At 36.5% G+C, this 472,986-nt stretch overlaps 1 protein-coding gene across 6 annotated transcripts; it reads left to right on the forward strand.

Annotated features, from left to right (window-relative positions):
* The first annotated feature begins 11,379 nt into the window (after positions 1 to 11,379).
* Positions 11,380 to 326,821, forward strand: BANK1 (B cell scaffold protein with ankyrin repeats 1). 6 transcript variants are annotated; one of them, XM_045392698.3, is made up of 18 exons: positions 11,380 to 11,600; positions 17,220 to 17,269; positions 50,021 to 50,419; positions 73,849 to 74,003; positions 81,226 to 81,364; positions 91,215 to 91,354; positions 115,919 to 116,024; positions 136,379 to 136,575; positions 261,497 to 261,575; positions 265,212 to 265,520; positions 270,248 to 270,556; positions 289,659 to 289,727; positions 312,370 to 312,548; positions 315,390 to 315,453; positions 323,410 to 323,439; positions 324,479 to 324,534; positions 325,799 to 325,863; positions 326,119 to 326,821. In XM_045392698.3, exons 3-17 carry the CDS (start codon positions 50,041 to 50,043, stop codon positions 325,856 to 325,858), a joined length of 2,271 nt encoding a protein of 756 aa, XP_045248633.2. In that variant the 5' UTR covers positions 11,380 to 11,600; positions 17,220 to 17,269; positions 50,021 to 50,040; the 3' UTR covers positions 325,859 to 325,863; positions 326,119 to 326,821. The 6 variants fall into 6 exon arrangements, with proteins under 6 accessions (XP_045248633.2, XP_073897066.1, XP_005555604.3 ...); XM_074040965.1 differs by lacking the exon at positions 270,248 to 270,556; XM_005555547.5 differs by lacking the exon at positions 17,220 to 17,269.
* The last annotated feature ends 146,165 nt before the right edge of the window (positions 326,822 to 472,986 follow it).

The raw sequence follows: 472,986 nt of genomic DNA on the forward strand, positions 1-472,986 counted from the left end.
CCTACTCAAAACTAGCAGCTTTTTGAGTCACTAGGTAGGTGGGCAGGAGTAACAAACTGAAATGGGGAATGTGTTGCCTAAAAAAAAAAAATCTAAATTGTCCTGCTGGGCATTGTGCCTCTTTCTTGGTTGTAGGAGATGTCTGATGCAACTTACCTTCTACCTTAGATGGGATAACTCAACATGTGCCACACCATTGGACCACTAGAAATTTCACTGAGGCAGGAAACCTATACATTTTAGTTGGATTTATACTCCAACTAAACACAGAAATGTCACCAGTAAGTCCAGAGTAGTTGCTACTTCGTGCTCACTGGGCCCAATCAGCATAATGTCATCAATGCAATGGACCAGTGTGATATCTGTGAAAGGGGAAGGCAATCAGGATCCCTGCAAACTAAATTGTGATTTAGGACTGGAGAGTTGATATACTCCTAAGGTAGGACAGCGAAGGTATATTTCTGGCCCTGACAACTGAAAGCAAATTGTTTCTGGTGGGCCTTATGGACAAGCATGGGGAAAAGGGCATTTGCCTGACCAATAGCTGCGTTCCATGCACCAGGAGATGTGTTAATTTGCTCAGGCAAAGAAACCACATCTGGTACAGCTGCAACTGAAGTCACCACTGATTAAGCTTATGAAAAACCACTGTCATTCTCCAGGATCCATCTTTCTTCTGCACAAGACAAATAGGATAGTTTAACGGGGATGTGGTTTGATCACCAACCCTGCATATTTCAGCTTTCTGACGGTGGCACAATTCTCTGCCATCCATCCAGGGACAGGGTATCATTTTTGATTTGCTGCTTTCCTAGGTAGAGACAGCTATAATGTCTTCCATTTGGCCTTTTTCAGAATAATAGCCCTCACCAAACTGGTCAGAGAATCAATGCAGGGATTCTGCCAGCTGCTAAGTGTGTCTATTTCAGTTATGCATCTGGAACTAGGGAAATAACCATAGGATGGGTTTGGGGACCCACTGTGAGATGAAGCTGAGCTAAAACTCCACTGATCACCTGACCTCCATATATCCCTACTTTAACTAGAAGGCCACAGTGACATGTCAGTTCTGAATCAATGTCAATTCAGAGCCAGTAGTCCTCAAAACGTCTGATTATTTTCATTTCCCCAATGCAGTTACCATGGTAAAAGGCTGTAGGTCCCTCTGGGGAAGGGTAGAAGAAAGATTAACAATATCAAATTTTGGTAATTACTGGGTCCTTCCTGGAGGTGACCTGGCCTCCTCCAAAGGGTTCAAAGGGTTTGGGGTCAGTAAACTGGCTCGATTCTTGGAACAGATTGAGGGGCTGTAATTCTCTGTTTTTATGATTCAAGTTTGCCTTGTGTTCACTTGACCTGAAAGTTTTCTGCTCAGACAGATTAAGCAAAAATTTAGTAGGCTTTCTATCTATTTCACTTCTAGGAGCACCATGGCTAACTAGCCAACGCCACAGTGAGAGTCAGACTAATTGTTGCTTTGCCTCTGCTTTCCATTATGGTAACAACACCCACTTTGCCTTTGGGTTGAGTATTACTATTTGGCCCCTGCCACTCTGGGATTCAATTACTAAGTTTTTCAATTGAGTGACTGTGGTTCCCACTGTAAGATCTGGCTTACAGAGAAGAGCAATCACAGAGCTCTTCATGGATACTGTGGTTCCCCTCACAAATCTATTTCTCCAAGTACTGTTGAAAGGACTCTCCCACATGTAAGTGACATGTCCACTCTAGCATTACAATCTTCCTAAGACTTTGAATCCTTTCGTGTACATTAAATCAAGAGAGATTGGACATTTTCAACTAGTGCACGGTGGGCCATCTTGATCCATGTCTTAGCCAACCAAACAAACTGTTAGCACCTTTCATAATTTCCCAAGCTGCAACATTGAATGCAAATTCTGTGCTTAGTGGGCCCACATTAACAAATTTGGCCTGATTCAACTTTATGTTCCTTCCACTATTACTCCGTGACTTTATTATACACACATATTCCCTGGATTTCTGTTTGTATAAATTGAAAAACTCAGGTACCTCTTTTGGAGTGTAGTGCAGCTCCTCATGAGCCACACTTTGTACCTCACCTTAGGGTCCTGCTAGGACTTGACTCCAGTTACAAGTCTAGAAGCAAAGAAGGGTGGTGGGGGTGGATCCTGAGGAGAATCAGCATTGTCTTGTGTGGCAACTGACTCAGGGGAGGCATTACTGTTTCCTCAGGCAATGCAGGGTTAACCCTTCAGAGGTGGAATGGCCAATACCACTGTGGGTAGATGTGCTGCTGGCACTTGAAGTAGGGAGGACACTTCTGCTGGCAAAATAGACTTACCAGAATATAGGAGCTCAATGCCCTCAGTCTCATCAAGGTCTTCCCACACATCCTCACCCCAGCATACAGGATCCCATTCTTCCCCAAGGAATGCCCTCACATTAACAGTAGACACTGAGAAGTGAGAGCCCATCTTTCATTTTAATTCAGCCAGTCAAAATGACAAGGGCTTGCATTTGACTTTCAGCAATTTTGGCCCTATGACTACAGGAGAGAAGATTCTGGATCAGGGCACACTTAATAAGCTCTTAGGCTATTTATGTGGGACTTGAGCCAGAAATTTGAATACCTGAGCTCATCTTTTTCTTCCATCATTTTTTCCAGTAACATTAGAATCAACCAACCAAAATCATTGTATTCCTTGGTTTTCTACAAATATTCGAAAGTATCATATATAGTTACCAAGTCCTTGCCTCTTATGAGTGACTGACTAGGAGTATCAAAGGCAGATATTTTATATTTCCATAAACAGTTCATACCATGGGCTATGAGTGCTCTCTGTACTGTTAACAGTAGAGTCCTTAGCATTTTTAGGTCTAATCAGACTACAGAGCCAACTCCAGAAACCCTGAAACCAATAAAGGAAACTCATTCTTAAATTCTGTTCCTCTAGATCACTTTTGGTACCAAAATCTGTATTAGCCAGGGTTCTTCAGAGAGATAGAACAAACAAAATATAGATAGATAGATAGATAGATAGATAGATAGATAGATAGATAGATAGATAGAGATAGATGGATGGATAGATAGATAGATAGATAGATAGATAGATAGATAGATAGATAGATAGATAGAGAGAGAGAGATAGAAAGAAAAATGAGAGGAGATTTATTCGGGGAATAGGTTCTTGTGATCATAAAAGCTGAGAAGTCCCACAACGGACTATCTGTAAGCTACAGAACCAGGAATTCTGGTAACATGACTCAGTCCAAGTCTGAAAGTCTCAGAACCAGAGAAGCTGAAGAAGCTGATGGTGTACTTCTCAGTCTGAGACCAAAGCCCTGAGAACCTGGTGGGGGAAGGGGCTGCTGGTGTAAGTCCTGGAGTCCTAGGGCCAGAGAGCCTGCGGCTCTGATGTCCAAGGGCAGGAGGAGGAGAGTGTCCCAGGTCCAAGAGAGGGAAAGGAAAAGCCCTTTATTTCTCCTTTACTTTTCTTTTTTTCTTTTCTTTTTGGTTCTATCTGGGTACCCAGTTGAATGAATGGTGCCTGTCCACATTGAAAGTAGACCTTCCCCACTCAGTCCATGGACTCACATGCCAATCTCCTCTGGAAATACCCTCACACACATACCTAGAAGTAATGCTTTACAAGTTATCTAGGTACTCCTTAATCCAGTCAAGTTGACCTCTGAAATCAACCATCACAAAGGGCTTACAGTTTATTACAAGAAGAGTATATTAAACAAGTAAAAATAAACTACATAAGTGGTGCTACTATAAAAACATTAATAATTACAGGGGACAGGAAAGTCACCAGAATAGGGGGTCAGTTCATAGAATCTTGAATTTAAAGGCAAATCCACTGTTAAACCCATGGAGGTAATCCTTTAAGTTTCTGACAAACGTAATGTAATAAAAATACAATGCTTAAATCAGGGTTAATCTGACTAGTTCATTTCAGATTCACAGTGTCCACGAGTCTCAAACTTATCTACACTATCATTCTAGTTAATCTGGACACCTATCAGAGAGTGAGATCACTTTTGTGTCTGTATGAGAATCAGGTAGCTAGGCCTCCTCCTGGGAAGAGGAGGCTCACTGGTTATATTTGTGTAGGAGGAATTACCCTGATCCTTGAGTAATAGTTACTTATGCAAAGGGTAAAAAAATGACAAGCTTATCTCATATGTCAGTTCTTCCTGTCTCCTTTAAAGTACTATTTCTGATTATTTTAAAAAGTGGCGGACAAGACAGAAATTGCAATCTATCAGTGACCGAAAACAGACCTGTTTTTACAAAGCACGAAAGATGTAAAAGAAGAAAACTCCCAACATAGTTGGTATTTGTCCATTCTACTTCAGAGTTTGAAGAGAAGAAGGCTGAAGAAATAATTACCCCTTGCTAATAGTACTACCATATTGACAAAATATAGCAAATATTTTAAAAATAATGTGCCATAAAAGTGTTCTATACAATATATTTACCGATTTATCACACACACATTCACACACACACACAAACACACACACACACTAATGTAGGTTAAAGTTCACTTGTAAAAAGAGTTTTGATGCATGAAGGGGCACTTGTCTTTTCCTGAATTGAGACTATTTGAGTGACTATATTTTCATTAGATTAAATTGTATCCCGGTAAGGAACAGGGAACATTTCTCTCATTCTAAGACCGGGCTAACTTCCATTTGTCCTGCCATAACCTGCAAAGTATTCTATATAATCCAGTGCTTTCTCTATTATATTATCCCGTCTCTATTATAATATTGTAATACTCTATTACAATTACTTTATTACAATTGCTCTTTTTGTCTTATTTTTAAAACGCTAAGGATAAAAACCATGGCACATAGTAAATAATATTTAATTCCAGAATGGCTACATAATAAACTCTCATAATTGTTTTAAATATTTACTTTTTAAAAATATTGTAGTGCAATTTCATGGCAGGTATTCATTGAGTCTAATTTATTTTTAAGTGGAATTTTTATTGTGTCTAATGATTATACTGTTAAGGTTTCATTATAAATTATGTCTTTTGGTGCATAAAATGTCCATCTTTTATATGCCATTATTAGCATATTATACACATAGAAGATGCTTGGTAAATATTTACAGAGTAAAAACTTTTGTTCTTAATCTTACATTTCTAAATTACTTTTCTATTACTTTTAAGTATTATTTTTAGTTTGTTCCAACATTTTTCAACAGGAAGCAAATGTAACACAATTTATACAAGATATTTTCAATAGCATTCATGAAATTAAATACATTTTCTAGATCCCTCAGCAGAATTTTTCAAAATGCTCTTCCACTCACATTTCTGCCATTAGCCAAATTCACCATACCGCTCAATTTCTCTGTATTTTTACCAATTCAAGCTACCACCTGAGAGGTAGCTAGACTTATAAGTTAAACTCTTATTTATCCTTCAATGTAATTTTAAACATCCTTCTCCTATGCACATTTGACCTAGACTCAGAAAGACACCACCCGTAAGTAATGTCTTCTCTTTCCTTCAAGCACATACATGATGTTTCTAGTACCAAGATCTTTGCAAAGAAGTACTTTTCATTGGTCCCAATAAAGATGGCCTGAGATTTCCTTTAGCATTCCTCAGTGGCTCAGCATCCATGAACTCTACGTAATGTCGTGCAACAGGGTGTAGAGCCTGAGCCACTGAGAGCCCTCTATCCTGAAATCTTATGATGGCTTACTAGGGCAGCAGGAGTTTTCCATAGGTGTCCTTCTCAAAATACTAATTGCTACCACACAGCTGGTCCCTCAGAGGGTGGGGAATGCACTCTAAACTAGCCACAAGAAAGGAGCAAGAGAAGCATTCAGAAGATCTGCAGGAGATGCTATTTTCTTGGCATTGGTTTTTTGTTTCAAACATTTCTGTAATTTGTTTTCAGTGAGAATTTTCACCATAAAAATGTCACTTTCTGCTTGTAGTTCCTTTCTTAGTGCTTTGGAAAAGCATTCATTATGCTAACTGCGTTTTCTTCTCTGAATGGGTGTTTCAGATAGTGACTGCAATAGCTTTTGTTTTTCACTATGATTTGAAAAGAAACTAACTTCACTTGCCTCAAATAAATGTCTGCATTTTTTTTCTTCTAAACTATTAACAGGCTACTCACTACCCTATGAAATTATGAGGTAGATATTCTATATTCTCTTCCAATTCTTAGATCATGTCAAGAGGTACAGTTCTTGGAACCTGCCCTAAGCACAATAGTAGCTAGTTACATCATTGACTGAAACACATTATCTTTGTTTCTCTTCCTGTTGAAATTTTTCTCCAACCACTTCCTGTTGCTATCTTCTGGTTCCAAACACTCCCAATTTCAATGTTTCTTCAGTATGAATTATTTATAATGGAACCTGCCCTAACAATCACATTACTTACAAGAATATTCTTGATCCTTCTAATGGTCCAAAAGTATTTTTCATTTATCATGGAACTATTTAGTATTATTTTACCCTACACAATTTTCCACAAAAACTGAAGCAGAATTTCTGGAAGGAAGATATTTTTGGAAGCAAGGGCTATATCTTATTATCATTGTATGCTCAGTGCCCAACATATAGTAGGTATTTACTAAACTCTTTTTGAATGAATTAATGAATAATAAAAATATAAAGAGCAATGCTGTTTTATCAATCCTGTTGACAAATGAAGCTAATAAGTTTGGAAGGGAGAGCCCTGTGTTATTATATGTTAGGTAAAGAGTGGGGCTGAAACGCTAATAAAATCAATAATTATAGGGTAAAAATGGAAGCAACTTACCATAGTTTACAAAAAACAACTAAAAAGAGAAATGGAGATTTTAGCTTTCTTGACATTCAAGTGTTTTATAGTATTGTCTGTTAAAAGTCAGATCTAGGCCAGGCATAGTGGCTCACGCCTGTAATCCCAGCACTTTGGTAGGCTGAGGCGGGCGGAGCACAAGGTCAGGAGATCGAGACCATCTTGGCTAACATGGTGAAACCCTGTCTCTACTAAATATACAAAAAATTAGCCGGGCGTGGTGGTGGGTGCCTGTAGTCCCAGCTGCTTGGGAGGCTGAAGCAGGAGAATGGCCTGAACCCAGGAGGCGGAGCTTGCAGTGAGCCGAGATTGCACCACTGCCCTCCAGCCTGGGCGACAGTGCAAGACTCCGCCTCAAAAACAAAACAAAACAAAACAAAACAAAAGTCATATCTACAGAGCAAGGTTCCTTCCAGCAAACTCACTTTTGCTTGTTAGTACAGGCAGGGGTCTGACTGGAGGAGCAGTGGTGGTGGTGTGTGCTATGGTATAAGCAGAAAACCTGCTTACTTCTACAAGTCAGACTCAATATAATTGAAAAGAGAAGAATCAGCACATTTATGCAACTACTAGAGAACAAAAGCAAGTACATAATGCAAACAACCATGCAGGAAGGAATATCAAATAACTACCACAATCACCAATTAACAATGAGATATTGCTCCATGGGGACTTAGCACATTAGTGGTGAAGGGAATTAAATGTTTTTTAACATATGTTTAGTTAGAAGAATGCACAAAGATTCACCCTATTAATGAATCTTCCCCCAAACTCATCACCGTGAATTGTGTGTTAGCTTCCTATCACCATAAATTGATGTGTTAGCTAGCTGCTGCTGCAACACATTACTACAATTTAGTGGCTTAAAACAACCTAAATTTATTATCTTAGAATTACAGAGATAATAAGTCCAAAATCAGTCTCATTAGGTTAAAAGCCAAGATATCAACAGGAGTGGTTCCTTCTGTGAGCTCTGCAGGAGAATTCATTTCTTTGCCCTTAGGCTACCTGTATTCCTTGGCTTGTGGCCCCTTCCTCCATATTCTAAGCATATTACTCCAATCTCTGTTTTCTCATCACACCTCCTCTCTAACTTTCACTTTTCTGCCCCCATCTTATAAGGACTCTTATGATTACACTAGGCCCACCTGGATAATCCAAAATAATCTTCCCATCTCAAGATCCTTAATTTAATTCCACCTTCCAGGTAAATAAATATATACACAGGTTCTGCAGATGAGAATGTGGACCTCTTTGGGGGTTTGCTAAACAGATTAGTATTAAAGAATTCAATTAAATGTGAGGAAGCAAAAGAAAATAAAGCCTCCCAGTAATGACAAAAAGAATTATTGCTAAAAATTCCTTCAGACATTCCTGCTATTTGTTTTAGTTTTGAGGGAGTAAATAAGAAGTGTAGTAACACCCTGGGGGAATGATATAATTCAGTGTCTAAAAATCCAGACATGACTGTCAAGAGGAAAATTCCCCAATTAACAAATAGCCATGAAGAAGCAACTATTTCACTTTTACAATAGATTATTGCTTTAGAAAATAAGCAGTTTTGTTCTTTAAACATATCCAGAATCTAAAGGCAGAAATAAAGCCAATAGCATGCACAACAGCATCTAGTCTGCAAAGGACACAAGAAATCAGCCATGGCAACTGCAGGGCACACCAAACAGCTTTAGATGTCCATTTATTGAAACACACGGCCAGCATGAGGCTCTTATAATCTTCACAGAGTGGGGTAATAATATTGAGGCTGTCAATATGCTGCTAGAAAAAATAATGCAAGGGAAGAAGTCAATGGATCCAAGAGTTTGATATATTGAGAAACAAGAAACCTACTGTGGCTAGCATTTTTTTGATACTCTGTAACAGAGGTAAAATCAGAAACCTGTGATTACACACTGCTGGTGGCATTCTGCCTGAAAAAGCTTCTCGGTGTGAGAATTGCTAAGTGCCTCTTCCCTGAGAACAAGTATGAACCAAGAGATAACCCAACATTCCAGATGGTATCATCTCCTTAAGGGAGAAAGCAGGGGAAAAATAAAGTCAACTGTGATTAAAGATGTGTTTGACACAGAAACAAGACCAAAATGAGTAAAAAAACTTTTAAAATATATTTTTATAAATGCACCAGCAAAGTATGAAAACATGTAGACTTAGGTTATCACGTATATGTGTGTGTGTGTATGTGTATGCGTGCACGCATGTGTGAACATCTATATATCCTCAACCAAATAGCACCAAAATTGTAATAAACTATAAGTACAGTTCACACCTATTTTTCAGGCTATTAGTATTTAATTGTATGGGCTTATAGCTCTGTGGAAAAGTGGATAGGGAAACAAAAAAATGTTTTCAACACTTACATATGTATAACCTATCCTATGATGTTCATGTAATCTTTAGCAAGGGCCTTATGTGACCTTAAAAGGGAACGGGGGGAGGGGGACAGTTATAATTAAGAGGGCAGGCTATGAAATCAGATCTAGGATTGAATTTCAGTTCTGCCACCTACAGTTTTCAACTCCCAGATTCTTCATTTGTAAAATATGGTTAAAGATTCCTTGTTTTGAGAACCAAATGACATGAATATTGTGAAATTCTTACGTAGAACATAGCATATAGAATACTTAAAAAAAAAAAAGAGTGTTGACTGCAAACAGTAAAACAAAAGAATAAATAAGTCAGTCAATCGGGTAGTCAATGGCTATTTTCTTATTCAAAACAAAAATGAAGCTAGAATAATTTTAACGGAAGATTTTAAATATTTTCTAACACAATCTTATTTTTTTAAAAAAAGAAAAAAGTCTTCTTTTAAAAAAAAAACAGCCCATAATTTTCAACAGTTTTTCCTTTCTTTTCTCTATTTACTAGCATCATTTGACATAAGTAATGGAAATGAGCATCTGAAAATATAGTGAATTTTCATATTATAAATCTTATTTTCTATAGTTTTGTTAGGAGACAGTATAACATTTTATATCTAGCAAAAACTCGAATACAGTAATTTTAATTTATTCATTAATAATGATATAATTTTAATTTATTCATTAATAATGAATAAATTAGATGAGATATGCAAGGCTCAGAAATATTAAGAATTTCTCCAAACACCCAGATGTTGAGGAGCAGAGTCAGGATGGCAGCCACAACCTTCTGACTTCCAATCCAGGGCTCTTCATACAAGAAGACTGTCCTGTATATGTGACAGATGTCCTGTATATGTGACAGATGTAAGTTCCTATCTGAACGCTGTCTTTATTAACAAGTTTTTGTGTGAATAAATGGGTGCCTTTGAAGATCTGGACACTTAACTGGGGAGCATCATCCTGAGTGTTCATGTTGGCTAAAGTAGCTCTTGTCAGCAGATGCATCAGTTAGAATATTCTTTTCTCCAGTGGGTTTGTTTAAGACATACTTTCCTAAGAATTGAGTTTCTGAAAACTGACCACCACCCAAACCCTGCAATCCAAATTTCTGTTTTTGCCCATTATGCTGAAGTCTCTCTGTTAACAGGCCTATATAGAAGACAACCATTTTTTCAATATAATAGTATTTCATAAGTCAGAATAAATCTTTTGTTCCATTATATAAAGTTCAGAAAATCAACATAATATTAATAATGATGTTAAAGAAACTACTGGAAATCAGATAAATACAATACAACCTATAATTGTTTTCAAGGTTTTTGGACATTTCACATACTTCTCCAAGTTTTCTACATTGTTAGAAAGTTCTAATAAGTTCATTTATGTGAAAAAATTAACGTTTTCTTTGATACTTGATATTTATACTATTCCTAAAAACCACTTCATCCGAGAGAAAGTTTCAAAGAAAGCCTTCCTTTCATAAGAAAAGGAGAGGAACATTTAAACTATGTATTATTACCAAATTGATAGTCAAAAAATATCTTCAACTTCAAAAGGCAAATGACTAGTTTAGACGTGCTTGAGGGAAGAGACATTCACTTTAAGGTTCTGGGACAACTGCTTTGATGTATCACCATCTTTAAAACAAGCAAACAAACTTTTGTTTGGAGGGGCTATTTAGAGCCATAAATAAGTTTTTACTGGGTCTATTTCTGAGTTGGAGCAGGAGTAAGAAATACATTTTATATGGGATTTTTAAATCACTTTTCAATTTATGAATCTAGCCTAGAAAGTCTGTGTAAAATGAAATATTTTAAAAATTACAGTATCTGTAGCTTCATTTCCATATCTATCTATGTATCTATCATCCATGTATCTACTCATCTATTTATCTAATCATTCTGTCTTTCCAGCAAATGTTCACTTCTGGTTTCCTTACGTCTGCCTGGAAGTGGGGGTAGTATGGCAGTGTGGAAGACCTAGAAAGGGACAAGGAGAGCTACAGGAACAGAGGCCTAAATATATCCTAGGTGAAAAGGTGAGGAAGGAAATAAGAGCAGAAGTGTTATAAGAAACCAAAGCGGCCTTTTGAGAAGGGATGCAAGAGCAGGCCCCTGAGCAGTTTCACTTCCTCTGGGCGCCCAGCAGAGCGGAGCCCTGGCCTTGCGGGCATGAGCCCTGGGGCTGCGTTTCCTGAGACCTGGCCGCAGCCGCCCCGGGTGGCAAGCGGGCTGGGGAGAGCCGAGGGCTAAAGGAAAAGAAAATCGCGAGGAGTCTCTGGCCGGGAGAGTTCAGGCAGCGCTCGGCGGGCAGCAGTGCGCAGGCCCCTCGGCTTCGGCCGCCACAATGCTGCCTGCAGCGCCGGGCAAGGGGCTTGGAAGCCCGGACCCGGCCGCCTGCGGCCCAGCGCCCCCAGGTGGGTAGTTGCGCATTCGGAGGGGCTTGACGCGGAGGCCAGGCTACGGGGCTCTGCGGAGACCAAGGGCCATCGTTAGACAGCAACTGCACTCGGGCACTGAGGCAAGGGCGTTCCTGAGATAGGGCTTTCCCTTTTATCCTTTTATCCTGCCGCCGGGCAGACCAGAGAGTTCTTCTGTTCCTAACTTCTCTGAGGGGCATCTGCACGCCACGAGGAGGGAGCGCGCTGGGAGTTCTGGCCAGCGGGCCACCCTCAGTGTCTGCAACTTCTGAGGAGCTGGAACGTTCCCCAGCACCCGGGTCAGGGTCCTGTAGTTTCTAAAGTCACTTTGGAACCTGTTTTAAAGAAATGCGCGTTTTAAAATTATACGTAATCATTTTCAACAGTCGGTAAACACAGCAAAACCGCTCATTTGTAGCGTCACCCATTTACCTGCCCGGCCTGACAAAGCCCAGCCTGGTGAATTGGTAGCGCGCACTGTAAGTGCCTTGCTTCTTGGGCAGGCAGCTTTGCAGAGAAGCTCTACCAACACCACCTCCCTAATCCACTGGCTTTACTAACTTGGTCAAAGGAAAACAGTCAACTTGGTTGAATGCTTAGATTTACATTTTCAAATGGACGTTAAGGAAGTTTTATTTAGTTCTTTTTGAAGCATTTCAAACGCATTTGCAAATTATTTGATATGAAAATGTTTTTTAAATTAAAACTTCACTTAGGTATTAATATTACTGGAGTGTTCTTGGTGAGAAATGCAACAAGAAAGTATATTCTGAGTAAAATTCTCTTAATTTGCTGAATAGAAATAAATTTCTCATACCTTTCTAGAACTTTTTAGGTAATGTAATTTTGGTTTTAGCTATTTCTGTTGGCTAGTGCATTTTTACATAAATAAACTTTAGGGATTGCTTTAAGTTAAATAAGAAGTATATTTGTGTCAATGAAAAATGACAAGAAAGGACTTAGAGCCCATGATGTCTTAATATATTAGTATTTTAACTATTGCATATTGACATTCTTGGAAACTGTGACTCTGATGGTCTGCAGCAGAGCAGCCTTTGCTAGCATCTGCAGATAAAACCAACCATGTGTTTCGAACTTTGAGCAGATTACCTCTTTTGTAATTTCAGTTTAACAATTCTGTTAGAGAATGGGGTACAGTTTGTTTCAAACTTCTAGATTAAGCAGTTTAGACAGAAAATGGCTTTTATTTCACTTGATACTAAGCAACACTTTGAGGCACTTGCTATTGTGAATAATGCAAGAGTAATGTGAATCAGTATTTATAGCATTCCAGTTTTTCTTGTTCCTCCCATGCATTCCCCCCCTCCCCATCTCCTTGGGTCCTCCATACAGTATTTATCACTTGCTTCAGTTGCTTCCTTTTCTGGCCAACATAATGAAATGTTTCTAACAACGAATTGTCTTTTGACATTATCCCATGTCCATATTCTTGATATGAGTAATATTCTAATCTTCTAGCTTTTATAAATCCAGTGGTTTTTTTGTTTGTTTTTAATGGAGCGCTCCCTCTCTCTCCAATAACTATCTTAATATGGCACATTGGGGGTCAGTTGGTCCAACTGCTTCATTTAGAGAAGAGAGCACTGAGATCCACAGTGTGAGTTGCTCATGGTTTTATAACTAGTAACTATTTGAAGGTCACCCATTCATTAACTTAACAATAAACTTTTGTTCCGCCACAAGAGTCATGTAGTAATAAGAAGAGTGTAAAATGGTAAACACAGTTTCATGCCTAGGAAGATATATTTCTAGCAGGAGGTAGAATGTGCTGCTAGACAACATTAGTGTATCCTGCCATCAGAGATTTATTAACTGTTGAGTTTCCAATTAGTTCTTTAATGGAAGCAAGAAAAATAGAATACCCAGTTCTCAAACAAGGTAAGAATGATGCATGATGGGTGAAAATTCCACTTAGAATGTATTTTCTGGTTTGTATTTAACTAGATATTGCTGTCAGTGTCCAAAAGAGAGATTCTTCCTGTTTTATTCCAAAACTAATGATTTGAAAAACTTATTAACTGCTATTTTAATTAGGGAGTGATTATTTATTAAATCACAGATTTTTCTCCACCCCATAGTTTTTTTTAAAATTTTTATTGATATGATTTGATGCATCTGATGAAATTTTAATAAATGATTTGCTTAAGAACAGAAAGCATGAAAGGGTGGAACTAGCATTTAGACTGTTTCACCTTATGCTGGATGCTTATACATAACTTGTGAGAAACATGGTTTGTCTAGGTCTCTGTCCTCTAGCTTGAAGTTCTTAAAGATTGAAGCTTTTTGCTTTGACTGCAATCTTCCAACATAGCCAACGTCCTACATTTGTTCCACGAAGGAAATAACCTGGTTCCATGCTGGTGGCTGGAAAAACTTGCTTTCTTCAGACCAGTCTGGAAATGTTCTGATAAGGTCACTTTTGCTAGGATTTTAAAGACAAGGAGTGCTTTTAGAATATCTTCACCATAATAAGGAATAATTCTGAAAAATGCAGTTGCTGAAGATTTCAGGGTTAAATATCAGCATATTCAACGTTACACCTGGGACAGTAGAGGAACCTTTTCTGCAATATCTATCGTATTGTAGGTGGTTATGCCCTATTTATGATGGTCTTTTGACTCATACTGCCTCAGATCTAGTCCCAGTTTAATTGCCTGCCTTACCTATGACCTTGAATAAATAATGAAATCTGTCACTATCTCAGTTTTATTTTGTTTATTAAAAAACAAAATCCGAGAGAAGAAAACCTTTATATGAAAGTTGTTTGGGGGTTTGAACGGGAAAATGCAGGTGAAGTCCTTTTCAGGGTCTCGTAACAAATAGTAACTGCTTTATACATGCTAGTTGTTATATTAATTCTTAGGTCATTGATCAATAGTGTCATATTTGCTTGTATAAGAGTGAGAGTTCTTATCGAAAAACTGCCTCATACTGATTGCCTCATACTGACTTGAGGGACAACTTAATGGGTGAAGCAATCAAGCTCCCATACCAAAAATATTAGGAGGTATGGCCTCTTGTATAAAGACACTGCTGTATCCTTGGGGAGATATTGTGGTTAATAGTTCTGAGAGGAGAAAAAAAGAAATTCATAATGAGAAGAACTAAGGATAGGCTGATTAAAAGGGCATTAAACTAGAGCAGTTGCAGGAAAGAATAAAGGAATTTAATAGGACAAAATGAGAGCATGCTCTGTTTTCTCATATCTGAGTACCAGTTGTGTGACTCAGTTTACATAATATATAAATATATTTGAAAAAAATAAGCATCAAACAGAAAAACTGTGGAATACTTCAACTTATAAGAAGATGAAGAATCTATTTTACCAAAATATTTACTGCTGGGTTAAAACAAAATTCCAAACTAAAATGAGGAACATCATTCCTGACAAAAATAAATCACGTTTTAAGAGTTTAAATGGTTGTTGCTTTGTCACCTAAGTTACACTTACTAATTTACTGCTTTCTTCATAGAATATAGAGTATCTTGCATTAATTTTGGAGACAGCTATGAAATAAGAATAGAAGGGGCAAACATTTCATAAGTTATTATTTAAAAATTAAGTTATTATTTGGCCTTGTAATTCTTTCCTGTTTTAAATATAAAGAATGGTATCTAAGCTTTAGTGCAGACATTGAAATTAGTACTGGTGGTGAAAATATCAGATATCATATGGAATTATACCCCTCCAGTAATTAGTTTTTAGTCAGGGAAAAATAATGAGCCTTTTAGACATTTACCCCTGAATTGAAATCTCTTTGTTGTTTCTAAGTGTTCTGCACTGAAATGATCCAGAAAGATGACTTCCCTCTGTAATCATGAAGAGTAATTAATCAATGCTTTGTGATCTTTTACAAGATTTCCTTTCTATCTAGTTCATTAAAATATGTTGTTATGTTTCATCATGCTATGTGTCATATCTTTGTTTCTTCTAAGTGTCTCTGCCATTTTCCCATATTATTAATTCCCATTGCTTTGTTTTTATATAGAGACACACTGAAAAGTATAAGAACAGTCTCTGACTTGGAATTCCATTTACTATATGCCTCATTTTTTTTTTATCTGATACATGCTGAGAACAATTCCTCCTTTGGTCGGGAGCAATATTCTCATTCCTTTTTAGTTGTAGGATCATGTCTAATTTTCAGAGGAATAATGTGGTATCAAGACCACTTGAAATTTTAACCATCTTATAATAGCTTCTGTTTATTGTGTTTCTACTTTGAATTCATATGAAATGGGAATCATACTAGTTGATAAGTGAGGGTGTCAGAAGAGTAGTGTCTACTCTGGACAAGAAGTCGTATTGTTCAGTATAGTCATATGAAAATATTTAATAATTCACTGTGTTCTTTCATCTATGGAAGCTTTTCTAAACTGTTAAAGGTGAACTTTTAATTCACCATGATTTTTATGTTTTTTTTTCTAGGATTGGGGGTGGAGAAACACACAAGGGCATGATTCTATAAAATCATTGAAATGGCAGTTGTAGAATATTTATTGTTACTGTCCGAAGAATCTCTAAGATTACACATTTTCTATTGATTACATTTTATTTAGATTTAATATATTGATACAGTTCAAAATATTGGGAGATGAATGGGTTTTTAGTACAGTTAGTAAATTATTAGGTCGCTATTGTAAAAAAAAGTAAGTGAGATAAAATTGAGGCAAAATCTACCCTGGTTTCAATTAATGGGATAATTTCTTTAATTCTCTCCTAATTTCTTAGTAAAAGCTTAGAACTTTCACTACTTTAAGTACTTATTTGTAGGTCAGAGACCTTTCCTTTATCACGTCCTATAGATCCACAGCCATGTAAATAAAGTAAAATGAGGACAATTATTCAGATTCCCAGAAACAGTCACTTGGGCCAAAAATAGGCACATGATGCAAGCCAGCCAACTGGTTGCTTAATGGCCAGTGCTGCGTGTTGTCAGGCTTATATAGATTTGTTGAATCTGTGTAAGTATAAGCCACATATATAATCTGTATAAGCCACAAAGTCCTTTTGTCTTATTAAACAAAAGAATAAAGATTCTTGTCAGTAGAAGATTGAGAAAAGATGAGATTATTGTCAGTGGAAGATTCAGTATACAGTATAAGATGACAGTTAGTTACCTCATGTTTAAGATGGCTAAACAGAAAGAAGTTGTGATGAGAGAACTGAGGAGACCGAAAGACAAAGGGAGTAGTCTCGATTTCTGATTTCTAGTGACAGAGCAGCTGCACTTGTTTTTATGATCTTATCTGTCCATGAAATTGCTTATAATATCCTTACATGAACTTCTCCTTACATGAACTACTTTGAGTGAATTTCTCTTTTTGGGAGGAAAAAAAAGTTTGGGCCAGCATACCTTTATTTCTCAAAAACTGCCAGCTATCAGCTTCTCTTTTCAAAAGTTGTTGTTATTGTTAAAATGATGTCTTCTATGTATCTTCCATTGAAAATTAAACAATCTGATAATTAAGTCTGTTCCTTTCATGCACTATGAATAGAGTGTGAGTAAGTCTGGTGGTCCTGCAGATGAGCATATTTCGGGTGCCCTGCCTTTATTAGTGAAATTTGAAGAATGTCCATGCATTTATTTTTAGGTTTTCAAACTGAAATCCTTAGAACTGGAGAGAAAATAATTCATTCAAAGGTTAGTAATATAAGAATTAAGCACTATTAAAAGGTTTAGAGCTTTGAATTATGTAGCTATAAATTTATAGCAACTTTTTCCCATGTTTTGTTAACAGGATATTTTTATTTATCCGAAAATTTTATAGCATACTGTTTCTGGCAAGTTTTAAAAATATATTTAAATTGAGGCATACATTAGTGAGAGAATGGTTGGGGCATTTATCTTAGTAAATGCCACAAAGTGTGTTTACTTAGTAAAAGAGGAAGACGAGATATAAAACTAGGGATTATCTTCAACCCCCCCAGTATATGAAAAAATACGGCACCATGAACAGGCCATTGTGAAAACTTTATATACAATCTCAGTGGATTAATATCAGTATGAAGCAATACAAGTACTGTGTTTTAGAGATTAGTCTTTTACCAACCCATTTGTCTGCAATGGAGTAGAAAGTATAGTATCTCCATTAAGTTATACATAGTGTGTTATTAATGTTCACCTTAGAAAATAAGAATTCAGTGTGTTCTTGCTAAACTTCAGAGACAGGAACAAATTAATGAAGTTCAGGTGTGATCAATTAAGTCCAATGATGTCAGTGAAGAAATGAGACACAGAAAGACAAAATTTTTTCAAGATGCGACAAGGTTACGCTCACAATGTTATTATAATGAGTGAGGAGAAGAATCTGAAAAGTAAACCAAAACCTAATTGCATAAATTTGTGTAAAAAATTCTCCAAGTATAATGAGGAGCTCTTGAAGAGTTTTTAATGAGGGATGGCATGATTAGATTTTGTGTTAGAAGATCACATGAGCTGCTGTTGATAAAATTAATTGGAAAAGGGCAACGATGGAAGTTGTAAAACAATTAGGGGTTTGCAAGGAGTAAAAATACAGGGAGAAGTGGACAGATGTATTAAGAACTATTACTTACATACTTATAATAGATTTGGAGTCTGAGGGGGACAGAAATGTGAAGAATGACACCTAGGGTTGTGGTCTGTAAACTTAGGAGAATCCAGAATGTGTCATTTACTCCATTGGAAAGGAATGAAGGAACAAGAGGACACCGGGAGGACATGAGAGAATGTCATTTCAATTTCAAACCCGTTACATTTGAGGAGCATGAGAAATAGTCATGTTAAGATGTCAAGTAAGCAGTTTGATTTTAGGATCTGGATGTCAGAAAGGCAGCTCAGACTGGAGATATAAAATTAAGAAAAACATTGTGTTTAAAACTATAACAATGAATAGGATAACATAGATAAGATGACCCAGGATAGAGACCTGTGGAAAGCAAACATTTCAGTGTTCGTACAGAAGGAGGAGTTGCTCAATATGACTGAGGGGAGGCTAAAAAAAAAAAGAAGGAAAAGAAAAATATAGTGATAAGAATTAAAACATAGAATGTTTCAGGAAGGTACAATGGTGAACTGGCCTAAATTCTTTTGATAGGTCAGGCAAATTGAAGCCTGAAATTTAGCCAATGGATTTAGTATCATGAAACTTACAGATGACCTTAGAGAGAGAAGTAAGTAGCTTTAGTAAAGGGGATGAGAGCTGAATGGGAATGAGTGGAGGAAGGTAAGGTGATGGAGGCCATGGAGACGCCCTTTAGAAATACGGCTGTCTGATAAGCAGCTGAAGATGTGCCATCAAGGAAAGCATTTTACTTTCATTGTTGCTTTAAGATCAGTGTCACTACAACAATTGTTCTCAAAAGCTGATGGCATCACACCAAAGGGGGGGTTTCTGCTATGAAAACTTTTAGAGAATAGCTCTATGAATTCCATTAGTAATACACTTTAATGTGTAGATTTTCTTATGTGTTTAAGAATTTCTGTCTCTTCAAATAGTACTTCTAGTTCTAGATCCTTGAGGAATCACCACACTGTTTTCCACAATGGTTGAACTAGTTTACAGTTGCACTAACAGTGTAAAAGTGTTCCTATTTCTCCACATCCTCTCCAGCACCTGTTGTTTCCTGACTTTTTAATGATCACCATTGTAACTGGTGTGAGATGGTATCTCGTTGTAGTTTTGATTTGTATTTCTCTGATGGCCAGTGATGAGCATTTTTTCATGTGTCTGTTGGCTGCACAAATGTGTTCTTTTGCGAAGTGCCTGTTCATATCCTTTGCCCATTTTTTGATGGGGTTGTTTGACTTTTTTCTTGTAAATTTGTTTAAGTTCTTTGTAGATTCTGGATATTAGCCCTTTGTCAGATGGGTAGATTGCAAACATTTTCTCCCATTCTGTAGGTTGCCTGTTCACTCTGATGGTAGTTTCTTTTGCTGTGCAGAAGCTCTTTAGTTTAATTAGATCCCATTTGTCAATTTTGGCTTTTGTTGCCATTGCTTTTGGTGTTTTAGTCATGAAGTCCGTGCCCATGCCTGTGTCCTGAATGGTATTGCCTAGGTTTTCTTCTAGGGTTTTTATGGTTTTAGGTCAACCTTTAAGTCTTTAATCCATCTTGAATTAGTTTTTGTATAAGGTATAAGGAAGGGACCCAGTTTCAGCTTTCCACATATAGCTAGCCAGTTTTCCCAGCACCATTTATTAAATAGGGAATCCTTTCCCCATTTCTTGTTTTTGTCAGGTTGGTCAAAGATCAGATGGTTGTAGATGTGTGGTATTATTTCTGAGGGCTCTCTTCTATTTTGATGTCTCTGTTTTGGTACCAGTACCATGCTGTTTTGGTTCCTGTAGCCTTGTAGTATAGTTTGAAGTCAGGTAGCATGATGCCTCCAGCTTTGTTCTTTTGGCTTAGGATTTTCTTGGCAATGCGGGCTCTGGGTATATACCCAAAAGATTATAAATTATGCTGCTATAAAGACACATGCACACATATGTTTATTGTGGCACTATCACAATGGCAAAGACTTGGAACCAACCCAAATGTCCCTTAATGATAGAGCAGATTAAGAAAATGTGGTGGCCGGGTGCAGTGACTCATGTCTGTAATCCCAGCACTTTGGGAGGCCAAGGTGGGCGGATCACAAGGTCAGGAGATTGAGACCATCCTGGCTAACATGGTGAAATCCCATCTCTACTAAACACAAAAAATTAGCCGGCTGTGGTGGTGGGCACCTGTAGTCCCAGCTGCTTGGGAGGCTGAGGTAGGAGAATGGCATGAACCTGGGAGGCAGAGCTTGTAGTGAGCCGAGATTGTGCCACTGCACTCCAGCCTGGGTGACAGAGCAAGACTGTGTCTCAAAAAAATAAATAAATAAAATAAAATAAAATAAAATAAAATAAAGAAAATGTGGCACATATACACCATGGAATACTATGCAGCCATAAAAAAGGATGAGTTCATGTCCTTTGTAGGGATATGGATGAAGCTGGAAACCATCATTCTGAGCAAACTATCGCAAGGAAAGAAAACCAAATACTGCATGTTCTCACTTATAGGCGGGAATTGAGAAATGAGAACACTTGGACACAGAATGGGGAACATCATGGAGTGGGTGAGGAGGGAGGGATAGCATTAGGAGATATACCTAATGTAAATGATGAGTTAATGGGTGCAGCACATCAACATGACACATGTATACATATGTAACAAACCTGCACGTTGTGCACATGTACCCTAGAACTTAAAGTATAATTTAAAAAAAAAAAGAAAAGAAAAGGAAAACAGAAAAGAATTTCTGTCTTGTTTTTTTTTTTTTTTTCATTCCTTCTTCTATGTTTCTAGAGCTCCTCCTTCTCTTCTTCCCATTCCTCTCCTCTTTCCTTTTTTCCTTTTCTTTTTGGTATTGATCTTAATGGAGAATAAATAGCTGATACTTCTTTCTGTGAAAACCTTGGTACAGTGTTGAATTATTCCCTAGCTTTACTTTCTATATATCATCCCTTCCTTTTTATCTATATTGGAATCCATTCATCCTCATTAAAATCCTGTCTTTGCATTTGCTTTGACTCCTTGATCCATCTATTTTACTGTCACAACTACTTGATAAAGCTCTGCTCCTGAATAAGTCTTTCTAGCTCTATTCTTCCTGTCTGAATCCAAGAGACTGACTATTGCTAGATAAAAACACATTAAAACAGGTTGGTAATATAACTTCAGGCAATTCTTGTTACATCATAGTTGTTTCATATAAGATTTGTTTTTAAATTTTTAAATTTATTTGAGATAGTTTCTCGCTGTTGTCACCCAGCCTGGAGTACAATGGTGCGATCTCAGCTCACTGCAACCTCCACCTCCTGGGTTCAAGCAGTTCTCCTGCTTCAGCCTCTCAGATAGCTGGGATTACAGGCACCTGCCAACACACCTGGCTAACTTTTGTATTTTTAGTAGAGACGGGGTTTCACCACTTTGACCAGGCTGGTCTTGAACTCCTGACTTCAGCTGATCTGCCCGCCTTGGCCTCCCAAGGTGCAGATATTTCTGTCAAGTCAGATTGCTATGATCTTACATGTTTTCTATATTCTGATGGGCAGAAAACTGTATGCTCTGCTACCTAACACTGTAGCCTCTAGACACGTGGCTGTTGAGGACTTAAAATATGTCTGGTTCAGATTGTAATGTGCTGTAAATGTAAAATACACACCAGTTTTCAAAGACTGAGCACAAAAAATAGAATGTAAAATCTCAATAATTTTTATATTAATTACATGTTAAGATTATACCATTTTGAATTTATTTCATGAAATAAAATCAGTATTATTGTAATTAATTTACTTTTTATTTGTTGCAATATGGTTGCTAAAAACATTAAAATAACATATGTGCCATGCATTTGTGATTTGAATTAAATTTTCTGTTGGATAGCAATGCTCTCAGCTTTCAGAAAAAAAAATTCCAATTAAATAAATTAGAAATTTTATTTCTCTCTCATGAGATATTGTTGAATATGTATTATGAGATTACTCTCATAAAAATGTGAGCAAAATTCACAGTTCCTCCAGCAGTTTAGAGGAACCTCTGTCTATTCATGCTCATCACACAAAGCATTTTCATAGTGATATTTTGCTATTATTTTAATTAGCATTTTTCTGTTGAAATTGAGTGCTTTTCATATATTTCTTTGGCATTTTGATTTCTTCTGTGTGTTATATATTCATGTCATTCATTCATATTTCTCTTGTGCTTTTTGTCTTAAAAACTTGTAAGACCACATTACATATTTAAAATGTAAACTTTGTCTTACGCATCACAAATATTTTTCTTTTATCACTTATTTGTTAAATAATTTTGATTGTAATATTTGCTGCTGTTGAACACTTTTTAACACTCATTGTGTCAAATATACTTTTCTTTCATAGCTTCTGTTTCTTGTCTTGACTGAAGACACCAGCGCGTTCCTCTCGAAGTCCAGCCACCTACCTGCTAGGGTCTAAGGATCTTTTATAGGCACAGGATGGGGGTGTGGCAAGCCAGGGTGGTCTTGGAAAATGCAGTATTTGGGCAGGAAAACAAAAATGCCTGTCCTTACTTAGGTCCGTGGGCACAGGCCTGTGAATAGAGCCCTAGCCAGGGACCACACCCTCCTCTACCCAGTACTTCCCTTCCCACTTTCAGTATCATTTAAAGGGACCACACCCTTCCCAGTACTTCCCTTCTGTATCAGTGTCTTAATGATTTTTGTGATGAAGCCATTTCTAATATCATCATACAGGTAAAAGAGTAATAGTTGATATAGTTCTATGAATAAAGCTTTAGTGACATATTCAGAATTGCCTAAATGATTTCTGAAGTAATTTAGTCCCTATAGGGTATAAATATATACAATGTCTCACCTAGATCTGTGAAGGTCAACATAATAATAGAAAGCTTCCATTAAGCAAATTTCTATTTCTGAGCAACATATGGGTAATTAGGAAGCATTTATAATTATGGAAAGAAAACAGGGGCTGCTTATCTATATCTTTTATGAGGACTAGTCTGCTAAGAAGTTAGCAGTTAGCACACATTACATTTCTGCTTTCAGTAAGGATGTATTTTGTGTTTGCATGTAGTAATGACCTCTTAGAATCATATTCTGATCTGTTGCAGAAATGATCTAATGGCTGCTTCACTTAGTGGTTGTAAGGCCCTATGTAGCTTCATTATAAGACCTCTCTATACCTCACGTTTTTTCTTCTGGAAAAGATGAAAAAAACAAATAGTATACTTGGAACAAAATTGGTGCTCTGTGATTGACAATTATGGCTGTTGCTGGGTGAGTAGGTGAGTTGCCATGTGGGACATTATGAAAGTTGACTTATACTTTTCTTACCTGATAGTCAATTCCTGAAATATATGGACACAGACTTCCAAGGCTTTATTCCTTTAGTACTCTGTTGCCCAAACCGTGTTCTGTAGCATACGCTATATGTCCTTTGGAGAAAAAATTCTGTGGGGAAATGTTCTGAATATGCATATTAGGATATTTAAATGTGTGAGAGATTCTGCAACACTGTCTCTTCAATTTCCTCTTAGACATTGTTTAACAAATATTTATTTAACTATGGGATGCATTGTTGTCTCAACATTGATAGAGAAATAAGTTCTTTTGAACAAATTTGTCATCTCTGTTAAATGGCAACTAGTTCTTGAGAGAATGATTCTTTCAGCCAGAAATAGGTAGTACTGCTTTTAGTTATATTTTCTTTAGTATTATGCATACCATAGTGTAAATAAAGTTATGATCCAGTCTTGGTGGCCATATTTTCATTGAGTGAGAGGGAGGGAATTAATAGGAACAGAAAATTAAGGGGCTATAGTATAGGGAAAATGGCATTGGGAGTTGACTAGAGCACACACAATTTGCTTATTTCTTTAATTCCTTTAGATTAATTCCATCTATTCAGTTGGGGTGAGTTAGGGTTGTGCTAGTGAAAATGAGAGGAAAATGAGAAAGTGGTTATCTATTAGGGAAAGTAAAGTGTGTGTGAATGAAATGGAAGTAGGAAAGTGCATAGAGAATTGTAAATACAGTTGACTCTTGAAAACACAGATTTGAACTTCATGGGTCTACTTATGTGTGGATTTTTTTCAATAAATATATTGGAAATTTTTTGGATATTTGCAACAATTTGAAAAAACTCACTGATGAACTGGGTAGCCTAGAAATATAAAAACATAAGGAAGTTAGGTATGTCATGAATGCATAAAATTATGTCGATACTAGTCTGTTTTATTATTTGCTACCTTAAAATATATACAAATCTATTATAAAACCTTAAAATTTATTAAAACATAGTTACCCAAACACTTACAGACCATACATGTTGTTATACACATTTAAGAAGAATGTAAACAAATATAAAGATGCAGTATTAAATCATAACTTCATACAATTAACTGTAGTGCATAGCGTCCTGCTGTAATAATCTTATGGCCACCTCCTGCTGCTATTGCAGTGAGATCAAGTGTTGGGAGTATCTGCTAAAATGGTGTGTGATGACAGTCAAATCTGAGTGAGTAGTTTGTCTAATAAATTGCATATCACAGTACAAAGAGATGTCTCGTGGTTCTTGTATGTTTTTCATCTTGTAAACCTTGAATAATGCCATGGGACTCATAGGAAGTACCAATAGTGATGCTGGTAGTACTCCCAAGAAGAAGAGAAAAGTCATGACATTACAAGCAAAAGGTGATTTGCCTGATACATATTGTAGAATGAGGTCTGCAGCTGCAGTTGCCCACCATTTGAAATGGTGGGCAATTCATCCTATAAATAGATGATGTAAACTTACAGTATTGATAAATACAGTACAGTTTTGTAAACGTATTTTATCTTCCTTATGATTTTCTTAATACACTTTCTTTTCTCTAGCTTACTTTACTGTAAGAATATAGTATATCATACATATAAGGTACAAAATATGTGTTGATAGATTGTTTATGTTATTGGTAAAGCTTCTAGTCAGCAGTAGTTGAGTTTTTGAGGAATCAAAGTTATATGGGGATTTTCAACTGCTCAGGGGTCATTGCCCCAACCCCTGCATTGTTCAAGCATCAATTGTATAAGAATATTTTGAATGTGTGTGTTTGTGCAGTTAAATAGCATGTGTGCATCTCAACTAATCATATTATTTTGAAGGTATTTCACATGTTAGACTATATAAATCTGCCACTATGCCAATAATCATGTAAACTATGTAAGTGACATCTCATTTAAATATTGGAATTTCATACATCAAAATGTTCCAAGATCAAGAGCTATTTGACTACTGTGGCTACAAACAGATTTTTTTTTCATGTTAGAACTGTTTGTCAATGAAACATGTTTAAAGCAAGCATATGGGCTGTTAAGAATCATCCAAGTAAATTATTGTTGAAATATTTTTCTACCTAAAATGACATTAACTTATATAAATGCAAGTAATTTAGACAAGAATGAATTGTATGTCTTTTAGGTTGACTAGCTTAACAGGACATGTAGAAAACAACATTAATATGATAGTAGCTTTAGTACTCAGATGGAATGCTCTTTAAAGAAAAGGGTAACTTCTAGCATCAGTTTAGTAGACATAAGCACATTAATAGATGCTGGCTGACTAGTTAGTACCAAGAGTGACATTAGAGTAGCTAATTAAGTATATGAAAAAGGACAAATAATGTTGTAGCCATTTCTGAATGCCACATGTCTGAACAGCCTCAGAATTCTTATATCCAATCTTAAACTAACACTCTGGTTTTGGCAATCTTTTTCAAACTCTTTGGTTTGCAGAAGAGCTTCATTTGATTATGAAAAAGATCTTTAAAATTCATGAAGGCTTTTACACCTAAAGAAATCTTAAGGTGTTTTCCAATATGAAATTAACTTTTAATCTGATAACAAGTAGTATAGTTATTTTGGCTAAGATTCCTACAACCTTTTAATATAACTTTGAATATTTAGTGAACTATAATATCTTCAATATCTTCTAGGGCAAGTAGAGAGAAAAAGTGTGATTAGGGTCTAAAAGCAAATAAAATTTAATATCCTCTATGTGTGCCTAGAATATTAATATCTTTTGTTTTATTTTTCTTTTTCTAAAATAATACATGAACATAATTGAAAATATGTCATAAAGACAAAAAAACTAGAAAAAAACTGTCATATATGTACTTCTAGGTTTTTTATACATTACTTTTTTTAGTTTTACTTCAGTTTTGTAGCTTTAATATATTTAATATTTGTACATGCTTTAAAAATGTTACATTTTCATGGCTATTTGTTGAGGTGTCATTTTTCAATATTTTAGTTTTGCCCTTGCCCCATATAAATCTATTATACAATGTTTAAAAACAAAATACAAAATAAAAATCCTCAATGATTTTGTTGAATAATAGGATAGATCATCCTCCATATAAGCCTATTAATTAATCTACAGAAAGACTGAGTAGTTCTTAATAACGTAGAAATATGTTGCACTGGATTTGAAGTTGAATAAGTACAGGATGAAGCCTTGGCTCTGTCACTAACAGAACTTCACCTTTTGCCAGCTATGCAACCTCTCTGATGCCTAGGAGAGGCAATATTATGTATATTGATACTCACATTAATTATCCATGAGATTAGTTGGTTCATAATACATGATGCATAATAGTAATGCAATTAATATCTCTGATCTGAACAAAAGCACTGCAAAGATGAAAATAGCTTTTGTTCAGCATTTGGAATTTAGGATCTTCGTTGAGGAAGAGTAAAGGCCCCATAATCTTATGGAGGGATAATTATCCGTCATTCATTTATTCTTCAACCATTTATTCGTGCACTCCTGTGCTCAATTCAGGGGATACACAAAAGGTGGATACTACCATCAGGGATTATATTTAAGTGAAATAGGAACAGAACAAGTTGAACAGCTCTATTTCATTTTATCTTTACCCTAACCCAATATCAAATGACTCAAAAATGCTAAGTTTACAAAAGTCTGAATAATTCAGCCATGAGAACTAGTTAGCAAGGACAAGCAACAGTTAAGAGTGTTTTCTTTAGCTACCGGGGGTGACTCCTGATGCATAACTGCTGTTCCAGAAAATCACCAGTCATTTCAGAAGGCAGTCATGAGTACAGTCCCCTGGGACACTGCTTTGCAAATTTCAGTTATTCTCATAAGACCTTCCTCAATTTTTGGTTATTCTACCTGTCCTCTTGTACAGGAAAAATATTTCTTAGACTGACTCCTTTTTTAGCTTAAATGTCATATATTTTAAAGGAGCACTTTATATCACTACCATAAGAAAATCATTACTGCCATAAATAGAAGGTAAACATACAAACATACAGATTGAAAATAAAATGGTGTTGAAAAAAATTATAGCTAAGGACAGGCTCTGGGCATAAAGTTTACTCTCTTTGATAGTGTTGGGATTCACGAGGAACCAGGAGCTCCAAACCAAGACATTGTCCTGGAAGTCATCAGGATTGGATAAGTATTCTAAAAGAAACTGACTTTCTCCCTCTGTGACTCCCTGCCATTGTGTCTCCGGGAGATTAGATCCCTCCCACTGTTCTCCAAAATGAGATTTCATTTTCCAGAAAGTTGAAACAAAGTTTTGTTAGCAGCAGGTGTCAGGCACTATGATAAATGCTCTACATAATTTATCTTACTTAATTCTCACAACACTGATTCCATAGGTGATGTTATCCATGTGTCACAAGCGGGAAATCTAGGCACAACGAGGTTCATTGTTTGCTTCAGGCCATATAGTTAGTCAGTGATAGAAATGGATTTTTAAAATTCAGGGTTGGGCATGGTAGCTCATGCCTGTAATCTCCCAGCACCTTGGGAGGCTTAGGTGGGTGGATCACCTGAGGTCAGGAGTTCAAGACCAGCCTGGCCAACATGGCGAAACCCTGTCTCTACTAAAAATACACACACCAAAAAAAAAAAAAAATTAGCTGGCTGTGGTGGCGCACACCTGTAGTCCCAGCTACTCGAGAGAGTGAGGCAGGAAAATTGCTTGAACCTGGAATGCGGAGGTTGCAGTGAGTGGAGATCACACCACTGCACTCCAGCCTGGATAACAGAGCAAGACTTTCAAAAAAATAATTAAAATTTTAAAAAATAAAAAATAAAATCCTAGACAGCCTGTCTTGAAACCCTGGCCCCTTAACCCCTATATGTTTATCTGAAATAAACTCATTTAATTCTTTTGCAAATATATATTTGTGCCCATACCAGAAAGGTTTTCCTCCCATGTAGACATTTCCGTTTTCTAAATAAATAAGGTTCTAGTTTTTTAACAGAAAAATATACAACATAAAATATGATATTATCACCTACTAATAAATCAACATGGAGACATTCTTTCCAAGGGATACAACAGACTAGCACAATTTCCAATTGATAAAAGTAAAAATTTATAGAGTTTTGCTACTTTCGAGGTCCTTGGAGGTGAATAAAGTAAAAGAAAGCAAAATATCTACAATGTAAGCTAGAAAAGTTGTGTCTTTAATGATCAACATTAGGGTATTTAAAATCATCAAAGTTGTAATACACTTGTGATTAATCAGCAGAGTAAACAGATAAGCCACAGAGTGGGAGAAAATATTTGCAAACTGTGCATCTGACAAAGGACTAATATCCAGAATCTACAAGGAACTCAAACAAATCAGCAAGAAAAAAAACAATCCCATCAAAAAGTGGGCAAATGACATGAATAGACAATTCTCAAAAGAAGATATACAAATAGCCAATAAACATATGAAAAAATGCTCAACATCACTATCAGGGAAATGCAAATTAAAACCACAATGAGATACTACTTTACTCCTTCAAGAATGGCCATAATTAAAAAGTTAAAAAAAATAGATATCGGTATCCATGTGAAAAGTGAACACTTTTACACTGCTAGTGGGAATGTAAACTAGTATAACCACTATGGAAACCAGTATGGAGATTCCTTAAAGAACTAAAAGTAGATCTACCATTTGATCCAGCAATCCCACTACTGGGTATCTACTCAAAGGAAAAGAAGTCATTATATGAAAAAGACACATGGACACATATGTTTATAGCAGCACAATTTGCAATTGCAAAAATATGTAACCAACATAAATGCCCGTCAGTCAATGAGTGGATAAATAAAACGTGGTATGTATGCACCATGGAATACTACTCGCTCATAAAACGGAATGAAATAATGGCCTTTCCAGCAACCTCGATGGAGCTGGAGGCCATTATTCTGAGTGAAGTAACTCAGGAATGGAACAACAAATATTGTATGTTCTCACTTATAAATGGGAGCTAAGCTATGAGGATGCAAAGGCATAAGAATGATATGATGGAATTTTGGGACTCAGGCAGAAGGGTTGGAGGGGAATGAGGAATGAAAGACTACATATTAGGTACAGTGTACACTACTTAGGTGGTGGATGCACCAAAACCACTAAAGAACTTCTCCATGTAACAAAAAACTACCTGTTTTCCCCAAAACTACTGAAATAAAAATATCTAAAAAATAAAAAAATGGATACTGTTAAAATATATATATTATAAAATACCAATAATAAAGAGTACTTTAAAAATGGAAAGATTATAATTTGCATTTCCCTAATTCTTTGCATTCTCAAAGGAACTTTCAAGCTCCCACTAATTGACTCCTAGAAAATTTTTCTAATGTGTCATTTGCTTTGAATCATGGAGAAATCTAAACAATGATCATATAAGCTACTTAATCAAGGCTATTCTACAAATACTGTGTGAAGAGAAGGAGAAAGTATAGTGTACATATATCCATTTTACTTCAAAAGGCTTTAGGAAAGGAAGAGAAGGAACTAGAGCTGAAAGCAGTGTTCAGATGGTGTGGTAGGCAGAACAATGGTACCTCAAAAGTGTATGTGTCCTAAGCCCCAGGCCTGTGAATATGTTATGTTATATGGTACAGAAGAATTAAGATTGCAGATAGAATTAAGATTGCTAATCAGCTGACTTTGAGATGGGGAGATTATCATGGATTGTCCAGTTGGGCCCAATTTAATCACAATGATCCTTATGAGTGAAAAGGGAAGCAGAAGAGTGAGTACCAGAGAAATGGCAGCATGAGAAGGATTTGGCCCAATATCACTGGTTTGAAGCTGGAGGAATGGGACCATTGGTCAAGAACTGTGGGTAGCCTTCAGAAGCTGAAAAATGCAAGTAAATATATTTCTTCCTGAGGCCTATAGAAAGAATGTAGCCCTGCAAATATCTGATTTTGTCAAATTGAGACCCATTTCAAACTCCTAAATTTCAGAACTGCAAGATAATAGCTTGTGTTGCTTTAAACCCACTAAATTTGTGATTGATTTTTTTATAGGAGTGTTAGGAAACATACAGATATCTAAACACATGTGGGCTATGCAAAGACAAAGAGTACCATAAATACTGCAGATAGGACCCCCTCATCAGGCATTTATATACCATCCATCTAGTTAAAAAAAAAAAAAAAAAACTAGGTGTAACCATGAAGAAATAACCTTTATAAAGTATGAAGAACATATCAATGTTACCCTTAGGTAGTCATCTTTGGCAAGATATATATTTATACATTATTGGAACATCTTTCGGGAATTCACTGTTATATTTTATTGGCCAAACAAAATAAAAAAGAATGTCCCATTATTGTTTATTTACAATGAGTGACTTTATCAATTTAATTATTCTTGTCAATAATACTGTTGGCTACTGCTGCTATTATGATTCTTACTAGTACAAATACGTATTTATTTTATCAGTGGTTCATTTTCCACAAGTGCCAAAGAGGATACAGAGAGCACAGGATTGTTATGAAGTTAAAGTACATTAATGCTTATAAAGCATCAGAACATTCATTCGCATATATTAGGCATTTACTGCATTTTGGTAGCCTTTATTATAGGTATCATCATCATTATCTTCATTATTACTGCTGTACATCTCAGTGATTGCTGGTCACCAGGTCTTAAACCAGGCATGTGGGCTTCATATTTTATCTCTAGGAATGAGGGATCAGAATCTACATTTCTTCAGGTCAAGCAACTGAAGCTCAGAGTATAGGAAGTCACCTAACTAAAGTTGAAGAACTTTTAAATGACAGGGTCAGGACTGTTCCTGAAATGTTTTGTGAAACTTCTGTGAGTCTTTGTGTCAGGTGCTGTGTGCTTCCATTAAATAAGGCCCCCTTCCAGCCTAAGCCCCCAAACAAAATATTCTGAGAGAGACAACTTGTTAGATGTACAAGTATTATTCTAATCTTTTTTAAAGGCCAGTAATATTATTTTATGGCCTCATTTTACTTTAATATCTTAGAACATGAACCATTTTTAATCCTGGTAGGGAATTTTTTTGAAACCATTTTCTCCTAGTGATAAAATTTCAGTTGGAATAGGATCATATGGAACCATATGGCATAATTTAAAAGCTACTCTCTTATAAAAATAATATATACACATTCTAGAATATTTAAGGAATAAACAACGTAAGAATAATATTATAATATACTGCAGCCCTCAGAAATAAATATTGATAATATTTGTCTTGAATTATATGAGTTTTTGTGTATATACATAAAGAAGCTCATATTGTGTTTATGGTTTTGTAATTCCCAACATTGTGTAACCCATTCATTTATGATGATACATTTTAAAAATGCCAAACCATGAAAAATCAGGGCCATTTGTCAGACAGGGACATTTTATAAAATTCAGATCTTTTTGATTTCTAAATTTTTCATTTCTGCACTTTGTGATACTTAAAGATTTATTGACACTTCCCTTGCAAGACAATACTTTTACACTAACCCTAGGATATATAAGATTAGAAGATTCCTTCACTACAGGTCTTAATGAGATATTAGAATAAACTACTTTGTGTTAAAGTAATTTATAGAAGTCCATTTCCTTTTTATAATATGCAAGTTTTTTTAAGGGCAGGAATTGGGCTTTATAATCTTTTGTCTCTTAAAGTCTGAAAATTTGTTCTTTATAATAATCATTAAATAACTATTACATAAACATATAAACAAAGGTTTAAGTGATTAGAGAATTAATATTGAGGTATTTTTATCAACATTGTAATACTTATGAATGATTATGGTAAATTATCTTGTTGAATTTTAAAATACCTGGTCTGGAAATTCCAGTGATGAGTGAGAACTAAAAAATGTTAAGGTAATGAATATTAGAGTCATAGAATGGCAAAGAAGATTATTCTGTGAAATATGACTAGAATTAGTAAGAAGTTCCAAAGAATAAACTGTATCTTTAATTATATATATTTTTAAGTGTCTCTTGCTGATTTTCAACTTTGATTACAATTATAAAGTACATTAACATAAAGGAATATCTTCAAGTTCAAGTGGTAAAATGTTAAAATCATAATAATATCTTATTTTTACAAACTCAGATTAAAAAGTGTATATCTAGGGTAACATTTAATATTTGGATTGCTGTTTCTCTACACTATATTTAAAGGTAAATAATTAAGCAATGAGATTCATTAAATAAAATAAATTACTAAAATTTAAGGATAAATGTAAAACATTCATTTTTATATATTCTTGACATAGCTCTATCTTTACAACATTTATATGATGTAGAGCTTCAGTTTTTGATGATACTGTTCTATACATTTTAATAGGAGAGAAGAAAATATAAACAATTGGAATATTTCTTCCCGTTCTTCATATTCTAAAATCATTTTTAGAGGTTCACATTTTTTATTAAAATTATGCCTAGATATTATTATATTGCATACTTCTAAGTGTCAAATATTAATCAAAGCAACCCCACCAAGAATTTCCAATGCTTCATTATTTCAGTTCAGAAAAGAGTTTGGTGTTCAATCTTGTACAAAATGTCAGCCAGGGACAAAAATAATTGAGCATTATTTTTTTTTAACTTTGACTTTTGTAAACAGGTTATTGCCTAAATTCTGAACTGTGAATTTTCCTAATATGACACCTGGAATGTGGAAATTAATAAAAGTAAAAAAGTAATCTTGGTTAAAGTTAGTATGAATTTAAATACTGTTTAAAAATTGCTTTTATTTAATCACATATTGTATTATAAACACTCCCCCAAATCACCATCTATATTATTTTTTATAGTTTTAGATAAACATCATATTTGTATTTATATACAATATTCACTTCAGAATTGCAATCTAAGTTTTAGATACATAATGTTAAATATTGTGTTCTTTGTCCATACATATATGATTTGGCCCTCATCTAACAAAAATCACTTTGGTGAATTAAGGTAGATTTGGGGCAAGTTAATGATTTTAGTGAATTTAATAAATCACATGTGTTTGGTTCCTTAATAAATAACATTTGAGCTATTTCAATGTATTTTCCTCAAAGAAAAAAAACCTAAAATCTTTATTTTCTTTTTTCACATTAGCAAAACGTGAGAGAGAAAAAAAATGTGACTGTAATCATCTACTGTGGTACTGGAAATATTGTCAGTATAAAAAAGACATTATGGTGATTCTCAAACTTGAGTGGACTTAAGAATTACCAAAATGCTTAGTTACTTGATAATCCTTTCCTGAACCCCAATTCTGGAAATTCTGATTTGACCAAGTGTCTAAAAGTGGCTCTGATGGGTGTGCGTCCTTGACCACATTATGAAAAGACATTGTCACTCTAGGAGAAATGTAGTTGTGACCAAGTGCTGCAGCATAACTGAGGATTGTTTTAGAGTTACCTAGAATTTTTAGCACTTGCTATCTTGTAAACTCCATGCAGAAGTTACGTTTACTGTGAACATAGACCACAGGAGGCCTTGGGGAGCTTCTGCGGGTGATAGGAGACACACTTTGCTAGGTCTGCGATTTCCCTTCTGGCCAAGAATGGCTGCAGAGGATGCACACATCAGGAAGAGGGTGGGGGACTCCTTGCTTGCTGGTTTTGCTTGCATCCAATGAGTAGAAATTCAACCTATTCTTTGTTTTGGTATGTACATATCTTCTAGTATATAGCTATTTCTAAGATATTTTACAATTACTACGTATGATACAAATTTTGAGATGAAATTTATTTAGAGGGGTTTGCTTATGTTTCAATCAGTTATGTTTCCAAAGTGTGACGTCCTATGTAATTCTGTACATAACAAAGCCCTTGAAAGATATTAGTGTCACTGTACACAAACACTTGCCAATATAATTAATTGCAAGATCTCATTGCAATTAGTTAGGAGTGTACTTATTACATCCCTAACTTATATACTTTAGTAATACAGGCTAAAAAGCATTCATTGTTCAGTTAGATCTGCCTTTAGCCCATGAAAAGAATTCAGGCAGGTAAAACAAATTTTAAATATTTTAAGTACTCTGTTTGGGTCATTGCTCTCAAAGCATGATTATGCATACTGTCTTTTTTCCACCACTGCCACCGTCTTGTGTTCTGGAAAGAAGAGGGTGAATTAAGGAGAGAGAAAGAACAAGGAAACAAGGGAAATGCCAACACAGTTTTCTTTTTCTCGGAACTAGGACAGCAAAATTAGATTTGCTGGTGAAACTAAAGTTACTTTCTTTTTAATCTGATCGACTGGTCGTATGCTTTTATCCATTGGGAACCTCAAGAAACGGACTGGAGTTTTATTTCATTTTGTCAATAATATTGCCTGTGGTATGGTTTGATACTTGAAGTAGAGCTGGCAGTAGATGATGTGAATTTAAGTTCAGCTTAATGACTTACTATTAGTGTGACCTTGGGCAAGTCTCCTAAACTTTCTAGCTGTGGCTTTTCAAGTTTAACATTTTTGTTTTTTCATTAACTTGAGTTAAAATTCTTTCCTTAAAACTGTAATACTAAGAATGGTATAAAAACACACCATAATAAAAACACACCATAATATTCATGTGAATGTACTTTGTATATTATTACTATTGAATGGAATTCAGTGTACTTTGAAATGTGCCACATTTATTATATAATAGAATGTAAAGCCACTTTTCAGCATAAGAGTTCAGGGACATGTATTGGGTGTAGGGGTGAGGATTGAACAATAAATAACCCTCTTCAGTGTTTGAGTTGTTAAGCAGTATTAAGAAATATGACAAAGAATAAGGGAAGGGGGAAATCAAATATTGCCTTTATTACTGATGAAGTTGATAATTGGCTCACATGGCTTATATCTGTGAGAAAGTGGAGTTTATAATGTGAAATCCTAGAATTAGAGAGATATACCCACCCAGCCACAGGAGACCCTGGACCATAGGTCAGGGGCTGTCAGAACATATGCCTTCATGCTACAGAAGCTTAACAAAACAATTACAGGTAGAAACTAGGACACTGACTACACGCATATTCTGAATCCTGGCCCTCCAGGATATTTGCCGTCTTTTATATGGATATAATAAAACTGGAAATATAAAAATTGAGGAGTAAGTAGAAACTACTACTAATTTATCACAAAATAAAAGTGTAAGTATTACACCTGGGATTTTTAAACATATGTCGTTTTGAGGTCTGAGTACTATAATCTGCATTTATTATTGGTTAAAATGTCAATTATTTCTTTAAGAAATAACTTTAATTTTTAAATTACACCAACATTTACTAAGTAATTGAAAGAAGATTCTATTTTCAAATCAGAGATGTACTGAAATTATTATTGATAGATGTAAAAGACATGGATCAAGTTCTGACTTTATACATTTTTAGGGTTAAAAAAAGATATTTAAAAATTATTGGAGTTTAAAATATATTTTAAATGTTTTAAATACTCTGTTAAGGAGTTGCTACCAGAGCTCTAGAAATGTTTTTTTTAATCAAATTTTATGATTTTTACTAATTTTTGTCACACTTTTTTTTATAGTCAAGAATATTAAGGTATAATCTACATAAATAAAATTTACTTTTAAAAGTGTACTTCTGAAGGATTTTTAGAAATTTATATACTTTACAGACCATTACAAGTATTTAAATTTAGTCCTTTAGCACAATAATAATGTCTCTGTTCCATGCATTCAAAATATCTACCCTAACTACCCTAACTTTTATGTAATTATATGTTTTTCCTTGAAATGAACTTTATGTGTTTGTGGAAAGTGCTTTGCCACAAGACAAAGAATTTCCAAGATGAGTTTTCCTACAACATATAAAACCTACAAAACTTTGATCCTATTGCAGCCTCATTTGTATCTCTAAAAGTTTTCAATGGGCATTCGTTGATCACTGATGTGGTCAAAGGCTTGTTATGCAGGTATAATTACTCACAAAGGAAAACTGAGAAACATGAATTCAAGTCTAATTTTCCTTTGTGTGTAACAAAAGACATAGGCTCATGTTTCCTAGCTATTTTTTCTTGTTTAGTAATTTAGTTTGTATATTTAATTCCAAAATGAAATGAATATATCCTTTCCCATTTCTTCTTATTTTGTTCAATGTAGATTCATCCATAGCTCAAGCCATCTTTTCTCTAAATCAAAGTGGACTCTCAAATATATTACATGAACTTACATCAACTGGAAGAATTTCCTTTCACCATGAGTGGGGCTGTAATGTAGAAATGGATGTAATATTCACTTTGGACTGCTGCTGGCATATTTTTCAGAATGATCTGGAAACTAACGCCATGCTTCTTCTTTTTTTTTTTTTTTTTCTCGGTTAACAGGTTTAGTCATTCCTCATGAGGCTACAGATGTATGTTGAGGGAGGAGTGGTAAAGTGGTAAGATTTGGTGTCATAGAAGCTTAAGCTACAGGCTCATGGCATTTACTTCTCCCATCCAGAATTGCCTGAGTCTGGTTTTATATATATCATACTCATTTTCAAATAGAATATTATTTCTCACAACCAAATTATAATTTGGTAGATCATATAACACCCAGTTTATGAATGGTCAGTTAGACTACATAAACACTTGGTGTCATATAAGCAGACATTATTCTCAATTAGGATCCAATAATAACTCACAAGTTAATTTTCAAATAGAAAGGAGTCATTGGAAGAATAAGGAATGGTATTCCTCCAAAATCTCAGGGGTATGTGTTGTGGATCTCCTATTGAGAGTTGCCAGAAACTTAATAAAGCTTTGTTATAAAGCTCAAAGGACAGTGTAGTGTGCACTGCAGCCTGACTGTATAGTAGAGCCCTTTTTTGCTCCTACTTAAAACTGGTATTATTGCTGGCTACCTGGTAAATGGGCCCAAATATGTTTGTTTCCTTCAAAATGCAAAGAGGCCCATCAAAAGGTGAGATTCAATAATTTATATACCCAAAGGAGTGTCAATTATTCTATTATAAAGACACATGCATATTTTATGTTCATTGCAGCACTGTTCACAATAGTAAATTTATGAAATAAACCCAAATGCCCATCAATGATAGACTGGATAAAGAAAATGATAGACTGGATAAAGAAAATTCCATATACACCATGGAATTCTGTGCAGCCATAAAAAGTAATGAGATTATGTGCTTTGCAGGGATGTGAATGGCACTGAAGGCCATCATCCTTAGCAAACTAATGCATGAACAGAAAACCAAATACCGAATGTTCTCACTTATAAGTGGGAGCTAAATGATGAGAAAACATGGACACATAGAGGGGAACAACACACACCAGGCCTGTTGGAGGGTTAGGGGTGGGAGGAGGGAGAGGATCAGGAAGAATAACTGATGAATGCTGGGTGATTAATACCTGGGTGATTGGATGATCTATGCAGCAAACCACCATGGCACACATTTACCTGTGTAACAAAGCTGCACATCCTGCACACATACCCCTGAACTTAAAAGTTGGAAATAAAAAAAATTGTCTTTCAGTATATAGGGCTATCCTGATACGCCTTAAAGGAAGCTTGTCCAACCTGACCAGGATGGCTTTGAATGTAGCCCAACACAGATTCGTAAACTTTCCTAAAACATTATGAGATCTTTTTTCTTGCAATTTTTTTTAGCTCATCAGCTGTCATTAGTGTTAGTGTATTTTATGTGTGGCCCAAGACAATTCTTCTTCCAGTGTGGCCCAGGAAAGCCAAAAGATTGGACACCCCTGCTACACCAATGGCTGTCTAGAAGGATTGATGACATTTTAGGTTCCTGAACTTCAACATGGTTTATCCTTCACACTCTGACACAAATGTATCATATTATGACAACTAGAACATTTGCTCTTTTGCTATGAGCAAGTTTATTTCATCAATTTTATATTTTACATATAAAATTATGTACTGTATGGCATATATATATGGTCAGTATTTATACAGATGTTATTATGACATGGGGCATAGCCTTGAGGTAAGTCAGTGAAAGGTTGCTGCTGTTTCTACCAAGTGACTGCCAACTGATTATTATCTTTATTCATTGCAATTATAAAGAAAATGACTTGATAAATATCTGTTTATAGTTTACATAGGCTAGTTGATTTGCTGCAGTGAATATATCATCTGTGGAATAGCAGTTAATATCAATACTTGGTTATGTTTATGAAAATCAGCAGTTATTTTACAAGACCCTTTGGCTTTTGTACTGGCAAACTAGAGAGTAAAGCAGAGTTGTGAAGAAATAACCACCATTGTATCTTCATCTCCCAAGTCTTTGTTGGTGGCAATAATCTGTAATTCCTTCAGGAATGTAGTACAATAGTCCCCCTTCTCTGTGGTTTTGCTTCCTGTGGTTTTAGTTATCCATGGTCAACCATGGTCCAAAAATAGTAACATATTTTGAAAGGAAGATAAAGAGAAACCACATTCACATAACTTTTACTATAATATACTGTTACAGTTGTTCTATTTTTTAAATAATTTTTGTTGCTATGCTCTTACCATGCCTAATTTATAAATTAAATTTTATCATAGACATACATGTATAGCAAAAAAGCTTAGTATATATAGAGTTCTATGCTATCTGTAGTTTTGGGATCCGCTGGGGGTCTTGGAAGGTATTCTCCATGGATCAAGAAAGATTACTGTATTTTTGGGTTTTTTTTTAGTTTACTGTGAGGATGGGATTTGACAGTTTCAGATACATGTATTTTGCGTTTCCTACCATAATAGTCCTCATTCTCTGTTAGGATTCTGACATTTGCTATATATACGCATTTTCACCAAACATTTCTGGCTTAAAAAATACCCACAGGGATACCTCTGTGGTACTCACATGGGCCCATTGGAATCATTATCATATACTCAAGGCAAAATGTCATTTACTATTACACCTGACTTCTATAAATTCCCAAAAAATGCCATGGTGGTATTTTCAGTCTTTGGGAATTTTTTTATCAGTTAAGACCAGTAACTAATAATTGCTAGAAGATATTCCTGAGTATTCTGAGTATTATTTTTTCCCTAGTACACGTGCCTTCAGGTCACTCTGACGAAGGCTTGGAGGAAGATTTATGATATCCATGTTTAGCATCATAGAAAATCCCTTTTTCAGAGGGACCTGAGTTCCCTTCAGTCAAAGTCATCTAAGTCTATAAACTAGGGAGCAGTCTGTGAATTTCCATTATAGCAACTTAAGTACGTTTTTGCACCCCAAATGAGAATTGTTTTGTTTATAAAGATGATATAGAACCTTCATAGGCTATATATTTTAGGTTTACATTACATTTGTAATCTGTATTACAAATATGTACACTATATATTTCATTCCTAAGGACCGTCAGATGAATTAGATACCACCAGAATACCTGCAGTGAAAAACACTTTTATTATTTATATTGTCTCTAATGATTGAGTGTTACCATTTGTTCTCTACCAACTCAGACTTCATTATTCTCCATTGACATCAAAAGTTCAGTTCAAAGGTCTAAACCTAATCATTGTGTCTATGCTACAGAAGACAGACATCACAGCACTTTTCATGAATATATTTCTTAATGCTAGCAAAGGGAACATCAGAACACTCTAGAGTAGAGGTCAGCAAATGATAGTCAGTAGACGAAATCCAGCTGGTGTCCTGTTTGTGTATCACCTGTGAGCTAAGAATGGTTTTTACACGTTTAAAGTTATAGAAAAGAAGAGGAGAAGGATAAGGAGGAGAAGAAGGAAAAGGAGATTCCAAGTGTGCCGCAAAGGCTAAAGTATTTACTATCTAGCCGTTTACAGAAAGTTTGTCTACTGACCCCTCCTCTATGTCACAGCAGGGAAATTCTGGCATTGCAGCCTCATTGACTGTAGGCCACCATGGAATCCAAGTTTTAATTAACCATTCTAATAGGCTGTTAATACTACCACAGGTACTTGAGATAATACATTAAATCCTGAATGCTGTTAAAATACAACCATATTGATACATTCAGTCAGATCCAATCTTCTGATTCATCTTTCTCAGTCTAATAACCCTTAAAATTCATTCCGTACATACTTTCCAAACTCATGCTGATATATATTGGCAATATCCACGAACAATTTCTGAATATTAAATCGTTTTTTTGTGGAATTTTCTCCCCTTCCCTTTTTGTGGGCTCTAACTCTAGTTACTGATTCAAGAGGCAAGCAGTGAGGGATGTTGGCGTCTGTACTAGGAAAAGTTGACATTACTTGTAAGGCAATTGTCTCAAGTGAAGTTTTAAAAAATGTTCTTTTTTTTAACTTTTATTTTAGGTTAGAGGCTACATATGATGGTTTGTTACATAGGTAAACTCATGTCACGGGGGTCTGTTGTACAGATTATTTCATCACGCAGAAATTAAGCCCAGTACCCAATAGTTACCTTTTCTGCTCCTCTCCCTCCTCCCACCCTCCACCTTCAAGCATACCCCAGTGGCTGTTGTTTCCTTTTTTGTGTTCATAAATTCTTATCATTTAGCTCCCACTTATAAGTGAGAACATGTGGTATTTGGTTTTCTGTTCCTGCATTAGTTTGCTGAGAATAATAGCCTCCAGCTTCATTCACGTTCCCACAAGACATTATCTCATTCTTTTTATGGTTGCATGGTATTCCATGGTGTATATGTACCACATTCTCTTTAGCCAATCCATCATTGATGGGCACTTAAGTTGACTCCATCTCTTTGCTATTGTGAATTGTGCTGCAGTGAACATTCATGTGCATGTGTCTTTATGGTAAAGTGACTTATATTCCTCTGGGTGGGTCAAATGGTATTTCTGTCTTTAGGTCTTTGAGGAATTGCCATACTGCATTCTACAATGGTTGAACTAATTTACACTCCCACCAACAGTGCATAAGTTTTCTATTTTCTCCATAACCTCACCAGCATCTGTTATTTTTTGGCTTTTTATTAATAGCCCTTCTAACTGACATGAGATGGTATCTCATTGGGCTTTTGATTTGCATTTCTCTAATGATCAGTGATATTGAGCTTTTTTTCATGTGATTGTTGGCCACATGTATGCCTTCTTTTGAAAGTGTCTGTTCATGTCCTTTGCCCACTTTTTAATGGGGTTGTTTGCTTTTTTCTCTTGGAAATGTGTTTAAGTTCCTTATAGGTGCTCGATATTTGACCTTTGTCAGATGCGTAGTTGGCAAAATTTTTCTCCCATTCTGTAGGTTGTCTGTTCACTGTTGATACTTTCTTTTGCTGTTCAGAAGCTCTTGTTTAATTAGATTCCATTTGTCAATTTTCACTTTTGTTGCGATTGCTTTTGCTGTCTTTGTCATGAAGTCTTTGCCCATTTCTATGTCTAGGATGGAATTGCCTAGGTTGTCTTCCAGGGTTTTTTTTTAGCTTTGGGTTTTACATTTAAGTCTTTAATCCATCATGAGCTGACTTTTGTATATGGTGTATGTCTGGTTTGGGGTTTTTTGTTTGTTTGTTTGTTTGCTTGATTTTTTGAATTGAGGAGGGATAGTGAAGCATTCAAACTAACAGCAAAAATTTACTACACTAATGAGATAAGGGAAAGGAAGATGGTTATTGGAATTGCATGAAAACTGGATCCATGAAAAAAAAGTCATAGAAAAATGGCCACACAAGAAAGCAGCCACTGTCCAAACTAAAATGGAGGAGTGGGTGGAAGGCCAATAAAAAACCCTATTATTCTTTCTTCTCATCTGATATTCTGATGGTGCTTTCAATCAAGGTAGGCATGGAAGCCTGGATGATGTAATCCATAAGGGCCAGCCTCCAGGAAAGAAATCAGTCTGGGGGAATCATAGAAAATAATAAGATTCTGAGGAGATCATTCTTGATGTTGAATTGGAGAAATGAGAAGCACTTGGCAAGGCGTGGTGGCTCATGCCTGTAATCCCAGCACTTTGGGAGGCCTAGGTGGGTTGTTCACTTGAGCCCAGAAGTTCGAGACCAGTCTGATCAACATGGTGAAACCTTGTCTCCACCATTAAAAAAATACAAAAAAAATTTAACCTGGCATGATGGTGAGTAGGTCCCAGCTACTCAGGAGGCTGAGGTGGGAGGATCGCTTGAGCCTGGGAGGTGGAAGTTGCAGTGAGCCCCAAGATGATGCCACTGCACTCCAGCCTTAGTGAGACCTCGTCAACAACAACAACAACAACAAAAAGGCACTTAAGAGACTGTATGAGATAGTAATGTTACCATATTTCACTGCTTCTAACAATTTATTTTATTATTCAAATTCTCTAAAGTTACCATATTTTATTGATTCTGACAATTTGTTATTCAAATGCTCTAAAGTTAAAATTTATCTTTAAATTTGTGGTACATTATAGTTTTTGATCACAGCATTCTCTTCTTAAAGAAACAAAATAATGGGTGGTCTTATGGTCAGTGCTGTCTTGGAATGAATACTTTTTTTTTTTTTTTTTTTTTTTGAGACAGAGTCCCGCTCTGTCGCCCAGGCTGGAGTGCAGTGGCGCAATCTCCCCTCACTTCAAGCTCTGCCTCCCAGGTTCATGTCATTCTCCTGCCTCAGCCTCCTGAGTAGATGGGACTACAGGCGCCCGCCACCACGCCCCGCTAATTTTTTGTATTTTTAGTAGAGGCGGGGTTTCACCATGTTAGCCAGGCTGGTCTCAATCTCCTGACCTCGTGATCTGCCCGCCTCGGCCTCCCAAAGTTCTGGGATTACAGACATGAGCCACCGCATCTGGCCACCACATTTTCTTTATCCAGTCTATCATTGATGGTATTTAGGTTGATTCCATGTCTTTGCTATTATAAATTGTGCTGTGGGGAACATTTATGTGCATGTGTCTTTATGGTTGTGTTTGTACTCTGTTGTTAGTTTCTTTTGTGGTGCAGAAGCTGTTTAGTTTAATTAGACCCTATTTGTCATTTTTTTGTATTTGCTGCAATTGCTTCCTAAAAGCCATTTCTAACACAGTAACTTTCCCAAATCGTCACTCACATTTTCTCTTCTTTTAATACAAATTATCAAAAGGTGCAAGATGTTCTCAACCATGATATCTATATCTTGATAAAAAATATATTTTCAAAAAATTTTCTTTTAATTCCCATTCCAATGTATATAAATAATATAGACAATATAGAAACTTAGGAAATAATCACTTATTTTATGCATATATATATATTTACCTTTGTAAACCTTATTATTGTGGTTTTTGGGAAACTTTTGAGTATGGCCTTCCTGCTTTCAGAGGTAGACAGTCTTACTGGTAAGATCTAATATTTCCTGACTTCTATTGTCCTTGCCATGTGATAAGCACATTGTATGATTTTTTTCAGTTAGTACTTTCAACAACCCTATTAGGTACTTGTGTTTTATTCAATTTTATGAATGGCCCAACTAGACATAAAAAGTGATTAGAGATGGGGTTAGAACATTTTCAGTTTATATATCCAGGGTTAGGAAGACTTCACAAAATAATACTGTAACAATTAGTGCCATGCTTTTTTATATAGAAAAAAAAACCCCTTCCATGGTTGCTGTATGAGACATAAAAGTATCTGTTTGCATCTTAGAAGAAGAAAGTGGAAAATTCTGAATTTGCATAAAATTTTTTGCTGGTTGTTCTTCACCATAGCTGAAAAGCATGATCTTAAAATTATGTATTAGTACCTTCCTGCATTTGAAAGAACGAACTAAATTCAATAATGTAAGTGTATAGAAGAAGACTCCTGTAGAAGATTTGGAAAAATGGACTTGAGTACAGGTATTTGATGATGAGCCCATGAAGCTCTAGTGAGAGAATGGAGAAAGATAAGAAACGGAGAAAAGACAATGTGTGTATTAATAAGCAGAATAACACAGTGAGGAGTTACAATTCAATACCATGGGGACTTTCTGATTACTGTGTAAAACAAACCTCAGAATTGCCCCATTGCAGGTTGGATAAGCTGAGTTATTTACACATTTACTTCTGATCCTCACTGCCTGAGGTTGTCCCCCTATTTTTGGTGCACTAAATCCCTGGAACTAATGAGCTGCTAGGCAGGTGCACAAACTGAGGAAGTACTCTTAGCAGCAGAGAAAGTCCTCAGGCAGTAAAGCAGAGGTCAGAAGTGGTCAATATGCTTAATAACTGACCACTAAGCAGTAGCTGGTGGTCCAGGAAGATATGAGATGTGCATTCACAGCGCCCACTACACAGATTTATACAGATTATACAGGAAACGCTTCATATGTGAATGTCCCACTATGAATAAGTGGAATTAGCCACTTTCCCAGAGGAGAAATATTAGTTATGGTGTGTTTCACTACATTCAAACCTTTGAAAAATCCCCAGTTTTGTTCCCATGTTGTACTAGAAATAACAGTACAAAGTTGGAATGTAAACTCAATTGAGTTATACTTACTGTGTAATTTAAGTAATGATATATGTTGTGTGTGTGATTATATTAAGATTAATGTTCTTGTTGTTACTGCTGAATCCATTATGGCTGAAACTCATTTTTGTTTTTGTAATTTTCTGCTTTCTTTTATTCTGCCGTTTGGTTACCAGTTAGAAAAATGTAATATTGAAAGGATGCATTATGCAATCTTTTTCCATTATGCACAATCAAAACATGGGTATGAGATTGGCTCTTATTCAAAAAGAAGAAAATCTGCCATTTGAAGCTGTGCATATGGAATAAGAAGAATTTTAATATATGTTTAGTCTCATTCTTTTGGTAATATGTAATGTAACCTGGTTTTGGTGGAAAAGCAATTATTGATATAAATTATTGATAAATATTTCTTTCAGGTTTGAACATTTGTTATAGAATATTTAAGATAAATAAGGCATTATTGAATCTGAAAGAATATGGTAAATTTATAAAAATTAATATGGCTGTATTTTGTTCCTACTGAACCATTATATAATGCTGTCACTTTATGATGCAAGACTGTAAGATGTACATTTAAAATAATTTATTTGCAGATCTTGATTCCATCTTCAATAGTATTGTCTTTTTATTATGATGAAGCTTTCCAGGAATGGAAATTATATATTTCTGTGTTTCAAGTTTATCATCTATTGTTTCATTGCAAAGCCTATAAAAGTTGACCAATCTTAATGACAGTAACCCTCCTTAAATGGGGAGAATTACTTAGGGTTGATTTAATTCAAGTGTATAAAATGAAGTACAGTGCAAGGCCACTGGGCTACTTTTGAGAATTTATAAAGAACTATTTTGGGGTCTGTGGGCCTAGATATTATTCAGGTACAAACTTTTTTTCTAGAAAAAGGGAAAGAAAACCATGGCTTATTAAAAGAGTTTTTATTAACTTTTATATTTCAACACAACTTAGTTTCGCATGAAAAGAAAGAAAGTCAGCATAAAGATCAACAACTATCTTTGTGGCTCTGATAAATAACTTAGGCCCTCTGAGCCTCAATGAGAACATCAGTAAAATAAGACTAACAGGACCAACTCCGTGCAGTTCAGTGAGGATTAAATGAGGTTATACATGTTAACTGCTTAGCAACATGCCTGGTACATAGAAAGCCTCAGTGAATAATAATTGAGAAAACCAAAGATTGAAATACTGAAATGACTTCATCTGTAGAGAAGAAAGGAATGATATTTGATGTCAAATGAGGATATTGAGAAAATATACGTCAAATAAAAAGGCTCAATTTTCAACATAAGTAAAAATGCATCTAGAGTATTGAGAAAGACTACCTGTGCCATTTTCTTGGGCTTTGAAAGACAGGTTATGATTGTTTCTAGTTTTGATTTCATATAGCTGTCTGCCAATTGTGATACCCAGCCAAATAACATGGGAGTATTAATTCTTTACGTTAACATATACTCATAGCTCATTCTACAATTTTCTTGATTTAAATTATAGAGTCAAAAAGTCAATTCTGTAAATTCTTCATAGATTACTCTACTCTTGGAGTGCATGATATGTTCTGTTTCCTCTTTCTCCTTGGTAGGAAACCAGACTCCCAGTAAGCCTTCACATACTGTGCATAGTTAAGAATACCCCACAGGCTGCTTGATATTGACTAATCTAACTCATATCCCTGCAAATAATCTACCGTAATCTTTTAAATAATATTATTGTGTCCTTTGCTGTTAGAAGTTAAAAGTATAGGGGATAGGGCAGGGCAGACTGCCCGCATTGGAGTCCTGATTCTAATACCACTTCAGTTTTCCCATCTGTAAAATGAGGATAACATTAATACTTAACTTAGTAGTGTAATTGTGAGAATTAAATGAAACAGCATATGTGAAACACATAGAGACCTAATTTATTTTAAGTGCTTGATAATTTTAATTATTATTAATTTTATTTATACTCCTATTATTTTTATAACTGTAGAACAACTTATTCTGGCTATATGCAATATGAAGAAAACCCTCCTTCTACCATTCCTCAAACATAAAAATACTGAATTATGGCATATTATTCCTGTTAAACTATTTATTTATTTAGCATGCAGGCTGGGTGAGATACTACACTACTACACACAGAATTACAGAACTATATTGATGATTCATATACAACTTACACGTGATTCCCATATGTTTTCTGTCAGATTTTTTCTCACTTGCATACATAAATATGTAAAAAAATTGTTGAATATCTGTTCAAGAAATTGTGCGTGGCATTGTGTAGGAATTGGATTGCAAAATAGCTTTATTTATCTGCCCTCAGAGATAATATTTATATCATGAGAAAAGACAGAAATACATAAACTCAATAATTTAATAAAATACAAAAGATCTCAGAATCATTATGGTTTTCATTGCCACATCAGTGGTATAGAAAATACATGCTCTGTTTTCAGAGGAAGAAGATGACAAGAGTTTGGTGTTTCATTCTTTGTACTCTTGATAATACTGTAAAAACTGATATTTAAAAATGATTGTATTTTGTAAAATAAGGTTATTATAAAAATATAAGCAATATGGAAGAGTGAAGAAAAAGAAAGTCATGTATCTCTCAAAGTCCTCTCTCTCTTAAACAATTGTTGCTAATGATAGAATTATTTTAGGTAAATAGTCATGGAGGTACTATTTTATTAAAAATGAGATTAGACTTTACATGCTATCTTTAAATATAAAGTTAATTTAAAGTAAAACTAATGATATATTAATTTTAAGATAAAAATTTCTTTGAGTGCTTTTTAGATTATTTATTATTGTCTAGGGAAAAATGATGATACAGAAATATTGAATGAAGTCATTATTTTAAATTAATGTTTCAAATTTAGGCAGTGTTAAAGGATTACATTCTATTGAAGATGAGGTATGTTTTACTTTCTCCTCTCCAAATGCTCAGTTTTTCCTGCTGTGTAATCACTTTTATTTCATGAAGTTAACATGTGCATTTTGTAGTGCAATCATAATGCCCTCAGCATTTAGTTGTTGTTCTATATGTACATGTATTCAACTCACCCTATTCTTTTTCCAAACTTGCTTTCATTTCCTTTTACTTTACTTTAGTTCTGCTATTTTTTGGCTGGATTTTCCTCTATTATTTAAATTTCGATTACAGTTACACTTTCATGTAAAACAATGATAAAACATAGTGAAAATAGACAGTGCTTTACTTTCTCTTTCCCCAAATACCATTCCACCCTTCTAAGAACCTTAAAAGCCATAATTTTTTCAAAGTTTCTTTTTTTATTCTTTTGCATATTTCAAAAAGATACATTTATATTACGATTTCTTGATTTACTAATTTTAGCTATTATCTATTGTCTTCCTGTAGATAAAAAAAATAAGATAGATATTTTTATACTTTTGTTTGTCTTACTCTTCCCTTATTCTCCATAATATTTAAATCTCAACTTGTCATTAATTAGTTTTTACATTATTATAACTATAAACACATGCACACTATTGATCCAAATAGTCTATAATTATCCTGCTTACTTTTGTAAATTTTGGGGCTTTTTTCTGGAGTTAATATTTACTTCATTTTTTTGTTTTTTGTGCAAAATATTGAAATGTACCTCTCTTTAATTCTTTTTGTAAATGCCCTATAAGACCTGTCAAACCTCCATTATTAGCATATTTTCTCTAATTTTTCAAATACATGTGATAATGTTACAAATGCTTTACTTATTTCCTATAGCTTTCCCTCCCCAAGTCATCTAGCTTTTACAGGTTTATTGCAGTATAACTTATATCTAAGATATGTAGATGAGTGAATTTACATATATATATGTTACATGTATGTATATCTCCATAAATCTCTACCACCTAGATCAAAATATAGACCATATCCAGAACTCCAGTAGGCTCTCTCATGCCTACTTTAATTTGTTAATTCTGCCCTAAAATATTCGGATCTGTATCACCGTGAATCAAGTTTTCTGCTTTGGAACTTTATATAAATACAATTATGCAATATATACCCTTTCTTATTTCACTCAATGTTATGTCTCTAGATTCATCCATGTTGCATGTGGCATTGTTACATTCTTTTTCATTGTTATGCAATATTTTATAGTATGAATATACTGTAAAAATTAGTTTTATAAAAATTTTCCTATAATTTATCTGGAAATTGCTCTGAAGAAATCAACACCAACCTCACATTTTTCTTATCGTGGTGACTTGGTTTTCCTTCCTGGATATGTGAAGAAATTTTATAATTATCATTAAGTCAAGGACAATGTAATCAAGATTTCTTTTCTTTTCTTTTTTTTTTTTTCTTGAGACAGAGTCTAGCTCTGTTGCCTAGGCTGGAGTGCAGTGTCACGATCTCCGCTCACTGCAAGCTCCACCTCCCGGGTTCAAGCCATTCTCCTGTCTCAGCCTCCCAAGTAGTTGGGACTACAGGTGCCCACCACCACGCTCGGCTAATTTTTTGTCTTTTTAGTAGAGAAGGGGTTTCACTGTGTTAGCCAGGATAGTCTCGATATCCTGACCTCATGATCCGCCCGCCTCAGCCTCCCAAAATGCTGGGATTACAGTTGTGAGCCACCGCGCCCAGCAAGATCTGTTTTCTTTAACAGTTTTAGTTGGAGCCTGATTGTTTCACACTGATCCATAAAACTGGCTCCTTTATCTTTCTTATTACAAGGATTTTCTAAATTATTAAAAATTATATGTTTTGCAACATTTTAATGTGTATATTATTCTCTTCTACTTCAGGTTTTTGGATCATCCTTATACTGAATCTTTTCTGTTTTTAACTCTCAACTAAATGTATCGTATTTTCTACAGTTGTGTTAGCCTTGTTCTCCTCCTTTATTTATTTATTTTTTTGAATTACTATGAAAATATCAAGCTTTTCTTTTGGGCCAGAAGTTAAAATATTATCTATAACATTATCTATGTCTAATCTACTCATTTCTTTTTCTAATTTATTTATTATCTGGGTAATGGTACTGTTTTGACTCTCAACTTCTTTTCTTATTTATTATACTTTTTCTTATCATTCTTTTTAAAATTTAAATCAACTTATCTTTGAATTCTAGTTTTCTTTAATCTATGGTTTTTTAATACTATGAAGGACTTTCATATAGTTTTTCTCTGGTATCAGCAACTTAATATATTGCCTAGTAAGCATATTAAAATTTTTGAAAAATAATAACCTGCTGATAGCATTGCAAATATAAGAAAATATTTTTTCTTTTTCAGGAAATACAAAAGACATCATAATGATATATGAAGAGGATGCTGAGGAATGGGCTCTGTACTTGACAGAAGTATTTTTACATGTTGTGCAAAGGGAAGCGATCCTATTATATCGCTTGGAGAATTTCTCTTTTCGGCATTTGGAGTTGCTGAACTTAACCTCTTACAAATGTAAACTTTTGATATTATCAAATAGCCTCCTTAAAGACCTAAATCCAAAGAAATGTCAGTTTCTGGAAAAGATACTTCATTCACCAGAAAGTGTAGTTACTTTGCTTTGTGGAGTGATGAGTTCACATCAGCTTTATGAATTATTAAATATCTCTCAAAGCAGATGGGAGATCTCAACTGAGCAGGAGCCTGAAGACTACATCTCTGTAATCCAGAGTATCATATTCAAAGGTAATGTTGCCAAATCTTTGTTTAATTTTTTTTTGTTTTTTGTAATTAAACAATTGCAAGTTTTTTAGAACCAATAACTGATGTTATGATAAAAATAAGAAAAATGAGAGCTGCTTTTATTCAACAGTATATTGTACTGTCCACAAAATAGATTAAGGTTCTTAATTTTTAGCTCCATTCCAATCAAGGCTTATTCGTTGTTCTAAAAATGCTTATAAATATATTCTTCAGGGCAGCCTGGATGAGACCATGGCAGAACAAGTATGGTATGCTCAGCCATATGACAGTTTGGTTCTGGAAACTGGTTTCTTATATAACTGGTGAGGCATGAGTTAATATACTGTAGTAGTGTTACCAGTCAGTAACAGTTCAAGGTTTGAAGGTCTGGGTTACAATTACAGAGCTTTTAAAATTTTAAGCTTGTAACCTTTAGATAAAATACAAGGTCCCATTAATTAATTAATTACGTTTCCATGTAATAATCAAAATGCTGCAACTTACTAATGTTAAAGCTTTTCCCTTCCATAGTTTTATTCTGCTTGGTGTGAAAGGAGTGCTGTGGTCAGCTGCTTCCCTGGGTTTCTTAGTCTGTACTTTGCTCTCAACTCCCAGTCTTCCAACTATGGTTTCATGGCTTAAAGGGAAGGAGTGAAGCTATTATTTTATCTTGGCAACATCAGATTAAAAGTTGCCTCTTTTTCTTGGAGTAAATTTCTGAGTTTTTGGAAATCCCTTATTCGCTGGGAATGTCTCTCCTGCAGTTTCTTAATGAGTCAAATATTCTCTCTTCTCTAAGATCATAGCTGTGGTTATCTAATGCATGTAGATTCTTACTGTCGAGTTCTATGGCTCATTCATATGTCTCTCATGATGAAAATGGCACTGAGATATCTCCTGGCTGGGTGTTTCTCCTACCTTGTCCACATCTATCTGACGATAAACCTTTTATCTCCATTTATCTTTTTCCGGACAAACTCTGGGCATATAAGCCATTCCCAGAGTTGCTATCACCATCCTGCCCTCAGAGCAGCAGTACAGCAACAGTCTCTTGCGTTTAGTAATTTCCAAACCTGGATCCAGCACAAGTGTTGGGAATTCTGGAAATCCAGGGAACCTATATCAACCCCAAATGGTTCGCTAGAAGCTCTTCTCACTACACTTCTCACTATGCTTCTTTCCTGGTGGAAAACAACTTTCTTCTCCCTGTGTCGCCCAGGCTGGAGTGCAGTGGCTGGATCTCGGCTCACTGCAAGCTCCGTCTCCCGGGTTTATGCCATTCTCCTGCCTCAGCCTCCGGAGCAGCTGGGACTACAGGCATCCGCCACCTGATCCGGCTAGTTTTTTGTTTGTTTATTTGTTTGTTTTGTATTGTTTAGTTTGTTTGTTTGTTTTGTATTTCACCTTGTTAGCCAGGATGGTCTCGATCTCCTGACATCGTGATCCGCCTGTCTCGGCCTCCCAAAGTGCTGGGATTACAGGCTTGAGCCACCGCGCCCAGCCTGTTTTGTTTTGTTTTGAGACAGAGTCTCACTCTATCACCCAGGCTGGAGTGCAGTGGCATGAACTTGGCTCATGGCAACCTCTGCCTCCCAGGCTAAAGCAATTCTTGTGCCTCAGCCTCTGGAGCAGCTGGTATTACAGACATGCACCATCATGCCTGGCTAATTTTTGTACTTTTAATGGAGACGGGGTTTTACCATGTTGGCCAGGCTGGTCTCGATAACCTCAAGTGATCAGACCACTTTGGCCTCCCAAAGTGCTGGGATTACAGGCGTGAGCCACCACACCCGGCCCAAATCCAATAGTTTTTAAAAGCATTGTCTTAGTTGTCTATTGTTGCACAGCAAGTTTCTCTAACTTTTGGCAACTTAATAAATAATGGTTATATCAGTTTCTATGATTTAGGAATCTAGGAGAGGTTTAGCTGGGAGGTTCTGGAGCAGGCTTTGTCATGAGGATGCAGTCAAGCTGTCCGGAACTGAGATCCTCTGAAGGCTCCACTGGGTGAGGATCTACTAACAGGGCTTACATTGTTGACAGTTTCCTTTGTTGTTGTGATTTTAATAATCCCTTGGTTGGCTGAAGGTCATTTCTAATCATTCCTGAGGAAGGTTCCTTGGAAGCAATGTTTCTGAATTCCTGCATGTTTAAAAGAGTTTGTCTCTTGTCTTACACTGAAGGTAGAGTTTGTCTGAGGAGAGTATTGCTATTGCCCTTCTGTCTCTAGCATTGCAGAATTTACAGAATTTGTATTTGCCTAGCTGACTAAAGGATTCTTCATTTATAGTTGAAGTTTAGTGACTTTACTAGACTATTTTAGTGCTGACTATTCTGGATTATTTTTCCCAGGGACATGCTTTCTTATTTTTGTTTTTATCTTTTTCCCAAAATGTAGATTCAACTCTTCTTTTATTTCATGAAGAATTTCTTAACTTATATGTAAGTTTACGGTTTATTTTTCAGGGATTCCTTTTTTATGTATTTTGGATATCTTTAGTCTGAAGTGCACTCTACAATTTCTCTCTAATCCCTTTTGAGTCTATTAATATCTAATTAACTTAGTTTGCATTTTCACTTTAACTTTTGCTACCATTTTGTGCTTCCAGGAGTCTCTCTTCCTCTGTATTACTTCCAATCTCTTTCATTTTCATAGTACTTTGACTTTTTCTCATTGTACCATTTGGTTGAGCACTTGTAATTTAAAATTCATCTCCTGTTCTTAATTCACTCACCTCTCTCTAACTTCTTGCATATCTGCACTATATAATTGCTTTCAAAAAGTGATTTCTATTCATTACATTAAAAATTCACGGTGAAATGTTTGGTTACAATTTTCAACTTTGTTTATGGTAATATGTTTTTAGTTTTTGCTCCCCATCTCCTTTGGTTTTCTCCTTTCCTCTTTTCCTCCCTCCCTTCCTTGCTTTCTTCCTCCCTCCCTTCCTTTCTTCCTCCCTCCCTTCCTCCCTTCCTTCCCTCCCTCTCTCCTTCCCTTTCTCCCTTTTCCCTTTTAGTATCTTTATACAGATTATGTGCTTGTTCAGGTTTTCCTCCTCTCCTCTCCTCTCCTCTCCTCTCCTCTCCTCTCCTCACCTGTCCTCTCCTTTCAAGACAGAGTTTCACTCTTGTTGCCCAGGCTGGAGTGCAATGGTGCGATCTCCGCTCACTGCAACCTCCGCCTCCCAGGTTCAAGCAATTCTCCTGCCTCAGCCTCCTGAGTAGCTGGGATTACAAGCGTGTGCTACCACACCCAGCTAATTTTGTATTTTTAGTAGAGATGAGGTTTCTCCACGTTGGTCGGGCTGGGCTCGAACTCCCGACCGCAGGTGATCCGCCTGCCTCAGCCTCCCAAAATGCTGGGACTACAGGCATGAGACACCACGCCCGGCCTCAGGTTTTCTTATGTGTCGCTGAGAAAAGAGAATTTTTTCAGTCCAGCCAGTGGAAATAGACAGAGTGGGTTTTGTTGTTTGTTCTGTTTTGCTATTGTTGTTGTTATTTTACCATGAAAGACTGTACTTCTCTGCTTCCACAGATGTAGACTGCTTTCTGTAATATGATTTTTCTGTATAGTTCTTCATTTAACCTCACTTTGTCTACTTTTTAGAACCAAACTGCTTCCATAGATGCTTCTCCCTCAAATTGATGCCTCATATCTATAATGTGCCCTTAGCCTTAGAGGAAGTATGTTTGCTGGCTCAAATCTGCAGCTTCTGGACTGTTTCTTCAAAGTGTCTTTTCTCTGTTTCCTCCTGTACACCCTTACGCTCTATTATCACTGTTTTAGGAAACAGTTCATTGAATTTGGGTCTAGAATTTCACTGTTTCCTATTTCCTCTAAATAGGATATTTGCATAATATTTCCTCATTGTCTGTGTGTTGGGATGATTTCCAAGAATAAAAAGGGGAAATATTCACAATACACCATAATGTTTAAACGGGAAGTTTTCAAGTTTCTTACGATCTCTTTTGCTCTCTTGTTAGTATTCCTCAAGTACATTAAACTTTTTTGAGTGAAAAGAAAAAAGTGTTACAATAGGAAAATTATTTTTTTAAATCACAATAAAGCACAAGTAAGCATATGCTACTTTTCTCCCTGAAGATTGTTAGTAAAATTTTAGATGGCTCCTCACACCCATAATTTCTGTTTATTCAAAGAACTCATGTTATTTTGGCCACTTGAGCTATAATGTCACTGTTATGTAAAAATATTTGATATATATCTTTTTATTGCTTCAGTTGTTTTGTTTTATAATGAGTATTTTTGAGTGGATATGAAAGTGGTATTCTGCTATGTCTTCAAATTATATTTCTATTCATACTTGATGAGAGAAAAACTCACACCTTGTAGACAACACAGTACTATTTTGGAGACACTATTATTTCTCATCTGCCCACATTGATTTTGGACTCTGATTTCTTAGAGTAACTTAGATATGCCAATTGGAGAATATAACCATCTTATCTGGAAAAGGGTGTTCAAATATAGTGTATTTTTGTCTGAATGCAACAAGAATGCAACCAGAAGCATATAGTTGTATTTCTAAGTCTACAAAATGGTAGCAATTTCCAAACTACATAAAATAACTTTTATATGTGGGTTGTGTCCTTTGAAAAAATTGGTTCTATTTGCTGTAGTCTATGCAGTGATAAATTTGCTTAAGTGCTCTGCTAAATTATTTTATGTTTATGTTGCCATTCATGTTGAAGACATAAAGTCTCGTATTTAAATTGAGATCGGTCAAAAAAAAAATTGGTGAAATAGGACAAAGAATGTGGAATGCAGTTTTTACTGTCCCTTTTCTACTTTTCCTCATTCCATAAATAAATTATACAAAGAATAAGGGGAACTTATTATTCAGAAACATGCTATGAAAAAGAGAATAATAACAATGCCAAGAAAGTCATGTAAATAATTAAATGTTCTAATATATTAATATAAGACAAAGAAAAATCAGAGGAAATTTTAAGAGAAAGCTATTTTATAATTAATCAAGGCTCCAGAGAAAAGTTTTTAACATTAAAAAAGTTTTTTTAAAAGATACAATAATTTATGTTTTCTCCATGTATTTTATTTCCTTTAAAGGAATTAAGGAAACCAAATTTCCTGTCTTCTTAATTCCCAAATTGGGAATAACACAAATCCAGATGTATTTCCTCTTTTCTGTGTGTTTTATAACCGTTTGTGTGACACTTCTTCCTTTTTCTGTCCTGTATTTGTTAGTTTTGGTTTGTTACCTAATTTGCTTCTCTAGTCTTTCCACATTTATAGGTGATATAAATAATCTGATCTGAAATTGTTATAAAATCAACGACCATTTCTGAGTATCACGAACATGTACTTGAATCCTTCTGGTTTTCAGGATCCTGGCACCTCTCCAAGACCTCTGACCTCCCTTGTTCTTTGTTCTTGACTCTGCCCCTATCACTTCTGGACCAGGTACCCTGGTTTGCTTGCAACCCCTGAGCTACCCTTTACCAACAGCTCTCTCCATGGCTTATTTTCTCATATTTTCTTATTGTCCATTAACAGGAAAAAAACTTCTAACTCTTTCTTGAAGAACCTTAGCATTTCCATTTTGTTTTTCTATTACCAAACCAAAGATTTCAAATTTTTAGCTTTATTACACTCTTTAAAAGAAGGACAAAATGAAGAGTAGTAAGGTAACAGTAGAATTATTGGAAAGACAAAACAAAACAAACAACACAACAGAAACAAACTATGCAGAAGCATTGTTCTCCTTTCTGTCTGTGCTGTGTATTGCTTAAGAACTCTGACTCACTGGACCTTCCTACAACTGGTCAATGAGATGTTGTAGCCTTTCAAATGAAGTCCTTCCTTTTTGCATGGTCTTTCAGCCCTTTGAAGATATGGCTCCAGCATGGGTGTCCAGGACATTTCTGTCACCAGCATATACTGTATAGTAGGGTAATTGCATCATTCACCATTGAACAAACACAGCCTTTCCATTTTTGCCTTCACTCCATTGTTCTTTCATTTTTCTCTTCATCTGGAGTATCCTTCCACATATTTTCAGTTGAAATCTCAACCATCCTTCAAAGTCAGCTGAAGAGTTGCTTTATTAATAAATTCATCTCAGATCATTTCTGCTTGAAAAATATTTTCCTTATCTAATTTTATTAATTTTGATTATTGCTTACTTAGGACTTTCGTTACATTCTATATTCTCTGTAACTATTTTTTACCATTTTTTTCTTCTCCTTTTTGATGCTTTAAAAATGGAATGTTGTTAACTTTCTTTTACGCCTGTTGCGGTGGCTGACGCCTGTAATCCAAGCACTTTGGAAGGCTGAAGCAGGCAGATCGCTTGAAGCCAGGAGTCGAGACCAGCCTCACCAACATGGTGAAACCCAGTCTCTACTGAAAATACAAAAATTAGCTGGGCGTGGTGGTGCACACCTGTAATCCCAGCTACTTGGGAGGCTGAGGTAGGTGAATCACTTGAATCTGGGAGGCAGAGGCTGCAGTGAGCCCAGATGGTGCCACTGCACTCCAGCCTGGGCAACAGAGCGAGACTCTGGCTCCAATAAAACAAACAAATAAACAAACAAAAACAAAAAAACTTCATTTAAAAAAATGTCAGCATTCTCAACATCAAAAAACCCCCACAAACCCAGAAAGCACAAATTGTGTTTCTAAGTGCAAATTTATAAATGTTTATGGTACAGTTTAGTTTTTCTCTTTGTTGAAACCTCTTGATGAAAGGTTTACTGTAGGATTCTTGTCAAGAATATATAACCTCAATCTAATCATGAGGAAATATAAGACAAATCAAACTGGGAAATTTTTGTGGAATCAAGGAAGATTCTATAAAATAATTGCTCTGTACTCTTCAACACTATTAAAATCAAGAGGTTAAAAGAAAGGCTGAATTATTATTTCAAAATAAAGTAATCCAAAGCCATCAGCTCAGCACTATCCCAGAGCTTTCCCCATCTTCTACATTCAATTAATTTCTGTGGGAACTGTATTTTCGTTCCCATTTCTCATCCATTGGCCTAGATCTTCATTTTCCATTTCACAGTCTACTACTAGAACCTCCCAGCTGGTGGCCTTTTCCCTCCCTATTTTTCTAAAACACACACTATATTATGGGCTCTATGTCACCTATGGAATAAAGTCAAAATACCTTAAAGTAGCAGACAAGACCTCTCATAATAAAATATTATGTAAAAACTGTTTTAATTAGCAGGATTTAAAACACTTACTTTGATTGTTCACAAATTTAGACAATAATCAATTCTATCAGTAAATGTGTAATGATAATTTAGAATATTTAGGACTAAGACTGGTACAACTGTTTTTGTGCTTCTAGAATTTATTAAGGTTTGAAAAATTATTAGCTGCCAACTTTAAGACTCAGGGATTGAATACTTACTTTTTTTTCTTTCTCTAAGAAACTAATAGTTCATTATAACTTCAGAGTTCCAATTAAAGTGATGGATTGTTTGAAAAGAATATTATTCAAAAAGTCTGAATTATAAATTGAGTTCAGGTATCTGATACTTTACACAAGGGTTTTATTGTGTCCCAAAGAGTTTCTCTGGCTTGCATGATTTAATAAAGTCATTCAAATTATTTCTAAAACTGTAAGGACTAAGGTTTCAAGGATTTTTCCCTCAATGTATGGTACATATTCAATTTCTCTTTGAAGAAATTTTTTATGTATTAATAAATCCATCTTTTTAAATTCTATTTTTAATTCTTCTTTTTTTAAATGTCATGTTTGGTCATTCTCATATATATTGAAGAATGAAACTCAAACAACAAAATGATTAGTAAAAATTTATTAGTCCTAGACACCAGAATGTAATTACAATTTGTTTATTGCTAATAAAATAAGATAAAGGCATTTGATCAGGATATTTTTAGCATGTTGGTAATGGCATTTTGTATATGACTGGGGAGCTTTTCTCCTCTCCCTCTCCCTCTCTCCTTTACCTATCCTCTCTCCTTCTCCTCTCTCCCCCTGTCCCTCTCCTCTCTCTTCTTTTTCTTTTCTTTTTTGAGATAGGGTCTTGCTGTGTCACCCAGACTGGAGTGCAGTGGTGGGACCCGGGCTCACTGCAGCGTCCACCTCCAGATTTCAAGTGATTCTCGTGCCTCAGCCTCCTGAGTAGCTAGGATTACAGCTGTGCACTACCACGCCCAGCTAATTTTTTTTTTTTTTTTTTTTTTTTGTAATTTTAGTAGAGATGGGGTTTCACCATGTTGGACAGGCTGGTTTCGAACTCCTGGCTTCAAGAGATCCACCCACCTTGGCCTCCCAAAATGGTGGGATTACAGGCAGGAACCAACATGCCTGGCCTCTGGGTAGCTTTTAACCATATTCATATTATGAATGTATGCACCCTATTTCTGAGTTCTACTGCCTCCCTTTTTGAACTAAAAACTAAGGTACACTATTTCATATTACTCAGGATCATTGTGTTATTAACAACTTAGAAGTTAGCTTATGTTATTCTTTGCTTTCCAAAAGTCTTACCTTACTTTAGATGATTTCCTCTTTATCTTTGCTAAAAGCTGATTTTTTTTCACATTTCAATGCCACATGGGAAATGATCGTCTGCTGCATAAACAGCACGATTCCAAGGCTTTTCTGAAAATTAACTCTAGTGTTAAAGGGAAGAAACTATGTACAGAGTCCATGAAAAAAACAAAATTTTACTGTCTCTTATTATAAATTATCTTGTTCTGAAATCTATGCCAAGACAGTTGGTATCCTGAAGTCTACCTTTAATCCAAGGCCCAAAAATATCTACACTTACGTGATAATTGAGCCATCCATTGGAGGGAGAGTACACCTTTGAGCTGTGTTTGACTTGAACATGCCCTCCCTTAGCTGGTGACCAGCCACTTGGTAACCTCAATAATTATTTTTCAAGACAGACACTTTAAACTTTATTTTCTTAACATCAGTAACATTTTCTTGTTCACACACATTTATGCTGGAAATTAAGGTATAGGATCATATGAGATTAGTTAACAGCTTGATACAAGATGATGTATCTGACACTGTTTTGCCATATTTTTGTATTTCACACAGGGAATAGAGTGAGAAACTCGTACATTTTAACTTTATTCTTGACTGAGAAACGCAATAGGTAGTTTAAACTAAATTAAGAAATTACGATTTTAAAAGTCAGACATTTTATGATATCACCAAATGAGAATTCACTTACACTCATTTATCGAGGATATGTATTTTTAACCTTAAGTTTTCACGACTGATTTCAAATTACTTTTACTAGTGTCTTAATATTCTCATATATTGAGAGAGTTGAAAATTTTAATATCCCATTTTATAAGTTGCCTAACAGAAGGGTTGAAATTACATGGTTTTCTTCAGGAACTATATTCATTAAATGTTTATGGTTGTGCTCTTTATGAGGCAATTATGATTTCCTTTTGATTGTAAGAGAAATATTAAGATATATGGAAATCATCACAAGTGCGCCTCTAAAGCTCATCTCATATCTGAATTTTTTGACTATTAATAGTATCATAATGCTACAAAATGTATTTCTAGGGAGGTGAGTAATGCTCGTCAATCCATTTAATAGCTTCCCATAAAAGGAAGCTTAACTGTTATTCAACATTACTTTCTATTCAAGTACTTTTGTAGGAATTCAATTTGACTAACATTATGGAAATTGAGAACCTGTATTTTTCAGCCCCATTATGCTACCCTATCCCCTAATAAATGCTTTATCATCCCTTCAATTCTTAAGCAGGGAGGATTTGTCTGAATCATTGCTTCATTATTCACAATGACCAGCACCATATGCAATAATTATTTTTTTGTTCAACTGGCCAAGTTCATTACAACTCATTGAACTTATTTTGGAATATGAGAAAGTGTGATTTATATCTAATGTGTAATTGTTTCTTAGGTTTTCATAACTTTTTAGAAACTAGGACAAAGGAGATACACAATTGCTTTCTTCCCATATTCGTTCCAAGATAGCTACTATATAATTTCAAATATTTAATTTTATAGCATATTTAATCTCAATAAATATATGACACCTGACTTTGAATTATGGACAATAATTTTTAAATTTAAAGAAAAAATATGTATTTTGGGAGAAGGTCTCACTCTAGAGTGCAGTGGTGAGATCTCAGCTCACTCCAACTTCTACCTTGCAGGTTCAAGCAGTTCTTACATCTCAGCCTCCCAAGTAGCTAGGGCTACAAGCATGCACCACCATGCCCAGCTAATGTTTGTATTTTTAGTAAAGAAAGGGTTTCACCATATTGGCCAGGCTGGCCTCAAACTCCTGGCCTACGTGATCCACCTGCCTCAACCTCCCAAAGTGCTGGGATTACAGTCATGAGCCACCGTGCCCAGCCTAAAATTAAATTATGTGTATATTTAAAAGCTTTTTATTTTTCTAATTATAAGAATAATACACATTCATTGTAAAAAAAATCTGAATAGTACAGAGAACATAAAAGAAGCAGGAAGAAAATGTCACTTAGAATGACAATACCCAGAGGCAATCACTGTTAACATTTTGGCATATTTCATTCCATATATAATTCTGATTGTGCAGAATATAAACTGTTTAAAAGTTGAGAGAGTACTTGCCAAATATGTACATACAAACGTTTTAAAACAAAATCATAATATGTTAGAGGAAAAAGCAAGGTATAAATTATAAGACTAAACTTAAATGAATATGTGAATAATCTTTTTTTAAATTAAACAAAATCTGAAATGATAGGCCAGGATTTCAAATTTTGCCTTTGGCTCCGAAATGATGTATTGACAACTGTTCCACGAGAAATGAAAATCTCACTGAAATCAAAGTTGAACTCCAATGAAAGATTCCAGTTTGGAATGAATAATTCAAAATAATGAAAGCATAGATTCAAATGGTAATAATCTTAATTACACAGAGTTGTTCAATATGTTGATGTAGGGAGGAGCAAAAATTTTATAGATAAGCAACTCACAGATGAATTATTATGATAAATAGAAGTTATAAATGTATATGAAGAATTTTCTGGTACTTCATATGAAAGATTTTTTAAAAATCTTTCTTATAAATCTTAAACCAGTTCTAGCATTAAACGTGGTCTCAGATAATATCTCCTCAAACATTGCTATTTGACAGATTGTGAAATTGAAATTCTGACACCTTGCATTCTTTGTGCAAGACCCATGGTCTAGAAGTGGGGAAGAATCTGGTAGAACCCATGTTGAGTCAGAACACTGGTTTCTCCTTTCCAAAGTTCTAAGCCAAAATGGCAGTAGCACTTAGACAAGAGAGTATGTGATTTCTCTTCCCTTATTTGTTCATGATTGATCAATTCCTTTATTCCTTCCATTTAAAAATTAATTTATAACATTCATTAATAAATTTCTATGAGCCAAGCACCAATATAAGAACTTCCTACACATTTTAAAGTTTAATTGTCACAAAAACATTAGGTGCAGTCACTAGTACTATTCTCCTTTTTAAGTAAATACACGAACAGAGGACAAAATAACAGAGCTGGAATGTGGACCAAATACTTCCAGCATCCCCATTTCAAACAACTACACTCTTGAACAAATTTTGGTTTGACTTTGAAAAAATAATTTTTAGGCTACTCGGAGAGAACTAGATCACTTCTAATTTCTTAGATATATACGTACTCAAGTCTAATCTATGTGTTCGAGTTTTTATATTTCAGAGTCTAGGATGAAATCTGAGGTCACAATATTGTCATCTTGAAATATAAAAACCTGGACACATGGACAGCTGAGCTAATCCTGTCACAGGTGGTGAATTTTCCCTTTCTTCATCACCTTTATTTTCAGTCATGAGAGATTCTCAGCTTTTATTTGGCACCTCTGCATTCTAGGTTTAACAAGAGTGTCGCAATTTAACATATTTAATATCTTAGACATCATTTCTTGATTTACACATATAAAGTTGCAATTTATTTTATTTGAATCCAATTTCCGTTATCTTCCCATGCTAAATGAGCTTTAGAAAGTTCTTCTGTCTGGAACAGTATAGTAATACTTAGAAAATTTAAAACTTTTAAAGTAAATGATTTTCTGAATTTTTTATTGGAAATATTTTCTTTTTCATACAAAAATGTATTTCCTTTCATTTTAGGCTTTACATTTCAAAATTTCAAACAAAAAATAGTGTCCACTTTTTTAATGTACCATCTTCTTAGTACACCAACTTTCCTCTTTGGTCTTATTATAGTAAGGTTTAGTTTTATTTTCGTTATCAATATTACTTCCCTATTTTGTACTTTTTTGCTAAATATTCTACTATATTAATCTTGATTCAATGATGTAAAATGGTGCCCCATAGTGCCTTCTTCAAGAGCATATTAATCATACCAAATTACTCTGATCATAATGCATTCAGACACTTTCTTTATATTATCCTTTTGATCTCTGGGCTGTATTTTCACATTGTTAATTGAAACATTAGTATTACATATTTTATCTTTTTTTCCTTTATTATTTATATTCAAATGTTAGGAATGCTTTCCCATAACCCTGGAAACCACTTAGATATTCGTGATGCTTTTTCCATAAACCAGAAAATTCATATTTTCTGTGTCTAGTATATTGTCTTTGCATAATTTTCTTTTAAATATATGACTATGGCAGGCCATGGTGGCTCATGCCTGTAATCCCAGCACTTTGGGAGGCCGAGGCAGGTAGATCACAAGGTCAGGAGTTCGAGACCAGCCTGGCCGACAAGGGGAAACCCTGTCTCTACTAGAGACACACATACAAAAAAAGATTAGCTGGGCATGGTGGCTCACACCTGTAATCCCAGTTACTCAGGAGGCTAAAGCAGGAGAATCGCTAGAATCTTGGAGGCAGAGGTTGAAGGGAGCTGAGATCGCGCCATTGCACTCCGGCCTGGGTGACAGGGCAAGACTCGGTCTCAAAAAATAACAATGATAATATTAATAAATAAATAAATATATGGCTACAAGAGAAATTGCATTCTTTTGGAATACATGTATTTCCCATTGGCTTGGCTGCTTATCCACTAAATAATGGTTTTAGCCAAATCGGTGGACTTTTATTGAGCTTCTACTATGTGGCAGGCCTTTAATCCTGTGACGTTTAGGTGGATCCAAAGATGATTGATTATGGACCTCCAGATATCACTATCTAATGAAAGGGACAGGAAAGTAAATAATATGTAAATAATGTAATGCAATGTGACAATAGTTCTGATGAGGTGCAGTGCATCCAAAGAGCTATTGCCATGTGAAAAAGGATCTTCCACTAGAAGCAACATTGATATGAGTGTTGAAAAGTAATTAGAGGGAAAAATGGGGTTAGGCACAACAGGCAAAACAGAAGAGCATACATGGAAGAATACAAGAAAGATTGTGGTTATATTCCGGAACTGGTGAGAAGTTTGGAATGGCTGGAATGGGAGAGCATGGTCACACATGAAGCAAACCACGTGGGTCATGAGGGCCCTTCCTATCTCAGAGCACAAGCAAGTCTGCTGACAAGGCCCACTTGCTAGAACTTCTCTTGTGTGAGGCTGAGGAAGGACAAGATGTAGGTGGATCTACCAAAGGTCTTTTACCCTCAGTGCAAAGTATGACTTTGTGACCAAGAGCAGAGGGTTTGGAGTCAGACAGACCTGGGTTTAAGTGAAGCTTTGTGACTTATGACAATTTATTTAACTTTTTAAAAACTCAATTCTCAGTAAAATCGTAATTCTTCTCAGAAAATAATGGTTGCATCCCTTGGGATGAGTGTGAGGATTAAATATGATTATGGATTTAAATTTCTATATAGGGCATTTGAGACATAGTCAAAACTCAGTACCCATTACCTTACTTTTACACCAACCCCAAACAAGCTTCTTTTAGGGCTTTATCTATCAATACAGTGATACTGAAGGAAAATGTTCCTAGACCTAACTGGAAAAGGTCCTTTTTAAATTTAACATATCCTACTGAATAAATGAGGGGATAAACAAAACTTATATCTGTCTCAAAGGTGAGTAAACTCAGTTTCTACAATTTTTTTAAGCTGAGGATCAGACATACTTATATATAATATTTCTGAGAAAGTGAAAGGAAATTAAAATACTTTTTAGAAGATTGCTTTATATGGAAGCAAGCAGTTTCAAAATCATTTTACCTAGTCACATGAAAATATGAAACTAAATACTATTCCATTCCTTGATGTGATTATTATGCACTGCATGCTTGTACCAAAACAGCTCACATACCCCGTCAATATATATACCTACTATGTAACAACAAAAGTTAAAAATTAAAAAATTAAAAAAGATACCACATCACCAAGTTATTTATGTACATATAGCAGTGAGATATTTTAAATTTACAAGTTAAAATAAAATCCTCAGGTATAGCATCCCTGAACTTTTATGAAAATATTCCTAAATATGTCAGATTAACATGTTGATTAATATTCTGAAAAACATGCCAAAAAAAAAAAAAGCCTGCTGTCAAAATTCAGGTACCTCTTAGATAATTGTAAAGAATTTGAAGCTACTTGAGGGAAAACAACTGAGAGAGTTACCTGTCTTTTTCAAACTCATTTTAGAGCAAGAAGAATCATTATTACCTATTGGTAAGGATTACACATTTGACACAATAAAAATAATTATTTTCTCTAGCAGTGAAAACCAATTGACAACATATAACTGCCTCTGGGAATTCTTTGTAAAGTAAATCATCCTTGTGAGATAATTCAGTGAGAAACAAGAACTGATAAACATACTGACTTACTCATTATTGCCACTTCTTTGTAAATTAGCAATCCTAACTAAAACATCAATGCATATCAAATAGGTATAATCTTATGCTATGGTAAGAATTAATGCCTTAGACATTTTTGCTAGAGATTTGGGCCATATGTTGTTTTTAACAGCTGTGAAAATTTTGCATTTTTGATTCCATCAGATAATTCCTGTGATAAAATGGCTCTGTATGCATGGATAAAACCGTGGGTTGGGAAACAGTATAGGGTAGTGTATTAGTCTGTTTTCACACTGCTATAAAGAACACTCAAGATGAGGTAATTTTTAAGAAAAGAGGTTAAGTGACTCACAGTTCTGCATGGCCAAAAAGGCTTCAGAAAACTTAAAATCATGGTGCAAGGTGAAGGGGAAGCAAGGAATATCTTACATGGCAGCAGGAGATAAAGAGGGCATGGAAAGTGCTACGCTTTTAAACAAGCGGATCTTATGAGAACTGACTCACTTTCATGAGAATAGCATGGGGGAACCACCCCCATGATCTGATCACCTCCCACCAGATTCCTCCCTCAACACCTGGGGATTACAATTCGAGATGAGAGTTGTGTAGGAACACAGAGCCAAACCATACCTAGTAGTGATCAAGGTTCTCTGAAGTCTGACTAGCTAAGTATTCTCCTGACTTCAACAATAACTAGCCATGTGGCCTTGAAAGAGTTCATTTATTGCTCAGAACCTTATTTTCCTTATTAAAAATGGCAACCCCCATCCCTTTTCCTCACACTCCTTGTCAGCATCTGCTGCGCTCCAGATTTTACTCATATATTGTTTGCCTCCCCCTATCAGATTGCAAGTCCTATGAAGGAAGGTTTACCACCATGTCCTCTGCATCCTGAATAGCACCTGGTACATAGTTGGCTAGTAAATATTTGTTCAAAGAAATCCATAAAATGAGGATAATATTGTTGCCTGACTCTTGGGTTGGCAGAGTGTGTGTGTGTGTGTGTGTGTGTGTGTGTATGTGTGTGTGTATAGTGAGTTATTATATGCAGGGCACTAAGAATAGTACTGGCACATAGTCAATGTTCAATAGTTGTTAGTTGTTATTCATATTTACAAGAAGTTTGGGGTCTTTATTTTAATTTTTTATAGTCTTTTTTGTTTTTGTTTTTTACTATTGTTATTTTTAATTTTTCCATAAGTTATTGGGGTACAGGTGGTATTTGGTTACATGTGTAAGTTCTTTAGTGGTGATCTGTGAGATTTTGGTGCACCTATCACCCAAGCAATATACACGGCACCGTATTTGTAGTCTTCTATCCCTCACCACCACAAGTCCCCCAAATCCATTGCATCATTCCTATGCTTTGTCTCCTCACAGCTTAGTTCCCAGTATCATTGAGAACATAAGATGTTTGGTTTTCCATTCTTGATTTACTTCACTTAGAATAAAAGTCTCCAATCTCATCCAGGTCACTGCAAATCCTGTTAATTCATTCATTTTTATGGCTGTGTGGTATTCTATCATATATATCTCACGCAGTTTCTTTATCCGCTTGTTGATTGATGGGCATTTGGGTTGGTTCCAGGATTTTGCCGGATTTGCTCCCTCCCCTGAGTTCTGGCCAGGAGACTTCTTGCCCTGTTCAAATTGTTACAAAGTTCAGCTAGAGAATTCCTTCTCCCAATGGAGTTTTACCCCCGATCCTCTGGCCATCTTCCTGATGGATTCCCTTGGCGCCAGCGAGGAATGGCTGCTTGGGGACCCAGTGAGCTCCCAGGGCCTTTCTGCTGCCTCCTCTACCTTTGTGTTTCGCTCTGCTCTCCAAATTGACTCAGTCAGGGAAAGTTGGACGTTTCTCCCGCAAACAGATCTTCAGCTTCTCCAGTGGGGGTGTGTGTTAGGGAGAGGAGAGTCTCCCTTTCCCACTTCTGCAGTTGGGGCACTCACAGTTTTTGGGGGGGTCTCCTGGGTCCTGTAGGAGCAGTCTGCTTCCTTCAGAGGGTCTGTGGGTCCTCTCGGGATTGCTGGTTTGTTCTTGCAGTTAATCTGGAGCTAAAATTCACAATGTGAGCCCCCGCTTGCTGCTCTGTTTGGAGTTGCAGTCTAGTCCTGCCTCCTGTCCGCCATGGTCTCTGGTATTCATTTTAGATCAAATCCATATTTTAATTTTTTTTCTTTTAGGCAATAAATTAATTATGGCTTCCATTTCACTTGCTAGGTAGAAGTCATCACTAAAAACACTCCAGTTTCTACACAGTAACTTAAGGTTTACCTTGCTACATTGGGAAAGGAAAGATTAGGCACTAGATCCATTTTCTTAGATAATACAGTCATGCACTTGAGATATAAGAGAAATACAATCCAGCATCAAGGGCATGCAGTTTAAAGTGAAGAGTAATATTCTTTTATTAATTGCTTCATGCTTTATTATTTAATTTAGCTATTCAATCGTGATAGTAAAAACAAAACAGAACAAAACAATTCTATTGTTTCTTAAACATAGGTAATTTTAATGTACAGCCTCTTTTTCATACTCTTTGCAAAGGCAAGTGTCTCTAACTTTTAGGCATTAGAGATGGATGTCCCTTCATTCTCTTCCTAGTCTCTCTTTCCAGGATCTTGTTCAGGCCCTTCTAGCATCCTCCCACCTCTCCCTTTCAGCCATACAATCACTCCCCAAGTTCTAGCTGCTTCATAGGCTTATCCCCTTATCTGCTGAGCCACGAAGACAACTGGGGCTGGATATACATGCCTTGCTCTTACTTCCCTGCACTTAGCCCCTTGTACTTTACTTAAGCCTATCACACTAGGTTCCACAGTTACATGTAAAAACCTGTAGTATACTGAAGGCAATACCAGAAATGGAAACATTAAAGTTGTTATTACTTCCCTGAGTCTCATGACAACTGCAGGTAGGCCTTTCTCAAAGAGAGGTTTGGTACTTTTGTACTCTTAATCCGCTTCTTTCAACCTCATCTCCTTGAAGTATGTCCAGTTGAAATACAATAATGCATTTATTTTACCAATAGTTATTAAGTGCTAGTCACTTCCTCAATCTCATGGAGACTGGAGAAAGGAGTTATGAGAATATAGGTCCAATGGCTAGAATGTTCTCTCTCTTCTCTTCACCATTTTAAGTTTAAGACCCACTTCTGAGGAGGCCAACCACCTGAATGCCTAATATATGTCTTTAGCTTAACAATGAACATACAGTGGTGGTGGTGTTTTTAGTTAGGACATGAAGATACACACACACATACACACACAAATATATAAGCATATGTATACAAACACTCATATTCTTAGGACGTGGAGATATAGATAATGTATGTATTAACATACTATATATTAAAAATTTGTGTGTGTGTATATATACACAATAACATTTGTGTGTGTGTGTGTATATATGATTATGTCTATCTAATTACCTTCTAAACTATTTAAAACTTATAGAAAAGAAAATTAACTCAAATTGTTATCTAAACAACAGTGAAGTTTCATTTTCTGGCCAGAAAACGTTGTCATTTATTTACTTTGGGAAATTTGGATTTTTCTGTTGAATTTACTACTTATGGCTCTGTCACTTTATTCCTAGGTTAATTCTATCTGCTTTTTAGTTTTCTATGTCTGTTTAATGCAAAACACTGTATTCTCTGCACATTTTAGAAAAGTGTTAGAAGAGGAGAGAAAGATTCTATTTGACTTCACATTTTATTGGGGAGGAACAGTTTCTGAGCCACAGAGTTTAAGAACTGTCTACAAATAGTTTTAAATGTTTGACAGAAATTCAGTAATCCATCACTGGACAGGGATTATATTTTTAAGTGTGTGTTCAGAATTAAATACAGTGTTGGTAAAAGTCTTGATAAACTGTAAAAACTCATTAGAATATAAAATATTTTTATTATTGCACTTAATATGAGTATACCTTGATTTGTTCTGCTTTGCGTTCGCGTTTGGGTGTCTTTTGGTTTGTTTGTTTGGTTGGGGTTTTTTTTGAGAGGGAGTCTTGCTCTGTCACCCAGGCTGGAGTGCAGTGGTATGATATAGGCTCACCACAACCTCTGCTTCCTGGGCCCAAGCAATTCTCCTGTCTCAGCCTCGCAAGTAGCTAGGATAACGGGTGTGTGCCATGCACTCAACTAATTTTTTTTTTTCTTTTTTTGTATTTTTTGGTAGAGATGGCGTTTCACCATGTTGGCCAGGCTGGTCTTGAACTCCTGATCTCAAGTAATCTGCCTGCCTTGGCCTCCCAAAGTGCTGGTATTACAGGCATGAGCCACCGCGCCCGGCCTGTGCTTTGCTTTTTTGTGCTACACAGACACTGCATTTTTTACAAATTGAAGGTTTGTGGCAACCTTTTGTTGAGCAAGTCTATTGGCACCATTTTTCCAACAGTATGCACTTGCCTCACGTTTCTGTGTCACATTTTGGTGATTCTTGCACTATTTCAAAGTTTTTTCATTATCATTATGTCTGTTGTAGTGATCTGTGACAAATGATCTTTGGTGTTACCATTGGAATTGTTTTGGGTGCCGTGGACTGCACCCATACAAGACAGTGAGCTTAAGCAATAGATATTTTGTGTATTCTGACTGCTCCACTGACTGGGTGTTCTCCCATCTCTTTCCCTCTGTTTGGGCCTCCCTATTCCCTGAGACAAAACACTATTGAAATTAGGCCAATTAATAAGTCTACAATGGCCTCCAAGTGTTCAGGTGAAAGGAGGAGTCACACATCTCTCACTTAAAATCAAAAGCTAGAAATGATTAAGCTTAGTGAGAAAGGCATGTTGAAAGCCAATATAGGCAGAAAGCTAGGATTGTTTCTCCAAACAGTTAGCCAAGTTGTGAATGCAAAGGAAAAGTTCTTGAAGAAAATTAAAAGTGCTACTCCAGTGAACACACAAATGATAAGAAAGCAAAATAACTTTATTGCTGATGTGGGGAAAGTTTGAATGATCTGGATAGAACATCGAAACAGCCATAATATGTCCTTAAGCCTTTTTCAGAGCAAGGCATGTGGTAGATAGAATAAGTTACTGTCCTTGAAACATAAGTCATTTATGGAAACCTAACTAGGCATGGATTTATTTGCTTATTAAAGCAGGCAACAAGTATTTATTAAGTCTCTACTATGTGCCAGGCACAATTGTATGCACTAGAGATATAGAGGTGTGAAGTTCGACTAGGGTGTTGCTAAGAAAAGGTGCCTCAGAGGAAGAGTGAGTGAATTTGGGTGAGCGATAGCGTAGAAGGAGAGCAGAAGGATAATCTCGGGTGGCGGTTTAAATTTTTAGTTGAGGATCACTGTCAGTTAATAGTTGTTGCTCCTATGAATCTCCTGGTCAAAACACCTGTAAAGTAGAGAGCCAAGCTTACAAATTTAACCCTTGGGAAAAAATGCTGGAGTTACCCCTTCTCTTATCAGTTTTTCTTTCTCTGTTGTCTTTGGGAAGGGTGGTAAGTACATCAGGTTCCATTCTGTTCCCTTATCTAGTCCCAGTACTAGCTAATTTTGTTTTAAAATAGTCTAGTTTTATTTTTAGGGCAAAAGCAAAACTTCCTTTTGCTCAGTAGAAGTAGCAGCTAGGAAAGACAGTTATCTCTGTTCCAAAAAAAACAGTTATCTCTGTTCCAAATTAGGTTTTAACTTATTAACATTATCTTTGTCCCAGGACCTTCTTCTGCTCTTTGAATTTTAAGTTTGTGGTTTATTTAGTTTTGGAAAATAATTAGTTTTGGAAAACGAATTTTCTATCTGAAGTTGTCTTTTCCAAACGTGTTTTGGGCTCCGTTTTCTCTGTTGTGATGTCTCTGTTCATTTAGTTCCAGATTAACTTTTATCTTTGAGAAACTCCTCAAAATTTGTTCTTATGTAATTGCACCATTTATGAATTTCTAGTGCTTTAATACATTCATTATCTTAAAAACAATCTTTTCTATTATTGCATTTATATGTTGTAGAATAGGATAATAGATACATGTTCTCAGTCTGCAATCTTCATCATTTCATTCCTTTCTTGAATTAAATGGACATACATAATTTAAACCTGTAAAATAAATACATTTTCAGTGTAGAAAAATCAGAATGTATATTACATATGCCATATTATTAGATGGTATTAATATTATATATTTATACCTATTTAGTAAATTACACATGACCCACAAGCCAGAAATAATCACTCAATATTTTTGGGTTATATATATATACACACATTTATGGCCAGTCTATTCTCATTCATTCAAGTCTATGTCTTTAATTCCCTCCACACAGCTCTGTATATGTACAATTTTTATTTTACTAGAATGGAAACCTACTAAATTGACAATTTTTTAACTTGAATTTTTTTCAGTTATAGCATAAACTTGTTGCTTGTTAAATACTCCTTGATAGAATTATTAGTGACAACTTTTATCACGTTTTTATTTTATTCATTATTTCTTAGATTGTTTCCAATTTTCTCCATTACAAACATGACTTCTGTGAATATTCATAGAGATAAGTCTTTTTGTACATTTGTTGTTATGTACCCAGGGTAAATAAAATAACTTTTTTTTTTTTACCTAATATCAGAAGAATTAGCAGAAAATCCTGGATACTGCCATGGTGGAATGACTTCTCCTTTTAAGGTGTATTAAATAAAATCCATTTCTTAGTTTTTCTACAAACTCACAAAAGTATTGAGCCAGTTTTATACAACCTTTCACTATTTTGATTTGTGTATGTCTATGTGTGTGGCTATAAGACAGGAGGGAGGGGAAGAGAGAGAGAGAGAGAGAGAGAGAGAGAGAGAGGGAGAGAGAGAAAAATTGCTTATGAAAGTGTTTTAAATTGTTAGTGAAATAAGGACTGTTTTTCATTTCAAACAAGACTAGTACTGAGAGCAAGCTGGAAATCCTAGGTGCTTTTGTGCCCTAGTTCTGCAGCTTTCATAAGACAGAAGAAAACAAGAAAACTTTCCTTTTCAGACACAGCGTGGGGACAGCTCCTCCCTCTCAAGGGAGGCTCTCTTTTGTTACTCTGCTTTGCTGATAGAATTACCTATGTGAAGCTGGTGACTTCTCTTACTGCCTTTGACTCTATCTTTTTACCCTGTCAATGCTGCTTAGCCAAAGACCACCAGGAAGGTACCTGCACTTGAAGTGTTTGGATGTTTTTTCTTGTTGCAATAAAGAGAAGGCACATCAGGGAGAACCATGGGGTATCTCAGGAAAAGGGCGTTAGAAAGGACTTGGAAGATTTAGACTTGTGTTAAGTGATTTGAGGGAGGGTTCAAGGAAGTAGAGCTTGGATATAGTTTGCCTGCTATCAAGAAGCAGGCGTAATTTTATGATTTGACATATTAATGGAATATTAATGACTCTACTTGGAAGTGAGGGACCAACTTTTCTGGTCTGCTTGAGAGTGAGGGGTATCCTAGGGCAAGGCATTTTCAGAGCCCAAACCAGGAAATTCTCAGACAAACTAGGAGGAGTGGATCACACCATGTAGAGGGCAGGAGAAATGAGATGAGGCCAGAATTGCTAAAGAAACAGTCATTCGTACTAGCCAGGACTTGGTCATTTTTGTGGTTTGGGCAGTGTCTAGATTCTGACATGATTACAATGTGGTCTTGTCCCTCTCTTGGTTCATCATGGTGACAGAGTGGCCTTGTCTAATTTTGATGTTGCTGGTGCTCAGTAGAAAACCAGATTCTGCCTCTGAGTGCCAGGATGCCTTCCAGAAAACCAAGGCATTCTCGTGGTGCCAGGTTAGTTTCCAACTGTCAGGAGCTGCTTTTCTTTATTCCAGTTCCCTTCTTGAGGGGTTTGAGGGCTGCTTTTGGGTGGTCATGAGTTTATAGATGTGACCTTCTCATTTCAAGAGTCTTAATTTTAGCCGCATTGGTTCTGTGCCCTAGTGAAACATTTTGGGCTTTGAGACACTGAATAATAATAAAACATTATCTATTTCTCTTAACACATTTTTCCCGAATAGAGAACAATGTTTTAATGATTAAAACTAAATGCTAAATTACTGTTAAAATTTTTAAAATCAGGTACTATACTCCTTCTTTGAGATTTGAAATTTACATTAGCATATTTCAGTGTTCTTAGTAATACTGATATAAGGAAACCCAATTTATTTGATATAGACACTTATTTCCATAGAATGCATTAACATTTTGATGAGTACTAGTATTTCACTATTAAACTAGTATATCCTAGAAATAAATACTAGTTTAATTTATTTAGTGATTGTCCCATAATTGTGCTTTCTGTTTTTTAAAATTAGAAATATGTAAGGGGCAAATAACTATTCTGATTTAAATTGTTCCGACTTAAATGTCCTTAATAACCATCATGGAAAACAAATGGTTTTATGTTTTACAGATCTACTGTTTTAATATTAAGAGAAAATATAAATGGTGACTGGATTCTATTTTTTGGAAAACACTTAACTAGTAGATGAACAGAGTATTACATAATTGATTTAGTTTAGTCATAATGATTATAAAACTAGTTAAATTGTAAAGCATTATTTTAATTATTAATATTGGTTCAATTATTTCAGCTATCTTAAACTCAGTTCGGTTTTCCCATATATTAAATTTGTTGTTCAGCAATTAGTCTTTATAACAATGGAGGAAATACTGTGGCTTTAGTTATATGATAATCTACATTCATAAAATTTTCTCTAGATTCTGAAGACTACCTTGAGGTCAACATTCCAACAGACCTACAAGTAAAACATTCTGGGGAAATAAGTGAGAGAAAAGAAATTGAAGAACTGCCAGAAGCTTCAAGAAACACCATACCACTAGCAGTGGTGCTTCCTGCTGAAATTCCATGTGAGGTCAGTAAAGATAACTTGTTATTTTAGTGACCCCATTGTGTTGTTGTTGTTGTTGTTGTTTGTAGAGACAGGATCTCATTATGTTGCCCAGGCTGGTCTTTAACTCCTGGCCTCGAGCAATCCTCCTGCCTCAGCCTCCCAAAACGTTGGGATTACAAGTCATGAGCCACCGCATCCAGCCCACCTGTTATTTTTTAATAGATATTGTATTTCACAAGAATGCAAACTCCAACATAGCTGTCATTTTTGTCTACTTTGTTCATGGCTATCCTCTGAACTTAGGCAATTAGTAGGCATTTGATACACACTGGATGATAATTGAATTAATAGGCATTTGTTACATAACTGTTGAAAAATTAAATAGTGAAGGTTATATGGAAGCTTAATTTTATCAACTGTTACTTCACATTTTGCAAATAGATGTACAATTGCCATAGCTATCAAGCTAATTAAAATAAATTTAGATTCACATTAAATAGGTTAAGGATCTATTTTCCTAAAGGGAAACATACCCTTGGATAGAATTTTAAAACACCAATTTTTCAATGATGAAACATGTATTAAAGGCTGACATTAAGTGGAAATACCATAAAAGTTAGATGAGATGGTCCTTCAGGAAGTAAGAGTATAATGAGGGGGGATGATTTCTGGGCAGGTGACTGTGGGAATGTATGTTCCCAGCATGTCTTCCTCCTAAATCTTGCTTGGAATGAACCACTAAAATAAACCTTTCCAAATCTCTGACTACATAATCTTAGGACAAGAAAAAGATGCTGGGCCTCAGTTTGTGGCATCCTTGAGTATAAAGAGGCAGATATACAGGAGAGCCTTATGGGAGTTGCCTGAAGGAGTCTTTCTGATAGAAGCCAGTGACAGGGGCTCACTGACCTTTGGGTGGGTCTCCTGATCCTACTGGTATCAGTGGTCCTGATGGAAGTGGAATATCCTGTGTAGAGGGGTAAAGTTTAGTTTCCTCACCCTCACTCTCTAGACCCTTACCCCATGCCTGAGCAGAAGAATTGCTGTTTTAAGCTATTTGTTCTCAGTTCCAGAGGAACAAGAAAATGCTTTGACACTACCTTAGAGACCCCAGGAGACTGAACTATCCAGGTGTGAGAAACTGACACAGATGATCAGGCAAAGAAAAATTACAAGGACTCAGAACTTAAAGGAAGGAGATCAGGCTAAACAGTCAGAACTCGTGGCTCCTACTGAGTCAGAAACAATGGAAAAGACAGAAAAGAAGTGTAATTTAAAAATGGCCACTACTCTCAAGTAGATGAAATCAAAGCAGAAAAAAGAAAACCCTCTGAAACTAAAAGTAGCTCAACAGGAGTTATACAACGAGTCTAAGTAGCTGCTTTTAAAAATATTTGCAACAGTAAAATTCGAGCACTATAAGACCCTTCTCTTACTAAATTTTCAAAGAAATCAGTCGCAAAATCAAACCTCACTGCTATCTAAGCAAAGATGTATTATGTAGATAGCAAGTTAGATAAGGGTTTTTTCAGTAGGAGAATCATGGACTGTTTTTTTTTTATTGACATTGATATAATTCTTTCAGACTCTTCGATTTAAATTATTTCAATATAAAATTTCTTTTAGGTTCCCCACTTTTTAAAGAATCCTAAACATTTAAAAGGCTATACAAAGTTATTTTATTGCCAGCCCCACATTCTCATCAAAGTAAGCTAATCATTGGACCAAAAATAGTTATCCCAGACAAGATTTTGTTGTTTTCAGAACCTAGATTTTAGTACAGTCTGAATCCATAAGACTATTGCCAACCACCATAGAAAAGACCACTTTTACCCACTGAGTGAAAATCATGTTTCAGACTTGCCACGACAACTTTCAGCCTATGGCAACTGTCTGAAAGCACAACCTTTGAACTCCAATTCATTTCTGAGAAGTATTCCAAGTAATCCATGAATAGAGACCACTTAAGACTACTGCCTTAAGGAAATGATAGTTGAGGTTTCCCTATCATCCTAAAAAATCTAGGAATTTTACAATACTAACTCAGTCAGTCACCAGGTCTTCTTTAACATGTACCTGATTTACACCCAGTATATTCAAACCCTGTTAATTTCTCTTTTTAGTTTCGTGTTTCCAGCATGCTAACACTGGGTTGACTGTGAGTTCTTTATAGTTGCATAATTTTCATTATCCCTGATGAAAAGGGAGTTAGTTTAAATTATTCCTGCTGCTGGCTCTTGCTGTGGAATTGCTGAGGTTTATGGACCTGCCTTCTAGAGAAATTCTCTTCTCTGTGCCCTCATCTGCTCTGGAGCATTAACTTTAGTCTATCGTTAATTAAGGCAATGGGTGCTGTTGCTACTGCCTGTGACCCTTGGAGCTTGAGAATATTGATTCCTCTGCCTTGTCACTCTTCCTAGCACTGCTCTTTTTCACAAATTTAGATTTCCTAGACCTTGAAAATTTTGTGCCACTTCTCAAACAGCAGAAAAATATTCTACTTTATTTCTTTAACTTTTTTTCCCCATGCACTAATGAGATATCCCTCCATTGTCCTATTTATGTAAGTTAATTATCTGTGTCTTTGAGAAATACCTAGGCAAGTTTTAGCAGTTCCAATCTGCTTCTTAATTTGACCTCTTCTTTTACTTTCTGTATGACTGGCACACTTTTCTTGTTTTAGTATTTTTTTTTAACTTTTCTTTGTTTATGGGCCAAGACATTTGTTTTTCTGGCATATGCCTCTTGATTTTTTTGTGTGGGTTAATTGACCATGAGAGATGTGAGTTCTAGGTCTCCCCAATGCATCCACTGTTCAAATGAATCTCACCCAATTTTATCTCCCTGATGAAAAATCCATGTGTGAGGTACTCTTCCATTGAAATTACACCAAAACCAGAACGAGACCTGGTCTATTTTTTAGTAACTTCTCTTCCCTGTGCAGTCCTTTACTCTGGCAAACACCCCCAACGCAGTGGCTCTCCAATGCAGGTGACTTTGACCCTCTCTACCCAGGAGATATTTGGCAAAGCTTGCAGACATTTTTGATTGTCATAACCGGGGGATTGCTACTAGCATTTAGTGGGTAGAACTCTGAAAGCTGCTCAACTTCCTGTAATGCACACAACAACTCCCACAACAATTACACATTTGGTCAAAAAATATCAACAGTGTCAAGGTTAAATCTTATTTTTGTGATCTCTAGCCACAGATTCAGAAATGACTTCTATATTTTCTCAGCAGTAGCTCCATCCTAAAGAACAATTAAGAGTGAGCTTATTTTCTTTAAACCCAGATCTTTAAATGTATCATTTTCCCTTCCTTTTGGTAGAATCTGCCCGCTGCAATCTCAACTTTCCTTCTCCCCAAATCTCTTACTTCCTTTAGTATAATCAACCTTAATTCTTTTATTTTTATTTTATTTTCCCACTGCTGCTATTCTGATGTTAAGATAGAGACATTTTAAAAACCAGTTGAGTCACTTATTGATTTCTTGAGAAAATTTAATTCTGAAAGTCATCGTGCAACCACAAAAGACCTTTAAAGTGGCTTTATCAGCATTTGGATCTATATTAATTTTATTGAATGTTTTTAAAATCAGAATCCTACCACACACCATATTCCCTAATAAAGGTCTTTATTTTATATGACCTGTTCATTGACACACTCTTAAGGCTAAAACCCTAATATGAGTCTTCAAGCCCATAGGACAGACCATGGATTATGTAATAAACAAATACAGAGATAAATTGAGATGCCATGAAAGAATGTGAGTCTTAAGGGCTAGAAGAATCTCAGAGATTACCTTTTTACCAGTTCATCCATTGACTCTGAATACAATTTAAAACAGTGTACAAAAGTTAATAGCACTACCCACTTACTTCTGATACCAAATCACAAACTAGTCCTTGGTAACCAACCTTAACTTAAAGCCCAGTCCTGTGATTTAATTGAATACAGTAAAAGCAGCAAAAATGATTGTGTGCATTAATGCCTGAAATGTCTGTATTGTGAAGTGATGCCTTCTCAGAGGTGAAGTTTTACGGTGACCAAAAGATGTGTCTTTCTTTTAAGTAAGTGGGTATCAAAAACTAAACTACATACAGGGACTACTAGGGGAGTTTTCACACACACAAGATAATGCCTGTGTCCTACCTCAGAGACTCGGATATAAATGCAACATTGCAGACCAAATTTTACCTCTTGTGTTAGGTCTCAAGGCTTATGACCAATGTAGCCAAGCTTTAAAGTTTGGAAGTGATCATTGTCACAACCCATTGTTTCCCTGAATGCTCTGACCCAAATAAGGGATTCACAGAGGAGTCAGAAAGATTGGGAGCAAAACAATAGCTTCATAAGTGGTAAAACTAATTTATGACCATTTGGGGTTCCTAATATTTTCTCCACTGAATTAAATGTACTCATATAATTAAGAGCCAGTGCTTACTCCCAGGAGTAGAGGAAGCTTTGAGTACTGAGAGAAGTATGGCACAGAGCTGAGCATACTCAGTTTAAAAATGTCATCTTTTTACAGACTGACTCCATCTTAATTTAAAAATTTATATACAGAATGTTTTTATGTGCATAATTTTTGAAAGGTACTACAATAATATAAGAAAACAGAAACACCCTTAGGATGTTTAAAATCTAGCTAGAAAGGCAAGATACAGACATGAAAAACTAATCAGGAGTAGAGAGCATGACTCTTAGTAACAGTCAAATGATGGTTATGGATATTCAGTGCTCTAGTGTTCCTTTGAAAGTTCTAAATCTTGTGAGCTGAAGTTGCAGGAGGATTTTGTGGAGCTGGTGAGATCTGAGTTGGACATTGTTGGAGAGGATAAATATGGGGATATAGAAGGAGAAAAGGAATTAAATATCATGCCAACATTATGTTCAAGCAGGCCCGGCTGCCTAGTTTACAGTGCAAAATGAAAATACAAAGTACCATGTTCAAATTATTATAATGTCAAAGTAATTACAGAATATTAAACCAAATACAGGGCCTTCTAAGTGTGGGGCCCTGTGTGACTGTAAGGTCATGGGCCCATGAAGCTGGCCTTAGGTACAAATGAAGATGTGAGTGCCTCATTTGGGGTGGTCAGTGTGCTTGTCTTTTGTTTAGAGCTTTTCTCTGGAAATGGTTGAAAGGTGGAGTCCTGCCTTTTTTTTTTTTTTTTTTTTGAGACAGAGTCTTGCTCTGTCGCCCAGGCTGGAGTGCTGTGGTGTGATCTCGGCTCACTGCAACTTCTGCCTCCCGAACTCAAGCAATTTTCTTGCCTCAGCCTCCTGAGTAGCTGGGATTACAGGCATGCACCACCATGCCCAGGTAATTTTCATATGTTTAGTAGAAACAGGGTTTCACCATGTTGGCCAAGCTGGTCTTGAACTCCTGACCTCAGGTGATCCACCTGCCTCGGCCTCCCAAAGTACTGGGATTACAGGCATGAGCCACTGCGCCTGACCCTGAATGGGGAATCTGATGTGTCAGAAGCAGTCATGAGTGGGGAGTCGGTTGGGTGGATAAAACACTGGGAGAGTACATGTGCACTGGCCAGATGTGGAAAGGCATAAGTCAAAGTTAAACAAGGAATGATGCACACACAGGAAATATCTCTGAACTTTAAAGCAGAGGATCTTGAGTAACTGAGCCCAAGTGAAATGGAAAGACATTATTTGGCTCTTAAAGATATAAGAAACAAAAGGAACAAAAGAACTGCCAGAAGCGAGGCCTGTGAGGAGGAGGCTGCAGATGTGAGGAATAGGAGGGCTTACACTCCCGCTTTTCTGGCATGTTGCATGTGTGGGGCAAGAGCAACAGGTGGAATAGTGGGAGTTCCTTTGAAATAGGATACTTTCCCGATGAGCACTGTAAATTCTGAGGAGAAATTTAGTTCAAAATAACCTGCGGACAAATATTTGGGAGTATTAGACTCTGGTGGAAAATGCCTGAAGTAGATTTTTGTGTGAGCTGAAGTGATTCTGTAACGTCAACATAGTTAGAAGCTCTTTGGGATAAAGCATAAAGATGTAAGTTTTATTGGTGAGTAATTTATACTTAGGGGCATTTAAGAGAATCTTGAAATTAGTAACTTTTTGATAAACATGATTTTATAAGAGCATATAAGTGCGATCCTTATTTATTTTAGCATGGAATTGAAACTTAGTATGACTTGAAGAAAGCTTTTGAAAGGTGATATCTAAGATAATCATAAAAAGAATGTTTTATTTTAGCTTTTTCATGGGGTTTGACAGCATGATATAAGGAGTAGTGTGGATTAGACTTCGGAATGTAATTCTATATATTAGTTGTCCTTTTCTTAAAAGAGAAAAAGAAATAGCCTTATCTGTTTATTTTGGGGTGTGTGTGTGTGTGTGTGTGTGTGTGTGTGTGTTTGTCTTTCTATATGTATGCCTTTGTGTTTATCTGTTTCAGTTAGGATTAGAGGAAATATATTTATATAAAAAGTGCTGAGTATAATTTCTAATATAAAATAGATAATAAATGTTTATGCCTTTCTTTTTTCTGTATTAACCCCAATCTTTCATTCCTAGTATTGTTTCTCAATATTTTTTCACAAAGAGTTATTCAATAACCTTTTTCACCTTATAGATTTGGCTCTTCCATGTTAATTAAATCTAGAAACTTTAGATCTATAACCTTTAGTCAGCTCAAAAACCATCGCAGACACTTGTCATAAATAAAGAGTAGCCACTGAACTTCTACTACATAAAACATAAAACTATTAGACTTCTTAAAAGAAAAGTCATTATATTTAAATTGTAAGAGATCTTAAACTTTTTCAATTCCATCATTTATAGATAAAGAAACCAAGTTATACAAAGGAGTAAAAAAGGGATTTGGAAAAATGATTTGGTTAACAACTGAATTATAGTCTTCTGCTGGTCTGTGAAATGATGCGTATACCCTGGTACAGAGAGCCATATTTAGGAAGAGGCAAGAGGAAAAGGAAGAGGCCATATTCACACTGTTTCTTTAAGTTGCAAAACATGGCATTAGAGGGAAAAAAAGAACATCCAATAAAAAGAAATTTGATAATATTTAAAATGTAGTGAGAATCACATTTATGTATTTTATTTCCAGATACAGTTGAAAATACAAACACCATAGAAGACTTATTCAATGATAGTGTATTACCTTAATTATAAAGAAATGTAATGGGTTCTTTGACTAATGTAAACTTTTTCAAATGCTTAAATGGGTTACATTTTCAACTTACAGAATCCTGGTGAAATATTCATAATTTTGAGAGATGAAGTAATTGGTGATACTGTGGAGGTTGAATTTACATCAAATAATAAGCGTATTAGAACACGGCCAGCCCTTTGGAGTAAGAAAGTCTGGTGCATGAAAGCTTTAGGTAAGAATGTTTATGAGTTAATAAGTATGAAACATCATCCTGAGTTCCTTCCAATAAATTTATGATAAATGGTTTCACTTCCCTACAAAAACTAATATTGTTCTGCAGGTGTTTCCTGTGTTTAGTTTTCACATACCCAAGGTTGTTATTATTAATCTGGATTTGCAAAAGTAAGAACATGTAAATTATGAGAAATTAGTTTGTATACTGTGTAATGAAATGACATCCAGTAACATCATACATTTTTAAATATGTCAGCAGACAGCATTTAAATATATGGCATTTACTAAACATATAACTAAAATTGTGTGCTTTGTTGTGACATTTGGATTAGCAATTTATTTTGAGTTTTATTAATAAACTCTATTTTCTTCCCTTTCTGTGTTTTTCCCCCCAAGTCTCTGGTATATTTTTGTGTCTCTGAAAAGCATTTTTCCCCTTTATTTTATCAGTATGGTGCAATTTGTACGTATAATCTTCTCATCTTTTCCTTATCTCACTTACAAAGCTAATCATTTGATTATCCAGCTTTGCTTATAGCATGATAAATTGTATCAGATTTAAAATTCCAGATGGAATAACCATACTTGCAACAATAATTGTGCTAAAATCAAACTCTAATATTAATCTAATACTAATTTCCAGATATCTTAATATAAATGTAAGACTACTTGGTTTGTACATTTATGATGTCTTTTCATGATCAGAGAATAAAATCATCTTACAAAACCTCATAAATGTGAACTTTATAAAATATTTGGAAATAAAAATATGCTCAATCTTGTTATGAATTTGGAAATGGCAAAAATATTTTAAATTAAAGATCATGTCAAACACATTTTGAACATGTATTCCTTTTAAAATATAGTGATTATGCAGTCTATTTACAAAGCATTTACAGACTTCTCTTTGTGTGGAAAGCGTGTGTATGGATTTCCTTGCACAGCTTAGACTGAAGTTGGATTATAAGAAGGAAAAACTCCATACCAAACATTTATAAACATTTCAGACACTGCTTTCTGTCATGGATAAGCATATGTAGAAGTGAAATGAGAAAAACTCTGTCTCTTTCCTTTTGTTTCTTTCTTGTCTCAATGCCCCCTACTTCATTATGTCACATTCTTAAGTGGTTTAATGAATAAAATTTTCTAACTAATTAGTTTCAGAATTTAAATGTAGTTAGACTAAAGTCACCATAGAAACATCAATATTGCAGATTCAGAAGCACTTAAATAATATTTCCTGAATAGCAGATCAAGATGTCAAATATAATTATTCACATTACTTAAAAATTTTTGCTCAGTATACCTACTGGCTAGGACAGTATAAAGAATAAAACATGTCAAAGTTCAAATTAATTATAAGAAAAGCAGAAAATGAATACGTCATGCTTTCCAAGATATACCAAGACATAATATTGTCTCCATGGTTAAACAACAAATCTGTAATAAATAGATAAATAAACCACTATTTACCAACTATCATAATTAAACTTATTTAAGTATTTGTTTCAACTGTTATATTCTGTAAATTGATGAGAAATTTTCTCCCAAAACGTTGACTGCTTTGTATCAATATTCAAGATGGTTACCTGAACCTGTTTGGGAGTATGGATGGAAAATGCCTCAGCAGAAATAGTCCCAGAGCCTTATTTTCTCTGCTTCATGTCACTGTATTTTGAAATGTTTTGGACCCTACTAAGAACAACTAGTAAGAACTACATTTTACATCATGACCCAGTACATGTGCACAGATATATAAGGAAAACAAAAGTTTTACAAGTAATATTTAGACTAATCGTTTTAGCCCCAACAGTAAAGAGCCCATTTTTACAAGAAAAAGCTGAACAACTACAAATCGACCACGTTTCTTGAACCCATTAGAGAATTAAAGTTGGAAGGTGTTAGTTGCAGGTATTAGTTTCTCACCATCATAAGGGTCACAGCTGTCACTCCTATAATAAAAGACAGACTTTTTTTTCTTTATTTTATTTTATTTTATTTTTTATTATTATTATACTTTAAGTTCTAGGGTACATGTGCATAACGTGCAGGTTTGTTACATATGTATACTTGTGCCATGTTGCTGTGCTGCACCCATCAACTCGTCAGCACCTATCAACTCGTCATTTACATCAGGTATAACTCCCAATGCAATCCCTCCCCCCCCCCTCCCCCCTTCCCCCTCCCCTCTTCCCCCTCCCCCCTCCCCCCTTCCCCCTCCCCATGATAGGCCCCGGTGTGTGATGTTCCCCTTCCCGAGTCCAAGTGATCTCACTGTTCAGTTCCCACCTATGAGTGAGAACATGTGGTGTTTGGTTTTCTGTTCTTGTGATAGTTTGCTAAGAATGATGGTTTCCAGCTGCATCCATGTCCCTACAAAGGACACAAACTCATCCTTTTTTATGGCTGCATAGTATTCCATGGTGTATATGTGCCACATTTTCTTAATCCAGTCTGTCACTGATGGACATTTGGGTTGATTCCAAGTCTTTGCTATTGTGAATAGTGCCGCAATAAACATACGTGTGCATGTGTAAAAGACAGATTAACAAGAGAAAAGCGTAACAAATTTATTTTATCAAAGATTTGTAGGAGCCTTCAGAAATGAAGACCCAAGGACCCAGGGGAAACTGTCTATTTTTATGGTTAGGTTCAACGAAGAATAAACAGCCATGTAGAACAGTGACTGAACAAAAGAGTATGAACTAGTGGTAACAAGCTTGAGGGGAGGAGGACCCAGTAAGGCCTGTCTGTTCGGATTTTTGTTGGCTTCTCTATGTGACATTCTTTCCTCCCATGTATGGAGCAGGCTTTCTCTGAAATGAGGATCTTTAAGGGAGAAGAGAGAAAGGAGACCTTTTTTGGTTTTGTGGTTTTCTTTGGGAAAGAGGAGTTCTAGTTTCTATGATCTGCCTTGGGGAAGAGGAATTCTTGCTTCTATGACTGGATCAGGGGCAGGAAGAAGGGTGGGAGACATGAAGATGGAAGGTCAGAAAGACCTTGCTTCTGAGGCCCTTTTGTCTTCTTTAGTTCAAAGTATGCAGCACACCCAGATGTCATACTGTGGGGTATTGTCTTCTGAGCTCTGACAAGGGCAATCCACTATTCCAAAAGCTGGAGAAAACGATGAATTAAGAGAGTGTCACTTGAAATCTACTTACCTAGAGCAGAAGCCACTGGAGCCACAAACTAGTAGGAGCACTTAAGTGTTAATTTTGACGGAAGTCTGAAAGCTGAGAATGGATTAGTTTGAGAGTGAGAAACTCCTGGAGGCAGTAGTTTTAGGAGGTCCCCACACTTTTGTAGGATTTACCTCCATGAATCCCACCAGGTTTGTACAATGAATATCTGAGAAAGATCCCATGGAACCCTGGTGGGGTCAGAGGAAGAATAATCATGGTGAAATACTTCCAGCATGTTCTCCATAGCACAGGCCTACTCTCCAGAAGAAAACACTTTACCAGAGCCTCATTCCAGCTTGGAAAGGACATCATTACACTGTGGCTCCCTCTGGCCTTCCTGTCTCACTTAAGGGGGATTAAGGGAAGCTATGCCACAGCAAAAACACTTGTAAAGTCACAGTGAAGAGTCACTAAAAGACTAAGACTTAATCATAAGAATATAGAATGCTTTCCTTCCTTACCACCTTATGGTTACCACAGCAGGATTCCAGCATGACAGTGGATTACTGTTTAAAAAGCGCAACTAACCAGCCGAAAAATCCCAGCAAGATCCAGACTCTCTCTAGGTAAAGTACTTAGAAAAGTACATAATCAAAAAGAGAGACAGAAACAAAAATGGTAGAGGAATTTAAAGCCGCTAGCACCGATAGCTACAACAAACATTAAATACAGTCCAACTCCTAAACAGATTCCTATAAATTCTTTCACTACAGGACTATTTACCTTATATCTAGTCATAAACCAAAACCAAACATTGCAAAGCATTCCTAAAGCAAGATAAACACAATTTAAAGAGACAAAGCATGCATTAGACTAGAATTAGATACGACACAGTTGATGAAATTTTCGGAGAGGGATTTTAAAAGTGATTAAGATATGAAAGGATCTTATGGAAAATGTAGACAACATGAAAGAACATATTGATTATGTAAACTGAGATAAATTTTGAGAATCAACAGGAAATGCTAGAAATCAGAACCACTGTATCAGAAATTAAAAAGTAACTTTAATAGGTTCATTAGTAGACTTGACAAAGGTCAGAAAAGAATCATTGAACTTGAAGACAGGTCAATGAAAACTTCCCAAGCATAAACGGTAAAGAGAAAAAAGTTTTTGTTTGTTTGTTTGTCTTTTAAAGAAAGGACAAAACATCTAAGAAATGTGAGACAATTTCAAAAGGTCTAACATACATGTAATTGGAATACAAGAAGAATGAGAAAATGAAGAACAATAAATGTTTACATATTAATGGCAGCGATCAAAACAGATATAGGAAGCTCAAGTAACACAAAGAAAGATAAATATAAAATATTGACACCTATTCATATTACATTTGAACTGTAGAAAACTGAAAACAAAAGAGAAAATCTTGTCAGAAGTCAGAGAAAACAAATAACTTACCTGTAGAGAAACGAGTATAAGAATTATGTTGAATTTCTCTTCAGAAACCACACAAGCAAGAAAATAGTGAAGTAAAATATTTTAAGTATTGTGAAAAAAAGGAACCCACCAATCTAAAATTCTGTATTCAGTGAAATTATCCTGAATATGGAACAAAGGAGAAATAAGGACTTTTTCAGACAGAAAAATGAAGGAGTTTATTACCAGCAGACCTGCGCAGCAAGAAATTTTAAAAGAAGTTATTTGGGAAAGAAAGGAAATAATATAGGTGAGAAACTTAAATCTACATGAAGAAAGAGCATCAGAGAATAAATGAATGAAGGTAAAAACAAAATCCTTCATTTTTCTTATTTTTAATTGATCTAAAAGATAAATGTGTGTCTGAAGTAAACACTATCAATGTGTTGCGTGATTACAGCATAAGGATAAGTGAAAGTAATGACAGCAATATCATAAGGGACAGGAGGGACTTAAATTTGTTAAAAATGTATATTTCAGACTCTAGGACAGTTACTAAAAATTTTTTAAAAACTATAAATAGTAGGCTAAGAAGAGAGAAAATGGAATCCTACAAAATTCTCAAATAATTTTGAGAGAGAGCAGAAAAGGTTGGGGTAGAGAGGGAGAACAAAGAAAAATGTAGGGGAAAAAAATTACAAGTATGGTAGATATAACCCAACCACGTTACTGAAGCCAAGTAATCACTACTTAAGTTTAGTGAATAGTCTAAGAACGTCAGTTAAAAGACAGAGATTGCCAGAATGGATAACAAACAAGACCCAATAATATGTTGTCTATAAGAAACTCAATTTAAATATTAAGACATGGGTAAATCAAAAGTGAAAAGTGAAAGGGTTGGAGCAAGGTAGGTTGGAGGTTGGTGCAAAAGTAATTGCAGTTTTGCAAATGGCATTGAAAATAATGTAATGAAATTGGAATATAAGAAGAATGAGAAAATGAAGCAGAGATCAAAACGCAGATACACCAACCTAATACCGTGATAACGCTAATCAAAGTAGATCTGGAAAGTTGTACTAATTTCAGACAAAGAAGACTTTAGAAAAAGAAAAATTATCATGAATAAACAGAAGCATTATATAATGATAAAGACATATTCTCCAAGAAAACAGAAAACTCTTAAACATGTATGCACTTAACAACAGTGTCAAAATATGTAAAGCAAAAGCTGCTAGAATTGAAAAGAGCAATAGACACTATTATATAAGATTTGAACACTGTCTTTCAGTAATTAATAGACTCAGCAGACAGAATATCAATAAGTATATAAATGAACTGAACACTATTGTTAATCAACTTGATTTAATTGACATTTATAGAATACTCCATCCAACAACAGTAGAATGCACATTTTTCTGAAACTCATTTGGAACATTCACCAAGATAAGCCATCTGCTGCATCTTTAAAAAATAAACTCTATTCAATATAAAAGAATAGAAATCATACAAATTGTGTTATCAGACCACAATAGAATTGAAATAGAAATCAACAGCAGAAAGATAGTTGGAAAATCCCCCAAATTCAGAGATTGAGTAACACACTTCTAAGGTAAAATTCAAATAATTTGAAATAAATTAAAATGCAACTTAACAAAGTTTGTGGAATGCAGATAAAAAGTATGGACAGGGAAATTTTTATCATTAAAAACTTATAATAGAAAAGAAGAAACATATATAATAAATAACCATGCTTCCACTTAAGAAACTATAGAAAGATGAGCAATTTAAGTGTAAAGCAAGCAGAATAACATAAATCATAAAAATTAGAGCAGAAAACAATGAAATGGAAAATAAGAGAGAAATTCAACAAAATCCAAAGCTGGTTCTTTGAAAGGATCAACCAAATTGATACACTTTTAGCCTGGCTAACCAAAAAAGAAAGAGAGAAGACACAAATTACTAATATCAAGAATAAGATAGGGGTAATTACTACTGACCGAGGAACGTTAAAAGGATAATAGTGAGTATGGATACAAATTTGGTAATTTAGACAAATGGACAAATTTCTTGAAAGACATAAACCACCAAAAGTCACACAAGGAGAAATGGATAATCTGAAGAAGTCTATGTCTCTAAAAAATTGAATCATTAATTATTGGTCTTCCATAAAAAACAGCAGCAGTGCCAGATATTTTCAGTTGGTAACAATGTAGAGATAAACAAAAATTATTTTAAAGTACAATTATGGTGATAGGTGGTGAAATCTTAAGATGTTCTTTTACTAAGTAGCATCTTTCCGTTTTGACACATGGAAACATCTTAACCTGATGTTTTTATTTGAGAAAATGTCTTCTAATTTTGCCATCTCCCCTTTCCCTTCAGCTCAATAACTTGCCACACCTATAATTAATTTATTTTCTAGAAACCACACCCTCCTAATGGTAACCATAGGTTTGTCACTGACAGGGACTGTTTTGTACTAAAGCAATTTGAGTTACTAAAATCTCAGCTTATGTCAAAACTTATAATAAATATATGTGAAACCATTAAACTGTAAATACTAACTAATTTTTAATTTTTACAAAGAACATAGAGAGTATTCTTCTGGTACTTATAGTACTGTGAGAAAAAAATTTAATGCAGCAGGAAGATGACCAATTAAAATTTGAAAGGAGTGCATAATGTATCCACAAAGATTTAGAATCTCTTTATTTAGAAACTCTGCTCTGGATAATGTAAATTATAACTTTATATTTCATTAGAAGAGCATGAAAAATACTTCAGGATATGCCAAATATTATGCTCAACCTGCTTAAGAAAATAACCATTGATAATATATTTTTATAAATATCGTAATTCAGGGAAACAATTTTAACATATTTTAAATTGATATTAATTTTTAGGCATGACCCAGGTTTTGAAGCCACCTATATTTATTTAATGATAATATTAGAATCCAAATAGAGCCATGTTTATTTCATTTTCATGGAAACAGTAGTGGGTTCATTTAACGTTTACCATATGGGAAAAGTCTAAAATGGGATCATAAAGGAACACAGCTTCTCAGACAATAGACATACGCAGACAAAAGAGCTCTGAAATTAATAGATTTGTGAAATATCCACTTTTATAGAATTAGTGAAATATTTTAACTACTCAGAAATCCCTTTGGATTATAGTTCTCATAAATTACTTCAATTTGTACCTCATCAAGGACAGACCACTTAAGTATAGAGAAGGGGAAGGTTGACAAAGACATTTGAATGTAACAGAATTTGAGATTTGAAATGATGGGAGCAAGGAGTTCCATTTTTCCCTTCCATTCTGTGCCTGTTTTCCTCTTCACGGCCGACTCAGTAATATCCTTGCTTGGTTTGGAGATCTTGACCCGTATTTGTGTGCACTTACAGGGTTAGGTGTTGCTTGACTACTTTCGTCCAGACGGTAAACAACATTTAATTTTACACTCTTCTATTTGAGTCCTTACGTTAATTGGTTTTTAGTTTTACTGAGAAACTGTAAAATACAGTCATCATAGTGAACCAAAATTAAAGTAAAATAATGTTCAAGCAGTACAGGATACTGCTCATGTAAAGGTCAGTTCAATAATATATTACTGAGGAGGCCTCCCAACCAGATGAATCTATAAGGCCTTCTCTGTGCCATATAGTTGGGACCAGTAATTAGGTATTGATTTAATAACTGCCATTTAACAAATATGAGAATGTATACAGCAAACACAACACTTTAAAAGGCATCTCCTTGGAGGATTACTCTAAAATCGACATCATTATCAGTAGATGCACTGGTAAAATTTTGAGTTAACTAAGGACTCAAGAATAAATCAGTTCAGTTTCATGTTAGATTAAAAAAATATAGAATATTTATCTACTCTGTATCAAAAAACTACCAAGCAAATCTCACCATATACCTCTCATGATTCATTACCTGATTTTCTTTCAAAAGGTTAACTCTCCACGGTAAAACTCCAAATCTCTTTTGTGATAAACAAAATTAATATCTTCTTTCAAAATAATTTTTATGACTTATCATAACATTTACATTGAAATTTATCTTTATTAAATCTGCTGAAATTGATTTCATTTGACTCCAATAACTCTAGAACCCCCTTTACCATATGCATACTGCTTTAGCTGATGAGATGTGCTTTAAAACTTTCATTTTTGTTTGTTGTAGTTTCCCTTACATTCTCTATTGGATGAATGCTTCTTTGGGAAGAGAGAGCTCCTATTTTTCTACATATATCATTATAATACAGGCAAGGCATCTAGTCAAGAAATATGAGAGGAAGAAATTTCAGCTCCTTGACCTAGTTAAGCTTAAGATTGCTTTCGTTGCATTTAAATTTCCTTCAGCAATATTATAAGAAGTCCTTTAACAGCTTCATGAGATAAAGTGAAATTAATACTTAAAGCTTAAAAATTTTAAATATTCAAAGCTCTTATATTTAATGACTTATTCCTAACCCTAGATATTTGACAGTTTTCTGGGAGAACTTGGGAAGTATCTCAATGACAGATTAAAAACTCTTAAAATTTGTTCCATAAATGAATTTAAAGAATTACATTTTGTTTACTTTTCTTACACTAAAACATAATAACTTTTTATTGATTGCTTTTTGGTATTCTTTCATAGACAGTCCTAAATTCTTATATAACTTTAATGCTGCTCATATATTACAGCACAGTTCACAATGTAGTGTATCATTCATTTTGAACAATTTGTTCTCAAAAAGGCTTTAGATGAATGTATGATGTAAATACTACTTTAGTATCTGGGCATTAAACCTTGCCTTTCCCAGGGTTTTTCATTGTAGTCAACTGAATACGAGTTGTATAATTTAAATCAGCTCTACTCTTTCAAATTACAATTTTGAGAAACTTGCCTGTAATTAATTAGTTTTCATAAGATAAATAATAAATACCTAACTTTTGATAAATGGCTATACTTTTCCAAATTCTAAAGAATTTTGTCAAGATTATAGAATGTTACGAAGAAAAGTTATATTAGTAAGTAAGTAGGGACAAATAATTTAGTGCTTTACTTTTATTGTTATTTTAACATACGTTTTGTATTTTAAGTTTTTTTTAAGCAATTAAGTCTAAAATTGTACATTTCATTTTGTGGTTTCCAACTACCAAGAATTTTAAAAATGATTTTAAGTGCTAGAGATTAGTAAAAGTGTTATGAATTTTTAAAGACTTCTTTTATATTCTCTAAAAGATGTAATAGTATGAATATGCATTAAATACTCTGCCCCTAATTCTTGTTTATTATTTTCATAAGAGTTTCCTGCTGGTTCAGTCCATGTCAATGTCTACTGTGATGGAATCATTAAAGCCACAACCAAAATTAAGTACTACCCAACAGCAAAGGCAAAGGAATGCCTATTCAGAATGGCAGATTCAGGAGAGAGTTTGTGCCAGGTAAGTTGATCTTTCCATGAAGTTAATCATAATGCAAGCTGAAGAGCTAATGAAGGATAAGAGGATTCATGCTTTGGTATAAGTTTGAATGTTGATTGAATAAGAGTGAATTACTACCGGTCGATAGGAAGGGAAGAAGCAACCTCTGTTGTGCCAAAATGTGGACAAATTACTTTGCCTAGGTCAAAAAAATTCCAGATAATGTCAATGGAAAACAGCTTATTCATTACAAGGTAGCCGTTGTGATGGGCTCATTTTAAAGCTGTTACAAGCAGATGGAGAGAGCAATTAGAAAGAACCCCTAAGAAATGAATTCCTTCTTTATTCAGACCTGCATAACATAAAGTAAAATGAAAGTCAAATCATCTGTCTCATGCTTTGAGATTAAGGAGTTAGACAAACCAAAATGTCACCAAAAAGGGAACATGTGGTGTCAACCTAGAAATTGTTACTTTCATGTGGACACTTCTAAGCTCAGTGTATGTTTTCCTTAGTTTCATTTATTATTGTTATCTGTTTGTGAAAATTATTTTTTGTTTGTGATGTTTATTAGGAATATGTGCTTATTCCATCAAATTTTCAGAGTGAAATAAAGGCCATTTCTAACGACTTGATAATTAGAATTATAACTTTGCTTAATTGCCTCAGTTTTTCGTGTGGGTGAGAGGGAGAAGGGGGTAGAGAAAGGAAGTCTAAGTATCTTCAAATTTACCATAAAATTTACCATAAAAACTTATAGGATTTTTAACAAAACTATCAATGATAATGTAGCTGACAAGTTGTCATGAAGCTTTATGTGTTTGAACTAGATTAGAATTGGAGGATTTGTTATTATTTCATGTGACACATTTTTCTATTAGAGTTTTATTTTTGTATTATATGAACAACATATTTTAGAACAAAGGAAAAGGTAAACATGTCTTAGAAAAGGACAGGGAGTGAAATAACATTTGTCAAACTGGAGACTCTGAGGACATTTGACAAAATGTCTATATTATAATTCCAAAGCAAGTACAAAAGTAATAGCTTGAAAAACGGACTGTTTCATTTCCTTGTGACAAGTCCACCTTATCCTCTACTTAAAAATTATGTTCATAACAAAAAAAGATTAATAAAGGTAATATATTGCATTGTGACTATTCAGTCAGTGTAGAAGTAAAGTAGTCCCCAAACATATTTTCTGTTGGTCTTTCTGTTGTGGGTGGGGATCTTTGAATATAGTAAAAAATAAACGTAATTTATGACTTCTGGACAATTTTTCAGGATGCTATAAATATGCAACTCATGATTTCTTTCACAGCTTGAAGTGGAAAAAAAAGTGAGTTTGCTAGTTTTTAGATAAGTAGGAAAATGCTGTTTCTTTTTTACCCTCTGTATTGGAAATGAGGGGAAAGAAAGAGTCACGGCTTTTCTCAAGGATTTTTCTCTACCACCAAGCTCTGGTGGCCTGTAGAAGGGAGGATGTTGGGCAGGCACAGGATGATTCAGGTTTTACCATCAGGAAAGAGCCGTTTCAAGTCAGAGGTCTGAGTAATGACAGACAGAATTACTCTAACTTGGTGGCAGCAAACCATGGCATGGCAAGGAGAGACAATAAGAGACTGTTTAATTTATGTAATTTAAGGGAGGTTTAGAGGTTTTGCAACTGTCGTGAGGGCACCTAGAAGTATTGTGGGATTGGATAAAACAAAATCTGAGACTGAGATCTCAGACCAGATCAAGCTGTACTGTAACAGGCTGGATAGAAGGAAAGGCTGCACTTCAGTGAGTCTCCCAAGCATCTTGGACTAAGTATGACATGGGATTTGTCTAAATCTTCTGGTGTCTGGACCACACAGGGTATCTGTGAACTCACTGAGGAGGTGAAAAGCACTTTCTACCCCTGAAGAAGCAACTGCAGAGGCATTGCCACAGTGTATTTTAGGTTTGTTTGACCTCGAAGGATTTGTCCCAGCCCACACTGTGCTTCTCCTTCAGGGCATTTGGTTTTCCTTTCTATATTTGCTTTTGCTCCCACATAGATTATGTATTTAACGAATTTTGTGGTCGGGCATGGTAACTCACGCCTGTAATCTCCGTACTTTGGGAGTTCAAGGCAGGTGGATCACTTGAGTCCAGGAGTTCAAGACCAGCATGGCTGACAATGGCAAAACTCTATCTCTACTAAAAATACAAAAATTAGCCAAGCATGGTGATGTATGCCTGTAATCCCATCTACTCAGGTGACTGAGGCAAAATAATCGCTTGAACCCAGGAGGCAGAGGTTGCGATGAGCTGAGATCACACCACAGCACTCCAGCCTGGGTGACAGAATAAGTCTCTGTCTCAAAAAATAAAGACCAAAAAAGAGGAAAGTAAAAAGAAACAAAACAAAACAAAACAAAACAGCATTTTGTGGAAAGCTGTACCTTTCTTTTCCAGATTAAACATTTCAGTAATTGTTTCTTTCATGGGCTACTCTGCCATTTTATTAACAAAATGTGAATATTTTGCCCATGGTTCACTTTGAACATCTGTATTGAAAACACAATGTACATTGTAATTTTATTTAGCATAGTTACTCTTTATAAGTCGGAATATATGCCAGAAGATTTGAATTTTTAAAATAACTTACCTACTTAGCTGAAATGGTATATTGTAAGAACTTTCCTGAGTTTTTTAGTAAATTTTAATGGCAGATGTGATTTCAGTAATCCTAAAACTTAGCAATAAGATCTTTCTCATGAACATTTAAAAGCTATTGGGCATGTAATAACATGAACATTGTGTGAATTTGAGGAAAGAATTACTAATGAGAAAACTGTGGGGTTTATGTTTTAGCAATTGTTGAGTTTGTAATAAGAGACTTTGTATTATCATTTAAAAGAAACCATGCATATAGCCAAATGAGCATTCTGTGAATTTGAAAAAAGAAATAATAATGAGAAATCTGGCTTTCTAATTTAATTTTTAATGACGTCTATTAGGTTTTAGAACACCTAACCTGAATAGTTTAATTATCTATCTGCTTCTTTAATCATTTCTTCTTTGTTGGATAAATACTAAATCCCAGAACACAGCCTCATAAAGGTGAAATTTCCAGAGCATCACTTAAAACAGTAAATATAAGAGAGATTCAAATGAAAGAAATCCAAAGCCCAGTTTCGGATGATAATTAGAATTGAAGTGCTAGTGTTAGAAATACTAGTAACTCCTGTTGAACTAAGGTAATTAAAACCTTTGAGACTTTCATCCTATTTACAAAAATGTCTTGGGGAAATAATAACGTTAACTTTGTAACTAGGTAACAACATAAAAGCAAAATAATATCGAAAGTCTAAAAGAACACACTAATTATTAATTTAAGTAGTAGGACCCTTTTAGTAAAAGATTTTTTTTTTTTTTAATTATACTTTAAGTTCTAGGGTACATGTGCACAACGTGCAGGATTGTTACATATGTATACATGTGCCATGTTGGTGTGCTGCACCCATTAACTGATCATTTATACTAAGCATATCTCCTAATGCTATCCCTCCCCTCTACCACCTCCCCAGAATAGGACCTGGTGTGTGATGTTCCCCTTCCTGAGTCCAAGTGATCTCATTGTTCAGTTCCCACCTATGAGTGAGAACATGTGGTGTTTGGTTTTCTGTTCTTGTGATAGTTTGCTGAGAATGATGGTTTCCAGCTGCATCCATGTCCCTATAAAGGACACAAACTCATCCTTTTTTATGGCTGCATAGTATTCCATGGTGTATATGTGCCACATGTTCTTAATCCAATCTGTCACTGATGGACATTTGGGTTGATTCCACATCTGCTATTGTGAATAATGCCGCAATAAATATACGTGTACAGGTGTTTTACAGCAGTATGACTTATAATCCTTTGGGTATATCCCCAGTAATGGGATGGCTGGGTCAAATGGTATTTCTAGTTCTAGATCCTTGAGGAATCGCCACACGGTTTTCCACAATGGTTGAACTAGTTTACAGTCCCACCAACAGTGTAAAAGTGTTTCTATTTCTCCACATCCTCTCCGGCACCTGTTGTTTCCTGATTTTTTAATGATTGCCATTCTAACTGGTGTGAGATGGTATCTAATTGTGGTTTTGATTTGCATTTCTCTGATGGCCAGTGATGATGAGCATTTTTTCATGTGTCTGATGGCTGTATGAATGTCTTCATTTCAGAAGTGTCTGTTCATGTCCTTTGCCCACTTTTTCATGGGGTTGTTCATTTTTTTCTTGTAAATTTGTTTGAGTTCTTTGTAGGTTCTGGATATTAGCCCTTTGTAACATGAGTAGACTGCAAAAATTTTCTCCCATTCTATAGGTTGCCTGTTCACTCTGATGGTAATTTCTTTTGCTGTGCAGAGCTCTTTAATTTAATTAGATCCCATTTGCAATTTTGGCTTTTGTTGCCATTGCTTTTGGTGTTTTAGACATGAAGTCCTTGCCCATGCCTATGTCCCAAATGGTATTACCTAGGTTTTCTTCTAGGGATTTTATGGTTTTAGATCTAACATTTAAGTCTCTAATCCATCCTGAATTAATTTTCGTATAAGGAATAAGGAAAGGATCCAGTTTCAGTTTTCTACTTATGGCTAGCCAATTTTCCCAGCACCATTTATTAAATAGGGAATCCTTTCCCCATTTCTTGTTTCTCTCAGGTTTGTCAAAGATCAGATGGCTGTAGATGTGTGATATTATTTCTGAGGGCTCTGCTCTGTTCCATTGGTCTATATCTTTGTTTTGGTACCAGTACCATGCTGTTTTGGTTACTGTAGCCATGTAGTATAGTTTGAAGTCAGGTAGTGTGATGCTTCCAGCTTTGTTCTTTTGGCTTAGAATTATCTTGGCAAAGCAGGCTCTTTTTTGGTTCCATATGAACCTTAAAGCAGTTTTGTCCAACTCTGTGAAGAAAGTCATTGGTAGCTTAATGGGGATGGCATTGAATCTATAAATTACCTTGGGCAGTATGGCCATTTTCACGATATTGATTCTTCCTCTCCATGAGCATGGTATGTTCTTCCATTTGTTTGTGTCCTCTTTTATTTCACTGAGCAGTGGTTTGTAGTTCTCCTTGAAGAGGTCCTTTACGTCCCTTGTAAGTTGGATTCCTAGGTATTTTATTCTCTTTGAAGCGACCGTGAATGGGAGTTCATTCATGATTTGGCTCTCTGTTTGTCTGTTGTTGGTGTGTAAGAATGCTTGTGATTTTTGCACATTGATTTTGTATCCTGAGACTTTGCTGAATTTGCTTATCAGCTTAAGGAGATTTTGGGCTGAGACAATGGGGTTTCCTAACTATACAATCATGTCATCTGCAAAGAGGGACAATTTGACTTCTTCTTTTCCTAACTGAATACCCTTTATTTCTTTTTCTTGCCTGATTGCCCTAGCCAGAACTTCCAACACTATGTTGAATAGGAGTGGTGAGAGAGGGCATCCCTGACTTGTGCCGGTTTTCAAAGAAAATGCTTCCACTTGTTGCCCATTCAATATGATATTGACTATGGGTTTATCATAAATAGCTCTTATCATTTTGAGGTACGTTCCATCAATACTGAATTTATTGAGAGTTTTTAGCATGAAGTGCTGTTGAATTTTGTCAAAGGCCTTTTCTGCAACTATTGAGATAATCATGTGGTTTTTGCCTTTGGTTCTGTTTATATGCTGGATTATGTTTATTGATTTGCGTATGTTGAACCAGCCTTGCATCCCAGGGATGAAGCTCACTTGATCATGGTGGATAAGCTTTTTGATGTGCTGCTGGATTCGGTTGGCTAGTATTTTATTGAGGGTTTTTGCATCAATCTTCATCAGGCATATTGGTCTAAAATTCCCTTTTTTTTGTATCTCTGTCAGGCTTTGGTATCAGAACGATGTTGGCCTCATAAAATGAGTTAGGGAGGATTCCCTCTTTTTCTATTGATTGGAATAGTTTCTGAAGGAATGGTACCAGCTTCTCCTTGTACCTCTGGTAGAATTTGGCTGTGAATCCATCTTTTCCTGGATTTTTTTTGGTTGGCAGGCTATTAATTATTGCCTCAATTTCAGAGCCTGCTATTGGTCTATTCAGGGATTCAACTTCTTCCTGGTTTAGTCTTGGGAGAGTGTATGTGTCCTGGAGTTTATTCATTTCTTCCAGGTTTTCTAGTTTATTTGCATACAGGTGTTTTAAGTATTCTCTGATGGTAGTTTGTATTTCTGTGGGGTCGGTGGTGATATCCCCTTTATCTTTTTTTATTGCGTCTATTTAATTCTTCTCTCTTTTCTTCTTTATTAGTCATGCTAGTGGTCTATCAATTTTGTTGATCTTTTCAAAAAACCAACTCCTGGATTCATTGATTTTTTGGAGGGTTTTTTTTTGTGTCTCTATCTCCTTCAGTTCTGCTGTGATCTTAGTTATTTCTTGCCTTCTGCTAGCTTTTGAGTGTGTTTGCTCTTGCTTCTCTAGTTCTTTTAATTGTGATGTTAGGGTGTCAATTTTAGATCTTTCCTGATTTCTCTTGTGAGCATTTAGTGCTATAAATTTCTGTCTACACACTGCTTTAAATGTGTCCCAGAGATTCTGGTATGTTGTATGTTTGTTCTCATTGGTTTCAAAGAACATCTTTCTTTCTGCCTTCATTTTGTTATGTACCCAGTATTCTATCATGAGCAGGTTGTTCAATTTCCATGTAGTTGAGTGGTTTTGAGTGAGTTTCTTAGTCCTAAGTTCTAGTTTAATTGCACTGTGGTCTGAGAGACAGTTTGTTATAACTTCTGTTCTTTTACATTTGCTGAGAAGTCATTTACTTCCAACTATGTGGTCAATTTTGCAATAAGTGTGATGTGGTGCTGAGAAGAATGTATATTCTGTTGATTTGGGGTGGAGAGTTCTGTAGATCTCTATTAGGTCTGCTTGGTGCAGAGATGAGTTCAATTCCTGGATATCCTTGTTAACTTTCTGTCTCGATCTGTCTAATGTGGACAGTGGGGTGTTAAAAGTCTCTCAATATTATTGTATGGTAGTCTAAGTCTCTTTGTAGGTCTCTAAGGACTTACTTCATGAATCTGGGCCTTTGTTCATTTCTTTTTACTCTTTTTTCTCTACACTTCTCTTCTCGCTTAATTTCATTCATTTGATCTTCAATCATTGATACTCTTTCTTCCATTTGATCGAGTCAGTTACTGAAGCTTGTGCAGTTGTCACATAGTTTTCATGTCATGGTTTTCATCTCTATCAGTTCGTTTATGGACTTCTCTGCATTGGTTTTTCTAGTTATCCATTCTTCCATTCTTGTTTCAAGGTTTTTACTTCCTTTGCACTGGGTACGGAGTTCCTCCTTTAGCTCTGAGAAGTTTGATCGACTGAAGCCTTGTTCTGTCAACTCGTCAAAGTCATTCCTGTCCAGCTTTGTTCCGTTACAGGTAATGAGCTGTGTTCCTTTGGAAGGGGAGATGCGCTCTTATTTTTTGAATTTCCGGGTTTTCTGCACTGCTTTTTCCCCATCTTTGTGGTTTTATCTGCCTTTGGTGTTTGATGATGGTGACATACTGATGGGGTTTTGGTGTGGGTGTCCTTCTGTTTGTTAGTCTTCCTTCTAACAGTCAGGACCCTCAGCTGCAGGTCTGTTGGAGTTTGCTTGAGGTCCATTCCAGACTCTGTTTGCCTGGGTATCAGCAGCAGAGGCTGCTGAAGATAGAATATTGCTGAACAGCAAGTGTTGCTGTCTGATTCTTGCTCTGGAAGCTTCGTCTCAGAGGTGTACCCAGCCATGTGAGGTGTGAGGTGTCGGTCTGCACCTAGTGGGGCATGTCTCCCAGTTAGGCTACTCAGGGGTCAGGGACCTGCTTGAGCAGGCGGTCTGTCCGTTCTCAGATCTCAACCTCTGTGCTGCGAAAACCACTGCTCTCTTCAAATATGTCAGACAGGGACATTTACATCTTCAGAGGTTTCTGCTGCTTTTTTTTTAGCTATGCCCTGTCCCCAGAGATGGAGTCCACAGAGGCAGGCAGGCCTCCTTGAGCTGTGGTGGGCTCCACCCAGTACGAGCTTCCGGGTGGCTTTGTTTACCTACTTAACCTCAGCAATGGCGGGTGCCCTCCCCCAGACTGGCTGCTGCCTTGCAGTAAGATCTCAGACTGCTGTACTAGCAATGAGGGAGGCTCTATGGGCGTGGGACCCTCTGGGCCAGGCATGGGATATAATCCCCTGGTGTGTGGTTTCCTAAGACCCTTGGTAAAGCACAGTATTAGGGTGGGAGTTACCACATTTTCCAGGTGTTATGTGTCTCAGTTTCCCTTGCCTAGGAAAAGGAATTCCCTTCCCCCTTGCGCTTCCCAGGTGACACGATGTCTCGCCCTGCTTCAGCTCTCACTGGTCGGGTGCACCCAAGGGCCAGCATCAACTGTCCAACATGCCCCAGTGAGATGAACCCGACACCTCAGTTGAAAATGAAGCAATCACCCATCTTCTGTGTCACTCACGCTGGGAGCTGGAAGCTGGAGCTGTTCCTATTTGGCCATCTTGGGTGCACCCATCAGTAAAAGATTTTTGAAATGATACCAAATAATTCTTGGTTATATTGCTTATTAGTAAAAAGGTATCTTTGTTTTGCATGTATTTATCCTTTTGCATATTTTACTTTACATATATTGAAATATTACTTTCATCTTCATGTCAGGTACACTTCTGTTTTTATTAAATTGCATGTATTATTCAATCTTTGATTTGCTGCCTGCAAATATTTGATACAACGTAAAGCCAGAAGGGTTTCAAATGAGGAAAGGTACACTTACGGAACTCTCATTGTGAGGAATTTCTCCCTGTGCTTCTCTGTTAATAGTTGCCTGAAAGGTTAATTTCTTCATTGAATTAAAGCTTAGATGTTAGCAGTTGTCTCCCTTAAGGAATTCTTCAGGCGATTCTTCCCACTGAGAGATACTGGGAAGTCTCCTGAACGTCAAAGAACGACTTTGACGAGTTGACAGAACAAGGCTTCGGTTGATCAAACACCTCAGAGCTAAAGGAGGAACTACGTACCCAGCACAAAGAAACTAAAAACTTTGAAATAAGATTTGACGAATGGCTAACTAGAATACCTAATGTAGAGAAGTCCTTAAAAGAACTGATAGAGATGAAAACCATAACACTGATAGAGATGAAAACCATAACATGAGAGCTACATGACAAATGCACAAGCTTCAGTAACCAACTCAATCAACTGGAAGAAAGAGTATCAGTGATTGAAGATCAAATGAATGAAATGAAGTGAGAAGAGTAGAGAAAAAAGAGTAAAAAGAAATGAACAAGCCACCAAGAAATAAGTGATTATGTGAAAAGACCAAATCTACGTCTGATTGGTGTGCCTGAAAGTGACAGCGAAAATGGAACCAAGCTGGAAAACACTTTGCAGGATATCATCCAGGAGAACTTCCCCAACCTAGTAAGTCAGGCCCACATTCAAATTCAGGAAATACAGAGAACGCCACAAAGATACTCCTTGAGAAAAGCAACTCAGAGACACATAATTGTCAGATTCACCAAAGTTGAAATGAAGGAAAAAATGTTAAGGGCAGCCAGAGAGAAAGGTCGGGTTACCCACAAAAGAAAGCCCATCAGACTAACAGCAGATCTCTTGGCAGAAACTCTCCAAGCCAGAAGAGAGTGGCGGCCAATATTCAAGATTCTTCAAGAAAAGAATTTTCAACCCAGAATTTCATATCCAGACAAACTAAGTTTCATAAGTGAAGGAAAAATAAAATCCTTTACAGACAAGCAAATGCTTAGAGATTTTGTCACCACCAGGCCTGCCCTACAAGAGATCCTGAAGGAAGCACTAAACATGGAAAGGAACAACTGGTACCAGCCATTGCAAAAACATGCCAACATGTAAAGTCCATCGATGCTAGGAAGAAACTGCATCAACTAACGAGCACAATAACCAAGTAATATCACAATGACAGGATCAAGTTCACACATAACAATATTAACCTTAAATGTAAATGGACTAAATGGTTCAATTAAAAGACACAGACTGGCAAACTGGATAAAGAGTCAAGACCCATCAGTTTGCTGTATTCAGGAGACCCATCTCACATGCAGAGATACACGTAGGCTCAAAATAAAGGGATGGAGGAAGATCTACCAAGGAAATGGAAAACAAACAAACAAAAAAAAGCAGGGGTTGCAATCCTAGTCTCTGATAAAACAGACTTTAAACCATCAAAGATCAAAAGAGACAAAGAAGGCCATTACATAATGGTAAAGGGATCAATTCTTCAGGAAGAGTTAACTATCCTAAATATATATGCACCCAATACAGGAGCACCCACCACGAAAGATTCAGAATAGTCAAAGCAACTCTAAGCAAAAGAAATTGGATAAATAACATTACCTGAATTCAAATATACTACAGAGCTATAGTAAATAACAAAAACAGCATGATACTGGCATTAAAACAGGTACATAGACCAAAGCAACAGAATAGAGAACCCATAACAAATCCAAACACCTACAGTGAACTCATTTTTGACAAAGGTGCCAAAAAAGACCTCATACTCTGAAACTACTGAAAGAAAACATTGGAACAACTCTCCAGGACATTGGTTTGTGCAAAAATTTCTTGACAAATATCTGACAAGCACAGGCAACCAAAGCAAAAATGGACAAATACAATAATATTGAGTTAAAAAGTTTCTGCACAGCAAAGAAAACAATCAACAAGGTGAAGAGACTACTCACAGTATGGGAGAAAATATTTGCAAACAACCTATCTAACAAGGGATTAATAACCAGGATATATAAGGAGCTCAAACAACTCTATAGAAAAAAAAATCTAGTTATCCAATTTTTTTAAAAAAAAGGGCAAAAAATCTAAATAGACATTTCTCAAAAGAAGATATACAAATGGCAAACAGGCATACAGAAAAGTGCTTAACATCATTAATCATTAGAGAAGTGCAAATCAAATATCATCTCACCCCAGTTAAAATAGCTTATATCCAAAAGACAGGCAATAACAAATGCTGGTGAGGATGTGAAGAAACCTGTTTGTTGGAAGGGAAATTAGTACAATCACTATGGAGTTTGGAGGTTCCTTAAGAAACTAAAAGTTAAGCCATCATGTGATCCAGTAATCACACTGCTGGGTATACACCCAAAAGAAAGGAAATCAGTATATCAAAGAGATATCTGCACTCCCATGTTTGTTGCAACACTGTTCAAAATAGCCAAAATTTGGAAGAAACCTAAGTGTCCATCAGTAAATGAATGGATAAAGAAAATGTTGTACTTATACACAAGGGAGTACTATTCAGCCACAGAATAGAATGAGATCCTCTCATTTGCAACAAAATGGATAGAACTGGAGGACAGTATGCTTAGTGAATTAAATCAGGCACAGAAAGACAAACATCACATGTTCTCATTTATATATATTGATTTAATATTCAAAACAATTGAACTCTTGGAGCTTCAGAATAGCAGGATGGTTACCAGAGGCTGGAATGGTTAGTGGGGGTTTGGGTGCGGGAGGTGGGGATGGTTAATGCGTCCAAGAAAAAAAAAGAAGAATGAATAAGACCTAATATTTGATAACACAACAGAGTGATTATAGTCAATAGTAATTTTGTTGTACATTTTAAAGTAACTAAAAAAGTATCATTGGATTGTTTGTAACACAAAGGATAAATGCTTGAGGGGATGGATACCCCATTTTACATGATGTGATTATTACACATTGTCTACCTGTATCAAAACATCTCATGTACCCCATAAATATATATACCTACTATGTACCCACAGATATCAAAGTTTAAAAGTTGAAAAACAAAACAAAAAATAAAAATAGAAAGTGAAATGAAAGTTACCCCCTCTTAAAATACTGTTTTTTATTTATGAAATTGAATAAATGATCTGATGCTTAAGAAAGTGTTGAACTCTAATAAGTGTCAGATACTAGAAAAATTAAGAACTTATTCTGTAAGCTTTTCTTCATTTTCTACCTCAGTAATACACCATGTTAATACATTTCTTTACTGACTTTTAACAGCATACAATTCCAGTCCTACCTTTAAGGAAATACTTGCTATTCAAAAAGGCCTGAGATAGTACCACTCTTTCAAAAGACTGCATATTGTTTTTCCTTTCCCTTTAATGGAAAGTGGCTGCATGGCATAGGTGCATTAGTTCTGAATGAGGCAGGAGCAAGAATTAGATTATTTTACAAAATCAGCAGTCACTTACTTCATGGAAGCTCTGTTTCCTTAGGGCTAAAGGAATGTCCTTATGTGTACAATGAAGACGCTAGAATATATTATCACCCAGATCACTTTCAACTCAAGTATTCCATAATTCTATGCCAAGAAAATTCTTAGATTGGGAATTACAACCACTCTCTATTCTGGAAGATTGACTTGCAAATATGTGGGCACTCTGTGTATGCTTTATTTCACTTTTATTTGCATTTCTTCTTAGCTCTGCATCCAAAGAGGAAGCAAATCATTCGAGTTCCATGTGTTGTCCATCACTTTTATTACTCGTTCCATATTCCTGATGGAAGGTTTGAGATGACTGGAGAAAGAACAGTCAATAAAATGCAGTTTGGAGATTTAATTCTGGATTCACTTTTTCATATTATTTGTGTCCCTTATTAGAATGGATCAATAAGAATAAGGCATATCTATTGAAACTTGTATTTTACTGATAACATAAGTGACATATCTTTTGTGCTGCGTTTCCACTTGTAATAATATTCAAGGGAAAATAATTCCAAATTGGGGTAGTTCAGATTTAATGATTATATTCACTTCAGTTACAAATCATTGAACTAGACAGGAACATACCACTTAGTACACTTATACATTTATTAAAAAATAATAAATTGGTTAACTTTAACAGCAGATATACTAGCTGTTGTGATAAGACAATATGTAGTTCTGAGTACAATTACTTAGCCATTAATACCCTTACTATTGATTCTCTACAATTTTTTAAACCTTATAAGCCATCTCAGTCTGTTTTCATAGTTATTGCCCCCATATTTTAACTTCTGTTTAGCTACTGTTAAGAATATATTTCACTAACGACTTATTAATTTATAGTTTCTTTTCATTCAGTGGCAATAAATACTCTCTTCACTTTCTATTTATTCCAAACTAAAGCATCTTCATGCTTCTTATGTAGCCCTGTCTCACTGGCTGAGGTTGGCTTTGATCACTACTGCGGAGGATGACTGTGTGCTGATGTGAGTGCTGCCTGTAACCAACCCCATTCAAGGGAAGGCTCTGCTTTTACTACATGCTTCTTTAGAGGGCTCATGTCTTTAACCAGAAGAAACGTTTTAAAACAATCCAGAAACACAAAGCACAAGTCAAACACAGTTAATAATGTTTCTTTATGACTACTATTCATAATGAGATAATTAGAGAAAATTAGAGGATCTGCTTCTGATAGGAACAAACCTCAAATCATCAATAACTTTTTGGAAATTAGAAGACTGAAAAATTCCTGTGCCAAAAATATGGTTGCTTGTATTTTCTAAAAGTCACCATGCAATCTTGTGGTCCTCTGTACTAATAACAGTTATAGTACAGTATCAATAATAAGATAAAGAAATAAAGTAGATATATCATTTGGAAACTCTGAACTCTCTTTGGAATTCTTAAATTATGCTTTTACAGTAAACCAAATCAAGACATAGGAAATAAGTAAAAGCAATATTTGAAAAGGAAAATGTAACTTCTAAGAATGCTTCCCCACCAATTCCCTATAGGTCAGCCATTTAATTTTGTTAACCTTGGTACCTTAGGTAGCAAAACACAAACAAGTATGCATCAATTATGCTCAAGTCTTTCCTAACAAATGCAATGGACGTTTTTCATGTCAATTTAACTTGAGTTTTCAGCAGCAATTAACACCTTTGACCAAAGTTACTGTCCTGATTCAATTTTTTGTTTTGTTTTGTTTTCTTCGCTTCCATGAGCCATTTTTTCCTGGTTTTCCTTTCACTTCCATGGTGCTTCCTTTTCAGTATTCTTTGTAGTTTCTTTATTCTCTGACCTACAAAATAAAGTTCCTAACTGGTCAAGTTTTGATTCTTTGACTCTCTTTATTCCTTAATAAATATTCCCTCTGCATGTTATCTCATTAATTCTTAAGATATATTCCAAATGTGGTTTCCTTTTAAACCCCATTTTTTCAGTGCTCTCTAACTCAGGAAATGCATCATCATCAATCCAGTTTAAAAACCGCAAATATAAGAGTCTCCTTAATACCTTCTTACATCCTTACTCTACAAATTCAGTCCACACTAATACATATCAATGTTACTTACTAAATATTGGCCACTTCGCTTTGTATCTTGACAGTTCTAACACTTTAGTCCATCGCTTTTTCTTTTGCCTAAACTATTATAATAGCCTCTTTATTGGTCTTCCACCATAAGTTCTTGCACACCTCCTACTATCTCAAATTCATAGTTTGGGAGTTTTGTTTGTTTTGTTTTGTTTTATTTTGTTTTGTTTTGTTTTCTGAGACGGAGTTTCACTCTTGTCGCTCAGGCTGGAGTGCAGTGGCGCGATCTGGGCTCACTGCAACCTCTGTGCCCTCTCCCCTTCCTGTTCAAGCGATTCTCCTGCCTCAGCCTCCCGAGTAGCTGGGATTACAGGCCCCTGGCTCCACGACCGGCTAATTTTTGTATTTTTAATAGAGACGGGGTTTCGTCATGTTGGCAGGCTGGTCTGGAACGCCTCATCTCAGGTGATCCACAGGCCTCGGCTTCCCATGATTACAGGAGTGAGCTACCGCGCCCGTCCTGGGAGGTTCTTTTAAAAAGGAAGTTCTCAGCATGTAATTCTGCTCCAACATTTCAATGGATTCCAATTTTGGGGTGAATTAAAATATTTGACATGAGCCACGTAGCCCTGCAGAGACTGTCGCTTCTCCTTCTCTCCAGTTTAATCTCATTTTTCTACCTCTCCCTGTGCATTCCAGGCACACTGTCTACTTAGCTCCTGGACCATGCCACGCAGTCTACTGCAGGGAATTTTGCATGTGTTCCTCTATCTAACTGAAGCACTTTTCCAGTTCCCCCTTTATTCTCACTATTTTCACCTAGTTAATTCTAATTGCTCCTCTAAATTCTTTATTCTAGTATCTCTTCCTCAGTGAATCCTTCCCTCATCTTACACAACTCCCTGTATATCTCTTTGTAAAACTGATCACATTCTAATTTGACATCTATGTGTGTGACATTTCTCAAATTAATGCCTGCCTTTCATTACCTCGGTCAATAAGGGCAAAGATACTATCTACAGTTGTGCTTTGGCTAACAATGGGAACATGTTCTGAGAAATGCATTGTTAAGCAATTTCATCATTGTGCAAACATCACTACGTGCAAACATCACTCAGTGTACTTATCCAAACCTAGGCTAGGAGTATAGCCTACTACACACCTAGGCCTAGTATAGCCTGTTGCTTCTAGACCACAAACCTGTATAGAATATTACTGTACTGAATAGTGTAGGCAACTATAATACAATAGGAAGTAGTTGTATATCTGAACATATCTAAACATAGAAAATACAATAAAAATATAATATAAAATATTTTTAAAAGGTGCATTCATAGGCAGCTCTTATAATTTGGAATCGCTGTTGTATATGAAGTCTGTCATTGACCGAAATATTCTTATGCAGTACATGGCTGTATTTAGTTCTCTGTTTTATCTCCAGGACCAAGGATACTGTAAGACACATGGCTGCTCAATAAATACTTTGTTGGGCAAATAGTAGGTGAAACAATTTTATACATTAAGTTTCCTACCCAGTTTCAAGTGATCCACTTATTAGAGCCCTTTGTTCCAGTTGCCACTAGCACAGGCACAACCCCTTTATGAGGAGGCAATGGGACTACTGGCTGAAGCAGAAACAACAAAGCAAAGAAGGGAAGGACCAGAAAGGAAAGAATCAAATGAATATAAGCAAGATGGATTCTGTTGCATAGCTTGGAACCTATCTCCCAAAACACACTAAAAAAGACATTTTAAAAATATTTTCAATAAATCATGGCATCATTTATAGAAAGCATTTTTGAGAGACATTGTTTTGAGTATGTTATTGCTATGTTTGTTTTAAAACTTCTGTCTTTAACAGTACCTTGTTACAAAATGGTTACTAAAAAGAGGCAAAGGTAAGAAAGGGCATGGTTCTTATGCTTTATTTAATGCCTACAATAGAAACACTTTGGTGTGTCTCTTACATTATGAATGTCATTAAGTATCTCCATTAATAGAATCTGTTCAAGTTTGGTTGAACAATCTGTTCAAAGTTAAACAATCTGTTCTAAGTTAAAACTTTGAGACCTTTTGACATTAGGAATTAATATATTGGGGTGGGGAGCGTGTTGAAAAACTCAGCACAATCAAGTTTCAGTCAATACTTCAGAAGTGTATTAAGAAAACTTTAATCAGATTGTCTTTACATAAATTATGATGTTCATGTATTTTTCATGATTGATGGGGATGCTAGTCATTCCCCAGTATTTTTTTTTCCTTTCTTACAGCACAATATAACGTTCATCTGAGCACATGGAAATACTGCATTTCCTCCCTTGAAGCTAGGTGTAGCCATATAACTAAGTGTTGCTCAATCGCATGATATGTCAGTAGAAGCAATACGTGCAAATTTATGAGCATGTCCTTAAAAGACGGGTGGAGTCATGCTCTCTCCCTCACTGGCTTTTTCTTTTGACTGGTTTGAATTCAAACAAGGAAGTCATGGATGAACCTTCTTGTACCATGAAGGTGACATATAACAGTGAAACTCTAGACAGAAAGGGCCTGGATGCCTAAATCCAGGGTTTCTTTCTTGTTTAGGCCACTATCACTTTGGGTCTCTCTATTGCAAAAGCGAAATCTGCATTCTAACTAATTTAAAAGCTATGTGTTATTTAATTTAAGAATTTAGAAATAATAAACAGACTGTATTTTTTGTCAGTGGAAAAGCCAGTTTGGGAGGTCACATCTCCTTATTGCTAGACTTACATGCTCTTCTTATATCATGGTTACATTTCATGAGTTTTTGTATCCAAGAGTTCACATAATAGTATTTAGAGAAAAATAGAATTTTTACTGGAAATTTTGCATTCTACATTTATAAGATTACATTTAATATTTACATTTAAACTTCTAAAAAATTCTGTCAGTTAATTATTATTGAGATTCATAGCTAATGAGTCCTGGAGCAGGCATTTAAATGCAGGTTCCTTGAATCTCAAAACACATTTTCTTCATGTTATAATACCACTTGCAAGTATTTAAAGAGATTCTACAACTATATGAAGACCTAACCAATAATACATATACAATAATTTGCATTGTTTTATATGTTTGTTTTTGTATTTATAGCCACAGATATTGCAATTCAAAGAAATGATTCATTCAAAACAGAAAATTAAGTTGATAAAAGAAAATGTCTCTTTTAGATTTATACATTTACATTATTATTTTAAATTAACTGCTTTGAGCTGAGCATGTATAAAGTTTAAAAAAAAAATCTTTGCATAACCCTAGAAAATATTTGCTTTGCTCTTTTTTCTATCATTTTCTTTATAAGCTACAGTAAGATTTTTTTAAGATATGTAAACTATTTATCAGATTTCACTTTAAATGGCTGTTTTGGCTCTTTTTCATGGCACACATTTAAGAACAGAGGAACAAACGAGATGACCTTTCTTTTACTAGTGAAACTTAAACAAGCACAACAATTTGTTATAAGAAGAACAAGGCTGTTTTCAGCTCAACCGTTGACTTTCCTTTTAGATACTTCTTGGCCTACCTCCATTTATGGAAGCTAGAAAGACCAGATTCCAACATTTTTAACTAACCTTGCAGTTAGACATGTCACGTGAGAGAGTTTTCAACGAGACACAAGGGGACATCTTTGGAACTTTTACTTTTCTGATTAAACAAAGAAAAAGAATAGATATGGTTGGCTGTAGCCCCCTCTCCCAGTACCCCCACCTCCCACGTACATCACTTTCCTCCCTCTTTCTGGCTAAACATCAGTGTAATGTTGGGAACTGCAGTGGTCATCTTGAAGCCATGGGAGCATAATTTATTCTTTACTTAAATACTATTTCAGATTTTATTCTTCTCTCCAGGACTAGAATGTAGGATTAAATTTAGTGTCTTTAGAATGTAAAGATCTAAGTTAGAATCTTTATTTACCACTTATTAGCTCTGCAAATTTGGGTGTTACTGAGATTTTTGTGCCATGATTATCACCTCTATAAAAGTAGACATTCAGAAAAATCTACCTTGCAAGATGTTATAAAACTTAGAGACAGATTATATAGAGCCTAGCACATTAGCAGTGCTCCACATGTGGTAGTTATTACTATTAGTTAAACTGTTTGAATCTGTTCATTGCATGCTTATTCCTATAACATATATCCTTTCACAGTACTCCAGTGATCTGAACTATTTTCCAACTATTTACGTTATGTAATACTGTCCTAAAATGCTTTGAAAGCCTCTTGATGCCATTATGCTCAGTGTTCACACCCCTCATCAAAGAGAGGAGTGAAGTCCAACTTCGAAGGGATGCTTTTATGTAAATATCTATATATCTCAAGGAATTCAGTTTTGTGTAATAAATATTTAGGGGGATTGTTAGTATTTAATTAAACTTAATTTTTAGATAATAGTACATTGATATATAGTTGTAGGTTATATAGAAAGGGACTGTGTGTTACGGTAGTTTGCGTTTTTCAAGGACTTGGTTCATTTCATCTAAATTATCAAACTTATGTATGTAGAATTTTTCATAGTACTCCTTTTTATTCTTTTGATGTCCGCAGGGTTTGTATTGATATCTTTTGTTTCATTTGTGATATTTGCAATCTGCATTTAATCCCTATTTTTCTTTGTAAGTCTTGCCAAAAGTTTGTCAATTTTCTTGATCTTTTAAAAGAATCACTTGTTACTATAATTTTTCTTCACTGTTTTCATACTTTAAATTTTGAGTTCTGCTGTTATATTTATTGTTCTCTTCTGCTTGCTTTGAGTTTATTATGTTCTTTTTATGCATTCTTGAAGTAGGAACCTGGATAATTGATGTGACACTTTCTCTCTTTTCCAATGTATTATAAAATTTTCTCAGCCCTCCTTTAGCTATGTTCCAAAAATTTTGATATGTTGTATTTCGCTTTCATTCAGTTTAATGTATTTTTAAAATTCCGTTCAGTTTCTTTTTACTCACAGATTACTAGGTAGCATGTTGTTTGGTTTCTTATTGTTTGGGCGCTTTCCTATGATCTTTCTCTTAGGGATTTCTAGATTGATTCCATGTGGTCAGAAATGACACTGTATGATTTAAATTATTCTAAATTTGTTAATATTTGTCTTACGTCTGAGGATATGATCTATCTTGGTATAAGTTTCTCAAACCCTTGGAAAGAATGTGTATTCTGCTGTTACTGGATGGAGTGGTCTATATATGTGGATTGATGCTGATTGGTTAGAGCATTGGATGATACTGTGTTTGAATTTATTTTTTCCTGATTTTCTGTCTACCAATTGTAGAAAGAGAGATGTGTAAGTCACCACTGTCGTTGTGGAGTTGTCTGTTTCTCCTTTCAGTTCTGTCCATTTTTCCTTTGCATTTTTTTGAAGTTTTGTTTTTCGGTGCATACAGATTCAGGATTACTATGTCCTCTTGATGGATTGATTGTATCATTATATAATGTCCCTTTCTGTCTCCTGTAAATATTTTTTGCTCTGATGTCTATTTTATTGATATTAATATAGCCATTTTTGCTTTTCTTTGTAATCTTTGCATGCTATATCTTTTTTATTCTTCTACTTTCAACCTGATAATTTTACTTATTATAAATATTATAAAAGTATTATAGTTTTATTTACTATAAAAACCTGATAATTTTATTTATTATTTTATTTATTATAAAAAATAAATAAATTTTATTTATTATTATAAAGAGAACATATAGTTAAATCATATTTTTAAATCCACTCTGTTTTTTTTTAATTTTCTCTCTGTTTTCATTTCTGTTTTTTTGTTGTTGTTGTTGCTTTCCTATGTACTATTTACTTTTTAAAGAAATTCACTTTGATGTATCTCTGGTATTTTAAGTGCAACTATTTGCACAACTTTTTTAGTTGCTGATGTAGGTATTATATTATGTATACAAAACTTATAGTCTAGTACTGTCTTCATTTTACCAGTTTGAGTGAAGTATAAAAATCCTACCTCCTTTGACTTCTTTTTACCCAACCCCCATTTATAATATAAATGTCTTAGATATTTTGACCACATATATTTAGAACACATAAGACAGTGTTATACCTTATCTTTAACTGTCAAGTATGAGTTAGAACAGAGAAGAAGGAAAGCCTATCATACTTACCTATACTTTTGCTTACTGTGTTCTTGCTCTCTGATGTTCCAAAAGGTCTTCTTTCATTATACACTTATGGTTTAGAGCACTTTTCTTTCTCCATTATTTTAGGACACATCTGCTGATAACAGATTCCCTTAGTTTTTCAAAGCAGAAATGCTTTGATTTTCTCTTCAGTCCTGAAGGGTATTTTTGCTGGGCATAAGATTCTGGGTTGATAGTTCCTTTCTTTTAACACTTGAGAAATATTTTGCCACTTCTTTCTGCCCTTCATAGCTACTTCTGGCAATCTAATTGTTTTTGCCATATAGATAAAGTGTTATTTATTTTTCACTTTTTTCAAAATCTTTTCTTTGTATTTAGTTTCCAGAAGTTTTGTGATTAGTCTTGGCTTGGAATTTGGGGGGTTTATCCTGATTTTGCTTTTCACAGCTTGCTCTGTCTATAGGTTTATGCCTCTTGCCAAATTCAGAAAGTTTCTAGGAATTATTTCCTTGTCTACTTTTTCATCCCCACCCTGTTTCTCATCTCTTCCTGGGACTCTGATCACAAGAATGTTCAATCTTTCTTTATAGTCTTACAAGTGCTTGAAATTCTGCTTATTTCTTTCAGTGTATTTTCTTCCTATTGTTCAGACTGAGTAATTTTTATTGTTCTGTCTTCAAGTTCGTTGATTGTTTCCTCTGTTCTCTTCATGTCACTGTTAAGCCTACCCAGTGAGGTATAATTTTGATTTTTGTATTTTCAGTTCTAAAAATTCTAGTTGGTTCTTCTTTGTATCTTCTATTTATTTGCTGAGAATTTCTGTTTTCCTGATAAAGCTTTCTATTTTTTATTTGTTTCAAGCATGATTATAATTGCTTGCTGAACTATTTTTTTTTTACCAGAGCTGTTTTCAAACCTTTGACAGATAATTCTAACGTCTTCATCCTCTTGGTGTTGGCATTTTTATTGGTCGTTTCTTTACAATCGGTTTGCAATCTTCCAGATATGTCATATAAAAAGTGTTTTCTACTGAAAGTTGGACATTTTATTTGTATTTAGAGAGAGGAAAAAGGAAAGTAGGACTACTACATATTTCCAGAAGTCAAGTCTGTAATTCTGAATATTATTTAAAATAGAATTTATATCTTTATTATATTTATATTTTCTAGTTAGGAAGAAATACTAATAACAACAAACTTGTTTATCAGAAATAAGTGTAAATTTATGTAACAGTTTGAGATTCAAATAGAGTTGTGATTTATAAATACATATGCAAATGATTTTTAAGTTACATTCATCAATCCCTTATTCCCTCATCTGGAACTAAAAAAATTTTCTTGGGAGTAGTCTAACACTTTCTTCATACACATAAAGCATTGTTTTTTAACCAGACTTTTGCCTATTTCATTTCTCAGTCTGTTTTCTGTTTTCTTTTTCCATTATTCTCAATAAATACAGATGCATGTATGCATGTATATGTGTATGTTTATATGTATTTATTATGGATATGTATTTAATTTGTTCTATAACAAAATAATAACACTAATATAATTTCATCATTTTATTCTATTCTTAATTTAACATCAAGTTCATTAACTAAAGTCTTAGGATAAATGTGATTTTTGATGAGCAAACTTTATACTATTTTATTTCAATCTTCCTTTTTGAAAGATTTGTACAATTGTATCAGCTTCATCAAATGTTCTTTGGGTTGTACAATTTATTATAAGGAGAGAAACATTCTAATTTATGTCATTTTAAAATTTCAATGCCAATGTTTAGAAATGTTGCATATTGTGTCTTTGAAACACAGTTTTAAAAGGAGCATAACTACTCAAGTCAGATATTTTTGGTTAGGTTGTCTTCTAGGGTGAAATCTTGGGATTATTTTTCACAGCCATTTCTGTGATTTTTCACATCTTTGTTTTGTGTTACCACTTATTGATAGCAAGCATAATACTATGATTATTAAATTAAAATAGAAGTGATTAGATCCAACTATTTTAAGAGTTATCTGTATTCTTTCCTAATTGTCTTTGTCTATGTAGCGACCTTTTTTTCTGATTCTGAATACATTGCTACTTTATTTTTAAAATTCATTATATTATCTATAGCATTTCTCATGTTAAAGTGCTGTGGTACCCTCCATGAGAAATGGTAGTTTTCATATTCCTAGTGGGAACTCTTGCTCTTTTGAATTCTCATCTGTGTTTTAGAATCTCAGATCTGGAAGGAATCCCAGAAGCTATTTTATGCCTAACTTATACGTGAGTGTAATAACTCTATGCCACACCAATCTCTATCCACTAGATTTTGTATATTTTTAAGAAGAAATAGTGAATGGATCTCCTTATGTAAAAATGTCAATGGCTAGATAATATGCTATGCAGAACTGTCAAGGCCATTGACACAAATTTTAAAGAAAATTTACAAACTAATGTTATGATTTCCATATATTCAAAATTTCTCTCATCAGTTTGTATCACTAAAACACATTTTTTTAGCTTTAGTATAAAGTGTGAACATATTACCAATAATTTTTTGCCCCACTGCTTCTTTCAAAGGCTTCCTGAAGAGATTAAAACAGTAATACGAACTAATATAAAATTGTGTCATCTTCATTTATAGGATAGGTTGCACTGAATATAAATACTCAACATATAAACTATCATAATTATGCTGAAACCTAAATAAGTTTAATTTATTTCACATAGCAAATGTTTCCACATTAAGCATTATAGGCCTGAAACAATCACTCATTGTGTACAAAATGAATTGCAAACTTATCAGGTGTTTAAGGCCCTATCTGAAATACCCACTTCCTTTTTATCTCTCATTCTTCTGTATTCTTATGAAACATAGTGTCCTTAACCAGGCCATGCATATGATACCTGCATGCCTATATGCAATTTGTTTGTTTAGTCTAGAATGCTCCTTGTGTGTATGGTCATCTCCATTTGGAGCATGTCTTCCATAAAGCCTTTGCTGGCCAGTTCTTTCTTTGTGCAACTGAGGTAGTTTCCTTTTGCCCACACTATACCTAACTCATAGTGACTTTCAACATGGTACCAGGGACTCTTCATTGCCCATATGTGATTACATTACTGAATTTTTGGAAGGCAGAGTTTGTTGTCACATTTTCCCTTCTTCTTTTTTAAAAAAATATATTCCAGAGCTAAGGGCTTTGCATAGTCTGTGGTGTTTACTAGATACTTGTGAATGCTGGGTTTTGTTCTGCGTTACATAGCTACAAGTGGAGAAAAGGATTTTTCATTCCTTCTTTACACTTCTTAGCACAACTTTCAAGAAATCCAGGGAGACCTAAACCATTTTATTACTTGCACCCAGAATTCTGAAAAATTAAGAAATAAAAGAACAAAAATGTCTTTTTTTCAATCCAGTTATTTAATTTGCGACTATATCTTGATAATATTTCTGGTTTTATTTTTGGAAATCCTTTCAAAAGTCTTAATTAGAAACTTTTGTTCCACAGTTCCCTCCTCATCCCATGACTTTATTGATTAGCCTACCTCCTTAGCTATAAACATCTGTGTCTTGAGCAATTTGGTCCCAGTCATAGCACGACAAAACACAACTTGAAAAGAATACTGGTCTTTGTAACAGGTTATATCATGGGCAGTAGAACACTTGAATATTGGATGGCTCCTCCCAAAATGCTTAGCTAGGGAAATAAAGTAGAATATAGTTACTCTGTATCTGCAGGGGAAAAGAAAGGCCAAGATAAATGTTTTCCCTCACTTAGACACAGCAATAATGTAACTTAAGACCATCTGACTTTTGATCCTTAAGTTAAAGAAAAAGATTCATTTTATTATTTCATTTATTAAACTGCAAAATATATTTTACCAAAATTTATTATTGAAACAAATTTCATGGTTATCCTTGACCTACTGTAATTCTCTTTTAAAATTTGTATTTGAGCAAAGTTATAGTTTCTTATCCAAAAGCAGAGACTTTTATTTCTTGAATCCATTTTTCTGTTACCTTAATAAATGGTTTTTAGGCAAGGCACTTATGCTTTGATTTATTTTTTCTAAAAAGTTATCAGTGTTACTAAAGATTAGCCATTGTTTACCCCAGTTAATAAATTTTCATTAAATTGCACTAAAATGAGTTTCTATGTAAATAATTAACCTAGTGAAAATTGTTTTTCACTTGAAAACAGAATGGCATTGAAGAACTTGATGGTGTCCTTACATCCATATTCAAACATGAGATACCATATTATGAGTTCCAATCTCTTCAAACTGAAATTTGCTCTCAAAACAAATGTGAGTATTTTCCTGCTGCATCAATTATTTTTTATATCACATTCCATTCTATGTAACTGTTTAATAAATGTTATAACCAAAAATATAGGTAGCTGCTCTGCCGATGAGATGATTTAGACAACTCCTGACTCCTGGTGAAAGGGTACATTAGTACAAACTTCTGAATGTTCGTTTGGTAATTTTTTTTTAATCTCAGGCCTTAAAAATGCACATAACTTTTGCAATTAACAAGCCTACTTCTTGACTTTTACTCTAAGGAAATGTTTGGGCAACTTCATTTATGATAAAAATTATTCATCATATAATTGTTTATAATAACCAAAAAGTGGAAATGCTTTACAAAGACAAGTAATTGATTATACCTATTTTCATACATCTATTAATGCAACCACCAGAAATTAATATTATTATAAATTTATTTGCTTGCCATGGTGATGTTTTCATGTATACTTACATGAATAAAAGGCAGGCTATGTAGCAGAGAGAGTGATCATCTGTGTAAAAAAGTACATGTACATTTAACAGCATATGGTCTGGACAGGTGTGCAGCTATTGTTCACGGTAGTTGTGTTTGGGTTGTGCAATTTCAAATATTACATCTTGTTTCATCTTATTGAATCTGTATTTTCTACAACAACTATGTATTATATATGTGGCTTAAAATATACAGATATCAAGAAAAGTATATATAGGAGCTATACATGAAAAATTATATTTCCAGATGTCATCTTGAGCTCAGTAGTATATTTTAGAACTTTTTTTTGTTGCTGCATAGTTTGTTGACATACTGTTTATAATTCATTTATATGCCGGCTATGTGTGAAACACTAAAGTAGAGATGTAATGGGGAATATGACAGACATGAAGCTAAAGAATATAAGTCTAATGTTGACATAATAAAAATTAATGAGCAAGGTTTTATTTTCTGTAGGGTTTCTGTGCTATTTAAAGCAGTTTTGTCATCAGCCTGGAAGGCTTCAAGACGGCAATAAGAAAAGAGTAGGAGTCCTAAGGCACAGCTTCTTGTGATTCACCTAGATATGTAAGAAGCTGCATAATGGTGAGGTTCCATTAGGAAGAAAAGCCAATGGTATGCTAGCTGTGAATAAGTACTCTTGTGAAATTAGTGACATTTTATTTTTGTTTCCAATATATATTTTAACAATATGTAATTCACTTACAAAACTAAATACTAGATGAGAATGGAAAAGGAACATGATATGATTCTTTACATACAACACATAGTTTAATTGGAAAAACAAATAATAGACATGTATTTACAGAAAGAATCAATGAGATAAACTTTGTGGTAGTGATTATATTAACAATAGAATTTTAGATAAATGGTACATTATTTTTCAGGGTGTGCTTCAAAAAGGAAGTGGAATTTTACCTAGGTCTTAAATAATTATAGTCTCCAAAAGAATGAAAATGATCTTCTAAAGATAGATAATTGATTATGTAAATTTTGGTGCATCTATTAATACAACCATCAGAAATTAATGTTATTGGAAATGTATTTGCTGGCTTGAATGATGTTCCAAAGTATACTTAATTGAATAAAAAGCAAGCTGGGTAACAGGTTAGTTCTATTTGGAAATTATCTCAAAAGTCTTAATTAGGAACTTTTGTTCCACAAACCGCTCCTCACCTCATGGCTTTATTAATTGACCCGTCTTCTCATCTCCTATAATCGTTTGTATCTTGAGCAATTTGATCCTAATCACAACCTTCATTCAAGCTAAGGAACCAATGAAGACAGAGAAAGGAGAAAGGAATTCTAGGCAAGAGAAAGTGCATACAACTGTATGAAGATGGAATTACGACACAGTTTTACAAATTTCCTCAGCATTATATTTGCTTAGGCTTTTGGAATCGAAATTGTGGAGATGGAGAAGATGGCATGGTTTTGGTCTCTTGGTTTTAGACATAAAGAATTCTAGATAAGGTTAAAACTGCCTCTCAGTATACTGTTTAGGTTGTGGAATATGAATTTTAGAGCTAAAAAAGCTAAGACAATTGTGGCCCCTTATTTTTATAGATGGATAACTCTGGATGGGTTATATCAGAGCCCCTGAAAATGTGAATCCGGTTCAGCAGGGATGGGGTACATTCTAAGTGTTTGCCTTTTAAGAAGCTTCCAGGTGAAACTGATGCTGCTATACCTCAGACCTCTCACTAGGTACCAAGACTTTAGAGCAATTGTTCTCAAACTTCGCCGCATATTGTAATCACCTGTGTAGCTTTTGAAACATCCTATGCCCAAGCCATACCCTAAACCAATTTATTAATCTGGGAGTAGGTCCCAGCCATCAATAGTTTTTAAAGTTTCCCAGGTGATTTTAATGGGCAGTCAAATTTACTAGCCCCTAATTGCTTCAATGTACTACAGACCAGCAAGATAATTCTTCCTTATATTGAATTTTGACACAGAAAAAAAATGTTATAAAGATAACAGTATATGAAAGTTTTGAACCATCACTATAATTAATGATAATTTTGTATCTGAAAAAAATTACAAAATTAAAAATAATTTTAAAGCTAATAATGAAAAGTTTACTGTAATCCAGATAGCTCATTCAGAAGCATTATTGCTGGGTATTATTGCATGACAGATGTTATAAAACCTATATATAACAGAGCCAAAGAATCTCCATAATATTAAGTTCTAATTTCTAATTAAAATACAAAATACCATAATATATGTAATAAGAATATGCAATAAAGACATGAATATGACTGAACTAGGGTTTTGCTTGCCTCCTTGACCCAGTAGTCTCAGATCAATGTCAGCTTCAGAATATCTAGTCTTTAAGGCTTTCCACCTGTGTTTCATAATGTTCACGCTGATAAGGTTTAAGTTACCTTTATACATATATTAATCAAGGGAATTGGAGAGAGAAATGGTGGGTTGTTGAAGAACCTACTAGAGGCATTCTGAGAGGTAAATTCAGCAAACCATGAATCAGGTGTAACCCCAGGTATCTATCCCTGAGGACAGGTCTCTAATTATTTGGTGAACTATTTTATTTATTAAACAGTTATTACTTATTTCTCTATATCTTAGCTATGGGAAATTGAGAAATTGAGTCACTCTGAGAGAACATAATCATAAGGAATTGAGAAAGTATACATTGAGATTGACCTACCCTAAGGATTTGTCATGGAATTACCTGCAGATACCTATGGTTCTTTAAAAGTTTAGAGTGAAATGCTGTATCAACCAAAAATTTTATTATTGCCCCATCTTCTCTTTATAGTTATTTTGGTAAATTCTGGGTTTAGTTTCCTGCCACTTCACTTATAGTAAGTAAAATACCATTCCATGTCAATATGTCTTAGTCATTTTTTATTCCTCTACACAATACACTCATGTTTTCTTGCATTATAGGGGTGGGCGGAAGTAAGAGGGAAAATACGTAACAAATAACATTCTGCTTTAATGTTCTCTTACCTTGTAATGCTTCATTTTTTATTTAAAATTAGTGCTTTCCATTGACAAGAATTTTCCATACAAAGAAGTTCTCTTGAGGAGTAGAATGTTATCAGGTTTCTAAATAAGCTTGATGTATTAATGCAATACAGGACTTTTGAACACGCGAGTCATAGAACTAATTCATGAACAACTTTCTAGTGTGTGAATCATCAGCAACTGTGAAGTCAATATAAAAGATTGTGATAGGCAATTTTGAGCTGATGTATACCGTACTTGAATAGAAAATACCCGAGTACATCACTTGAAGTATGAATATTATTTTAAGCAACTTCTCTTTTGGTGGTAGATTTATATATGAACACACATGCTGTGAGTTGTCATTAAAAAAATGACTTGGTGTGATGGTGAAGTGGAACAGCACACTTAGGCAAACACAATTGTTTTAGCCCCTCTGTAGTTCTCACCTAGTCTGAGTTTCAAGCCTGCTGCAGAGTCTCATAAATCTCACTGCAGCAGATCCGAGAATTTTCGTAACTCTTTTCAGAGTCCTTCCAAAGCCTGGATAATGCAGAGAATCTCCTGTCATGGACAGGAAAAACACATAGTTTAGCTTGTTTTTATTTTTACTTTTTACAATCTACGCATTTAACAAAATTGCATTTGTACCTCAAATTTATACCAAAAAAAAAAAAAAATGCTTGTTTTTAAAGGGGCTACAGTTCCTGATTTAGTTATCATAAGTGGCAATTAATTTATGAAAAATTAAACTAGGTTATTTTTTCCCAGAATATCTACCTTCACTTAGAAAGAACTGGTTCAGTAGAACCCATGCCAATTTATAGAAAAGCATGTCACAGCATATATTCATTTATAATTGGTAGCAATATTTTAATCTGAAAGAGGGCAGCAGATGATCACCCAGGATTGTGAAAGTATTAACTCAGAATATTATCTCCAAATATATCTTTGAAATATGGAGCATGAACTGGATATTCAGTACATCATGTGGTGGTAACTGTAACTCGAAGACTTGTCTGGGACTAGTAATATCTTTAGGTTCACAGAAAATAGATCATTTACTAATTCAGTGGAAGAGAACTAAATGTCCATTGGATTGTCTTTTTTATATCATTAAATAATTTAAACATGCAGAAAAATATAGACAATAATATAAAGAACACCCTGTAGCTTTGTCAGATTTTAACACTTTGCTTCAGATCTTTTTTTCTTAACAAATAAAACATTATGGATCTAGTTGAATTTCTCTATTTCACTTTGTGATTCTATACTTCGAAAAAAACCCATCATTTTAATTAAATTTCTTGACAATCATTCCTGTGCAGTCCTTCATCCTTTCATTATGTGTGTTTTCATGATTAACATATATTGTTGTACAATTTTGTAAATTTTATATAAATTACATCATACTTTTTCCTTCAACTTATTATTTTTTATTCATATAAATTTTTTATCTATACATGTATATATGTAGATCTAGGTCATCATTTTAAATGTTCTATAGGATTATTTTGGTTGATTACAGCATAATATGTATCTGTTCTACTAATAAATACTAGTGTTGTTTTTACATTTTTTTTATCATTGCAAGTAATGCTACAGTGAACAATCTTGCATATGAAACCCTATGCATATATGTAATAATTTCTCAGGCGATACAATTACCTTGAAAACCCTGGTTAGACTTATTCCTCTTTATCTTATGAGTTTGTTAACATCAAAAGTCTTATTTAAAAATTATATTTTTAAATTATTTGTGGCTGCTCCTTTCCTTGATACCTGTGGGATGGAGCTATGTATCAGTGAAATTTCTGTTCTAAACAGATATGTACATATGTACAGTGCTAGATGTTTTCAAATTTCTATCAAAAATGTTTGCACTGATTAATAATTTCACTAGCAGTATTGTGACATTGCTCCACATCTCTTCTACGTTAAGAAATGTAAAGCTATTTATTTTTGCCAATGTGACAGCTGTTGAGAATCTCACTCTTTAAATAATATTTTAATTACAAACATAGTTGAGCATCTTCTGTTTATTAAGTTGATTTTTCTTTGGTGAATTTCCATTTAATAGGCTTCATTTATTTCTATTAGTTGTTATTCTTTTCTTATTGAAGTTTGAAAATGCTTTTTTCTTTTTGAGTGTACCTATTTTAAATAGTAACTATTTGTCAGTTTTTCACATTTGCAAATGTGTACTTAATTAGTGGCTTGTCTTTTATACGGTATTTTATGTGAGCATATGATTAAAGTTTATAATAAATCTTGGTATGTATTAGAGCTGGACCCTACTTTGTCTTTACATGATTTTTGTTCCACTTCCTTTATTTGTCCTATGGTATTTAAGATCAGTATGTCAGTTTTCCATGAAAAACTCTGTAAAATTGAAATAAAAATGTAGATTAATATGGTAAAAAAAAAAAAGGCATGATACTTTATTTGGGTCTGTTTACAACTTTCAAAAAATATTGTATTTTATAAAACTTTTGACAGTCTTTGTTACATTTATTCCTAATTATCTTAGGGTTTTGTTAACATCAAAAATCTTATTTAAAAATTACGTTTTTAAATCATTGATGGCTGCCCCTTTCTTTGATATTTGTGGGATGGAACCAAATATTATATAATGTATCATGGCTCTACAGAGAAAGAAGACTTTTAACAAGTGAGGAATTACTACTCTCTAAAAAGAAAATTAGGAAAAGATAAAATCAATGCTGAGAAGATATTTATAAGAAACTTTTTTGAGATATTTTTCCAGTATATGAATTTTGCAAAGCATGAAGTTTTAGTGACCTGTTCCATTTGCATTTTAAACTACCTGAGAAGAAAATCGGAAGCTGTGAAGAAATCAATGTAAAAGAAAAAAAAAATGGGCAAGAGTATTTTTTCCAGGATGAAAAGTAATAGATGGTAGGGAAAAATGTAATCATGTAAATTCATTTCAAATTAGTCACAAACACATCATCATTAAGTAAATACACTAAATTGGGGATTGATGTATACATAAGACATTATACAAACTTCTAGTGATTAAATTAGAGATTTGGCATGTAAATTGACTGTTAAATTATAGATTTTTCCACTCCATTTTTTTTTTTGTTAATACAACCCACAAGTACAAATTTTCACCTCTTGCCAATAATAATTTTAGCATATTCTCAAGCTAATTTTATGAACTGATGATTCTGTTTGAATCAAATAATATAAAATAAAACAGCCAGTTTGAATCTTTCAAATTTTTTTTACCTGAGTAAGCAAAAAAAGATTTTTCCAAAATTGTACTATTGTTATTCACGCTTACAGTGTTTCTTCAAAGATTCTATATTTCCCCAAATGTGAAGTTTGAAAACATACTGTGGTTTACAACATACTGTGGTTGGAGTCTGTGAGTACAAAACAGGAAGGAAAAAAGAAGGGAGAGAAAGAAGGAAAAAAAATAAACAACAAGGTTGATACCAGGATGAGAATTTGGCCTTCTTCATCCTAGAATCACTCCGTAGACAAGGAATTACCTCTGGCCTGAGTATACAAGAAGCATAGATAGAGAAGACAGGACATTGTTACAGAGTCAAGTAAATCTGGCCTCAGGATGCAACCTAACACTGCGGATCACAGGCAATGTGCTATCCTGAGTCCAGCTTTAAGGAACAAGCATTTAGGAATGATAAGCCCTTCTCCAATTTTCAGTGACCTTTATAATCCCCTCTCAGCTCATTTCCATTACCATAACAACACATGTTCTGAAAAAGTAGAGGACTCTGTAATTATAGATGAAAAAGGTAAGCCTGTGGATGTAGTATTTTCTCCCAATTAGAAGCACCTTGATGTGAAAGATTATTAAGTGATCTTATTTATTCATTTATGTAACAAGTGCAAACTAAGTGCCACTCTTCTAGGTGCTCCAGGAACAGGCGGCCTGTATAGGAAAGTTCTTCTTCATGAAACTTTTATTTAAGTCATTGAGAGTAACAGAGTAATAAAACAGTAGCAACAAAATAAGACCATTGCAAATAGTGATAAGGGTTATGAGAAAAATAAAGTAAGAGGATAGAGAGTAAGTGATGAAAAGCCATGTGAGGATTTTACACATCGCTTAATATCATCTAATTACATAAGACAAAATATTACTCTTGCTGTTAGGCAGAGAATAGATTATGGTGTGTAAAAATGGAAACAGGGACACCAGATAGGAGACTGTCCTAGTAGTGGCAGGAGAGGCTTGAAGGTGACTGTCACCTGGGTGGTAGCAGTGGAAGTGATGAGACTTGCTTGAGCTTGGTAGATATTTGAAAGTAAGGATTGTGGGACATGCTGATAGATTGTAGGTGAAAGAAAGAGAGGACTGGTCTGTGTGTAACTAAATACATGTTTATAAAAATATAAATAAAATAAATATCAATGCTGTTAACTGAAATAGAGGTACTATGGCAAGAATAGTTTTGACAGTGTGATGACATTGTTTTGACAGTGTAATCAAAAGTTCTAGTTTGGCTATGTTAATTAAAATAGAATAAATTGGTTGGTATTAAGTATATAAGTCAAACACCCAGGAAGGAGCTCATATGTGATATTCACAGCCATAGCCTGAATGAGATTATTCTGCAGAGAGTGCAGAGCAGGGCAAAGGTCTGAGTCCTACACACTGTTGTATTTAGAGGACTAGGAGAGAAATTTCCATAAAGAGACTGAGAAGCAGCAGTCACTGAACGTCTCTTAAAAGCCAACTGAAGATAATGTTTCTGAGAGAAGAATATGATCAACCATGTCATGTCCTTCTCCAGAGAGAAGTGAAAAAAAGCCACAAAATAACTTGTGATATACACAACACCATCCATTAATGCTAGAAATGTACCCCCATGGATCTAGGTACTCCCAATTCTTTGTGCCATGAAAATAATGTAGATATATTGGTTTCTAGTGAAACTCAGCATCAATAGGTATTATTTACAGAGCAAATGCCTGGGAAGATAAATAATTAATATTCTGATACACTATGTACCCCAAACATATCAAGCCACAAAATATCTACAAACAGATGGGAATGCAGACTGATTGAGACAATGCAAAATGTTAATGAGTGGAGAGGAAAAAGAGCTATCCAGATAAAACGTAGAACAGGTCTATGTAAAATTTAAATTGACTGCTTTTTTGCTCATCTTCCAATGTAGTGAACTGCAGTTTCATTTGCTGTATACCCTTTCCTTATTTTAAGCATCTCCAGAGTTTGTATCAGATAAATAACACTGAGTTAAGATGCATAAATATTGGGAAAGGTATGATTAGAAGCTATGGGACAAATTGTGAACAAGTCCATGTGAAATACAAAGGACAGAATAGCAGATGCATCAAAAAAAGTAACAGTTTAGGCAAAGAACTCAAAAAGTAGGAGAACACCAGCATCAAGAGGCAGATGATAAAGAGCAGACAAGGCTTGAAGGCTGAAGTAGTTGGCTGCATTATCGCCAGTCACTTTTTTTTTTTTTTTAATTGAGACGGAGTCTTGCCCTCTCGCCCAGGCTGGAGTGCAATGGTGCTATCTGGGCTCACTGCAAGCTCCGCCTCCCGAGTTTACACCATTCTCCTGCCTTAGCCTCCCAGTAGCTGGGACTACAGGCATCTGTGACCACGCCCGGCTAATTTTTTATTTTTATTTTTAGTAGAGACGGGGTTTCACCGTGTTAGCTAGGATGGTCTCAATCTCCTGACCTCGTGATCTACCCGCCTAAGCCTCCAAAAGTGCTGGGATTACAGGCGTGAGCCACCGTGCCCAGCCCATCTCCAGCCACTTTTACGCCATTCCTGTCTGGCTAAGTATCAGTTTCTGACTTGAGTAAACTTGGAAGCTGAAAAGATGACCTTGAAAGATGAGAATTATTCATACATTCTCACAGAACAAACTTTTGACAATGACAGAAACCTGAAAAATAAGCATGTCCTCTAACTACCCATGACACCTGGTTTACTATAAGAAATTATATTGCTTGTGATCATTATCTACAAGATGCAAATGGAAATTACTTTTGTAGGAATATAATAGGTAATGTTTAGTTGAAATATTATTCTAACAATACTGTTTTTCTAAAAATGCTATTGATTGCATATTTCTCTAAGAAATAAATTATTATAAATATTGTTTAGCATGTGATTTTCAATTTGTTTTGTATAAAGGCTACTTGGAAGTTAGCATGATGTGGACTTAAGTTGGGATTGCAATTTTAAAATATTTTTAAAGTAGATGATTTAATCTATAGTTACTGATTTGACTGATGTTTATTCCCTTTTTACTTTCATCTGATATTTACAAAGGTCTGTGCTGTTATTCTAATGGTACCTTTTATAATTGTCCATTTATATACCTTTTTACATCTTTGAAATTTATTGAGATTTGCTTTAAGTTCAACATATGATCAGTTCTTCTAAATAAATATTTCTTATGTACATTAAAAAATGTCATTCTTCAGTTGTCAGGTACAATGTTTTACATATTTCTTTATATTAAACTTGCTTTATTCAAATATTCTGTGGCATTATTAATTTTGAATCTCCTTATTCTACCACAGTGAGAAGTATGTTAAAATTAGCCCCTAAGATAATGATTTTGTTTCTCCTTATATTCCTTCACTTCCTTTTTATGCTTTATATATTTTGAGCCTGTATTTTTAGACACCTAAAATGTTTAACTATGTCTTCCTCATAAAAATCATGAAAGTATGACCTTCTAACTCTAGTAATGGTTTTTGCCTTAATTTTTTTGTCAAATATTATTATAGCTACCTCAGCTTTCTTGATATATAGCTACTATATGCGCGGTTATGTCTTTTTTTCCTCCATTAACTTTCAAACTTTCCTCGTGTTTTAAAATATGCTCATTGTAAAGAGGATATAGTTTAATATATTTGTTTATGTCTGTGTTTTATTTTACCCATACTGTTAAGCTTTGTCCCTGAACTACAACATTGGGTTTACTTATACTTGAAAATTATAATTATTACTCATATATGTGAATTAATCCAGTTAAAAATGGGCAAAAGACAATGTAACATTTTTCAAAAGAAATAGAAGAAATGGCAATTACATATCACCAACAGATATATGAAAAAATGCTCAACATCACTCATCATTAGAGAAATGCAAATCAAAACCACAATGAAATCTCACCTCATTCCAATCAGAATGGCTATGATGACAAAGATAAGAAATAACAAATTCTGGGAAGAATGTGGAAAAAGAGGAACTGATGCACTGTGGATAAGAATATAAATTAGTACAGCTATTATGGAAAAGAGTCTTGAAGTTCCTCAAAAAATTTAAAATAAAACTACTATATAATCCAGCAATCGAATTACTGGATATATATCCAAAGGAAATGAAATCAGTATATTAAAAATATATCTGTACTTCCATGTTTATTGCAGTATTATTCACAATAGCTAAGATGTGGAATCAACGTAAATGCCCAACTACAAATGAATGGATAAACAAAATGTGTTATATATCACAATGGAATACTCTTCAAGCATAAAACAGAATAACATCCTGTCATTTGCAAAAACAGAAGAACCTGAAGGACATTATTTTAAGTGGAATAATCCAGGCACAGAAAGACAAACACAGCATGATCTCACTCATACGTGAAACCTTAAAAAGTTGATTTCATGGAAGCAGAGAGTAGGATAGTGGTTACCAGGGGCTGCAGATGGGAGAGGGCAGGGAAATTAGGGGTGATTGGTTGATGGGTACAAAGTTACAGTTAGGAAGAATAAGTTTTGGTGCTCAATTACACCGTAAGGTGGCTATAGCAAATAACAATGTAGTGTATATTTATAGCTACCTATAAGAGAATATTTTGAATATCATCACAAAGAAATGATAAATGAAAAGTGATGGAAATGATTATCCTGATTTGACCATTATACAATGTATGTGTGCATTGAAACATACACTGTACCTTATAAAAATGTATAATTATGTGTCAGTTATAAATAAAAAGTTAATTTAAAAAATGTTCCAATGTTTGCCCATCATAAAAAATAAAAATAGAACTGTAATATGATCCATCAATGCAACTTTTGGGTACATATCCAAAGGAAATAAAATCACTGCCTCAAAGACATATCTGCACCCCCATATTCATCGCAGCATTGTTCACAGTAGCCAAAATATGGGAAAAATGTGATTGTCCTTTGATGGATGAATGAATAAAGAAAATGTGGTATACATCTACAAATGAATATTATCCCACCTTTAAAAAAAGGAAATACTGCTGTTTGAAACAACATGGACAGACCGGAAGGGCAGTGTGCTAAGTGAGTTAAGTCAGACACAGAAAACAAATATTACATGATTACCTCATCTATATTAGAATCTTTGAAAAGTCAAACTTACGGAGAGTAGAATGGTGGTATTAAGGGGCTTCAGGGATGGGAGAAAAGAGGAGATATTGGTCAAAGGACACAAATCTTCAGTTGTAAGATGAATAAGTACTGGAGATCTAATGTCCAGCATGGTGACTGTGGCTAATAATAATGTATTGTATCTTGAAATGTACTAAAAGAGTAGATCTCAAGTGTTCTCACTACAGACAACAGAAAATTATAAATGTATGAGGTGATGGGTATGTTAATTGTCTTGATTGTGGTAATCATTTTACAATGTGTACATATATCAAAATATCTCGTTGTACACACTGAATATGTACAATTTTTATTTGTCAATCATACCTTCATAAAATGTAAAAAAGATATGGGGCAAATATAATACACATAATTTTCACTTCTATTGTAGTATTTTCCATTTACTCTACTGAAAATGTATTTTAAAATATGTAAACCATGACAGAAGAGGGAAGTTTTTTACAGAAACTGTGAACGGAATGGAGAGAAAGTCCACTACTTTGTACATTTTGCAGTTTTATGTAGCTCTCTGTGAGGTTAACCCCAATTTTCTTGTCTATCCACTTTTGTTTAATTATTAGAACCAACCCCCTATTCTTTCATTTATTTATTGCCATGGTTCTCAATCTTTAGCAGGCTTCAGAGTCGCTTGAAGGATATGTTAAAATTCAGATTGCTGCCATCTCTCTTCAAATTTCTGATACAGTAGGTCTGGGTTGGGTACAAGAATTTACATTTCTCACAAATTTTTATATGATGCTGATTCTACTCCTCTGTGAATCACCAGTGAGAACCACTGAGTGAACAGTAATTGATTGGCATCATTTTTATGTACATAAATCAAATTGACATAAATCAAATTAAAGTCAAGGTAGATTTTTTTATTCCATCACTCTGTGTCCTTGAATTAAAATCATTGGTGCAGAGGCCGGGCGCGATGGCTCATGCCTGTAATCCTAGCACTTTAGGAGGCCGGGGTAGGTGGATCACCTGAGGTCGGGGGTTCAAGACCAGCCTGACCAACATGGAGAAACCCCGTCTCTACTAAAAATAGAAAAATTAGCCTGGTGTGATGGTGCATGCCTGTAATCCCAGCTACTCAGGAGACTGAGAGAGGAGAATCGCTTGAACCCGGGAGGTGGAGGTTGCTGTGAGCTGAGATTATGCCATTGCACTGCAGCCTGGGCAACAGAGCTAGACTCCATCTCAAAAAAAAATCATGGATGCAGAATGAAGTAATCTTAGAGTGACTGTTCATCTAAAAATATGTTTTCCCATACCATTATTTAAAAAATAAAAAACAAAAACTCAGAAATGCTTACAAAAAGTTTAATGTACTCCACTTCATAGTAGGTATTCTTCTAGATACTGAAGGAAGGTAGAAGAATGTGGGATAAACAGGACACAGCCCACACTCTCAGAGGGCACAGAAGCCAATGAATGAGAAAACAAAACTACAAAAATAAGTGTCCTGAATACAGTGTGTGCCCTACGCATAGCCCTTAACATGTGTTTTGCTTACTCTGTCAAACAGGTCTAAGCACTTTACTTACACTGTCATTTACTTCTTCACAATGATCCTGAAGTAGGTACCATTTTAATCTTCACTTTACAGATGAGAAGTTGCATACTTTGCCCAGATGGTAAGTGGCAGAGCTGGGACTTGGATCCAGGCAGCCTAGCTCCAGTGGCCACTTTGCTAGTCCCTGGACGACTGTGCCCCGGTACCCTATAGTGAGCAGGAGCTCAGGGTGTCATGGGAGCACAAAAGAAAGAGGACAGTCAGAGGAAACTTTATAGGGAAGATTATCTTAAATTTAAAGGAAGGTTCTCAAGTTTTTCTGCCTCATTATATAAATTACTATTATAATGAATAACTTATAACGACAAGTTTGAAATAACCTCAGATACTCTTTTCATTATTTTTACAATCCTAGAAACATTGTAATTTTTGTTTCGTAGTATATGATTTCCTTCATATCAGCCATTTTGTCTTTATGGGTAAATACTGCCCTTTAAGAGGAAGCCCTGTGTGGTTCACAGATTAATTCCCAGTCCCTGGAAGAATTTCTAGTGCTCAATAAAAATTTATTATATTAATTACTTAGCTAATGGTAACCAAGTGAACCATAGACTGAATAAAACCCTGGTATCAATAGATACAAATTAGTAATATTTGAGCTCCCCAAATAAAATGATTCTTCTTCGTTGGACTAAGGCACTAATTTAGATTGTCATTTTTTTTTTCATTTTATTTTGTTCTTCTTATTCATGGCATCTGCTATTAGCAGAACGAAAAACTGGCATGTGTGCCTTCTGAATATGCTGCACTGAACTGTCTGTGCTCAAGTACCAAGGCACATATGTTTGTCTTCTCTGGGCCAACACACAAATTGTAGGTTTTTCAGGGTCAACAGTAATAGGCATCTATAATTATATCATAGAGTTAGGAAAAGAAACATAAATAGTATCTATTAGTAACTGATAACAGGAAATAGGCTCTCTAATATCCATTTACTGTAATTAGGAAAATGTTTGCATGGGTTGGCCTCAATTAGAAACACACACACACACACACACACACACACACACACACACACAGGGGAGGTGGGGCCAAATGGGCTTTTTAATTAATGTCTTGAATAAGTTATGACTTAGGAAACTCCCTCTTTCTTTTGCAATTGTTATGCAGTAACTATCCTCAAACGTCTGAAATTCTTTGAAATTCTTGAGAGGTTCAGAAACCACTGTATACCACACCCTATTACTAATCCACCCTAAGAACACCTCCCTCCCCTTTCTGAAAGGACTCATTTGCTTACTGGATTCTGCCATTACCAAATAGTTATTTAAAAAAATGTTCAGGTTTGAAAACTCACATTGTATTATTCTGAAAAGGAAAGAAACTTAGATGTAGAACTTGTTTTTATGCCTTCTTTCTGTAAGTTATGGTTTACCAAAGCCACCACAGCATCTTCCTCACTGTACTGGTCAGGGTTCTCAAGAGAAATCAATAAAATGTGTGTATATATGTGTGTGTTGAAAGATAGATAGAGATAGGTTGATAGAAATATATGTTATCTATAATCTCTCTATAACATATAAATATATAAAGTATGTATTGAATACATAGATTAAATTATTAAATATATATGTAATAGATATTATAAATATATAAATAAATATTTATAAAATATAAATATTGGCACGTCTGAAATATGCAGAGCAGGTTGGCACTTGGGGCTTCCCTAATCATTCTCATATTCCATTTTCATTTTGTCTCTATAATACGTATATGACAGCGCTTCCAAAGGCATCTTAAGTTCTACCCACTCCTTTTACTGCCCATAAGATTTCTGAGATTTACCTCCTTGCCTTTGTGCATTTTATTATCAAATCATTTAACATTTTAAAAGAACAACTCCAATGCTCAAGACTAAAAGGTATTCCTTTTAAAATGCTGAAATAGTCCTTACTAATGAAGTACAGTTTCCTTGCCAGACATATTGATTTACTGCTTTGTGGCCCTAATTTCTTGAATGTCCATGTGAGACCCATCTAAATAAAGGCCAGCAGGTAGCATTTTACCTGTAAGGCATGGCTCTGTACCAGAGTGCCCAACCATCTGATCCCAACCCAGCCCATCTGGTTTATGCACTTTTACTGTTCAACTTTTCCTGGATCTTTTCCTGGTTCTTGGTTATTGTCTTGTTAAGACACAGCAGAGACAAAGTTGGTAATTTTCAAGAGGAATATTTTTCTAATGAATGTAGAGGAAAAGAATGCAAGTACATTTGTATAGAAATAAAATTTTTAGAGGCTTCTGACTTGAACCAGGGTTTAGCTACAGATTGGATGGATTGGGGTAAACATGAAACTGTCCAGCTCTTTTTATTGCCTCAACATTGTCTGGGTTTTCTAGTGGAAAATGGAAAATAAATGTATTTAAATATTGTGAGATTTAATTTTAGTTGATATCAATTCTAGGAACTTCTAACAAACACTTCACATCTCCCTTTGCTTCCTAGAATTACCTCCACACATGGACTCCAAGCTCCCAGGCTCTTCGTCTGTGGCCTTAAGTCCTGCTTCAACCTTGTTTTACTCATTGCCTACTTCTCTCTGGCCATTCTAGCCCACAGCCCTATATAAGACGGCACTTCATAGTGTGTTCTCAAAGACTCTTTTTCTGAAATCAGAGCATCTTGCACCACCTGCCACATCCTTGTTCTGTTGATCTGCTCTTACTCAATCTGCCACTAAGTACCTTAAATCCCTACCTCTCCAATTCCATTTGTTAACCACCATGTTTTCTTCTTCCTTTTCCTCGTCCTATCATTATTGCTGCTAATTTTAGGGTGGATTCCATCCACTCTGGTATTCAGTAAGCAATGAGTCCCTTCTGGGTTTGAGGTCACATGCTCCATTTATTTCTCATACTTCTTGTCAACTCATCATGCGGATCCTTTGGATGACAGAATATCATCATTTTAGAACCCAATTTTTACAGTTTTATAAAACTTTCAAATCTTAAGCATACAGATCAACAAAATACAGAATTTCCATCAAAAAATTTAAAATGTACAGTCTTTCAAAGAAATTATCTGAGAACAACAAGTAACTATTCATCTTCACCCAAAGTTTTTCCTGTTGTTTGTCTATGCCTGACAATAAAAATAAAAAACAGAGAATCAAGGCTGTAGAACTACTCTTTCTTTCTTCTTGCAGGTTGGTTGTGGAAGTGGATTCTAACCATTCCTGGTTTGGATTTTAACTGAGTGGGCCCAGAACACAGAGATAGCCCGGGAGAAGGTCTCATAAGTCACGGACTTCAATGCTCACAGTTGCCTCCCGCAGCTCCACAGTTTTTCTGGCCTCACCCTGAGGAGCAGTATACATGGGCCGTAGTTTCTCTCAGAGCCTCCCTGACTGTATGGAGGAGCAAAGAAAATAAGGCACCATAAGTCAGAAAATAACTGGCCATGCTGCAATGGGAAACCAATTATGAACTCCCTCTCCAAAATTAAAAGGGGCCTCTGGATTGCTTTAAAATGCATTTGATTCTCATTATTTGCAGTAGTTATGTTCTGTAAAGTAATCGAATAAGTCAGTGCTGAACCTTTGCTCCCAGGAGAAATATAGGATTAGGTTCCTGTGAGCTTCTGGTCACAATGTTTTCATCAATCAATTGATACATAACCTTGCTTTATGTGTGTTTCTGTTTAAAAATACCTTATTTAATATATACTGTTGATTCAAACTAAACTTACCATCAACACTGTAACTCATGCCTGAATGAATTTATCTAATACATGTATTTTCTCCATAAGGCACGCCACTGCTTTCAAGTGCTTAGAAATACTACACAGCACTTCAGCACTGTGCTTGGGGGCCATTTTAAACAGCTAATTCACCAAAATAAACCACAAAAGCTGTGGACAGTTGTGGCACCAAATGGACTGCAAACAGGACATTTGTTTATAGTATGAGAGCTGAAATAAGGAGGCATAGGGTTGCCTTGTTTGACCCCAGCTGGGAATGTGTGCTTTGGGTGACTCAAATTTTTCGTTGCTATGTACATATGTCTGCAAATGCCTGGAAAAGTGTCTTAAGGGGTTACAAACAAATTTTAGTGAGTAAATGAATTTGCATAAACAGAATTCCCTATTAATGAGGACTAGCAGTACTTTTTGCATGGAAGAATACATTGGACATAGGTTTAATAACTGAGCAGATGTTGTGGTCATCAATTGAATATTAAGAAAATTAAGAGGCCTAAGTTCAAGTAGCTTGTGCAAATGACACTATGACTAAATACTAGAATTAAATTAAATTGTATAGATTTAATCCATACAATCTGGCTCCAAAGTCCTAATGCTTAAGTGCTACACTATATTGCTTATCATGATAAATAAATATTAAGTTTTAGAATTTTGGTATTTAAGTAATAAAAGGCATTATTTTGAAGTTTATTTAACAAGAAGAAATTAAGACTCATTTGAATATAGTGCAGATTAGGACCTAACCTATTCAACTAAAACATTTAAAAGAAAGAGTATCTTGTATGAAGTTTCCTGAGATAATTAACAAGAGAAATACCAAGTGGATGCAAATTCTAATTTTTTCTCTTATTTAAGAGAATATTTTAGTAACAAGAATTCAATTATAACAATTAATGAGGCAGGTTCAATGTTGAGTTTAATAGTAAAGTATATATCTATTTATGAATTTTCCACTGCTATATTTTATATAATATGAGAGGTAACAACAAAACTGTAGCATAGGGTTTTGATGGACTATTTCCTTTGTGCATTTTGTTTACATTATAAAGGTTTTAGAAGCATGATAACCTTGGCAGCATTTTTTTGTTTCTTAAAATTCTAAAAAGAATTATATGTCTAATCTTTTGACAGAATTGGAAAAGTGACACCTCACATATTACATAATGGTTCTCCTGTCAGAGAGCAGAAAGTTTCATAAACACAGCAATGCTCTGTTTTTACAGATCCACAGAAATAATAACATTTCATCAGGTTTCAAATCCTATTATGAAAGGAATAAAAATTATGTTTCTTCAACCTTTGCAGCTACCTTCCCTATTCTAATTGGTGTCTGATTAAAACCCAGGAAAAAATACCTTCCAGAGAGTTTCTTGACTTAAAGCATTTGTGGCATGGCATCAAGCCCAGAAGAATATCAGAAGTTCTATAATTTTGACCCCCAACCCTTTCATCTTATAAATTAGGAAACTGAGGTCCACAAGATGAATTCTTAAGAGCCACAGATTTAGTGGCTGAGCTGGGATTAGAATGCAGATTTCCTGATTTTTAATCTTCTCTTTATTGTGTGCTTTGTTGTTTTGCCCCAAAGGGGCCACCTGGTCATTCTACTCTGAATGAGTATTTACTATTCTAGATAAAATAATGATTTATGAAAACAAATGGATTACATGGTCATGAATTTCCAGTTTCAATACTCATCTTACTGTTAAATTCTTGTTTAATGCTCATATTCCAAACTTGAGTATATTTTCATTTTATTATTCTAGTGAGCTAGGTTAATCTTTTGAAAGCTTTGGTTTGATTACTTCTGTTTAATTATTAGCCATCTTTTGTAGGGATTGCCTCAAAAAGTTTAGGAGCAGCTCTGCACAAACAAATGTATGATTTGATTTCTTTGCTATGTGACAATTCACCTGTTTATTTGTATTTGTAAAGCAAGTGACATTGGACTTTTCTTTAAAAAATTCCCCCAGACATTTTATTCTATTCTCATGAAATTACTGTTTGAAAGACATTGGCTGAAACAACTGAAAACTAAAATTTTATTTGGTCTAGAAGAAAAATGAAAAGTAAATTTGTCACACCTTGGTTTGAATTATGGCTTCTCTCTTTACACCTTGGTGATAAAAACAGAGGCAGTGAATCTAGATTAATTAAATGAAAATTGCCATGAAATGAAACAAATGTACACTGTAGATTAAACACATTCTAAACGTTTATTGTATCTCCTAAACAAATCTATTATTTTAATCTAACAAGTAAGACTGTAAATTGTTTGCAAAGTAAATGTGTACATTTAAGAAAATAACTACATAGTGTATGAACTAAGATGATTAAAGCAAATTCACAGTTTTCAAAAAAGCAATGAGATGGCTGTTTTCCATTGCATTAAAAGTTTACTGGAAGACAATTGACTTTGGTTTTGATTCCTTTGATTATTTTGCTATAAGTCTTCACCTTACTTCTGATAATGCCACAGCTATTATGTTGATGTGGCATAATAAAAAGTAATTTCCATAACTTTGTTTTCAGCTAAGTGCAAAAGTATAGAATAATAACAAACCATCATTCGTTTGTGTTTTGTTTTGTTTGTCATTGGGATACAGGTTACATTCATCATTTTATAGTGATATAAAATTAATGAATGTCTTCTAATTGATAGTTAATAATTATGAAAAATCAAACTCTTTAAGACATTGATATAAAAGTTGTAAAATCCAGATGGAAATTTCCACACTGAAGTTATTTATAAAAACGCTCACCTGTATTTTCTGTTGCAGTTAGTTTGTGAAAGAAAAATTTTATATAGAAATCTAGTATAACCCCTCAAAGAATTTCATGTTCATTTCAACTTTGGAAGGAAGCAAACTAGGCGGGGAGGTAGAATACAAAATTATTTCATAGATGAACTTACAGAATTTTTTTAATGTAGTGTTTGGTTAATGTCTAGGTACATTCAAAAGGAGTTATTACAGCATGTTTTTCTTTCTTTTTTTTTCATTTAAGAGGTTGATGTGGCTTTTTAAATTAAACAAGTAAGCTTACCTGACAAATAAGATTGGTGCATTAATGCTAGTGAGAATATGAGTTTATATTTATTTTAATATAGGAAATTGAGTGAGGGGAAGATTCTAAATTGCTAAAACTATTGATGGTTTCTTTTAATGAGATTGCCAATAAAATCAAAACATTAAATCCTACTACCTCTTATGCTTACAGATATTCATTTCAAAGAACTTCCAACTCTTCTCCACTGTGCAGCAAAGTTTGGCTTAAAGAACCTGGCTATTCATTTGCTTCAATGTTCAGGAGCAACCTGGGCATCTAAGATGAAAAATATGGAGGGTTCAGACCCCGCACGTATTGCTGAAAGGCATGGTCACAAAGAACTCAAGAAAATCTTTGAAGACTTTTCAGTAAGTTTTTTTTTTAATTATATCTCTGTATATTCTGTTTGATATTGTAGAAGAAACTGTAAGAAGAAAAAACCTGTTACCTTTACCATTTTGTTTAAGAGTCTAGATAAGGCACTATTAGGCACATGAAAAAAGATCAATAATTGTGAGTTGCAGAAAAACAATTTGATGATAATTCAAAAAGTCTACCTAATAAAAAATTTATTTATTTATTTACTTATTATTTTATTTATTTATTTATTTATTTTTGAGATGGAGTCTTCCTGGATCACCCAGGCTGGAGTGCAGTGGTGCTATCTTGGCTCACTGAGAGCTCTACCTCCTGGGTTCATGCCATTCCCCTGCCTCAGCCTCCTGAATAGCTGGGACTACAGGCGCCCGTCACCACGCCCGGCAAATTTTTGCATTTTTAGTAGAGATGGAGTTTCACCATGTTAGGCAGGATGATCTCAAACTCCTGACCTCAAGTGATCTGCCCAGCTCGGCCTCCCAAAGTGCTGGGATTACAGGCGTGAACCACCTCACCCCGCCTAAAAAGTGAATTTATGTTACTTAAATTTGTTTTCCTTGTGTGATTCCTTCTCCTCTTCCCTGTTAAGTCCCAATTCTGTCTTATGTAGGTTGAAGCCCCAAATTACAGAACACTTTTTGAAGAGTGTTAGTTTTGTAAGAATGTAATCAAAAGAAGATTTTAAGAAGGAGTGGATGCTATCTCAGTACATAAAACATACTTTGTGTTTCCATAATCATGTTTAGAAAAGCAATTGTTTTTCTATTAGTAACAAAGATATGCACAATTTGCTCCAGAAAGTGAATTATACCCTGATGGCTCTTTGGAAAATATAATGGGACAATGATTATGCTGGTAAATTATCAAAATTTGTCTTTGAGTATTTAAAACAAATAATTTTGTTGTCAAAGAAGAGTTAATATAGAATATGTAAATCCTGTAAGCTTCTGGTTATTTTAGCATTTATTCTGATTGTCAGATTAAGCCAATCTAATTAATATTGGACTTCAAAAACAATCATTGGTATTTGAGATTTCTGGAGAGTATATTTAAAATAAATATAGAACATGAAGTTTTATGACAAAATTAATAAACTACTAATTTTTAGTCTTAGGTCCTTCAAATCAGAAATAACCATTCTTTTTATTTCTGGAAGGATTTTAGATAGTGATTGTCATATATGCTAGTTTTTAACTAGTTGTCATGCTTTATCTGATGAGGGCATTCATTTTCATAATTGTTCACTGTATGCAGGCATTGAATAGGGCAGCATGGTATCTACCTCAGGTAAGTCAGTAAGTCAATTTAGCCTTGGATGTTTTCCATTAATACTGTTATTTAATACATTTTAGGTGCCTGTCTTTAACTCCGTACAACTCTATTTTTTAATTTTTAGCCACTGGTACACTGGGTTAAAATTTTCCCTAGAAGTCCTATCATCTAGGGATGCTTTCTAAATTAATCCCTGATTTTCAAAAAGTCATTCTTCCACTTCTTGCTCTCCAGTAAAGACTCACCTTTTGACAGATGCAACCCCATGCACACTTCAGGTGCTCCATAAGTAACAAAATACTACATAATGATGACAGTAGGTATGAAAGTAAGTACAATGGTAGGATGTGAGGTTTGATGGATGTGGGATATAATTTTTTTTTCTCTTACACCCTCTCAGTATTTATACCTCTGCTCCTGCAATAACAGTGCTGATAGAAGTTGATTGCTATCATTGTCTCTAGGTGACAATCACTCTTTCATAGTTGCTGCATTCTAATTTGACAGTTATACTTGATAATTATTGTGTGAAATTTGTTACATAACTTTCTATAGTATCTTTGTAAGCTGTTATTTCTGCCTGAATGTCTACAGTAAACATTACCATTATAGTTGGGATAGATCAATTATTTTGTGAATGTTCTGCTGTCAGTAAGGAATTGACTGTAACTGTTGCAAGTGCCAACAGATCTGTCAATGCGTTTTCATGACCCTGGATAATTTTATATACAATAATTTTGCAAGCTATGAAGGCCTTTTTGCAAATGTGTAGTTAAGAAAATGAAACATATGTATTGTATTTTGACCCACATGGAAAAATGTTTCCTGTCAATTTATATGATACATGAATTATTCTTCTAATTATCAATTTTATTTAAAATAAATTTGGAAGTCATATCTTCTTACTGAAGGTATGCCAGATAAGCAGATGTTGACACTATCTATTCTAAATACTGTTAGTTCAGTCTTGTAAAGAGTGTATGTAAACCTGATGGAGAAAAGTGGAATCTCATTATGCTACTAAAATACTTTACTGTTGCTTTAAAAGCATCTATATCACTTCAATGTTATAATGACCTAGATTCTGAAAAATCTGAGATCATCACATATGCATTCAAATTTTTCATGAACTATTGTTTCAGAATAGTTTAAAGGAGCAGATATTTTTAAGTTTGAGGTTTATGATCTACCAGTGGACTATACTTCTACTGAAGAAATATCTATTTTTAAATTCCAACATATTTTGCTCCCAACTAATTTACTGATTTGTTCAGTACTTCCTAATCCCCCATCAATAAAACATTGCTCATTTTAGAATTCCACAGGGAGTTACAATACAGTGATTTGGGTCATCACTGAATGAAGTGGGTAGAAGGAAAAAGCCAATTGTGATTTTAGAAAAATACAGAGAAAACACAAAAGCATTAGCAAGCATTCATAAACCAAGTGACACCCATGTCTTATCGTTAGGTATGTGAAGGAAGAGGATGAAGATGAAGAAAAGAATGAGGAAGGAGGGGAGGAAGAGAAAGAAGGAGAGAAGGAGGAGAGTAGGAGAAGAAGAGGGTCTGAAATTACATTTCTTACATTGCTTCATGACATTTTTCATTTGAGAGGTTAATAATTTATACACAGTCTATGAACAGAGCCTCTTCATTATGAATGGCTTTCATGTTTTGATAAAGTTATGTAATTAACATCTGTACTTCATTTATGTTTTCAGTGCTATTACTGGATGATAATATCATATATTTCTATAATCCATAAAGTCTTTAAAATATCTACTCATTTTTCAGTTTCTGACAATGTCACCTGAGAGAATTAATATGAAAAGTAGGTGGGAAAAGGGCAAAATATTTGGTACTTAAATTCACAACTGGGTGTGAACAACGATTTGCTTAGCATTATTCATAAGGAAAGCTCAGGACATTTCAAATAGTAAATAGTGACATTGATGATTTATTTAGTCTTCAGAAACTTATCTCTTAAATAAAACGTGCATGAAAAGTTGAAAACAAACTGGAACTTGGCCTCAGATTGAGGTACCTTGAGATTTAAGATAAAGAGTACAAGACTAGTCTGTACTTTAACCAAACAGATATAAAGAATATCCACTTGTATTAGTTCTGATATGTCACCCCATCCATCCCCTTCAATTTAAAACCCTTAACAAAATGATTATATCAATGTGTAAATAGACAAGGAAAAGTACATTCTCCTCTGTTGGCCAGCTATGGAATTGGAGCAGGTGTTCACTTATCTTAGAAACAATATCCAGAAAATATCTTTTTTCTTCCACCACTGTGTTCACTTGTAGTTTGGTTTAAATATTTATACGCTGTTAATTATAAATATTCATGAAGAAAATTTAAGAAATGGGAAAATCAGCTTTCCATGCACATTCTCTAACTGGCTTTTCAGGAGTACTCCTGACTGAGAATCTTTCTATGGCTCATATGTGAGATGGGATTCCTGTGGCATCAGGCTCTCCTTAATCTATCCCTACACTGCTCTTTGTCCCTGTGGACACTGGGCCCGTGTGTGTGTGTGTGTGTGTGTGTGTGTGTGTGTGTGTGTGTGTGTGTGTGTGTGTGACAGAGAGATTTTGTTGCCCTCCAGTATCTGACTGATAGGCCCTAATCTTTTTCAGATAGTCAAGGGCTTGGGTTTAAAATACATGTATGGAGGGGTAGGTGTTGAAGCACTTACAATATCCCTAATATAAAGCAATAATTGACTGGCTAATATAGAGAACCGATTACTCAGAAGTTAGATTTGGTGTTTAGGCTAGTAGTAAACATTCACTCTCCTTGGCTCTTTATTTCTCTCATTCTCAGCATTGCCCTCCCAGTACTTTGCAAGTAGATTGTTCCATTTAATTCAGTGTTTATCAGTGTTCTATAATTTAGTTTAAATGGCAGCATATCCTGCTTTGCCTATGTAGTTTTTTCTTTCTTATAAGTCTGGAAGCTCATGAAGCATAGTGGGCTCTCCTCCCCTCCCACCATCAGGTACACTAAAGGTGCTCAGCATGTATTTTTCTCATTGATGGTGCAGAAGGTCAGTGTCCAATTTAAAGACTTGTCTTATTTCACTTTCCCAATCATATACTTAAATAGGTCCCATATAGTAAATAAAATAATTGGTCATATTTCCTATACTTGGAATTTTTTTTAAGTTTAGTTTCAGAGACTTCATAGACAGCCCTACTGCTTGTCTTCAGCATATATTTTAATAGGCCCAACTAGTATGAATTTTGGAATCCTGGCCTTTATTCAATATTGATGTTCTGTTCTGTTAGAATTGAAGAAACTAGAATAAGTCACATAACTGCACTTGACTGCATGCATGCATTATGAATTTATGTGTCAGTTATGTGCTTGAAACTACTTAGGAATCTCTTTCAAAAATCTGGCTATCACAGAATTTTTCTCTTCTCCAAGTCATCAGACCCAGTTTTGATGCCCTAACTCTGCAGCTCTAAACATGCTGTGTAAACTCCCTTGAATCTCTTTGCTGTATTTTCCTTTACTCCTAGAGTCCTGGGATTCAGTCAGGTCTGGATTTTAAACCTAACTTCACCAAAAACTAAGTTTGCATCCTGGGAAAAAATAATTCTTTATAGAGCACTTTAGGATTTGATGAAATGAATGTGAAATTGTTAAATATATAGAAGACCCACAAAAAAATATTGCATTCACCTTATTTTCTGTTGGCTTATTGTTATTCATATCAAATTTAGACTTCACCATCAATCATACCTTTTCTTTTCTTACATCATTAATCTCTCCCATTATACTGACTCTTCCCTAAACAAATGTTTCAATAATATATATATATACACACACACACACTTGCTTTACATAGACATATAGTTTTGCATTGTTTAAAGACTCTCTATATATACATGCTTTGCATTTAGCTTACTACTACAGCCGCTCTGTCAAAGGCCATAACTAATCAACAATATATCAGATCCAGTGGATTTCTTTCAGACATCTTTTGGCACAACCTTTGACACTGCTTTCCTTGACCCTGCCCTCTTTCTGAAAGTCCACTGACCCCTTGTGGCTTTCTTGTCTTCCCCATCAGCAAAGGTTCTTTCTGCACTCTCTTCACTTATGATTAAAAGGCAGTATCATAACTGGAACAAATGAAATCATGTGGAATTTGTATGAAGCAGAAGAAACATTATAAATGGGATTTTAAATAAGCACTTAATGGGGAAAGGTGAAGGATTCATATGGTGAAAGAAATGGGATGCGCGGTTGTGTGAAGAAGGCAGAGTAGGTAAACCCTGACTTCTTAGGCCAGAAAATCAAATCTTGTTATTGATTTTTTCACAGAATATATTATTTTTTAACTTATGATAATGACCTACAAAAGACTATGCACCTATTAAAAGAAAACTTAACATTTTATATAATATATTGATAAAATATATATGAAGAAATGTTTGTAGAGCCCCCAAAGAGCTTATACACAACTTAATGGTAAGTACATAAAAATCTAGTTGTTTGTAGTATTTTTTGCCTACTCATAATATAAGAAAATACTTGATTTTCAATTATTTATTGACATGCTTTTCACAGGTTGTATGCTTAATGCAATGTGTATGATATAGCTAGATTCAAATAGAAAAAAACTGTAAAAATAATTTTCCCTAATTAATTTTATGAGTTATATTATTTAGGAAAACTGTCTTTAGGGTATTTGTCAGTAGAATGTTCATTAGGAAAGACATTTCTCATGTCCACTAAGCCCAGTGTGTGAGACTGCTTAAAGTAATCTCTTTCTCCCAGAAATCATGTTAGTTTGGTTTAACAGAGTCAAGCAAAAACCCCATTTGTAATTCTCAGGAATAACTATTCTCAGATGTCACAGCCACTGTTTTCTCACTGTTCTTCTATGTAATAAATGATTTATGTTTTCATAAAGTTGCTAGAATAGCTACCAGTGTCTGTACACTCTCTTTCCATATACAAAGAATATAGTTTTTAAAAAGTTTTCCTGGGTTCTCATTCATTATTCTCCCTCAGCAGAGGAGGAAACAGAAGCAGAAAGGGTCAGGTTGATGTACAGCTAGGCTCCACACAGTATAATCATTTGGCGGTGAGGTGGGGAGGAGAGCAAGCATCACTGGGAGAAGCAAGATGAGTAAAATATCTGAATAGTCCTTGAATGTTTTTTACAAATCAGACACATTAACAGATTATTGCATTATCAATTTACATCACCAAAAGAGAAATTAGCCCTAAAGTTCAACAAAATAGAGGTTTTGTAAAATGAATATAGTGTGTGATTTGTGTTTCCAATTTCTTGAATAAGCATAATGTATTATATTCTTCATTCAGGGTTTTTATATCAGAAATGTTATATTCTCATAAAAACATGAGACACACATTTTTCATAATGTAGACATTTGTTATCCTTTTTATTCCAAGGTCTGTTTACTCCTTTATTTCATAACTTCCCTCAATTGAATAATTAGTATTAAAAAATAACTTACTGTTAAAAATTGTTCTAAAAACAATGACCCTTTTGATAAACCTTAGAGGGCACTTTGTCTTAGCAACCGCTGAACTCTGAAAAGCCACATCTTATTTTCCCAGGCAGAAGGGAATCTTAGCGCTTTCGGGAGATATCATAATTTTATTCCTAAATGAGATTTACCTTGTAATATTTATTTGAATATCTATTTATTCTCACTTTTGAAAAAATATTCTTTGGAGTTAGGGTAAGGCCCTCTATCTGCACTTTAAGCCCATTTCCCACTGTTCTCAAATACATGGAACAGAGCTGGGGTGAAAAATTTAGATGTAACAGCTATATAGTTCAGAAGAATTTATAATATATTTGCTTTTATCTTCATTGTACCAAATGCCGTAGCTGCTGCGAATGCAATCATGGTATATGAGGACAAGTGATGATATGATTTTGATTACCTATGCCTCAGTAGGTAATTATTTTTATGCTCATTGCATTAAAATTAATTCAATACCCACAAATAACAAGGCAATTTATGAAAGTAATAGAGGGAAATAATATACATGTGCTTACAGTTCTTTTCCAATAGAGATCCTTAATACATCATTAAATAATTTTTTAAAGTTGAAACAGTATCTTATTCTAAATAGGTAATTCATTATATTTTATACATTTGCTTCAGATTCTGGCAGTCTCCAGGATTCTATTAAGAGTCACATCCTTGTCTATGGGGGCTAAATGGTCTTTAAAACCCCTTGGAGACCTAAGTTTTTGTAATTTTTAGAGTTCTGATTTCTCGGAAACCTTCTAAACTTCAGATCTTTCATTTTTTTTCTCTCTTCTTTCAAAGCAATTAGCTTTACCTGTAGAACAGGGTAACCTAGAGCTGTCACTTACATGCCTGCTGGTCAAAAGGAAATACAATTTCAGAGAATGCAAAATTAATCACTTATGGTAATTAAAGCAATCAGTATTGACACTATATCTGCAGAGCGTGGCCCTCATGAAACAAACACATGGCATTGTCCTTTCAGAAGGAAAATATGCAAAGGCAATTGAATTATAATTTCATTGGAAAAATATTGTTCTTGGAAATTCATCTCCATTAATTGGCTTTGAATTTCCATCATTCTTGATTCTTGAAGATAGAAAAGGGTATTTAATATAATCCAATGTAGATTGGGTATACACTTTTGTACTAGTATCTTGAAATTGATTTTACTTTAAATTCATATAAAGGCCTCTCCAGGCATATGAAAAGAATCAGACTTGTATTATGAAAAAACAAGAATATTCATCAAATATTACAGCTCTGAGCCTCAACAATATAATTTCTTTTTCATTTCTCCTTATGTAGCAACACTCTCTTTGTGATATATATAGATGTGAGAAAGTAAAGATTATGATTGACTTATTCTGCCTCTAAAAAATACAGTATAAAAAGAAAATATATGGCACCAGTTGAAGGCTAAATTTTGGGTTTGTTTTACATAAATTAATCAACCCTTACTTGAGCCAGAAAACAGTCTCCAATTTTAGTTTAACAAATGGATTGATTGAGTTCAACAAATACTTATTGACTACCTCTTAGGTGCCAAGCATTTTTCTAAACACTGGAAATTCAGAACAGACCAAAACTCCTACCCTAATGGGAAATAAGACTATAAATAAATAAATATATACAATGTGTCTAGTGGAAATTAATGTTTAAGACCAGGAAGAAATAGAAAGAACCACATTGTGTAAAGTGGTGTGTGAAAGGAGATGGGAGGGGGAACAATTTTGAAATGAGTAGTCAGAGAAGTATTCACTGAGGAGTCCTTTTTGGTAACTACCTACAACTATGAAAGAGAAATTCATGCATTTATATGGACAGGTATTCCAATAAGAGAAAATGGCACAAGGCCAAAGGCTCTCGTAGGATATGAATATGCACAAAAGAGCCAGTTGGCCAATGTTACTGAAGCAAAGTAAATGAGAAAGAAAAGACGTAGTAATAGATGGCCACAGAAAGATAAGTAAGGCCAGATCTGTAGGGCTGTAAAGGCAATGATGAGAATTTGGTATTTTGGAGAAAGGCATTAGAGAATTCTGAGAGACATTGTATTGGTCTGTTTACACGCTGCTATAAAGAACTGCCAGAGGCTGGGTAATTTATGAAGAAAAGAGATTTAATTCACTCACAGTTCCACATGACTGGGGAGGCCCCAGGAAACTTACAATCGTGGCGGGAGGGAAAGCAGTCACATCTGATATGGCCGCAGGTGAAAGGAGAGAAGGAGGAATTGCCAAACACTTATAAGACCATCAGATCTTGTGAAAACTCATTAACTTTCATCAGAACAGCCTGGGGGAAAACTGCCTCATGATTCAATCACCTCCCACCAGGTCCCACCCTGGACATATGGGTATTATGGGGATTACAATTCAAGATGAGATTTGGGTGGGGACAAAGAGCCAATCCATATCAGGCATCATATGATTTAAATTGATCAGAGTCACAACTATATTGATCACAGACTGTACAGGGCAAGAAGGACAGATCAGACCTGATTGGCAACTACTCCCATAATCCAGATGATAGATGATAAAAAGATGGTAGTTTACACTAGGATGACAGCCGCAAAGACAACTAGAAGTGGTTAGGTTTGAAATATGCCATTGTTTTATAGTATAGAAAATGGAATTTACTGACTTTGGAGGTGGAATATAAAAGAAAGTGAGTAGTTACTGATATTTCCAAGTATGTTGGTAGAAGCAGAGGATGGAATTATTTGCCACTTACTGAGATGAGGAAGACTGAATGAAGAAATGTTTTGTTAAGAAAAATCAGGAGTTTGGCTTGAGACACGTTAAATTTGAAATGCCTACTATGTTCCAAAGTTTGGAAGTAGAGGTTATAGGGAGTACCAACAGAAAAGGCCAACAGTGAGCAGCATTTAAGGTAGGAAGAGAATCAAGAAATCTATTGACCTGGATGCAAAGTAAAAGAAAGATTTTCACAGATGAGGTAGAGGACAGCTACATTAAATGCTACTGACAGGTCAACTAAGATAGGACAGATAATCAAATTTTTGATTTAGCAACATGTGTATGTATATTTGTATGTGCATATTTATATATTTATCCTTAAAATTAGTCATCATAGTAATAAGCCTTTCTAAATATTGGAAAGATGATTTATTGGGAGATGAGAGAGATTAAGATAAAATTTTCTAATGAAGCATGAGCTCTATGATACTTTGGGGACGATTCTGATGAATATTTTGCTCTAATTTAGTTTGTCCCAAATACGTCTTATTAGCTGTTTGTGGAAACGAGAGTGAAGCATGATGCTATTTTAGAAACACATTTCCTGACGTGTGGTTTGGAATCCCTCATGAAAATGTAGAGGAGGAGACAACATGCAGTCTCCAGCTGGTATGTGTGTCTTGTGGAGAAAGTGAACTGTCAGGGGGGAAAAAATCAGAGCATTTTTATCTGTCAGACGTTAATGTCCATTCATAGTGTCAAATCGTAAACTCAGATCCCTGATTTGAGCCTGTGGCTGAGATTTCAGCCTAAGCAAGAACATCTCTCCTTTTATTAGTGTTTAATTTTCTTTTCTCAGTACTGCCGAGTTCACTTATTCAAATTTGGCTCTTGGTAAAATATCAGTAAGCCAATTAATCCATTTCCTTAATGAGAGCTCTCTATTATAAGAATAGGTAACTGCATAGACTTATGTTGAATCTATCAATCTTGGATTTGAAGGGGAGAATGCCAATTATCCAAGCAATCTGGTTCATTACTGCAGTATTGGACGACATCGCTAAATAAGCCTACGGTGCAACTACAATAGCACTGTGGGAGTGGGGAGCAGCACCAGGCACTGAACATTTGTTCAGGGCCTATTATATGCCAGATTGGGTTAGAAGCTTTATGCACACCCTCTCATTCCATGTTCTCTACCACCCTCTGGGGAATTTCTACTTAGTTTACATTTTGAGAAACTGAGGCTAACAAGTTGGAGAGTTAGTGAGCTGTGAAGCCACCAAATAACCTCCAAAAGATGGCTACTCATAAAAACCTACTAATTTTATGGTCTCACTTATTAAATTCTGTAATGATTCAAATGATTCTTTCCAATTTTGGCTTCTTCTTTGTTCTTTTCTTGACATTCCAACCTGATGTCCATACAATGCCTCTGAACAAAATATCACTCTCATCACTATACTATTATCATAATAATTCCCAAATATTTAGCAAGCACTCAGTCTACATCTGATGTGTTAGGAACTGTTGGTGAGGGAAGGAGAAAGGAGGAAACCTAGTACTTTGACTCCTCTCTAAAATCTACTTCATGAAACATCAGATTGTTGGAAGGTCCAAATTATATATATGAAAGGCCTTTGGGATTTGTAAAGCTTCAGCACCATTTTTAATATTATCATCACCATTTTAGAACTTCCCATAAATAAATTTTAATATTTTAAACACTTTGAAAGTGAATTATTTTAATACTTAAGTCAGTTCTAATTTTAAAAAAACTATATGACACGTGAATTTTTCTCTCTTTTCTACTGTACATGGCTTTCAAAACGAATGTTGGAAACAATATTTATCAAATTTTCTCCTTAAACAGGTTAAACTAACATTTTCTCAGGGAACGAATATATGTACTATCCTTTGTTTTTGTCCGTTTTCTACTTATTATGTCCATGGAGTTTTTCAATTCTCAGAAAAATTTAAGTTGCAATCATTTAAAGTAGCCAGAGATTGCATTTAGCAACATTCAGCTAATGTTGATAACCCTTCCTGGTGCTTATATTGTATTAATAGTTTGTTGGGGGGAGACTGAAAATGAATAAACACACAAAGTAATTTCAGACAGTGATAAATGCTGCGATTTTTTTAGTTAGTAAAAAAATTTAATTGAAGTATAGTTACAAGAAATAATGATATATTTGTTACAGCACGCTCAGTATCACGTTATATAAATAAAATATTCATTTAATATTAGTTTTTCATTCTCTCATGGCATCTTCATAACACTTCTAATCAGGTAATTAGTATATAATAATTAATATATTAATAAATTCAAATCTAGAATGTTTCCTTTATTAGACTATAAATTTGATGAGAACATATCAGAGTTTATAGTTCCATAGTAACTATATGTATGTGGATATTGGTTGAATATCTCTCCCACAGAACTGTAAATTTTGTGAGAGTGTGTGTTCATCATTGTATCTGCCATGCTCAGCAGTGACTATCTCTGAGTAGATGCTCTCTACCTCCCCCCATTCTCTCTTTGTGTGTGTGTGTTTATGTGTGTATATATGAACATTTATATATTCATTTACATATTCATTCTTTTATGTTTTATAAAAAGAATAAGTTCTTTCTAAAATTATTGGGCACATACTATTTGTTGAATATTGTTACAGTTACAGTAACATAAGATAGACAAGTCACTAGTCTCATGATCTCACATTTGAAAGTGATAAACACGGGAGGGAGTGTTCTTTATTATCTGTCCTTCTTCAAAATTCTAACTTTACCCCCATAGCCCTTAGCCAGTGAAATATCAGATAGTAGTTAAGTACTTTGGAAAAAAAGAACATGTTAGTATAAAAGCCAAAAACAATAAAATTAGCAAACAGTTATATAGAACTTGCTATGTACTATTATCTGTTTTTGCTGCTTTATGATAACAGCTCAGTCCTACTATCCATGTTTTACAGATGAGGAAACTGAAGCACAGAGTGTTTAAGTGCTTGCCCAAGGTCACACATTTGGTAATAAGTAGAGCTGGGATTTGAACCCAGGCAGTGTAGCTCTACATGCTTTAATGTGGCACTAGATTACATCTAATACTTATAAAAGGCACACTTAATCCTTTTTAGTATGTTCTCTAACAGTTTTTCCCACTACAGTTCTGACAGACAATCTTTCTATGTAAAATTATTGCTAAACATCACAAAGGATTCAATTCAGATGGAAGTCTGGGTCCAAATTCAGTTTTACCTGTGTTTTATACAGATGGACTAAAGCACCTCTCAATGCAGAATACAGACAAAGAAAACACCAAATTCTAGTTTTTGTAGGTCGAGTTAAATTTAGGAATGGCTGTCACATACCTAACTTTTTAACACTGTCCTTTGCTCTGTTCTTTGACTGCTTTATTACCAGAGTTTTATTGACTCTCAAGAGTATTGTGATGGTTAATTTTATGTACCTACTTGACTGGGCCACAGGATGCCCAAATATTTGGTCAAACATTATTCTGGGTGTTTCTGTGGGGATAGTCTGAATGAGATTAACATGTAAATTTGTAGTCTGAGCAAAGCAGATTGCTTTCCCAAATATCAATGAGCTTCATCCAATGAGTTGAAAGCCTGAATAGAACATAACTGGAACCCTTCCTTGAACTGGAATGTCTGTGTTTTCCTGCCTTTGGTCGCGAACTTAAGAATCAGCTCTTTCTGTATTTCCTTCTGCCAGCCTTTGGACTAGAATTATACTATGGGATCTCCTGGTTCTCAGGCCTTTGGACTTAGATTAAAATGACACCATTGGCTTTCCCGGGTCTCTAGCTTGCCAGTTGCAGATTTGGGCACTTCCGAGTCTCCATAATTGCAAAAGTCATTTCCTTATAATTAATCTCTTTCTATATAACATATGTACATCCTATTGATTCTGTTTCTCTGGTGAACTCTGACTAATACAAGTATTGATTTGATTTTAATTCTCTATGACATTTTCTTCCCTCAGTCTTTCAATGGTAAAATCAAGATAAGGAAATAATCTCAATGCTAGTTTAATCATATCCTGTTACGGTTTGCTGTTGGAGTTGAAACTGAGTGTGGGATATTGACATGGAGAGAGGGCTGGAGGTTGGAGATAATATGCAGAGCCCTAGAAGGCAGAAAGAGAGCAGCAGAAACATGGGTCACAGGCGAAGCTATAAAAATCCGTAACAACTCAGGAGTGAGTAACTAATTTGTTTTAGGAAAATAACGTGAAAAATGATTAAAATATTCCTTTACAAGAAAATGTAGTTTAAGATCCTGTGGTGATTTTCAAGTACTTCCTAGGAAGTATTTTAAGAAAGTAAAGGGACCTGTTTTAATAGCTGAAAAGTTCTACTGACTGTTAGTAGATGGATGTTAAATGCCTTATAATGTGGAGGACAATCCCTCCCTGTTAAGAACTGGCCTATCGAAAATGTCAGTGGATCCTTCCTTAAGAAATACTAGCAAAAGATTTTCTGCCAATCCCACTCTAACCTTAATAAACCTAGAATTAAACTGTTTCCATATTCTTCCTGATTTCCTTATCCCTTTGGCAAGCAGATCTATTAAACAGCATTTGAATAATGTTTATATATATGTGTACATATGCCTATGTTTGTGTATGTACATAAAATTTCTGTTTCACTAACTATGAAGTTAAAATTTGGACTTTTTAAAGGGGACTTTTCTTTAAATTTCAGCTCAGTTGTCCTATTGTAAGTTTGTTTCCTTAAATATTTATATATAAAAATTTTAATAATTTATAGTATGTCAGAAAATGGAGGACTTCCATGTTGCTAGAGACAACTATCACCTTATTACCAGAGAGCGCAGCTTAGATAGCTTCTAAAAGGAAAACTGAAGATAAAATTGTAGCTGATGTATTATATGTCATCTGCTAAATGTCTATTTCCTACTTAAATAAGATATTTCTCTTCCTTGTGAGTAATATTTTTACACTTCTGAAAGAAGAAATATTGTGAGACCACTCATTCCCCTGGGAAAATATATACTATATACATGTACTGGAGGAGACGGAACACAGAGGTGTTCTTTTCTACAAACCAACCTCTCACAGATAGATTAAAAACAAAACAATAGATTTTGTATATGGGTAAAAATTATAGAGTAAAATTTATATTTAGTGTATAGCTCTATAGCTACATTTTAGCTTTGTAAAATGGATCTGGCAAAGGTATTTATATAGGGCTGTCTGATATTACTGTCTTTTCCCTGTAGTTTGGAAATTACTTATATTTTGGCAATACCATATTATCACCTAGAAAATGTACACTGAAAAATATTCTTGCGGCTGGGCGCGGTGGTTCAAGCCTGTAATCCCAGCACTTTGGGAGGCCGAGACGGGTGGATCACGAGGTCAGGAGATCGAGACCATCCTGGCTAACACAATGAAACCCCGTCTCTACTAACAAATACAAAAAACTAGCCAGGCGAGGTGGCGGGCGCCTGTAGTCCCAGCTACTTGGGAGGCTGAGGCAGGAGAATGGCGTGAATCCGGGAGGCGGAGCTTGCAGTGAGCTGAGATCCGGCCACTGCACTCCAGCCTGGGCGACAGAGCAAGACTCTGTCTCAAAAAAAAAAAAAAAAAAAAAAAAAAAAAAATTCTTGCTTCCACAACTTGTAGTGTGAATTACCCTACACTGCAAACTCTCTTCCCATTCAAATGCAAGCATGAGTTTTAGACATAATAATGGCATGAATACTTAGCAAATGGCTATTTTGAAATTTAGCAAAAACCATGGCCCATGGTAGGAATAGGACCATAGAAAGGGAGATTATTTGGAGAAACTAGTGGAAATAAGATTTAGAGTTTTATTTATGTTGGAGTAACAGGTAGTGTATTCAATGGCCACCAGAGAATCCGGTAAGAAAGGGGAAAAAAAAAAAGCTAAGCTTGAGAGCATTCACTGGCAGTAATTTCTTTTCAGAAAAAACAAGTCAGTGGAAGAAAAGCATATTAAAGGGGTGTGGGGTTTTACATGGCTGTGCCACTGGCACCTTCTGCCCAATACACAAGGATTGTTATGTTTGTAACCTAATAAAGGTGAGTATTTTCCAGGGCAGTGGTTCTCACTATTGTGTTGCAGTCTCTTCACAAGTATATCATCACATTTGATTCATAAGTTATTTTAAAATATAATTTAGCATATATAATTTTAAATTGATGACTATCAAAGAAAATGTTGAGCTAGGTAGCACAATGCAATATAGAGACAGGAACAAATTATTGTAAAAATCAGCATTAAGGAAGTAGCATCAACTGTGTAGCAATGGAAAGCCAAACATTTATTGAAAGAGTGAGAATTCTGTCTCACAGTCTAATGGAAGGTGGTCAGGGCAGTAAACAGCTCTATTCAGATCTCATCACAATGCTGAAGGGCTACCAAACTGATAGTGCCCTGACTGTGTATAGTTTTATAAATTCTGTGAGACGCTGTCATTTAGGAGTCCTGATTACCCCATGATTATTGCTGGCTTTTTTAGAGTGAGTTGAGTCTTCATCCGTTTGGTTTGCTGCCAAACAAATGAACAACAATAACAACAACAACAACAAAACCCTGGTGTCTGAATGCATATTTCATTGCAACCATGTAAATATTGTGAACTCTGGCTTAGGGTCTGGGTGCCACCAGCAGGCTTCACAGGGCATGAAGCCAAGAGATAAGGGTAAAGCCATTAAGTACATAGGATAGGATCTTTTACTACTAGAAAGAAGGCCAAACATGTATTAGCAATAACTGATGAAATTTCCAGAGTAGATAAAAACCCTTGTTAGCAGCCTAACAATATTTTGAAACAGCTTAGTATTAATTAAAAAAAAAAAAAGACTGCAGTCCTACAACTTACTTGTTTGAAATGAGCCTCTCAATATGTTTCTACCCATGGTTTACTAGGGGGGTAGACTGAATTGTGTATGTGACATTGACATACTAAGAAGCTACAATGAGAAACAGACAATTGGGAGGAGTGGAGGGGAAATGATGACTGTAGTCACTGAAGGAGAAACTCTTCATCCCTTTGATGGAAATAAAAGAAAATTATGAGCAGTGAGAGCCTCCATCACATGCATCCCAAATGAATTTTAGAAACCAGAGCTACTCCTTTGTCTTGAGATTTATGATGAGATCTCTTTGTGTCATTTCTGTCAAAACAAGACAATCAAAAATTGATAAGCCTTCCTAATTAATGTAGCCAGTGACCTTATGACCATAGCTGAAACATAACCAAACAAAAAGCCAAAACAAAGCCACTGACTTACCTATAAACTATCAGAACAATTCATAAATAAATGGACAATTCCCTATGTAGCACTGTAACAAGCACTATTATGACTGCGCTGATATTCTAATGCCATTTCAAAACAATTTTACCAGAACTTCTTTCAAATTTCATACATATTTACCAATGCCACAATTCTTCATTGCACACTTATTTTATGAGCCATGTTTACCTGCCCTTTTCATAGCAGTACCATGGCTAACTCTCTTGCTGAAATGTCGTCTTCTTCATGAGGTCTCCTCTGACCATACTATTTTAAATTGCCAATACCCACCCCCACTTCATCTGCCATTCTAATTCCCCTTTATTTTTGTTCAACTTTTTCTTTTTGCCACAGCACTTATCACTTTCTAGAATACTTCATGGTAGCCTTTATTGTCTACCTTCACCTCACCCCAACTCATCCCCAGAATATAAATACCATGAGGACAGGGATTTTTGTTTTCTTTTTATTTAATTAAAAATCTTTTTATAGTTGAAGAAAGCAGGTTACCCAAATTAACATAGTAAAACTGAACACCCACACTGTAATTCTGAAAGCAAAGCAATGAAAAAAGTTATAAGAAAAGTTCTTAAGTAGTCAATCAGGAAAACAGCTGTGTCAGAAAATTGCCTTGTGAATGTAAATTGAAATGTAAATCTTTCTGTGGGCTGTTAACTTGCTGAAAAATACATTTGGCTCATTAGTGGGGCACTGGGACTACTCATTAGTTAAGTGGAGAGAAATATACCATTAATGTCTTAACCCGAGACCCATAATCTACTTTTTCAGAAGGTATTTCTTTTAACTTTTGAAATCACTTATCAAGAATTTTTTGAAAGAGGGGAAGTTAAAAGGAATCTTTTTTGAATTCAACACGTTTATTATTTAATTTATCATCAAATGCTATTGAAAATCGTATCTTTGTGTAACACCATAATTGATAGAATCTGTCATCTTTCCCTCAAGTAATTAGTTTGGGGGGTGCCCTAGGGAATATATGAAACATGGAATAAATCCTCTCTCTACATTCATGTTAAGAAGTTTAATTACCAGAAATAAATCCATACATCTACAGTGAACTCATTTTTCACAAAGGTGCTAAGAATATACCTCGGAGAGAAGACAGTCTCTTCAATAGATGGTCCTGGAAAAACTGGATATTCATATGCAGAAGAATGAAACTAGACCACTGTCTCTCACCATATACAAAAATCAAATCAAAATGGATTAAAGACATAAATCTAAGACTTCAAGCTATGAATCTACTAAAATAAAACACGGGGAAACCCTCCAGCACATCGGTCAGGGCAAAGATTTCTTGAGTAAACCCTGTAAGCACAGGCAAACAAAGCAAAATTGGACCACATCAAGTTAAAAGGTTCTGCATAGCAAAGGAAACAATAAGCAAAGTGAAGAGACAACCCACAGAATGGGAGAAAATATTTGCAAACTACTCATCTGACAAGAGACTTATAACCAGAAAATATATATACGTATACATGATATATATATATGATATATATCATATATTATACATAATATTTTGCCTAAAAAATAGGCAAAAGATTTGAATAGAGATGCCTCAAAAGAAGACATACAAATAACAGACATATGAAAAGGTGCTCAACATCACTGATCATTAGAAAAATGCAAATCAAGACTACAATGAGATGTTATCTCACCCCAGTTAAAATGGCATATATCCAAAAGACAGGCAATAACAAATACTGGTAAGGATGTAGAGAAAAGGGAATTCTCATACACTGTTGGTGGGAATGTAGACTAGTATAACCACTATGGGGAACAGTTTGGAGGTTCTTCAGCAAAGTAAAAATAGAGCTACCATATGATCCAGCAATCCCACTGGATCCCAAAAGAAAGAAAATCAGTATTTTGAAGAGATAACTGCACTTCCATGTTTATTGCAGTACTAGTCACAATAGCCAATATTTGGAAGCCACCTAAGTGTCCTTCAACAGACAAATGGATAAAGAAAATGGGGTACGTATTCACAGTGGAATACTATTCAGTCATAAAAAGAATGCAGTCCTTTTGTTTGCAATACCATGGATAAAACTGGAGGACATTATGTTTACTGAAAGAAACCAGGCATTGAAAAACAAACTTTGCATATTCTCATGCATTTGTGGGAGCTAATTAAACTAAAGAGCTTCTGCACAGCAAAAGAAACTATCATCAGAGTGAACAGGCAACCTATAAAATGGGAGAAAATTTTTGCAATTTATCCATCCACAAAGGGCTAATATCCAGAATCTACAAGGAACTTAAACAAATTTACAAGAATAAAAAGACAAACAACCCCATCAAAAAGTAGGCAAAGGTTATGAACAGACACTTCTCAAAAGAAAACATTTATGCGGCTGACAAACATATGAAAAAATGCTCATCATCCCTGGTCATTAGAGAAATGCAAATCAAAACCACAATGAGATACCATCTCATGCCAGTTAGAATGGTGATCGTTAAAAAGTCAGGAAACAAAAGATGTGGAGAGGATGTGGAGAAATAGGAACGCTTTTATACTGTTGGTGGAAGTGTAAATTAGTTCAACCATTGTGGAAGACAATGTGGTGATCCCTCAAGGATCTAGAACCAGAAATGCCATTTGACCCAGCAATCCCATTACTGGTATATAGCCAAAGGATTATAAATCATTTTACTATAAAGACACATGCACACATGTGTTTATTGCAGTGCTATTCACAAAGCAAAGACTTGGAACCAACCCAAATGCCCATCAATGATAGACTGGATAAAAAACTGTGGCACATATACACATGGCCACATGTGTATGGCTGCGTGGAATACTATGCAGCCATAAAAAAGGATGAGTTCATGTCCTTTGCAGGGACATGGGTGAAACCATAATTCTCAGCAAACTAACATAGGAACAGAAAACTAACACCGCATGTTATCACTCATAAGTGATAGTTGAACAATGAGAACACATGGACACAGGGAGAGGAACATCACACACTGCAGCCTGTCAGGGGTTTGGGGTCTAGAGGAGGATTAGCATTAGGAGAAATACCTAATGTAGATGACAGGTTGATGGGTGCAGCAAACCACCATGGCACATGTATACCTATGTAACAAACCTGCACGTTCTGCACACGTATCCCAGAATTTAAAGTATAATAATAATAAAACAATTGAATGCATAGAGATAGGAATAAAATGATGGTTACCAGAGACTGGGAAGGGTAGTGAGGATGGGGGAAACTGGGGATGATTAATGGGTAAAAAGATATAGTTAAATAAAATGAATAAGATCTAGTATTTGATAGCATAACAGGGTGACTACAGTCAATAATAATTGTACATTTCAAAATAACTAAAAAAGTATAACTGGAATGTTTATAACACAAATAAACAGGCAACCTATAGAATGGGAGAAAATTTTTGCAATCTATTTATCCACAAAGGTCTAATATCCAGAATCTACAAGGAACTTAAACAAATTTACAAGAATAAAAAAAACAAATAACCCCATCAAAAAGTAGGTGAATGATATGAACATCACCTCAAGCTAAAAGCATTTAGCTTGAGGTGATGGATACCGCATTTACCCTGATGTGATTATTATACAATGCATGCCTATATCAAAATATTTCATGTATACCTTAAATATATATACCTACTGTGTATCTCAAAAGATTAAAAGTAAAAAAGTTACCAGGAGAAATAAAAACCATAACAACACATATATCAAGCTTGAGTACATGAATGAAAGATAGCTCTTGGGGAACTTCAGTCCATAAAAGCTATTTACTGTAATGATAATGACTAACGGCAATGCATCCCAAGCTGGTCTGCAAGGTCTTTGCATGCAGAGTGTGAATGAATGTTCCCTGTTCATACCCCCATATTTTATAAAAATTATGTAAAGCAAATTATACTCAGTCCCCAGAGTACTTTAAACTACATTCGGTCAACACTCTTCTCTCCCTATCTCAGGCAATAATAACGTGGTCTAAGCTGCAAAAGCTGTGGTTTCTTCACCCCACATTCCTGAAAATCACAGGCCAAGCAGTAGCTGTGATTTATCACCCCTCTACCTGAGATGCAGCATTTCCTGAAATGCTATCTGATGAAATCTTTTGCCAAAATCCCCATTCTTCCAATATTTTGAATTTTTGTCATTTTTCCTAGTTTTGCAAGAATCCATCTGTTTCCCAAATGGGTTCTACCGTCAGGACTATTTCCAGTCAGAACTTCTAGACGTGGTCCCTTTTAAATTAAATGTTTTAAATGGGATAAAGTACTGTGATTTTGGATCTGTGGAAACCAATCCTTATAGTAATATCAAAAGCTACTTCTGACTACCTATAATAAGACCGTCTAAAATGCAGTATTTGTTTCTTAAAATATATGCAATTTGCATTGCAAGTTGTAGAATAACTAACACTAAATATAGCAACAAACTCCAATAACTTAGGGCATCATACAGTATGTAATATATATTACATGTTCAACAGAGGTTGGCAGGTTGTGAGGAGACGTGTCTTCCCAACAAAATAACTCAGAAACTTGGACTAGTAGGTGCTCCCATCTTGCAGCAGCATTACCTGGAAACATGTTATCTGAAGTTGCAATGGCAGGGGAGTAGAGAGACAGAGGTTGAGAGAGACATGGGCTTTTAACTGCCTCTGCCCCAAAGCGACTAACATCACTTTCACAAATCACTGGCCTAAACCAGCCACATGGTCCCGGCTTTGCTACAAGGAATGAGAAATGTAGTGGAGTATAAGGAATATTTGATGAGAACTATCTCTGCCACATACAATTTGAACATCAGCTTTGGGCACTGACATGATAAATCAAACTTCAAAGTTGACATGAAAACCACATTTTGAATGTGTCCAGATATTCTGAAGGCATAAGCAAAGGAAATAAAATACATCAGTAAGAAAATAATTTTCAAATATCATACTAAAATTATGGAAACAGAACTCCTCTGACAAGTTGGCTTCTCTGGTGCTATTCAAATATCCTCTAAATTACACCATTAACTTGAGCAAGAGCAAATTCTTCTCCTAGCTTCCCTATTGACCATTTGATGCATCCATAAACCAAACTACATAGAGCTCATTCATCTTTTGTCAACTCATTCTAATTCATTTCTTTGATTATTGTTCCTAAGAGATGTGTTCTTTCAGGTTTCTCTCCCTTGGACATGATTATGAGATATTTACTTATTTCTCTAGATAAATGAATATAATTAGAATGATTAATGTTTTGTATATTAAATATTGCAATGGTGGGGACTTTTCCCTTAACTTTTCTAAGTAGAAAAAAAACAGATTTGAAAGTCATTAAGTTTTTTAAAAATCAACTCAGTATTTTAGAATAGTTTTAGATTTAAAAAAAATTGTAAACATAGAACAGAGTTTCCACATGCTCCCTAGGTATATTTTTTCTGTTATTAACATCTTACATTATTATAGTACACTTGCCCAAATTAATGAACCAATATCGATACATTACCATTAACTAAATCACGCATCTTGCTTAGTTTTCTGTCATTTTTACCTATGTCCTTTTTCTGTTTCAAGATCCCATTCAGCATGCCATATTGCATTCGTTTGTCATTATTTCTTTATGCTCCTCTTGTCTGTGACAGTTTCTCAGACTTTCCTTGTGTTTGATGACTTAATACAGTGTTAAGGAGTGCTGGTCAGATATTGTGTAGAATGCCCCCCAAGAGGGACTTGTCTAATATTTTTCTCATGATTAGACTGAAGTTATGGGTTCTGGGGAGAAAGACCATGGAGGTGGAGGACCATTCTGATCACATCACATCATCTCATGGTATTTCCTATCAACATAACTCATCATTGCTGATGGATGTTTCCCTCAATCACCTGGCTGAGGTAATGTTTGTCAGGTTTCTCCACTGTAAAGATATTCCCCCTGCTCTAACATTTTCATGCTGAACTTTTTGGAAGAAAGTCACTAAGTACAGTCCACACGTAGGGAGTGGGGTTTATGCTCCACCTCCTTGAGAACAAAGACTGGAAAGAATCCTTCTACACAGGAGGCTAGCCTACTCTCCCCCATTTGTTTATTTTATGCAGTCATTTATTTATATCAGTATGAACTCATGGACATTTATACTTTGGATTATAATCCAAAACTACTTTTTTTTTTTTTACTCAGATTATTCCAGCTTTAGCTATTGAGAGCTGTTTCAGTTGGTTCTTTTATCCTTCTGATATACCTCATCATTGTATTTTTGTGTGTGGTGGGGTGGGGGTAGAGTTGGATAATTCTTTACTTTCCAACACTGTGTTTTGTATATTTAACATGTGTATTTTCTACCCCTGTCCTAGTGTCAATCATTTCTCAAGGAGCTCTGATTCCTTTAATTGGGGAATATTAGAAATTAAGATCTGGGTGCTAGAGGTGCTCACTGCTACTAGGTATTACCTCTAGACCCTGTCAGCTGACAAGTCAAAGAGAGATACGTGTTTTTCATTCAGTTTTGATGGAGGACACCCTCAGGCTTACTGGGATTTCCAACATTCCTTGTCTAGAATAAAAGACTTTTTCTTCTTATATGAGTTATGTTGACAGTTGTGGAAACCTATAAGAGGATAAAGAATCGCCAGTTCTGAAAAATGAATGTGGGAGCTTTGTCCCAGAAGCTGACATCATTCGTCAGATGTATAGGTGGTCCTACATTAATTAAAGATGGTGTGAAAAGTCTGATTTCTTACTGTACATATATATGCATACTCACTATAAATATACATATGCTTTCAGATGTGTGTGTATATACACACACACACACACGCTTTCTAATAAAAGTTAGGAGGTTTGAATTGCATTCCATATTTTTCATTTTGACAATTGAGTACTGCTATAACTTCCCCAGGGTTTCTTCACCATTGACTTTCCTCTTCATTTTGTTATTTTTATTACTGGCCCTCATCATGATCCACCTGTGTGGGGTAACTGAGACTGAGACTCCTCAACCATGAAAATAGAACAGTAGAGCATAGTTTCTATTGTACCATTTTGAGCCACTTCAGTAATTGGACTTCATGGAAGAGAGTAAGAACAATAGCTATTTATATTAGGAGGTAAGCCCAAGAACCAAAGAGAGATCAGGAAGAATGAACACTGGTGTGCCAGTCATCAGGACTAAAACATCTGGGTGACTACCAGCCTCAGCATTTTGCATTTTTCGGCTATTACTAAAATTGGCAACTAAGGACCCTATTCAGCCTTAATTGATTCTGCAGCTGCATCAAACAAAGTCATTCCATAAAATTTATCTCACTTCACAACCTTAGAGCCAGCTTTTAATGCCTATGAAAGTTCTATGCCACCAGGCAGGCTTCTTCATCGCCACAGGGGAAATTCCTCTAATGAACCACAGAGCACAGAGCCTGTAGTGGGCATCTCGAACCTGTTCTTCAGAGAGAGCTCTAGAGGCCCAAAGTCCTCTGTAGACGAATCTATGCTAAGAGTTGAGCTAGAAAGTTAGAACTGAGAAAATAACATGAATAAGTGCACACATCTTGACAATGCTCTCTTATGGAAAATAAATAAATGGACAAGCTCTAAGGAATTCTGAAATTGTGTTACATTTTAAAGTTAGGTCACTGTACAGAGAAACATTGAGCTCTTTACAAAAGGAATCCTGAAGAAGTTACAATTCTCATGCTTAAAATTCTATAATTTAGGGTCAGTGTCAATGTAAAATCAGACTTTGTAGCAAATTCCATGCACAGACAGGGGAGATAAAGTCGTGGGTGGTAAATGAGAGAAAAGGTGGAAAAACAGCAAAGTATCATTATAAACACTTAAGATGTTTGTCTATTAAAAATAAAATGTTTAATTCAATGAATATTTATTAAATATCAAATTAGGCTGCTGGTACTATGGCATGCTTTAAGGATACAAACATTAATGAAATGGACTCTGCCTTGAATGACATGATAATCTGGTATTATTGTAAGAAGTATGATAAGTAATGTTAATAAGAGAATATTATCAGAACACTCCGAAATTCCATTCTACCTCTAAACTGAATTCCAATGAGCCAATTGTAATTAGCCAAGAGAAGTAAAGAATGGACATTTCAGGCACAAAGAGTAAGATGAGCAGAGGCTAAAGATGAGAGAGAATGTGATGAATTTGAAAAACTTCAAGTAACTTTAACAGCATTTAAATAGGTATGTGGCATATGACAGGATAATTTGCAAGAAATAAGGTCATAGAAGTAAGCTTGAAGTCATATTAGCAAATTAGTGCCTTGTTCTCAAGGCAATGGAGAATATTAAAGGGGTTTATGCAGGGTAGTGACATGATAGTAATCAAAACTTAGAAAGAATATCCTAGCCGCAGGATAGAGAATGTTGTCAGGGAACATCAAATGCAAGAGATCCATTAGATGGCTGCTGCTGAGGAGCTGAACTGAGGTAGTGACAGAGGGGAAGGAGGGAAGCAGTCCAGCCAAAGAGGCATTAAGGTGACAGGACAACAGGTCTTGGTAGGTGGATTGGTGTGGGGATGGAAGGGACAGAAGGCTTCTGGCTTAAGTGTCCAAGTAAATAAATGGTGGGGCTCCTAACTGGTACAGTGAATGAAGGGGAAGGAGGAGATTTGAGGGAGAAATATGAGCCCAATTTAGGACAGATCGAGTTGAACTACTTATTTCATATCCAAATGTAGATGCTAGTAAGCAGTTCTGGGCTGCAAGTAGAGTTATAGTGGATATAGTAGAGATAGTAGGAATGGAAGGGGAACCTTAACAGAGCACAGTTTAAAAGAATTAATTTTGAAAAACCGTAAGATATTTCATTGCATTTTGTATTTATTGTGATGAAATGCTCAAGCTCAGAAACTATATTGCCCGAATTTCTGGGTTTGAATACTACTTGATGGTTTTTATTCTTGAGATAGATACTTAACATCTTTAGTCTTTCGTGTCCTCTGTGAAATGGTGATCATAGTTAAGAGGATTAAAAAAAATTAGTATGTACAGTTTGCTTTAAGTAGTGTCTGGTATTTGTAGATAACCAGCAAATTTTGTGTGTGTGTGTATGTGTGTGTGTGTGAGAGAGAGAGAGATAGAAAAGAGTGTGTGTGTGTGAATGTGTATGTGTACAGATCCAACTGATTTAATACTCCTCACATTTCTTACAGTCAATGTGTCAGTCGAGAAATTTTAGCATATGGTATGCTGGTAAAAGCTATATGAGGAGCATAAAACATTCAAAGTAACCAGGAAGCTCACCACTTACAAGGGCTACAAAAAGAGTATGTAAAACTATAGTGAATAATAAAACATTCTCCCATTCTTCCCTGAGCTTCAGCCATTTGGACCTCCCTTGGCTTATCCAATATCTCCATGATCTCCCTTTTCTTGGGTATGGGCCTTAGGATGTTCACCCGTTTCCTAAAATTTTTGCTAACCCTTTACACCTGGTCAGTTTCCACCATCCATATCTCAGCTTAAATATCACTTTCTCTGACCCCAGATTACATTAGCTCCCCTGTTAGGTTTTCCATAGTACCCTATTATCTCTCAAATCACTTTTGTTTTCATAGTTATTCAAGAAGTCTAGAGAAGGAAATAAAATCAGTGGGAACAAGAGTGACCAGGAAAATCTTTCAAGAGCAGAGCCCTTCGAAGGACATACACACTTATGGACAGATAAGGAACACTTTCCAGAGACTGTAGAAGTGATTCATTAGAGCCAACAGGTTTTGTTGAGCTGTGATTCCAGTGGACAGCAGGCTTTTTAAATATTGGACAATGTGCTGAAGAGCTGAATGCAATTGTGTGACCCTATGGTGAAGCGAGATCGCGACATACCCCAAGAGTAATTAAAGTTTACATGTGGAGTGAGTGTTTGCATTCCAAAGACCTGATGCTGGGAAAGCTCTTGTGCATGACCAAACAGAAGCAAGCGTGTGCAGAAAATAAAAGCATTTCAAATGAATAGCAATACCCAGGTCCTAGATATTTTCTAAAAAGATGCTTCAGTTTTCTAAAGGGTGGGGCAAACTTATAGATGGAAAGTTTATCCAAGTGCTTATAAGGGTGCTTTATTATACCTCTCCTCTAGCTATTGGGTTTGGATGCTGTTGATATTTGTACAATGTACCTTTTGTGTTTTAGTTAAAAGATGCCCCCTTTGGAAACTTTAAATGAATGTAATACTATGATAGATCATGACTAGGCTTGCCTCATTCATGGTTAAACATAATTTTTATTATGACAAATGGATTTAACTTGATACGAAGGCCATATCTGTCACTGATTAAATTTATTTTTTCCTCTATCATTGCTCAGGTTATTACTATAAACTTTCATTTGTCTTTGGAGCATGAGGGGCAAACATTTCTTACATCCTTGCTATGTTCCGGGAAATATGCTATTCACCATGCACATGCCATTTTAGTTACTGTTCAAAAAATAGTGATGAGGTATTATTATCTCAGTTTTACAGATAAAGCTCACATCTTTTCTTAAATAATATAGTATTTATACTGGAAAGATTAACTATTTCAAGTAAAAAATGACTTAGTAGACCATGAATCAATAGAACCCATAAATCAACAGAAGAAAAGAAAAATAACACTAGAGGAGTTGAACATGTGGGCGACATGTTCTCATTCAACTCAAAGAAATTCCACAAGTACAGAACTGCTCCTTTATGTTCATTGTTGTATCCAGAGTATTTAGAACCACATCTGGCACAGAGTAGACCCCCAGTACATATTTGCTAGGTGAATGGATGAAAATGAGAAAGCTGAGTAGAAGCCTATTGAAGCATATTTCAGTGAATATAAGAGAGGATAGAAACACCAATCACATCAGGACATATACTACATACCACCCAATCAGAAGAAGAATGTGCAATATGCTTTTCTAGTGAATATTACAAAATTGGCAAAAATACAACTTACATTAGTGAAAGAGGGCTACATTTATCCAGATATCATTGGGAACCTCCTCCGTTAAAAGTAACACAGGATATAGTCTTACTGTACCTTCTAGAAAATTCATCTCTCAGAAGTTTGAACCAATAAGAATAAGTAAACTTAATTTTGGATTATTAACTTTGGATCTTCACAATAATCAAACAAATGATAAACATAATCCAATAATAAACACAAACCAATAAAATTTTAACTTCCACACAATAAGAAGACATCAGATCTTTTATAAAGAAATAAAGTTTTATGATGTTATGCAATGAGATAATATTTAAAAAGAACATGCAGAGAAGATCACAGGAATAGTGACCAAGCCAGTATGGTCAAATATAAATAAAAATTCATGATGTGAGTCTATGTTTGTTCCACCTTGTGTTGATACCTAATAGATACTTTGAAAGCTCTGTTGTTATATTAATTAATACTACACTTGGGAAAATATTAAAGCCAAGCAGAGAAAGTTCTTTACCTATGTTTAGAATTAGAATAATAAAGAATGACCAGGTATCCTGCATGAAGTAGTCATGCACGAATATTAGCAGATGGCAAAATGCAGAGACCTTTTGTTTCCATCCCTCCTGAAATGAAGCATATTCAAACTAGAAAAGTCAAAGCAACATGAAGGATTTGAAAACCGAGATGGATTAAAGACTATCTCACTTTTTAAAATGAGTCCAAGTTTGCAGCCTCAGTCATATTACATATCTGGTCATTAAAACAAAGGGACTAGTCTTGGTGATCTTCAAGAAATAATGGACATTTGAAAGCTGCCAAGTTAGATAAATATCTTGATTTCCCGAAAACAGATGAAAGATCTGCTTTAAACCTATGGAATAACAAATTTAATACCAATCCCCACTGAAATTCTAGAAGGTCATGTGATTTATGAATATTTAGGAGAGAAGAGCCATTTAACAATAAACTCATTCTATATAAAATTAGAAATGTAAAACAATGCATTTTCTTTATTTTCTTTTATGATGAACTTAGTAGTTTGGCAGACATTCTATGAGTTGGCCATTTTTTTCTGCAATTACATTTTGGGCGAAGAGAAGTCGTAAATGAAAGAAAATTTGGCTCAACACTTACAGGACAGATTTGAGATACCATACTCACCTGAGAACTAAGCATTCCTGCAATGTGCTTGAGTATTTGCTGCTGGAGAAATGTGTCCTAAATTTATGATCTCAGTAAATTCTGAATATTCATTAGGGTTTTACATTTTCTCAAATGTAGGTGTACTCTAAAGAGAAATCTATAATAATTAAGGTCTGGTTTCAGGAGAAATGAGAGATGGTTGTGTTTGAAGAAGTAAATATATATATACACACACACACACACACATATATATTATGTATTCTATTCTTCATCATATCTGACACTCTCCATCTTGTAAAGGCTTGAATTGATCAATGCATGAAACCTTGGGTGCCTATGAGTCTAGAAACTCTCATGGGCACCCAAGATAATTTAATTGAAGAATACATCATTTAATCGAATTTATTAAAGATGTCTGATAGGTTCAAGGAGAAGCATAGAAGCTTGAATTCTAATTTTCTAAATCTCCAGGTGGTATTATTTTAAATTATCTTTCCATGTGCACTTTAGATTCAGTGTTTGCAAACTGATTCTTTATGATTCATTAATTCAGCCCATAAACCAATAAAATATAATCCATAAGATTAAATGATGAATACCCAAAGAAATATATATAATTATGTTTAATATCTATTATTCTGAATAATCTCACTGACCTTTGCTCTCCAAATCATTTTCTTTTACCCCTACCAACTAAAATTGTAAGAATTCCAAGTTTTTTCATGTTCGCTTATCATTCTCCTTCATTACAACAAATGAGTCAGTCATATAAAATATTTTTGAAAAATTCATTTCTCCCTTTCTGTAAGGGATTTTCTTTGAAAATCTTCTGAGACTGATGTAAATTTACAGCCAGTATTTTTTCTAAGCAACAGTGCTTTTCTTCTCAGGATTATTCATCCCTTTTTAAACATGAATAGATCCTTAATATATGCTAGGTACTGGAAATGATCACAACTATTGGAATTCTATTATTAATTTTGACACTGCAAATTAACATCTTAAATAAAACAATGAATGTATGTCATTTATTACTTTAATAAGTGTACTTTTTTTTTTTTTTTTTATACTTTAAGTTCTAGGGTACATGTGCACAACGTGTAGGTTTGTTACCTTTGTATACATGTGCCGTGTTGGTGTGCTGCACCCATTAACTCGTCATTGACATTAGGTATATCTCCTAATGCTATCCTGCCCCAACCCCCCGCCTCCCCACAATAGGACCCAGTGTGTGATGTTCCCCTTCCTGTGTCCAAGTGATGTCATTGTTCAGTTCCCACCTATGAGTGAGAACATGTGGTATTTGGTTTTCTGTTCTTGCAATAGTTTGCTGAGAATGATGGTTTCCAGCTGCATCCACGTGCCTACAAAGGGCAGGTACTCATCCTTCTTTATGGCTGCATAGTATTCCATGGTGTATATGTGCCACATTTTCTTCATCCAGTCTGTCACTGATGGACATTTGGGTTGATTTCAAGTCTTTGCTATTGTGAATAGTGCCACAATAAACATACGTGTGCATGTGTTTTTATAGCAGCATGACTTATAATCTTTTGGGTATATCCCCAGTAATGAGATGGCTGGGTCAAATGGTATTTCTAGTTCTAGATCCTTCAGGAATCGCCACACTGTTTTCCACAATGGTTGAACTAGTTTACAGTCCCATCGACAGTGTAAAAGTGTTCCTATCTCTCCACATCCTCTCCAGCACCTGTTGTTTCCTGATTTTTTAATGATTGCCATTCTAACTGGTGTGAGATGGCATCTCATTGTGGTTTTGATTTGCATTTCTCTGATGGCAAGTGATGATGAGCATTTTTTCATGTGTCTGTTGGCTGTATGAATGTCTTCTTTTGAGAAATGTCTGTTTATATCCTTTGCCCACCTTTTGATGGGGTTGTTTGTTTTTTCTCTTGTAAATTTGATTGAGTTCTTTATAGGTTCAAGATATTAGCCCTTTGTCAGATGAGTAGATTGCAAAAATGTTCTCCCATTCTGTAGGTTGCCTGTTCACTCTGATGGTAGTTTCTTTTGCTGTGCAGAAGCTCATTAGTTTAATTAGATCCCATTTGTCAATTTTGGCTTTTGTTGCCATTGCTTTTGGTGTTTTAGACATGAAGTCCTTGCCCATGCTTATGTCCTGAATGGTATTACCTAGGTTTTCTTCTAGGGTTTTTATGGTTTTAGGTCTAACATTTAAGTCTCTAATCCATCTTGAATTAATTTTCATATAAGGAGTAAGGAAAGGATCCAGTTTCAGCTTTCTACTTATGGCTAGCCAATTTTCCCAGCACCATTTATTAAATAGGGAATCCTTTCCCCATTTCTTGTTTTTGTCAGGTTTGTCAAAGATCAGACGGCTGTATTGTTTCTGAGGGCTCTGCTCTATTCCATTGGTTTATATCTCTGTTTTGGTACCAGTACCACGCTGTTTTGGTTACTGTAGCCTTGTAGTATAGTTTAAAGTCAGGTAGCATGATGCCTCCAGCTTTGTTCTTTTGACTTAGGATTGTCTTGGCAATGCGGAGTCTTTTTGGTTCTGTATGAACTTTAAAGCAGTTTTGTCCAATTCTGTGAAGAAAGTCATTGGTAGCTTAATGGGGATGGCATTGAATCTATAAATTACCTTGGGTAGTATGGCCATTTCACAATATTGATTCTTCCTGTCCATGAGCGTGGTATGTTCTTCCACTTGTTTGTGTCCTCTTTTATTTCACTGAGCCGTGGTTTGTAGTTCTCCTTGAAGAGGTCCTTTACATCCTTTGTGAGTTGGTTTCCTAGGTATTTTATTCTCTTTGAAGCTATTGTGAATGGGAGTTCATTCATGATTTGGCTCTCTGTTTGTCTGTTATTGGTTTATAGGAATGCTTGTGATTTTTGCACATTTATTTTGTATCCTGAGACTTTGCTGAAGTTGCTCATCAGCTTAAGGAGGTTTTGGACTGAGACGATGGGGTTTCCTAAGTATACAATCATGTCATCTGCAAACAGGGAAAATTTGACTTCTTCTTTTCCTAACTGAATACGCTTTATTTCTTTCTCTTGCCTGATTGCCCTAGCTAGAACTTTCAACACTAAATTGAATAGGAGTGGTGAGAGAGGGCATCCCTGTTTTGTGCCAGTTTTCAAAAGGAATGCTTCCAGTTGTTGCCCATTGAGTATGATATTGGCTGTGGGTTTGTCATGAATAGCTCTTATTATTTTGAGATACGTTCCATCAATACTGAATTTATTGAGAGTTTTTAGCATGAAGGGCTGTTCAATTTTGTCACAGGCCTTTTCTGCATCTTTTGAGATTATCATGTGGTTTTTGTCTTTGGTTCTGTTTATACGCTGGATTACATTTATTGATTTGCATATGTTTGAACCAGCCTTGCATCTCAGGGATGAAGCCCACTTGATCATGGTGGATAAGCTTTTTGATGTGCTGCTGGACAGCCGAATTCTACCAGAGTTACAAGGAGGAGTTGGTAACATTCCTTCTGAAAGTATTCCAATCAATAAAAGGGAATCCTCCCTAACTCATTTTACCAGGCCAACATCGTCCTGATACTGAAGCCTGACAGAGATACAACAGAAAAAAAAGAGAATTTTAGACCAATATCCCTGATGAACATCGATGCAAAAACCCCCAGTGTACTTGGTTTTTAAGAAATCCTTTTACCAACATTTTGCAAGGAAAAGAGCAGAGTGTGAGACTAGCCCTACAAAAGAGGAAGATCACATAATTTTTAAATTGTAGTAATTGTAGGGGTGGCTACCACCAGATTGACACTCAAGGCTACCTGAATCCGTACGGTGATGCTATTGGTATCATGCTCAGATATTATTTCCCTGGCCTGTGCACCATCCTCAGCCAAATTTCCTGTGAATTAGAACTTCCTTTCTCAGGAGGTTACATAATCATGTAACAGATTGCAAAATTTCCTAATTGACACTCACATCTGCAAATAATACATTTGATTTGGATTTCATCTTCTTTACATGCCTTCATCCCAAAGGGCAAAGAAGGGAGCGACTTAATATAGTCTAAAAATCAAAGCAATAATTTTAGGAAACTAAGTCTCTGTTGAATGACTCTGTTTTTTATATTTTCTCCCCATCCTTTTTCTTCTATCTAAAATGGCATTTCAAAATCTGGGAGGTGCTGTGGATATTGCCTTGTCGCAGTAGAGGTAGAGTCTTAGATCCAAATATTTTCTCCCCAAGTATGATTGGGAGACCTTTAAATTAATCCCTCTGGGTATGCTACTAATGTGTAAGAAACATCCCAAAATGTGCTAGCTTAAAGCAAAACTCATTTGTTATTTTTATGAGTTCTTGGCTTCACTGGGTGATCCTGCCGAATGGTGCTTTGCCATACTGTATTGGTATCTGACACAGGAGGAAAAATGGCAATATTTGCCTTGCCTTTATCTAAAATTTTGATATTTTGTTAATCATGGATGACTCATTGCATTAATTTTTATTCTTATGAATTTCTGCCTTAAAATATTGTTTATTCTTATTTCTGAGTTTGTGGGTGACCCCTTAAATTTTGCAAGTGCCTCATTTGTCTCATCTTGGTCCTGGTCCTGTCACCGAGGTTTGGGCTTGCTCTTATTTCTGTGGCCAGCTGACAGGTCAGCTGGGAGCTGGCTTGTTTAGGATGGTTTCAAGATGACCCTAGGATGATGTGGCTCTGCTCCATGTAATCTCTCATATACATGTGTCTCTTGTATCTTCCCAGCAAGCTAAACAAGCACATTCTCATGCTAACCTGAACATGCTATCTTGAAGAACACAGGGAAGCAAAAAAGAAAGCAAAGACATACAAGCTCTTTTTCAAACCTCTACTTTGCCAGTGAACTGTGGCCAAACCAAAACACAAGGACAGAATCAGTATGAGAGGGGACTACAAAGTCACAAGACAAAAGACAGGGATATAAGGATGCCTTAATTAGAACCCTAATGCAGTCAATCTAAGATACTCTCTAAGCCTTGATTTCCTCAAGTGTAAAATGAGAGTACTAATAGAACCCACTACTTAACATTACTGGGAGACTTAATGAGATATTACGTAAAGCTCTTAGTATAGTTCCTGGCATGTGGTAAGTTTTCAATAAAACTATTATTTTATTGTGTATATAAATATATGTTAAACTCTGAAATAATATTTTGAACAACAGAGAACAGAATTATCCCTTAGTATGGGAAAATAACAGACTATGCCTCTATTTTCTTATCTACATAAAAAAGTAATAAATATACAAGATCAGCATGTTAGATTTAAAAATACAGGATAAACGTACAGGAAAATGTCCATCAAAGTGCCTCTCATTACACAAGCACTCAGTGTTAATTGAAATTGAGCCTAAATTTCTTTATCAATAAGTACATGTCACTTATCAAAGTTACATTATAGAGAAAAGAAAAGAGTAAGAATATAACTCGCAGGAGAAGCCTTGAGGATCACAAGGAGAAGCCTATCTAGGATCACATTGTCTTAGAGCATCTTATTGGTTTAACTATGGGCAAGAATGCCTATAAACTACATTTAGTTTAAGGAAGTAAGTGGTGTGTGTATGTGTGTGTGTGTGTGCATGTGCCTACACAAATGGGACCCTAAGAAATATCATTTCTGGTGCTTCTCAGAATGCTGGGCTCCTTGCCTCTATATGAGCTAACTGATAAAGTTAGCTGAAGGTATGACTGGCTGGATATGCTGGTAGAGGTTTTCTACTATTATTCTGTTTCTACTTTCTTGCATTAGTAGCTCTAAAATATATAAGGCACACAAGACGGCAATTACTATTAAATTTAAGAAAGATGATTGTTACAATATACACTGTGGGTAAACGTTTGAAGAGTAAAGATGTACTATATGCATATAAAAACTCTACGTAAATTTCTGAGATCCCACAGATTTAAAGAGAACTAGAATCTAAATGAATAAAATTCTTGAGAATGGAAATTATCCAATGAGTCCTATCACCATTTGGAACATCACTCCCAGCTGAGTGCTTCACTCAGGAAGGAGACGATTCTCTTATGCATGAATTTTCAAATGCTCTTTCTTTGAAAACCAAATCTTTCCAAATTTACTTAATTACAGTTTCATATTGGGAAAATTCATAACAAACATAAAGTTTAAAAAACGTGAGTTCCACTCTTAAATGTAAGCTGTACATAATGACTTCCTTTCAAAGAGTAAAGTTTGAAGGGAGTGGTGGAGATCACCTTCACAGTGGAAAACCTGACAAACACTACCTCAGCCAGATGATCAAAGATAAGGTGAAGAATGATGAGTCATGTTGATAATATGTAACATTGATCTCCTGAGGTCTTCTGCCCCAAAACTCATAACCTCAGTCTAATCATGAGAAAAACATTAGACAAGTCTCTCTGGTTAGACAATACCTGGCCAGCACTCCTTAACACTGTGAAAGTCATCAAAGACAAAGAAACTGTCACAGATGAGAAGATCTTAAAAAGAAATGACAACCAAATGTAATGTAGTATCCTGAATGGAACCTTGGAACAGAAAAAGGCCATTAGGTAAAAACTAAGGAAATCTGGGTAAAATACGGATGTTAGTTAACAGTAATGTATCAGGATCGCTTTGTTCAGCTTTACGAAGTTACTGTATTTATGTAAGATGCTAATAATTCGTTTTTATTTTTATACTCAGAACCCTTTTAGATTTATAAAATTTAAAAAATCAAGAATAAGTAGAAAAATGTGAAGCTTGTATAATCATCCTTGAGCTCAGCTATAGCAAGCAAATGGCCACGTGCTGTTTTACTATATTTTCCTTGATAATATAAAATGTGTGCCTGATGGATGATTTTAAGTAATTATCTGGTTGCTAGGTCATGTACTCATGGCTTTTACCTATTAAATAAATAAATAAATAAAATTGCAGAAATAAGTATTAGAGTAGAGTAAGTCTTCACTTGATGTTGTTGATAGGTACTTGGAAACTGTGACTTTAAGCAAAATGATGTACAGCATGTCATTTTGTTCAATGTTGTTTTGTTGTAACATTGTTATGAAAAAAATCAAAATATCTTGGTTATATGTTTTTTCACTTAAAGTAGCAATTTCCAAGACCCTATTGACACCATTGAGAACTTATTGTAAATCAAATCTAAGTAGGCCTTTGTGTACTAGAAATGGCCTAATTACTGTGACTACCTGTGTTTATCTTAAGAGTGAAGTTTTCTAAAGACAACAACCACCTCATGCATGCAATAAATTCTCTGCTGTCAATGGAAAATAAAACTTAAGCAAAAGGACATTTATTTTAGTAATTCAATAACTGTTATGATGAACATAGTAATAACAATAGAAATAACTATTATTTATTGAGTTGTTGGTATATGATTATAATTTGGTAAAACATCCATTATATTGTAGACTCCAAGAAGACAGAAATTTAACCTAAAACATTGGCTCATAATAGGTACTTAGTAAGTACTTGGCAGATAAATCAATGAATGCCAGACCTTGATTACAGCAAATCCATGAGGCAGGAGTCGTATGCTGGGCATATTAGCAAAAGAGGCATGAGAGCTGTTAATAAACTTGTTCACAGTTAAGCAATGGCAAAGTGGATTTTCAAATCCAAGACTTGAGTCTGTGCCCTTACCACACTCCAGCACTGCCATGCCCCATTCATGCCAGGACATAGTAGGATACAATTAATAAAAAAAACAGTAATTTTGACATTACCAGCTCTTTTTCTGTCATAATAACCAACAGAAAATAACAAATATCCTTGCAGTAATGATTAACGGCCAGTGAGAACTAGACAAGGGCTTTTGCCAACATCTGCACCAATAGAGGGCACCCTACACCTATGTAAACAGGTGAAATGGTAAAGGTGGAGGTGAGTCAAGGTTAATTCTTACACCAAGGCTGAGACAATGGAAATGAAATGAAAAGAGAAATTGTATTACCTGAAACTTTGCCATGCGCAAGAACCCTGGGAGTGATCGTGCTCTTTCATCCATAAACTTGATGTTTATTTAGCGGAGAGCAAAGATAGCATAAATAATAGGTAAGTAGTGGTTGAAATGTTCCCAAATGTTTTTTTCCATCTCTTGTCATATTTCTAGATAATGCCTTCCACATAACACTTAATGTTGAAACAGTGAACAAAAAGTAATTTTCCCACAACTGAGACATCTCTGTTCTTGATCAGTAAATATCAAAATTAGTATATGGCAGAATTGCATGGAGAGAACAGATTGACTTGAAGAAATATGTAGAACAAGTTATTGTAGTACTTGGAAATTTTGCAGCAGACTTGCAACACTGCATCATTGCTTGTTTTCTGGATCTATTTAGTAAAAAAAAAAAATCAAGTGCTTCAAAGTAGAGCGCACAAAAAATTATGGTACTGAGTATCTTCCTACTGGTATAATTACCTCACTTCCTGACTTGATGCTCAATTCACTGATAGTTCAATTTTCATATGAATTTGTAAGTTGTGACTTTTCTTTTAAATGTAGAAATTGCCTTCTGGAAATCTCATGGTCTCAGTGATATTTTAACTAAAACTCCACTGAGTCATGAGCTTAAATTTTATTGTCATTTGGTATGTTTTGTGAATGATAAGATAGTACATATATTGCATATTGTGCTTAATATTTCTTGTACCTCCAGTTATCTTGTACCTCTTGCCTTCTGTATTTGTTTTCTAGGGCTGTTGTAACAAATTACGACAAACTGGGTAGCTAAAAGCAACAGAAATTTGTTTTTTCATAGTACTGCAGGCTAGAAGTCTGAAATTAAGGTGTGTCTGCAAAGTTTGTTCTTTCTGGAAACCTGAGGGAGAATTTATTCCTTCCTCTCTCCTAGCTTCCAGTGGTTACCAGTAATTCTTGACATTCCTTGGCTTCCAGCTGCATTGCCTCGGTCTTCACATTATGTTTTCCCTGTGTATGTCTCTGTGTCCGTGTCTTCACAAGGCTCTCTTGAAAGGATATCAGTCAATGAACTGAGCACCTTCTCATCTGGTATGACCTCATCTTCATTTGATTCCATCTGCAAAGACTCTATCTTCAAATAAGGTCACATTCAGAGGTACTAGGAATTAGGACTCCAGCATACCTTTTAGGAAAAGACAGTTCAATTTGCAACATGTTGATCAGGAAACCCCACTTAGTAGAAATAATCAAGGTGATTTTTATATTCTGGAATAGTTAGTGTTCATTTGTGGAGTCTTGCTCCTCACATTTAGCAAGAAGATCCAATCTAAACGAAGTCCTGGTAAACATTAGTAGGCCTAGAAAAGGTGGTCGTAAACCCCATGGTGCCAGAACTCTCTTGTGTCAAGTAGCCAGCCAGTGGGGTGATTGGATTGATGAGGGAAGAGACATAACAAGCACTTGGAGGGCTGGCATGCTGACAAAAAAATGTACCAATATAATAGTAGGGAAAAACATACACCCAGGAGCTTATAGTCATGGAATTTTGTGGATCGTTCTAAGTTGATTGTTATCACAGTTTGCCAACATGCCATCATTTTTCTAAGTAGAATTTTTGAAAACCATGTGCAGTTACTGAAACATAAGTATTTTATTTAATGCTACACACACATTGAAATTACAAAGGGAGGAAAATTTGTGGTTCACTAAAAAGGAATCTTTTACTGCTAGATGAGACAGCAGTTTTGAGCACCATAGGAACAGTTTCCAAATTTTTGTTCGTTTTTCTCAGAGAGCAAGGTATGGTTTGTGGAGGCAAACATTAGAAATATAAAGGTCAGTGATAGGTAGGCATGAGTTAAATTAATTAATGAAAAGAAAAAAACCTTTCTTAACGAAGGATTATGTTCATGTATTAGTTCTGTGGGCATAAACTGTGCAGTCCTCATTTACAACTCATAAAAGCTACAGTGACAGGTGCTGTAGAAAGGGGATGACAGATTAGCTGTTGCTCATGCGAGCAATGAAGCAGCAAGAGAGAACACATTAGACCAAGTGAGCAGCCAGAAACAGCAATAAAATCATTACTAAGAGAGACGATATGGTTAACACGGGAATATATATCTTTCTGGCACTGGCATTATATTTACTGGTGTACCACACATTCAGATAAGACTGTTCAAAAGATTCATTTCTGGATTGAGATAAGAAAAAAGAAATTTATCAGGTCTTAGACTAGATCTCTTTCTTGTCCCTCAGTGTTGTTGACATAACTTGATTTTCATTTCCTAATGCAGTTTAGATGCCCTGCCTTCTATCTATAATACTGCCACATAAAGCCAGTGTCTTTTTTTTCCTTTGAAGCCATGAATTATGCCACTTAAGTTTTTATTCCATCATATAAAACAAGACAAATGATGTCCTGTATATTACTCTACCATCAACCTCTTGAAAGATAATGCAGCATAGTTATGTAACAGAAATTTTATACTCAGTTTCTTGCTCAGGGGAAAATTTTCTCTTTAATGATCATTTCCTTGATATTTTTGAGTTGTAAAATTCTCTAAAAGTCCCGTGTAAAAATCTATATTTAATGAAAAATAAGCTAGAAATTTGTTTCATAGTAATTTTAGCTTTATGATTATGAGTCTGTGCTTACATCCGAGTTCCATCAATTAACCATAAATGTTTCCTGAGGCAAAGCACTCTGTTTCTTACTCTGTAAAATGGGCACGGTAGTGTAGTGTTTATTTATATCTTGTTGTGGAGATTAAATGAAATAATTGGAAATAATTGATGTAAAATGTACAGCACAATATTTGTAAGTGACAGCTCAGTAACTTTCAACACAAAAAGAAAAATAAAATATTTCCAGAATAAGTGTTTTCAGAATAACTCCTATAGATTTTTTTAGAAAATGGCACTACCCTTTTCATTAAACGTATAATTATTTTAAAATAGACTTTTCTATGTGATCTTTTGGAAATACAAGAAAATATAATTTGGGACTCAAAACAAGGAAGACTGCTTCTTGGCTATGTTTTTTTTGTCACTGGAATGTTTGAGCAAAGGCAGGCAGCCACCTGTTGGACTCCTGCATGGAAAAAAAAAGTGAACTAAGTGACCTCTGCTTCCTCAAGGCTCTATCCTGTATTTCCTTGGAAACCGGGCATATCATTTTGTTTCTTATCATATCTTTGCCCTCAGAAAATTCTCACTATGCAGGCAATTTAATACTACCCCATTTTGTGTTTTGTTTTTTATTCTTTTTAATTATGGTTTGCAAACTCAGAGCAGAGGGTTAAAATAAAAGATCCTCGCTCATCCAAAGTCCTAAACATCATCTATTTCAGGCTGTTTTGGCAGTCCCCTTGGTAATACCCCAACCTCTAAAAGCACATCTCACTGGTAACAAATCTAGAATGTAGCACTTGAAGATAATATCCAGACCTGGAGAAGTGCCAGGCTAACTATGAAGCTTGAGCTCTCTGCTTATCTGGAGAGGAAACCAAGAACATTTCAGCACTCACCCCTCATCCTCAGTTCCCACCTTGCTCTGCCTTCCTGCCAATGTAGAACAAAGAGAATAAAGAAATATGCTCACTTGAAAAGTAAAGAAACTGATTGATCCTTTTGTTTGTTTGTTTTTTTCTCCTCTTGGGCATAGAATTATATAGAAGGGAGAAAGCTCAGGGTCCTCATAGTACAGATAGAAAATTAACAATTTAAGGAATGCAAGTGACTTACTCAACATCAGATAATTTAAAAATAGGGTCCTTGGCCGGGCGCGGTGGCTCAAGCCTGTAATCCCAGCACTTTGGGAGGCCGAGGCGGGCGGATCACAAGGTCAGGAGATCGAGACCACAGTGAAACCCCGTCTCTACTAAAAATACAAAAAATTAGCCGGGCACGGTGGCGGGCGCCTGTAGTCCTAGCTACTCAGGAGGCTGAGGCAGGAGAATGGCGTGAACCCGGGAGGCGGAGCTTGCAGTGAGCCGAGATCGCGCCACTGCACTCCAGCCTGGGCAACAGTGTGAGACTCCGTCTCAAAAAAAAAAAAAAAAAAAAAAAATAGGGTCCTTGCCAGAACCCAGTTCTCTTCATATCTTGATCTTGCCCAGGCCTCGCTGCTGCCCAGTACAAAAAGATTATGCCCATCATCTCCTTCCTAAGCTCCTATGGCCATTTTTCTTTTCCTATGATAGTATGGCAAGTGAATCCATTCCCTTCTATCAGTTAGAAGCTTACTTTCACTAGAAAACATACTTACTAATGAGAAGATACAGAATCTCCTTTAGTTTTGTATTATTTTGCTCAAAGCAAGAAATGCCTTTGCTCATCTAACCTGTCTAAGCCTTATCTCTGCATTTTACCTTTCTTTAGGTTAAGTAGCATGGCTACCTTGGTCTCAGCTGTTCATCCTTTGCCTCCTTCAGTCTCATAGCCACTCTTCCAGGATTCCATAGACTGGGAATATTACTACTTAGCTTTCTTACCTGTCTTCCTATGGCCCCTAGGTCCTGTTACCTACCATTGAAACAGGCTTTATTCTTCTAAGAAGAAGCAAACCACTCTCTTGTGATTATTTGGGATCTACCAGACACTATCCCCTCCCGGAAGAAGCCACTATTTGGGTAACACACAGCCTTTTCTTGAAAGAATTCTCGTCTATGAGTCCACAAAGACTCATGAGCTTAGGGGAAGTTTATATATCATCAAGAAAATACTGGTTGAACTCATCCTGGAAACTTAGAAGGGAAAATTATTGGGACACTGTCCTTCCACTTTTTGAATATTTCCAAATTATATGAAAAATTTGACAGTGTTTCAATTTTCCACTTAAAGTGAGAAAAAGTTTTGCATTTTACTTAATTTATTAAACTTTGGTTTGAAGATCCTGATGCTGTAAGCATAACTGGAAACACAAACTTTGAAGCCAAACTTCTTTCTCCACTCTGTGTTTGTAAAAACTATCTTTAGGTTTGTTATTTAGACATCAATATTTGTTTATACTTAACCATCTATTTATTATCTGATGTGCTAGCCACTATGCTACGTGTTTGATTTACTGAATCCTTACAAAAATTCTGCAAGACAGACACTACCATCCCCATTTTATAGATATTTTTTTAAACTGAAACTCAAAGTTGCTATATAGTTTTCCAAAATGGAATAGTAAATTAAATAGCTGGGATTTAAAAACAAGTCTGAGATTAAAACCCATGCCCTTTTTACTGTCATGTTACAAACACTTTTTTTTTTTTTTTTTTTTTGTCTTTGCTTTGCAGACTGCCCCCCATGCTTTTTTTTTGCTTAAAATATTTCTTGCTGTTTGTGATAGCGGGATGCCAGCTTGGCCCATCTGGTGCTATTTTTCCAGAATTTCATAGGACTACTTTTCTATTCAAAGATATACTTCATCATTTCCTTAAAACATTTATTGTGCTCACCTGGCAATGATCACTCTACTATGGCCACCTTGCTGCAAACTGAATTCTGATGAGCTAAGCATATGGACATAAGGATGTCAGCAGGATCCCAAGCAATTGTGTGGATAATGAATACTGACATCCATCCTCTCTACACATGCTCAACTCTGCAGAGTTCTTGATGCAGCAAGTGCTGCTTTACTGCTAGCACAGTGGCTGCAGTCCAAAACTCTAGTGGTAGACTGAATGACAGTGCAGGTATTTTGGGAAACTCTTAAACACCTCAACTAGCTGAGAATATAGATGATCAAGTCTTTGAGAGGATTATGTGAAAGCTTTACGTGTGTTGATAATTTCACTTTGGTGTAAAAAACTTGTGAATTGTCCTGTAAAATCAGCTCTCCCATATGGATTCATGATTATGGCAGAAAAGTTAAAGGCAGACACTATGCACCGGGGAAAACTTACTTCCAGCTGAAGATGTTTACTTTCGGAGCTAAAAACTATTATTATTCTGCTTCCTAGAGAGTAGTAGTAGTAGTTGTTGTAGTTGTTTTGAGACAGAGTCTCACTCTGTCGCCCAGGCTGCTGGAGTCTAATGGCGCAATCTCGGCTCACTGCAACCTTTACCTCCTGGGTTCAAGCGATTCTCCTGCCTCAGCCTCCCAAATATCTGGGATTACAGGTGCCCGCCACTACGCCTGGCTAATTTTTGTATTATTTATAGAGAAGGCATTTCACCATATTGGCCAGCCTGGTCTCGAACTCCTGACCTTGTGATCTGCCCACCTCACCCTCCCAAAGTGCTGGGATTACAGGCATGAGCCACCATGCCTGGCCCTAGTGAGTAGATTTCTGATGTTCTGATGTATACAGACAAGGAAAATTGAGATAGGACATTTATTTGGAATTTGAAAAATCAACTATAGCATGAAAATGCCCACAATGCTAAGGCAAGGCTAAAAGTTTAACAAATAGTGGCAATATCCATACAAAGATTATAAAAGTATCATAAGGAATTTCTATAATATATTCACCTGTGTTATCTGCAAGCACCTTTAGCAATAATTGGAAAGGCAGTCTTATTGGCGAGTTAATTAAATGTGGTCAGTCAGTCTGCAGAATGGAAGTGATGCCTGCTCTCCCAGGGTTTCTTTGATCAAGGCTGGGGGAGCAGAGATTCATCTGCTTTGAGCTAGGTTGACAAGAAGAAATCGTACGTGGCTAAACTGCTATACAAGTTTTTTTAAAAACATGAATTATGGTTTAAGGTGTCAGAGAATTTAAAGTTCTGTATCCTCTGTCCCAAGTAGCACTCAGTGTCATTTTTAGAAAATGTGGTCATTACCTTCCCTGATCTCATCCGCAAGCATCAGGATTCTGACACTGACCCATTTATGTTAGAACAACAGGGATTTGAGAAACAAGTGAGCGTACTCCTTCACTTTATGGAAGAAAAGCATGAAGTCCAGATGAATGATTATAGGCAGATCTAAAAATAAAACCTCCAATTCTCATTTATCATTCCTTTTATTTAAAAAACTAGGAGGGCATTTTTACTGGAAATCACCAAATTACCATAGTCTAAAAATGCAAGTGGCATTTAAAAAGGGGACCCCTGGGTGCACAGCACTATATTGACTTGTAAGGAAAATGGATGAAAAAATTTGGGTCATCATGGCCCTTCTGCCTAAGGACCTTATTCTATACTCAAGGTAGATGTAGATAATTTATAGTCATATACAAGTTAAAAATTGATAAGGTAAGATTAAAGGACAAAAACAGTAAGAATGATTGGTCCACTGAGAGATTTTTGTCACTTGGTTAAGAATACTAGAAGTCACAATGAATTCTTTATTGATGTGTGTTATCAACACACAAGTAGAGTGTTTGACAATTATGCAGCTAATTATTTAGTGGGCAGTAGGGAACTAGAAAGATCTGAAGTGGCTACAAGCTGAGATAACATGGAATAGAGAATTTAGTAGGGGGTAAGCAGAAGAAAAGGGAAATTGTTTTTAACTGTGGTGAAAGAACATGGAGATGTTTAGTGGCATCTGTCTTCCTCATCTAATTCAAAGCTTTCTTTTCATTGTTTCATCTAGCTTTGCTCAGACATACCAAAACTTCATGAATCAGTAAGCAATTTTAAAAGCATAACTATGTGCCATTAAGTCATCAACAAGTTAAATAACTGTTTAATTAATCCATATACGTAAGGAGCAAAGACTGAGAGTAAAGCAGGAGAATTTTTAGCTCTGCCTCTTCTACAAACAAGTTCTCTGATTCCAGGTAAGTCACCTCTCAGGTTCTCACTTTCTCCAAGACGGAAGGAATTAACTAGATGATCACTGAAGCCTTTTTTAAAAACCATCTTACCTCCATCTTTCTGACTTGAGAAGCAAGAGAAAAGGAGTTAATATTGGTCAGATGCTGAAAATATGTGAGGGGGAAATAATAATGTTCCTTCTAAAATCTCCTTTCCCAGTTTTTGATCACTGATTTGGGATTACATGGAAAAGCATTATTGGTCAGTAAATACAAATAAAATTATTGAGTGGAAGATATCCAGAGATGAATCTAAATTATTTCATAATGAACAGAATTATATTGAGATTCTATCATCAGTATACCATATTTAAGGAAGTTTTGATTAGGTGGACACACGTGTTTAATAAAATGGTGACAGTGACATCATTCTTGTGAGAAGGAAAAGTTAGCGTCAGCCATGTCCAGACTCTCATGTTACTGACTGAGCCTATTATTGAGTGTATCCTTACTAGCTTACTCAGACACTCTAGGGAGTCTCAAACATGAAGGGCCACTGGCACTAAGCTGCCAACTTGGAAAGGACTTGACAGATTCAGTTTCCTGATGAGTGAAATCATATTTGTTTTGGTCATTCTCCTTTCATTTAACTGAGAACATTTCTGCTTTTCTTAGAATCTTAATCCTCCTCATTATCAGTTTCCCTGTTTTTCTTGCGATCACATTGGTTTTACTGTCCAACTATTCTTTTGAAGTTGTTTATTTTAAGGAAATTCTACAGCAAATAAATAAAACTTTTGAAAGTCAGCTTGCTTTAGGTGAAGAAGGAAGCCAAAGGTTTCAGATAGATTAGAGGAATGTATCTCGTATCATTTATATTCTTTACTAAAGAGAGAAAGTAAATACAACCCTTGCAGTGCTATTTAAAATATTGTCATCCTTTGCCTTACCCTTTATCTCTCAGCTCTATCCAATGGAGTCCCTTAAGGATGGGGAGCAATTTTCCCTGCTAAGTGTTGTACTGAAGTGTTTACTGAACAAATTTGAAAATGTTTAGGTAGGCCTATAAGTGCTTACTTATATAAGTTCAGTCACCAGGGATAATTTCACTGTCATTGCTGTTTCATTTTTCTAATTTCGGTTCATTTTTTTGGTGCCTCCCTGGTGAAATAATTAGAAAGGTTACAAAGCAAGTTGGAGATATAAATCAAATGTATTGGGTGCTATCACCCAATCCCTTGCAATCTGTCTTTTCTTATCACACATTCCTGGAGATTGTTCTCTCACAAATTATCAATAACTTCATGTCAATCGCCTTTGCTCAGATTTCCTTCTGATGAACTTCTTCCCATAGCAAGTGACAGGGTTCACCCCCTTCAGACTCTCCATCTTAGCCCCACAGCATCACACAGACCAAGTTTTCCCCCATAGACTCTGATTCTCTGAGTCTTTATTCTCTTCCTGGCATTCTCTTCTTGCCTAAACACAGGCATTGTCAAATCTTTTGCCTTTGGGCAATATTTCTTTTCTGTTTTCTCTACCACTGGAAGCTCCTCCACTGTGATCAAACTTTCATCTTTATGTAGATGACCCCAAATATTCATGTCTCCCAAACTCTCCACTGACCAACAATTCTCTTCCAATCACCTGCTTAACAAATTCATCAGTCTGTTCTATTGACATTTTAAAATGTAGTTCATCATCTTCAAGCTATTGCTTGCTCCCCTTTCCTTCTTTCTTTTATTAGTTCTGCTATTTTCCCTGTCATCTGAAGTTGAATGGTTACTTTTGAAATGTCTTTGATTCTTGTGTTTTTCCACACTAGCCTTAACCAATTAAAACCATGCTCTAAGGAATATTCTGCAATATACATTCATTTATATTTAAATATATGGTCAATATATTTTTAAAATATTTTAATGGTTGTATAGTGTTCTAGTATGGTATTTTCTTTAATCTCTTGTTGGTATATATTACATGGTTTCCAGACATGTTTTATTAAAAGCAATGCTACAATTAGGTCATCATTGATATATGCATTTGAAATTGCTGCATCTAAAGGTATTAAGAGTTAAATTGTTAACATACTGTCAAGCCTCAAAATGTACCAATTTGCCCTTGTTCCAACAGTGCATTTGTTATACATACGTTCTCTGGTAATTTAAAATATCATTTTGTGTCCCAACATATATGATGATTTTTTAATCATTTTGGACTTGCGGTATATTTCCGTTGATCTTTACTAAGATTTTCACCAGTGCCATACAATCTTATTTACTGAACTTTATAGCACTTTGATATCCACTTAGGCATATCCCCTCATATTAGTCTTTCTTTCCAAAAGCTTTATGGTTACCCTAACACTCTATTCTCCCAATAAAAGTTGGGCATTTCTAAGACTGTATAACTTCTCCTGCACTTACAACTACCAATTAACATTTTTATTTACCTGTATTAAATTTACATATTTTGGACATCATTACAAAATGAAATCTCTCCATTCAGACACAAGATATTTATTTCTCCAATTATTTTAACATCCCTCAACCATATGTATAATTTTCTTCATTTCGTCCTTGGACACTTAACAGAATCCTCTCTAACAACATTGTTGTTTACACAAATGCCATTTTTATTATATTTTCTAACTGGGTATTAATAGCCAGCTTTTGATATTGCCTGTTTAATTTTAGATTAAAGATTGGTTGTGTGGATCTACTACTCAACCCAAGTATACTATTTATTCATTAATTCATTTAGACTTCCATATTTTTCATTATCAGATTTCTGTGTTATTTTAATTTGAGATACAATGCTTTTCAAACCTTAAGCACAACAGAAACAATTTGCTCTTTGAAAGAAACACATCTTAAGCCAAATCATTTACCCGAGGGCTTATCTCGCACCTGGTACTGAATTGACCCTCCTGTATCTGTGCACTCCATCCACCTGCAAGGCCTTTCCCTCACTTCTCCATTTCAGTCTGCCAATAATCTGTCCATCCTTCAATTTCTATCTTTTCCAAAACTACTTTTCTGATAATCTTAACGTCATTTTAGTTTTTCCTTCACAGAAACCTCTTCCTACATTGACAACTCCAATGGCATTTTTTGTGTGCAAATCATTTGATGTGAACTGTTAGACTGTATATGAGTTGGAAGTGGGAACTATCATTTTGTCATCTTTACATCTTCTGCAGCATGTAGTGTTGCTTCTTCGTATGTTGTTAAAGAACTCAATATATATGCTTTTATTCAATCGAATACATCAAGTCTGGAGCCTAGAATCTTAGCTAAGGGGTTTCATTTTCTATTCATTCCATTGCTGTGTATTAATCGTGGATGGACTAAAGTTTGATGGGCCATCCATCACTAATGGGGTCAACGGAACATGGGGGAATTGGCTTCTTATGTCCTTAGAAAAGATGCTATTTCATTTCTTCCTGACGAATAATACTGCCACTTTACCTTAAACATGCACCATCCCACAGCCCCACAGAAACAACAGAATTCTGAAAAAAAAACACAACTGATCTATAGAACTGGAGTTGTAATTGCTTTCTCTCTGGCTGTTAGAATGTCCTACTTCGGGAAAAAAAGTGTTCATTTTATTTTTATAATTTAATTTTATATTTCATAGGTACATAATGTTATTTTATATTACAGTTTTAACTAGTATGTACCTTGAAGTTCAATTATGAAACTTACAAAATCCATTTATATTAAAAGCTATAACAGGGTGTCATTTTTCACAAAGGCTCCTTATTAAATGACTTATTTACTGAAACGATTTTTTCTTCTTCCTTAGGGATGGAGAAGCTCAGCTATTTTTTCCATTAGCGCTGAGATTAACTTAAGATAAATTAAAGAGAAGTATTCTAATGAAAGAACAGACACACAAAATACTGACCTAGTCCTATGTCTAATATTTGAAATCCCTCTCCCTTTTCATCTGCACTTTTACTCAAAAACAGAAAAAAAGAATTTTTTTTTTTCTTTTTTTTTTTTTTTTTTTTTTTTTTTTTGAGACGGAGTCTCGCTCTGCCGCCCAGGCTGGAGTGCAGTGGCAGGATCTCGGCTTACTGCAAGCTCTGCCTCCCGGGTTCCCGCCATTCTTCTGCCTCAGCCTCAGGAGTAGATGGGACTACAGGCGCCCGCCACCTCGCCCGGCTAGTTTTTTTTGTATTTTTTAGTAGAGACGGGGTTTCAGCGTGTTAGCCAGGATGGTCTCGATCTCCTGACCTCGTGATCCGCCCGCCTCGGCCTCCCAAAGTGCTGGGATTACAGGCTTGAGCCACCGCGCCCGGCCAAAAAAAAGAATTTTTAATCTGAAATGATAGACACTTTGAAGTCCAGAAGAAACTAAATGCCTTTTACCACTCCCCGCTGCAATATTTCTACATTTGTAACAACCTAAATAAAAAAAATAGTGACACAAAACCAGTATACAAACTACTAGGCCTGGATTCAAGCAAATGTGACATGCAGTATTATAAACCCTGGATAATGTTAAAGCCTGTGTCTTCTTAATTAAAGAGTACAGTACCATCAGAAAAAAAAGTTTCTCTTATATCTAAAGAGTATTTCAAACTGGTTTTATTTATCCTAACCTTTTGTCACTTAAAACAGCATCCTGGCTAAGACACTGAAAAAAATAGGCATACATCTCTATGAAGGCACACACAGTGCCTGTAAAGCAATAGTCTTTATGGTGTGTGAATCTCAAGTCTCAGAAAGTAGTTCCTATTATACCATAGTATTATGGAACTTCTCTGCAAAAACCACAGCTCTCATATTGGTTGTACATCCACTGAGGTAGGCCTAAATGCTTGGGTACCACTGAATTTTCTATTTGCCAATATGTTATATATATTCCAGTAATTCCCAGTTGTTGTACTGATATAACCTTTCTTCAGAAATTTTCATTTGATAATAGTGTGAAACATGCTAAACTATGCACTTTGAACTAATTAATAGCCTTATGATATTCAGGAAGGTTTGATAATCCTCTTGTCTCCATGGTCAATGTCTGTTCACTTTGTGGCTTCCTGCTTAACCAAACCCAAATGAAGTTAACAACATAAAATGCCATGAGAACATTTGTTTTATCAGAAGCCTTTCTTAACATAAGATTACTGTTCTTACTCATTTGTTCTTCTGTTCTGTTAGATTGGCTTATGGATTTTTTTAAAATCTTACTGATTTTTAAAGAAAGAAATTTTTTTTTGTGAACAACTTCAAGGAGGCTATTCAAACACAGTGTCTATAACCATATCCTTAATGGCTTATGCTATTTTTCCTTTTTCTAACAAACATTTTCTCCATCTTCCCCTCCTCTTCCTTCTTCCTTTTTACAAAATGGAGGATAAGATTTAGGGAAGCTTTTAAAAAATACCTGATTTTGGTTTTAGAAAAGTTTTATTAAGCCTCCTTTCAATGCCAGGGAGCAAGGCATTGGCTTGTTATCTATGAAAATAATAGTTGGACCACAAGTGTGTCATTTGTTGTCAATAATAATAATAATCAATTATTGAATCTGGTTGTGACAGACATCTTGGAGAGTAGTTTCAGTGCAATTTTTGAGTTTTTACAGGCTTCTAAAAGGATAAAGAGGAAGAAAAGCAAGTAGTTTGCCATTTGTTTATCAAGGACTTATGCCTTTTAATTCAAAGATAATTAATTAGACTTTGATTTATAAACAGATTGGAACCTCAAATTATTGTTGACTATTGCTGCTCTCAGACACATTTCAAACTATCAGCCACCTCATGCCTTGGCTCCCAAGTGACAATAAATCACATGAAAACAACTTCAAGGATAAGAAATATTTACCATTGGCCAGGATGAGAGACTTGGGATTTGTGAGCTTAAGATCCATAGTAAGTTCAGGAAGCAGCATATCTTAGCCTAACCTTGGTAACACCTGGATTTCAGTACCTCTGACTCCTAGCCAAGGAGGCTGCTGAATACGCAGCTTTTCTGTGACAAACTTTCTCTACATCAGAATAACGGTGCTCATTCATCCAGAAGGGAAATTATCCAAAGTTGTCACAAACATTTTCCAAGTGTCTTAAATGAACCAGAAAGCATTCAAGATAGTTTTACTCAAGTTAGTCCAATTTATTAGACATTAATTGAACACTTACTGTATTCAAGGTAATATGTGTACTGCTTTTAGGAGAAGTAAATGAGTGGAACTGAAATGTTGCCATCAAAGGGGTCACAGTTAAATGGGAATCATGTTTTCTAAGCAATTACTGTGTGAGACATTGTTTTGTCTTTTGCATGTGTCAAATAATTTATTCTAACAATAGTCATATGACATCAGTACTATTGCAATTCTCATTTTATAGATGAGGGAACTGAGACATAGAGAGTCCAAGAAAATTGCAAAGGATATTAAAAAATTTAGATCCAGGATTCATGCCCAAGTTTATGGCTCCAGAATTCACATCACAGTCTGTTCTGTCTCTAGAGAAAGAATTACAATGGGATGATGTCTGTGTAGAAAATTTGAAAGGTACAGAGCAGCATATAAAAGGGAATAATAGCTTTAAACAAATTGGGAAAGGGGGTGTGGAATAGGTATTTAGTGAAAATAAATACATGGGAAGTTCAGAGAAAATTATGTTCAATTCAATAAACTCACCAGGTCTCTGTAATTTATACTAACTTTGTTGCTTTCTTACTGAAAAAAAAAAAAAAAACATGCTTTGAAGGATTTAAGGTCACACAGCTCATATACAGCAGAATCAGGTTTCATATCCCAGACTTTGTGAATTCCACTCTTATGTGCTTCTTTTGGATTAAACTTTAACTTAATTATTACTCCCAAGAAAGGAACAATCTGAGGTAGCAAATATGAAAGGTAACATGGGAAATAAAAAGAAGAAGAGTATTAGAAGAAGTGATGTTGAAATTAAACAGCCATATGGAAACGAAGGACTTTTAGGATGACTGAGAATAAGATTCAACAACATAAAACTTAACTGTGTTCAATCAACCAACTGTAGTAACATAGAATTAGAAGAAGCAAGAGATGGGAAAACTGACTGAGTCTTGACATAGAAGGAACAGGAATTTCTAGTAAGTGAGAGAAAGCATATGAGTCTCTGAAGGAGGGAAGAAAATGTGCACACAAAAGTGAACAATGATTTCTTATCCGTGCAAGTTACCCACAGATGATAAGAAGAAATGCCCACACAAGAGGCTACAGAGGGAAGAGAGCGGGGTATTAGTTACTCATTGGGTCTTACGTCAAAAGATTTATTTATTGTAATTTAGATTGTCAGCAAGAAATAGTTTGATTTAACCTTTGGGAAGGGAATGTTATATGACAAATGTTAAAATAAATATATAAGGAAGCCACAAAATTGCTGGGAGGCATTTGCAGAGAAACTGTTAAACAGCCACAGGACAAAAATGGCATATTCAATTTAGGCACAGAATATAAAGAACATTGTGATATGTCTGCTGAAATGGCACTCTATTATTACAGACTGTCCAAAGGAAGTTTCAGATAGATTTGGGTCTACATAGAAAAATTCAGGTGTGAAGTAGAGTTGTACAGAAAACTTTTTTTTTTCTAGTGTCTGAAATGTGGTCTCAAAGGGAGGTGTAGAGTGGAGAGTAACAGTGCCCCACTGTTTGCAGTTAGAGGGGCAGACAAGTAGGAAGGTGATGGGTGGGGCTCTGCCCCCAAAGAACAAAAGTACAAGGGGACTGCTGAAGAAGGAAATGAGGCCAATTCAAATGTGAAATGAAATGTTTTAAAACTGCAGGGGACTACAGAGAAAAGGATAAAAATCAGCAAGAATTCTTCCCTCATACAAATGTTAGAAAAATTCTTATGTAGGAGGGGGAGAGAGGAAAATACAAATAGATACCTTACTCATGAGAAGAAAAGAGAAAAGTTGACTGCAAAATAATGAAAGACTATTCTGAACGTAATGTGATGCTAAAATATTATTGAGAATGGGAACACCCAAAGGTGATGGTGGTAATACAGTCTAGATGAGAAACCATGTCCCTTTTCCCAGACGTTTGTTAGTTTCAGGTTTCAGAAAACAGACAAAGAATGCTGTTGTGAGATAATGTCTGAGATCTGAGCTCATTGGAAGGAGAGTCGTCTCTACCACAGACTCTTCTCAGTATGCTTTAGTATGACTTGGAGCTTCTTGTATTTGGTAAAGATTAGATGCTGTGCCTCCTCTGGGAATCAGATCAAAACACAGACAACAGGGTCAGACCAGAGTCCTGAACTATAGCTTTCTCTATACCTGACCTTGAAGAAATGGAAACGCAAAGATCTTTTTTTAAAAAAATCAAACTAGAAAGCCTGGGTGCAGCACACCAACATGGCACAAGTATACATATGTAACAAACCTGCACGTTATGGACATGTACCCTACAACTTAAAGTATAATAATAATAAATAAATTTAAAAAAAAAAAAAGAAAGCTAAGTCATCTGAAATACATAAGGAATTCACACTATACCACTAGCTATTATAAGTGAAATGGGAAGGAAATTGTGTCTCTGGCTAATGAAGATGCCTACGCAACTAATTATGAATTAATTTAAAAGTTTGCATAATGAAAAACATTTAATAAAAGTGAAGTTTTGGATATTATTTGATTAATGTGCATAGCCAAAAGAGTCTTGATAAGTGTTATACAAACTAAGAAAAAATTTAGTTTTATTATTAAAAGTTTTAGTAATTTTGTAACAACACACTACCTTCCATTCCAAAGTAAAATATTTCCAAATCTCTAAAAGTTTCTTTGTTAAAAAAAAAAAGGTTTTACTGAGGAAAATATTTATTTGAATAAAAAATGACTCTCTCACTAAATTTGGTATCCAAATGTATTTGGGCTAAGCTTACATGTGTAGATGAAGTCTGGAGAATTATAGGATGCATGAAATGGACACCCTATCTGTTACTGTGGAGAGACTGGAAACCAGTTTTCCTCAGCAGGGAGTAGTGGTGTTCCCCTGCTCCACACCAGCAAAGCAAATGGTAGGAGACCGTTTCAGACTTCCTCTTTTCAGGCTAATTTTCAAATAAAATTAATATAAGCAGAGATCAGTGAAATTATTTATTATTTTCCCAATGAAGTCTTCCTGTAGGGAGTGTGTATTTAGGACCCATTATTTGTATAGAATGGTTTTTAATGCTACAACAGTTTCAATCAATAAGATATTTGTTTTGCCTCTGCAAAGTCAATAAGACAGTGTTGAATTTTAAAGGATGTTACCAGCTGCTTGACCTTGGGTTAGTTATTTCACCTCTTTAATCCTCTGTTTCCTCCTCTGAGTTCCCACCATTCCAGCTGACTGTAGGTTGAACTTTTTATTGAATTCCTTCTGGGTGTCAGGCACTGTTATCCCACAGGACTGTTGTGAAGATTCGAGGAGCTGGCGCATAGTAGGGATTCAATAGGTAGCTACTGTTACCATGGATATCGTTATAGTTAAGCAATTGAGACTTTCAGAGTAATGCAGACAATAAATGGAAAGTTGAGGAAAGAAGGCTTGCCAATTGCATAATGAAATATGGTTTGAATATTTAGGAATTGCCTGTAAGAATCAGAAGTGGGAATCTTAAAGTAACTGTGAAAAACTTTCAGAAATGAGAAATCCCCAATTTCCTTCATTTTATTCTGTCTTTGTCCTATCACCACCACTATCCTGGAGGGGAGAGGAAGCAACAACAACCAAACGCAAACAAGTTTGGACATAAGACACTGTTAGCCTCGTTTCAGATGAACATTCACTTTAGGAAAGTCATGTGAGCCTGCACAGCTTGGCATGATAATTAATTAGAAAATGAGAGAGGCTACGGTGGATGTCAGCTCACTTACTAGGAGTCTTCCAGCCAGTCTCCACAATCCCCACTTGGGAAATCTGTCATGACCCTGTCATGCTCCCCAGATAGATGTTTGCTTACAGAAAACCAAACAGCTGATAAGGGAAGATCAATAGAATCTGGTTTTATGTTCCCTAGGGTCAATCCAGAGTGAGATATAAGAAGGAAACATGATTTCCTTAGGATTTCAGCTATGATCATTTAAACATTTTCTATTTAGCAGGATTCTAAACATACAGCCCTAAGTAACTGACCCACAGTTTGTCACACATGTGCCATAGCATGCAGGTGTGTAATGAGATTTCACTGATGTGCTGCCAAATATGAATGACCAGGTGGAATATTGGGATGAACTCTTCATGCAACATTATTTGAACTGTGCTATGAATTAAGAAAAGGAAATAGCAAGAAATATAGCATAACTTAAAGGTGTTACCTGATAAATTTCTAGCTTTCTCAGTATACAGATCACTCTCTGGGCAATAAATAATGCTGAAGGACAATTAAATAATTAGGGTGAAAACTGGATGCATTTGTAAACTCCAGGGGATACTGAGGTACTTTGTGGCTTTTAATCAAGGGTGTCTCCAAATATTCTATTAAGAAAATGTGTCAGAAACAGGAAAATAAGTGAGAATCTATTTGGTAGAAATTCTGATAACAACGTAGACATATGGAAAAGACTTGAGATACAGCCAGAAATCATTCTGCTTATAAAACACAATAAGACGATCTTATTGTTTTAGTATCTTCCCGTCTAAAACTATCCTAGGTCGTCTCTCCACGCTTAATTATTTCCTTTGCTGTGCAGAACCTGTTTAGTTTGATGTGATTCTGTTTGTCTATTTTTGCTTATGTTGCCTGTGTTTTGGGGGTCAAATCCAAAAAAATCATTGTCCAAATCAATGTCATGTAGTTTTCCCTGTTTTCCTCTGACAGTTTTACAGTTTCTGGTTTTACATGTAAGTCTTTATAATCCATTTCGCGTTGGTTTTTGTATATAGTATGAGATATTTCATTCTTCTGCATGCAGCTATATCCAGTTTTACCAACACCATTTATTGAAATGACTGTTTTTTCTCATTATGTATTCTTGGCAGCTTTGTTGAAAATCAATTGACCATACATGCATGGGTTCACTTCTGGACTATCTGTTCTGTTCCATTCGTTGATTTCTTTTTCTTTCTTTTTTCCTTCCTTCCTTCCTTCCTTCCTTCCTTCCTTCCTTCCTTCCTTCCTCCCTCCCTCCCTCCCTCCCTCCCTCCTCTCTCTCTCTCTCTCTCTTTCTTTCTTTCTTTCTCTTTCTTTCTTTCTTTCTTTCTTTCTTTCTTTCTTTCTTTCTTTCTTTCTTTCTTTCTTTCTTTCTTTCTTTCTTTCCTTCTTTCTTTTCTTTCTTTCCTTTTCTTTGCCAGTACCGTGCTGTTTAATTATCACAGATTTGTAGTATAATTTAAAATCGGGTAGTGTGATACTTGCACTTTGTTCTTTTTGTACAATATTGCCTTGGTTATTTGGGGTTCTTTGTGTTTCCATATTAACTTTAGGATCGTTTTTTTACTCCTATGAAAAATGACAATAAATTTTGATAAGAAGGGTATTGAATCTGTAAATTGCTTTGGATAGTATAGACATTTTAACAATATTAATCATTTAAACCCATGAATGTGGGATATCTCTACTTCTGTTTTCCTCAATTCTTTTTGTGAAGGTTTTATAGTTTTCAGTGTATAGGTCTTTCACCTTTTTTATTAAATTTATTCCTAAGTCTTTTCTTATAGCTATTGTAATTGGGATTTTTCCCTTGATTTCTCTTTTGGATAGTTCATTGAATAAACTTATTCATTGGTTAGTTCCTTTTTGGATAGTTTATTTTATACATATATTTGTATATAAATACTACATATTTTTGTGTGTTGATATTATATCCTGCAACTTTACTATATTTGTTTATTGGTTCTAACAGAGTCTTTACTCCAAAGACCTTATTATTGAAACTGCAGACATGTAATATACTAACACCCGAGCCCTCTTAATTAACTCATTGCCACCTCCCTAAAAGCTGTCTACAGTACTAGAATTATTTTCTTTGCATTCTTTGGACAACCTAGGTTCACAATCCTATTCATCATCAATGAAAATCATCCCCCTTCTAATCAATTCAATTAAATGGTTGGCAGTCAGTAATATTCCTGCCAGATCTCTCATCTCCAGCAGCATTACTCCCATGTCTATTCCCCAGATATGCCTTTACACCTAAAATTCATAGCTCTTGTCATAACTCATCTAGAATTTACAGAGGCAGTAGAACTTAACCTTATAACAAATAATCTCAAATTTGAATCCCCCTCACATGCACATAAAGTAAGAATGCCAGCAATGGACTGATAATTACAAACTTCCGCTGTGACAAATAATTTTCTGCTTTGTTTGTTGTGCGCTAACAGAAATAAGCCAAGCATCAAAAGACAAATACTGCATGTTCTCGCATGTGGAGAGAGTAGAATAGTGATTATGCAGGCTGTGGGCTGGGAAAAAGGGCAGATGATGATCACATGATGGTCACAAGGTACAAAATCTCAGACAGGAGGAATTTTTTTTTTCATCTCTATTACAAACATGGTAAATATAATAGAGTATTGTACATTCCAGATTTTCTAAGAGAGTAAATTTCAAATGCTCTCACCACAAACCAATGTTAAGTATTTGAGGTGATGAATATGTTAACTAGTTTTATTTAATTATTCCACGTTGTATTAATAATTCATAACACCACTTTGTGCCTTATAAATTTACATAATTATATATTATCTATTTATAATTAAAAACCAAAACCATCATAGAATTTTACTTTATTTATACAAATAACCTTCAAAAAATGTGCAGAGTAGATTTTATGATCTTTATTTTACAGAATAGGAAACTTCAGCTTATATGAAGTAAGTTGCTCAAAGCCATACAGTCAATATGTTGCGTAGTTGAAATGTAAACATGACTGAGTCCAGAGCTTCCTTCCTGAGCCCCTAAATTCTACAGCCTTAGTCAATAAACTTTCCTGCCTGAGGTATTTTTATAGGAATAGAAGATCAGTAAATAAACTATTTTATGATGTAGAAATTCCAGGAAATGCTAAATTTTCCTCTAATGGTGGAAAATAGTCATTTTGCATTAGTTTCATAAGTTTTTGAGTTCCCTGGCTCTTTTTCACATTATGAAAAAATCCCCAGTCACATATCATATAGCTCATTTCGGGATTGTTAATGTTATGAAATATTACTGAGTTTTATAAGTGGAAACAAAAGTAATATTATCTTTTGCATATAAAACATTTCTACATAGTCTATGAAACAGAAAAGACAATCATATCATAGTTGGTCCTTTTTTTAAATGGCAAAATTGAGTCAGAGGGCTAATTGACTTCTCTAATCCTAACTAGCTACTCAATTTAAGACCAATGCTCTGTTCAAAGGGGATATTCCAATTATTATTAATCACTTAACATTGAAAGGTTTTAACAACATAGCTTTTTACCTGGTATTAATTATTATTATTATCGTGTTAATTGAACCCAGTACCTGGCATAGGGTGGGTGTTCAATAAATACTTATTGTCTCATGGAGAGAAAGAATGTATTATTAAATGAATTTAAATAATAAATATTCCTATTTAGAAATATTTAAATACTTTCTCTGCTTCTTTTCCATGTCATAATCCTGTTTTATGTCAAAAAGCATAACTGAGTGGGGACAATTGAACTGAAACATCTATTTGTTTACTTTTCTATTCTTCAGTTATGGAGGCAGCATTTAGCTATTAGCCCCTTTCACTCCTTTTACTTTAAACATTCCCGTCTCAAAATCATGAACACGTTTCTAAACAACCTGCCTAATAGTATAAAATTTCTACCACACTGGATGAAAAGCAGAGAGATGAGTTGGAATGTTCATAATACCTCCTCCTTTTCATCAATGTAGTCACTAGAGCAGTGAAAGTTTATCTCATGTCATCACTAGCTTCTTAGATTGAATGTAAGATTGCCAGCAATGGACTGATAATAACAAACTTCCACTGTGACAAATAATTCCATGGTCTCCAGTACTTTGTTGTGCAGCAACAGATGTTTGCCAATAATGTTATATGGCCCTAAATCTGATACACTTTAAACTGTAGCTCTTGCGTTATGTCTTGTTGAGATTCTACTCTACTCTTGGTGATATTGACTTTTTCATTATGAAAGTTTCATCTTGAGAACATAGCTCTGTACCTGAGGTCAGGAGTTCGAGACCAGCCTGGCCAACATGGTGAAACCCCATCTTTATTAAAAATACAAAAGAAAAAAAAATAGCTGGGCATGGTGGCAGGTACTTGTAATCCCATCTACTCGGGAGGCTGAGGCAGGAAAATCGCTTGAACCTGGGTAGCGGAGGTTGCAGTGAGCCAAGATGGTGCCATTGCACTGCAGCCTGGGCAACAAGAGTGAAACTCTGTCCCAAAATAAATAAATAAATAGATAAATAAATAAATAAACGGAAACATTTAGGTGCAGTGTGCTCATTGTAACCCACAAGCCAAAATGATAAACATGGCTTCCCAATTGCTTAACAAAAGAGAGAGAGACTGGGGGGAAAAATCTGCTTTATTCTAAAACCATTTTCAGAGATGTCAGTGGAAAAATTCTCCAAAATCCTTAGAAGGAAGAACCGACTTCACAAGTAGTTTCTTCTATAATAGGAGAGTTCATCTAAGCTTGTTTTAAATAAATTATATAAATAGATTTGGAGATAACATTTAGATTGTCATTAAACATGTTTAGCTAAGTATTTTTCCCTTTTATTCACACCGAGAGCAATGATATAAATTATTTAACTTCATCAGATCCCCAATTAAAGATGAGTTGTTCATGTAAGTCTAGATTATCTAAATTATGCCCATCATAAAGGCTTACTACTTTTTTATATTTCCTCTGGTCTTGAAGCCATTACAGTTCATTAGAGAGATTGTAGAATATGGTGGTTAGAGCATGGGATGTGCAGGCAGACTGCTTTGGTTCAAGCCTTTGCTCTGTCTCTTACTAGTTATTTGTCCAGAGACAGTTCTCTCTGTGTCCATTTCCTCATCTGTAAAATGGCAGTGCTAATAATAAAGTCACCACCTTCATAAGATTATTGCAAAGACTAAATGAGTTAATGTATTAAAAGTGGTTTTATTAGTGGCTAGCAATAACACTCAATGTTAGCTGGAATTATTATCATTTGTTTTATTTGCTGGATTTTCTGATAAACTGAAATATTTTTGAGGGCTGTTTCTGCTTTTTATCCTTAGTAATGGGCACAGATCAAGGATGTGGCAAATGATCAATCACTCTTTATTAAATGAACAACTAAATGAATATTCATGTTGTTATAATGAGAATGGAGCCAGTGATTGATTATAACCACTAACAATGTTTAATAACTTCTATCCTTTCTCTCTGCGAATTTCTGCATTCAGATATGCTATTCTTTCTTTCAGACTCTCTTTTCATAAGGTCTTTTCTCAAAGACCTTTTTGTACAACATATCCTCCCCAAACCAGGGGAAGAACCTGATTAGAAATTAATTCATTCAGTAAATAATTTTCAGCACCTTGTATGTGTATAAACTAGCACTGAAAGACATTTAAAGAAACATCTCAGGTTTTCAGTTTGTCCAAAGATCTAAAGTTCCTGCGGTCATAAGCAGTGAATTAGAGATATTGCTCTTTGTTGCCTCTTTTCAGTATTCTAAATACAACTTGGCTGTCTCGGGATCTATACTTCAATGCCACAGGGAAAATCAATAGTAATAACACAAGACGCTGAGAGTAGGGGTAAGGTTTCTGCGTTTTCTAAAATAATCTTCCAAGTCTAAGACTTTCCTGTGAACTGGGAAAATATTGAACTATCCAGGATTCTGATTAATTCTGGCAAAGAATACATAAAAATGATACACAAGAAGATGGCTGAAGAGATTTTGTTTGAGTTATTTTAATGGCATATTTAGTTCAGTGAGTACATGTAGAATTGGCATCCTGACATTTTCTTTAGTTTTCTAGCCAGAGTAAAGTATTGATTTGACAATTTTCTGCTTTGAGCATTAATATATCTAAATGGAAATTTTGGATAATAAAGAGTCCAGGTTTGCTCCCTTTACATGCCAGATAAACATCATATTTTAATTTGCAATTATAAATTTCATTTGATTATCACTAGAATGCCATATGCTTCCTATGAATATCATAAAATTTATCTGAGTTTACTCAATTCTATAACTGCTGCTTCTGAAAATCTTATTCTTTAGAGCAACAGTGTTATGAAAATAAATCATCTGCAAACTTAGTCAAAGCAGGCATTTCATATGGGCAACTTGTAAAAGATTTAAAAGTATCAGAGATTGTGTATGCAACCTGAATCTTACTTATTGGAATATTCAGGTAGGATTATTTTACAGGATGCAGTACTCAATTTATTTCTATTACAACAAAAGTAATAATATGAATCAGCAAATATTATGAATTAGAAAGTAAAATTACTTTAGTGTTGTGAAAATCATCCAGATTTTGTGCATTTAATTAAGTCTGATGCATGTAGTCAGGGATGAAGAAAGTCCCTGAATTCCAAGAAATGCTGTTTCAGTCAGGATAGGCTAGCCGCAATAAGAGAAAACACAGAATTCTCAGTGGCTAAAAATGACACTCATTTACACTGCACATTGAATGCAGTTCAGCTTGGTACCTCTGCTCATCATAATCACTAAGGACCCAGCCTGGCAGATTACATCATTACTCATATTTCCATGCTTCTTGCAGCAGAAGGAAGGGAATGTGGTGAATCACACAATGGTTCTTAAAGCTTCCTGACAAAGCCAGGCACATGGCCAAGCCTAACTCAAGGAGGAGAGAGAAGTGTAGTCCAACTTTATAATGTGCCCAAAAGAGGAGCATCAAAATATTTTAAACAGCCCTAATGACACAGATTAGCGCAAAAATTGTTCCTGTCACTGTGGTCATTAAATGAGACTATTTGTATCCTTTTCATCATAAACGGTGTTGTTATTTATTAAATCAAGATACTCCTGTGATATGGCCCATTCTTGCACTTTATTGGCTATTAACTTAATTGGAGCATCAGGATGGCAATTCTTTTTTTTTTTTTTTTTTTATTATTATTATACTTTAAGTTGTAGGGTACATGTGCATAACGTGCAGGTTTGTTACATATGTATACTTGTGCCATGTTGGTGTGCTGCACCCATCAACTCGTCATTTACATCAGGTATAACTCCCAATGCAATCCCTCCCCCCTCCCCCCTCCCCATGATAGGCCCCGGTATGTGATGTTCCCCTTCCTGAGTCCAAGTGATCTCATTGTTCAGTTCCCACCTATGAGTGAGAACATGCGGTGTTTGGTTTTCTGTTCTTGTGATAGTTTGCTAAGAATGATGGTTTCCAGCTACATCCATGTCCCTACAAAGGACACAAACTCATCCTTTTTGATGGCTGCATAGTATTCCATGGTGTATATGTGCCACATTTTCTTAATCCAATCTGTCACTGATGGACATTTGGGTTGATTCCAAGTCTTTGCTATTGTGAATAGTGCTGCAATAAACATACGTGTGCATGTGTCTTCATAGCAGCATAATTTATAATCCTTTGGGTATATACCCAGTAATGGGATGGCTGGGTCATATGGTACATCTAGTTCTAGATCCTTGAGGAATCGCCATACTGTTTTCCATAATGGTTGAACTAGTTTACAATCCCACCAACAGTGTAAAAGTGTTCCTATTTCTCCACATCCTCTCCAGCACCTGTTGTTTCCTGACTTTTTAATGATCGCCATTCTAACTGGTGTGAGATGGTATCTCATTGTGGTTTTGATTTGCATTTCTCTGATGGCCAGTGATGATGAGCATTTTTTCATGTGTCTGTTGGCTGTATGAATGTCTTCTTTTGAGAAATGTCTGTTCATATCCTTTGCCCACTTATTGATGGGGTTGTTTGTTTTTTTCCTTGTAAATTTGTTTGAGTTCTTTGTAGGTTCTGGATATTAGCCCTTTGTCAGATGAGTAGATTGCAAAACTTTTCTCCCATTCTGTAGGTTGCCTGTTCACTCTGATGGTAGTTTCTTTTGCTGTGCAGAAGCTCTTTAGTTTAATTAGATCCCATTTGTCAATTTTGGCTTTTGCTGCCGTTGCTTTTGGTGTTTTAGACATGAAGTCTTTGCCCATGCCTATGTCCTGAATGGTACTACCTAGGTTTTCCTCTAGGATTTTTATGGTATTAGGTCTAACATTTAAGTCTCTAATCCATCTTGAATTAATTTTCGTATAAGGAGTAAGGAAAGGATCCAGTTTCAGCTTTCTACTTATGGCTAGCCAATTTTCCCAGCACCATTTATTAAATAGGGAATCCTTTCCCCATTTCTTGCTTCTCTCAGGTTTGTCAAAGATCAGATGGCTGTAGATGTGTGGTATTATTTCTGAGGACTCTGTTCTGTTCCATTGGTCTATATCTCTGTTTTGGTACCAATACCATGCTGTTTTGGTTACTGTAGCCTTGTAGTATAGTTTGAAATCAGGTAGCATGATGCCTCCAGCTTTGTTCTTTTGACTTAGGATTGTCTTGGAGATGCGGGCTCTTTTTTGGTTCCATATGAACTTTAAAGCAGTTTTTTCCAATTCTGTGAAGAAACTCATTGGTAGCTTGATGGGGATGGCATTGAATCTATAAATTACCTTGGGTAGTATGGCCATTTTCACGATATTGATTCTTCCTATCCATGAGCATGGTATGTTCTTCCATTTGTTTGTGTCCTCTTTTATTACACTGAGCAGTGGTTTGTAGTTCTCCTTGTAGAGGTCCTTTACATCACTTGTAAGTTGGATTCCTAGGTATTTTATTCTCTTTCAAGCAATTGTGAATGGAAGTTCATTCCTGATTTGGCTCTCTGTTTGTCTGTTACTGGTGTATAAGAATGCTTGTGATTTTTGCACATTAATTTTGTATCCTGAGACTTTGCTGAAGTTGCTTATCAGCTTAAGGAGATTTTGGGCTGAGACAATGGGGTTTTCTAAATATACAATCATGTCATCTGCAAACAGGGACAATTTGACTTCTTCTTTTCCTAACTGAATACCCTTGATTTCTTTCTCTTGCCTAATTGCCCTAGCCAGAACTTCCAACACTATATTGAATAGGAGTGGTGAGAGAGGGCATCCCTGTCTTCTGCCAGTTTTCAGAGGGAATTTTTCCAGTTTTTGCCCATTCAGTATGATATTGGCTGTGGGTTTGTCATAAATAGCTCTTATTATTTTGAGGTACATTCCATCAATACCGAATTTATTGAGCGTTTTTAGCATGAAGGGCTGTTGAATTTTGTCAAAAGCCTTTTCTTCATCTATTGAGATAATCATGTGGTTCTTGTCTTTGGTTCTGTTTATATGCTGGATTATGTTTATTGATTTGCGAATGTTGAACTAGCCTTGCATCCCAGGGATGAAGCCCACTTGATCATGATGGATAAGCTTTTTGATGTGTTGCTGAATCCGGTTTGCCAGTATTTTATTAAGGATTTTTGCATCGATGTTCATCAGGGATATTGGTCTAAAATTCTCTTTTTTAGTTGTGTCTCTGCCAGGCTTTGGTATCAGGATGATATTGGCCTCATAAAATGAGTTAGGGAGGATTCCCTCTTTTTCTATTGATTGGAATAGTTTCAGAAGGAGTGGTACCAACTCCTCCTTGTACCTCTGGTAGAATTCAGCTGTGAATCCATCTGGTCCTGGACTTTTTTTGGTTGGTAGGCTATTAATTATTGCCTCAATTTCAGAGCCTGCTATTGGTCTATTCAGGGATTCAACTTCTTCCTGGTTTAGTCTTGGAAGAGTGTAAGTGTCCAGGAAATTATCCATTTCTTCTAGATTTTCCAGTTTATTTGCGTAGAGGTGTTTATAGTATTCTCTGATGGTAGTTTGTATTTCTGTGGGGTTGGTGGTGATATCCCCTTTATCATTTTTAATTGCGTCGATTTGATTCTTCTCTCTTTTCTTCTTTATTAGTCTGGCTAGTGGTCTGTCAATTTTGTTGATCTTTTCAAAAAACCAACTCCTGGATTCATTGATTTTTTGGAGGGTTTTTTGTGTCTCTATCTCCTTCAGTTCTGCTCTGATCTTAGTTATTTCTTGCCTTCTGGTAGCTTTCGAATGTGTTTGCTCTTGCTTCTCTAGTTCTTTTAATTGCGATGTTAGAGTGTCAATTTTAGATCTTTCCTGCTTTCTCTTGTGGGCATTTAGTGCTATAAATTTCCCTCTACACACTGCTTTAAATGTGTCCCAGAGATTCTGATATGTTGTATCTTTGTTCTCATTGGTTTCAAAGAACATCTTTATTTCTGCCTTCATTTCGTTATGTACCCAGTAGTCATTCAGGAACAGGTTGTTCAGTTTCCATGTAGTTGAGCGGTTTTGATTGAGTTTCTTAGTCGTGAGTTCTAGTTTGATTGCACTGTGGTCTGAGAGACAGTTTGTTATAATTTCTGTTCTTGTACATTTGCTGAGGAGTGATTTACTTCCAATTACATGGTCAATTTTGGAGTAAGTACGATGTGGTGCTGAGAAGAATGTATATTCTGTTGATTTTGGGTGGAGAGTTCTATAGATGTCTATTAGGTCTGCTTGCTGCAGAGATGAGTTCAATTCCTGGATATCCTTGTTAACTTTCTGTCTCGTTGATCTGTCTAATGTTGACAGTGGAGTGTTGAAGTCTCCCATTATTATTGTATGGGAGTCTAAGTCTCTTTGTAAGTCTCTAAGGACTTGCTTTATGAATCTGGGTGCTCCTGTATTGGGTGCATATATATTTAGGATAGTTAGCTCTTCCTGTTGAATTGATCCCTTTACCATTATGTAATGGCCTTCTTTGTCTCTTTTGATCTTTGATGGTTTAAAGTCTGTTTTATCAGAGACTAGTATTGCAACCCCCGCTTTTTTTTGTTCCCCATTTGCTTGGTAAATCTTCCTCCATCCCTTTATTTTGAGCCTATGTATGTCTCTGCGTGTGAGATGGGTCTCCTGAATACAGCAGACTGATGGGTCTTGACTCTTTATCCAGTTTGCCAGTCTGTGTCTTTTAATTGGAGCATTTAGTCCATTTACATTTAAGGTTAATATTGTTATGTGTGAACTTGATCCTGCCATTATGATCTTAACTGGTTATTTTGCTCGTTAGTTGATGCAGTTTCTTCCTAGCCTCGATGGTCTTTACATTTTGGCATGTTTTTGCAATGGCTAGTACCGGTTGTTCCTTTCCATGTTTAGTGCTTCCTTCAGGGTCTCTTGTAAGGCAGGCCTAGTGGTGACAAAATCTCTAAGCATTTGCTTATCTGTAAAGGATTTTATTTCTCCTTCACTGATGAAACTTAGTTTGGCTGGATATGAAATTCTGGGTTTAAAATTCTTTTCTTTAAGAATGTTGAATATTGGCCCCCACTCTCTTCTGGCTTGGAGAGTTTCTGCCGAGAGATCTGCTGTTAGTCTGATGGGCTTCCCTTTGTGGGTAACCCGACCTTTCTCTCTGGCTGCCCTTAAGATTTTTTCCTTCATTTCAACTTTGGTGAATCTGGCAATTATGTGTCTTGGAGTTGCTCTTCTCGAGGAGTATCTTTGTGGCGTTCTCTGTATTTCCTGGATTTGAATGTTGGCCTGCCCTACTAGGTTGGGGAAGTTCTCCTGGATGATATCCTGAAGAGTGTTTTCCAACTTGGTTCCATTTTCCCCCTCACTTTCAGGCACCCCAATCAGACGTAGATTTGGTCTTTTTACATAATCCCATACTTCTTGCAGGCTTTGTTCATTTCTTTTTCTTCTTTTTTCTTTTGGTTTCTCTTCTCGCTTCATTTCATTCATTTGATCCTCAATCGCTGATACTCTTTCTTCCAGTTGATCGAGTCGGTTACTGAAGCTTGTGCATTTGTCATGTATTTCTCGTGTCATGGTTTTCCTCTCTTTCATTTCGTTTAGGACCTTCTCTGCATTAGTTACTCTAGCCATCAATTCTTCCACTTTTTTTTCAAGATTTTTAGTTTCTTTACGCTGGGTACGTAATTCCTCCTTTAGCTCTGAGAAATTTGATGGACTGAAGCCTTCTTCTCTCATCTCGTCAAAGTCATTCTCCGTCCAGCTTTGATCCGTTGCTGGCGATGAGCTGCGCTCCTTTGCCGGGGGAGATGCACTCTTATTTTTTGAATTTCCAGCTTTTCTGCCCTGCTTTTTCCCCATCTTTTTAGTTTTATCTGCCTCTGGTCTTTGATGATGGTGATGTACTGATGGGGTTTTGGTGTAGGTGTCCTTCCTGTTTGATAGTTTTCCTTCTAACAGTCAGGACCCTCAGCTGTAGGTCTGTTGGAGATTGCTTGAGGTCCACTCCAGACCCTGTTTGCCTGGGTATCAGCAGCAGAGGCTGCAGAAGATAGAATATTTCTGAACAGCGAGTGTACCTGTCTGATTCTTGCTTTGGAAGCTTCCTCTCAGGGGTGTACTCCACCCTGTGAGGTGTGGGGTGTCAGACTCCCCTAGTGGGGGATGTCTCCCAGTTAGGCTACTCAGGGGTCAGGGACCCACTTGAGCAGGGAGTCTGTCCCTTCTCAGATCTCAACCTCTGTGTTGGGAGATCCACTGCTCTCTTCAAAGCTGTCAGACAGAGTCATTTGCGTCTGCAGAGGCTTCTGCTGTGTTTGTTATTGTTCACGGTGCCCTGTCCCCAGAGGTGGAGTCTACAGAGACAGGCAGGTTTCCTTGAGCTGCTGTGAGCTCCACCCAGTTCGAGCTTCCCAGCAGCTTTGTTTACCTACTTAAGCCTCAGCAATGGCGGGCGCCCCTCCCCCAGCCTCGCTGCTGCCTTGCCGGTAGATCACAGACTGCTGTGCTAGCAATGAGGGAGGCTCCGTGGGCGTGGGACCCTCCCGGCCAGGTGTGGGATATGATCTCCTGGTGTGCCTGTTTGCTTAAAGCGCAGTATTGGGGTGGGAGTTACCCGCTTTTCCAGGTGTTGTGTGTCTCAGTTCCCCTGGCTAGGAAAAGGGATTCCCTTCCCCCTTGCGCTTCCCAGGTGAGGCAATGCCTCGCCCTGCTTCAGCTCTCGCTGGTCGGGCTGCAGCAGCTGACCAGCATGGATCGTTGGGCACTCCCCAGTGAAATGAACCCAGTACCTCAGTTGAAAATGCAGAAATCACCAGTCTTCTGTGTCGTTTGCGCTGGGAGTTGGAGACTGGAGCTGTTCCTATTCGGCCATCTTCGGCAATTCTTAAGAATACAATTATTTCCAGACAAATGTAGTATCTGAGTTCTTCTAATTTCTTTCTTTCATGTATTTTCTGACCTTATATCAATAAGATCACACGAATTACCATCCTGAGTGAGACCCATGGTCATTCCAGCTAAAAATCCCATCTTTAACAAAGTTGAGTCACTTATATTATTTCTCCATGGTTCTTAAAGAATAAATGATAGAACTATTATAAGAATTCCTGTTTTAAAAATACCCGATTCCATTTAGTGTGCATGAAGGTGTATTCTCACCAAAAATCAAATATTTCTTTCTCAAATTTCCACAAATCCCAATGTCCCAATGACAATTAGTATTAAATGTTTTAAAATTTAGGTTTATTGTTTTCTTTTTTTTTTTTTTTTGAGACGGAGTCTCGCCCTGTCTCCTAAGCTGGAGTGCAGTGGCCTGATCTTTACTCACTGCAACCTCTGCCTCCCAGGTTCAAGCAATTCTCCTGCCTCAGTCTTCCGTGTAGCTGCGATTATTTTCCAAAACATTTTTGAAAGTAATAATAAAATGTAGGTACTTAAAAAAAAAAGTAAAACAATTAAACTCTAATGATTTCATTTACTTTATTTTGTAATTCTAGATCAGAAAATGATGAACTTTATTTTTAGAATCACAGTATCTTAAAGCAGTTCTTCAAAGACCATACAACTCAACCTGATCATTTTATAAATGGGGAAACTGAAACCTGAGAAATATACTAATAAACAGATAGACTAAATTCTTGTCTTTATAATATTAAATTCTATAGAGGGAGATATTAAACAATGTAATTACAATAATATATATGATGTACCTAGAAGGTAGTAAGTACTCAATAAATATAAGTTGCTATTATTATGGTTATCTTTTGAAGGTAATCCCCTATTCCAACTTTTTTCCCAATATTTAATTACCAGGCATTCTTAATATATACATTTAGCTCTTGATCAAATAGTTCCAGCTCTATAGAGCTTTTCAAGACACTTAGAAAACTTTATTGTTGTGTTTCTGAAATATGTTGGGAAAACTTAGATATCAGTGACCATAATTTGTCATAGTTTCTTTCTATTAAAAAAAAATTGTGGCTTGACCACAATAATAGTTTTCATTAATTTTCTTATTTAATGCCACAGATTTTCACCTAAAATAGCTTTCCCATTGAAATGCAGACTTAAATACTTTATATTCCTTAGAAACACCAAATTTATGTCACATGTAAGTAACATCACCAAATTTAAAAAATTAAGATACTGTGACTTTTGTTTTTATCCGTGTAATGATACATCCTTTAATATTTAGCTTTCCTACTTATATTTAAAATTGGTAGATGTCATTTGCCAAAGAGGCTGGCTGATAATTAGATTTGGAATAAGACATGCCTTTTGTCTCTTATTATCTTTATTATAAATTGTTAAAGAGTATAGGACATGCATAAAGAAGCAGTAATGCAAATGTTAGGCACTATCCGTTTTATAAAATAAAAATCCAATATACTTGTGAAATATAGGATGAGAATAAATAAATTTAAGGTAATGTTTGCAAGATAATACCTGATGTAATATTCTATTCTCTGAAAAGAATGGTAGCATTGTTATATTTCACTGCAGCAAAGGCTTTCTTAAGAAAAAAAAAAGACTGCCTCTGGTAGTGTTTAAAATTGTATAACGTTAGTTTTTGACCATAAAAAATTAATTTGTATAAATGATTCCAGTGGAAACCAATAAAGCTGTGAATATAATCCAGAAAGAGAAAGAACAGTAAACAACGTGTTATTTTTCTGAGTAGAAAAACTCCCTGGTTCTTACTGAAATGTTGCAAATGATTCACAATACTATTAAATGTTTCCTTTCATTGAGTCAATATTCAACATTTTTTTGAGAATAAGTTGTTTTCAGAAAGACATATAAACTGAGAGAAAATCATAAAGGCTTAACAAATTGTATGAAATTTGCTGTTTTACTTAGATCACTAAAACAAAATCTCAACTATGTATATCTCTCTATATGTATGATTTTGATTCTCACATTCTTAAAAACTACTAACATATATTTACATATGTGTATATGTAAGAAATATAGATTTATGTGAGTATATAAATAAATATGTATATTTTGATAGGGACCGCCAAGTTGCCCTCCTAGGTGGTGAACCAATTCACAGCTTTACAAATTAATGAAGAATAGTGCCCAGTTTTTTGGCTATGAATTGTCAAACATAGAATTTTGCCATTTTTTTTTATAGGAGTAAAGTGGTGTCTGACTTCTCTTAGTATTAGTGAGAAGAAACATCTTTTCCTATTTTTTCAAACTATTTGTATTACTTTTTCTATAAACACTCGATATTCCTTGCCCAATTTTGTGGTTGTTTTCTTGACTTGTTAGTCCTTCTTCATTTTGAAAAATCCACTAGATTTTAGGGAGATTACCAGTTTATAAGTGGCAAAAGCTTTTTTCTTATTTTTCTTTTGAGTTTGACTGCATTGTTTTTTCCTGTGAAGAAATTTGTCATTTTTGTGTTGCCAAGTTCATTAACCATTTCTTGTGGTTTATAGATTTTTGTGTCAATGTTAGAAAATTACTCAAGAGACTGTAAAGAATTCTGCTAGGTTTTTCATAGTTTTGTTTTCATTTTTAACATTTAAATCATTTATCCATTTTGAATTTATCTTGGTTGAGTAAGTGAGGATTGGATTTTATTTTTTTCCTGAGTATCATTTGTCCCAACAATTGCTAGTTTTATTTTTTCCCAGTGATTTTCTGTGTCATTATTTTTACATAATAAAATGCCATATGTATTTGAGTTAATTTTCTTTACTTTCTCTTGTTCTGTTCTGTTGTTCTCTTTTTCTGTTCATGAATGAGTCATGATAGTGTGTTTTAATCTGGTAAGGCTGCTCCCCTCCTCCCATTGCTCTTCTTTTCCAGAACTTTTTTGGATATTCTTATTTATATTTTCTTGACATTCAAACTTTAGAAAAACCTTGTGTATTTATGAAAAGTAAAATGTTACTGGGATTGCTTTTATTAATAAATTAAATTGAAACAGTTTATGTCCTTGTGATGTTGAGTCTTCCTCTCCAAAAACACAGTATGTCATCCCAATTATCTTCATCTTCTTTCATGTTTGTAAAGACAGTTTTCCATTCTCCTTTCTTTTTTCTTTCTTTGCACATTTTTGTTAAGTTTATTGCTCTGCATTTGATTATTTGTTGCTATCATGAATTGGTCTTCATCAGTATCTTATAACAGATTATTGTTTACATGTAATTAAGGCTATTAATTTATGTGTGTTGATACTGGCATCTTACTAAATAACTTTGATGGCTGCATTATATTTGCACTTGATTTCCATGAGCTTCCCAAGCATATGAGACATCATCTGCAAATATAGTGATAGTTTCCCCTCTTCTTTCCAATTTTAATATCTCTAATTCTGTCCTCTTGCAAATTGTAACTATTCACTCAGTGAAGTGTTATTTAATAGTTGATAGTGGGCATCTTTGCCTTGTTTCCAACTTTAGTGAAAATGCCTCTGTTACTGTCCCATTGAGCCTGATACTCTTTCTGGGACTGAAATAGATGTGTTTATCAGGTTATATAAATTTTCATTGATTACTGTTCTGAGAATTAATTTTTACTTGTCAAGAATGCATGTTGAATTTGGTCAAATACCATTTTAGTATCAATGGAGGGAGGAATATTCTTTTTCTCTTTAGACTAATTAATATAATAAAATAATTTAATAGATTTAATAATATTGATCTGCTTTTGTGTTCTAGGAATAAATTCCCCTTGGTCATGATATATTTTTCTTGTAATATGCTGATGGCTTCTGATTAATAAATTTTATTATTTTAACATTGAAGTGCATGAGTTAAAATGTTCTGTAGCATATGTTTTTCTGAAATCATTGATGATTTTTGCTATACATGGTTCAAATAGAATTTGGATACACTTTTTTATATGCCTTGGCACTTTTTAGTAACACTGGAATTATATATTTAAATATTTATCCTGATCTATGGCAGAGGGTCCTGGTGGGAGTTCCCTCATCGGTTAAAATGTTCTGCTTTCTTCATCATTTTCTCTTTCTATACCTTTTCTAAGCTACTATACTAGTTCTTTCATTAATACTTGATATTCAGTGAGTCAAATTTGAAGGTATTCATCTACTGTCAAAGGAGCCAGGTTGTTTTACAGGTTCACCAAGTTTTGGCTCCCACAAAATAAGAAGGCTTCCCAAAAGCACTGCTGCTTGGCATACCTCTTGTAATCCTGCCCCCGTCTACTTTTTGAAGCTAAAGTAGGTATGTGGTAGGGTGCGTGCGGGTAGGCATTGTGGTTCTGCTCCCACTCAGTTCCCCCATGGATCTCGTATTACCAACAAGGCTTTAACCCCCTGGATGGGCCCCTCGCCATAAAGAAGTGTACTTGTGCTCTTTCTCCCTGGGGTCTGCTGCAGCTGCACTCTCTTTGCAGGGATCTCTTCTAAGCTTCCCTCATTTTCCTTCTGATGGCTCCTATAATGAATTAGTAGCTTTTGGCAACCTTTTATATTTTATGGTGTCTTTCTTCTAGTTGCAGTAACAATATTTTAAATATTTTAAAGATATTTTAATATATATAATAAAAAGATATTTTAATAATAATATTTTAAAAATAGAACTTTAACAACCCATATGAATTGGCATTGATGATCTATGACTCTGACATTGGTCAATCTTTTTGTAGAAATAAAAAGTATTAGGACTGTTAGTGGCCTGAAGCTCCTATCATTTTGAAGTTTAGTGGAGAATTTTTTTCCTATTTATTGTGCTATTTATTATACCTAAGGAATAGTTCAGCCACGTATATATGCATTTATTTGACAATAAGCAAATATGATTTATTTAAATATTAGATTCTCTTTAACACAAATTGTAGGCAATCAATAACTTTGTAAAGCAATTCTTTATTCGGCAAAAGTACTTACTATAGTGCTTACTATAACACTTGTAAAATATACAGCTCCTATCACACCTTTGGATTATCATATATTTTACTATATCTGATTTGTTTCTGATAATTCAAGAATACATCATTACTATGTAAAGAGAGAAGCAGTTGTATCATGTTTCATTCCATTGACAAATATATTCAATGAATATAATCATTAAGTATAATTTTAAAATGCCACCCAACCAATGCATCAAGTTAGACCAGTTTTACATACTTAATAATTTTATTCTAAGGCTATATATATGCATGGAATTTCACCAAGATTATGTAGAAGCTTTCCCTAAATTCCCTAAAATTTAATCTCTTTAAGTAATGAAAATTTGTCATTGAAGAATTTTCTGATAGCAATTTTTAAAGATTTATTTTACTTTATTTTTATGCTATCTTTTCTCAAGGCACAATACAACTATTCCCTAACAAATTGTAGTTTGGTTAGGCTTCAAGTTTAGTTTTAGGTTGGATTTTCTTCTTATGCCTAACAGGTAAAGGAAATATCCATCTTTAAAATTTCTGTATGTAAAGTGCAAAGCCACGCAAAGCCAAGTTATGGATAAAATGAAGTTAATATTTAATTTTTAAAATGCACATTTACCACTTACTCTCAAATACGGTACTGACATTTAGCCATATTATATGCTAGAGGAAAATGTGTGGAAATCAAATTTTAGAAGTTATTAGCAATTTAGTGCAGTATTCAAAAGATCAGACTCTGGAATCATACTACCTGGACTTGAATCTTGTCTCTACCACTTAATAGCTGTTGTGACTTTAAGCAAATTATTAAAATTCTGCTCCTTAATTTCCTCGTCCATAAAATAGCCTCTTCCACAATTTGTTCAAAACAAACTGTTGTGAGGATAAAGTGAGTTAATATAATAAAGTTCTTACAACAATGCCTGGTAGCCATTATAATTTCAGTACAGCGCCTTCAGAAAACTGTTGGAAGACCAGATTATGAATAACTGACCTATTTGAAATGTAGCATAGTCTTCACAGATATTTAAAAGCTAACCATAAGATTAAAAGAAATAAATGGACCTGATTAAAGATTTCTCATCACAAAGAAGTTTTTGGAAGAAGGGAGAAAAGATGTTCCAGATATTTAACACAGAGCAAAATTATTTAGCCAAAAGCATTAGATTTGTCAGTGCTTCAAAGCCTCCCCAAATTAGCTTATTTACTTTCAATATTATTTTAATTAATTTGTCAGAAAGTAATCCAAATAATGTATTGGGCAGCATTAATGTTTTGGTAAAGGCATAATAGCAAAGAATAGTTCTCAAAGGATAATATAAAAGCCTGAAGTGCATGAGAAAAAAAGTTCCAGAGCCAATCATAAGATGTTCTCACTGTATTAAATCACATAGATAAGAGAGGGGAATGTATAACTAGCTCAAGACATGCTGATATCAGATATGAAATGCATCTAGTGTAGATGAGCAGAGAATTTCATTCATATTACAAAAAACTAAGCATTTATTAGTCGTAATTTTACTAAAATACTGTGTAAGACTTAAGTTACCACACTTCCAAAAGGACATAACAGACCTAAGAAAGCTTGAAAAAGAGGAATGAAAAGTTAAGAAACCTTTAGTAAAGAAGCCCTAGGAAGAAAGTTAAGGATTAGGGTAGTTAACCTAAAACGTAGAAGCCAAGATCAATATCATCCTCCCTTTTAGAATATGGTGGGATTTTGTGAAAATAGCACTAACTAGTTATTCTCTTTATAGAAAAGATAGCTAGCTTCAGCTTTAAGACCACTAACTTACCAGGAAAAGCTTTTTATTTTGATGAAGATTTTCTATACAGAAAATAAGGATATTATCTCATTTACCATTGATCTCTCAGAATTATTATACACATAACACGCAATTGGCAATAAAAGTGCTAAGTAGTTTTGAAGTAAAAGCACTAAGGGATATTATCACTGCTGTCATTGATAGTGTTATAGAATAACAGTAATTCTTAGGGAACCAACTTAATTAAAGACAGAATTTCAATTAGGTCCAAGAACAAACTTGCTGATTATCACTGTGATAAATGTGAAAATGAGATTCTATGGGGAGGAATAAATGCCGTCTTCATTCTCAGAGACCCTTCAAAACAAAAAGAAAATCATCATTCTCGGTTATTTAAAATAGCTATCTGCATAAGGAAAAGGGGACGGGTAGAACAAAATCCTTTGAGTCTTTTTAGCAGTTCTGAGATAATGTAATCATGAATGCGACCTGAAGTGATAACTACTAGGAAAAGATAAAAGCCTATAACAATCATTGATTCTATGAAGAGTGGAGCAGGATATTTAACCATGTATACAATCTGTATTAGATTAGGTTCTCCAGACAAACAGAACCAATAGGAGATTTCAAAAAGAGAGACCGAGAGAGATTGATTTACTATGAGGAATTGGCTCACATTATTATGAAGGATGCAGTCAGCAAGCTAGAGACCCAGGAGAGTTGCTAGTATAGTTCCAGTCCAAATCTGAAGGTCTGAGAATCAGAAGAGCCAATGCTGTAAGTTCCAATTTGAATCCAAGTTTAAAGAGAAGATCAACATCCCTGATCAGAAACAGACAGGCGAGAGAAAGAATACTTTCTTGTTCAGCCTTTTATTCTATTCAGGTCTCAACAGATTGGATGTGATTCACACACATTGGAGGAGGGTAATTTGCTTTACTCAGTTTACCAATTCAAATGTTAATTTCATCCAAAAACGTCCTCACAGATACATCCAGAAATAATGTTAACCAACTATCTGGGCACCGTGTAGCTTAGGCAAGTTGATACATAAAATTAACAATCACCAAATCTGTTTTTTTTTTAAATTTAGTTTTCAAAATGTATTACTACTTAATAGTTATTAAATCCCCATAGTAGGATTTCATAATATTGGATAAACGGTGTTAAATTTTAACTTGTGATCTGGAAATGAGTGCTACTTGCTAATGTTACTATTTAATTGCTGCAGTATTCATTGACTTGCTTTATACCTCAAATACATTTTTCAAATTGATGCATGTAAAAATATTGCATGTTCAATCATGTGTTTCCATTTATGTCTATTATAATCAGTGTAAAAATTCTTCCAAAATGAAAATAACATGAAATTTTAAAAAATTAAAATCTACATTCAACATCTAACAGATTTCCAGTGTCAGATTTCTGACATTAATTATAAATAACATCTACCTCTAGCAAAATGAGTCTTTGTAAACTTTATGTATTTATTGAAGATTTATATTTTGTCAGATTTCAAAGAATTTGAGAGAGTCCTTAGTAAGCTAAGAGTCAAAGAAACATTTAAGGATAAAAGAGAACTGCATTCTGAAAGCATTAATTCACTTACTCCATTCAGAAAATTTTTATTTAATGTCTACCAATCATTGTAATGGGATCTTAGGGATATGAAGGTGAATAAAGCATAGTTCTTCCTTTGGAGAAACTCAAAACTCTCTTACTGATACATAAACAAGTAATTTAAAGTGCTCCAATAAATATTTGTGTAAGGGCTAAGGTATGTGAGAAAGACACCAATAAATGTGCATATAAAGTGCTATGGGACCTTTGAGACAGGTATTTTAGGCATTCAAGACACACACATTCTTAAAATAGAGCTTAAGTATTAGACAACAGAAACATATAGATTTAATGCATAGAATAGACCTTCTTAATTACATTCCTGCTAACTCCCTAGATACCAAATGACTCAAGCAAACCAGGTTGCTCACTGTTTCTGTCTTACTCCTTACTTTACTCCCTCTTCATAAAGTAACATAAATGAAAAAACTCACTGCCTTCTGGGGTCAGACAAAATAGGATTCAAATTACATGGATCTTGCTGAGCTTCCATTTCCTTACTTTAAAAATGTGGATGATAATTTATCTCTCTGAATTTTTCGATGACAAGAAATTGTAAGAACAAATGTACTTGGCATTTTTAAGCATTCAGTAATTGGTAGTTATTATTATTATTTAGATGCTCTCATGCCATACTCTGAACTGGGCTACCCTATCACTAACCACCTAATAAAACTATTTCTGCTTTTGAAGTCTATATTTCATGTCAAACTTATTTCTCATTTACTCTTTCTTCTAATATGATTGATCCTCTGCTACATAGGAATGTTTTAAATTATATATAGTAGGCTTGCCTGTAAATATATTTTTTAAGTTAAGTAACCCGAACTAGTCTAGAAAGAAAGAAAGAAAAAAAAAGGAAAGAAAAGCTATGTCAAGAAAATATTGTGATCTACCAAAAGTTGCCCAACCAATTAGAGACAGAAGTGTGAGGCTGGAGCTGGGCTTCCTGATGCTTAGTATACATGCTGTTGTCTCTTAGGAAAGCTGGCTGCTTATCTTTACAAACAAAATTTATCCTCAGTCCTTCACTTTCCCAGTCCTTGTAAGGAATTAGCCAAATGGGTAATCAGTCCAATTAATTACAGAAAACACTTATTATAATATTTACTAGGGATTACTAACTGTTTTATGTGTGTACTCATTCAATCTTCAAAGAATCTCATAAGTGAGGTGGACATTAATACCATACCCTCATTTATAAGTAAGGAAACTGAGTCACAGAGAGGTTATTTTACTTTTTCAAGGTCTTCCTGATAATGAGTGGCAGAACCAGGATTCAAACCCAGCCTTGATGGTTTTAACCACCCCTTATACTCCCTCTTATTTTTCATATCTTTTGATACACTCATTTAAAGTATATAAATACTAAAATATTCCATACCAATTACCAGTTAAGCTTATCTCATTGGGAATTGTTCTTCCTCAACAACCTTGGCATGAGTGTATCTTTGTATGATCAGTCCATGCCACTTGTTCAAGTAATTCTCAGAACTTTCTAAGTGCAAAGAAGCTCCTCTGTTCATGACAAATCCTAAAAACAGAGCAGAAATAATATTCTACCCCTGTTATCTTAGTTTCATTTGCATCTGATACAGGTTTGTGGGAGTCATTAGATATCTTTATCAAAAATGTCCAATCCTCTTTCTGAGCCTATGGTTTCATTGTACCTCCTGCATCCTGATGTTGGTATGGGCACCAGGGTTGGTTTGGGCAATGAAATGTGCATAGCAGTCATGTGCGTTGCCTGTGGGAGAACTCATGAAAAGCCAGTGCAAGATTCTTCATGGCCCCTTCCGACTGCAGAAGTGATCATAGAAGCACTGGTTGATCTAAAGCCTGAGTTCCAGATTAACCATGAAGAGTAGAGGCCTGGTGGCACATCATAGTGACACATTGAGTGAGTAAGGAATAAATACTTCTTGAGTTAAGCCCCTGAGATATTTGTGGTTGCTACCAAAACTGAGCTGTTTCTGTGTCTTTCAAGGATCAGTTGTCATTAGAGATCCTTTATATGGTTTATGTTTAACAAAAATAGTTTAATTTTAGAATAGTTCTCAAATCCCATGGTATTGCTTGACTCAAATTTTATGCTTTGTGAGTTTTCACAACATATGTTGTCTATTAATGTAAAGCACGAAACATTTCCTAGGTGTTAAAACAGCTTTTAGAGTTCTAATTAGCGCTGAAATTGCCTATAATTTCGCTTGTATGGATGCTCCCTGAGAAATTTGAAGTTATTCATAATTACACATATGGTAGGTGTCATTAATGTTCTGTTTTTGTTATTGTTGCTTTGAGTTGTTGTGAATGTTTTGTTCACTCTTCTCTTTTGTTTGTAGACTACTGGACATAGGGTGCCTCAACAAAGTATTTTTGAAAATATTTTAATACAACTCTTCATTAAGTTTTCAACTACAACAGTTCCTTTCCACTATTATACTAGCTGTTCAGTATAGAGGTTACAGCTAATATGTGTATGTGTTCATCACAGTCTCTAAATAACTGTATTTTGACAAGTCCTTAGGAAACTTTTCCAAGGACTGTATTAGTCTTTGAATCATTCTAGCTTGGATTATTCCTGAATTTCATTATTATAATGATCAAGCCCTTGATTATTCAAACTCACAGAAGGAAACAGCATGGTACATAAATTCAAAGCCAGAACTGATCCAACATATTAATATTTGGCTTTGAAAATTATGTAACATTTTATTAAGGAAGCATCTTACATTTCTGACTTACAGAAAGTTACAAAACTATACTAAGAAATTACCATATACCCTCACCTAGCTTTACTGAAAGGTTAACATCTTATATAACATCCCTACAGTTTCCAAAACCAAGAAAGTAGCTGGCCACAATGGCACCCACCTGAAGTTCCAGCTGTCCAGGAGACTGAGGCAGAAGGACTGCTTGAGCCAGCCTGGGCCAACATAGCAAGAACCCCCTGTTTCTCATAAAGCTTTTCTTGGCCAGGCACCGTGGCTCATGCCTGTAATCCCAGCAATTTGGGAGGTTGAGGTGGGCAGACTACAGGGTCAGCAGTTCGCGACCAGCCTAGTCAACATGGCAAAACCCCATCTTTACTAAAAATACAAAAATGTGGTGAGTGCCTGTAATCCCAGCTACTCAAGAGGCTGAGGCAGGAGAATCGCTTGAACCCAGGAGGCAGAGGTTGTAGTGAGCCGAGATCGTGCCATTGCACTCCAGCCTGGGGGACAAGAGCAAGACTCCATCTCAAAAAAAAAAAAAAACAAAAAACAAAAAACAAAAAAACCTTTTCTTAAATTTAAAAAACAGAAAAGTAATATTGATACACTATTATTAATTAATCCAAAGAACTTATTTCAATTTTGTCAATTCCTACTAATATACTTTTGGGGGGCCAAGATTCAAACTGGACAGAATACATTTAGCTGTCGTGTCTCCTGAGTTTCCTTTCATCTAGACAGCTTTTTTTTTTTTTTCCTCATGACTGACACTTTTGAAAATAGTCGCTCTGTATAGAGAGCCTCTCCATTTGGGGCTGTCTGACATTTTCCTCATGATTAAATCCAGGTTATGTATTTTTTATAGGAATGCCAGAGAAGTGATGTTGTGCCTTTCTAAGTGTGTTATATCAAGAGACATGATGTTGTTATATCTCATTACTGTTGATGTGAACTTTGATCAGTAAAACAACATACTGTCTTCTAGATTTCTCCACTACAGAGTTGTTCTTATTCAACCAAAGATATTTTTAAATGGTTTCACATGCCTTCTCTCCCACCTTTCTTTTTTTCCCTCCTTCCCAAATATCATGTGAAGTGGTGATAGTAGAAAATTAGAGAGACACTAATTAAGCTGATGGATGCCCAGTATTAATTCTCCAACCCATTTTGTATTTTTCAGAATAATGACTTAGTCTGAATAAAAGACTCCATTTCATAGGAAAAGTCTACATTAATATGTTCTTCGAAAAGTTGTCCTGGGTAATTTTGCCAAAGGACACATTTAATACCTTCTTAAAATTTTGGTCCTAAATATATCCCATTCCCAAAAGCAGCCATATAGTAAAGAATGAAAGAAGGTATCATTGTATTTTGTTCCATTCTGGACCTTAAAGCTTTCAGAATAAATTTAGAATTACATATAATTCTACTTATTTCATTAACAAACAGAATTACATGAAGGAATTACATGAATGCAGAAATTCACTGTAAATTCCTTGTATCTACTTAAATACCGTTTTCCTTAGATTTTCCTTTTCTACTAAAGCAGTACATACTTGGTCTCAAACCAATCTTCAATTCTTGAATAATTTAAAGAAAGTACCTTGAAAGCGGAATCACTTAGAATCCAATATACATTTGGCAGTGCAAGATGAAAGATTCAGATTTTATACTTGGATAACCTGAGTGTGACTGAGCTCAATCCAAGGTTCACAGAGGCCAGAGCAGTGATCTCACACCCCTCAGAAAATGAGCAATTAATGGCACTTAAGCTGACTGCAGCTAGAATACAGTCTGACAAGAAGAAAAGTCATGTGCTTTGCAGCCAGGAAGCATGATGTCGAAGAATGCCTACAGGGACCAGAATGGGCTGGAGCACTCTCTTGTACTCAGCATCATGGGCAAGGAGTGGGAGACGGATGGAGGAGTTGACAATTGTATTAGTCTTCATGTGAGATCCTGAGCTTAAAGCTCACTCTGCCTAATTAATAAGGGAATAAAACAGCAAGTGGATTTTGAGCACAGTGACTAAAATTTGCCTGCCTTCTTCCTCTAAATAATTCCATTTTAGTAACTATGTCTTAACATATTATTTTGAGCTAAAAAAGTATTAAAATGTGAAAGTTTTGACTTAAATATTTAAAACTAATAATGAATTATATTTACTTCCTGCTTAGTGTTTTATATAGCACTCTCATACTTAATATCTTGCTTAATCCTCCTAGCTCCCATGTGAGTTAAAACTTTCCCCCCTTTTTAAAGATAAGGAAGCTGAATCCTGGACAGACTATAAGTGTTTTATATAGATACATAGCCAGAATAAGATGGTGGCAGAAAAAACTAAAATTATCATGAATTTTGTACATACATTTTAGCAGTGAAAGAATTTTTTTCTAACTCAATGGAGGTTGGAGACACTAAGTTTGTAGGCAAGTAAAATTTGATATTTTACATTCTGGATTATTTTGGAAACTTAAATACTGATGCAAGACTACTTAGCCCATCTTAAAAAAAGAAAATTAGCAATTCTATTCACATGAGAAACCTATGAATTTTTATGGATAACAAAATTTGGTTAACTTCATTGTCTAGAAATTAAATTATACAATTCAAAAATCAAACGTAATTAACTCATCAAGCATCGACGCTTTTAATAAAATTGTGATTAGCAGGAGATATTTGAAATACATAAGAAGAGTTCAGATATATATAACTTGCCCTCCCTTAAAGATTCCTTTAGATGGTGATTAGGTCATCAGGGCTCTACCATCATGAATGGGATTCATTCCCATATAATAAAGACCTGAAGGAGGCTGTCTGTCCCTTCCACCCTGTGAGGGTGCATAGAAGTTGCCATCTTTGAAGAAGAAAGCCAAGCCTTCACCAGACATTGAATGTGCTAGGCGTTGGTCTTGGACTTCCCAGACTTAAGAACCGTGAGCAATAAATTTCTGTTGTTTTTAAATTATCCAGTCTTAAGTATTGTGTTACAGCAGCCCAAACTGACTAATACAGATGGCTTTCAAAATTGGTTCAGAATAAAGACTGATAATAGCACATGGGGTAAGTGATCAGGATTTGGTGTTTGCACTGGGAAGGGAAATTGTGGAACTAGAAGAAATGCAGTACAAAGAGCATTTTCTGTGAGTATGAGCAAATCAGAACATTAACGGAATTAGAAGCAACGGAGCATTCCCTTATTTTGCAGATAGGGAAGCTGAGGCACAGGTAATTAAAATGACTCTTTGCTGAAGTTATACAACCTGTGAACTGGACTGGAACTTGATCCTCTGATTTCAAGCTCGATGTGATTTGCATGCCATCACTCTGCATCTTTGACCATGTTTGTTAGCTATGTTATGTATAGAAAGTCTTCTGAACATAGCGTGTGACTCCACTAATTACATATGATGCTAATTTACTGTCTACTAAATATGACTTATGTGATTCTGTTGAAGTCCTACAAATGACAAAGCTATATATATGATATCTATATATATGATGAATTACTTTCCAAAACTACTAAATAGATAGCATTAAAATAATTCTGTAAACTGAATGAATGTTATGTCCCCCACCCTAAATTTATACGTTGAAGTCCTAACCTCCGATGTGATATTTGGAGCTGAGGCCTTTGGGAAGTAATTAGGTTTAGTTATGAAGGTGGGGTCATGAGGGTGGGGCCTGCACGATGGGATCTGTGTCCTTATAAGAAGAGAAAGAAATACAAGGGCGTTCTCTCTCTCCACTATGTGAAGCGACAGCAAGAAGATGACCATCTGCAAGCCAGGGAGGGAGACCTCTCCAGAAACCAGATCTGCTGGCACCTCCATTTTAGACATCCCAGCTTCCAGAACTGTGAGACATGCGGGTGTGTTGTTTAAGATGGCATGCAGTCTATGGTATTTTGCTATGCAAAATAGGCCTAATACAAACAGGAAGATTGAATGAAACACTCAACAATGTATTACACATTTAATTATACACTAGGCACTAGAGTGAGAAGGCTAAGCAAAGTAAGGCTCTCTCTTGATAAGCCATCTTCTAATAGAACAGACACATAAACAAAACCCACTAATATAATGTAATAATAAAGGCAAATCAGAGTTATCCAGACTATTAAAGAGCAGAGCTAGGAGACATCAGGGAGCTGACAGTAGTGGCAGTGGAAGATGGAGCCAACAATAGTTTAAAAAAAAAAAAGTGGCCGGGTGCAGTTGTTCATGCCTGTAAACCCAGCACTTTGGGAGGCTGAGGTGGGTGGATCACGAGGTCAGGAGTTTGAGACCAGCCTGGCTAACATGGTGAAACCCGTCTCTACTAAAAATACAAAAATTAGCCAGGAATGGTGGTGTGTGCCTGTAATCCCAGCTACTCAGAAGGCTGAGGCAGGAGAATCGCTTGAACCCAGGAGGCAGAGGTTGCAGTGAGCCAAGATCACGCCTGGGCAACAGAGTGAGACTTCATCCTAAAAACAAAGTGTTCTGAAGCTTTGAACTTCTGAGTTTGGAATCTAAAAATATGTTGTGTGCTTGCAACAAAACAGAATGGTGATGGGATGGACCGAAGAATACCAGAAACACAAGGAAAGCTATATAATTTATTTAATAAAAATGATGTGGAAATTTGAACATAAAATTTACACAAATAGGAGACAATGAGATAGTAACCAATTCTCCACATCCTCATAAGAACAAAACTTGCTGATGAAAACACCTACACAGACTAAGGATTCTATAAGTTAAAGAAGTTCATCTTTTCCATATTTGTCATGGAGTTTCAGTGACTTCTTACCCAGTCCTCCATCTAATTGTAATTGGCCATTGGGAAGACTGGTTAAATTCCTGCATATGCCCTACAGTAAAGCAACCCCAGTACATCTCTGAGTTTTTAATTGTGAGATTGGATGAATCAAAGGTAAATTTCATAGGCACAACATCCCTTAGCAAACACAGGCTTCAGACCTGCCTAAAGTCTGTCTCACATATGTAGCCACTGATTCTCACATTCCCACATTTATTCAATTTTCCTTTGAGTGATGATCCATCTATGCGAAGCCACCCTATTTAATTTAATGGGAGCAAGATGACTTTAGGCTGTGAATTAAGATGTGTGAGAAGTTAAAATCTTAGGTGGAATAAGGTTAACTTCTGAGAGCACATGGGTAGGATGCAAAAATTTTACTGGAAAAACAAAAACACGATTAAGAGTGTGTGTGTTTGGTAGGGCACAGGTTAATCCAGAACTAGGTGTCACATCTAATCTGTACAAGCATTAGAAGTAGATCAAGACATATCATCTCAGTTTAATGTTGATAGGCCAATTTTGGAAAGGGAGGCAGGTGACTTCACCAGATGTCTTCCTCCATGACATAACTTGTTTAAGAAGAGTTTCATCTCTGGGTTTACACCTGGAGGTTCGCCTTCACCTACAGTAAAGACATGATCTGCCAAAGTCGGCAAGGGCAAATGATCAGATTGGCAGTAAATGGCCAAATGGCTGCCTAGGCACAGGGGAACAAAAGGAGACCTCCTTTGAGAGTGCTGAGAAAGGCAGGCAGAAGTCATTGGCTCTGAGATCTGGATTGTTTGATGTTTGTGAGATAAATCATCATAAGTGATAAAATGGATGGAGAAGAAAGGATAGTTGAGGGATTAGACATTTAAATGAGGTTAAAGTTCAGCCCAGACAGAGGAAAAGAGTTGAAAGAAGATAGGAAGATACAGTTTGCAAATGAAATTTCAGAGATGAAGATGAGGGACAGGCAGAGAGGGGCACAAGGAACGTGGCTAAACAAATTATTATCAGATTTTAGTATAATGTGGTTATTGACTGAACGCTCCATCCTCATCCTGCCTCCTCCAAATTAACTCCATCCACAGACTGATTGCTTTAATTGGCAAAACCAGCAGAGGATCCAAAGGCATGACACCCCTACTTACCACTTTCCTAAAGTTCTATCTACAGGGTTTTGTAATAACACATCCTTAGGAAAGTTTCCACAACAGATCCATATACTCTTTAGCCCCAGACTATAATAATTAATGACTGCATTAGTGAAAAAGCAAAATGTTTGACTATGACTTTAGAGAATACTGGCATATAATCAAAAAGCATACGAGGTACTATTTGCATATACAAGACAAATCTAATTATTTTCCTTGTTCAGCTCATAAAAAACAAAACAAGCAAAACAGCAACCAAAAGCAATACTTTTTGGCTCTAACTGTGAATTAGCATGAATGACTTCATGATTATACATTTTTCTCGTGTAAAGAATTTTTGTTTTGATGTCCCTAAATGCTTCAAAATATATTGCATTCTGTGGTTACTCTGCAAATCTAATAAACAAGAAGCCTTTCGCCTCTGACTTCCAAGATACCTCCCTTAATTTTCACTGTGTTTATGTTAAAACTTACTGCCATGTATTCTTCACAGAACAAGCATTTTCATTTGCAAACTTTCTGGAAAACGAATTGTCATTTGCAAACTGTTTTGACATGTGAAAGATGGAATACATTTTTCCATATAAATCTTTTCCTTAGGAGAATTTTAGGAGCTGCAGAAGCAGTCTACCTGTGGTAAAGCAAGGAAGATATGTACCCTAACATCCCACGTTTGCATCTTGGCCTTACTTCCTACAAACTGCTGTTATACCTCTATCAGCCTTTACAAAGTAGACCACAGAATGCAATATATTTTGAAACATTCAACATCATCAAAATATAAGTTCTTTATGCAAGAAAATTTAGGCAAGTTATTTATCTTTGCCTCCATTTTTTCATACATAAAATTGAGATGATGATGGCATTTAACTCATACCGTTTTGTGAGGATGATGAATTAAATCACGTAAAGTGCTTTAACAGTATGTGGCATGCAGTAGGTATTCAATAAAACTAACTAAAAATGCTGTCTCTAATAATAGCTTCCATATATTAAAGACTTCCTCAATGTAAGGTACCATGCTGGGAGTTTTCATATATTAGGCTATTAATTGTTATTACAACCATTAGTTAAAAAGTATTATCCCTGTTTCGTCTATGAGAAAATGAAGGCTTAGAATAGTCATGTAACTCGTCAAACCCCACACAGCTGGTGAGGGACTGAGTTGGGATTTGAATCCTGTTCTCTGAGATTCCAAAGTCAATCCTCTTAAGCCCTATGCTATACTTGCCTTCCTTAGGGTGTGAACCCATAAGAACCCTTCTCATTAGCGTCTTCAAAGGAAACAAACCTAGAGTTGATTACAGTAGCTTTTAAAACTGTAGTGGATTACAACTGAAAGTATGAATAACTTGCAAGACAAATACTACTAGCAAGTTTGCGCACACTGTCTCAAATAAGCTCTTTATATTCCTGGGTGGATAAGTTGTTTTTATTTTTGTTTTGTTTTTTACTTTTTACATGAGTAGATTTAATTGTGCAAGGGTTAAAAAGATATAGAGAGAAGGTGAAAATGTATTCTGCTACATTCCATAGGATTATCTTTTTTTTTTTTTTTGACACTCTGACTTTAAAAATGAACCCAGGAAATGGCTTAAGTGACCTTGTGGAACTGTATCTAATTCATACAAACCTCATGCCATAAGGCCCTGTCACCCTTTCCAAGCATTCCACACGTGCCTTACACAAACCAATTCTATGTAAATCTGGGGGCAGTGGGAGCAGGGAAGAACCAGTAGGTAGGACTTTTCAAAGATGAACAGAAACTATACATTTGTCTATGTGTATGTTTGTGTGTGTACACATATGTGTGTATTTGCACATATATGTGCATGTCTGGTTGGATCATCTCTTTCTCATCGCAGACCTAGTCTTTAAGGGATATACAGAATACAATACTCACCACCACCTATGAACACGTAAAATTCTGTCTGAAGCCTGAGAGCAAATGAACCACTGCCTTTTGGTTCATGTAGGTATGTAGGATATAGGAAATGCTTTCAACCCATGTTATGGAAACCCTTCAATTTGCAGATAAAAAATAGGAGGCTCAGGGATGTTTAGAGGCTTGTTAAAAATTATTTGGCTGGTAGATTGTCATGCTAAAAATTTATCTCAGTTTTTATTATCACTCTAATCATGTACTTTTCTTACTGAACCATGTTGCCATTTTAGTTCAATGGGAAAAACAAAGAGCAATGACTTTTAAAACTATAAATCAACAAGAAAGTTTGTGAAATCATGTGTTGATGACCAATGGATTTCTCAAAAAAATCAACTATTAATATAATTTTTAAAAGAAGGGCTACAAAATAATGTGATATTTGTAAGTAAATCCTCCCAACCAAAATCACAAAATGATGGCATAGGAAATATGGGCACAATAATATCTTTTTGTTCAGTTAAGAATATCTTGGATTACATAAGTTTAAATTCAAAAATTTTTTTACCATTATCTTATCAGTCTTTTTGTACAGCTTGTGTTTAGACATAAGCGTGATGTGTGCAGCAGTTCATAGAAACCGTATTAGAAAAGCACATAGAAGCATTATTCAGGACTTTTCTTTTTACATATCTCTTTGGAGTATGACTAATTCTGCACATTACTTCTCCCCACCTGGCTTCATTTAAATTGCAAATAAAGAACGAGATGATACATTTCCCAAAGTTCATAACATATACTAGATGACCTGCTAAATATCAAAAGATAATGGAAGTAAATATCTATTACTTAAGCTTCAAGCATGTTTTTATTTTGTGTCAAAATATCATATGATTCCTCAAATACTCGGATATCTAAAAAGGTACTTAAGAAGCACCACCACCACAGTGGTGAACCAACTGTCCCTGTCATCCAGAACTGAGGGGTTTCCTAGGATTCAGGACTTTCAGAGCTAAAATTTAGACAGTCTCAGGTTGATCACCCTACAGTCATCCTAAATGTGTAGGTTCACAAGCCCCGCAGGAACTGTTGTTGATCCTCTGGACAGCTAATCCAGACCACTCTTAACAGCACAGTTGGTTCTCATGGAGACCGTAAGTTATTTTCCACCTTTCTGGGTCAGAATTTTAAGAAATCTATTAACTGTGAATCTAGTCATTGATTCTGTACTGGATCTGTCTAAATGAGTGACTATAAGTATGCATGTCTGCATGCTCTGGTTTTGAAAGAAATGGGAAGTAATTCTGAAACAGGAGGCCTAAAACAACTGGAAAGAGCTGTACATAGTTTTCTAATACTTTCTGGTTAGGCTTTCACCAGCTGTAGCAATGATCAGTAGCTTTTTTTTCAGGCAATTTACTTTCTTCTGTCCCGAACTACTAGCCTAGTGACTCTCTATGAAACCCGTTCATTTTTCTGATTCTAGAATGCTCTGTTACAGAAAGCAATAGCAAGAGGGAAGTATAGCTGAGGGACTAAATGTGGTACACTGGGGCATGGAGGTATACAGACATTCGGGGCCTGACGTTTTAAAATACATTGCCAAAGCTGACCAAGCGTATTTCCTTTCCAGCATTAATAATTACTTGGCACCGAAGAAATGCATGCTGATAGAGCACTTTATGGTATGATATTTTATTATCTCTGTCTTGAAAAATGGTAGCCACTGATAATCTAATAGAGAGGAGAAACTCACTTCATTAATTTATTATAGCCCAGAATCCTGGACAGGGTGTTTGATTACAGAGAATATTCCTCTATTTCTGCCAAATTAAAAAGCTGGCACAACACAGTAGATGATGTAAAGCTTTTGGTTAAATGCCTTCCAGATTCCATTTTCCAAAAGATCTACCAAGAATTTGCAGTTTAAACTTATCCTACCATTTTTATATTTGCCTGGCTTCTCCTGATTTATTTTTACTTTAATAACAAGCTCACATTAGCTATATTCAGTATTGTTGTCTTTGTCTACATGGTGCCATACAGTCAGAGGCCTAGGCCCTGACCCTGGCAGTACTGCTAATCCTTCAGTCTGTGACTCTGGGCATAGCACCTCATCACATTGGGCTTCTGTTTCTTTAGATGGAGCATTTGGACTAAGGTCTCCTCCAGGCTTAATATTTTATGATTCATTTTGGATTAAAAGTTGAGGAAAAATAAGTATGAGGTATTTTTTTCAGAGATTTTAACAAAAGGAATATTTCGAAGTTTTGTTAAATTCCAACTAAAGAATGAGTTATTTGATCCAGTCTTCAGTTTGCAGCGTACAGTATGTAGAGCCCAGGAGCTATTGTGATGGATCCTGCAGAAATGCTTATTGTGTTCACAGACTATTCCTGATGGAAAGAAAACATCTGGAGGATTTCTGCAAAGGCGAGGATTCACTCATAAATGACCCTTTTGCTTTTGGACAGGGTCGTACATTATTTTGTCTGCCCTACTTTGAGAGAGTTTCACCATCTGTCTAATGTTAGCAATTATTTGTTTTCCTAATTAATTGATAGAATCTGTTTTTTAAAAAAATAATTGCATCATGTCAATTTCAGAAAAAGGATGTGGCTACATGCTGTTGTACATGGTGCATGAAAACGGAATCAGAGAAACAGTGTGTTAGGGCTGACAGGGGCCTTAGAGATCAATTATTCCAACTCCCTCATTTTGTAGATGAGGAAAAACACTCATCTCATTATTAGCAAAGCAGGAAACCTGTATCTTTTGATTCCTGTCATATCTTTCTCATTCATGGTAGTACATTTCTTGTAATATTTAAAATTCTTCAATTTCAAAATGAGAGTGAAGCTAGAAAAATCACTTTATTGCACAGAGAAGTTTCATGGGGTCACAGCTGAGAAGCCAATCATTTTACAAGGTTTGTAACAACAAAAACAGTTGTCTCATCTTTTTATACCAACTTTTGAATTTTTATTGTCATAATTTACATTTTTATATTGCCTCTTTTTAAAAATTATACTTTAAGTTCTAGAAAACATGTGCAGAACATGCAGGTTTGTTACATAGCTATACATGTGCCATAGTGGATTGCTGCACCCATCAACCCATCATCTACATTAGATATTTCTCCTAATGCTATACCTCCCCTAGCCTCCCACCCCCCAACAGGCCCTGGTGTGTGATGTTCCCCTCTCTGTGTCCATGTATTCTGATTCAGCTCCCTCTTATGAGTGAGAACATGTGTTATTTGGTTTTATCTTCCTATGTTAGTTTGCTGAGAATGATGGTTTCCAGCTTCATCCATGTTCCTGCAAAGGACATAAACTATTCTTTTTTATGGCTGCATAGTATTCCATGTTATATATGTGTCACATTTTCTTTATCCAGTCTGTCATTAATGGTCATTCGGGTTGGTTCCAAATCTTTGCTATTGTAAATAGTGCTGCAATAAACATACATGTGCATGTGTCTTTATAGTAGAATGATTTATAATCCTTTGGGTATATACCCAGTAATGGGATTGCTGGGTCAAATGCTACTTCTGGTTCTAGATCCTTGAGGGATCATCACACAGTTTTTCACAAAGGTTGAACTAATTTACATTCCCACCAACAGTGTAAAGGTGTTCTGATTTCTCCACATCCTCACCAGCATCTGTTGTTTCCTGATTTTTTAATGATGGTGATTCTAACTGGCATGAGATGGTATCTAATTGTGGTTTTGGTTTGCATTTCTCTAATGACCAGTGATGATGAGCTTTTTTACATGTTTGTTGGCCACATAAATGCCTTCTATTGTGAAGTGTCTGTTCATATCCTTCACCTACTTTTTGATGTGGTTGTTTGTTTCATTCTTGTAAATTTGTTTAAGTTCTTTGTAGATTCTGGATATTAGCCCTTTGTCCGATGGATAGATTACGAAAATTTTCTCCCATTCTGTAGGTTGCCTGTTCACTCTAATGATAGTTTTTTTGCTGTGCAGAAGTTTAGTTTAATTGGATCTTTAGTTTAATTAGATCCCATTTGTCAATTTTGGCTTTTGTTGCCATTGCTTTTGGTGTTTCAGTCATGAAGTCTTCGCCCATGCCTATATCCTGAATGGTATAGGCTTTCTTCTGGGGTTTTTATGGTTTTAGGTCTTACATTTAAGTCCTTAATCCATCTTGATTTAATTTTTGTATAAGATGTAAGGAAAGGGTCCAGTTTCAGTTTTCTGCATATGGCTAGCCAGTTTTCCCAACACCATTTATTAAACAGGAAATCCTTTCCCCATTGCTTATTTTTTTGAGGTTTGTCAAAGATCAGATGGTTGTAGATGTGTGGCGTTATTTCTGAGGCCTCTGTTTTGTTCCATTGGTCTATATATCTGTTTTTGTACCAGTACCATGCTGTTTTGGTTACTGTAGTCTTGTACTATACATTGAAGTCAGGTAGCATGATGCCTCCAGCTTTGTTCTTTTTGCTTAGGATTATCTTGGCTATATGGGCTCTTTTTTGATTTCACATGAAATTTAAATTAGTGTTTTTCTAATTCTGTAAAGAAAGTCAGTGGTAGCTTGATAGGGATAGCATTGGATCTATAAATTACTTTTGGCAGTATGGTCATCTTCATGATATTGATTCTTCCTATCTATGAGCGTGGAATGTTTTTCCATTTGTTTGTGTCCTCCCTTATTTCCTTGAGCAGTGTTTTGTAGTTCTCCTTGAAGAGAGGTCCTTCACATCCCTTGTAAGTTGTATTCCTAGGTATTTTATTCTCTCTGTAGCAATTGTGAATGGGAATTCACTCATGATTTGGCTCTCTGTTTGTTCTTGGTGTATGGGAATGCTTGTGATTTCTGCACATTGATTTTGTATCCTGAGACTTTGCTAAAGTTGCTTATCAGCTTAAGGAAATTTTGGGCTGAGACAATGGAGTTTTCTAAATGTACAATCATGTCATCTGCAAACAGAGACAATTTGACTTCCTCTTTTCCTATTTGAATACCCTTTATTTCTTTCTCTTACCTGATTGCCCTGGCCAGAACTTCCAATACTATATTGAATAGGAGTGGTGAGAGAGGGCATCCTTGTCTTATGCCTGTTTTCAAAGGAATGCTTTCAGCTTTTGCCCATTCAGTATGATAATGGCTGTGTGTTTGTCATAAATAGCTCTTATTATTTTGAGATACTTTCCGTCAATACCTAGTTTTTAGATAGTTTTAACCGTAAAAGGGTGTTGAATTTTGTTGAAGGTCTTTTCTGCATCTATTGAGATAATCAAGTGTTTTTTGTCATTGGTTCTGTCTGTGTGATGGATTACATTTATTGATTTACGTATATTGAACCAGCCTTGCATCCCAGTGATGAAGCTGACTTGTTTGTGGTGGATAAGCTTTTTGATGTGCTGCTGAATTCAGTTTGCCAGTATTTTATTGAGAATTCTCGCATTGATGTTCATCAGGGATATTGGCCTGAAATTTTCTTGTTTTTTTGTGTCTCTGCCAGGTTTTGGTATCAGGATGATGTTGGCCTCATAAAATGAGTTAGGGGGGACTCCCTCTTTTTCTATTGTTTGTAATAGTTTCAGAAGGAATGGTACCAGCTCCTCTTTGCATCTCTGGTAGAATTTAGCTGTGAATCCATCTGGTTCTAGGCTTTTTTTGGTTGTTAGGCTATTAATTACTGCCTCAATTTCAGAACTTGTTATTGATCTATTCAGGGATTCTACTTTTTCCTGGTTTAGTCTTGGGATGGTGTATGTGTCCAGGAATTTATCAATTTCTTCTAGATTTTCTAGCTTATTTGCATAGAGGTGTTTATAGTATTCTCTGATGGTAGTTTGTATTTCTTTGGGATCAGTGGTAATATCCCCTTTGTCTTTTCTATTGTGTCTATTTGATTCTTCTCTCTTTTCTTCTTAATTATTCTGGCTAGCGGTCTATTTTGTTAATTTTTTCAAAAAACCATCTCCTGGATTCACTGATTTTTTGAAAGTTTTTTTGTGCCTCTATCTCCTTCATTTCTGCTCTGATCTTGGTTATTGCCTTCTGCTAGCTTTTGAATTTGTTTGCTCTTGCTTCTCTAGTTCTGTTAATTGTGATGTAAGGGTGTCAATTTTAGATCTTTCCCACTTTCTCCTGTGGGCCTTTAGTGCTATAAATGTCCCTCTAAACACTGCTTTACCTGTGTCCCAGAGATTCTGCTACATTGTGTCTTTGTTCCTATTGGTTTCAAATAATTCATTTATTTATGCCTTAATTTTGTTATTTACCCAGTAGTCATTCAGGAGCAGGTTGTTCAGTTTCCATGTAGTTTTGCGGTTTTGAGTGAGTTTCTTAATCCTGAGTTCTAATTTGACTGCACTATTTTCTGAGAGACAGTTTGTTATGATTTCTGTTCTTTTTCATTTGCTGAGAAGTGTTTTACTTCCAATTATGTGGTCAATTTTAGAATAAGTGTGATGTGGTGCTGAGAAGAATGTATATTCTATTGATTTCTGGTGGAGAGTTCTGTAGATGTCTATTAGTTCTGCTTGGTCCAGAGCCCTCAAGTCCTGAATATCCTTGTTAATTTTCTGTCTCATTGATCTGTCTAATATTGACAGTGGAGTATTAAAGTTTCCCACTATTTTTGTGTGGGAATTTAAGTGTCTTTGTAGGTCTCTAAGAACTTGTTTTATGTATCTGGGTGCTCCTGTAGTGGGTGCGTGTATATTTAGGATAGTTAGTTCTTCTTGTTGCATTGATTCCTTTACCATTATGTAGTGCCCTTCTTTGTCTTTTTTGATCTTTGTTGGTCTAAAGTCTGTTTTATCAGAGAATCCTCTCTTTGTCTACTGTTTACTTATATTGTGATGCCAAAAAAGCACACACATTCAATTCTTTAGCTGTTCTTTTGCTCTTTGCTTTCACAGTGGTAAATATTTTATACCATTGGCCTTTGATTATTAGTTATCTCTCTGGTGTTTGAATTCTCTGTTTCCTGGGTCCCATGTACTACTGCTTCCTAGTGTACTTTTGTATTTGGATGTCCGCATTCTTTGTTAACATCCTGATAAAGGACGCAAAAAACATAGAATATTCTGAAAAACATAGGACTGAAAATAACTACATTCTGAGCTCATCCTTGCTTGATAGTTTGGCTGAACATAAAAATCTAGTTTGGAAATCTTTTTCGCCTAGAAATTTTGTGACATTTTCCCCATTGTCTTCTACCTTCCAGTGGTCTTCCAGATTTCACTGTGAAATGCTGTGGTTTGTATCTTTACAAGTCACTTTTACTGGACACTCAGTTGAATACTCTCAATATTAAAGCTCATGCCATCCAGTTTGGGCATATTTTGATGAATTATTTTGTGAAAATTCCTTGCCTTTTCCAACTTCTAGAAGCTGCCTCTACTCCTCCATTCTTTGGCTTTTTCGTTTTTCTCCACCTTCAAAGCTAGCATTGTAGCACTTCCAAATTTCTCTCTGCTTCTGCCCTAGTACTAATATTAAGTGAGGTCTCCTTCTTTCAACGAAAATGGATGTCAATAAAGCATTGATGCATCAGCAAATAGTTTTAAACTCCCTAGATGTATATCTAGTCTTCCAGAATACCTCTCTTCTCTACTAGAGTTTAGATTTATTCATTTACTCATCACTCAATCATTTAAAAAACATTTTCTAAGAAACTACTTTGCCTTAGGGACTGCCGTAGGCACTGGAATATAATAGTGAGCATGACATTGTTTGAACTTTTAAAGCAGCTTACAGTCAAATAGGTGAAACAAACCAATATACAAGAACTTGCCATATATAACGAATACTTCTGTAGAGCTAAGTATAGAATGCAAAACAAAGGAAATAGCTCAGTCTTGGGGGGAAAAAAGAGATTTCTAAGTGACCTGGGACACCTGAAGAATAAGTAGGACTCATCCAAACAAAGAACAGGAAAAGCTATCGGTATAGCATGTGCAAAGACCCTGAAGTGAAAGAATGTACAGTATTTTCAGAGAAATTACTCATGTAATCTCTGAGACTTAGACAAGTACAGATAGAGATGAGTCTGGGGAGGCAAAGTAATGAAGGACCTTATAAATTGGGTGACCATAGAATGTACTACCTAACCTATACACTTTTGAAAATGAAAGAGATACCTGGACGCAGAGGCTCATGCCTGTAATCCCAGCACTTTGGGAGGCGAAGGCAGGTGGGTCATCTGAGGTCAGGAGTTCGAGACTAGCCTGACCAACATGGTGAATGCCCGTCACTACTAAAATTACAAAATTAGCTAGGCTTGGTGGCTCACGCCTGTAATCCCAGCTACTCAGGAGGCTGAGGTAGTAGAATCACTTGAACCTGGGAAGCAGAGGTTGCAGTGAGCCAACATTATGCCATTGCACTCTAGCCTGGGTGACAAAGCGAAACTCTGTTTCAAAATAAAAAAAAAGTGAAAGAGATGATATTAATAATTGTCACATAAGTAAACAAATTGGGACTCTCCTAGGCAAGCCAAGACATATGACCACCCTGCTTATAAACCATGTAAATCTTTTCTTTATCCTGTTGAAGACACTGAGGAAGATGGAAAGATCTTCAGCAAGAGGGTGGGAAGGTGACATAGTTAGACATTCATTTAACAAAGATTATTCTTGCTCTGGTATGGATTGCTTGCAGGTTGGGAAGTGGGTATGCAAAAGGAGAAAAAGAGAAAAGGAAAGAGATACATGTGTTGCAATAATTCAGGTAAGCAATTAGGCTTCTTCTAAACTAGCAATGTAGTAATGGAGGTGGCAAAAAGTTGATGAACTCTATACATATTTAGGAAATAGAATTAATAAGATGTGCTGATTGAGTATAGTGAAGAACTAAGTTGCAAACACCAAGCACAGTGTCCATGTTTTCACCTTGTGCAAATTGATTGGACTATAGGATCCAACACACAATGGAGCATCCCCTGATGATGTTGCTTATAAGTGACCTACACTGTGTTTTATTTATAGGTTTTTTTGAGGGCCAGGGTAGTGGAGTTTTTTCTGTTGTTGTTCCAAAGTAAAGTATAAAACTAAGCTCTAAATGATCTGAGCTGTCACAGTGAATGGCTACAGTCAGTGCTAGAATGGGAAAGACAAAGACCAAATCCAATTAGTGGACTGCAAAGCCCATAAAGAACACTAAAAATAAGGGCATGCAGCAGCAGCAGCAGCATGTGTGGTCACAGGCGGGTTTCTAGAATATCAAAGGAGCAACACTGAAGTCTATGTGAATAAAAGCTGTACATTCATTTATCTGGCATAAAGGCACTTCAGGTAATTTGAGCAAAATCTTAGACAACTTATACTGAAGTCCCTTAAGAAAGCCCAAAGTGTTTTATTCTGTTACCACTTCCTCTCTTAAAAGTTAAAGACCCCTGGGCTGGGTGCAGTGGCCCACACCTGTAATCCCAGCACTTTGGGAGGCTGAGACGGGCAGATCACAAGGTCATGGATCTAGACCATCCTGGTCAACATGGTGAAACCCCATCTCTACTAAGAATACAAAAATTAACTGGGCATGGTGGCACACGCCTGTAATTCCAGCTGCTCGGGAAAATCGCTTGAACCCAGGAGGTGGAGGTTGCAATGAGCTGAGATCGTGCCACTGCACTCCAGCCTGGCACAGATAATATAGAGGTGTAGATAACAGAACAAGTTTCAAGAAACCTTAACAATGAAAAAAAATTAAAAATTAGAGTGAAAGGCACAGTCAACCACAGATGGTCATCATGAGCCTCCAATGAGGTTGGGGCAGACAATACAGAGTTAAAAATCATAAACAGAGAATTGTGGCCAGATTGCCTCAGAAGCCAGGACCTGCAGGGGTAAAATAGGAGCCAGCAGGGACAAAAAAACTGGGCAGCATTCATTGTGAAATCAGTCTAGGTGATAGGGTGCCACAGGCTGATACCAGCCCAAAGCCAAGGAAACAGAATTCGGAAGCTTAACATTGTTACTTAAGTAATTCATATGGTGTGGTAAAACCAAGATAGGAACGCTGCACTTCATTCTTTGTTTGTTCTCCAACTCATCTCTGAATCCCTACTCTTCAGAGCAAGAAGACTGCATTGGGGCAGACTGTCTCCCAACACCTCCATGGTTTTGGCTTCATGCCATATAAACGTAGTACTGGCAGTGCCTGCAGCACCCAGCCTTTCCAAATTCTCACTTCATTTCCTGTAACACGACTGCTCCTCCTATACGTACCATCTTATCCTGCTGCCTTGTCTGTTTCCATGTTTTCAGCACTTTACCTCTTTCACACATATGATCTTATTGGATGTGAGACATAGTGGTTATGAGACCTGCCTCTGCTAGCAGAAAGACTTCGTTTTTGAATCCCACTCCAATGTTTCATGTCTGATCTTGGGCAAGTTACTCAATCTCTTTGTAAGTCAATTTCTTCCTTTGTGGAAAAAAAAAAAAAAAAGAGGTAACAATAGTACCGAAGAAAGTGTGTCGTTTTGAAGAAAAAAAAATGTGTGAAAAGCACATAGTGCAGTGCCTACCACATAGTATGCACTCCAAAATATTAGTAATCATTATTATTACTATTATTAAGCCTCACAACTTTTATGGCAGACAATATTAATACAAATACACTAGCAAGACTAATAAACAAGAAAAGAGAGAAGAATCAAATCGACGCAATTAAAAATGATAAAGGGGATATCACCACCGACCCCACAGAAATACAAACTACCATCAGAGAATACTATAAACACCTCTATGCAAATAAACTGGAAAATCTGGAAGAAATGGATAATTTCCTGGACACTTACACTCTTCCAAGACTAAACCAGGAAGAAGTTGAATCCCTGAATAGACCAATAGCAGGCTATGAAATTGAGGCAATAATTAATAGCCTACCAACCAAAAAAAGTCCAGGACCAGATGGATTCACAGCTGAATTCTACCAGAGGTACAAGGAGGAGTTGGTACCATTCCTTCTGAAACTATTCCAATCAATAGAAAAAGAGGGAATCCTCCCTAACTCATTTTATGAGGCCAACATCATCCTGATACCAAAGCCTGGCAGAGACACAACAAAAAAAGAGAATTTTAGACCAATATCCCTGATGAACATCAATGCAAAAATCCTCAATAAAATACTGGCAAACCGGATTCAGCAACACATCAAAAAGCTTATCCACCATGATCAAGTGGGCTTCATCCCTGGGATGCAAGGCTGGTTCAACATTCGCAAATCAATAAACATAATCCAGCATATAAACAGAACCAAAGACAAGAACCACATGATTATCTCAATAGATGCAGAAAAGGCTTTTGACAAAATTCAACAGCCCTTCATGCTAAAAACGCTCAATAAATTCGGTATTGATGGAATGTACCTCAACATAATAAGAGCTATTTATGACAAACCCACAGCCAATATCATACTGAATGGGCAAAAACTGGAAAAATTCCCTTTGAAAACTGGCACAAGACAGGGATGCCCTCTCTCACCACTCCTATTCAACATAGTGTTGGAAGTTCTGGCTAGGGCAATTAGGCAAGAGAAAGAAATCAAGGGTATTCAGTTAGGAAAAGAAGAAGTCAAACTGTCCCTGTTTGCAGATGACATGATTGTATATTTAGAAAACCCCATTGTCTCAGCCCAAAATCTCCTTAAGTTGATAAGCAACTTCAGCAAAGTCTCAGGATACAAAATTAATGTGCAAAAATCACAAGCATTCTTATACACCAGTAACAGACAAACAGAGAGACAAATCAGGAATGAACTTCCATTCACAATTGCTTCAAAGAGAATAAAATACCTAGGAATCCAACTTACAAGGGATGTAAAGGACCTCTTCAAGGAGAACTACAAACCACTGCTCAGTGAAATCAAAGAGGACACAAACAAATGGAAGAACATACCATGCTCATGGATAGGAAGAATCAATATCGTGAAAATGGCCATACTGCCCAAGGTAATTTATAGATTCAATGCCATCCCCATCAAGCTACCAATGAGTTTCTTCACAGAATTGGAAAAAACTGCTTTAAAGTTCATATGGAACCAAAAAAAAAGAGCCTGCATCTCCAAGACAATCCTATGTCAAAAGAACAAAGCTGGAGGCATCATGCTACCTGACTTCAAACTATACTACAAGGCTACAGTAACCAAAACAGCATGGTACTGGTACCAAAACAGAGATATAGACCAATGGAACAGAACAGAGTCCTCAGAAATAATACCACACATCTACAGCCATCTAATCTTTGACAAACCTGAGAGAAACAAGAAATGGGGAAAGGATTCCCTATTTAATAAATGGTGCTGGGAAAATTGGCTAGCCATAAGTAGAAAGCTGAAAATGGATCCTTTCCTTACTCCTTATACGAAAATTAATTCAAGATGGATTAGAGACTTAAATGTTAGACCTAATACCATAAAAATCCTAGAGGAAAACCTAGGTAATACCATTCAGGACATAGGCATGGGCAAGGACTTCATGTCTAAAACACCAAAAGCAACGGCAACAAAAGCCAGAATTGACAAATGGGATCTAATTAAACTAAAGAGCTTCTGCACAGCAAAAGAAACTACCATCAGAGTGAACCAGCAACCTACAGAATGGGAGAAAAGTTTTGCAATCTACTCATCTGACAAAGGGCTAATATCCAGAACCTACAAAGAACTCATACAAATTTACACGGAAAAAGCAAACAACCCCATCCAAAAGTGGGCAAAGGATATGAACAGACATTTCTCAAAAGAAGACATTCATACAGCCGACACATGAAAAAATGCTCATCATCACTGGCCATCAGAGAAATGCAAATCAAAACCACAATGAGATACCATCTCACACCAGTTAGAATGGCGATCATTAAAAAGTCAGGAAACAACAGGTGCTGGAGAGGATGTGGAGAAATAGGAACACTTTTACACTGTTGGTGGGATTGTAAACTAGTTCAACCATTATGGAAAACAGTATGGCCATTCCTCAAGGATCTAGAACTAGATGTACCATATGACCCAGCCATCCCATTACTGGGTATATACCCAAAGGATTATAAATTATGCTGCTATAAAGACACATGCACACGTATGTTTATTGCAGCACTATTCACAATAGCAAAGACTTGGAATCAACCCAAATGTCCATCAGTGACAGATTGGATTAAGAAAATGTGGCACATATACACCATGGAATACTATGCAGCCATCAAAAAGGATGAGTTTGTGTCCTTTGTAGGGACATGGATGCAGCTGGAAACCATCATTCTTAGCAAACTATCACAAGAACAGAAAACCAAACACCGCATGTTCTCACTCATAGGTGGGAACTGAACAATGAGATCACTTGGACTCAGGAAGGGGAACATCACACACCGGGGCCTATCATGGGGAGGGGGGAGGGGGGAGGGATTGCACTGGGATTTATACCTGATGTAAATGACGAGTTGATGGGTGCAGCACACCAACATGGCACAAGTATACATATGTAACAAACCTGCACGTTATGCACATGTACCCTACAACTTAAAGTATAATAATAATAAATAAATTTTAAAAAAAATAAAAATAAAATAAAATAGGAAAAAAAAAAAACAAATACACACACATACACATATATATACCTACTCATATAAAAAAGACTTTTGAAGGTAAAATGACTTGCTCAAGATGTACATCTGTAACTCACAGAGCTTCAATCCACAGCTTTTGGCCTCAGAGTCAGTGTCTCACTGGACAAACCTGGACAGAGAACTCAAATTCAGGAAAGCTATTCAGACCATCTGTCAGGATTCAATCTGATAGAGCCATCAAAGCATGTAACTCTAGTAAAATGGGCTATACTAGAGTGCAGTGGTGCAGTCTTGGCTAACTGCAGCCTCTGCCTCCTAGGTTCAAGTGATTCTCGTGTCCAACTTCCCAAGTAGCTGGGATTATAGGCATGTGCCACCATGCCCGGCTAATTTTGGTATTTTTTGTAGAGATGGGGACCACACTGGTCCCGAACTCCTGACCTCAAGTGATCCGCCCACCTCAGCCTCCCAAAGTGCTGGGATTACAGGCATGAGCTACCATGCCCAGCCTGCTGGTGTTCTTAGTAGCTAAGGTTGGCAGCACAGTGGTCCCTTTTTCAAGACACCCAAGTTAGTTTCAAGTTGTTTATTTGTCATCTCATCCTGAATATTGGAAGGCATACGCTCAGTAGAGGTCTAACCAAACCAGTTATGCCTAGTTATATGTATTGCCCAGGCTATATATTGTTGTGTAAAAAGCCATCCTAAAACTCAGTGGATTAAAATCATGACAGTGATTGATTTTTACTCATAATCATGCAATTTGAGCAGGGCTTAGCAAGGGAGGCTCATCTTTGCTCCAGATGACTTCAGTTAGGTCAGCTCAAAAGAGAATTGGAGGATTACACTTTAAAAATGGATTATTCTCATTTCTGGCAATTGGAGGTCTGGGCTGAGCTCAGCTGGGACTATGAACTGGGGACTCTGTTTCTCTCCATGTGGTGAGGCTATACATGTTTCCTGGACTACCTCACAGCATGGTGGCTGGGTTCTAAGGGTGAACATTCAGAGAGAGGGAGAGCAGCCAAAATTGTATCATTTCTATGACTTAGTTGCAGAAGTCATACAGAGACAATCGTGCCCTTTGTTTTTAGTCAAGGTGATCACAAAGGTCCATGCCTTCTCAAGGAGAGAGAACATAAATACTTGCTATTGGTGGGAAGTAGCAAGGCTCTGGAAGAGCATGTGGAAGGAGAAGTAGAGGGGATGGGAAATATACATATGCACACACACAGATATAAATATGCATACACACAGATATAAATATGTAAATATATATTTCACTTGCATATATATTTACTTCTGTATTTATATGTGCCTATTTCATATTTAAATATATTTCATGTTCACATATGTATATGTATGTATATATGTATGTATACATATATGTACATATACATATGTATGTACATATATGTATATATAACCTATTTGAGCTATGTAAAATGACAACCCCAGTCTGGCACTGCCTGTTCCTTTTTTTTTTTCCCACAGCGACTATAATCACCTGGCCTATTATATATTTATTTGTTAATCATCTATCTGACCTGCACTAGAATGAATTACCACAGAGGCAGGAACTTCATCATATTTTATATACTGCTATATCCTTATTACCCAGAGCATGGCCTGGCACATAGTAGGTGCCCAATTTATTTGTTGAATGAATGAATGCATGCGTGAATAGATACAACCTATAATATCTAGGACTATAAATTCACCAGCATAAATGCTGGCTCTCAGGCTAGACTCTGAGGCATCAGGTAAATGAGGGGTTCATGACACTCTCTTCCATACATAGCACAATTTGCAGATGACAATGAATGTCATTGAGACTCCTGACACCTGCATTTCCAATCACATCAAACCTTCTGTAACCACTTTTCTTCTGCAGTTTATTTATGTTTTCATCGACCAGCCTTTGCTAGAATCTTTGGCAGAGAGAATTTTTGGATGGCAGCTGTGAAGTATTATGAAAAACTCAGTGCCAGATGTAAGGATTTTATTTGCCTTTCACAAGACGGAATCTGTGAAGCCTCATAAAGTCATAGTTAATAAGTTGCCTGCTTTGCCTTAAGGTGGTTTCAGTAGCTCATAAAAGCATTTATTTCAGAAAGTATGAGAGTTGTTACTCACGAATATCTTTTGGCACGTTAAGGGTCAAGTAAAAATCATGAGAAAAGACCGTGTGTGGTTTTAGAAAATTAAAGCCCTCAAAGCATAGAAAGCAATCAAAGATTATTATGTGCCTTTTGTCAGGTATGAGATATATTATATGAATCCCTATGACAAGTACCTCCACTGCTTTAGTTGTAAACACCTTATATTGAATACTAAGTGTAATATTCAGTCAGATGCTTGACACTAATATGTGATCTCCTCCATAGACATCATTTTGGCTCTGATAAAACACTACCTAATAGCTAGAGTGGGAGTACAAAAATTAGAAAAGTCATGAATTACACAATGTTTCTGTGGTACGGCATTTAAAAAATCTTAACTTTTGATTACAGAAGACAAAAGAATAATATTAAATGCTAAAATAGATATTCGATGCCATCTGGGGAAAAACAAACTTCTCTATAATTAAAATGTTATCAAGAATATTTCTTTTTTTTTTTTTTTTTTTTTTTTTTTTTTTTTTTTTTTTTTTTTTTTTTGAGACAGAGTCTCGCTCTGTCGCTCTGGCTGGAGTTCAGTGGCGCGATCGCGGCTCGGCTCACTGCAAGCTCTGCCTCCCGGGTTCACACCAATCCCCCTCCTCAGCCTCCCGGAGTAGCTGGGACTTCAGATGCCCACCACCACACCAGGCTAATTTTTTGTATTTTTAGTAGAGACGGGTTTCACCGTGTTAGCCAGGATGGTCACTATCTCCTGAACTCGGGATCCGCCCGTCTTCGGCCTCCGAAAGTGCTGGAATTAAAGGTGTGAGCCACTGCGCCCAGCCAAGTATATTTCCATTGAAGTCTTGAAAAGAAGCTTTTGTATAAGAATTGCAACATGACAATAATCTATGAATTCTCTAAATTTTTTTCTGTTATCAACATCCATCTGTGATCACATATAAGCATATGATAAATGATTTAAAAATTATATAATAAATGCATGAACAAAGAAGATGCTACTTGTTAACCATCAATAGGACTTGATTTTTCAATCCATTTTTAAGAAGTGGTTATGGATATGAATCATTAATTCCAAAAGTTCTGTGAAGTAGCAGATAAGAGAGATGTAAACCTTGCCCTTGAAAACTTTATACTTCGCAGTTGGTTCTAGTGGGCATGGTGTGAGAGAATAGCTAAGAAGGATGGAATGAACTGGTTAGCACATTGTTAGTTTTTTTCATTCGTGGAAAATAGACATCTTTGGTTGAAACGTCAATAAATGAGTTCACTAACACCGTTATTATTATTTGCATTATGATAGAAAATATTTATTGAGCATTTACAATGAGCAAGGAACATATTAAGTGCTTTATATATATTAATGCATTTACTCATCAAAACATTCTTTTGAGGCAGGTACTGTTAATACCCCATTTTACAGATAAGCAAACTGAGGGACAGAAAATGTAAGTGTTTGCCCAGTGTCACAGAATTAACCAATGGCACAGTCAGGAATTAAACTTGGCTATTGGCTCCAGAATTCATTCTCTCAACCACACTTGTATTTCTTCAAAAAAGCACAACATTGCCTATAAAGAAAAAATGTAAGTTTTAATCGAGAATATAATAATGGAAATCTGGAATGCCATCAGGTATTGGGGCACAAGAGCTACAATGCAGTTTCAGAGATTGGCATACACTACTACACTTTACCTGGACATGAAATGGCTTTTCCCTCATTGTATAATGCTAATTATGTCTAATCTATGCCAAGAACTAGTTCATCTAATCCTTGAAACAACCAAAGAAGCAGATGAAAACTAGTTCCGAGAAAGGTTAAATAACTTGTTCATCATCAATCATCAGGAGCCACTTTGAATTTAGGATCTCTAACTTTAACTAAGTCTTTATTTTTAATCTCTGTTCTCATGTTTCTCCCTCATGGATGCACAATAGAATTCCCAGCAGACTATTAATAAATGCCATTGAATGGGTCTCACCTCTAGAGATTCTAACTTAATTGGTTTTGAGTGGGGCTTGGGAATAGGTAGTTCATAAAATCTCCCCACACAAATTTAATGTGCATTCAGGGCAAAGAACCACTACACTGTCTGATGCTGTTCCTCATCTTAAAATTGTCTTTGGTATCAGCCTCCTAAAACACCACAATCTAGATTATTCTTTCCAGGATGGCATAAGGTATGAACAGGAAACTTATGTGATTGGAAACCTTACATGTTTTCTTATATGGGTTTTAAGACACAAGGCATGGATGTTAAATGTGAAATGGCTTTCTTTACGCATTCACAAACAATTAGATAGTTCTGGGTAGGATTTCATAATTTTTAATTCCATTTTTTTCTCACCTTCATGACAGACAATCTTTCACAAGATATGATCTATTTAATTTGATGGCCGTTACTGTAATTTTATCTTTAGTAAACCTGGCCCACACTTGTTTAGCTAGTGCAGTTCTGATTCACAAAAGCATAACATAGGGGTCACCTGAATCACGCCACATGTGTCTCATTAATCTACAGTCTGGATGGCAATGAAGATTTGTCAACTTGTTATGCAAAAGAACATCTTTTCTGTGGCCTGTATTTATTTCTTTTTAAAAGTAAAAGAAAAAGAAAGGAAACGTTTAGCTAGTGGGCAAGTCTGAAAAATAATACTATTTTAATGGTATATATGTGTGTATATATATAGAGAGAGAGATAGAGTCCCTAAAATAGAATTCCTGACATCTGGATCACAATGTGTTAGGTACCTAAAAAAAATGAAAATGCATACCTGGGCAGCTTTTTTTTGATGAGGTAAAAAGAATTAGATAAAACAAGCACAGATCAACAACTCTGTTTTAGCAAATGAGCATTAGTAGGCTTTGTGCTAGAAGAGTTATACTGATTACAAAAGTTTGTCAAACAGCAATTGGGTATTATGTTCAAGAGACAAATCAGTGCTAGAAGTCTAAGTTCTTTGGCCATTTTTGAAATGTTGGCTAAAAATTCAGAAAATAAGAAAGAAAACAAGGATATAAAATTTGCTGTGGTAATGGGGGGCCAGGGAAACAAGGTAATCTGAAGCCACAAATTAAAATGAGTTTTAACTTTTCTGTCACAAAACTTAGACAAATGTAAAACTAATGTGTGGAATTTTACTTTTCCCTTTTTAGTACATCTGTAAGAAAATAGCTAAAATCTACCTGACGAAAAATGTTTCTCCTCTGAAAAGGGTAACATGTTCTAGAAAATGCAACTGCTGTAAATAAAGACAGTGATATAAAGACTTTTCTGTATTTCTATTGATCAGGAATATTCAGAATCATATTTTAATGTCCTTGAAGTCATAGTGGTCATCCTTCATCCTGAACTGTATCACATGATTTTAAATGATTACTAAATTTTGTTGAATTAATTCCATAATTTTCTCACTTATTCCAACTCTGTAGAATATAACACTATTAGTCAAAGCTAGAGGGTATGAATTTCAAATACACTTTTACCACCAACATAAATTTTTAAACTTTCATTTTCATTTATAGAGTAGAAGAACTTTAAACTGTAGTCAAATATGATTTCTTCATTGAGTAAGAAGTTTCATTTCCCAATATCTGTTATCTTTTATGTCTCTTATGTGTCATCTGCCCACAGTGCAGATGGTTTTGACAGGGAAAGATAGCACCATGTTGTCATACAAAGAGACGTGGACTTCGATTAGAGACATGTGAATCCCAATGCCCTAAATTATCCTAGATTCGAATCTCTGCTTTACATGCTGTAAACTATAGACAAGCCAACATCTCTTCATCTTAATGGCTTCACCTGTAGGACCCTCCGTGCCTGCCTTGCTGGATTCCTATGAGGATCACGATATAGATGAAACTCCTTTGAAAAACATGAATTGTTTTATAAATAAACAGAACTGTAACAAGGTCTTACATCATGAATCTGCATCTCTCCTTATTTAAAAGCAAAACAGAGAGTACTGTTGCTAGCTGGGTATCACATATATCTTAGAAAGGAGTTGTAAATAAAATTGTAATTACAAGAAACTCAGTTCATCTAGTGACCATGAACAAATCATTTCTCTGTCATCCCATTTGTGATATGAGTATAGTAAAAGGTAATATTGCTTCAGGTAGATTTAGAAGGAATAGCCAGACACATTTTAGTTCTATCCTACCAAGGAGAAACAGCCCATTAAGTTATCAAACTATATTACTCTGAAACTTATATTTTCTTACTTGTAACATTTTCAGCTTACAACATTTTTTTTGAAAGACTGGGCCTAAAGCAACATTCTCTGATTATAATATGTCTCCATTCACCCCATTTTTATTTCTCAGAACAAAAGAAACATTTCTGAGATACTTTTACCACATTTGTATCCAAGCCAGATGTCAAAATGTAGCTGTCTCCTGTCTCTCAAAAAACACGTAGCTCCTGTGCAGGCAGGTTCAGCAGAGAAAAATGAACAGGGATGCCTGAAGTCATGTTCCCTAAAGTTCACCTGTTTAATCTGGCCCCTGGCTCCAGTACCTCCATCAGCACTCCTCTATTGGCATCCATATGATATGGTTTTATAACATCTTACTTGTGCTTTCAAATGCCAGTATTGCTGTTGCCCATCTCTTCTTTGGGGATTGAGAGAAGGCCTTCTGTTTTTTTCATAATTCAGACAACAGTCAATGCCGTACTTATCCCCATGGGTGCTGCGTGGGCAGCTTTGACAGACAGCCTGGCTCCTGCTGCCTGACTTGGGTGTTGGAAAGTGGTGAGGAAAGAACTATACAACTGGGCTTTTGCCGTGCCCCATTGGCAGGTATCTGTTTCCCCTACCCTCTAGTCAATGTGGCCGACTTGTTTCCCAACTGGGCATGGCCTATACTCTCCCATATCCACACCTTGATTATTTTAATTATGTTGCTTTGACTGCCCAGATGCCCTGCCTCTGCCTCTACTTATACTTTTGAATATTTTATTGTCTTTCAAAGATGTCTCAAATGCTGCCACCCTGAGGTTTGCACATTCTTGCAAAATGTTGTCAGCTGTCTCTCTTATGAACATGATTCTTGATTTATAGTAACTGTTAGATGACTTGCCACATTCCTCCTTGTAAATGCTTGCTTACTTATTTTCCTTATTGTTTGGCCACTCCACTGAAAGATACTAGTTGTGTAACCTTGGAAAAGTGATTTAACCCCATTGTGCCTTTTTTTTCATTCATTAAATGAGGATTAAAAATAGTAAACCTACCTCATAAAATTGTTTTAAAATTAAATGTTAGTATAAGTACATAACTTAGACCAGTGACTGGTATACAGTAAATGTTATGTGAGTTATTGTTTTTATAATATTGTTATGTATATCATATGAATTATACATATGGATGTGCATGTCTGTGTTTTCTAAGAGAAACTTAACTTATCCTTCCTTATATTCTCATTTGCCTAACCTACTCTCTGATATTTAGTAGATTCTGAATAAATGCTTTTGAATAAGTAAATTAAAAATTGAAGTCCTTGACTGGGCACGGTGGCTCACCCCTGTAATCCCAGCACTTTGGGAGGCCAGGCAGGTGGATCACGAAGTCAGGAGATCTAGACCATCCTGGCTAACACAGTGAAACCCCGTCTCTACTAAAAATACAAAAAATTAGCCAGGCATGGTGGTGGGTGACTGTAGTCCCAGCTACTCAGGAGGCTGAGGCAGGAGAATGGCATGAACCTGGGAGATGAAGCTTGCAGTGAGCCTAGATCGCACCTCTGTGCTCCAGCCTGGGCAACAGAGCGAGACTCTGTCTCAAAAACAAACAAACAAACCAATTGTTCTTTTTCCATTCCTTCAATTCTCAAGAGATTGAGCTTTGCCTGAACAGAGTTGACATTGCTTTAGTTTGATGAATTTCTTTTTTTTTTTTTTTTTGGAATGGAGTTTTGCTTTTGTCAGCCAGGCTGGAGTGCAATGGCGCCATCTGGGCTCACTGCAACCTCCGCCTCCTGGGTTCCAGCAATTCTCCTGCCTCAGCCGCCCCAGTAGCTGAGATTAAAGGTGCCCGCCATCATGCCTGGCTAATTTTTGTGTTTTTAGTAGAGACGGGGTTTCACCACGTTGGCCAGGCTGGTCTCGAACTCCTGACCTCAGGTGATCCACCCACCTTGGCCTCCCAAAGTGCTGGGATTACAGGCATGAGCCAACATGCCTAGCAACTTTTTAGTGTAAAACAAATCATTATAAAACCAATATGTCTACAAATACGGGGCATAATAATTACTTTTTTATTCATTCACTTAGTTTATCACTTAATTCACGTTATTCATTCACTTAGTTAATAAATGCAAATTCCAGATAAAGTAACTAAATCTTTACTGTTTTAATTACATGATTTGTAACAATGTAAAATTGTTCAAATATCTAAACAAAATGTTAATAGAGCATGATAAGAAACTAGAGAACTCAGAGTTTCAATATTATGTTTATATGTGCAATTTTACCTTAAATAGTTTCAGAAGCACTTTCAAACAAAATAAATAGCATGAAATCCTCTCTTAGGAGTTTTGTTTTTAATTTAAAGAAATTGTTTTAAACTTACACATATCTTACTATGAAATCATCCTTCCATCCAATGCCTCCACCTTACCTTCTGGAAATGAATAGCTTTCTACATTTGGAACAAGGAAGATCCCCCCAAAGATATGTAACGCTAAAGCTGAAGGTATACTGTAGTAAACAGATTTATTCAAACTTTGCTTAAGGCATTCACAGGAGTTGCTTCTAAATTAAAATTAATATTAGACACTCCCTGATTTCAATTTGACTAGTCCTGATTTCTTTTAGGCAATGGCTATGAAGATTAGAAATTATTTTTTTCACAAGTGACTGAAATCTACCTAGTAAATCACTTGAAGTTTTAAATGCTAAGCTATCACTTCACAATAAGGAGGTATATTGCGGGAAGTCAGGGACCCCAAACGTAGGGACCGGCTGAAGCCACGGCAGAATATAAACTGTGAAAATTTCATGGACATTTATTAGTTCCCCAAATTAATAATTTTGTGATTTCTTACTCCTGTCTTTACTGCAATCTCTGAACATAAATTGTGAAGATTTCATGGACATTTATCACTTCCCCAATCAATATTCTTATAGTTTCCTATGCCTGTCTTTGCTTTAATCTCTTAATCCCATCATCTTTGTAAGCTGAGGATGTATGTCACCTCAGGACCCTGTGATGATTGCGTTAACTGCACAAATTGTTTGTAAAACATGTGTGTTTGAACAAGATGAAATCTGGGCACCCTGAAAAAGAACAGAATAACAGCGAGGTTCAGGGAACAAGGGAGGTAACCATAAGGTCTGACTGCCTGCAGAGCCAGGCAAAACAGAGCCATATTTTTCTTATTGCAGAAAAAGAGTAAGAGAAATATGGCTGAATTATTTTCCCAGTAAGGAATTACCCTGGGAAGGGAATGCATTCCCAGGGGGAGACTATGGACAGCTGCTCTGAGGGTGTCTGCCTTATGCAGTTGAAGATAAGGGGTGAAATGCACCCTGGTCTCCTGCAGCACCCTCAGGCTTGCTAGGATTAGGAAATTCCAGCCTGGCAAATTGTAGTCAGACCGGTTCTCTGCTCTTGAACCCTGTTTCCTGTTAAGATGTTTACCAATGACAATGTGTGCACAGTGGGACATGGAACCTCATTAGTAATTCTAATTTCGCCCTGGCCTTGTGACCTTACTCTGCCCTTCTGCCCTTGTGATCTTTTATTGCCATTTGAAGCATGTAATCTCTGTGACCCACTCCCTATTCGTACACTCCTCCCCTTTTGAAATCCCTAATAAAAACTTGCTGGTTTTGTGGCTCGGGGGCATCACAGAACCTACCACTAGGTGATGTCACCCCCAGAGACCCAGCTGTAAAGTTTCTCTCTTTTATACTCTTTCTCTTTATTTCTCAGACCAGCTGACACTTAGGGAAAATAAAAAAGAACCTATGTTGAAATATTGGGGGCTGGTTCCCCTGATAGTGGAATGCAGTTCTCAGGGACAGAATGAAGTCAGATGAGGCTCATTGTGCAGCACTGATAGAATATGAACAGCAACACCCCTCGTGCCTTGGGTAGGGCCTCACAAAATAAAATTTCATATCATAGATTAAAAACTTTTGGATTTCTGGGATGGAGAAAAGGAAGTTTACCTTCCAACGTGAGCTTATTAATTTTATTGATTCCCTTCTATTTTGATTTTACATGCAGGTGTGGGGGGAAATATGTTTCTTTAATAACAATATTGTTTCTTCTACCAGAAAAATTTTCCATTTTATTTCACCTTAAATATACTGCAAATTTATATTTTAAGAGGTTCATTTTTTATCAACTTATCACATTTATTCTACTATAGATTTTTGCTGGTTTGGGTTCATGAAATGTGTTTCTTGTCTAGAAATAAATTTTTAATAGGTCTGTATTTAGGTAAGATCTAATTGTGTACTTCCTGCTGATAAACTCATCAAAGTTCAGTGAAACATAAAGGCCTTCTGATAACTGATATGAATGGAATCTGGCAAACTGAGAAGAGATGAATATGATGGCTTTTAATAAGGAAAATTATTCATTAAGGATATGTATGTGTATCTTCTAGTTTTCTTTATTTTTTTAAACATGAGACACTTCTCTGCTCAATGATACATGCATTCTTACAAGTTAAATTTCATAATTTAAATGTAAAATTGTAAAGGGAAAAGAAATACTTAGGGTACTATGGTGTGTTGCATTGTATCAAATATAATATTGAATACCCTTGTGAAGGTACATTTGCATACTTTTATCTATCTTAACTTACTCCACAGGAACAACCTCCGCTGGATATTACTGGCCCTTAAGTTGAAGGCTTCAGGCTAAAAATTTTATTTTCCCACCATGTTTTCATTGAATTTACAATTCACATTTTCCATTTTTAGGTCTTTTATGTTTTAAACACTTTTGTCAATAAAAAATCAACTCTCTTAATTCTGTACTTGGAAGGGAGGGATTATTCCAGGCATAGGAACACCTACTGGAAATAGATTTGCAACAATATAAACTTTAAGACTCTGTTTAATTTGTCAAATAACACTTATTTTCTGATAGTAATAATAGAAACTTAAAAGGTCTTTGGTTTCATTTGTCAAATAACACTTATCTAACAACTAAAGAGTATAATCTGTGTGGGAAATTGCTAGGTGTTCAAGTAGTGTTATATGTTTGCTGCTAGCTTGGATTTTAGAAGTCACTTGCCCCTCTGTGTTTAGATAAATGCAATGTCCAACAACTTGTGACGATGACAATTCTAGTCTTTTATTACTCAGCTTGTTTTTCTTTGTTTGTTTTATGATTTGGTTTTCTTTGACCCGTACTCAAATTATCAAAGATTTGGAAGAAAGAACCAAGAAAAGTTGCCTCTTAGTAAGAGTCAACATAAATGTAAACCTGGGTTCCTCTTCACTAACTTCAATCTGCCAACCTGGAAACACGTAAATTCATTCATTATTTAGTTTCTATGTAGTTTTTTTTTTTTTTTCCAAATTAAAGCAACTTTTTGAACAATTATATTGAGATATTCAAAGTAGCAAGATGATTTGTACTGTGGACATAGTGTTACTTTGTATTTCCTCTACAGACTTTTATTAACATGTGATTTTGAAACTAAAACTGATTTCAAGATTTTAGAATGCTCAAAAGCAAAGTTTTTTGCTACTGTCTGATATACCCTGTTGTTGTAGGAATAGAAAACCTGAGTTACGTTCTGAATGCAGCAATTGTGGATTCGTGTATTGAGCCAAGTTCCTTAATCAATTATTCGCTCTTCTCTTGTATACTCTGTAACTCATCCATACCCAATTTCTTTTTCCCTATGCTTGGTGCTCCTGGAATGAAACACCCTTCTGAGTCAGCACTGGTCGTCTCTTACATCAGTTTATGCTGAGAGAAGGCAAACTAGTCTTAATGTTAGCCTAAAGAATTTCTTGTTATAATATCAACATTATAAAATCAAATGTAAGCTATTTGGGGTTTAAACCCCTTGTAGAATCATGTGAGAGTCTTCTGTCCCCAACCCTGCTGATGTTCAGCTCTTAGAGTACCTTTCATGTCATAGTCTGTAGGAATGGTGGCCCCAGGAAAATTTCCATGTACTTCCCTGCTTAATTTCTACTAGTTCAAATGGTCCACTATTGACCCGTCATCACATCTGTCATGTGATTTCTCACACCTGAAAATAGAGATTTTTTTAAAAAAAAATCATAGTAAGCTATGAAAAGGAGGAGGTCTTTATTTTTAATCTTTTTAAGATTTGGAGGTCTTCATTTTTAATCTTTATATTCCAATTTGAACACATCTGATCTTAACATTATAATTGAATACAAAATTTTACATAAACACAATTTGGTAATACTAAAAAAAGGGCAACATAAAAATTATTTGTTAGCAAAATGAGAATTTTAAGGCAGATAATAGAGATAATTTTCTAGTGCTTTCTATGTACCAAGCTCTGTGCTAAGCACTTGGTATGTCCTATTTAATTTTCACCAAAAATCTGTGAGATAAGGTACATTTATGGTGATTTTCACATCCAGAGAGACGAAGAGAGAAGAATGTCCTTAAGTTCATGTAATTAATAGGGCAAAGAGTAAGATTTGAATCCAAATCTGTCTGACAATATCCCTAATCTCAAACTCTTAACCTGTATAACCTAAAGATGTTTAAATGGGATATTTAATAGCAGTATCAGTTATGATTATCATCATCATCATAATTGAGATACGTCTAATACTCCATAACTAGGGTATAGTAAAAAATGTTGACTTCACTCTTCCTGTCAAAATGTACATCTTCTCCCAAAATCTACCTGCTTCTTTGATTAGGTAACTTTGTTCTTTGCCTTTTGCATATGTCCTGCTCAACTTTGCTTTTGCTTGCTCCATTCTCCTTACCAAGAAAACCCACATCGTTCCCTCCTCCACCAACTCATGTACTGTCTATTCATCCATTAGAAAAATAAACATGCATTAGCTACTGGAACCATATTCAGAATTTATCTCTTAGATTCTACTCATCCTTCTAAACTCAGGCCTAATTATTCCAAGTAGAATTATTACAACTTTACTCTCTATTGTAAAACTAGTCAAATTTAGTCAAAATTAAAGGACTATAATTACTTCATGGTTGTCACTTTGATTTTCCCAGCTAAATATTCAGCATCCTGGGAGTATTTCACATCTCTTGTATATCCCTGGAAACTTGCCTAGTATTATAGTATTATACACAAAGAAAACATTTACAAGGTATTTTTGACTAATTTAGCAGCATTGGTGTTCTCATGCCTAAAAATGTTAGATTGCATGTCTGAAGTACATACTAAGAATTTCCCGGGGCTCAGTTTTTGCATGTTTTGGTAAAGCTATCTGCACCAGAAATTCATTCTTAATATCTTATTCCAGGTGTTTTATCTGAGTTCTGAATACCATTCTGAAATCAAGGAAGGCAAATTCAGGAGAGCCTGTCTTTTAGCTTTGACCTTTGACTTATATAATTATATTATCTTTCTGACTATCTCTGACATTTTTCTGCATTTCTTGTTTTCTTTTTTACTAAATTCCTTCTTTTTCCTATCTTCTCACCATCCAACTTCATTTCTAAATGGTAGACATAACTATGTGGCTTTTGTTTGATTTTAGTGTATTGTTTAGGAGTGTCTAATACCCAATTAATTAGTTTAATTCCATGGCAGGCTTACTTAAATTTTTTTAATTTTTATAAAGGAATATAGTCATATTTGAATAAATATAATTTATAGATTGAAATTCAGTAGCTTCTATCTATGCAATTTCTTGGTGTCTTTTTGACTTAATTTTGACTTTGTACTTCGTTATTCTGCAATTTAATTCTTACTGATCAAATTAATAGTTTACTTGATCACTATACAACTACCTACCTTCTGCCTTCCAAATTGGTAAGTACCATAACTTCATAAAGAAATTGAAGGCCGGGCGCGGTGGCTCAAGCCTGTAATCCCAGCACTTTGGGAGGCCGAGACGGGCGGATCACGAGGTCAGGAGATCGAGACCATCCTGGCGAACACGGTGAAACCCCGTCTCTACTAAAAAAAATACAAAAAACTAGCCGGGCGCGGTGGCGGGCGCCTGTAGTCCCAGCTACACAGGAGGCTGAGGCAGGAGAATGGCGTAAACCCGGGAGGCGGAGCTTGCAGTGAGCTGAGATCCGGCCACTGCGCTCCAGCCCCGGCGACAGAGCGAGACTCCGTCTCAAAAAAAAAAAAAAAAAAAAGAAATTGGAAGAGTCACCATTTTATAGTTACATTCCCGCTCCAAATTTAATTTCAAATATTCCAGAAAGCAATGCAAAGAAGACTTAACATGTAGATTAAATTGACCTCAAAATTCTCATCTCAAATTACATAGAAAATGTGATTTTAATCAATGTCTTTATCTCTAAATAACAAAAGTTCTTTGGAGGAGTGTCCTGGAAAAGACATTTATTAACATTAGTACTGGTTACCAGACAGTGAACTGAGCAGAAACTTACATGCCATGTTTGACCCCTTTCCTCCAGCCTTTGGCATCGAAGCTGTGAAAAATCGTGTGCATACTCTCTCCTGGATATTTCTTATATTTGCGTTCTCCAGTAAATATTTTCTTCCACTAATCCTCATTACCCTTTGCTTTGACTATCAGTATAGCCCTTCTCCCTATTACCCACTGTTACTAGAATTATTATTCTAAAATACAGGCAGGAACATGCTACTTTCCACTTCTTAAGAAACAATTACATACTCCAAAGTCGTTCAAACTTCATAAAATAAAACCTTAATGCACCAACACATCTTCACACTCAAATATATCCTTCCATGAAACTTAACCAAACCAACTGAAACCATCCACCAAGTCTTCTTGCTGTTTTGTTCATGGTCTCCCATTGGCCACTAATATTTCATCCTTTTCTTTGCAGAGTAAAACTCACTTATATTTTAAGACTCAGAATTAATATCATCTATTCTGTGAAATTTTCTATCCCGCCCACTCACTGGAAATGGTTACATGTTTCTATCTTACAGTATTTTGCAAGCATATGCATATTTTAAATGTATGTTTCATTTTGCCTAACTAATCTGTATTATTTGTCTTCCCCGCTAATTATAAAATATTGGAAGTTGGGGATCATGAAACCTTCATATTTAGGTATCCTGTATTTCCTGATATAGTGTTTTGTGCATGTGAACTCCGGATGTTATCACCTTCCATCTCCATAGCCCTTACTTGTAATGAAGCGCTCTCCAACATTTTTTATTCATTTTTGAAAAATCAAATCTGAAGCAAAATTGTCCTATATCCCCTCTTCACATACGGCTCCTGAAAAGACACTCTATACATGATGCATTGGATTTATCACCCTCATTTAACGTTTTTAAGCTTCATCAATCCAGTATGAATTCACCCAATTCCATTGTAATTTCCATCACCAGGGTCACCAGTGACTTGGACTGGAACACCTGATTAACTATTTTCAGGACTTTTCTTTTTCACACTTGTTGATGCATTTAACATTTGTGATTTACTTAAAACCCTCTCTTCTGATTTTTCAGACATATCTCTCTTCAGGTTTTTCCCTTTGCTTATGTAACTGTTTTCTTCTAATATCCTTTTCTGGATCGTAGAATCTAGACCTCAGAAAAGCTTGGAGCTAAAGACATGCCCACGAATAATAAGGATAGAGATATAAATTAAGGGCAGCAGAGTGGATAAGATGACTCTTATCCACTGTGGATAAGAATGGATACAGGGAGAGTGCATTCTGTATAAAGAGGGGGACAAAGATGAACCCAGGAAAAGGAAATTTATGAAGATAGTTGGCCAGTGCAGACCATAGACTACATTTAAAAACAACTTTTTCCTGGGAAAATACTCAAATTATTACAAGTGTTAGTGTGACACATTGTTTTAATGTTCTATCAGTGTATGAAAAACAGAATAAATGAGTTGTTATCTACAGGTTCTTTTCAGACTTGGGGTTCCATCATTTTAAATGAAGATAGTTATTTTTCATATTTATAGTTACAGTCTTAACAAAGAACTGGATTTTAATTTTATTCCATTTTAGTGACAGAGATGGTCAGAGGCAAATCAGGCATTTGACCCAATAAAGGTGCTGACACCTCACAGATACAGCCACAACTATGGTGGGTTTGAAACAGAGTATTAAAATAGGGCTAGAATATCTTTTAAAAGGGCAGGTCCTCAAGTCTGATATTCATAATTGTAGTTATCCCATGGGCTGTGATGTGCTTTATAAAACCTGGTAAAAATCACTCATAATCAACACTGTGGAAAGTTGTGCAAGAGTTGAGGCAATTACAATATCTTCAGAATCTCATAAAATGATTTGGAAACCAACTGTCCTATGAAGATTGTTTTTATTCACTTCCTCAAAATCAGAATATTATGATCAATTTGTACAGGACCAGATGTCAAAGCCATGTGGAGCCTCATATACCTCAGTCAACAAGACATTCTCTTTTTAGTTTATCTTTGATAATGAATGATTTTAATTTTATTACATTAAACATTCTGTTCTACAAGGACTATCTGTGGGTTGGAATATTACATTAAGCATGTTCAACGAATAGATTCTGTCATTTAATCTTTCATTTAGAGAAGTGGGAATCAATGTAACTGTCAAGATAATTTTTTCATCCAATCTCCAAACCCAAAAGCAAATGAATAAAACTTTTGCTTTGATCATCTCTTTCTTTCCTTCCTTCCTTTCTTTCTTCTTTCTTTCTCTTTCTTTCTCTCTCCCTTTCTTTCTTTTCTTTCTTTCTTTCTTTCCTTTCTTTCTTTCTTTTCTTTCTTTTCTTTCCTTCTTTCTTTCTTTCCCTTCCTTCCTTCCTTTCCCTTTCTTTCTTTCTTTCTTTTCTTTTCTTTTCTTTTCTTTTCTTTTCTTTTCTTTTCTTTTCTTTTCTTTTCTTTTCTTTTCTTTTCTTTTGACAGAGTCTCACTCCGTTGGCCAGGCTGGAGTGCAGTGGCACCATCTCGGCTCACTGCAACCTCTGCGTCCTGGGCTCAAGCAGTTCTCCTGCCTCAGCCTCCCAAGTAGCTGGGATTACAGGGGTGTGCCACCAGGCCCGGCTACTTTTTGTATGTTTAGTAGAGACAGGATTCCACCATGTTGGCCAGGCTGGTCTTGAACTCTTGACCTCAGGTAATCCACCGTGCCCAGCCTGCTTTGATCATCTATTTCTTAATACTCTATTTCAACTCTAAGGACTGAGTTTGTTGTTGTGAAATAAATAAAATATTGTATTCTAATAACTTTTTGTTTGTCTTCCTCTTCCATTACAAATGTGGTTATTTTTTAAAATGGGAAATATATCACTTTTTCTATTTTCAACTTACCTTCCCCAGTAGTTAACAGAGTATTTAGCAGATAGTAGGCCTACAAAAATATTTGACAAATGAATGAAGGAAACCATGCTTGCTTAAAAGTAGATGTATATCTTAGATGAAGGAAGATCAAATATGCAGATTACATTTACTCAGCAGTTACTATGTGGTAGATGTGATATGTGTCTTGCTTACATTATTCTGATTTAATTCTCCCATCAAACTGATGGCATAGATATTACTATCCACATTTTGCAGGATATAATATTGAGGCTTAGAGTTAAGTGTCTGGCCTAATGTCGCACAGGTAGTATATGATAGAGATGTGATTTGTACTTAAATTGACTCCATAGTCTGTGTTCTGTCTACTCCACCATACAGCCAAGGATTAAAGTATTAGATGTCAGAATGCCATGAGACTCAACTCTGAAGCCATCATTGATTTTATTGAAGAATTATTAATATATTATTAGATCCAGCATGTTTTTCAAAATAAATACGATTATAAGCGTAGGGAACCCAAGTAAGAAGCATTGGGTTTTTAGCATAAATATTTCTGCAGAGCATTTTATTCTGGAGAAAACAATTACTCCGTGCATAGTCTGATTATATAAAATATCAATTGTACATATTATTTATGAAAGTTTTCAAATCAACCTAGATTTTTTTTAATTTAGAGGTAGATTCTTTTGAGACATTATTGGGTTCAGGGTGTTTGGCTTTTTGTACAAATGTCACATGCCTTCAGTTATGACACAAAAAACAATTCCATTAGGTTTCAACCTCAGTACATACACATCCATCCACATACGTGCCTAATGTCAGTTTATTAATTCACAGTGATTTTGAGCTCATAATGCCCTAGCTTCTGAAAAATATATTGACATTTTTGCATAATCCCCAAAATCTTTGTAAACCATTACTACTAAAAAATTAGTAAAGAAAATCCTTGAAATGGTTTTGGGAGTACTATGGATTTTTATTTTTATTTTTATTTTATTTTTTTATTATACTTTAAGTTCTAGAGTACATGTGCACAACGTGCAGGTTTGTTACATATGTACACATGTGCCATGTTGGTGTGCTGCACCCATTAACTCGTCATTTACATTAGGTATATCTCCTAATGCTACCCCTCCACCCAATACCCCCCAAAACAGGCCCCGATGTGTGATGTTCCCCTTGCTGTGTCCAAGTGATCTCATTGTTCATTTCTCACCTATGAGTGAGAATATGCGGTGTTTGGTTTTCTGTTCTTGCGATAGTTTGTTGAGAATGATGGTTTCCAGCTGCATCCATGTCCCTACAAAGGACACGAACTCATCCTTTTTTATAGCTGCATAGTATTCCATCGTGTGTATGTGCCACATTTTCTTAATCCAGTGTGCCACTGATGGACATTTGGGATGATTCCAAGTCTTTGCTATTGTGAATAGAGCCGCAACAAACATACGTGTGCATGTGTCTTTATAGCAGCATGATTTATAATCCTTTGGGTATATCCCCAGTAATGGGATGGCTGGGTCATATGGTATTTCTAGTTCTAGATCCTTGAGGAATCGCCACACTGTTTTCCACAATGGTTGAATTAGTTTACAGTCCCACCAACAGTGTAAAAGTGTTCCTATTTCTCCACATCCTCTCCAGCACCTGTTTTTTTCTGACTTTTTAATGATTGCCATTCTAACTGGTGTGAGATGGTATCTCATTGTGGTTTTGATGTGCGTTTCTCTGATGGCGAGTGATGATGAGCATTTTTCATGTGTCTGTTGGCTGCATAAATGTCTTCCTTTGAGAAGTGTCTGTTCATATCCTTTGCCCACTTTTTGATGGGGTTGTTTGGTGTAAATTTGTTTGAGTTCTTTATAGGTTCTGGGTGTTAGCCCTTTGTCAGATGAGTAGATTGCAAAAATGTTCTCCCATTCTGTAGGTTGCCTGTTCACTCTGATGGTAGTTTATTTTGCTGTGCAGAAGCTCTTTTGTTTAATTAGATCCCATTTGTCAATTTTGGCTTTTGTTGCCATTGCTTTTGGTGTTTTAGACATGAAGTCGTTGCCCATACCTATGTCCTAAATAATATTACCTAGGTTTTCTTCTAGGGTTTTTATGGTTTTAGGTCTAACATTTAAGTCTTTAATCCATCTTGAATTAATTTTTGTATAAGGTGTAAGGAAGGGATCCAGTTTCAGCTTTCTACATATGGCTAGCCAGTTTTCCCAGCACCATTTATTAAATAGGGAAATCTTTCCCCATTTCTTGTTTTTGTCAGGTTTGTCAAAGATCAGATGGCTGTAGATGTGTGGGATTATTTCTGAGGGCTCTGTTCTGATATAGACCAACAGAGACCATTGGTCTATATCTCTTTTTTGGTACCAGTACCATGCTGTTTTTGTTCCTGTACCCTTGTAGTATAGTTTGAAGTCAGGTATCGTGATGCCTCCAGCTTTATTCTTTTAGCTAAGGATTGTCTCAGCTGTGCGGGCTCTTTTTTGGTTCCATAAGAACTTTAAAGTAGTTTTTTCCAATTCTGTGAAGAAGTCATTGGTAGCTTGATGGGGATGGCATTGAATCTACAAATTACCTTGGGCAGTATGGCCATTTTCACGACATTGATTCTTCCGATCCATGAGCAAGAAATGTTTTTCCATTTGTTGATGTCCTCTTTTATTTCATTGAGCAGTGGTTTGCAGTTCTCCTTGAAGAGGTCCTTCATATCCCTTGTAAGTTAGATTCTCCTAGGTATTTTATTCTCTTTGAAGCAATTGTGAATGGAGTTCACTCATGATTTGGCTCTCTGTTTGTCTGTTACTGGTGTATAAGAATGCTTGTGATTTTTGCACATTGATTTTGTATACTGAGACTTTGCTGAATTTGCTTATCAGCTTAAGGAGATTTTGGGCTGAGACCATGGGTTTTCAAAATATACAATCATGTCATCTGCAAACAGGGACAATTTGACTTCTTCATTTCCTAATTGAATACCCTTTATTTCTTTCTCTTGCCTGATTGCCCTAGCCAGAACTTCCAACACTATGTTGAATAGGAGTGGTGAGAGAGGGCATCCCTGTCTTGTGCCAGTTTTCAAAGGGAATGCTTCCACTTGTTGCCCATTCAATATGATATTGGCTGTGTGTTTGTCATAAATAGCTCTTATTATTTTGAGATACGTCCCATCAATACCAAATTTATTGAGAGTTTTTAGCATGAAGGGCTGTTGAATTTTGTCAAAGGCCCTTTCTGCATCTATTGAGATAATCATGTGGTTTTTGTCTTTGGTTCTGGTTATATGCTGGATTACGTTTATTGATTTGCATATGTTGAACCAGCCTTGCTTCCCAGGGATAAAACCCACTTTGTCATGGTGGATAAGCTTTTTGATGTGCTGCTGGATTTGGTTTGCCATTATTTTATTGAGGATTTTTGCATCGATGTTCATCAGGGATATTGGTCTAAAATTCTGTTTTTTTGTTGTGTCTCTGCCAGGCTTTGGTATCAGGATGATGCTGGCCTCATAAATGAGTTAGGGTGGATTCCCTCTTTTTCTATTGATTGGAATAGTTTCAGAAGGAATGGTGCCAGCTCCTCCTTGTACCTCTGGTAGAATTCGACTGTGAATCCGTCTGGTCCTGGACTTTTTTTGGTTGGTAGGCTAGTAATTATAGCCTCAATTTCAGAACCTGTTATTGGTCTATTCAGGGATTCAACTTCTTCCTGATTTAGTCTTGGGAGAGTGTATGTTACCAGGAAATTATCCATTTCTTCTAGATTTTCTAGTTTATTTGCATAGAGGTGTTTATAGTATTCTCTGATCGTAGTTTGCATTTCTTTGGGGTCATTGGTGATATCCCTTTTATCGTGTTTTATTGCACCTATTTGATTCTTCTCTCTTTTCCTCTTTATTAGTTTTGCTAGCGTTCTATCAATTTTGTTGATCTTTTCAAAACACCAGCTCCTGGATTCATGGATTTTTTTGAAAGGATTTTTGTGTCCCTATCTCCTTCAGTTTGCTTCCATCTTAGTTGTTTCTTGCCTTCTGCTAGCTTTTGAATGTGTTTGCTCTTGCTTCTCTAGTTCTTTTAATTGTGATGTTAGGGTGTCAATTTTAGATCTTTCCTGGTTTCTCTTGTGGGCATTCAGTGCTATAAATTTCCCTCTACACACTGCTTTAAATGTGTCCCAGAGATTCTGGTAAGTTGTATCTATGTTCTCATTGGTTTCAAAGAACATCTTTCTTTCTGCCCTCATTTCGTTGTGTACCCAGTAGTCATTCAGGAGCAGGTTGTTCAGTTTCCATGTAGTTGAGTGGTTTTGAGTGAGTTTCTTAGTCCTGAGTTCTAGTTTGATTGCACTGTGGTCTGAGAGACAGTTTGTTATAATTTCTGTTATTTTACATTTGCTGAGGAGTGCTTTACTTCCAACTATGTGGTCAATTGTGGAATAAGTGCGATGTGGTGCTGAGAAGAATGTTTATTCTGTTGATTTGGGGTGGAGAGTTATGTAGATGTCTATTAGGTCTGCTTGGTGCAGAGCTGAGTTCAATTCCTACATGTCCTTGTTAACCTTCTGTCTCGTTGATCTGTCTAATGTTGACAGTGGAGTGTTAAAGTCTCCCATTACTATTGTGTGGGAGTCCAAGTCTCTTTGTAAGTCTCTAAGGACGTGCTTTATGAATCTGGGTTTTCCTGTATTGGGTGCATATATATTTAGGATAGTTAGCTCTTCTTGTTGAATTGATCCCTTTACCATTATGTAATGGCCTTCTTTGTCTCTTTTGATCTTTGTTGGTTTAAAGTCTGTTTTATCAGAGACTAGGATTGAAACCCCTGCCTTTTTTTGTTTTCCATTTGCTTGGTAGATCTTCCTCCATCCCTTTATTTTCAGCCTATGTGTATCTCTGCACTTGAGATGGGTCTCCTGAATACAGCACACTGATGGGTCTTGACTCTTTATCCAATTTGCCAGTCTTTGTCTTTTAATTGGACCATTTAGCCCATTTACATTTAAGGTTAATATTGTTATGTGTGAATTTGATCCTGCCATTATGATGTTAGCTGGCTGTTTGCTCATTAGTTGATGCAGTTTCTTCCTAGCATCTATGGTCTTTCCATTTTGGCATGTTTTTGCAGTGACTGGTACTGGTTGTTCCTTTCCATGTTTAGGGCTTCCTTCAGGAGCTCTTGTCGGGCAGGCCTGGTGGTGACAAAATCTCTAAGCCTTTGCTTGTCTGTAAAGGATTTTATTTCTCCTTGACTTATGAAACTTAGTTTGTCTGGATATGAAATTCTGGGTTGAAAATTCTTTACTTTAAGAATGTTGAATATTGGCCCCCACTCTCTTCTAGCATGTAGAGTTTCTGCTGAGAGATCCACTGTTAGTTGGATGGGCTTCCTTTTGTGGGTAACCCGATCTTTCTCTCTGGCTGCCCTTTACATTTTTTCCTTCATTTCAACCTTGGTGAATCTGACAGTTGTTTGTCTTGGGGTTACTCTTCCGAAGGAGTATCTCTGTGGCGTTCTCTGTATGTCCTGAATTTGAATGTCAGCCTGCCTTGCTAGATTGAGTAAGTTCTCCTAGATAATATCCTGCAGAATATTTCCGAACTTGGTTCCATTCTCCACGTCACTTTCAGGTACACCAGTCAGATGTGGATTTGGTCTTTTCACATAGTCCCGTATTTCTTGGAGGCTTTGTTCATTTATTTTTACTCTTTTCTCTAAACTTCTCTTCTCGCTTCATTTCATTCATTTGATCTTTAATCACTGGTACCCTTTCTTCCAGTTGATTGAATTGGTTACTGAACCTTGTTCATGTGTCACATAGTTCTCATGCCATGGTTTTCAACTCCATCAGGTCATTTAAGGACTTCTCTACCCTGGTTATTCTAGTTATCCATTCATCTAATCTTTTTGCAAGGTTTTTAGCTTCTTTGTGATGGGTTCACACTTCCTCCTTTAGCTCGGAGAAGTTTGATCGTCTGAAGCCTTCTTCTCTCAACTTGTCAAAGTCACTCTCCATCTAGCTTTGTTCCATTGCTGGCAAGGAGCTGCGTTCCTTTGGAAGAGAAGAGGCACTCTAATTTTTAGAATGTTCAGCTTTTCTCCTTTGTTTCTCTCCATCTTTGTGGTTTTATCTACCTTTGGTCTTTAATGATGGTGATGTACAGATGGGGTTTTGGTGTGGATGTCCTTTCTCTATGTTAGTTTTCCTTCTAACAATCAGGACCCTCAGCTGCAGGTCTTTTGGAGTTTACTGGAGATCCACTCCAGACCTGTTTTCCTGGGTATCAGCAGCAGAGGCTGCGGAACAGTGAATATTGTTGAACAGTAAATGTTGCTGCCTGATCGTTCCTCTGGAAGCTTCGTCTCAGAGGGGTACCTGGCCATGTGAGGTGTCAGTCTGCCCCTACTGGGGTGTGCCTCCCAGTTAGGCTACTCAGGGGTCAGGGACCCACTTGAGGAGGCAGTCTGTCCGTTTTCAGATCTCAAACTCTGATGGGAGAACCACTACTCTCTTCAAAGCTATCAGACAGGGACATTTAAATCTGCAGAAGTTTCTGCTGCCTTTTGTTCAGCTATGCCTTGCCACCAGAGGTGGAGTCCACAAAGGCAGGCAGGCCTCCTTGAGCTGCAGTGGGCTCCACCCAGTTTGAACTTCCCACCTGCTTTGTTTACCTACTCAAGCCTCAGCAATGGTGGGCGTCCCTCCTCCAGCCTCACTGTCACCCTGCAGTTCCATCTCAGACTGCTGTGCTAGCAATGAGCGAGGCTCTGTGGCTGTGGGACCCTCCAAGCCAGGTGCGGGATATAGTCTCCTGGTGTGCCATTTGCTAAGACTCTTGGAAAAGCTCAGTCTTAGGGTGGGAGTGACCCAATTTTCCAGGTGATGTCTGTCACGGCTTCCCTTGGCTAGGAAAGGGAATTCCCTGACCACTTTTGCTTCCCAGGTGAGGCGATGCCTTGCCCTGCTTTGGTTCTGTCTTGGTGGGCTCCACCCACTGTCCTGCACCCACTGTCTGACACGGACCAGTAAGATGAACCCGGTACCTCAGTTGGAAATGCAGAAGTCAGCCGTCTTCTGCGTTGCTCACGCTGGAAGCTATAGACTGGAGCTGTTCCTTTTCAGCCATCTTGGAACCCAGCAAAAGCTATTTCTTATTTGCAGAGGCATCCAGTGCATATTTATTAAGATTAATGCATATTATTAAAAATTACATTTATTTTTACAGATCCAAGAAATTGACACAAATAATGAGCAAGAAAATGATTATGAAGAGGATATTGCCTCATTTTCCACATATATTCCTTGTAAGTTTTTCTATGTTTTATATATACATATGTCATATCCATATATATACCACATATATATGTGACTTATGGAAGATGTAACTGAAAAAGCAAGACTGAAGAGAATGTGGCATGGTATTTAATTAACTGGCTTTTAATTTGTAATAGAGACACTACTATATCATATTGCTAATTTAAATGCTTTTAATACGTTCAAGTTTTAGTAATCAAATACTGATTTTTCCTACCCAGAGGGAATACACAAATAACTCTGTTATGACTATTTGGACTATTTGGCAACTACATTTTTAAAGTTTTTTAAAAACACAAAACCACGTTCTTTGCAGACCTTAGTTTTCTCAGTTATGAAATGAGAACATTGAACTAGAATACTCTCTAAGGTCCTCCCTGGCTCTATATCTGTGATTCTACATTCTAAAGTCTGAAGAAATAATTCATGATGTTCCTACATGTATATAAATGTATAAATTTATATACACACTTACATATATGTGTATATATAGATATACACACATGTATATATACATGTTTATATGTGTATGTAAACTCTACCCATTATGCCAGGTTTTATTGGCATACAGCTCAACGGCTTCACCAGCATGTTGGATAGGAATCTCACACCCAACATTTTTGAAAATTCTGATTCCTGCCATTGCCAAACCTCTCCATCTGATGACTTCCCTATCTCAGTAAGTGAAAACTCCTTCCCTCCTTTGTTCAAGTCAGTTAAAAAATCCTTGAAAGTCATCTTTGGCATTTTTACTTTCTCTCCTATCCCATACGCAATCAGTTATACAATACTGTTGACTCTACCTTCAAAATATTCCCAGCATTCAGCCATTTCTCTCCCCTTTCATTATCCTAGTCCACACCATCATCAGTTCTCCCTTTGTTTACTGCAGTAACACAGTGGAGAAATGGAGGGCCAATGTCACTTCCTATATTGCAAGTTTGGCAATGAACAGAAATGTTTCTATTGTTATGACTCAGGAGGGAGGATTACTACTGGTATTTATTGGGTAGAGATAGAAGGAATGCTACTAAATAATGTATAGAAAGCCTTCATTGCAACTTTCACATTTGCTGCCTCTGATATTCTTCGCTTCATGAAAAGACTAAACACCTTTCATGAAGGATTAAACACTTTTCTTCACCAAATCCTCCAATACTTCCCTATTGTACTCATAATCTTTCTCATCCCCTAAAAGGCCCTAATCTTTGTGTTCCCATCTCTCACCATTCTCTTGCTTGTTCACACACAAATAATGCTCCTGCCTCAGGGCATTTGCACTTTCTATTCCTTCTGTACACTTTCTCCTTATATGCCCAAGGCTTGCTCCATCACTTCTTTCTTTGTATTATGACACCCTCCTCTTCATTTCACTTTACCTGCTCCTTTTCTTCATTGCATTTATCAACACTTAACATAATATATCATTTATCTGGTTGTTGTTTATTGCCTGTATTCTCTTTCTAAAACACATGCTCAAAGGGATTAGGGCTTCTTATTCACTGTTTTTATTGTATCCCCAGTACCTGTAACAGAACATAGTCTATACCCAATGACACATTATTGACCAAAAGTTTTTCAAATGATGGGGAACTGCAAATCAAATAAAGTTAAATGCAATTAAATGCCTTCACTAGCATACTTTGGCAAAATTAGTAAACTCTTCAAATTATTGCAGGACACAAAAAATGCTAAATATTAAATTAATGGATTAATGCACCAAGCTTTGAAGTTATATATCTTATCATTTAAATTATAATAAAAGTGATTTATAATCAGGCCACCATTGAAAATTACCATATGTTTATCATGACATTTAATTTTCAGAAGAATTGACTGTAATAATAAAATATTATTTCAATTATTTATAAAGAAAAATTTCACTTTTGCAGTTTGGAACTACAAACTCTCTTGTATATGAAACTGCGTGTGACTGGGCTCAAGCCAGTCTCTTTCATGAGTGAGAGGGGGAAGCACAGAACTCTAGCTCAGCGGGTTCCCATTGGTATTACCATTACAACAAAGCATGCTAAAACACACTAACTCGTTAAATCTGACTTTCCAGGGCTGAAACTCAAGTTTCGGCATATTTGATGACAAGTACCATACAGATTCTGTTGCTTATTCGGTATTAAGAAACACTGAATATATAAACAGAAATGTGGCTAAGAGTAATTTCCTATAGCATGAATGTAATTCTGAGTTGATGACTGATTTGCCCATATAGAAATAATAAAGTCCCTTTGCTAGCCTGAGCAATAATTGTTTTCCATCCATTCCATCATCTACTCCATCAGCATTTCTAGAGACTACTTTATTTCAGGCTTAGTGTTTTGTGTTAAGGATAAAAAGATGAATGAGATCTGTGCAGATAGATCATACAGAAACAAATAACTATCCACTCTGCCCAGGCTGGTAATTAAAGAATCTTGGTTTAGTTCTAATATTGGAAACTGTATCTTTCTTCTTTCTCACATGAAAGAATAGAAAAACAAAAAAGAAAATTCCATAGAGTAATATGGGCTACCATCATGGGCATGATTTTTCTACATGACTAATTTTTCTCCATGGGAGAAAAATTTCTATGGTGTAATTCTTCATTTTAAAGGAGTCTTTCTTCTCTACATTCTGCTGTTTGGGATTTTAAGCTATATTTTAGCTTAACAACATTTTAATACAGCAATTTCTTGCCTTGACAAGGACAAGAATTCACAAATTCAAAGGTCTGTTACAGAGGTTCCAAAGTCTGTTTAGAAATTCCAAAAGACTGTTTTAAATTTTTCGAATCCTTTATTTAGAGAAGATTTTTATAAAGAAAATTTAATAAAAGTTTTTTTCTGAAGATTTAAAGTCATTGTATTATAATTTCTTTTTTTCTGTTTTCTTCCTATTTAAAGAGCACTTACTGTATATAACATAAAAACAAATAATGGTATGGTTGTCAGAGTAGAGGGAATTTGGATCATTTGGTTAAATTTCAGGGTAGAATGCATTTATAGGTGAAGAACTGATCTTCAGAAAGATTTACCTACTGTTGGTGATTTACATGCCTTCCCCACCAAAAAAAATTAACTTTTACCAAGTAATAGTTCCAAAGTTAATATAGTATCTGTAAATGATTTATTATAAGGAATTATAAAATATTATAGTTATCTGTAAAGATCAATATATATTAAATAACTAAATAAGAGTCACAGATTCATTTGTATTTATTATTTACAAGCAAGTAAAGGTTTGTGTCTTTTCCCTTTTCTTTACCTTTTCCATCATTTATTATTTTATTGGGTCAGTTATATTGTTTTCTAATAAAAATGCAAGGATGCTATCAAATATATGAACTTGTTAAAACAACAACACTAAAGAATCAGAATATCATTATCTGCATGAGTGTGTCATATACACAGATAGCAAGACATAATGGAGCTTTGACTGTTCATTTGGTAAGTATTTTAAAAGCCCAGAAATAAATGACTGTTCACTAAAAGTTATACATTTGACAGCTTTTCACTATATCAGGTCATAAAAGTTTTATTAGCAGTACTACTATTTCTGTACAAATTTACAAAATATGAAATGCCTCCAGATGGTGTGATTAAATGAAATAATGCAATCTTCATTGTAAACAGCCACACAGAACCCAGCATGTCATCATGAAAGCAGGAAGACCTACAGGCAGAGTGCAGATGTTGCTGAGGCAAGTGAAATGGAAGGGGAAGGAAAAGAGAATGGATCAGACATGGAGGCCAAGCACAGCCCACTAGAGGTTGGCAGTGAGAGTTCTGAGGACCAGTATGATGACTTGTATGTGTTCATTCCTGGTGCCGATCCAGAAAATAATTCACAAGAGCCACTCATGAGCAGCAGACCTCCTCTCCCTCCTCCGCGACCCATAGCTACTGCCTTCCAACTGGAAAGACCTCACTTCACCTTACCAGGTAAGTTTAAGGTTAGAAAAAACAAAGCAAAACAAAGACAAACCTTTGACAGGCTTACATAGCAAATAGTGCAACGGCAAATCTATACAGAGCAGATCAGCTTCTGAAACCAAGAGCAGCATTCCTCCTATTCTTTAAAAACTAAGGCCTGGGAAATGAGGCAAGAGATAACTACCTCTACCTCGTTCTTTTCTTTCTTTTTTCCTTCCTTCCTTCCTTCCTTCCTTCCTTCCTTCCTTCCTTCCTTTCTTCCTCTTTCCACCCTCCCTCCTTTGCTTTCTTCCTTCCTTCTCTCACTTTGTCTCTCTCTCTTTCCTTCTTCCCTGTCTCATTACAAAGCTTTAAGAAAATAAAACTTGGAAGGAGTCTATAGTTCTTCATGTAAAATGAACCTCAGGCATTTTGTGGAAAAGGAAATACAACATTGCTTTTAAAACATGCTCTCAGTCTTCAGAAAAAAAAAGTGAAATGCTGATGATCCACAATTTTCAGATGAACTTGGGCACTTCAGTCACTTGGTAGCTGTGGGAGAATGAAGTGTTAAAGGGTTTGTCGCACACTGCACTGACACCAAAGAAACACTCTATACACTATCCAAGTGGAAGAAGAGTCAACGTAGCTGTCACTGGCATTTGTTCCCAGATGCAGGAATTGGGGTGTGGAAAGTGGGTGTGGGGAATCTGTCCTTGTGGAGGGCATGAAGAGGAGCTTCCACATTAGGTTTATCTGCCTGGAGTGTTCAACAGCCTGACAAACTCCCAGCTCCAGGCTCACTCTTACAGTCACAAATTATCATCTACTTTTTGATCATTATTTCATATGTACTTCCCAAATTTATATTTATTTTCCAAATACAATGTTCTTAAGAAGGCAATTTAGTTAAAAAAATATCCTTATCAAAACCCCATTTTCACTACAATTTAGTTGTTGGATCCTAGAAGGCTATAAAGTATAAAAACATGGCCTTGTTTCAAAAAGTAAATTTTTAAGCAATGAAATTTAGTATTTGGGCTGGGCGCAGTGGCTCACGCCTATAATCCCAACACTTTGGGAGGCTGAGGTAGGCGGATCACCTGAGGTCAGGAGTTTGAGACCAGCCTGGCCAACATGGTGAAACCCCATCTCTACTAAAAATACAAAAGTTGCCGGGCGCGGTGGCTCACGCCTGTAATCCCAGCACTTTGGGAGGCCGAGGCGGGCGGATCACAAGGTCAGGAGATCGAGACCACGGTGAAACCCCGTCTCTACTAAAAATACAAAAAATTAGCCGGGCGCGGTGGCGGGCGCCTGTAGTCCCAGCTACTCAGGAAGCTGAGGCAGGAGAATGGCGTAAACCCAGGAGGCGGAGCTTGCAGTGAGCCGAGATCGCGCCACTGCACTCCAGCCTGGGCGACAGAGCGAGACTCCGTCTCAAAAAACAAAAACAAAAACAAAAATACAAAAGTTAGCTGTGCTTGCGCCTGTAATCCCAGCTACTGGGGAGGCTGAGGCAGGAGAATCACTTGAGCCCGGGAGGTGGAGGTTGCAGTGAGCCAAGATCATGCCACTGTACCCCAGCCTGGACAACAAGAGCGAGACTCCATCTCAAAAAAAAAAAAAAAAAAAAAAGGAATTTAGCATTTGTGTCCTTGAAGGCTCTCTATGAAGACCCCAGTTTACCAACATAAGCTTTATTAAGCTTATGCACTGTGTTTAGAGGTGGAAAATATTACTTAATTGAAAGCTCTGAAGCCTAATGGATATTGCTCTGATTCATTCATTCATTCAACAGATATTTGTTACCTACTGTATTTCAAGCTCTTGTGGACCCCTAACATTTATCCATGAAGTAGATCTATTAATATTTAATGGTGAGGGGAGAAAACATCATAAGTTGGTAGTACACTGACTATAAAATTCTTGCATATTTTTCTCATTTTTCAGATCTTAATAATTTGTTATAACAAAATTAATTGTCAAGAAGACAAACTTGTCTTGTGTCAGATTATTTCTCTTAAAAGTGCTAATATTAAATCATATTTTTCCTAATGTAAATTTCTATATATCGTCTGTTGGTTAGCAGGTCTAAAACGACTCTACCCAGGGTCTTAATGAGATATCTAAGATCAGAAATGTAATCTTGGCTAATATATCTCCTGAAAACTAGCAAATATAAAAAGCAAAATAAAACAAAAACTCACTTATTTAGTTTAAAAGCTCTGTTTTTACATTTTATATTCAGTGTTACTTTTATCTTATCTTTTCATAGCACTGATGTTAGAAGTGGATAATAAAATGCCGGTATTTTTTCTTAAAATTTTTTTATTCATCTTTAAATGCAAGGCTGTACACTATCACTTATTTTTTTTGCCAGAGACTTTGTATGTCTTTGACTTTGGCTAGTTATACCTTCAGGAGTTGTTCTTTCTGAGTAGCTTCCATCTACCATCAACTTTCTGAAGGAAAAAAAAAAAAAGCCATCTCCTCAGTGCTGTAGGCATCAAATTCCTCACGATGGATTTAGGAACTTCTTCATTAGAGAAACTAATAACATATAATACTATAGAGCACTTTACAGTTTATAAAGAACCCATTGTTTCTTTTTAACTTCCCAAGAATCCTCAGATCCCTCCTTGACTCAGTTCCAAGCAGTGCTATAATTAGAATGTGTCAGTTACTTCTATTAACAGGTCTCCTAGGCTAGTAGGATTTTTCTGTTCTTTATACAGTCTTGCCCCAATTACTTCAAAAGTTGGAATTATAGAAGTGATTTGTTTTCATCTTTATTGATATATACCACCTGAATTGAGAAAGCTTAGGTCTCACTCTTAACTGAAAAGGATAATCTGATACTTTGGAAAGTAAAAAGTAAAATGTATTATTTCTAGTACAAGCCCAACTTTAGAAATAGTTGGGAAGAGAGGTGGGTGGGGAAATAAAGAGAGTTAAGAGCTCAGGAAATTGGTTCATAAACGTAAGATGGTTGACACATTTCGCTAAAAATGAAACACTGAAAAAGTGGTTCCCACACACTTAATCCGGTTTCACCTGTGTTGCTGTCAGTGAACCAGAAGTCATAAAATCAAAATCTTAAAACTGATTATTCAAAGGATAAAAGGCAAGTCGTGGTGAATTGAAAGTTAGCGCTAGGCACATTGGTAATACTTCTTAAGTTAAACTAAATGAAACTATGAGAGTTAAGACTCTGTTGGGAGATTATCTTAATCTCGCCTCATAAACCTGCCCAAGACAATTGCTGAATCTTTCTATAATAATATTCTTTTATTCTGCTCTGCTACTTGTCTTTCCCCTTTTAAGTTTTTCCACTAAAATCTTCATAAGTAGACTAATTTGGGGAGTATCAGGTTCTCACCAAACAAAGGGCAAATTCAAAAAAGAATGGAAATGAAAGAAAAAGCCCTCATTGGCCTGGTAGAGAGCCATTAAAATTCTTTTTAATTTACTTGTTAATCAAAGCAATCAAAGCATATTATATCTTTGTCTTATTAATAACTGCTACAAAAATATTTTAACATATTCTTATAAAAATATGTCAAGATATTACTGAATGTAAAAACCATCAAAAACTCTGAAACCTATAATTTTATTCTTTTCATGTGAATTCATTCTCACACCATTGATCATCCATGCTGTCGATGCTGTCTTTTATGTCATGAACTCTACTTTCAGTGTCTGTCATCTATGTTTTTTATTTGTTTATTTTTTTTTTTTTTGTTTTATTTTTGAGGCAGGATCTCGCTCTATTGCTCAGCCTGGAGTGCAATGGCATGCTTATAGCTCACTATAGCCTCCAACTCTTGGGCTAAAGCAATCCTCTCTCCTCAGTTTCTGGAGTAGCTAGGAGTATTGGCCGCCTGGCTAATTCTTTTATTTTTGTAGATACTAGGTCTCACTACGCTGCTCTCAAATTCCTGGCCTCCAGCTATCCTCTCACCTCAGCCTCCCAAAGCATTGTGATTAGGCACAGAAGCCACCGAGCCTGGTCAGAGTCTTTTATCTATGAATAAGGTCTGTTGACTTGTAGAAAACAAGAGCTGCATTTTTGAAGGTCAGTTTGTCATAGTCAAAGACCGACTGCTATGAAACCAACTAATGGTGCCTTTGGCTATTTCTCCCTGTCATTTTCAGAGAAATTAAATTTTAGGTGAAATATCCAGTGCAGCAAGCAATATGAAACATGAAACGACTTCAAATGAAAAAAAAAAATCTAAGAGTATTATGCTTGAAAAACACAAGTTTTCAAAGTTGTGGAGTTTGAGACATAGATTTATAACTCAATTTCATGATATGAAATCATTCTTTTATGTAAAAGTATATATAATATATAAAATAATATGTAAATGTGTATTTAATATATAATATATAACATATAGATAATTATATTTTATACATTAAATATTTCATATATATATCTCTCTCTACACAGAATAATATGAAAAGCATTTAAATGTTTTTTTAAAAATCCATGCCTTAAGCAAAGTGTTTTTCTTAATACAATTTAAATTACAAACTGCAGGATGATTTATTAGTAAGTTACACAGCTCACTTTTTCTGCATTTAGGGGGTAACATATAAATTATTCTCCTGGAGTCAGGAGCTCTTCTCTAATATTGTTTCCTATGGCACTTGACTAAGCCACCTTGGGAAGCTCAAAGACGTGACAGATGGACACCAATAATATTGCATATAACAGAAGAATAAACACAATGTAAATATTTCATAAACAGGGACAATGGTGGAAGTCCAGATGGAAAGAAGTCAAAACTGGGGTGATCCTGGTGTTAGACAAGAAAAAGGAGATGAGCTCAAAGGAGAAAAAGATAAGAAAGAAGATGAAAAAGAGCAGGAAGAGGAGGAGGAAGACCCATATACTTTCGCTGAGATTGATGACAGTGAATATGACATGATATTGGCCAATCTGAGTATAAAGAAAAAAACTGGGAGTCGGTCTTTCATTATAAACAGACCTCCTGCCCCCACACCCCGACCCACAAATATACCTCCAAAAGAGGAAACTACACCTTACATAGCTCAAGGTAATGTTTTATCATTGTTGGTTGTTTACTTGTTAATTTTTTTGTACAAAATTTTGAGGATGGGAGGAGGGGATAAGGTGATGCAATTAGTGCTCTAAAACTGCAAAGATTAAACATTTTTTTTTCAAGTCACAGGTAAGCTATACTGGCTCATTTTTTTTCACTAAGAGTTTTTCTATTATTATTATTATACTTTAAGTTCTGGGATACATGTGCAGAACATGCAGTTTTGTTGCATAGGTATACACGTGCCATGGTGGTTTACTGTACCCATCAGCCCGTCACCTACATTAGGTATTTCTCCTAATGTTATTCCTCCCCTAGCCCTCCACCCCACAACAGGCCCCAGTGTATGATATTCCCCTCCCTGTGTCCATGTGTTCTCATCGTTCAACTCCCACTTATGAGTGAGAACATGCGGTGTTTGGTTTTCTGTTCTTGTGATAGTTTGCTGACAATGATGGTTTCCAACTTCATCCATGTCCCTGCAAAGGACATGAACTCATCCTTTTTTATGACTGCATAGTATTCCATGGTGTGTATGTGCCACATTTTCTTTATCCAGTCTACTATTGATGGACATTTGGGTTGGTTCCAAGTCTTTGCTATTGTGAATAGTGTCGCAGTAAATGTACATGTGCATGTGTCTTTATAGTAGAATGATTTATAATCCTCTGGGTATATACCCAGTAATGGGATTGCTGGGTCAAATGGTATTTCTAGTTCTAGATCCTTGAGGAATCGCCACACTGTCTTCCACAATGATTGACTAATTTACACTCCCACCAACAGTGTAAAAGCATCCCTGTTTCTCCACATCCTCACCAGCATCTGTTGTTTCCTGACTTTTTAATGGTTGCCATTCTAACTGGTATGTGATGGTATCTCACTGTGATTTTGATTTGCATTTCTCTAATGACCAGTGATGATGAGCACTTTTTCATGTGTCTATTGGCTGCATAAATGTCTTCTTTTGAGAAGAGTCTGTTTATATCCTTTGCCCACTTTTTTGATGGGATTATTTTCTTCTTGTAAATTTGTTTAAGTTCTTTGTAGATTCTGGATATTAACCCTTTGTCAGATGGATAGGTTGCCAAAATTTTCTGCCATTCTGTTGCCTATTCACTCTGATGATAGTTTCTTTTGCTGTGCAGAAGCTCTTTAGTTTAATTAGATCCCATTTGTCAATTTTGTCTTTTGTTGCCATTGCTTTTGGTGTTTTACACATGAAGTCTTTGCCTATGTACTGGCTCATTTTTAAATTTAGAAACATAGTAAGTAAAGAAAATAAGAATGATGGATTGGGTTCTGGTTTCTACTTCCTCATTAAGAAGGATAATGACAAGTCTTTCAGGGAACATGAAACCATAGCATATATGTAGAAATTCTCCTTGATACTTCCTTCCTAATTCTCTAAGAGAGAAGCTCAACTCCTATAAATAATATGCAACACAAAAACATTTAAATATATACTACAGATCTACCTAAGAGAAACATAATTACTCATACATACTTAACATTTTCAAAAGAAACCATTCTATTCCTTACGCTTCATGTATATATTGAGAGATTCATATAAGAAAATTAGCAAGCATGTATGAAGTATTTATCAGTATAAAACACACTTATTTAATGATGATCTACTCTTGATATTGTTCAAGAAACTATAACAAATTAGGAAACTGTAGCAAATTAATCAACTGTTTCAGCTGAAATAAAACATGAATTGTAACAGTTGTCTAGATTACAAAGTCAAGGAATGAACGTCTGTTAGAAATTCTCAGGTTGTCTCTCATAGTTTAGTATCTCTAGGGTATTACTATCTCCTTGACATAGTTGCTAAATACCAGTAAATACTTTTAAAAGAGAAAGTAGATATAGCTTGATACAAAAAGTTAGTTGTACTCTAGAAATTTTTGAAGAGATACCTCATCTTCTATACTCCAATGCTGAGGGAGTTTCTCCAGACAAGAATGGAATCCCATGTTGTGTTCGTGTACTGTTTGGCCATTATCTTCCCATCCTTCTATTGGTGGTTATATTCTTGTTTTTCAAGATCTCTTTCTTGTTCTCTGTTGTTCTTTTTTACAGGATTATTTTCTCTTTTAGGTGGCATGGATACATAGAGATATAATTCAATATCTTTGTTACTGATTTTGTTTCATTTTGTTTTGATTTGTTTTTAAATTTCTTTTGTTCTTACTTTTTTCCTTCTGCTCTCATATTTTCTCTGTTGTCTTTACTTGTTGTTTGTTCTGCCTGTAGCATTTGATACTTCCATCAAATATGGCTATTCTTAACTACGTTTTAATGTTTAACAATGAAGCACCGGCTGGGCGCGGTGGGTCGTGTCTGTAATCCCAACACTTTGGGAGGCCAAGGCGGGTGGATCACCTGAGGCCAGGAGTTCGAGACCAGCCTGGCCAACATGGTGAAACCCCATCTCTACTAAAAACACAAAAAAAGTTATCCGGGCATGGTGGCAGGTGCCTGTAATCCCAGCTACTCGGGAGGCTGAGGCAGGAGAATCGCTTGAACCCAGGAGTCGGAGGTTGTAGTGAGCCAAGATCGTGCCACTCCACTCCAGCCTGAGCAACAGAGCAAGACTCCATCAAAAAAAAAAAAAAAAAAAAAAAAAGAATGAAGCACCAAATGCCTCACTGGAAACTCTAGTTGTTAACTTATGGACGGCATTGTAGGGTAATTAGGAAGTAGGTAACCAGCTTTTTCATTGGATGGCCCCAGAATATTATTTATGTGACTCTATTTGCCTATGCTTTTAACTTTTTCTAGAATACCCTTCAACTAACTATAGTCTGCATTTACATATCCAGTTCCCAGCACGCTGAGATTAGAATGCCAGAAGAAGACTGGGAAATTTCACCATTCAGAATGCACAATTTAACTTGTTCTCCCTGTTTTCAGTCTAGTTTGTAATTCCTGCCACCCAGTGTGCCTTGTGTCCCATGTCCAGAGCTACTTCTGTTCAATTTCTCTAATGAAGAAACCTCCTATTAGGGATGAGTGCTTCATTTTACAGGACTGGAGAAAGAATTTGGGGCTATGACTGGTTTAGACTTTCAACCCATCCCCAAGTTAAATAAGTGCATTTGGATGGTTTTCCTCTCATTGATTTATTTATCAGTTACATAAACATTGATTGAGTGCCAATGATAAAATCTGTGTACTAAGTATGTAAATTCTGAACGTGCAGTGTTGCAATTTGTCCTGTAGGTATGTGCACACATAGAAACATTAAAGAATCTTAAATATCTTGAGTTTCTAATAAATTTTAAAGGTTACTTATCTCACCCATCCCAAGACTGGCACCCTTCAATATTTATAAGATGTCTTTCTAATCCTAATACAATATAATTTACTCTCATTATATTTGTATTACATGGAGATGAAAACTAGTGCTATAATTTTTTTTTTGCAATTAAGTATATAAAATAGGTATGGTTATTTACTGTATCCCAAATAAGTAGCAAAAGCTGGACTACAAATAAGGTCACCAAAATCCTCTTCCATTTTTTATTCCTTTTCTCTTTCACTGGGATATACTTGCCTGCCTTTTTCTTTTATGCAATTGATTGTTGATCATTGTGTTCCCACATTAGAAAGAGATTACCTCATCAGCTAATTCATTCTTGATGTTCTTTGCATTTCACAGAGTAAGAGCCTTTTCTCACATCTTTCCTTTTTTTTCCCCCTAGCTTGGGCAGATCTATTAAGTCAAATTGCCACCATTTCCCAGAAAACCATCCACTCAATTAGAAGATTAATTTCTGGCCCCATTGCTTGCCAGAGTCCAAAAATGGTATCAGTATATTGGTATCTTCAGGGTGTGTTAACATAGCCAGAATTGAAGGATTTGGAATAGGAGATAGAGGAAAAATACAGGAATGCAGAATCCCAGCTTACTATTTCAGACACTGAAGAAGTAATGGCAAAGGAACTAGGCAAAGGAAAATCATGCTGGCTTTGCAGAAAGACTTGTATTCAAATTTAGCTGATGTTACCCAAGCAAGCAAATTCACATTTCTGAGACTGAATTTCCTCACCGTAAGCTGGGGATACAAATGATATATATTTCAAAGACTGTTAATCTCTAAATGAGATAAAATTAGAAAATACCCAACACAATACTTGATATGTGGTATATGTTCAGTGCATTATAATTAAAACAATTCTACTTTTAATTTTCTCAGTTTAGTGTCTGTTTCTTGGATTCTGGTGGAATCAGAAGTTAGGGAAAACAATAGTGTTGGAATGTGTCAGGGAAGGAAGACCCCGTATTCTAACAGAACAAGTTGGCTTAGTCATCTTCTTATAATAATTATTATTAGGCAGCTTTCATGATAATTTCTGATTCATGCAATAACCCTGCATAGTTGGCATTAATAACCTCATTTTAGAGATAAAGAAACTAATGCTCAGTAAGTGTCAGTGTCTTGCCCAAGGTGATAAAATCAGGAAGAGGAAGAGGAGGGATTTGGACCCAGATTTATCTGGATCTAATGCCTGAGCACATGGCACCACAAATTTCCATCACTGATATATGTATTCCTGGATTGTTTGTTAATATTTATTTCTTCCTTCTAACCTATAAGATCCATGAAGGAAGAGACCAAACTAATCTTTTTTCCCCATTGTATCTCTGGTGCCAAGATCAGTGCTGAATTCACTGTAGAAACTATGAATAATTGGTGAATATTAACTGAATGAAATGATAGAAATGACAAGATCCATATCAATGTGGCTAGAACAGAAGACTTTATTAACACTCTGGAAGGTAATCAGAAGACTACATCAGTCTCTAATTCCTAAATTTTTCCTGCTTTAAACCATCTTATGTCCAAAACACTACCATTTGAAGGGAAGAGCCCACATAGAATTGGACAAAGCTCTGTGTTATTCATATACAGCTAAGCACTCTAACTGCTTTCACAAAGCTTAAAACATGTGACATTGAAGCTCTGTTTCACCATCATCAATCCCCTTACCCCAGAGACATAACTTATTAATGCAAAACTGAACCCATGTTGATTCATTTTATCAAGAGATATGTTTCTGATTTTTTATCACATTGCTGTTGTACTAAACCTATCTTAGGTTAGCAATCACAGGAATAACTCATTTTTCATAAGTAAAATTTTTTGAAGTCCTCCTGTTTTCAGATATATTTTCCTCTACTTTTTTTATCCCTGTAATATTGAAGAGGATCAGGTTCATTAAGCTTGAAGAATACAGAGGAATTAACACAGATTTATAGTCTTTAGTGACAGAATTCTTGATTTAAGTCAAATCAGGGAAAGAAAATGAGCTCTTGGCATGGCATAGACACATTGGTAGTAAAACTATGTCCATAAATCATACAAAGAGATGAATGCCTATTGGGTAAAATTTTTCAGCATCAATGGGCAATTTTCTATTTTCCTGTCACACAATTAATAGAACAAAGATCCTTCTTCAGAATCCATGTGACTGATTTCGGGTAGAATATAATTTCCCTTTCAATTTCCAATTGCTACTGAGTTGCCCTTGGCATTTTGCAGTGCAACAAAGTTGTATATGACCTTTTTGAGAGCTACTCAGCTACAGGGACCCCAAAATGTCAAGTGCAACTCAGTTGCTCTCAGAAATTTTCCACTTGCAATTCACTTGTACTTGAAATTGATCACATACAATGCAATTGACATGCAAAAAGAGAAAAAAGACCTAGTAGAAACTGTTAGGGAAATTTATTCATATCCTTGTAAATGTGACAGAGAATAATGGTCTCTGTCCTCATTTGTAAAATATGGTCAAGTGGATTGAAGTAGGTCTTAGATCAAGTGCCTTGGATCCTACTCCCTGACTAGGTGACCTTGTCCAAACCATTTAGCTTAAGGACATAGTATGTATATCACAGGTGCTCTCAGAATAGTGACGTATGTATCATTATTTGTAAGCCTCGTGTTCCTGTTTTCCTCCTTGACTCTCTGCCTCATTCTTTTCCATGAGAGAGTGCTGGTGTAGCTCTGCAAAGGAGAAATTGTTCTGACCTGTATTCATACTGTCCATTGAAGAGGAGCAAGTCAGCCTGTGTAATGCAGGTGTTCTTGTTTGCTCTTTCTGTCATTCTCACAGTGGAACATCATGATCCCCTGGCTTCTTCACAGAAATACTGAATGAAACCTGAGAAGTGCTTTGCAGACCATCTGTTAGCATGTCAACATAATGATGATGAACTTTTCCAGCCTCATCTTCCAAGAATTCAATTCCTTTATATTAGTGAAGTGGAAAGGAGGCAATAATCAGCTCTAGTGTGAACTGACATTAAAAGATTTTCATTACACAAGACAATGAACGCAAATATTATCAAGCACTTAGATTTTCATTTGACAGCAGAATAAATTCTGGTCTTTTTCCACTTAACATATGATGTTACTAAACTATTTGTTAAAAGCATCTGTAGGAAGAAGTTTAATTGACCTATAAAAGTAGTTCTTAACTGGTAGTGATTTGCTTCTCATAAGACATTTAGCAATGTCTGGAGACATTTTGGTTGTCAAGACTAAGAACAGTACTAGTGACATCTACTAGGCAGAGACCAAGAATGCTGCTAAACCTCCTTCAATGCACTGGATAGCCACATAACAAAGAATTATCCAGTCTAAAGTGTCAACAGTAACACTGTTAAGAGACTCTTACCTGGATTATTTCCATTGTTAAGCCAGAGTAAACAAATACTTTAGGGAATGATTATTTAAATATGAAATCACAGGTGCATCAAACAACCATATTAGACAGCTATCCACACCTACTACTGTCTTTTTAGTCACTTTAGATTTCTTGAATTCACAATATTTTCCACCAGGACTTTTAACATGTGATTCTTTGTAATCTGAATAAGTAGCTATTTGAGAAAAATAAGATGCTTCCTGAGGCTGGACAATCGAAAAGAGTCTTCCCTAATGGACCAGCAGCACGGTGTAGTGAAATTCATGAGGATTATGAAGCCAGATGGAATGGAATTTGACTTAAGACTGACACTTAAAGTTGTGTAACTTTGTGCAAATTACATAACCTTGCTTCACTTGGTTTTGGTTTTGGTTTTAAAGAAATGTTAATATCTATTTCACAGGGTTTTCATGAGAACTAAAATTGTATATGTACAGTGGCCTGCACAGGGTAGCATGTAGGAAATGGTAGTTCCTGTGATGGAAGGTATTCTGTAGATGCAGAGGTGGAGGTAGACCTGGCATATCACCCCAGTTAAGATGCCTTTTGCATAGGTTTCATATGCTAACATTTCATCTTGCATGTCTTTTTCAAAGTATTTATTAACTTCCACTATTGAATACTATCTAGAACAAAGGGGCCAGCCCTATCCTTTTGGAATTTTCAATCTGCATTTATATAATTTGAGTTTTGTTAGCAGAATTAAACTCTAATGTTTGTTCAAAGTGAGCATAATCAAATAGCTTATCTTTAAATTTAGGGGAGAAAAAAATATTAGAGTACCAAGTCTTATCATCCTGTGAAATATAACAGTGCAAATCATGATCCCACTGCTGCTTCTTGGGATAGCAACATTTCTTGATTAGCGGGAGAGGAAGGGAAGTTACTTTTGATAATCACTGAGCATGTACCAAAAAGTAAACTCATTATAGTTTGCAGAGTCTTCCACTGGCTGCCCAAACTAGTTCTCTTTGAAACAAAAGAAAATTGCTGGAAATGTTACTAGAGTTATGTCCATACTGATACCATTTCCTTATTGAATACAAACAGGTAGCAAGAGAATTAAACAGATGATCCCAAATGAAGTCTCATGGGAAGAGACTAACCCCCAGTTCAGTGCTATACAAGCAATAGTTGTTCAATACATGCTGCCTCCTGCTAACAGGAGGGAGGAAGACTGCCCACCCAGTGGTGACTGGAGGCTTCACTAAGAAACTCATTGCCATGATCTCAAGCTATAATTAGAACAAGGTCCACAAACCAATTGTCATTGCTCAGAATGACTCACCTTCCTGGATTATAAACATTTCTAGAATGTAAATATTTGTGTTTGTATCGAAAGATGACATATGCAAATGAGAACAATTTGTGTTCTACTCTGGTAAAAATTAGGTCCCTTAGTAGTAGAAAAAAAATTATAGTGGGATTTCCCAAATCTTCCTTCAGGAGAAGTTTTCAATGATAACACTTCTATCAAACAAAGTTTTTGTTACAACTTGAAAGGAAAATTAATGTTTTCTCCTTTGGAAACTAAAGCATTTATTAATACCACCACCGAATTATAATTTTTACGCCACTTTCCTTCATGCGGCAATGTGTTTTCTAACTTTCCATCTCTGCTTATCTGAATAGTAAACTGTAACCCATGTCAGTGATCTCATATATTCTGGCTGACCATTTACAGTTTCTTCTTAAAAAAATAATGCCACAACTCCACCTACATATGTCTGCCATGCGGTAAACTACTTTCAGGTGAAAGATTTTTTTTTTTAATTTATTTATTATTATTATACTTTAAGTTGTAGGGTACATGTGCATAACGTGCAGGTTTGTTACATATGTATACTTGTGCCATGTTGCTGTGCTGCACCCATCAACTCGTCATTTACATCAGGTATAACTCCCAATGCAATCCCTCCCCCCTCCCCCCTCCCCACGATAGGCCCTGGTGTGTGATGTTCCCCTTCCTGAGTCCGAGTGATCTCATTGTTCAGTTCCCACCTATGAGTGAGAACATGCGGTGTTTGGTTTTCTGTTCTTGTGATAGTTTGCTAAGAATGATGGATTCCAGCTGCATCCAAGTCCCTACAAAGGACTCAAACTCATCCTTTTTTATGGCTGCATAGTATTCCATGGTGTATATGTGCCACATTTTCTTAATCCAATCTGTCACTGATGGACATTTGGGTTGATTCCAAGTCTTTGCTGTTGTGAATAGTGCTGCAATAAACATACAGGTGAAAGATTTTTATACTATGTGGCTGATGTGGCTATTTGTGTCCACACCTTCTTGAATGTACCCATTGAAGTGTAATGGCCTGTATTTGATAAGATTTCTCAAGTTAATAACCTATAAATACTGCTAGCACAATTAAATGGTGGCTTTGAACTGACTGGAGCACTCAGTCTCTCTTGCTGATTTGCAAAGAGGCTACCCACACACATCTTTCCTCTAAGCTTCAGATTAGTCAATGTGACTGCTTATAGGGTAAAAACATTCTGTTTCCTGTATTTGCTGGCTAGACAAAGGGGTTGTTTACACTGTGGTTGCTTGATTGTTTGTTTTTTACTTTATTGTGTCTTTTGTGATCAGATTTAAACAGTATAAATTGGGAAATTGGGGAAACAAGTCAGGGAGAATAGAAAGTTACAAGGATTGAGTTACGATTCTGGCCCTTCCTGATGGTTCCTCATCCCTATTCCCTCTTATCATTAGGCACTAATGGCACATTTGACCTTTACTTAAATGAATACACCAAAATAGAGGACAATATGAAAACTATGACTGTGTCTTATTTACCTTTGCACCCTCAGGACTTGGCTGTGTAGTTAGCAACCTAATGAAAGGTGTTTTGGTGAAAAATAAACACACTGCTACCACCCTGTACTGTATCATTCCCTGAAAGCCCAGAGCACAACACAACTCTACGTATTTCATTTTATATAAAATCTCTAGTTTCAAGCATTATCATCAATGATAGCTGTACAGCTCTAAATAACATTTCACTTTTCACATCTAATGGACAACCATCAAGGGGTTTGTGGTTTATCATTCACAAAATGAATGCTGTTGTTAATTGCACAGGTTTTAATCACTATAGCCACTTACGAAATAATTCAAAATAAGCATTATCAGATTTTCTAAGAAGGGCAGCTATGGAAGGGTCCCTTTTCTTGAAATAGACCACAAATGAGGTTGACATGAAGAATATTCTCGCAGATGCAGCCTGGAAAGATGAGTAGTGCAAGTGAACTCATTAAATTTCACCTTCTCCTCCTCCTCTGCTCTTCTGCTAGTTCTGCTTTGCTTAACATTTTGAATATTTAATGATATGCTAATTTTTTCCATTCAATGTCATATCCTAGAGAAAATTTTACAGAAGTCATTCCACCAATATTTAAAATAAAAAAGGGTGTTATTTGGGAAATTTGTATTCTTTGGGATTATTTTCAACCTCAAAAATTGTTTTGTTTTGTCTGGACTTTTTATGTTTAAAGGTAGTGTCAACAACTAATAATGCATTCATATTTCTTTCTTCTCAAATTTCAGTTTTAGGTAGGAGGAGAAAAATAAGATTTCACTGGGGAGAGAGTCAGCAAAGTTGACATATATCGTAATTACTTTGATAGCATGTTTTGAACATTTATGAGGTAAATTTTTTAAGAATTCAAACACACAGGGAAAGGATTGTCTCAATATATGATAAAACATTAGCACTGGCCTGTGATTTAAAACTCCCTCGTCTTTATGTTAGTCTATGCCCCCAGGTTATAAATAATGTTTTCCTCAAAACATAGCATTCTACTTAAATTCATACTCACTTAATAATTTTTCCCAGCATCATTGGACCTGGAGTGTCTTGGGAAACAAGATGGTAACATCTCAGAATATTAGAGCTGAGTGAAACATTAGAGATCATCACATCTAAGCCCTAACTTTATTGACAAGAAAATAAAGGCCGGAAGGGAGTTGGGGAGAAAGAGGGAAATGCCTTTTTTCCATGTCACTCATGTGGTTGATACGAAGAGAAAACCATAGCCCATCTTCTGTGCCAAATTGGCTAGTGTTCTGGTATACAACTTTTTGGTTACAATACGTTTAAAACAAATTCTTGTCTAACTCACCACAACTCTTGCTTTACAAAATAATGTACTTTTGTATATAAATTGGAGTGACCTATAACCCTACACTCAGTTCTCACCCTGTTATGGATTTTATATCTACCTCTTGTAAAGGTGGTGTGGGGTGGCTGAACATGGTAAATATAAAGTACATAAAGTTTTTTAGAACAAAGGTTTTGCTAGTTGAAGCAATTTTAAGTGTTTCAGTTATTAGGAACTGTAAAAATAGAGAGATGAACAGATTCTGAAATTTTACCTGTATCTATTATTTTCATAAGGCTAATGGAATATGTGTCCTTGACAGGTGTGTTTGCTTCAGTGATAATTTTGATGGGCTACTACTTTCTTCAGAAAATAAGACAGAATAGGTCTTTTCCCAAGGTTGCCTCATATTTAAAAATACCTCCCCAACTGAAAGCGATGGGAAGACAGTGTGTTTGGCAATATGCTAATTGCTAGTTGTTTTCTTTTTAGAAAGTGAGACTCATCTGTAGGTGGGAGAAAGGGAACCTGGAGGTATGGGTGCAGCTGCAGGTGAATTAAAAGAGAACTCAGAGGTGGGTAAAACAGGTAGAGGGAACCTTTAAACTGTGGGCATGACCTACTACACGTCTGCTTTTAAAGAGTCCTATTATCAGCATTTTCACAATCACCCCACTCAGTAGAAAGTATCCTGCTGTCTCATCCCAATATTCTGCCCTTGTCCCCAGCTGTTCCGAATATAAGCCCTGGTGAAATCGCAACGATAATACATACACTCCTTGTAACTTCTTAATCTAGTAACTGAAAGAGAGCATTTATTTGTTTAACATTTACTGTTGTTTCACACAAGCTGAGCATTTGTTATCAGCAAAAAGGATTCCAGTAACATATAGGGTGTAAAGTGATTTGTAACAAATTAATGCCAAAAAGCTGGAAAAATAATTTCATTTCCAAGTACTTTGTAGCTTCAAACCTCAGCAGAATTTTAAAAACTTATCAATTAATGTAATTTTTATTTGAAGAATTTATTGTCTGCATGGATCTTTGGATTCAGGTCATTTCCCATATTAATGATGCCAGCTTTTTCGTCTTAAACATTCTCAGTTATATCTTAACAATATTGGCAGAAAGGCACAGAAACTGCATGTTATTAAAATTTTTAAAGCATTGCATTTTAAAGACTTTTAAAACTAGCAAATAGAAAAATCAAGTACCTCTTATAACACTTATTTTAATATCCTAACATATATTCATATGCTATATATTCCTCACTATATTTTATTTTAGGAAAAATGTAGGTAAGCCGCAAACCCAGAACTTGCCAGTTAGTTATATTTAGCATGTTTTCCATGTACTAACTTGGAGTAGAAAACTGATTTTCAACCAAAAACATTATTTTATGTGTATACTTTTTCTCAAACACATTAAACTTTGAAACATATTTTGTCCCTTCTGTTTAAAAGAGCACAGTTGAAGGGAGTACTCTTTGTCTTGACAGCATCTGGCAAATTATATGTGTTTAATAACTAATTGTTGATCAGATGAGGGGGAAATTTCATTTAAAAAAAAGTATCTGGGGTTAATCACAGGTATGTCTTTGATCTTATATTGGTTTAAAGAATATGAAAACCGGGGGGGCGGAGCAAGATGGCCAAATAGGAGCAGCTCCAGTCTCCAACTCCCAGCGCGAGCAACACAGAAGACCGGTGATTTCTGCATTTTCAACTGAGGCAAACAGGGTCTGCAGTGGACCTCAAGCAATCTCCAACAGACCTACAGCTGAGGGTCCTGACTGTTAGAAGGAAAACTATCAAACAGGAAGGACACCTACACCAAAACCCCATCAGTACATCACCATCATCAAAGACCAGAGGCAGATAAAACCACAAAGATGGGGAAAAAGCAGGGCAGAAAAGCTGGAAATTCAAAAAATAAGAGCACATCTCCCCCAGCAAAGGAGCGCAGCTCATCGCCAGCAACGGATCAAAGCTGGACGGAGAATGACTTTGACGAGATGAGAGAAGAAGGCTTCAGTCCATCAAACTTCTCGGAGCTAAAGGAGGAATTACGTACCCAGCGCAAAGAAACTAAAAATCTTGAAAAAAAAGTGGAAGAATTGATGGCTAGAGTAATTAATGCAGAGAAGGTCATAAACGAAATGAAAGAGATGAAAACCATGACACGAGAAATACGTGACAAATGCACAAGCTTCAGTAACCGACTCGATCAACTGGAAGAAAGAGTATCAGCGATTGAGGATCAAATGAATGAAATGAAGCGAGAAGAGAAACCAAAAGAAAAAAGAAGAAAAAGAAATGAACAAAGCCTGCAAGAAGTATGGGATTATGTAAAAAGACCAAATCTACGTCTGATTGGGGTACCTGAAAGTGAGGGGGAAGATGGAACCAAGTTGGAAAACACTCTTCAGGATATCATCCAGGAGAACTTCCCCAACCTAGTAGGGCAGGCCAACATTCAAATTCAGGAAATACAGAGAACGCCACAAAGATACTCCTCGAGAAGAGCAACTCGAACACACATAATTGCCAGATTCACCAAAGTTGAAATGAAGGAAAAAATCTTAGGGGCAGCCAGAGAGAAAGGTCGGGTTACCCACAAAGGGAAGCCCATCAGACTAACAGCAGATCTCTTGGCAGAAACTCTCCAAGCCAGAAGAGAGTGGGGGCCAATATTCAACATTCTTAAAGAAAATAATTTTAAACCCAGAATTTCATATCCAGCCAAACTAAGTTTCATAAGTGAAGGAGAAATAAATTCCTTTACAGATAAGCAAATGCTTAGAGATTTTGTCACCACTAGGCCTGCCTTACAAGAGACCCTGAAGGAAGCACTAAACATGGAAAGGAACAACTGGTACCAGCCATTGCAAAAACATGCCAAAATGTAAAGACCATCGAGGCTAGGAAGAAACTGCATCAACTAACGAGCAAAATAACCAGTTAATATCATAATGGCAGGATCAAGTTCACACATAACAATATTAACCTTAAATGTAAATGGACTAAATGCTCCAATTAAAAGACACAGACTGGCAAACTGGATAAAGAGTCAAGACCCATCAGTCTGCTGTATTCAGGAGACCCATCTCACACGCAGAGACATACATAGGCTCAAAATAAAGGGATGGAGGAAGATTTACCAAGCAAATGGAGAACAAAAAAAAGCAGGGGTTGCAATACTAGTCTCTGATAAAACAGACTTTAAACCATCAAAGATCAAAAGAGACAAAGAAGGCCATTACATAATGGTAAAGGGATCAATTCAACAGGAAGAGCTAACTATCCTAAATATATATGCACCCAATACAGGAGCACCCAGATTCATCAAGCAAGTCCTTAGAGACTTACAAAGAGACTTAGACTCCCATACAATAATAATGGGAGACTTCAACACTCCACTGTCAACATTAGACAGATCAACGAGACAGAAATTAACAAGGATATCCAGGAATTGAACTCATCTCTGCAGCAAGCAGACCTAATAGACATCTATAGAACTCTCCACCCAAAATCAACAGAATATACATTCTTCTCAGCACCACATCGTACTTACTCCAAAATTGACCATGTAATTGGAAGTAAAGCACTCCTCAGCAAATGTAAAATAACAGAAATTATAACAAACTGTCTCTCAGACCACAGTGCAATCAAACTAGAACTCAGGACTAAGAAACTCAATCAAAACCGCTCAACTACATGGAAACTGAACAACCTGTTCCTGAATGACTACTGGGTACATAACGAAATGAAGGCAGAAATAAAGATGTTCTTTGAAACCAATGAGAACAAAGATACAACATACCAGAATCTCTGGGACACATTTAAAGCAGTGTGTAGAGGGAAATTTATAGCACTAAATGCCCACAAGAGAAAGCAGGAAAGATCTAAAATTGACACTCTAACATCGCAATTAAAAGAACCAGAGAAGCGAGAGCAAACACATTCGAAAGCTACCAGAAGGCAAGAAATAACTAAGATCAGAGCAGAACTGAAGGAGATAGAGACACAAAAAACCCTCCAAAAAATCAATGAATCCAGGAGTTGGTTTTTTGAAAAGATCAACAAAATTGATAGACCACTAGCAAGACTAATAAAGAAGAAAAGAGAGAAGAATCAAATCGACGCAATTAAAAATGATAAAGGGGATATCACCACCGACCCCACAGAAATAAAAAATAACATCAGAGAATACTATAAACACCTCTACGCAAATAAACTGGAAAATCTAGAAGAAATGGATAATTTCCTGGACACTTATACTCTTCCAAGACTAAACCAGGAAGAAGTTGAATCCCTGAATAGACCAATAGCAGGCTCTGAAATTGAGGCAATAATTAACAGCCTACCAACCAAAAAAAGTCCAGGACCAGATGGATTCACAGCTGAATTCTACCAGAGGTACAAGGAGGAGTTGGTACCATTCCTTCTGAAACTATTCCAATCAATAGAAAAAGAGGGAATCCTCCCTAACTCATTTTATGAGGCCAACATCATCCTGATACCAAAGCCTGGCAGAGACACAACAAAAAAAGAGAATTTTAGACCAATATCCCTGATGAACATCAATGCAAAAATCCTCAATAAAATACTGGCAAACCGGATTCAGCAACACATCAAAAAGCTTATCCACCATGATCAAGTGGGCTTCATCCCTGGGATGCAAGGCTGGTTCAACATTCGCAAATCAATAAACATAATCCAGCATATAAACAGAACCAAAGACAAGAACCACATGATTATCTCAATAGATGCAGAAAAGGCTTTTGACAAAATTCAACAGCCCTTCATGCTAAAAACGCTCAATAAATTCGGTATTGATGGAACGTACCTCAAAATAATAAGACCTATTTATGACAAACCCACAGCCAATATCATACTGAATGGGCAAAAACTGGAAAAATTCCCTTTGAAAACTGGCACAAGACAGGGATGCCCTCTCTCACCACTCCTATTCAACATAGTGTTGGAAGTTCTGGCTAGGGCAATTAGGCAAGAGAAAGAAATCAAGGGTATTCAGTTAGGAAAAGAAGAAATCAAATTATCCCTCTTTGCAGATGACATGATTATATATTTAGAAAACCCCATTGTCTCAGCCCAAAATCTCCTTAAGCTGATAAGCAACTTCAGCAAAGTCTCAGGATACAAAATTAATGTGCAAAAATCACAAGCATTCTTATACACCAGGAACAGACAAACAGAGAGCCAAATCATGAATGAACTTCCATTCACAATTGCTTCAAAGAGAATAAAATACCTAGGAATCCAACTTACAAGGGATGTAAAGGACCTCTTCAAGGAGAACTACAAACCACTGCTCAGTGAAATAAAAGAGGACACAAACAAATGGAAGAACATACCATGCTCATGGATAGGAAGAATCAATATCATGAAAATGGCCATACTGCCCAAGGTAATTTATAGATTCAATGCCATCCCCATCAAGCTACCAATGAGTTTCTTCACAGAATTGGAAAAAACTGCTTTAAAGTTCATATGGAACCAAAAAAGAGCCCGCATCTCCAAGACAATCCTAAGTCAAAAGAACGAAGCTGGAGGCATCACGCTACCTGACTTCAAACTATACTACAAGGCTACAGTAACCAAAACAGCATGGTACTGGTACCAAAACAGAGATATAGACCAATGGAACAGAACAGAGTCCTCAGAAATAATACCACACATCTACAGCCAACTGATCTTTGACAAACCTGAGAGAAACAAGAAATGGGGAAAGGATTCCCTATTTAATAAATGGTGCTGGGAAAATTGGCTAGCCATAAGTAGAAAGCTGAAACTGGATCCTTTCCTTACTCCTTATATGAAAATTAATTCAAGATGGATTAGAGACTTAAATGTTAGACCTAATACCATAAAAATCCTAGAGGAAAACCTAGGTAGTACCATTCAGGACATAGGCATGGGCAAAGACTTCATGTCTAAAACACCAAAAGCAACGGCAGCAAAAGCCAAAATTGACAAATGGGATCTAATTAAACTAAAGAGCTTCTGCACAGCAAAAGAAACTACCATCAGAGCCAACAGGCAACCTACAGAATGGGAGAAAATTTTTGCAATCTACTCATCTGACAAAGGGCTAATATCCAGAACCTACAAAGAACTCAAACAAATTTACAAGAAAAAAACAAACAACCCCATCAAAAAGTGGGCAAAGGATATGAACAGACATTTCTCAAAAGAAGACATTCATACAGCCAACAGACACATGAAAAAATGCTCATCATCACTGGCCATCAGAGAAATGCAAATCAAAACCACAATGAGATACCATCTCACACCAGTTAGAATGGCAATCATTAAAAAGTCAGGAAACAACAGGTGCTGGAGAGGATGTGGAGAAATAGGAACACTTTTACACTGTTGGTGGGATTGTAAACTAGTTCAACCATTATGGAAAACAGTATGGCGATTCCTCAAGGATCTAGAACTAGATGTACCATATGACACAGCCATCCCATTACTGGGTATATACCCAAAGGATTATAAATTATGCTGCTATAAAGACACATGCACACGTATGTTTATTGCGGCACTATTCACAATAGCAAAGACTTGGAATCAACCCAAATGTACATCAGTGACAGATTGGATTAAGAAAATGTGGCACATATACACCATGGAATACTATGCAGCCATCAAAAAGGATGAGTTTGTGTCCTTTGTAGGGACATGGATGCAGCTGGAAACCATCATTCTTAGCAAACTATCACAAGAACAGAAAACCAAACACCGCATGTTCTCACTCATAGGTGGTAACTGAACAATGAGATCACTTGGACTCGGGAAGGGGAACATCACACACCGGGGCCTATCATGGGGAGGGGGGAGGGGGGAGGGATTGCATTGGGAGTTATACCTGATGTAAATGACGAGTTGATGGGTGCTGACGAGTTGATGGGTGCAGCACACCAACATGGCACAAGTATACATATGTAAAAAACCTGCACGTTATGCATATGTACCCTAGAACTTAAAGTATAATAATAATAAATAAATAAATAAATCAGCAAAAAAAAAAAAAAAAGAATATGAAAACCAAAGACAGAAATCTAGGGTAACTGTTGGGATGTTTCTGCCAATCACAGTGGTCCAGCATCATCCAGCTAAAACACATTCACTCCCACAGGCCTCAGTTCAATTACCCCAGGAAATTCTGTAGAACTGCTAAAAGGAACAAGAGATACAACTGTGTTGGAAATGGTCTGAGTTCTCTTTTAATTCTCTCCCTCTATCTCCTTATTTATCTTTATAAGAGAATAGTTATGGAAGGGAAGAGGCTGCAGTGCTATAAGGAACCAAGCAATAGATGGAAGTTCAAGGCTTGTGGGTTTAAATCACATCTCTGCTACTCTGAGATCATTGCAAAATTGCTTAGCCTTTTTACAAGCTAGTTACTTCCATCTCCCTCATCTATAAACATATGAGGTTGGACTAAATCTCCAGAGCTTTTTCCAGTTCCCAAACCCTGTAATTCACACTGCCCATAAAAAATAAATGTAACTCTGAGATGTTCATTTTCTAAAGTAAAGTTGTAAAGAGTCTGGACTTTTTTATTAACAAATGCCAGAAGCTATATGGAACTTTGTGGGTGCTCAATAAGTATTAAACAATCAATTTTATCTTTCATCTGCAAAATGGGGTGAGTAATGCTGACTTGTCTCCCAGAATTTCGTGTGAGAAATAATAAATGAGAACAAAGCACTTTTCAGATAATGAAGTAATTCGAATAAGCTGTTTTAATAGGTCTGTGGTCTAGATAGATGAGGCAAGAATAAAGTATCTTTTTTATTATTACATCTGTGAAATACAAGAGTCTTTTTACCTGTTTAAGAAAAACAGTCATTATCCTTGCATATCATCAAAAAGTCAGCATGGGTAATTTCTGTGCAAATGAAATTTTTCATATGATTTTAACATTTATCGCTTTTAACATAATGCAGCTTTTATTCTTACCTGATATCAAAATGGAATCATATCTTGATTTAAATAGTTCAATGAGGCATTCCATCAGCATTATGCTACTCTACTCAATGAAAATGCTTTCTGAAATGACTGATAAGCTGCACAAATGAGAGAATTGTAAATTTGATAATCTTCCTACTCAAAAATAATACAATGCAGGAACTGATACTCAGGAAAATGACATATTGCATTCTGGCTTCCTGGAGACTTCTACAGTATGGATATTTTGAACATTTATGTTCAGTAAATAATATGTTCTTTTTTTTTTACAGTGTTTCAACAAAAGACAGCCAGAAGACAATCTGATGATGACAAGTTCCGTGGTCTTCCTAAGAAACAAGGTACTAACACTAACTCTAACTTCAGTCTATTTAGTAATCTCTAAGTAAAATATCAAGAAATCATATGAATACTGAATAAAGCCTCCTAGGACAGAAGTATGTAATTGTGTGCTTTATAAATTTTACTCTTAATCTCACACAATATAATTTTGCCATAATACAGTTAATACAAGAAAATTATTTTAATTAACAAAGGCATGAAATGGCCTTGTCAGAATGTTTGTGGTAGTGTTGTCAATGTTATCATGAGGGTTCCAGGAAGATCAAGTAAGAAAACTTCTCTAAGATGCCTCAGAGGCCATGTTTTCATAGACCTGTAAGGGAAGCCTCTGGAACCTAACTTGGTAGGAGTGGCAAATGATTTGATTCCTCCAAAGAAAGGGGTTAGCGTGACTTTTCTATGGTTTGCACTCAATGCCAACCAAACATTGCATCCTTTTCAACTGTTCTCTTGCCTTCAGCACTTGATCTAACATTTGTTGAACAATTATTTGTTATGCAGAGAAAAGCTGAAAACTGTAGCCACAGAAACATCTTCCACAGACAGAATATTTTCTGCCTCCAGTTTTCCCTGAAATGTTTGTCTTCTACTGAAAAGAGAGACTCTAGCAGAATTTTTATTATGATTTTTTTAATCTGACAATAAGGCTTTATTCAACGTTCAAAAATGAAAAACATTAAAGGTGGCAGAGGTAGGGGGTAACATTAGCTGCCTATGATAACGAATGCGTATATACAGGCCCATCTTTGAAATAACTTCAGTCCAAATTAATATTTCCTTGAAATTGGTGCCACTAAATTGTTGAGAGGGACACTGGAATAAAACCAGGAAATTATTTCACAGCAACTACTAAGTCAGGCTCCTTTTTTGCAATTGTAAAGATGGCTGGGAATGGATTGCACCAAATTCTAACACCCACTGAACTATTAAATACAGACCCTCAATGGACCTGCTCCTAGGGCATTATGAATCATCCTTCAAACAAAGGTTCATTCTTAAATGGGTAATCCTCACCCATCACTTCAAGTGGCATTATTTTACAACAGCAAGGTGGTACTTAGATCATTCTTCCAATTAATACATGGTGTTTGATTGCAACACATGATGAAGCTGAACTTTTATTCTCTCATGAAACACTTGAATACACTGCTTGTAAATTTACATGCAAAAAACTCTTTATTTGACAGTTTTCCATTTTTAGTGATTTCATATTTAAGGAGGAAGATAGATCCTTTTTAAGTCTACTATTATCATCCCACTGTGCCTTCAGCTCTCTCAAGAAATAAATGCAAAGCTCCATGTGAGATCATTGTACAATTAGGATCAGAAGAGCTACTAAAGAATTAAACGAAGTAGATGAGATTATTTCTACCTGGCTTCCCCTACGTACCTCACAGAGCTTTGGAAAGAATGAAGAGAGGAGATGCTTTGAGCTTTTTGGGAGAAAAATCCCTGAAGTGTTTTTCTTATAAGTTATTCAATTACCATATTTTTAATTAAATTATGTTAGAAGTAAGGGGAAAATGCGAAGAGGGCCACAGGAGATGAAGGGAAGTGACGAGTATCAAGTGTAATGAAGAGATCCTTTGAATGTTTGATTATATCAATTATCCTTCTGGCCATCCCACAGAGAGCAATGCCTGGAAGGGCTGCTAGTATCTGTTAAGCTTAGTACAGCCCTATCATTATTCTACCTTGTATAGACAACTAGTACCCATCTGCACACAGAAAAAGGGGAGGAGAGTGTGGTAAAGGGAAACGAGGACCTAATTATGGAATATTGTATTGATTACTGTCTGTCTATATCTTGTTACCTAATTTGCATAATCAAGGTCAATTACCACTAGATTTTTTTAAATTCTGTGGGGACTCAGATACTAACATTTTAATCATATTTTATCTGTAATATTTTTTCTCTGTACATACTTAAGTCCAACTTATTGATGATATTTTTGATTAGTCATCTTAGAGCAATTTCCTTACATTCCTTTATTTCTGGATATCAGTAACGTACCAGAATTGAACAGAATATTGTTTTATTTGTAAGGACTAAGGGAACATCAATCCTTACCAAATGTTTCTCTAAAAACCTCCCTGATGACTATAGTGTACAGGAAATCAGCAGTTAGCATGAAAAAAAGATAATTAGGAATACTTTGGAATATTTAGAAATAAAAGAATTAAGTACTTAAATACCTAAAAAGGCTGATTTCATCCAACCGTATTTCTCTAAACTGTTGCAGATATTTTGACCATTCAGTCCATGTAACATACTAGGCAATGAAAACTGCTTATTACCTAATTAATGAATATTCTTCAAATATCCTGGGATTTCATGGTGTACTAGGAAAAGCAGTACATACTTCACTAGTGATAATCTCTTTATTTGGTAGAAAACAATAAAAAGGGCCTTTTATATAATGTTTTTCAGAGGCAAGATTTTCTAAAGGGACTAGACAAGTTCTCTAAAGAAGGTAAACAGGAATTATTATTTAATTCTTCCTCTATATGCTGGAGGGAAAAGGGATTATGAGATTCAACTATTTTCCCATTGAAAGTATAAGCATTTCAAGTGCACTAAGTTTAAGACTGGCAAGGGATTGCCAGGAAGTTACATTATTGCTAAGTCAAGGAATTTTCCTAAGGAAGAAAAAAATAATTAATTGGCACCATTTCCATGGAAACTCAACAGATTTCTTCAACTCAGTTTTCACATCTTGAAAAAATGTAAGGAAAAATGCTGAAGACTTTGGATCACAGATAAAATTTTCCATCAAAACAGTTTAAAAGTCAATTTTCCCAATTTGGATTTGAAATTAGAAAATGCTAAGGAGTGCTATCATAGATGAACAAGCGCACTTCCATCCTCCTTCCCAAAACTGAGCTTTATAGAGCCATCAAGGGTTTGTTCTTCAATGCTGGAAGACAGAGAACTGCATTTTGCCAGTGTCTTTGGAGCTGATCAGGTTCTTGAAGTCTGGGTTACGTTATCGAAGCTCACAGAAGACTGATTCATACCCCCAATTCCAGTCATTAAACCTATAATAAAGGAAGATGGCTTTCCAGTGACTAGATTGCTTGCATTATTTGGTCTCTGCCAGATAATAAAGTTTCTATAAAATATACTTAGTCATTAGAAGATTTCTAAGTGAACATGATCAAGTCAAAAATGTTGAAAGAATTTAAGGGCTCCTTGTTCAAAGATGGAAATATCTGGCTAATTTTCCTTATTTTACAAAATCATATATAGTCTAGGGTCAAGTTTGTTCACATCTTGGACTGTACAGAAGGGCCTTTTCTATCTATGTCAAGATCATCCCCATCTTACTAGCATAGTCTTACCTTGGATATGACATGTGGCAACTGACGAGGTTCAAGCATTCTGAACAAGCTGCCTCCCTGTGATCATGGATTACATCCACAGATGTCCTCAGCCGTATAGGCAAATGGACCTTATCAAGGGTGTGTTGTTGCTCTCACTCTTAGAGGGCAAACTGTTAGTGTAGGCAGCTAGGCAGACACGAGCACGGCAGAAGAGGGCTACCCACCCAGGAATATCATACGACCACCAGGTTATGGTTAGGTAGTTGTTAAACTGTCTCTCTAAAACCATAATTGGTCACAGCCAGTGCCAGCGAAAGGCAGTCTCTCAATAGACAGAAAACATCTGAAGCTGGTGATCAGCAGCTTCCCAATAAGATCTCAGGAGTTGGACAAGTGGGCGCAAGCATGTGCACTAAGAGGCAAAATGGTGGGGTTTAACTGGCATATGACTTTTCTCTAGGAATGCTCAACTGGTAAGGGAAAAACACCTAAATGAGCATATGCACAACTTCAGTAAACATACTGCACATGCGGCTCCTCCCAGGTGCTGGCAGGGCACTGCGTTTGCAGATAGCCTGCCCCAAGGAAAAATCAAAGGAGGAGAGACACTAACCCCAGAACCATACCAATGTTTAAAACCCCATGTCAAGGGCACTTGGATCTCTCAGGTTGCCCACTTGGCCCTCTTTCAAGTGTACCTTACTTCCTTTCATTCCTGCTCTAAAACCTTTTAATAAACTTTCAATACTACTCTATCTAAAACTTGCCTTGGTCTCTCCTGTGCCTTATGCCCCTCAGCCGAATTCTTGCCTCCAAACAGGCAAGAATCAGGTTGCTGCCAATCTGTACGGATTGGCTGCTGCTTAAAAAACCATTTCTTTGAAGGGCAAGGTTCTGTGGGTAGAAGGAGCACATCCACCCTAACCAACTGCCTATACCAGTCACTTCCAACTCAGATGAGCATAAGAATTATTTGCAGAGCTTTTAAACTTTGGTTGCCTAGCCCTACCTTAGATATGGACTAAAAGTCGAATAGATGAGATAGTAATCAGCAAAAATCTCAAAATCAACATGTAAAAAATTCCCACCAAAAGAAACTATGTTTCAGAGACTACGTGTGGTCAAACTTAGCCCCTAAGTAAATTATATTTTAACAATAACCCACACAATATAATTTAAAACTTTTGCCAGCATTTAAGACCATGTTTCCTGAAATATTCAAATTTCCAACCACTCCCTATTATATAAATGTACGAATTGCAACAAATGACTATTATCATTTGTTATCATGCTTTCCGTGTTGTCTTCTTATATTTGGAACACATTTCTCTAAAGTCATAATTCTATCAAAAGTGAGAAAATAAAAGAGATATCAAGAGAGTCAGTTTATGAAAAAAATGAAGGAACATATTTATTTTTGCTAATGAAAACTATTCAAATGTATTTAACAAGTAAGTACTAAATCTTATTTGCTCAGTAATTTTATCTGCATGGTCCCTATAGACTTATGAGCTTGTAATCCCTAGTATAGTCCCTGCGCACCAAGTCCTCACTCCAGACTACAAAACCATTATTGGCTGGTCTTTTGTAGGGCAGGAGTGTGCATACTGATGGGAAAGAGGTAGTCAGGCAACATATCCTTTCTGTGTTCTATAAGTGTATGTTGCTGTAGCGCTTTGATAAATGTTAAATAATAAAATTGTCTAGAAGCAGGAGACCTGGAGAAATGGGGAAGATATTACCCTTACATGGGAAAAAGAGAATGCTGATCTCTGAGGTATTTTCATCAGGCTGTTTTTGCCAGTACTGGATATATTAAACAGAAAAGAGGGAAAATTGTCAAAATGTGGTCATTTGTACTCCATAAAAGAATAATGGCCTCTTTTCTCTTTTCCAGTATACTTACATTTCCATTTGTCATATTGCTCACAAAAGTTTTTTGTTGTTGTTAAAGTCATACCTTGAAAATTTTGTGTAATAGCTCAGTTTTGTCTGAAATAGCAATATGTTAGCAACTCACAGTGTTGTATCTCAGAAATGTAGTCAAAGCACACACAAAAAAGATGAAATTCTTAATAACAGGGAGAACAAAGACTGGAAAATAAGCTTACTGGCATCTAGAACTAATTCCAATTAATTCTAAGGTTGAGAAAAGTTAATTGAGACAAATTTAAACATCAGTAGTCTACCCCTACTGTCTATGAAACAAATCAGTCCTTTGCTCATAATAGAAGGTGGAAAGATATTTAATCCCTCCCTTACCTCCTGACCCCAGCTACCTCTCTGCTACATAAATGTTAATTTTTACAAGTACTCTGTGTCCCAGCTCTGATCTTTCCATATACATGCATAAAATATTCCTTCCAGTTGAAAGTGGGGTGTAGGAGGGTAATGCTACACTTGGCTGGTCCTGGGACTCTAAAGTAAAGCTCTACAATGGAGGGATGGGAAGGTGAAGAAGTCTGTTAGAAATTTATGCACAGACTTAGATACATAGTGCCAGGGAATCATGTCCCACCTCTATCGTGGCAGCTGCATTAGACAAAAACCTGCTAACTCCTGGGATCTTGAGTTGTGAACTGCACCTATTAAAGATTTCTGCAGTCCATCCCTGAACACAGGGAAAGAACCAAAGGACATATAAACACCAAGAGCCTTGGTGAACAATGATTCCATAGATGTGTTTTTGATTTTTTGGTTTTTTGGGTTTTTTTTTTTTGACAGAGTCTCGCTTTGTCGCCAGGCTGGAGTAGAGTGGCATGATCTCGGCTCACTGCAGGCTTTGCCTCCCGGGTTCATCCAATTCTCCTGCCTCAGCCTCCTGAGTAGCTAGGACTACAGGCATGCACCACCATGCCCAGCTAATTTTTGTATTTTTAGTAGAGACAGAGTTTCACCATGTTGGCCAGGATAGTCTTGATCTCTTGACCTCGTGATCCACCTACCTTGGCCTCCCAAAATGCTGGGATTACAGGCATGAGCCACCACGCCAGAAGTATTAAAGATGAGAACAAACAAAAAGTTCATCAACTAAAACTACTCCAGAAGAAAGGAAGGATAATTTTTTTTTGTAAAGACTCAGAATAATTATACTTCTGTTAGTGATTTATTTATTAATGAGGAAGGTTGTCAGATATCGTATCAAAAGCACCAAGCTATCAACATGGAAAAAATGGGAAATACACACACACACAAACACACACACACACACAGCACTTTTCAGCTACCAATGCATAACTGCTTAAATATGAAGCTTTTTATAAATATTTTAACTTTTTCAAAAGTTCTAAGGCAGTATGTGTTAATTTCAACTGAAATATCCCACTTTCAGGTTCAGTACTAGGCAGTTGGTGACAAAATGCAAGGGACAAAAAAGAAAATGTCAGGAAAGTTTGAACTCATTAAAAAAATGGAAAATATGGAGAGGAAATAGCAGCAGAAAGTCAAGGGCCAAGGTTAGACTGAGATGAAAGCAAAATATGTGAAAGACATTTGAGATGAGATACGAGAATGAGATTAAACATGTGACATGAAGAAAAGGTATTGACAAGAGGAAGTATGATAAAAATAAAATAAAATAAGAAGCTAAAGTTTCAACAGCAAATTAAAATCCACATCGGTCACAACAAAAGGGACTCACACTAGATGAAAATGAATCAGTGAATTAGAGAACATATTAAAGAAGGATTTGTTCTCAGTACATGGAAAGAGCGAAAACTAATAAGATGTGGAGAACAGAGATACAACTCAAGTATGACAGGTTTTTTAAAACTAGAATAGAAAATACAATCAATGATTTTATTAAGCTAATCTTTGGAGAAGTGGGAAGTTGGAGGATGAATAATGCAGATCGAGTGGGCTCACTATGAGACACGAAAAAGTAAGGAGCGTTGTTTGTGTTTAAAAGCACCCTAGCAAATCTTTTTGATTCTAAGGAAAAGAAACAATCTTAAAGTATTGAGCAAGTATTTTAACTTAGATTTTCTACTAAATTAACAAAATCCATTAAAAAATTAGAGAATCTGTGTTACAGAAACTTGAGATAATGGAATACCAAGTCTATTTGAGAAAAAAAACTGCAACTTAAGAAGTTTATATTTAGTCAGGTATTTTGTTCATGTAAGAAGAATATAAAATAATTTTTGGATATCCAAAATTTTAGAAAAGATAGCCATTCTGTCATTATGAAAGTATCAACCAAAACATATGCTAACTAATGAGGAATTAAACAAAATAAAAAGCTTAAAAAGAAATTACAGTATTAAAACTACTGAAGTAAACTTAAATAATTATTGTAAATTTCTTTATAAGATATGAATGTAAAGTATTGGTGATAAAAAATATGTAATGTAACATAATTATTGCTAATTGAGTAGCAATAATCTGGTTACAATGACCAAAAAATATAAAAATACCTAGGAACTAGAAAGAAAATGTTTTTTCATTCATTACTTTATTAATAAAAAAAGATTTTAAAATCTGCATTTTAAAAAGTAACTACTTTCAAATTCCTTCATATATATGTATATACAAATACATATATATGTATAGTCTTTATAACCACATACAAAACAAGATTATGTATAACAGCAGTCATCACAATAAATTCATATCAGTTAAAACATTCTCACAGAGCAGGAACAGTCATTGAGGACAAATGTGTTAATCATCTGCATAGCAATCCTTCATTAAAACCTCAAAGATATGAGATAGATATTATTTTCCTTTCTAAAATGGATTGATTATTTGTAACCAAGGACACAGAGCTAAGAAATGGTAGAGGTGAAATTTGAACTCAATTCTGTTATACTCTGGAGGCCGAACTTGTAATCACCTTCTGTACTATTTCAGGTAATCATTTTAACAACTCTCACTACAACTTTCCTGAGCTTTAACCGAAGCCTGAAACACAACAAAGCACATTACACATATTAGCTCCTTCAACTCTTGCAACAACTCTGTTACAAGGGGATTATTTACCTTCATTTATAGACAAAGAAATTGGAGTTTACAAAAATGAAATGAGAAAGAGCTTTAAGCCCTCATCTACCTGGCTCCAAATACCATGTTATATAATCTCCCTCATAAAAAGATACACACTGAAATGTGGGCAAAAGACTGTAGTGGCAAAAACACTCCACCTCCATCTTCTTAGGGTACAAGCCAGGACTGAGAATTAAATTGATGTAAAATAGATTAACAAGAGAAAAGCTTAATAGTTTCACATGGCACTGGAGCCCTCAAAGAAAATGAAGACTCAAAAAAGCAGTTAGCCAGTTACTTAGCTACTGAATTAGACAAAGAATAGTAAACTGTGAAAATGAGAGGCTTGGGGGGTGCAGCAAGATGGCCGAATAGGAACAGCTCCAGTCTCCAACTCCCAGCAGGAGCGACACAGAAGGCCGGTGATTTCTGCATTTTCAACTGAGGTACTGGGTTCATCTCACTGGGGAGTGCCAGACAATCGGTGCTGATCAGCTGCTGCAGCCCGACCAGCGAGAGCTGAGGCAGGGCGAGGCATCGCCTCACCTGGGAAGCGCAAGGGGGAAGGGAATCCCTTTTCCTAGCCAGGGGAACTGAGACACACAACACCTGGAAAATTGGGTAACTCCCACCCCAATACTGCACTTTAAGCAAACAGACACACCAGGAGATTATATCCCACACCTGGCCGGGAGGGTCCCACGCCCACGGAGCTTCCCTCATTGCTAGCACAGCAGTCTGTGATCTACCGGCAAGGCAGCAGCGAGGCTGGGGGAGGGGCGCCCGCCATTGCTGAGGCTTAAGTAGGTAAACAAAGCTGCTGGGAAGCTCAAACTGGGTGGAGCTCACAGCAGCTCAAGGAAACTAGACTGTCTCTGTAGACTCCACCTCTGGGGACAGGGCACAGTAAACAATAACAAACGCAGCAGAAACCTCTGCAGACGCAAACGACTCTGTCTGACAGCTTTGAAGAGAGCAGTGGATCTCCCAACACAGAGGTTGAGATCTGAGAAGGGACAGACTGCCTGCTCAAGTGGGTCCCTGAACCCTGAGTAGCCTAACTGGGAGACATCTCCCACTAGGGGCAGTCTGACACCCCACACCTCACAGGGTGGAGTACCCCCCTGAGAGGAAGCCTCCAAAGCAAAATCAGACAGGTACACTCACTGTTCAGCAATATTCTATCTTCTGCAGCCTCTGCTGCTGATACCCAGGCAAACAGGGTCTGGAGTGGACCTTAAGCAATCTCCAACAGACCTACAGCTGAGGGTCCTGACTGTTAGAAGGAAAACTATCAAACAGGAAGGACACCTACACCAAAACCCCATCAGTACATCACCATCATCAAAGACCAGAGGCAGATAAAACCACAAAGATGGGCAAAAAGCAGGGCAGAAAAGCTGGAAATTCAAAAAATAAGAGCACATCTCCCCCGGCAAAGGAGCGCAGCTCATCGCCAGCAACGGATCAAAGCTGGACGGAGAATGACTTTGACGAGATGAGAGAAGAAGGCTTCAGTCCATCAAACTTCTCAGAGCTAAAGGAGGAATTACGTACCCAGCGCAAAGAAACTAAAAATCTTGAAAAAAAAGTGGAAGAATTGATGTCTAGAGTAATTAATGCAGAGAAGGTCATAAACGAAATGAAAGAGATGAAAACCATGACACGAGAAATACGTGACAAATGCACAAGCTTCATAACCGACTCGATCAACTGGAAGAAAGAGTATCAGCGATTGAGGATCAAATGAACGAAATGAAGCGAGAAGAGAAACCAAAAGAAAAAAGAAGAAAGAGAAATGAACAAAGCCTGCAAGAAGTATAGGATTATGTAAAAAGACCAAATCTACGTCTGATTGGGGTGCCTGAAAGTGAGGGGGAAAATGGAACCAAGTTGGAAAACACTCTTCAGGATATCATCCAGGAGAACTTCCCCAACCTAGTAGGGCAGGCCAACATTCAAATTCAGGAAATACAGAGAATGCCACAAAGATACTCCTCGAGAAGAGCAACTCCAAGACACATAATTGCCAGATTCACCAAAGTTGAAATGAAGGAAAAAATCTTAGGGGCAGCCAGAGAGAAAGGTCGGGTTACCCACAAAGGGAAGCCCATCAGACTAACAGCAGATCTCTTGGCAGAAACTCTCCAAGCCAGAAGAGAGTGGGGGCCAATATTCAACATTCTTAAAGAAAATAATTTTAAACCCAGAATTTCATATCCAGCCAAACTAAGTTTCATAAGTGAAGGAGAAATAAAATCCTTTACAGGTAAGCAAATGGTTAGAGATTTTGTCACTACTAGGCCTGCCTTACAAGAAACCCTGAAGGAAGCACTAAACATGGAAAGGAACAACTGGTACCAGCCATTGCAAAAACATGCCAAAATGTAAAGACCATCGAGGCTAGGAAGAAACTGCATCAACTAATGAGCAAAATAACCAGTTAATATCATAATGGCAGGATCAGGTTCACACATAACAATATTAACCTTAAATGTAAATGGACTAAATGCTCCAATTAAAAGACACAGACTGGCAAACTGGATAAAGAGTCAAGACCCATCAGTCTGCTGTATTCAGGAGACCCATCTCACATGCAGAGACATACATAGGCTCAAAATAAAGGGATGGAGGAAAATGTACCAAGCAAATGGAGAACAAAAAAAAGCAGGGGTTGCAATACTAGTCTCTGATAAAACAGACTTTAAACCATCAAAGATCAAAAGAGACAAAGAAGGCCATTACATAATGGTAAAGGGATCAATTCAACAGGAAGAGCTAACTATCCTAAATATATATGCACCCAATACAGGAGCACCCAGATTCATAAAGCAAGTCCTTAGAGACTTACAAAGAGACTTAGACTCCCATACAATAATAATGGGAGACTTCAACACTCCACTGTCAACATTAGACAGATCAACGAGACAGAAATTAACAAGGATATCCAGGAATTGAACTCATCTCTGCAGCAAGCAGACCTAATAGACATCTATAGAACTCTCCACCCAAAATCAACAGAATATACATTCTTCTCAGCACCACATCGTACTTACTCCAAAATTGACCATGTAATTGGAAGTAAAGCACTCCTCAGCAAATGTACAAGAACAGAAATTATAACAAACTGTCTCTCAGACCACAGTGCAATCAAACTAGAACTCAGGACTAAGAAACTCAATCAAAACCGCTCAACTACATGGAAACTGAACAACCTGCTCCAGAATGACTACTGGGTACATAACGAAATGAAGGCAGAAATAAAGATGTTCTTTGAAACCAATGAGAACAAAGATACAACATACCAGAATCTCTGGGACACATTTAAAGCAGTGTGTAGAGGGAAATTTATAGCACTAAATGCCCACAAGAAAAAGCAGGAAAGATCTAAAATTGACACTCTAACATCGCAATTAAAAGAACTAGAGAAGCGAGAGCAAACACATTCAAAAGCTAGCAGAAGGCAAGAAATATAACTAAGATCAGAGCAGAACTGAAGGAGATAGAGCCACAAAAAACCCTCCAAAAAATCAATGAATCCAGGAGTTGGTTTTTTGAAAAGATCAACAAAATTCACAGACCGCTAGCAAGACTAATAAAGAAGAAAAGAGAGAAGAATCAAATTGACGCAATAAAAAATGATAAAGGGGATATCACCACCAACCCCACAGAAATACAAACTACCATCACAGAATACTATAAACACCTCTATGCAAATAAACTGAAAAATCTAGAAGAAATGGATAATTTCCTGGACACTTACACTCTTCCAAGACTAAACCAGGAAGAAGTTGAATCCCTGAAACGACCAATAGCAGACTCTGAAATTGACGCAATAATTATTAGCCTACCAACCAAAAAAAGTCCAGGACCAGATGAATTCACAGCTAAATTCTACCAGAGGTACAAGGAGGAGTTGGTACCATTCCTTCTGAAACTATTCCAATCAATAGAAAAAGAGGGAATCCTCCCTAACTCATTTTATGAGGCCAACATCATCCTGATACCAAAGCCTGGCAGAGACACAACCAAAAAAGAGAATTTTAGACCAATCCCTGATGAACATCGATGCAAAAATCCTCAATAAAATACTGGCAAACCGGATTCAGCAACACATCAAAAAGCTTATCCACCATGATCAAGTGGGCTTCATCCCTGGGATGCAAGGCTGGTTCAACATTCACAAATCAATCAACATAATCCAGCATATAAACAGAACCAAAGACAAGAACCACAGGATTATCTCAATAGATGCAGAAAAGGCTTTTGACAAAATTCAACAGCCCTTCATGCTAAAAACGCTCAATAAATTCGGTATTGATGGAACGTACCTCAAAATCATAAGAGCTATTTATGACAAACCCACAGCCAATATCATACTGAATGGGCAAAAACTGGAAAAATTCCCTTTGAAAACTGGCACGAGACAGGGATGCCCTCTCTCACCACTCCTATTCAACATAGTGTTGGAAGTTCTGGCTAGGGCAATCAGGCAAGAGAAAGAAATCAAGGGTATTCAGTTAGGAAAAGAAGAAGTCAAATTGTCCCTGTTTGCAGATGACATGATTGTATATTTAGAAAACCCCATTGTCTTAGCCCAAAATCTCCTTAAGCTGATAAGCAACTTCAGCAAAGTCTCAGGATACAAAATCAATGTGCAAAAATCACAAGCATTCTTATACACCAGTAACAGACAAGCAGAGAGCCAAATCATGAATGAACTTCCATTCACAATTGCTTCAAAGAGAATAAAATACATAGGAATCCAACTTACAAGGGATGTAAAGGACCTCTTCAAGGAGAACTACAAACCACTGCTCAGTGAAATAAAAGAGGACACAAACAAATGGAAGAACATACCATGCTCATGGATAGGAAGAATCAATATCGTGAAAATGGCCATACTGCCCAAGGTAATTTATAGATTCAATGCCATCCCCATCAAGCTACCAATGAGTTTCTTCACAGAATTGGAAAAAACTGCTTTAAAGTTCATATGGAACCAAAAAAAAAGAGCCCGCATCTCCACGACAATCCTAAGTCAAAAGAACAAAGCTGGAGGCATCACGCTACCTGACTTCAAACTATACTACAAGGCTACAGTAACCAAAACAGCATGGTACTGGTACCAAAACAGAGATATAGACCAATGGAACAGAACAGAGTCCTCAGAAATAATACCACATATCTACAGCCATCTGATCTTTGACAAACCTGAGAGAAACAGGAAATGGGGAAAGGATTCCCTATTTAATAAATGGTGCTGGGAAAATTGGCTAGCCATAAGTAGAAAGCTGAAACTGGATCCTTTCCTTACTCCTTATATGAAAATTAATTCAACATGAATTAGAGACTTAAATGTTAGACCTAATACCATAAAAATCCTAGAGGAAAACCCAGGTAGTACCATTCAGGACATAGGCATGGGCAAAGACTTCATGTCTAAAACACCAAAAGCAACAGTAGCAAAAGCCAGAATTGACAAATGGGATCTAATTAAACTAAAGAGCTTCTGCACAGCAAAAGAAACTACCATCAGAGTGAACAGGCAACCTACAGAATGGGAGAAAATTTTTGCAATCTACTCATCTGACAAAGGGCTAATATCCAGAACCTACAAAGAACTCAAACAAATTTACAAGAAAAAAACAAACAACCCCATCAAAAAGTGGGCAAAGGATATGAACAGACAGTTCTCAAAAGAAGACATTCATACAGCCAATAGACACATGAAAAAATGCTCAGCATCACTGGCCATCAGAGAAATACAAATCAAAACCACAATGAGATACCATCTCACACCAGTTAGAATGGCGATCATTAAAAAGTCAGGAAACAACAGGTGCTGGAGAGGATGTGGAGAAATAGGAACACTTTTACACTGTTGGTGGGATTGTAAACTAGTTCAACCATTATGGAAAACAGTATGGCGATTCCTCAAGGATCTAGAACTAGAAGTATCATATGACCCAGCCATCCCATTACTGGGTATATACCCAAAGGATTATAAATCATGCTGCTATAAAGACACATGCACACGTATGTTTATTGCGGCACTATTCACAATAGCAAAGACTTGGAATCAACCCGAATGTCCATCAGTGACAGACTGGATTAAGAAAATGTGGCACATATACACCATGGAATACTATGCAGCCATAAAAAAGGATGAGTTTGTGTCCTTTGTAAGGACATGGATGCAGCTGGAAACCATCATTCTTAGCAAACTATCACAAGAACACAAAACCAAACACCGCCTGTTCTCGCTCATAGGTGGGAACTGAACAATGAGATCACTTGGACTCGGGAAGGGGAACATCACACACCGGGGCCTATCATGGGGAGGGGGGAGGGGGGAGGGATTGCATTGGGAGTTATACCTGATGTAAATGACGAGTTGATGGGTGCTGATGAGTTGATGGGTGCAGCACACCAACATGGCACAAGTATACATATGTAACAAACCTGCACGTTATGCACATGTACCCTAGAACTCAAAGTATAATAATAATAAAAAAAATAAAAATAAAAACAAACAAACAAAAAAAATTTTAGTTTGGGATATTTCAAACATAGAGAAAACTAGAATAAACATTGTGATGAACAGCCTTCAACTCATCATCAAGTTCTATGAAATTACATACTATATCATTGAAACTCTGTGATACCTTCTCCATCTTAAATCCTTTCTCCACAGAATACTAGATTTTGTGTTTATCATCCTCATCTACGCGTCTATTCCCATAGTGTAAACATTTGAATATGTCCACACAAAATACAGCATGATTTTTCAGGTGTTAAAAAAATGTATGTAGGCCGGGCATGGTGACTCACGCCTGTAATCCCAGCACTTTGGGAGGCTGAGGTGGGTGGATCACCTGAGGTCAGGAGTTGGAGACTAGCCTGGAAAACATGGCAAATCCCCATCTCTACTAAAAGTACAAAAAATAGCCGGGCATGGTGGCAGGCATTTGTAATCCAAGCTACTCAGGAGGCTGAGGCAGGAGGATTGCTTGAACCCGGAAGGCAGAGGTTGCAGTGAGCCAAGATGGTGCCACTGTACTCCAGCCTGGGTGACAAGAGCAACACTCCATCTCAAAAAAAAAAAAAAAAAGTAAATATTGTAATATCTTGCTCCATATGTACTTCTGCAATGTACATTTTTACTGAATGTTTCAGCAATGTATTCATGTTGATTTATGTAACACTAGCATGCTTGTTTACACTACTGAATTCCATTATATGACTACAACATAATTATGTATATCCAGCATCTTATTTATGAGCATTGGGTTGTTTCTAGTTTTTCACTTTTATAAAAAGCTGGAATGGATAATGCATGCCTTCTTTTGCACATGTGTGAGGATTTCTCTAATGGAATTGCTAAATCCCAAGCAAGTCATCTTCAAGTTTATTAAAAATTTTCAAATGTTTCTTCATATTTACATACCCAATCAGAGTAAATGCAAGTTCTCATGTCTCCGAATACTTAGCAGTATTTGCATTGCCCTATTTGTAAATTGTAGATTGTTTGCCAACCTGCTATGTGCAAAATGGTATTTTAGGTTGCTTTAATGTGTATGTCACTGATTATTACTGCGGTAGGTACCGTTTCATGCTTGTTGGCCCTTCCTATATTCACCTATTTATAAGCCTTTCCCACTTATTGGGATGGAGATTGGTGACTTTTTCCTTATTAAATTGAATAAAGTCTTCTTAATTCTGAAAAATAAATAAATAAATAAATAAATATTTTAAAAAATTTAAAAAAAAGGAAATGAGAGGCTTAAAAGACAAGAGTTATTCTAACAAGGTATCTACAGAATCCTCGTAGTCTCAACTTCTCCTCTTTGAAGCTAAGGATATTGCTTTTCCTTCTTGTATAGTGTGAGTGTCTTTACCGTAGGAATTTAGTCTTCTGCTTTTGGGAAACAACTGAAAGGTCAGAATGATCTTTCTTGCACCTGCTGTTTTTCAGTTTAAATAGTTGATGTGCCAGAGTGCTATATTTTTAACTTCCTCAAGCCAAAACTATGCTCTGCTTTAAAAAGATACATCCCCCAAAACACCAAGGAAATACTCATTAATAAAATTATGTCAAGTGATAAATAAAAATTTAAAATATCACTAGACTAATGACCAAGGCATGTTTGTATACATTTTAACTCAATAGTTAACCAGAATAAGTTTTCCCAGTGAGTTATTTCAAATTTAAAGAAAAGAGAATTTTTATATTATATGAACCATCTCATGGAGTAGAAATATTAATGTACTAGTTATTTTATTTTAAAAAACATGATGATTTCAGTTGATGAAAAAGACAAAATTATTGTTCAAGTATTCATAATTTTTAAAAAATCTTGTAAAATAAGAAACAGAATAATTTCTTAACATTATCAGAAATATCTGATTAGTTCAGAAGTAGAGGTATTCCTGTTAGGAACAGGAAAAGATAAGGATACCCGCTATTAACATTTTTACTTACCATTATCCTGGAAGTTTCTAGCAACTGCAGTAACATGCATCTAAAATAAAACGTGTAATTATTGGGAAGGAGATACTTTGTCCATTATTTTTAGATGATATACATACATGCCAGAAGACTTGAAAACATCAACTATAAGACTCTTAAAAATTATTTTAACTAGCTGGATATAATTAATAAATAATTCACTTTTTTATATACCAGAATTATTTGTTTGGCAACATCATGAAAGAAAAGAAATTATTCACTGTAAATTCAAAACATACACAAAAAGTACCTATTAAAAAGATAGAATAATGCTATTTTCCTAATGGGAGATTAAATATTCTCAACTCTTTCTATAATAACTTATACATGTGAGGGAATCCCAATCATTTTGATAGGATACTTTTCCTTTAGGAAGAGAGAAATGACAGTTTGAAAGAATGTTTCTAAATTGATAGAGAAGATAATTAAAAAGAGGTGAAAGGTAATCCCTTGGGGAAAAAAAATTGAGGCCGGGCTAGTGGCCATATGTGATATTAAAGTCTGTTACTTATTCAATGCTTTAAGCTACCACACTCAGAGTTATAATGACACAAGAATCACTGGCAATGAAAGAAAGCTTTAGACTATAAAATTATTATAAAGTTTGTGTACTTCTTTGAATTGGATAATGCAAAATACTATCAAAAGTGAAACAGTACAAACACTCCCTCATCCTACTGGTGAGAGTGTATACGACAACACGTTCCAGGAAAGGAGATTGGCACTAAGTATACATCAATAGCTTTAAAGGTGGTCACACTCAAAAATTATATTTTTATGAGTCTATGCCAACCAAATAAATAATGCAGCCAGTGATTCATATGAAAGACTTATAAGCTCCAAAAACATATAATTGTGGAGAAAAATGGAAACAATAAAAAATCCCTTAGTAAGAGAATGATTAAATACTTTATTGCATATACAAACTTTGGAATATAATGCTCCCATTAAAAACCATTTTTCAAAGAATATTTAATGTCGTGGAAAGATTCTTAGGCTACATGACTAAGAGAAAAAACAGGAACTATGTCAGTGTAACCCTAATCAGAAAAAAGGAAAGAAGTGGATACTTAAGGACCACCAAGATGTTTATGGTACCTGTTTCTGAAGAATATAATAATGTGAGTGGCAGTTATTTCAGTTTTCAGTACTCTTCTGTATCTTCTAAGTGGTGGGGGAAAAAATCATGTTCTAAAATCACAATCATTAAAATAAAACATCAAATGCCAGATGTGGTGGCTCACACCTGTAATCCCAGCACTTTGGGAGGGCAAGGCAGGCAGATCACTTGAGACCAGGTGTTCAAGACCAGCCTGGTCAATATTGCGAGACCCCATCTTTACTAAAAATACAAAAACTAGCCAGTTGTGGTGGCACGTGCCTGTAATCCCAGCTACTCAAGAGGTTGAGACAGGAGAATCACTTGAACTCAGAAGGCGAAGACTGCAGTGAACCAAGGTGGTGCCACTGCACTTCAGCCAGGGCAACAGAAGGAGACTGCCTCAAAACGAAAACAAAAACAAAATGAAACAAAACAAAACAAACAAATCTCAAAGAATATATGCAACTCTAAAATTAAGGGGATGCAGAGGCCTTACTTGGAACTTACAAATAAATCAATAGACCAAACATATCCTGACTTGCCCATATGGACCTGAGCTTATATACCTACCAATTCCCAAACTAAGTAACAAAAAATAACTTAAGATTTAAATCTTGGTCACTAGTTCTCGTTCTCTCGCTCTCTCAGTCTGTCTTTCTCTCTCTCTCTTTCTCTTTCTCTCTCTCTGTTTCTCTCTCTCTCTCTCTCTCTCTCTCTTTTTTTCTCTTTCTTTCTCTCTCTCTCTTTTTTTTTCTTAAGCCAGGGTGTGCTGTGTCACCCAGGCTGGAAGGCAGTGGCGATCTCAGCTCACTACAGCCTTGATCTTTCAGGCTCAAGCAATCCTCCCACCTCAGCCTCCCGAGTAGCTGGGACTACAGGCTGGTTTTTATAGAGATGGGATCTCTCCGTGTTACCCAGGCTGGTCTGGAACTCCTGGGCTCAACCAATCCACCTGCTTCAGCCTCCCAAAGTGCCGGGATTACAGTTGTCAGCCACTGCACCTGGACCCTATTTATTTAAGTCCTATTATGAGAAGTTCTTTCCAAGTGCCACAAACTAATTTGGTATGATGGTACAGTATGGTGTGACATCACATGATATTTATAGTATGACATGGTACTTACAGCATGGTATATCTGGCATGGATTGAAATGGTATGCATTCCATGGGAAAGCCTATTAATAAAGTGGCAGAAATTTTTTATATTGTAAAAGCAATATAGTATTATTATAGAAAGATGGAGATCATAAGAAAATAATTACATATGTAATATGGCATCACAATAGAACAACGTATATTATCTTTTAAATTTTCTTTTCATGCTTTATTATGTATATGTATATTTTAACTTTGACACTTAAAATTTTTAATGTGTGTATAAGTTTGTATCCTGCTTTTGTACTTGTTATAATACAATAAGCACTTTCTATGTTGCCACAATCTTTATTTTTTTAATGACTACATATTTTTATTAAGTAAATATTTTCTATTTTAAATTACTTTTTGTTGGGCAATCAAGTTGTTTTCTTTCAAATTTTCAATAAAGTCCTTTCAGCCAGTCACCTAGTAAATAATTTTAATGAAAATCCCAATTTACATTCGTACCTAATCTGTATATTTATATACTTACTACAATGGGTTGGTTGATGTTTATATGACCAATATTTGATCAAATGGAAATACTTATAAAGAGAAATTTATTTAAAAGGAATTAACTTGTAAAAACTGTAGTTTACCTTGAAGCTTTTACACTAAGAGACAGGAGTCTACCATATATACAGTTAGCTGTCTGACAAATGTTTTTTAATGAAAATTATATTAAATTCATACTAATTCTTCTGAAGGTAAACCAAAAAAAATACAAAATTAGGAAGACGGAAAACCTTTCATTAACTCCTTTTCCTCATCAAATTGTTATCTAAATGCAATAAAGTAATCTTATAAACTCTACCAAAAATTACAGGTTGCATGTTTTGGTTTGACTTGTATACCCTTAGAATAAAAGGTAGTGAGATGCCTAAATCATTTTTCTTTGTAACTTGTCATGCCTAATCCTAATTTATCAAGACAAATGCTTTAATCTCTTTACTCTTAAAAAAAAGTAAAAGCAGATTTATGTAAAATTAGTTTAGTTGTAAACAACTCACTCTCAAAACAATATCTAAGACCTCTGCTGCTCCTAGCTTGTTCTTTTGTTCTTTCTGCACAATCATACAACTGAACACCATACCCCCCCCAAAAAGTCATCTTACTTATATTTTAATAGCTAGATTGAGAAAAAAAGAAAGGGTAATTGAAATAAATATTATTAAAAGGAGTTAGTATTTGTTAAGTTAAACTTGTACATATAGCAAAACTAAAACTGGTACGGTTTTCTGGGAAAACTTTTCTTGAGCTAACTTCCAGAACAGCAGAAAATCCAGCTGCCTGGGTTACTTGAGATAAAAATGGATTCACACTTAGGCAAAAGGATGACAGAAGTGAGGTGATAATTAAATGGCATAGCTGTTAAATGGTGATGCTCAACCTCTCTCCTCTGGCAGGGATGGCACATAGAATTCTACTGCTAACTGCATTTCATGAACTCTATTTTAGTGTGGAGGCCTATAAAAAGCAAACAGTATAAGAAGCAAGATCTCAATTGTTATCTGTACTTTTTGCTGCTGAGCAAGTTAGCGCTCTGGCTAACTTGTGCTTCTCCAGTTCCTCTGGGATTTCATGCTCCATCATCCTTAGAGGAAGATTTGGAGTATAGAATCTGTTGACATCTTAGTTCTGGAGGAATAGGTTCTGAAGAGAAAAGACAAGAAAAGACAAGTCAAGAAAGCCCCTGTGTTGAATGGAAATGGTGAGAAGGGAAAAAGTTAAAAAAAAAAAAGAAAAAGAAAGAAAGAGGAAAAGAAAAGAAAGGGGGTGAAGAGAGAGAGAGAGAGAGAGAGAGAGAGAGAGAGAGAAAGAAAGAAAGAGAAAGAAAGAAAGAAAGAAAGAAAGAAAGAAAGAAAGAAAGAAAGAAAGAAAGAAAGAAAGAAAGAAAGAAAGAGAAAGAAAGAAAGAGAGAGAGAGGGAGGGAGGAAGAGAGAGAGAGAAGGAAGGAAGAAAGGAAGGAAAAGAGGGAGGGAGGGAAGAAAGAAAAGAAAGAAGAAAGAAAGAAAGAAAGAGAGAGAGAGAAAGAAGAAAGAAAGAAAGAAAGAACGAAAGAAAGAAAGAAAGAAAGAAAGAAAGAAAGAAAGAAAGAAAGAAAGAAAGAAAGAAAGAAAGAAAGAAAGAAAGAAAGAAGGAAAGAAGAAAGGAAGGAAGCAAGGAGGAAGGAGGGAGAGAGTGAGAGAGGAGAGGAGAGGAGAGGGAAGGAAAGAAAGAAAGCACATGTGGGAATCAGAATTATTGACCATAGAGAAATTTGATGTGCACGTGAATCTTTTTGGAAAGAAACCGTCTGTGTGTCCGTGTTTCAAGATTCACTATTATAGTCCTTCTCGAAACTGAGAGAAACATTAGAGGTCATTCCAGAACAACCCCAAGGCTCAAGTCCTCTTTAAACATATAACATTTGCTATCAAATACTTGAAACCTCTTTTCCAGAACAACCAATCCTAATTATATCAACAAATTATTATTACTATAGAATTTGAATGTCCTCCTCATTTCCCAAATCCTTGTTAATATTGTCTGGATAGTCAAATTCATCTGTTTCTTTCTTGAAGAAGCACTCCCAGAAACAGGCAGATCCCTCCAAGGACAGCTCACTGGTATACAGTTAGGCAGGACTGGCTATTCTCTCCTTTCAGACTCTGTGGGCATGTTTAGATTTGATAGTATATTAAGACATGTTACCTACCCCTCCTGAAATAATACAAAAAGTATGTTGCACTTAATGGAAATATGTAAATGAGAAGGTACAAACTCAAATGAGTTCCAGCAGGTAGGCAGGTAGCAGACGTGTGTTGTCATCCAGTAACTCTAAGGTGTGGCAAGGATTGCAGTAACCTAGAGAGCACATAGCATCCTTAAAGTCATGCAGGCCCATTTATGTCTTTAAACACCATGGTGGACAAGGGAAACACTGAATTCACCCACGGTCTGCCAATTTGCTACCACTGTACTTCAAGCTAGGCCATCTACTATTCCTTTTGTGCTAAACAAATAATACATGGCATGCTCCAAAATAAACTCTTTAGAAAAGGAAGCATCTCACTACCAAATAACTGATTATTTATTTTAAATCTTTCAGAAATAACTTTTCAAAGGATGTGAAGCCTTTTGTGACATTTGGATGTTGGTTGACATCTCTTTTCCCAAAGTTCGGAAGACTGTTTATTCTAAAGATATTTATTGTTAATATTAATGTTAACATTTATTTAGCTTACTGTGTGGCAAGCACTATGCTAAGTATTTTGTGCACATGATCTCTGATAATCCTCAGAAAAAGAAGACAAAATTGGCACTGCCCTCAACTAGCAAAGTATATAATTTTGCTACTGTCCTTTCTCTCCTTGTCCCTTTCTGTTTCTCAGTAATGAGACACAATTTTGTAACCCTTAAGACTAGGTTCCAGGCACCTCCATCCTTAGAAATAAACTCATTAAAAATATACTGGTTTATTCTTTAGCTGCTCATAGAGAGTTAAGAAGAAGCTACTCCAATTACTTATTTGTAGAGTGCTTTTGTTCCCAGTTGTCTACACCCGGAGTTTCTATTAATGCACCCTCCCTTTGTATTTTAGACAGAGCTCGGATAGAGAGTCCAGCCTCTTCTACTCTCAGGGGCTGTCTAACTGATGGTCAGGAAGAACTCATCCTCCTGCAAGAGAAAGTCAAGAATGGGAAAATGTCTATGGATGAAGCTCTGGAGAAATTTAAACACTGGCAGATGGGGAAAAGTGGCCTGGAAATGATTCAGCAGGTAATATTGGCCCCAATGTTTTCTGGGACATTCCATAACTTGTGGAGCCCCTAGTTTGTTACTGTTTAACTTTCACAAGGAATGCAGGTAACTGTTCTTTTATTTTTAACTAGCCACTAAGAAAAATACTTTAAGAAATCAATTAAATGTTTGAAAATATCCAGATATTATGTTCACCAGCCATTGATGAAGTCAATCCTCTAACCCAGTATACCAAAGCTAATACCTAATCAGCTTATAATACCTGTCTTTAGTATAGTGAGTGTTTTTTGAATCTCATTGCTGAAATTAAGTTAAAGCATCTTTACACTGAAGAGTGTAAGTCACAGTTTGTAGAGAAATACCAAGAATATTAAGTTCAAATAAGCTTGTCTTCTGTAAATATGATTTACCTCCTGAGATGGGATTGGAGGACATGGTTCTGAGATGAGCATGAAAACAAAATATACCACACATTCAGTGAGAGATAACACAGTCATAGTCCCATATTCCATCCCTTTTCACTCCAAAAATATTTTAACAATTTTTTCTTCTTATCAAGGAAATCTCATTCCTTCAAAACCCAGTTCTAGATAGCTGTTTGATTAAACACATTTAATAAGCAAATTTAGGCCAAAGTATAAATAATTGATAATAGCTTAATATTGTAACTTTCCCAAGAGATAATTTTTATTTAAAAGACATTGCTTAGGAAAACATTTTTAAACAATAAAAAAGAATCAAAATAGAGAAATTTCAAACAATACAGTATATAGGCCAGGGGACTTTCCCAGTGCATCTGAGATTGTGCCTTGTTAGGAACCAGCTGTCTCTAAGGGCAGTTATGGTTGTGGGTTTTTGGCTGAACCTCATCCAGATTTTGTGACACTAAGCAAAGGCAATTATTTTGCCAAATAAATGCTAAAGAATACTGATTGTAGAGTTCTACAAGTCTTCATTGTTCATGATTAGAATTACAATATTGCTTCTCAATCATGTCAATGTCATCACCAATACACACGTGTTTAGGTGCAGACCTACAAATCACATTCCTAGCAATGTTAGATTGTATAGATTTTGTTGAATTAAGTCAATTGTATTTCATCCTCCTGACACTCTTAAATAATAACGTTTTCCATTTAGAGTTATCCAACTTAAATATCATTTTGGAAATATTTCACTAGTTGTTTCATTAAACTCTGGTTATTCTTATTTTTATATTTAGTGTATATTTATACTTAATCTTGTTTTAGGAAGAATTTAAGGTGCTTCATACTCACTACTTAGAGATTGATCTGACTCACCTAATAATAAGGTGATAGTGGGATAATGAATATTGTTCATGTTTATTTTAAAAATATATATTTTTTAAAATAAAGGCTGAAAGATACTAAGATTACTTTCCATAAGCAACAAAGTTTAATGACTTGGTCTGAATTCTGTCAGAGGAATCAGTCAGTGCTTAACATAAGGGACTTGGCCAAAATCCAAACAACAAAAAGATGAATATTCCTCCTGTTTATTCAACACACACACATGCAAACAAATATGCATTCCTATGTACTTTTCAATATTTTTCTTGCAGCTTGCAAAAGTATTTGTTTGTATCCTATGAATATAAATGAAGTTATCAGAGGTAACTGAAATCATATTATTACTGATGAAGGAATTATCCTAGGAAACTAAGAAAGAAAATGGCACAAACATTGAGTTAATAGTGGAAACTGGTTTCCAGAATAACTAAGAATCATGTTGAATCCCTGGCATTGAAGATGAAATGGTGGAGAAGGGAAAACCTTGCCCTTGACTCTCCTCACTCCTACTCACAGTCACGGAGTGCCTGAAGAAGAGTTTGGCACCACTGGTAGGAGAGATCTGTAAGGCAATGGAAACAACTAAATAGGAAAAGTGGTTTCTAAGTTTCCAGGAAAATCCTAAGGAAAGAGTGCTACTCTCAAGTTCTGTTCTAAAACAAGATTATTAAATGTTAGCTTGTTTTACATTTTGCTTAAAAAGATAATGTTCAGGCCGGGCGCGGTGGCTCAAGCCTGTAATCCCAGCACTTTGGGAGGCCGAGACGGGTGGATCACGAGGTCAGGAGATCGAGACCATCCTGGCTAACACGGTGAAACCCCGTCTCTACTAAAAAATACAAAAAACTAGCCGGGCGAGGTGGTGGGCGCCTGTAGTCCCAGCTACTCGGGAGGCTGAGGCAGGAGAATGGCGGGAACCCGGGAGGCGGAGCTTGCAGTGAGCTGAGATCCAGCCACAGCACTCCAGCCTGGGCGGCAGAGCGAGACTCCGTCTCAAAAAAAAAAAAAAAAAAAAGATAATGTTCAATATTTGGAATTAAAGAAAGATCACAGATGTATGTTCATCTGCTTTTAAGTCTCTGATTTTTAGAATTAGAACACTGGGAAGCAATGTGCCATACAGGGGCTGGAGATGGGCTCAGGCAGCAGCAAACCATCACTGTGTAACCCTTCTGCTTTTGGACAACAAATAGCAAATATAGACCCCACAAGCACTGGGTTGAGAAAACAGCTTCCCAAAGAATTGCACTCTAGGATCCAATCTTGACTCTACTACTTAGAATTATGATTTGGGAAAGTTACTATACCTCTCTGTACCTCAGTTTCCATATCTACAAAATGGAATGACGACATTTTACATCCACTTCATTAAGCTGTGAGAATTAAGTAAGATAACACATGGAAAGTATCAAGGATGGCAATTGAGACATCATAAGTAGCAAATAATATCAAGTAGTGGCATTGGTATTGCTAATAGTAGTTGATGTTTTCATCTTGATCCATAAAAATTTGAAAATCATAACTATGCCCTGGTTGTTTCTACATTAAGGAGAAGTTACGACAACTACGAGATTGCATTATTGGAAAAAGACCAGAAGAAGAAAATGTCTATAGTAAGTAAGATTCGCCTGCTATTCAAAAATAATAGAGTGATTAAGTTGAAAATTCAGGGACTGTGGAGATGAATGGGCCTGAGTTCAAATCGAAACCTCAACAATTCCCAGCTGTCTAACCTAGAGAGGGTCTTAATCTCTGGTAGTGAAATTCCTTGTCTGCAAAATACACATCTATAATTATATATGCATCTGAGAGTGCTTGTGTGAGTTAACATAAAAAATACTTATCATATTCTCTGGTTCATAATGAAAGTTCATAATGAACCAGAGACTATAAGTATTTTTTATGCCATAAATATAATAAATGCTTGTTACTCTCTTTCTTTTGATGTCTATGTAAGTTGCAAATAGGACAACTCTGTTCAATTTTTTAATAATCCATTATACAAGAAATCAAGGCTGGGTGTGGTGGCTCACACCTGTAATCTCAGCACTTTGGGAGGCCAAGGTGGGTGGATCACTTGAGGATAGGAGTTCAAGACCAGCCTGGCCAAATGGTGAAACCCTGTCTCTACTAAAAATATAAAAATTAGCCAGCCATGGCAGTGCATGCCTGTAATCCCAACTACTCGGGATGCTGAGGCAGGAGAATTGCTTGAACCCCCCGGGAGGCACAGAGGTTGCAGTGAGCCAAGATCACACCATTACATTCCAGCCTGGGTGACAGAGCAAGACTCCATCTCAAAAAAAAAAAAAAAGAAAAGAAAAAAAAAAAGAAATCAAATTATTAAAGAGACATACTTTTGAATAAGTTAAAATATTAATACAGTGAGTTCTCATAATTGTCAATGTGTGTATCATTTTAAAATTTCTAATAATTAAAAGTTGCTCTAGCAGTGGAGGTTAGGGGAGGGAATACTCTATGTTAAGCCAAACATTATTAAGATGATAAAATTTTGCTAAAATAAACAACACATTCAAAAATTAAAAATAAATTGTGTTATCACTATCTGACCACTGTTTCCCCAAGACTCTACCCCTGCACAGATAATTAAAAACTAGCAGCCACTAAAAGAGTGTGAAAGCTTCCATCTCTTCCATTTTCATTAATATTACATAGCTTTTAGCTAGTCCTTCATGTTGAAATTCATTTCTCTTCATATTATAGAGTTATGTATTTTTCTAGAGCGAATTCTTTAAGCACCTTAAAATGTTTGTAAAACACAAATATGCTTTCTAAAATAATTAAGGTCATAAAGACAGGGCCATCTTATAGGTGACAGACACCTCCATTCTAATATGAATAAGATTAAAATTTTAACGATTTATAAAATTACAAGTCATGCAAATAATTTTATCAAGGAGCATTAAAAAGTTAACATTTATTGTCTCCCATACATTATTGTTTCTTACAATAACTTTACGAGGTGAGCAATATTTCCGATTTACAAATAAGGAAACTGAGGCCCTGTTAAACTAAAAAGTTAAAGGACACACATAAGAAGTGAGAAACCATTTCTGTTTAATTCAAAATCAATGCTCTTAATTATCGGTGCCTTAATTATGAATCAATTAGTTCTCCTTTCAGTCACACTGGAATAAATAATACTACACAAATCTTTCTATTGCACAAGACACTATTACTGAGCAAATATATGAAGCAAGTGATATTAGGAGGCAGACAATAGGTAGCCAAAGACTATGAATAATTCTAGAGACAAGCAGTACTCATGAGGTGCCTCTTATTATGGCCCAGTTCTCTGCCAAAGGAATATTTCCTGACTACACTCTGAGCAAAGCAAAGAAGTTCTGTTGAACTGAGAAGGCAGAGATCCTAGTTCAGGGCAGCTGAAGCTACTAGAATGTGTGTGGTGGGTCCATTGAGAGCAGGTGACTGTGTAGAGAGGTAGCCTAAGAGGTCCATGGGAAGCACTCCACAAGTCTGTGGCTGAGAGATGAGCTGTACCTGTGCAAAGCAAGACAGTCAAGGCATGCAAGACAGCAACTTCTGGGGCATTGAGAGCAAAAGAGAGACACTAAAGGTTGAGCAGAGTTGAGGAAAAGCCAGCCTGGGAATTTTTAAGTTCTGGCACTGTCAAATTAGGGAGATCTTAACACCTCTTTAAAATATCTGACATTCTGCTGTGACACCCAAAAGGTGTAATGAGTAAGGACCAGGATTTAGAGTAAGATCTACTCTGGATATGCCCTAGCAAAATCTCAAACCAAGCCCCAAGAAGATCTATACTGGAGACAGAGTTTGTAGGCTGACTGAATCTACAAACTCAGGACCTTAAAAAGAAAACACCTTGGGCACAAAAAGCCCACAGTGAAAAAGAATAAAATTAAGTCTATACAAGTTCTTGCCAGTAATTGAGCTGCCTACTAAAATGAGAACATACTGTCATCCGAAGAATATTCTAGAATCTGGAATATACAACACATTATCTATAATGTCCAGTGTTCAATTAAAAAAAGAAGACATACAAAGAAACAGGAAACTGTCATCTTAATGAAGAAAAAGAAACTATAGACGGAACCTGAGATGTTAGATGTTGTTGATCTTAGCAAACAGACTTTAAAGCACCTCTTATAAACACTGAATTAGTGAAAAATGTGGTTTTAAGGAGGGAATAAATAGGGAATCTCAGCAGGAAAAAAAAATGAAACCATATAAAAGAACCAAGTAGAAAGCATAGAAAGTAAAAGTACAATAAAATAAATAAAAATTAAACAGATGAACTTATTATCAAATTGGAGTTGACAAATTAAGAGTTAGTAAACAAAATTAAGACAGACCAATAGAAATTATCTAATTTGATTTTTAGAGAGATAAAAAGACTTCAAAAATGAACAGAGTCCCAGCAACATTTAGGACAATATAATGCATTTTAAAATGCATGTAATTAGAACCCAGAAGGAGAAAAGAGTGAAAAGAGGCAAAACATTGTTTAAAAAATGATGACCAAAACCTTGCCAAATTTAATGCAAACCACTTGCATATTGTTGAAAAAACTTTTAAAAATTAAAATTAGCATAATTGTTAAAAGAAGGACTTCTAGGCCATTTATTTTCAAGCTACTTTAAGCCAAGGTAAAAAGAAATTCTTGAAAGCAGCCAGAGGAAACACACATTACATATAAAGGAAAAAAAATTCAATAATTTATTATTAGAAACAATGGAGGATTGACGACAAGACAATAACATCTTTAAAGTCCTAAAAAATGACCACTTAGAATTCTAAATCCAGAGGAAATATACCTCAAAAACGTGATAAAATAAAGACATTTAAGATAAATGAAATGAGATAATTCACAGCAAAATTACAGTAGAATAAATGCTTAAAAATATCATACAAGGTGAAGGGATGTTAACAAACAAACTCAGATTCTCACCAAGGGAATCTGTGGGAAAAAGAATACTGAAAATTATAGAAAGGAGGTAAATATAAAATATTATGTTTTCCTTTTTTTCTCATAAATTACTTCAAAGACAACTGTTTAAAGCAAAAATAATAAAACTTAAGTTAGAAGTTCTATAATATGGAGAAGGAAATATGAAAACAATCATGCAAAGGACAATGGAGGCAGATAAATAGAATTATGTGTTTCCAAAATTGTTATGTGGTGAAGTGTAAAGATTCAGTTATAAAGTAGGAAGTGGAGAGGGTAAAGTAAGAAGTATGATGTGTCAACTATAAGGCATGAAGTACTAAGGGGTATACTACTGTCTCAAAATCTAAGTTAAAGGTGCATATTTTATTTTAAAAATAGAAAGAAATCAGTTTAAAAAATAGATAAGAAGTTCACTTAGGAAACCCATAGAGGAAATAAAATAGATTTTTTTTAAAAAAACTGTTTGATTCACCAAAAATAAAGCAGGAAAGTACAAAAAGAGGAATATAAACAAAATGGATAAGTGAAGAACCAAGAACAAGATGGTAGTATTTAACTAAGCCATATCATAATTATGTTAAAGGTGACTGAATTAATTGCTTCTTTTTAAAAGCAGACATTTTCAGACTGGAAACGAAAGCAATATCCAATATTATGCTGTCTAAAAGACATGTGTTTTACATATAAAACACAAATAGTTTGAAAGTAAAGTATGGTAAAATGTTACTATGACAATAGTAATAATCATAAGCATAAGAAAGCTGGCATGGATATATCAACATAACACAAGATAAATTTCAAAACACAGAGTATTACAAAAGATAAACAAGGATATTACATACAGATAAAAAGGCAGTTCACTAGAAAGATAGAGCAATTCTAAATATCTGCATAATATAAAGTAATTTTATATTATATATTTGAATTTTACTAAAACTCCTGAAGCAAAATCTGACAGTACTCGGAGATGTTTTCACTTCTTTCTTACTAATTCATAGAACAAATAGACAAAAATCAGTAAAGATACAGAAGACCTAAACAACACTATCAGCTAACTTGACCCAATTGACATTTACAAAAAAAAAATTTTAAGTCAGAATACATATTTATTAAAGGTATACATGGAGGTTCACCAAGATGAAACATAGGCTAGATGATCAAAAAAGTTTCAGTAAACTTCTAAAGACTGAAATCTTCAGAGTATATTCTCTAAAAGATTTCAGTCTTTTAGAATCTTATATTCTCTTATCACAACAGAAGTAAATTAGAAATCAGTTAGGAATTATATATCTAGAACATCTCCCAATATATTTAGGAATTAAATATAACATTCAAAATAATATGAGGGTCAAATAAGAAATCATAAGAAAGTATTTCAACCTGAATAGTAATGAAAAAAAACATATCAAAATTTGTAGAATGCAGGTAAAACAAGTATGTAGTTAACAGTTAACTAAAGGGAAATGTATTACTATAAGTATTATACTAGAAAATAACAAAAAGCTTGAAGTCAATGATTTAAGTTTCCACTTTAGAAAAATAGAAAATGAAAAGCAAACCTTGAAAAAGAGGTAAGAAGAGAGAAATAATTAAGATCAGAAATCAGTAAAAAAGGAAAGAGATAAACAAAAAGAAAATAAAATCAAAAGCGAGTTGTTTGAAAACATAAATAAATTTGATAAGCCCATGGGAAGAATGATAAAGGAAAAAAAAAAGACAACAAGATACCTAAATTAGAAATTAAATTGGGTTACTACAACAGATCCTACAGACATTAAAAAGATACTAAGGGCCTGGTGTGGTGGCTCTGGCCAGGTACGGTGGCTCATGCTTGTGATCCCAGCACTTTGGGAGGCCGAGGCAGGTGGATCACCTGAGGTCAAGAGTTCAAGACCAGCCTGGCCAACATGATGAAACCCTGTCTCTACTAAAAATACAAAAAATTAGCAAGGCACGGTGGCATGCGCCTGTAATCCCAGCTACTCCAGAGGCTGAGGCCAGAGAATCGCTTGGACCTAGGAGGTGGAGGTTGCAGTGAGCCAAGATTGCTCCACTGCACTCCAGCCTGGTTGGCAGAGCAAGACTCCATCTCAAAAAAAAAAAAAAAAAAAAAAAAAAAAAAAAAATGCTAAGAAAATATATAATTAACTTTCTGCCAATACATTTAACAACTTAGACCAAAAAGGACAAATTACTTGAAAAAAAAACTTGCCAAAATTGACTCAAAAAATAAAATTCCACACTCCTCTGAGTATACCTCTTTGTACAATTCTCACTTTTAGAACTTTGTTAATATTTTGCATATTCAGTAAATGAAGACAAGGCAGAGATAGGAGGCAAAATGGAATATAGGCAAAAAAAATGTATTATGGATAATGAGAGCCAGGTTTTTTATTGTCTGAGAAATCAGTTATAATTAAGGAAAGAAGAAGGGCTAGAATGACTGTTATGGTATTGCACTGGAATTGGAAGTAAAAGTATAACAAATAATTACAGAGAGATAGATATAGAAATATGGTTGTGTGTACAAGTATGTATATTTCTTTAACTCTTTCAGCTAAGAGGACCTAGAGGCAGTGACAGCCCAGCACCAAAGAGCACATCTAGTACCCACGTCTTAGTTTATGAAAACAAATGGCCCATAAGCATGTGAAAAGATGCTAAATATCATTAACCATTAGCAAAAACAAATTCAACTACAATGATATACCAATAAACAAAAAGTATAATGAATTACCATTTCAGAAGACTGTCAGTTAGGATGTGGAACTGGATATGCATTGTATGCATTGCTTATGGGAATATAAAGTGCAGTGATAACTGTGGAGAAGTCAAATATGCACTTACCATATGATCTAGTCATTCCATTCCAGGTTTTTTCCCAAAACAAATAAATGCCTGTGTTCACACGAAGACTTTTTCACAAAAGTTCATGGCAGTTTCATTCATAATATCCAAACTGGAAACAATTAAATGGGGTTATTACAACATATGCAAATGTCCAATAGAAGAATACATGATTATACTGTGATACATTTATACTATGGAATACTATTTAGCAATAAAAAGGAATACTTACTATTGTAACAATAATATAAATGAATCTCACAAACATTACACATACTGAGTGAAAGATAACAGACAAAAAGGATGGATCAGACACAAGGGAATCAGACACAAAGGAATACTACATGCTGTGGTATTCCATCTATCTGGAATTCTAGATAAAACTAATCTAGACAAAATTATAGAAGTAGAAATTGTTAGGGGTGGTGAATATCCAGGTTACCAGCAGCAAATCCATACAGGTCTGCAGCAACCTCAATTCTTGTCTCCTCAGAAGAAAGAGTTTGACAGAGGGGCATAAGGCAGAAAAAGAGACTGAGGCAAGTTTCAGAGCAGGAGTGGAAGTTTATTAAAAAGCTTTAGAGGAGGAAGGAAAGAAAAGTACACTTGAAACAGACCAAAGCAGGCACTGTGGAGGTCAAGTTCCCTGTTTAACCTTGATCCTAAGACTTTATATGCTGGCCAACTTCCAGCGTCTTGCACACATTTCCCTTCATTCTTCCCTAAGATTGAGCTGCCCACATGCACGGTGTCCTCCCTACACGTGGGAGGTGAGCATGCGCAGTGTGTTCAGAAAGTTGTATGCATCCCCACCTGAGGCTTTCTTTTCTTTTCCAGTGTAATGCCCCTGGAAGGTCATACTCCACCATATTGTCTCTTAATGTGCATGCTGGAGCTCACTCACCTAATTCCTGAGAATTTATTGGAAGTTAATTACCAATTTCAAGTGTTTTTATCTGATTGGGAAATTGCCTCTGCCTGGCATCTGTGATGAGACAACTCTGGACTTTAGTGAGAAACTCTGGACCATCAGCAAATTGCCTCCCCACTTTAGTGAGACAACTCTGGACCATCAGCAAATTGTCTCTCCCTGGCACAGGCTGCCAATTATCATTTTTAGAAAGGCAGTATGATAACTGCCGAACCATCACCTGATGGTCGCCTGACATTCCTGGTGGGTGATGTGGAGCCCTCTCCTGCCTCACTCATGCCTGGCTAGCTACCTACTGCAACAAAATCAGATCAGGGGTTGCCATGAGTAATATTTGAGTGAAGATTGACATAAGGGGGAATTAGGGAATAAATTATGGAGATAAAAATGGTCTCTATCCTAATTAAGTTGGTGAGTACATGGCCACATATATTTCTCAAAAATCATCAGCCTCTTTCCTTATAAATAGTTGAATTGTATGTAATTATTCCTGAATAAAGTTGATTTCAAAAAAGAATGAAGTAGCTCAAGCTAGGGGAATATCAAGGCAGGGCAGCAAGCTTGTGTTAATATCAAACATATCTAAAATCATAATACCTTGAGACAAAGGTTGGGAGAGAAAAGGACAAAACTAATAAAAGGCATGGTTTCACTCACAGTGGCTGGAGGTAGAGAAATTTGGGGTTGATATTTTTAGATCAGATTGTGAGATTTCATGGCGACCTCAAAGACAAGAAGTAGTCCAACAATGAAAAAAGAAGTGAGAAAAAAATTAAGATAAATATTGAAAAAACTCAGTAGAACATGCTTTTTTTTTTTTTTTTTTTTTTTGTCTTCTAGATAAACTCACCATTGTGCACCATCCAGTTGGTAAGTGCTTGGTATTTATTGAAGGATCGAAGACTAAAACAAAGTACAGAGTAAATCAATTTCAATATTAATGTAAACCTAATGTCAGTGTAAAGGCAAGTCAGTGTAAAAATACACATAGATTTTGTATTTATATGCAAAAAGACTTGACATCCAAAATAAACGTGAAGCGACTATAAAATAGAAACACTGAAGGCATCATAACATAATAAAAGGACCGTGAGTTTGGAATTCTTGATTGATCCTGCTGTTCCTAACTTACTAATTGTGACCTATGGCAAGTCACTTAAGCTCTGTGGGCCTCGGTTTTCTCACATGCAAAATGTAGATAAGCATCATACCATGGGGAATTGCTATAAAGACTGATAATGATATATGTAAATGGAATCTCATGCTTGATACTTGGGAGTTATTGATAAAGCAAATGAAATTTGAGAAACACTTGAGAGAGTAACTCATTTCCATTCATTTCCATGTGATGGGGGGATTGTGTGCTGAATACTGGGAGAGGAAGGAGGAGCTAGAGGTCAGCTAGGGAGCTGTTGAATATTCTAGAAGCAACTGTCCACAGCCTGGACCAAAGCACTGACTGTGAGAATGAAAAAGACATAGAACTGAGCCCTGTGGCTGGGATGAGAAATGGAATACCAGTGATAAAGTCAGGAGGAGCAGTAGTCTAGGAGAACAGGGAGTAGAAGGTGCAGGTTTTCATGGAAGTGTGTTTTGTAATTGGCCAATCCTGGTGAACGTGGAAAAGAAAAGGAAGGAGTAATCAAGTGGAGGTGTTGGAAAGATTGTTTCTAAACTCAAGTGACTCCTGGGGGTCCTCAGTATCCTACCCAAGTCAATCCACATGGGCAGGATAAATTAACAGCACATGCCAAGGGTGCATTTTCAATATCCCCCTTTTATCTTTCTAGTAATTCTTCTTTTCACCCATATCCTACCTTTGTAGAAATCATTTTTAAGAAGTACTGAATAAATGAATCATCGAATTTGTGAATGAAGAAAGAGGTAATAACTAAGTTTGTATTTCTAGGTAAAGAAACTGTCCACAATGAAAATATGTTTCATAACATACCCTTCAGCAATAAGGTAGGTTGTATTTATTTTGATTTCTATAAAATGCAAAGAAATAACTTGGTTAAAAAAGAACACGAGAGCCTTCTATCCTGTCTGTGCTTTTAAACATTCTAACAAATATGAACAAAATAGGTCAGGTGTGCCTTTGTATACAAAATCTATGAGCAGTAATTTAAGGAAATTATTTGGAAAAAAACAAAGAGGGAACTCAAAGGAAAAAGCCACTGAGGCTAAAGTGTGGCTAAATTCAACATGTACAGACCAAAAACATCTTAGAGGAATTATCAATACATGTGTTTTAACAATAGAAATATAGTGAGTCTACTGTGTTTGAATCACAATGTATATAGTCCTTAAACACTAGGACGTTAGTAGGGAAAATATAGCCCCAAAATATTATTGATTTAAATATGCATTACTTCACATCCTAGAGTTAACTGAAAATAAACTGCTAACGAGAAGCTAATGATGACACTAAGCAAAGACAGCAGCAACGGAAAACCAAGACCAATTCAAGACAACACTGATAATGTCCTGACTACAGTTTTTCTTCATAAAAATAATGTTATTCCAATTATCTGCATATATGATGTAACACACTTGCACTGCTACCAAGGGTCATGTAGCAGCTGGATTTCTTGCTAAAATCCTAAATTAGAGTCTTTGCTAAGTTCTTCTAATGAATTTTAATTTTCCAAAGTTTAATAACCCTTTAAGCTCCTTGTATATTTCAAATAAGTCATAAGTAATCATAAAATCATTCACCCTTAAAAACTAATTGAAGTATTTGCATTCTGTATTCTTCTGTAGCCCACCACCAAGCTGTGTGTATGTGTATATATGTATACACTATATAATATATATACTATAGACTCATTAAACTCATTCGAATGTAGCAAAATTGTGGGGTGCACTATGGCCTTAGGGCTCATGAAAATATCAACCAAAGATTCTTCTATAAGAGCTGAAGGACTACACAAACATGGCATATATTTTGGAAAGAAGATTTTGAATAAGAGGAAAGAATACACATTCCCAATGCTTAAACTGTTCTCCTTCAAAATGGAAAGAAAATTTGAATTCAAGGACTTGGGTGCAATTGAACTTTACAATGATTCTGTTTCCTTTTAAAATGGAAGATTGTCTTGCCAGTTGTCTCTGCAAAGCTGTTTTTCCATGGCTGTGAAAGGCAACTATAACTTTGTCATATTTCTTTGTTCAACCTTAAAATAGAGACAAATTGAGAAATGCTAGCTGTGTATCTTTTTTTTTTCAGCTTCCTGCTCAGCCCCAAGTTGAAAAGGAATTTGGCTTCTGTTGCAAGAAAGATCATTGAAGAAGGTAAAATATTAGCTATGTATATTTTTTAGAAAACCTAAAGCAGCGTTGTTAGGGACTTAAAGGAATCATTTGTCTAAAAAACAGAATTCTTTAAATATTCATTGTCTTTTCCTGAAAGGATTAACATGTATTTTTCAAGCTAAAGGTTATTGCTCTGTAGAAAGATTTATGTATAGGGGTGATTTAATGCCAACTAAACAATTTAAATTGATGAGCTATTATTCACTAATACATTTCCTATTATCTCATTTCCAGGTTATTATAATGAAACTCAAGAATCTACGGACATTTTGCTTTCAGGGTGAAGCAAGCTTGCATTTGGATTGCCTGCTCTCTTTAGAGCAAATCCATACTATGAAAGCAGAAACAAACCTTCAGGTTTCAGAATTTGTTATTGGCAGAATTTATTGGCATTATACCTGCTTCATATGGGTATATTAATATTAAAACACAATACCATAGAGTAATTGCATTACGTGAAAATTCTTGCATTTTACAATGCGCTTCACCACTGAAGCAGCTAATTTCCATTTTGAAAATTAAAAGAAAACAGCACAGAGAAGTTAAATGCTGTGTAGCAAAGTTATGGGGTCTGCTTGAGGGCACTAACCTCAACAGATTATTCCTCCTTTCCTTAGAATAACCATGAAAATGCAAATTTACTGAGCACATTTTTGCTTTTTAAGTAGCTGGTTCATTTTCTGAATTTCTCACATTCAGAGTTCTGACATCATGTTTGCAGAAACTTGTCTTAGTGTCTATTTACATGTAACCCTGAAAACATTATTATTTGAAAACTTTTCTTATCTCAAATTAATATACATTTTCACAACCTACCTTTGTATTAAGACTTGCAATTTTATCAACCTATTTCTTAGAAACAATTTACTGGCTTAGAATACAACGCAATTTTATCATACTATAATTTTCATGTACAAATGCCACAAATAAATTGAATAAGCTATGTCTGAGTTTTTAAAGTAAATTTATGAGAATTAGCCAATAAAATCACTTCTCAACCTTTTGGCTAAGATCAGGTGGAGTATTGGCCAATAAATTTTTCTGCTTACCGGCTTAAAGGGGGAAGTCTACCAAAAATTGTTTAAAATAAATAAACTTGATTAATATCACTGTATAGCGCTCATATAGTAAACACAATTGATTTTTTTCTAGCTTCTAAACAGTGACATGAATATATATTTAAAGCCATGTTACGAAACACTTGTCATGGGTTTCTTACGACTGTTAACATTCTCAAAATAAGCACAAGTTTTAAAAAATAATATAGTAGCTTGATTAATCCCTAACAAAAAAAATGCTTTTAATTATGATATTTGGAAATTCAGTCCATAGTTTTACATCTAACCTTTCAAGAACTGGTATGTCCTTTCACCCACTAAGCCTCCATTTCTGTGGGCTGTCCCATCCAAAGATAAGAAAAAGAAATAAGACATTTCCTTGGAGATTTGGAGCATTTCTAAAAGAGCCATAGCCACTGCCAGAAAGGAAAGGCCCAAATGCAAAATCTTCTGAAGATTTTGAACTGAATTTTCAGAGTTTGTATATCTTATCTTTTTCATCATCCCTTCTTCAAATTAAATATATTCCCAAGCCATTACTCCTAACTTAAGCCAAGAGCCATCCCCTTCCTTAGGTTATTAAATTTACCAGCACTCTGAGTTCTAGAGAAGTTTGAACTGGTATTGAATGTTATCAAAAGAGTTTTATTTTGAATATTAACTTGCTTATTTTCTACCTAGTCAATTTTCTAGGAAAACAAAGAGGAAGCATTTAAACTGGTAGATTCTTAAGTGAGATAATTAGGCTGCTCCGGACATTTGGCAATATCTGGAGACATTTATTATTTTCATGACTGAGGAAGAGGTGCTTCTGGCATCTAGTATGTATAGACCAGGAATGCTGATAAACATCCTATAATATGCAAGAAAAAGAGTTATCCAGTCCAAACTGTCAAGAGTTTTGAGACTGGGAAACCTTGATTTAGACTATAAAGTAAAATGGGACTCATCCTTAAAGCTATGTTGCTAAAATAAAATCAGTTAACTTTATACAGAATTTTCTGAAGGTAGAAACCCCTATGATAGAATAAGTAAATGTCATTATTCTGAAGTGCATATGGCTTAAGCTTAAATGGATCACTAAAAACAGTATTCAAAAAATGGATGAGTCTAATATATTTTCATGAATCAACATTACAAGTATTCTGCCAATGGAACCTCTAATTTTTAGAAAATGAGACTACTCTGTATTTTTTCGTGACAATGGCCTTGTAATCTGAGTCATTATATTCTATTTGTGCACAAAGTATTTGCTCATCTGAGTTCCTTCTTCTTTTCTCTAATGCTCAGGGTGTCTGATTTTAATAACTGGGACTTACCTGAATTTTCACTTCATACTGCTTTTCTAAAGGATAAATATTTAGAAGAGAGCTCTGCATCATAAGCCTAATTTAGTGAATCCCAGCTGATTAGCACAAAGCTGATATGAGCCCCTATTCACAGCCTTCTCTGTAGCTATACCTACCAGCTATACTTGTTAGCCTGCTTATTTTGTGGAGTTCAATCTTAAAAATAGGGCAACCACATAAAAGAACGCAAAGGGTAAGATTCTCAATACCTTAGACCTCAAATTTATAAATGATAGTGTATCATTTCATCAATATTCTCATCTTCACAATGCAGATGATAATGTTCCTTACATAATTTTGTGGGTATTTAGTGACATTATGTGTTTAAATGAGCAGTGTACTACTACATTCAAGAGCATGAACTTTGAAATAAAACCAAGCTAGTTTGAATCTTGTCTCAGCTATGCACTAGCTGTGTGAACAAAGAGTTTTTCCATATCCTGAGCCCTATTTTATCATTGATAAAATGGGAGTAATAATACCAACATTGGTACAAATTGTTTGAGAGTTAAAGGTAGGGAGGACATGTAATTAATTTATCATCCAAGGAGGACACTTCGGATCATAAAATGGAGTACTATTAATGATTACAATGAAAAACCAGGCATAAACTGGAACTGCCTCAGGCATAAACAGAGATGCCTGATCACTCTACTTAAATGTGATGTAAGTTCTTAGAACTTTGGCTCAGCGTAAATGGTCAAGGAAGATAGTTTGCAAGAAATAATCCTCGGAGTCGGGAGCAAAATGGCCGAATAGGAACAGCTCCAGCCTCCAGCTCCCAGTGCGAGTGACACAGAGGACGGGTGATTTCTGCATTTTCAACTGAGGTACCAGGTTCATCTCACTGGGGAGTGCCGGACAATCAGTGCTGGTCAGCTGGTGCAGCCTGAACAGTGAGAGCTGAAGCAGGGCGAGACATCACCTCACCTGCGAAGCACAAGGGGGAAAGGAGTCCCTTTTCCTAGCCAAGGGAAACTGAGACACACAACACCTGGAAAATCGGGTAACTCCCACCCTAATACTGTGCTTTACCAAGGGTCTTAGCAAATGGCACACCAGGATATTATATCCCACACCTGGCCCAGAGGGTCCCATGCCCACAGAGCCTCCCTCATTGCTACCACAGCAGTCTGAGATCTAACTGCAAGGTGGCAGCAAGGCTAGGGGAGGGGCACCCACCATTGCTGAGGCTTAAGTAGGTAAACAAAGTCAAAGATCAAAAGAGACAAAGAAGGCCATTACATAATGGTAAAGGGATTAATTCATCAGGAAGAGTTAACTATCCTAAATATATATGTGCCCAATACAGGAGCACCCAGATTCATAAAGCAAGTCCTTAGAGACTTACAAAGACATAGACTCCCATACAATAATAATGGGAAACTTCAACACCCCACTGTCAACATTACACAGATCAACAAGACAGAAACTTAACAAGGATATCCAGGAATTGAACTCAACTCTGCACCAAGCAGACCTAATAGACATCTACAGAACTCTCCACCCCAAATAAACAGAATATACATTCTTCTCAACACCACATTGCACTTATTCCAAAATTGACCACATAGTTGGAAGTAAAGCACTCCTCAGCAAATGTACAAGAGCAGAAATTATAACAAACCGCCTCCCAGACCACAGTGCAATCAAACTAGAACACAACACTAAGAAAATCAATCAAAACCACTCAACTACATGGAAACTGAACAACCTGCTACTGAATGGCTACTGGGTACATAACGAAATGAAGGCAGAAAGAAAGATGTTCTTTGAAACCAATAAGAACAAAGACACAAAATACCAGAATCTCTGGGACACATTTAAAGCAGTGTGTAGAGGGAAATTTATAGCACTAAATGTACGCAAGAGAAAGCAGGAACGATCTAAAATTGACACCCTAACATAACAATTAAAAGAACTAAGATCAGAGCAGAACTGAAGGAGATAGAGACACAAAAAACTCTCCAAAAAAATCAATGAATCCAGGATCTGGTTTCTGAAAAGATCAACAAAATCGATAGACCGCTAGCAAGACTAATAAAGAAGAAAAGAGAGAAGAATCAAATAGACGCAATAAAAAAATGATACAAGGGATATCACCACTGACCCCACAGAAATACAAACTACCATCAGAGAATACAATGAACACCTCTATTCAAATAAACTAGAAAACCTAGAAGAAATGGATAATTTCCTGGACATTTACAGTCTCCCAACACTAACCCACGAAGAATTTGAATCCCTTAATAGACCAATAGCAGGCTCTAAAATTGAGACAATAATTAATAGCCTACCAACCAAAAAAAGTCCAGGACCAGACGGATTCACAGCCGAATTCTACTGGAGGTACAAGGAGGAGCTGTTACCAATCCTTCTAAAATTATTCGAATCAATAGAAAAAGAGGGAATCCTCCCTAACTCATTTTATGAGCCCAACATCATCCTGATACCAAAGCCTGGCAGAGACACAACAAAAAAGAGAATTTTAGACCAATATCCCTGATGAACATCAATGCAAAAATCCTCAATAAAATACTGGCAAACCGAATCCAGCAGCACATCAAAAAGCTTATCCACCATGATCAAGTGAGTTTCATCCCTGGGATGCAAGGCTGGTTCAACAGACGCAAATCAATAAACGTAATCCAGCATATAAACAGAACCAAAGACAAAAACCACATGATTATCTCAATAGATGCAGAAAAGGCCTTTGACAAAATTCAACAGCCCTTCATGCTAAAAACTCTCAATAAATTCGATATTGATGGAACATATCTCAAATAGTAAGAGCTATTTATGACAAACCCACAGCCAATATCATACTGAATGGGCAAAAACTGGAAGCATTCCCTTTGAAAACTGGCACAAGACAGGGATGCCCTTTCTCCCCACTCCTATTCAACATAGTGTTGGAAGTTCTGGCTAGGACAATCAGGCAAGAGAAAGAAATCAAGGGTATTCAGTTAGGAAAAGAAGTCAAATTGTCCCTGTTTGCAGATGACATGATTGTATATTTAGAAAACCCCATCACCTCAGCCCAAAATCTCATTAAGCTGATAAGCAACTTCAGCAAAGTCTCAGGATACAAAATTAATGTGCAAAAATCACAAGCTTTCCTATACACCAGTAAGGACAAACAGAGAGCCAAATCATGAATGAAATCCCATTCATAATTGCTTCAAAGAGAATAAAATACCTAGAAATCCGACTTACAAGGTATGTAAAGGACCTCTTCAAGGAGAACTACAAACCACTGCTCAGTGAAATAAAAGAGGACACAAACAAATGGAAGAACATACCATGCTCATGGATAGGAAGAATCAATATCGTGAAAATGGCCATACTGCCCAAGGTAATTTATAGATTCAATGCCATTCCCACCAAGCTACCAATGACTTTCTTCACAGAATTGGAAAAAAAAAACTGCTTTAAAGTTCATATGGAACCAAAAAAGAGCCTGCATTGCCAAGACAATCCTAAGTCAAAAGAACAAAGTTGGAGGCATCACACTACCTGACTTCAAACTATACTACAAAGCTACAGGAACCAAAACAGCATGATACTGTTACCAAAACAGAGATATAGACCAATGGAACACAACAGAGTCCTCAGAAATAATACCACACATCTATAGCCATCGGATCTTTGACAAACGTGAGAGAAAAACAAGAAATGAGGAAAGGATTCCCTATTTAATAAATGGTGCTGGGAAAATTGGCTAGCCATAAGTAGAAAGCTGAAACTGGATCCTTTCCTTACTCTTTATATGAAAATTAATTCAAGATGCATTAGAGACTTAAATATTAGACCTAAAGCCATAAAAACCCTAGAAGAAAACCTAGGTAATACCATTCAGGACCTAGGCATGGGCAAGGACTTCATGTCTAAAACACCAAAAGCAACGGCAACAAAAGCCAGAATTGACAAATGGGATCTCATTAAACTAAAGAGCTTCTGCACAGCAAAAGAAACTACCATCAGAGTGAACCGGCAACCTACAGAATGGGAGAACATTTTTGCAATCTACTCATCTGACAAAGGGCTAATATCCAGAACCTACAAAGAACTCATACAAATTTACACGGAAAAAGCAAACAACCCCATCCAAAAGTAGGCAAAGGATATGAACAGACATTTCTCAAAAGAAGACATTCATACAGCCGACACACGAAAAAATGCTCATCATCACTGGCCATCAGAGAAATGCAAATCAAAACCACAGTGAGATACCATCTCACACCAGTTAGAATGGCAGTCATTAAAAAGTCAGGAAACAACAGGTGCTGGAGAGGATGTGGAGAAATAGGAACACTTTTACACTGCTGGTGGGATTGTAAGCTGGTTCAACCATTGTGGAAAACACTATAGCGATTCCTTAAGGATCTGGAACTAGAAATACCATATGACCCAGCCATCCCATTACTGGGTATATACCCAAAGGATTATAAATCATGCTGCTATAAAGACACATGCACACATATGTTTATTGCTGCACTATTCACAATAGCAAAGACTTGGAATCAACCCAAATGTCCATCAGTGACAGACTGGATTAAGAAAATGTGGCACATATACACCATGGAATACTATGCAGCTATAAAGAAGGATGAATACCTGTCCTTTGTAGGGACATGGATGCAGCTGGAAACCATTATCCTCAGCAAACTATCGCAAGAACAGAAAACCAAACACTGCATGTTCTCACTCATAGGTGGGAATTGAACAATGAGATCACTTGGACTCAGGAAGGGGAACATCACACACCGGGGCCTATTATGCGGAGGGGGTAGGGAGGAGGGATTGCATTGGGTGTTATGCCTGATGTAAATGATGAGTTGATGGGTGCTGACGAGTTGATGGGTGCAGCACACCAACATGGCACAAGTATACATATGTAACAAACCTGCACGTTATGCACATGTACCCTACAACTTAAAGTATAATTTTTAAAAATGGTAAAAAAATAAATAAATAAATAAATAAATAAAATAAAAAAAGAAGTAATCCTCTTTGAAATGTTAGTACGGTGGGACATTTTAAGCTGGCTTGTTTTCTGAGTGGCTCTTATACATAGCCTTACAGCATTTGATTCAAATCTATACCATTACAAAAAAAAAATAATGATTACAAAATATTGAATGACCACCTGGATCACCAATAAACATCAGAAGCCACAAGTAGATAACTCCAGGACTGGTAAGGTATTCTAGCAATATCTTCCGAGTTGTGTTCCAAGGAATTCATGGGCACAGTGGGTGGCCGGTATTGTATTAAAATGAGATTCTGTGATCATGTGGGTTATTGAAGTACTAAGTATTTTATTTCATTATAAATAGCATATTATATGTGTATCAAAGTATTGAAAACGAAATAATCCTGAAATAAACCCATTAAGTTTGATAAACACTGGCTTACATTTTACATATATGTAAGTTGGCCTCATTTTCCACTGAGTGAGAAAAGAAAGACTGGCTGAGGGGTGACTGGGATGATGTGTCAAAATGCAGTGGGTTCAGTGGGAATCTGTGTCATGATCAACTAGTGATGTCTGCCATGGATAATAGTGTGGAGGGTGGGAGGAATGGTGGCATGCATGACATTTATTTGGCATTCAAGATTTGCACCTGGTTAACATAAAGTAAAGATTAAGTTCTGAATTTTGCAAATATTAAGGTTAGGTTCTCTCAATAAAATGAAGCTGATAGGTATCTTTTATCTTCAAACAAATCAATTAGTAAACATGTTTCTAGATAAAACACTATAATTTCTGCTATACGATCCTTTTATTATGTCTTCAACATCAAGCTTGGTTCCACTCAAACTTGGTGTGAGACCATGAAGAAATGCTCTACACTGAAATGTAGAACACAATGTTCTTCAGTGTTCATCAAACACTGAAGCAATTTCCCACTCCATGGAATCTGGTGTCATAGTTGCTTTGTTCAGACTGCCTTTTTGCCCTTTATAGCAATAGGTGACCCTCAGAGAGAGGTATTCTCCATTGTCAAATCAACCAACAATTTCTGAAAGATTGTCTCTTTCATTTTCTAAGATGGGGATGGACATGTCATATGAATGATGATAAAGGTGCCTCAGTGTTGCCCCTAGTGTTTTCTCTTGTCTTCGTTCAAGCAAAAGAAAGACGAGGGATTCAGGGAAGTGTGAACTGATGTCTTGGCATTCAGCCTGGCACTAAAATGAAAGCATCTGCTAGGGACCCCTGAGCTCTCTTGCAAGACATTGGCATTTGTCATAATATAAAATGAGGTGTTCAGTAATTCAGACGTGGCAAGTCATTTCCTGTACGTACCAGATCTTCTGCATCAGCTAACTAGGGGAATCCTGGCAGATGACCTGCCATTAACAGTGACATGGAAGGGCATAAGAACCTTACTTATGATCTCCATTTGTGCTTCTCACTCTAGCTTCTATAAACTGTGTTACCTTGACAGAGATATTTGTACACCTTCACATTTGAATATTAATCATGGGTGATCTCTTTGTATTTAACATAAAGAACCATGCCAAAAAATGGCAAACAATCCATCTATGACTATAAAACCTATCTGCTTCCTCACCTTTTTGAAAAAGGTAACATATATGCAAGCATTATGCTTTCCTGAAAACAAGCCACTTCTGCAGCCAGAAAAGACAACATTTGTGAAATTTTAGCCTCTAAAATGAGAATGGAAGAAAGAGCAACCTTATTTGGAATATGGCAGAACATTTATATGAAAAACAGTTAAAACCATGAAAAATGATGGAAGTAACACCACTGGTCCTAGAAAAAAGAGAGATATAGATAGTACTCTATAGGATATAGAGAGAGAATAATATATACAGAACATGTTTATTTCTAGGAACAATGGTGCTACTTCTATTATTTACATTTATTGTAAACATATATAAAAGTGAACTTCCAATAAATATATATATAGATATATTAATACAAACTATATATCTACATAAAATACATTCTTCCACTCAATAGAAGGGTAACGTCCACATGTCTCAGGCAACTGTGCTCATCAGGTTGCCATGGAAGTAAACAGACAACAAATCACCTCCATGAACACACCGTGCATTCATTTCCACTTAATATATATGTATGGATCACCTTCCATAGGAGAAAGCATGCAGTACTGCTAAATCCTCAGTTAACATGTTTAATGATGTGAGCTGCAAATGCCTGCACTCAGATCCCAACTCTAATACTTACTGGTTGTGTGACCTTAGAAAATTGACTTATTCTCGTGTTTTAGACATGAAGTCCTTGCACATGCCTATGTACTGAATGGTCTTACCTAGGTTTTCTTCTAGGATTTTTATGGTATTCGGTCTAACATTTAAGTCTCTAATCCATCTTGAATTAACTTTCGTATAAGGAGTAAGGAAAGGATCCAGTTTCAGCTTTCTACTTACGGCTAGCCAATTTTCCCAGCACCATTTATTAAATACGGAATCTTTTCCTCATTTCTTGTTTTTCTCAGGTTTGTCAAAGATCCGATGGCTGTAGATGTGTGGTATTATTTCTGAGGACTCTGTTGTGTTCCATTGGTCTATATCTCTGTTTTGGTACCAGTACCATGCTGTTTTGGTTCCTGTAGCTTTGTAGTATAGTTTGAAGTCAGGTAGCGTGATGCCTCCAACTTTGTTCTTTTGACTTAGGATTGTCTTGGCAATGCAGGCTCTTTTTTGGTTCCATATGAACTTTAAAGCAGTTTTTTCCAATTCTGTGAAGAAAGTCATTGGTAGCTTGATGGGAATGGCATTGAATCTATAAATTACCTTGGGCAGTATGACCATTTTCACGATATTGATTCTTCCTATCCATGAACATGGTATGTTCTTCCATTTATTTGTGTCCTCTTTTATTTCACTGAGCAGTGGTTTGTAGTTCTCCTTGAAGAGGTCCTTTACATCCCTTGTAAGTTGGATTCCTACGTATTTTATTCTCTTTGAAGCAATTGTGAATGGAAGTTCATTCATGATTTGGCTCTCTGCTTGTCTGTTACTGGTGTATAAGAATGCTTGTGATTTTTGCACATTAATTTTGCATCCTGAGACTTTGCTGAAGTTGCTTATCAGCTTAATGAGATTTTGGGCTGAGGTGATGGGGTTTTCTAAATATACAATCATGTCATCTGCAAACAGGGACAATTTGACTTCTTCTTTTCCTAACTAAATACCCTTTATTTCTTTCTCTTGCCTGATTGTCCTAGCCAGAACTTCCAACACTATGTTGAATAGGAGTGGGGAGAAAGGGCATCCCTGTCTTGTGCCAGTTTTCAAAGGGAATGCTTCCAGTTTTTGCCCATTCAGTATGATATTGGCTGTGGGTTTGTCATAAATAACTCTTACTATTTTGAGATATGTTCCATCAATATCGAATTTATTGAGAGTTTTTAGCATGAAGGGCTGTTGAATTTTGTCAAAGGCCTTTTCTGCATCTATTGAGATAATCATGTGGTTTTTGTCTTTGGTTCTGTTTATATGCTGGATTACATTTATTGATTTGCATCTGTTGAACCACCTTGCATCCCAGGGATGAAGCCCACTTCATCATGGTGGATAAGCTTTTTGAGGTGCTGCTGGATTCGGTTTGCCAGTATTTTATTGAGGATTTTTACATCGATGTTCATCGGGGATATTGGTCTAAAATTCTCTTTTTTGTTGTGTCTCTGCCAGGCTTTGGTATCAGGATGATGTTGGGCTCATAAAATGAGTTAGGGAGAATTCTCTCTTTTTCTATTCATTGAAATAGTTTCAGAAGGAATGGTACCAGCTCCTCCTTGTACCTCTGGTAGAATTTGGCTGTGAATCCATCTAGTCCTGGACATTTTTTTTGGTTGGTAGGCTATTAATTATAGCCTCAATTTCCGAGCCTGCTATTGGTCTATTCAGGGATTCAACTTCTTCCTGGTTTAGTCTTGGGAGAGTGTATGTGTCCAGGAATTTATCCATTTCTTCTAAATTTTCTAGTTAATTTGCATAGAGGTGTTTATAGTAGTCTCTGATGGTAGTTTGTATTTCTGTGGGGTCGTTGGTGATATCCCCTGTGTCATTTTTTATTGCGTCTATTTGATTCTTCTCTCTTTTCTTCTTTATTAGTCATGCTAGCGGTCTATCAATTTTGTTGATCTTTCCAAAACACCAGCTCCTGGATTGATGGATTTTTTGAAAGGTTTTTGTGTCTCTATCTCCTTCAGTTCTGCTCTGATCTTAGTTATTTCTTGCCTTCTGCTAGCTTTTGAATGTGTTTGCTCTTGCTTCTCTAGTTCTTTTAATTGTGATGTTAGGGTGTCAATTTTAGATCTTTCCAGCTCTCTCTTGCAGGCATTTAGTGCTATAAATTTCCCTCTACACACTGCTTTAAATGTGTCCCAGAGATTCTGGTATGTTGTGTCTTTGTTCTCATTGGTTTCAAAGAACATCTTTCTTTCTGCCTTCATTTTGTTATGTACCCAGTAGTCATTCAGGAGCAGGTTGTTCAATTTCCATGTAGTTGAGTGGTTTTAAGTGAGTTTCTTAGTCCTGAGTTCTAGTTTGATTGCACTGTGTCTGAGAGACAGTTATAATTTCTGTTCTTGTACATTTGCTGAGGAGTTCTTTATTTCCAGTTATGTGCTCACTTTTGGAATAAGGGTGATGTGGTGCTGAGAAGAATGTATATTCTGTTGATTTGGGGTGAAGAGTTCTGTAGCTGTGTATTAGGTCCGCTTGGTGCAGAGATGAGTTCAATTTCTAGATATCCTTGTTAACTTTCTGACTTCATGTCTAAAACACCAATAGCAATGGCAACAAAAGCCAAAATTGACAAATGGGATCTAATTAAACTAAGGAGCTTCTGCACAGCAAAAGAAACTACTATCAGAGTGAACAGGCAACCTACAGAATGGGAGAAAATTTTTGCAATCTACTCATCTGACAAAGGGCTACTATCCAGAACCTACAAAGAATTCAAACAAATTTACAAGAAAAAACCAAACAACCCCATCAAAAAGTCGGCAAAGGATATGAACAGACGTTTCTCAAAAGAAGACATGCATACAGCCTACAGACACATGAAAAAATGCTCGTCATCACTGGCCATCAGAGAAATGCAAATCAAAACCACAATGAGATACCATCTCACATCAGTTAGAATGGCAATCATTAAAAAGTCAGGAAACAACAGGTGCTGGAGAGGATGTGGAGAAATAGGAACACTTTTACACTGTTGGTGGGATTGTAAACTAGTTCAACCATTATGGAAAACAGTATGGTGATTCCTCAAGGATCTAGAACTAGAAGTAGCATATGACCCAGCCATCCCATTGCTGGGTATATACCCAAAGGATTATAAATCATGCTGCTATAAAGACACATGCACACATATGTTCATTGCTGCACTATTCACAATAGCAAAGACTTGGAATCAACCCAAATGTCCATCAGTGACAGACTGGATTAAGAAAATGTGGCACATATACACCATGGAATACTATGCAGCCATAAAGAAGGATGAGTACCTGTCCTTTGTAGGGACATGGATGCAGCTGGAAACCATCATCCTCAGCAATCTATCACAAGAATAGAAAACTAAACACTGCATTTTCTCACTCATAGGTGGGAACTGAACAATGAGATCACTTGGACTCAGAAAGTGGAACATCACACACCGGGGCCTATTATGGGGAGGCGGTGGGGGGGAGGGACTGCATTGGGAGTGATACCTGATGTAAATGACGAGTTGATGGGTGCTGACGAGTTGATGGGTGCAGCACACCAACATGGCACAAGTATACATATGTTACAAACCTGCACATTATGCATATGTACCCTAGAACTTAAAGTAAAATAATAATAAATAAAAAGAAAATTGACTTATTCTCTTTCTATTCCAGTTTCTAAACTCCAAATATTAATAGTATATTAATCTCTATCTTTCTTATAGATTTTATGTGATTAAAGTGGGTTGATATGGTTCTCAATGAATGCCATTTATTACCATAACTATTTGAATATTTTGTTAATCATTGCAGGGCAAAACACTAGGTGCTAGGGGTACAGGAATAAAATGGTAAACCAAAATAGAAACAGTTGCTTGCTTTCATGGGAATATGAAAAACAATAAGCACAATAATGAATGTAAAATTTTAGTTGTATGAATAGCCATGAAGAAGAGTACATGGTGCTGTGAGAGTTATGGAAGTGGGGATTGACCTAATTAGGAAATTCAGGGTAATAATCTCCTGAGGAAAAGACAGTGGAGATGAGGTATGAAGAAAGGATGAGAAGATTAAATGATGATTAATTGAGCGGAGGCATAGAAAAGAATGTTGCAGGCAGAGAGAACAGCAAGTACCAAGGCCTTGTGGCAGAAGAAAATAAAGAACATCTGAGAACCTAAAATAAGCCTGGTATGACTAGAGCACAGATAGCAAAGGGAAACATAGAGTGTAAGGACAAACGATGCAGGGAAGTATTGACGATTCTGTTTTCTCTGGAAATAATAAATGAGTTTTAAGGAAAGCATATGTCATATTTGCATTCTTAAAAAATGAACACTCCAGCTGCACTAGGCAAAACGAAGTGGAGAGGATGTAGCAAACCAGATAAGAATCAATTGTCCAAGTACAAGGCCTCTTAATTTTGAAGCTATGCGTATTAGTTTTCTATGTTGCACAAAAAATTATCACAAAGTTAGCAGCTTAATGTTACACATTTACTATCTCAAAGTACCATGGGTCATGTGTCTGGGCATGGCTTATGCAGATCCTCTGCCCAGGGTTTCACAGGCTGCAATCAGGGTGTTGACCGGGCTAGATTTTCATCTGGTAGCTCAACTGGGGAATAACCATCTTTCAAGCTTATTCGGGTTGACAGAATTTATTTTTTTATGTGGCCTTAGGACTGAGGGTTCCAGGTTTTTCCTGGCTTGAAACCATCCTCAGGTCCTAGAGACCTTGTGGAATTACCTCCCACCCATGTAGGCTGCTCAGTATGGCTGCTTACTTCATGAAACTCACAGGAAGAGGCCCAGGCCTGCCCACAGTTATATTCCTTTTTATTATTCTAGAATCAACTAATTTGGAACCTTAATTACATCTGAAAAATCCCTAGATACTCTGTCATCTAGAAGCAAGACAAAGGTCCCACCCACACCCAAGGGAGAGAGTGTACAAGGGGATAAATACCAGGGAGCATGAATCATGAGTGCCACCTCAGAATTTTGCCTATTTTACTATAAAACACTTAAATTTTATATTACAACCTTTTGAAAATAGGTTCTAGGTACCAGTGGGACCTTCCCACACATATCTTTTTTTTTTTTTTTTTTTTTTTTGAGACGGAGTCTCCCTCTGTCGCCCATGCTGGAGTTCAGTGGCGCTATCTCGGCTCACTGCAACCTCCAAAAACCAGGTTCAAACGATATTCCTGCCTCAGTCTCCCGAGTAGCTGGGACTACAGATGCCCGCCATCACGCCCAGCTTTTTTTGTATTTTTAGTAGAGACAGGGTTTCACCGTATTAGCCAGGATGGTCTCGGACCTTGTGATCCACCCGCCTTGTCCTCCCAAAGTGTTGTGATTACTAGCGTGAGCCACCATGCCTGGCCACAGATCTTATTTTTACATGTTAATGAAAATATTGCTAAGAGAAGGCAGGCACCTTTCTTTGAGATCTTCATAATGCCCTCTCCATACTACCAATCAACTTAGTTTCTTACAGTGTTTACCAAGAAATGTGAATACTCTTTAATCCTTTGCTATTTTTCAGTACTGTAATTTGGCATATCTCCTCCAGTATTTTCTGGTTGTATTTCTACCTGCATCTGCTTTTCCATTTGTGTTGAGCTAAGTGGTTTTCTTCGACACCACAACTTGCTCAGCATAGATCTCTTTTTGACAAGCAAGAAGAAGAAAGGAAGAAAGAAGAAATGAAGAGAAGAAAGAAAAAAAAGAAGATACGGAAAGAGAGGAAGGAAGGAAGGAAGGAAGGAAGGAAGGAAGGAAGGAAGGAAGGAAGGAAGGAAGGAAGGAAGGAAGGAAGGAAGGAAGGAAGGAAGGAAGGAAGGAAGGAAGGAAGGAAGGAAGGAAGGAGAAAGAAAAAGAAAGAGAAAGAAAGAAAGAAAGAAAGAAAAGAAAGAAAGAAAGAAAGAAAGAAAGAAAGAAAGAAAGAAAGAAAGAAAGAAAGAAAGAAGAAAGGAAGGAAGGAAGGAAGGAAGGAAGGAAGGAAGGAAGGAAGGAAGGAAGGAAGGAAGGGAGGAAGGAAGGAAGGAAAAAGAAGAAACAAAAAATAAATTGCTTTAGGCCACGTGTGGTGGCTTATGCATATAATCCCAGCACTTTATGAGGCTGAGGCAGGAGAATTGCTTGAGGCCGGGAGTTCAAGACCCGTCTGGCCATGATAGCTAGACCCTATCTCTATAATCTTTTTTAAAATTTAGCCAGGTATGGTGGCAAATGCCTGTAGTTTCAGCTACTTGATAGGCTGAGGCTGGAAGATCCCGTGAGCCCAGGAGTTTGAGGCCATAGTCAGCTATGATTGTGCCACTGCACTCCAGCCTGAGTGACAGAGCAACACTCTGTGTCTGAAAACACAAATTGTATTAGGGTTCTCTAGAGGGACAGAACTAACAGAATAGATGTATATGTAAAGAGGAATTTATTAAGGAGTGTTGACTCACAAGATCGCAAGGTGAGGTCCCACATTAGGCCATCTGCAAGCTGAGGAGCAAGGAAGTCAGTCCAAGTCCCAGAGCTCAAGAACTTGGAGTCCGATGTTTGAGGGCAGGTAGCATACAGCATACAAAAAGATGAGGGCCAGAAGACGAAACCAGTCTAATCTTTCTACGTTTTTCTGCCTGCTTTTATTCTGGCCGTGCTGGCAGCTGAGTAGATTGTGCTCACCCAGATTGAGGGTGGGTCTCCCTTTCCCAGTCCACTGACTCAAATGTTAATCTCCTTTGGCAACACCCTCACAGACACACCCAGGATCAATACTTTGCATCCTTCAATCCAATCAAGTTGACACCCAATATTAACCATCACACAAACCAACCCTAAAATAAATGGCTCAAATAATAAGCTCTTTGTATGACTTTCTTGAACTTGGCAGGCTGCATTACATTTTCCAAGTTGGGGTTCTTCTCAAAATTATGAAGACTCATCATGAAATCTAACACTAGTAGCAATGATATCAAGAAAACAACAAAAAACTCCAGAAAATCAAATTTTACCTTCTGAATTTTAAATCACTGATTACGTCCCTGATAAAGTGGTGCTTTAAGTTCTATTTAATACTTGGAGCACTTTTTTTATTTTTATTTTTTGGCAGGAGCCCACTGGTGAAAATGTAGGAGGTAGATCTAGATTTGAATCTCTCTTCCCTCCCGCCCTCCCTCCATCTCCTCCTCTCTCTATGTCGTTAATTATCTCATTTTCCTTCCCCTGTGCCACGTCAGGCACTGTTTTAGGTGCTGGGGGAAAAAAAAAAAAAAAACAGTGAACAAGACAGTCAATATATCTGCCCTCACATAGCTTATATTCTAGTGAAGTTCAGGAAGAATAGATAATAAGCAACATACAAAGAAACAAATAGAAAATATCAGAAAATGATAAGTGCTATTCAAAAATGTAAAATTTATTGACAAGAAAGAAAGTAATTCAGTGGCTACTTCAGTTTAGGTGACCAGAGAAGATCTCTTTAAGAAGAGACATCTGACTGGGTGCAGTGGCTCATGCTTATAATCCTAGCACTTTGGGAGGATGAGGCAGGCAGATCACTTGAGGTCAGGAGCAAAATGCAAAAATTAGCAAGGCATGTGATGCACACCTGTAATCCCAGCACTTTGGGAGGCAGAGCTGGGTGGATCACAAGGTCAGGAGCTCAAGACCAGGCTGGCCAAAATGGTGAAACCCCGTCCCTACTAAAAATATAAAAGTTAGCTGGGTGTGGTGGTGGGCGCCTGTAACCCAGCTACTCAGGAGGCTGAGGCAGAGAATTGCTTGAACCTGGGAGGCGGAGGTTGCAGTGAGCTGGGATCACTCTACTGCACTCCAGTCTGGATGACAGAGTGAGACTCCATCTAAAAAAAAAAAAAGAAGAAGGAGAGACATCTATCTGAGATACCAGCAACCATGAGAAGTGAGAATAGCATTAAAGTTGGAGGAAAGTTAGAGGATACAGCTAGTGCGAAGGCTCCAAGGTGGGAAATGAGCTGAACATTTTCTGCAAACTGAAAAATCAATTTTATGGTCTGAATTGTGTCTCCTGAAAAATTCATGTTGACGTCCTAACCCATAGTACCTCAGAATGTGGCCATATTTGGAGACAGGGCCTTTAAAGAGGGACATAAGTCAATGTGGCATTATTCCGGTGCATCCTAACATAACATGACTGGTGTTTTTATAAGAAAAGGAAATTTGGACATGGGCACATACCGAGAAAAGGTGATGTGAAAACACAGGCAGATCATGGCCGTCTACGAGCCAAGAAGAAAGGTCTCAAACAGATCTTTTCCTCAGACCCTCAGAGGAAACTAACACTGCTGACATCTTGGTATCCGATTTCTAGTCTTCAGAACTGTGAGAAAATTAACTTCTGTTGTTTAAGGCATCCAGTTTGCACGACTCTGTTATTGTTATGGCAGCCCTAGCAAACCACTACAACGAATGTGACTGGAATGTAGTGGATTAGAATGACAGATGAAATGAGTTTAGAATGGTGAGTAATAGCAACGTTTTGTAAGAAGTTTGGATATTTTTCTAGGACCAGTGAGAAACCATTGACTGGTTTTAACCAGAAAAAATCAAACTTGTTGTAGAATGGAGAATGGATTGTAGAGTCAGGAGTAGGGGCAAGTGACCAGTCAGGAACAAGTGTGGTATTCGAGAGATAATGGCAGGTTGGACCAAAGTGATATAAGAAATTACAGAGAGAGGAAGTATATTTTAAACATATTTTGGTAATATAGTCAACAGGACTTGCTGATAGGTTTGATGTAGGGGTAAGAAAAAAGAGTATGGATAATGGTTGAATTTCTTGACTTAATCAATTTGGTGGATGATGGCATCATTTACTACAATGGAGAATAAAGGATAGTAAGTAAGCTTGGGTGAGTTGTATGACATTGGCCAAGTCAATTAATTTGATTCTCCATTTGCTCATGAGCAAAATGGATCTAATAATAGTGCAGTTTCATCGGGTAGTTGTGAAGATAAAACAAGTAATGCTGATGAAATACCTGAAACATGGCTAATGCTCAGTCAACACTGGATTACTATTATTTCAACGTCATCATTATTACTCACTGCTTATCTTAAAATACAATGAACAATTAGGTAAAGCCAGATTCAGTGTTATCAGGGACTTTACAATTGAGGTGATAATATTTATCTTTGTACTAAACATAGATACTAAAATTTTCAAATTGTATTTGAAAATTAATTTTGGACTATATGTCTAAAAAAGTTAAACTTTGACCATTTATGAAGTGGCCTGCTGGATGTGCAGTATTTGGAGGAAGGTTTTCTGATATTTTTGTTCATCTCTCTAAAAATAGGCAGGAGGCTATCATGGGTCTCCAAAATAGACTGTCTTCTGGATGCGGACTCAGAATCCATTTCCACCCCCTTCTATGAAACCCCTTGTATTAAAGGGGCTAGAAGGATAACGTATCCATTTCTGAGGCTCTCCAGCAGGTAAGGGTTCAATATGGTACACAGCCCACCCATGAGATAGTCTTATGGGAGATATGAAAAATGGAGGGGAGACAGGGAGCACCTCCCCACTGCCACAGTAGCTGGCTAGGTCAGACCCAGGTTGGTGCCTGTAGCCAATGAAATCCACATTTGAGCATCTTGTCACCAGTTTCATGGGTTTAAGGCAGTTGTAATGGCATTGATGGTGGCAATGGCCGCAGCTGCTTCCTGACCTCTGGATCTTAGCTGCTAGTATTAACCTGAACCAACTCCTCTAGGTCTTTAAAAGATTTCATAAACACTTAATTCACTTTATTAAGTTCCATTTTGATTAAAATATCTACAGTGGTTTCTATTTCCTTGACGGAACTCTGACTGGCACACTGAGTCATACCACTATAGTAAATTTAACTCAGATTTTCACTGATTAGAATTTTATCTGATAACGTTTTTGTTATCTAAAATTTCCAATCTTTTTACCCTGCTACTCAATTCTTATTTCAGGCACTCCCACCAAAACAGATGCTTACTTGATGTTTATTAAATGAATACATGTTATCAGGTTATCTTCTGGGTTACCTGATTCATAAAGTAAATAATTTATTCCTCCTAAGTACAAATTTCATATCAATCTAAGACAATATTCATCAAATTATTCAGATGTTCATAATCAATTTGAAATCCTCTTGAACTTTACATAATGTATGTAATAGCTTACACCTTAAGTGGAAAATTTAAATGCTAGTACTGTATTACCACAGGTAGAACTAAAATTTTATTCATTGACTACCTAGTTGTGGAATCTAGATTCTGCTTAAGTCATTTTTCTAAGGATATTTCATCAAATCAAATGACCTTCATTAAACTCATTTTTCATCAAAATCTAAAAATAGCAAATCACAAGTTCAGGAAGAATTTCACTTTCATCTGTAATCAAGGCATCATTATTAAATTATTCATTGATGGGTTCTTTTTTGTTTGCTCTGTTCTTGACATAAAAATTTTAGACTGTGATGAGTATGATTATTTCCTCTTAAAATATGTTTAGACCCTCATTATTAATAACCTTATAATCTGACTTAAACCATGCTTTGAGGGTCCAGGTCACAGTAAAACAAATTTTAGAAAACCTGACACCAAATGAAACATTTATCAAGTTTGTGGCTGTATTATAACATTCTCAGTTTTAAAATATAGTGGATCTGCCAAGGAAAAAAAATGACTAATTGAACACTAATGGGTGGCCCTAATTAGTTTGAGTAATAATATCATTTGCTGAAGTCTATTTTACTTCCTTCCTAGACTATGAGTCTGAGCAGTAAAGCACTCCTGTCACTAAGTACTTCAAGCAGAATCTTATCTTTTGGAGTGTAATAGTCCATTCAAGAAATGTAATATAGTCTTCTAATCCATTTTATTTACCTCAGCACTAGATACCAAGTTTTTCTTAAGACCAGGGGGCCATTACAGGTTTGATTAAGAAACCATGGACAGCTGGAATTAAGCTCTTTTTTTTTTTTTTTTTTTTTTTTGAGACAAAGCCTCACTCTCTCACCCAGGCTGGAGTGCCGTGGCACGATGCCAGCTCACTACAACCCTCGCCTCCCAGGTTCAAGTGATTCTTGCGCCTCAGCGTCCTGAGTATCCAGGATTACAGGCACCCGCCACCACGCCCAGTTAATTTTTGTATTTTTAGTAGAGACAAAGTTTCATGATGTTGGTCAGGCTGGTCTTAAACTCCTGACCTCAGGTGATCCCCCCACCTCAACCTCCCAAAGTGCTGGGATTACAGGCATGAGCCACCATGCCCAGCCATTAAGCTCTTCCTGAAATGAGACTAGTTACTTGATTGTCACTGAGTACCATGGGCTGATATCTGCAGGGGAAAGGGCATGATTTTGCTGATATTACTGGTAGTCAGCTGGCTGTGCTGATCTAGGATGGCCTGGGCCAGGGCTTTACAACCTGGCTCTGCACAATGTGTCCCCCTTCTACCAGCAGTGGAGCCCAGGCACAGTCTCTTGGCGACTACAAAGAACAATAGAGGCATGGCAATTGCACAAGTAATTTTCCAGGCTCTATAGTTGTCATATTGATTTTGGACATGTCACCACCCAAAATAAGTCACATGGCTGACCCACATTCAGTGTGGGAGAGAATAAAAAAGCACATGGCAAAGGATGTGGATACAGGGAGGGGTGACAATTCAGATCTCAATGCAATCAAACACAGACACTTGTTGATATTAGTTCATCCATTAAAATGCATACAAAACCACAAAGAAAAGCTATATAATAAAAAGTAGCAAACTCAAAATTAAAATGGTAATGGCACATTGAGAGACATATTTGCACTTCTAACATATAAGGATCATGTTCAAATTTATAAGAAAAAAAAAAAAGATTCCAGTGGTAAATTCCCAAAGGACAGGAAACAATGTTTCTTTAAGAAGAAATATAAGAAGTGAACAAGTACATGAAACAAATGTCTATCTTCATTTGTGACACAATTAAAGCTAACCTAACATAGAATTTGCACTTAATAAATTAGCAGAAAAATGAAAGTTTCAAACAAGTGCAAATAAAATGAATGAGATACAATTCCATTGGGACATAATATGGCAACATACAGAAAATATTTATTGCAACATAATTTTGCTCTTGCTGTTCTGTCTACTTCATCTATTCATATGCCTCAACTCCTTACTTCATTTAAAAATTCTCTCAAGAGTTATCTTCTCCAAAAGGCCTCCCCTGACATCCCTATCTAAAATAGTGTACCTTTCTCTCACCTTTTAATTTTTCTCCATAGCATCTATTACTATCTGATCATCTATTATAAATTTAATTGTGATGATGGGCTTTTGTTCATATGTTTGTTGACTGCATAAATGTCTTCTTTTGAGAAGTGTCTGTTCATATCCTTTGCAAATCACTATGGCACGTGTATACCTATGTAGCAAGCCTGCACATTCTGCGCACGTATCCCAAAACTTAAAGTAAAATTTAAAAATGGCTAGATATGTTGTTTTAGATTCAAAAAAAATTTGTTTATTTCTTGTAGGTCTCCCTCACTAGAATAAAAACTCAATAAAGACAAGAACTTCATTCACCATTTTCACCACTTTGTCTCCAGACATAAAACAATGGCTAACACAGATGCTTACATACTTGGTAAATCAGTGAATAAGTGAGTAAATAGATGGCTAAATAAAAAGAGTGAACAGAAATATATATTCTCTTTATCAGTATAATCATAAAGAAAAAATTCAAAAGAAGTAAAAGCATACATCCCGTAAGATGTTCATAAGTGCATTAACTATAATAGTAGAAGAGCAAAACCCATCTAAACATCTAATAACAGGGCTTTAACCATCTGTTAATCCATTTATTCAACAAATGTTTTTTGAGTGCTCACTATGTGCTAGGCACTCTATTTGCCTTTCTACACTGAATTTAGTCTAGTGAGAGAAATAACCATTAAAGACATTATATACTATAATGTCAGGCAATGATAAATGCTGGGAAAAGGAAAATGAGGAAAGTTTAAAGAGTGAGGGAACGGGGTACTCAATGTCACCTTATTATTATGCAGTCTATGTAGAAAAGTGTTTATAATTCAATGTGTGAAATACAACACAACATTATATAGAGAACATTTTAATAGCTATATAGAAATATATAGTCATGGTAACATGAATTGGAAAAACAAAGAAATAATAATTAGGTTAGGTAATAAAACTGGAAATGTTTAATTTTTAAATTCTTTATCGTTGCACTTCTCCATTAAAAAAAGCAACATGGAAAAAAAGAAAAGCAACTTGAACAAGAAAACCTAAAGTTTAGAACTTCTGGAGCATACTGTTCACACTGTCTTTTGGACAAGCCTCTTATCTGCATACAAAATAGTTGGGAGGTAGGCTGAAACTTTGGCATTTTGGACATCCTTTTCCAGAAAACCAACGATATCATTTGCTCCACTTTTTGTTTCAACAAATTCTCTGAGTTATCTAGATTTTTCTGGTGGGCATAAAAACATTCATTCCTATCCAAAATAAAAAACATTCTACTAAAATAATCTACCATTCATTTACAGTTGAGGTAATTTATTATGCCTGAATTCTATATTTTAAAGCCAAATTTGCTCTGTCATTCATTTTGGAAAACTTCAATTATTTTTTCAAGAACTACACAAATTAAAATTCTCTGTGTAAAAGTGAAATACCATCCTGCTTTGAAACAACTAATAACTATCACTTGGAGGTTGTCTTCTTTTTTCACAGTCATTGTAAAAGCTACTTTATGTATCTTATCTTCACAATAATCTTAGATGGATGGCTTTATCGATATAGAAACAGGTTTAAAATATTAAGTGTTTGTTACTGGTATGCCTTCTAGTACTGGTGACCAATGATTAACTAAGAAGATGGCAAAGCCCAATCTAACTTATTTATGAACTTGAGAATATTCTTAAACCCAGAGAAATTGGTCATTTTAGTTTGATGCCATAGACATTATCTTCCTGCAGCAGACATTTGTCATATTTGGCCACCCACTGTCTGAATCCCTCTTGCCTTTCCTAGTGGCATTGCCATCATGATTTTGACAAATTTGTCATTGATTAATAGTTTTGACAAGAAAGGAATTCCAGCTGACAGACTCCCACTGTATCAGCCAAGGGTGGCAGATTCTTCTTCCACCCACCCTTGGCACATGTAGATTCCTAAACTCAATCAATGAGACACTCATTCCTGGGATGCTGATTCAACAGTTGAGAGCAGATTAATCATGAGGTGGAAGTCAGAATGGAAGTCAGAATGGGGGTCAATTTTGCCTGCCCATGCCCCAGAGGATCCCTTGTTCTCATCTAATCTCCTAATTCCATCCTCCAGAATCCCATCTATTATGTCAACCCCAAATATCGTCATGACAAATTTCCTTTGGCTAAGATAGCCAGGGTTGTTTCTGTTCTTATAGCCAAGATAATGTCTATGGTACCAAACTAAAATGACCAATGAGAAATCAAAACATATATGTTATGAGTTGAATTGTGTCCCCTAAAAAAGATAGCTGAAGTCCTAATCCCCAGTACCTGTGAATGTAACCTTCTTTTTGGAAACAAAGTCTCTGCAGACATAACCAGCATAAGATGAGGTCACACTGGAGTAGAGTGGGCCCTTAATCCAATATGACTGGGATCCTTATAGGAAGAAGAGGGAGAGGAACACAGGGAGGAGAATGCCATGTGAAGCCCAAACATAGAGGAAAGAGTGTCATTGAAGTGCTGCATAAGCCAAAAGCTGAGGTGATATGGTTTTCTGTGTCCTCATCCAAAGTTTATCTTGAATTGAAGCTCCCACAATTCCCACATGTCACGGGAGGGACCCAGTAGAAGGTAATTGAATCATGGGGATGGGTTTTTCTCATGCTGTTCTCACGATAGTGAATAAGTCTCACAAGATCCAATGGTTTTATAAAGGGGAGTTTCCCTACACAAGTTCTCTTCTCTTGTCTGCCACCATATGAGACCTGCCTTCCATCATGATTGTGAGGCCTTCCCAGCCACATGGAACTGTGAGTCCATTAAACTTCTTTTTTTTTTTTTTTTTTTTTTCTGGGTTCATACATTTTATTATTAGTCATCATTGCTGATCTCTTTTTTTTATTATTATTATACTTTAAGTTGTAGGGTACATGTGCATAACGTGCAGGTTTGTTACATATGTATACTTGTGCCATGTTGGTGTGCTGCACCCATCAACTCGTCATTTACATCAGGTATAACTCCCAATGCAATCCCTCCCCCAGCCCCCCTCCCCCCTCCCCATGATAGGCACCGGTGTGTGATGTTCCCCTTCCTGAGTCCAAGTGATCTCATTGTTCAGTTCCCACCTATGAGTGAGAACATGCGGTGTTTGGCTTTCTGTTCTTGTGATAGTTTGGTAAGAATGATGGTTTCCAGCTGCATCCATGTCCCTACAAAGGACACAAACTCATCCTTTTTTATGGCTGCATAGTATTCCATGGTGTATATGTGCCACATTTTCTTAATCCAATCTGTCACTGATGGACATTTGGGTTGATTCCAAGTCTTTGCTATTGTGAATAGTGCTGCAATAAACATACGTGTGCATGTGTCTTTATAGCAGCATAATTTATAATCCTTTGGGTATATACCCAGTAATGGGATGGCTGGGTCATATGGTACATCTAGTTCTAGATCCTTGAGGAATCGCCATACTGTTTTCCATAATGGTTGAACTAGTTTACAATCCCACCAACAGTGTAAAAGTGTTCCTATTTCTCCACATCCTCTCCAGCACCTGTTGTTTCCTGACTTTTTAATGATCGCCATTCTAACTGGCGTGAGATGGTATCTTTTGTAAATTGCCCAGTCTCAGGTGTGACTTTATCAGTAGCATGAAAACGGACTAATACACAAGGATTGCTAACAAAACACCAGAAGTTAGAAACCAGGAAAGGATCCCCTCAAAAGGGTCCAGAAACAGCATGGCCTTGGAAACACCTCAGACTTCTAGCTCCCAGAACCATGAAAGACAAAAGTCTGTTGTTTTAAGCCACTTTGTTATGGCAGCCCTAGGAAATATCTGAACTATTGTTAAAGACAATTATAACCATTAGTCATATTATTTGCTTAAGAAATTAATTATGTATCTGTAACATGGAAATCTTTCCTAGATAACTGGTCATAAGATTTTTTTCACCCACCCAAACCAAAGTTTTGCATATAGTAGGCATAAAAATAAGAACTCAGTACATTTAAGTATGCAAATGAACAGAAAGCATAGTTCAGGGTGGGATTACACTAAGAAGTTATTTGTTTTCCAATTAATTCTCATCTCCTCAATACTTCACTTATTTTGTTATCTACTCATGAACCCAATGTTCCTTCTATCGCCAACCAGGCCACTTTCTGAATACTCTATAAATGTTTATCAAAATAAATCTAGTCCTTGACAAACCAAGAATTAGATATCATATAGTAGCATAAGATTTTTTGGAGTTTCACCACGACAACATTATTAGAACCCTGGAAGATACGTAAATAAGGAGAGCAGATTATGACATTTCTTTTATATTTATATTCAATGTACTGTGAATGATTAAGACAGGTAACGTGGAAGAGAATTAAAACAGAAAGGACATTGAGATACATATCAAAAGGAGACTATCCAGAAGGTGCTTAAACACTGTGTGCAACTGCCTTATCAGTCGACCAGACAGAAATCAATGCAGTTAACATGGGCTGTGGTTAGATATTTTAACTGCCTTAACGTTTTGTTATATTTTATTTAACAAAGTCATATTTGACTGCAGAGTAGTGGGCAAACCAAAATATGTGTTACAGGTATTATGTTGGCATTTTTATTTTCTGCAGGAACTTTCATTATATATTAGCTTTTCAGTTATTTCAAAATTCCTCAAATTTCTTTCTGGTACTGTCTTTTGATTTAGCAACTGGATAGAAACAGCTGAAAGCATTTCTTGGTCTTAAATTAGAGTTGGCCATGACAAATGTTTCTGCAAGAATATAGGATGAATCCCACACATTTATCGCGGCATCTGGGCCATGTTTGTTTCTGTAGGACAGAGGAGAGGGTAGGAAGTATTCTTATGTTGGTAAACTGGAAGTCTAAGAATTACACTTGCCATCTGGGATTGTTTTGACAAGAATACTGGCCTGTTCTTCCCACTTAATTACCAAAATCAAATATCATGATGCAAAGACAATGGTCTTGGTGATCTAGACTTAAGTAAAACCAGTAAGAATAAACACTTTCATTTAAATATGGTTGTATTTATTTACTATGATATTCAACAAGCTTTTAGAGTTTATAGAAAAATTTTGTGCGTACATTTAGCCTATACAAACACGAAGAAGTTACATAAACCTAACATAATTAAAGCAATTTATATAGGGCATAAACTTCATGACATTTACAGTCAACTTGCAAGGAAAGAAGGCAACTAGCAGAAATAACTTCTCCTAGCAAAAACACTTATGTGGTTTGCACAGTTCCAAAATACCAGTCTTTAAATATGTACTATTCCACCAAAGTGCCAAAAGGAGAATAGCAAACTAAACAAAAAAAAAATATGACCCCAGTTTAGAAATTTGGTAAGAAAGTAACAAGAAGACCTACTTACTTTTATACATCCTAGAGCAAAGAATCAACTTAATTTCTCAAGCATTATAATTTCTTTAACTTTATTAGGGAATATAATTTCAAGTAAATCCTATATTTACCTAGATCTATTGAACAATTAATACAATTTAAATACTTCTGGTGTCAAAGCTACTGAGTGCCAAAAATATTCAGTCTTTTCCACTAAATAATCTCCCCAGCCAGGCACGGTTACAGATTACAGATTACATGTCTGTAATCCCAGCACTTTGGGAGGCAGAGGCGGGTGGATCACAAGATCAGGAGTTCAAGACCACGCTGGGGAAGATAGTGAAACCCCGTCTCTACTAAAAATACAAAAATTAGCTGGACATGGTTGTGGGCGCCTGTAATCCCAGCTACTCTGGAGGCTGAGGCAGAGAATTGCTTGAACCTGGGAGGCAGAGGTTGCAGTGAGCCGAGATCATGCCACTGCACTCCAGCCTGGGTGACAGAGCGAGACTCCATCTCAAAATTAATTAATTAATTAATTAATTAATTTTAAAAAATTTTAAAAAGAATCTCCCTTGTTAAATAATAGATGTAGTGTATTTTCAATGCCAAATGGACAACTAAGAAGCAGGCTAAGTGACTGCCTGGGATCATAATCAGAACATGAACTCCCAAGCACTGCCACTGATGAAAATAGCACTACATCGAGTTTCTTCCTATTAGCTGAATGTCTGAGTAAACCTAAGTACACAGACCCATACTCACAGCCCAGTATCAAGCACCAACAATTTTTCGGCGAATGTGCTGTCCAGCCCCAAATTTGCTCTTGACAGAATTGTTACAACAGTAAACATTTGCCCTGGGCACCAACCTGACACAATTCTTTGACAAGTAGTTTTCAGTATGACTCCTGCCTAATAGACTCAGTGGTTGCCTAATTTAAGGAATAATATGGATAAAAACTGGTAGTGGCAGCAACTAATTTTCTGATTCTGCATTCTGAAACAGCATTTTGGAATCAGTATTTTTTATTAGCAGTACTCCTTCCAATACCAATTGTAAGGACACGAGTCATCCTGAGGCTCACAGTGATTTATTTTAACCCAAGCATTTTCATCTTTGGAAAGCATCCTTACCTCTGCAGAAGGGAATGGTCAAGTCATTTGTTGAAAACCCTTAGCAAAAGGTCCACACAAATAAGCACAGTCAGATTTGACTCTGGGATAAGTATGGATGAGATATGAGACTAAATCCTAAACGCTGGGCTCGGGGGGAGCTCCTTAAAAGCAGTCACACCAAAGTCAGTTTCTCTAATTCCTTTTCTTCCAACTACCCACAGTACATATCTTATTTTTAATCCAGAAACGTGTCATGTCAATGTTAACAATTGCCTTCCTAAAGCTTCTTCACAGTTCTTCCCCCTCAGAGTGAAAATATCCTGTTCTGATGAGTCCTTGGAAGAAGAAGTAAGCAAAGCCCCAGAGTTACTCCAGGGCAACTTGTTTCTGCCTTGCTGTCTGGATTGACTGATGGATTGTATTTTAGAAGCTGGTGAAATGCTATAATTGTCTGCAGGTTAAGCATCTCCCTCAGACATGCAGGCCCGATGGGTGCTTGGATTTAGAGCTGTGTCTGTAAGGTTTTAGACACTTCTTCCCGATGGAATTATGTTAGAACTGTAATGCTGCTATCATTATCTTGGGGAGGTGACTGGGCTTGTAAATAGAAAAACCATCGATCTTCCTTCCACTCATAGCCAACATTCCCTCCTTGCCCCAGTACACCTCCTCCCAAATAGGCTCAAGGTAGATAGAGGGTGCACTTCCTAACAACTTGCCTTTACCTTAGGGAAAAGGATAAACTTGATGAACCATGTGTGACACATTTTGAGGAAGACGTTTAAGAAATCGCTAGCAAGGCCAGGCGCAGTGGCTCACACCTGTAATCCCAGCACTTTGGGAGGCCGAGGCGGGCAGATCATGAGGTCAGGAGATGGAGACCATCCTGGCTAACATGGTGAAACCCTGTCTCTACTAAAATTACAAAAAAATTAGCCAGGCGTGGTGGCAGGTACCTGTAGTCCCAGCTACTCGGGAGGCTGAGGCAGGAGAATGGTGTGAACCTGGGAAGGGACTTGCAGTGAGCCAATATCGCACCACTACGCTCCAGCCTGGGCGACAGAGTGAGACTCCATCTCAAACAAAAAAAGAAAAGAAAAAAGAAAAACACTAGCAAAAAGTATCAGAAATAGTACATATTTTGCACAGACTCAGCCATAGAACAGAGATCAGTCACGACTCTCAGACAAATTTCTTTAAGTCCCACATCTCATGGAAACAGTCAGCCCAAATGAGCAGAGTCATCTGAATATAGACACCAGTTACAGAGCAATAAATGCATGCGGTTTAAGAAATATTTTCTAAAACTTCCAGACCTTGATACAGGAACAAAAAGACTACTTCGAAAATGCTTAAGAAAGGGACAAAGTTGCCAGAATTCAAATAGTGGTTGCTGTGATCTGAATATTTGTGTCCTCCCCAGACATTATATGTTAGACTCCTAACCCCCAAGTGATGGTTTAGGAGGCTAAGTTTGGGGAAGGTGATTAGGTCATGTGGGGAGAGCCTTCATGAATGGGATCAGTGCCCTTATAAAAGCAGCCCAAGAGACATCCTTTGTTCCTTCCGACAGGTGAGGACACAGCAAGCAGGCATTGTCTAAGAGCCAAAAAGTAGGCCCTCACCAGACACTGAATCAGCCTTGATCTTGCACTTCTCAGCCTATACAGCTATGAGAAATAGACTTCTGTTGTTTATAAACTACCCGGTTTTTGTTATAGCAGCTTAACTAACACAGTGGCCAACATATAATAATAGTGTGGTAGCCACAGATGTGCACTGCCCAGCTTGGCCAAGAGAGGACCTGCTACAGAGCGTGGTGAGCCAACAGTTCCAGATCCACCATCTTCAAGATCAACTTCAGCACTGTTCCCGGACTTCCCCTGGCCAACACCTGAGCACAGAGTGGGTACTGGAGCCAGGCCATGCCTGCCCAATGCAGGATTCCTTCAATAGACAACCTTTGCTTTGAACATCCCATTAGCTTCACCAAGTCTTTCCCAAGGAACACTGCAGTCTTCAGCTCTTCAAACCAAATCAGTCTTCTGTCTCCCTCTCTTTCCACAGGTGTGAGACATGCACTGCAATGTAAAGCCTCTCCTTGCCTGTCCCTGCTCCCCCCACCCATTGTCATTCACAGGTGTGTCCTCCAATAAGTCTCTTTCACTTCTAATTCCATCATGGTGTTCACTTCCTGAAGGACCTAAACTGCTACCAACAAATATATAAATCAATGTAATTCTGGCTCATCTCCCTGGGAGATAAAATAATGCTGAAAGTCTAAGTGAATGTTAACTATGGAGAGAACGAACTAATAATCAAAAGCCCACTCCTGCTATAGCTAACACAGTCCCTCCATAATGACATTAATACATTCATGAGGGTGGAGCCCTCATGACCTAATCAGCTCTAAAAGGCTCCAGTTCTCAACAATGTTACAATGGCAATTAAATTTCTATGTGAGTTTTGAAGGGGACATTCAAACCATAGAAACAACTCTCAAATAAAGTCTGCATTAGAAAACATCCAGGATTGTGAATTTGCTCTTCGAAAGGCCTTTCAGAGGCATTTCCAGTCTTCTTTACCAATGATTTTTCAAGCTTCAATTCATTCCAGGTTTGTGTACTTCATCAAGCTTCCTTTCCTGCATGGTTTGTGACTCTAAATTATTTACTCGCATCACCTCCATATAAATGTTTATTTTCTTTGTAAAGGAAGAGAATGGAGGCACAGTATAATTAACCTTCCCATGATGTTGTAGATACTGAGAATGAATTTTTATTAGAGGGAAGGGTGGGAGGAAAGAGAAAAAGCAAGTGCCTGCTTCATCCCCTGAGTGCCACCTGCATTTAAGGGCACAGACAGTGCCTACCCGAGAGCATCATGCCCACGGATCAGCCCACACACAGTGCCACTGATAGCTGTGAGAACACAAAGGCTGAGATAAATGTGGCACACACTTTAAAACTGCACATATTGGTCATCAAAAGATGCAGAATGAGCCCCCAGAAATATGAGGCTTATTTTAAGTTTTAAAATCAGCTTTTAACTCCCCTACAAAAATAAGAGTTTTTTTCCTTTTTAAAGCCTTCAGAACCTCTAATTCTCAATCTGTTCAGAGTCTTACCTCCTTTTACAAACTAACAAAAATAGGCATGCAACCAACCTCTGAAACTCAGCATAAGAAATTGAAATTGCTTTTTCAGAGTTTCTTTGCAGATCAGCATCTTAAATCAGATATTAGGGAGCAGGTCACCTTCTCTATCCTTTAAGAAAGGAGAAAAGATGCTGTCTGGACTCAGTATAAGAAATCCCATTCCTCCTTATTCTAAAGAGGAAAGATAGCACTAGCAGATACAGGAAAAGCCTGATCAAAATTTATAGAAGAAGTCAGGAGGAGAGGAAAAGCAAGAAAGGGAGAGAGAAAGGAATAGGAAACAAACACTTATTGTGTACATTGTTTATATAACATCTCACTTAGTTCTTGCAATTATCCTATGAGATGGATGGTGCTTCTTCCATGAGGAAAACAAGACTGAAAGAGAAAAAATAACTTTCCCAAACATAAACACCTAGATCATGGCAGAACTGAAAGATTTAAAAGAATAGAAAAAGCATCCATTGTCCATTTAAAAAGCAGTAATTTTGAAAGGTGTGAATGTTGAAAAATTTCTTATAAGTTTAGCAAGAAATAAGAAATGGGCGTGTTCTAATAGTAATTCATAGGATCCATTGTATTGACAGATTTGGAATAATAAACAGCTCATTTCTGAAAAAAATATAATTCCCTCAACTCAAAAGGCCTTTCAAAAAGCTTCTCAAATGAAATGGCCTTGACATTTGCCCCAGGTGAGTTAAACTTCACTAAGCTTAGTAAATGAGTCAATACCAACTGGGACACCACATTAATCTCATTTTCTTGATCCAGAAGAGCTCTCTGCAATAACTAGGTATTTGGAGGATGGGATTACACTCAAAAAATTCAATGGCATTTTATTTCCAGGAATTCTGCTACTAGACAAACTGTCTTCACATATCAGTGAAGAATTTTTCTGGTATCAAAGTTGATGAGAAGCAGTTTAGCAAATTCTATGCATACTGACTTCTCCCACTTGGAGCCCAGCTGCTGTGCAGTTTGGATATGGTTTTTTTGATCCCCCAAAATCTCATTTTAAAATGTGATCCTCAGTGTTGAAGGTGGGGCCTAATGGGAGATTTTTGGGTCATGGGGGTCTTGGATCTCTCACGAATGGCATCCTGCCGTCCTTGCAGTAAAGAGTACGTTCTCGCTCTATTAGCTCCTGTGAGAGATGGTTGTTAAAAACAGCCTGGCACCTCACCCACCCTCTCTGCTGCTTCTCTCCCAATGTGATCTCCACACACTGGTCCCCTTCGCCTTCTACTATGAGTGGAAGTAGCTTCAGACCCTCATCAGAAGCAGATGTTGGTCCTATGCTTCCTGTACAGCCTGCAGAACCATGAGCCGAATAAAGCTCTTTTCTTTGTAAGTTACTCAGCCTCAGGTACTCCTTTATAGCCACACAAACAGACTAAGACACCAGCTAAATCTCTTTTGAAGACAGTGTAATATGTAAGCTTATAGTGCAAAAGTTTTTAAGTTAAAAGCTGCATTTCCCAGACTGCCCTGAGATAGGGTTCTGGGAGTGGTATAAGTAGTGACACTCAGTAATTCTTGCACAAGTCATGAATTGAAAACTGAGTTAACCAGGGGAAAAGGCTATGGCAGACTTCTCACGTTTTGTTGGTGCAAATCTAGCAGGCACAGTATGTCCCCAGAGTTGACAGTTTTGGCACAAATTTTCTGACATTCAGATTAAGCTAAGGTGGGGTAATCCTGAAAACAGAGCCAGCAGTGGGGACAGTGGCTTCTCTAATTCCTGCTGTAGCACAGAGTTCAAAAGAGTCAATCCCCAAAGCTTAGCCTGCAGCCCACAAGCACCCACTTTCCCGTTTCAAATCAGTTCATGTTTTAAAATAGCTAGAAAAGTTTATCTTTTACAACAGCCTGACTGGCATATAAAAGGCATCCATCTCAGTAAACAATGAACAGTTCCTTAAAACAAAATCTTTATTCTTTGCTAATTTATAGACCCTATCCATCACTAAATCTTATCAGCACTATTTTCAACATGTCTTCTACATCATGCCTTTTCTCATCACCATCCCCTGCCCATAGGGGTGCTAACTCCTTCCCATGGACCCCCCCAAAAAATCACAATATTTAAAAGAATCAGAGAAACAGTGTTTTCTTTGGAAAATATTGACTGTAAGTGGAGAGTAATATTAGATAAGTATTCGAATGAGCACAAGATAATATAGCCTTTACGAAACCGCCATAGAATACTAAAAACTATAAAATAAGCTGAAGAAAGTTAAGAAAGACCTAAAATAATGGAGATATAATCACATTTATGGTCAAGAGATTCAATGTTGTTAATATGCCAATTCTCCAAAATTTATCTGCAGATTCAAAGTCATCCTCATCAAGAAAGTAGCAGTTTCTGAGTAAATAAAAGTTGAAAAGCTAAATCTAAAAATTAATTTAGAAAAGCAAACAAACTGGAATAGCCAAAATGATATGATATTTCAAAAAGAAAACAAAGATATCAGGCCTTATATTAACTGATTTTATTTACTATAAAGTTTCAGATATCAAAATAATGAGGTGTTGGCTTAAAAATAATTACATAGCTCAAGAGAACAAAATAAGTATTCCAAAAAGTAGGCTTACAAATATCAGGTAAATTGGTGTGATGTTTAATATTAAGTGTCAACTTGATTGAACTGAGGGATGCCTAGATGGTTGGCAATGTGTTGTTTCTGGGTGTGTCTGTGAGACCATTGCCAGAGAATATTGACATTTGAGGTGGTGGACTGGGAGAAGAAGACCCACCCTCAACGTGGGTGGGCATCATCCAATGGGTCGCCAGCCAGCTAGAACAGAGCAGGTGGAAGAAGATGGGATAGTATTGCTTGCCAAGTCTCCTGGCTTCCTTCCTTTTCCCATAGTGGATGCTTGCTTCCACTTCTCCTGCCCTTGAACATCAGACTCCAGGTTCTTCAGTCTTTGGACTCTGCGACTTGCACTGGTGGCTTCCCTAGGCTCTTGGGCCTTCAGCAGCAGACTAAAGGTTGTGCTGTTGGCTTCCCTGGTTTTGAGGCATTTGGACTTGGAGTGAGCCACTCTTTTCTTTCCCCAACTTGCAGACAGTCGATTATGGGACTTCGCCTTGTAATCACATGAGCCAATTCTCACTAATAATCTCCCTTTAATATATACATATATCCCATTGGTTCTGTCCCTGTGGAGAACTGTGACTAGTACAATCAGTATTTGACAATGATGCCAAGCATTTAGTAGAGAAAAATACATTCTCTTTAATAATTATGCAGGAAAATCCAAATACCCATATGAAAAGGAAATGGATTTCAATCCTACTTCATAATACAAACAAATATTAATGTGAAATAAAACATAGTGCTAATTATAAAAGCTAAATCTACAAAACTTCTAGAAGGAAATATAAAACGTCTTTGGTTTCTTGGGGTAATCATAAACTTCTTAGAGCACGATAAGCAAAAATCATAAAAGAGAAACATCGATGAATTGGACTTCATTAGAACTTCTTCTCTGCAAAAGACACTGTCTTAGAAAATGAAAAGATAAGTGACAGACTGAGGGGGAGAAAGTATTTACAAAATACATAGCAATAGCATTAACAAAAAACCCATAATAAAAATGAACACTCTTCACCAAAAAAGATATGCAAATGACCAATTCCCACATCAAAGAGTGCTCATTATCATTAGTCATCAGGGTAATGCCAATAAAAATCACCATGAGACACCACTTCATACCCACTAGAGCAATGAAAAATCTCATAAACTGTTGATAAGAATGCAACATGATAAGCCACTTAAAAAAACACATTTTTACAATTTCCTATAAAGCTATGACCCGGCAATTTTGTTCTTAGATATTTGCCTAAGAAAAATGAGAACATACGTCCACACAAAGATTGCTATATGAATGTTCAGAGCAGTTTAATTCCTAATGGTCAAAATTCAAAACAATCCAAATGTTCCTCTGATGAAGGGATAAACTAAGTGTTTGTTTCATACAATGGAATGCTATTCAGCAGTAAAAAGGAATAAACCGCTGATACATGTAACAACATGGATGAGTCACACAATGCTAAATGATGAAAGACAAACAAAAATATGCACTATCATATTGGGATTATATGACCTTCTAGAAAAAGCAAAACTAAAGGAACAGAAAGCACATCAATAGTTGCCATTGACTAGGGGTAGGCAGAACAGATTGACTCCATAGGGGCATTAGATAACTTTTTTAGAAGGTAGAATTGTCTATACCTTGATTGTGACAGTTATGTGATTGTATACATTTAACAGTCATCATCAAACTGTACACTTAAATGAATAAATCTTAAAGATGCATTACACCTCAATGCTTCATATGAAAAATAAAAGAACGATAAGCTTGCTGGGAAGCTGCTGTGAAACACATAGGAGTACATGCATTGGGTCATATTTGCATCCAAAAATAATAGCTTCTATTACTCGTTTTGTCCCAAAGACTTAGGCATAAGAAGATAATGCTTTACTTTGGACTCTGATAAATAGAGGAATAAAGATTGAAAACATAAACTTCTAGTCTAGGCATCATCAATTTAAATACCTCAACGGGCCAGGACAATAACTCAAATGGGTGAAATAAGCAAGAAAAGGAACAGTCCGAGTGTGATGGTACATGGCAATTGACTTAACCACAGTGACAATGAAGAGTTGTTAAAACCTTGACAATGTGGAAAGTGTATATGCTCAGAGCATGGGATCAGCTCCCGTGGATTGCTGATGTGCAGGATGCAGGCCCAGTTTTGTCATCTTTCCAATTTCTTGAGAATTAATAAGTTTAGATTTTGGATGTTAAAGCTCTTAATCTAACCATGAATTAAAGTTTTCTGCAAGTCAGTATGTGGAATCCAAACCAAATGTGTTTGCATAACAGATTGAGCGATGTGCCATCAGTCTGGCACATATGCGCCATCAGTCAGCACCAACGGAATTAAAAATAGGGAATACATATCCAAACACTAAAGAAGAAAAAGTACAGAGAAAATATATTAATATAAATATACAGAATAAAAAAACGGTGACAGCTAACCTCCCCAAAACAGAAAGCATATAACAACATAAAAATGGTAAGACTAAATAGTTACAAAAATTCGTATTAACTTGCCAGATAGCTTTCTTAATGTCAAAGACATTAAGTTGGCTCAAAATAAACATGAAAATAAAGAACATATACCAGAAAGTTCATTTTAAACAAACCCTAGAAATAATTAGTAGAATGAGTAAAAACTACAAAAGAAGTTTGTCAGAGAAAAAAACCAAAATCCTTGCTGTCATATCAATATCAGAAAAAAATAAAATATAATGTTAATATCAGAAAAGTTAATATATGGAAAATGGCTTATTTTACATACATGGAGTTCAAAATAATAATATGATTGCTAACCCAAATAAAAATATTTCAATGTTTAAAAAGGAATAAAAAATAAATTTAAACTTTTTAAAAATATATTGAGATGGAAAAGACTTTTGAAAATCATATTGTCAAACCCTAAATTTATAAAGAAGAAAGAAAATGAAAGAGGATACATTTAACTACATAAAGATTAAAGGCAAAAACTTTTGTGAACAATTAAAACTGAAAGTGCATTTACAATGTGACACAGAGTTATTAACATCTTTAAAATATAAGCAACTGCTCCCAAATCTAATAGGAAATGGGCAAATGTACCAATAAGATAGATTTAAAATATTGGCAGGAATTTAATATTTCTTAAAAGAAGAGTGTTTAGTAAATAAATGGGCATCTAATTGATAGATTATTATTCACACTGAAAATTATGGTTGAAAGAATGATGAAAAACATTGAAATATTAATTATAATAAAAAGTTTTTTAAACTAATATTACAAAACCCTTATTGTCATCAATCACTGTTTTAGGGGCTGTCCCAGTTGAGCATCTTGATGTAATACATTACAGATCTCCCATATCATCATCTTCCACTGTTAAAATTCTACAAACTATGGAGCCAGTGCAATAGAATTGGATTATGATTTCTAACCATAGCACTGCTAACACATCAATTTGATGTTAGGGATACTTAATATCCCACACTAGTGTATGTAAAATCCATGTTTGTTTTCTACTTCTAAAATGACATAAAAACACATTTAGATCATGTCAACTAACTACACTATTTATAAAAGGATTTTCCCATTCTATGTAATAATATATGACTTAAATTTATCTGTGAATTTAAATTTTTAATCAAATTACCCTTGTTTTGATCATTATGCTACTTAATTTTTATTTCTTCAGAAGAAGGCTAAAATATACCAAAAAGATATTACCTTTATCTTGAGGAGTAAGAAGCAAGAAGAAGTTCAGAAATAAAATCAATGTCCAAGTATGTATTCTGAATCAGCAGAAGATATGAAGCTAGCTCTTGTTGGACTTAGTCATAGCCATAGGAAGACTGAACAAGGAGACAAACATTAATGACAATCATATACTACTTCACTAATGGGGCAATTTTGCCCTATGTGTAAATTTATTCTAGTAGCTGCCCTTTCTATTCATTAGCTCCATCTGGACATCAGCAGTGGATACAGTTACTCCTCAGCTAAAATCCTTGAGACTTAAGACAGTACAGAGATGAATATTGATGTAAAGCTAAAAGCTCTATAAAAATTATCACTGCTATTGTTCAACTTTTCCCCTGAATATTGATGAATCAGAACTGAAAACTATCCCCTTACCTAAACTCGATTCTATGCCAGACAATAATAAATTGATTTCCTTTCTGAAAAAGAATGCATGGTAACACAGTAAATGATCATTTTTCATTTGAAAGAAGTAGAAATGTTATTTGATCTGTCATATGGTGCCTTCCTACTGGTTTCATAAGTCCTAATTCTTCCCAATATCTATTACCTGACCAAAGCCTCCTTAGGTGTATGTTATGATTACATCCTTACTATGACTGGATAGCTAATGCCACAATAGTCATTATTAATCACTCAGTAAATACTTCTGAGTACCAGTAATGCCAAAGACAGACCACCAGCAGAACTAGATTGCAGACTTTAAGTCTTGTCTCATTAGTACATTAGTTTAGCAGCAAAAAAAAAAAAAAAAGGTTTATCAAAGTAATTATTAATCATCTGAACTATCTGAACAGATATGAGTTAATAATTATCTGAATTATTTTTACAATGTTATTAATGTCAGTACTTGTATTTTATTATTATAAGTTCTCTAGATTCTAAAAGAATGAAGTTCCAGCGAAAGGAAAGATAAAAAAAGGTGGGTATGGGAGTGATGTGGCAACTGTAAACATCGAGAAATAAACCATCAGAAATGTGGCGTCCTACGCATGGGAAAAACCTAAATATAGGGACAGTCATAAAGACAACCATGCCTACTTCACATTTCTCACTAATTTTTCTTCTATAGCAAATCATTCACACTCATCATCTGTTTTAAATTCAAGTGCTTAAAGTATAATTTTCTGAGAGTGGCTTATATAGAACTACTTTGTGTTCTCTATCATTTTTAAGGGGACTCTAAATTGAAAAGTAAAATGTCCTTATCATTGGTTTCAAATAAAATTGCAACTTTGCATGTGAGAACAGAATGTACTTTGTCCCCTCCTCTTTTGTTTACTTAATTAATGACCTGAAAACAAAATAAAAATTGTGATACATTCATAGAATAAGGTGATATATTGAGTTTGGAATCCTTGCTACAATCCAAAGTGAAAAATTGCAGAAAATAATATTGGCAGATTTTGCAAATAGATACCTAATGAAGGACAACATTAAGTTACTCTACTCATTAAGTAATTCCATTGAAATGCGGTACAATCTAGTATCTTACACCTGTGAATAAAATTTATTACACAGGTAATGTCTTACACTACCTAATGAAAATGTAATGCATTTTCTGATACAAGTGAAAATATGTTCATAATTTTATTTTGCCTATGTATTCATTTATTCAATGTGTATTTATTGAGAAGCTACCATGTGCCAGGCATTGTTCTAGGACTGGGCATGTAATACTGGACCAAACTGACAAATCCTTTGCCCTTATAGGTCCTTATATTTTCCTAATGGGAGATAGACAACTACAAAAATAAATATTTAATAACTTTATGGGCCAGGCACAGTGGCTTACACTTTTATTCCCAGCACTTTAGAAGGCCATGGCAGAAAGATAGCTTGAGGCCAGGAATTTGAGACCAGTCTGGTCAACACAGTGAGACTCCATCTCTACAAAAAAAATATTTAATTAGCTGGGCATGATTGCACACACCCACAGTCCCAGGTACTTGGGAGGCTGAGGTGAGAGGATCACTTGAGGCCAAGAGTTTGAGATTACAGTGAGCTTTGATCACCCCACTGCACTTCAGCCTGATTACAGAGCAAGATGCTGCCTCCACAAAATAAAAAATAAATTTAAAATGTTCTTGAAATAAAAAATAAAGAAAAACAACCAGAGGAAGAGAATAGAAATGACAGGGTTGCCATTTTATATATTGTGGTCTTGGCAGGATGTTAAAAAGCTGAACAGAATGAGGGGCCAAGTCTTTCAATTACATAAAGAACTTTCTAGGCCAGGAAATAGTAAGTCCACTGGCCCTGAGTTGGGAATGTACTTGAGATGTTTGATGAACATGCTTGAAGTGGGGTGAGTGAGGGAGAGAGTAGAAATGTCAGAAAAGTACTGAAAGGACAAATCATTTACTCCTTAAAAGCCATGATATATGACATAGGGTAATAACTAAGGCTATATATTTCAGAAGAAAGCCACACAAAGTAAATTTCTGTGAGGATCTTCAGCTGCTACCGTGATCCAAAAGTCCTCACACTTTAAAAGTTGACTTTTGGCTCTTAATATTTGTGACAAGCTATAGCAAGGAAGACAGAGAAGCAGAAGGGAAAAGTTAGGAGAGGAAATACATTTGGATTCGTGGTAGAACACACTTCCCTCACTGCTCTGAAAAATAATCTATCTCGTTGTTAGGAAAGGTATTTCTCGTAAGATGTATTTGCTTTACACTCTAGAATCTGGTCTTACTGACATCAGGCCCTCCAGGGCCTTTCAACTAAGCCAACAACCTGGTCCTCTCCCTCAACAGAGTTATGTAATCCAGTCAGCGTAGGTTGAAACCATTCGCTCTGTGTTCCTATTTGATATCCATTTCTATACATCATAGAGAACCACATCATAACGGTGACAGGAATTACAATGCTGGTTAAAGCTGAAAGTGTGCTAAAATATCCTGCTTACATGATAAATTAATATGATGATTTAGAATCTAGTCTTTGAATAAGGGAGAAGAAAGTGTGGTTCCTTACAATACCTCTCAAGCTCTGGTCATTTCTTCTGTAGGGGTGACATCTCTTCAATCCAATTTGAATCACCAAGTCTTTTTCCTCATTTATATGTTCTAGAGTGCTTCTGTAACAACATTAATTGAACATGAACTACAACAAGACATTTCACCACTGATTGCAGAACCTCATTTAAAATGAGGTTTTACATAAAATACAGGCTTTTGCTTGTGGAAAATAAGAACTTGTTCCATACATCAAGCACTCTGTATATTAAATTTGAAAGAGAAGTCTAAGGCCACTAATTTTCCTATCTGATACAGAAAGCAAGCACATCAGTTAAAAACAACTTTCATCTGCTAACAATGAGTGTTTGCCAGTTACCCAGTATAAATATCAAACCTCTTTAATAATGTGATTTTTTTTTTTTTTTTTTGGAGAATGCTGTCTCCAAACTAAGTCCCTAATGCACAAGTGATAGTAAGAGCTAATGAAAGCAGCTACTCTATTGTAGGCATACTGAATCAGGATGTATTCATGTCAGGCTAAGTGGGCCCTAGTTACAGTCACAAGGCAGCAATGTCAGCTTGCCACAAATATAAGGTACTCCTCCTTGCCACGTATTTATCATGAGAAGGTTTGCTCTCCCACAGACAGCGGTTGCTTAAGTTATGCATGTTTGTACTGTATGACTCTGCTCCATCTCTGGTCATATATTACTGGACCAAGTTATAACCTGACCAAAGAGATAATTTATTGGCTTGTCAGAAGCCAGTGGGAATCTGTTTAGATCTTTAAAATGAGACAGCATTTTAAAGTTGGGAGTTGGGAGATGAGCCCAGTATTAGAATGAAAATCCAAGAGCATCCTTGGACTAATGAAATATTACTGTGGCCTTATATTTCAATATTTCTTTGTATTCCATAAACTACTATAAGAGTGTTGCTTTTATTTAATTTGTATTTAAGTCATTCTGAAATGAATTTCTGTGATTCAAAGCAACAAAGTTTTGATAGAGAATGCCACCATGAAAAAAAACACAGAAATCATGTTCTAACTAACAAAGTCACTCACTGAGTAATTGACAAATTGCTGGACGCTCAGGGCTGACAAGTGTGAGAATTTTTCAAATGTTTTCAAAACTTTCAGTAAACTAGGAATAAAGAGAACTTCTCCAATTTGATAAAGAGCATCTATAAAAAATCCTACAGCTAACACCATACTTAATAGTGAGAAACGTGAAGTGTTTCCACTAAGATGAGGAACATAGCAAAAATATTCCCTTTCATCACTGTTTTTCAACATTGTACTAGAAGTCCTAGCCAATGCGATAAGACAGGAAAGGAAAGAAAAGGTAAACAGATTAGGAAAAAAGAAATAAAACTTTCTTGAAATATTCAACAAAAATCTCCTGGAACTCATAAATGATTGTAGCAAGTTTGCAGCATACAAAGTTAACATACAAAAGTAAATCACTTTCTTATATACCAGCAACGAACAAGTGGAATTTGAAGTTAAAAATACAATACTGACGTATTGACTTCCACTTCCAAAATGGCACTATAGAAACAAGCAGGCTTCATTCCCCCTCACAGAAAATAAATATACAGCACTGAGATTATCACTGGCAATACCTCCACAACTCAAATATGATGAGTCAGTTCCCAGGGCCACAGAGAATTAAAAAAAAAACCTCTAAGCAGATGATAAGAGAATGGGATTTTCATATCTGTGATGCCCCTCTGTCCAATCCCCCTGGCACCAAGCATACAGAAAATTTCCTTCAACTCAGCTTCTACACTGCAAAAAGTGAGATCAAGGTAGACAACCAGTTTTCCCACCATCTTGGGTTCTTTGGCAGAAGACCTGTGCATGCTCATACCCACAGGAAATATTACGAGTGCCTAAAGGGAAACATAACCCTGAGGACAGCCAGAAACAGAGATGGAAGGTGGGACTATCATCCCCAGCCCTGAAAACTCTGGTCTGTAACTCAACCAAAGGAGACACCAAATCAGAGTGGCTGTTCGGAAGCACCACATCTTAGGAGGTACATTCCACAGTGCACCTGGCCAGGAACCCCTGGACAGTCGTTCCACACTGCCAGTATATCCCCTTTGGGACCTCCCCGATTCTGGATAGTCAGCACTGTGTTTGCTAGAGGTGAGGCAAATCTGGACTTTAGGCTCAATGCAATGCTGGAAAGCAGACAGTAACCCAGTGGAAAAAAATACAAGAAGTTCAACAGGAAATTATGAAGACTCTCTAAACAAACATAACCAATACAAAACAAAACAAGCCAGACAGCGAAGAATGGAATAAGTTATCTTTCAGCACTAAGACATAGATGTACAACCACAAGAAACAACAACAAACAAAATTAAAAATCAAATAATTATTAAAAACTAAAAATTAAGTAAAAATACTGGTTACATTATCAAACAGGCATAAATCTAACAAACTGTGTACAAGATCTGTATAAGGAAAACTACAAAACCCTCATGAACAAAATCAAATAACTAAATTAATGGAGAGATATTCCACATACATGGGTAGGCAGATTCAATATTGTCAAGATGTTAGTTCTTCCCAGCTGGATCTATAGATTCAATGCTAGCCCAATCAAAATTTTAGCAAGTTCTTTTGTAGATATCAACAAATTTATTCTGAAGTTCATATGGAGAGTCAAAAGACCCAGAATAGCCAACACAAATTTGTTTTTTTGTTTTTGTTTTTGTTTTGTTTTGCTTTGTTTTTTTAGATGGAGTCTTGCTCTGTTGCCCAGGCTGGAGTGCAGTGGCGCGATCTCAGCTCACTGCAACCTCCGCCTCCCCAGTTCAAGCGATTCTTCTGCCTCAGCCTCCTGAGTAGCTGGGACTATAGGTGCCCACCACCACACCCGGCTAATTTTTTGCATTTTTAGTAGAGACAGAGTTTCACCGTGTTAGCCAGGATGTACTTGATCTCCTGACCTCGTGATCCACCAGCCTCGGCCTCCCAAAGGGCTAGGATTACAGGCATTGAGCCACAGCGCCCGGCCAGGTAACATAATTTTTAACATACCTATGCGGACAACTGCCAAGACCAAAGAGAAGGGCTCAAAGTGAATGGATTCCTAAAGGTACTTAGCAGAAATTGCTCGGAACTCAATAAAGGAAATCTCTCAGCTATGACATACCTCTAAGAGTATTTCACTAAAGGGCCATTTTTCTTTCTTTTAAATCACATTTAAAAAATTAGTTTTGCCATTCATGCAGAACACCAAACCTATCAAGGTACCTGAAAAATCCTTTTGGTGATTGAAAAAGTGATTGGCTTTACCCAAAGAGCCTCACAGCAGCTCCCAAGGTTGACTGTAGAATTAGAATGGTTTCTGTAGAATTCTGTAGAATGGTCTGTAGAATGGTTGACTGTAGAATTAGAATGGACTGCAGAATTAGAATTAATGGTTTAGAGACTTGCACTCTCAAGCAACTGATTTTGTACCTCAGAGCTGGTGTCATTAACCTATTATGTTCAGGCTTCTTTGCACCTACACCTTGAACCCTTTCACTATCAAAATGTATGGATTTAAATATATTAGAGCAAAATAATCACAAAACTGAATTAAAATGAGTCCATAAATGGCTCCCTGGTTTAAAGTAGGATGTCAGTGCCATTCTGAGAGTGGCCAGTACCACTTCACATCTGTCAGGAGAATTGAATTACCCGATCTAGAAAGGCATCTACCTGAGTGTGACTGTGAAGGTTTTAAATAGTCACTACTACCAGATCTCCTCGTCTATGACGGAGTTTAACATTCCACCCATGTCACAAATGCTTTAAGGTCCTTTCTGAATGACAGCATTCTGCCTAAGTTTTCTGGGGCTGCCTGCCAGAGTCAATCTCAGCTAACATCCTCAGGACACACTTGGATCTCTCAATAATGCTGCCCCCATAAGAAGAGAATGTCTTGTGCATCGCCAAGTTCAGGAGAGAAACTGTTCTCTTGTCCATCTCTATCACATTAAATCAGGCTAGTGGCCAAAACTTTCTTAAATTGGTTTCAGAAATCTAGAATTCTTCTTTAGATTATTTTTTTATAGCTCGGCAGTTTGATGTATTCCTTTCAACTCACAGATTACTACTGTATTCTATTAAAACAAAGGGAAAATATGTATTTTATTTTGTTAAGCTCCCAACATTACTAATGCAGAAGATTTCCTACTATGTGTAGGATAGCAGGACATGCCATGTTCCAGCCTTTATTTGACTTAACTGCCAGAGAGCTAAATTTGATGCAAAGTCTTATTTTATACAACTGACAGGTAGGGTCAGATTGTAAGAAAAGCCTTATTTATTTTAGCAAAGAAAAGGAAAAAAGTGTATGAAGGAATAGGAAGAATAAAATTATACAATAAATGCTGCCTTACTACTCTAACATGTCTAATCCTGAGCACTTGTTTCTCCTCAGTGTGACATTAAACAGTGTTCCTACAGTATAAGTAGATTTATTTTCTTTAAATTCCATAAAGCTGTAAATGACTTAGATAGAAAGATAGGCTATTTAGATGAGTAAAACAGTACAATCATAAGCAATTTTTAAAAATTGCTCTGGTAGATTAATTACCTTGGAGTTTTCTCTCTCTTTCTTCTGTGGTGCTATTTTGGGGAATTGCCTATTACTTAAGGAAACCTGAAGCCAATGCCTTCCCAGTCTCAATATCTATCTTCAGGATTGCTGGAGACCATACCAAAACACTATCACTTATGTTCTTATCCCCGGCTACTCCCAGGCTTCACTCACAAGCAAAGTTTATATCATCAAAACCTAAGGATATGACTTCACCTATTCCTCTCATGTCTCAATTGTCGAGAGCATCCAGTTAATGAAATCAAGATTAGAAATCAAGTCTAATCTATGTTGGGATCAGATGTCCTCCTTCTATTCTATAGCTATAGCTTGCTAAATAAAAAATGCTTTCCCAGAAAACAATGATGACCAGATGAGAGGGTACGAGCGGATGCATAAAAACCTTCCACTCAGTAGAAAAACAACTCCAGGGTATGCCACAGACATGGAGCATGCATCAGCAGATGCAGTACTGGGCAAAGAGGAAAGTGAGTTGTAACAACCATGGAATGACTTAACCACTGAGAACACAATCCATAGAATAACAACAACAAAAGTCACCTGCCTTTTATATTAATTACACAATCCGAATTTTAGATATCTTTTTTTCCAAGTGATCATATGAAAAATTGCCTGCAAAGAAATACGTGGTAAATCATAAGTGAGAGAAATATCAACCTAAATCCTAAGTTCAGCTCTCTTCTACTCTCCCAGAAGGAATCTTGTGATTCCATAGCTCACTAGCTTTGACAACCACACACACACACACACACACACACACACACACACTCATTTGCTTTGCTATTGCAAACACTATTGTAACTCATTCTCTATTTATATATAAAATGCTTACTAAACATATAAAATGTGAAAAGACATATCAGTACCATATTGTATTTTGCTGTAACCTAAATCATTGCTTTATTTTTCATAGTCATAAATGATTCCCTTATGGCTTTGTCATAACCCAAAAGATGAAAACTTCTTTAGGTGACTTTCCAATCACTCTCTAATTTTATTCCTAACTTTGGTCTAGAAAAGAAAACAAATTAAAATACCTTGAAAAAAAAAGATATTTTCTTTTCAAAGATTCATTCAACCGGAAGCAAAATGTTCCACTGTGACTTGACAGCCTCCCATTTCAAATCAGAATCAACTGAACTTGACATTGCTATTAAGCTGTGGCTCCTTCTTATTTCCTGGTGACAGGTGGCTTTAGGGCTTGGAGTCTGGACAACTGTCATCTCTTATACATTGAAACACTGATCTATTGTTCCATAAGAAAATGACTATTTTATCTATACTGTCCAAATATTCACTGTATTCTATCATCTGCAAGAATTCTATATTCATCTTACTTTCTTGATTCTTGCTCATGCAACATTACACAAGTGTTTATTGAGCCCCTGGGTGTCAGTCATTGTGCTATGTGATACTCTAACAACAAAAAATATCCTCTTCTCTCCACAAATACCTAGGGAGACAGGAAAAGAGGGAATTACAATGCTGCACAATCCATTACATTATACAACTCAGGGGAGGCTGATCAGCATTTAATTATTTTTTAACTTTTTAAAATTTTTCATTTATGTGGGTACAAAGTACCTGTACATATTTATGCAGTACATGAGATATTTTGATACAGACATACAATGCATAATAATCACATCAGAGTAAATGGACTATCCATCACCTTGGGTGTTTATCCTTTGTGTTATAAAGAATCCAGTTATACTCTTTTAGCTATTTTTAAATGTATAATAAATTATTGTTGACTATAGTCACACTGTTGCACTGTCAAATACTAGATCTCATTCTTTCTATTTTATTGTATGCATTAACCATCCTCACTCCCCAGCCCCCACCCACTACCCTTCCCAGCCTTTGATAGCCATTATTCTATCTCTATCTTCATGGGTTTAATTGTTTTAATTTTTACCACAAATAAGTGAGAATATAAGAAGTTTGTCTTTCTGTGCTTAGCTTATTTCACTTAGTATAATGACCTCCACTTCCATCCATGTTGTTGCAAATGACTGGATCTCATTCTTTTTAATGGCTGAATAGTATTCTGTTGTGTGTATGTACCACATTTCCTTTATCCATTCATCTGACTATGGACACGTAGTTTGCTTCCAGATCTTGGAAACTATTGGCTATTATGAATACTGCTGCAATAAACATGAGACTTCAGATATGTATTTGATGTACTCATCTCCTTTCTTTGGGGCATATACCCAGCAGCAGGATTACTGGATCATATAGTAGTTCTATTTTTAGTATTTTGAGGAACTTTCAAAAAGTTACCTGTAGTGATTGTACTAAATTACATTCCCACCAATAGTGTATGAGTGTTCCATTTTCTTCACATCCTTATCAGCATTTGTTACTGCCTGTCTTTTGGATTAAAACCATTTTAACTAGGGTGAGATGATATCTCATTTTTGTTTCAATTTGCATGTCTGTGATAATCAATGATGTTGACCATCTTTTCACATACCTCTTTACCATTTGCACATCTTCTTTTGAGACATGCCTATTCAGATCTTTTGTCCATATTGAAATCAGATGGTTCGATTTTTTTTTCCTGATGAGTTGTTTGAAACCCTTATATATTCTGCTCATTAATCCCTTGCCAGATGTGCAGTTTGCAAATATTTCCTCCCATTATATGGGTTGCCTCTTCACTTTGTTGATTGTTTCCCTTGTTGTTCAGAAGCTTTTAAACTTGAAATGATCCCATTTGTCCATTTTTTGCTTTGATTGCCTGTGCTTCTGGGATATTACTCAAGAAATTTTTGGCAAGAATAATGTCCTGGAGATTTTCCCCAATGTTGTCTTTTAGCAGTTTCATAGTGAGAGATCTTATATTTAAGAATTTAATCCATTTTGATTTGATTTTTATATACGGCAAGAGATAGAGATCCAGTTTCATTCTTCTGCATATGGATATCCAGTTTTCCCAGTACCGTTTATTGAAGAGACTGTCTTTTCCTCAATGTATGGTCTTGGCACCTTTCTCAAAATGAGTTCACTGTAGATGTATAGATTTGTTTCTAGATTCTCTATTCTGTTTCATTAGTCTATTTGTCTGTTTTTATGCCAGTACCATGCTGTTTTAGTTAATAAAGCTCTGTAGTGTAACTTGAATTTAGGTAATATGATTAATTCAGTTTTTTTTCTTTTTGCTCAGGATAGTTTGACTATTCTGGGTCTTGTGTGGTTCCATATGAATTTGCAGATTTTTTTTCTATTTCTGTGAAGTATATCATTGATATTTTGATAGGGATGGCACTGAATCTGTAGATTTATTGGAGTAGCATGGACATTTTAACAATATTAATTCTTCCAGTCCACAAGGTGGAACATATTTCCAGTTTTTTTGTGTGTCCTCTTCAATTTCCTGCATCAATGTTTTATAGTTTTCATTGTAGAGATCTTTCTCTTCTTTGGTTAATTACTAGGAATTTTACTTTATTTGTAGCGATTGTAAATGGGATTACGTTCCTTACTCCTTTTTCAGATTTTTCACTGTTGGCATATGAAGGTGCCACTGCTTTTTGTAAGTTGATTTTGTATACCGCAACTTTACTGAATTTGTTTATAAATTCAAATAGCTTTTCAGTGGTCTTTAGATTTTTCTAAATATAAAATTATATGCAAACAAAGATAATTTGGCTTCTTCCTTTCCAATTTGGATGCCCTTTACTTCTTTCTTTTATCTGATTGTTCTACCTAAGACTTTCAGTATTATGCTGAGTAAGAGTGGTGAAAGTTGGCAACCTTGTCATGTTCCAGATCTTAGAGGAAAGGATTTTAGTTTTTCCCTATTCAGTGTGATACTAACTATTGGATCTATCATATATGGCTTTAATGTGTTAAGATATGCTCCTTCAATATCCAGTTTTTTTAGGGTTTTTATCATGAAGGGATGTTGAATATTCGCAATTTTTTTGCATCAAATGAAATGATTGTATGGTTTTTGCCCTTCATTCTATTGATATGATGCATTACATTGATTGATTTGCATATGTTAAACCTTCCTTGCATCCCAAGGATAAATCCTACTTGGTTGTGATAAATGTTCTTTTTTTTTTTTTTAATACTTTAAGTTCTAGGGTACATGTGCATAACGTGCAGGTTTGTTACATATGTATACATGTGCCATGTTGTTGTGCTGCACCCATCAACTCTTCATTTACATTAGGTATATCTTCTAATGCAATCCCTCCCCCCTACTCTCTCCCCACAATAGGTCCCGATGTGTGATGTTCCCCTTCCTGTGTCCAAGTGATCTCATTGTTCAATTCCCACCTATGAGTGAGAACATGTGGTGTTTGGTTTTCTGTTCTTGCGATAGTTTGCTGAGAATGATGGTTTCCAGCTGCACCCATGTCCCTACAAAGGACACGAACTCATCCTTTTTAATGGCTGCATAGTATTCCATGGTGTATATGTGCCACATTTTCTTAATCCAGTCTGTCACTGATGGACATTTGGGTTGATTCCAAGTCTTTGCTATTGTGAATAGTGCTGCAATAAACATGTGTGCATGTGTCTTTATAGCAGCATGACTTATAATCCTTTGGGTATATACCCAGTAATGGGATGGCTGGGTCAAATGGTATTTCTAGTTCTAGATCCTTGAGGAATCGCCACACTGTTTTCCACAATGGTTGAACTAGTTTACAGTCCCGCCAACATTGTAAAGGTGTTCCTATTTCTCCACATCCTCTCCAGAACCTGTTGTTTCCTGATTTTTTAATGATTGCCATTCTAACTGGTGTGAGATGGTATCTCATTGTGGTTTTGATGTGCATTTCTCTGATGGCGAGTGATGATGAGCACATTTTCATGCATCTGTGGGCTGTATGAATGTCTTCTTTTGAGAACTATCTGTTCATATTCTTTGCCCACTTTTTGATGGGGTTGTTTGTTTTTTTCTTGTAAATTTGTTTGAGTTCTTTGTAGGTTCTAGATATTAGCCCTTTGTCTGATGAGTAGATTGCAAAAATTTTCTCCCATTCTGTAGGTTGCCTGTTCACTCTGATGGTAGTTTCTTTTGCTGTGCAGAAGCTCTTTAGTTTAATTAGATCCCATTTGTCAATTTTGACTTTTGTTGCCGTTGCTTTTGGTGTTTTAGACATGAAGTCCTTGCCCATGCCTATGTCCCAAATGGTATTACCTAGGTTTTCTTCTAGGGTTTTTATGGTTTTAAGTCTAACATTTAAGTCTCTAATTCATCTTGAATTAATTTTCATATAAGGAGTAAGGAAAGGATCCAGTTTCAGCTTTCTACTTATGACTAGCCAATTTTCCCAGCACCATTTATTAAATAGGGAATCCTTTCCCCATTTCTTGTTTTTGTCAGGTTTGTCATAGATCAGATGGCTGTAGATGTGTGGTATTATTTCTGAGGACTCTGTTGTGTTCCATTGGTCTATATCTCTGTTTTGGTACCCATACCATGCTGTTTTGGTTACTGTAGCCTTGTAGTGTAGTTTGAAGTCTGGTAGCGTGATGCCTCCAGCTTTGTTCTTTTGGCTTAGCATTGTCTTGGCAAAGCAGGCTCTTTTGTGGTTCCATATGAACTTTAAAGCAGCTTTTTCCAATCTGTGAAAAAAGTCATTGGTAGCTTAAAGAGGATGGCATTGAATCTATAAATTACCTTGGGCAGTATGGCCATTTTCACAATATTGATTCTTCCTATCCATGAGCATGGTATGTTCTTCCATTTGTTGTGTGTCCTCTTTTATGTCACTGAGCAGTGGTTTGTAGTTCTCCTTGAAGAGGTCCTTTACATCCCTTGTAAGTTGGATTCCTAGGTATTTTATTCTCTTTGAAGCAATTGTGAATGAGAGTTCATTCATGATTTGGCTCTCTGTTTGTCTGTTACTGGTGTATAAGAATGCTTGTGATTTTTGCACATTGATTTTGTATCCTGAGACTTTGCTGAAGTTGCTTATCAGCTTAAAGATATTTTGGGTTGAGGTGATGGGGTTTTCTAAATATACAATCATGTCATCTGCAAACAGGGACAATTTGACTTCTTCAAACATGCAGTGTTTGGTTTTCTGTTCTTGTGATATTTTGCTGAGAATGATGGTTTCCAGCTGCATCCATGTCCCTACAAAGGACATGAACTCATCCTCTTTTATGGCTGCATAGTATTCCATGGTGTATATGTGCCACGTTTTCTTAATCCAGTCTGTCATCGATAGACATTTGGGTTGGTTTCAAGTCTTTGCTATTGTGAAGCAAAGCATTCCAAATGTAGCTTGGCTGCTTCTAACAGTCTATGCTCAGATGCAAAAGCAGATAAATGACTTAAATTTGGAACTTACATTTAAAAGGGAAGGAGAGCATAAAAGTTTGGAAATTTTGCAGCTAGCCATGTGGTAGAAAAGAAAAACCCTTTTGCAGGGGAAGAATCCAAGAGGGCTACAGAGCAACCACTTGCTACAGAGATTTCCACAACTAACTGGGAGCCAAGTACTGATATCCAAGACAATGGGGAAAAGGCCTTGAAGCCATTTCAGAGATCTATGTGGCAGCTCCTCTCAGCACAGGCCTGGAGACCTAGGAGAAAAGAATGGTTTAGGGAGCCAAGCCCAGATCTCCCTGACTTGTGGCATCCCAGGAAACTGTTTCTCACATCCTTGCTTCTCCAGTTACAGTCTCAGATCAGAGGGGCCCAGGAACAGCTCACACCACCACCCAAGAGAGCACATACCATAAGCCTTGGCAGCTTCCATGTGGCATTAAGTCTGCATATGCTCAGAATGCAAGATTTAAGGAGGCTTGGCAGCTCCCACCTAGATTCCAAAAGATGTATGAGAAAGACTGAGTGCCCAGGCAGAAGACTACCATGGGGGCAGAGCCGCCACAGAGAAACTCTACTAGGACAATGCCAAGGGGAAATGTGGCATTGGAACCTCCACACAAAGTTCTCACAGTGGCACTGCTTAATGGTGCTGTGAGAATGGATCTACTACCCTCCAGATCTGAGAAAGATAAAGTTACCAGAAGCTTGCACCCTTTTCCTGAAAAAGTTGCAAACAGGCAACTGCAACCTATGACAGTAGCCATGAGGCCTGGATCCTACAAAGGCACAAGGATGGAGCTACCAAGGCCTTGGGAGCTCACCCCTTGCACCAGTGTGCCCTAGATGCAGGACATGGAGTTAAAGGAGATTATTTTGGAGCTTTAAGATTTAATAGCTGCCCTGATGTATTTCAGACATGCACGGGGCCTATTGCCTCTTCCTTCTGGTCAATTTCTCCCTTTTGGAATGGTAATGTTTACCTAATGCCTGTACTACCATTGTATCTTGGAAGTAAATAACTTGTTTTGATTCTACAGGCTCACAGGTGAAAGGAGATAAGTCTCAGATGAGAGTTAGGACTTTAGACTTGATGCTGGAATAAGTCAAAATGCTGCAGTCTATTGGCAGGTGATTATTGTATTTTGCTATGTGAGAAGGACATGAGATTTAAGAGGCCAGGGGCAAAACGATATACTTTGAATGTTTGTGCCTTCCAAATCTCGTGTTGAAATGTGATTCCAATGTTGGAAGTGGGGCCTTGTGGGAGGTGGAAGACCCCTCATGAATGGCATAGCACCATCCCATTGGTAATAAGTGAATTCTCACTTAAGTTAGTCCACACAAGATTTGGTTGCTCAGGAGTTTGGGACCTCGCCCAACCCTGCTCTCTTGCTCCCACACTCACCATGTGATGTTCCTGCTTCCCCTTCGCCTTCCACCATGATTGTAAGCTTCTGTAGGCCCTCACCAGAAGCAGATGTTGACCGTACACTTCCTTTATACCCTGTAGGACTGTAAGCCAACTAAATCTCTTCTTTACAAATTATCTGGGCTCAGGTATTCCTTTATAGTAACATAAGCAGCCTAATATATAGATAGAAAAGTATAAAATGGTTATAGACATGTGTGTGTGCATGTATGAAATAGAGCAAAAGCAGACAGAATTATGAGAAAAAACAGACTAATCAACATCAATCCTTGCATCCTCTTTCTAACCTTATAATTTACTGCCAGGCACAGTGGCTCAGCCTGTAATCCCAGCACTTTGGGAGGCCAAGGCAGGCAGATCACTTCAGGTGAGGAGTTCAAGACCCACTTGGCCAACATAAAGAAACCCCATCTCTACTAAAAATACAAAAATTAGCCAGGCATGGTGGCAAGCACCTATAATCCCAGCTACTCCCGAGGCTGAGGCATGAGAATCACTTGAACCCAGGAGGCAGAGGCTGCAGTCAGCCAAGACTCTGCCACTGCAGTCCATCCTGGGGCACAGAGGGAGACTCCATCTCAATAAATAATAAATAAATAAATAAATAAATAAATAATTTATTTATTTTCTGGCTACTGAATCATTCACATTAAAACTGTTTTTTGATGCCATTTTCCTGCTTTAGTTACCTCTCCTCTCTTCTCCCATTTACAGCAAACGTCCTCAAAAGGGTGGTCTATATTCTCTGCCTCCCATCCTCTTCTTTTCTTCTCTCTTGAACCCTCTCCAATCAGGTTTTCACCTCCAGCATTCTACCAAGACTGTTTTTCAAAAGGGCCCCAATTACTTCCACAGTGCTAAGGTAGGTGATCCATTGTGAATTTTCATATTTGGCCAAAGTTGATCACTCTTTCCCCCTTGAAACAATTATGTCACCTGGCTTCCAAGACACCACTAACCCTATTCACACTAGTTTCATGACTTTAAATACCACCGACTTGCTAAAATCTTCAAATTCCTATTTCTACCTCAGATATCTTCCTGGAGCTCCAGGCTCATGTATCTGAATTCCTATATGACATCTATACTTGCATATCTAAAAGGTACCTCACATTAACATGCCCAAAATCAAACTCCTGACTTACAGCTACAACATCTGATTCTCCAAGATTCTTTTCCTTCCCAGTAAATATCAATTCTATTCTTCCATTGTTCAGGCCAAAACTCTTTCTCGCTTCCTTAACCCTTCTCTTTCCCTCACACACTCATTCAATATATCAGCAAAAAATGGTTTGCCTTTCCTTCAAAATATATACTGAATCCACCCACATTTACTACTTTAATGACTCCCACCCCCATCCAAGAAACCATCCTATCACTTCTCAACTAAAGTATTGAAATAGCATCCTAAGTGATTCCTTACAATCTATTCTCATCACAATAGCCACTGAAGCCTTATAAAATTTAAGTTAGATTATGTGACTCTTTTCATCAAAACTTTCCAGTGGGTTCCTACATCTCTGAGAGTAAACCCCAAAATTCTTAAAATGTTCTCTCTAATTCAGTCTCCAATTTCTCCTCTGGTATTGACTATTACCACACTGGCCTCCTGCTATTCTATACATACCCCTTCTGTCTCAGGGCCTTTGCACCTGCTGTTCCCTCTGCCAGAAATAATTTTCTACTAGACATTCATTCATTTTTACTTTCTTCTGGTGTTTGCTCAAATTCCATATATCCGTGAGTGCAGTTTGCTTCAGGAAATTCCTATGGGTCAATTTATTGGAATAAACATTGCACTCACCAGCTGGGCATGGTGGCTCATGCCTGTAATCCCAGCACTTTGGGAGGCCAAAGCAGGTGGATCACAAGGTCAGGAGATCGAGACCATCCTGGTTAACATGGTGAAACCCCATCTCTAAAAAAATACAAAAAAATTAGCCTGGCGTGGTGGCAGGCACCTGTAGTCCCAGCTACTTGGGAGGCTGAGGCTGGAGAATGGCATGAATCCGGGAGGTGGAGATTGCAGTGAGCCGAGATCAAGCCACTGCACTCCAGCCTGGGCAACAGTGCGAGACTCCATCTGGGGAAAAAAAAAAAAAAAAAAAAAAAAAAACATTGTACCCACCTGAATAAATAATTTGTTCATCAGACAACAGTTTACTTATCAAGAGTCACTTCAAGATCCTTGCTTTGCTGTATCCACCAAACCTAAACTATATTACAAACCAGCCCAGTCCCTATCAGTTTCCCTCACTGAATGACCAATCTTAAACCACTCTAGCCCAGACCCTGGGGGCCTATAAATATCCTACTTCTGACTTCTCCTTCTGACACTAAGTCTCTGTGAAAATGGCATTCTCTCTTGCGGCAGTAAGTTCAAACAAACAGATTTTCTGGTGATATTTCGAAGAATTCAAGAAGGAACTAGAGCATTCCCATCCAAGTTGTTCCAAGAAACAGGAAAAGAAAAAAAAAACCCTGCCCATTCATTTGCAAGGCTAGTTCAACCCTGATTCTATAGAGAGCCTATATAAGAAAAGAAATATAATCCAAATCACTTATTAACATTGATATTAACATTTCTAGATAAAATATTATCTACACATGTCCAAATTCAAGAAAAAGTTCTTTCATCAAATTGGGTTTATCCCAAACCCCTTCATTTCCATCTACATAATAAGTCATATGTAAATATAATTTAACAACAGAAAATATATTAGTGGAGTCGTTACATCTCCAAAAAGATAAAATATATATAATTAACTTAATAAGTCAGAAATGTTATTATTTCAAAAAAAAAACAAATATATAAAACTGGGAATAGATCCTTAACTTGATTAATCCTGTATGAAAAAATTACATAAAATATCTCTTCTAGATTTATTTTCTTTAAGATCAGAACACAAGATACGAATGTTTACTATTACCTCTACTGTTCAATATTGGTATAGAGAAAAAGTAAAAAAGAAGTATTTAAATTGGGAAACAAGAGAAAACACTGTCACTATTTGCAGATTATATAATCATCTACCACAGACAGCAGAGTCTACTATATGTAGTTAATATTGATCAATAAGCTTATTAGGTATACACGTCAAATGTTAAAACCAATGTATTTTACACCACCAATAAGAAAACAGAAAATAAAACCAGAATGAAACACCATTCAAATAGCAAAAAGTATAAACTAACCAGAAATTTAACCTGGTAAAGAATACATATGACTTTTATGAAGAAAAAGCAAATATCATTATTAAGCAATATAAAAGGACATCTACATAAATGAAGAGCTACTCCCTTAATCTAAGAAGAAACATTGTTGTTAAGATATCATATTACTCAAATTAATCTGTAAGGCATTGCATTGCAAATCAAAATTCCAGCTGGATATTTTGTACAAATTCACAAATTGATTCTGGAATTTTGGTGAAGAATAAATGTCCTTGAAAAGGAAGAGCAAGTAAGGAGGACTCACGTGTTTGACAGTCAGACCATAAGATTTTAAGAGGTGACTCTGCCTTCCTGGTTATGGCTTCTGAAAAATTGTTTAACCTCCTTAAATCTTGCTCTTCTCATATACATGGTGGGGGTGAAAATATTACCTTCCTCAAGGGACTATTGTGAGAATTAAATGAAATAATGTATGTAAAGTGCCTGAAATGTAGTGGGAACTCAATACGTGTAAGCTATTGTTATTGCTGCTAGTATTATATTAATAGGTAGTTATTTGTATATCTTGCAACACTAGAACTTCTATAGCAAGAACATTAAGTATTATTCATTTTGTTCCCCTGTAATGAATAGCCTTTAAATGAGTCATGTTTGTTGGTTTGTTCATTTTTATAATTTGTAAAAGCAGAAGAAAAGGAGTTATCTCTCCTCACTTATTTAAGATAAGGAAAGTAGAGTCAGAGGTATCATACTCTTTTCCATCCCCTAGAATATAATCTCCAATAAAAGTAAAAACCAAAATAAACAAAGCTTGCAAATAGAGGGCTTTACTGGGATTGGATGATCTATGGCAGAAATATTGTAACTGAAACTCTAAACTGCTGTTTCAGAATTTGGTATGCTTATTTAGAGACAGTAAAACTCAGTCAATAGGAAAATTCAATAAGCTTACTAATAAACTGGAAATCTTAAGGCCTAATATCTTACTTAAGTATTTATAACAAGTTACTTGCCTTCTGTTTTTTGTTTTCCCTACCTATAAAATGGGAATAATAATTCTTGCATTCCTGGCCAACTATTGAACAGATTGATGAAGATGGTGCTATAAATGCTTATTTCAAAACATAGGCAAATGGTGGTGGAATAAAAGTCTGACAGAATTCCCAGTGCTCTCTGGGGTTAAATGTGTTGCATATTAAAAAGTTATCATCCGTATATCGAAGAATACCACCACAAGCAAGCAACATGAAAAAATTATGTATTTTTGTTCTCCTCTCATTGGTAAACTTGATCCTTTCTACCTGTAGCTACTAATGCTTAAAGTAACTGCTTTTCTCTTTTTGCAGATTCTCCTAGGAGAAAATCGAGTATGCTTCTTAAAAATATAAATTATATTGAAACGAGTGGGTCCCATCTGCTAAAAAGCAAACATTGTGAAGAAAACTGTACTTATTTGAATAGCCACCAGGCATCATGGCAATTAAGCAATATAATTCAACTAGATCTTGTTTAGTGATTTCCTTAACAGCCTATATTTCATCATGTTTCCTGAGTTTTCATAAAATGTGTAATTAGACAATGGTGGCAGGGGGTAGAAGCAGGCACTGAAAAGTGTACAAGAGGGCAGTGCCAAGACTTTACATCGCTGTTAACACTGATATTGACACTCAAGAAGCACTAATATTGGGCATTAAAGGTTCTCAGGGTCAATTGTTCCCATTTTTAGCTCTTGTAACAAACAGGTGATAACCAAGAGAAGCACATGATGACAAAAAGTAGCGCAAGCAAGGGGCAGAAGGACAGCAACTAAAAGTCAATGTTTTTAAATGGAGGATGGAGCATTAGCCTTTTCTTGGGCAATTCTATTAATTGGGAGGATGAGGAGATCCAGTGATGCAAATGATCCCAATAATACAGGCACAAAGGCCACTTGGTAGCCAGGAAAATCTTCCTTGACCTCAAGGTTGCCCTGACTCCTCAGCAGAGCAAGTGAAGGTCTTCTTGATGTAGACCCCACTGGTCCTCTTCAGCCCCAGCCACACAAAGCCCCCTGCATTTCTCTTATGTCTGTGTCTCTGTGCTTCTTCTGATTTCTGCTTGGATTTTCCCTTCTCACTCCGTTTCCTAATACTTCCATTTTCTGGCCAACTTCTACTAATTGTTTTGGTCTCAAACAGTAGCCTCTGGGGAGCCTTTCCTGACACTTGTCTATCTGCCATGAGCAGTCTTTTCATGAAGTTCAGTGGCTCCCGGTGCTACATCCTCACATAGTACCCATCACTCTTTGTTATTCTATTCACATAATCCCCTCTTCCCCAGGTTATCTGTATGCTCTAAGAGCTCTAGTATGGAGTTATTATTCCTAGTGTATCTTATCACCATCTTATACATAGTAAATGGTCAGTAAATAATGGTTGAACATTGTTAACAGAAGAAGGCTAGCTCAGGTTCTGGAATTAGATAAATCTGTCCTTTCATTCTCACTTTGACATTAAAATTTGTGTGTCAAGATAGTCACCTTTTCTGTAAACTGGGGCATAAATAGAGATGATGTACAGACTGTGGTGGGCATTATTAGAAGGCGAAATATGGGAAGCATTTAGCAACTTAATGGTGGTTGACACATGGTATAGTAAGTAGCAGTCATTTTGATAATATCATTAAAGATAGCTAAAATTGGTTTAAGTGTATTTCCCTGCATTATAATCAGTGTTCATTTGAGTCCCAAATTGCAGAGGTTATTATAAATGCATAGGCCTGCTTAAAATTTTTCTTAAGTGAGTTCATTCAGCAGGTTTATGCTTAATTTCATAAGAACAATCTATATTCATTTCAATCAATAACAAAAAACTACAAGGAGTCTGATTTAGAAAAAAACATATAAAATGAGGAGTACACATGGGGTGACTAAATGAATAGAATCATTTTAGAGAAACAAAAATATCCAGAATTTGAAGTGTATCTCAATGCTTACAGTACCAGAAATCTTCAGATTTTTTTTTCAGGGTTTAGGACTTTATCATGTGATAAAAGTAGCAGTTTATTGGACTAGAATTTAAGCTAAAGTTTAGAAATGGATAGAAGTATGTAACAAAAACAGCAATTTAAAATGACAGCCTCACAGGAGGTCAAAGTGGAATTTTCATAGCATTTCCTGCCCGTTAGAGCAATTACCTGACTTACGATCTTTTTCTTTTGATGTTCAAGGAATAGAAATATACTTTTCAAGAACAAGTTTGCTGATCAGTATATGGTATATGCACATATACCAATATACAGTGGTTTGTCCTCATTGCCATAGGTGTTCAGTACACAGGAGAGCTGAACCATCCTGACTGTTTAGAACCATGAAGCCATGTTTGCCTTGTGCCCTGCTGAATCTCCATTCACATCACAGTGCCTGGCACAGAGCCTGGTGCTCAATGAACATTTATGAGATTGACCTGAAATTAGTTGTATTGATTGATCTTGTTCTAAACCACCTGACTCAGCAACTTGCCCAAGGCCTTGTCAAGGTACTCAACTTCTCTAAGCTTCTATTCCTTTATGGGTAAAATTAAAATAATAGCATCCACTCTATAGCTTCTCAATAAGGACTCAAGTGATCTGGTATGTAAAGCAATCAGTGCAGTATCTGGTATAGCAGATGCTCAGTATGTGATACTGTTTTTGTTCTGATTCTTTCAGATATCAAGAATTGATCATGGACCTTCTGGGCCTCATTTCTAAACCATCCAAATAGGCAAATAAAGCATATTAATAGTTACGGATGTGCAATTATGAACATCCAAATTAGCTGAAATGGGCAACCTTGAAATAAAATAAAAGGCACAAAGGTTAGACTAGATTATATTTGGTAATTGAAGTATTTATTTAAGGCTTGCATAGAAATGGACCATAATCTCAACTCTAGAAGACCTGCTTTGCACACTTTCAGCTGCCCAGCCTACAGTTTGGATACAACTGCTCAATGAATTTATAATTTTCTTTTTTGTTGAACATAATTTTACTGGTAACTCCCTCAGGAAAAAAAATCAATAGAGAAAACATGTCATGTAATATAGCACACAGAATAGGACTATGAGTTTTGAAATGACAAGCCAATGCCCAAATCCTAACTCCACTGACAAATTGCTGAGCACCATTTTAAGCAGATTAATCTTTCTAAATTTTAAGTTTTCATCTTTAACTTGGAAGTAATCATTATCCCCCAGATTGTTGAAAGCAGTAAATTAAATAATGTATATAATACATGTGTGAAATAGACTGCCTTTGCACTTGCCAGATAGTAAGTTCTCAATATTCCCTGTCATCATGATCATCATCAACATTGAGAAAATCTTTATTGGTGAGACACTTTGATGTTACTCATATTTAGCTGAATCTAGTCTATGTTTAAAATACTCATATTAATTTTGCTGATAGAGGAGACAAAAGGAGAGAAAGTATGAGAGTATCTAGATCTTGATTTATCTACTTTATCATTTTGGCTGACACCTTAACCTTTATCATCTAAAAACAAAATGGAGCCCATCAGTTTGTTTGTGCCATAGAGGCCTCTTCTAGAATTGTCTAGAAGCATCCAAACAACATTAAACAAGACGAAAGCTGATACTTAGTAATACCAGTTTGCATGTGCATGAGAGCAAATTCCAGCACATTGCTAAGAATTGTCTATTTTTTCAAATTCAAGGTGTTTTATATAGTCATAAAAGCATGAAATATAAAACAAATGGAAAAGGAAACCAACAACAACAATAAATTGACTGCTTCTCTTCCCTACCATCAATTTCCACAGAATGATGTTCCAGCCCCCACAGTTCCTCCTGGTCAGCTCTCCATCTCACACACCATTTCCCCCAAATGCTGATGCTTTAGAGTCTGTTCCATCAGTCATTCATCCTCCCACCATCCCACCCACTCCTCCTCCCTGAGAGTCTGGCTGTCCATATGAGTGAGGAATGATATGGTAACTAGCTTTTGAGATTTACCTCTATATTTAAAACAGAAAAGGAAGAAAGAAAAACAAACAGAATCATTGAGAAGAGATAATGATGGGGATAGGAGCTGAGAAGTTGTCCACATCTTAGGGAGAAGGGACCTGGTCATGCAAAAATAGAGAAAATTAAAGGTCCATGTAGGCACAAACACTCAGCTCCAGAAAGAATTTTAGTCCAATCAAATAGGAAGAATGAAGGGCATATAGTATATAAGGAGCAAAAGTCTGAAGTTGTATGTCATCATCTAAAAAGGGATATCACGCAGGAAACTCTTGGCAATTCTTATTATATGGTATTTGGTTGAAAAAGTTCAAAGCCATTTGTTGCTGTTGTTGCTGTGTTTTTCCAAAGTCATTTCCTATTGATTCAGCACATCAGGAAACCACGGCTGGGTTTGCCCTGCCAAATATGAGTTTCTACTTTGCTGACTGGATAACATCCAAAAGCCACATTATATTGAAGACAATAAGCACCTTGCCTTTGAAAGGAACCATTTGCACAGACAAACGGGGAATGTCTCACAGATTTCTCATCAATTCTGGGATTGAGCTACTGCTTTCCATGTGACTCTGCAATTTAGACTGCTGTGGGTTGCACCACCTTGGAGACAAGCTCTCTACTCTGGGTTGGGATGGCCCAGTCTTGCCTTCTTCCCTTCCCTATAGTTTCACTAAGAGATCCCCATATTTTGGCACACATATATATTTCAGATACAGATCCTGGATGGGAGAATGACACGGAGGTAGATACAATATTCAAACATCCTTTTGTAAAACAGGATGTCTGATAGCATGGGATGGAAGGAGATTAATATACTAGAGGAACTGAATATGACCCTAAAATAATTTCTCAGTTTTATAATATTTACTGCAAAATTAAGATAATAACCCATTCTACTCCATAGGGTTGTTGTGAAGAGGAAAGGAAAATGTATACAAAAACCATGATGCAGAGCAGACAAATGGAAGACATTCTTTTGTTAGCCAGACAAGAATTGCAAGGTTTGATTTTGCCAGCAGGAACTTTTCCCTATTTAGGAAGTAAATATTAGAGGGTAAACATCTTGTTCAACTACCTTTTCCCAGCTGGCTGCTTTCACAGATAGACATAGTAATGGCATAATTGTTTTTACTTTTTATAAAACTAGGTAGGTAGAGCTGAGTGGACACTTAGTCATCCCAATGGGGAGTGTAACAGGGACATATCAATCATTTGAGGTTCCCAGATGAAAAGGCCAGACAAATGACTCAACCCATTTGACAACTAGCAAATGACAGGTTTGCCAAAATTAAGAGCTTGAAGCGCCAGAGAGGATCTGAAGTAAATCTTTGAGACAGCTCCAAATCCAATGCTTTCCATTACCAACCACACCTGCCTGCAGCATTATGCCAATGTTATTACCAAGAGCACTATGGTAGGAAATACAGGGCAAACTACAAAGATATTACTATAACAAAGCAGAAGGGTTGATGCTTCCCAAAGCAAGTTTATCAGTTATTGCAGTGTGCAATTCTACAACAGTTGACTTTACAACCCTGTCTCCCTCATGTCTCTAGAAAAGTGTTTGTATTTCCATGTAGAGTTGGCAGTTATGTAAATAATATCCACTCAACAAATTTAATTTAGAAAGAACTTTGTACTAAACATTGCCTAGTTCTAGGATTGCAAAGGTGACTTTGCATCCAGTGAGGGAGATAGACCTTTATTTGTCTACCAGAAAACAGTTGTATTATGCAGAAGTTACTTTAGCAGCCAAAATCATGGAACTTATTTCTCCCAGGGTATGAACGGAAGTTTAGGGAAGGATTGTTAAAGGAGGTGCCATGAGTTGAATCTTGAAGATGATCAGGAGTCTGCCAAGCAAATAAAGAGAAAACTGAATTGTAGACAGTGGACATGGGATGTGCAAAGACCAGGGAGAGCAGACTACATTGAGGGATCTGAAGATGGTGAGTCTAGTATGTGAAGGTTGGATTAAGCCTTAATTTTTGGTCATGTGTGTCAAGTTTCTCTTGTAAAAATATTATTTTCTGAAATGCTGGGAGTGGTTATGGTAAGAGTAGTGGGGGTAGGGAACAGGTGAATGATAGAAGTACAAAGCTAAAGAATAATTTAACTCAGTTTTCTAAAAGAAAAGTTTCTGGACAGTACATTGTCTGTGTGTTAGAAAGTGACTGTTAGAAAGTGCAAGGCTAGATAGCCCCACAGTACAATAATACAGACAGAACTTGTACTGGGAACGAACTGCTTAACTCTGACACTTGCATGAAATAGTCTCTCCTATGACATTCCTTATACCTCAGCTTCTACCTATGTCAGTTCCTGCATTTGTATGCAAGCCTCCCATTACATTTGTGCTTATTCTCTGGCCAGCAACTCCTAAATTGTCTAAAATGAAAGCAATTGATAGACAAAGCCATCCAAGTCAAGGGACACCTAGAACTCTAGATGACCTTTGTGTGCTTGGTGGTAAGTAGAGCAATCTGTCTTTTCTTCCCCCAGGTTACCAATGGAACATTGGCACAGAGGTGACATTAAACCTAGAAAGATTTCTTAGGAAAAGACTTAAAATATAATAAAATTTTGAAAACACAATTCAACGATTACATGTAACTTTTGTCCTGCCAAATCTTTGGCAAAAATAGTAAGATGGGTTATAAAGCAGAAAATAACTCCATCGTGTCCATGATGGCTATCCACTCCAAGTTTCTAAAACAAAATTATCTGAAAATAATGGTAAAATCATTTATTTCTAAATAAAATAAATAAAAACAAGATTATTTGATAGCTTTTTATGGCAACAGAACATACAGGTATAATGAGTTTATTGACTCATTTGTGACATATCATTTGCCTAAATCATTCTTTTGCATGTACACAAAATCTTTAAAATTTTCCTAGAGAAAGTAAGCCTTCAATCTACAAACATCATCATTGGGATTTGAAAATAAAATCATCAGGTTTTTCCCATGTTCAGAAAGAACTGGGGATACTTAAAGAGCTAATCATTGTTCCCAAAGGTGACATTCATCAAATCCAGATGAGCAAAACTGACTTTACCATTTTATCTCCAACTAACACATGTGTGGAAACTTGGAATGCCAAGTGATGGTTGTAGATACATAGAGAATTGGGTTGGAAAGGATTATTAGGGTGTATCTGGGCCTAGAAGTGATTGCCATGGACTGGGGGGAAGGGCTACAGTAACATATTTGCCATCCTTAAACTAAATTTTTACCTCTCTGAGCTCTCTTTTGTTTCCCTTGTCCATTTGTCTTCCAGTCAATTCATTTTTTAGTTTCTTTCTCTTTCTGAGTTTTGCTGCTCACCAAACAGTAGGTCAGCACTGCTCAATGTGTAATTACTTAAATAAAGAGAAAGCTCTTGAGGGCACAGACTGCTTAGGACATTTTAGGTTTTATTACAATGCATGCCATTTAGTGGCAATAAAAGAAAAATTTACTCTCTGCAAAAGTCAGCCATCCAACTCTGGAATACCATAGTAAGAATGTTGCCATAGTATAACAATTACGAGTCGAGTATAGACCAAATTGTAGGTGCCAATAGCTTATGATATAGAAATAAAGCTAGCAAGTATCTGCACTAAAAGGGGGGGAAAAGATTTAAATGCAGAAAATATTGTGATAAGCATTAAAAAATGAAGAAAAAGAACTGATGATTGTTAAATACCTTCAGGAATTTCATGCAAATTATCTCATTTAATCCTTGCATTTGTCTTATGAGTAAAAATAGCTAACATTTACTGGGAGCTTACTATATGCCGTGTGACCGCTTTTGTTTGTTTGTTTTGTGTTGTGTTGTGTTGTTTTGTTTTTGAGATGGAGTATAGCTCTGTAGCCCAGACTGGAGTGCAGTGGCACAATCTCTGCTGGCTGCAAGCTCCGCCTCCAGGATTCATGCCGTTCTCCTGCCTCAGCTTCCCGCGTAGCTGGGACTGCAGGCACCCGCCACCACGCCTGGCAAATTTTTTTGCATTTTTAGTAGAGAAGGGGTTTCACCGTGTTAGCCAGGACGGTCTTGATCTCCTGACCTCGTGATCCGCCCACCTCAGCCTCCCAAAATGCTGGGATTACAGGCGTGAGCCACCGCGCCGGGCTGCCATGTGACTGTTTTACGTGCTTGTAGTCATTAAGTCATTTAACAGTCATTTAGTTTCCACAACTCTATGCAGTAGTTCTATTATTATCATCCCATTTTACAACTAATAAAACTGCATCACAGAAAAACTAAGTAACTTGCCCAGTGTTGTTCAGCTAAGTGGCAAAGCTGGGATATGAATGCAGGTCATTGAACCCGAGGTCAGAGCCCACACTCTTAAGTAACTGACAGCACTTGTTTTTCAGATGAGGAAACTAGGGCTTAGAACAGTGAAGCAACCTAGAAAGCTAGTAAGAAGTACACCCAAGATTAAAACTCAGTTATTTCTAATTCTAACCCTCATATCCAATGTACCAATTCATCCTGCCAACCACAGAAATAAAAATTTTATAAAGATTCCATTATATTATCCTTAAGGGAATAGTAAAATACCAAGTCTTTATGTGATTTTTTTCTTATTAATCATAATTCTATAACTAATCAGATATAAAACAAGTGGAGGAAACTCTCTTCAAGTTTTAAAAAATAATAGGCTTTTATCCCCTGGAGACCAAACCCTAAGTGGTTCTCTGGGACTGAGTCAAAGGGCCGGCTGAGCAGACAATGAGGGAAGAGGTGAGGAGGCACAGGAAAGACCTTAATGACTCTATGATTTCACCTTTCAGACAGGGAATGGAAAACGGTTACAGACATTTTTTACTCAGTCTTTCAAACACAAGTAAACTCCAGGCAACTAGAATCTGAAAATATGTGAAAACAACAAACAGAACAAATTAGAAGTAAGCAAGCCAAGAGTGACAGAATTAGAGAAAGAAGGATTATTTAGGTAAATTGAATATGTCCCCATTCACATAATGGTATTTTGATGTATAATTTTTCTGATTCAGAAGTGTTTACACAAAAGCTGCAATATAAAGGAAAGTGTACTATTCTTTTAGCAACACATGGGCGCAAGTCTCTATCGAGTTAAATTCTTTCTTGTTGTGCCTGGGTCATCAGGAATCCCAATACAAGAACACTTTACCATCCACAAACTATCATTCATTGACTGTAATCTGTATATAAACAATCCATAACTGAGAACTACAGAACAACCAGTAGTTGATGCTGAATTGCTGAATAGTGCAACTCCAGATTTTGTTAATCGTACGTTGTGAGTATAGAAATCAAGATTAGGTGTTGCAGTGCTGAAGAACTATTCCTAAGAGCAGAGAAAGCAATGTCATCCAGTAAAAAAAAAAAAAAATTATAACAGCTACCAGCATTTCACTCTCTATCAGGATTCAGAAATGGCCATGATCAGTTACCAAATAACAATTACTCAAAAAATAAGAATTCTCCCCAGTCAATATCACTGAACATAATCAATTGTTCTTCTCCTGTATTTTTTTTCTCTTGACTTATTTTAGGTTCAGGGGCTACATGTGCAAGTTTGTTACACAGGTAAACTGTGTGCGTATCACTGAGGTTTGATGTATGAGTGATCCCATCACGCAGGTAGTGAGCATAGTACCCAATAGGTTGGTTTTTAACCCATGTCTTCCTTCTAACCCACCCCCTCCAGGAGTCTCTAGTGTTTTTTTTTTCCCATCTTCATGTCTATGTGTATTCAGTGGTTAGCTCCTGCTTATAGGTGAGAACATGTGATATTTGGTTTCCTGTTCCTGCCTTAATTTGCTTAGGATAATGGCCTTCAGCTGCATCCGTGTTGCTGCAAAGATGTGATTTCATTCTTTTTTATGGCTGCATAGTATTCCATGGTACCACATTGTCTTTATCCAGTGCACTATTGATGGACATCTAGTTGATTCCGTGTCTTTGCTATTGTGAATAGTACCATAATGAACATACAAGTTCATGTGTCTTTATGGTAGAAAAATTCATATTCCTTGTATATATACCCAGTAATGGCATTGCGGAGGCAAATGGTATTTCTGTTTTAAATTCTTTGAGGAATCTCTACACTCTTTTTCATAGTGGCTGAACTAATTTACATTCCTATCAGCAGTGTATAAGCATTCCCATTTCGCCACAACCTCACCAACATCTGTTGTTTTTTTACTTTATAATAATAGCCGTTCTGACTGGTGTGAGATGATATCTCATTGTGGTTTTGATTTGCACTTCTCTACTGATTAGTGATGATGAGAATTTTTTCATATATTTGTTGGCCACATGTGTGTCTTCTTTTGAGAAGTGCCCATTTTTTAATATAATTATTTGTTTTCTGTTCATCGAATTGTTTAAGTTCTTTATAGATTCTGGATATTAGATCTTTGTTGGAGTCATAGTTTGTGAATCTTTTCTCCCATTCTCTAGGTTATCTGCTTACTCTGTCGATAGTTTCACCGTGCAGAAGCTCTTTGGTTTAATTAGGTCCCACTTGTCAATTTTTGTTTTTGTTTCAATTGCTTTTTGGGACCTAGTCATAAATTCTTTGCCAAGACCAATGTCCAAAATGGTATTTTCTAGGTTATCTTTGGGGTTTTTTAAATGAAGATGTTGCTGAGCCCAATACATTGACTCTCATCCAAATACAGTATTGTTTTTAGGTTGCATAGACTTGATCTAAACAGAGTTGCTAGAACAAAAAGAAGCATTTCTGCTTCTCCTCATACTTGGTCTAAAGCATCTCATAAAGGTATGTGAGGTATCATAGATGCTAGTCCCACTCTTCCCTCCCTATAAGGCAGATTTTGTTTCTCATTTATCCCCATAATTTGCCTAGGACTGTCACATGGTATTAACAACATGGGAGGTAGGGCAGTGATAACAGTAATTGCTGACATTTAGATGATTCTTATGGGCTGGAAGCAATTTCAAGTTCTTTTTCTATTCATTTAATCATTAAACGTACGAGGTAGACTATTTATATTATTCTCATTTTACAGACAAAGAAACACAGAGAAGTTAGCATTATGATCAGGGACACAAAGCCCATAAATAAACACAGCTCAATGTCAAAACAACCATTTTGACTCCAAAAGTACTCTCTTAACTGCTATGCTGTGATGATATTTGGCGACATCTCTCATATAAAAATAGTCAGAATATGTGTATTAGCATGGAAAAGAAAAATAATCTGGTGATTTTATGAACATAGGGTATTATTGTAGGGAAACATGTAGATACCAAAATCCTCCAGGAAGCAAGATGGCTCTTGGCTGAATGGCATTCTCTCTTTCTCAATCTCTCTCTTTCTCTGTGCCCCCACTCCAATGCCACTAGATGCAGATAAATCCTTACTAAAAAGCTAATGACATTTAAACTACAGTGCCTCTCAGTTACACGAGCTCTTATAAAACCTAGGGAAGGGCACCAGCAGTATGTTCCCATCATTGTATATTTTTCAAAGATTTGCATAAGGTATTTTCATATTCTTGAGAGGGCTCTAAAGTTAATCTACTTCAGATCTCACAAAACCTCAAACTATCCCTGACCTGTGGACCCTTCACTGAGGTCTTTGCTTCAGGCTGCACTTCTGCCCTGGTTCCCTCTAGCTAGTGGTCAGCTTCCTCTGCCCCCTCACTTGGCTGATTCTCAGATCATTTCAGTATACATGCCCTATTATGGCTGCACAGGCCAGCACCCCACTAACTTTCAGACTCTCTTCATGTCTCTTAGCTCAGATTCCTGAGTGCCAGAAAATGATGATTTAGACAATACCACACTGTTCCTGCCTCTGGAAACACCAAGGATACAGCCTCTTTTTAATGAAACAGTTTCATACTTTCACCTTCACTGCTGACATCATTAAGAACTGAAAGGCAAGCTATTTAATTCCTGTCTCAGTTTCCATGAAACTCTGGAAGATGTTTAAAGGCCTAGATTATAAGCACAGAAAAACAATGGTGAAATCCCACATTTACATTTTTTTCTGATATCAAAGTATTCTATTTTTAAAATAATCCAAAGTATTCTATTTTTAAAATAATCTAACACAGTCTTTTGGCTAAAATGCTCTGATGTGCCTCTTGGATTTGACAATAAGAACATAGGTATGTTTGTGGACATGTAGAATTGTGGATTTTTAAAAAATATATTATTCATTCACTCATGTCTTAATTCATAAATACTTTTTAATCTCTTTTAAATGCCATACACTAGTCTAAGTATAGGGAATAGCAGTCAACAAAACAGAGAGATTCCCTGGCCTTATGAAGCCTACATTCTAGCTGGTAAAGACAGAAAATAACAAGATACATAAGTAAAAGATATAGTATTCTAGACTGTAATAATTTCTAACAAAACAAAATAAAACAGAGAAATGGATATAGAGTGTGTGGGATGATTTTGATACCATTTTACCCCAGCCATAATGGCCATTACTAAAAAGTCAAAAAACAATAGATGTTGGTGTGGGATGTGGTGAAAAGGGAGTGCTTATACACTGCTGGTGGGGATGTAAATTAGTTCAACCTCTATGGAAAACAGTATGGAGATTTTTCAAAGAATTAAAAACAGGCCTACCATTCAATCCAACAATCTCAGTACTGGGTATATACCCAAAGGAAAAGTGGTCACTATATCAAATTGCATGCACATATTTATCCCAGCAAAATTCACAATTGCAAAGTTATGTAATCAACCTAAGTACACATCAACTGATGAGTGAATAAAGAAAACATGGCATATACATATCATGGAACGCTACTCAGCCATAAAAAAGAACAAAATAATGTCTTTTGCAGCAACTTGGATGGAATTGTAGGCCATTATCCTAAGTGAAGTAACTCAGGAATGGAAAACCAAATACCGCATTTTCTTGCTTATAAGCAGGACTTAAGCTATGTGTACAGAAAGGCACACAGAGTGGTATATGAACATTGGAGATTTCAAAACAAGGAGGGTGGGATGGGGGTCAGGATGGAAAATTACTTATTGGGTATAATGTCCTCTACTCAAGTGATAGTTGCACTAAAAGCCCAAACTTCACCACTATACAATTCATCCATGCAACCAAAAACCACTCGTACTCCTAAAGCTATTGAAATAATTTTTAATAGGAGACTGTTTTCTTCTAAACACATACGAATTACATGAATCTATAATACAACATTTATTTTTAAATACTCTAACAAAATGACAATGTATTCTTTCTTTCTCCATGACATATAGTATGGAAAGCTTCAAAGTACCATAGAGACCAAAGATGTAAAATAACTCTAAGGTATCAACTTAAAGTTTCTAAGAAGAAAGTAATGTGCTCCATACTACTAGGGTGCGCATATCTTTGATAGCTAAAACTATATTCTGAGTGACATTCTATATGCACTGTAAACATCTGAAGAAACCCACCCTAAATGTAGCTGGATTGTTTTAATACAACTGTTGTAGCAGGATGTAGACTGGAACTTTTCCATTTTGTCCTTGAATTGCAGCCAAGTCCTAGTACTGAAAATATATAGGTACTACATATATTTTCTAAAGAGAACCATCAAAAAGGGGGACTAGGGAACTCCCCTCAGGGCTTTCTAAGTGGTAGCAAACTGCTGAGTATGATCACCCAACATCTGAGCCCTCCACACTCAGGTCTATAAAACCAGAGGGCCGGAAAAGAGAAAAGTGTGTTGGGATCCACAGAGGCCTGCAAATTCTGTTGTATGGTGAGAAACAATTCCCTTCCTTCCCTGAGAATTATCTTCTCCTCCCTAAAGCCCAAACTGTAAAGACTGTGAGTGATCCATTAGAGTAAAATTGTCATCTCATTCCTCTGTTGGCTATCTGCAAAGGTACTAAGACTCACTGATCTGTCCCTGAATCTACCCCAGCAAAAGAAAGGATAGTTGCAGAGCAAGGCAACATCAGAGCAGCCTGCAACACCACCATCTCTATTCTGAAAAAAGTAGCCCATCATAAAAAGTCTTGCTGGTTCTTTGCCCAAGATGTCTCCCTACGCAGGGAGGTGACCTCAGCAGAATGAGGCTTAGGGTGGACCGTTGACACCAGGAATTAAGACAGGATGGAAGAGGTTGACTAGAATTGGATTCCCCAGGAACTGTGCATAGGAAAAAACCTGCAGGATCCTCCAAAAGCCCACACCTATTCCCATGAGTGAGCCAGCCTTTGAATCCTTGCCCCACCAAAGGCACTGAAGCTTGGACAGTGTTAATCATAGGAATATTGACAACTAACCAGGAGAAGTGTGCAAGCTACGGAAGCTGAATAACAAGATACTTTGCCTGCTTCCTCTCTCTTCCTCCCACTCCAGCACAATACAGGAAGCCTAAAAGGGGCAGAAGTACAGAAGTTTACTTTAAAAGAAAATTAATTTTAATGTTTGTGGGTACATAGTAGGTGTATAAATTTATGGGGTACATGAGATATTTTGATACAGGCATGTAATGCATAATAAACACATCATGTAAAATGGGGTATCCATCCCCTTAAGTATTTTTCTTTTGTTTTACAAGCAATCCAATTATTGTCTTTTAGATATTTTAAATTACACAATTAAATTATTATTGACTATAGTCACTTTGTTATGCTATCAAATATTGGGTCTTTTTCATTCTTTAACTATTTTATTGTACCCAACGACCACCCCCTACCTCCCCACCACTCTCCCACTACCCTTCCCAGCCTCTGGTAACCATCCTATGTCCACGAGTTCAATTGTTTCAATTTTTAGATCCTACAAATAAGTGAGAACCTGTGATGTTTGTGTTTCTGTGTCTGGCTTATTTCATTTAGCATAATGACCTCAGTTCCATCCATATTGTTGCAAATGACAGGATCTCATTCTTTTTTATGGCCAAATATTACTCCATTGTGTATATGTACCACATTTTCTTTATCCATTCATCTGTTGAGGGACACTTAGGTTGCTTCCAAATATTGATTATTGTGAACAGTGCTGCAACAAACATGGGAAGGGGGAAGTCTGAATCGAGGTATGTGCTATGGGACTGGACAGAGCTTTAATAAACAAAACAACTGAAGAACTAGAAAATCTGCCAAAGATGCCTATAAAGAACCACCTGCTCACTAGGAAAAGGGTATTCATTTTACAGTTGAAGTCTTAGAAAGGCTACAACACATTTACACATGAAAATACAACATATAAAACTAGTCACGAGAAGATATGAAATAGAGACATGTTCTTGGCTCGAAAACCAAAACAATGTAAGTGCCTGACTCATAGTAGGTGCTTAATAACATTTGTATTGAGTGAATCCATCAATAGGTTGATTTAGGCTAAGTAAGAAACACATTAATAATTAACAACCATAGTTGAATTCATGCCCTACACTCTCTTCCATTTATGGTATCTCTACAGTCTAATCCTTCTGCCCACAATTCCAGTACATTATAAGTGCAGACTGAGTCATCACAGCTTTCTTTTGAATTTATGAAATTGTTATTTAAGGCATACTTTAAGTTAGTCTGTTAGTGGCTGGAAGAATATCATCCTTTCTAATCAACCTTCAAATCTCTGATATGAGCTGGATGTGGTCCACATCAGTTTTTGGGTGTTTTTTTTCCCAGTCAAAGGTGGTGCATCTCTTTATTAGTATAAAAACTGGGAAATCCCTGTGAATTTTCTGAAGTACTCTCTTTAATCCAGCTTCTATTTTAGGTAGGGTATCTGCATTTGGCAACTTCCTCCTACAACACTATCTCTATGAAAGAAGTTAGGTTAGGTATAATCTAAACCTACAGACATTATTTTATAATTCAAACCTTGAGACACATAGATATAAGTGTTGTGCCTAAGATCACATAGCTGGACAGTGATAAAATTGGGACTAGGTTATAGCAAGTCACTCCCCCTTCTCACTATGCTGCTGCCTCCAACTCAGATGAGTCCACTGCAGTACACTCCCAGCCAGGGTCATTTGCTCAGTACAACAGCTTATGTTAAAGCTGGAAGGTAAATTTCCACCCTTTCAGATCTTTTTAACGTCATTTACATTTCACATTACTAGAGCCTTCTCAAATCACCAATTTTCATATAGATTATATGGTATGGGCCAGGTGCAGTGGCTCACGCCTGTAATTCCAACACTTTGGGAGGTCGAGGCTGGCAGATCACCTGAGATCAGGAGTTCAAGGCCAGCCTGGCCAACGTGGTGAAACCTCGCCTCTACAAAAAATACAAAAACTAGTCAGGTGTGGTGGCACACACCTGTAATCCCAGCTACTCAAGAGATGGAGGCAGAAGAATCACTTGAACCCAGGAGGCAGAGGTTGCAGTGAGCCAAGATCACACCACTACACCCCATCTTGGGTGACAGAGAGAGACTCCGTCTCAAAAAAATAAAAATAAATAAATAAATAGTATGAATAAATGATAAATGTCTCAGTATCGTTTTCCTCATTTTAATCAAAATAAATTATAGATATCTTGTAGGCAACCACCACACACACCTCTCTTTAGTTTTCACTCCATGATCTAATACTCCAGGATGAAAGATGCTCCCCAAAAGAATTAAATTATTACAATTTGTTTTTGACTGCAACACAAACAAGTAATTGAGGCAACTGTGCCTTTTTACATGTGTAAAGAGGGTTTACAGAGTGGGGAGTTTTGAAAGCTACTTGTCATTCTCCCATTACTGCACTGATTCATGGAATAAAAGAGCCCAGCATGGAGCTATTCTTCTGGCTTTTCACATACAAAATCATCAGGTTGCATTCAACCTTATTTTCCTATGGTTTTAATATCAGATTTTATTAAGCTCTATATAGTCCCCAATCGTTTGAAGCAGGTACCAACATAAATAAACAAACTCCTGCAGATACTCACAGCTCAAGAGGAGAGGGTTTGAATTAGGGCTTTGCCTAAAATCAAAGGCTGCCTTGCTGTAATTACAGCCACAACTGAGATAACAAAGGGCATCAACAGCTCTGCTCATATAAGCTCTGTGCTTCCTCTGATTGGTAACACTCCTGTCTTATTTCTCCTGAATTAACATTGTTCCATATTTCTCTGCAACAGATTTTGAGCAGCTCTAGTTGCCACATGAATAACACTGTAGACTTCATCAACAGGAAAGCCCTCACCAAAAAAGAGCAATTGAGGAAATTTTAGGCAGGAATACAAAATTATAACTAATAAATCAGAAATGTAGATAAAAATATCTGGGAAGGAACTTTGGCCAAAGACAATGGCTTTGTAAAAGAAAGAACATTTTCTAAATCTATGGTTGCTGTAACAACTAGCGCAGTAAGATTTACTTTCTAGCAAAGGATTTAATAGTTTAATAAGCTCAGAAGTTACTTTTAGACCCTGAAGTTAACAGTTAAGGCTGAAAGAGATTAAAAGTTAATAATACTAAGGGTCTTAATAAAAACTTATTCAAAAATCTTTTTAAGAACATTTCGACATTAAAAATAGCAGCCAATAAAGTAAGAAGCATGACGCAAGCAGAAAGCAAGAAGATGGGTGCAGTTAGGAAGGCACAAACAAACAGCCTGGAAGAAGTCTCAGCTTTCCACAATCTACCCGAAATCTACTCTACAAATTGTAGAGGACAGGGCAGATTGAAGAAAAAAAGTCTGAAGCAAAACTCCACGTAGAATGTCTTTATTCTAATGTGAAGTTGAGGCTATAAAGACATCGCCAGCATCATAGATTCAACGAATTTATTTAGAATTCAATAAGTGGAAAACATTAAGTGCCGCTGTAATAACAACATCATGTAACACATAATGGCAAGACCATAAAGAAATAGAAAATGTCACTTTTCTAACAAAAATTTCAAGTTATGCCTTGGCAAATAAATGAAGAATACATACACATGTGAATATAAATACATAAGTGCTGGAAACATGTATAAGCATGTAAACATCCTTTCAATTACACTCTAGGTTAATACCCCCTGGGGAAGTCACACAGGAAAAGTGTTACATGTGTTACTGTTACACATGTTACATGTGTTAACGACATGGACTTTAAAGATAACTATATATTACTCAGTGCCTTCTCTACACTAAGTATACTTATTTAATTTTTCACAACAGTGCATCAAAACAAGTGCAATTCAGAAATTAAACTTGCCCAATGTCACAAGCTATTAAATGGGAAGTTAAAATATTAACCAGCTCTTTCTGACTGTAGGGTTATCAGTCTTTCCACTATACAATATTACCTCTTTAAATTAATTCACAAGGCATTTCAACAAGTGTAAATGGTGTATACACCTTATCTGTTGATTTGCTTCTTTCTTTTTAAGTGGTACCAACACCCAACTTCAAACAACAAACATGAAGCCCACGAAACACCAGAATAGTTGACTTACACAGAGAAGGAATAGTTTGTGCTTATATATGTTTGGAATCCCTAAAAGAAACTATTCCTTATGGTGATATGATAAAAGAAAAATAACACATACTAAAATATGCTCGTGTCTGAAAAGAATACAGAAAATAAACATGAAGGGTGCAATGAAGTGATGATAGAGAACTGGTACGTAAGGTTCTCAGTAAAATTTATTGGTAATGGAATTACAAGTAATTGACTCTAATTTCTGGCCTTGGCCAGGACACTGGACTCCCACTGCTTCCACTGGAGCTGGGCAAGATGGTCATTCACGTAATGTTTACACTACATTTATGTGACTTTATCCACCACATATTCTTATTTATGACAGATTTTCCCTTACGGATAAAACACCACGAATTTATTCTGACAAGTTGAAAAGTCAGATCTTCTTCACTGAGTGTATTTGGTACAGAACAGAAAGGAAACTCATCACAGCCACCATCCCCCGTCGTCTTCTCTTCTTTGGCAGGCCCCACATTTCTCCTTAATGCTTTGTGAGCACTAACATTTTAATCTGAATGACAAAATTTCTGTACAAAACAAAGACTCCTCTCAAACAGTGAAAACTATCTTATTTTCTTTCCTGTCTCCTAAATTCATGGTTGTAGGTTATACAGTTGTAACTTTTTACTTGCTTTCTCTTCAGATTTATTTCATACACCCTGAGAGTGTATTTTCTTTTCACTTTCTTTCCATATAAAAGAAAGCCAACATTTTAAAAATAGGAGAAAAAAGTTATGTTAAATTCAGGAAACTTCCAATGTGGAAGGTGAGTTAAATTTGGTCTGATATAAATTTGAGATTTTCAGTAAACAGTTGATAATTAATGCTTGAAATGGATGAAAACACCTAGAAAATGTGCACGTACGTGTATACAGATAGAATAAAGAGGCCTGGCGCGGTGGCTCACGCCTGTAATCCCAGAACTTTGGAAGGCTGAGGTGGGCGGATCATGAGGTCAGGAGTTCGAGACCAGCCTGGCCAACATGGTGAAACCCCATCTCTACTAAAGATACAAAAAAATTAGCCAGGTGTGGTGGCGCGCACCTGGAATCCCAGCTACTTGGAAGGCTGAGGCAGGAGAATCCCTTGAACCCAGGAGGTGGAGGTTGCAGTGAGCCAAGATCAAGCCATTGCACTCCAGCCTGGGTGATAGGGCGAGACTCCAGCTCAAAAAAAAAAAAAAAAAACCCAAGAATAAAGGTCAAAGGACTGAACTCTTGGTTCTTGCAACATTAAAAGGTCAAGTTGATAGAGAACTAGCAACGGACTGAAAAGCAGTGATATAGGAAAAAATGTGGAGTATGGGTTTTGAAAGCCAAGCAAATAATGTGTTTTGAAGAAGAGTGATCCCCTCTGTAAAATGATACTGACATTTGTCAGGTTCCCTGGAAAATGGACTATGAGGCAAATTCTCTGTTGAGGGGTACAAAACCAAGGCATCAAAAGTGAGAAAGAATGTGACAATGGGAGTAGAGAACACACGATAAGGTGGTGCATAACTGAGCCTAACAGAACTTTGCATGGCCATTGCTCAATCATAAGGGATGTCTGAAGACAGCATATGGAGTTAGTACCTTTCAAAGAGTTCATTGCTATATAAGTTAAGAGTAGGAATGTATCTGCTGGCTCCTTTCTATCTCTTCTCTCTCATTGATCAAAGTTTGCCCCAGAGGGCACTGATTCCCCGGAACTACCTAGTTTTTACCTGGCCCCAAGCACCATTAGGTAGCACTTCATCTGAGTTTAGACATAGCATGCAGCCCTTCTGTGGTTCTATCCAGGACATACCTGGACACAGGAAATACTATGCTTCTTACCACGATGGACACAATGGAGACCATGAAGAATCCAGACTTTGGTCTAGGGAATGAGAAGACTACCAGTGGTGTTAAAACATAAGCAGAAATAGCTAGGGCTCTCCATTAAGGGAGCCGCCAAGGCTTAGTGTTGACAGTGGAGCCATAAGAATCAGGTGAGGTGCATAAATTTCACAAATTGTACTGAGAACTCACCGGTGGATTTAGCAATCTGGAAATACTGTTCATATCTCTTTAGGTACTCTCAATGACTATTTTTATCAATAAACTTCAATCAGAACTATTTCTTCCACTGGATATTTTCTTAATTTTTTAACCATGAAAGAAAGGGATTAAGAGCTTCATCTCGGCCGGGAACGGTGGCTCATGCCTGTAATCCCACCACTTTGGGAGGCCGAGGCGGGTGGATCACGAGGTCAGGAGATCGAGACCATCCTGGCTAACATGGTGAAACCCCATCTCTACTAAAAATACAAAAAAATTAGCCGGGTGTGGTGGCGGGCGCCTGTAGTCGCAGCTACTTGGGAGGCTGAGGCAGGAGGATGGCGTGGACCCGGGAAGCGGAGCTTGCAGTGAGCCGGGATAGCACCACTGCACTCCAGCCTGGAGGACAGAACGAGACCCCGTTTCAAAAAAAAAAAAATGATCATCCCTTTGCTCTCCAGGTGGCTTCTTGGTCCTCATGCAAATTTTTAAAACTCCTCTACAGAGCTATACATACCAAAGATATTGGGAGCAGATGCTGTATTTAGCCACAGAGGAAAAGCAAGTCTCATTATACCTTTCCCTGGGAAATTGGGGGCAACTTGCCTTGCCTTACTGGCACACACACACACACACACACACACAAGGGATTTGGGAAAATAAGTTAATTAAAAGTTTTGTATGATTCAACAGTATGATACATATATATTATATATGTTATATAACATTATATATAATGTTATATATAATATGTATTGTATAATATATAATATCACTGCACTCCAGCCTGGGTAATAGAGAGAGAATCCTTCTCAAAAAAAAAAAATATATATATATATATACACACACACACACACATAAATTGGGCAACAGAGAGACTCTCTCTTTACATATATATAAAATATGTATATTATATATAAAATATATATATTATATATAAAATATATTTTTTATATTTTATATAAAAAAAAAAGAAAGAAAAAAAAAAAGTCACGCAACCCTTCTGAAACTTCAACCATAGAATTAAACAGTTGCTTAGATCAGCGGCTCCCAATCTTTTGGCACCTGGGACCAGTTTTGTGAAAGACTATTTTTCCATGCTTGGGGGGTGCTAGATGGCAATGGGATGAAACTGTTCTACCTCAGATCACCAGGCATTACATTCTCATAAGAAACACGCAATCTAAACCCCTTGCATGCACAGTTCACAACAGGGTTCATGTTCCAGTGAGAATCTAATGCACCTCTGATCTGACAGAAGGCGGAGCTCAGGCATTAATGTTTGTTCACCCACCACTCACTTCCTGATGTGCAGCCCAGTTCTTCACAGGCCATGGACAGGTGCCGGTCAGCAGCCAGGGTGTTGGGACCTCTGACTTACATGATACATTTTTAAAACATCCAGCTGTCTTTCAGAAAGTCTTTTCCACTATCAAGAGGGATTTTTTTTTCTTAGAATAGAGCTTTCTCTCTCTCTAGCAAATCATTTCATCATATGTGAATTATTTAGGCAAGATCAGTGGTTCTCAATGTGTGATCCCCACACAAGCAGTATCAGCATCACCTGGGAACTTCTCTGGAAGGAGATCCAAGTAATTTGTGTAACAAGATTTCCAGGTGATTTTTTATTTATTTATTTATTTTTTTTTTTTTTGAGACGGAGTCTCACTCTGTCGCCCAGGCTGGAGTGCAGTGGCGCGATCTCGGCTCACTGCAAGCTCCGCCTCCCGGGTTCACGCCATTCTCCTGCCTCAGCCTCCCGAGTAGCTGGGACTACAGGCGCCCACAACCGCGCCCGGCTAATTTTTTTTTTTTTTTGTATTTTTAGTAGAGACGGGGTTTCACCGTGGTCTCGATCTCCTGACCTTGTGATCCGCCCGCCTCGGCCTCCCAAAGTGCTGGGATTACAGGCGTGAGCCACCGCGCCCGGCCCTTCTAGGTGATTTTGATGCATACTCACAAGTTAAGAACGACAGGCTCAGATTAACACCCAGGGGGGTGGGAGCAGGTGCTTCAATAGATGGAATTTTATCCTTTGACATTCCAAATTCTGGAAAATGTTGGTCAAAGAATGCTATGGACAATTTAAATCTACTTTCCTTCCTGATATTCCAGCACCACAAGTTATAGGGACTGCTTATTCTATGCATTTTCAATAAAAATCAATTTGAACTTAAAATGAGCATAAGTAAACACACACACACGCATCTTAAAGACAAACATCAATTCTAAGAGACAGAATAAATAAAACATGCAGTTGCTAGAAATGTTTTTCTAAAGGTCCTTTAATTTGGAAAGACCAATTTTCATAGTAAAATCAGTAGATGTTAGTATTCGGTTGGTGCACAAGTAATTGTGGTTTTTGCTATTTTTTTAGGTGTTGCAAAAACCACAGTTACTTCTGCACCAATCTAATATGAAAAACAGTCTTTATTCCTTTCTTTCATTCCTGCTTCTAATTCATCAACCCTTCTGAATTAGTTGAAACTAATAAAAAGGGCCATTACTTAATGGACTCTCTCAAAACTATACAAAAACAACCTCTTCGACTATGAAATTCCAACTGGTTTAAAATTGTAGCCATAAGTGAGGCACACAGTGGCAGGCTCCTGTAGTTCTAGCTACTCAAGAGCCTGAGGTGTGAAGATTGCTTGAGGCCAGAAGTTCAAGATGAACCTGGGCAACATAGTGAGACCTTTCTCAGAAAAGAGAAAGAAAAAAGCAACAATTCATTCTCGATCTCAGTCTCTGACAGCTGAGAAAATCAGGAGAGTATCTCTATTTGGCCTGGGAAAAGACAGCAAATTCAAAATCCTTATGAACATTATTTGAATTAATGAATGAATACTTTTCTGTGAGCATATAAATGCTTGGGAGGCTGTGTCTCTGTTACACAATTCTGATCTTTTAATTATACTACTTACATTTTATAAAGAGTGAGAACCTGCCTGCATACAAGAAGGTAGGCATTTATATTTAAAATTATAGTTATGGGCCATTGGGAAAGAGTTTCTTTCTCTGCATGTTTATGAAGCTTAAACACTTATTTTGATAGAGATTAATGTGTCCTCTATAATTAAATGCAAACTATATATTCAATCACTGTACCTCCCCAATTATCAGATTATACTTGACTCATCACTAACTTTAGAGGAGCATGTTGATGAAGTATCTTCTGAATGAAGGTTTCACTTTTATAATGCTCTTAATTATTTTTTCTACTTACTATTTACTTTTTTGTAAATCATAGTTTGATCATTAAAACAATTTTTTTTAGCTATCTTGTGCCAAACTGACCAGTTATTACAGGCATGAAGAATCTTTGGTTGTAAGAAATAGCAAAAAAGGAAATACAAAGCATGTGTGCAATAAGTCTTTGATCCAGATGACTGCCAACATCTAGCTCTAAAAGTCTAAGGCCCAAAGATATCAAAATAAACATACTGATCCTTACAATACAGCCTTTGGTAAATAGAACATAAAGAGGGAAAATAACCTTATGTTTGAGAGACAATAACCTTGGCCAAAAAACTGGATGGTCAGCCAAAAATATGAGAGAGCAATTGTGCAAATAAAAGAAGACAAATTGGCTCTGAGGCTTCCTTAGTGAAAAGATCCTCACTATTCAATCCCAATCTCCTCATTAGATGATTTCTCTGAGTGTCAAAAGGTTTTTGGAGTCTTCTTGCTTATTAATTCAACCAGGTGGATCCCACAGATATGAATATAATTGCCCAAATCTGGGAAATAAATTATTCATCAAAAAACTATAATGGGTAAGGTAGTTATAAAAATAACCCAAATTCTATTGAGAATAGATGGGCAAAGGCTTGTAAATTACTAAAAGCCCTCTAAGAGCAGAAATGTTCAGGAAAGAGCACAGGACATTAAAAAACATCAGAAGAAATGTAGAGAGAGGTAGAAATTCAGTTGATCGACACTGAAGAGAAAAGAAGCACATACTAAATAAAAGAAAGTTCCTCAAAGAAGCTCATCTGATTCCAAAACAGTAAGAAGGGAAAGCAGAAATAATGCAAAAACCATAGGCTACAGATTCAGGAAAGGGCCGCTGAAATATTTACATAAGATTCTCATCCACATAGATATGCATCTTTTGATTTCTCCCTGTTAGACTGAATGGTCATTCCCCCCACCCCAAAACTCGTATCTTAAAACCTCATCCCTAATGTATTTGAGTGTGGGGGACTTTAGAAAGTGATTAGGTTGTGAGTGCAGAGCTATCATAAATGAGATTAGCACCTCTATAAAAGAAACCTGAGAGAGCTTTCTTTTCCTTTCCACCAAGTGAAGACAATGAGAAGACAGCCAACTAGGAACCAGAGAGCAGGCTGTCACTAGACATTCACTTGTGTGTACCTTGATCTTGGATTTCCTAGCCTCCAGAAACTGAGAAGTAAACTTCTGTTATTTATAAGCTACCCAGCGGATGGTATTTTTGTTATGAAAACCTGAACAGACTAAGACACAACTATTTAAGGCAAATCTTGTACTCTCCCCTTACATAGAGAGAAAATTATTATAAGATATTAAGCATATGCAGAACCATTGAGACAGGCAAGCATATACCACAGGATTTGATTGGCTTGGTATTGTGACTGCAGAGGTGAAACTGAAAAAAGTATATGTTACAGAAGAAAAAGGGACTGAATGTCTCAAAGAAACTCTCATAATAGCTTACAGATTTTATCTGGTTCAATCATTCACTGGGTGATCAGATCCTTTCAAGACCAATGACCTCCTAGCCACTAGGGGTGGGGATTTATTTTTTAGGGCAAGTCTAAGGTAGAGAGCTCTTATATGAAGTGTTGGGTAAAGCTAAGAGATGTACAAAAATGCATAAAGGAAGTAATGGTTTAAATATTAAGAGAGAGTAAAAGGCATAAAGTTCAGATGAACCAAGGACAAGGATTAAGCTTCAAGTCACATAGTCAAACACTCAAAACACTGGAAGGTCTTATGGAATTCCTTAGTGATTTTTAATATAGTCTATGTATATAGTTCTCATTTATGGATGAAAGAAGACATGTACAGTGAATGGATTAAGATGGATGAAAGTAGTGTTTGGAAAGGTGACTTGGCTTAAGAGTCAGTGGTAAGGCACACAAGTTGAGTAGCTTATAGAACACTGCACGACCAACTCCTTTGGCTGCTCCAAATCAAGAATCAGTAAAGCTGACCTATTATACCTTTAATACTGGTATTATTTTCCTGATGAGGGACAGCAAGAGTTTGAAAAAAAAGATTCCAATACTAACAAAAAACAAGAAGAACTTCCTACCCTAGTAAACGAACACCTGAACCAAATGTGAACCATCTTCTTTCTAAGGTTCAAAAAATATGGCTTTGTTGGGGTACTTTCCTTATACCAAGGGATCTCAGAACATCTCTTAGAATACATGAAGGAACTTTTATCTACAGATGTAGATAAAGAATTAGCTGTGTGTTAAAAGCATTTATATGAGAAGAATAGCTTATCTCGCTTTATTTTATGACCAAGTTTCTCAAGCCTTCAAATTACAAACTCATTAGCCTAGATATATCCTCAGTTATTCATAAAATGTAAACAGAATATAAACATGTCCCCTAGATGAAAAGCCTAAATACGATAAATGTTATTTACCTTTGACTATATTTCACAGACAATAAAAGGGGATTATCTTCCACTAGCACTTAATTTGGGAGCACTTTTCCCTTGGCAAGTTAGGGCTTCAAGGCTTGAGAGGGTCATGTAATAAAGGATTAATATATTAATTATACATACGTTTGTCTGTGAATGGCAAAAAAAATTTAAAAATATTAACTTTAAAAACAAATCGAAGGTTATTTCTCTCTCAGGTAAAATCCAATAGAATCCTTCTGTTTTATGGCCCACCTGGCATAGTTTCCACTGTCAAATCTACCTCATGGTCCAAGATCGCTACTCCAGCTCCAGCCAGCAAGTCCCCAATCCAGCCAGCAGGGTAAGAAAAAAGAAGGTAAAATATATATCCCTACCCACAAAGACTGCTATGATTTGAATGTCTCCAAAAAAGTTTATGTGTTGGAAACATAATTACCCAATGCAACAAAGTGAAGAGGCAGGGCCTAATAAGAGTTGGGATCTTTAAGAGGTGACTATGTTCCCGGACTGAACCAAGGGTCAGGTTGCTTATTCTCATGGTCCAATAATGAGATGCAGATGAACTGAGAAACAAAAGGGTTTATTTCTATAACCAGGTACAGGGAAAAGTCTGAGAAATTATCGCCAGACCAACTCAAAATTATGAAGTTCTTCAGGGCTTATATACCATCTAAGCTGTATGTCTACGTGTAAGTGTGCCCTCATCTAAAGACGTAAGTGATTAATTCCTCATAATCTGTAACTAAGGTCTGAGTCTTGGGAAACTTTCTCCAAAGCCTCAGTAAATTTACTTAAACTAGATGGGTCCAGATGCCAAAGGCGATTACCCTTATCTTATCTTCTGCTAAGTTATGAAGGTTTGGGAGTTCCTTTCAACCCCTAATAAACTTTGTTTAATCCTAAATGGGTCCTGGTATGAGGAGTGTGAGCATTCCTTTGTTATCTTGTCATGCTTCAAGGCTCAGGAAGGCCTGGGCAAAACTCTTGGTGGGCTCTTATCGCTCGTTCCAGCCTTGTGTAAGGGCACTGGTTCTCTCAGCCTTTAATATTTAACCTAACTATTTAGTCAGTGTGAAACAGTTGTTATGGAGGCCTGCCTGTTCAGCTTTTGTGAGACCTGGCCTGCCACAACTAGATTACATGACCTCTGCCCTCATGAATGCATGTGTGCTGTTATCACAGGAGGGGGGTTTGTTATGACAGGAGTGGGCTCCTAATAAAAAGAAAAAGTTTGTCTTGATTTCTTCTTTCTGTCTTCAGAATAAAACTTGTTTAATCTTCAATGGGTCCTGGTATGAGGAGCGTGAGCATTCTTTTGTTATCTTGTCATGCTTCAAGGCCCAGGAAGACATGGGCAAGATTCTTAGTGAGCCTTCATAACTTGTTGAACAAAGTTTTACTGTTCACTTCCACCTCCCACCATGGTACGACCCTTGACAGGTGCCAGTGCCATGATCTTGGACTTTCCACTCTCCAGAACTGTGAGCTGAATAAACTTCTATTGTTTATAATTTACCCAGTCTGTGGTATTCTGTTATAGCAGCAGAAATCAGACTAAAGCAGAACATTTATACTGAGAAATGGGGTTGTTACTATAACAAATATGTGATAATGTGGAAGACACTTTGGAACTGGGTAATGGGTAGAGGATGGAAGACTTTTGAAGATTGGGCTAGAAACAGCCTGTATTGCCATAAATTAAGTGTTAAGGATGATTTTTTTTTTTTTTTTTTTGAGATGGAGTCTCTCTCTGTCACCCAGGCTGGAGTGCAGTGGCACAATATCAGCTTACTGCAAGCTCCGCCTCCCAGGTTCACACCATTCTTCTGCCTCAGCCTCCCGAGTAGCTGGAACTATAGGTGCCTGCCACCACACCCGGCTAATTTTTGTATTTTTAGTAGAGACAAGATTTCACCATGTTAGCCAGGATGGTCTCAATCTCCTGACCTTGTGATCCACCCACCTCGGCCTCCCAAAGTGCTGGGATTACAGGCGTGAGCCACCGCGCCCAGCCAGCCAAGGATGATTCTTATGAGGACTCAGAGAAAGGGAAAGTCTGGAACTTCTTAGAGATTACTTAAGTGGTCATAACCCGATTGTTGATAGAAATATGGACATTAGAGGTCATTCTGATGAGGACTCAGACAGAAATTAGTAACAAGGTATTAGAAACTAGAGTAAAGGCCATCCTTATTATAAAGTAGCAAAGGCTGCCTGAATCGTGTTTGTGTCCTAGGACTTTATGGAATGTGGAACTTAGGAGTGATGAACTAGGATATCTTGCAGAGGAAATATAATATCTAAGCAGCAAAGCATTCAGGCTGCTGTGTGGTTACTTCCAACTGCATATGTTGAGACCCAACAACAAAGGAATGAATTAAAGATGGAATTCATAATTAAAAGGAAAGTAGAGCAGAAATGTTTGGAAAATTGGTACCCTAGCCTTGTAAGGAACCAAAACGCATGGGAGAAAATACTAAGAGGATGGCTTTGCAACCATTTGCTAAAAAGATTCACATGGCTAGGAGGGAGTCAGGTGCTATTCACCAAGACAACAGGAGAAAGACCCGGAAGGCATTTCAGAGTTATTCCAGGCTGTCCCTCCCCTTACAGCCCTAGAGCTCCAGCAGGGCAAATGGTTTCATGGGGTGGGCCAGGGCACCCTCCAAAGGCTCACTTCCCAGAGCTACCTCGAGATTCTGCCCCCTGCATGATAGTACAGCACTCCTCAGCCACCCCAGCCATGGCTCGAACAACTCCAGGTGTAGCTTAACATACCTAGCTGTAACCAGGTGTAGTTTAACATACCTAGCTTAACATACCTAGCTGTAACCATGTGGTGGCGTCCACATAGATTTCAAACCAATGTCCATGTTGCAGATAGCCTTGGGGCCCAAGCAGAGATTTGCTGCAGGGGCGAAGTCTAACAGCAGAGGGTCCTCACAGCAGAGGGTCCCCACGAGGGCAATGCCAAACAGAAATGTGGAGTCAGAGTTGCCACAGAGAATCCCCACTGAGGCAATGCCTAGTGGAGCCATGGGAACAAGGCCATCCCTGAGACCTCAGAACTGTAGAGCTACCAGTGTGCAATCCTAGCCTGAGAGAGATGCAGGCACAAGACACTAACCTGGAAGATCTAAAGCATGGGCTGAGCCCAGCAATTCCATGAAAGCCGAGTTACTTGAGGTCTTGGGGGACCAACTTCTGGCCTAGTGTGCCCAGGGTGCAGTACGTGGAGTCAAAGATTACTCTCCAGCTTTAAGACTTAATGTTGTTTTTTCACTGTTAGGTTTTGGACTTGAGGCTTTTAACTCCTTTCTCTTTTGGAATGAAAATGCTTACCCCATGCCTGTCCTACCACTGTATTTTGGAAATAGATAACTTGTTTAATTTCACAGACTCACAGTTGGAAGGTATTTGCCTCAAGGTGAATCATGCCTTAGAGTCTCACCCACATCCTATTTAGATGAGACTTCGGACTTTGGACTTTTGAGTTGATGCTGAGGGAGTTAAGGTTTTGGAACCATTGGGATGAAATCAATGTATTTTGCATTGTGAGAAGGAGGTAAATTTGGGGGTGCAGAGGAGGAATACTATGGTTTGAATGTGTGCTCTAAAAGTTCATGTATTGGAACTTAATCCCTAATACAACAGTGTTGGGAGATGGGGTCTAATAAAAGGTGGGATGCTTAGTCTTTGCTCTAATTTATGGATGAATGTCATTGTCATGGATGTGGGCAGTTATCACATGAGTGGGCTCCTGATAAAAGGACGAAGTTTGGCCCAGTTTTCTCTGTCTTGTGTGCTCACTTGCCCTTTCTGCCTTCCACCATCAGACGACCCTCACCAGATACCAGTGCCATCCTCTTGGACTTCCCAGCCTCTGAAATCAGGAGCCAAATAAATTTCTATTGTTTATAATTTACCCAGTCTGTGGTATTCTGCTACAGCAGCAGAAAATGAACCAAGACAATAATATTCCCCAAAGTTCCCAACAGTTTCTTTTACATCTTACTGGACAAAATGAACATCTGGCTGCAAAGAAGTTACAGAAGAGTCTTTAGTCTGGTTGGCCACAAGCCTAATCCATAGTTAGGCTTATTCCATTATTGAGTAATGTTATTCCATTGTTGAATAACAAGGGGAGGAGAGGGTGACCATGTAATTTATCTTCCAAATTAAGACACTATTGAGTTATCAGAGAGCACCATCAATAATTAGTCCAGGACGACATATGAAAACTGGAACATAAGGTCACCCTGGGGAAAGCAGATACTAAAGTATAACAACCAGTCTGCCACTGTTAATAATACCGGCTACTGTGTTTCAAGGCCAAAAAATGTGTCAGTTATATAGCAGTCACTCAGCTTTTTACTTATTTAGTTGATATTCATAACCTTCTGAAGTCAATATTTTTGTCCCCATTTTAATGGCTAAGAGATCAATGCTCAAAGTTGCCCATAGCTACACAGATAGTGACAAATCTGAAAATCAAATTCATTGCTTTTTACGCCTAGTTCCCCTGTTCTTTAACAGCCCTAGTTCCAGCTGCTACTAACTTATGTAAAAAACATGTTCCATGATCTCAAATGAATTATGCTAAGTTAAAGAAGCCAAACATAAATAAATGTATACGGCATGATTCTACATATATAATTCTAGAAAAGGCAAAACTAGAATGATAGAAGGCAGATTAGTCCTTGCAGGAGAGGGCTCAGAGTTGAGGTTAGCTACAAAGGCACAGGACAGCTATTTGGGGGTTGATTTAAATATTCTGCCATGTTTGTGCTGGTGGGTACACGGTTGAATACATTTGTTAAACTCATTGTACTATTCCTCTAATATTAAGAGGAAGAGAGAGAAGACATATTGAGATCAATCATTCCCTGGTATGGCCACAAAAAAATGGTGATCAAGTATATCAGAGGTGTGGGAGGTGTGAGTTTGCAGCTCTTATAACCCAATATTCTCATTTGTATCACCAGAAGTTGAGACCCAAGAGGATATCCTCCATTTCACTAGCTCCTCGTGTTTTTCTGTGACCCTTCAGATGAGCTGGAGTTACCTATTGGGCCTCTTTGAGAAACCCCAAGAGACATCTTCTCTAATAAGATGATTCTTCTTCTGAGGTCTCACTTGCTTCCACGTAACCTTTTCACATGGTTACTTTCTTCCATTTTATTTTCTTCTATTTATTTCATTATCTATATGCCTATGATTATTGAATGATCAAAACTGTAGATGCTCTGGGAGAAAAGAAACAAGCCCTATAGTAACTGCAAAGCTTCTAAAAGTAAAATACTGTGACCTTCAGTAGCAGAGTTGCTATTGCTTCATTGTGAAGCATGCTGCATATCAGAGAGAAGGTTTTTACCCAATTCAGTAGCTAAAAGAGAGCCATTTGAAGGAATTTCTGTAGATTCCGTGCAGGAGACTGATGCAATGAAAGCCATGCTTCAGTAAAATGAATCTGGAAAAGTAGTATAGAATATATTAGAGTAGGGAGAGATTGTAGGAGGCAAGATCAGTTAGGAAGCCTTCACAATGACTCGAGTAAGAGCAAATGAAGGCCTGAACGAAGTTAGGCAGTGAGTGCAGACAGGCCAGGGTGAAATGTGATTGGGTAGTTGAGAGCTGAGGAGGAGAATGCAACCAGAGACTATTCTCCTCCACCCACCAATCTCTGACCCAGACCCAGAAGTGCAATGAGGAGGAGAAACAGTACAGTCTAACAAACAAAGGTGTGGGTGGCCCTGGAACAACCTACCGAGATACTGAAATTGTTATTATTTCTCTGTAATTTTCATTATTTCTATCCTAGTCACAGTATTTATGTATTTGTTTTGTTTTTTACTACCATATACATTTCTGTAACAGCTAGGGAACACTGACATTAAATGCCTTGTAAATTCTTCTTTGTTAAATTCGATTCTAATGTAATTGGCTACCATCAATAAGGTTATTATTATCCTGCTGTCCTCTTTCAGTAATTCTATCTCCTCCCTTAAATGTTCGGGTTATTTTATGTGTCCCTTTTTTTCATTGCCGTGTAGGTTGATAGTTGGCAACTTTTTTTTTTTTTTTTTTTTTTTTTTTTTTTTGCTCGTGCTTTTTTTTCTTCTGATTAGCCGTATTTTGTAACAGGTTTATAAAATTTAACTCCCATTATAACTCAGATATAAAGAGAAAATGAAAGTTCTTTATAGTTATGTACTCAATCTGTCCCTCTGTCTTAGTCTCATCCCCACTAGTTAACTGGAAAATAAATATATGAAGTTTTTAAATCTCATCCAATAGTGCTGACTTTGTCTCTCAAAAAAAAAAAAAAAAAAAAAAAAAAACAAAACCATTTCGTCCCAAAGCTACCCTTGTTCCCCTGCACTGCACTTCTCCCTAAGGTGGCATATGGTGCCTTGTGGTAAGGGGTGGAAATGAGGCTTTTGAGTCCCCGGGGAAAACGAAAGAGCCAGCTTTCAGTGCAATGTACTCTGTTTCCCCAGGTCTCCATGGCAACGCCCATGGCTCCTGGGAGCTGTTTGCCCTGCTGCTAGGCTGCATAGCTTCACTCTATGTCAGTGGCACTCATGTGTTGGTGTCTCTTGGCTTTGTCAGCCGTTGATAGTATATCCTGGTTAACTCTGGCTCATTCCTGTTCCTACTAGCCACAGATCTCTGAATAACAACTAAAACCTCCTTTCAGTCCGTGGGCCTGCGGGGGTCCACCAACCCTCACTCCAGGCCCGGGAACATCACCAGGTGGGCCCACTCTTCCAGATCTAGCTTCTCACTGGAGGCCCCTGCAAGCAGCTCAAGAAAGTCATCCTGTAAGATCGCCCTCTTCTGACCTCACTGTACAGCTACGTTGCTACGGCTGTGCCTGAGGCTGGTGCCAGATGAGGCTCAGAGATGATTTCTTAATCCTGAATAGGTAACAGGGAGAAAAGCTGCCTGCTCTCTTTGCCATCCACGTTATCCTTACTAACTCATCTTTTTTAGAGCTGGTCGAGCTAAACAACCTAATTCAGCTCTGCTGTTCATTAGATGCATGATCTCCAATGAGTCATTTAGGGGCTCTGTGTCCCAGTTTCCTCAACTGTAAAATAAGAATAAAATAACTCACAGTGTCTTTGTGAGGACTGAATGAGCTGATACATACAAGTACTCATATGTACTTGTGTACACCTAAGTCATAACGTGGAGAAGGTCTTCAATATGTTAACTCTTTTTCTTTTCTTGCTCACAAATGTCTTGAGATAGAAAAGGGAAAAGTTTTTCTTTCTTACAGATAACCTCTTCTGGACTCCAGCCAGTCCTTAATGGCAGACTGCTACATCTCCTCTATGCCATAGGAGAGCCCAATAAGTTACGCTCTCTGCCCTTGGTTGTGGGTATGCTGAAGAAGGAGATCAAGTAAATTGGAAAAGTCTCTCTCAAGACAGAATCCTAGCACTATGATCCTGTTACACGATCTGATGATGGAATAATGGAGCCTAAATATTTTCTTTGTCTATTCTTGGTCTTCCTTCTTGAACATATTATAATCTTTGCCCACCTACACACCCCAATCCTCCAGGTAGTTAGATTCCTAGATAAATTGAGTCACAGATCGTGGGAAGGTAAAAGAGAATAACACATTAGAAATGTTAAAAGTTGCTCTCTTTCATTTATAGTCCCAGTTTTTCTCTCTACATATTAAGAGCTGACCAAATAATCAACATTGTGTCCAAATTTTTCTGCCCTACTCAGTTTAACATTTGCGTAACATGCCCTCCAGTTTAAAATTTAGCAAACTGCAACTTCATCATTGCATATATTAGAAATTACCTCTTGCTTTTTTCCCAAAATATTGTCTCAGTATAATTAAATGTTTTGTTAAAGGACCTATTCAAAATAAGTTATCAAAGAATAGCAAAAGATCTCAACAGATTATCATATACTATGATAATTTAACTTTTGCTAAAAGAAGTAAGTCTAATTGCTTATAATAATAACTCAAAAAGAAACAGTACAAAATTCCCAAATCTGTCATGTAAGCTAAAACGCAAGAGTAAATTGTAACGAGCAGTGAACATCACCATATATTGACCACCACTATTAATTTACAGTAGCCTTGATTAACTACATTTATTATATAATAACAACCTCAAACCCGAGTCATGTTTGTTTAGAATGCTGAAGGTTGAATGGCAATGTGTGACTGCTAAATGTTAAATTATTACAGAATATGCATTATTGAAGTAAAGCACTTTCCTCATCTCCTTTGGAAGAGACTGGCCATAAAATGTAGTTGGCCTACTTCAGGGCAGTTTACCCATCCATGAATCCTCAGGGTGCATTAAGCTACATCATAACAGTCTGTGCTGATACAACCACCAGTCTCATGTTCCATTTACTCAGTCAATAGGCCCAATCAGAATAGCTTGACATAATGGTGACAGTAATTGTCACTATGGAGCAAATTTGGATTTCTTTATTCAATACTATATATAGAAACAAGGAGCACAGAAGGTGGGGGTTAGGGTGGGAGAAGAATCAGGAAACCCACAAATTCATCAAAGGCTTGGAAAATAAGGATTTAAAAAGAAATGGGCCAGGCACTGTGGCTCACGCCTGTAATCCCACCACTTTGGGAAGCTGAGGCAGGTGGATCACGAGGTCAGGAGTTCAAGATCAGCCTGGCCAAGATGATGAAACCCTGTCTCTACTAAAAATACAAAAAATTAACTGGGCTTGGTGGTGGGCACCTGTAATCCCAGCTACTCGGGAGGCTGAGGCAGAGAAGGGCGTGAACCCGGGAGGGGGAGGTTGCTGTGAGCTGAGATCCTGCCACTGCATTCCAGCCTGGGTCACAAAGCGAAACTTCATCAAGAAGGAGGGGAGGGGAGGGGAGGGGAGGGGAGGGGAGGGGAGGGGAGGGGAGAGGAGGGAAGGGAAGGGAGAGAAAGAAAGAAAGAAGAGAGAGAGAGGAGAGAGAGGGGAGAGAGAGAGGGAGAGAGGGAGAGAGGGTGGGAGAGAGGGAAGAGGGTGTGTGTGAGAGAGAGAGAGAGAGAGAGAGAGAGAGAGAGAGAGAGAGAGAAAGAAAATGTTATTCAGTCTGTAAAAAAGGATCCTGAGAGCATTTTTGTCAGTGGTAAATTTCAGAGTAAACTCCTTTGGAATCACAAAAACTTAAACTTAAATTCTGGCACCTCTGCTTACCAGCTGTGTGGGTTGGGGAAAATTACATAAACATGCTAAGCCTCGATTTCCTCAACTGTAATATAGAGATACTTATCTCATTGAAGAATTAAATGAAATAATACAGACATAGTAGTGTTGTCTGTGTCCCCATTATTCCAGCTCCGGGAGCTCCTGTAGGCATCCTCCTGCATGTCTGAGGTCCCATCTTATCATCCTGGGGCTCTGTGGTGATTAGCTGCATAGCACAGCTAAGTGGTAAACAGTGAAGACTAGTCACACTCACCAGGCACTGTTCCCTTTTCAAGGGAATTCACTGTGAAAGGTTCTTGGACTAGAGAAATACAAATTTAAACCACAATGAGATACCACTCTACCCCTACTAGATTGATGAAAATTTAAAAAATTTTAAAATTCTCATCAATATCAAATGGCACCAAGAATGCAAAGGAACTAGAATTCTCGCACACTGCTGGTAGGAGTACAGAATGCTATTGTTTTTGGAAAACAGTTTGACAGTTACTTTTGGAATTAAATCTATCTTTATTAAATGATGCAAAAGCCCTGCTCATGGGTATTCACCTAGGATTAATTAAAACACGTGCCAACAAAAGACCTGTATGCTAATGTTATGGCAGCTATATTCATAATAGCCCAAACTGAAAAGTAGCCAAACATCCGTCAATTGGAGAAATGATAAAAATCTTGTGGTGTGTTCATACAATCTAATACTACTCAAAAACAAACCAAAAAAAAAAAAACTTGCTCTTGTAAAAAATAACATGTTCGAAAGCATTATGGTAAATGAAGGAAGCCAGAATGAAAAACCTACATACTACAGTTTCCCTCTATATGGAGTTCAGAAAAATACAAAGTCTTAGGGACAGAAATCAGGCAAACATTACCACAGTCTGGGGGACTGAAAAGGGATTGACTCCATTGGGGCACAAGGAGTATCTTAGGGGCAATGGAAATGTTCTATGTCATAGTTATGGTAGTCGTGGTGGTTACATGAATATATTTATTTCTAAAAATGCACCAAATTATACATTAAGTTATATAATTTTGTCATATACAGCTTAGGTCTCTTTAAACCTGACTTAAAAAATATTTCCTACCAAACAAAGGCAAGTAAAAACAGCACGAGTCAGAAATTAATAAGTTGTATATTTAAACCTAAACTTTTACCAGCCTGAGCCACGTGGCAAAACTCCATTTCTAGTAAAAAAAAAAAAAAAAAATACAAAAAACTATGCTGGGTATGGTGGCACAGTGCCTGTAGTCCCAGCTACTTGGGAGGTTAATGTGGGAGAATCACCTGAGTTTGGGAAGGTGAAGCTGCAGAGAGCCATAACCACACCACCGCACTCCAGCCTGGACAACCAGAGTGAGAACTCATCTCAAATATTAAAATAAAGTAAATCTAAACTTTGCAAAAGATATATCTAAAACATAATTATATAGGAGCTTGAAACGTAAAAGGATTTAAAAAAAGATATTTTATACAAATACCAAAAAGGCACAAATTTAAAAAGAAAATTTAAAAATGAAACTAAAGACCAATGTAGCCAATAACTGATTCTTAGAAAATAATAATAAAACTCATAAACTTTTGGCAGGATTGATTAAGGAAAAATGAAAGAAAGCATGAATAATCAATGTCAGAAATAAAAAAGTGGACATCACTACATATCTGGCAATCAGTATCAAAAGAATATATTATAAACAGCTGTAGGCTAATAGATTCAAACCTGTAGATGGAAATGTCAAGATCTTTGAAAAGCAGCATTTAACAATACTGACCAAAGAAGAAATCTAATATTTCTTTTTTATTTTTTTTATTAAGATGGAATCTTGCACTGTCGCCCGGGCTGTAGTGCAATGGCGCGATCTCGGCTCACTGCAACTTCCGCCTCGTGGGTTCAAGCAATTCTCCTGCCTGAGCTTCCCGAGTAGCTGGGATTACTGGTGCACACCACCATGCCCGGCTAATTTTTTTATTTTGATGGGGCTTCACCTTGTTGTTCAGGCTAGTCTCGAACCCCTGACAAGTCATCCATGTGCCTCGGCCTCCCAAAGTGCTGGGATTACAGGCATGAGCCACCGCACTCGACCATAGTATTTCTTTCACTACTAAGAAATGGAGTCAAAAATCTTGTTATGATTTTAAAAATTTTGAATTAAATTATCTTGTACCAGATAACTTGAAATACATAGGAAGAAATAGCACCAATATTGCACAAAATGTTCCAGAGAATGGAAAAAGAGGTTTGTTTGGAAGCTTCCGAAGTGACTCTCAATGATCCCCACCTCCTGGGATTGATGCTATTGTGTAACCCCCTCTCCTTGAGTGTGGACTGGACCTGGTGACTTGATTCTAATGAATAAAAGACAGCAAAATGACGGGAGATCAATTCCAAGATTAAGTTGCAAAAGACCATGACTTCTGTCATGCGAGCAGGCTTTCTCTCCTCACTCACTTAGATAAAGCAAGCTCTCTTGTTGTAAACTGCCCTAAGGAGCAGCTCACAGGGCCAGGAACCGAGATTGTCCTGTGCCAACAGCTCATGAGACACTGAGGTCTTAATCTAAAGGCCACTGACAAACTGCGCATCACCAACAACCTTGTGAGTGAGGCTGAGGGGGATCTTACTGGAGCCTTGAGATGACTGCAGACTTGTGAAAGCCAAAAGATCCAACTAAGCCTTTCCTGACCCACAGAAACCATGAGATTATAAATATCGTTTTAAAACACTAAATTTTGTTGTTGCACAGGATTAGATGACTAGCACAAAGAGGAATGTCTGCAGTTTTCTTTTGGGAGCCAACATAACCTCATTACTAAAATAAAGCAATGTGATGATAAGGAAAAGTATAAGTCAGTCTCACTCGTGGACACAGATTAGAAAATGCTAAGCAAAAAATTAGTCAACAAATCCATTTTTATACAAAAAAGATTATGCAAAATCATTAATTTGGGTTATTCCTCAGGAATACAAGCTTGTGTTAACATTTGAAAATTAATGACATACTTCATTACATTAAGAGAATAAAGGAAGACTATATGATGATGATTTCAACAAATGCAGGAAAAATATTTCATAGTATTTAATACCCATTCATGAAAAAATATCCTACAAACTAGGGACAAAAAGAAGTAATCCTTCCTTGAGAATGCTTAATCCAACAGACTATTGAAAAAAAAAACCTACATCAAACCTTATTTAATATTGATATGTTGCAAGCTTCCATAGAGTTCAAAATGAGATAAAGAGTCCCATTAATACCAGGTCTATCAAAATATACGAAAGAAGATCCTAGACTTTTCTTTTCTTTCTTTTCTTTTCTTTTCTTTTTTTTTTTTTTTTTTTTTTTTTTTTTTGAGACGGAGTCTCGCTCTGTTGCCCAGGCTGGAGTGCAGTGGCGCAATCTCGGCTCACTGCAAGCTCTGCCTCCTGGGTTCACTCCATTCTCCTGACTCAGCTTCCCGAGTAGCTGGGACTACAGGCGCCCGCCACCTCGCCTGGCTAATTTTTTTTGTATTCTTAGTAAAGACAGGGTTCACCGTGTTAGCCAGGATGGTCTCTATCTCCTGACCTCGTGATCTGCCCACCTCGGCCTCCCAAAGTGCTGGATTACAGGCGTGAGCCACCGCGCCCGGTCTAGACTTTTCAATAAGGAAAAATAAAGAAATAAAGCACACAGTTTACCCTTGAACAACATGGGTTTTAACTGCAAGGATTCCCTTCTAGGTGGATTTTTTCCAGCAGACACAGAGGGAAAATACAGTACTTACAGCATGCGAAACTCACGTTAAGGATGGACGCTGCAGAACTTTAAGTACACGAGAATTTTGGTCCTGGAACCAACAAATTCCCAGCATATACTGAGGGATGACTATATAATATCTGGAAAGGAATGGGGGAAAACGGTCACTCACAGAAAATATGTTTGCATATGTAGAAAACCAAAACCATACAGATAAAACTTGAAAATATATTAAGTTAGCAACTTTGGTCCGCGCGGTGGCTGACGCCTTGTAATCCCAGCACTTTGGGAGGCAGAGGCGGGTGGATCACGAGGTTAGGAGATCCTGACCATCCTGGCTAACACGGTGAAACCCCGTCTCTACTAAAAGTACAAAAATTAGCGGGGCGTGGTGGTGGGCGCCTGTAGTCCCAGCTACTCCGGAGGCTGAGACAGGAGAATGGCATGAACCCGGGAGGCGGAGCTTGTAGAGAGCCGAGATCGCACCAGTGCACTCCAGCCTGGGCGACAGAGCAAGACTCAATCTCAAAAAATAAAAATAAATAAAAATAAATAAATAAATAAATAAATAAATAAATAAATAAAACAAAAGAATTTGCCCCACTGAATATTAGGTTTTATTATAAAGGTACAGTTATTAAGATAATAGGTACTGGCATAAGAAGAGAAAAAAAAGCTGAAAATTATGTAACTGCTTCTCAGTTCCTCCATCCTCCTCTCCTATGATGACCATATCTTCCTAGCTCAGTCATTCTCTCCCACTGTCCCGCTTAGTCTATATACCTTGTCATAGCCAGTACTAAGCATCCAAGATGATCTTAGACCATCATGCCTATATTTCCTCTAGTGCTCTCACTCCAACAATTGCTGATTTCACCAAGATCTAAAATTCATGAATCAAATACATCTTGTACTGCCCCTCACCTTCCTGTCCTCACTTCCCTACTTGCCCTTCTTAAATTCAGTAGCCCATCATTGTAGCCTCACTCGCTTATACACGCTCTCTTATACTTCTCTCTCATTCCTCTCTCACTTCATCACACTTAATTGGCAAGACCCCAAACTTCAGAAAAACTGATAATAGCCATATTTTTGCCTATGCCATGTCTGTTCCCAGGTACTTAATGTAAGCTGGAGTACTATAAGTTATCTAATAGAAATGGTAAAACAGGACTTACAGGTAACAGGTTAGGAAACAATAAGCAAGTAATTTGCCCTTAGTGCAGACCAGTTATCCTTCTATGTTTTACTAGTTCGCTAACTTTTGAAGCCTCTTAAAAAGCTATCTCCCTCCTCTAATCTCCAATATCTTTCCCCACATCCTCACTCTCAGCCGAATAATGTATTTCCATTTCAGAAAATAACAAAAGAATTTCCAGTGGTGCCCACACTACATTCATTCACAAACTAGCATCTGCACCCACATAGTCTGCCTTCCCACCAATTACTTCAGATGGATTGTACCTGCTCCTGTCTAAAGGCAATCCCTCTTGTGCACTAAATCCCATTGTCTCTTGCCTACACAAACACATCAGTTAAGTTATTCTGTCATCTATCTTCCGTTATTAATTTTCCACTTTGCAGTGTGACATTCCCATCAGTGTACAAATAAAAACTGCTACAATTTCTACCATCTACAAAACATGAAAAAACCTCTCCTTGACCTCATATCCCCTTCCAGTTATCCTCCACATATCTGCTCCTTTTTGTTGCAAAGCTCCTTTAAAATGACTACCTCCAACTTATCCTCATATTTTCTTAAGCTCTCTGTAATATAATAAGGCTTTCACTCTCCATCACCATTTCACTTAAAACTCCTCTTATCAAGGATACCAATGAACGCCTCTTTGACCAAATCACTTGCCAACTCATTGAGGGAAGTTTTCCAAGGAAGCATGGCTTAGCGGTCCAGGAGTTGACCGGTCAGCCATGGTCCCTTGGAAAACACCCCTCATTTAATTTCTAAATAATACACTGTCTTGATTTTCCTCCAGATTCACTGTCCATTTCGTATCTTCTTTGCTGCCTCATGCACACTTCCCAAGTCTAAATAGACTCTCTTAGGATGCAATCTTTATCCATGCTCACTTTCTAGATTTTATTTAGATTTATCCACATGATTTTCTAAAAGACTACTTAAACTTAACACGTTCAAGGCAGAACTTCCTTTTAGCCTGCCCCTCCCACTCCCTACCACATTTCAGTAAAGAATACTTCTTCCATCCTGCCAATTCCTCAGACCAAAAACCTTGGAGCCATTCTTGAATCTTCTCTTTTTCTCATATTCCATGTCCAATTAATTAGAAAATCTTATTAGAGCTTTCTTCAAAATATACCCAGTTCTCAAAACCCAAACCACTCCCACCCTGCTCAGAACCATCATCATCTTTTCCCCAGATTATTATAATGCCACGGACTCCTAGCCAGTTTTCTGTCACTTAGGCAATTTATTCTCAACTCAGAAACCAAAGTGACCCTTCCAAACTATGATCAAGCTCTTATCACTCTCTACTCAAACCCCTCAATGGCTTTATCCCTCTCAGAGAAAAAGTCTCATGCCTTACCATGACCTATGAGGTTCCATGTATGCATCTGCATCACTGTGACCTCTCTGTCCTCATCTATCACCATTGTCCTCTCTCTCTCTCTCTCTCAGCCATGTCATACTTGCCTCTTTTCTTTTCTTTCTTTTTTTTTTTTTTTTAGAAGTGAAGTCTCACTATGTAGCCCAGGCTAGCCTTGAACTCCTGGACTCAAGCAATCCTCCTGCCTCAGCCTCCCGAGTAGCTGGGACTACAAGCATAGAACATCGCACCCAGCTCTGACCTCTTTTCTATTCACCAAGCATAATGTGCACTTGCTTCTTCCTTTACCTAGAAACCTCTTTCACCAGAAATTAGTATGTCTAACTCTCTCACTTTCTTCAGATATTTACTCAGTGGCTTAACTAATGAGGGATTCCAGGACCACTCTATTTAAAATGACTTCCTCTTCCTTTCTTCCACTTCCTTGGAGATAAGAGCTTTATAGAACTTATCACTATATGAATATGAATATAGATAAATATATAGAGATGGTTATGTCCATTTGTACATATATAGATGTACATATATATACAATGCACATCAATACAAATACATAAAATTTGTTATATTTACTACCTATTTCTGCACTCTAGAATGTAAACTGCACGAATACATGATGTTTTGTATATTTTGCTTATTATTGTATTCCCAGCATCTACAACTGTGGCTTGCAAATATTTGGAGCTCAAAAATTATCAGCTGAATCAGTTAATATACACATTCATGTTTTTAACAAATGTAAAGTCTTTAGCATTTAAAGACTGACTCTGCTTTATCTAGACATTTCAACAAAGCCTCCTCCTGCACTTTGATCCTTCACACTTAGATTAAAAAAAAAATTATATTATTTTCTACAGCTGTTGGTTTAATGAATGTCCTCTGTGCAGTTGGTTCATTTTAAAGTCACCTTATTTCCTTGTCTAATCATTGGCAGTGGCAGGAAGTAGAATTAATCTAATCTTTCAGAAGGATTCCCCTGGAGCACTATTGCATTAGACAATAGAGGTTTTTCCTTACTAGGACAGATTTTCATGTCCTAGTGTATATTTGGACACGGAATCCCTTTAAAACTAATGGGAGGTCTGTGGGCCAAACACACTTATAGGAAATGAAAGGAAATGGCACAGTAAAAGCAAGCTGTGAAGAAAGATCTTCACGCTTGCTGTTACCTAATCTGTCACATGAAAGATTTATTTTAAAATTTCTATTAGATAAAATGAACAGAAAAATACCATGTACAGTATTCTTTCAGTATTCCTTCTCTTGTTTCCATGAGTGCCTCCTCTTCATGTGAGTCATGTATTGAGGTAAAGAAAAAAGAGTAGAATAGGATACTTTACTTATCTCAAATCAGAAATGTCATCTTATATTTGAAGAATAATTGCAAAATAATCAAAATGAAAAAAGCAATGCAATTTTGGAAAACTTGAAACTATAAATTGTCAGTAACTAAGTTATTTCTATTTTCAATGAAAAATAACATTTGGTCAAATAGGTCGTAGTTTGGTTTATTTTGTTGTTGTTATTGTTATGCTTCGTTTTTTAAGAGACCTAAAGATTAGTTCTAATATTGGGTACTTTCTTAGCTCTAAAATATATTAATACTTAGCTGTACATCTACTACTTTATATTGCTACCATATTCACACTTTTATTCTTCTCTATTCTTTAACACATTCTTACCTATATGGGAGTTTAGCAAAAGAAGTAAACTTCTTCACTTTTTTCTCCAGCCTTTCTAATATACTCTGTGTTGCAAACTTCTTTTGCTATTCTAAAATAATATTTCAGCCGTATCCCATGCCCTTTTGGTCTCTTTCAGTGACAAGAACAATTTCATTTCAGTAACTATAATTCACTCACAGATGCTAAAAAATTTAAAAAAAAAAAAATCCAGACTAAATTAGAAGTTCAATCTAACTTCCATTCCAAATCTTCACTCTTCCCCAGGACTGAAACTTGATCTTTGGATGCGATAGCTGCAATAATGAAGTAGCCTTAGTCTGTTTCTCACCTTCCTTTCTCCATCTACATTACCTTTGCTACAAGTTTTCCCAGAGTCAAGATAGCAAATAGGGGAGATTAGGAAAATAGGGACATCTTATATGACACATGTATTATAATTTGCCATAGCAGATGCCCAAATGCAGATGCCCAAATGTTAGTTCTCTCATAGGTCACATTGTGTACTCTTTGGTGGTTCCCCTTTGCCCTTTTCTTGTCCTGCCATTGCAGGTTGTTCCAGTCAGCTTTATGGTTTGAGAATTCTCCATACTAAAGGTTGGGCGTGGTGGTTCACACCTGTGGCTCACACTAGCACTTCCAGAGGCAGAGGTGGATGGATCACTTGAGTCCAGGAGTTCAAGACCAGCCAAGCCAACATGGTGAAGCCTCACCTCTACTAAAAATACAAAAATTAGCCAGGCATGGTGGCGGGCACCTGTAATCCCAGCTACTCAAGGAGTTAAGACACAAAAATCACTTGAACCCAGGAGGTGGAGGTTGCAGTGAGCCGAGATTGTGCCACTGCACTCCAGCCTGGGTGACAGAGCAAGACTGTATATCAAAAAAAAAAAAAAAAAAAAAAAAAAAATTCTCCCTACTAGAAACAGGCAGGAAGCAGGCATCAGTGCGTTTATGTATGTCTCTGCTCTACTGGATTTATCAAGGCCTCTAAAGAATTTTCCCACAAAACCCCCTTCTGGTGAGATTAGGCAAGCTTAAACATTTCTGTAGCTACATAATCATCCAGTCAGAAAACAAGATTCCAGTTTATTCTCCTTTCCTGGCATCTCCAGATTTTAAAACTTAAATTCTTGGAGACCCATCAAATGACTTGAGATGACTGTTGGCATCTCAGTCTCTACTCCCTTGGTTGGGGAGAATTTCCACGGTACTCTTAATTACAACAGAGACACACCTATTATAACTATTCTCTCTCCAATCACAATTTAAAGTACCTGTTCTTATATAAAATATAAATTGGTAGTTGGATTAATAGTCCCTAGAGAGATTCTTCTCTCTCTCTGTAATTCGGCCATAAATATGTTTAACGTCTTTCTTTATAATATATGTGTACTTACCGCCTACAATTCTCAGGTTTATGACTCAGTTCACATTCTAAGACATTAGAAAAAAGTTCCAGTCTACATCCTATGTCACCTATCTTACCATTATACAATCTTTGTCATTCTGCATTAAAGTCAAAAGCATTGTGTAGTAGACTGAAAAATAATCACTAAAGATATCCACAGCCTAATCTTCAGAAACCATGAATATGTTACCTTAAATGACAAAAGGGACTTTGCAAATGTGACTGAATTGAGGACCCTGAGATGGGAAGCTTATCTTGCATTATCTGGTGAGTCTTAAATGTAATCACAAATATCATTATAAGAGAGAGGCAGGGGTGAATATTAGATTTTAGAAGTAGGAGATGTCAAAACAGAAGCAAGAGATTAGAGGAGTTCAAGGAAGGGACCCTGAGCCAAGAAATGCAGGAGCCCTTCAGAACCTAGAAAATGCAAGAAAATGCATCTCCCCTAGAGCCTCCAGAAGGAGCTAGCCTGGCCAACATCTTGACTTTAGCCCAGTGAAACTGATTGCAGACTTCTGGACTCCAGAACCATCAGAGAATAAATTTTTGTTCTTTTAAGCCACCAAGTTGTGATAAGTGTGATAAGTTGTTCCAGCAACCACAGCAAATGAATAAACATTATCTCATTTAGGACGCAATTAGCTGAAAGTAATAAAAATCCTGGACTCAAATCTACTGAAGCAATAAGAAAATGTCTCTTTTCACATATCAAGAAGTGTGGAGTTAAGGCTGGTTTAGGTGTGGTACAATGAAGATTCGAGTTTCTTTCCAATTCTCTGTGTGCAATTGTATTCCTGAGCTTGCTTGTGTAAGGCTCATCAGATGACTACCAGTAACAGTGGGACAATAGATTATATCATTCACTGAAAAAAAAAAAAAAAAAAAAAAAAAAACTATCCTTTTAGTCATTGTCCTGCTTTTTAATCTCATTTGGCCAGATTAGGACCTTTACTCACTCCTGGACCAATCACAATCCAGGAATCCTATGCTCTAATTGACTTGAGCAACTGTTGCTGAACCAATTTCAAACAAGAGTGAAATTAACATAATTGCCATTCCCTAATCAGGACCCACTCCTAAAGCTGAGGAATACCTGGGCAAAGTTGGCATTAAGGAGATGGCAAAGGATAAGGAGACCATATATCTAATTTATCGTTCAACTGGAACACGACTAAGAATGAGAGAAGTCATTATATGAAAAAGATACTTGCTCACGCATGTTTATAGCAGCACAATTCATAATTGCAAAAATGTAAAACCAACCCAAGTGTCCATCAATCAATGAGTGGATAAAGAAACTGCGGTATCAATATATACAATGGAATACCGCTCAGCCATAAAAGGAATGAATTAATGGCATTTGCAGCAACTTAGATGGGATTGGAGACTATTACTCTAAGTTAAGTAACTCAGGAATGGAAAACCAAACATCGTATGTTCTCACTTGTAAGTGGGAGCTAAGATATGAGGATGCAAAGGCATGAGAATGACACAATGGACTTTGGGGACTCAGTGGGAAAGGGTGGGAAGGGGGTAAGGGATAAAAGACTACAAATTAGATTTAGTGTATACTGCTTGGATGATGGTTGCACCACAATCTCATAAATCACCACTAAAGAACTTACTCATGTAACCAAATACCACCTGTTCCCCAAAATCCTATGGCAATAAAAAATTTTTTAAACAAAAATTTTAAAAAGTGCCCTATTAAGAATTCTACCACTATAATAGACATAAACAGGTACTGTCTCACTCACCTTGGGACTTATGGTCATCCTATTGATAGAAGGCCAATAGTGTCACCCACAAGCATTTTGATTAGAGCTGACTAGAACACTAGTCACCAGTTCCTAAGAACAAAGGATTGGCTGGGTGTGGTGGCTCACACCTGTAATACCAACACATTGGGAGGCGGAGGCGGGCAGATAACGAGGTCAGGAGATCGAGACCATCCTGGCTAACACAGTGAAACTCCGTCTCTACTAAAAGTACAAAAAATTAGCCAGGTGTGGTGGCACGTGCCTGTAGTCCCAGCTATTCGGGAGGCTGAGGCAGGAGAATCGCTTGAACCTGGGAGGCAGAGCTTGCAGTGAGCAGAGATCATGCCACTGCACTCCAGCCTGGGTGACAGAGTGAGATTCCATCTCAAAAAAAAAAAAAGAGAGAACAAAGGATTGCAAAAATGAGGAAATACTTCATCTGCAAGGGTAGAGGACTTGACAAAAGTCATCTAATTGGAAAGTGGAAAAACAAATACATAAATAAGCAAGCCTTTTTAACCTAATTTTAGTTTTCTTTCCATACACCACTCTCATGTAATGTTGAGTCCAATACAGAGGTCAATCTCTGATTAGTTTGCCAGGGCTACAATAACCAAGTACCACAGATTGGGTGGCTTAAACAACAGAAATTTCTCTCACATTTCCAGAGGCTGGAAGTCTAAAATCAAGGTATTCTCAGAGTTGGTTCTTTTTGAGGCCTGTGAGGGAGAATCTGCTCCAGGCCTCCCTCCTTGGCTTTAGACAGCCATTTTTTCCCCATATCTCTTCACATCGTCTTCCCTGCATGTGTCTCTGTCTCCAAATTTCCCCTTTTTATGAAGACACCAGTCATACTGGATTAGGGCCTAATCTGATGACCTCACTTTAACTTGATTGATTACCTCTGTAAAAACCCTTAATTCCAAATAAGTTCACATTATGAAATAGTGGGGCTTAGGGTGTCACCGTCTGATTTTGAGGAGGGGGTGGGGCACCATGAAATCCATTACACACCACCAGGGGAAATTCCTAATGAGGCAGCCAGACAGGGGAAAGGTCTGTTTATCAGGCCATATGAGGAACTGCTGAGGAAGCAGCAATGCTGTTTCTCAGGGAAAACTTGTGAGAGAGGATTAGATCTAGTCTCAAATTCTTCAAAAGTCCAAAGTAGAATCAACTGATATAAATTACATGAAAGTAAATTTTTATTCACTTTTCTATCTATTTTCCTCTCTTACCAAGCGCTTTCTGGTGATGCATTTGAGCCTTTCAGATGATTATTAGAAAAAGAAGGTGGAAGAAATGATTGTGGAGTGTGAAAATACTCAATAAAGGAACCATGCTCAACATTAAAGACAAAAGATATCACTGTCAGGGCCTTTATATTCACTATAGTGAGGGTCTCCTCCCCACCAACAACTTCAGAGAGGTCCCTCAGGCCTTTCCCTGCCGTCACAGTGTCCCGGGTGAGCAATAGCCCTGCTCTGTCGTTTCCATGAAGGCTCATGAAAAATCTCCAAGCTTAGGATTTCAATTTGCATTATAAAACAATCTATAACTAAACTTTGAGTTTCATTTTCAAAAACTCAGCAACATAGTCACAAGAGACATGCACGCATATACACACACCAGACACACACACTTACACACCACTTTCCAGCTCTAGTGAAGCTGTTAACAGCAGTAAGCCCTCAGAGGGCCAATTTTAGGTCAAAGGACCACAGCAGTTTGTGGGAAAGTAAGGGAGAATACCATTTATTTTCATTCTAAGGACTCCATGATCAATTAGTGAAGTCTAAATTTATCTGAAAATCAGACTATTCTGGTAACTATTTGGCTTCTTTGTGCTTTACAGTAACAATATCTCGGTTGCCTCTGCTGATTAAATGCCACACTTAGTCCCTGCCACCTAAAACCCCATTGTCTCATTGAACAAGGGAGCTCATTCTGATGGCAGCAGTTAGCACTGTCATTTTTGACCTGTAGAGAATAGACCACAGAGCCCTTCCACCGTGATGCTGAGGGGTCCTTCATGAAAGGATTTCTCACAACCTTGGTAAAGTCAGTGTCCTCTGGACTGTCTGAACATAATTAGGGGACGGGTAAGTATGTCTTACATGATAAATTCACTCTAGCATTCCAATTTTTCTAAGCCTTCGAATACCTTTCTCTTCAGTATTCCACAGAAGTTCTGATATTTTAACTTCGTTTAGTATAGGGCATCTTGGATTCAGGCTTCAGTGAACCAATTATAATTTTTAAAACACTGTTACAGTCACTCTCAGCTGCTCACATTAACACGTTGAATCCAAATCTCTGCTCAATGCATCAACATGAATGAAATCAATACTGACATAATTCCTGAAAATATGTTTTGATATATATTCTCCAAATTTCCATCATCATTACAAATTGGCAAAATTTTGCAATTCTTTTCATGTATGTTTAACTGCTCATGGTTCACATGCTATGCCTTACCCCTGGGGTCTTTTGAAACTTAAATCTGGGTATAGTTCTAGAAGCATAACAGATGTCAAGGAGAGGTCTTGAGGAGGATCAGCAATCTCCCACAAAGTAGCTACCCCAGGGAAGGCTGTTACAAGTACTTCAAGAAAGAGGAGACTTGGTGAGATAACTCAGAAACAGAAAAGCAAATACCACATGTTCTCACTTGCAAGTGGAAGCTAAACAATGGATAAACACGGACATAGAGACTGGAATAATAGACACTGTGACTACAAAGAGATGGTGGGGGAGAGGGCTGAAAAACTATCTATTGGGTACAGTGTTCACTATTTGGGTGATGAGTACACTAAAAGCCCAGGCTTCACGGCTGTGCAATATATGCATGTAAGAATCCTGCATTTGTACCAACTAAATGTATAAAAATAAATTTAAAAAAAAAAAAGAAAGAGGACAGGCACAGTGGCTCATGCCTATAATCTCAACACTTTGGGAGGCCAAGGTGGGCAGATTACTTGAGGTCAGGAGTTCGAGAGCAGCCTGGCCAACATGGTGAAACTGCATCTCTACAAAAAATACAAAAATTAGCTGGGTGTGGTGGCACCCGCCTATAATCCCAGCTACTCAGGAGGCTGAGGCAGGAGAGTTGCTTGAACTTGGGAGGCGGAGGTTGCAGTGAGCCAAGATTGCACCACTGTACATTCGCCTGGGCAACAGAGCAAGACTCCATCAAAGGAAAGAAAGAAAGAAAGAAAGAAAGAAAGAAAGAAAGAAAGAAAGAAAGAAAGAAAGAAAGAAAGAAAGAAAGAAAGAAAGAAAGAAAGAAAGAAAGAAAGAGAGAGAGAGAGAGAGAGAGAGAGAGAGAGAGAGAGGGAGGGAGGGAGGGAGGGAAAAAGAAAAGAAAGAGGAGACTAATCTCTTCAGACAGGGGAATAAGGGCTGCTTCTACTAACAAAGCGGCTTGATAGAATACATGGTTCAAGGTCTTCAGCTTTCTCAGAATCTATCTATGTCTTTATCCCAGTTTTCAGGATCACACTCCTTCCCAAACAATGCTCTAACTTTTACATAAAAGAGCTTTCAAGTTTAGGAATTTATTTATTTATTTATTTATTATTTTATTTTATTTTATTTTTTTGAGACAGAGTCTCACTCTGTTGCCCAGGCTGGCATGCAGTGGTGCGATCTCGGCTCACTGCAACCTCTACCTCCAAGGTTCAAGTGATTCTCCTGCCTCAGCCTCCTGAGTAGCTGGGATTACAGGCATGTACCACCATGTCCGGCTAATTTTTGTATTTTTAGTAGACACATGGTTTCACGATGTTGGTCAGGCTGGTCTCAAACTCCTGACCTCAGGTGATCCACTCACCTCAGCCTTCCAAAGTGCTGGGATTACAGGCGTGAGCCACCACACCTGGTCCAAGTTTAGGAATCTAATTTGCATTATAGAACAACTTTTAATTAGACTTTCAACTTGATTTTCAGAAAACTCAGTAACATAGCAACAATACATATACACAACAGACACATACATCACACCTGTACACTACAAAAGTTTCTTTTAAGGAAGTCATGGAAGTGTTCTGGTCTCTAACCCACTTTGAGCTGGGAATTTAAAAGCTTAAGCTCATAAATTTTCTTTCCACAAGTTCTCCAGTGCACTTAAAAGCAACCAGTGAAATTCCATCATATTCCTTATTTTTTTCCTAAGTGGTCTATGCTAGCAGCTACTTGGTCACCCAAAGTGTTGCCTTCTTTAGGCACATTAACACAGTTGATTCCACATCTGGTGTCGGGCCTGAAGTTGTATGGGTGGGCCTGACTGGCAGTTGGGAGAAAAAGTGAATGTTAAGTGTGGAAGAGTCGTGACAAACTGGAACCCACAAGAATACACAAAGACAGACTGAGTTCTGTGTCTGCCACTGTCTCTAACCTTGATGGCATTGGTGGTCTGCAGAAGTTGGCACCCTTCATCCCTGATATGCACGGGCACTTGACCCAGGACTTGGAGAAGCTGAAGGAGCAGCCCCTGAAGAGCCAGAAGAACCACAGCCTCTGCTGAGGCTCTAAGGTGGAGCAGCAGACGGCCCTCAAAATATATGAACAAGGCACCTGTTGTCTTACACCAACTTTTAGAATGTAGTAGCCACTGATTTACCACCAACTTCCATATCGCTCTCAAATTTCTCTTGTGTCCAAGTCTAACTCTGAACCATACAGGAAGGGAATTCTGGGAAATACAGTTTCCACTTACCTAACCCAATATGAAGCCACCATGTTATTCCTCCAATATTCTTTTCTCCTCCATTCCTTTTCTCTGACCCAGTTGCCCTTGCATCAGAATCCTTCCTCTACCTTCAGTGAAATGAACAAAAGTCTCTATGCATTCAGCTCACTCAAGGAATTATCTTGGGGGTAAGGGATTGTTTACAGGATCTCACATGCCTAATCTCTCCTCAAGCTTTAAGCTCCCTGATTGTGTGTGTGTGCATACATGTGTCTATATTCATATATATATGTATTTGTGTATACAGATAGAGTATGTATGTGCACACATATGTGTATATGTGTAAGATCAGATTCTTGTTTTTTATTTTGAAATATCATATTCATATTTTATAAATAAAATTGTCCTGTGGAGAAATGAATAAACTAATGCTAAAATTCCAAATAAGCATGAAAATATTAAGTAGTGGTTCCATTACAATAATGTAGGCACTAGGATGCATTTCTGCCAGTAAGAATACATTAAATTAAAACAGAGGTCAAAAGATCTCATATTATAGTTCTTTACTTTCTTCATTTTTCTCCACTACAGTATAATCATATAAAGTAGAATTCCAAGAGTATGACTGCCAGGAAAGGTTTATTATCAACCTTTCCTGATGTCTCTTTGTTAAATCACTTCTAAAGTGAAGTTCTTATTCATTATTGAGATTCTATTTTATTAAAGATTGATTTTGAAAAAGGTTTCAGATTCTTATAACATTCCATCTTTGGTAATTTCACCTGCATTTGACATTTTATTAAAAAGAAACTAATTTTGCTTCTCGATGACTCACTGAGTTCTTCATATCAGACATTTCTTTGTAGAAATTTGTTTATTATATGAACTCATGGCCCCACACCAGCACCCACACCTGAACACACATAAAAACTTAGCAAATAAATATGGTCTTCTGAGTCCTTCACTCTGCACCATGCTGCCACTGGGCCTATGGGCAAGTGTGGCAAAAGGTAGAACTCCACAATAATGGTAGGGCAAGGGTCACTCCTTTTCTGTGCTCCTACTTGATTTTTCTCCATTTTCCCCTTCTGCATCCCCCATTGGCTCTGACTTCCTACCAGAAAGAGACTATATCTTCTTTCTGTACATCTTTGTATTTGTCTAAATGAGGCATTCCCCACTCCAGAGTCATGTGATATGGATTCCTAATGTTACTGGCATTTGAATTGGGAGCACTTAAAAAAAAATTCAAAACCCAAAATTTTTATGTAGAATGTAGCTTCCTGGCAGTGTGACAAAAACACGACAAGGCCCTTATACAGTACAGAGTTCTGCCTTCCTGCTTACTCATAAAGCCGACCCTTCCTATTGTACTTAGCAGGAATTGTGGAATGCAACTGCATGGCCAGTGCCCAGCTTCCCTAGACTGTGAAGGTAAAATAGGACAACTGTCTTCATAACTCTCATCCCTGTCCACCACAGTTTTACATATATACACACACACACACACAGAGACACACACACACATATATATAAAAAAAGTTTACTTCTATGCTGTTTTATAAAGATGCATGATTTCATTCAATGCCCTTAAAAATGTATATACAATAACAAGGCACAATCATGAAGACAGACAAGCAGAGGATAGGTTTATCCTCTACCTTTCAACATATGATGTAAGACCAGGGACTGGATAAAATACCCATGATAATAATTTGTAAAAAGTTCTGGCAGCAACACTAGTCTTTGCTGAAAATCGCAAAATTGATTCAAGAGAGATAGCAACGGCAAAATAAAATGTAAATTTCAACCCAGTAAAGAATGATTTAACATCTTTTAATATAAAACTTGTGGGACACTCTGCCTTAGCAGGCCATAACACCAGCTGAACATTCTGCATAATTAAAGTAGAGTATACAAGGTGAGTGTTAACTACTGGATCTGTTTATAATGTAAACGAATCTAGGTTTTGTTGGAAGCAAGGGCCTTCCTGAACATTTAAATCCTCTATTAGAAATATCTATTTATTTTAATTTTCACTGTTCTTTCCTTTTTTATGTGTTTTATAGAAAACATTGGTGTCTGAAGCGACACAATGCAGAATTTTCATAGATGATACTTGCAAAAGAAATACCAAAGTACCAGAAAGATTCTGTAAGACAAACCAAGGATGCAGACTCTTTTTTCATTTCAAAAATTAGATATTTCCAGGGGCCTGAGAGTCTAAACACTCCTCAAGCATTCAAGTAGACCAAATCAAGACACTTCACATTTGTGTCTTATTACTATTTTACAAATATACACAACGGTCTCATTTACAGACACCCTAGAAATCACCTCCCCTACCCCATTTTTTAAAGATTATTTAGCTCCTGGTTCACTTTCTCTTTCCCCATCATGATTTTCTATCCATATCTATCAGTGGTTATCAACCTTCATGGCAAATTGAATCTCATAAGGAGCTTTTAAAAAGTGATTATAGATCCCACTCTCAGAAATTCTGTTTTAATTTGTCTGACATGATGCTGAGACTCTGGTATCTTTTTATGAAAAGCTTTCCAGGTAATTTTAATGAGCAGGCAGGATTGAGAATTGCAGAGGTACATAATCCTCTCTACACTGGATTCTTTGTTCCTAATCTTCCATGCTCCAGATATCACATACTCTATTTTACTTCATTCGTCCACTCCCATGGTTATTTTAGGTTGGTGCAAAAGTAATTGTGGTCTTTTAATGTCAAAAACCGCAATTACTTTTGCACCAACCTAATACACTAGCGCTTAGCATTATCTGCAGTCCTCCATAATGTCAATTTCAAGCACTCTACTTCCTTTACTAGACCTTCTTCCAAAATTCTTAGGGCCTACTTTGACACTCCATTGGCCACCACCTTTAAGCCAAAACTCCCCTCCTCATGTCTTCGCTGCCCACTGACATTCCCACCCAGAAGGCTATGGCCCATGATAATAACCACTCTTCCGTATAAACCACAACTCTCTTCTCTGTCTCCCCTTCCCTTGTTTATGCCTTACAAAACCACAATAATGGATAAATCTCTAAGTTCCCACATTGACTTGTATCTTGCGTGGCTGGACAAAAACACAACTATGTTTGTCACTCTTTAAATCCTTGACCACCAAACAAGTGAGTCCTTAGAACTTTCTAGCAATCCAATTTTATTTCCCTTCTTAATTCACTCTCCTACTGTCCTAGTCGATTATTTTATACTTTTATTCACCTCACATTTCTAATACCACTTCAATTTTCTTCATTCTCAAGTGATGGCCTTGCTTTTCATTTTAATAAGCAATTAGAAACCATCAGGAAATGAACTTCCACAATGATTATATTTGCCTCTGTATTTTTGTTCCTCGATTTTTTCTTCTTAGTCCTTAGCATCTGATACTGTCCTTTGCACATAATAGGTGCTTAAAAATCATTTGAGTTGAATTGAACCTGACTGAACTATAGTGTAGTCTCCTTGAACACACACTTCCTGGGCATCCAGGTGAGAGGTAAGAGTAGACAAGAAACAAGAGTAGGGAGACAGGGGAAGACAGCCCAGGGCTTGGAGTTTTTAATTGCTGTGAACAATCAAAAAGTCAATTAATGTTACCTTGAGTGTTTGTTGAAGACTGTCTCAGGAACCTATTAGCAATTGCAACGGCAACATAAATAGGACACAATATCATCTGCTTTTTTTTTTTTTTTTTTTTTTTTTGAGACAGGGTCTGGTGTTGCCCAGGCTGGAGTGCAATGGCACCATTTCAGCTCACTGCAACCTGTGCCTCCCAGGCTCAAATGATTCTCCTGCCTCAGCCTCCTGAGTAGATGGCACTATAAGCACAAGCCACCATGCCCAGCTAATATATATGTATATAGTAGACATGGGGTTTCACCATTTTTGTCCAGGCTGGCCTTGAACTCCTGGGCTCTAACGATCCTCCCGCATCAACCTTCCAAAGTGCTGGGATTACAGCCATGAGTCATTGCGCCCAGCCCATCATCTGCTTTTGTGACTGTTCCTAGCAATTAAAAATTCCAAGCCTTGGGCCGGGCGCGTTGGCTCACACCTATAATCCCAGCACTTTGGGAGGCCGAGGCAGGTGGATCACAAGGTCAAGAGATCGAGACCACCCTGGCTAACACAGTGAAACTCCGTCTCTACCAAAAATACAAAAATTTAGCCGGGCATGGTGAGTAGTCCCAGCTACTCCTAAGGCTGAGGCAGGAGAATCACTCAAACCCGGGAGGCGGAGCTTGCAGTGAGCGGAGATCGCGCCACTGCACTCCAGCCTAGGCGACAGAGCGAGACTCCTCCGTCTCAAAAAAAAAAAAAAGAAAAGAAAAGAAAAAAATTCCAAGCCTTTGATCATGTGCTTTATCTGATTCCGAGTTTCAGTAGTGAAATCCTCTAACAATTAAAACAAGAAGATTTCTGCTTTTTCTGTTTTTATCCTGAGAGAATTTCACCAGTGAAACTCAGAATCAGATAAATCACATGACCAAGAGACATCCTTATTACCTAAGCTTATACAAAACTAATTTTGCTGCTGTCAGCGTGTGCTTCAGAACTTCCTCTTTCATGTGAAAACAGGGTGAGCACTCCACCAAGCTCTGAGGCATCTATTTCTGATCATCAGGGTCTTTTCTCACAATGTACTTTCTTTCAGTGTTGGTAAAATTTCTCAATCCAGTATTTTTCAGAACTCCGAGATTAAAGTAGACTGATTTCCCTCACAATGTCTTGTTCTTATTTTGGAGCAGATAATGGTCTCAAACCTTTATTTAAAATGTGTGTTGCTAAAATTTGAACCACTTATCCCAATGATAATGGTCAACATTTATTTGAGAGTCCTAATTTAATCCTCTCAACAGCCTTATGAAGCAGATTATTATTACCATCCTCATTACCATAGTATAATAAGAAAATCGTGAAACAAAGAACTTATCTAATGTGTGTAAGATTCAACTGAAAACTGGTGACCCTAGAAGTAAACCCAGATAGTTTGGCTCCCGGGATACCACCCTTACCCCTAAGTAATAGGTGTCCAACATGTCCACCCCAGTTGTGCCCATGTGAGTAATGTGTGCCAGTGGTAAACTAGGACTTGCACTTTTGCTATTTTAAAAGATGAGAGTAGCTATGGAAAGCCTCTTTTAGAAACACTATGTGCCACTTTACTCAAGTATCCAGGAAATCACCTATTTTGTTGAGATGCTGAATCTGCCTGAACAATTGCTCTGTCTCTGATTCCTAGTAGGATCCCAGAGATGCTCTTGAGATTGAGAATCAGATCCCAAGTGAAAGAGAGATCTTGTAGCCCATGCTGAGTAAGCAGGATAGCCACTGGGATGCACATAGGAGCAGCGACCATAATTCCTGCCTTTTGTGGGAGTCCATCAGACCTATATTGTTAAATGCATGGGGTATCTAAAAATAAGGAATAGTAATTGGTGTGCCCAGGAAGACTCGTCTCTCTCTCCCTTTTAATTGTGCTTCCAAATCCATCTTCCTAAATATTATGACATTTTCTACTTCATTTGTATTTATTTATTGCTGTTTTTTTTCCTAAAGGTTTTCAAAATGGTGTCTTATTTTGGAGCACCCAAGATGTCTTCTTTTTCTCCTTTGATGGATCTCTTTGGAGAAGAGACAGAAAAAAAAAATAGTTTAGTGCCATTGTTGGGGACAAATAATGCATTCTCATCAAAATTCTGAAAAATATTAGGGCAGCCATGGGAAGTTCCAGTGTGCAAGCTGCTATAGCAATTATTTTTAAATATGTCTCTTAAAAATCACAAAGAAAGCTTTTTGAAAGATAAATACAAAAATAGCAAAGAAAAAAATTTCTAGAATATTTATCTCAAACGAACATCCCCAGGAGGATGCAGTAGGAGTTTAATCAGAACCAGTAACTAGAAATATAAACCTTTTTGATCATAAAGAAAACCACAAGATAGAATTTAATGCAAAATCACATGAATTGAAGCAGGAAGTTCGACATGAAATAATCTCTACCTGGGCTGCAAATTTCACTTTTTACCTTCATCTTCACAGGAGATCAAATTGATATTGAAATCAAAAGCAGACTTCTCTATAATTCAAAATAATGTCAGTGTATCACATTTAGCCTTATGCTATAACTCTGGTCAAGAATTATTCAGGTATATACCTGGGAGGTATACACAGGAGTACATAAAATTATTGTGGGTTGATGCTTACCTGCCTGCATAATCCGTATCTCTTACTCTAAATTTTTCATTCCAACTATAAAATGCAAAGTGTTAATGTGGTTTGGTAAACATAAAAGTATCACCTAAATCCAAGTATATCAGCATCTACCTTGTCCAGAAATACATCAAGGACATTTCTGAATTTGGCTAGTTATGAAAAACAATTAGATACTGCTATAATTTTCAGTCAGATGACTTTCGTTTCTACTTAAACAGTGAAACATCTTAGAAATTAGAACTGAAGAAAGTGTGTACTTTATGGTACATTTGTAAGACATAAGATGTATAAAGCATAGCATAAAAGTATTAGGACTTTGCCTCTTTGAAAAATAGCAGATTCTTTAAATTTCATATGCAATAGTTCTGAGTGTTCCTTATTGCAAAACAACTTTGAGCAATGTTGTCTGGATGGTGAGGTCCTGAAAATAGATTCCAGACCAAGTTGATAGCAGTGAAAGTATTGAGAAGCAACAGATTCTAGATATATTTTAAAGACAAAGCCACAGTATTTCCTAACAGCAGGAATATGAGGTGTAAAGATAAGAAAAGATTCAAAATCACTACAAGATTTTTGTCCTAAGATCCTAGAAGGACAGAGCTGACATCAACAGAAATAAGGAAAGCCACAAATGGAACTGGTTTCAATGGAAAGAGCTGGAGTTCAGTTTTGGATATGCTGACTTTGAAATGTTTGTTTGACATTCACGTGAAGATGTGGAGGAGACAGTTGAACATACAGGTGTGGAATGTAAGAAGTCTAGGAATGGAAATAAAAATCAGAAACTTATTGGCATATGAATGAATGATATTTAAAGCTATGAGAATATGTGAAGTTACCAAGGAAGTAAACAGAGATGTTGAAAAGAAAAAGACAAAAAACTGAACCATGAGATGCTCTAACATGAAGTGCTCAGGAAAACTAGGAATACCCAGCAATGAGAATAAGAAGACACAGTATGTGAGACAGGGAAAGCCAGGGGAGTGAGAGCTCTTGGAAGCCAGTTGAAGAATGAGTAGGGAGTCGGAGGATAGAGAACTATACATTGTACCTCGAAATGTGGAAGTTATTGATGACATTGATTAAGTTGGAAAAGCAGAAGAAAACATTTAACATTTAAAATGCTACTTAGTTGTGGTAGGCAGAAAAACAGGCTTTCAAAGATGTCCATGTTCTAATCCCCAGGACCTATAAATATGTTATGTAACACGGCCAAGGGGAATTAAAGTTGTAGATGGATTCTAATCAGCTAACCTCAAAAGGAGAGATTATCCTGGATTATCCAAGTGAGTCAATGTAGACATGAGGTTGCCTAAAAGTGGAAAAGAAAGGTGGAAAATGAGGTCAGAGTGATGTAGTGTGAGAGGGATGTAACATGCCATTGATGGTTTTGAGTGGGGGAAGTGGACCATGAGTCACAGAATGTGAGCAGCCTTTGCAAGCTGGAGAAGACAAGGAGATGGATTCTTCTCTAGAGCCTTTTACAAAAGTACTCAACCCTGCCAACACCTTGATTTTAGCCTAATTAAGACCCTTATCCTACTTCTGATCTATATTCCTGTAAAATAATAAATTTATATTATTTTAAGCTACCAAGGATGTGGTAATTTGTTATAGTAGCAATAGAGAACGACAATAAGATGCTCATTGTATCATGGTATTTGCCTTAGTTTTTAGTCTTTAAGGTCTTATAACTTTCACAGTTCAATTGTAAATACATTTGTGGTTTAATGTTGCTGAGGCTAATCTTTCATAATCAATGTAAAAATAAGTTACAAAAACTTCTAAGCAACAGATACATAATAACAATAAAAACCCAACATGAAATAATTGTTGCTAGACATCTCAAAGTCCAAAATGGATAAGAAATGTAAATTCAAAGCAAAAATTTGAGAGAGCATTTAATAATAGTTTTTCCATGTTCATATGAAAAGTTAAAATGATTAAAAGCAACAAAAAATGTTTCGACAAGCAATATTCTTCAGTAGAGTGAAAACAAAACACATCAGCTGGGCACAGTGGCTCATGCCTGTAATCTCAGCACTTTGGGAGGCCGAGGCAGGCGGATCACAAGGTCGGGAGTTCAAGACCAGCCTGGCCAATAATGTGAAACTCCATCTCTACTAAAAATACAAAAATTAGCCAGGCGTGATGGCACGTGCCTGCAGTCCCAGCTACTCGGGAGGCTGAAGCAGGAGAATTACTTGAACCTAGGAGGCACAGGTTGCAGTGAGCAGAGATCACGCCATTGCACTCCAGCCTGGGTGACAGAGTGAGACTCCATCTCAAAAAACAAACAAACAAACAACAACAACAAAAAATCAGAAGGAGACAAAGTATAGGAAAATAATGGCAGGAGGTCTTAAAATATGATCCAAACCGTGGAGTATGAGGAAGAAAGAATGAGTCCGTGAAACAGAAGGCAATGCAAGCACAATGGCAAACATACAATTCTATTTAAAAACGTTTGTGAGACCATATTCTCCCTTCACTTCTCCTTGTCTCAGAGAATATCATCCTTACGCACAGCTTGCCCAAATAATAAATGCTGGCATCAACTTCAACTTCTTCTTCCTTTGTCATTAACTCCAATGCCTTAAAATCTCTCTATCCTCCCAGTTGTGTATCTATTCTGGGCCACCATCACAATCTACCTGGTTTATTGTAAAGCTTCCCAGTTTCTCTCCTGGTTGCCGGTCTTCTCCTTTCCATGTTCCATTCTTCAAACCTCTTCCAAGGTGATCATTTTAAAGCATAAATCAAATCATATATCCCTAGTTAAATCCTCCACTGTCATCCCAGGCCTTTGTCATGAAATTTAAACTCCTTAGTATGGATTATAAAGTAACTCTTAATAATCTAACCTGTTTCGTTCCTTCCCTCAACTCAGTATTTTATTCAACTAGAGTAAACTTTTTTTTTTCTTTTTCTTTTTTTTGAGATGGAGTCTTGCTCTGTTGCCTAGGCTGGAGTGCAGTGGCGCAATCTCGGCTCACTGCAACCTCTGCCTGCTGGGTTCATGCCATTCTCCTGCCTCAGTCTCCCAAGTAGCTAGGACTAAGGGTGCCCGCCACCACACCTGGCTAATTTTTTGTATTTTTAGTAGAGATGGGGTTTCACCGTGTTAGCCAGGATGGTCTTGATCTCCTGACCTCATGATCCACGTGCCTCCGCCTCTCAAAGTGCTGGGATTACAGGCGTAAGCCACTGCACCCAGCCTATAATAAACTTCTTACAGCTCTCTAGATGCATCACAATTTTTCTAGCCACTGAGTCTGGCACAGGCAGTTTTCTTTGCCTGGAATTCTCCCTCTGCCTGTCCTTGTGGGCCTTCACCTGGCTAATCTTATGCATGCTTCAGATCTTAGCTAAAAATACCACGTTTTCTGAGAATTCTTCCTTGATCACCAAATTTGAGTCAAGTGACACTCATGGGCTCCCATAACATCCCATAACCATATACTATTTTGTAATTAACTGTTTATTTCCCTGTCTCCACTACTAAAATGTTAACTCCTTAAAGGCAGTAACTTCATCTTGAACAGTAAATGAACTATTACACCATGCAAAAGCCTCATACACAGTAGGCTCTCTGTATCATTTGAAAAAATTTTTCAAATGACAAGTAAAAAATGTAAAAGATATTTATAAAAAAAGAAGAAGAAAAAGAAGAGAGCTCAAAACTCACATTAATTGTTTCCAACGCTGACTAGATGCTGACATTGTTTACTAGAACGAATGTCTTAGTCTATTTGGCCTGTTATAGCAAAATGTCATAAACTGCATGGCTTATGAACAACAGAATTTATTCCTCTCAATTCTAGATGCTGGGAAGTCCTGGAACAAGCTGCCAGCACAGGTGTTGTCTGGTGAGGATTCACTTCCTGGTTCATAGACGGCTGTCTTCTCACTGTGTCCTCACATAGCAGAAGGGACAAGGAAGATTTCCGTGGTCTCTTTCATAAAGGCACTCATCCCATTCATGAGGGCTTTGCCTTCCCAATCTAATTACCTTCCAAAGGCCACACCTCCTAATACCATCACATAGAGGGTTAGGATTTCCACGTATGGATTTTGGTGGGTGTTGGCAGGGACACAAACATTCAGTATATAGCAATGAGGTAAGTAAAGTTGAGCTTAAGAAACCAACACCAAGAAATTGTATAGCTTTTTATCCTCAGCAGAATGCCAAGTAGATGTGTAGCACTTAAAGTTACCTTTCTTCAAATGAGCCTCAGCAATATTAACCAATAATCACAAGATTTCCTGCTTTTCCTTCAGGAAGCAGAGCTAAAATGTTAGTCATATAACAAAGAGGGCCTCATTATTTCTCCCCTCTTCCTCTACTATGTAGGCTTAACACAACAGATGCTTTTCCTTCCTCCAGCCCACCTTCTATTTCCTCTCTCCTAGCCTACCATTTCCCTAGGTTGAATCTAACTCATTATTGATGCTGACTATATAGCTGAGCCTAACATAGATTTGGCTTCTGAATTCTTCCAAGAAATATACAAAGTATAGTTTCTCTTGCCATTTTTACTATGTTAACCAATAGGAAGAACTTGACCTGATTTCTAGCTAAATATTCTTTGGAAAGTTACAAAACCAGGTTTCCTCTAATTCCCTAGCTACATATTTTCATGACATTAAAGTATTTAGAGTTTTAATTATTTGATTGTGGAAACTGTTTGCAGATAAACAAGATACTGAAATGGTTACTATTATAATGTGACTATTCTCTGAATGTTATCTTGCTCTTGCATTACCACTGGAAATGCAGCAGAGTGGTGGAAATTTTGCAGTTCTACAGTGTAAACATTCTCAGACATTAAACAACACTGTGAAGGGCCAAAGCGGTGATCAATCTCAGTAAATACTATTTCGAATGGCTTTTGTTTCACAAGCTCCAACAAACAGAAATGTGCCCCCTGTATGACTTTACATTTTGGCACTAAGATACATTATTGAAAGTAGATCTTATTGTTACTGGAAATTAGCAGTGATTCTCCAATCACATAGTGCCCATTGTGTGTTAGCATTCCTTTTTTTATTATGGTTTTTAATCATAAAAACAAGGAAAGTGCTCAGTTCTTATGGTCTGGTTCAAAACTATTATACATCATATCCAGTAGTTTTCAACCTAATGACAAAAAGTCAAGGAGAACTGAATAAAGATTAGGAAAGAAATCTACCAATACTTTATACAAGCAGTCATGCAATAAAGGACTTATTGGATTATAGTTTCTCTGTACTTCCTAACTAACTAGTCAACTTATATGCAAAATAAGAGAGACTGAATTTCTCTGCGACTCTACATACATTGTCATCATCTTTGTATCACAGCTGACAGCTCTTTTATGACAAATTTTGTTCTGAAAAAGTTAATCATAATTCCATTTCCAAAATCATTAATATTAGGTATTGTTTCATTAAGTTTTATTTCCAGTAAGGCAGAATTTTTTTCTGTATAAAAGAATATAAAAGACTCTTTTAAAAATTATCACAAGAGTTTTTCTTCATTCAATAAATCATATTAAGAATTTCCTAAGCAAAGTCACTGCTGGAACAGATCATTAAATAGAAGGTAAAACCTTAGCAAGCCCACCTCCGATTCCAGGATGTTGGACATTACTTTGATTCTGAATAATTAGCTCAATACAGAAAAAAAAAAAGGACAGTAATAACTATCACTTAACAACTACCATGCCATGTACATATTTCCATAGAGATACAGTCATTTGATTCCTTTGCCTAATAATCATGGTTTTAAAGTCTAATCTGAGCATCTGTCTTTGGATCAATCAGTTTTATGCATTTATATTTCTCATAACTACTGGTACCAGATGGCCGAATAGGAACAGCTCCAGTCTACAGCTCCCAGCATGAGCGACGCAGAAGATGGGTGATTTCTGCATTTTAACCTGAGGTACCGGGTTCATATCACTGGGGCGTGTCAGACAGTGGGTGCAGGACAGTGGGTGCAGCCCACCAAGCAAGAGCCAAAGCAGGGCGAGGCATCGCCTCACCCAGGAAGTGCAAGGGGTCAGGGAATTCCATTTCCTAGCCAAGGGAAGCCATGACAGACAGCACCAGGAAAATCGGATCCCTCCCACCCTAATAGTGCGCTTTCCAAAGGGTCTTAGCAAAGGGCACACTAGGAGATTATATCCTGTGCCTGGCCTAGAGGGTCCCACACTCACAGAGCCTCGCTCATCGCTAGCACAGCAGTCTGAGATCTAACTGCAAGGCAGCAGAAAGGCTGGGGGATGGGCGCCCACCATTGCTGAGGCTTGAGTACATAAACAAAGCAGCCTGGAAGCTGGAACTGGGGGGAGCCCACCGCAGATCACAGAGGCCTGCCTGCTTCTGTAGACTCCACCTCTGGGGGCAGGGCATAGCCGAACAAAAGGCAGCAGAAACCTCTGCAGATTTAAAAGTCCCTGTCTGAAGAGAGTAGTGGTTCTCCCAGCAAGGAGTTTGAGATCTGAGAACAGACAGACTGCCTCCTCAAGTGGGTCCCTGACCCTGAGTAGCCTAAATGGGAGGCACACCCCAGTAGGGGCAGACTGACACCTCACACAGCTGGGTACCCCTCTGAGACGAAGCTTCCAGAGGAACGATCAGGCAGCAACATTTACTGCTCAGCAATATTTGCTGTTCAGCAATATTCGCTGTTCTGCAGCCTCTGCTGCTGATACCCAGGAAAATAGGGTCTGGAGTGGACCTCCAGCAAACTCCAACAGACCTGCAGCTGAGGGTACTGACTGTTAAAAGGAAAACTAACAAACAGAAAGGACATCCACACCAAAACCCCATCTGTACGTCACCATCATCAAAGACCAAAGGTAGATAAAACCACAAAGATGGGGAAAAAACAGAGCAGAAAACTGAAAATTCTAAAAATCAGAGCACCTCTCCCCCTCCAAAGGAATACAGCTCCTCGCCAGCAATGGAACAAAGCTGGATGGAGAATGACTTTGACGAGTTGAGAGAAGAAGGCTTCAGACGATCAAACTTCTCTGAGCTAAAGGAGGAAGTTCAAACCCATCGCAAAGAAGCTAAAAACCTTCAAAAAAGATTAAATGAATGGCTAACTAGAATAATCAGTGTAGAGAAGTCCTTAAATGACCTGATGGAGCTGAAAACCATGGCACGAGAACTAAGTGATGAATGCACAAGCTTCAGTAACCGATTTGATCAACTGGAAGAAAGGGTATCAGTGATTGAAGATCAAATGAATGAAATGAAGCAAGAAGAGAAATTTAGAGAAAAAAGAGTAAAAAGAAAAGAACAAAGCCTCAAAGATATATGGGATTATGTGAAAAGACCAAATCTACGTCTGATTGGTGTACCTGAAAGTGACAGGGAGAATAGAACCAAGTTGGAAAACACTCTGCAGGATATTATTCAGGAGCCCTTCCCCAACCTAGTAAGGCAGGCCAACATTCAAATTCAGGAAATACAGAGAATGCCACAAAGATATTCCTTGAAAAGAGCAACTCCATGACACATAGTTGTCAGATTCACCAAAGTCGAAATGAAGGAAAAATGTTAAGGGCAGCTAGAGAGAAAGGTCGGGTAACCCACAAAGGGAAGCCCATGAGACTAAGAGCGGACCTCTCGCCAGAAACTCTACAAGCCAGAAGAAGGTGGGGGCCAATATACAATATTCTTAAAGAAAAGAATTTTTTTTTAACGTTTTTATTTATTTATTTATTTATTTTATCATACTTTAAGTTCTAGGGTACATGTGCATAACGTGCAGATTTTTTACATATGTATACTTGTGCCATGTTGGTGTGCTGCACCCATCAACTCGTCAGCACCCATCAACTCGTCATTTACATCAGGTATAACTCCCAATGCAATCCCTCCCCCCTCCCCACTCCCCGTGACAGGCCCCGGTGTGTGATGTTCACCTTCCCAAGTCCAAGTGATCTCATTGTTCAGTTCCCACCTATGAGTGAGAACATGCAGTGTCTGCTTTTCTGTTCCTGTGATAGTTTGCTGAGAATGATGGTTTCCAGCTGCATCCATGTCCCTACAAAGGACACAAACTCATCCTTTTTTATGGCTGCATAGTATTCCATGGTGTATATGTGCCACATTTTCTTAATCCAGTCTGTCACTGATGGACATTTGGGTTGATTCCAAGTCTTTGCTATTGTGAATAGTGCCACAATAAACATATGTGTGCATGTGTCTTTATAGCAGCATGATTTCTAATCCTTTGGGTATATACCCAGTAATGGGATGGCTGGGTCATATGGTACTTCTAGTTCCAGATCCTTGAGGAATAGCCATACTGTTTTCCATAATGGTTGAACTAGTTTACAATCCCACCAACAGTGTAAAAGTGTTCCTATTTCTACACATCCTCTCCAACACCTGTTGTTTCCTGACTTTTTAATGATTGTCATTCTAACTGGTGTGAGATGGTATCTCATTGTGGTTTTGATTTGCATTTCTCTGATGGCCAGTGATGATGAGCATTTTTCATGTGTCTGTTGGCTGTCCTCTTTTGAGAACTGTCTGTTCATATCCTTTGCCCACTTATTGATGGGGTTGTTTGTTTTCTTCTTGTAAATTTGTTTGAGTTCTTTGTAGGTTCCGGATATTAGCCCTTTGTCTGATGAGTAGATTGCAAAAATTTTCTCCCATTCTGTAGGTTGCCTGTTCACTCTGATGGTAGTTTCTTTTGCTGTGCAGAAGCTCTTTAGTTTAATTAGATCCCATTTGTCAATCTTGGTTTTTGTTGCCGTTGCTTTTGGTGTTTTAGACATGAAGTCCTTGCCCATGCCTATGTCCCGAATGGTATTACCTAGGTTTTCCTCTAGGGTTTTTATGGTATTAGGTCTAACATTTAAGTCTCTAATCCATCTTGAATTAATTTTCGTATAAGGAGTAAGGAAAGGATCCAGTTTCAGCTTTCTACTTATGACTAGCCAATTTTCCCAGCACCATTTATTAAATAGGGAATCCTTTCCCCATTTCTTGTTTTTCTGAGGTTTGTCAAAGATCAGGTGGCTGTAGATGTGTGGTATTATTTCTGAGGACTCTGTCCTGTTCCATTGGTCTATATCTCTGTTTTGGTACCAGTACCATCCTGCTTTGGTTACTGTAGCCTTGTAGTATACTTTGAAGTCAGGTATCGTGATGCCTCCAGCTTTGTTCTTTTGACTTAGGATTGTCTTGGCAATGTGGGCTCTTTTTTGGTTCCATATGAACTTTAAAGCAGTTTTTTCCAATTCTGTGAAGAAACTCATTGGTAGCTTGATGGGGATGGCATTGAATCTATAAATTACCTTGGGCAGTATGGCCATTTTCACGATGTTGATTCTTCCTATCCATGAGCATGGTATGTTCTTCCATTTGTTTGTGTCCTCTTTTATTTCACTGAGCAGTGGTTTGTAGTTCTCCTTGAAGAGGTCCTTTACATCCCTTGTAAGTTGGATTCCTAGGTATTTCATTCTCTTTGAAGTAATTGTGAATGGAAGTTCATTCAAGAAAAGAATTTTCAACTCAGAATTTCATATCCAGCCAAACTAGGTTTCATAAGTGAAGGAGAAATAAAATCCTTTACAGACAAGCAAATGCTGAGAGATTTTGTCACCACCAGACCTGCCCTACAAGAGCTCCTGAAGGAAGCACTAAACATGGAAAGGAACAACCGGTACCACCACTGCAAAAACATGCCAAAATGTAAAGACCCTCGATGCTAGGAAGAAATTGCATCAACTAACAAGCAAAATAACCAGCTAACATCATAATGACAGGATCAAGTTCACACATAACAATATTAAACTTAAATGTAAATAGGCTAAAAGCTCCAATTAAAAGACGTAGAGTGGCAAATTGGATAAAGAGTCAAGATCCATCAATGTGCGGTATTCAGGAGACCCACCTCACGTGCAGAGACACACACAGGCACAAAATAAAGGGATGGAGGAAGACCTACCAAGCAAATTGAAAAAAAAGTAGAGGTTGCAATTCTAGTCTCTGATAAAACAAAGGTTAAACCAACAAAGATCAAAAGAGACAAAGAAGGCCATCACATAAGGGTAAAGGGATCAATTCAACAAGAAGAGCTAACTATTCTAAATATATACGCACCCAATACAGGAGCACCCAGATTCATAAAGCAAGTGCTTAGAGGCTTACAAAGAGACTTAGATTCCCACACAAAAGTAATGGGAGACTTTAACACCCCACTGTCAACATTAGACAGATGAATGAGACAGAAATTTAACAAGGATATCCAGGAATTGAACTCAGCTCTGCACCAGGTGGACCTAAAAGACATCTACAGAACTCTCCAACCAAAATCAACAGATTATACATTCTTCTCAGCACTATATTGCACTTATTCCAAAATTGACCACATAGTTGGAAGTAAAGCACTCCTCAGCAAATGTAAAAGAACACAAATTATGACAAACTGTCTCTCAGACCACAGTGCAATCAAACTAGAACTCAGGATTAAGAAACTCACTCAAAACCGCTCAACTACACGGAAACTGAACAACCTGCTCCTGAATGACTACTGGGTACATAACGAAATGAAGGCAGAAATAAAGAGTTCTTTGAAAACAATGACAACAAAGACACAACATACCAGAATCTCTGGAACACATTTAAAGCAGTGTGTAGAGGGAAATTCATAGCACTAAATGCCCACAAGAGAAAGCAGAAAAGATCTAAAATTGACACCCTAACATGACAATTAAAAGAAGTAGAGAAGCAAGAGCAAACACATTCAAAGCTAGCAGAAGGCAAGAAATAACTAAGATCAGAGTGGAACGGAAGGAGATAGAGATACAAAAAAACCTTCAAAAAATCAATGAATCCAGGAGCTGGTTTTTTGAAAAGATCAACAAAATTGATAGACCACTAGCAAATAAAGAAGAAAAGAGAGAAGAATCAAATAGACGCAATAAAAAATGATAAAGGGGATATCACCAACGACCTCACAGAACTATAAACTACCATCAGAGAATACTATAAACACCTCTACGCAAATAAACTAGAAAATCTAGAAGAAATGGATAAATTTCTGGACACATACACCGTCCCAAGACCAAACCAGGAAGAAGTTGAATCCCTGAATAGACCAATAAGAGGCTCCGAATTTGAGGCAATAATTAATAGCCTACCAACCAAAAAAAGTCCAGGACCAGATGGATTCACAGCCAAATTCTACCAGAAGTACAAGGAGGAGATGGTGCCATTCTTTTTGAAACTATTCCAATCAACAGAAAAAGCGGGAATCCTCCCTAACTCATTTTATGAGGCCAACATCCTCCTGATACCAAAGCCTGGCAGAGACACAACAAAAAAAGAGAACTTTAGACCAATATTCATGATGAACATCGATACAAAAATCTTCAATAAAATACTGGCAAACCGAATCCAGCAGCACATCAAAAAGCTTATCCACCATGACCAAGTGGGCTTCATCCCTGGGATGCAAGGGTGGTTCAACATACACAAATCAATAAATATAATCCAGCATATAAACAGAACCAAAGACAAAAACCACACGATTATCTCAATAGATGCAGAAAAGGCCTTTGACAAAATTCAACAGTCCTTCATGCTAAAAACCCTCAGTAAATTCGGTATTGATGGAACGTATCTCAAAATAATAAGAGCTATTTATGAGAAACCCACTGCCAATATCATACTGAATGGGCAAAAACTAGAAACATTCCCTTTGAAAACTGACACAAGACAGGGATGCCCTATCTCACCACTCTTATTCAACAAAGTTTTGGAAGTTCTGGTCAGGACAATCAGGCAGGAGAAAGAAATAAAGGGTATTCAATTAGGAAAAGAGGAAGTCAAATTGTCCCTGTTTGCAGATGACATGATTGTATATTTAGAAAACCCCATTGTCTCAGCCCAAAATATCCTTAAGTTGATAAGCAACGTCAACAAAGTCTCAGGATACAAAATCAATGTGCAAAAATCACAAGCATTCTTATACACCAATAACAGACAAACAGAGAGCCAAATCATGAGTAGACTCCCATTCGCAATTGCTTCAAAGAGAATAAAATACCTAAGAATCCAACTTACAAGGGATGTGAAGGACCTCTTCAAGGAGAACTACAAACCACTGCTCAATGAAATAAAAGAGGACACAAACAAATGGAAGAACATACCAAGCTCATGGATAGGATGAATCAATACGTGAAAATGGCCATACTTCCCAAGGTAATTTATAGATTCAGTGCCATCCCCATCAAACTACTAATGACTTTCTTCACAGAATTGGAAAAAACTACTTTCAAGTTCATATTGTAACAAAGAGCCCGCATTGCCAAGACAATCTTAAGCCAAAAGAACAAAGCTGGGGGCATCAAGCTACCTGACTTCAAACTATACTGCAAGGCTACAGGAACCAAAACAGCATGGTACTGGTACTAAAACAGAGATATAGATCAATGGAACAGAACAGAGTCCTCAGAAATAACAACATGCATCTACAACTATCTGATCTTTGACAAACCTGACAAAAACAAGAAATGGGGAAAGGATTCCCTATTTAATAAATGGTGCCGGGAAAACTGGCTAGCCATAAGTAGAAAGCTGAAACTGGATACCTTCCTTACACCTTATACAAAAATTAATTCAAGATGGATTAAAGACTTAAATGTTAAACCTAAAACTATCAAAACCCTGGAAGAAAACCTAGCCAATACCATTCAGGACACAGGCATGGGCAAGGACTTCATGTCTAAAACACCAAAAGCAATGGCAACAAAAGTCAAAATTGACAAATGGGATCTAATTAAACTAAAGAGCTTCTGCACAGCAAAAGAAACTACCATCAGAGTGAACAGGCAACCTACAGAATGGGAGAAAATGTTTGCAATCTACTCATCTGACAAACTGTTAATATCCAGAACCTACAAAGAACCCAGACAAATTTACAAGGAAAAAACAAACAACCCCATCAAAAAGTGGGAAAAGGATATGAACAGACACTTCTCAAAAGAAGGCATTTATGCAGCCAACAGACACATGAAAAATGCTCATCATCACTGGCCATCAGAGAAATGCAAATCAAAACCACAATGAGATACCACCTCACACCAGTTAGAATGACAATCATTAAAAAGTCAGGAAACAACAGGTGCTGGAGAGGATGTGGAGAAATAGGAACACTTTTACACTGTTGGTGGGACTGTAAACTAGTTCAACCATTGTAGAAAACAGTGTGGCGATTCCTCAAGGATCTAGAACTAGAAATACCATTTGACCCAGCCATCCCACTACTAGGTATATACCCAAAGGATTAGAAATCATGCTGCTATAAAGACACATGCACATGTATGTTTATTGCAGCACTATTCACAATAGCAAAGACTTGGAACCAACCCAAATGTCTATCAATGATAGACTGGATTAAGAAAATGTGGCACATATACACCATAGAATACTATGCAGCCATAAAAAACAATGAGTTCATGTCCTTTGTAGGGACACAGATGAAGCTGGAAACCATCATTCTCAGCAAACTATCACAAGGACAGAAAAGCAAACACTGCATGTTCTCACTCATAGGTGGGAATTAAACAATGAGATCACTTGGACACAGGAAGGGGCACATCACCCACCGGAGCCTGTTGTGGGGTCGGGGGAGTGGGGAGGGATAGCATTAGGAGATATACCTAATGTAAATGACAAGTTAATGGTTGCAGCACACCAACATGACACATGTATACATATCTAACAAATCTGTATGTTGTGCACATGTACCCTAGAACTTAAAGTGCAAAATATAAAATAAAAATAATAAAGTTGCTTACGACAAAAAAAAAATAATTACTGGTACCTTTGGATTTATTTCTCACAGACTATTTTATATTTCTATTTACCATGGTTTCTGATTATTTCCCCTTCTCCTTTTTTATATTCCACTGGAGAGACTATTCCGCTGCTGCTCTATTTATATACTTCCAGTAGTTACCACTACCTTATTGATAGTACACATCTGCTTACTTTCCCTTATCATTTTAAAGTTTATCCATAGCTAAACTGTGCTTTTTAAAAAATAATAGCTGCTAGTTGAGAGGGTAAATTTGTGTTAATTAGAAAAAGGCAACCCTTCCTCAAGAAAATAATCATTTAAAAATAGTCTGGAGGGTTTTCCAGAGCCCTGGCAGGCAATAGCCCTACCTAGCTAACGTGTCCACACTTGCTAGCCTCTCAGCAGCTCAGGCACCACACAGCAGACAATGCTTCACCCCTACCTCATCCCACAAGTAAGGCAGTAATGTGAGGGGCAGAAATGCAGGCCCCACTTAGCTCTTTAAGATGTGTCTATCTCACATGTGATACTCTTGTTCAGCATATGCAGTACTCAAGCATAAACTCGCCTTTTTGGTCTCTCCACCCACTTGTGTGGTCATCATATAAAATACTTTAATTCTTTTTCTTCCGTATATATTTTAACTTCTTTTTGTCCTTTATTATTTAAACTGTAAGCTTGATTAAGTTACTCATCCTAATTTCTCTTATCTCAAAGTATCCTGCATGAATGTCTTTTCTTGTTTAAGTGCTTTGTCTTAGAAGAAATTGCTTCTCCTTATTTTAGCTAGGCTTGATGTTCTCCAACTACTCATCCCCAGTGCTGGACTGGAAGCAGGTTAGCAACCCAACAGGCAGGTCAAGTTGTGAAAATTCTCTGCAATTGCTGAAACCCAACAATCACACAACTGGGAAGCTACAGAAAAAGTAATGAACAGGGCAAATTAAAAAATCCAGAAAGTTGAGTGTTCTTACCAAGTTTCAGTTGAGTAAATGCTGAATAAAACTACTCCTCGGGTTATTGCAAGCTTTTAGTTAATGTTTAATGTTTGGAAAAAGTTGATTTTGATATTTTTTGCCAGTGTTCTTGTTCTTATGGAAAAATAGGTTCTTGGAGGTCTTTGCTCCATCTTTCTGGAAGTGCTTCTCAGTACATCACATTCTGAATTTCTTTATATAATAACAAATATAGGTGTTCCCGGTAACCTATTTTTCTTCAAGTCAAAGATTATTAGCATTATACTTTGAAAGGTTAAGATAAAATAATTTCAACTATGTTCAACAGTAAGCATTAAAAAAGAAGCAAAGAAGAAAACCTTAATGAATCAATACATAATCTAGAGTGCAACAACCATCTTCTGATTTTTGCTTCCTTAGAACCTTTCACTTTGGTTTTACTAACATACAAGGAATTTTAGAATTATTCAGATTTTATTCAAAATTATGATATCTTTGAAGCAAAAACAAATTTTACATTTAATTCTAAATACTTAATATGATATATATTGATGTGCATTTTTATAAAGCCCTTTACTTTTACCCTGAAAAAGTAGGAAATGTTTTCTTAAAAATTACTGTTAATATTAATCTGTAGCCAAAAAAGTAGGGTACTTGTTAGTTCTTATTACACTTTTGTGAATCCAAGTATTATTAAATTGTTAAAATATTTTTGACATTTAAAAGTGAGTAGACTAAACTACAGAAAATCAGATGAATTTGTATTTTGAATACATGAAATAGAAAAACTAAGAACAATGCAACTAATATGCACAAGTTTTCTGAAAAATATGTTTCAATAGTAAGTGTTAATCAGAAAGGGAAATCTTCCTTATAGATTTTGGATATTAGAACTTTGTCAGATGCATAGTTTACAAATATTTTTCTCCCATTCTGTAGGTTGTGTGTTTACTCCATTGATAGTTTCTTTTGTTATGCAGAAGATCCTTAGTTTAATTAGGTCCCAATTGTCAATTGTTTTTGTTGCCTTTGTTTTTGAGGACTTAGTCACAAATTCTCAATGTAGGTCAGTGTCCAGAGAGGAACTTAAACAAATCATCAAGAAAAAATATATATATATCAGGAGGCTGAGGTGAGAGGATGGCTTGAGCCCTGGAGGCGGAGGTTGCAGTCGAGGTGAGATCGTGCCACTGCACTCCACCCTGGGTGATAGAGCCAGACCTTGTCTCAAAATAAAATAAAATAACCCCATTAAAAACTACACAAAGGATATGAACCGATACTTCTCAAAAGAAGATATACAACCAGCCAACTAACATATTAAGAAATGCTCAACATCACTAATTATCAGAGAAATACAAATCAAAACCACGAGACACCATCTCACACTAGTCAGAATGGCTATGAAATGACTAAAAAGTCAAAAAATAACAGATGTTGGCAAGGTTGTAAACAAAAGGGAACACTCATGTACACTGTTGGTGGAATTGTAAATTAATTCAGCTCCTGTGAAAAGCAGTTTGGAAATATCTTGAAGAACTAAAAACGGAACTACTTTTTCACCCAACAATCACATTACTGAGTATATACCCAAAAGAAAATAAATCATTCTACAAAAAGACACCCACACTAGTGTATCACAGCACCATCCACGATAGCAAAGACATAGAATCAACCTAGATGCCCACCAACAGTGGACTGAATAAAGAAAATGTGGTACATGCATACCATGGAATACTACACAGCCATAAAAAAAGAATAAAATCAAGTACTTTGCAGCAACATGGACGCAACTGAAGACCATTGTCCTAAGAAAATTAACGCAGAAACAGAAAACCAAATACTACATGTTCTCACTTAAAAGTGGAAGCAAAATTGGACACACATGGACATAAAGATGAGAACAATAGACACTGGGGACTCCAAAAGAGGGTAGGGTGGGAAAGGTGCAAGAGCTGAAAAACTACCTATTGGGTACTATGTTTACTATTTGGATGATAGGTTTAATTAAAACCCAAACCTCAGCATTATGCAATATATCCATGTAATATACTTGCATATATACTCCCTGAATCTAAAATTTTAAAAAATTTTAAAGAAAGGGAAACTTCATTACGGAGGAAGGGGAAAAGCATCAAATTTAGGAACAGAATAAGTTAAATCAGTAACAAAGCTGGCCAGCCATAATTTGGACTGGAAGATCAATACTACGAAGAGAAAACTTGTAAAACTGAAATAGTTTGTATTCTCATATTCTTTTATCACTGAGAGTGATAAAGGACAAGAACACAGAAGAAATCTGACCAAATTAATGGTCCAGTCAAGACTGCATTGCACACATTCCATTTCTACTTTTTCTAACAATAGGAAACCTCAACTTCTTACTATGGCATTATACTGAAAAAAGCCACAAGCAAATGTAGCAATCAGTAAATAGATGCTGAGTGTGATGCAGTCCAGTTAGCAATCTGTTAGTGGAAAATCTCGGGGGGAAGTACAGCGATTTGTACCCCAGGCAAAGAACGACATTACAAAGAGAAAAAATCTGATTTATATGTAAGGTTATCATATATCCTGGTTTGCCTGTGGCAAACCTATTTAAACTTGTTAATTTGATTTAATTATTTATAGTTTTATATTTAATTATTAATAGTTTCTCTTTTCACTCTCAAATACAAATACATCACAGTTTGGACAGCAAATTATATTTGCCAAATATACAGTCACTCTATTTACATGTGACAACTTGAGCATGACACCTGTTGCTTCTCTAGCTGACTGCTGTTGGAATCAATGTGGCTAAAATATCATGTTACTAGCCATCCTCAATGTCATATCTGGTCTAATACAGGCTGCTTGGAAGGAATTCCCAGATGCTCAGAAATCCCAGACTATATTAGACCATTTTCATGCTGCAGACAAAGACATACCCGAGACTGAGAAGAAAAAGAGGTTTAATGGTCTTACAGTTCCACATGGCTAGGGATGCCTCATAATCACGGTAGAAGGCAAGGAGGAGCAAGTCACATCTTACATGGATGGCAGCAGGCAAAGAGAGAGAAAGCTTATGCAGGGAAACTCCCATTTTAAAAACCATCAGATCTCATGAGACTTATTTACTATCATGAAAACAGCAAGAGAAAGACCCACTCCCATGATTCAATTACTTCCCACCAGGTTCCTCCCATGACATGTGGGAATTGTGGGAGTTACAACTCAGTATGAGATTTGGGTGGGGACACAGAGCCAAACCATATCACAGACTGAAAGAAGACAGAAGCTAACTCCCTCATGCTTTGAGCAGGGGTTCAAAACCACCGGGAAGCTCACTGCTGGACTTCTTTTCTCTTCTCAGCCCTCCCATCATCCTGGAGAAAGAGCAGGAGAGACAGGCAGCAAAGAGATGGGAGGGGAAGCCAAGAGGAAGTCAATGAACACATTCTCCAAAAATGCAATGCTTTAGTTTTTCAGACATCTGAGAGAGAAATGGGGACACATGTCATTCTGAGCTAAGACACTGTTTTCAGGTTTAAGTATATATGTGATTAAATGCTATTTAATGATTTTTGTATTCCTTTCCACTTAGTTCTCCCATGGGTTCCACAAAATTCTTTCTTTTTCTCTTTAACCCACTGTTAAAAACCTGTCCGGACACACTCTCTCGTAAGAACTTATGTATAAGATGTGTAATTTTCTTTTTCTATTCCTTTTTTTTTTTGAAACATAGTCTCACAGTTGCCCAGGCTGGAGTGCAGTGGCACGACCTAGGCTCACTGCAACCTCCACCTCCCGGGTTCGAGCAATTATCCTGCCTCAGCCTTCTGAGTAGCTGGAATTACAGACACCCATCACCATGGCGAGCTAATTTTTTGTATTTTTAGTAGAGACGGGGTTTCACCATGTTAGCCAGGCTGGTCTCAAACTCCTGACCTCGTGATTCATCTGCCTCGGCCTCCCAAAATGCTGGGATTACAGGCTTGAGCCATTGCGCCAGGCCAAGATGTGTCATTTTCAATAAATCATTGAAGTTGTACACACTTACTGGTAAAATGATGTTCTGTCTTGTCCCCATTTGCCCTGCTGGGTGCTTCTGTCGAAGTTACTTTGATCTACTTTAATCTTCCTCCTTCCTTGGTGCTTGTCAGAGTGCAACACAAAATGCATTGGGTTATCCCAGTTCAACTCTAATTCTGTGATAATGCCAATAATGAGGGTGATCGATTGATGGGCAATAGAACAAAGCCTTGCATTTGAAATGTAGGAGACACCTTACAATAATAAAACTTAGAGGACTCAAAGGTCCTACAAGATGAACTCAAGCACTTTTTCTTAGAAAATATACCACATTATCATCAGTTTTAATTACAAAATAATAAATATTAGCAGTATTATAAATTGTTCAAATTTTCAGCCATTCTATTAACATGTGATCATTTGGGCCTGACACATAGTTGTAGTTTTGCAGCAACACAGATGCAGCTGGAGGCCATTATCCTAAGTGAATTACTCAGAAACAGAAAACCAAATAGTTTATTTTATAAGTAAAAGTTTTATAAAATATAAACTATTTTATAGATAGTATAAGTCATTGCATTTACAACAAAGAATATGGTTTTTTTTAAATGGAAGGAATATCATTGCAGTTCCCCTTTCAAAACAAAAGCTTCAGAGAAATGATTAACCAAAAGATCTACATAATAGAAATCAATTGTTTCTTAAAGCACTGAGTTGAGTTGATTCTTGGCAATTTGGAAGAGAAGCTACCATCAAAATTCAAATTTCCGTTAAAACAAAAAGTCAGGGAATACAAAAAGAAAAAATTGTAATGAATATGTGAACAAACAAACATTAATTTCAATTCCAGTACAAAGTAGTTTTTAAAACAATTTTTTAGCACACTAGTATTGTGACGATCAATATTTTCATCATTGTTTATACATTCTTGTGGTAACAGTGTATGCCTGTATCTTCTACATGAATGAAACATAAATGCTGGAACTTAAATATTTTAGTAAATATTTGGTTCAATCTATTACTAAAGCAAAAAAAAAAGTCAATGACACAAATTTTGGAACAAATTTGGAAAAGTCTGAGAGGATTAAATTATCTAATCAATCAAGTTCTTTCCTTATGTATCACTTTTATTTTGAAGCAAAACCTATAATTCAGGATAGAACTTTCTGTATTAAAAGCCAAAGCTGGCCAGGCATGGTGGCTCATGCCTGTAATCCCAGCATTTTGGGAGGCCAAGGCGGGTAGATAACGAGGTCAGGAGATTGAGACCATCCTGGCTAACACGTGAAACCCCATCTCTACTAAAAATACAAAAAATTAGCCAGGCATGGTGGTGGGCACCTGTAGTCCCAGCTACTGGGGAGGCTGAGGCAGGAGAATGGTGTCAACCCAGGAGGCAGAGCTTGCAGTGAGCCAAGATAGCGCCACTGCACTCCAGCCTGGGTGAAACAGCGAGACTCCATCTTAAAATAAATAAATAAATAAATAAATAAATAAATAAATATAAAAGCCAAAGCTAAAATATGGTCATATTCAAACTAAAGGAAGACATATGATCTCATTTTAACAGCTGTCTGCAGTACCCTTATGTGTAAGGCTCCAGTCAGGACATCAGCAAGAGTAAAATATGTACAACATTTAGCCCTACCTTCCAGAAACCCTTGTGTGAGTGAGGCAAGTCATGGGTAAAAATTTCATTGCATTTGTAGAATGTTGACAAAATATTATGAGTATATGAAAGAAATAAATTTTCTTTTGAGCAGATCTAGAAAAAATTCTTAAAAGTGGTGGTAGTCAAAGTAAATCTTATGAAGTAAGCCAGATGCCAGCAATTAAATGTGAGCCCTGACATTCAAAGAAGACACAGGGGCACACACAGGATACTAGAAATACTAAGCATGTTGGTGTTTTCAAGCATAAACTTCTAGAGGTGGAATTTTTTCCTAACACTTATTTCAATACAATGCACAGATATGAACTTAAGACATTATTTGGTGATGATCATTTTCAGTCACTTTGTCCAAACAACCCCACTTCCTATTATATACTTTCAAGCAGTAGCTAAGAAGAAACAGAAAGGGTTTTCAAATATGAATTCCGAGGATGAAGTTAACTAGTATATAAATACACAGCATTTAGAATTAAAACCAAGTTCAATGCCTTTCTATAACACCAACTATTTGACCTTGGAAAGATGATTAAATAATTTTTATGCTTCATTTTCCCTTCTATTAAACAAAAATAGGATAATAGTATCTGTTTCATAGCATTGCTGTAAATATAAAATGAATAATATGTAATTTTCTCATCTCCATTTCACAGTTAAGAATTCATCATATTTCTCAAACATATATATTTGATTACAGTTTTTACCAAGTTACCTGTGTTTATATTTTTATACTGATAGTCTCCACTATTTGCCTTCCAGTTTATGGTTTCTTAATATAAGAAAACTATATACATGACCCTGCAGAAAATAGGAGGGGGTATTTCTGGTAGAAGGGTCATGAAAAGGGGAGACAATCTGGAGCTGCTTGTAAGGAGTTGATATGTGTGACAGAAGCAAAAATTAAAACAAAACTCCACACAATGCACAAAGGCAGTGATGCTGTTCACCTTGATGAAGAGGCACAGGAACATTTTGGGACTACCCAGCACCACTAATTTCATGAAAATCTGACAAGTCACTTCCTAGAGGGCAACTCAGAAAACTCCCACTCTGCACTGGGTCCTGAGTACACCTTTCCCACAGCTTTACAACAGCCCTAGCCCCCTTCCTCTCAGTCACAAATTCTCAGGCTTCTCCCTTCTTCCCCCACGCTTTTTTTCTTTCTTTCTTTTTTTTTTTTTTTTTTTTTTTTTTTTTTGAGACGGAGTCTTGTTCTGTCACCCAGGCTGGAGTGCAATGGTGTGATCTTGGCTCACTGCAATCCCCGCCTCCCAGGTTCAAGCAATTCTCCTTCCTCAGCCTCCCGAGTAGCCAGGACTACAGGTGCACACCACCACGTCTGGCTAATTTTTTGTATTTTTATTAGGGACAGGGTTTCAACATATTGGTCAGGCTGGTCTTAAACTCCTGACTTCAGGTGATCCACCTGCCTCAGCCTCCCGAAGTACTGGGATTAGAGGGGTGAGCCACCGTGCCCTGCTCAAGTGTCTCCCTTATAACCAGTCACCAGAGCTAGTCTTTCCAAGAAAGGAGGATAGTGATGTGTGTGAGATTTTAAAGGGAGAATAAATATTCCAAAAAAAGATAAGATGTACTGGGCACCCAAGTTCAAAAATGTTGAATATAGCAAACCCTGCTTGGCCAACCAGTATTCCTCTCCCTTTTCCTTTGTCTTTAGGTAGAGCCTTTGTGACAGTTAATTTATTCTCCAAGGACATTTTGAAACCCTGTTAATCTTAGCTAAAAGGAATTAAAAGACTACAAGATCAGTAACTGATACCTCCAAAGATCAACTGCTATTTGAACATGAAGGAAATATTCATAAATTTGCTCTTCTTCACTCTTTTTGGCATCTCCAGATAACACTCCAAGTCTGAGTATTTATTATGAAACGTAAATTTGTTGTCGGAGCAGGAGAGGTGTCAGATATTATTCTTCTTCCTGGATACACAGACCAGACTTCCCAACCCCCTTCCAGTTAGGAGAGGGCATTGAATGTGAATGCATGTTATCCAGGCGTGGTCCATAAAAACCCACTAAGCGGTCCTCCTCACTCCTCACTCCTTCCCTTGTCACTGAAATGGAGACACTCTCAGAGTGAATTTGGAAGCCACTCTTTAAGGAAGGCGGGGCAGCTATCACCTCAAGTCTGAGGATAAGTAGGTGACTGTATCTCTGATCTGTCAACCCTCCAAGGACTATTAGGTGAATCAGTAATACTGTTTTATTGTGTTTAAGCCATTATTCATCTGGAAGTGTATTTACCACAGCAGTTAGACCCTAACTATAGAGAAAGACTCAGCTAGGAAAGAATATGGAAGTATGTTACAATGTGAATAGATGCTTCATCTGTATAAATGGTTGTTGTTATTGTTGTTGTCTCTTAACTTCTTTGAGTTAGGCTTACAACACAGCTCATTCTCATGATGTAGGAAAACATGTTAAGGTCAGTAAACTATCCTAAGATTCTAGCAGCTAAACTCGTTTCTGAATTCAGTACATTAGCATAGAAAATCAGCAAGCCTATAACAATTGAAAGGAGATTCTAGTGCTGTTAATAATTTGTTTACTTGCTTCTGTCAAAATTTTAGGTGAGTCGTAAAAAGGATATGATCTCATAAAATTTAATATCACGTTTTACACACATGCTGAAAAACAACAAGCAAACAATAGCAACCACAGCTCTATTATATAGGAGGGGCTACAAATCTATCTATAGGAGGTGCTACATATTATCAACTGATATATCTAAACACTTAGTTTGTGTCCAACATTGCCAGAAATTAGGAAGAAACAAAGGACTCATAACATACATTTATAAATTTTGCCTTCAGAGAAGTTATAATCTATTAATAGCTGAAGAGGAAAGATTCTCATACATGAAATAGTACAAAAAGAGTTATTTAAGTACCATGTGGGTTGCTCTGAGAACTAAATGATGTGAGAATTGAAGAAAGACATATTTGTGGGTATAGGTAACTTTTGAAAGATTTCATGGAGGAATTGTCCTGCAGAAAAAGAATCTGAGGTTTAGATAAAGACAGAAATAAAAGACACGGTAGAGGGGAGTGGACCCGTGGTAACACCTGAGCATCTGAGCTCTCAATAGCACCATCAGGATTTCTTTCATGTTCGAGAGAAGCTGACACCCAGCTTCTTTATCCTCCTCCGGGATATCTCTGGGCTGTGACTTAGCAGAATGGGAAAGGCTTTGCAAACATTTCAGGAATCGGTCCCAGTTTAATTACTTACTATTTGCGGGTCCTTGAACAAATCCCTCTGTGCCTCAGTGTTCTCTTCTGTGATACTGGGATAGTATAAGGCCAAGGCTGTCTGTCTTACAGGATCAAATTGGCCAATTAATATAAAATGCCTTGAAAATGTAAGAATGTAAGAGCTATAAACATGTAAGTATTATTACCAACCCCACTGTCTGTCCTGCCATTTGCAAAAGCAGAGGAGAGAACTGTAGCTTAGATGACTTCTACTATCCTCTGGGCCACATAGCTGGGTATGCAAGGTAAGTTTTCTTTTACTCTCACTTCGATTTGGGGTTTCACAGTGGGCACAGTGCACCAGCTATGGTAATGCAGTTCATTTATACAGTCAGAAGGCCTTTGGGGGCAATTTGAGGACTTCCTGGATGAACACTCTCTCTTGACTGATTGGTTGCACCTACTGTTTCCATAGCAACTCTAGATCGATTCCACACTCACTGACTTTCTGCTCCCATTTGCTATAACATCACTTTAACAGCAAGAGACATAAAGTAGAAGGATTTTAATAAATGGAAGTACAATTTAAATTGAAGTTTTGGGTTTTTTTTTTTTTTTTGGAGGTCCCAGAGTTCTCTAGATGTTACACATAGTTATAGTAGACTCATAGCTCTTTCCTTTAAGGCGAATGGATGAAAGAAGATGCTTCTTTAATAAAATTCCTTGTAATAATATTGAGAAAACATTGCCCAGCAAATCCTCTCCCACATTTGTATGAACAGAGACCTCTAGCCCACCTTTAGTTCACCTTCTTCACCAAGACTTGTATGTCAAGGTTCCAAGCAGGCTCACAACAAGCCATAAGGTAGTATTTTTCCTAGGTTATTTAGGTTTCAAATATTTGACTAAACGGCAGTGCTATAAGGTATATAAGTGACAGAGCCAGGATCCAAACACATACACAAGTGTGTCTTGACCATGTGGACATGACCACATCGTTGGTGGTTGTACTCTCAGTACAGCATAATCATCATACTTCTGAATGTAGATAAATAACACTGGCTCTTAGTTTGGATTTCCTTAGAAAACAGAGCCTGAGACAAAGACTCGGGTGCAGGCAGTGGATTTCGGAGCTGATCCCAGAAAGCAGGAGCAAGTAAGTGGAGACAGCAAGACAAGAAAGAGGAAAACTATTATCCAGTGTGTTGCTGATGGATTCCTCTAGGATGGATTCTGGGTTCTACTCTAACCTCTCAGGAATATATAGGATGCCGTCTAGGATTATCCAGGTGGCAATGGAAGAATTTATGTGCTAGTCTCACCCGTAACCCCTTTGGATGAGTGTTATCCCTGGGCATTTTTAACACTCGCACACCTTCTGGCTGTTGTTTTGCGCCAGAGAAGAACTTGGGCTAAATCACAGGAAGACCCATAACTGGGCTCCAAGTGGGATGTTAACTGTGTTGAGCTAAGACTGAGCCATCAGGTAACTGTCCACCATAGCTGCTGCTGAAATTAGAGTTGGCCCTAGTGACTGTGGTGCAGGCACCAGGGGTGTCTGCTGCACCCCACTTCTAAGATATTTTACATCTTGCTGAAATAACTATTAGTTCAGCCTTGTGACTTGCACACTTACATGTGACATGAACGTAACCTTAATTCTGGCTATAGAGCAGCACTGTCACAAGACAGTTGATTCAGCTGTGTGTCTGGAGTAGTAATCATAGTCCAGTGTGGGCTCTGAGGCAAAACTGCCTAGTTCTACTCTGAGTTTCATCATGCTAAGTCTAAGTGCACAAGTCAGTTAAAGACAATGTGTTTCAGTTTCCTCATCTGTAAAATGGACATAATAGAATCCACCTTATAGTTTGCTGTTGGGTTAAATTAGATAGTCAGATGTAAAGCACTCAGAAGAACACCTGAACATAGTAAATATTTAAAGGAGTCGATAGAATTTTATCAAATTATTTGCAATTTACTAACATAGCCATTTTTTCTCTCATAGCAGGAGGGAAATGTATTATAAGCACTCTGTGTCTTCCCACTCATGATTATAAAATGCTAACCAAAAGCTTAACATAAAATAACTACAAGCCCCAAAACCAAACATCATAGTGGCAGGAAATTTCACCACCCAAAGCCCACCACTTTCTTAGCACTTTGTCTCAAAATAATGAAAACTATTTGGTAGCTTTCCTTTCTCACACATACTAGAACTAAAGGGAAAATTTTTAAAGTTTAATATTTTTCACTTGGTAAAAATCCTTATTCTGATAAAATAACATCTGGCCAGAGAGGGGGAAAAGAAGTAACCAGCACAGGAGCTGAGTAGCTTCTGGTCTCCATGGTAACAGTGTGCCATATTCTGACCTCTTTAATCACCTGATTCTCTCAGGATAATGAAAGGAGCAAGGAGACAAAAACTTTAAGACAAAAAACAGTAGCCATTCTTGGAGCAGATGATGACAAGCCAGCAAATGTAGCCCAGAGGTGATTCTAAGTACCTCTACTTATGTGACATTCCCTTAGAATTATATTTTCAGTAGGAGTGATAGGTTAATATTGATCAAGCAGAGCTTAGTCAAAATTACTCATTACCTCCTTATAAGCCACAGCACATAAGCAAGATGGCACCCTGGGGACAGTGGACAGTTTGCAGCCAAGCTGCAAGATAATTGGTCTCCACAGAAATGAAATTTATGGTATTTTTCTCTTTACCTTATGCATTTACATGATTTCTAGGAAAGATAGTGAACATTTTTTGAAACATTAGAGCAATGCTTCTCAAAGCAAGATCCACAGAGCTCCTGCATCAGGATGCCTGAGGGCATTGTTAAATGCACATTCCCAGGGTTCATCTTCAGTAGACTCTAATAGAGCAAACCTGGAATAGAGCCAAGGAAACTGTATTTAACAAGTAGCTCCAGGGGGTTCTTAAGCACCCTATAGTTCGCAACCACTCACTTAGAACTTGAGAGTTACTCAAACATCTAACTTTAGCTAACTTCCCTCCACTCTGCTATTTGTGTTGGCATTCAGATCATTTACGAATGTGACAGATTCTACTTTTCTACGGATGACCTATGAAGGTAATCAATTTTTGAGACCAAAAAAAATATATAGGGAAGCATTTACAACCACTGAAGTGAAAGGAAAAAAATCTATGTTTAGGAAAACAGGTACATATTAATAATGAAAAGTGTAACTTATTGCTTGACTAATTTTGTCTATATTGTCTCACCAGTTATCATAATGTCTGTATATTATCATACAGAGTTTCTTTTACTTTTTGTAAGAGAGGATTCTTATGTTAAAAGACAGAAACCTAATGCTATAAATTACTTATGTATTTCATAGCTCCTGAAAAATTGCATAAGCTATATTTAGATGGCATCTGATTTTATTCATACATTCACATATTCAAATGTTTACGAAGCATCTGCTATATGCTGGAATTAAAGAGGTCAAAAGCCCCCACTACCACAGAGTGCATTCTAGGAAGGAATAAACAATAAACAACTAAGTAAAATATCTACCATGTCGGATGGTGAAAAGCACTATAGAAAAATATAAAGCAAGGGATGAGGTGGTTGCAGTTTTAAATAATAACTGTTATGGGAAGACCTCAAAAGGAAATGGCATTTGAGTAAAACCTGAATATGTTGAGGGAACAAATATTACAATTATCTGGTAAAGGTCAAGGCAGAGGAAATATCAAGTGCAGAAGCCCTGAGGCAGAACATCCCAGAGGGCAGTGTGGCCAGAACAGAGTAAATGAGGTACAAAGTAGTAGATAAGGTGAAACATAACACTCCTGGTGGAAGGAGGTGGGACATATTGTGACCTTTGACTTTTATTCAAAACAAGACCAGAAAAAGCCATAGAAAGATTTTGAACTGAGAAATTACAGGAACTTACTTATGTTTGAAAGGATCAATCTGCACCTGAGTCGAGAATAAATAAAGACAGAGAAAGGGAGACCAGTAAAACAGCATTCTAGTGCTTTAGATGTTGAATGAGACTATATTGCCAGCTGTCGTAGTAGCAAGAAATGGTAAGAGTCTAAAAAAGTTTTGAAGGCAGAGTCAAAGAGATTTACTGATGAATCGAATGTTGGATCAAGAAAGAGAAGAATCATGTTTTTATCTGAGGAAGTGGAAAGATGGAGCTGCCTTTTCCTAGATGTGAAAGACAGCGGGCAAAGCAGGGTTCTGAATGTGTTAAGATTAAAATATCTGTTAGACATCCAGGTAGCAACATCAAGTAGACAGTTGGATCCATGAATCTGAAATTCAGGAAAGATATCTGGTCTGGATGTATGAACCAGTGAATCACCAGCCTCGATGTTATTTCCAAAGGAGTGAGTGTAAATGGAAAGAGAAAAAGTTCAATGTCTAAGTGCTGGGGTACTTCGACATTTAAAGGTCCAAGAGATGAATAGAAGCTATCAAAGGGACTGAGATGGAGAAGCCAGCCAGGTAAGAGGAAAAAGCACTGAAGTGGAATGTTCTACACCTTAATCAGCATGTTTCAAAGAGATTGGAGTGATCAACAATGTCAAATGCTTGAAGGTCCATAAGATGAAGATAGGAATTGACCACTGGATTTAGCAATGTGGAGGTGACTGACGATTTTCGTTAGAGCAGTTAGATGTACCGGCAGCATCAAAATTCTGATTTCACTGGATTCATGAAGGAATAGAAGAGGAATTGGAGAAAGCCAGTATTAAAAAATTCATTCAAGATCTTAATACTAAAGAGGAGGTGAGAAATGTGTGATAATGAAGAAAAATGATGAGGTCGAGAGAAGTCAGGTTTTCTTTTCTTTTCTCTTTTTTCTTTTCCTTTTTTTCTTTCCTGTTTTTTTATTCTTCTTTTTTTAAAATTTCTAGAATCTAAAGAATGCTTGCAATCTCAAAGAATATTCAAGTAGGAAGATGTGCTTTGATTACAGAGACTAGAGGGAAAAATTGGAGGGGCAATGCCCTTGAATAAAGGAGAAGCGATGGGAGCTAGCAGAAGACATGTGGAGGGAGTAGTCTCAGAATGTTTTTTTCCTTTAGCAATAAATTGTTAATCTATAACATCAGGGGAGAAAGCAGTTGCATGCAGCTGTGTAGAAGTCATGGTGGCAGCTTATAAAAGTCCTCTTCTATTTGCTTTTTTTGTCATTGAAATGAGGAACAAATTCATTAACAAGAGGAGGAATGGTGAAAAAGTTTTGGAAGTCTGAAGGAGATGATGGTGAGAACTATGTCGTGATCCAGAAGACCAGGCAGTGAATGGACTTGGGAAATATGGTATGTTTGCCAGCAGCATTAATGGGTCATCTTCATGAATATAAGCTGAGACTAGTCCAGAAATTCTGGCCTAAATCTCTAAGGAAAAGTATAATTTTTAGTCAAAGCAAAAAAAATCTCAATTTAGGCACCATAAAAAGTTTTCCAATTTACTTAAGAAATTTTTCCTCTTAATCTTGTCAAAGATCAGTCTGAGTATTTTTCAGTCTCTCTTAGAAGTGCTGAGTCACGATTATTACCCCTGCCTGTTAGAGGTAAATTTTAGCGGGTTAGTTACTGAACCTACTGGGCTTTCCCTTTATAAGAAAGTGAGGTAAATTTTGTAGATAGTCCACTATTTCCAAACCTCATACTCTACTCTCCGTCATAAAAATCTCTGTGGCATAATTTATGCTGAAATGCTTTCTAAGTTATTTATTCCAACAGTATGGTAAATTCTACTCAAAGGAAATAATTCTCGGTCTTGAGCTTTTGAGGTTGTGGGTATTTGTACCAGAGACTGATATAAAATTTCTCAAAGCAGAAATAACATTAGTTCAAAGTCACATGACATATTACACATTTATCAATGTCATTAGAGATAATACTCAAATTAACTAAGAAAGGATTTTATAGCTCAAAAAAATAGGATGTTTTATATAAGTCCCAGGAATTCCTAGAGCCAGTCCTGCTTCTGAGTTCTTCACATATCATGAGTTTTCATTCATTGTTAACTAATTAACACTTCACTTCACATCTTACTGAATTTTCCATTTATCCATTGGTTTCTGGGCAGCGACTCAAGTAAGCTATGAGAAAGAGGTATAACTGACATTTAGAAAGAAAAAAAATAGAGAGTCATAGCTGCATTGTGATTTCATAGACACCACCCACCTGCCATCACCAGGAATGATTTCTTCTCCCTCATCTTTTCCATAGTCACACATCAGATGCCTATTACCACTGTTTTTGAAACTTTAGAGTGTGTTAAAGTTGGTGAGAAAGGTGAGTGACATTATATCAATTCCCGTTTCATGGGACTTAAATACGTTGTGGGTTTTTTTCATTTTAAGATACCTTACATGTTTATATGCAAAGGGATCTGTCTCTGTTCTGTGGCATACTTTGGTCACATGGGTGAGTATTGGTTATGAGTCCTTGCTGCCAGAGCTCTAATTATAGCATGTTCCTATGGAAAGAGAGTTCACCAATCTGTTCACAAGGTGCCATTACAGGGACTGCCTCTTCCTCTTTTGTTGATCCTTTGATTGACTAACTGATTAAAAGACTAGTCTATGATGTCTAACAAAAAACAAATATTTCCAATTGTTTGATAGTATCATAAATATGATTTCATATTTTCCATTTTAAAATTCCTTCAATTGGTGAATCCATTCACCAATTAATACATCATTGAATTTACATTTCAGATCTACTATGGGTGCTCCGTGTAATTTTGACTTGTGCTTTACATCATAAACCTTTCCTCCTTTTGATTCATTCAAGTAGAAAGTAGTCTAGATGATGGATAAAAGAGAACTCTCTAGAGTCAGATTATCCAGGCTTCAGTCCACACTGGTACCTGTGTGATTTTGGGGAGTCAACTTAAAGTCTGCAAACATTGTCTGTAATATAGAGAATAATAATAGTATGTCTGAATGTCATTGTGAGATTGAACACACTAATTCGTGTAAGATGTTTAGCACACAACTCCTGAAAAATAGGAAAAATCCAATTAGATTAGTTTTTACTAAATGTATCATATGTCAGAAACATACTTTATCCAGGCTGCATAGTATTTAGAGTGCATTGATTCTCAATTCTTCTATTCCATGTTATTTAACCTCTCTGAGGCTCAGTTTCTCAGTTTTGTAAAAGAGATAATTTCCACCTCCAGCGGGCAGTTCATAAAGGACTTCTAACACATCTCTGACACTCTGCATTAGGCCGAGGTGGGCGGATCACGAGGTCAGGAGATAGAGACCATCCTAGCTAACACGGTGAAACCCCTTCTCTACTAAAAATACAAAAAATTAGCCAGGCATGGTGGCAAGCGCCTGTAGTCCCAGCTACTCAGGAGGCTGAGGCAGGAGAATGGCGTGAACCTGGGGGGCGAAACTTGCAGTGAGCCGAGATCGTGCCACTGCACTCCAGCCTGGGCAACAGAGCGAGACTCTGTCTCAAAAAAAAAAAAAAAATTACATAATTACTCTCTGTATTAGTTTGCTAGGTCACCGAAACAAAATACCACAGAGTGAGTGACTTAAACAACAGAAATTTATTTTCTCTCAGTTCTGGAGGCTGAAAGTCCAAGATCAAAATGTCAGCAGATTTAGTTTCTCCTGAGGCCTCTCTCCTTGGCTTGCAGATGGCTGGGTTCTCACTGTATCCTCATATGATTTTTCCTCAGTGTGCATCCCTGAGGTCTCTCAGTGTGTACTATTCTCTTCTAAGAACACCAGTCATATTGAATTAGAGCCTGCCCTAAGGACTTCATTTTTAACTTAATTATCTCTTTAAAGGCCCTATCTTCAAACACAGTTACATTCTGAGGTCTTGGAAGTTAAGGCTTCAGCATTTTTAGGTGACACACGTTGGTCCTTAACACTACACTTCAGCTTTATTGTTCCTTTTCATTTCACATAATCCAACTACCTTGAAAAATGCATCTAAAGAAATAGGTATTTCAATGCTCTAGGTACCATAACCTGAAGAAATGAAGAAGTTTGTATGTACTTACTTCCTTTTGCCTTCAATATACTGTTAACTTTTCTTGCCCTTCCCCTGCTTCATTTGTAGGTACTGAATTTTCTAGACAGTGATTCTAAAAACACATCCACTTTAATAAAATGTCATTACAATAAAATTACATTTCAAGAGTATTTATTTTAAAATATCTTAATTAAATATTTTAAAATGTTAAATATTTTTAAAATTAAAATATTCAATTTGTGAATTTTGGCTTTTGTTGCAAATACTTTTGGTGTTTTAGTCATGAAGTCTTTGCCCACGCCTATGTTCTGAATAGTATTGCCTAGATTTTCTTCTAGGGTTTTTATGGTTTTAGGTTTTATATTTAAGTCTTTAATCCACCTTGAGTTAATTTTTGTATAAAGTGTAAGGAATGAGTCCAGTTTCTATTTTCTGCCCACAGTTAACCAGTTTTCCCAGCACCATTTATTTAATAGGGAATCCTTTCCCCATTGCTTGTTTTTGTCAGGTTTATTGAAGATCAGATGGTTGTAGATGTGAGGTATTATTTCTGAGGTCTCTGTTTGTTCTGTTGGTCTATATATCTGTTTTCGTACCAGTACCGTGCTGTTTTGGTTACTGTAGCCTTGTAGTATAGTTTGAAGTCAGGTAGCATGATGCTTTGTTCTTTTTGCTTAGGATTGTCTTGGCTATACGGGTTCTTTTTTGCTTCCATATGAAATTTTTAAAAA

This window comes from Macaca fascicularis, chromosome 5 (assembly GCF_037993035.2).
Source record: "Macaca fascicularis isolate 582-1 chromosome 5, T2T-MFA8v1.1".
In the NCBI taxonomy this organism is placed as follows: Eukaryota; Metazoa; Chordata; class Mammalia; order Primates; family Cercopithecidae; genus Macaca; species Macaca fascicularis.

Excerpts from the sequence above, each read along its gene's own strand:
- BANK1 (XM_005555547.5), top strand. The coding sequence starts at position 11,531 with ATGCTGCCTGCAGCGCCGGGCAAGGGGCTTGGAAGCCCGGACCCGGCC. Across the intron at positions 74,004-81,225 it reads CTGCTGAAATTCCATGTGAG|AATCCTGGTGAAATATTCAT; the intron begins GTCAGTAAAGAT and ends TTCAACTTACAG. Across the intron at positions 289,728-312,369 it reads TGGTCTTCCTAAGAAACAAG|ACAGAGCTCGGATAGAGAGT; the intron begins GTACTAACACTA and ends TTTGTATTTTAG.